The sequence below is a fragment of the Drosophila hydei genome, unplaced genomic scaffold, assembly GCF_003285905.1.
Source record: "Drosophila hydei strain 15085-1641.00,03,60 unplaced genomic scaffold, DhydRS2 tig00000283-arrow-arrow-pilon, whole genome shotgun sequence".
Classification (NCBI taxonomy): Eukaryota; Metazoa; Arthropoda; class Insecta; order Diptera; family Drosophilidae; genus Drosophila; species Drosophila hydei.
The window spans coordinates 52,859-596,948 of NW_022045702.1; the positions used below are offsets into that span (position 1 = coordinate 52,859).

Here is a 544,090-nt window from a genome sequence, read left to right on the forward strand (position 1 = left end):
TTAATTTATGCAGCGAACTTGTTTCGGTTGCTGCTACTAGCACTCGCTGCTAAATATATAAGCTGATATATATATATATATAGATAGATATTATATATATTTAAATTTGATAAAATTTCTGCGGCGTTGCGATTTTTAATTGCATTTGCAATTTCTAATTAAGTTGTTGACCACCAAAAAACACAAAGATATATAAATATTTGCAACTGGTTGGCGGCGGGACAGCACCTCCCTCTCAGTCTTCTCCTTTATGGCTCTGGCTTTGGCTTTTCAAAATTCATTTTTGCTCAGCTCTTTAGCCATTTACTTTTGTTCAATGCAAACTACTTTTTTGTCGTATTTCGTTTTGGCCAAGTCTCTAAAGTCTGAGAAGTTTACGTTTTGCCTTTGTGCCGCATTTGCTGATTCAGCTGGCAGGTTTTTTTTTAGTTTTTTCTCTGGCTTAAAGCTTCTCTATCTCGCTGTGAATAGACCATAAAATTGACAAGTTTTCGAAAGCGTTTTCAATGCAGAATCTTATCGAAGTTGATTTATTTACAAAATTTGTTTATGTACAATATTTTTCGTTGGGCTGCTCTACTCGCTACCTCTTCCCCCGCTCTCTCTCCCTCTCTGACTATTGCTGCTTGGCTTGTTTGCGTAGCTTGGAGACATTGTGTCGCAGTTTCCGTTTGAAGAGCAGCTCCCGATTGACCGCCTTTAGATCGTCCATGCTGCAGCTTTTGATGTTGCGCACCGTCTTCGAGATGAGCTCGTCCGTGATCTCGATCTTGGTGCGGGAAAGCCGCAACTGACGTCGCTGACGTCTGGCCAGTTCCTCGCGATAGAGAAACAAATGATACGAGACAGTCGGTTTCGATTGCTTTTCCAGCTCCATTTCGATTGGTTGTTGCTCGTTTGGTTGTGGTTCACCAAGTGTTGACATGGCAACATTGAACATCGCTTATATGCAAGCGATCGAAGCTACCTGTCCTGCTCTACCTGTACTACCTGCACCACCTGAGCGCCCAAGCGCCGCCTGCAGGTCAAGCAACTGTAAATATTTGTGCCAAAATATTTCGTGGCTTAATCCGGCCTAATCCACTTTGGATGCTAACCAACCGTTTATGCTACCAGTCATAATATGAACATCATCGCTATGTATATCCATATGCAAACACAGCAGCTGTGAATGCTGCCAAGCATGAACGAACCTGTCGAGTCAGCGCGTGGACAAAGAGGACGTTCAACGGCTTAGCTAATATGTCAGCGATACACAGAAGAATTGAATTGCGAGAGAAATGTTGTGAAGATAAAGAAGACTTGAAAAGCATTGGATTGGGCTTGCAGCAGGATTATATAAAAGAGAATGGATGAATGAATGAAGTTACTATATCAATTCATTTAGTTGAAAAATTCCCCTCTATAACTATTCCTAGCTTAACTAAGCTGAATTTGCCATTAATTAATATTCTATATATATTTCTAACTTCATTGCTTTGAGCTATAAACTTTGCGTTATTCAGAGATCCAACTACTATATCTCACACATATATTACATATCTCCTCTATAAGTTTCACACAGCCATTGAAGTCAATAGTAATGCGAAACTGCTGCAAAAAGCCTTAAAATGCATAGCCAAGTTCACCTAACGAGCATTCACTGTAATGTCACACATAACTTCTCATCTAACCATTGTGTTTTCTCTCTCTCTCTCCATCTATCTCACTCTCTAGCTATCTGTCGCAACTTCTTTGTAAATTTGTCCTGTTTGCTGTGTTCCTTTTGCTGTGACATTTTCACGTGTGTTTCCATGTGCTGCATTTTCTTTCGAGTCATTAGCATAGCTGCAGTCAACAAAATGTTCGAGAACTTGCGCAGCATATTGGTCTAAAAATGCCTGTTGCCCTTCTGGCACTTAACAACTTCTAGGTAATTCATTAAGGTTTGCTTCATAATGAAATGTGCAAGTGGCCAGAGGTCAGTGAGCAGAGGGCAGAGGGCAAGGAGCATCGGGCAGTGAGAGAACATGCAGTGTGGTATTTGGTTTGTCAGGTCACAAATGGCATAATCCTTTTATAATTGCGTCCAGTAGCGAGAATGCAGAAAAACAAAAGGATCTCGCAGCCAGGATTAAGCACTGGGGAAAGACCACGCGCCGGCTTAGGCAAATGCGTCGCATCAGCGTTTTATGAGCGGTTGACCGGCGTTGCCCCGAGGAAGCGATGAGGCGAGGAGGCAACGCGCACACGTTTCGTTTGCGCAGGTAAGCAAAGGTCAAAGCCAGAGGCTAGCTGCCGATGCGGACAGCAAACACTAAGCAAATGCTGCTCTTGACAGCTCGCAGACAGCTTCCAATTCAACGCGTTCTAAACTCGACTCAATGGAAACAAGTTGGTTTACGCATTCAAAAGTTATCGCTCAGACAATCACAATTATAATCAAGTCAACAGCCACAAAAAAATGATTGTTGATTAAGCAACGTCCCGCCTGCAGCTGCTGCAGCTCTTTTCATATATTTTCATAGATTTTCATGGATTTTCATTTACATTATTGGGGATTTGTCTGCGTTTTGTGGGTCATTCATCGTCTTCATCGTTTACTGCTACGCCTCGCCTCGAGCGCCCTGCATTTAGCACCACAAAAAAAGCATAAGCAGAGCAGCATCTTATAATATTTGTATTTGTCCATACATATGGGCTTTAACAAGGGCCAGCACAGCGCAGCGGACGGCACTCGTCGAAGCCCATTAGCATAGCTTAACTACATGAGACAATATTTAACTGTTAATTGAAGAAACTCAAATACTCTAACAAATATATTTAATATGCGAATGCTAAATAGCTTTGAATAATTGCAGTAGAGTTAGTCAGAGAAAATTAACAATTTTACATGATTTAGAATGGATATACATTATTTTAAAAACTATATTTAAATGCTAAAATCGTTTAGGATGAAAAAAAATATTTGTACATCTAATTTTTGTCTATGCTTTTTCAATTACTGTAATTTTAAAATATCTAATTTTTGGCCTTAAGTTCAATCTTGTATATTATTATTATACAATCTCAATAAGATAAAGTGATATCTATAAATTATAAATATAAAAAATAAACATAATAAATATATTAAAAACTTAAGTGCAGCCAATTCCATTACCAAATTTAACTAGCCTGCCCTGCTACTACTCGAACTTTCTCTCTGCAGTGCTTAATGTGGGCTATATGTATATGTATATAATATATATATATATATATATTACATTGTTATAATTGTTATTGTTGTTGCTGCGCATGTTGGTGTTGTTGTTATTGCTGGCTTAATGCAGCTGCGCATATTTGAAAAGAATTTTGACAAGGCGCAGCGCTTAGCGCTTGAAGTGAAAGACAAACAATGAAGCAGCAGCAGGAATTTTCACTTTTCTTGTCATTTCTTCTTTTTCCATACACATTTCGGCAAACATTTTAACATAATTAAGTTGAAATTTAGTTGAAATGCGCATTTAGAGCAGTTCACTGTCGACGGTCCACGGCTCAATTAAATTAAGTGAAAATTATAATCGTGCGCAAAAGTAAATTTTAGGCAAGTGGATCAGCCGGCCGATGGTTGGACTAGATTTCGAGAAATTCTCGTTCATAAATAAATATTTAATAAGCACTTCTTAGTGCGAGGGTCAAGCGCGTTGCGAATAAATTGTGTAAATTGTATAAATTTCTGCGCAAATTTAAACACATTTATTAGGCCACGGGCAACGGAGTCAAGCGGCTGGCGAAGAGCTTAGACTCTATTGAAGGGGTATGAAAATTATTTATAAACATTTTATAGCTGAGATAAATGAATGCTAAACTATATAAAAGTTGGATTTAATTGTTAGATAATGTTTTTTAATGGCTATGAAAAATATTATACAAATTGTATGGTCAAGATAAAAATGAATGAATAAAATATGTAAGCTTTGGCATGATTGTTTAAGAATGTTTATCTAGTCGTCAAAAGATGGCAACAGCTAGATTAGAAGCTCTATATATAGTGCTGTTCAGTGTGATTGATAGTGGATGTATATATATTATTGTTAAGTATTTGATAACCCTTTGATGCTTCTTTGAAAGTCTCTAAAATGCATAAGAATCGTGAGAAATATATATAGAAACTATGTATTAGTCTCGAAGCAGCAGCAAATTCTAATTGATAAATGCTTAATTTCAAAGAGTATATCAAATTCTTAACAAATTTCAGTCAGGCTCATTCCCCATTTACAATACAGTCCTTAAACTCTCTAAATTAAGCTTAGAATCATAATCTAGAAGTTTTCTTCAACAGTTAGGCACAACTACCCTGCCCATAAGCAAATATGCAGGGTATCTGCAAGTTGCTCAACTCAAATACTTTCACTTTTATGCTTCAGTTCTATGTATGTTTTTAAGCCGTGAACACAGAGCGAGAGAGATATGTATTTATGCAAAGGTCAAGCTATAAATTTATCGCTGCTGTGCAATAAACAAAACAAAAGCAACCCACACACACTCAATCATACACATAAGCACACGCACCCACGCATAGACACAGTCGTAGCTTTGTGATTGCTGTCGAAACATTTAACAAGATTTGTAACAGACGCAAAATTGGGTTTTGCCCAGGCTAACAAACCAAGCCACAGATTTTTCTCGTTTTTGTTGAACAACAGGTAATTGCGCTGACAGGTCAACAGGTAGCAAAAGCACCGATCCACACCCAACCATTGCTCACATATAAATAATCCTGGTAAAGTACTAAAGGACATCATTCACGACAGCGACACTCGACGAGCAACTCGATCAATTATGGAAAGCCAAAAGAGCCAAAGCCACAATCATCGTCGCGGCGCTCGACCCAGCGTTGGCTACTTGCTGTTCCAGTATCAGAGCGAGCTGACGCGCCGGCATGCGGAGCCGACGCGGCTCTCCCGCTGCAAGATACACATAATCGATGGCCTCGTCTCGCGTACGATACGCCAGCTGAAGCACTGCAGCGTCGAGGAGCTGCAGGCCTGCAAGCGGGAGCTCGTCTACAAGGAGCAGCTGCGAGACGAGCTGCGCAGCATGCGGCGCAGAAAGAACTCCAGCTCTCGTTCCAGTTCCAGTTCCCGTTCAAGTTCCAGTTCTAGTTTGAGCAGCAGTTCCGAATCTGCTGCGCCCTCTGTCAAGGCGCCCAGCACACCGCCCAAGCCGCGCGCCGCACAATCCACAAAGGTTGCGATCTTTGGACCCGAAATCTTTGTCTAACTTAACAAATTAACTTTTTATTTTAGTTTTAATTCTTAGTGTTTAGTTCTTAGTTCTTAGTTCTTAGTTTAGCAATTGGCATCCGCTTTTCAAGTTTTTTTAGTTTGTATTAATTGTTGACGATTAAAAATCAAAGAATTTTGAATTACAAATTGAATATAAAAACAAATTTTCGTTGCAATTTAATGGTTTGAGAGGGAACCGACTATTGAATACTCTATAAAGATGCAGTTTGAAATTTGAATAGGTTTTTAAACCTGCTAAACTGATTAGTTTAAAATCTTTAGCTTTAGTTTAAAATCCGTTCAAGATCCAAGCTCAAATACTCTTACAAGCTGGAATACTAGACGAGGTCTACTATATTTCTTGACCGACTTAAAATACCCTTTGCTAATTAGTTTTCTAGCACTCGCTTATCTTAAGCCCATATCCGACTTTTTTTATAAGAGTATAGGCCAACTGTCATTAACGTATTGTTGTAGGAGTGGAAATTCCTGTTCTTAAAGCCAGTTTCGTCTAGGCTAAACCAACTAACTAACTCAAAGCGAGGCAAAAACAAAAAATGTGTGCCGCACAGGCAAATGCCAGACAGCCTAGTGCAAAGAGTTCCCACGAAGAATGAGTCGCAGCCTCTGCTTACGAAAAAATTGGCCAGCTTTAGCTTGAACCAACGACGTCCAATCGAGGCGGCCCGCAGACAGCAAAGAATGCGGCTTAAAGTTCAATCGTGCAGCAAGTGTTGTATTTTTGTTTTGTCGGTTGCAAGAAACCACAATATGAAAATCGATCCAAACCAACGAAACTGACAATCAAACGCGACTCCAACTGGGTTTTCATTTTGGGAAATTATGATACTCTGAGTGAATGAATGCGATATGCAAATCAAATCGCCCCAAGAGAAATGTATTAATGGAATATATTAAACAGCGAATGAGAGAAAATAAAGATCTCGACTTCAGAATTGACAATTTGAAAAGATTTTAACTGCAGTTACAGCTATGGCTGGTTCTTTTACTGGTTCTTCCTGTAGCGCCGCTTGTCAATTAAATAATCAAACAGTTATGTCCAGTTCAGCTACAGTTAACGCTCGCTAAGTGGAGCACCAGAGTTGCAGCTGACAAATTTTTTTTATATGTAACAGAAGCTTGAGATGAAATTGTTATAACAATTAAAATTTTTGATTAAATTAATTAAGCAAATTCAAATGTTCATCGAAATTAAACCTAATAAAATAAAAGCAAAAATTTATTTAAAATAAAAAATAAAAATGTATATAATAATTAAAATACAAAAATAAATTTCTTACAAAAACATTTAGATGTATTTACAACAATAAATTAATAAATCTATTTCAAATACAAATATAAATATAGCAAAATATATAAATTAAAAAAATTTAATAAAAATAAAATATATAAAAAAAAAATAAATGTAAAATGCAAATTGTAACTAAATTAATACAAAATATGTTAGTCTTAATTTTCGTTTACAGTTGTTTTCAAAATATGGTGATTATAACTTAATTGGATTGTGCAACATTTAGTGCTCAGTTACGCCACTATTTTTATGAACTTAGCTACAAAATTAAAATTGTAACTAAATTAATACAAAATATGTTAGTTTTAATATTCGTTTGCAGTTGTTTTCAAAATATGGCGATTATTACTAAATTGGATTGTGCAACATTTAGTGCTCTGTCGCACTACTATTTTTATGAACACAGCTGTATACACTTTTCTTTTATTGAAAAAAAGAGACAGCTAAAAAATAAATTTTGGTTTACAATTTTCCTTTTTCTTCAAATAATTTATAATACAATTTTATCATATATAAATTTTTTTTTTTTTTTTTTTTTTTTTTCGTTTTTATTTCTTTATTTTGTTGCAGCTTATTGTCTTAGACTCTATAGCGCATTTAGCTCTAAACCTTAACTAATGGGAGGGCAGATATGCCAATTATTCTGCACTTGTAGCTACTATCTTAATTAGTTCTAATATTGTCTAGAGGATGCAATCTCTTCAGTCTTCGCCTATTGTTGTTTATAGCCAGGTTGCTTGCGAGATGGTTAGGATGCGCTGCAAGTCTGTCCGCGTATCTTGAACTGTGTCGCCCAATGAGTTCAGCAACTGTGGGAATTGCTAAATCCCTATGTAAGACTGAGTTTCTTACAAACCAGCTGGCTCCAGTCCATCTGCGTAGTGCTTTATTCTGCAGGGTCTGAATTTTGTTCCTTGTAGTCTTCGCCGAGGAGCCCCATAGAGAGATACCATATACGAAGGTTGGGACAACTATTGCCTTGTAGATGGCGGCCTTGCTGCTGTAAGACAACTTGCTTGAAGCTCTCAGCATCCAGTCGAGGGTTTTTAGCTTGCTTTTGCATTTTGAGGTTACTTGACTTATGTGCGCTTTAAAAGTCAGCCTTCTGTCAAGAGTGATACCAAGGTACTTTACTTTTGAGGCTTTGGGAATAGTGGGCCCCAATGCAACGCTTGGGCAATCTCCTCTTCTAGTGGCGAAGGTAGTATGTACAGACTTTTGTGCATTAATGGTGATACACCACCGTTTTGCCCAGCGTCCGAAAGAGTCCAGATATTTTTGTAGTGAGTCTGAAGCTTCTTGCGCAGATACGTGACGTGATAAGATGGCGGTGTCATCTGCATAGGTCGCTATGAGTACTGCATCTGTACTTCCTATATTTGGCTCGGGAGTTGGCATATCTCCTGTGAATAAAGTATAAAGTGTTGGGCCTAGAACACTACCCTGTGGTACTCCAGCCATAATTGGTCTAGTCAAGGATACTGTTTGCCCCCTTGACACTTGGAAGGTTCTTCCAATAAGGTATGAGGATAGCAACGCGAAAAATGGGGCTGGAAGGGTGGTCCTCACTTTCTGCAGCAGTCCCAGGTGCCAAACTCGATCAAACGCCTGTTTGATGTCTAAAAAGACGGCAGAGCAGTACATCTTTTCTTCAAAGGCTCCAAGGATATGGTGCACAACTCTGTGAACCTGTTCCGGTGTTCCATGCTGTCTCCTGAAGCCAAACTGATGGTTTGGAATGGCCTCCTGGCGTCCCAGATGTGTCAGTACTCGTTCCAGAAATATTCTTTCGAATATTTTGGAGAGTACTGGCAACAGGCTAATTGGTCTGTACGACTCAATTTCTCCCACGGGTTTGCCAGGCTTAGGAATCATCACAATCACGGCGCGCTTCCAGCAGGCTGGAAAGTGCCGGATGCGGAGCATGGCGTTGTACACCATAGTTATGTAGTCTATGGTGGAGTCAGGCAGTGCTCTAAGGACTCTGCCGTTTATTAGATCATATCCAGGGGATTTTTTTGCCTTCACTCTTCTGATGTGTTCAAGAACCTCTTCTTTTGTACATCCAGTTATCTGGTCTTCAGCTGGGAGGGGCGAGAGAACGATGTCTTCTGTTGCTTCGATTTCTGAGGCCTCTGCGGTAATCACCGGCGTGAATTGGTCTTGAAGGTGGTTTGCAAAAGCCTCAGCTTGAGCTTCGTCTCCAATGTGCCAGGAACCAGAAATGCTCCGAATGGGATGACGTCGTATTGGCTGCCGTTTGAGCTTTCTTGTAAATTTCCATAATTGAAACTCTGCGTCAGTGGGCGATTCAGCTCGTACCAGCGCATCGCTGATACACCTCTTTTGAAGCAGGGCGAGAGCAGCTTTAAGATGCCTCGTGGCTTCGTTGTACATGGATTTGGCATCAGGCGTGCGTAATCTTAACCAGCGTCTCCTGGCCCATCTTTTGTGTATTAGTAGGTGTTGGGCCTCCAAGGTGAGGGGGATGTTGTACGGAGACTGTTGTCTTGTTTGGCAAGATGGTGGGGCGGCTTGGTGCGCAGCTTTGACTATTTCTTCCTGCAGTTTGTTTGCTGCGTAGTCCACGTCTTCAGGAGTGTTAAGTTCCATTTCTATGTGCAAAGAGTAATGGAGCTCGCGCCTAAAGACTCCTAAATCTGATCCTGCTGGCAGTAGTTGTTTCCTAATGGGCAAGGGCTGTGGCTGCGCGTGGATTGTGACTATTAGTGGCAGGTGGTCAGAGGATAGGTCCAAGGATTCTTCAATGGTCAATTGCCGGTCACAGATGCCTTTGTAGACAGCGAAGTCGATTGCCGAGGGCCTGTGTCCATTAATTGGGTAACGGGTGGGGGCTCCAGTCGCCAATATGCTGAATTGTAAGTTTTGAATCGCCTCAAATATGACTTCTCCGCGACGATTCGCACTATTGCTTCCCCAAAATGGGTGCCATCCATTCCAGTCGCCGCCGATGAGGGTCTTATTCAACCTTTGGCCTAGAACCTGTTCCATGTGATGATCACACAGACCAGTGTTTGGCGGAAGATAAATTGACGCAACTTCGATCGCTCCAATAGACGTAGGCAGGGTGATGGCTGAGACCTGCATTGTTGCGTTGCAAATTGGCAGTAAAGGTGTATGCGGTATTGTTGCTCGTATGAGGATTGAGGATCCACCAAAGCAGTTTGCTCCTTCACCATGAGCCTGATAGTGTTCGTATCCGAAAATTTGTGTAGTGGGGCACTCATGAGTTTCTGTTATTAACATTATATCTATGTTTTCTTGTGAGAGAAACGCAGCCAGTTCCTGAGTCTTGTTTCTCAGGCCATTGGCGTTCCAGATACCCACACGTAAAGCCATTATTTGTAGGCAAGCTTGGTTATGATGGCCATTAAACTGTTTAGCATGGTTGCTTGTTGGGATTGTACTTCTCGCATCGCTTTGAGCTCGGCATTAATTGCGTCAAACTGACGTTGTTGTTGCTGAAGCATTTCAGTGAACAAAGTGTCACTTGTGGTATTCTTATTTGACGGTCCACCTCTAGCGGCCTGTGCGTAAGAAACACCACTAATAGGCGTTGCAAAGCTCGTGGCTTGGGTAATGCTCCGGGGCCTTGTAATTTCGGAAGCAGTACTCGGACCCGTAGACGGTGTTTGTGTGGGACTCCTTTTTTGTGCTGGGGATTGCAATTTGCGCAACCGCTTGTATACTTGGCAGCCCTTATAGTTGGCTGGGTGCTGTAACTCACAGTGCACACAAGTTGGTGCCTGGTCCTTTTCGCGGGTGCAGTCTTTGGATGCGTGTTTCCCGGCGCAACGCACACATCTGGGAGCTTTGTGGCAGTAGCGTTGTGTGTGTCCAAATTCTTGACAGCGATGGCATTGTGTCAGGTCGTTGTATCTTCTTGGCAGTTCCACTGTGCAGCGTTGCCTGCAGACAACTCGAATGTCCAAAATTTCTTTGTTGTTGGGGGCCTGAGCCACGTCAACAAAAAATATATTTAGCGGTGTTTTGTCCATACGGCTCAGTGGGTTGTGCACATTTGTAATTGTGTGGCCTTTGGTTTCCAATTCCTTTTTAATTAGTGTTGTATCAGTGCTGGAGTGAAGCCCTTTGAACACGACTCTATATGGTTTGTCCTCCTTAAGCTGGTAGCAGTGGAACTCCAATTCCAGCTTAGTAAAGTGGTCTATAACTCTGCGATAGTCCTCACTGCATTGGGTTAATACACCTATGTTATTCTTCTTTGGCTTAATTACGTATGATTTAGCATCAATTACTTTATCTATTATCTGTTGAAGTAGGGCCACAGACTTGATGTTTGGACACCATATGGGGGGCGGACGAGGTTTCGGAGTAGTTTGCTGGTCGGTCAATACTGGGGCTTCTGGAGCTACAGGTGATTCGCTGTAGTCTTCATCTTCTTCTACGAGCAGTGAAAATCGATTTTCTGATATTAATGCTGCATTGCTGGTGCTTGGTTCGTCGAAGATGAGCCTTTTCTTGATGGTTTTTGGTGAATTTGGCTGTTTACGTTTCGTGTTTTTGTTGTTAGTGATGCCTTGCACGGAGGCGATATCTATTTTTGAGTTTATTGGCATGATGGAGGCTTGCCTATTTGCCATCACAACGTTAAGCTGGGCTTGCATTTCTGCATTTACCTTTACAGCTGTAGCGAGGTTATTGACATTAGATGTCATCGCGGATTGTGCTTTTGAGTGCAGGCGCACTCGCGCCAAGCGACGAAATTTCGTAAATTGCAATTAAAGCAATTGAGTTACGCGGAAGCAAGCGATAAGAAAACGCTGCGTGTGCGGTTTTTGTTGCTGTTGCGTTGAAGAATGCACCGCAAAGTTCTATTTTTAGAACTCTGCAGCAGTAGAGCTTAAGCGAAGGCTGTTCGAATTCACGTCTTTACAGGTCGAACGACTGATCGCGATTATATATAAATTGTATAAAAAATAAATATTTGTCGACTTTTCACTGTAGATGCAGTTCTAGTTCTCTTTCACTCTCTCTCTCTCTTTCTCTCTCGCTCTCTCTTTCTCTATTTCTGCATTTACATACCTCTTTTATTTAAGTTTCATGTATTATTCCTCTAGTTTATGCTGAATGCTGTTGCTATTGTTGGCGTTGTTGTAGTTGTTGTGTTAGCTGTGGAAATTTGTTGCTTTCTATTTGAGCTTGTATTTTGTATATATTTCTTTATTTGTATTTTGTGCATACTGTGGAATTATGAACACAATGTTAATAACATGGCAAACAGAACTTGTGCCGTTTTCTTACTTATTTTTTTTTTATTTATTTTCGAACACTTTTTTCGAGCACTTTTTAAGTGAAATTTCGCTGCACTTTTTTTCTGTCGTAGCACGCGCGGCGTTAAGAACAACAACAACAATTAGTAATTTATTTTAAAGGCTTTGCCGAGCCAAACTGAACTGAACGGAACGGAACTGCACACGCAGTGCAAAAGGCGCAAACAGTGCAAAGCGGCGCGACGCGAAGCGACGAAAAGCCCGAAAAATGCAAAATGGTAACACGCACACAGGCACAGAGGCGCACGCACACGCGTAGATAAACAAAAAATGCAAAGAGCGAGGCTTTCATCCACAGATATATATCTTTTTTTCTTTCTTTCTTTGTTGTTGCTTGTAAGACGTTCGTTCTTCGGCAAAGAAGAAGACGCTACGCTGCGACTTGTAAGCGAGAGCCCCGTGATCAGACCGTTAAGCGTGGACGGTTCACTGACGAATGACCAAAGTTTTCGGCTGCAGCTGCTGCTGGCGAGCCTCAACTTAGTTGTTCGAAAACAAGTTCGAAAGTGTCGCAGCTCGAAAGAGCGCCAAAGAGAGCGCCAGCGCCGGAGAGTGCGAGCGTCAATGATCTCAAGTTTGTGGCCAGAGTCTTTAGTTTAGAATTTTTGTTTTTCTCTCAGCTTTTGATTTATTGTTTAACTATAACTGTTTATTGCATTGTGCGTTTTAGGTAGTTTTTGTTGTGTGTATTTTTTGGGCAGCATCAGCGTCCCACAGTGGTCGGAAAACCGGACTGGATTGACACACATTTAACAACTTTTGTTGTTCTCTAATAGGCTCTGTGGGTATATGTGTGTGATGACAGTAGCTACATAAATTGAATACATCCACATATTGAAGCTATCATTTACAGTTGATCAAATACAGCTGTGACCATGCTAAGAGCAACGAAACGTTTTCGAACTTCGTTGTGTTTCTTCAACTTGTTGCTATTTGTGTGGCCTGCACTGTTCACTTAGCTTTCGCTGCGCTCTCGCTGTCAACTTTTACTCTCTAACTACGCGCTGCTCTCACTCTCTGGCGACAGCTTCTTCTTGCCGCTAACTCTCTGATAGTTTGCTCTGTTTACTTCAGCAATTGCCGCATTAAGTTTTTTCGTGACGCTGACGTCGTTTTATTGCTGTTTTCAGGTTTTAGTCTACCCAATGACTTCTTAACGGTTCGCCACTTAATGCCTTGTTTTTTTTCGTTTGTACTTTTTGCAGTCGCTCACACGACGTCCCCCTGCCTCCTCACTCTGCTCTCTCTCTCTCTCTCTCTCTTTTGAATTGCAGCTGTTATTGTCATTTTGCTTTTTAGCTACAGCTTTAGCATAGCTCTGCGGTTTTCCCTGCGCTTCTGCTGCTGCTGCTACCCAAGGCCTCTCGCTCTTGCTTCTCCTGTGGCGCTTATCGCTTAGATCTTGTTGTCAACATTTGTTGTTGTTTTTTTTTGGTTTTTTCTTTCATGCATTTTTCACGTTGCAGTTTTCCTTGCCACGCTTGTAGGGCTGCTGTCGCCTGTTGACCGCAAAACCAGCTGCCGATATGATCTGATTTATAGACGCAAGTAGTTTTAGCCGGCTCGTTGTCATTTGCTCAAATATTTATTTACAATTTTCACAATTGCCAGTTGTTACAGTTGTTATTGTTGTTGGCCCACTTTTACTTGACTGTCTGGTGATTACCTCAGCCGACTTTACTGATCTGATTTGATAAGTTTGCCAATGCTGCCTGGGAGTATGCAAACAATTGTGGCCAAACCTACACGGCACACAAACCCATTTCTAGTATGTGTGTATCATTTTTATAATTAACTAATTACAATGCCTTTCAACTTTTCTAATATTTGTTTTTAATTTGCTCCTGTTTCATTTCATATGAAACTACAAAAATTTGCTGCCTGAAAGTAAGAAATAAATCTAGCTTGATTTTAGCATGGACACAAACCAATTGGCAATTGATCCACTTTAACTTAATTGCCTTTAAGAGCAGCCCGTCACTCGCTCTCTCTCACTCTCCTGCAGTTGTCTAATTGGAATTGTTTTTACTTGCTGCCTTAGAGTATGCAATTGATTTTGGCAGCACTTAGCTGATACGCAAACCATTTACCACCAATTAGTCGACATTTTCCACCGCTGCGTGCGATTTTTGTTTGATCCACGCGAAAATCAACAACGTTGCAAGTTGTTGTTGCGCTTAGCTATTGTGGGCTATTGGCAGTGTTGCGTGTTGCTGTGCCGCAGCATGAGTTCTTAATTAGCCCGCAATGAGTTGCCAATATGCTAGTTGGTAAGTACACAAATTTTTTTGGCGCTGTCTAATTACGGCCACGCCTCCTGCGCCCAAGCACCTTGCTCCAGTTTTTGCTTAAAACGCCACTGTGGCTTGAACCTTCTTCTAATTGCAAATGCGAACGCTTTTCATCTAATGCAAAAACTCCGATAATGAGCCCGTCGACTGCGCTTTGTTAATTTCTGGAGCGCGGGGCGTTCGAGGCGGCTAAAGTTCAATAATTAACCAGCATGTGCGGAAAATTATATGGCCACGTTAATTGATCTGTTATGTTGGTGTTGCCCAGCGTTAACTGCCACAATTAAATTCAATGCTGCGCGAACCCAAATGCGCCTGGCAAGCCAATTAAGAGGCCCAAAAAGAGAACTAATTTGGCCTGATCGAAATTAATTTTTATATATATTAATTTTTATGTATAAATTGCTGGAAAAGCCTCTACCTCCACTCTAAGCGTATAAATATATAAATCACTTTTATTCTCAAGCTTCTGGTCAGCTAAAGATCGGAAGAGTCTCTCTCTCTCTCTCTCGATCTATCTTCCCTTTCTTAACTCTACATTTCTCTCTGGCTTTCTCTTGCTCTCCCTCTGTATATGTCTCTCATCTCACTCTTTATCTATCCTCTCTCTCTCTCCTACTCACCTTTGGAGCTCTTAGCATAGCTGCATTTTGGGTACACCATCAATCACTGTCCTTTTTCAGGAGACATTTCAACAGTTTTGTGTAAACTTTTTAGTGTAAGATTTCAACAGTCAGCACATACGTAGAAATATTTGATCGAAATTCTCAATATTTTAGCCTAAATGTTTTTGGATTATGGACGTGCAAAATGCAAGCAGTCAAACTATACCCTCCTACATGAAGTATGTCCTCGGGGGCACCGCTGGCATGTTGGCGTCCGTCATAGTGCAACCCCTGGATCTGGTGAAAACGCGAATGCAAGTGGCCGGTGCGAGTGGCAAGAGTGAATATAAGAGCTCCTTCGACTGCATGGCCAAGGTCTTAAAGTCCGAGGGCATATTGGCATTCTACAACGGCGTCAGCGCAGGATTGCTGCGACAGGCGACGTACACAACAACACGCATGGGCGTCTATCAGATGGAGGTGGAAGCCTATCAGAAAAACTATCAGAAATCGCCCAACGTGCTCGCCAGCATGCTGATGGGCATCGTTGCGGGCGCATGCGGCGCTGTGGTTGGCAATCCAGCCGAGGTCTCGCTCATACGAATGATGGCCGACAACCGGCTGCCGGAGGATCAGCGGCGTAATTATAAGAATGTCGGCGACGCCATGACACGGATAATACGCGAGGAAGGTGTGTTGGCGCTGTGGCGTGGCTGCATGCCAACAATAGGGCGTGCCATGATTGTGAATATGGTGCAGCTGGGATCGTATTCACAATTTAAGATCCTCTTCAAGGAGTATATGAACGAAGGACTTGGTTTGCACATTGTGGCAAGCATGTGTTCGGGTCTATTGACCACGATCGCCTCGATGCCAATGGACATGGCCAAGACACGGATACAGAATATGAAGATAACGGACGGCCACCGCGAGTATAAGGGCACGTTGGATGTCCTCGCCACCGTGACACGCAACGAGGGCGTATTTTCATTGTGGAAGGGTTTTACGCCCTACCTATGTCGGCTCGGGCCACACACGGTGTTTGCTTTCGTCTTCCTCGAACAACTCAACGCGGCCTATTACAAGTATGTCCTCGGCGTGGAATCCAAGCAGCCGGGTTTGTAATTAAATCTAAGTTTTTAACTAAATGACTATGTGCGTGCAAGATCAGTAAGCAAAATTTCAAATTTCCGATTTCCATTTCCGAGAATTTCCATTCAGTTGTATTTAAAGGACACTCATCTGAAAACGAGCATGCAAAATTTTACAGACTTACACTACATTAAGCAATAAATTTTAGTTTAAATATCATTATTGATAACAGCTAAAAGCTAAGCTAAAGACTAAATATATAAATTTGTATCAAGAAACTATAAAGACTTGAAACTCAGGCTCTGTAGCATCAAAGCTGTAGCTTTTGCCTTTGACATCTCTCAGATTGACTCTAGTGTACATCTATACATAATTAAATGACCAGCCAAATTCAACAATAAACAAATAAATAAAATAAATAAAATATTGCTGCCAATTTATAGCTGTGAAGCTCAAAAGCAAAATACTCTTTGGAATCAGATCGATCGATCTGCCAGTGGACAACTGCAAGTTTCAAGTCACATGCACTCTATATAATTTCACAGTATAAAAGAAATAAGGACAAACATAAAGTAATGAAAATATGGTTGCGCTTCAGTTGAGCCAGAACCAATTCTGTTGCTCACACTTCAGTCTCAATCATTGGGCAGCTCTGTGATGACAAATGGATCTTGATCTGCATTCAAACCAGATCAATTTGACGCGCGAACTGAACTTGCTCCAACAGCAACTTAATGACCTTCAAGCAAAGAGTGAACATCAAATTGTTGCTGCATAGGTAAAAGTTTTCTGAAGAACTAGTTAAAAGCTGGTATTTAAAGTCTGGACTTCAGTAAACGTATTCAAAGAAACTAAGTTAAACTCATAATGTAATTACTATGAATCACTGACTTCAACCGTCTTGAAACACTTCTGCAGTAAGTTTCAACTTCATCTATTTTCAAGGAAAACCCTTTTACCTTTTAGAATTCACATAAATCTTTAATCTTCAGTCTTTAGCCTATCAAATTCTGCAACAACAAAGTAAAGTCCACTCTCCTTCAAACATCTACAAACTCTTCAAACTCATATCGCATGCAACTCGTGCACTTGTCGCATGCGATATGTTAGTTTTTATCGACCCACACACCCACACACTGACGTTCGCTCTCTCTCTCTCCCACGTTCGACAGTCGCGTGTGTGCGCTTAGATCGAGTGCGAGGTCTTATCAGTCGCACAGTTGAGTTTCATTCAGTTGGGCTTGTGCAGCTCGATCGTGCGGTTCGGTCTGTGTGTGGCGCCTCGCAGCAAAGAAAAAGTAGCAAAGTTTGTGGCCAAATTGATGCCACTTAAGTAGCCCAAAGAAGCTGCTAGTTCAGATTTGTCGTGTGAGCAGCATGAATCAAGCGGCAGCTCAAGCGTTGCGGAAGTGTTAATTTAAAGCCCAAATAAGGCATATATATAAATAAATATATATATATATGTATATATATCTGTGTGCATATCTAGAGCTGAATCAGTGCCTTGATTCGCTGTCGTGTTAGAGTCGTGTAGCTGAAATTGATAAATTTATAATTAAGTGCAATTAAATTTATTGAGTGTAGATAGCATTATAAATTCTTTTCACGGATATTGATAGTGACGTGACGAGCCTCTGGGCTCTAGGTAAGTCTTCTTCTGCCCTACTATCTCAAGTATGAATTATGGCAACTACTCAAGTAGTTAAATAGATTAGCTCGGCTCATTCCGCAAACAGATCAATTGATTGATTGCGCTATTAGTATACGGTTATATTTTTTCATTTTGGCTGTGCCCATAAAGTTGAATGACTGTAGCTATATATATATATACATATATATATAAATATATAGTATATGCCATAAAAAGTGAGTGATTGCATTGTAAATTCATATTTGAATACATCTATTATTTGCATTATGCAACAGTTCTCGATGTGCTTAGCTACAGCTGTTAGAGCGTAAATAATAGTTCACAACAAACTGACAAATAGCAGTTGCCTCTGCCTCGACACTTCGATTAACATTGTCTATAGAAAATAAGGGAGAAAAAACTCTTGCCTGACAACAATTCCATTATTTACTTATGCTATTTGGCTGCATTTGATAATGAGAAAAGCTCTGTCAATGACGCCTAGAACACTGGAGACTATTTGCTTATAGATAATGCCCAAGATTAGAAAAGCCGACAAAAACGCACAAACCTCAGATAAATAAAGCTTAAAGACGTTTTCTAATTCCCTCACAGCTGCTTAAGTGCACTGCACAAAATCTGGAGCTGAAAATGTTAGCTCAGCAGGTTAGACTTAATAATATATTCAACATTTTCTACATAAGTTCTTTATTTTCCTTCTCAACAACTCTAAAAATATGAAAATGTTTTATAAAAAATTTTAAAAATATTTTTAATTTAAAAGTTTTTAACATGATTTTTTTTAAATATTTTATGTATTCAATATTTTTATAAAATCTTTAAAATAAATACCTTCAGGTATCTAATTTTCATTCACTTATAATTTTTCTTTCATTCTTATTATGACGATGTAAAATTTGTTGTATAATAATTGTAGGTGATGGATAAGTGGTGAATATATTTTGAATAATTTATAGGCCTGAAGGAAGGGTTAGAGGGCTTAGAATTATTGATGGTTTTATAGTCTGTTGAAGTGCCTCGTGCTGAGTTGTGGGCTCATTAAGGACTGTGCATAACTTGCTTACGTAAAAACCATTGTGCAGTTACTAGAACTCTTCGTAGTTTCGAAAAATATACAATTAATAATGAAAGTTTATAAAAAAATAAGGTTTCCATATGCAAAATATTTGCCTAGGTTTCTAAAGTAGATTGGTATTAAATTTATATATTTTTTTATTTGTTAAAATTAATAATTTAAGTTGAAAACTCGTAAGTCTAATTAAATTCTTAGATGAAAATGTTTAGATCACTTAGAAAATATTTTTTTGGTTTTTTTCACATTTTTATTATTTATTTTTTGCTATTTCCTATATATATAATTCTATAAAATTCAAGCAGCGCATTTGCTAGTCGTTGTGTTCTGCTTAATTTTCTTACATATTAACAAACAATTGCCAGAACAGGCAATTAAGCAGCTTTTTTTGTTGTTTACATATGATTTATCCCGATACAAATTCGACCAAGAAGTGGTGACTATAGCAGCTGCTGCTGCTGCTGTTGCTATCAGCTGACTTGATTAAAATCGTGAGCGAAGCAAACAAAGTTAAGCAAGCCTATGGCCAACGTATGTGTGTAGCAATAACTAGTTATAACTAAATGAAACTGAGTCTCATTGACAATTTTATGTTTATAACAAAAGAATATATTGCTAAAGGCTTGGCAAAATTCCATTCAAAAATATTATATAAAAGGTAAATCTGATGCCAGCCAAGAAATATGTAAATAAATCTTCAGTAAAATCTCTCCTTTGTGCTTCATTTGATTTAACAAATTGGCAAATGAAATTTTAATTGAAATGAAAAGTCATATCAATTGAATATCAATCACATTTAGTAATTGCTTTCCGGCACACAAAAATTCATTTAAATATTTACAACAATTGACACAGTTTTCGCAACGAACTGAAGCATAATTAACATTATTTCAACAAGCCGTCTAGTCGCCCAATTAGCCGAGCTGTCTCTGTCTCTCTCTGTCTTTAACTCTGTGAACAATTACTAATAAGCAATAAAAGATACTATATGCTAATCATAGTAATTGCAAATAAAATTAAATCATTATTGCCTGATTAATATATAATATATATTATATATTTTTATATTCATGTGAAATGAAGCTCATCTAATTCAGGGAACAATTGTTTAGCGCACTTAAGAAGTCGTCAATTGTCAGTGCAAACCAAAGCAAACAAGGCCAAAAGCTGCTCAAAATAAGCATTAGTTATAGTTAAGTCTAAATATTTAGACATAATCAAAGTTGAACTACTAATAGAGACCCTATAAGCGCCTTTAAGAGTTTTAAAAGTTTATGAATTATGAATATTTATATTTGAATAGAAATTGTAGTAAGAAGTGAATTTAAGCAAAAAAATTTAAAAAATTAATGACTTGGTAACAAAAATAAATGAAAAAAAAATACCCTATATTTTACTCAATTTCTGTTCTTGTTGTATTAGTTTCTTACAAATTATCGCTGAATATGAAAAAATAAATAAAAGTTAACATTTGTGTCATTTGTTTAGAATGCCAGTTCAGCTCAGGCTTATAAAAAAGCAAGAAAATATGCTCGACTAACAGATACCTGCTAAGTCTCATTTAGTTAAAAGCGCATATTTAATAGAAATTGTTGCTATCTCAACCAAAATATGTTGAAAATTTGACAAAAGTTAATTTACTTAAGTCTTATGGCACAAAAGCCATGTTGATCGACTGAAAGATACTTTATATGCCAATGTATTTAATAGATATTGCTATAAATTTGACATAAGTAACACAAAAATTGGTTTATGACATGATCAACTCAAAGATACCCATAACAACAAGTTTTTAGCTATTCTTGACTTTTTTAAATCTTTATCTTAAATTTAACATAGCCAAAATGAACTTAGTGCGAGGTAACTTAGGTTCGACTTTTTGCTTGATTTCACATTGCGTTTTGTGCTGTATTTTAAGTAAAGAGTGACAGCCGCAGCTTGTGAGACAAACAAACCGCACGTGATCTGGGCTCGGATGCTGCCAGACTGTCTAAGCTGTGGTTGTTGTGCTGGCTGTTGTTGTTGTTTTAATTGTTGTTGTACGCAAACGTAAACGACAACTGGTTTAATAGACGCCTATTTCAGTCAACAGCTCTGCGGCTTAATCACATGACAAAAGACAACGCATAATCAAATTATTCAAAGCTATACAACAAATAATCCCGTATTGTTTTTATATATGTATAGCAAGAAAAAAAAAACAAAAAAAAACATAAAATGCAATTAACTAATAACATTAATAATAATAAAAGTTTAAAGCCAATTAAAGCAGCAAAATGTGGCTGGGCTTTAATGCCGCTTGGCGATGCGTCGAATGAATTATGCAGCGGTAATTTTTGCTGTTATTGGTCTGGGGCACGCAAGCTAGCGGGCCGGCCGGCCGGGTTGGTGCTCAGGGTCAAAGGTCAAGCGTCAAGCGCCTGTCACATGTCTTACACAGTGAAAGCCAAGCTAAATTTGTGCTTTAAACGTTTGCTGCGATGTGCACGCAGATAAGCAAACACGATGTCGCAGCTGTCGCTCATGTAGATACAGTTAGAGATACAGATACAAATACGCAGATACAGATACATTTACAAATTGAGCTACAGATACGACATTATCATTGCCAGATGCGTGCTCGTGCATGGCCACAATTTGTCTACAGCTGCGAAGCTGCAATTTTCGAATTAAGACAATTGCGCCATGATTTACGAAAGTTTTAAACAAGAGAAATATATAAAAAGAAGACCGCAGCTGACGCCACGCCCACAGCTAGTGTGGCCAAGGGGCAAATCAATGCCAAAAGCAATGCAAATTCACAGCATTCGTCGTATTCTACTTCTTGTTCTTCCTTCCTTTTGCGTTGCCCCAAAAATAAATGGAATTTTCAATGAGCTACACGGAAAGAAAGAAAGGGGTACGAAGGGGGCGGGTTGTACAAATGTCATCAAATATTTACATAAGGCTGGAAGCCAGCACCAAATAAATCAGAGAAGCTGAGTGAAAAGTGACAGTGAGGAGCTTCACTGACTTTTGCTAGGGTATCAGAGCTATGAGAGATATTTGAGAGATAATGTACACTGGTAAAAAAAATTAGGAACTAATACTCGTAAAGCATTTCAAAAGTAATTTATATTCAATATAAAACTGTGGGACTTTGGTTCAGACTTTTTGTATAGACATAACTGATTAGGTCAAGCAATCAATTAACTTTAGTTAAAGAAAAAAACTTTTACGTACCCTTTGCGCTGATACACCAACAGTTCACCTGTAAGTACAACATTTTTATATGTTTTTAGTTTTTGTAAGAATTAATTAATTTTTCTATATGCTTAAAATATGATTAAAACTGTAAAAAAGTAAATACAATTTTTTTTTAAATTTATTAAATATTTTATGCAGTCAAGTTTTTATTTCTCATCAAGCAATCTGTTTAGATTTAGAGAATTTGGCATTAGATTTAAAGCATAGTTTATAACTAAAGTCCTAGCGCACATAAGTTCATCTTATCTAAAGGCACATCTACTGTAGATATATAGTACCCGAATAGCACCTTGCTTGAGAGATTGTCTGTCAGTTAGACTTAACTGAGACCTAGGCAAGTGCTCTATAAATACGCAATCATGCACATATTGCATAGGTATACATATAAGCATTTATATATATGTTTATATAGATATATATATATCTATTAGTAACCTCTCAACAATATGTCTCAGACTTTGGCTCGGCCGCAGATATCACTGGCAATTTTCCAATTGACGCCTATTACGGTTAATCGTAGCAGTGACCCAAGTCCAGACGTACCTAAACTAATAATGTGTGTGCACACACAGTTTAAAGGCTAAGCCGCAGCCCAAGCCCAACTACAGCATACGTATATATCACCCATACGCAGCGTGTGTGCGTGTGTGACCACAAAACAGCGTTGTCTCCATGTATAAATGGACTGCTAGATGGAGCTTGGGCATGGAAATTGTGGGTGTGTATGCGTGTTGCTGTTGCTACTCTTATTGTTGTTGTTGTTGTTGTTGTTGTTATTGTTATGTATATTGTTGCTGCTTGACACGCTAACTAGCTATGTCGCTGTCGCTGTCGCCGTCGTGGCCGGCGACGTCGCTGCCGCTGCTGCGGCTGTACGCTTAAAGCTAAACATTTGCGTTGGCTTTAGTCGCACCGCGTAGGTCAAAGCAAGTGGATTAAATGCAAAATACCTACAAAAAAAAAAATAAAGAAGAGAGAGAGTGTAAGCCCGTTTAGAGCGTGTCGCAGTTGAAAAGCAGTGCTCGTTATCCTCGACAAGCAATTAGCACTAAAAGGTTCAATGGCGCCTCAAAGGATTCAATGAAGCAGCTACGGCTGCTGTTACTGCAGACATTGCGTATACGTCACGTTGTCCAGCCCAAACCAGCCCAGCCAGCTGACTCGTTTAATCAAGCGACTTTTATGGGCATAAGAACCCGTGTCCTGTGTGTGAGACAAGCAAAGAAGAGAAAACATTGACAGTGCTCAATTGTGTCTGATTTTCACGCAAATGTAAGCCTCGACTTTGGCTCTGTTTTTCGGTTTGATTTCGTTACGTTTGTGTTTCGTGACTTGAGTAAAAGGCAAAAGTTGATTCATCAGCCGCTGGATACACACAGACACACACACACATATTCAGTGCAGTTTTCGTATGCGTCAGCAGAAAATAAAATAGTGAAAATATAAAACGCAATACCACTGCAACTGTATATCCTTGAAGCTCTCACACACATACCGAGCGTGTGCACACATTGACCTCATTTCGGGCACGCCCCCTTACCCCTTTCATTTCGAGTGTGTATGCCGGCTGCGTGCTCAACGTCTACGTGTGTGTTTGCACAAGTTTCCTTTTTCTGTGCCGCGCTGTAATGATTTAAGCGTGTTAGTGTGTTAAACTCAGGCACACACACACACACACGCACAGCGAGTCATATCGTATCAGTTAGGCACAGGAAGTGACTTAAATCAATAAGCTGGCATATCATCAGTTAAACAGTTAAACAGTTCAAACAGTATAATGCAAAAACCCAATTTTCCATTCACTTTAATTTATATAAATTGCTAGTAATTAAACCATACACTTCAATCCGCTACTTCATGAAAAAGTATATAAAATAAACAACAAAAAATTATATATTTAAACAACATATTCAATTGAATTAACATATATTTACAAATATCCATGAAACTTGCGATAAAAAAGTGAACATTAAAATGGAGTTTCGTTTGTCAGCTGCAAAATTAGCTCGAAAATATGCAAATAAATTACAAATTTTCCATGCTCAATTTTTCAGCTAATAAAAATGAAAAAATATATATACAAAATAATATATATATACATATATTACAGCAAAGTTAAAGCTTTTATGCAAACAACTCAAAAGGAAAATTCAAATATATGTAAATAAAATAATTTCAAATAAACTCCATTAATAGTTAGCATTACGGCTTATGTGCATAAATTAAATAGTGGAAATTGAAAATGAAAAAAAACTATGAAAATTAATATATACAAAAAAATAATTTATAAAATATTTTCAAAATATATGTACAAATAAATAATTTTTTTTTTGCTATGAAAATGCAAAAATTGTATTTACAAATAATTCTATAAAAAAATACATGAAAAAATATTAAGAAAAAAATAATTTATATATATTTAATAAAAAAACTAAAAAAAGTGATTTGAATTAAAAAAATTGAGATTTAAAAATAAAAAAATGTTAATAATATAATATAACAATAATATACATATATAATATGCATAATATATAACAAATTTAAAAGAAAAATTCAATTAAATTAAAGTGGCAAAATGAAATATTTATTATTTATAAAAAAGGCATAATGAAAATATATTTTACAAAATATTTAATATTAAATTATAAATAAACTGAGCTTAAAAATTGAAAAATAAATAAATATTAATTTTTGTCATAAGAAATTCCATCTTTGCACTTGAAGCTGCCTGTTAAATGTTGTTTGAATTTTAATTTAATCAAGTTAAAGTAAATAAAATACAAATTATATAAATATTTGCTCAACATATTTTGCAGTGCATAAATAAATACAATTGTTAGAGCTAAAGCAATATTCTGAAGTTGTTTGTGAGGCAGAAGTGTGTAAAGCAATTACAAGATTGTTTTTGATACTGCCAAAGTGTGTGTATGTGTGTGTTTAAGTATTCTCAATTGTGCATATAGAAATATATATAAATATATATATATATAGAGTTATATAAATTAAGACAACTGGCCCAGTCAATGGCCAAGTTATGACATGAAACGTGCAGCCAGCTCGTTAAAGGCAAGTGCAAAATTATTTATATATATACAAAATATATATATAAATATATATTTATAATAACCGTAATATAGACAGCTGCATTAAAATGCTCGCCACGCCAGCCACATTAAAAACTGCTCAACAGAATTTGCATAATTCTCTTGCTCTGCAGTCTGGGCCATTGCACTGTCAGCCGCTGTCACGTCACGTCTGTCGGGCGGGCAAACAAACAGCTTCATTACAAAATCCTTATGTACTGCGCTCCAGCAAGTAGGCAAGCAAATTAAACAATAATTATTTATGCAATAACAAATGACTACGCAAACAGATGCAAGTGCAAGCGAGATGCAAATAGTTGGCAGACAAACGCAAAACTAAGTTGAGCTCGGCGAGCCGTGTAAAATTATATTCTAAGCGCCAAATGTTCCGTCACTCTCTGTGTCAACCCCTCTCTCTCTCTCTCTGTGTGTCAGCGTGTATGTATGAGTGACTTGCATCAAGTTTTGGCATAATTTAAACATTTATTGTTTAATTTAATGGAATAGTTTTGTGCCTTTGAGTGCGGGCGGCGGCAACTGTTAATGTTATTAAATCATTTTTAAAGTGCCTGAAAATCATTTAATTTATTTGTGCACAAGTTCTATGCATACAGTGAAGCTTGACTAATAAGTTAATGCAGTGCAAACACATGAACAATTATTGTACGAAATTTACGGCAGCTGTTGGCATAGTTTAGCATATAAATGAGGCTCAGCTCTTAAGTCTGAAAATTTTCAAAATTTAAATTTGCTTTTCATTTGCTCAGAATCTGTTCGCTTTCAGTTATATAACTAAGTAAATGTTTAAATTAAAGTTTTAAGTAATTTTTTGGTCAATATAATAAAAAAAATTAGCTAAAAATAATTTTCAAATTTCAATGAGTAAACTAGTATGGTAACTTTTGATTTAATTGCATAAGGATGATATAAATATATTACATTTATTTTTAGTTTACGATATTATGTACTATATATTTACGCATATTTATGGACTTTAATATACTCCTAAAAACTCAATCTATAATTTTGCCTTTCTTATTTAATCGGAATTATAGCATCAAAATTATATTTAAATATTTGTTACTTGATCCCCATCTCTCTGTGAGCTGTATCATAATATTCTTATTGAAAATTTTGGAATATTTTAGCATTTACTTACATATAACGTTTTCGTTAAGGAACACTAAATGTTCTTGTTTGAGTGAGTTCACAAATTGATCTCAGCCAAAAAATTAAACAATATTTTCATGCATCCAATAGCTTAAAGGCCTTTTAACTACAATAAATATTTTTTAACTACAATCAAATATTGCTTCAAATTTTCAATATATAATTTATAAAAAACGAATACTCTCAACTCTTTCTAGTTGCATAAAAACACATATTTCGCAGACTATAATTTCATATAAATATTATATCAACTCTAAGAACTAGTTTCAGCTGTAATACATAAAATTTCTATATTAAGTTATTTCGACAGCATTGACAATCAAATAAATGCACTCTCTCTGCCTAAGATGCATTGCTCTACGTGGCAAGCCGCCTTAGGCACTACACACTGTTGCTTTATATAAGTTCGCGCACTTGTCTTGCTTCTAGAGGCAATATATCTTCAACGATCTGCTCTGACTGTCTATCTGCGCTGTGTGCCTCGCTCTTGTTACGCCCACACACACAGTTAGCCGCGTTCTTTATGCGTTCATTCATGCAGCGTGACTTCTATTATAGCACACACGCACACACATATGAGTTTTATTGGTGTGTGTGCGCGTGTGAATGACTTCACGCTGCTGATGCCATTGCTAACAACTACAATAACAATGGGAGCAGCAGCAGCAGCAGCAGCAACTGGCGCCGCTTGCGACGTCACTTAATATACAAATTTCAGTAAATATTTATACACGCACACACACACACACACACACACACAGTCACGTAGCTGCTGCAGTTTCCGCTGAGTTTTCTTAGAGCTGTCAGCCGATTGCCAGACCGTAGCGAGACTCAGCCTCCAGAGAGTGACTCTCTCTCTCCCTCTTTGTCACTCTCTTTCACACACACTCTCTCTCTCCCTCTCTACGACAACAATTCGTTCAATTTGAAGCAATCAAGTTATTTTAATTCATTACGCTTACGCGGGCAACACTTTGGAGGCATGCAGCGACTGCAACACAATGAGAGGCCACGCCCCTTGAGCCACGTTCTTGGAGGGCAAGTCCATGTGCATTCTGCCTGACACCCATTCTCTGCGTGTGTGTGTGTATGTGTATATTATTTGCATGTGTTTATATTACATTCTCGCACACACACACTGGCACACCATCAAAATGTCAGACATCTGTCATTTAATTTAATTTGACTTCACTTGCTTTCATTTGTTCGCGTTCGCCTTCGCCTTTGCCTTCGCTTTTGCCTTCTCAGTTTTCCTTTACCTTCAGCTCCGTTTTCCACTTTTTCGCGCTTTATTTATTTTTTTTTTTGCCAGGCAAAGGCGTCAGCCACTGCCTTAAAACGTGCAATTTAGCGGGAAGGCGGTGCCAGCGAGCTGTTTCTGTTGTTATAGCTGTTATTACTGCATTTGCTGTGTGTGTGTGTGTGCTGTGGGACACACACGCGCATAACTTAAAACGTTTTGCATAGTCACTGAGCTGGGCGACATGGAAGGCAAAACTTTTGGGAACCACGAAGAGTCGCGCATGCACTCAACATTTAATTTGTTTTTAAAATGCATAGAACAGTTTGTCTTACTCGAGCACTTGCTATTATGATAACAATATATTGAATATCAATAATATTATTCTAGATCTTATTATTGAGGTATCTGTTTAATATATATAGTTATTATATTAGTTTAGTAAAATCTTTCTGCTTGACACAAATGCTTTTCTCTGCTCATGTTTACTTTGGAAAGTGCCTACATAAATTTGAAAAAAAAAATATCATCTCCTGCTGCATTTATTTTAAAATTTCATTCAGTCATTCATTATGTGAAATGAACATAGAAAAAAGAGCAGGAAATATCGCTGAAGTCAAAGTAGAAACTATAATGAAGCAAATATACAAAGACAAAAATACTTGGCAAAGAATTTGTGACTGTGCCAAAAAGGTATTGCGGCAGAAAGTGAGACCCAGATGCAAGCGAATAAGAGAATATTGAGAAAAAGTCTAGAAGCAATCCTGCTTGAAGGTTAAGGCAGGAATGCGGGGTTTCAAGTTGGAAGAAAGCAAAAGTAAATTTTATTTTTAAATTTTATTAATATTACCATTATTATTATTATTATCAGAATAATTTTTTAAAATATTAATCATGTTACTTTGCCTATGCTTATGATTACAGCTTACAGATTTATTTGTATTATTAATTATTAATTAATTTATTATTAACATCCATAAACATTGCCAGCCATTAGAGGGAATTCTCTAGTTCTCTGATATATAAGTGACTCACTTGGCAATTCAGCTACTAAGCACTTTAATGTTTAGTATTATTGTCTCTGTAAATTGATCATACATTCAACACACGACCCAATAAAGCTGACTAAAATGACTAAGCCGCAGCTTAGCTTTCTACATTAATAAACTCTGATGCGAGCTCATATCTCTCATTATAAGTTGAACGAGCGAGCGAGGGCTTCAAGCTCAATCGCTCGCTATAAGCTTGAATAAATAGTTTATGGAATGAATGTTGATATCTCAGATAAGTTTTCTGAGATATGCTTTGAATAAGCTGTGCTAATTGAGATCTAAGGCATATAAATGTCTCGGGATTAAGAGTTCGACAAAATACACAAGAATTTTAAATTTTAAAAATTATAGAAATATATTTCATAAAAATTAATTAAAAATATATAAAAAATATATTATTAAATTATATTAGAATAATTTTAAATTACTGAGATAGGTCACATTTTGATTGCTTATATACGATTTTATCTCAAGAAATTTGATTTCTTGTTTGTCATTAGTTGAACTAAATGAATTGCTGTTCCATGTCTTCCATGGCTTGTTGGGCTTCACTGTAGTCGCTTCAGCTTCTGTTTGCGGTTCTGCTTGGCCACTGCCTTAAGCTGCTTAGCCCGATGTCTGAGCTTCTGTTCGAGCAGCCGCTTGAACTGCTGCTCCCTGACCAGTATCTGCAGATCCTCGTAGCTGCATGTGGCCATGCGCTGCTTCACTTTGGCGATTAACTCGTTGGTCAACTGAATCTTGGTCTGCGACTTCTTGGCGTAGTGCACCTTGCGGCGCTGCAGCTCAGAGCGGTGCAGAAAGAGAGCGTAGGCGGTCTTTGCGGTTGTTGCTTCCATGACGATTGTTGACTGAATGTGTAAGGATGTGCCTCCAGCTACCCCTTTTATATGCTGCTGGCACACAGGTCCCGCTTGGGACAACCCTTTTACTTTTTTAGTTTGTTTGCCTGACTACCCCAAGTGCGTCCGCTCGTGATTTTTCATGTTGCTATCCTTCGGAGTGCCGTTTACCTGGTGCGCGTGCACCTGCAGCTGCAGCTGGCTTATCGGGTCCTGTGGCCTACCGGGAGCCCTCGCAGGTAGTGGCTGTTATCTTTAACGTTCCGGCTACGTGTTGTGGCATTAATGCACTTTAGGCAAATCCCACACATATGCATGACACAGGCTAAAAGTGAACGGGCCAACTGAACGCTTCACTCAGGCAGGAAACGGAAAAGTTAGGTAAACTTTCGCGCTTCGTTGACCCAAATCAACGAGCGAGCGAAGTTTTTGAGTATGCATTGGAAAATTTTTACGTGCTGCATCAATAACTTGGCCAACGACGCATCCTTGACAGGACCACGCACACTTGACGAGCTGTAGCTATCTCGCCCTCCCCCACTCTGTGGTTTATTAATTTGCATGAACTTCGGCAATGCTCATTTTTCATGTCTGGCTTTTTGGACCGGGCAGCAGCTAAAGCCGCAATTAAAAATTGCTTATGGAACTAAAGGGCCCTCACAGCCACGCCCACGTTATGCAAAACTTGCAGAACTTTTTTGGCCAAGCTTACTTAATAGTCTCTCCCCTTTTTCGTATGCCATTTCCGCTTGGCACCTCGCCGTTGCCCGCCTTTGGGCATTTAGCTAAGGCAACTGTGCATCATTATTTTTGAATTTTTGACAGTTTTTTCCACGACGATAAGCTACTTGTGAATCAGCTCAGCTTAAATACACGCAGCTGTGCGTGTGTATGCGTGTGTGTGTGTCTTGTCACATTTCCGGCGGAAGTGTAAGCAGAAAAGTTCGTTTTCGTTAAATGCCAGCAAGAAATGCAACGTCGCTTCATTTTCTCAGCCAGACATTGACTGATGATGATGAGCATGATGATGTAAATGGGATTTATAGTGCGCCATGACAATAGTAAACTGCTTCAGCACACACCCACGCACACCCGCTAAGACTTTGCTGGTAACAAGTAGCTGAAATCATAAGCTGTGATAGCTTCTTTGTGCAGCTGCTGTGACGAGCCAGCAAATTGCCTCACTGAATTTATAGTACAATTACCACAAATCTAATGAGCCCAGGCACTGACGAGACGAGCGGGCACATAGCAGCAGACTTGAGCTTCATTTTTTGTCTGTAGCATACTTATTGGGGCAGGGTGTTCAAGTTAAACTAATGAAATGAATGCTAACAGCCAGAGACCGAGCAGGTTGCTTAATTATGTAGGAATGAATTGAAGCAAATGATATTTAAAGAAAACTTTGAGGATTAGCAAACTGGCAGTTAGTTAGTAGAGAGAGCTGACAATCAGTCAAAGGTAGAGTAATTGTATGAGGAGCTGGTTCATATCAGAGTACTTTGAACTTACTGTTGGAGGCTTCTGTAAGCTGCTGCTTAAGCTGTGTTCGTTGTTATATTGAAGCATTGAATAGTTTTGGTTATGTAGTAGATGAGCAGGTTGCAATGCTGAGGGCATTGTGGCTTGTCCCTAGTCTCATGTAGACATTGTGAGCGATAGAGGAGAGCGCATCTATACGTGCTTATATATTCTATATCTGCTTTTCTATGTATTTGTATATATATATATATATATATTCAACAGTTGCTCAATAGCTGCTGCAATTTCTATGCGTACATGTAGACTAAGTTATGATAAGTACCAAGTCAAGTTTGCTTAATGAAGTTCTTAATCAGAGACGTTCCAGCTCAGCCTTGCGCTGATTATGCAAGGAAGCTAAAGGTTGTCTCAGCTAGCAAACTTTAACTAGCCTCTAAGCCAATATAACATATGCCTTTGCTTTACAGTTCTCTATGGCAATGTACTAAGTATTTATACTTTTCTACTTCTAGTTACTTGCAACTCACGCACAGCCGCTAAGAACTGTAGCAAAATGAAACGTGGCAGGTCTCTGCTGTCTCTCGCGCTGCTGCTGAGCTGTCTCTGCTCTGCAGCTGGCTTGAGCCTCGCGAACGGCACAATTGTTGCTGGCTTGACCGATGGCAGCGCCGCTGGCAATGCCAATTCGCCCACACTTGGCGCTGGCCTCGGCGCTGGCGGCAGCAATAGCAGCGGCGGTGCGAGCAACAGTGGTGCCAGCCCGCCAAGCGGTGGCACGGCCGCCCTATCGAACAGCGAGCCAAGCGGTAGTAGCGGCAACAGCGGCTCATCGGCCGGTGGTGCAGCTGGTGGCAGCAGCGCAGGCAGCAGCGGCGGTGGCAGCAGCGACACAAACTCCGCCCTGATGCAGGCGCCCAAGGAAAAGCAGTACGAGAAGTGCACTGGACCGGGCGATCCGGGGCCGTGTAAGCAGTACATATACAAGTGGCGCTACGAGCCGACGACCGGCGAATGCAGCACCTTCATCTGGGGCGGCTGCGATGGTAATCCGCAGAATCGGTTTAGCACCGAGCCGGAGTGCCTCTTTCACTGCGTTGGCGGACCACGTAAGCAAATGAAAACGAAATTGCGGCCAAGTTTTTAAGCCAAGTGCCCCGCAGATACTTTGCCGCCATTTTTGCTGTCGACCACCCGGGAGCCGAGCACCACGGAATCGTCTCAGGCCAGCTACACACAGAGTCCGGCACAGCTGCCCGCGGGCTACAATGGTGGACGGTTAATGGGCGGCACCACGCCCGTGCCCATCGAGCAGCGCGGTCCCGAATTGACATTTGCGGAAACGGGTCAGGGCAAGACCTTCATGTTTGCCAAAAACAACACGTTCATCCAAATGGACGGCGACATCATACAGACATTTCAATTACGGTGAGTGGGGGGCGGCCCCAGCTGGCCCAGGAGTCCAGTCAGGATATTGACGGCACGCTCGACACACTTACCTCAATTTGGTTGGGCAGCAGTTTTGAAGTCTTTTGCATATTTCATGCTACACCAGAGAGGGCGAGGGCGAGAGAGCCGCGATTCGCGCGTCATTTGCCGGATTGTTAGCCTTGCAGCTTGAAAACGTGTTTGATGTGTGCCTTAACACTAGAATGCCAACAATTTTATGACCAAGGTTATTTGATATATAGCTTATAAAAATTAAGCTAGGTTAGCTAGATTATTTGCATCTTTATTTCGAGCTTGGTTCTTTAATAAATTTAAAAAAAAAATTTAAAAACAACTCAAACAACCCCATTAAAACAACAACAAATAACCCAAATTATCAGCTTTAAGAGTGAGCTAAGACTTTCCATCATTCAAGCTTAGCTTCTTGCTGAAGAAACTCTCATCCAATGAGATTGCTCGTTTTCATGGGTTAAGGACTCGATTGTTAAGTGTCGCACAGATGCAATTAGCCAACATGACGCAACTTTAAAATATGTTTGTGTCCTAAATACTTTGGCAATTAAGTGTTCTAGCCGGCAACTGTTTGAAATTTGATTTTCTGCTCAATTGCAGGACCTCGTTTTGACCTAGTTAACAGGCAAGTTTTGCTCAGTTGCAATTTGCACAAACATTTAACATTTGCATATTGAATTAAGATAAAAAGAAAAATAAAACAAAAAAAATATATTGCCAGAAGTCACATAAAATACGCAAAGTAACTTTGTTGTTGGCAAGTTGAGCAAACGTCTCTGAGGCCATAAAGTGAACTGTATTTATAACATATATCTCTACAACTCTTTCGCTCCTTGGCAGACTTTGCCGGGAGATATCATTTCAGTTTCGCACACGCCTGCCGCACGGCCTGCTCGTCTATCACAATGTTAAGAATCCGGATCGCATTAATTTGGACCCCTATGCACTCTATGTGATTGTCGAGAAGGGTCAGCTAAAGGTTGTACATGTCTTTGGCAAGCATTCAACGAGTGTCACTGTGGGCGAGAGCCTGAATCGAGATGAATGGCACAGTGTTATGGTGAGTAGCACAAAAAGTAGACCTAACTAGCTGCGCTGCTGCCACCTAGCTCCAATTGCAGTTGCAAGCAGCCAACTGCCAAGCTCTTTGAGCTGGCTAGAAATGCCAGGCTTTCAAGGTTTTTGCCTGCTCTGCTCTGCTTACTGAGTGCAGTTGAAGTTTCATGTGCTCAGACTTGTTACTGTAATTGCTGTGGTTGAAGTTTCTGCCCTTTGATCGTGGCCATATTAGCTGTGTTGTGAGGCTTGGAGCGAGCTGAGCTGGGGTTTGCTTATCTTAAAAAAAAGCAGAAGTTTACCTGAAGGCTTCAAGTGGACTATTTTTTTAATTCAATTCAAATCAGCTGGGAAAATCAAGCTAGCAATATTTTTTTTTTATTTTTTCAGTAATAATTTTAACAACTGAAGACTTGCTAAATTTTATAATTCATTTAATAATATTCAAAAAATATATAAACTCGTTTAACACTTGCCCAAATACTCAGAAAAATGCTCAAAATATATTTGCAGCTTCTTTGCCCACAAAGCCCACTCCTAGGGTATCTCAACTAGTCGTCGTTATCTATATTTTTCCGATTAGCATGCAGCATATGTTCATTTAGCAATTAGTAAGATTGCAAAAGTGTACATGTGTGCGTGTGTGCGCTTGTGTGTGTTGTCTATGTTGTATTGCTGTACGTGTGTTTTTGTTGGTGTAAAACGCTTTATCAAAGTTTTATAACAAAGCAAGCAGCTTGATTTATGAACGCTCAACTTTTGTTAACTCACCTAACGGACATGGCCAGGACCTCGAATTGTTTAAGGACCCGCCCAGCAGCCGGCAGTCGGCAGCCAGCGTCATCATCAATAACACACACGGGCAGCAGCATCATCAACATTATCATCAGCAGCGGCAGATCGTGTTGCGTGTTTTCATATTTAAAACAAACATATCCACTGCTAATCACACTCAGCCAGATGCCGGCACACACACACACACACACACACACATCGTATACACTCATAAATAACACGCAAATTCCTAATGAATTTCAGCTGATCCCTGCAATGTGCGCGCAGCAGTTGCAATTCATTTTCGTAGATTTTTCATGCGCAACAAACAACAGCAGCAACAACGACAACAACAACAACAACAACAATTTATCGCCCAGCGCTTGCAACTTCAACTCTGGGCCAAAACGCATAAATTCATAAATTTTTATCATTTGTCTGCGTGTGCGTGTGTAGGTTGTGCGCGTTGCTCGCGATTGTCACGCCCCCAAACAAGCAGCAGGCAGCTAGCTAGCTAGCTATCTAGCTGGTTTATTGGTTTTATGCACCATATCCTTCACAACCTACCATATATACACATAAATATATATATCTATATACATATAACATATCTGTCTCTCTTTCACTCGCTCTCTGGCGCTGCACAGGTGCGCATCGATGTCCATGGGGCAAGATTAATTGCACGCGTCGACAATAGTCAGGAGGAGGTATATCTGAAAGGTCTGAATCACGAGTACAACTACGGCGTCTCCACGAATTTGCCATCGGTGGTGCTGGTCGGAGGTGAGAACCAAATCAATTGTGTGTATACTAACTATGTGTGTGCGGGTGTATGTGTGTGTACGTCTGTGTTTGCCAACAAATTCAGTTAGCTGTCTGCCCTGTTTTAAAGCCGGCGCCTGCATCTATGCAACGATTTTGCGGCAAGTGCAGCAACAATTGAAATACGGCAAGTTGAATGAAGGAAAAATTCGAGTAAGAAGCGTTCAGTTAGATAAAGAATGACGTTTAAATGCTCTTCAAAGCTTTGGAAAAGTTTAAAGTATATAAAAAATATATAATATAAATATTAAAAAAAATATTTATTATAAATTATATTGAGTTCTTAACTGGAATATTGTCTAAGGGTTCCAAATTAATTATTTTTGGAATATATAAAAATTAGTTGAGCTTGAGCATGGTATTCAAAGTCTGTATTATTTTCTATTTTGAATATAAATATATATGAGGGCAGCCTGAATATAATATAATATAGAAAATATACTTTTTTAATATGTAAAATATATTTTGCTTTAAGTCTAACGTAGAGAGGAATAGACTTGCCTGACTCATGCAATACACTTCCTTAAATGGAGGCCATATAAAGCGTCGACTATGACTCTGAGCTTAGTATACTCTATGCAGAAAAAACATTTGATACGTCAAATCTAAAAATGAAAATTTTAAATCGAATTTCGAATTCGATAGACGACGCAGACGCACACACACACACAGCTGCACTTGCTCATTTGCCATTGAATGAACTGTGCATGCGGCAGGTATAGTTGTGCGTGTGTGTGTATAAATCTGTGTGTGTTTGTGACTTTGAGAGCCGTTTTTGTATGCGATGTGAAAATTTAATTATTTGACGTACTCAAAAGCGGAAAAACTCATGACGAACTCATGAAATGTTCACGAAATGCGTCATTGATTGCATAGAACACAAAGCGGGGATTGGGTGGGGCAGGGCAGGGCAGGAGCAATTGCCATATAGTCACTAGTCTAGCGTTCACAATGGAAAATGTTTGCAGAGGAAATATTTCACAAATCGCTGAGCAGATTTTTCACTCAACAAAAGCAAATGCAGATTAAATAAATAGTTGTGAAATAAAGCAGCTTTCGGCTCAAATTAATTACAAAATCAAATAGGTTTATAGACAACTGCATAGTATCAATAAAATTTTCAATTAACTTGCAGTTGAGCTTAGTTTAGACCAAAACATAAATACTGCTAAAACATCAACTCATTTGGGCCAGCAACTTTTTTAATTAAACAATATTTAAAGCGCACCCATCAAAACTTTTCAGCTGTAAACAAAATGTTTTTCTACAGCACACAATATACACAAATATCTATTTACATATATACATGGACGTACATACATATTTTTTCTGGACCAGCCCAAACTAAAATCCGTTTACAAATATTTTGCTCTCGTTAATTAATCTTGTTTGAATGTGTGTGTTGGTCAGTTGCCCAGCTCAACTTTAAGCCCTCCCTGAAAACTCAAATTATAATTCAAAATTTCATATTCGCAGGCCTCTCGTCCGAGGAGAAGCTGCATGGCGTTAAATATATTACCGAATCGTTTGTCGGCTGCATTCGCAACGTGGTGCTTAGCTCCGGCAAAGCGGCATCCGATCTGCTGCCAATTGCCCCACTGGTGGCCACCAAGCACGAGAACGTCAACGAAGGCTGCTCCGATATGTGCGACTCCTCGAATCACAATCTCTGCTTTGTGGGCTCCCGTTGCATCAACCACTATGCGGGCATCTCATGCGATTGCTTTGGCACACACTACGAGGGCGAGCACTGTGACATTTACAGTGAGTATATGACGACGTCTAGGGTTATGCATAGCTGTATGAGTTTGAATATGGAGTCGAAGTTGCAAGTGCAATAAGCAGAGGAGTATGAATAGAGGAATGAGTTTAAGTCACTGTGCAAGCAGAAGCAGGCGTACGAGAGTGACTTTACAGCTGTGGTCATGACAATAGTAGTGCTGCTCTTGAATGCCAAGAAGAGAATTGCGAAAAGGTGTCATTTATTTGGGTTAGAATTTATTTGTTTCTGACAATTTTGAAGAGATGTATTGAAAATCAGGTGTTCATAGAAAATGTAGTGCTAGATGTAGGGAATAAAAAACATAAAAATCAATAGAAAATTATGAAAATTAATTAAGTTACATTTTACCATTTAAAATGAAATAAATAAAATAATAAAATAGAAATAATCAAGGTAAAACTTGTAAACATTTCTTGCTCAATCGCACTACTATTTTTATGAACACAGCTGTAAGTCAAACTGGGAGTAGAACTACAAGTGGGAGTGGGAGCATGACAGTGAATTAGTGGAAATACAAGGTACAAGTAAGAACAAGAGCTTAAGTGGGTGCCGAAGTATGCTTAGAAGTATGAGTATGACTCGGCGTGAGAGTATATGTGTTTTATAAGCAGAAGTATGAGTGAAGTGAGAAATATGAATATGTTGAATATGAACAAAGCTCTCAAGCACTCAGAGAAAAAACTAGGCCACGAGTGCTCCAATTAATCACAAAGATGAATTTTATTTAGTCATAGCTCAAGCTGACAGGCTAATCAATAAATTGTTATATAAAGAATATTTTAAAAATCAATGGGAATTCCGTTGAGTACAATCTGCACTTCATGAGTTTGTCTTGTTTCTATGCAATTTTTGGTTCTAGCACTGAGCTCTAAGTGAGATGTGCTTGAAGCTGCATCTGCTTATTTATCAAATCAAATCAAATCAAATTTTCATAGACAAATAAAGCTTTATTCGCGCATTAGCTGCGTTGTTCATGGAATAAGTTTTAAGACTTAATAAATTATTATAAATTACTAATGACAATTAATTGACATTTCGCCTTGCAGCCATTTCGTCTGAGATCATATTAAATTTACAAACATTTTCTTAGAATTTGAGCATTTGAAAACTTTGCTTTTCTCTCAGTGAGTGTAAGTTGAAAGTTGTGTTTGTTGCGCCCTCCCCCACTCTCTGTCTCACTGGTCAGACAATATGGCAGCATTGGACATAGGGGCCTGATGCCTGATGCCAGCGCCATTTTGTTTTAATTATAAACTATGTTTGTTTGCTTGCGGTTAACAGTCTGTCCTCCCTGCGGGCAGGCCGTTTGACCATTCGGCCGCCCGACCGTCTCGCCCGTGGCTGCAGTTTCTAAACACGCTAATGACCTGACCATAAATTATGCAAAATAGTGTTTGACTTTTTGACTGCCGGGCAAAATGTGCGCAAAATTAGTTTGTTGAGCTTCAAATATAACTAACTGGCCTTTGTCACACTTACCCTTACTTACTGCCCTACACAGCTGCCCGCCCCGCCTGTCATTTGGCCGTTTGGCAGGCATTTAGTTAATGACATAAAGCCAATTCCATGCCGGCATAATTCCAATTAAGTCACGCGAGCCCATTAAAAATGCCAAAGCCATTAAAAATTGAGCGGCACGTTTATGTTATTTTTTGTGTGGACATTAGAGTAGCTAGTCAGGCATAGCCGAACACGCAAACACACTGCACAGATTGGATTAAGAACTACTTATGTGGACATTCTTATATATTTTATACTATGCATATAGAGAACCCTTCTGCTTTTCTTAACCCATTAACAGTCTAATTTTTACCATCTTCAATCTTTTATTTAGTAAATACTTTCATCATATTTATTCGCTTCTGCTTTGATTTTAAAGAGTATCACAATAAGCAGCTTAGCTACAGTTTTGACGTTTAGCTCAAATTTAAATGCAAATATTGCACAACAAAAAGAACAATAAATACAACAGAGCAACAACAATTGCTTAATATAAACATTCAAGCGAATAATTGCAAAAACAAGCAAGAAAAAGCCAATCGACTGTTAAATACTTTATTTAAATAAGATTGAATAGTTAAAAACAAATCTCTTAAGCGCATGATGAATAGCAGTGGAGTTGCATGGATTTTTTATTTTATGCGGAAAAATTGGGAGTCTAGCAAACTAACAACCAAACAAAAATAATCAAACTATATTACTATACATTTTAAATTAATTTATTTCTTTGTTACCTTATACATTGTATACAGATTATTAGTTCCTCATACACAATCCCATTTACTACATTCTTCAACAACTAAAAACATATCAAAGGGATGATTACTTTGGTTAATTTCTTACATCATAAATAGACTAAATAAATCTTATCATTTTACTTGACTATATAAACATCTATAGGCAAATTCAGTCTCTCTATCTCTCAAACGAATCAATATGCCCATATGCAATTGACTAAAGAGAGTATCGCCGTATCTAGTTTGGCTTTTAAAATCTGACCTTTTGAATATATAAAATCAATCTCTCTCTTCGTCTCTCTCTCTTTCCCTTTCACTCCTTCGCCCATGCCAACAAACATACTCCAATATATTGCGGATAGCAGCATATCGTAGATATATGCCAGTTATATGTCATCTCATACCTTATGAATACGTACGTTTCTCTCTCCCTCTCCCTTTCGCTCTCTTACAAACCAATATACCCATCTCAAATGTAGTAAACACAGCATACCAAAAAAAAATAAAAATAGTCTAATGAAAGCGCGAAAACTCGAAATTTAGGCAATGGACAGCTGCAAATTGCACAATTTCTGGCAGAGCTAACGGCATGTGGCAGCCATTTTGGAAATACGCTCTCTAAATGGCGTCTGTCAAGGACAAATGGCGCCGTGACGTGCGAGTTTGTCGAGCATTTACAGTCGCTGCCACCGATCACAATTACAACCAGGCAGTGTGTGAGAGAGAGCGAGAGAGGAGAAGCATAAGAGCAAAAGAGAGTTGGCAAGTGCTAGCAAATTGCACAGATGTAGTCTACGAGACTGCGAGCTCGACCCACAGAGCGCTTGTCGTTAGTTGCATGTTGCAGTTGTCAACATTTCGGTTGTTCTTGCTGCTGCTGCAACGGAAACACTGTCGGAGCCATTAAAAGCGTTGCGATGGGTGCACAGCTGTGCCCGTAGGTAGAAACATGAACGTGCGACATAATCAAACGCAGACGGTGCCTGTAATGCAATAACTAAAATGACAGCCCACTGTCTGTCTGACTGCCTGTCAGTCCGTCTCTCTGTCTGTACGGACCAACATTCCACTGCACCGACCTACCCTCTGCCAGTGTACCAGAGTCAACGAAATGTGAACAGCGTGAAAATCATTAGCCCAGCCATGAAAATTCTTTGAAACAGACTGCCAGATTTTCGATTTTCTTTTTTTTTTTTGTTGGTTTCGTTGGTCCAGCTATATGCTGGACTGCTATATGAAATCGGAGCTGGTGATGCGGTGGTGCTGTCAAACGTGGTTGGCCCAACGTTCCATTCAACTCAACTTTGGTTCAGCTGTCAGCTAGCTGACAGTCAACTCGGCAACGGACAAAAGCAGCTAGAACATTGTGGCCGTAAATGTTGCTTAAAGCATGCTGAAACTGTTTCTCAATTAGTTAAGCAGTGTGCGTATGCCAAATACCCTGTAATAAATAGAAATTACGGGCTTTGATGACTTTAGCTCATAGGGTCTGTAAGAGAATATCTATTCATTAGACTGATTGATGCTTCAGGCTCAGGTCTAGCTTATGGATTCCTTTTTAGCCAATGGCAATGGATTTATGGTTAAATATCTTAAAGCGAAAACATTATATAGACTCATTCTTCAGAAACTTTGTCTAAGAGACTTCCTGAAACAAATGTGTGCTTTACCTTTAGCATATACTTTCCAAATACACGTTGAGCCTAGATACTGGGTACAGGGTATATAAAGTAAGCCTTCTGAAAAGACAACATTTTATATCTATTTAAAATAGCAACTGACTTATCTATAGAGAAAAATGATGTGAAATTTGATATGCATTATTTTGCCTATCCATTTTATCTCATAAAAATAGGCAAGGATAAATTTAATTTCGATTTTATAGTATCTAGAAAATCGATAAATTTTAACCTCTTTTGGGTTATTTTTCAGTTTAAATCTTTAATCAAGTATTCAGTTACATTGTGTATAGGCAAATGCTTTGTTTTGCCTAATAGATACCTTTGACTTTATCGATACTTTCCACTTTATAACATAAAGTGGAGTTAACCAAGTATTTAGATCTATGAAAGATGCCTTTTTGTGCTTCCCTCTTAGTCACCTCAGCAGGGTATTAAAAGTTAGGCGAGTTAAGCGATTATAGGAATTTTCGCTCCCTAATGCATTTTGACAATTTAATTATGGCTTGGCCAATTCTTGTATTTGGCCTTAAGCACTCCAGCTACGGTTGTCAGGCAAGCAGCGGGCTTAAGCCTTGGTATCAACTATGCATGGAGATAGCTCTCGTAATGTTATTCTGTGTTTCAACTAAATCGTTTACCTCGCATAGCTGTCGCAAATTGTTAAGATGAATTCATTCAACACTCGCCAATTTACCCACTCGGAGTTCGCGTTCAATACGCTCTCGAACACAGCCCGTGAAATGCGCGCCAATCGCTTGGCCACCGATCTGTTGCGCCACGAGGAGCACATCAGTCGGAATCTGTCCGAACGTCGTTCGCCCACCTACGGGGAGTTCAGAAAGCTGGTCCGTGACGTTCATGGCCAGAGCAGCGTGGCGATACAGGCACGGCAAGTCAATGTCTATGAGAGCTTCAAAAATCTGCACCGCAGGCGAATGGATCGGAATATATTGAAAAACATCAAGTCGTCAATAATTACGAAACTGAGAGTCAATAACAACACCAATTCGTTGGACTTCAAGAGCATGTACGGAGGACTGGCGCTGAAGCGAGATTTATTACGCAACAATCTCACCCTGCTATGCCGCATGAACGGCATTTATAGGGTAAAGGGCTGTGTGGATAGTTTCACGCATGAGCCCCTTTTGCCCTCAGCAAATAATTTGAAGCTCAAGCAGGATGCAGTTGTGCTAATCAATGCGAATACTCGTTTGGGCTGCCGGCTGCTTAACGCTAAATCCAAAGTTGATACGTTCAATCCCTGGCGCCCAGCCTCGACCCCTGAACATCCACCCGTTAACAATAAATTAGTACAGAAATATAGCAGCTATATGCCAATACCATTGGACACGATACCCAGACAGTCGCCCATACAGCTGCTGCGTCCGATTATCTACTATGATCTGGCGGTGCGTCCGCAACAGTTCTTAGGTCGCATTTGCATTCAGCTCTACACAGAGGTCAGTCCGGAAGTTGTGCTGGAATTTGTGCGCCTGGCCACCGAGAACGATGTCCAGGCACACAAATTCACGCGCATCTTTTCCGACCTATGGCTGGAGGGTCAACTGATGCCATCATCGAAAGATGCTCTCAAGGACCATCATGATCACCCCTCGCCGCTGGACGCGAGCCGACGGAAGGGCGTGCTCTCCTATTCGTGGAATCATCGCCAGCGTTTCCCCAACGGCCTGCTCGTCTATACGATTAGCTTTAAGACGCTGGCGGTGAAACCACTAAATCGGGTTTGTTTCGGTGTTGTTATGAAGGGCTTGCGACTGCTGGAAATCTGTCGAGACTTTGGCACACATCGTGGCACACCCAAGAAGCGCCTCGAGATAGTCAAATGCGGATTGCTCACCTGACTTCAGAGCGGGGCGTTCGAGCTTTTATCAGGGTTTCCTGCACCAAATTTTACTCCAAAAACATAAAAATTATAAAGTATACGCCTGCATTGCGTTATCGAGTGGGCGTGGCCGACCACCTCTCATGTGTGTGTGTGTGGGCGCGAAAATGTTTCAGAGATAAGCGCGCCAGGCATTTTACTGTCACTGCGACGCAAAAGCAGCCACAAAACAAAAAAAAAATAAGCGCGCAACACGATTTGCACTTTCGCACGGCTGCAGGAGGCGCAGGCGGGCATAAACGCCTGGAGGCCAGCACAGTCATGGTCCAAACAATATAATCTATTTCCGTGCCGGCACTCGACGTTCTTGTTTTTGTTTTTCCTTTTTTTGTGCACCATGCAGATAATGCAGCAAGGACAATGCCACACCGACAACACACAAACGGACGACCAACAAAAAAAAAAAAAAATAAAAAAATTGCAACAGAAAACTTGTTTAAATTTGCTTGGGCTTTTCTGTGGTAAGCTGCGAGCTGCCTGGCAAATGCCAGCCAACTGCAAATATGCCAACAGCCGAATTAAGTGAGAAAGTGCAAAAGTTTAAAAAGGGTTTTGCGTCCAAAACAATTTACCTATAAGCGAGCAGCGCCAATGAAAGTGCAGCGATTGACCTAAATATAAGAGCTAAATATAAGAGAGATTAAGTATGGAAAGTAGACGAGATAGATGTGGAAGGCAAAGTAACAAGATACTAAACATCGAGTGGATTGTAAGATGTGAGAGTTTTCTCAAATTCTTATGAAAGAGATATAGTTTTGTATAAGGTATACAGCTAAGTGGGAAGAGACAATGGGTATCTTATACTCTAATAAGTCTAGTAATACTATATTCATCTTTTTCCATGCTGGATATCTTCTAGTAAAACTGTTTTGATTATAATATTATCATAAAATATATATTCAGCGTTAAATTCTAATACCAAACTCCATCTCTCTTTATCTTTCTCTTTCTCTCTCTCTCTATATGTCTTACTTTCTTCATTTTTCTCTCTCTCTCTTTCACTTTCTCTTTTTCTCCCTCTTTTCCTCTGCCTTTCCCTATCTTCCTCTTACCCTCTTCCACTCTAACCCTCCACAACTTTCTCTTTTTCTCTCTCCCTCGCCCGATTTGAACCCTACTCACCTGCGACCTGCCTTCTCTCAGCTGCCACAATTATAACTCTGCGCGGCGCTAGCTATGTCGCCTATCGCATCTATGACTGGAAGGACCGTGTGCACTCCAATACCATACGCATCAGCATGATTTTTCGCACCAATTTCGATGACTCGGCTTTGTTCTATGCCAGCGGAGAATCGTTGAAGCATCAGTACATAGCAGCCGCTATCAAGAATCAATCGATACATGTGGAAATGGATTTCGGTGACAATGTCATGTCCACGATTCTAACGGATGACCTAACGCGCGGCTATTGGCACAACCTGACCATACTCCATGAGCAGCGCTCCGTGCGCATCATATTGGATCATCAGCAAAAGATTTTGGAGCTGCCGGCAACAGCTAGTGGCAATCTGTTGTTCGATCCGGAAATCTATTTTGGCGGCGGACCAGAGCTCAACAAAAAGAAGGGCCTCATCTCGCACAACAATTTCGTGGGCAGCCTGAAGTATGTCTACTACAATGACATTTCCATACTCTACGAACTGCAGCGCGGCAATCCCAAGGTTCACTATCACGGTGAGTAAGAGCTAAAGAAGAGCCAGCAATCTCAAGAATTTAATAATGTGAATCACGAAAACTCTTCAGATGTTCTTTGTGACATCTTTGTAAATACTCTTTCAAGCTATGACTACGAGCAGCGACTCAACTGAATTTGAATTAAAAGTCTTGATATACTTCACTTCAATTTTGAGCAGCTTATTAGCTGTAAACTATTTATCAGTATCTATATGATCTATACTAACTAATTAGTTAGGGCATTTAATAGTCCTTATAACGTTAGTTAGTTTTGTCTATTCCGTTTTGATCCAGGAATTTGTGAGTTAACTTTTTGCTCGTTACAGGTGTCTTGGAGGCCGAATTCTTTGAGAACGAAGTGAATGTCATACCTATCACCTATCCCTTTGCGACATCACACATTTGGTGGCCCATAAATCATGCCCAAGAATTTAATATTAAATTCGATTTCCGCAGCAGCCGCCCAGGCGCTGTGTTGGCCTACAGTGACGTCACGACCAGCGCCGGAAATGGCTTCTGGGAGGTAAGTGTGCGTTGAAGCATTCAAGCATATATATTCCAGCCAGCTTATGAAATGCACACACACACACACACAAACACACTCCGTCTCAGTGTGTATGCTGGACGTTGACGTCGACGTCGACGTCGACAGTTATGTGCAGCGTGTGCTTAAGACGACTTAGCAAACCTTGTTTTGGGGCCAAGCGGAATGCAAATCAAATGTACATACAACGTGTGTGAGTGTGTGTGCAAAGTGTTTGTGTAAGTGCGCGTGTGTGTGTGTGAATGGCATTGTGTGTGTGCGTGGGCGTGTGAACAAGCAAAGTATGCGAACTTGCAGCAGCAACATTCCCCAAAACAGTTTCTCCTCTAGAGAAAAGAGGCAAATGTAAAATGTGGAAAAAGCATGAGCTGAAATTTGTTATGGGAATCATATCCCGAGGGAGGAAAACAATTTGGATAGCATGCACACATGTAGCTATGAGTGTGTTACTCAACTATATTTAGTTTCTTAAATTATGTTGCTTTCCCACTTGCCTCATTCTCGCTTTATCCCTCCCTCGGTCAGTTTTAATGCCTGCTAATTACCTACTCTAACTCTCATATTTTTATACTCATTTCTGAGCACCTTTAACTTAGGTCATCTGCATGACTGAGTCTTTCTTTCACTCACTCATTGCTTGCCGGCTTTCTCTACTAATTTTTCTCTTTCTAATGCTGATCTCTCATTTAAAATGCTGTCCTTATTTCTTTGTTATACTATTTAGATTGTCTTATTTATTTTTCTTCTCTCTGTTGCTCTGTTGAGTATCTCACTCACTTTTCATATAATTCCACTCGCTCTCTGACTTTTTTATGATCTCTTGTTCATCATATGTTTATCTCTCACATTTCTTCATCTTACATAGTTAATCCTTTTCTTTCACCCACTTTTGAAGCCTTTTCACTTTCTTTTGTAGCTCACTTTATATATAGATCTCGCTCACTTTTTGTCCATATATATGTCCTTCTCTGTCTATATCTTTATCCCTCTTTATATAGTTCTGTCTCTATATATACATATATCTTACTTCCTTTATATATAGATCTTTCTCCCTCTATAAATTATTTATATTTATTTATATTATTATTTATATCTCTCTCTCTCTCTCTCTAAATATATATCTCTTTCTCTATCTGTCTCTTTCTTGGTCTATTTTCACTCACTTGTGCGCTATTTCTACGCCTTTTCTTTCTTTCTATCTCACTTTGAATATTGTCTTTCTTTCTTTTTTTTGTGTGCCTAATAAATTTGTTATATCTTGATATTCCCCTAACTCTCTGTCAAACTTTTTTTTCTTATATGTATCCGTCTCACTTTAGTGTCACAATTGCCTGTCTCTCATAGTCTTCATTCATTCTCGAATTGATTTATGACTTTTGGTGCAAAACAATTTGAAAAGGAATATGATGCATATTTATTATGATTGCGCAATCGAAATTGCGCAAAAGCCAGCAAATCCGTTGCATAGAAAAGTGTCTCAATTGCTGGCCACAGCAAACGCCCTCAACAGCTTAATGCCCATCACTTCAAGAGCGCAAAGCATACATATAGACGTCTGATTATGCAACGTGCGTGTGCATGTATGTGTGTGCGTGTGTGTGTATTTGTATGAATGGCTGTGGCATTTATCTATATTTAAACAAACAAACGTCCTGGCCTCGAACGTTTATTTGGTTACTTGACATTTTCGAAATTCACTAAGGGAATAAACATATAAACAAAAACAAACACACACACGCACACACACAATGCATGTGTGTGTGCAACTGCAATATTTATTTGCATTTTATTGTTGACTTTCTTGCTTTTGATTGCAAAAGACCTCCCGAAAATAAACTCAAATGTCAATAGAAATGCCTTGAGGGGGCTGCATTGGGGTTCTGCAGTTGCCGGCACAACAAATTGCTCGACCAACTCGTAAACTGTTGTTGTAACAGCAAATGAATATTTAAGTTCTTGGAAAAGCCATATAATTTTTCATTTGGCTTTTTGGCTTATTGAAATTGCCGAACGATTTATGTTTGGTCGCCAAATTAATACGAAATTGATTGCACATATGTAGAGCAACATTTTAATAATAATATCTCTTGGTCGAGCGCTTTTCCACAATTTACAAATACAATTGCTATCTGTATGTGCATATGCATTTAATATGTACATTCATGTTTGAGGAACGCATCAGTTAGCTGACAATTTATTTATTTATTAACTGTTTGTCGCGCTGGCCACAAAATTACCACCTGCGCGTTTTTAGCCAAGCTCATAAATTCAAATGCCAACCAACGCCCAAAAAGCAGGCAACAGAAAGTGTCAACTCGCTGAATTGACAGTGGCTAAAAAAAAGAGAGAACAGCAAGCTAATATAGTATATACGCCCGCACAGATCGCAAATCGCCAATCGCGAAATGCGAATAGCGAATCACAAATCGAAAATCGAATTTATTGACAGTTGCACAAATGGTCGAAATAGTCAAATAACAACAGCAACGAAAAAAAAATCCATTTGAAATATTGTCAGTAAATGGACGAGTGTGTGCGTGTGTGTGGCTGTTTGCTTTAAAATATAACATGCTGCCAAAAGTCTAATGAAATATGCAATAAAATTTTAGTATTTGGCAGTTTGCATAGCGACAGACGCACAGCGCAAAAGCGCAATTCACAATAAGTAGAGCGCGGGCAAATAATACCAAATAAATATGACATAAGTACCCTGCCGCACACCCACACATGCCATATATATGGGTCTTTAATATGCAGAAAAACAAGAATATAATACTATACTTTATGGCTGTGTGAAAGCTGTTCAGAATATGCTTCGACTGTGTAAGCAAAACAAATAGATGGCAAGTGGTATATAAGCAAAACTAATTTGTTTCTTTCAATTTGTCTCTGATTCTAGCTTTAAAATTACTTAATTTGGCTATAAACATATTTATAAATACTATACCTTACTTAACAGTTGCTAAGCTAATGCACAGAAGAAGCAGAAGCCCATAAGATTTTTAATTAATCTTACAAATTGAAAGCTACTAAAAGACTAGAAGTTTTGTAAGTTAAAGCATTTTGAGCAAAGTTTTCTTAGTTTAAAGAACTCGAAGAAGAAGGCATAAACAGAAAACGTTTGAAGCCTAGGCTTGGCTTACTAAACATTATACGCAGCTGGCACCAGAAAAATCAATTGCTGAGAAGTAGTTTGCCGAGAGAACGTTGCATGTAATGGAGCTTCTTTGTTAACGACGCAAATAATTTTAAATGACCCCAAAGTGCACTTGATCGAAATAGCTGAGCCTCAACAGATATCCAAAGAAACATATTTGGGTATGCAAAAAGCTCTGCTCACAGCTGGACACCAGCTCGAGTTCACAAATGCTGAAAATAGCTTCAAGTCCTAGTAAGCATTATACTCTTTTTTTTTGTCTAACTAAGGCAATAATTGTACATTTAATATTTAAAATGAATTTAATATATTTAGTATGTGTGAAGCTTAGTCTTAATATCTAACTCAACAGACAAAGCATTAGCTATATTATAGTTATAGTAAGCTGATACCAAAAATTCAGAGTGTTAAAGAGAAAATCAAAATAGTTTTTCACATATTTAGCTAGTTGTTCAGTTCGAAACTTCTTTGTGGAATTCTGAACTATCCATCTCTGTGCTGCACATAATTTATGTCAATTTTATATAATGCCAACTGACAACACTTTACAGTTACACAAATACAAATTAAGCCATGGTAATGCATATTAAAAATAATGATATTAGAAGCGCAGCTAAATGCCTAATGCCAGGGCTTAAATTAAACAATGCGATCATAAATTAAACAAAATTATATATTTGCACAGAAGAGAGAGAGAGACTGAGAGGTACAGGGGGAGAGAGTGAGAGAAAGTGAGGCAGCCAGCATCATATTAATTCTAATGGGACTTGGGCGTGTCATAAATGGCACGCCCACATAGCGCCTCTTCAGCATTCGAAATGCAAACATTCGATTTTGTTGTCGGCTAACAATTTAACAGGCCCGCATTTGGTTTTGATGCCGCATTTTGATGCATTCAGTGCAAATCCGCAGCTCGACTACATGGCGTATGCGTTATATGATTTAAGCGATGCTAATGCACAAAGGCATTGCCAAATTGAAATATGTGCGTGAGTGAGTGAGAGAATGTGTATGTGTGCGTGCGTGTGTGTGCGTAAGCTACACGTTGTGGATTTTGTGGGCATTTGGCAATTTTGATTTATTTTGCAGTTTGAACTTCTAATGCTAACAGAGTTTTGTATTTTTCTCGTGTGTCTATCTATATGTGTGTGTGTGTGTGTGCGTATTTTACATGTGCTGCGATGACAAAACTAATATTTGGTAACACGCTAATGCTGGGGGCCCTCACCTGCGTGCAACGTGCAACATTCGTCGATGACAACTGCGGCCCTGCCTGTCGATAAAACGTGCGCCGGAAATGTAAAACTAACGGAAATTACAAAATGGCTGTCGCTGGCCAACCAACCAACACGCACACACACACGCCCATGCCGCATGCACTCACACACATGCCACACCACACGCCCGCACAGATACGGTTAAGCTCAGACAAGCTGAGTTTCGATCTTGTGCCCGATGTCAATAACAATGTTACCCACTCGACAACGATTAAAATCAATCGTGCCACATCCTGGCACAGCGTCGAGCTGGACTACAAGCACGGCGAGATTCGCTTCACGGTGGACTATCGTCACACGCTGAGCCAGATGTTCGGGCTGACTTTCAACATTGGCGACAAACTCATCATTGGCAGCAGCCTCAAGTCGGCGGCAATGGGCCTGGTCGGCTGCATTCGCGATATCGAGATCAACGGCCATTTGATTGAGCCGCGGCATGTGGTCAAAACGGAGCGTGTCGTCGGCGAGGTGGCTCTCGACAATTGCAACTACATTGATCCGTGCAAGCGCCCAAACACCTGTGAGCATGGCGGCAAGTGCTTCGTAAAGGACGATCGTGTCACCTGCGACTGCAAGCACACGGGCTACATTGGCAAGAATTGCCATTTCACCAAGTACCGCAAGACCTGCGAGGAGCTGGCTCTACTGGGCTTCACCAAATCCGATGTCTACCTAATTGATATCGATGGCAATGGCGTATTTCCGCCTGCCCATGTCAAGTGCGACTTCCAGAGCTTGGAGAATGCGACGAAAACAATTGTGGAACATAATTTGCCCAGCCAAGTGGATGTGAGGTCAGCGCGTGAAACGGACTTTAGCTTCAACATACGCTACAGAGAGTTCTCACCCCACATGCTGCAGGAGCTGATATCACATTCGCTCTACTGTACGCAGTACATCAAATACGATTGCTATCGCGCCCAGCTGGAGCTGCACTCGGCCACTTGGTTTACGTCGTCCGCCAAGAATCTCACTGTCGACTTTCTGGGCAATGTCAAGAGGTAAGCGATCTCCCTTCCCCTACACAGCTCAGCTCAAAATGTCATTGCGTGGCATTTTGTGATTTACGTGCGTGTGCCGCGTGCCACCAATTTGGCGATGCACAGTGGAGCGAGTAGAAAGAATAGTGGAGGGAATAGTGCAGTTATGGCTAAGCTTCATTAATATTTCTTAGGTTTTATGCACTGATATATGAGCTGCACAGTGGGACAAATTATTATATAAAACAGTTGATATTAATCCGAAATTTAGATAGCTTTAAGTATTTACGTCAGTATCATTGAAATTCATGTAAAAATATCAATTTTCATATATTGACTTTTGTGATTTAAGTGCGTGTGCCGCGTGCCACCAATTTGGCGATGCACAGTGGGGCGAGTAGAAAGAATAGTGGAGGGAATAGTGCAGTCATGGCTAAGCTTCATTAATATTTCTTAGGTTTTCTGCACTGATATATGAGCTGCACAGTGGGACAAATTATTATATAAAACAGTTGATATTAATCCGAAATTTAGATAGCTTTAAGTATTTACGTCAGTATCATTGAAATTCATGTAAAAATATCAATTTTCATATATTGACTTTACGATCTCATATTTTCCGGCCCAACCACTGTGCCCTGCTTGGCTAGCGTCCAGTGCTATGCACAAATTGTTGCTGGTATGCGCCTACTTGTGCATCTACTGCTGCCCCTGCCTGGTGCACCGCATGCCACACAATTAATGTTGCAGTCTATTTGCTTAACTTGTTGGTCTGCCACTGTGCATTGTGTGGCCCGTTCTGCTCCAGTGGATAGCTCGCTCGCTCAGTGTGTACGTGCGGTAATACAACAGTATAAATCCTTCATTTCAAACTGCTGGCAGCTCAGCAGTTGGGCAACTGGCCATAGTTAGAAGACCTTTGCCCTCTCGTGACTTCGTCCCTTTCATTTCCAATGTAAACGAAACTTAAATTAATTGCTCGAACATGCATAATATAAGCGCCTAGGCCTACACTTAATGCTAACTGACATATTTATTCACACGGGATAGCAGCCCACAACCTGTGTGAGGCAGGCGCACACCCACTGCCCCCACACACGCTCGCTTTCATAATGCTTCGATTTGTGTCAGCTGCAACAACAACGCCGAATGCGACTGCGATTGCGACAGCAACTGCAAGCAGGGTTCAACTCTCAAGTCATGTCTACAATTGTCATCTTTATGCCACAGGCTCTTGCATCAATTGTGCATTTGTGTGTGTGTGTTTGTGTGCGTTCTATGCCAGTTACGTAATTTGTCATGCTGTTCGGCCTGCTGCTGGCCAGCATCGAGTGACCGCCTGCTGTTGGCTTAGCTCTTCAAATTTGATTTTTCATATGTGTACGCACTAAACTGTTGCCTACTTCTTAGCGTCGGATACTCTTTGCCCATGGGCCATGGCTCTTGACTCTGCTTCCGCACCCGCAAAATCCCTTGACTAAGTTATATGTGTGTAGCATTTGTTTCTATTCATTGGAGCATAACATTTTATGACGCTGAAAACCCGAGCGAATGTTGCATGAGCATGAAGCAAAAGCTCGAATAGTCGAAATTTAAATACTCTTTTGATAGATTTATGCTATTATTTTCCTTGCTTAAAATCATATCAATTATCACTATTATTATCTTTAGAATCTGCGCTAGCATTAGCAGTAGCACTATCTACATGATCAGTGTCTTTAGACTCAGTCCAAAGATTAGCATTAGAATAGTCACAAGAATTATTGGTAGAAACATATGTTATCATAGTTTCTTATCTTACAATGACAATGACAATGACTATCTATATAAGTCTTATTGTCATTAGCTTTATATTTATCATTATTCCTTATTATTATCATTACTTATTATTATTATTCATTATCATTAGTCATTATTATGTTTCATTATCATTCATCACTCATTATTATCATTACTCATTATTATTATTCATTATCATTAGTAATTATCATGATTCGTTATCATTACTCATCAACATTATTCATTATCAGTATTCATTATTATTATCATTACTCATTATTATTATTCATTATCATTAGTCATTATTATTATTCATTATCATTAGTCAATATCATTATTCATCATCATTATTACTCATTATCATTAGTCATCATATATTATATTACATACATTATTCATTATTCATTATTCATTATTCATTATTCATTATTATTATCATTACTCATTATTATTATTCATTATCATTAGTCAATATCATTATTCATCGTCATTATTACTCATTATCATTAGTCATCATTATTATTCATTATCATTATCATTATTATTATTCATTATTATTATTGATTATTATTATTATTTATAATTTTTCATTGCTCATTTTAATTATTTATTACCAGTTTTCATTATTATTATTCATTATCATTATCATTAGTCAGTATTCATAATTATCATTATCATTATTTTGTACATTATCCCTATCATTATTTGATTAAATATTATTATCACTTTTAACACTTTTATTTTCTTCGTCATCATCATCATTATTATCATATAAATTCCATCATCATTATAATTTTATTATATTCGTTTTTATTTCCACTTATGTATTTGCAATATAAAAGAAGCTAACTCGAATTCCTTATAAGCACCATCTGAACAATCCAGCCATTATGCCCAACGCATTGGGAATTGTATATTAAGAGGCACGAAAAAGTTTATGGCAAATACAAACGCAAAAACATATGAGGCAAAATACAAAATTGCAAAAGTGCAAAACAAGAGCCAAGCATAAACACACACACATACATACATGTGTGTGTGTGTGTGTGTATTGGTTTGTGTGTGTGGGCATAAAAGGCTGAATTGTATTTATGTCGGGCAAATATGTTTCCGGCTCAGCGCTAATAAGGTTTATGACTGCGCCTCACTCATATGCTCTATCTGTGTATTGGTGTCTCCCTGCGTATGTGTGTGGGTGTGTGTGTGTGTGTACAGCCGCCATATTGTCGAACAACTCTTTTTCAACTTTTGGGTAATTTTTCTTATGGCTGCCTTTTTAAAATGAATGACTTTGTGCACAAATTTAGTCTTTACGCCTAATTTCTTTGCGCCGCTGCCAAAGCTCAAACAGATGAAAGATAGCAGAAGGGCAGGTGGGGCAGGTTGGCTGTCCTTTAGGACTTTGACAATACATCATGCACAGCTAAAGGAGGCAACAGCTGCTGCCAGCAATTTTAACTCGACTTTTTGTTGTTGTTTTTGTTTCGTTTCGGTCTGCGTCACTAATTTCCGCTTTCACTAAATCAATTCTGGAGCCTAAACAGCACTCGATTCTCTGCCTTTTTTTTTGGAGGATCTTTATTTTTTGTTCATGTCCTGTGCAACTGCTTTGAACGAATGGCTTTCTGCTTGGCTACAGTCAGAAATATCAAAATGCGCTTTAGCACAATTCCAAACCAACAAATTGTGAGTGTGTGGAAGACTGAAAGAGTGTGTGTTAAAGGCTGACCATGTGGGCATAGCACTGAAGTAGGCGACTGGCAAATACGCTTTAAAAAGTTATGTTAAATATAGCTAGGTATATAAGTTGCTTTATATATATTCATGTGCATACATGACTAGGCAGCGTCTGTTCTTCTTCCACTCATTGCTTTAAATTTGTTATCTATTTAAAAAAATATTTGATAAGCTTATAAATTATATTTAAATGTGCTTATTTCTCAATCTTCAGGCATATTTTGAGCTGAGTTCGAGAGACAAAAAATACTATAGCTACACTCAGCTCCCTAGCTTTTCGCCTAGATCTCCTCAAAAAGTTCTCTTTACTACCCCATATCCCTAATCTATCCTTTTCTAGTGGGTATAGCGCATAGAAAAAAAAGAGTTTGCTTTCAGTCTTTTTTCCTCTCATATTTGTTGTTATTTTCCTTCTTTTTCTTTTTGTTTTTCCTTTCGGTTTGACGTGTGCGTTTGTGGCCAGGCAGCCCGTTGGGCCATCCATCATTGGATCGTAGTTTGGTCTTTACTCATTCAAAATTTGACAGCATCGTTTGTTTGTTTGTTGCCCAGGCATGGACTAGCTTATAGTGCAGCTAAAACGGAAGCAGACACAAAAACATGTACCCAAGGAGACAGTTATATCCTTTAGAGAGTTGCACCTTAAGCAATTAGTTGGTGATCAATGCAGTCTAGCAAGCGGTATGCTCGCTTTAAGTGTACGCAAATATATGGAGACAGGAAAAACTAACCCTGGTCAAGTGGCCAGACCCTCAAATCCCATTCAAAGTGGACTCGTCAAATTGCCGTCAGTCCTGTCGACAATGCATGCAAATGTATGCTAGGCTAGCTTTTTTCAGTTTTCTTTTTTATTTTTGGTTTTTTTTTGGTAATATATTTGCCCCATTTTTTTTGCTCGGACTTCTCTAACCCGTTACGCGGCTATGCTCGCAGAGGCGCTTGCCCGTGCTCCGTCAACAAGACGTGCGTGGACCCGAATCAATCATGCAACTGCGATGTGAAGGAGAACAAATGGAATTCGGATGAGGGCTACTACCAGGAACCGCACAGTTTGGGCATCACCAACATGTATTTCCTGCAGCAGAAAGACCTCGACGACGAGGCCCAGGGCCGCATCACGCTGGGTCCACTCGAATGCGTGGAGACAAGTGAGTTGCTGGCCACAGCCGGATAATGCCTATGCTCTGACCCTCTCTCTCGCTCTTGCACACAGATACCCAAAAGTATGTGGTCACCTTTACCACATCACAGTCGTATATTGAGGTGCCCGGCTGGCGCAAGGGCGATATTGCCTTCTCATTCCGCACCACAGGCGAGAAGGCCATTCTGCTGTTCCAACCGCCCATTCGGGCGCATTATCCTTCGTTCATGGTGGCCCTGACTGGCGACTACCAGCTAACGTTCAATTTTACGCTAAGCACGGGCACCACACGGGAGCTGGTGATTAACTCGCATCGCAGGTAAGTCGCTCGAAGAGATCGGCTCTATAACTGATTGACTCTCTGACTGATGGATTGACTGATGATCGATGATAAGCTCATAGCTCCATAGATTGGCTCACTTCTTCCAAGTTCAAGCTTGTCTCTCGGACTCTTCATTAACGTTTATCAATCAATTTTTAAACTTGAAAAACTTATTAGATTTCTCACATAAAATAAAGTAATTTAGCTAAGACTCTTGCTCCTCTGCCTCTTCTAGTTATTAGCCAAAGTCAATGATATATCTATTTGGATTGCTTTCAGGTTAAATGGCGGCGAATGGCATAAAATATGGATAGACTATAATCAATATCATGTGCGCTTCATGATAAACACCGATTACCAGATGCTCGACCTGCTGCCCGAGGAGGAATTTGGACCGTTCGAGGGCAGCATGTACATCGGTGGCGCCACATTGTGAGTATAGCCTTTGATATAGTATGCCGAAGAGTGCGGGGCTTTAAATGTAATCAGCTCCGGAATGGGCCACTCGCATTCCCAATCGTTTTTATTGCTGCTTGCAACGCAGCAGCAGCAGCTGTAATAATAACCGCAGTACAAAAACTCGCGAATGCGCTCGAATGGTCACCATTTGCTTCACATTGGCCATTGCCCATTGGCCATTGCGGTCTGTGCAATTTATTGCGGCAATTACGTTTTAATTATAAACGCGCGACTAAATGGACAAAACCAGCTACCCGACAACCCAGTCGGGTCATCAAAGACACTCAAAGGCAGCCACAGTCTAGCCCAAGGGACAGCTAACTGTCTGGCTCTCGAGCTTGAAACAACCAAGACTTAGTTGAGGGCGTGGCTAGCAATTAGACTGGCAACTAGTTGATTATGCTTTAGTATAAATACTTTCAAGCTGAAAAATTAGAAATATTATATTGAGTAGGAAAATTGCATTATCACTTTTGGAATCGGTTCTTAATGCAAGTGCAGGACTTTTAAGTGAGCTTAAGCAGCTTAAGCTACGAAAAAGCTTATAATTTATATATGTATATAAGCATATTATATAATCATTAATCAAAACATTTTGAATTCTGTAATTCACTTGCTGCTGCTGTTGCTAAGGCAACTTGGCGCTGGCAAAACATAGATGGAAGCTGTGGATGCTGTTTTTATCCGCAAAGTACTCGCTTCAAAAGAATTGCCATAATTAAATTAACTTCCCGCTGGAAATTCATTTCAAAGTCATTATCAATAATCAAGCTAGGGCCAGGGCCGGGGCCAGCAGGGCGTGTGGCGCCCACAACTCGCCCGCTCGGTTTTTTATCCCCATTTTGAGTAGCGACGCGTTTTCCCCCTTTGGCAGTTTGGCGCACTTAAAACGTGCTTATGCTTGATTGGCATAATTTATAAAGTTTTTTTTTTTGCGGGCAAACACACGCACACCACACACACACACACACACATAGAGTGACAGACAGTTGTGCACACTCATAGATAGAATGTAGCGAGAGGAAGGAAATTTTTTGGTCTGAAATACTTAACATTTCGAGTATGTGTGTGCGAGTGTGTCTGTTTAATTATTAAAAATGTGCAAAATAAAATTTAAAAAAAAAAAAGAAGAAAGTTGGAAATGAGATATATAATAAGCAGAAAATGTGTACACATTTGCACTTAACCTCAAACCCACGAGAGCCACCGACCCGGGAACCATTCATAAAATTTCGATGAGCGGTAAACACGCAGAGTAATTAACGGTAAAGTGCTGCGCTTTATATAGACCCCGCCGACACAACCAAGCCCAATAACCCAATCGGGAGTCGAGCCGAGCCGAGCTCCTTTCAGTTGGCCAATTATGGAGTTCAATTTATTTATCCAAAAGTAAAAAGAAATACAGAGAAATGGCTACAGCAAAAAACACACGAGAATTACAAGCCCGACTACATGGAATACAAAGAAAAAAAGAAGTGGCGGCAAGTGCGCTTAAACGACTCGACTATGACATACTCTGCATAAGGTTGAAGGCTTCAAAAAATATTTTAAAAATTATAGAAAATTTCTATATAATTAAAATTATAAAATATATAATGTAAAGAAGACATTTTATAGTAACTGGACTTGAACATACCCTGTAGATGCTTTAAGACTTAAGGCTATTAGATGTAGTATAAATATATTGGATATAAAATATTCTAAAACATAAACAGTCTATATAATTGGCATTTAAAAACTAAATATTTCTAGCTTTGCAAACAGAAACTAAAAAAATTCATAAACGATTTTAAATGCTCATGCAAAATGCATATAAAAAAATCAAATTAAAAAAATAAACGGTTTTAATAAAGAGTATTTGCGTTTCTATAGCAAAAGAAAAACAAAACCAAATTTGCAAAAATCTACATAAATATTTAAAGCAACGTCAACTAGAGTACAAAATACAGAGCAGGCAAGCAAATAGCTAAATTGTTGAATAAACTCTGGGAACGTTTGTCAACGCGCTGTTTACAGGGTATGCAAATATTGATGTACTTGAGTCGTATAAGGCCAACGACAAGGTTGCTGCCGCTGCTGCTGCTGCTGCTGCTGTGAGCGGTCTGCAGGGTAAGCCATTAAGCGGAATCAGTGCGAGCTCATAAATAAATGAGTTAATCAACATATTGACGCAGACAGGATGAGACTTTACCTTAATGCAGCGGGACACATTAAAGTTGGGAGAGAGACAGCGAAAGGCGGAGGCAGATAAAGAGAGTGAGAGCCAACTGATGGGTTTTCAATTAATCCCTTGTGAGACAGACTCTGCTCAATATGATGTATAACAATTTACAGGAAAACAGCTTTATTGATCTTATTACGGCGATGCCTTTTCAACTAATTAATTAAGTAGAGGTTGCACTTAAGTGCCCCAAGGTAAAGAATATTACATATACAAGAATATTATAGATAAAAAGTGAAATTCAAAATGTATTTGCTTATCAAAGTCAATTCCTTATCTCAATTCTGATCTTGTTTTAATCAGTTGTATCAGCGCTTAATAACTTATAAAATTTCTATCGTCCACTCTTATATTAACTTCGTTTTTATATTTACATAAAACGTCACGTTCCATTCCACTTCGCCAGAAAATGCGAACAAAAATTTATAGACCCCATCCGCTAGTATTTCCGGTATATTTCCTTTGTCGCAATTACACATATCGAATGTATACAAGTTCCTTGGCCAGGGTAGCAATAGATTTCCCTCGAACTCGGGCAGATTCGTACAATCTCTGCCATTAGCCAATGCGATATCTTCGTAATAACTTTTCACAGTTATGAAAGCTGTCTTTGGTACGGCAAAGGGCAATTGCCTGAAGTCTCTTTCGGTGCCACTGGGACTCTGGTAAATAAGCAACTCAATCTGATTTACAGTATTAGAATCCTACACTTTTGATAGATATTCCTATACTACCATTGTTGTATTGTCCACATCGTATTGCCAGTCCACGGTGCCCGAGACGCCAAGGCGGTGTCGACCCACTCGCTCGATACGCAAATCCGGCTTCAACTTAGTCTCATCGTCGCTGTACGATCTTACGTGCAACAGTTCATAAGTCCAATGTCGCAGCACGAGTATCCTGATCAGATGCACAGTTGAAATTTACTTGCTGCACATGCTCACCTTGCACTCACAGCTGCCAAGGACAGTCAACAGCAGCAGCAGCAGCAGCAGCAGGCAATTATTTCTAACCCACAGCTCGAATATCATTTTACACGTTCAATTTGCTGCTCATGGACTGTGCTTATATAGCACCTGTGCCGCTCAGCTTATCTCCGCTCTAATAATACCTTTCCATAATAAGGTTTTCACACGCCAACAACATGTTCCAATATGAACAACATAAAAAGATAGTTTAATTGTCGCAGCCAATAGAAAATTGTTCATTAAAGTGCATGTAACAGGGGGCAAGGGGCGAGATCGATGCCATGAAGTCTACATTTATTCTTAAACATCAACTAATTTGGCCTTGTCTAGCTGACTTGACTATTTCTATGGCACGCACAGACCAAACTTGTTCTAAATAATCTAAATTTTAATATCTTTATGTACAAATAGTCTATTTTGAGACTTGCTTACAAGAGTATATTGGCTTAGCATATAATATAGCCATCTGCAGTGTTAAGGCTTTGGCCTCTTTAAGCTTTGAACAGGCAACAGAAATCATTAAACTACTTGTTGTTTAAGCTTTAATAAAACAATTTACTTGCCAAAATGTTAGCCGACTACAATGAGAAGGCTCGCTAATGATGGCTGTAATCGGCTGTTTTTTTTTGCTTTTGGACAGCGATGCCGCATGTCATGTTATTTAGAAACAGCAGCAGCAAGAACCGCTAGTGTCCTGTTGATCATTTGCATGGCCATCGATTATGCGACGGATGCAGCCAGATGCCGATGCCGATGCCGATGCCGATGCCATTGCCAGAATGCAGACAACTGGCGTGCCAAATATGCGAATTATTTGGCCCCAAACAGCAGGCAACGGGACAACCGGACAGGCGGCGGTTGCCATTGGGAAAATTGTGTCACTGTCCGATTTCTGTCCCTTCTGTCCGCACGGTGCCCGCCGCTTGGTGTCGTCTGTCGTGTGTGTTTGGCGTGTGTGTCGCAGCGCAGCCATGAATGAATGAAAAGTGCTTAATTGCTTGTGACGGTGTTAAATAAATTCTTAATTGCTTCGCACTTTGCGCGTTTGCAACGTTAATAGGATTTCCGCCTGCACATAGCTGCGCTATGCTCACACTCTCCCTCTCCCTTTCACTCTATAGGCTGTCAAATTTCTTTCATTTTATTGCCGTTAATTTTGTGCAATCTCGTTTTTATTTCACCCATTTTTTGGCCGCCAGCCAGCGTGCAAATCCTTTTAGCCAAGTGTCAGCCAGTCACACGGCACATCATTTGCAAGGCAAAACGCTAAATTTCATTTTACAGCCACCCTCAAGCGCGCTGCACGCGTCGTATGCGCAATGCCTGTCTGCCTGCTGTTGACGTTGAGAGCTCAAAAGTGTGCAACACACACAAAAAATATATAAAAAAAAGCAAAAAAAAAAGAAACAGAAACAACTACAGCAAAATTAACATGTGCCACATGCACACATGTAGCATGCCGCACATGCTACAGAAAAACTAATGACTTAATAGCTCGGCCCAGCTTAAAAGCTGCTGATTGCAATTAGGCAAAGGACCCGCTACGGCCCAAGGACTCTTGCCGTTTATTGCCTGCCGGCCAATTCGTTTGGCATCATTCAATAAGTTTTAGCGCTTAAAGAACAATTACACAACTTAGCAAACAATTACAGGCAAAAGCGGCGACAAAGTGAAAAGAAATCGCAACAAAAATGAAAATAAAAGTGGGATTGAGTGGGTGAAGTGTGCATGGTGATTGACTGCCAAATACCCTGTAAAGAACTGTGAAATATAGCAGCTTTTGTTATGCTTTGTTGTGTTTTTTTTTTTTTATTATTAATATATATTAATATTTATTTATTTAAAACGTGTTGTTATAGGCGCTTAAATGTTTGACAAAGTATTTAGACTTGGGAATATATGAAATTTGAATGATATATAAAACGCTATATGCCATGTATATATATATAGATCATTATAGCATTTGCTTGTATCTTTCATGGTTTAATACATCTCGCCTCTTTGATGTATACATGAGTGTCGATACTCCATGTATGCACACAACTGAAGCTTACTCTTACTCCTTTTTACTCTTAATTAAAAAAATGGAATTTTTTCAGTAACTAAGTTTCTAGTTAACATAATAATCGTGAGTTACTTGTTTGCCTAACTTATATAAGAAGTGTTCTTAGATTTCTTTTTACGTATACTACAATTATTCTGTGGGTCTATTCTTGAAACTGTCAACAAGAAGGCAGTTCAGGATATTATAATTTGAAAAAAATTACAAATCATTCCTACAAATGAGATTCATTGCTGATTCACATACTTAAGCCAATAACCAGATAGCCAAGTGCCAAGTATCAAGTGTGCCTTGTCCTTTTCAAGAATCCTTCTGTGCCCTTGCTAAATAGCCCTTTACACATCTCACTTTGCTGGGTATACGAAAGTTGAGAAGAAAAAACCCCAATGCGAGTTGAAAGTTGAAAGTTGGGAATTTCTTTTATTTAAAACAAGAATTTTAATTTTACTTAGAGCTTTGAGCGCAGACAACATTCAGCGAGGGCGTCTGCGACTGCGGCGACTTCTAATGAAATTTACATAATTTAGAAAGACATTTTTTGAGCAACTTTTCACTGTTGTTGTTGTTGCTGCTGCTGCTGCGTTGGAGTTGCCGCCGAACGCGTATAAACAAGACATTTCCGCCACTTTAATTTTCAAAAGCTTACACTTGAGATTTTATTGGCCAATTCATTGTTGGCTACGAAAAGGGGAAAGCAAAACGCTGCAGCAAGAAAATCAAGGGTAAGGATTCGGTGCGCAAAAAAAAACGTAAGCTGAAAGCGAACGAAACTTGCAAATTGCTGAACGCTAAAAAATGAGTAAAAGGAGAGGGAGAGAGTAGAGAGAGAGGGAGCAAGAAGTGTGCTGGAAAACGGTCAAGAAATTAAAGCAAAGTTTAGATGCCCTATCTAGAGTTAAAAGTATTAAATTAAATGTGAAAAAGTCAAACTAAAGATATGAAAACAAATATTAAGAGGGAATAGATATAAGCTAAATTAGTAAAGAGTATTAAGTGAAACGTAAAGTTTAACTAGAAATGCCTTATTAAAATAGATTCAAATAAATTAAAAAAAAAAATAAAAAAAAAAAAAACAAAAAATAAACAAAAATTCAACTAGAATATTACAACTAGAATTTGGCTAAAATAAATTTAGCATATTTTATACTCAAAAATGCTGCATAATTCAAATCATTAACTTTCAAAATTTCAATGAGTAAAGAAAGAAAAGTGCAACTAAAAAGTCTAACTAGAAATTAATTTAACTAACCATATTTCCTATTAAAAAGTTTCATAAATTATGAGCAAATCTTTAACTAAGTTAGAAAAAAATTGAAATAGAAAAATTGCAATGGTAAAAACTCGTTTGAAGCTTCTAGAGTTCTGTAATTCACATCTTAATAAGAAGTAAATATTAAAATATACAAATCTTAATAAAGTTATAGTCTATTAATATACTCAAAAGCTCAAACGGCTATCAACTTTCCCTTTTCAAGCGCATTTGCAGCAGTTAAGAAGAAAATAAATTGACTCAAAAAGTCGCATAAACCAGCAATGGATGAATAAAGTTGTAGACGTTTGGGTAGGGAAAAATCTCTCGGCCCAAAGGCTGTCCGTTGCGTCCGCATCGATTTGCCCAAAACGTGGAAAATTGTGAAAAGCCAAAGGCGTCGCGACAACGTCAACATGAAGCAGCAGCAGCAGTTCCACAATTCATTTGCATAAAGTCGGCGCAAAGTTGCGAACAGGTGGAAAAGCGTCACGAGAATATATTTGTTTGCGCTTTGACCAGCTTATTGAATAGTTATGACCAGCTCGCTACTTAATAACACATAATCCTCATTCAATCTGCTTCTGCTTGCTCTCTTTTCGACAGCGACCTGCTGAAGAAGCTGTCTGTGAAGGCGGGCCTCATCGGCTGCTTCCGCGGCCTGGTGGTCAATGGCGAAATACTCGACATCTACAGCTATATGTCTGTGCACCTGTCGGAGATTATCAAGGACTGCAAGCCGTCTTGTGTGCCATCGCCCTGCCGCAATGGCGCTCAGTGCAAGGAGCTGTGGAGCAGCTTCAAGTGTGTCTGCAACAATCCGTGGGCACACATCGGCGAGTTCTGCGAGACAAGTGAGACAGGTTTATATATAAAATGTAACTTTTCGCTAATCTTGAACGCTTGCAGACATCAATGAGAAGGCGCTGACATTTATCAACCGCGAATCGTTTTTAATGCGCAACTATCTGAGTGTCGGAGCCACGCCAGCTATACTGCTGCATGGCATTGAAGGCGAGCGGGAGATGCTGAAGGGCATCTTGAGCCAGAACCTCTTGATCAATCTGCGCACCTACGACACCAACTCCCTGGTGCTATATGCCAACGATCACTACAACAACTTTGTGCACCTCTACATTAGTCAAGCGCGCGAAATTGTCTTCCTCTATAACTATGGCGACGAGATTGTCAATCTAACGCTGCAAGACGAGACACTGATGGGCAACCTGAAGAGCATACAGGTGGCAATTGTGCGCGGCGAACAGGAGACGCGCATGCATGTCAATCAGCGCAGCGTGAGCATCGAGCGGGGCACTTTACTCCTGGATGAGTATGCCAACAAGCCGTGGAGCAATCCAGAGAAGGGTAAGTGCGTGAGCAGGGCAATTGAAGTGCTTAAAAGAATATGAAGCAGATTTCTGATGAGACTAAAGCAGAATATATAAATGACGTACATAGAATACTTTAAAGATTTAAAAACAAAACTAGTTTTAGTTTATGAAATAACAAAAACTTGTACTCCACAGCTTCCTAGGCAAAGCTAGAATACTAAAATATTTCAGCTACAGAATCTGCATAATTATGATATTTTGATCAACTGAAAAAATGCTTAAAGTAAACGTTTATTAGACGGAACACCAACTTCTTTTCGGACTCAATGAAAACAATGACAAGCAGCTATTGCGCTCCACTCACATTTGAACCAAGCGACGGAGCTCGGCTCGCGGTTACCTTCGTCACTTCCAGCGGCTGCCGAGCCTTGAGGACTTGGCGTGCGAGGAGCTGTTGCTGTTATTCTGCGCTTCGTCATGAGCGGCCAGCTCCTCGTCGATGAGCAGCTCAAAGTTGCCCATGGCATCCGTAGTGGGCATCTTATTCCAGCGCACATCGGGCACACCGTCCGGTGGCAGCACCACCGATAATATATTATCAATGAGTTTGTATTTGAGTATGCGATCGTTGACCGTGGTGGATGTGAGCGAGGGCGAGGCATTCACCTCCACTAGCCAGGGCTTCAGTGCGTTGTCGATGATTATATCGTAGCCATAGCACTCGAAGCAGTGTCGGTCGCTGGCCATGACCGGCGCCACGGCGCGCAGCGAATGCACAATCAGCCAGGAGATGGCGCCGAATAGACGATCCGTCACCTCCTTGCCGCGTGTGCCCTCCAAATAGAGCGCCAAATTCTGAACGGACCATTTGCCGCCGTGCAACGTGTTGTACTCCCCGCCGTGTTTCTGTACGCTCACATTGGTCAGGTGGACGTACATGTTGTCCAGCTCCGTGACGCTCGTGTCGTATTTAACGGTGCAAAAGCGACAAAAGCCCAGCTTGAAGAGATAAGCCTTTAACGGACGGAACGAGGCGACGAGCACATAGAGGCGCAAATCGAACTTCTTGCCACCGATCAGCAAGGGATTATCTATATAGCGCGAGATGACATACGATTCCTTGGCGATTTGTGGATGGAAGGGTCCTTTGGCCTCTCTCGACCATTTCTTGAGCTTGCTCAGCTTGTTGATGAGAAAGATGCCAGCACCTTGCGATTTGCCACACGGCTTCATTATCCAAGTGCTCAGGGGAAACTTGCGATATTCCTCGACGAACATATTGTAGTCAGCGGGCAGCACAAAAGTCGTGGGCACAAAGTCCAAATAGAGATAGCGCGTGCCGCTCGAGTTGTTCGATTCGGTTTTCTCGGCCAACGGATTGCCGTCCCGCTCGAGATCCTTGCGATAGCGTTTGATGTTCTTCACCAGCAAGTCCTTGCGCGACAGCTCGTAGTGATTGGGAAAGTGATTGATGATCTGATTGTCGTGCATGCGATATCCACTGTCGACGCTGAAGATGTTCCGGCACGTCTGCACGCCGGCCCAATAGAAATGCCAGTCGTCGTCGCCGCTCACCTGATTCCAGCCGCGCTTCTCGAAATTGTTAACCAACACCGATTTGTCCAGATCCGTGCAGAAGCCAATTTTCATACGTTCATGGCACTGGCCACCACCAGCGACGCCAGACGCATTGCTGTTCGCATTATTTGAGCCCGGCAAACGGCCGTACATGGTGGCAACGCTCTGGTCGATTGTCGGCTGCAGACTGGCAATGCGCTGCGTCCAATCGCCGATGGCGCCACCATAGTAAAGAATTGTGCCTTCATCCCCACCCCCACCACCACCACCGCCAGCCCCAGCGCCGTCAACGCCACGACTACAAACCTTCATAGAGCCCTGCATCGACAGGCGGTTGCCTAGCGTCTAGTCAGGGATTGTTTGGTTTCGTTTCGTGTCGTTTTAGTTTTTCTTTTTGTTTTTCTTTTGGTTATTGAACCAACAAAGCCTTTGCCACTGTCGTCCTGTTGCTGCCTTCTCTTTAGCACTAGCTGCTTGCCCGACAGCGACTGCCTGCTAACCGCCTCACCTACTCCTGTGCGCGTTTTTTATGCGCCGTCAAGCGCAGCATGAAAATTTTCAAATAGTTTAGCAAGTAAAGTTGCAAAAATGCCAAAAATTTACACACGCACACAGAGACAGGGGCACACACTCATACAGTGAAAAACCGTGCACTGCGATCACCAAATTATATGCACTTGAAATGTTTCCTTTTTTATTATAAGCTCGATAAAACAGACGAAAAATAAAATGAAAAATCAAGCAAAAAATCTGAAATATATATATAAAAAAAACTAGCTGTATGAAAGCAATTGAAATGGTAAAACTTTTCACTATGGCATAAAAAACATGCAGCTGCTTTATAGTTGTTCGAAATTTGTGAGCGGCATATGTTAATAAAACTAAAACTAAAACTAAAACTGAAACTAAGGCTAAAACTGTAGCTGCAGCTGAATCTGAATCTGAATTGTTGATGCGGAAAACGTTTTGAAAATGCATAAAACAACATGCACACACACACAGTCTGCTATCCATTGGATTAGCTTTTAATAAACATTGAATGTCAATTAGATTTAAATCATTTTCTATATTTCACGAGCCGGTTCAGTTTGCTGTTTACAAACGTCTAAACAAAACATGAAATTTGAACTAGAACAAGAAACTGCAATGGGATGCTAACGACTGCTTAATACTCGTTGGCAGTCTAAACCTCAAAACTGTGAAAATTACGGTGTATGATCGGCTTGGCCATGGCCAAAAGGCGTCGTCATAGATTAGATGCATTGATAAAGAACGTCAACAGTTGATCAATTGAATCGAAGGCTTAAGCTTCTGGCTTGAAAGCTTTAGAAGATATAGATGTTTGCGATTTAGATATAGATATATCCGCTATATATGCTTTTGATCTTGGGTTGCAATTTGAAGACTCTAGCAGAAAACCTCTCATACTCTATCAGACTCAATCATACTCATAATATCCATCATACTCTATCAGTTGAGCATATCCACGAGTATATAAGCCAAATATCATGTGTCTAGCTGCTCAAAACCAATATGCCCTATCACTTCGTGCATGAGTACAAAGATTTAGTTCATCAAATATGAATAAGGTTTCATATGTAGCATAAATGCAGAGCAAAAACTTTTAGCAAAAAATTTGCTGCTGTCCAAAATGTCGATTGAATTTGATGGCGCTGCACAAAGACAATGAAATCTAGTTTGAAGTCAAGTTAAAATTGAACAATGCAGTAGATTTTACTTATAATTAGCAACGAACAGTGCGAATTGGATATGTAAATGGAAATGTCGAATGCTAATTTTGGATATCAGTTAAACACTTATTGCTACAATGTATTGAAGCTTATTGAAATTAATGCTTAACACTTCACTCAAAATATAGTCATTCAAATACAATTCTAAATTAGCTGTAAATTAAACTAAATGCAATAGGCAAATTATTTTATAGCCAAACAATAACTGCAACAATTCATATTGTGTTGAACAGCACTTAAAGAGCGGCTTTAATTAATACAGCCAGACGGGCAGAATGTTGCACTCTGGTCAAATAGCATCTCGAATTTGGCAAATTTACGAGAGTTTTGCCAAAATGGTAAATCAATCAATCAGCAGCTACAATGGCTGGCAACGGGCTCGATGCCAAAAATCAATCATAATTAGCACAGGTCGAAAATTGCACATGTGAATATGCTCGACTATTTGGGCAATTGCAAACCGAAAGTAAGACATAAGCACTTATGTAATTAAATGCGTTAACTGACATTATAGCCACAGCTACGACTATGGTTGGGCCAGCAGTCAAACATTTCAATTAGACAAACTTAAGCTGCGAAATGCCGACAGAATCTGAAATGCCACAGAAATGAACGGTCATTTCCGCAAATACGATTCGATTTGCGGCCTGGCCCTGGCCCTGGCCCTGGACCGTTCCCATTTACAGTGTACTGTACTGGCTAGCTAGCTCATTTTGATTTTGTTTATTTGCAGAGGTGCTGTCGCCCCATCGACCGCCCGCACCGCCTACGGAGTACTTCCAATTCCATGTCGGTGGCTACGATCCGGCAAATTTGCTGCGACCAAATGTGGATGCACCAGCACTCGAGGGCTATATCGGCTGTGTGCGCGGCCTCAAAATTGGCGCCCAGTTGATCGACTTGGCGGAAATCAATGAAAGGAATATAGCGCCCAGTAAGTACCGAGTATAAATCAATTTTCACTGAGTGCAATTTTGCGGGCCAAGGCAGCACACACACACACACACACAACCGCATACAGCCCAAATCCATTTTGGGCTGCCATTTAGCCCCACTTCTATCCACTTTGTGCAACTTAATATGCAGGCAATTTCCGTAGAGTGCTGCGCCTGTTAAGCTGAGGCCAGGCTCCACTTGGTGTGCCAAGATTAATGCCAATGCGATAGGCCAAATGCCGCTGGCTACACGGCGTATGATTTATGTGACCACACAAACACACACACACACACACACGCCGCGGAAATTGTGTGCCGACATTGATACGTTTAAGTAACTGGCTGAGGGTAGCCACAAAACCAAGAAACTATTTATTACCACGTGCTCTCTCTCTCCCGCTCTCTCTCTCTCTATGTATAATGCTCTCTTGCTAATACATATATTAATCAAAGTACGCCGACTAACTGATTGATGATCGGCACACAACTCAGTTAGCCTGGCTAACTGAGGAATAAACCACGAACAGCCGAACATACTTGAGACTTGTGAATCTTTCAATATGGATCTCGTTCTAGAACTCTTCTAACTGCCAGACAGGCTGATGACAGCTTCCTTTGATACATATAACCAACTAATTGGCTGATTAATTGTTCACCTTACATCTTCCATCTTCAGATCTGCCAACTAAGAAACAATCCTTTAAATTATTTCCTCTACTTCCACAGCTCTGGATGGCGTCCTGCCCAATTGCCAGATCAAGTGCGATGCAGAGCCCTGCAAGAATGGCGGCATTTGCAAGGAGCACTTTGCCGAACAGCTGTCCACCTGCGACTGCGAGCACACCAGCTTCCTGGGCGAGTTCTGTTCGGTGGAAAAGGGCGCCGATTTCAGTGGCGAGTCCACGCTGCAGCGCAAATTCGAGCTGCCCAGCACGGGCAGCGTTAACTATGTGCGTCTGCAGCTGGCCTTCTCGTCGTTCGATTTGCGACGTGCCAATCGCATTATGCTGCTGCTGCAGACAGCTGCGGAGCGCAGCTATTATCTGCTGCTGGCCATCACATCGGATGGCTACCTGCAGTTCGAGGAGGATCGCGAACATGGCCAAACAGTGGGCGCACGCATCGATCGGAATTTCCTGAACAGCGCTCGCCACTCGGTCTACTACGAACGCAATGGCACCCAAGCGCTGCTCTACATTGATCGCGAACAGGTGCCGCTAACGGCCTTTGCTGCACGCGCGCTCACCAGCAGTCCGGACGAGGGCGCAAATCGGGCACAGATCGGCGGCATCAACACCACGGATTCACGCTTTGCCATCTTTAAGAGCTACAGCGGTTGCCTGTCAAGTGAGTAGATGGAGAAGGGGTTGTTAAACGAGTTCCATGGGGTGCCCTTTGTGGCCAATGTCAAGTCAGAGTCAGGAGTCATAAATTTGAGCGCGCTTTGCCATTAATTATATCCTGTAAACAGAGCAAGTGTATTGGGGTATGATGTGCCAGCTAAAGAGAAATGATTGAAGAATGGCCTAAGCTGCCTATCGATTCATCCCTGTCGCTCTATCGATATAAAGCATTTAATAATATATTAGTAGAAGACACACATAGAGGATATGTTGTAGCCTTTCTCAGCAAGGCAATTCTCTTTGATTTTTTTCGAGACATACTCAAATTTTTGCTGTTGTTGTTGCTGCTATGCGGTCTCATCAAGCGCCACGCCCAGCGGCTGCAGCGAGTTACTGCAAGTTTATGAACAGAAACAGGAGCTGTACGAAAGGCAGGAACGCATCGGGGGCTCAACTGCAGCACTTTGTTGACCAAAAATTAAATTTATTCGCTGCCATAAAAAGTCATTTCCGTGGCCGTTGCCATAAATTTTGTCAGTTTTTGCGCTCAAGATTTACTGTGGCTCATATTTAAATTGTTGCTGCTGCTGTTGCTGCTTTCACAACAGGCAACCGCAGCGGCCAGCACTTTGATTAAAATGCTCAGCTCTTGCCCTCTCTCGCAGCCTCTCAACTAGCTAGCCGGCTGTTAGTTTAACGCTAACCACGCCTCCTTCTCCCACACATACGTGCAGCTCATGCAAGCACATGCTGCAGCCGTTAAACGTGCCCCATTAAAGCGCCATCGATGCGCGTTAGTTTGCCAATGGCCATAAACAGGGCCCGCAACGCCCACCCGCCCAGCACACTGTTAGCCAAAATTCAGATTGCAAAACTTTGCCCTTCAATACCTGCTCAAATGTTCCCAACATCAATTCAAACAAAATTTATGAAAATCAAAAAACCAAAAATGGAAAAAACTCTTTTATAGTGAAATTAAATTACTATTGAAATGAAAAATAATTTTCAATTAATGAAAACATTGCGTATTCAAATTGAAAGCCAACAAGACATAATGTGGTATTATGTTTCATAATAGGCAGCGCATTAAATAACATATTTAATTGTTTGATTTATTTATATTTGGAATAATACAAATTTCATTTCTGTTCAGCATGGCATTAAAATCTCTTTCAATCAGTAAATTTATGGTTTAATTATATTATATATAAATTAAATATGATTATTTTGCGCTTTGAATGGGTATTTCCATGCTGTCAAAATCGAATATTTCTCAAAAATTATATTCTTAATATGTAATGGCAGATGAATATAGTTAAAATGATCACCAAAGGCAATTGAAACACTTATTTCTAATTCATTTTCTATTCAAGTTTTTCTGCAAGCTTTCAAATTTAATCTAAAAATAATTAAATATATATTTTATAAATATATATAAATATATATATATATACATATATATGGCCAAGATTTGATCAATGCAAAAGTCTTTTAAAAATAAAAATGTACAAAAAATAAAATAAATTTTTAGCCCTACATAAGTTAGGGTATAAAGCCTTCGACAGTCTAGCAGAAACAAATGGATTTTTTCTTTAATATTCTTCATTATCATGGTATCATATGATTCAGTTCAAATGAACATATACAATGGTGTTCATAAAAATAAAAGTGCTACACTAAACAAAATATAAACCAAATGAAGTGGGACTTTTTCCATTGATAAATAAAATTATGTACACTGTGAGCTTAGAATAGGTATACAAAAGAAATTGCGAATAAAAAACCCAGTACTTTCGTTCAGAATTCATCCGCTGTTCATAGAAATAGTAGTGCTTAATGTAAAAAATCGAAAAATTAAATTATAAAAAAAGAATTAATTATAAAAAAATTAAATTATTAAAAAATTTAAATAAATATATTATATTTTACTGATTAAAATTTATTGAAATAGAAAAAAACATTTCTTAATTTTAGTTTTAGCATTGAAAAGAGAATTTTAGGTGACCGCTACTATTTTCATGAGCACAACTGTACTTAAATATATATTTATATATTTATATTTATTTTGCTGCAATGCAAATAATTTAATGTTGAACCGCAGCAAACAAATTTATGAAGTAGATAGCAAATTATGATTTATTATTTATGATATTAAAGTAGATGCTTTAACTTAATGCACGAGTAAACGTAAGCTTGCTAGTTAAACAATTTTGTAGAGCAGTGTAAACACACTCACATACACATTCGCACACGCACACATCTAGCACTTAAGTTTGGGTATTAAAAATTTTATTGCTAATTTCGAGCAGGCATTAAACATGCACGAATGGTCACAGCCCCCACTTGAACTTTGACCTAATACGACGGACAGTCCAACTTCGAAATCCGATTCGGTACGCCGTCCCTCTCTCTCTCTAACTCCAACTTGGACTTCGACTTGAAACGCATTTGCATTTCAATTAGAATTAATGACCTATACTAATGAAAATTTCAAACGATATATACGTATATATATATTCGCAGACATCTATATACAGGTGAATGGGCACGTTATGAAGCCACTTGAGGAATATATGCTGTTTACCAAATCTGGCGCCGACAACATAACCGTCATTAATCCGCAGGGCCTACGCAGCGCTCAATGCAATGCCAAATTCGATGTGAGCGAACAGCCCACCCAGGAGCCGATGGTCAACGTGAGCATGGTAAGTGGGAAGGGGCAACGGCAGGGTAAGGAGTCGAGCCTAATGACTGCGCGCCATTCCCCTTGATCCGCAGATACCAGAGCCTTGGGTCGAGGAGCCGCCGCAACGTGTACCCTATATTTCGACATTCGTTTATGATGTCGACAAAAAGGAGGACTCCACCCAGGTGCTGTTCATAACGCTGACCAGCGTGTTTGTCATCATTGTTGTGTGCTGCCTGCTTGAGGTATACCGCAGCCATTTGGCCTACAAGAAGCGCATCGAGCGCGAAACGGACGAGGACATTATTTGGTCCAAGGAGCAGGCAACCAAAATGCACGAATCGCCAGGTGTCAAAGGCGGTGCTGCAGCAGCGGCCATGAAAGCAGGCAACACGCTGCCACCATATAGCTATAAGGCGGTAAGTGCAACATGCTGTAGCATGTAACAATGTGTGTGTGTGTGTGTGTGTGTGCTACATAATGAGATTTATATGCAACTGCCTTTGTCTGCTGCAGCTGCCGCAGGAGGATAAAAAGCCGGGCAATGGTGCGCCTTTGGTAGGCATCTTGAAGAATGGGAATGCGCCTCCAGCCACACCCACAGCGGTGGCAACAAAGAATGGCGACATTGCAGCCCGCATCGATGAGGTGGAGGAGGAGGACGAAGAGGAGGAGGCAGAAGAGCAGCAGTTGGAGATGGCGGAGCAGCCAGCTGAAGAGCAAAAGGAACTACAGGAAGCACAACAGCTGCTTAACCTTGCAACGGATGTGGATGCGGATGCGGCAGCGACAGCGGCTGCGGCTGCAGCTGCGGCTGCTACTGCGGCTATAGCTGCCACTCCGGCCACCACAAATGGTGCGTCATGTAAATTTTTACTTTTTTAAAAAGCCATGCAAAATATGACATTACAACATTGCAGTTGACGAGCCAACAGAAACGCCAGGAATGCAAAATGGTCAGGCGGATGCCGCGGAATCCACTTCAGCAGCAGCAACAGCTACAACAACAGCAACACCGACAACAACAGCAACAGCAACGCCAACAACAACGAATACAACGACAACGACTTTGCCGGTAAGCCAAAACTTAAACAAATTGGCGCCCCTCGTCACAATTAGTGAGACGAGCTTGCATGAGCTGTAAACGGAGCCAAGCATCCCACCTCCCAGCCACGCCCATGTACATAACACACACACACGCCATACAACAACAACAACAACAACAGCATGTCATATAACATAATGCATACAAACCAAAATGCGACTTTTATGGAACAGAAAGCATGGCAAAATTATATTTTTGTGCTCTGCCTGAACGTAGATATGTTAAGATAGACAAAAACTTTGCTTCGGCTTGCCGAAACTCAAATGCCTCTGCAGATATATAATATAATCAGAATAAAAAATTATTTAAAAAAATCAAAAATGATTATAGTTTGGGAATTTTATTGATAGATAATTTCAAATAAAATTTGGATTTGATTTGTGAATGATTTAAATAGAGTTTTATACATGAATTAAGTAGTTGATTGATTTAATAGAAAACCTTAGCATATATTATGTCTTCAGGAAACAATCCGATATGCCAAGATTTTTAACTCAACTATTGAGCAGTCAATCATATAGACTGCAGTTGATAGATGCATGAAAATGTATACAAAAAAATATTTACACAAAATGCTGTGTCCTGCAGAGATGTTAAGAATCGTTTTGAAGAACGCGATTAAAATATTAAACAAAAATAATTTTAAATACAAAAATATTATTATAAATATTTTCAACTATCAATTATAAATGCTATGATAAAACCTCTTTTTGTGCTTACAAATTCTGAGCTCTGTTTAAATAACTAAAAAAAATTTCGAAAATTTCTGGATTTCAGCAAAGTATCAGATTATATCAGCTATATATATTCATTATTTTATGAATAGCATTGCCATTGAAGCGTTTAATAAAGATTTCTTAAAGACAGTTCTAATGTAGATACTTAAACTATTTTGGCTTTTGACAAGCTTCAACTATTACATGATCAATAACTCGCTTAATCAGAACTCTCTTAACTGCTCTGGGCAAGTTTGTATATGATAGAGTGACATAGAACAAGCTCGTTTATTAAAGATAATATTCAAAATAGCAACAAACATCTGCAAGGGCATTCCAAAATTGTGTGTTACTTCTAAGATTCTATCATAAATATTATTTATAGACAATATTAAAACCATATTCATAATTCAATTATCATAAACTAGCTTAAAATATATTATCAAACCCTTTTTTGCTTGACTTTAATATCCCTACTATACACATATATAAATCATACAATATCTAGTCCATAGATTACTTTAATTATCTATCTAATTACTACATTAATATTTTTTGAGACATGCCAAATCACTTTTGCCCAGCATGAACATCGATCATAAATTATTATAATTTAGCTTTTATGATGATAAATCCGATTTCCGGCTTAATTTATTGACGCTCAGTAAAATGTTGTTAAGAATTATATACAAATATATATATCAGGATTAGTGGCAGCTTATAAAGTGCGGGCCACACCAAATCTGCCCTAATCTTGTGTATATAATCAAATTAAGTATGTGCGTGTGTGTGGGTGTGTTAAACAACTTGCGTGAATATGGTAATTGAATTGATTTTAATTGAACATCGACAAATAAATACGTAAACAATACAAATTAAATTTAAATCAAACTTTTCTTCGCTATTCACTTTTATTTATGTTTCCAGCAAACTTGTCGAGCAGCATTTTAACATTGTTTATCTTTTGTAAGAGCCAGTGACCGACTAGCAAATACCCTTTATATATAATTATCAATGACAATGATAAATTAGTCTCTGATTAACGTTGAATGTTGTTTACCTATATAATCTTGCTTGAATATCTTTTCTTATCTTATCTTTTTTCCACAATTTTTAAAAATATTCAAGTTTTTAAGACTTGATTATTTATATTGAATTTTATTTATTGCAATATTATTAACAATTTATTTTTATTTTTTTTACTCAAAAATTTATTGAATATTTCAAATATTTTTACATAACCTGGAACCTGGGAATTTTTTTTATCTAATTAAATATATTTCTTATATTTTTTATGTTCTGAACTTGCATAAGTAATTTTATTTCTCTAGCTCTTCTAATCTCTGAGTTCTTATAGACTATCAAAGGTTATATGTGCATAGTCACACTATATTCCACTACCAATTTATAAGCTACACTAAATAAATTCTTCAGATAACAGTTTATATAAAAGGATTCTTTGAATATGTATAAAATATCAGATTATTTTATAAATATTTAATACAATATTTTATCTTATATCACTAGCTCTTCGAATCCCTTAACTAATTGAGTCAGTTGGACAAAATATATTTGCATATCTACTCTATCTGCACTTCAACTCTATCTTCCGTCTGCATTCATTAGAGTTCGCGTTTCGAGCTCTTTATTGGGTATCCATGCAGCCAATGGTATTACGATTTATTTTAATAATCGTAATTTAATGCCGCTCTGTGTATTTATGCGTGTTGTTTTAATTGTTGTTGATTTAAAATTGATATAAAAAGTGCGCTTATTATGCGATTGCTTAATTAAAATCAACTGAAAATCAATCGCATACCCATTCACACGCCCTCCCTTTGCCATGTGACAAAGAAATTCTTTGGGTTGAGGATTTTTTGCAGCAATTGTTTTGAATGCAAGGCGAAAAATCAGATTGCTGTTAAAATGCTTTGCACGTTTAATTAAATATGAATTATTTAATAAGCAAAATAATGAAAATAATGCACAAGCCATGCAACTATTGTTCGCTCAATAAAATTCGAACGTTTAATTTAATAGCATTTTGTTACCAAATACATAATTAATTTCCACTTTGTGATCATATTTGAACGGCGAATACGCAAAAGTTTTTAAGCTTCTCGGCTCTTGCTGCATTTACATTCAGTTTTTGCCAAATTCTTTTGCCTTTGCTTTTGTGGTTTAGACAGTTGCTTTGGCCACTTCGTGCACTGCTTATGCCTGCAGCCAGCCACCCACGCTGCCAAGTGTGTGTGTGTGTGTGCAGAATAGTCTGAAATGTTATTTAATAGAAAAAGCGCAGCACAAAAGACGAAGCTGCACAGTGGGCTGAGGAGCTTGTAAAAATCTGGAAAAATTCAAAGAAGCTTGAAAAGGAGAAAAACTTGATGGCAATTAATTTAAAAAAACAGTTAAAAATTTCCAGCTTTGTGTTTTGCTTAACAAGTCTTTTCCTTTGAGTACTAAGCCAAGCTTAAGGCTTTGTCAGGCTTACAATAGACTAAAGCAGCTATGCCTAAATTTCTGTATTAAACATCGATTCATTAGCTTTTCCGACAAATAAATTTCGATGTCGATATAAATATATTTTTTAGCTTTGATTATTTTATTTTATTTTATTTTATTTTATTTTAGCTTTGATTATGTTCTTTTAATGCAGATTCTTATCAACTTTAGAAAGTAAACAATTTTTATGTCAATATTCATCATACTTTTTCTAGAGTCTTCTTTTGTATATGTAATTTTCTTTGAAGCGTCACTTCTATTTCTTCTTCTCCACTTATTTTCCTTTTCATTTATAACAATAAAAATGTAATTTCGGTCCACAGTGCCTATTTAACTTTCACCACACTCAATGCCCACGCAAAGCCACGTAAATTGAACTGCATTCGTGGAGCTTATTGCAATTGCTCCTTTTGTTGCAGAAGACATTTGCAAAATTAATATGCGTTGAGGCGAAACTAGCAAACTGAAAAAAAATATATATATAAAAATTGTACACAAAAAGCAAGCCAAACAAAGGACAGAGAACAGACAAAGCCGCAGCTAAGACCAAAATAACAAGTATTGCAGCTGAACGGACGGCCACAAATTTATGCAATATTATTTCGATTTGGAAGTTAGTTTCATGTGGAGCACAAATACCTGCCATATCGTCCCATGTTGCATGATTTATATATAGAAATCGAGACAAAAAGCAACTTGAGCCGAGCAAATGCTTGCCAATGTGGCAGAACTTGAAACTTTGCAAGCGACTTTACAGCACGAACCGAAAAAACAACTTTAGGCGAATCTCTTGCCATCTCCTGCCTGAAATCTAAAAGCAAAATATTGAACTTATTGGCTTTTATATAGCTCGTAGCGTCAAAAGTGTCTGTAGAAAGTTTTTTTTTATATGGAAGTGGTCGGTTGGAGGGCGGGGCGGGGTCTACTTTTGAGCTTACTTAGCATGTACTTTTCGCAGAGTTGAACTTAAGCTGCAGCCAAATTGAATTTTGTGACTAGTCGTCGCAATCTCGAATCTCGCATTGCAAATCTTCGAAGCTGCAGTTCTCTTGCGAGCGGCATTCGAATCTGGCATAGTCATGACATTTGCCAGGTTTAACTATTGTCTAGCTGTGCGAGACTATCAGCTGCTCTATGCAACAATTTGGTTTCAACTTTCTTTAATTTGCATTTGGTTTGCGTTTAGCTTAGTGTAGCTACCCTATGCCTCTGACTACAGAGTATTGTGCCTTGGCAAAACTTGTTCGGGCAAAGTGCGTGCGCCATTGTCTAGGCAGCACTGTACTGCAGCTCGACCCCTAGCAACTCACTGCCATTTTATATGCTCCTCCATTTCCGCCTGACTTGCGGCGTTTGGCGTCGACGCTGCCTTCTTCCTGCCTGATTGCAAGGCAACCGAAATTGAAGCGCATCCCCGAAAAGTTTCCATTTTCCCCACAGCAAATCAAAAAGTTTCGCTTACAGCTGCCAGCTAGGACGACGACTCGCTCGGGGTGTGTTTTTTGAGCAGCTTTTGTTTAACCAAAGAAAAAGTGCAAGTGCGGGTGCAGTTACTGCTGCTGATGCTACTGCTGCTGCTGCATGTATGCCTAGTTTCTTTTGATGCCAAAATGTTTTGTGGCACGGCTTCTTTGCATTTTCTTGCTACTGCTGCCGCTGCTGCTGCTACTGCTGTTCATTTGGCTTGGCCACAAACGCAGCACGCACTTAACTTTGCCAGTTTGCCGCAATGCTGCGGTGAAACTCATTACGAGCTTAGAATGCAAATACAAAAAACCTCAAGCAGAAACACACAGCAGCACACACACACACACACTTGTGTGCTGTTTGCAACTTTTCTATAAATCTTAATGAAGGCAAAAAGTCTAGCTAATGATGTGTAAATTAAAACAGCAGCCCACAGTTTTATAAACAAATACACCCAAACAAACACAAACAGAATGCGGGCAAACGCGGCGTATGCGCAATCCGACCACATTTCATTGGCAAATCAATTTGATATCGATTCACAGCTGCAAAAGCTGTACAAAAACTTCTAATTGCTGATGCTTGTGTGTAAAAAAGGCGAAGCAAAACTGAAGTGCAAAAAGAAAGTGAACTTAATTTTAAAACAATATTTGCCTAGCAACATTGAGCTTCGACTTGGCTTAAATGTGCAGAGCTTTGTGCTTTCATTTGATATATATATAATATATAATTTTGGGATTCAATGCTTCTTAGCATTATTTCAAATTTTATTCATATGTGGAATGCATTTAATGGCTCTTTATATATTCAATTTAAGCTACAGAAAAGAGCTGAATGAGGTCGTTACTCGATTAGTTTGAATGCTGTAAAGCAAATATTTCTAATTCTTTGCAAATTCAATTATATTAATGGATTTTATGCTGCAATGTAGTATTCAATAAATTTTATAGAATAGTTTGTTTAATTGAATAGTGAAATTTAAATATTTGAAAAGTAAAGGCTGTTTGCTTAGAAGGCTAACAGCTTTTAATTGGCATCACAGCTTCATTTGACCATCCATTTAACAACTGATAGTTGCTTTTTGTTGAGTTTAGCTTGACATTTTTTATATATAACATAAATATATAGTTGTTGACTAGCAAAGCTCCCTGCTGATAATAGAGAAGTGAGCTATGCAGACAACCTGCTCACATTTTGTGAGCTAGACTTTATTGACTTGTTGATCCCTAATAATCAAAAAATCCAAGGCAATTATTATATATATAGTAGCTCAATTTAATTAACCCAAGCTATATACATTTACTTATTTAAGCCGATCGAGTAGGTAAATACAAATACATAGAAAGCTGCTGCTATGCACTTCAAATTGAACCATTCCAAATGGGATCCATAAAATTTAAGACTTGGATTGCATAGAGAAAGAAAATTACTAATATATATATATACATATATATATATATATATATGCATATATATATATATATATATATATATATATATATATATATATATATATATATATATATATATAAATATATATATATATAATATATATATTTGATATATTTTCCTAGCCAACAAATAAAAACTCTTTTTCAACTAAAAATAAACCTAAATAAAGCACACTTTATAACCCACTGCAATTGCCAATTAACTGTTTCATTAACATCTGTGAGGATTCTATAAAAAATCATCAAATTAGCTAAGAGCTAGATCCTTTAGCAGGTTCTACGTATGCGTCTGGCATGGCAGTAACAATGCTAGCCAGTTGAATAGAAGCACGAGTGCATTGTGAACAGCATGTTAATTAAAAGCTATGCATGAAGCAATCCCAACCAACTGTAAAACGTTGCATGCAACAGCGTTGTTGGCAGCCAAACTAATTAAAGTATATGCAGCGTGGCAGCAGCAAATGTTTGAATGAAGAAATATGCAAAAAAAAAAAAAAGAAGATGTGAAACGACAGAGAACGAAAAAAAGTTTTTAATAAAATACAATGCCAAACATCTCCGCAGCAGCAGCAGAAACATGAAAATCAAAGGCAGCAGCAGCCGTTGCCACAGAAGCAGCCGCTACAAAGAGCTGCAACACTTCAACAGCAGAGCAATAGGCGACGTAAAGGAACTGCGACTACGGCACCCACTGTGCGGAGACAAGTGTCATGGGGTCCGCCAATTGTAGCGGAAACGGATGTAGATACGGCCAGCAATAACAGCGGCAGTGGCAACAGCAGCAGCAGCAGCAGCAGCGGCAGCAGCAGCAACAGAGAGACCAGCCGCAAGACAGCCAAGCAAAATGGCTACCACGGCATCAATAGACGCGCGACAACAACGCGCAATTGACAGCAGCAAAGAACGAAAAGAAAAACAAAAAATATATATATATATATATAATATGCAAAAATAGAAATCAGCATAAATATTTAGGCAAGACAATAAGTCGAAAACAGGACAAACACAAAGAGCAACAGCAATTTATATGGATTAAACAACCAAGAGAAATAACAAAAAATATAAAAAAAGGAAAAATATATATATATATATATATATATATATATATATATATATATATATATATATATATATATATATATATTTAACAACGGATACTTATGTATATTTAAATGAAATTTTAAATGCAAACAAGTATTTTTAAACTTTTACATTTGTCTAGTGAACGAAAAATGGTTTGTGCAACTGAAATATAATCAAAGATTTACAAGATTTGCTTTTCCGCATTAGTCAGAGCAAAGTCTTTATAAAAGAAGTTAGAATAATAGATAAATCAGATAATCTGATAAAATCTTATAAAACATTTGCTGAATGATTCTATAAATTTTATAAAAGCGATATGGAAAATTAGATAATTTTCTTATGTTTTAGCCAAGGCTAAGGTTAGGTTGATAAAGTAATACAAAAATTGGATAATTTTAATGAAATCTTACTAAATTTGTTAGGCGCTTATAAAAATTTTACAAAAAGAATTTGTTTGTGGCATATGAAAATATGAAGCAAAAATTTGTTAAAGTATTTTAACAAAAAATATTTTCATTAAGAAAATTTTTTAAAAAAGTTTCTGAAGTGAAATATTATAGCAGAAAAATAAAATATTTTTTTATATATATATTTTTTTTGAATATGCAAATTTTTAACATTAACTTTAATTTTTTAGCTATTTTAAAGTTTATAGAGAAGTATTATTGATGACAAATATATAAAATAGATAAAGTTCTATAAATAACTAATATATTTTTGAGACATATACAACTTTTAGCAGAGCTAAATTAGTCTTGCAGCTGAGCAAACCAAATAAATTGTTAGAAAATCAAAATTATTTTTAATCAATTTCGTTTTTCAACCAACACTTTAAAGCTTTGTTTAATAAATGTAGGAAAGGCCTTACAAAACGGACCCAATATAAATATCTAATATATACTTTAAGTAGTTATAACTGTATATGAATTCAATCAATTTTTTCTTTTAATATCACAAGCTTAAAGTGCCCAAAGGCTTTAGAATATATGAAATATATATTTATATATATATTTATTTGTGGCTGAAATTTGAGCAGCAAAAACTTTTAAGCAAATGAATTAAAGCGCATGAAATACTATTACTATGAATGCATATGCATAGTATATTTATATATATATATATATATATATATATATGCATATGTGTATATATACACATGCATCCATGCGTATATCTGTAGAATTTCCATTAAAAATAAGTTTTAAGCAAGTGACTTGCAGTTCTCGCTGCGCGTGTGATATATATGAAGATAATAAAAGTTTTTTTCTTGGCAATAATAAAAACATAAAAAGAGTTAAATGAAAGTTATTTCTGTTTAAGCACAAACGAATAGCTTTAATATGCATATTAATTTAAAGTTTCATTAATTTAAATGATTTTATTAAAAAAGTTTTCAACGACAAAATGTTGAGCTAAACAACAAAAGAGAAAACGAGGTGAATGCAGGCAAATATTTTGGCACACATAATGGCACTTCAATATGTAATGCAGTACAAGATGTGGGTGTGTGTGTGTGGGTGTGTGTGCGGGGAGTCAACCAACAGCTTGTTAGTGGCTTTGTTGGTCAGTACTTTCAACTAATGTGTTTTGTGCGACCATACAAAATCTCAAGCACCCACTTACACACACATTCACACTGCCACACATACACACATAGCTCACGTTTCCCCCTAACACACACACACACACACACACTATTTGATGTACTTAACTTTCGTCGTTGTAGCTAGCAGCTGCTGCTGCTACTGCTACCATTTAGGATGCCAACAAACCGCAGAGCACATGTATGGGTGTGTGTGTGTGTGCGAATGAGACAGCATTATGCTTCATCTACTCGAGCTTTGGCTGCCTGCATAAAATAACCGCATAAAATGTCGTTAAGCATAACGAAATTGAGTCTGCTCATAAATTCAGATTATAAGATTAAAATGTTGTGATTTTCGCACATTGCGCACGAACCAAAAACCCCTGGACCAGCCCTCGCAGCACCCCCAAGTGTCGACAGCTCGAAGAAAACCCCTTTACATAATGAAATATAAGAAGAAAGTTACTTTGAATGCGGCATGCCAAAGCGTAAATACCCTGTACTCCATGTGAGCCAAGCTAAGGCTTGAAAATGAAAACGAACATTTAAAATTGGAGCTGAAATTGTTATTTTGTAATCAAATTAAATATAGCTAGAGAAAAAGTCGCAAATCAATTAGAAATATGTAGAGTTTTTTATTGTTTTGGCAATGTTTAAAGAACTAAATCCTGGCAATAGTTTAAACTTGAATTTTATCAATGATTTAATGCTGTTTTTCTTGACTGCTTGGAGCAGATGAAGCTATATAAAATATATAATTATTCCGAACCAAATCCTTCCCGGTTGACATGAGAAACAGGCGGAGAAAACTTTTGCCACTTTAGAACTTTCCTATTATTAACAGAGATTAAATTGGCAAAGCTCAATCTTAAAATATGCGACTCAAAGATATACTCAATAAATTTATTTACCTCATATGTATCAAATATATATACATATCGTATATATATCGTACATTTTCGATTTACTAAGAACTTATAGAAGATTCGTGTTAATGTCTTCACAACCCACAACGCATATGCCCCATTGTACGTGGTATCAAATGTGCAGCAGCCCAAGGAGCTGATATTTTCTTTACATTCCTTTTTGCCGGCAGGCATGGGCTCCCGCAGGACGCAGGCTTATTGAAAAATGCGATGATACAAGGCGTTGAAAATGGCCAAATTTAATGAGTTTACGACCAGCTCTTGAGCTTTAAGGTCAACAGCTTTCGCTGAGAACTGAGCAAACATTTTTAAAGTTCACGCACGCAATGAATGCCTAAAAATGTTGATAACTTGGCAAATAAGGGAATGAGGCAGGATTCGCAGATTTTGACTGATTCCAACTGATGCGTCATAGATCGCCACTTTTCGGAAGTATACAGGGTATACAAATTGATAGTGGACAGTAGATTCCGCTTTTAATCTTGTTATCTGCGAATAGTTTTGTTAATTACACACGTTCAACGAACTTGAAATTCATTAAAGCTGCCTCGCAGCGATTAAAGCCAAATATTTGGTTTAGCCCCGTTCAGAAATTTGGGTCAGCTGGCAATTTGGCAGGATGGCTGGCGAACGGACAAAGCTGACAACCCTGGCTGCCGCAACTCTGGTCATGTGAATTTCCCAAAAACTAAAAAGCCATCAGCTGTCGGTTCATTATGATGCTAATTGCGACCAAAGCGCGCGAATGGGAAACTGAGAGAAAGAGAGAGAGAGTTGTGTATAGAGGATTAGCTAACAACGCGCAAATGATATGCAACGTGCCGCATGTAGCATGCAACATGCTGAACATGCTGGCACAGGCACAGGCCAGCGTCACTTGACCCATAAACAGTTCGTTTGGCCTAATCCGGTTATACATGCATCTGGATTAGCGTGTGAAAGCGCGCAGGACCAAACTCGACTCCTTGCGGCCAGCTCCTAGCTGCTGTCGCTGGCCGCTGCCTCTGCTGCCAGCCGTTGCGACTTTACGACACTTTTTAGGTAATGAATGGGATTAAGCACACTTTTTTTTGCTTGGTAATCCAGTTATAAAAAATGCAATGATTGCAATGAACCCTAAAAAAAAAAGGAACCGTCTCCTCGTTGACCTGTGCCGTGGCAGCAGCGGCGCAGCTCATGAATGAGCAGGTATTTTGCGGTGCCACCGATTTGTGGCATAAAAGTGAGCGACAGCCGAGCTGAGGACAGCAAACGTAGTTCAGCATTCCAGCAGCCAAGATGTGCAATCCCCAACAGACGCCGACTCAAGAGCCACAGCAACCAATGCAACAAAATGCGGCAGCCAGCACAGCCTATGCACTGTACTTGCATCGCGAGGAACTGAGGCGCCGCAAGCTGCACTCCGTACGCAGCTCGGCCACCAAGATACAGCTCACCAACGAGCTAATAGCCAGAACCAAGCAGAACATACGCGAATGCAGCGACGAGGATCTCGAGATACTCGCCCGGGAGACGATCTTTAAGAAGAGTCTGCAGAGGCATTTGCACTACAGACGCATGCAGCTGCAGGCCTGGATGCTGGCCAAAAAGCAGGGCAAGATCGTCAAAGTGGAGGCAAAGCGAAGCATTTGAGAGCAGAATGCAATGGGAGTGAGAAAGAGAGAGAAAATGAGAGGAGAGAGACGCAAACAACAACAGCCAAAGTGATAAATTTAACATTTTTAATGTAATTGTATATAAAATATATTTATAAAAGGGAATAATAAAATCAATAATATTAAACTAATATAAAACAATGAAAATTCCTTCACAGCTTTTGACTGTTCTAAAAAAATAACTATACAGAGAAACTTAACTGGGCAAAAAGCAAAAAAAAAAAATAGGGCAAACATTTAAATTAACAAAAAAATAATAATAATAATTAATTATATAAAAAATAAAATATAAAATATTATAAATCATCTTGATTGATATATATTTAAAAAAAAATGTAGCAGGCAATTTAATAATAATTATAAATTAATTTAACAATTAAATAATATTTATTATGAAATAAAAAATTAATATATTTAATAAAATATATACTTAAATACATAAATATAATATTATATTCTAAAATTAATAAATTTTAAAATTAATATAATTTTATTATACAGAAAGAGCAAAGCAAAAATATTAAAATAATAAAAAATAATGCAATTATTTTAAATATAATTAAATAAATATTTTATATAAATATATTAACTATATAAATATAATAGTATGCTATGAACTTCATCTGGGATGTTCAGTAGAAATAATTTCAATATGAAAAACAAACTATATAAATATAATAAACAACAATCAAAATTATAATTAAAATATTAAAAATAAAATATCAAAGTGAAAAAGTAAATGAAACATACCAACGACAGCAGCTCAAGTCTTTAAATTTCAATCATAAATTGTATTAGTCTGAAGTGCCCAACTAAATGGGCTTACAAGTCGTTAAAGTTCAATTTAAAAGTGAAATTGTTAATTTAGTGCCATAATTCAAGCAATTTGATCAGCTCTTCACTTAGCCAAGTTAGATAATCTCAAATAATACGAAAGACAGCAATAAGTTGAAACACCCAAACTCTAATTATGCAGCTGCACATTAGTTATCCACTTGACACACACACGGACACACACACACACACGGACACGGACACGAACACGAACACGCACACAATGCTGAGTGCAAAGTGCAATTATGCCCTAAGCATACAATTTCCCATTTAAATATTAGAAAATTTCTGCACACTGCTCTGACAACGTATGGCCACAATGCTCAGCCACACACAGAAAGGAGTCAAGCAGATAGTAGATAGTAGAGGAGGTGGGGCAGCGGCTGATAGAGGGTCCTGAGAACAAGCGCTCGACCTGTGCTCTATGCTGTTCCCATTCCCATACTCATTCCCGTTCCCGCTCCTGTTCGCTCGGTGTAAAAACAAATTTACACATGATTACGAGCCGAGTTACAACTGCCAGCGTTTAATAAAACTCAAACAAAATGACGCGCGTTGCATAAATTTGAACAGCCTCAGTCAGCTGCAACAACAACAACAACAACAAGAGCAGCAACAACAACTGCTAGAAGGAGCAGCACAAGAAGGTCTTCCACTACGTTTTTTGTGTGTTATTTTTGCCTTTTAGACTGCATAAATTTTAATTAAATGTCACTCATACGCCATGTATGCCAAGTGCACTATATATATATATATGTGTGTGTGTGTGTGTGCAGCTAGAGATGTGTGCAATTGACTGCGTGTGTGTATGTGTGTGAATGTGTGCACATACGCGTGTGTGTACGTGCGACAAATGCTTGCTCACACACACACGAATTACAGTTTATTGAACAGAAAAGGGAAAACAGCTGGAACAAAGCTCAAGGCCCCATTTGAGTTTGCAAGCAAAGCAAATACAGAAAAACAAACTTGTTTCCACTGCTCGGCAGCTAGCGCAAAACAATCGAATTTGTAAGCACTTAACTTATACGACACAATAAATCTCTGAAGAAGCAAATGTTACGAATCGAAATTTCAGTTTGAGTTTTCATTTTTTAAAAAGTTTTGTGAAAAGAACAGCAAAAGTCGAGAGACTGTAGAGACTGCACTCATCAATCATTGATCAATCAAAGATATTACGTTTATATATAAGAGAAGAGCAACATTCCTTCAGGATAAATCATACACTAGATATAAAATGTATTTCTTGATAAGGGAAATCGACAAGTTTTTTGAAAATAAGCAAAAACTAAAGATGAAAACATTTTATGTTTCTAACAATATCCATCATCAATCAAACAATCAATCAATCAGTTACTAAATCAGCTTCTACAACTGTGCCAAAATTTCTTGAAAATAAATTAAATTTAAGTTCAAAAATATTTCTTGTCAATAAACTTTACAAATATCTGGCATTGCTTCAATCATGGCTTTGCCACTTTACATCAAATGTTAGCAGATGGAAACACTGTAAAATCTGACTAACAGCTTCTATGCCACAGCCAATTGACGCTGGTCAGCTATAAAATTCTCAAGTTTTTTTCTTTGCATTTTTTCTTACTCATTTTTGTTATACATTTTCTTTTTTCTGGCTGTGGTTTTATGCATTTTAATAAAAGTTTTCGGAGCATGCATTATTCATGCTTTACAACAATTGCAATTGCCTGGCGCAGGACCTAATGAAAAGCCATCAAGGACAGCATAAAATTTGCTACTCGCTCTTGCTCTATCTGCCTTCCTCTCTCTCGCTCTCTCTCCTGCCTCTCTCTGCGTTTCTCTCCTTTCGTTCGCTCACACTTGAAACTTTTTCAATAATTTCGAACATATGCGTCGAGTTCTTGACAAATTAACTCAAGTGCGCAATGAAGTGTTTATTGTGGATAAGCAAAAGTTTTGCTGCTGCTTCTTCTTCTGTGCGCTTTTTTTAATATTATTTTTGGGCTACGGCCACGTTAGCAGCGTCAAGCTGCCTTCGAGCAATTTGTTATTAATTTCCGCGTTGAAAAAAGTTTTTTTTTTTTTTTTTTTTTTTTTTTTTTTCGTTTTTATTTCTTTATTTTGTTGCAGCTTATTGTCTTAGACTCTATAGCGCATTTAGCTCTAAACCTTAACTAATGGGAGGGCAGATATGCCAATTATTCTGCACTTGTAGCTACTATCTTAATTAGTTCTAATATTGTCTAGAGGATGCAATCTCTTCAGTCTTCGCCTATTGTTGTTTATAGCCAGGTTGCTTGCGAGATGGTTAGGATGCGCTGCAAGTCTGTCCGCGTATCTTGAACTGTGTCGCCCAATGAGTTCAGCAACTGTGGGAATTGCTAAATCCCTATGTAAGACTGAGTTTCTTACAAACCAGCTGGCTCCAGTCCATCTGCGTAGTGCTTTATTCTGCAGGGTCTGAATTTTGTTCCTTGTAGTCTTCGCCGAGGAGCCCCATAGAGAGATACCATATACGAAGGTTGGGACAACTATTGCCTTGTAGATGGCGGCCTTGCTGCTGTAAGACAACTTGCTTGAAGCTCTCAGCATCCAGTCGAGGGTTTTTAGCTTGCTTTTGCATTTTGAGGTTACTTGACTTATGTGCGCTTTAAAAGTCAGCCTTCTGTCAAGAGTGATACCAAGGTACTTTACTTTTGAGGCTTTGGGAATAGTGGGCCCCAATGCAACGCTTGGGCAATCTCCTCTTCTAGTGGCGAAGGTAGTATGTACAGACTTTTGTGCATTAATGGTGATACACCACCGTTTTGCCCAGCGTCCGAAAGAGTCCAGATATTTTTGTAGTGAGTCTGAAGCTTCTTGCGCAGATACGTGACGTGATAAGATGGCGGTGTCATCTGCATAGGTCGCTATGAGTACTGCATCTGTACTTCCTATATTTGGCTCGGGAGTTGGCATATCTCCTGTGAATAAAGTATAAAGTGTTGGGCCTAGAACACTACCCTGTGGTACTCCAGCCATAATTGGTCTAGTCAAGGATACTGTTTGCCCCCTTGACACTTGGAAGGTTCTTCCAATAAGGTATGAGGATAGCAACGCGAAAAATGGGGCTGGAAGGGTGGTCCTCACTTTCTGCAGCATTCCCAGGTGCCAAACTCGATCAAACGCCTGTTTGATGTCTAAAAAGACGGCAGAGCAGTACATCTTTTCTTCAAAGGCTCCAAGGATATGGTGCACAACTCTGTGAACCTGTTCCGGTGTTCCATGCTGTCTCCTGAAGCCAAACTGATGGTTTGGAATGGCCTCCTGGCGTCCCAGATGTGTCAGTACTCGTTCCAGAAATATTCTTTCGAATATTTTGGAGAGTACTGGCAACAGGCTAATTGGTCTGTACGACTCAATTTCTCCCACGGGTTTGCCAGGCTTAGGAATCATCACAATCACGGCGCGCTTCCAGCAGGCTGGAAAGTGCCGGATGCGGAGCATGGCGTTGTACACCATAGTTATGTAGTCTATGGTGGAGTCAGGCAGTGCTCTAAGGACTCTGCCGTTTATTAGATCATATCCAGGGGATTTTTTTGCCTTCACTCTTCTGATGTGTTCAAGAACCTCTTCTTTTGTACATCCAGTTATCTGGTCTTCAGCTGGGAGGGGCGAGAGAACGATGTCTTCTGTTGCTTCGATTTCTGAGGCCTCTGCGGTAATCACCGGCGTGAATTGGTCTTGAAGGTGGTTTGCAAAAGCCTCAGCTTGAGCTTCGTCTCCAATGTGCCAGGAACCAGAAATGCTCCGAATGGGATGACGTCGTATTGGCTGCCGTTTGAGCTTTCTTGTAAATTTCCATAATTGAAACTCTGCGTCAGTGGGCGATTCAGCTCGTACCAGCGCATCGCTGATACACCTCTTTTGAAGCAGGGCGAGAGCAGCTTTAAGATGCCTCGTGGCTTCGTTGTACATGGATTTGGCATCAGGCGTGCGTAATCTTAACCAGCGTCTCCTGGCCCATCTTTTGTGTATTAGTAGGTGTTGGGCCTCCAAGGTGAGGGGGATGTTGTACGGAGACTGTTGTCTTGTTTGGCAAGATGGTGGGGCGGCTTGGTGCGCAGCTTTGACTATTTCTTCCTGCAGTTTGTTTGCTGCGTAGTCCACGTCTTCAGGAGTGTTAAGTTCCATTTCTATGTGCAAAGAGTAATGGAGCTCGCGCCTAAAGACTCCTAAATCTGATCCTGCTGGCAGTAGTTGTTTCCTAATGGGCAAGGGCTGTGGCTGCGCGTGGATTGTGACTATTAGTGGCAGGTGGTCAGAGGATAGGTCCAAGGATTCTTCAATGGTCAATTGCCGGTCACAGATGCCTTTGTAGACAGCGAAGTCGATTGCCGAGGGCCTGTGTCCATTAATTGGGTAACGGGTGGGGGCTCCAGTCGCCAATATGCTGAATTGTAAGTTTTGAATCGCCTCAAATATGACTTCTCCGCGACGATTCGCACTATTGCTTCCCCAAAATGGGTGCCATCCATTCCAGTCGCCGCCGATGAGGGTCTTATTCAACCTTTGGCCTAGAACCTGTTCCATGTGATGATCACACAGACCAGTGTTTGGCGGAAGATAAATTGACGCAACTTCGATCGCTCCAATAGACGTAGGCAGGGTGATGGCTGAGACCTGCATTGTTGCGTTGCAAATTGGCAGTAAAGGTGTATGCGGTATTGTTGCTCGTATGAGGATTGAGGATCCACCAAAGCAGTTTGCTCCTTCACCATGAGCCTGATAGTGTTCGTATCCGAAAATTTGTGTAGTGGGGCACTCATGAGTTTCTGTTATTAACATTATATCTATGTTTTCTTGTGAGAGAAACGCAGCCAGTTCCTGAGTCTTGTTTCTCAGGCCATTGGCGTTCCAGATACCCACACGTAAAGCCATTATTTGTAGGCAAGCTTGGTTATGATGGCCATTAAACTGTTTAGCATGGTTGCTTGTTGGGATTGTACTTCTCGCATCGCTTTGAGCTCGGCATTAATTGCGTCAAACTGACGTTGTTGTTGCTGAAGCATTTCAGTGAACAAAGTGTCACTTGTGGTATTCTTATTTGACGGTCCACCTCTAGCGGCCTGTGCGTAAGAAACACCACTAATAGGCGTTGCAAAGCTCGTGGCTTGGGTAATGCTCCGGGGCCTTGTAATTTCGGAAGCAGTACTCGGACCCGTAGACGGTGTTTGTGTGGGACTCCTTTTTTGTGCTGGGGATTGCAATTTGCGCAACCGCTTGTATACTTGGCAGCCCTTATAGTTGGCTGGGTGCTGTAACTCACAGTGCACACAAGTTGGTGCCTGGTCCTTTTCGCGGGTGCAGTCTTTGGATGCGTGTTTCCCGGCGCAACGCACACATCTGGGAGCTTTGTGGCAGTAGCGTTGTGTGTGTCCAAATTCTTGACAGCGATGGCATTGTGTCAGGTCGTTGTATCTTCTTGGCAGTTCCACTGTGCAGCGTTGCCTGCAGACAACTCGAATGTCCAAAATTTCTTTGTTGTTGGGGGCCTGAGCCACGTCAACAAAAAATATATTTAGCGGTGTTTTGTCCATACGGCTCAGTGGGTTGTGCACATTTGTAATTGTGTGGCCTTTGGTTTCCAATTCCTTTTTAATTAGTGTTGTATCAGTGCTGGAGTGAAGCCCTTTGAACACGACTCTATATGGTTTGTCCTCCTTAAGCTGGTAGCAGTGGAACTCCAATTCCAGCTTAGTAAAGTGGTCTATAACTCTGCGATAGTCCTCACTGCATTGGGTTAATACACCTATGTTATTCTTCTTTGGCTTAATTACGTATGATTTAGCATCAATTACTTTATCTATTATCTGTTGAAGTAGGGCCACAGACTTGATGTTTGGACACCATATGGGGGGCGGACGAGGTTTCGGTGTAGTTTGCTGGTCGGTCAATACTGGGGCTTCTGGAGCTACAGGTGATTCGCTGTAGTCTTCATCTTCTTCTACGAGCAGTGAAAATCGATTTTCTGATATTAATGCTGCATTGCTGGTGCTTGGTTCGTCGAAGATGAGCCTTTTCTTGATGGTTTTTGGTGAATTTGGCTGTTTACGTTTCGTGTTTTTGTTGTTAGTGATGCCTTGCACGGAGGCGATATCTATTTTTGAGTTTATTGGCATGATGGAGGCTTGCCTATTTGCCATCACAACGTTAAGCTGGGCTTGCATTTCTGCATTTACCTTTACAGCTGTAGCGAGGTTATTGACATTAGATGTCATCGCGGATTGTGCTTTTGAGTGCAGGCGCACTCGCGCCAAGCGACGAAATTTCGTAAATTGCAATTAAAGCAATTGAGTTACGCGGAAGCAAGCGATAAGAAAACGCTGCGTGTGCGGTTTTTGTTGCTGTTGCGTTGAAGAATGCACCGCAAAGTTCTATTTTTAGAACTCTGCAGCAGTAGAGCTTAAGCGAAGGCTGTTCGAATTCACGTCTTTACAGGTCGAACGACTGATCGCGATTGTGAAAAAAAAAGTTGAAATACAAAAAATACGCAAACTTTTTCTTTCAATTGTGGAACTGTCCCCCTCTAGCTCTCTCTCTGTCTCGCTCGCTCATTAAATGTGAAAAGTTATGCTTGTTGTTGTTGGCGTATTAAAACATGGCCCATAATGGTTAACAAAGCATTTGCTTCTTGTTGACCAGCGACCCAAACGCCGGGCAACAAACTTGTGCGTACAATGTAAAACATGTGTAATAAATACATTCAAGTACCCGACACTCTCTCTCTGTGTGTAAGTGTGTGTGTTTGTTTGTGTGTGTTTTGCTGTCAGGTGGAGAACAAATTGCCCAACGCGGCAACAGCAGCAAATGATGACTGGCACAAAGTCTTTGAAATGTTTACACTTCGAAATAAAATAATCAATATAAAAATATAAATAATTTTCACAAAATGAGGTAAAAAAAATATTATTGAAATGTATTTACCTTACCTTGTTAAATTTTAAATTTATATACTTTTAGTATTTTTTCTGTTTTATTTTTTAAGAATTAAAAAAAAAAGCAAGTAAAAGTCTCAAAAACTGTTTTAAAAATAATTCTAGTGCTCCGATTTACGTCTTATCTGTGAGGAAAAAACAAAAGCGCTTTTCGCTGAGTGTACAAGCGCAACAGTGCGTTCCATTCATGCAGCTCCGTATAAACCCCTTTTCCATCACTAGCCTCGCGCAGTATGCTATGAAAAATGGCAGAGTTATGCGCTCAATGTTAATATGGCCGCCAAATGCAACAACACAAACATAAATACAGACACACACACGCAGTGCAGTAGTGTAGCATTGTGTGCGTGTATTGGTGTGCGTGAAAGTGCAAGTTTGCTTGTCTTTTGTTGCTGGCACCGTTATTATCGCTGTTCTTGTTGTTGTTGTTGACGTTACCTTCAACCGAGAACAATAAAAGCGAGCAAAAGTGCAACTGAAATGAGTTGCTGCAAATGGAAAACTATGAAAAAGCGACGCGAGAAATAACAATTTTTCGTAAAGCCTTGCGAGCGCATAAACATTTCTATAAAACAGGCATCAAATATAAATGTGAACTCTTTATTTAATTGCAAGAAAGACGAACTTCTGATGGAATTTTTTTCATTTAAATAACATTTCCACTTAATTACTTTTTATGGCATCGTTTCTTTTTTTATTTATTTTTTTTGTACCCATAAACCACTGTGCAGCAGAAAATATATAAAGCTCCTTTTAACTGTCTCATTGCTAAGCGACGCATAAAACGTATAGCGATTACCGTTTAAATAACCGCTAGCGCGTGCGTATGCTTGCGTCTAGCAAAGGTCACTTTAGGAGCGCAATTATGCATGTATGTATGTAAAAATGCGTATGCATATGTAAAACTGTAATAAAGAAGAGAACGCAAACAGCGACTTCACTTACCCGTTTGCCTCTTCCATTTGTACGTTTCTTTCGCTGATGACTACACATATTCATACACACACAAACGCACATGTGCAAGCATGTGTGCCCGATTGCAAATTGCGGTTGCTGCTGCTGCGCTGCTGCACTGCGTGTAGTTGATTTTAAGTGAGAGGGAGAAAGAGATGGAGCGCTTGAAGCAAGTGTGGCGGACTGTGAAGTGGCTTACTCTTTCGTGCTGGGTCAAGGGTGAAGCCATTGTTGCCAAAAACACAAAGCGCAAATTTAATGCGCTGCAAAGTGGATTTTTTAGACCATACACACTTTACACTGAATTACAAATAGAAGATATATTACATATATAAAATAAAAAAAAGCGTAACAAAAAACTACACGCTCTTAACTATACAATGTTGCGTTTAGGACTTTAAAAAGAAAACTTCAATTGAATAGGAAAACGCAAAAGTGATTTTCTAGACCAAGACATGTATAATCTATATTTATTTAATCCTACGCTACGTTTAAGCCGGCAAAGCTAAAGAAGCTTTAATATTCCGCTGCAATTAACAGCACCAATCGTGTTAATCGACCATTTTCACATTCACATTAATTTTGGCACTGTTAAGTGTCGCTGGTGCTGCTCTTACGATCGCCTCTGCTCATTTAACAGTAACGTAATATTTTTTCTGTTGTCTTGATCTCTCTTGTCGTCTTGCTTTAGCACAGTTCATACCGACTCTGGACTAACGGCAGTTAAACTTCGTTTTATTGTTGTGTACCAAATAATTGCCAAATGACGGCAAATATTGAAATATTTTAAGAAAAATTTTTTGCATATCATCATTGCCACGCCCATTGCCCCTACCAAAAAGACATGTGTATGTGTGCTTTTTTGAGAAAATATTATTTGAAATATATACATATATCTATATATCTCTCTCCGGTCACGTTTATTCACACCTCGTCCATTTCACAACACTTGCAAATACAGCCAAATCGAATTAAACCCTAAATTATTTGATCTAAAACCCGCATCCCGCATCCCAAAACCGAAAACCCAAACCAAACATAACCTCAATTCCTGACCCCGACCGCCCACTGCCACGCCCACGACAATCCATAGCAGCTACCGCAGCGACGCAAATCCCATTACAAAGCACGCGATGACACGGAGCTCGCCTTTGACATCAGCGCCGCAAATTCCAATTGGACAACTTCGGCAACATCGGCTGCCCGTCGCGCCCCTCCGGCAACGCTGCCGCCCATGTACTTAGAGGCTGCACTGCTGCAGCGGCAGTTCGCGAATCCAATTAGCTATTTGGGCGGGCCACGCCTGCAGCCACGCAGCAATCGGAACAGCATCGAGTCGATATTATCGCTGGATTAGTCACCAAAAAGTCTCATCAAGTGCGCCTCAGTTAGCCAGTCAGTCAGTCTGATTGGCCAAGCGTTTGCCTTCGACTGATTGCAATTGGAAAACTGTACTTTAGTTAGTTTGAAATTTTAGTTAGTCAATGTTGAATAAATTTGTCACAAGTTCCTTTTTGAATAAAGAAAAGTATTAAAAAAGAAATCGAAATTGATATTTAAATAAGTCCAATTGGAAAACATCTAGCTGATTGGAAAGTAAGTATTGAGATGAAAAATTAGAATATTAATATTATTAAAAGTGGAGTTAAAGGAAATTTATAAATTAATAATATAGAAAACTTTTTGAAATTCAAAAAAAAAAATTCAAACCAATTGAAAATAAAAATAAAAATATTTTTAATTGGAATTTTTGCAGTTTGCTCTTCTATGGGATTCACATGAATTTAATTAAGCTTCTGAAGCAACTATATTTAAATAATAAAAAAATAAATAAAAAGAAAAAGGAATTGTTAAGATGAAAATTGTTTTTTTTTAGCTTACAGTTTCAAGGTAAGATAAATATATGACCTAATAAAAATATTTTCTGTTCTATGCGATTCTCATGAAGTCAAGCTCATCAGACTTGCAAGCCTTGCCAGTTATATTAAGCGAATCTACTATATATGTGTAAATTCATTTTTAATTAGTTTTTGTCAAATTTCTGTAACTAGCCTGATTTACGTACTAGAAACTCTATATTTGTAATTTCTGACCTTTCTTTTGGCTTCTCCGGAATTTAAATAATTTTTTCTGGACTTTTAAGCAGTAAGCTTTATACACAGTGTGTAATAAATAAGTAGTAGTAAAGGTGAGAAATGTATTGCGTAAGAATTATAATTGAAATTTCTGTAGCTTCTCTATGTGATTCTCATGTCTTATACAAAATGCCTTCTCGTTTTAACAATGACATTTCTGTGTCTGTCTCACCAACTGTGCCTGTCTAAATGTGACTTCGAGGCATATCTTAACAAAATTTATATATCTATATATATATCCATATATCTCTATAATATATTTATACTCATAATATCTTTGATAACATAAGATATATTGCTATAGTTTCTTTCTAATACAAAAGAGATTCTAATATATAAGTTGAATATCTAAAATTTAGAACATTTCAATATTTCTATATATACCAAATAAATATAGTTTCAGAATCTATATAAAATCTCTGTATATACAAAATTCATATAATAATCTCCATCTTATTTACATACCAAATTCTGTCGCTATATTCCATCTTTATATATCAATTAAAAGTTTCACAAGTTTTACATTTAAAAAGGGTTTTATTTTGTTAAAAGTTTGCGGCGATCGATTAAAAAACACGTGTGGATCTTGCTTATGCGGTAAGTAACTGTAGAATTTATCTTTAAATGTAACTGTAGCTGTATCTTAGTTGATTTGTGTTCTTGTTAAATGTATCTGTGCTTTAAATGTATCTTTCGTTTAATCTTTTATCTGTGGCTTAGCTTAAAACACGAATTCGCTTCACTCTGAATGAAAATGTTGCCTTACAATAAATTGTATTTTAGATTAAGTTGAGTTTTTTTTTCGTTTTTCCCTCTTTTATTTGACTAAGCTCCGGGATCCCTGAATTTGTACAGTTTTGCACTGCTTTTGGATCCGTATGCTAGGTGAAATCCGGCGGCTTGTATTTGGGCGGTCGCTTAATTGGCTTCTATAACCAATTGCGGCCGCCACGTCATATATTGTTCTCCTTGGCGCCCTTCGATGCAGCGGAGGCGGCATTACCACCACCAGCCGTGGGCGTGGCAGCATCATCTTTGTTGCTATTGCTGCCGCCGCTGTTGCTGCTGCTGCTATTCGTATTGTTGGCTGTGGCGGATTCCTCGCCTTCACCTTCAGCTGTACGAAAAAGAGAGGGCAAAATGTTAGTTCAAATTGATCGATAGTTGGCTATAGTATGCTATATATACCCTTCTCCTTTTCATCCTTGGTTTCGCTGCTCTCGGCGCTGGCTTTGCTGCTGGCATTGCTAATGATGGGCTCCTTGTCGAGACGCGGCCGCTTGCGTTGGCCCTTGTAGTTGCGGTTGTCCCGGCGGCCGCCTTCGCCTTCGTCCTCTGAATCCGAATACTCATTCTCCGGCACAATGCGTTTGTCCTTGTCGCTCTGCGGCAAACGCTCGTCTTTGTCCACCTTATCCTCGTCCTCGGACTCATCGTTGATCGCATCCTCGGGTATGGCCTGGATTTGAACACCCGGCGCGTGCGGCAACAGACGCAAATTGTCAAACAACTTATTCTTGATCTTCTCCAGATATTCGGCTGTGTTCTGATTTGTCATATTGCTCGGACTGATGTGGAGCTTGAAGTCTGGTCCGAAGTACTCGAAGTAATCGTTGTAGGGCAGCTCGTTGGCAATTTCAACAGCTAGAGCAACCGACGTCTCGTAGGTCCAGCACCGGGAGACATTTCGTATGGTGTAGCCGCCGCCGCCGACCATCAGGAAGGGCAGATTGTATTTCTTAACAAACTCGACGCATTTGCCGTGTCCTTTGACGGTCAGATTGAAGCAGCCCAGACGATCGCCCGTCAACGAATCTGCACCGCATTGCAGCACCACAGCAGCTGGCTGGAAGGTCTCCATCACCTTCGATATTATGGGCACGAAGATGCTTTCGTAGGCATCATCGTCCATGCCATCGCGCAGTGGAATATTCACAGCATAGTATTTGCCCTTGCCAGCGCCAATGTCTCGCAAGTCTCCCGTGCCCGGGAAGTATTCTCCGTACTTGTGAAAGCTGACAGTCATCACACGATCTGTGGTATAGAATGCCTCCTCCACGCCATCGCCGTGATGCACATCGATGTCGATGTAGAGCACTCGCTGATGATACTTCAACAGCTCCAAGATTCCAAGCACGATATCATTGACATAGCAAAAGCCGGAAGCTTCTGATTTCTTGGCATGATGCAGTCCGCCACCCCAATTGATGCAGATCTCCGAGGCCTGTTTGTTCAGCTTAACAGCTGCGGCCACTGATCCTCCGGCGGAGAGTTGACAGAACTCGTACAGTCCATCGAAGACGGGACAATCTTCGCCCACATTGAAGCGCTGCATCTGTTTGTTGTACTCCGTCATATTGTCCGGACGTATGGAACGTAAAAATCTCACATATTCATCTGAATGAAATTTTGTCATCTCATCCGCTGTGGCTTTATGTGGTCTCTGCAATTAAACATTTGATTAGATCGTTTCATTAGGTATATCCCACTCGGACTCTCACATAAATCTCCATTTTGCGATAGAGTCCATAGTTGAGCAACAGATTGTGGGTCATGCGTATGCGGTGGGGCTTCATGGGATGACCTTGGCCATAGTAGTAGTTGCCAATGTCACCTGTGGAGTGCAAAGAAGTTTCACATTAATATTTATTGACTAAAAAATACCCTGGAAGTGATCGACATCGAATTTCTACCTATTACTGCATACTATTAGAATGCAAAACTGTTGCAGTGGCTCCTAAACTCTAAAAGAGAACGAGAACTTTGTGTACAGACGGGGAAATACCCTGTGATCGCTTAATAAACAATTACTACTTAATTTAACTGGATATACAACTGCAAAACTGTAAGTATATATTAATAACTCTCAATCATTTTAAACAATGTCTACATACATACCCTGCCTTTTAGAGTCTGTTAATGTGTAAAGTATATTTACCAAGTTTATTTTTTACCACTCAGCTACTCAATCCCATCTACATTTTAATTAAACAGCCTCAATAACAAACACTTACAACAATCAATACACCCCATCTTATCTAGCTGCACAGGGTATACGAAAAATACAAATTTGCGCCACGCTGTGTAAAACGAAAATTTTACAGCCACTGTCGGCGAGGCGTCCATGCGCACAGCGCACTTTTCCGCATACAAACAGAGCAGCACTTTCGCTATACCAAAAACAAAGGCCTACAGGTATACACACGTACACACACACCACCGACAGAGTCGCATTTGCTGCGGTCGTTAGCGCAAAGTGCGCTGTGTGCCAAAATGCTAGTACAGTCGCTTTAAAAATTGAAATTCACAAATCTGCTCAGCAACTTGCCGACGCGATGCCGCAGACTTATAATAATTTATCTGGGCACGCACTTATTGTTTATCACCTTATTTGCTATATTTCATGTAATTTAAGTCATTTTAATGCCAACTTACTGTCGTAATAGTAGCAAACGCGCTTTTTGCTATGGGACTGCATAGTCACTGCCGCCGGGCTGACGTAAAACGCGGCGCTGATTAGTTTTATATGATTTAAGTTAGAATAGCAATGTAAAAATGTTCTATTTAACTTTTAGCAGCCTACTGGCAGTTTTCTTTTAATTAAAAAGAGCTAAAACTCAGGCGGCCGCGCACCGCAAGAAAAACGATGTGATACAATAAACTTGTGTGGCAACTATATCGAATGGCGTTGCCACTGCATAAAAACAAATGCCGGATGATGGAAATGCACTAAAAAATGTCACATATATGAAGTATTTTTTGCAGTACATACAAGTTAAAGTATTTCATTTATATATTGAAAATAAATTGAATTTATTGTTTTTTTTCTTAATATTTACTTAAAATTAAATGCTTCCGATGGCATAGCATGCAGAAACAAAACTATTAATTAGTTCTAGTTTTAAATTTCGCGTGAATTGGTCACACTAGCACGCTGTCGTTTTTGTTGTCGTGCGAGCGGGAGGGACAACTTCTTTTAGTCGAAAAAAACCGTTGAGCGAGTTGGACGCGTTTTCTGTGCGAGGCTATGTCGGTCGGTGTTTTCTCCGTTTCTTGTCGGTGAAAAATAAGAATTAAAACAAAAACATAAGTGTAGGAATATAGTATCAAATCTAAAATCTGTAAAGAGCAAATTGAAGTTTAATTCAAAGAAGCAACGTGTAAGTTTTTGAAGTGAGTTGTTTGTGCCGTTCTGTTTGTATGCATGTGAATATGTGTGTGTGTGTGTGTGTGTGTGTGAACGTGCGTATGGCTGTGTCAGCGTGTGTGTGCAAAAGAGAAAGAAGTTTCAGTTTCCAAGCAAAGCAAACAGCAAGTAAAACAGCAGCAACGGAGTTGCAGTGAAACACAAACAGAGCAACACTCACACTAACGCACACAAATACACAACATACTCACATGAACACACCATCGCAAAAGAAGTGGGGAAAACTGAAATAAAGTGTCAAAGCGGAGTAACAGAAAAGAAGAAAAAAATGAAGCAAACAAAGTAAAAAAAATAAACGAATGATGAAATTTAATTAAAATAAATAAAAAATAAAATATAAACGCCGCAAATATCCTGCGCAGTGCAAAAGCAAAAGCCGCCGCCAACTTCAGTGCTTCTTCTTTGCCTCTCTGTTTCTCTCTCTTTTTGGAATTTTACCGACAGACGTCTCTGCCTCTGTTTCCGCTACCCGCGACCAACGCCTCGCATTGAAAGTTTCTGTTACTTATTTTCTGCTTCTGTTGTCTATCTTTTTATTACTATTGCATTTTACTTTTTCAAAGCGCCCGCAGGATATTTTCCTGTTATTCCTCTTTCGCTCCATCCTCTATGTTTTCCAATTAGCGCAAATTCGGGAAATAGTTTCACATTGTTTTTATTATTCAGTTTTGCATACAGTCTAACGACCGTGAAATACAAAAGAACGCGAGACGCTGGCAACAACTGTGCTTTATAGCGGTAACTATAAACACGCGGCTAAGCCGCTGGCTTTCCAATAATAAATTAAACCGACGCTGAATTTTCCATCTAATTAAAATTAAAGGTAAGTGGTGTCATACTCTAATAGATTTTTTGCTATATTTAGACCATTTGCCCTGGAAACTTGTTTGCTCCTTGTTGAGTATGTGTGATTGTGAGTGAGTGTGGCCAACGCATCGCTCGAAAAGTGGCACAAAAATGCATCTCGACATAACAAAGTCCCGTTACAAAAGCCAATGAACGCAGCCAAATAACTAAACAATAAAAAAAAAACAAACAACAAAGCAACAGCAACAAATTAGTGTAAATGAAGAGAAGAGGCACATAATGGAAGAGAGCACAATCTTGCTCTCCCGCAGCAATTTCTATTTACGCTGCTGCTGCTGATAAAAGCAAATCCCATTTTATTACTCAGCTGCTGCTGCTGCCGCTGCTGCTGCGTTTAAAAAGTCAAAGAGCAATGCTGTTGTTGTTTGTAATTGTCTGTAATTTAGCTGGAGGACCAAACGAAACCAGTTCGGCAACCAGCTGTCGACGTCTGCGCCTGGAATACCACTAGAGAGAGCGAGAGAGAGAGTGAGAGCAAGAGCAACACATGCAGCTGCTGCTCATGCTCTTCCTTACCATCTCTCTCTCTTTCTCTCTCTCTCACTCTCTCGCTTTACTGTTGCTGCTGCTATTTTTGTTGGAGCTTTGCCGCATTTATTTATTTACTTTTTTCTTTGGCCTGTTTATTATCCAAGCATCGTCGCTGTTTGAAGTTCAAGCCACAATACAATTTTTTTAAATAGTATTTTTATAGCTTATCTGCATGTTTTGCCGCTCTTCACCTCCCATTCCACTTCCAGGCATACGAATTTTCATTAACACATTCTACTATGCGATGACAACTTCCAGTTTGTTGTTGTTGTTGCTGTTGATGGCGCTTTTTGATGGCTGGCTATTTACCTTTTGCCACTTCTCTTTCCATTGCCTTCTTTTTTATCGGTCGGCACTTTTTTCATATCTACATAGAGGGGGAGAGCGATGGAGTCTGTCTCTGTCTGTTCAAAGAGTTCATTTTGAGTGCTGCACTTGGCAATTATGCCTTTTGGTTTTTTTGGCTCACAAATCATTGCGAAATGGCAAACGGTAAATCTGCTTAGCTCTCGTCTAACGGCCCTAACTTGTTGAAGATCTAAGCTGATGCTTCTCTTTTTTGATTATTTTCATTTTGCTTTCGATTCGACAATTCACAAAGGCAAATCGCAATTTACAGCAAGCGCGAAGGAAAAGGAGGAGGAGGCAACAACAATAATAACAACTACAACAAGAACAACTGCTGCTGCTTAATAGTGAAAAAGTAGCTGAAGTGGCAGCATCAGCAGAAGTAGAAAATTCAATTGTTCAAGCCGCGACAGCGGCCTTTGTGTTGCTATATGCCCTGTAGCCAAAGTAGATTTGCATAAAAGGGGTATATTGGCTTTGTAGCAATATATGTAATAATTCAAATATAGTCTGGTATTATCTTATAGCGAAAGATCTCTCATATCAAATCAAAATCAAAATTTCTTAAAATTCCCAATTAGTTTTCATTATTTGAACTTCAGTATTTTTGTGTGGTATCTCTTGGTCGCTCATGCCTCGCAGCAGCCATTCACTTGATTTTTTTAATGCAGCTCTCAACGTCGCCCACTTACAACACACAATGAAAACGAACAGCAGCAGCAGAGGCAGCTAAAGCAGCGTCTTTTATTGATAAGAAAAATTGAAAGTGCGTGGCAAGCAGCGAGACAAGTGTGGAAAGTTGGCGGACAGAGAGAAAGAGAGGGAGAAGGAGAGGGAGCGAGTATTAAATGTGTAAGAAGATAGAGAGAGCGAGTATAAGAGAGATAAAGGCGTGGGACATTGAAAAATGAAATACAGATTTCTAGCTTTATTTTTTATGCTTAGGCGATAATCATTTTTTATTTAAATGGATCATGTTCAAGCTGGCTTAGTAATAAGACAGATTTGTTATTAATCTGAAATCCAAATCTGAATTTTATTTTTAGAGGATTCTTAAGAGGTATTAATATTAATTATATACTTATATATTTATTGATATGTACATAAATATCATATCAAATTAGTTCATGGATCACGAAACAAACGTATTTCAATAGATATAAAAATTCTATGAAGTTGAATTTAAGTATTTAATTTATTTTTACATTGAAAAATGTAAAGGAATTTGTAATTCCAAACACATTCTAGGAACTTTAAAAATTAAAAAAAAAATCTGCTTAAATCACAGCCAATTTCGAAATATTTCAATCAAAATATTAACAAAATATATTTATATTAAGTTAAGGTTCTTCAAGCTTTATCCATTGGAAATCCATTAAGTTAATGACACTTTGAATACCCTTTCCCTAGCCTCTTTAACCCTCAGCCATTGTCAATTGACACAATTCAAATAATGTTGCAGTCGCAGCATCAATCCATTTAATGGACCTCATTCAGGTTGTTCAAGTTTTAGTTGTTAGTATCAATTGTTGTCGTTGTTGTTGCAGTAGTTGACAGCGCCAGCCACGCCCATTTGGCCCAGGTAGCAGTTCAAAGTTTTATATTTTATGGCATTTTAAGTTTTTTTTTGCTTTCGCTACGCTTGACAGCTGAAAGTGCAGCAAAATGTGGACAGGACAACAACTTCTAGTTGCTGCCAGTTGTTGGTCTTGCTGCTTGCTTGGTGCATTGTTCAATTGTTTTACTTAGCTGGACACTGGGCAAACTTCTAATTTATGTCGCTTAAGAAAAGTTGCAGTCGCTTTTAATGGTGCTTATCAAGCGGTGCCGGAGGGATGGGGGCGGTTCTGTGACCGGCTAACCCAAAAGCCGCTTCAATTAGATTTATGGCATTAGAACAGTTCAACAGCGTTCGCCAAAACGTTCACACGTGGAAATTCAACGTTTAGACGCTGCAAACACATTTTGCATTGTTTGCTTTGGCTGTTAGTCTGCACCGCCCGCCCCTCGGCCCTCCCCCGCTTCGTGCTTCGGCACTTCACTGCACATCCGGCTGGGCAACAATAAACATTGTTTCATTGCAACAACTTCTACTTTGCTCTGCGGTGGTTGAAAGCAGCGCTAGCGTTTTTTCCGCTTTGCCCATTCATTCTTTTGCCCAACGCCACCGCCCCCGCCCGCATTCCTGGCCAGGTTTCAACTCCTGGCACAGGCGCGCACACATTTCCGGCCTCTGGCAAAAACTTCACGTGTGTGCGTGAGTGAGTGTTTATGTGTGTGTATTGTTTCGTGGTGGTTGTTACTCTGGCTAGTTTTCGATTTTATTGATTTTCATAAAGTCGCTGTTCAACGTTCAACTTTTGCGACTACTCCAATTAGATGCCGTCGCTGTCGGAATAAACTCTTTTACTTCATTTGCATTCCTCTAATCTTATAGCAGTTGCTGCAACAAAACGTTCATATAAATATTTTCTAATTGGAATTTCATGCAAGAAGCAGACACTTTTAAGAGAAGCCAACGAAAGCTGGAGTAAAATTCTCTAATTGGCTAGCGAGAAACCGTTAAAGCAAATCAAATGGACTTCGATGAACGCTGTAATATGTGAGTCTTCTATAAAGTGTTTGCACTGTACTTGTTTTTATTTAGAATACTTAAATTAAGTAAGCAAAAGCATTTAAGGAAACTTATTAAGACAATTTGTAATTGTTTTTGTTTGTTTAATTAGTGTAATCTATAGGTAGATTTTACTGTATTTACTATGAAGTATATTTGAGCTTAGAAGACATAATTAAAAATGAATGTAATTAAAGAAATCCTTGCTAGAAGGCAATAATTTGGTAGACTATAGCGAACTTTTACTGTACTTAATATTTGTCATACAATAAGAGTTGGAGAAAAGCACTGAGTGTTCTTCCTGATTAACGATATCAAGGGCGCCTATAGAGCGCCTTCTTTTGCTTAAGTCCTGAAGCTAAGAAAAAAGATAAAAAAGACTCCAACAGAAGCGGAGGAAAACTCTTCTAACACTTAAAGTTATGCCTCCCAGCAACAGCTAGCTACTCAGCTCCTAGCTCCACTCCGTGCAACAAAGTTTGTTTTAATTGTTAGTGATATGACCCAATTCGCTGGTTTTTGCCTCAGTGTGCAGACTACTTAGAGTTAAAGCCGTTGACGCGCGGACTTTGGGGTAAGTAAACTTTTTAATTACGAGCAGCAGGACAATAAAAGTTTATTATGCGAAAAGCTCGAATCGTACTTTCATTGCATTTCTCTAAAACCAAAAAAAATATTAAACAAAAACTAATAAACTTTGACCTCTTAACTGCCAGCCAAAACTATTTATCTGAAAAAACACAACGCAGAGACCCAAATCTAGTTAAAGTTTATGTTTTAATGTGCGGGCAAAAGTTTTTTTTGGCTAATCCAACTAACAATAAATTGAGTGAGATTTCAGATTCGAATTGCGACTGTTGCGCGCAACTTTTTGTAGATATATATATATATAGAAAGGGGTGTGGCTAGGGGAGGCAGCACAGCTCTGATAGCTTGTGTATTGCATGCGACAATCGAATGGCAAATCGATTGGAAATGCATACAAAAATGCCAGCCAAATGAGTTGCTTTGCCTCACTCACGCTCTATCTCCCTCTCCCTCTCTTTCGCTCTCTCTCTCTCTCTGTATAGCTATATATAGCTATCTCTTTCGCTAGCTAATATTCAATGGAATTTGGGTGCATTGAACTTGTTGCAAGGTGTGAATTTGGCCAGGAGGCATGCACAGCAGGCAGATAAACATAAACAGAATGCAAGAAAAACTGGAGCACGCTCCCAAATAGAAGCCCAGAAGTTGGACAGCAGCAACGGCAGCGGCAGCAACTATAGAGTGTGCATAGAAAAAGCCATAACAAAGCAGTTTTACAGCGTGGCATATGCTCGAAAATGTTGATAACAAAATAAAAAGAGAATGAAACTTGCCAACAGTTCTTGAGAAATCATAACAAAAAACTCTCTTAACAGCCCCCCTCCCACTTCAAATGAAATTAAAAAGTTCAGCTTCAACTTTGATAAACGGAATGTGCTACAGTCGAACCACTCGCTTGGCGTACATTTAACAGGGAGTTGAGACAATTTTACAGCTGCCAAAAACTTGGCCCGAAAAACTTGTCAACCATGCGGAAGAAGAGTTGTCAGAAAAGTAGCGAAAAATTTTACACACTTGAATAGTTGCTGTAATTTGTATGTAGCACAGTGTAACAAATGACAAGAAATGTCTAAGAAGAACTGAAGAGTGAGATAGAAGTAATTATTTGAATAATAAAGTAGGTCTGATGAGTGAGATAAGTGCAAAAAAAAGTAATTAGAATGCAAAAAAATAGTTGAGTTATAGCAGAAAAGTTACTGCAATAAAAGTAATTTCACTCGAAGGAGTGAAATAGGGTAAGGTTTGTTTGGATGCCACGTTAAAGCTAAATTCCACTCGACTCATCAATCATTTTTTATATAAATAGCACAAATCTCTAGAAGCTATAGAAGCTGCAATAACCTCCAAAAGCAAAAAATTAGTGAAAGAAGACTTCTGAATGTAATTTAAAATTAAGATAAATTTTATGTATAAAATCTATATTCAATTCGAGTTCAATCCACCTCCTCATACGGAAAATAAGTGAAAGAAGTTTTTTCTAGGAAGTCCTATTGTCTTCCTCTTATATATTGTCTCATGTGCTTTAACTAATTCTGTTGGCTCTAAAGCAAAGTTCTCTTAAGTTCAGATTGTTCATAATTTATGCGCAAACGCTTTGGGGACATTTGCAATAAAATTTTCAAAGCATATTTCATGCGATGCTTGAAGTGGACCAAAAACTTGCTGCGTCTCCAGAAGAGGAATTGATAGAGAGAGAAAGAGAATGCTAAAGGGTGTGTGTGTCAGAGAGAGCATGAGGCAAGCGAAGCTATTTTGTCAGCTTGCAATTTGTAGCAGCGCCTTGGCAAGTTATTGTTATAGCCTCTGCTCGATTGACTGTCCGTCCGCCCGTCCGTCCGACTGTAATGTCACGCTGTGATTGCGCCGAGAGCAAAATCTCAGTTACAGCAGCTATTCGCAATTCTCCATGCTCAGCGACTATTTGTCTCGAGTGCAATGCAGTTCTGCTTCGAATTGTGTCTAGTGGCGCACTCCCAAGTCGCAGTGGCCACGCCCCTCGCACCGCTTTAACAAGCTGCCACCCACGCAGCTCTCCCCAGGCGCTCGACCCGCAATGCACTTTGCTGATTATTTGTCTCGATTTTTGTATATATATATATATATATATATATATATATATATATACATGTTTAAAAACTTTTTTTAATGCGCCAAGTGACGTAGCTATTGTCATTGTTGCTGCTGCTGTTGCTATTGTTGTTGTTGCTCTTGCCTTAGCTGCAATCAATTTGACACAGATTTAGCTTGAGATTGAAATCAATATCAATTGTGTCACGGCGCTGTTCAGGGACGCGCTGAGATGCTGCAGCTCCAAAGCAATTAACCAGACACCTGCCTATAATATATATATAGTATATAGTATATAGTAAATGTATATATATATATATATGCTCATATGTGTGCGTGCATATAAATTAGTTTTAGTATTTGCCAGTCAAACGGGCAGCAGCACACCCAACGCAAATTGGCTGAGAGGCTGCCACATGCAACGTGCACCATGTCTTGCATGCCACTTGCCACTGCTGCTGCTGCAGCAAACTTAACTCGACTTCCGTTCATTACGAGTTGTATTTTCAATCTTGCAACATGGCAAATTTGCATATTTGTGCGTAGCCAATGCTAAAATATTTTCCCACAAATAAACAAGTTACGAGTGCTTTAGTGGGCTATGCTCGGCTAGCAAACACCCTGACAAGCACTCACTTCTATACTGATAGAGGAAATCATATACCCCGCTTAACCAACTCCAATGCAAAGGTATAAATGGAAATGAAAACAAAAGACCCAAATCGAAAAACTACACACGATAAATTGCATGCTTAGCTCGTTGTGTTGCACTTGTGCTTGCCTATGAAGGCTGTGTTGTGCACTATATAGCATCGATTTACGTATCTGAATAGCTCTGCAAATATATATTCCTCTACATATATATATATCGAGTTTGTTTATGCAGCCCACACTTCAGACTTTGAAATTATCTGCCTCACTCGAGACTATTTCAGCTCTGATTTGTTATTGTAGCCGTTGTGAACAGTAGTTGGCCTATGAAATCCAGGGGAGAAACGAGTCGATAACCTTTTCATAATTAAATAAATGAAATGTGTGTGGGATAGAAGTGCATGCGAGACCAGACGACTGTAATTGGGCATAAAATCTGTGGAGAAAAGGTTAATTAACTTTAATTCCATTAAATATTGATTGGATGAAGCACTTTCATAGGCAGAATTGAATAAATTTAGACAAATGTCATGCATAGTATATAGCCATCACAAAATATAGATTAATGCGATTCTCATGAATTGTAAAATATGTAAAATTGTGTGCTTAACAATGTTTTACTTTCCATTGAATTTTATATAAAAGTGTTCCATAAGTACATAAAGTTATTGGGAAATAGTAATATGAATCATGGACCTTCTCTGCGATTTTCATGCTCATGACTCAGAAGTTGTATTGTGAACATATCGCGTTTGTATAAGGTGTATGAGATATATAAATAAATATATATTTATATATGTTTTATATTCATATATAAAATAATATATATATATTTCATAATTTTCATGTATCTCAACGCCCCTGTTTATGCATTTCTTATCAGTCCAGCTTGATCTTAAACAAACACATGCTGACCAACATTTTATTAAGGGGTGTATATCGAAACCTTCAAGCGTCATAGCTATAGAAAGAGCAAGCAAGACATAGAAAGAGATAGAGAGGAGAATAAGAAGAAGCGAGGGAGTATGAGAGTGTGTGAGCTGTTGCTCAACAGCTGAGAAAAGTGTGATACATCTGCGAAAGGGTCTTTTACATGGCTGAGCCCCGCGCTATAAATACGAAATGTGCTGCAGGCGGGGGCCGTTGAGGCGGCGGTGGACAGGCAGGGCAAGGGGTTGCAGCAGGAACTGCCGTTGAGGCACTGATGCGCATCCTGAGCAGCGTTTCCTTTGACTTCGGTAAGCAGGTCACGTGAGCCAAATTGCTTAAGACGAGGTTACGGGGCTGCATAGCTGTCATTGGACACAAAGGGCGCCTAACTCGCCCGACTGTGTCAAAAGCTCGCGGCACTCGAGTCACTCCCTCCCGTCCGTCATCGAGTCCGTCTATAGGGGCAGTAAATGTGATTGCCGCCTGCCACCTGACGACCTCCTGCGATTTATTTTTTGACGCTCGCTGCTGTTTGCTCTGCTTTTGGCCTCGTGCGTGTTTTTTGTTATTCTTGGCTTTCCACGTTTTCTGCTTATTTCTTCTTCTTTTAATATATACATAAAAAGAAGCACGTTAAAAATTTGCTAGATTTTAACGCTTGTCGTTTGCCTGTCTTGCTTGCAATTGTTTTTAACGTGTTTGAAATATTTTAAGAGACTCTAGAGTTAGCTGTGTATGAGTGTGTGTGTTGTTGTTGTGGTGTCTGTTTGTGTGTTATTTGTTTGTTTGTTTGTTTTGTTTGCGTTTTTGTTTTAGCCACGCATTCGCAGCTCTAGCGCAGTGAAGTTGTTGCTGCCGCCTTATAAATACATAAATACATAACATAAAATACACACACTGACACACACACACACAACCACGCACTTGGGTCCGCTCTTGGTAGAAAAAATCAATATTTGCGCCGTGTCGCCGTCAGCGTTGACTGTTTTATTTTATTTTTTATTAGGATTTATGCCCTAGACAAACAGCCAGCAAGGGTATAATAAAGTTAAGCGAATGAAATGAACGAATCAATGAAGAAGCAGAGCAAAGAAATATCCTGATTACGGTCAACTCGCTTCTTTAAAAGAGTTATATAAATCAAGTTATAAAGAATCGAAGTAATATAGAATGAATCTCATAACTAAAGTATAAAATTGAACAGCTGAAATTATACAGGAAATTGCAGAGCGACCTCAACTTTACTTCGTAGCAACTCTTAGCTCATTACAGGGTAACGCCCAGTCGTTCCTTTTCACGCGAAGTCACGCAAGTTATTTGGTCTCTTTGTTTGCGACAACTCGCTGATAAGACTGATGAGAAACGGATGCGTGTGTTGTGCCTGGAAATGACGCCTGCTGCTTGCTCCTATATCTAGTCGCTATATATACTAGACACTATATATATATGCGTACGTACTTGATTATTCAAATAGAATGCTAATATAAATTGGCCTAGCTCACACTTAAAGTGCAACCAGTTGGCCGAGAGAGAGGAGAGCATTTGGCAACTGGACTTTGTTCGCAGTTTGGAGCGCCGCCGCAGGCACTTTTGAACTAGTTCCAGAGTCGTGGCGAGAGCAGCTGCAGAAGGAGTGGGCTTTGTCATATGGGTCCATTGCTCTTTTGGGCGGCCATTAACTGGCACTGCCACACAGCTTCTGCCACATGCTAAACGCGAGAAGTTGTATTTATTTTTCCTCTCCTTTTTATACCCCTCCGGTATTTTCCTTTTCTTTGTGCCCGATAACGAAATAAAGAGAGAGAAAAAGAGTCAAACCTGAAGCTCTGGACCAGCTGGACGGGGCACTCGACTCGTGTTGCTCCAGTTCTTCGCGAGTGGAGTCCAAAAACGAGTTTTTCGGCACTTGCCTAGCCGGGTTAACAGCTCGAGTTGAGTTAGGCCTAGTTTTTTATTTATTTTTTGTTATATAGTCAAACTCTCGACGAGGCCAACTTGGATTTAGAGTTGGTTTCGTATGTTTTTACGAGCGTGCAACAACATTTTATGGCTCTTACAGACAAATTGTTTGGCAGGAATTACAAATAACTGCAGCTGAGACTAACAGTTAGCTCAAATTGGTTCTAAAATGAATAGGCTTAAAGCAGTTAAAACAAAAATAAGCGCCGAGACGTAATCTATGTCAAACGGACTATAAAAGTTGCCTATTGAGAGTGTAAACAGTGAGTTTCTGAGATGTTCCAAAGATGATAATGTCTACAGCAACAAGCCTCAAAAATCGTCAGAGAATATGAGAGAAAAAAAGATATTAAATAATTTAAGACATTATTAAGAAATATTTGCAACAATTTCAAACAACCAACTAAAAGTCTCAACTCTTATCATTTTGGCTTCCAAACTTTTGTGTTTCAATATAAATTATTCTCTTTAAGTTGTGCGTACAACTTTGTGATGAATCGCTTTCTATATTTATGTGACGTAAATTTATTGTGAATGCATATTCAAATGCTGTTGATTATTTGATTAAGCGCAGATTGTTTTAGGCCTTTAATTGAATTATTGTGTTTTCTGCTTTCGTCACGCAATGAAATTTTTACAAATTTCGTTTCAAGTTTTTTGTCTCAGCGAAAGTTCGCCCCTGCGCCCCACTTTAGTCGAGCTGTTTGCTGTCTGAATGTGACAAACGTGTTGCGAAATGCAAACCCGAGCCTCGTACATAGCCTGCACCTCTTCTGGAGGGTTGCCCCTGGCCGCTCATCGAACCTTGAGCGCAGCGTGTGGCATTAGAATTCAAGCGAGGGCATGCAAGCGCAAAAATAAAAACCCTCAGCGCGTCGGCGGTGGCAGCAGCGGCAGCGGCTCCAGTTCCATGGCTCGGCTTTCATGACTAATTACTTGGCTGGGGTAGAGCGGATTCGAGGTCGGGATCGGGGTCGTGGTCGGTGGGTAAGTTGATAAGGTTAAGCGCTAGCGTCCCTGCACATTGAATGCTGAGGATTATATTTTTTAATATTTCTCTTTTGCGCAAACATTTGAGCAGCTGCACATGTGGGTGGTCAAAACGGGGATGGGGCGCGGTGGCTAAAGGGGTGGCACGTGCGGCAAATGGGTAGCAGTTGTCTATAGACACCGTGTATACGGTGTATTGTGTAAACTTTGGCTCAATTTGTTGCGACCCTAATGAAGTTATGGCTCGTAGCCCCCAGTGGAGTTGGAGCTGTCGATGGAGCTTGTGGAAGCCCCAAAATGGCTGGAACTGAGTTCGGCTGCCGTTATTTGGTTTCATGCATAAAATAACGGCACATAAGTGCAAGTTGCACGCTGCATGTGGCATGTGGCATGCGGCATGTGGCAAGCGGCGAGCGTAGCACGAGGCAACTTTAATAAAATTGCAAGCAGCGGCAGCCTCTGCATCTCGTCTTGGCCCGCGTCCTGGCAAGCATTAAATCCAATTTTGCGCTGCTAGTTTTTTGAGTGGCAAAGCACACACACACACACACACACACACACACTTATTTGTTGGCACACTCTACGCCATTTGTGTACATTTTAATAGGTGTAAAAGCTTCAGGTTTATAATGTTATGCCTCGCTTGCAAGTGTCGCCTGGCAAGCTGTTGCATAAATCAACTTTGGCAGCGAGTAGGATCACAAGGCTGACGCGCGTAGGCGGGCATTGGGTGAAGGGGTTGAGGAGGTGCTACAAACTATGTCAAGTGCCCGCACTGAGCTGCATTCAGCGTGAGCCCAGTGCCCCATCATGCATGCTCTATAAAATATTTGTTGAAACTTGTGCCAAGTCCTCTACCCTCCGCCACCATCTCCTATTGCTCCCCGACCGCCTTCTTTGCCCATCTGCCAAACTGATGCTTTGGGCGTTGATAAGCGCACTTTGAGTTGCGCCACTTGAGGCCGCACGCAACGTGTAATCACAAAATACGAAACGAGTAGAGTTTAATGTTGTTCAAGTGCTTAGCAGCTACAACTACCTACTGCCTGCTATGCCCCGCCCGCTCACCCTTGCCCACTTGTTCGTTTGCTTTATTAGCCTGGTTGTTGCAGCACGAAAATGTGTTTTTGCTTTTGCGTTCTTTGTTAAAAATCGTGTTTCTGTCTGGCAGCTTCTGATTGCAGTTGCAGCTGTTATACCTTGATAAGGTGCTAAAGAAAGAGTATACTGTATATATAGATAAGGTATGCAGACTATTAGGCGGAGGCATTCAATTTTAGATATAATATCGATAAATATCGATTTGTTATGCTAGTCATTTATGGGAGTATCTTTGATACAAATTGATACTCTTTGAGTAACGAAAGGCAACGAAATATTTCACTTCTCTCTCAGCTTAACGATGCTTGCTAGCGGAAAGCGATAAATTTCGATTTGTTAAATCTGTATTTAATGTGATTTTCAAGTAATTAGAGCAATTCTCTTATAGTCTACAGAAAATTGATACCTAAAATCGAAGCATATAGAATTCTGGGCCAGATATCTTCAATAACCATGTGATAAAAGTATTCCTAGAGCAACATTTTACTTATAAAATACTTCGCCTCACATTTCAACACCTATTGCCAGTTAGGGTATTCGTCAATCGAGCACTCCTTTATATTTATAGCATTTTTAGTTGATGTGACTGCTGTTGCTGCTCGTCAACAAGCTGACAATTTGCTGTCTGAGTGTTGGCTGTCGCCTGTTGTCGACAACAACAAGAACAAAAACAACAACAGCAATAATAATAACAACAGCACGCGGCAACAGCAATAAAAGTGCTAAAAAGTTTTATGCCCCTGGACTGCATCCTGTTTTAAGAAGCAGCAGTAGCAGTAGCAGTTGGTGCCACAGTCCATAGTCCATAGTCCATGCTTAGTTCCCATTCTACAAAACACAGGAAAATTTTTAATCTTTACAAACTCAAATAAGTGTTGAATGTTGTTGTCGCAGTTGTTGCTTGTGCTGTTGTTGCTGAAGTTGTCAAGCAAGAAACTGACGCAACGCGCCCGCAATTTGGCCAATGTGAATTTGTGGTTGCATGTTCCAAAGGGAATTTGTGGAGAAAGAGTATGAACTGGATATATATGCTGGGTGGTAAATAAAGTTAAAGAATTAGATTTGGTTGTGATAAGGAATAACTGAAAAGGACACTGAAACAAGAGCAAGAAATGAGCTGGTTTCAACACTTTGTAGAGCAACTGCAATTCGTTGCTTCAATATGTTTTGCATTGTTTTATATTTTGCTCTGCAGTCGCTCTGCTTATCTTTGGCTTCATTCATAATTTTTGTCGCATACGCGGCTGAGGGTTGTTCTTTGGCTTTGCTTTTTACACCTGAGCTTGTGTGTGTACATGCAGGTATCCCTCATGCGGGTGGCTTGGTGAATTGTAAAACTTTGTCGCGTTGTCAAGCTATATGGCTCTGTTTCTATTTATGCTATGGGCACTGACTCCTGCTGCAATGTCTGCGCTGTCTACAGACAGCCGAACACCCTAACCACCCACCGCCTACTCCTACGCCTTTACTTTGGCGACGTCACGTATGCGGCTGTGACGTGTTTGTGTGTCTGTTGCCATGCCTAACTCCCCGAAGTCGTCTGCCCACGCTTAACGTTACATATGTATATAAAAATATATACGTATGGAAATGACATCAGTGGAGCCCTCAATGCCAGCTGCATTGCGCGCCGTAAGGAAATTAAATACTCAAGTCGGATGTTGCTGAAATTTCCGCTTGGAATGTTGCTTTCGCGTTGGTTTTGACTGCCAGCCGAAAAGTCTGGTAGAATTTGCAAAACTCCCTCAAGCCCAGCAATCAGAGCGAATGAGTCGCAACGGAATTCCCTAACTGAAGTAGGAAAGGGAGTAGGGAAGGCTTGCGTCTGATTTTGTGTAATTTTTATGCTCTTTTTATGATTGTAAATCTCAGGAATTGTCGCCTGAGTTCGAATAGTGCGGCAGGAACTCTGCTTGAATCTTTGCCTCATTAGATTTGCTTTCATTTCCAAATGTTAGAATTCCCCTTATGAATGCATTTATCGTTTAGACAACCGATAGACAGGAGCTAGCTCTAACATCGCTTCGATTGGTAAATTGAAAATGAGTAAGTAAGGGGTAATGGGTAATCAATCGAAGTCTTCGAGTTGGATATAGTGAAGCAGGTTTCAAATGAAAGAGTTCTTTGTTGATAGATTTCTGTTTTAGACAAATGATTGACAGACTGGGCTTAGTACCAGGCCTCGTTACAGCTTTTATAGTCTTTGCATAATGTTTCCCATGCTGCCCCTCTGTTTGTGTACATAAACATAAGTTTACACATACTTCTGTATACAGTGTTTTCCGCTGCCCCTTTGGGTGGCACGTTTTATGGCTAAGCAGCTTAATTAGCCAGGCAGCTTGTCTATCGAGAATATATTGAAACTATGAAGTAGAAACCAAAGGCAAACTACAACATGAACTTATCAATAAACTATTACCTCAAATGTTTTACTTCCTTACAATTTGAATTTTACCACATTCCCATCGATACGAATGAAGTTTCTGCTTTTTGCATATTTCGAAATGGGAATTCGCCAGCAAATTGGCAACGCAGCGCCTATTCAATTAGCTGCAATCCCTAATGACATTTGACACAGGCATTCGGCTGCCCCCTTTGGCTGATGAATTTTGCTGCTCCAATTTGCGAGCAAAAGCAAGCGTGCCACATTTCGGGGCGCCCTTTGTTGTGAGTGCGTGTGTGTGTGTGTGTTGCATGTAACACTTTTGCCTCGACTGCAGCAGCAGCAACAGCAAATGTCACACGAATGTGGAGCATGTCATGTGCTTATATATTTTTTGTTGTTGCTTTATTTTTTTTTTGCCACTATGCATGCAAATGTAGCAGTTGCAGCTGCAGTCGTTGCATGCCTTCTCCTGCTGTTGCACATGTTGACCACATGCCGAGTAGTTGGAGAATTTTATACCCCAATAATACGCATTGCTTTCTTTCGTGTTGATTTAACGAGAGAGATAAACGCTGCAGGCCACTTAACCAATCTGATTCCGATTTGGATTCCACTACCAATACCAATACCAATTCGAATTCGAGTTCGAATTCCTAACCAGAGGCGAGTTAAGCGTGTGCGTGTTTATTTGATAAGAGTTGCCCCTGTTGCTGTTGGTGTTGCTGCTGCAGTTGCTGCTATCAACACAAACAGACACACACACACAGACACAACAAATTTCATTTGGACATTTTTCATTTTCATTTCGGTTTACGAATTTTTTGGGTTTTGGGGTCAGCTAATGACTGCTGCAGCATTTACAAAGTTTGTTTTTGTATTGTTGCTCCCTTCGGTAGAGCGATAAAGCGGTTGCTGCTGCTGCTGCTGGCCATAATTGACGTCGCTTGGCGATAACAGTGCCTCGCCTTAGGGACAGTTGTGCTTGCATTTATCATTATATGGAACAGCAGCCAGGGGGGTCGGCAACCGGCACACGTGCACATGCTACACACGCTTGACCCAATTGGACGGAGTGGGGGGAGCAAGCTGCACAAGACAAATGGCTGCCAATGATGCAAACGAAAAACCAAAAGCTGACGCTGAAGCTGAACCTTTCGGCTAATTGCTGCAATCGGTAGACCCACAACCAGCAGCTGCAAAGCCTCAGCTCTCCTCGAAACGTTGGTCCAATTCGAGTTTAAAAATAGCTTGGCTCTTTAAATAGCCGCAACATTGGTAGCTTTGGCCTCGGCAATGAGCTCACCCGGCGAGCATACCGCAGCGAAGCGAAGCAACCGCAACAGAATCAACAGGATCTAGCTACAAAGCTACAACAAAAACAAAGCAACAGCAAATAGTAAATAAAGTGTCTATAGTTATAGCATGGCATCGCTGGCGATACTAAGTAAACAATGTCTAGTTGTACTCTGTAAATATTAGAAAATGTTTAAGCAGAGCGAGTTGCAGTTGTACAGGGTTATGTGACGGATTGAGGGTTTGCCTATATGTGGACTATACTTATCTGGATACTCTTTGAGAAAGTGAAGCGAGGTCTCTTAGGAATGAAACGGCTAGAGATGGAAAATATTGTAAGTTTGTTAAGATATTTATATCTAATCATCATATTTCGACTTGATATTAAGTATTCAAGTGAGCTTATCTCTGCAGCTGAGATAAAGTTCAAAGAGCAATAGTATTTGCTACATATGATAAGCTTATTTGTCGCTGTTTGCAAGGTAACTTCTAGCACACCTTTGCTTGTGTTTGTTAAATGTTTCTGCCTTAGCTCAAATATTTATTTGACGATTAGCGACAAATGAACTGCCAGAGGTCGTTATTCAGTCAGTTGTCCAACTGCTTGAAGGCTTCTTCCCCGATGGCGTGGTGCGTGTTGTGGCAGTGACATCAAGCCATAAATGACTACGCCACATTGTCCTTGTTGCTGTCCTTGTTGTTGTCGTCATGGACAGTCGAGCAGTAATATCCACTTCCAACTGTAGTGCCTCGACTGGCCGTAGGACGTCAAAAAAGACGTGTAAATATTGCCACCTTACAATACACAAACGCACACACACATTCATATAGCCACACTCCTTCACTCACTTATTGCTGGCTATGTTCTGCGACGTCCTGGCGCCATGTTGTTTGCACACTTAGAGAAAAACTGCTGTTGAATATGCTAAATGTGCATGAAAGACTTATCAAATGAAGTGAAGAGTTTATTTTTATAGAAATTTGCATAGTTGAAATGAGCATAGGAGGATAGAGATATAAATATTTATAGCTATTTTACTATATCTTGTTCAAATGTATCTCGATCTCTATATCTAACAATGTCAGTATATTTTTCTTATATTAGATCTATCTTGGCTTTGGTATATCTATCTCTATATCGAACTTTAAGCTTAGCTTTATCTGAATCTCAATTTTTTGCTTTTCTCCCTTCATATCTATATCTTCATATTCATATCTATATCCATATTTATATCTATAAACCACTTCAAGTCTATCACCTTAGCCATTTCTATCTAACCCTTTAACCTCTCCATTTTTCTATATTAAAGTCCAATAGCTTAACTAATTTTGCCCTTTGCTGTATTTTTGTTTTCACTTCTGGACTCCCCTAACAATTCCTTACAATTTCCTTGTAGCTTAGCTTCAATGGGCGTTCCAGAAGCTGCCCCATGTGCTTGCGTCTTAATGGAGTTTTTGTTCTTGTTGCTGCCTTCTAATCGCGCACAAATATTGTTTTAATAATTCAACTTTTTTTGTTATTGTATCGCGTTTGCCTGTTTAACATGCAATTAAGTTGGCTTACATGCCACATGCCGCAGCTTCGTTTCCTTGCCGCAGCGCTGCTCTGCCATTGTTGACGAAAATTACGGTTGTTTGTAGTGCCAACAATTGCAACTATTAAACGGCAGCTCCGAGTGGGAGCGTCGACAATTGCCGGTTCCATTGCCGGCAACAGCAGTTGTGGTCCTGCTGCTGCTGCTGTTGCTCCTGCCAGAGTTGTTGCTTTTGTTCTGGCTGGTCAGTGCCCAGAGTACGTCGCATGCCAGTTTTATTTTTTTTAATGTGGCCAGCGCTCAGGTTACCCAACAGCAGCAAAACATGCGACAGATGACGTTTATCCATCTGCAGCCCTTCCCTGTCCACCTGCTCTCTCTCGCTCATCCTCTCTCTTTCACTGTTCATGCTTTTTTATCGTCTCGATTTCGTCATCGTTCAACAAAATTAACGCCCCCTTTTTTTAGTGTGTGTGTTTACTTAGCTGTTATGCGTTTTTGTACCCTGTTTAAATTGAGCTTTAAGTTTTTTATAAACAGATTGAAAGAATGTCTATAAAAATAGGATTTTTACGTCTTTCTATCAAATTAAATCTGTATTTAATAAGAATTTTTTTATTGAAGCTGAATATTTGTTTATCTAAAGAGCAATACGTTTTTTAATCAGTAGAATGGCTAAAGCCTTGAGAGAATTATGTGAGCAGCTCAGAAAATATTTGCTTTGATATACTTGCATAACTTAAATACTAGTGTTCTTGGGCCTAACAACAGATACAAGTAAATGATTTCATAGCTCGTAATCTAGATAGTAATTTGAAGTTTACCTAATTTTAATGCCCATTCAACTCAAAACTAATCTCAAAAACAGGGCATTCGCTAGTCAAAAGCTAACACATTTAATTCCTAGTTAAATTCTGACAATTGAGCTGCTGTTTTGTTCGCAGTTGTTATTTTTTCGCTAATTAGATTTCTGGGTTAATTTTTTGTGCTGTATGGAAAATTGTTTGCCATTTTTTTGTATGGAGTTTCGTGTTGTTTGTTGTTTATTTAGCTGGCTAATTACTTGATGGTGGGGCTTCGTTGACTGACTGTATAGCGCCCCTTTCGCTGTGGCTGTGCCATTGACCCCAGCCGCTAGGATAAACATAATTTTACACAAATAAAATGCACAATATACAAATATTTCATTAGCAGCAGCTGCAAAAGGACACAGACAGCTAAGAAGGAGATGCAGAAGGGAGTATGTTTGAGAGAGTGGGTGGCCTGGGTGGTGTTCCATTAAAGTAATGAGCTCATCTCATCATTGCGCTCCGTTGCTGCATGTTTTGAGGTTGACAAAGCCCCAGCACTCGCAACACACAGCCACATTATGCGCCGCCGGCACGCAGCATTTCCTGCCTGGGTCACGTCCTCCGTCCTCTGACTACAGCTCGACTCCTTTTTGCCGTCTGTTCTTTAGAACTTCACACGTTCATTGACGCAGTGCCAGCCAGCAGCTAAAAATGCGTCAAATTGTGCGTTACCAGCGACACGCCCCCAAAACGCCAAGCCAGCTGACATGCTTAGGCTACCCCCTTGGCCACCCTTAGCTGCTGCTTTGCCCCTTCTTTGCTCTGCTCACGTTCGCATAGAACGGCAACGAGTGTCTGAATTCCAGGGCTTGAGTTTTGCTCTAGTCTGCATCCAGCTGCATGCACACAAACAGGCGCCATGTAGGCAAATGAAAGAAGAAGTTCGACTACAAAATACCCTGTATGTGAGTTAATGCAGATATAAAATCTTTCTAAAGTTCTGATGGTCAAAGTAACTAAATTATTTACAAATATTGAGAACTTAATATGCACTTTTAATTAGCTGCATTGTCTTCATATGAAAGAAATTTGAAATATATTTCACTTTGGTTTTTCATTGTATTTGCTGCGAAAACTAGAAACTATAGAAGTTCCGCAGATGTTAACGCAAAATGTAATTAATTTGAATAATTTATTAGCCACCAAGAGAGCTGCTCATGCCACTTGTTGCCTGCAATTCTTAATGATATTTAACTGTATTTTGTAATTGCTATTGGCCATTCAACCAATCATTTTTTTATTGTACAAATGAAACGTAGTTTCCTCTCTATATACATAGCTTTACAACAAACAGTTCGAAATATTGTTTTGTAATCTCCATATGGGTGCCGCCAGCCATGCTGCGAGGCCATCTGATTGATTCACTCACATGAACTTGTCACGTCGACCCTGAAGTTGGTCAGAATATTATAAGTGTATGCATACATATACACACATACATATATATGGTTTTTATATATAAATATATGTATATGATCTGATCAGAGTCTAGCTTATTATGCTTATTGCTTTTTAGTTCATTTATTTAATGGCATTGCTGCGACGGCTGCTGCTCTCTGCTGAGGGCGAGCGGGCAATTATTTTAATGTCGCCTGGCTGTCATAATGCGCACGCTCTCCCTCTCCCTCTCTCTGTCCCTCTCCCAACGTCGTTGTTTATTGACTTGACACAGAACAACAAGTTGTCCACAGAGCACAACAATAACAAGAGCAATTCGAGTGCTGTAAACATTTCCGAGTATTCAATAAATGTATTGTCAGTTGCGAAATATTTGACTTGCTGCATACTGGCTGAAGTAACTCCATTAATCCGCAAAGTACATAACATTTACAGGGTGTATTCCATGTATTACCTAAATATGTGTGCCATACTAAAAAAAACTTATACTCAGTTCTAATTTTACTTAGTAATTGCTCAGCTATTCATAGCTCTTGAAGTTTTAAGTGCCGCACAACGAGTTCATTTTAATATTTATATATAATTGACTTGTAACATTTCAACAATCTGTATAAATATTTTATGTTAATTTCCAGCAATTTTGTAAAACGAACAACTTTATTTCAATTGACGCAACGCTTTATCAATGTGACAAAAAAAGATGTGTACTCTAGTATTGTAGGGTATTTCAACTGTGGCATTAAAAATGTAATGCTTGGAAGTTAACAGTTTCACAAAATGAAAAACTTTTTCTTTTATTTATTTATAAGTTTAAAGAACTTATGTTTTAATACTAATATATGTAGCTAAAGATATAGGAGGTAATTACATATTTAAAATATTAAACATAGGAAACATGTAGAATATAATAGAAATTAAAGACACCTTAAATAGTTGTGAATTTGAGTTCTTCATTATAGATTATTATTTATCTATTATCCATAAGCTGATAGCCCTGCTTTCTTAACTCTTAAAGATTGTGAATTCTTCTTTCTTAGAATATAATTCGAAGACTATAAGATACACACATGAAATGTGGTATAATATCTATTTGTTATGTGTTATCATTTTTATAGTGCATAGCTCTGTCTGTGACTCCGCCTTGCACTTGTCTTGTTATTACAAATTGATTGTATTTTAAGGCCCATTCGCATTGATGACTTATGCGAGCTTAACAAACAGACGCATAAAAAATAGCAAATGAATGTATTCATTGATATAGATATGCTTGTTATTGATATTTATTTATATTTATAACAATATTTATATTTATTTGCTACTCCACTTACACACGCATTGTGATAGATTTATGTGCGCTGCATTTATTTATTGCAACGTGTCCGCCTTGGCCATTCGTTATGTGTAGAACCCAAAGCCCAAATGACGGAAATATTTTATGCAATTTGCCTGGTCGACAACAAATTCAATTTCAATGCGAGGAAATTCCAATTCTTCAATGGCAGCAAGCGGCAAGAAAAACTGTCGCAGGATTTTCTTGCTCGGGGAATATTTCACTTATGCAAAGAGGAAGAAGGAGTCGCAGCTGGGGACAAATAAATCTACATTTATTTGCTCTGGCACACATTTTGCTACTAGCACGTTGTCTATAACTCTCCTACTTTCTATGTCGCTTGGCTCTCTGTTAATCGATAGCACGTGACTCTTTAAAGGTGAACGACTGACAGTTGGACCAGGCAGCGGGGTAGGGCTGACGGGCAGGTGCAACAACAGCTGGCACAGGGCAACAGGAGTAGAACGTCAAAAAAATTGACTTTTTAAGCAGCTGACAACAGAAAGTCGCACGGGGCGTATACGTATTGTAATAATGTGGCGTAATAAAATCCCTTTCCGCACAAACCCCAAAAATAATGTAAAAGAGCAGCAGGCCACACACACACACGCACACACAGATGTCTGTAAATGGGGATGTGAGCGGGTGTGGGCGTATCTATGCGTTCTGGTTTTTGTCAGGCTGTCATCAGGAAATGACGGCATTACGGCATTTACAGTTAATGCCTTTATGTCCTCGAGGATTGGCGCACACTGTCAAGCCGCAGCCCCATTTCATTTCATATACATTTTTGCATTTTATTTGATTTTATTAGATGTGGCTCCGTCAGCGAGGATTGCTTGCCGCTTCTCTCCGTCTCTCTCTTTCTCTCTGTTGTCGTTTTTCTTTCTCTATTGACAGAAACTAGTTTTGTGACACGCAAAGTGAAAATTTGTATGCTAAATAGCGAGCTTTATTTGATTCGTAAAGTGAGAAAATGTAAACGAGAAAGAATGGGGCACGGTTTGGGTAACTTTGATTAAGCTACGCTGGTCAATTGGGCTACTGGGAAAAGGGGTATAGCAAGGAGTGAAATGTATTGGTTGTTTATTTGTGTATTTGCTTTCCTCCTTTACTTTTAATCATTTACTTTTTGTTTTTTTTTTTTCGTTCCTTTCTCTTTTTGCTATGTCTTGTTTTTTACCTACCTTTCTATTTATTCTATGCTATAACTCTTTTTTTATAGGGTTTAAACTATTTCTCTAATTTTGTATTTCCTTAATTATTCTTTTCTTACTATCTGTCTTTTTTTTTATCAAACCTTTACGGTCACTCTGTATATCTCCTTTCTTGTATCTATCTCCCTTTTCCTATCACTTTTTTTCAGTCACTTTCTATCTCTTTCTTCCTTGATCTCTATCTCTCTGTCTACATTTCTCTGTGTGTCTCTTCCTCCCTTCCTCCCTTTCTCTCTTCCCCCTTTTACTGCCTCTGTCTTTCTCGCTGTTTTTTCCCCACAGTCTTTGGATCATTCTCAGAAGCCATCTTTCATGGGATTAGACTTCCACCTCTCTATGCAATTCTCATAAATTGAAGTGCTTCTGTGACCTGTTTAGGATTCTTTTTATAAACAGTAGTTTATTCAACACAGATGTTTCAGCATGGCTTTAAAAAAGCGTTTACTATTTATATAAATATACCTTGAGCTTACCCATCTGAGAAGATAATAACAGTCGAAGCCTATTTCTTTAGATTGTGGCTTTGTTTGTCATAATTCAACTATGAAATGTAATTCACTTTAATTTGGATTATGTCAAAGGGTTTATGCAGTGAGCATGATTGCTGGTCCCATGATATTCAATCCTTGTGACCACCGTGACCAACATGAACAATGGAAGGCATCATAAAATTAATTTGATGCCAGGCATTTGCGTTGCCGCCTTTCAGGCGCATTCATAGCCGCAATATCCAATTAAGTATTCATTTCGCTTTGTCAACTTGAACTGTGGCAAATGCAACAACGGCAGAGGCATCAAAACAAGCTAGAAATTCACAATTTCATGTCATATGACACAGACATACATGCACTCTATCTCTCTCACGCTCGCTCGCTCGCACGCCTACTTTTTGGATAACTGCCAACTGCCACGCCCACCCACCACATCATAGTTGCAAATGAAATATTCATATTTTCAGCTTCAACTTTGACCTCTCGAATTTCGAATTTGAAAGGTTTGTCATTTTCTGTTGTTTTTTGTCGATGTCATGCGCCATGTTAAAAGCGCCACCTGTCGGGCAGTAGCTGTGCACGTTTGTGCGTGTGTGTGTGTGTTGGTTGTCGTGGCATGCTACCAATTACTATCGAGGTGTTGCATGAAAAATGTGAACCACAAAACAACAACTCGCGGAAATTATAAAAGGCCGTAACTCAATCAAAATGAAAACTGTGGAAAATCGGGTGCAAAAACGTAAATCGACGAAGTTGCAATTCCGTTGGCAACCGTATAGTACATATAATATAATATTGGATGGAGAGAGAATTGTTACATACAAATATTAAATTTATTTATAAAAATTATTTTTATTATATTTTCCGTTTGATAATTTTCAATATTTTAAAGTCTGCAGGAATAAGATATCTTTTAAACAATTTCCTTATCTACTTTTGTGAATAAATCTTTTGATTTTTTTCGTGAAACCAAATATCATTTATATAGATATTATTTGAAAAAAAAAAGAAACTTTTTTTAAAGGGTTTAAATAAAGTTTGTATAAATAATACTGAATTGATATAGAGATGTGTATATATGTTTGATATATATATATTACTTGATATTATATATTACTTGAAGTACTTGAGCTCTAGACATATTGCCTGCAATTTCTTTATATAGATTCTCAAATTGATCTATATCTACTTAAACTTTATTAACATCTATTGTATTGACAGTTGTTTCAATTAGCTAATAGAATTGTATTCTTCTGTGTTTAATAACGATAAAATGCAGTTTAACTATAAACAAATCCAGCTTAATAATAAAGTAAGCCGATAATCCAACATATGTATAACTTGCAGCAAACAGAGTTTCCAGTTGAAGCTGCCATTAGAGTTCAACTCAGAGACAGAGCTTACTATAAGTAAATTTCCTCTTGTTTAAATAAACAATATATATATAATATTTTAAGGCCTGGGTTATTAGCTGAGGTCTTAAGTCAAATCATTGATATTAGTCTAAATTTTATATTCGTGAGTTTTATATTCCCTTAAAATAAAATTTTTATAAAAAAATATGCGTGAAAATGTCGTGCACAAAGTAAAAGCAATGTACATAGATATATATAGATTTATATATACATATCGATTTGTCATTTAACATGTGTGGTCATGTTAAGCTAACTTTCGTCCTTCTCCTCTATTTGCACCTTGCGCAGGTGATAAAAATAATTTGTTAAACATGTTGAAGCTAAACAAACTGCAGCAATTCGCTGACATTATAAAGACAGTCGCCACATAAAAGCTGTGTGTGTGTTGTGCCTTGGTTTTTATTGCCCCTTGTTGACGCTGCTGTTGACCCCTGGCAAGCGGCTTTGTTGCCGCAGACTCCGACGCTGCGGTTCATGAACTCTGTCGCCGAAATGAAAAGTTTGACTTTTATGCGCGCCGAGCAAAGTTTTTATTGTATTTGTTGCTTTTTATTTTTACTCTGTTCTTTTTTTATTTTTACTTTTTTTTTTGTATTTTGTTTGTTTAAAGCGCAATGCATGGCAGCCGACGTTGTCATTGGCCTGGCAAAAGGATTTCGCAAGTCGTATTAATATTTGACTTTCTACGAATTTCCATTTCAAAGATAACAATTTTTATTGCGCTTTTGTGGCCGATGGCTATCGCTGACTGTCCCTTTGTATATATATATATGTATATATATATATATATATATCCTTTATTCCTTGTCTCTCTCTCTCTTTTATTTTGGCACGCTTTAAGGTCGCTTTAAATAATTGACAGCAATAGATAACTTGAGCTAATGCCAGGATATTAGTTAATGCCGCAAATGCATCTAGCCAACTGTCAGACACAATTTCACAGCAGCTGCGCACACACAGACACACACACACACACGCACACATAGGCACACTTAAATATCCTGCCAACAAATGCGCAACAATAACAATTTAATATTTGGGGCAAGTGCTGCAACCATTTGTGCAACAATGCAGCAGTTTGTGCTCAACCACAGCCTTGGCCTCGCACACACACATAGTGTGAGGCACACGCACACTAGACCATAATTATCCAATTGAACAATAAACAGATGCCCGCCAGGCCTTCAGTCAATAGACAATGTGTGCAGTCCCTGCCAGCCAGACGGACATATAGACAGACAGACAGGCAATTGCTATGCCCTGTTTTTGTAGAGCATTTCAAATGGGGTTGGCTAAACAAACATTCAGCTTAATAATAAAGAAGCGGGTAAACATTATAGTATGGAATAATAGCTATAATTTTTTATATGCATTTTTGAGATTTCTCTAATTTTGTATTTTTATATTTTGATATATTTATATTTATATAAATATTTGCGCCTCATATATATTTATTTCTTTATGTTCTATGCTAATTGTTGAAATAACAGTTATTTAAGTATTATTATTTCATTGCAACCCAACTGAAACTAGTCGAGTTAGTTGCGCCGTCAAGAGCAAATGCTAAGGTCTCTGTTGCTTATAGAGTATCTGCTTATAGGGTATCTGTTGTGCGTCGTCAATTTATATTTGCTGCTGTTGCCCGTTGCAGTTGCTGCTGCTGCTGACAACAGCAACTGTCACTAGGGCTATGGTCAACCTGCTGCTGCAGCTGCCAACTGAAGTGAAATGATGTGCCAAAAACGTTTATCTAAGGAGCAGCAGGACATTGAAGTGAAGCAGCATTGTGTTTTGTCTGTTGTCTAGGCATGGGTCAACGACACTACCTCTCTCTCTGTGTGTGTGTGTGTGTGTGTTGAAGTGCTTGTGCGTACTTTTAATGAATATTTATATGAGCTTTAACTAATTTTTCTTTGGATTTCCGTTTGCTTTTGCAGGTGAAGGCAGCTTGAACAATGTGCAGACAGTTGCTGGCTAAACACGCTGGCAGGACAACAGACGCAAGGATAATCAACAGCAACAGCAAGGCTAAGCTCTAACAACAGCAACAACACAACAAACAACAAACATTGGCAGCAGCAACAACTTTTTATAATGCATTTTTGAAAGCTAAAGAAACAAAAACAAATAAGGCAATGCCCTCCATGCAACTTTTAATGCAAGCAGCTTAAGAGGCAGCATCACACTAACACACCTGCACAGCTACACACACACACACACATACACACACAACTTGACTGATAGCTTAAAATACTAAGAACAACAACTGCAAACAAAACAAGGAGCGGCAGCAGCAGCAGCGGAAAAACAAACCAAAAAACATTTTAAATATTATAATTAAGTCAAATTATTGCAAGAACACGGAATATGCCAAATATGCAAAGCCGCTGCAGCTGCTGCTAAACAACAACAAAAACAACAACTAAATACAACTAACAACAACAACAACAACTAGCAACAACTGCAACACACCCGACGACAGCTGCAACATGGGCAACAAATGCTGCAGCAAACGTCAGGATCAGGAATTGGCTTTAGCCTATCCCACGGGCGGCTATAAGAAGTCCGACTACACCTTCGGCCAGACGCACATCAACAACAGCAGCGGCGCAGGTGGCGGCGGGGCCGGTGTGGTGGCCGCCCTCGGCCAGAAGCACAACAATGGCGGCTCATTGGACTCGCGCTATACGCCGGACCCGAATCGCGGACCACTCAAAATTGGCGCCAAGGGCGGCGTCGACATCATACGAACGCGCACCACACCAAGTAAGTGCAAACTAACAATAAAATACAATATTCGGCTCTACGTTGCTCAGTAAATCATTCTCACACAAAAAAACGAGGGTAGTCCGAGAAGTATACGTTCAAATTATTGCATATTGAATTTAACTTCATGCTAAGATCAGATCAAAGCTAATCAGATCAGATTAATCAGATTATAGCTAATTTTTGTCAAAGCTTCTTTAATATTTATATGATCTTCATTATATAAACATATAGAAAAGGCATATCTGATTACCTCAAATAAGGTTTTATATAAGTAAAATCATTTACTCCCAAGGTGCTCAAGAGTTGACGCTAAGGGCTGCCTTGACTCTCACTTTTAATTAGCTATTTCTTTTGGTATTTTTGCTTAGCCAGTTTCAACTTTGCTCTCTCGGGAGTCGAGGGTTACGGAAGGTCTTTCGCATATTTGCAGTGCTTATGTGACAGTTTTGAATTAACCTTGACCAGCTGCTGCGTGTGTTGGCCCTGTTACTGTTTGAGTTGACAGGCGAACTGTGAACTGCGAATTGCATAATTAGAGCTCAGTCGACATTTGACGCAAGCGAAAGTTATATGAATATATTATATATATATGTGTGTAATGTGGGCAATAGAGTTTGTTAGCCAACTTGAAAGGTGAAAGTTGAAATATATATAGACTAGGTCTTAGAAAAGCAAGAAGTCTGAGCAGAAAATATCCATTAGAAACTTTTAGAATAAAAACTTGATATAGTTTTATATATATATATAAGATTTTGAACAGCTTTTCTATATATATATAGTTTTGTTCATAAAAATAGTAGTGCAACTGAGCACTAATTTCTGTGTTTATTCTTCAGTCTCTTTGCTTCAGTTCATCATTCTTTTGTTGTCATTAAAGTGTCTACCAGTTGAAATAGTTTTTTTTTCCACCTTTTGCACCTGCTTGCCAGCTTTGCTGCTCAGCAATGATTTCGTTTAATTGTCGCTTGATTTGTCGCTGCATTGCGTGTGTTTCTGATTCAAATTTTAGTTAGAGGTAAAGCGGCTTAGGTCGTGTAAACCCGACAAAGGCTGAAAGCTTCAAACGAGATTTACGCGTCAGCACTTGTGCGACAAATGCAGGGCAAGGCAACAACAACAACAGCAGCAGCAACAGAAACAACTGAAAAGACATGTCAAGTTGTCCGTGTGGGCTAAATCAATTAGCCAAATGCCAAATGCAGTGCCAAAAAAAAAAGAAAAGTAAAAGAAAATTAGGGACTAAAACGGAATTGAATTTGTGGCTTGGCAATTGCTTAGTTAGCTGCGCCAAAAGCTATGCTAATCAATTTTGAAAGTTCGACTTGAAAACACAACTTTTTTGACCACCCTCGCATATCATATGACAGACTGCAGCAGAGACTCATTAACTTCCAATTAGATGCTAACTAGATATTTAAAAATTTTGTTGCCAATTTGTCGCACATAAATTGCAATTTCTGCCTCGCCGAACCGCAAATCAAATTTGCAACCAGACGAAAGTTATGCGCCTCTCACTCACACACACACACTACATCTTGCTCTCTCGCTCCGTCTCTCTTTAGCAGCTGGCGTGCCTGGCGGGCTGCCCAAGCGACGCGTCGTTGTCGCGCTCTACGATTATAAATCGCGCGATGAATCTGACTTGAGCTTTACCAAAGGCGACCGCATGGAAGTTGTCGATGATACCGAATCGGATTGGTGGCGCGTCGTCAATCTAAGCACACGTCAACAGGGTCTCATACCGCTGAACTTTGTGGCCGAGGAGCGCAGCGTCAACAGCGAAGAGTAAGCCTCCTCCACCAGCCATACATATATATCTATAATTGTCTATAAACCTCTATAATATATTTCTTGTCTATATCTCATTTTCTAGCTGGTTCTTTGAGAACGTGCTGCGCAAGGAGGCGGACAAGCTGCTGCTGGCCGAAGAGAATCCGCGCGGCACCTTTCTCGTACGGCCCTCCGAGCACAATCCGAATGGCTATTCGCTGTCGGTGAAGGACTGGGAGGATGGACGTGGATATCATGTGAAACACTATCGCATCAAGCCGCTGGACAATGGTGGCTTCTACATAGCCACGAATCAAACGTTCGCCTCGCTGCAAGCGCTCGTCATGGCCTACAGCAGTGAGTGGAGAGCTTTCGTTTAAGCGGCAAGAATTTTTTTAATCATATTTTATTTTTGTTGCAGAAAACGCTTTGGGTCTGTGTCACATTTTGTCGCGTCCCTGCCCCAAGCCGCAGCCACAGATGTGGGATCTGGGACCGGAGCTGCGCGATAAATATGAAATACCACGCTCGGAGATACAGTTGCTGCGCAAACTGGGTCGCGGCAACTTCGGCGAAGTCTTCTATGGCAAATGGCGCAACAGCATCGATGTGGCCGTTAAAACTCTCAGAGAGGGCACAATGTCCACAGCTGCATTCCTGCAAGAGGCGGCCATTATGAAAAAGTTTCGACACAATCGGCTCGTGGCTCTCTATGCCGTCTGCTCACAGGTTAACTAAAACATAATCAAACTGCTCCTTCAGCTTGTATCTAATCTGTCGTTCCTATTTTGTCAGGAGGAACCCATTTACATAGTGCAGGAGTACATGTCGAATGGCAGCTTACTGGACTTTTTGCGCGAGGGCGAGGGTCGCTATTTGCATTTTGAGGATCTCATCTATATTGCCACCCAGGTTGCCAGCGGCATGGAATATCTGGAGTCCAAGCAGCTCATACATCGAGATCTGGCTGCACGCAATGTGCTCATCGGCGAGAATAATGTGGCAAAAATATGTGATTTTGGCTTGGCGCGCGTTATAGCCGACGATGAATACTGCCCCAAGCAGGGCTCGCGTTTCCCCGTCAAATGGACAGCGCCTGAGGCGATTATATATGGCAAATTCAGCATTAAATCGGATGTCTGGTCATACGGCATATTGTTGATGGAGCTGTTTACGTACGGACAGGTGCCCTATCCGGGCATGCATAGTCGAGAGGTGATCGAGAATATTGAGCGGGGCTTCCGTATGCCAAAGCCAACAATACATTATTTCCCCGATAATATCTATCATCTGTTGTTGCAATGCTGGGATGCGGTGCCAGAGAAGCGGCCCACGTTCGAATTCTTGAATCATTATTTCGAATCGTTTTCGGTGACTTCCGAGGTGCCGTATCGGGAGGTGCAGGATTAAGCAGCAACAGTCACATCACACACACACACATCTATAAATATATATATATTTAACGTTATTCATATATGTATATATATATATATATATATATATATATATATATATATAAATATATATATATATATTTATAACGTAAACACATTTATACATATTTACTATAATTCTTAAGACTTTTAAACAATGGCAAGGCATTAACAACAACAGCAACAAAATATAACATTACTCTATATATATATATATGTATATGTATGTATGTATATGTGTATAAGCGTATGCAAATGAAATATTTTATATTTTACACGCGAAAAAAAACTATTTTATAATTTATATACCTACTTGTATGTACTATTGAATTAGCAAGTATTTAACTAGTTTTGTAAGCTAACCAAAAACGAAAAACGAAAATAAGAAGATGAAGAAACCCCCAAAAAAAGCAAAACTCAAAATATGGCTAAATCGATTTCAAAACTTTTCTAATTCAACTTTACCAAAAAACCAAAATAAAAAAAAACAAATTTCAGTGCTTCTCCAACTATCCACTAAAATTGTTTATTGCTGAACTAATTTTGTTTATCCTCTTGATATATATACAACTCGAAGTATTATTTAACACAATCAATAAAAATAATTAACTAAAAAAACAAACATTAATATACTTAAATTATAAATTATAATGTTGGCATTTAACTTTATATAGAGAGTCCGACCAGCTACTTCCAAGTAAAATCATTTATTTTTCACAAACGCTGAGGCTAAAATTAAAAACAAAACAAAAGTTATTTATAAAAATGTAAAAAAATTATTTTTTTTTTTCGCTTTTCTTTATAAATATTAAGTTGATGCCAAAATTATGAGAATTTTTCTTTTGTATACTTAAGCACTGTCCAAAAGCAAATATATACACACACTTATATATATATATTTAGATCGATATATATATTCTGATAGCCTTATAGCTCACATTTAGTTCCTCTCCTCTATATGTTTGTGCTCTAAAAAAAAAACAAAAACAAAAACAAAATGAAACCAAGTCAAAAAGCCATATAAACTGCAGTCTCCAGGGTTTCAAGTGGATAAAAGATATATATATAGCGATATATATCATATATGATCAATCAGAACTCTTATCACAACAATTACTATATATAAATACATACACACACATCTATCTATATTACATACATAATTTATTGCTTTCAATTATTATTTTTGTTATAGTTCTTAAGTTCGCTTAATGTTTCAATTTATGTGTTTTGTAGCATAAAACCAAAGTTTAGCATTTCGTATTAAACAAAAGAAGAGAAATAAGTATATATATCTATATGTATATGTAAAGAACAAAAACATTTATGCATTTCACACACACACGTAAATTTAAATTACAAAATATTGTTATAATTAAAAAATATAAAACAAAAAAAAACAAAAACATGATAAGCAACAGTGAAATTGTTTAGCGTAGTTGATGAAATTTTTGTATATATATATATATATATATATATATATATATATATATATATATATATATATATATATATATATATATATATATATATATATATATATATATATTAACTTGACATAATGTGTAGCAATAAATAAAATTGAATTGAATTAATAAAATAATAATAATAAAAACAAAAACAAATATAGCAACAAATAAACAATAAGTAACAACAACTAACGGTTCAAGTGGCATTAACAACAACAACAGCAACAACAATTTTTATACAATCAAATGGACAGATTTCTAAAATTTTCCACATCGACGCCTTTTTTTAGTGGGCGTGCCGCCAACAGCCGTCCCGTTTGTTGCTCACAAAATAAGTAAAAATCATTAAAAAAAGGAAAAAACAAAAACAAAACACTGTCATATGTTTAATTATAGACATAAAGAAATTATAAATGAAAAACAGAGATATTTGCATAAAACTTAACAAAAACTCTGCTATAATCATGCAAACTGAATTTAGCTGATGTGTAATGAGAAATGCATTCAAATAAATCAATAAAATGAACAAATATGTAATAAAACAATCAGAAACTTTTGTTTTTAGTATTAAAAATATGAATATCGTAATATTTGAGGTAAAATATTAGCTTACGATATAAGTGTGTTGCGGTTTCTGTGCCAGCTAATTGAATTCAACTACTGGTTCAGGTCTTAGCTAAATGCTGGGCTTAGCACCTCAATAATGTATGCAAAACACTGTGCTTTTAAGGCAAAACTATTTTTAAGGCTGCCTTTTAGTTACATTTATTTCCTAGAGCAATTTCAAACAAGTTTTTTGTAGTTTTGCACGGTTATTGTATTATCTTTTCTTTAATATCGTAATAACATTGCGATTTCAATACATTTGGATTATGAGCCCACTTACTTACGTGTTGGTTCGTGTCTTAGCTAATGCTCTCTTAAAATCCTTTTCTATCGTAACATTCTTGCGTTTCGTGTTTCACTTTAATTTCTTTGGACACATTAAAGGCTCTTTTTCAGCTTTCCAATTAGAATGCTGGAATATGGGAAGGGCGATCGCTATTAGAAATCAGTTGCAAATCGTTCGTCGTTAGCTGCTGTCGCTTTGTCGGCGCAGCTGCATTTAAATTTCACATGTAATTATTTTGTTAAAAGAATCTGAAAACCGATATTTTTGTGACAGTGTTTGCTATAATATCAATAGCATATTTGATAATTATGATGAGATGACCTATTAGCATGTTAGTTTTACCGAAAAAAATGTGGATAGTGAGAAAACTCCAGAAGTTTCGTTTTAATTGCTGCTGCATTAAGTCATAAATTCACTTATATTGGCTTCGGTTTTTATTTTGATTATATTCATACTTTAATTAATTTTTCTTATGCTCTGAAATTTTTTTCAATAGCCTTTTTGATTCTTTCATTCCTTGCACTTTATGCCGCCATCTTGCCTCTGAGAGTTAATTTGTGTTTGCCGTGCAGAGAGGAAAAGAAGCAGAAAATGTGTACAAAAGCAAATCATAGGAGAGCGCACATATTAGTGGCTTCCATGTTTGTTTTTGTGTTCCTTTCTTAGTAGAATAAGTTGAGTGGAGGTGCTGTTGGAAGCTGAAAGATCGTAAATTAAATGTTCTCTTAAATGGCATCGAATTTGATTTTATATGCTCTTAAAGGCTTTACTTTCTAAAGTCTTTGGCTGGAAATAAATATGTATGATTAAAACGAGTTAGATTTTTGTGTTTTTCGCTTTTTTGTATGCCAAAAAAGTTGCTTTATTTTTGTTATTGTACGTTTCCCATTTGAATATAGGTATATATATATATATATATATGTATGTATATATATTTATATGTATACATATATACATATATACATATATATGTATAAGTAATAATGAAATCGTTTCGTTTTTAAAAATTGTTCAAAGGCAAAAATGTACATAATTTATATATATACTCGTATGTTGTATGTAATTGATTATTATTGTTAATGTATGTATATATATATATATAGAAGTCATTTGCTAATTGTTGAATGAAGTGCGCGAAAAAGTAAACTCTGAGTGTGTGAAAGGCTAATGAACTGCTAATGCATTGCTAATGCAACGATCTGACTTGGAATGAAGACTAAGCAAATGTATTCTAAGCAATTGTAACTTGAATTTGAATTTGAATTTGAATTTGAATTTGAATTAGAATTTGAATTTCGATTTGGATAAACCCTACTATAATAACTATGTAGACGTAACTGGCCAACGTATGATTAGAATGTTTGTATGTTTACATATATGTTTGTATATATATATATATATATATATATATATATATATATATATATATATATATATTATATATATATATATATGTTCTATTATGTTTTAAAACAGTTCTGTCCTGGTTTATCGATTTCTGAATATTGTATGTACAATAAATTCGTATTACAGTTATTTATTGTATATGAGAACGTTCCGGGATAACGTTTGTATTGTTTTGTATTGATTTTCCTTTGGGTCTGTATATATCGTATATAGTATATTCATATACATATCGTACTTATAAGGCAGCTGTTGAAAGCGAATTCCGTTCAACTGTGCTGACTGCGACAAATCAGATGAACTCTGTTTACATATATATTTCTATATACATATATGTCAGTAGATGCGATTATATATATATATGTATATGTAGTATTCCGTGTGTGTATTACCATACAGTTATAGATTCTTCGTTATCCTTCGTTTCGATGCGCTACAAATTGTTCCATCACAATTGGCACAAACAGCTATAGAGCAATTTGTAAATGCAATATGAGTATATATACTATATATATATATATAAGAAATTTACCTAATGCATTCTTCTTATTAACATCGCTTATCGTCTAAACATTTACAAAAACACAAAAACATCTCTAATATATGTGCCTCAAAAACTGTTTGAAAACTATGCCGGAAAACTAGATTTGACGAAAATTCAAAACCAAACCAACCATTTTTGAGTATTTCAAAATGTATTAGTTGATGACAGCTAATCCATTTTAATATTCTCAAAACTGGTTGGTTTTAGAATTTTCACTAGCTTTCGCCGACATCTGGGCAATTAGGTATTGTACCTAGATCTGTTCTATGTATATATTATTATATACGAATGCATACGAATCGCACTTCTTGGTGTCTAGAACTAAATTTTTGTTTTTGTTATTTTTGATTCTCCACAGAATCGTTGTATGCAGTACTTTTGTTGTGAGAGTGTGTAAGTGTGTGTGTGTGTGTGTGTCGACTGCGCTGCACTTAAGACAGTGTATATGCTCTAATGTAAGGCTGCTAACATTCTGTTAAGGCTATGTTAATTAACATGGCAGTGGCGCAGCTTACATAAGTTTCACTACTTATTTGATACTCGTTCACGTTTTGACTATAAGTATATTGGCTTCGTAGAATATGTACCTTGATCTATACTAGGCATATGCATATATACGTATATATATTTATCTAAGTCTGATAGTATAGTAAGTTAATATAGGTCTGCAATTGCCGGCATAGCAAATCGAATAAGAAAATATCTCTTAAAGCTACAAAGATTTTCTTCTTTCTCTGTTGTCAAGTTCTCTTCGTTCTCTTGGGTTTCTTTCTACTCTCTTTTCTTTTGTTTTAAGCTAGTGATCTTTCTAATACTCTACAAATTGTCTCAAGAAAACCTTGAACTTTCTTCTAAGTTTTATTAATTCTGATCTCACATCTTCTATATCTCCCAATATTATTAACTATAATTGCGGCATGAACGAGTATCATGCAGTCGGTCGCAACCAACCGCAGCTTGCTCCTTGCTATCTCGCATCTGTTCTCGTGCAACGCATTCAAAAGTCGGCTATGCCGAAACTTTTATTAAACGCATCCATTGTCATTTACATAGCTGATGAAATTTGCTGCGTTTGCTGGTATTGTTGTTGTTGTTGTTGTGGTTGTTGTTGTGGCGTCTGTTGCTGCTGCGGCGGTGACATCAGTTGCTGCTGTGGCTGCTGCTGAAACTGCTGCTGCTGCATCGGCTGCGCATATTGCTGTTGCTGCATGAGTTGCTGTTGCGCCTGCTGCTGCTGGGCGGCAACTGCGGCGGCCGCATTCTGTTGCGTGGTAGCCTCTGAAGTCTTCAGGAAATATGTTATCAAATCGATGGGCAGCGGGAAAACAATCGTTGAGTTCTTCTCCGCGGATATGGTATTGAGAGTCTATAGCAATAAAAAAAAAATATATATATATATATGATTAATATATATGTGCTTATACATAAAGCCTGACAGAGTTTCGATAAAAAATAAATATGCAAAGAAAATCAATTCATATTGTCGGAAATTCCCGCAAACTTTAAATAGTATATGAGTATATATATGAGCATATTATTTGTCGACCACGCCTACCTGCAGATAACGCAGCTGCAGCGCTGCCGGCGAATCGCCAATCACCTCGGATGCCTCACGCAGCGCTCGCGATGCTTTTTGCTCGCCCTCAGCGGCAATAACTTTGGCGCGTGCCTCACGCGCTGCCTCGGCCTCGGCGGCCATGGCGCGTTGCAGCTGCACGGGCAAACGCACATCCTTGCTGTTGTTGTCCAGGAGAGAAGAAGAGGTTACTATTAGCCATGTTGCACGCACTTAGCAGGCAACACTCGTGTTAGCTGTAAACTAGATGCAAACAAAAAAACGAATTCCCCGCAAACTGCAAAGCTTCATTTGAGTGGGTCGAACATTAAAGGTCACATTTGGCTGATGTTCGTTGTTTGATTGATGTGAGACGAAAACTTTGTGGCATAGCGAAAATTTGATGCGAGCTTAATAAAGCAATATATATATATATATATATATATATATATTTATCGAACTTTTTGTGTACAAAAAATAATTCAACTTTTAGACCAAAGACCAAAGGCTCAACAAATTGACATTTTTATTATGTATATAGAAGCTTGTCGAACCCTTAAGGGTATATAAACTTTGACTATGTTCAACTTAGCTGTTTCTACCAAGAACAACATTTTGGGCACTGCCATTAAATGTCGACCATATTTTATTGGCCATGACAACAAAAATTTATCGGCTGATTAATTTCATAAAAATATTTTTTGCGTATGCGAAAAGAAGACGTAGAAGACGCTCATAAAGAATGTAACAGAATTTTCATAGAGACGCACGCACAAAGGAGCCACAAAAAAGAGGCAACACGGGCCAGTGGCCATGGCAGCTAAAACAACAACAACAACAACGTTCAATACTTCACGTTGTTTTGGCCATTGCAGCTGCTAAAACATGACCACAAAATGTTGTTGCTAATGTTGTTGCTATTGTTGTTGCTGTTTGCCATTTTGTTGGTCATGTGTTTGACAAGCTGTCAGCTGGTCAGACCTTGGAGCCAGGAACAGCGGGCGCATCCACTTGTCCCACAGCGCGGTTAATAATAAATTATGACAGCAGACAAAGGCCAATACACGCCTACACTGTAATAAAAAAGAAGCGACAGAGAGAAAGAGAGAGAGAGAGAGTGAAGGCACGCAACCCAACCTACATTTTTGACATAGAAACCGGTGTAAAGGGTGCGAGTATGTGTGTGTGTGTGTGTGTGGGTGTGTGACAGAAAAGTTGCACTACTTACATTTCAACACGTTCAACTTTGATGCCCCAAGCATCGGTCGCTTCGTCGAGCTGAACCTGTTTATGATTTGGCCCACATAACATTGCCAGGTGTGTGTTTATATATGTACATGTGTGCATGTGTGTGTGTGTGTGTGTGTGTTTGAAAATAGCAGTAGAAAAACACATTAGTTTTTGTTTACACACACGTTTTTCATGCTGTTAACTGTGATGCTTTTCACATTTCACATTTTTCTTGCTGTCGTATTTGGGGAGTTCTTTTTTTGCACATTGTTTTGTGGGTCGTTGCAGCATCCTTGAAACCGTTAAACTGAATGGAAAAAAGAGAACTGCAGCACGGGTTTTGCCAACTTGCCGACTTGGCATTCGAGCCATGTTCGGCGTGAGTTTTCAGCCTGATTTTGAACTATTTTTCATATGGCCATAAAAGGAAAATAAAATAAATAAGTAAGAAGCACGAATTGGAGTCGTGGCTGAAACGCTTCTAGCTAAAAGCTAGAAATGCATGGATTTTGGGTTAAGCTGCCAGCAGCAGCTGTCGAGATGTGCTGCAGTGCGACTACACTGAGCGAAAACGGGGTGTTTCTATGGAAAATAAAATTAAGAATAAAATTCTTTCAAATTATTTGTTAATGAAACATTGAAAGCATTTTGTAAAATTATAGAAATTTTTGAAAATTTTGAAAATGATTTTAAAATTATAATTTCTTACATGAAATATATAAAACAATATATTTTTTATATAAACATAAATTCAACACAAGTTTCACTTGCCTAAGGCGAATTAAATAAAACTTTAAGCCAGTTTCTCTGGATTTCTTTAAGTGTAGAGCGCAGTTTTGGATCTGCTAAGCATTTTTGGCCAGGCTTATGACAGCAGATTTCTTGTCTCTTTTTTTTTTGGCAGCTGCTGCAAAACTTGCAATTAGCAATTAATATTTAGTATTCAGTTTGCGTGCAGAACTCTTAAAGTCGCTGAATAATTAGCAGCAGGCAGCAGCCAGGCAGTCAGCCAGTCACAGGCTGCTGTCAGGCTGTGCGGATGGGGTACAGCTGGCGGGTGGCACGGTGCACATAAGTCAATTACGTGCAACAAGACAGGGGGCATAAAGGACTTAGGCAGCCTTGCTCGCAATTGTGTGGTACTCACCTGCATGGTGCCGGAAATCGTCATACGCTCGCTGAGTATCTCATGCAAATGCCGAGTTCCCATTGTGTTTCGTAGAGTAGTCTGTGCCAGTAGTCTGGTCGAATGGTGAGCATTCTCCACGTTCGCTATAGAGACGGTTGCATTTGATACGCGATAGTAAACCACTGCATCCACCGAAACCGTAACGCTATCCTTTGTGAGAACCTACAAGATGCAGTGGATTTTGTGTGTTTTTTTTTCTATATTTCTATGTTTTCTTTGCTATTTGTTGTATATTGTCTTATTTTATTTTTTTTTTCTTGTTCGTCTCTATTTGCGTGCTTGCTTGCGTTTTTTTATTATTATTATTTTTGTTGTTGTTCTATTGTGGCTTTGCTTTTTGTTTGTTATTCTTTTATTTGGATTATGCATATTATTGTTTGCCAGTGTGTGTGAGAGTGTGTGTGTGTGTACTGATAAGCTGCACAGAAGTTTAACTTTTCATATTTGTATACCCTTGCAGTGAGCTCGTAGCAATTGAGCATATAAATTAGATAGATTCTTGTTGGCTTATGGAAATTTGTTTGATCGACATTTGACTTGAGCTTGTTGGCATATTAGTTGATTGATATAAAGTTTAGAAATCATTTTTATTTCTTCTAAAATCTTTGAAAATATATTTTTTAATTTAGGTAAGCTATTGGAACTTTTGGCTATTAAAGAAGTAGCTTAACAAAATGAAATCTAAGTCTATTACTAGACAGAGTAGAACAGCTGATAAACTCAGTGACTTTCATGTAGGAAAAATTTATATTATATAGTCACGATTCGTAGTGTGAAAACAATAATAAAAAAATATTATTGATCGATTTAGATTGAATAATTGTATAAAAAAGCTAAAAAGCTTCAAGCAAAAGTTATTCGTTTGATATATAGTTATATATCTTTGCATATCTCAAAGTCTATCAAGATTATAGCCAACCAAAACTTTGCCTGCAAGGGTATCTCCAATTCTTGCTCAGTTTCGCAGCCGTATCTGTGCTTGGCTCGTATCTTGCATCTAAATAGGAATAATTTAGTGGCTGCTGCTGCAACTGCAGATGCACTTTTGCTTAGCATAGCATAATGCACACGAAATGCACTTGCTTTGGAGCGTCTTCAGCTGGCGCTTGGACGTGAACGTGAACGTGAACGTGAACGTGATTGTGGCATTTTCTTTATTAGAGCTAAGTGCAGAGTGCAAACTTTGACGCCAAGCAGCGCTGGCGAGCGTGTGAGAGGGCGAGACACTTTACAACAGCGAAACTCGTGGCTTTTATTTTGATTATTGCTTTGACTTATGAGTCTCTAAGTGTGTGTGTGTGTGTGTGCTCTACAGAAAGCCATTTTGCATTGTTTTTGACTATTGCATTTCACATTTTAGCTGCTTAAGTCAAGCGCTTTAGATACAAGTTGCAAGATACAAGTTGCTTCGTTTGTTGTTTGTTTTGCTTTGTTTTGTTTTTCTTTCTTTTTGGTGATATTTTATTTTTCTTTGTGATATGAGCTCGATAGCGATACGTGGAGCAAACTCAAGAGCTTTGACGTTACAGTGTATAATATATAGGTATGTTTATTGCACAAAAATCGTATATAAATATATATGTATATATATATATATCTTGTCTAAATATGGTACAGAAGTATATACAAAACAAAAAAAACAAGATTGTGGCAAATCAAAAGGCAGACAAAACGACGAAATGAACTTAAATGTAAAAGGAAAAACACATTAGATTAGTTCAGCATGTTTATAAATAAGATATAGACAAGAGAGGGAAGAGAGAGAGAGAGAGAGAGATTGGGGTAGCAAATAGATAGAGATAGCGATATGTTTTCTTTTGTACATGTTTTTGGTTCCTGTTTATTGGGCTGTTCTATGCGTTTGCACTTTACTTACTCGCATCTTCTATCTCTCCTTTACTTACTTGCAACTGCTATCTCACTCGTCCGTTATCGAATTCTCGTATTTTGTTGACCTGCCCCAGAGGCGAGGAAAAACAAGCGCCTATACCCCAGAAACTTGAAACTCAAACAGTTTGAGAAAGCCCATCAAAACTATTTGCACCAAAAGGCAAAAGTTTTGCCTTCGGTTTTTCTTCTGCTCTTTTCTTATTTTTTTTTTTTGGTGCTCACAAGTTGAGATTTTTACGACCTGGCTACATTTCGGGGCGGTTACAGTTTGGCTTACGGGGACGGGTGGGCGTGGCGTGTCGAGTCTAGACCGGTTTTTATTGTACACTCTGGGCCGGGTGTCAATGTTGTTTAGCAGCGTTTTGTGGCTGCTGCTCAAGTATTTGTATGCCTTAGCCAAGCAGAAGAAAAAACTTTTTTATTTTTCCATATTTGCATAAAAATCAACTGAAAATCAATTGCAAATGGCCGTCATTTCCCATTTCCCATTGCACACAACTGTGCGTATACTTAATTGAATAGATTGCGCCCAACTGTGCGTATGCTTAATTATAGTCAAATGGCCTGGACGTATGCTTAATTTAATAGAGTTCTCCATGGCCAACTGTGCGTATACTTAATTTTAACCATGCTCTGTTGACCTGCTTTGCGAGTGGGCAGAGAAAACACAATGAAAAACTTTAAAATTTTAGCCATTTGCAGTTCTATTTAACTTGCAGGCCACAAACTTTTTGCAACTAACTTAATTTGTGTATCGTTCACTTAAGTTCTTAAATATGAATATATTTTCAAAAGGCTGAAATTTATACGCAACGAATGAATGCAGCCAGAGTCGTGTCTATGCAGTTCTCTCTAAATCAATTTTCGAGAACAAAGGCTTACAATTCGAACAATAGACGGCGAGTGTATGTGTGTGTGTGTAAGTGTGTGCTCTGTATTCGTGTGTGGGTGGAATAAATTGGCTGTAAATTGTTAAAATGGCGCAGGTATCTATGTGTCTATGTGTGTGTGTGCATGGCATATATAGAGTAAATGAGCGAACAATGAAACGTGAACTGAACAATAGGAAAATCATTAATTTGTAATTAATATAATTTCATGGATTTTCATTAATTAGAAACAAATGGATTTTTCACAATTTTCATACATATTTCTTTACACACTGTAACAGCTAAACTAATGAGTTTTGTTGTCATATATATATAGAGAGAGATTTTTAGATATATATAACGATATAATTGATAATTTATTACAATTTGCACAGCGTTTAGCTAGAAATTTGTTTATTTTCTTTATGTTCTTTGTTTTTTTTTTTCATCCAAATGTAAATCATATTTCAACTGAAAAACATAGCTAAAACCGGATGCATATAGCTGACTATGGCTGAGGGGGGGAGCGAGTAGAGGTAGAGCGGGTTCGGTGAGTGAGAGAGAGAGAGATATATAGAGAAAGAGATAGCAATAGTGTAGAGCTAGAGAGTAGCGGGAATTGGATTAGAGATGCGATTTAATGCATTTTCCACTTATTTTTCGGGGGTGTTACGAAAACACCGATGTAGGCACTATATATGTATATGCATACTTCTATATAGATAGATTGATAGAGATACTAGTTCTAGGGTTGGCTGAGCTAACGGTATTTGGTTTTTACAGTTACGCTGGCGAGCGGGCGGCGGCTTTGCTCTTAGCTTTTCTCTTTGATTTTCATGCGTGCGAAATTTTTTACATTTTTCTTGCTGCGATTTTTGTTGTTGCTTTGTTTTTCTCTTTAATATTTATAAATTGTTGTTGGAGTGTACCCACATTTAAACAGCCTAAACCACGCAAAACACACATAGATGAACTCGACATGGATTGCTTGCTTGATATACATATATATATGTATATAAAATATATATATATTTGTATTTGTCGGCATATATGACAATATATATCTGTATATATATAAATGTGTGAATAAATATATATATATAGTTATATATATATGCATGATCTCTTTTATTGTTGGGGTGCGTACGTTTTTAGCGTCCTTCGCTAGTGCTCAAACAGAACAAATGTTAACGGTTATTTAGTTAGTTTGGTAAAGTACAATCAATATACGAATATATTTCATAAATTTGTCGGAAACTATAAAGCATGTATATACGATCATGTATCTGTGAGTACGTGTGTGTGTATGTGTGTGTGAACTAAACTAAAACTGTACAGTAAATCAAAACAACAAATGTTGTATATTCAATTATCGAATGATTTGTATTTGTACTTAATTTGAAACCAACAATATGTATGTGTGTGAGTGTGTATGTGTGTGTACGAGTTTTAAGAGTTTTTCTTTTGGTTTTTATTTTTATTTTTGGATTTTTTTTGTATTTTTTTAAGTTTTAGTTTTGACAGTAAGAAAGCTTTTTAGAATAGACATTTATGGAAATATATATATTTAGCATGCTCTCAAAAATATTATTCGAACGGAGGGAGAGTGGGGGGTATATCAAAAAGTAAGTGCATTTGGTTATATTCGTGTAACTGTTCTTTTTTTCATAATATATTAGCAATATCTTTTATTTGTTTCTTTGGGGTTTTGTTGTTGGGGTTTTTTTATATATCAAAAACAATTGTTTTGCTAAACCAAAACTAACATAGCTCAAAAACAAAATCAGTATATATATAGAGGTATATATAGAGTTATAGAGCGTGGGAGAGACAGACAGAGAGAGAGAGAAAGATACAGAGATAGACAGAGAGAGAGAGAGAAAGAGAGAGAGAGAGGGAGTTTGTCCCAAGCAGCTGTTAAAGCTGCTTGGCGGTTGGTACGAGCGGGCGAGTGAGCAAGACACAGTTAAAATTACACAAAGAGTTAGAGAGAGAGAGAGAGAGAGAGAGAGGTGTGTAGGCAGAGTGAGATAGACTGCTTGGTTTGTGGTGTGTGCATTCGAGTTCAATGAAATTTCTTTCAGTGTATTGGCTGGCTTTCTGTTTGCTACACAAAACCTAAGCTAGGTGCGTGTGTGTGTGTAGAGAACTGTGTGAGTGGGTGTGTGAGAGTGTGTGTGGGCGTGTATATACCCTGTGTTCAGTGAACAAACATTTTCACATACATTTTCAGTTTCAGTTTCATTCGAGCGAGCCAATTTTTATCATAATTTTTTTTTTTTGATTTTTGCTTTTAGCTTTTTAATTTTCCTTCCGCCTTCCCCTCCCCACTAGGCCCCGCCCACCAATTAGTAAAATTCTTTACTGTGTGTGTGTGCATTAAGGGCGCTGCTCTGTCTGAACACAGAGCATCAGGTTATAAGTTTCAGTTGATATGCTTAGCATTTGCTTAGTTCTTTTTTCGTTTCTTTTTTCTGTTTTTTTTTTTTTGGGTTTTCTAATTGGCAAAAAACACAATCAGAGTTTTTGTCAACTATGCAAATTGTAATAAAGTTGAAGTTTAAAGACGCTTAAAGACACCGAAAATCAACGAACATAAAATATGAAGGAATTTAACAATAAATAATAAATGAATGCGACACGAATATCATTTCGTATGCACTTTTCACACAAGAACAACAACAACAAGAACAACAACAACGAGAGCGCTTATGGTTAAAGGGAAAATAAAAAGTTGGCATTAAAGTTGCAGTTGTGTGCGGCCGCAGTGTCCTTCATGCGTTTTAAACAAACAGCAACAACAAAAACCAACAAAAAAGCGGGTATAACGATAAAACCCAAAACTGAAACCGATAAAAAAATAATGGAAAATTGCAAATTGTTGGCGGTAGCAGCAAAAGAATAAACGAAAAAGTTTTTAAGAAAATTATAGAGATACATATATGTGTGTGCCTATATATATATATATATATATATATATATATATATATATATATATATATATAAGGTATCTGGAAAGCTAGTGAAAAGTTGCTGTAAGCATAATTGTGTTTGCTCCAAGTGACGTCATCGTTAAATACGTTTCGCCTTGCTCTAGATATTGCACTTCGTTAAGCCTTGCCACGCGCATTTAATGCATATGATATTAAAAGCCAATAAATAATGAGGGGCAAATGCACAGGAATAGAAATCAAAATCAAATAAAATGGAATATGCTTATGTTTTGTATGTGTGTGAGTGTGTGTGTGCGTGTGCGTGTGTGTGTTGTGGTCTAGTGCACAACCAATGACAATTATGATAACAACTAAATTGGCAACATTAAAACGACAACGATTACCATATACGTAAATAGCATTTGAAACATACAACAAATACAACTATCAACAACAACAACAACAACAAGAATATTAAAGTGTGTGTGTGTGTGTGTGGCCGCAAACAAAATGCAAAAAGAAAAGTGAGCAAAGGCAACCAAAGTGCAGCTGCGGCTGCTGCTGCTGCTTCCTCCTGTTAGCTGTGTGTGTGTGGCTTAGAAAAGTATCTTAGCTGTTTGTGAAAAGTTAAAGACAGAAAGAAAGAAAGCGAGGGAGAGAGATAGCGAGAGATGGAAGGAAACCCAGTTACGCAGGAAAACGCAAAGGAAAAGAAAAAGCAAGAAAAGCAACTGAAATGAAAACCAAAGTAAACAGCATGACATGCGATAACAACAAGAAGAAGAACAACAACAACAAGAACAACACATGGAAAGGAAAATGCACACACACACTTGCACAGCTATGCAAAAGGAAACGAAAGGAAAGCAAAGAAAACGTTGCGTATGCGTAATTTACGCTCCAGTTGCGTATGCTCTTTGTGTGTATGTGTGTGTGTGTGTTGTCATATGAGCAATGTCTAACAGTAATTGTAGCTGTGTTTGTGTGTTCTTGGGAGCCAGACACAAAATCAAAATTTTTGGTAAGCAAATTGTGTGGCAAAAGCTAAAAGTTTTTCGTTTTTAAAGTATTTCACTTTTTTAGTTGGCAGCGTTTAAATGGTCAGCTGTGTGGGTGCTTGTGGAATCATGTGTGTGTGTTGGCTTGTATGCGTGTGAGAGTATGTGTGTGTGTGTGAGTATATTTAACAACAACAACAACACATAGACGAAAAGTTGTTGCTGCTGCCAAAAATAAAGAAGAGCAACGAACTTACCTCCTGTGGGGGCACATCGTAGGTGCGAGTACGCAAATCGACGCGTGCATATGAATCAATGCAGGGTAGTATGAAGAAAATGCCTGCAAATAGAGTAAAGAGATAAAAAGAGAGGGAGAGAGAGAGGGAGAGAAAGCATTGTAAAGTATTTAAACAGTTTCTGAGTCATAATCTGCAGCTGAGCGGGGCGGGGCGTTGAAAGTGACAGCCACTCGAGTAGTGTGGCCCCCAAAAAAAAAGTTGACGCTAATTTGGAGCAAGTGCAGCTATTAACACAAATTCTCGACGCCAGCGACACTTCAATTTGCATAGCTGCAGCCCAGCCAACCACCCACAGCACTCACCTGGACCCTTGGCACCGCCCTGCATAAGGCGACCCAGGCGAAAGATAACCGCGCGCTCGTACTCCTGCACCACCTGTAAAAAGAGAGATTAAGCGAGAAAAAGAGAAACAGGGAGTGGGAGAGAGAGAGAGAGGAAGCGAAACGTGAGTAAAATGTGCAAAATGAAATTGAAAACTAGCCGAGCTACGGCCATGAGCTGCAATTTCTCAGTGAATTTTATTCTTTGGCTTGCAGCTGCAGCACTTTTTTTAAATAATGATTTATCTGCATAGCTCAGCTGGCATTTCATGCGTAATAAAGTATTATGCATTACTAACTAGCTATTATCCATCTTTGTCCGAGTGAATTCTTCTTCATTTTCTGTTATCTATCGCTTCACACACTTTTTTTGCTGACTTAAATGAATTTTTAAGCTTCTTTTGAACTAATTGGCTGAGTTTTCTAGAAAGAAATGCTTTTGGCTATGCTTGAACATAAATGAAATCAATCAGACGAGAAGCTGAACTAAAGTTATCTGGGCATTTTCAGTCGATAAATTAAAAAAGTGCTTCTACAAAGATTTTCCATGTTTTTATTTGCCTTTTCCGAATCAAATGAAAGGCGGAAGAGAACCTCATTGCATTTGCATAAGTTAATTATTGGCTGTGTGTGTTGCCCATCCAACAGCCAATTAATCAGTAGATAGTTTATAAGTCAGTCAATCAATAAACCAGTTAATGTATTAATTATGGAAAGAGTCAATCATTTTTGAGTTGTTCAGTCGGTCAATCTGAAATAGGCTTTCAGTCAGCCAGTCTCTTCATCAATCTGTCTGTTGTTTCATCAATCAGCCTTTCAATCAAGTCATCGGTTAGTCAGACAGTCAATCAGTAATTATCGTCCTTCAATCAGACGTTCAGTAAAGTTATCAGTTTATCAGTACGTCAGTCCATCAGTCACTAAAAACCTAATTGTTCCATAATGAACTAGTTAGTCAATCAATCAATCCATCATTTAGTCATTTTTATTTAGTTAGTTAGTTTCTATTTAATTACAACAAGTCAGCTCATCAATAATCGTTCAATCAATCAGTTAACCAGTAAGTCGTTCAATCAGTCGTTTATCTTTTCAAAGCCGCTCAAATAGTAAGTCCGTTAGTCATTTAATCAATCCATCAATCATTCATTACAACTATAATCTTTGAGTCCATCTGTCTGTCAGTCATTCGCTAAGCCTGTCAGGCGGGCTGGCTTACTGCCTGGCTGCCTCGTCCGTTCGCTTTATACATTCAAATTATTACACGCTGCAATTTGAATAAAGAGTTGCATTTGATGGACGATGGGGCTTACCTTGAAGCAGACGAACAGGCTGAAGGGCAGCGTCATTATCACAAGTGCCACGGACAGAAATATAAGCAATTTGCCGCATGTCGACGCCTTGTCGCTGATTTCCTCGTCCGCTGCAGAAAAGAGTGGGCCAGAGAAAATGAAAAATTATAGCGCAAAATGGAAGCGACTCAGCGAAAATGCTGCAAGGTTTAAATCGAGTTAACAACACACACAAAAACAAACTGAAAACATGTATATATATATATAAATCTTTATATAGTTGTATATATTTATATATTTATCTTTCGCGACGAGCTAAAAATATCAAATATCAAATATCAAATTTCCACAAAAAAAGTTTAGCCAAAAAATTTGCAAGTTTCTGCTGTTGCCTTTCAGCAAGTCGAGGCCCCGAGAGAGATATCAAAAATAGTTGGTTGTACAGCGAGGTACTTCATAAAAATACGTAAATATTGAAAGGAAAAAACTGTAGCATACTTAGGAGCGCGCGACAGCTGGACCATAGAAAGTTATATGCAGTAGAAAAGTAGGTTGAAAGAAACATGTTATAAGGAAATAATCGTAGTTGAAAGTAGTTAAGCTTTAGTTCTGTGTATTTTTGTATTGTTCTGTCTGTTGGGAATGTGGATAGGGTATTTTATATATTTTTATATATTTTTATTGTTTTCTTTTTATTCTTTTTGTCTTCTTCGTTAGGCAGGGGACAAAGCGTTGGCATATGAGTTCCACGCTGAAAAACCCACTACTCAAAATTAAATTTATTTAAAACACACTTCAAGTATTTCTTTGCCAATACATCGAAAGTTAATAAATTATGCAAGTCATAAACATTTCAAATAAAAAAAGGCTAATAATAATTTGTTTTTTTTTTTATTCATTCTTTATTTTTCTTTTCCAAATTCGTGCGACTTACAATAGAGAAATCCATGTGAATGTTTTGCTTGTGTATCTGGAAGAATACGATAAATCAAATATATGTCAAAAATTAATAGGACTTGAGGAGTGGGCGGGGCGCGGGGCGCGGGGCGCGGGTCGTGGGGCGTGGCATATACTCTTTCTGTTTACTTTTGTCATTTTCATAGTAGTTGTTTTTTGGTTTTGTTTGGTGACGTGTTCGCTGCATGCAAAAGCCACTAATTAGTTAATTGGAACTAAAGCTAAAGCTGCAAAAACAAAAATCATAAATGTTGCATGCCATGCATTTAAATGCTATTTGCCGCGCGTGGCGGCAGTTGCAGCTGCAATTGCAGTTTGTCTTGTGGTTTTTCCCCGACTGCAACTGGCAATTAGTGTCGCTTACATTTTTGTGTTGCTCTTCGCCCCGCCTCCGTTTCGGTTTCAATTACAGTTCATTGAGAACTTGCAACAATGCCAAGCGCTCAGCGTCAGGCAAAGTGTTTTTAACGAGCTCACACACACACACACACACACACACAGATACGGACACAGACATCAAAACCAAAAGGCTGGGTGGCAAAAGCTGAAAATAGCTGAAACTCTGCGCAGTGGCAACTTTGATGGGTATTTGTGGGTAACTACCTATAGAAGAGCACGTTAAGCCAACAAGCTGTTAAACATTTCGCCCAAGGACCAACTTGGGCCCGCACGAAACTTTTATTGAAATTGATTTCGAAATAATTGCAATGGCGTTGACGTCGAATTTGAATGTGCGGATGCGGATGGGAATGAGGTGTCGGTTGGAAGCTGACAAATGAAGGTCTCTTAGCTACGTGTATGTGTGTGTATATGTGTGTGGCTGTGGTAATAGATTTATGGCTATGGAGCCAAATTTAAAAATAAACCAGCATCAAATTGTAATTAGCTGGAAGGGGAAAATGTATAATAGATATTAGCTTAGGCTACTTGGCTTACGGCAGCTAATGCACTATGTGGGCTGGTGAAAAGAGAATACAGTCATTAGGTAGTTGGCTTACGGTTAAATTGGCTTATAAAACTAGGTTAAGTAAGCGCCCACAATATATATAGCAAGGCGAGAGCTTAGTCAGAGCTAATCAATTGCGAGAGGGGTAAAATTTGAAAGCTGTCTGCAAGAATTTAATTAGCTAGCGCAAGACTCAATTAGCTAGATTCTACTGTACTTATCTGCTCTAACACTAACAGCTTCACAGCAAGACAAATATACGTTTCGACACCTTCTAAACTTAACATATATTAATGAGAAGCAATGAATTTCTCAAGCTGTTTCTTTTACAATTTCAAGTCTTTTAGCTCTATAAATTAACTTTTTTTAATTTTCAAATATTTTCATATTTTTAGTTTTTCTCTTTTCGCATGACATACTTTTCTATGTTCTTTTATTTTGCTGTGCCTTTGTGATTCGTAATTATATTTCAGCTATATTTAGTGCATGAATTTCTGCTCTCATTGCTTTCATTGCTTTCTCTTGTCGTTGATACTTTAATACTTGAGCTATATTTAGCTCGCTTCTGCATAAATTTGTAACGTATTTGATAAATAAGATAACTTTTTGCGTTTATGATAATTCTTTAATGGAAATGCGTTGCGTTAATACGCGCTGCCAGCAGAAAACGGCATGTGGTTCATAATTTTTTAATGACCGACCAGCCAGTGGCTGTGAAGGAGACCTCAGCACTCCCATGCCACTCCCCTTCTACAGCCCCCTTTTGACGCCCCTGCACGCATACGTCATAGCACAGCAGCCCCAGGCAGAAAGCTTTACGTGGAAAATGGGTCACGTTGTTGTTGTAGTTGTTGCTGTTATTTTTGTTGTTGCGGCTGATGTTGCTGTTGCTGTTGTTATATATGACTCGGTGTGAGTGCGTGTGTGTGTGTGTGTTTCTTTTTGAGACACTCTGATTGAATTTTGCATGCAAAATGCGTGCATGCCAAAAAATGTTTTAAGCCTGGCTTAACTGGCGCAAACCCTTTTGTTCTGCCTAATGAAGCGATTAGCGTGCATAAAAGATAATACATTAGGCACACACACACACACATACTTAGCCATACTTGATGAGCTTGCCAGACTTGGGTCTTACAAGGAAAATATATATAAGAAATTTTTGTTCAGCTCTTTTCTGATCAGTTGGCAGCCAAATTGCATCAATATATGATGAGCCTGTTGAGTGAAGTGAGTACAGAACGCTTGCCATTTCCGCTAATGAAATTGGCAACAAAAAGGTACTTATATACACGAGGGTGGACAGAAAAATCTATGACTTAACAAAAGTATAATAGTGGAAAAAAAAATTAACTTATAAAAATGTTCAATAAAATCAAGAGTTCAACTAAATTATGTATATATGCTTGTCTTGCTGCACTCTACGTTCGCCAATTCCTCAGACCACCCTCGTAGATATATGTATATATTCAAAATTCATGAAGACATTAAAAGCAGCGCTTCAAAAAATTTGTAGCATATTTTTAAGGGCAGCCGCGCAACAAGTTCATAAAGAATGTTTTAAACAGAAGAATAAAAAACAAAAAAAAAAATAGCCAGCAAGCAGCCTCAATTTTTTTTAATATATACACAATTAGTTATATGTATATGTGTATATATGTTTATTAATATATGTACAGGCATTTCCCAGGCATTTGCTATGCGCTCTTCCTCACTCACCTCGTCGCTGCTCGGCTCTGTGTATGGCCTGCTGCTGATGCGATTGCTGCATCAGCGCATGATGACTGTGTGGCAGCGGTAGCTGCTGCTGCTGCTGTTGCTGTTGTTGTTGCAGTGGCTGCTGCTGCTGCTGCATCTGCTGCTGCTGTGGTTGCTGTTGGTGGTGTTCGCGTTCTCTTAATTGAGGTGGCTGTTGCTGCTGCGATGGCTGTTGCAGATGCAACTGCTGAGGCTGCTGCTGCTGCGGCTGCTGCTGTTGATGATGCTGCATGCTTGGCGTGCCTGTTATGGGCAGCTGGTGGTCCCTGTCGCTTGTCGTTGATGCCGCTTCAACTTGTGCTGTTGGCGCTGGCGCTGGTGGTGCGAAAGTGCTGGTGCTGGTTGTGGCCACCACACGATGTGTCTGCTGCTGATGATGTGGACGATGCAGCTGATGATCCCGATGCTCCATATCCATCATCGAATCGGGCATCAAGCCGCGCTCACAGAACGACGCCAGTGCGGCGGCTGTGCAAGGCGTCTAGTGCGTCGCAGGCTCAACTCACGCTGGTGCACGCTGCGTCCTGAACGTGTGTGTGTCTGGCAGGCAGCAGAACAGTCAACTATTTGGCTTCACCAAGCAATTGCATGACCACAGAGAGCGAGAACGAGAGCACACGCACTTCCACTTTTCCACTTTTCTTTCGCGGCTCGCACACTTAAACAAATTGGATTGTATGTATACACACATACACACACTCACACACACACACACAAACACAAGCTCACTCACACGCGCACACACTACTCTGAGCTAGTTTCCTAGCTAGCACTCCTTGGCCATCCAGGCTGCGTTGTCTATATATATATATGTACATATATATAGTTCTATCTCCGATTTCTGCTGCTTCTTCTTTTTGGCTGTTGCCGCTGCCTCGCTCAGAATCCAACTGAAAGTGTGCTGGCAGCGCGCATCCTTTTTATCCAGGAGCAGAGCTTTGCGTGAGAGTGCAAAAACTTTGTTATCAACAGAGCAGCAGCAGCAGCAGCAGCAGCAGTAGATGAGCAACGTCAGCAGCAGTTGAGCAGAGGCAGAGGCAGAGACCGAGCTGGCAGCAGTTGTTAGGGTAGCGCCATTTCTCGTGGCAAATGATCAAAGAGCTTTTTTTGCTGCGTTGCAGCAGTTGCATCAAGCAGCAGCAAGAGCATTAGCTGCTACCCCTTCCTGCTTTTACCTTTTCCAGCTTGCACTGACCTTGCGCATTGTGCGACACGTTAACTTTTTGTTGCCTGGCCTGAACTTCAGGAATAAAGCTTACCTCGCAAGCTTTCGGCTAGGGGAAATGAGTTGAAGAGAGAGTGCAAGAGAAAGAGAGAGAGAGAGAGAGAGAGCGAGTGAGAGTAAGAGTTGTCGGTGAGTTTTTAGTACAGCGCGTACTAAAATTGTCCGTGGCTGGGGTTCGAGTCGACTCGACTCGACTCGAATCGCAGCCGATGTCCGTTTCGTGTGCAGGTGACAAAAATGTATTTATGACACTTGCCACGACTGTTGCTGCTGGTGTTGCTGCTGCTGATTTTCATTGTATTGGCCGCCTGTCAAACACTTGAGCGTCGCTTTTCAATTTGCGCAAAAACCCATTTTGTATTTGTTTACTGGCACGCAACGATATGAGTGGAACAAAAATTCTGTCTGCTGTGTATAGAGTAGAGGCAGTGTGTGGCTAAGACTGGATAGGGTAGTCTAAGGGGACAGACATTCTAATGAACCTGCTCGAACGCTTGTCGAACGCCGTCGCACATTTGGGTCACCAGGCATGGAGGCTTTGCTTTTGAGCCGTCAATTACCATTTACGCTTCATTAAATGCCACGCGCATTCGATGCCTGCGGCTTGCTGCCTACTGCCTGCTGCCTGGGCCTGCATGCAATCGGGCCAAGTAGCGGGATTCCGAGCCTGCCCTTTCCACAAGCAACCCCCATTGAGCGACGTGTTAAATGTGGCACTACAGTGCGTATGAGTGCTGTTATGTGTGACATTTATGCATACACAATGCCACACTCGAAGCTCCACTCGAAAAACCCTCTTCACTTCCACTCAAAGAGCGCGCAGTTAATTAATCTTTGGCATTTGATTAATGTGCGAATTGATTTGGGCATCAGGCAGCTCGTGTCGCAGACAAATCAACAAACACAACAACAACAACAATCAGCATTAGCTGTATTACCTAGGCACTGGATAGCGCTCTTTAACGTTTGAGCCATATCAACAAGAAGCACGCTCCATCGCATTCGATTCATGTATTTTTTTATAGACAAACCTATAAAGGAAAATAGGCGCCAAGCGCTTTGCATATCGGAGAAAACATTTTAAGTTTACTTGCAAGCCGCCATCAAATCAAAATCGAAAGCCACAAAAAAAACCATAAACTGATTTTCCGAGCTCAAAGAGCGAGAGTGGAAGGCTGATGGCAGACATCGTAAGGCAGCTGCTGCCTGTTAACCGAAGATGGAAAAGGAATAAGAGAGACAAGCAATGACAATGAGCTGAGGATGACAGAGCGACTGAGAAGTGCTACAAGGCAAGACAGAAGAGAAAAGGAATACGAGAAGAAAACTGTTATCAAGCGAAAGTAGATATAGAATACCCTAGACAATAGCAGCTAAATTTATATATAGAAACTCAATATTTGAAAAAGTTTTAAATAGAATCTTAAAGAACAAACTTAAGAAGGAAAACATCTACGCTCGGAAAAAGTAGGCTATAAAGTTGAAGGCCTTGTTATAGACACAGTTTAACATATTTATATAATATACAGATATTCTATATATACTCTATATATACATATCTAACGGATATTTTGTATACACGAGCATTTGTCTAATGGACTCCTAAATATCTTTGGTTCTGCCTTGAATATTTCGTGACATAATTACAGAACATTCCGCTTAGGTGCCTATTTAGAGCAGCTTGACAGCAGAAAAGGCACACAAAAAATATAAAAAAGAATACATTGTCAGTTGAGAGAATGTGGCTTAAAAAGTGAACCCTAAAACCGGATGCCGGTCGCATAGGGCCAGGACATTCGAACCGCATGTCCTGCGACGCGCTGCTTCAGTGTGCGAAAATTAGCCAGGCAAATATGTCGCACTTAGCCTGCTAACGGAAGACGGCCAAAATGCCTGACAGAGATACCAACAACGGACACGCACACAGAAAACAGACACAATGCCCTGGCACGACGGCAATTGCCCAGGCTAAAAATGGATGCTTGGGTGGGTGGCTTGGTCTGCGCCTCGTAATTGTTGACGTTTGCGCTTTTTGCTGCTGGCTCTGTGACACAAATGCGTCGAATTATTGTCATATGAGGTCACTGTCCCTGTCTCGTCATACGCAGTGAAAGTTGTTGCCAGTTATACACACACACACACACACACACATAAACACACACACGCACGCAGACTCAGTTACTCTGACACTTTGGCGTTTTTGTTTGTTTGTGCTGTAGGTCTATTATGTAGCTGGAAGTCAAGCAAATGTTCGCTTGAACATTGCCACAACAGCTACAGCAACAACTCGACTTACAACTTGTGGGCGCTTGTAGCACATTTTGTGCTACATACACACACACTCAGAACAGATAACAGCAATTGCTCATACGCCCCATAGTCCCCACTCGAAAACCAACTTTTACAACTGTTGCAGTCATGAATAGTTGAACAGCGACTCACGTAACAAACTTCACATTGAAATTACATATAAAAAAGGTTAAGCAATTGATGAAAGTATGTGACTAGCAGATACCCTGGAGGAAGTTGTCGGCTTAAGCACAGGCAGAACTAATATTCCAAATCTATAGACTATACCCTGAGTAATAAAAGTATATAATGATGCTTATGTTTTTTAGTATCTGTAAATATACCCTGTACTATGCATATTTTCGGAGAATTTTATGGGTTATTGAGAGACCGAAAAAAATGCTTCTCTTTTAAGAACTCTATTACAATTATAGGACATTTAGAAAATTTATATTACTGACTTATATAGGCAATTACAGGGTATATTATCAGCTATCAATAATTTCAACAGTCTACCTAAAATAGTCAGACAGACTCGTCTGCTTATGCAGCAGTATGAAGTTTATTCTGTACTCACTGAACTGTGGATAAACTCTTTATCATTGATATTTACAGGGTATATCAGTTATTGATAGTTTCATATGAGGCAGCTCAGATTGCCCAAGCGCCTTCACTCACAATTCTATTAGTTCTTTATCTTTTGGCTGGCTTTTCGCCCAGCCTCTCGCTCGCTCGCATTCGCCTTCGCTCATAAAATATGAAAGCGCAGTGAAATATATTCAGCTCGACCAACATAAAATATGCGCATTCAGTTTATGAAGCTGATTGGCCCCCAGCGAAATGGACGTTGTCGAAAAGTCGGATTGAAAGTTAAAGCTGAAGTTGAAGTTGAAGTTGAAGTTGAAATTGAGGTTGAATTTCAGCTTTAGTTTGGGGCCAGCAGCCGCATGGGGAAAGTCCCGCCCACACACCATTACACAGAGAGATAAAGCAAACTGCAATCAGAGGCTACTCACTAATTGCACTGCTCTTGGACAGAGGCTCGGCATTAATCGTTGTCACACCCACTGGCCTAAATGTCCAGCTGGGCATCCAATCAATAATTCATAACCCTGCACTCATTGACGACACGTTTCTTGGCAATAAAATGAAGACGAAAGAAGAAAAAAAACGAAATGAAAAATGAGAAATGAGAAAAATGCTGCAAATGCTCGACAATAATTTAGCGCGTCTGCCAGGTTCTGCTTCTGGTTTTCGTCCAGGAGTTGGTCGAGCCACTGCCGCAGCCTTTTCATCGACCTGCTGCTGGGCATGAACATGAAATGACTTTATCAAAGCGGACTTCCCTGCTTCCCAGTTACGCTTATTCAGTGGCATAGTTACATATAGCTACAACTATATACGCACACACACAGACACACTCACACACAGATATATCAAATGAATGTCAGGCGCCAACATCGGCAGCAACTGTCGCAAAATTTCTTTTGCACTTCGTTTTTTAATGCTCTCACTTAGGGTATTTATGTTTAGTTATTGTTTTTGCTTTATGAGTGAATAAAACTTGTTTAAATATTAGAAATGAATTTAAATTTGACAGTTTATATAATAATAAAAAAATATATAAAATAATAATGTATAAAATAAGTAAAATAATAAATAAAATAATAAAAATAATAAATAAAAAAAATAATAAATAAAATAAACTTGAAATAATTCATTTTTGTTATTTCAAATAGCTAAAATATTATTTTTTTAAATATTTTAATGATTTTATTTATATCAATTTCGAATTTATTTTAAATTAAAATATAACTAAATCATCAGCTGTTGTTGTTAATCAATTACTTAGTGGTTCAGTCAAACAGCAAATATAGGTCCTATAAGCTTACTTATTATATATCTGAAGTTCATCTTACTCGACGCTCGACTCCATATAGCCTAATTAAGATAAGTTGAGCATTCGAGTTTTTTAGCTTCTTTTTGTATAAATTTATATTGAAGCGTATTCAATATTCGACTCTTCACATTTAATTTTTTCACTTGTTTTATTTTTTATTTTGTTGTTGGCTATCTTTGCGCCTTTTTTGTGCTCTTGCTTCCGATTATGTCGTGTGGCTCTGTGAGTGTCCTTTGATATTGGGACGAGCCATGAAATATTGCTGTACGTGTATGAGTGTGAGTGCTCATATGTGTGCGCGTGTGTGTGTGTGTGTGCGTGACTGTATGTATGAGGTTATGTTGAAAACGAGTGAACACTTAATGAAATGATTTGCTTTAAAACTAAGTAATATGGAAAGTTTTATTAAAGAAGCAAAGAATATGAATATTCTCAGCATCTAATGAGGTTTTATATATAAAGTGCAGATTAATGTTCACCAAGTCTTCTCTATTAAGCCATTAATTCAGCTTAAGCTGAATTCATTCATTATAGATTTCAGAGAACTCCCAACTCTCCACGCTGATTAGCCCCTTGACAACAATTAAGACGCTTGTTTATATGAGCCGCGTAGCTGTCGTGCACTTTGGGGTCAGTTAATTGACTTGTGCGTTAACGTAGCTTTAAGTTGAGAAGGACATGACGAACAGGATATGTAAAACGTGCACAAACAATTGATTTTGCAATACAGACAAAAAAGGACAAACCAAGCAGCAAACAGCAGACAGCAGACAGCAGACAGCAAACGACAGCTGCCAAACAGGCAAATGCTGATAACGTGGCCAACTGGAAAATCAATTAAAGCGCAGGCCAACAAGCACAGGGTGGTGCAGTATATGTGGTGTGCGGTTGCTTTATGGCTGACTTAATGCGCGTCACTGCCCAGACTAGTCTGTCCTTTAGCTTGCCTCCCCCTTGCTACGGAAGCAAAACTTAATTATCAACGTCGGATGTGGCGCTGCATGCAACGGAAATGTGTGTTTGCACACATGTCTCGCTCAGCAGCTCCCCCTCTGGCAGCAGCAGCAACAGCACCACTTGACGCTGCCAAACACGCCTCGGCAATTTTAAAACATATTTCACTTGAGTGCATTGCCTTTGCCAGTCCAAGTAAAAATGTCCTCACAGGCAGAGCGAGAAGCGAAGGAAAATGTGAAAAATCGGCCAAAAAGGTAAATGGAAACGGGGTAACGGCAAAATGGCAAATGGTAAATGAAAATGAAATATCAACTGCGACGAACCACAGTAATTAATTTAAAAAGACCCTCGTTGATTTAATGATGCAAAAAATGCGTGTAATTCGTTAACAATAAGCGATGCAGATGCGCATTCAATTACGTTAAATATTCATGTGAATTTTAGCTTCTGTATTGTTGATGCATATTACAATAAGTCGATATTCCTGAATAATATTGTGCATATTTTATAAATGTGTTTAGCTTGTTATCAGCTTGCACTCTTAGATAAAACTTCTTAATACCTCAAATTCACTTCTGCATCATATACCTACTCTTTCACTCTTAACAACTCGCTTAATCTGCTCGCATTGGCCTTATAAATCCCTACTCTTTAACCTATAAGAGAAGTAATCATATATGTAGCTCAATTATCCGAGCTTCACCTACTTATTTGAAATATGTTTGCATTACTCATGCCTTTTGATTATGCCACTCGAAGCAGCTCATTATCTCTTACCATTACTCCCTTACCACGCCCATTCATTAGCATATTCAGTCCCTTATTAGAGTCATATTGAGTGAATAGCTTCAAATTACTCACAATTATTATTATTCTAAATTATTCAGTTGTATATGACGCAACTAGTTTTTGCTATTCATAACAATTCAATTTTATATTAGGTCGACTTCTTAGTGCTACTCTAAAGCATATAAACAGTACTTATCGATATTCATTTCAGCAGTGAATTACATGAGCAGAACTCATTAATAGTAATACTTAGTCGGGTATGCATAAATACTACTGATTGCTAATCACTCGTTTATCTTGATTGAAAAAGAGCTGTACTCAGTGATATTTGTTCTATTACTACGCATAAAATACTCATTTTATTTACTTCGACGGTACTACTCATTGTAATGCACTCGCATTTAATCAGCATTCACTTCTACTCAATCTCAAGCAGGTAGAAGTCATGGGAACCTAGTCTGACTTAGCTTTTACACACTACTCTCTGCTATATACCTACTACATACAGCTCATAGAAGCAAGACTCGCTTCTATTCACTGTGTAATATATGACAACTCACTAGAACTCTCTCAAATAGGTATTTCTCCATGTCTACTACTCTATCTCTCTTCTTCCCTCTCTCTCTCATTCTTATAAATGACGTGTAGCTACTACTTTACTCTTTCTCTCACACATACATAACTACAAGCTATTGCTCTCTCTCTCTCTCTCTCTCTCCCTCTAGCATCTATAACTCTCACTCTCTTCTTTCTTCCTACAACTACTTCTTACTACTTCCGCTTCCTACTTCTTTCTCTTTCTCTCTCCCTAGCATACATAACTCTCACTCTTTTCATTCTTTCTTCCACATACCTACTTCTCTCTCTCTCTCTCTCTCTCTCTAGCATACATAACTCTCACTCTCTTCATTCTTTCTTCCACATACCTACTTCTTTTTATCTCTCTCTCTCTCTCTCTCTCATTTACATTGGTTACTTGCAGCTACTGCTCCTCACTTTATCTCTCGAACATACATTAGCTCAAGCAGTTGTCGCTCTCTCTTTCTAACTCTCTCCATTTTCTCTCCCTTATAGACTACTGCTCTCACTTTCATATCGAGCTCTTTCCCCCTCTCTCGTATAACATCTCTCTCTCACTTTAAGTACAACACAAATCTCATCTGATTAGGAATCTGGCAAACATGATTAGCAAAGATTTACCTTCTCTATCCCTCTCTCTCTCTCTCTCTCCACCTAACTCACCGTTGAACTCTTAGCTAATTTGGAGGTTTGCATGCACAGCTTACCTCGACTAAAGCCAAAGCCTGTCGTCGACCCAGACGCAGTTGTATCGAGTGCCACGCGACGTGGCGACGCACTTATCTCGCGCTGGCTGCTGTGGTTGCTGTTCAGCATTTTGTTGTTATAGTTGTTCGAAAAGGTGTTGGCACGTTGGCCGTTGGCGTTGGTGCGCTGGTGCTGGTGCTGGTGCGAGTGCTGTGGCATGAATTGTTGTTGCTGTTGCATTGATCGTGCTGCATGCCGCTGCTGGCCAACAGCTGCTGGCATGCTGGCAGCTGTCGACTGCCACAAACTATCCGTGCGGTCCGATATCTTGAGGCCGTTTCGATTTCAATCTCAATCTAAATTTCAATTTCAATTTCAATTTAAATTTCAATTGCAATTCCAATAGCAATTGAATGTGCAAATCTTTATGGTGCAATCAGTGAACAATTTGTGTGGTAAACATAGATAAATATGTATATCTCCATGTACAGCTGCTAATTGCCACAAGTTGCCGCAACTGAAAGTTGCTCCAAAAACTTTTCGTTCATTCGAGTTGCGCTTTAAGCAACGCTCGAATGCTTCACAAGCCAAGAACTCTATTAAAAAGTTTCTGTGCCACACAAACTTTGCGTACGAATGCACTCGTAATTTATTTAAATGCGCCCAGCAACAAAGGCGATTTCATAAACATAAATGCAACCAGAGTTGTGAGCTCCAGTTCGGTTTGCTAATCAATTGTTCATTTATGAATCGAGAATGGTTCACAAGAGTTCACATTCTAAAAATCAGCTCATAAACGATTCATGAAACGGTCAACTGAAAGAGTCAACAACTTATGAACTAAATTGAATATGGTCTATGGAAACATTTGATTCACTAATCACAGCACTGGTTCAATAGCTCATTTGAATGACTCCGTTCATTTGAACTAATGCACAACTCTAATTAAAATGCCAACAACATTTTCGCTTACTCAAAATCGCCTGACTGCTGCGGCTATTCGTGCTCATGTGCCGGGCGATGCCTGTTCGCAGGCGAAACACGCAAAAAACTAATTTAAACAAAATTAAATTTTTTGGCTGTCGAGCTTCAGGTTTGTTCACTTTGTTTTTATTTTTAATTAAATTTTATATTTATTTTATTTTTATAGCTGTTTTTGTGTTGAAGCACTTGAAAGCTTTTGCTTTGTTGCAGTTGCAGTTGCAGCGCTCGCCGTGCACCGACCACCAGCTTTGTTTATAGACCAGTCCCAACTAAACTGAAGTCTAGTGTTATTTAATTTATTTATTGCCTGCATAGAAGGACGCCGAGCCCTCGTCTAGCCCGCTCAGGTTTTGCGTAATGTGCAGTGCACTGTTTGCGCTCGTCGGTCACGTACAATGGTCTAATGGGGGGTAGGGACTTCCGATTTGATGGACGACCAATTTGTGGAATTGGACAGCTATGGACATGTTAATAGCTCGAATGCAAAGGACGTTTCCATAACGAAGATTTGGCTGCACGCGCGGCCATACGTTTTTAGCTCAAGGATGCAGGATATGCACTGTCGCAAGAACGGAAAACAGCCTCTCGGTTATGTTAAATGCCAAAAGCAGCTTTTGTGTCTTTCTATCAACCTCGAGCTAGATACGATATGGTATACCTGTATATATATATATATATATACATATATCTATACGATGCGATAGATGAGAATGGCATAAACCACATGAACCGAAAGCCGAGCAACTGTAATTGTAAGCGGGCCTTGCGGCTTGCCGCACAGCCCGCCGTGGCATGCTTCATTATGTTCGACTTGGACTTGGTCGCAAAAGTCAAGCAGAAGCCAGGCCAAGTTGCAGGTGGCAGGAGGCAAGTAGGCCATTTTGTGCATGTTCTTAGGACACACAGCTGAAAGTATTTTGACTTTCAACCGGTTGCTCCCGTGGGCAGGCACAGCAAGTGAAAGTCATGCAAAGTCTCTTGACTTGCTCGCCCTCTCTTTCTCTCTCCTTCTGCCTCTGTCTGCCGGCCGCTCTCTGTCGTCGTTGGCATTTACATGCTTGCATAAACCTGAATATTTTATAATGCGCCGCTGCAATCCACCTCTGTGTACATTTGAAAGCCCACTGTCGACTCGTTATCGTTGTGCCTTCTCAAAAATTGAATTGTAAATATTTAAGTAGCAGCATTTTTATTTTATTCTTTGGCAGGCGTTGAGTGAACTTGAGAAACTTAGTGTAAATAACAAGGCATTTATTTAAGTGGCACCTGAGCATTCCAATTGTTAAAGTGAATTGCTTAAGACCTATTTCAATATTAAAACACAAAAGCTGGAAGTGAGATTAAGAGTTTGAAGAGATAACGGGACGGAAAGACAGAGGTAGTGAAGAGAAGAGACAAAGATAAGGGAGAGATGGGGTAATGGATAGTGAAGGAGACAGAGGAAAAGAGACTGAAAGAGACAGGGAGCGGAACGGAGATATATATATATATATATACAGAGAAAGAGAGGAGGAGATGGAGATTGAGAGAGAGAGATATATAACGAGATATATGTATGCAGAGAAAGGGAGATAGAGAGAGAAAGGGAGAGAGACAGATTGCGAGGGAGAGAGGTTGAGATAAACATGAAGGCAGAGAAATAGTGAGAGTGAGCGAGAGATATAAAGGAAGAGATACACAGAGAGAGAGAGAGAGAGAGAGAGAGAGAGAGAGAGAGAGAGAGAGAGAGAGAGAGGGAAACAGAGAGAGAGATAACGAGATATATATATGCAGAGAAAGAGAAGGAGAGAGAGGAGGAGATGGAGATTGAGAGAGAGAGAGATATAACGAGATATGTGTATGCAGAGAAAGGGAGATAGAGAGAGAAAGAGAGAGAGATTGCGAGGTAGAGAGAGAGAGAGAGGTTGAGATAAACATGAAGGCAAAGAAATAGTGAGAGTGAGCGGGAGATATAAAGGCAGAGATACAGAGAGAGAGAGAGAGAGAGAGAGTGAATGAAAGAGAGAGATAACGAGATATATATATGCAGAGAAAGGAAGATAAAGAGAAAAAAGACAGAGAGAGAAGTTGCGAGAAAGATAGGGAGAAAGAAAGAAAGAGAGAGAAATATGTAGAGATAGACAAGAAGACAGAGAAATGGAGAAACTAAGCGAGAGATATAACGAGACAGATATACAGAGAGAGCGAACGAAAGACGCAGGACAGCAGTCAGAAGAATAAAGAGTGAGATATAAGAGAGAGATAGAAACAGAGAGCGAGAGAAATTGAAAACATAGATTCAGAAATCGAAGTGCAAGATCAATAGATTCAGTACATGGAAATTATCATATGAAGTTACAGAAATAGAAAGGGGAAAAGGGTATATCAGAGTCAGATAAGGAAAGTCAGCAAAAAAAAACATATATAAAATACAAAATATAAATTTATATATATAAGTTTGCTTTTAAAACTATAATGAATTCAACATTAGATATTACAAACTGTTAGTATTAAGCACAATTTCATTTATTTTAACTTCTATAAAAACTTGCGCATGGAAACAAACGACTTTTTATAGGCTATAAAGGGAGAAAAGGTAAATAACAACACATTGTCCACGGGAAAATGAGCAAAAAATGTACGTGCAATTAGAATAAATTACTTTAATTAGTTGTTTGTGTTGTGGCCATTTACCTGACTGCTCGTTTGGCCATCTGGCAGCCGGCTACGTGCCACCAGGCGTTAAGCTAGAACCACCTAAGCCAGCTGCACCACCCAAAGTTGTCTTTTTTCCCACCCATTTCTGCTGCATGCATTTGCCAATAAACTGCGCAGTCTTTATTGGCAAAGTCTTATTGGATATTGCGCCGTTGTCCAGTGTTGACCTATGCCTGCCATGGCAACAAGTTGCACGTTAACTAGACGGCAGAGCCGATACACAGCGGCAGCTGTAGCTGTGACTGTGACTGTGCAGCTGTGTAATATACGTCAGTCTAGGAGTAATTACGTATACGCCCTGTTGCACTGAGGCGCCACTTGTGCCCATTTTGGTGCTCAACAACGACGCCTTTTGTGCGTCAAATTAACAACTTCCGCATGAGGCCACATGCCACTTGCACCCAAATGCGTCATTCTCTATGCCTTTCTCTGCTCCATTGTGCTCAGACGGAGACATACACAGGCAGACAGACGGAGAGAGGGACGCGCAGACATAGATAGTGGCGCAGGCCACTTTGGCCATATTGTCAACGCTTGGCCAGCTGCCAACCGAAGACGTTGACTAACACTGGCAGAGCCTATTATTGCGCTTTAATGGCAGCTAAAATGGCAGCAGCTTAGCAAACTCAAACCGACTCGACTCGACTCTAGACTGCAGACCTCTGAAATAGGACATTAATTAATAAGGGCTTTTAAGTTGGCATTTAAAACAAGCCGCGCATTAATCAAAGGAAAATCTTCTAGCAGCAAAAGAAAGAGAAGAATATGTATATATATACTATTTTGAAATTATGAATATTTATTTAATATATTTAAACGCCAGCCAAATGCTTTTTGTATTCACATTCAAATGCCATTGAAATACCTTTTGCATTGAGTAGCAATTGCTTCAATCGATTCTCTTCTAAGCACTCGTTTTCCAACACTTAAAAATTCCTACAAATTCCGTTTATATCTAAGTCGCAACTTTCGAGCAGCCAAAAGTTGTGAACAATTTGTGCGCCTGAAGCCTGCTTCAAATTTAAAGCATTTGCCAACTGAGAGCCATTGAGAACAAACTGCCTAAGAGCACGACTGGAGCATATCACCTAAATATATAAACTTTCAAAATTGATAAGTTGCAGATTGAAAATGTTTCTAAAATAACCAAATTTTAAATTCAAATTTAAGCTTAGACTAAAAAGAAATTAAGAGAATATATTTTGTGTGCTTTCACTTCCAGAAAAACTTCCGTTTGGCATTGCAATTTGTAACTTTTCATATATTATTTTGGCATTTATGCTTGTCGACTCTTTAACAAGTTTTTATTGCTGGGTATTAAACAAAATCAAATATAATAAAATATTCGAATCTAGGCATGACATAAAAGATAAAAAATGGCAGTCGTTTATCTTGAAAATTCATAAGCGACTGCCGGGCCGGGCCAGATATTTGTTGGCACATCTGGAGGGGGAGAGGGGAAGCAGCAAAGCCAGAGACTAAGTGAAAAAGCCGACGAAAAGTTTTGCAGCTAAATGCAAGCGGGTATATAGTATTATACAGAGTGTGCTTGATTGTTTTTCTTTCTTTCGTATTTGAGGCTTAGGCGCTTTTCTTAAGTTTCGCCAAGGCTCAGTCGGTGCATTGAACTAGGCGCTGTGCTGTGCCGTCTTTCTGCTCCTTCGTGGTGCTCGATTGGTTGGCAGCCAACGCCAGGGGCCGAGCCTTGGCTGCGTTTTGTGTTTGTCTTTGCGGCCGCAGTTGACAGAGTAAAGAAAAGAGCGAGAGAGATAGAGAGAGGGCGGGGGGCGAGTGGCCAGCGGGTCATCAAAGTGGAACGTGGACCGTGGACCGTCTAGCAATTTTAATTTCTTTTATTTTGGCCATCTGTTTGCTGTGCTGCGTTTTGTTTAGCCTGCAATTTATTTGTTTTACTTTTGGTTTCGTTGCGCTCGCTGCGAAATGAGTGTACGAGAGTATCAGCTGCCAACTGCCAGCTGCCAGCTGCTGCTAAGATCCCAGTTAATGCTAAATTAGAGACCTAAATAGTCGAACGGGTCGACTCATTTGAGAGGCTGAGGTCAGGGCGAGACCAAAGGGACAGGCTTTAATTAACTAATGATGAAAAATGCTCGACACTGTGTTGTGCATTGTCAGCTTTGTGATGCCCTGGCTCACAGCTAATGGCGGGGTAGATTGGGCAAGGAGGAAGAAATAAGACAAACAAGAATCGAATGAAGACGGATAGAGATAAATTTGCCTGCCAATGAAATCAATCTGCATCCTAGTTTTATTTAGTTTTAGAACCCTATGCTCTACAGGGTATTTGCAGGCCATGATTTGCTCAGCTTCGTTGTTATTTGCAGGTCGCACTGGTCATTAGAGTCGAGTGCAGATGATGGTTTATGTGTTCTGTTATTACGAGCAACTGGAAAGCGTCAAATGAAGATGTCGCCTGTCCGCTTGTGTGTGGACAAACTTATCATGATATAATCATCGTTACGGCCTTAGGCAAAGGAAGATACAGTCAGTGCGAGTGAGGGAGACAGACTCTTAGCAGCTGAAACAAATATCAAGTATACGCCCCAGTGCACAGTTAAGCACAGTTTGCTCGGCCACAAGACGCAACTTTATGGTTGCAAAGCACTTAGCAAATGTTAGCCTAATGTGTTGTGCACACACAGACACACACACACCCACACACTCATTCACACACACACACAAACGCAAGTTTGCGCACTTTATGCAGAACATGATTTAGTTATGTAAATGCACTTTGCAGCTTGCAATTTGGCTAAACTAATTCAATTGCTGAGCAAAAATATAATGGAAAATCAGATGCAAATTGAAAATTCATAGAATATTTATACTTACGGTAGGCGAATACATACGCATGTATTCATTGTGTAATTTACGAAATTAAATGAAAAATATTTATTGTATTTCAATTTCAATTAGTTTTAGCACTCACCAAGTCTACGTACTACAGATGAGCGAGAAAGTTGTGAGAGAGAAGCGGTTTTTTTGTTTTTTTTGGTTGGTTAGTTGGTTTGGTTGGTTGTTTATTTATTTTGATTTTAGTTGGTTGTTTGGTTGATGATGCGTTTGTTATTTGTTTGTTATGCAAATTTGTACAGAGAGCGTTTTCCAAATTCGGCGAATTTGTTGGGCAAGCAACATGAAATGTTTAGTTGAAATTATTTATTTATATAAATATATTTGTACATATATAAATGTGTGTGTGTAAATCTATATGTAATGCAATATTGTATTTAGAACTAAGTCTCTAATCCATGCAGGCATCGCATGCAAGGCATGTGTGAGGGGTTGGGCGGAGGGGGTTGGGGGCATGTGGAGGGGCGTGCAATACGGCTAAGCGAAATGTGAAATGCTATTTATTTGCCGACTGCTGCGACTGCCGGATTAAACTATGTCAACTGCAAAGCCAGTAGGTCAGGGATAGTTAAATACTCCCATGCAAAGAAACCAAAATGCAGCAGCGCAGCAGCCGCAGCTGAAGCAGTTACCTTTTCTATATATGTTGGCTCTTTGGAGGGGGGTTTATTTTTTGGTGAGGTTGGCTGCTTTTCGTTTTTCTGTATGGGGTTCGGGTGCTCTACACACAACATACACATGTTTATACACGCATACACATATATATATATTTATATGTATATATATGCATATATGTATATATATATATATTCATAGAGAACTGACACACTTACTTTTCATGATGCGATTTCGGTATTCATCGTCGCGCTGCATGGTTACGCTGCCGCCACCGTTGGAGACCATCGAGCTCACTTGTTCCATGGGCACAATATCCTGCAAAAGAGATCGCATAAACATGGATGAGTTGACAGCCAAGATATGAACTGGCATATGACTGTGTGTCTTGTGAAAACTGAAGCCACTGCACAACTTAGCTTCATTAGAAGTGCTCAAAGTTCTGCTGTATTTTGAGAATTTTTACATTTTTTACTATCGAATATTTCAAGTTATTTAAATTCTTTGTCTGCAAAAATTTCAAAATTTTAGTCAAGAAAATTAAGTTTCAAAATTACAATTCAAAAGTGAAAAAATAAATAAATAAAAAATTATTAATATATATATATATATATATATATACCCCACAGTAATAGATAAATATGTAAAGTAGATAAATATGTGGATGGATCTCATTGGAGCCCAAGCCATCCAGTTACATAATATTATTGTTAACAAATTTGTTTATTGTCTAGTATAAGACAGATTGCAAATAAAAACAGCAATTAAAAAAAAAAATTTTAATTCTTTCTCAGCAAAAATTTCAAAATTTTAGTCAAGAAAATTAAATTTCAAAATTACAATTCAAAAGTGAAAAAATAAATAAATAAAAAATTATTAATCTATGGTTAGACATATCAAATCGATATTTCCATTTAATCTGTTTAATCTCTAACTAAATTTCATAGCTATAATATATAGTATATATAATCCACGATGTTCTTCTTCCTCTGCACTTAAGCCACATTTATGCAAAACTAATATACCCGCTATATATAAACACACACACAAAAAAAGAGAAGGAAAGTATCTTATATACAAACATATATGAGTTTTCATTTGAAAAACTTTTGCTGCACTGGAAAATTTGTCAGCGCTGGTTGCCGAAGTTGAGCTTCGTCCACAACTGGAAACTTAATTAGCAGCGTGTACGGCAGCCAAATTGCATTTATCCTGAAACATGGACACACCTCATAGCATGTCAGACTGTCTGCATTTTCCATATACTGCTGCTGCTCTTTTTGCTCAATACACTTTCACAAGGTATGCGGAGCTGTTGAGCCTTTATGGAACATATGAAAACTTAATAAGCTTAGTTGACTTTGTTAACTCTGTACTTTTTTAGGAATTCAGGGCTTTTCTAATACTGTCGTAAGCTGAAGAGAATTATATTATTTGTATATTTAAAGCTGGACAAAAATAGCATAATATGAGCTTAGCTAAAATATTTAAAATATTTAAAGTCAAACAGCTGAAGCGCCATATGCTCAACTGATCGTCGTCTTATATTTAAAATTTTTATCTAAGAGTAATGTGAATTCCTTTCCTTAACAACAACTTATCGTTATTGTCATGGCGTGTAATTGGAGCGAATGTTTTTTCTGTTGTCCCTCGATGCTTTTGTACATTAAGGTTGCTCATCAATTACTCTGGCGTCAGCATTGTAGATAAAGAGACCCGAATGAGGTAATCCTCAATGCCAGGTTCATGCTTGAGTAGCTGGCATTAGCCAGAAGCAGAACTATTGAGTCATAAGAGCAATAGAAAAATATTCTTCTTTTTAGCTATATATATATATATATATACATATATATATATATTGTTTCTTTTATATCTCTAGCAAGTTCATAAAATATTATTTTTTTCATAAAATGACAAACAACGAGAAGAATTTTCTTCTACAATGAAGTTTTATATTTTTTATGAAGTTTTATTTTACTTTAAATTATTTTCATCTCAGCTTAGGGCATTTAGCTTCATCTGTGTATTTGCGTACTGCAAACTAAATCTTTATTTAAATATATTTAATTTATGATTCACTCAAGACTACACTGCGAATGCCTTCACTCTCGCATACCTCTCGCATTGAAACAATTGACACACATTTCAATCGAGACAATACTTGGCTCATCTGCTTTATATGCACATGCAGCACAAAAGGATATTTAATCTTCGGTAAAGATTTGCTTTGCTTTGGTTTATTTTTTTTGTGATTGTTCGCTTTATGAATCCACTTGTGCGGCCCACGCGCTCACACAGCTCTTCGTGCTGTTCGTTGCGGTTGTTTCACCCAAAAAATATGAAGTAGATAAATTGTGTTTTTTTGTTCCCTTTGCACTTTTCATATTGTGCCAACAAAAGCATTTGCCGTATGCGGTTTTAAATGCTGGCCCCGCCGCGCCCCACCCTGCCGCATGTTGCCCGGCTTTTGGCTTCGGCTTTGCAGTGCCTGCAGCAGCGTAAACATCAGCAGCAGCTGCTGCTGCTGCGTTCACCCGTCGAGCTGTGATATTTTTCAATGTTTATTGTTTGCATTCAGCTGCCACATTTTCGCCCTCAACTTCCCATTGCCACGCACCCAGCCGCCCTCTCTCTGCCTCTCAGTCACAATTCCGTGCCCCACAGCCTTTTTGCCCTGCTCGTTGGGGGCATTGAGTAAAATGGATTATTTTCTGTGCGCTCGTCGACATTTATTAATGAAATTTGCAGTGAGCCGAGTTGGCCATTGTCCTACAGGATTAGTTCTGTAATAAACGCATTTGGCCCAGCTGAACGTTGAGCCAATGTGGGAATTAGCAGATAAAACGTTTTGTATGAAAACTTGCCTAACTAAACGGGCCAAACAAGGACAGCACATGGAATGTGAATTAAATTGCGGCAATTATGATTGATACTCTGCAAATAAACTGTTTAGCAATTCATGGCATCGTTTGTTTGATTGAATATTGAGCAGTTGTGACGTTGAAGCATGAAGTAAGGCGCCCTTAGTTGAAGTTAGCATATTTTTTGGAGCTTAGAGTAAGCGCTACTTAAGGACAAATAAGTCTTATTTATAGATATTTTATATATTCTGTCTTATCTGGAATGCTTTGTTAAGAAGATTGCACTCTTTGAGCTTTCATAGTTCAAAGATGTTTTAAATCAGGCTTTTAATAACTCTAACTTAGTCAAATGCAGTTCAGTCTTTAAATCTTATTACGTATACGTAGTCTAACATATAAATCGAAATGTTTTCATGTCAGCAATTGTTGGCTTGATGATGAAGAAGAAGCAAAGCCTGTCGAGCTTAATATGGCTGTAACCTGTTTAACTTAGCTTGACTTGGCTCTTGAAGAATTTCCATTAAATAAATCAAATTCTAGCAATGCATTTGTTACAAGTAGTAGCTTCCTAGGGAGTGCCTGACTTGCATATACCCTGAGCCCTGCGTGGAGCTGTCATACGAATCATTCTGCGCTGCCTTTATGCAGACACAACAAACAACAGTTGCACACACAGCCTATATCGACTCAGCTCATCTTTCTGTTTCAGAATTTATATACTTTAAGATGTCTGCCACGCCTTCTTCTGCCTGTTAAAGACATGTTTACTAAGCCCTTATACCCTAACCTTCCATTCCCATGGATTTGATTCACTTTCTGATTACAATTTATGCCAAAAACTTTCACAAAAGTCTCAAAAGTTATGCCAAACATTTCACATAGTTGAGGAGCTTAAAAAATGACATCGAATCGCTAAAATTTCAATTTGTTAATTGAAATTCAATCCTTGACAATCGATCAACTTCGAATGCATTTAAAAATATGAAAACAAATAGAACTTGATTGATGTGATTTAAATTCTAGTGGGAGAGGGAGGCAGACTAAAGGTAGTTCAGCCAGGCCAAGCTCCTTCAAATTTATAACAATTATGAAGTACAAATAATCAACTATTCGAGCACTCTCCATGCTGTTTGCTATTCATGAATCATATTCATTCATCGTCTCCATAATGAAGCAATAAAATTGCAAATTTCTATACATTTTGCTAGCTGCAAATGCTGGGGGCCAAAAGCAAATAGCATAAATAAATGCAAAACATGCAGACAGTAAATAGCCAAATGCTCTTTGGCCATAAATCAGAGGCCAGCAATGCGCAGAATGATTTATTTTCATTTTTTGGTCTTGGCTATCGGCTTCATCTTTCAGCCGAATTGACAATAACTTTCAGTTTAATCTGTCGCAGCCAGACGAGGCGCGACGCGTTGCGGGCTGTCAAAATGGGCATCACGTATACGCCATGTAAAATGCGCAATTCAATTTTGATCTAAACACGCATTATGCAGCATGTTACGCATAGGCCACGTGCAGAAGTACAGATAGAGAAAGAGAAGTGGCATGCCACGCCTCTGCGCCTGCCATATTAACGACTTTTGCATATTGAAAATGTTTTTTCGTCCTGCAGAATGTGACAAAGTTTTCAACGAGCATTTGCCTGCCACAGTGCCACACGAGCTGTCAAAGTTTCTGGCTGCATGCCAACAGCTACATAGCCGTGTGTGTATATGAGTGTATCACACAGGTAGCTGTGGACTAGGCTTCAATTAAAATGTTCACACAAATTGCTTTTTTGTTTGCATATAAACAGAGCAGCAGTCGCAGCTGGCTGCCAGCAAATCTATACGTAATGCTGTAGGTAAATAAATTTCATCAACTTTCTTTTGCCACCTGCGGATGCTGCTGCTGATGATAATTCAATAAATTTGTGGCCTAAAGAGCAAAACTTGAGCACAATTTGTGGCGCGACATTTGAGTTTCAATTAGCTCGCAAATGGCACTGGCTGCACGGCAAGAAAAAAGAGTGAACTTTGAATGAATGATAGACAATTTGTATGCCCATACTTAGTCAGAGCTATATTAGTTAGAATTACTAAATAATTAATTTTCTTTTCATTTCTTTTTCTTCTCCTTTTTTTGTAGTCCAACTATGCACTCATGAGCTCATTAAATAGCACAGTATACAAGCTCATTAAGTTAATTTACACAAGTCACACTATTGCTGTGCTATTATTTATGCATGCCCGCTCACTTAGGCTAAGCGGGCATATTAGCTTTTAGCTGCAAGTGTCTCTTTGCTCGCAAGCTTTCACTTTTCATATAGACTCGCTTTGAAACATATACTTTAAAGTAACATAAGAATACTATATTATATTTATTAATTATGCAAAAGATTTCTCTCAGTGCATTAGCACTTGTAGGCCAAGCGCTGAGCTTTGCCATATGTCCAGCTGAACTTTATAAAGTCAGTTGAAAAATGTTTTTTAAGTTTAGGGCGCTTGTTTAATAACATTGTTGTTGTTGTTGTTGTTGTTGTTATTTTGGTGGTTGTGGCAGCTACTTTGTAATGTAAATTAACGGTTAAATTGTTGACTGTGGCGACTGTGGCGACCGCAGCGACAAACGCAGCTGACAAAGCGACCAAAAGGCAAGGCGATGCGCGAGGGGTGGGGGCAGCTGCCTCGCTGCCAGCTTGCCGCATACAGCTGTAAGGCAAACAAAGGCTCACACGGCAAACACACACACACACACACACACACACACATACATATAGATTTATAGTTATATATATATATATAGAAGCACACATTGTGTTTGGATTAGTGCGAGTGAAAGTTTATAGCTTGTTGTATTGAATAATTAACTTTTATTGATCGCGATTGCGCACACACACACAGGCAATACACCCACCCACACCCACACACACACACACATAGCTCTCAGATGCCCTCACAAGTTTATTAGTTTACAGGCATTGTTTGCACGCCAGTTAGTGGGGCATAAAAGGCTTGTGAATGGCCATTGTTAAAAAAGCATTGCCTGATTAGACATAGACATACACACACACTAATATATATATATACATATATATATATATATATATATATGTATGTATGTATATAGCAAGCTGTCTGTGGCTAATAAAGTTAACGTGCGCGCTAAACTGCTGGCCCTGACTTGCTGTAGCTGCTGGCCCTCATGACCCGGCTCGCAAGTGCGCTAATTAGCTTTTAAGCTGTCGCCTGTTGTCTTAACTCTCAGCGGCTTTTGCCTTTGGCATAGTTCACGTTGTCTCTTCCTATATCGTTGATATGGATTGAGATTGCTAGATTGCAGGAAACACTTTGGGGATTTGAACTTATGGCGCTCAATGCTAATAATCAATAGAGTTTAATTAGTTTTTGATTAGTTTGCGAAGCGTTTAACTAGGCTCGATCAATAATGAGCTGATTGAGCATATATTAAAATAACTCTGCCTTTTAGTCAAGCAAGCTGACAATTCTAATCTTTGCTTTCAGCTACTTCATGTCAACTAAAGATTTGCTAAATGAAAGGGAGAAGAAAAACTGGCAAAGGCCGTATAAGCAAATTAAGAGCTTCAGCTAAAGCTTGTCATTTGTCTAAGGACTTTCACTTGGCAGCTTGACGCACTGAATTTAGGCTTTAATATGTTGAGTGAAATGAATTTTTAGCTGTTCAGCTCGAATCAAAAATCTTAGCTAAACACGAATCGATTACAAATTCAAAGCATCAAAAGTGGCAAATCAGCTGTAGCTGTGCCTAGGCTTGGCTATGTAGAGCCTAGCTGTAGGGCTATATATTTGCACATCCACGCAGCTCAAAGGCTGTGCTTCATAACAAAAGAGTAGAGAACAAAATTCTAATTATTTCAACTTAGTCTCGCCTCAGTATGAACTGAACTGAAGAGCAAATAAAACAAGTTTCAACTGCAATGCGAATTAGTTACTTGAGCTGCATGCAGAGTTTGCTGAGGCAGCTGTAGCATAGATGTCAGCTGGCTGATCCAAAGCCAGCTCAGCGCAAGTTGAAGGAAATGTCAAATATTTGACTAAAACTTGCATTCGCGAAAGTCGAAAAGCAAATGCTGCTGCTGCAAACTGATTAAATATCCGGCCTACATTCGCCTCGAAGCGCGTAATATGGGAAATGTAATTTGAAGAAGGCAACAAACAGCGGGAGCAGCGACAGCAGCTTAAGCTAGGATAAAAGGACGACAGGATGTCGCGCAGGTGGCTCGGCTGTGAAACAAAAGGCGCTCCACTTTAGCTATTTGCCATTTGCTATGTGGCTCAGCAGCACAGCGGGCTGTGCGTGTGGCAGGACCATTGTCCTGGCAATGCGATTACCCGCAGCGAAACTTGCAGCATATGCTGAAAAGTAGAAGGCCGCAGCAGCAGGATACGCTACTTACCTCGTAACGTGTGTCGATTTCGGGCAATTTCTCTAGAAACTCTTCAACCATCTTTTGTTGCACGTGCGAGCAGCAAATCAGTTAAGCACACACACACACACAGGCACACACATGTGTGTGTGTATTTGGTCGAAAATGTTTTGTCGATTAATTCGTAATTAAAGCTGAAACACCTGTTGTGGTTGCTGCACTTTAGTGAAATTCGTCGGTTTCCGTCTGTTTTTATACAATTTGCACTCTCTGTTATGGTTTGGCCTTTGGCTCTGATTGTCTTTGCCTGTTTATTGTGTTGCTGCTGCTTTGTTGCTCACTTGATTTTGGGCGCTATTTTTAGCCCACACACACATAGATACAGAGATACATAGGAGAGCTGTGAAGATAGCGTCTTATAAACAGGCAGACGTTCGTACGCTGGTTGAATGTGTTGTGTTTGTGCGAGAGATGTTGTTGATGATGATGATGGCAACCAAATGCTGCCCGTTCACCGTTCAGCACTAACAACAAACTGCAGAAAAACAAAACATTTTATAGCCAGGCCGAGGCAATCTGAAGCGCACGAAGCGACCAGCACGAGCATCAGGCTGTACTAAAAAAGCGCCAACAACAACAGCAAAGATGACAAAATTGAGAAAACACTGGCCAAACAGAAGTTCGACAGCTGCCGACGAGCACACAGCAGCCGCTAAGAGTAGCAGCAGCAGTAGCAGAAGCTGCGGCAACAACATTTTGTAGCATACTTCTAAGCGCCGGCGCGCTTTTCGCAGGGGCAACGACTCCTGCGCTGCTGCGGCTGCTGCTACTGCTGCTGGAATGTGTATAAGGGATTCGAACTTCACAACTTGACACACATTTAAAGTTTGAATTGTGAGCTTTTCGCGCGAACAGCATCCACGCACGGTTTTTGTTTAGAGTTGGTTTCGTGTGGAACGCAATGGCTGCAGCAGCTGAAGTCTGAGTTGCTGGCCTGCCTGCACTTGTAAATAATTTGCAGCTAACGAAGGCGGCGACGACACTTCAAGCTTGGTCTGTTGTTCTGCGCCACTCGTCTTGCTTTGTCTAAGCCCGAGCTAAAGTAAATACGCAACAAAAAAGATCTCAATTGGCTTACCGAACCCATTTTGCAGCAACAGTCGAACAAAAAAGCAAACAAACAACGGCAAGTCAACAAGCTTTGTCCCTGTTTCTGATGTCCTTACGCGCTGACCAGCGAGCGCACACTGAACCACCATCGAACATGCAACAATTTGTGGCAAATAGACGTTGTCATTAGCGCCGTGAAAAGGCCAAGGGGCTCACACTTTACCAGTTGTGGGCGTGCAGGGCCCATCGATATCAAATATGGATGGCTGGAAAAAAACAAACCTTTAGCGCATGCACTCCAAATCGTGTGCTTAAAATAAATATACATGTGGCCAATGTCAAAGTTGTGCTGTGTTTGTTCAACGTGGCGTATGGAGGAGATAAGCTGATATTTTTCGCATGTCCTTGGGTGCAGCTGTTTCGTTTCCAGGCACTCCGTTAATAATTCACACGCTTTGCTATTTGTCGACATTTTTTGCACACTGCAATCAGCATTAACCTTTTAATTGCAATTAAATTTGTTATTGAATTTCAAATGTGCCGCGTATGTAGCTAGACGAAAGCCGATTGCCATGAGACGCAACGTCAGAACTTACCAATTGCACTGCTTGGCGCATATCATGAGCTTTGAAATAGGATATTAAAAAATTTTAGCAGCTGCTTCTGTATAAAGCTAAAGCTCTAAATGTGGAGCTTGTTTTATCGTAATTGTTATTTAACATAGGCTGCTCGAAGTGCACACCTCAAAGCTGAATGCTATTTCACTAGACGCTTGCGCAGTTCAGCAAAATAAACTGCTTTGTGCACTGCATGGTGTGCACTGCCCTACGAACCAAGCAGTGCCATTTTAGCTCACTTCAATGAATTTAACAATTTTTTTTTTTATCGTTTACATTGTACAATTTGTAAGTTTTGTTTCTTTATTTATATTCATTTGTTCTTTTGTATATACACATGTATATATTTATATGTATGTATGTATATAATTTCTGACAAACTTGAACATTTAGTTAATTTCATTTAGACATTTATAAATTTCATTTGTTACAAATTTTTCATATTTACTCATTTTACATTTCTCGTTTTCTTTCGTTCTCATTTTGATATTTGTGTTAACGTTCCTGGCTTTAATGTTCCCTCTATTAACTCACGTTTTTCTCATTTGTATTTCGTTTTTTCTTTTTTTTTTTTTTTGTTCTATTCAATTGAATAATAAAAATTAGATAGTTTTATTTTTGCTATAGACGAATACAAAAAATACATTATTGGTAAATTTTCATTTGATTTACTAAGTACGCCAAACATTTGCCGTTTTGTCATGACTTGCAATTATTTCTCATTTCTATTCGAAATAAAATTTGTTTCTTTTGCGTTGTTTTTCTTAAGATTTGTGCATATGCGAATGTTTGTATGTGTGTATGTATGTATGTGCATGTGTATGTGTGTGTTGTTTGTATTTATCACCCAGAGAGGCTTTAACTTTATATATGACTTATCGGTAGCTTTATCGTTATGCTTCAGTTATATATGCTATCAAATATGATATATACGAATGATTGTAGGCAGGTGGTTGGTGGTTCACTTGACTTGCAATGTTTATCAACTTCTTCTCATATTCCTCCTCGTCCTCCTCTTCATCATCATCATCAACTATCAAATGCTAACTAAGTTAAATAACTAATAAACTAAACACTAAGGTCTAGATTAACAACTTAAGTATATATCTAGAGAGAGAGAGGGAAACGAACCCTGAATACAATGTAAAGAGAATTAAAAACAGCCAAAAAAATTCTCCTTATATATTTAAAGCTAGCTTAAGCCCGTCTCCGGGCCGACATCTGCATCCAGCTGCATATTTGTATAGTTCTGTGCCACATGCAACTGCCACAAGCTGTTCACCTGCTCCGGTGAGATGCTGTGCCACGTGAACAGAAACTCCAGCTGCCTCAAGTCGCCCTCGCCGCTCAGCAAGCGCTCACAGTCCGTCTCATAGAGCACATATGGCTGCAGAGTGGTTATCGTTGTGTTTGTACGCTGTGCCAGGACGCCAGTTATATGCACATCGTCCACCCAGAAGTAGTTGCTGCGCTGCGCTGCCTGGTAGAGACGCTGCACCACATCCGGCGAATAGACGATCGCAAAGCCCGGACAATACGGCGGATAATAATGGGCGGGATATTCTCGAAAGCTGACGCGCCACTTTGACTGCGAATAAGAGAGACTAAGATTAGCTGATTGCGGGGTATTTAGAAGAGTTTAATACTTAAAGCTAACACTAGATGGCGCTTAATGGCTGTTGCTTTAGTTTTTACGTTGGCTTAGGAATAATGCATACGGAATGCAGAGAGAAATCATAAATTTGGCTAAATTATTAAAAATAAACAACTTTTCTAATTTGACACTTTCGCCAATGTGTGTGACAGCAAGTTTTGGACTCTTTTCTTAATGGAGCTTAACAATTTTCTATGCTGGACTCGAGTTTTATATAATTTTGGATAAGATTTTTGGGCAGAGAAGGTTCCAAATGAGTGTGAAAAGATGCTAATTCATAGGGTATAACTTGTAAATACTAGCTGTAAGCCAAAAGAAGGGAATGTCCATGGATAAATAATCTTACGGCTTTACGCAATGTTGTTTCACTCGCATTCATATTTCAAATGTAGCCAAAAGAGAGTAGGATTGATATTATATGAGACTTATAAAAGGCTTTTCACATAAGTCAGCTAAATACTCACTCGATAGGAGCGCTTCACACGTGACTTGAGCACAGGCTTGCAAAAGAGCAGCTCGTGCGGTTGCTGCAGCAGCGACCGCAGCGACAGCGTTCGATTCAAGTTGGGCTGCTGTTGCGGATGCAACGGTGCGGGTTGCTGTTGCTGCTCGCGTAGCAGTTTGTGCAGCTGCGGCGTATTCACATAGACATCGTCGTCCACCTTGATGAGCAGCTGGGCATGCGAACAGTGGCTGTTGAACCACTTGAGCGCCATCACATGCTTGTAGGTCATGTTGCGGTAGGCATCCTGGAAGTTGCCCTGCACCATATCTCCAAATCTGGCGTTCTCCTGCTCCAGTGTGTGCTGCAGCTGTGGCTCCGCCTGGGGCACGGCTCCCAATAGGAAGACAACGCGCAGCGGCGATGACGCAGCTGTAAGGCCCGATCCTCCCCAGGTTTGCCGTATGAGCAAACGTTTCTCGGCATTCCTTGGCGCCGTATGCACCAGGATCAGCGCCAGAATATGCGATTCACAGGCCGGCTGCTCCATCAGATAGCCAAAGTGGTGCAGATCGATCAGCTGGCTGGCATCCAGTGGTTGATGCGACGGCTGGAATGATGTGGCTGCTGTGGCCATTGGTGCGGGCGTCGCCGCATTATCTACACTAACTAGGCTAGGGCTATAATAATAATAATTAGAATAACTACTAAGGTTGCTACTAAGTGGCTGAGTGCGACTAGGGTCGTGTATTATTTGGTTTGGTTTACTGCCATTGGCACTCGATTGCTGTTGCTGCTGGGATGTTGATGTTGCTGTTGCGGCTGGCGGCGGCTCATCTGTGATAGTTCGCCAAATAAACAGAAAGCAGCAAAAGAAGAGAATGCCTAAATAACGTTTAGGCATGTTGCTGCTGCTGCTGCTGCTGCTTCTGCTGCCGTTGTTGTTGCTGTTGCTGCTGCTGTTGCTGTTGTTGTTGCTTGTGGCACGATTAACTACTGCAGCCATTATTATAGTGCGCCACCTGAGCTTTCACTGCTTTCTGGTTGCACCTCGAACGGAAGCGTTTTCTGCGTGGCTTTGCCATTTATTTGACAATTGACGTGGCTGATAAAAGACAAACGGAAGAAATTGACAACAATTATTAATGGAATACAAATAAGTGCTGCAAAACTAAAGTACAGTAAAGACTGGCTAAGAAAAACACCAAAGTTCTGAACACTTCATTTGATTAGCTTTTAGTTAGTGCGTTTAGAAAACGCTTAGCTGTTTATATTATAAGAATATTATTTAAGAGTACCAAGTCATGTTCATACTAGTCAGGCTATACTGTAATTATATTAATATATATTTTTTGCTTCGCTATCAATCAGCGATTTATCTGCTAGGCGCGCACACAGGTGCGAAGAATAAACAGTAATTTAATTGAGCACGCCATGACCTAAGCTGGCAAAAGAGGCACTGAGAGAGAGAGAGAGAGAGAGATATTGGGTGAGTGGAGCACACACACACACACACATATATATATGACAAGTTAATTTTGCTATAAACGTGTTGGCAACTGGCGAAAGGACGAGCACTCAGTGGGTCCGAGTGGGCGAGCGAGCCGTTGGCCAAGAGTTCGAGTCGAAGTTCAATTTAATGACCCACACCCTATTATTGATAGCTGCGCAGAGTGCTGCACGCTTTAGCTGTTTTCAAGCTAAAATGCAAAGACAGAAGATTCGAGGTCTCGTATAAATAATATAAAATTTCAATAAAATAGAAACGAACTTTGAAATGATAAAAGGGAACTTTTGAAAAAATATTTCAAGTATTTCTGCATTTTCAGGCTTAGAAAAAAGCTGTTTGTTAGCTGAAAAAAGTTAAATTGAAATCATTTTAGCTTGAAAACTAATTTGATTTCCATATGGAATGCTATAACATATAGTTTAATACAGATTTATTTTAAAGCTGAAAGCATATTTTTCAAAGAAAACAATTTAGAAAAATATATTTTAGAATTTTTGATTGTGAAATAAACTTTTCATAGAATTGACGCTTGAACATTAGCCCATAAAACAATTTGCGTTAATCACGTAATTTTACCTGTTGACTTTTCTATTCATTTTGATTGCTGATAAGTGTAATCAATAATTGGTTTGCAGATATGTCAAAATTAAAATTCTTATTCTTACTGGGCCTATCTACAGGCCTCTGACGTTGCTGTCATTCAGTAATAGAGTATTCGCAAAGCTGAAATAATCAAATTACATGGCAAACAAGGCTAAAGAGACACCTGATGGATTCAAGCGTCGACAGCAGTTGACAGTGAGAGTGGTCACACGCACTTCAACGTTTGGCATGCCCCGCCCTGAGCGTGTTTGTCTAGGGTATGTCGTCATTATCAGCTCAATTCGTCGCGCTTATCGCACCAACTCGAGGCTCAGTTAGGTACTTGGGCCGTTTTATTCATTTCAGCAGCTCGTGCCAATAAAAACTTGGCTACAGATAAAGGTGCAATAATAAATGAAGAAGCACAAATCGAATAGAAACGAATATATAAAGCAGCTAGATTATCATATTGGAAAGGCTAAAGAACATTTTGAACAGATAAATGTAGTAGGAACTTTTTTGTTCTATAGCTAGAAATGGGAAGATTTCATAGAACTTTTTTTTGAATAAAGAAAATCGAGCGTCAGTGATGACGCTATATTCCATAAATAAATAAAATTGATTAAATATATAAAATAAAAATATAACGATAGTAGAATGTTATTTCTACTTATCTAACTGCACTTTACTAAGCGAATCATTAAAAAAAAAAAAACAGAAAACGGTTTTTCGGTTATAAAGAGTTTCTTTGTCGGTTTAACGAACTAGCAGAGTTTAGTATAAACTTAATCTTTAGTACATACTTAACCAAAAAGAATGATAATAAAGGTGAGTGTATGCTTTGTGTGCTTATATAGACTATCCAGCTTTATATAGTCTGTTTACTAATCATTATCTTTTTCTCTACAAATGCGAAACTAAATGTTTATAAATATATTTTATGCAGCTCAGATATGACACCTTTCTTTATTACTTAATAATTAATTAAAATAAAATAAAAAGTTACAGTTAAAAAATGAAAATGGTTTTTATTTATTTATAAAATTTGTAAATATTGTTGATATAGTTAAAAATTTCCCCCACCAAACTCGATTTTATCGTATCAATCAATATAAATAAATATATTTTATATTCGCATAAAGTTCGCAGACAGTAAAAAACTGATATAAATAAATCAAACAAATATACAAAAATATTTCTTTTTTTTTGTGAAGTGTGAAAAAGAGAGTTGCTTCAAAAACAGGCTAATAAAAAAAATATTGTGTGCTTAATCAATTTTCATATGTATATGAAAACTGGAGCTTAAACTGAACTTTCATCAGCTCGAGTTCGCTTATTTGGACCTATTTTTGCCCTCAATTTCCGGCAGTCTCTTTAAAAATTTAATATTTTATGCAGCTTTGGGAAGCACGTCTTCACGTGTGGCCACAAAAGGCAGCTGCACGCCTAGACCGACGGTCACGTAACTGCAACTTCACGCACACACACATACACACACACGCATTGGCAAAGTGTAATTGAAATTTGCGGTGTCTACATTCTTAAATAAGCAATTGCAAAGAAATTTGCCACACAACACATAGCCATGAATGTGAATGAAATATTTATATATATATATATATATATATTTTTTTTTTTTATAAGATTGATTCATTGGTGAATGATTGAATGACTAACATATGAACGTTAAGTGTACAGCCAGAAATAAGCGAAGTTCTCAACTGAAAGTGCATAAATATTTCCTTCTTTCTGTGAGTATATAATTGAGTGCGTGTGCGTGTATATGCATCTCATGATATATACAAATATATATATAATCAATTTATATATTCCTACAGCAATCACTTGCAAAATCGGACATTTTCAGTGCCTTACTATGCGATTCTCATAGGCGGACTGATTATACTGAATTAAGAAATAAGTAACAGCTTACATATAGTTATATAAGTTACAATATATAGATAAACGCAACATGTATTCAAGAAATTCCCATATCCAATATTGGTATAGCATGAGACGAATTGATTTCAAAACGAATGAATCCACAAATGTATTGGATAATACTTGGTAAATACTTCATAAATAAGCGTGTGATCGTCTGTTTTTGGGGGCTGCCACAACGATAAGATAAATGTAAATCGATAAGCGATAAGATAAGCAGTATCGAATGTAGAATCTATTGCTTAATTACGGCAAGGTATGCCAAACGGGATGAAATGGGTGTTTCGAATGTTGGAAGTGTAGATCAATATCTATATTGACGCTGCTGTTGCTGGCGTTGTTATTATTTTCGTTTTTACTTTTTTAAAACCGTTACAAAGTTCATGGCAAAGGTTATTAAAGGAGCGAAAAATGAGCCAACCCGAAGGTGGAGCGCGCCAGCGGGCCGCACTGACGGCAATAAAATTTTAACATTCATGTAAATGCGTTGCCGTGGGCTGGGGAGCAGCCGCCACATAGTTATATACCGACAAGGGTTGCCGGCTGTCGGCTGTGCGACGGAGCATGGCATAGGGCGCCTAGACACGCAACTAACTGCCACGCCCCACCCTGTGGCCAGGACACAGGAGCGGGCAATACAAGCAACAGCAGCAGCAGCCCAACAACAAGCTGCAAAGAAATTCACTTAAAGCATGACGTCAGCAGAGAGAGAGAGAGAGAGGAAGAGGGCGATAGGGAGACAGCTAGTGTCGTCGACTGCAACTTAAAAGTTGCAGTTGCAGCGACGAAAACCTCTTGCAGCATATATTTAATGGTACAGTATGGACGCCATAAATTGCAAATATTGCAAATAGTATATGGTATAGATATACAGTAGGGAGCAAAAGTGTTTCCATAGTTGACACTTTCAACTTTGTGAGTCGATAATTTCTAAACGAATGAAGCAAATCAAAAAAACTTTTTTTTCCAATAATATGTATTTAATTCTTAACAAATTGCCGTATATAACAAAAACAAAAAATAATCAGTAAAATATTCAAACGAAGAAAACTGAAACAAAACGCATGTGTACAATTTTGCACCTTCCGATATTTTTACTTTGGTTTGATTTCTTAATTCTCTTATAGGCAATACACATGCAGTTTTACCCTTATATGTTTTATTTATGCATTCTACACTATTATGATCCAGAAATCCACGTGTTTCTTATTATTTGAAGTAGATTTTTTAATTTTAGCAATTAGTCTACAAAGTACCGCGAAAAAATGAAGAAGCGTTCGTCAGATGTCGAAAATAGTATTATTAGCCTAACTGAAAGTGGCTGTTCGACTCGTAGTACTTCAGATCAGCTTAATATTTTTCATTCAGCGGTGTCCGAAGTCCAGAAAAGACGCAATGGTACATCCAAAAACACTATTAAAGGCCGCAAACGACTCTTAAAGGACTCTGACGCCAGACTAATGGGAACTGATAAGTTCCTAACACCGAAGAAGGCATCTATGGACATAGGGAAAGACGTGAGTCGGCGGGTGGCTAGAAGAGCACTAGCTAAGGTTGGATATGGGGCAAGTGTGAAACAAAATAAACCAGCTCTATCCAAGAAGAATGTCAAGGGTCGATTGAAATTCGCCCGGGAACACAAGAACTGGACTGTAGATGATTGGAAACGTTTTATCTGGTCGGATGAATCCAAGTTCAACCGTTTTCAATCAAATGGCACGCAATACTATTGGCACAGGTCCGGGGAAAAGCTTCAAACACACCATGTGAAGCAAACCGTTTAGCATGGAGGAGGCAATGTCAAAGTTTGGGGATGCTTTACTTGGTGGCACATTGGACCATTGCATAAAATTGATGGTATAATGTTAAAAGAAGACCATCTAAATATTTTGAAAACCTGTCTACCCAATTTTCTGGACAAGTGTGCATACCCCGTAAAGGAAATCATTTTTCATCAAGATGGGGATCCGACGCACACTGCCAAAACTGTCCGCGAATGGTTACAAAACTAAGATTTTATGCTGATGGAGTGGCCAGCTAAAAGTCCCGAACTCAATCCGATTGAGAACCTGTGGTCAATCGTGAAGCGACGGCTCGGGCAATATCAATCAATGCCATCCAACCTAGACGATCTTTGGAAGCGTGTAGAACTGAAGTGGAACCGAGTTCCAAAGGAAACCATAGAAAAGTTGGTCGAGAGTATGCCAAACTGAATAAAAAATGTAATAGCTAATAAGGGCCTGTGGGCAAAATATTGATTTAGAATCATATCAAATTTTTTTCACTGAAGGTGCAAAATTGTACACATGCGTTTTGTTTCAGTTTTCTTCGTTTGAATATTTTACTGATTATTTTTTGTTTTTGTTATATACGGCAATTTGTTAAGAATTAAATACATATTATTGGAAAAAAAAGTTTTTTTGATTTGCTTCATTCGTTTAGAAATTATCGACTCACAAAGTTGAAAGTGTCAACTATGGAAACACTTTTGCTCCCTACTGTATATATAAACAATCTGCGAAGGGCAATCTGCCTCAGTAAATAAAATAATAAGAATTATTATTCTTAAAAAATAATAGCTTAATAATATGATAACATGATAAATAATTTAATAGTACACTTTAATAATATACATTTAATTTAATAATACAAAATATTCTAAATATTTATTAAAATTATTATTATAAAAAATATTCGAAATTGAACATTTTAAATTTGTTTAAGAAAATTTTATAAAAACAGTATGAAAATATTTGAAATATTTGGGCTGCACTGTACCTATATATAAAGTTATACTTAGCTCTTTTTCCAACTGTATTATTCAATATATAAGACTATTTGAAATATTTCAATTGTAATGCAATCGAACAACGTTTAAGATTCTAAAACTCGCCTTAGTGAAGTTCACATTTGGAGAGATTTTAATATAAATTAGATTGACATAAGAAATTTGAAATATATATATAGATATATAAAAATATAAATATATAAGTATATATAAAAATATAAAAATATATATATAAATATTATATTTGATATAAATTGTTGATTTTTAGCTAACTTTGAAAATTCAATAATATATATAGATTTTTTTTCACCAAAAAATATTAAAAATTGTATTAAATTTCTTGATTTTCAGTCAACAGACTTAACTTCAATATGTCATTCATTCAATGAAGCAAAATTTAATCCTATTTCTGGAAGTGTTTTATCTTAGCAGTTATTATGGAACTTTTTTATCTTATCGACACATAGTGGGCATCTGTGGAACTTTAAAAACGAAAACTTGTCGAAGATCGGTCGGCATTTGCTTAAGTTAGAGGCAGTTGTGGTCCAAACAAAGCTAAGTATAGAGTTTAGAGTTAAGTTTGCCAATCGAGTTATACGAACTAGAAGTGATGAAGTCTATCAATCAATCTAGGGTGTACATGCCATAAATTAGCCATTAAAAATTCACTTATAGAGAGTTGTAGCCACAATATGTTTGCTAATTATGAAACCACGATACTCTATCCAAGCAGAGATTGGCAATCGATTGGCCCAGTTTCAATTTGAAAGGCAAAGTTTGGCCAACTCAAGTGTTGCTAAACTGATGTAAGGCGCTGTGGGCGATGAATCACCCTGCCAATTCACACATTCCAATGCACACATAAGAACCGCTTGGTGGCATGATAACACTAAAAGAGCAAGAGAGTCGACAAATAAGGGCCCAGACAGGCCTTCAACGTCGCCCGCCAGACCAGAGTGGAGTGTGTAGGGTATTTGGGCTGCCTGCCAGTCGCCAGTCGCCAGTCGCCAGCCATTGGAATTTCCTACTCTGCTTGGTTTTTCTTTTTTGCAAGTTTTTGCATTTTTGCACTGCGTTTGGTTTTCTTTTTGCATTTTGCTTTCATTCAAGTCGAAGGTTAGATTATATCGCTGCAGTTTTTGGGGCCAACTTTGCTGTTGTCGTCTACTGTTTATTGAGGGTTTGATTTGCAGCAGACACACAATGTAGGACCAGCAACTTCGGCCCCCTCACGCTTTTGGCTTTCACTCGACGGCGGCTAAATAACTTGGCTGCTGTCCAAAAACGCTTTGAATGCCTGACAGCCTCTGCCACTTGGCTTGAATAGCAGGGTAAACAAATGTGCGAGCATTTTCATGTTATTTTTCTCAATAACATTTTCATATGATGTGCTACTCAGGTGATTGTGTGCGTGTGTGTGTATGCCAATGTAATTGTTATAAATTCTGGCTGGAAATGTGTTTAGCACCTAGCTGCCTAAAGGCCACACAAACACACAGACGAGAGTTTTGTAGACATGTTTTTATAGGCATTTAGTTGGCGATTGCCATTTGAATAGCTCTAAATGGCAAAAGCTAAATTCGTATATTCACATTTATCTATATCTTTTTCAATTAATACATATTGTTATATATCAGCATATAAATGAATAGCTATTTATATATCTTCCTTTTTGAATGCTTATCATGAGTAACTCTATAGTTGATCTGGACATCATACAAGCATCCGCCGTAGTTCAAGCTCTTTTTCTTTTATATATTTAAAGCTTTAGTTTTTTTTTAATTTTTCAATTTACTAGCATAAAAACTTTTAATACACTTATTTATGCATTATCACATGAAACTATTATTTAAGTTACGTTCACTACGAGCCCTAGTTTGAAGGAGGAGGAGGAGGTTGTTGCTCAAGTTGTTGCTGAGGCTCTGAGTCACGTTGCCCCTCTACCTGAGACTGAGTCTGCGCCATAGGCTGCGGCTGCAGCTGCGACTGTTGCTCCAGCAGAGCCCGTGGCTCCACTTGAGCCTGCAGCTGCAGCTGAGGCTCTGACGCCAACGGAGCCCGCGACTCTAGATGAGTCTGTCTCTCAAGTTCCGGCTGTAGCTCTAGTTCCGGCTGCGGTTTTGGCTCCAGCTGAGCCTGAGGAGCTTCCAGTTCAGGCTGTGGCTCCAGCTGAGCCTGTCTCTCCAACTGGGGCTGAGGCTGCGGCTGCGGCTCTGGCACTAACTGCGTCTGTGGCTCCAGCAGAAGCTGTGGGTCCACCAGAGGTTCCGACTGACGCAGACGCTCAGGCTGGGGCTGAGGCTGAGTTCGTGGCGCTATTGACTGCCGGCGCTGCCGCTGAGGCGGATGCAGATCTGCTGGTGATGTATTTCTAGGAACATTCGCTGTCGAACTTTGGGCATCTGCACTTATAACGGATAATGGAGAGTCGGGTAGATCAATGCGCATGCGTATTGTGGTGCCCATCTCCAGTTCCTGCTGACCTGGATTCCTTGACAGCAATCGCAGCAGGACTGTGACATGTCCGCCCTGCACAAGTACCCGAGCTGGTCGTGTAGTCGTCTCCGTTTGCTGCCCACTCGAACGTTGGCGCGCACTTACACGACGACGTCTATAAATCTCCTGGGCACTGCGACGCATCACATCAATCGTGGGCCGCACGAAATCGGCACCAACGCGTCTTCGCCGCGTGTTCCGTCGACGATCTTCGACGACGCGATTGGTGGGCACACGAGGATCGTCCAGCTCAACGGGATCGATGCTCGATGAACCAGAGGACATGTTTTCCTTGTTTTTATTTTGAAAGTGAATAATTGTTTTATTTTTGACTGTTGGTTACACGAAATGGTTTTATGTTTTTCAATTGTATGTGTTCAGCTCGAGTTTACAATTTATCTGAGTTTTGTGCCTAACTCAATTTTAGCTGGGGCGAAAAATGCTGAAGCTTGCCTCAAGGATAGCCTAGTTATTAGAGTTAAGATAAACTTCTCTGAGACTTGGAGGTAAAAAATGTGTGCAAGCTCAAGTTAATGAGGGTTCTTTCAGTACGAATCTGCTGAGCTTATGTTTCTCAAATATGTATATATATGGATATATGTACACAGATGCGGGTTGTAATCGCCAGAATTGAAAGCAAATGTTGACTAAGAACTGTGTTAGTTCAGTTGAGTTTCTTGATATAGCAATCGCAACTTGACGAGTTCTGTATAGGCAGATTGTGCTCTAGGCTGACTGAAAAACAACCGAAAATTTGTTATTTAATTGCATATCTTAAAGTTATTTCCGCCCATCAAGAAGTTACACCAGAGGCTCAGAGGCGTGCATGAGAGCAACTCTTTCTTGATTTTTATACGCTGAACCCATTCAAAAGGAAAACATAGGGTATAATGGCTTTGTGAGCATGTATGTAACGGGCAGAAGCAGGCATAGTAGAAATAAAATAAAATATATATTTATATATATGGATCAGCATGACAAGCTGAGTCGATGCCGTAAGCCACAAAAAAAGACTTCAAACTCGATTTTGTCACATTACTCGATAGCTCCTCCCATTCCCTTATGATCGATTAGAATCGATAATTTGACTTCGTTTTTAAGCATAGCCTAAATACCGTAAATGTTGGAAACTTCAGATTTACTGTGTAGGTTTATACAATGAATACAGAAATACATTATGAATATTGGATACCTCCCCACATTTCCCTCAAAAACTATATACTTGCGCTTTAGCAAAAAAAAAAATGTATAAATGTCATTATCATTTGAATTAGAAAGTCCATCTACAAGAAATGTTATTCAACAACTAAGTTCCCATAGCAAAACCCATGTGTAGAACGATTGTAATATCAGCTCTTCACAGAGTATCTCCTAGTCGAGTCGTCTCGACTAGAGCACTATTACTTGAGTTTTTTTTCTTGTTACTACTTCTCCAGTTTTCTTCTGGTTAACAAGCCGCAATTACAACATACAACATGCAACAATACCATGGCGCCTCCTCCTCTCATCCACTCGATCTCCATTTGCTCTGCTTTGCGGTTTGCTTGTCGCGTGTTGATTGTGGTGCGACAGTTTCTTAAACGCTATGCCACACAAACAACAAATGCAAAATAATAATGCCAGACAGCCAGCCGGATGTGTCAACTGCTCGTATTTATATCTATATCTATATCTATAGCTATGGCTGTGACTGTATCTGTAGCTGCATCTCTTGCTCGTTGTATCTGTAGCTGCATCTGCTGTTGTGTGGGCGCTATATGCTGCATAGGCCGCAAATTTGTTGAAGATGCAGGAAACAATCTGCCAACACACACACACGCACACACATACACGCACACATGTATGCGTAATTAACTGTGCGTCACAGAGCTGCGTTCATTTATGTGGCAGCTTGCTGCTTCCATGCCACAAGAGGATGCAGATAAGGCACAGGAGAAAAGAAAAATAGGAAGAGGAAGAAGCAGAAAGTGTAACTAAGAAGCATGAGTTGAGCATGCTAGACTAGCAGATATGCTGTAGGCAACAGTTTCGGGCGTAGTTTATTATTTTTATTTGGTTTGCAGATACCCTGTAGACATTTAAATGCATTGGTTTACATACTTTTTTAAGTGTCATTTTAGTTGTAAGAAAACACTTAAAAAGCAATGAAAATAAGAAGCTTTAAAGTGGCAAATGTTTGATTAAAAATATATATATATATATATATATATATATATATATATATATATATATATATATATATATATATATATATATGTATATATATATATATATATACACTGACGAGCAAAACTGTAACACATGTTCAATGTTCTCACTTCAACGGTCTGTATTATCTTTTATACTTTATGCATGATTATGATCATAGTCTTGTTTTGTTAGTGAAATATTTGGCTCTTTTATTTATAAATTTGAAGACATTTGATTAGCGATAAGAGAAATACAATAGCAAAGAGTAAAAAAAGTCAAATGTTACAGTTTTGCACTCGCAGAGCAAAACCTATTTACTTTTGTTTCAAAGCTTTTTTTACCATTAAAACTTATTTGTTTTTGTTTAAATCGATAAACCTTGATCATTTTAAGTCAATTTGCAAAATAATTATGATGGCTGATGAAAAGAAAAAGGAAATAATCGAATTATTGATAGGGGCGAATCCGTTAGGAAAGTGGCTAATAAATTTGGTGTTAGCCACATGACTGTGCAGTGTTAAAAACAAAAACAGTTCAGAAAACATTAAAATCAATAAAGGAGGCCGACCGCGACTTTTAAGCCAACGTGACACGCGCCACTTGGCTAACTTAGTTACAGGCAATCGCGACTTTACGCCAATAACAGCTTCTAATGTGTTAAATTTAAATGCCAGTGAGTGGACAGTCCGTCGCAGTCTCGGCAGATTGGGGCTTAAGGCCAATGAAAGAAAAAAAAACCATTTCTAGCTAAAAGGCACATTAGTTTGCGTAGAAACTTTGCTATAATGCATGAAAATTGGGATCTAGCTTATTGGCATGCCATAAGTTACAAATAAAAAGCTTAAACAATGCTACAAAAATTTTTTTCAAGTTTATTTGGTCAGACGAAACTAAAATTAATCGTTTTGAGTCAGACAGACGACGTGGTATTGGACTAGGAATCCCACAGTCCAATCGGCAAATACAGTGCGGTGCACGGTGGCGGGTCCATAATGGTTTGGGGCTGTATTTGTACAAATGGAGTTGGGCCCTTAGTGTTAATTGATGGTATAATGCGTAAGGAGCAATACCTAAAAATTTTTCAAGAAAATTTGGGAGGAGTCATTGGCAACATGGGTCTGGCTGTTGAAAATTGCATTTTTCAGCAAGACAATGACCCAAAGCACACATCCCATTTGGCGAAAAATTGGTTATTGAACCAAAAGTCTCAAACTATGAAGTGGCCACCGCAATCTCCAGACATGAATCCCATAGAAAATGTATGGAGCCATCTGAAATCGCAGCTTGCGAAATATGCGGCCCCTCCAAATGGCAGGATGGAGTTATGAGAGAGAACGAAGGACGTTTGGTACTCGATTCCACCTGAAATGGTGCGACGCTACACGCAAAGTATGCCAAACCGTATAAACAACCTCAAAAAATCAAAAGGGCTGTGGACCCGTTATTAAAAAAAATTTAATAAAAATATTTGTTTAAAAATATTTGCAGTGCAAAACTGTAACATTTGACTTTTTTTACTCTTTGCTATTGTATTTCTCTTATTGCTAATCAAATGTCTTCAAATTTATAGATAAAAGAGCCAAATATTTCCCTAACAAAACAAGACTATGATCATTATCATGCATAAAGTAGAAAAGATAATACAGACCGTTGAAGTGAGAACATTGAACGTGTGTTACAGTTTTGCTCGCCAGTGTATATTGTATTTGAGCCATTTAAGTAGCTGCCCTTCAGCTGTCAGCTGGATTCATCAACTGCAAAATCATCTTGCAACCACTTGAAACCATGTTCAATGGCGGCACAAGATAGCTGCAGATAAGGCAAGTGAGATAGCTGCTAGGAGTGAGCGAGAAAGCGAGTGAGCGGCAAAAAGGAGCGCAGTCAGCAAGACAAATGCTTTCAGCTTGATGACGGACAAACGTTGGCGCAAATTGCCAATTAAAAAGTGACAACAGCCAGCAGAAAATATTAGATATATATACAATAAACTATATATATACAATAAACTATATATATATAAATATATATATATATATATATATATATATATATATATATATATATATGCCTCTATGCGCATATAGCATGCAAATGGGCACACCCAAGTTGCCTCTTAATTATTTATGCTTAATATTTCCTTGTCCTTTTTCAACGCGTATGAAATTTTAATTACGCGCATTTTGTTTACATTTTCACGGCTGTCGCGGCTCACAAGAAAATGGGCCAATGACCAGTTGTAGCCCCTGCTACACGCTACTCTGCCACCATTACCATCATTTTGCCATATTTGGCCCAAACGAATGGCAGGCACGCACGCTCAATAAGAGGCGATGTCTCAAATTGAAGGCGTGGCAAAGCTCTTGTCTTTTTTTGTGTATATATTCATAAGGTCAGACAAAGAGAATATATGTAATATGAATATTTTCAGGCATTCAGGAATATAACTTGACTGAGAGAGAAAGATAGAGAGAGAGAGAGAGAGACAGGCAGAGAGCTGAGTCAACAACTCGTTTATAAATCATAAAGTCACAAGAAGTTGTTGGCGATAAACAGATTCCTGTTGCAGACGGCATTATATATCGCTCAAGTTGGATTCTACAGAAAAACGATATAGAAGAAAACGATATTACAATGAGCATTGCTTTGGCTCATATTCCCGTTGAAAATTCTTCAGAAACTTTGCATAAACAAAATATTTTATCGGTTTTCGATTTCCATAAATTCTTGCATTCTTTTATAAGGCTAATAAAAAATAATATATATGGAAATTCGTCTTACAAGCATGAGTAAAGTAGTAGCGGCAGTCTATCAGCTAGATACCCTATATGCCAAATTTAATAAACTTCTTAGACAAATACATGTACGTGATATATATACCTTATAAGCATAAATTGAAGCAAATATTTATGCCTATATGTCTTTTCGCTACTATAATATATCTCTTTTGCCTCGATATACCCTTTATCTACGCAATTTTAAAGAGCAATTCTTATATATATTACAGTCTATGCAGTCTATGTAAATTAATTGGAAAGCCATTACGATGATTGAGAAATGATAGGCCATTTGTAAACACAGAATATATAATATTTGCTAACGCCTGGCAGTCTTTGTAAACATATTTGTTTAAGCTTATAGATTAAACAAGTCATAAAATGGAATGCTTGAAGTACATTAGCTAGTTCATTAAAGTTATTAAGTGACTTTTATGAATGCAAACTAAAACAATGATAAAAACATGAGATTCTAGTAGCAGGCAACTGGCGTTAGATACCCTTCACAATATACATATTCGTATTTAATAATTCAACTTGTTTGTTTACCTTTTAATTCATATGATATGATAAAGTGATGCGATACGGTTCGGTATCTACTATCTAACCTATGTGCGATTACGCCCATTTTATTGGTAAAGCTTTTAACAGGGTATCTTTAGTGGCTGGTAGGTTCATATTATTTTATTATCTTACTTTGTCAACTACTACTACTAACACTAAGCTCCATTAAGTGCACTTTCAAGAGCTTATTATGTTCTATTAATTGGGTGTGAAAACAAATTGCACTACAGCTCAGCGGAGAGAGAGGGGCACTAATGCTACTGATTTGGAGCCGAAAAGCAAAATTCAAATTCATAAACACGTATACAAGCGCAGATGTGTGTGTGTGAGCGAATGAATCATGTCAAAGATAACAAGCTAAAAGGGAATAAGATCACCTAAGAAAAGAAAACGTAAGAAAAAACAATTGTGCGGCTGTTTGTGGCGTAACTTACGCTTAGAGTTCAACGTACGAAAATATATCAGCGTACAATTTGTTTTATATCTCCTCGGAGCAGACTTAAAGCAAACAAACAAATTAAGCAGTTGCAAAAATAAAGACACACATAAATGACTAATGAAACTCACACGATGAATTCAAAACAGAACAGAGTAGAGCGAGAAAAAAAGAGACACAAAGAGTGAGAGAGAGAGAGAAAGCAATTAGCGCGCCCAAGAGGGAGCGAGAGTTATATATATAGAGAGAACGCTCTAACGGAAGCTTTATACGGAAGCTGGTGGAACACAGCATATGAGCACGTGATGAGCGAAAGCGTCAACGTCAACGTATCTGCAATTGGAGCTACTGAAAATATTAATAACAAATATGTATTTGCTAAGCAAATACATATGTTTATATAAATATAAATATTATATATATATACATACAACACATTAGCCAGGTATGTGTGTGTGCTAAGTAAATTCGCAAGGCCAAGGCTTCGGTAGCAGCAGCAGCAACGATAGCGACGCCGTTGGCAGCGCCTGTGCAGCTGAACTTGTTCAAGGTCAGGCACACAAGGCGCGTCGCGACGAACATGCAAAGCGCTGCCAAACTTCAGTTGTCAAAGAAGAGCAAGCAGAAATAGTACACGCCAATAAAATTTCACACACAAAACCAATTGAGCAGCAAGGAATCGCGGCAGCCAATATAAGAGCGCAACACGAAAAGATGCCAGTGCTAACTAAGTTGGCAGCTAGTTTTAGAGGTATTTTGGATTATTTCATTTTCATTTAGCTTTATTCAGCTTTCAACTAGCTTGTTGCTTTCTTACTTCTAGTCTTTAATGCGCTTAGATTTCATTTATTTTTAGCTCGTCTTTTTTTTCATTGAATATGCGTAAGAGAGAGAGAGAGAGAGAGAGAGAGAGAGCGTGCGAAAGAATGAGCACAACGAATGGTAAATGATGCTTACGTTGCTGATAAGTAGCGATGACATCTACGCCGGGCGGCATCGCTACTGTCGGCGCCGATAGCAGGTGGCAGAGAGTCCACAAATATAAAATAGTACAAGTTGAGTATATATATATTTACACATACATACAGGCATATGTATATACATTTATATAAATGTCTGGAATTATGAATGTGAACATCATTTTCACGCCTAATTAAATATATAATTTATATGCAGCACTTAATGGAGCAATGAAGCTTTTTTAACCGTTAGCGCTCCGGCTGTCATTGCTTTGGCTCTTTTATTTGCACATTAAGTAAACCGTCGCGGTCGCGGTCGCGCACATACACACACAAACGCATGCATATTGACACAAGGATGGAATATTGGAAATGGCTTGGTAGGCGTTGTGGATAAGAAAGGAATTGAAAGACAACAATGAAAAAATGGAACTCGCAAAACGAATACCCTGTTGACAGCGCATTTGGCTGAGATTAAATTCGCAATTATTTTACATTATGATATATGATTGTAAAACTGTGCACATATTTTTAAAATATTTTAGTGGGGACAGGGGCACATAATATATTAAGAGATATATTTAGAAATTAACGATATTAAAACACTATTATTCCTATAGTTACATAGCTTTCTTTTTTTGCATTAGTTACAGAATGAATAACAAAGTCAAAATACCCTTTCGTTTTACTAAAGTATTGCAAGGTATAAGAGAGCAAATGCGCTTTTGCCGTTGTTTGTTATTCTTGTTGCATTTTGAATTGATTTAATCACTTTGTATTCGACAACATAAACTAAATTATAATTTTTATTAATTATTATTAAATATAATTATAAATATTAGATATTTATAATTACTTTAAACGCATAGCACTTTGACAAACTTTCCGACTTGATATTTGACATACATATATTAATATTTCATTTTCATATTGGCTGTGGCTGCTGTGAGGGTGAAGCACTGACTCGCACACAGAAATTGCCGACACAGGCACGCATACACACATACACATACGAACACTGAGGGACACTCACAAGGATGCTTCGTTTGATGCTGATGCTGAGCGTCGCTTCGGCTCGGCCAATGGAAATTTTTCACATTTCCTTTTGTTGCTTTCAATTACTTTGTCACTGCACAAACGCATTTAGTTGGCATATTTGTTTACCCGTTTTTTTAATATACGCTAATTTCAATTAAATAAATGCATCGCGCGAATTTTTCACAATATTATTGCACACAGCAGAGAAACGTTTTTTTTTCGTTTTGTGGCGCACGCGCTTGGACTATGCAACTCTTTTCATACGCGCTCGGTACGCGCGTTACCTACTCTTGGAGCTGCCGGCGTACCACTGACTTGGGCACTACCTTTGTTCCTACACACACACAGTTAAGAAATTTAAACAGTTTAACACCAAATGGCAGACGCGAGATAGGCTGAGCTGAGAGCGAAAACGAGAGAATGAGCCGATACGCACGCGCTTTGCAATTTCGACGGTCTGTTAGTGAGCTATCGATATATCGATAGACAGACCGTTCAATTTAAATCTGAATAATAATGGTTGAAACCCTCTAAATATAAATAAAAATGAACAGATTGTTTTGTAAAAATACATATTTATGAAAAATACATTCAACTTATTAAATATAATTGAAAGTGCACTGCACAACCTGATAGCAGCTCAGCAAGCTATGTAAGCTTAACATGGCTATCCTCCGTTACAGTTATGTATTTCTGTTAAAAATACCAAACATGACATGTTAAGTTTTTGGGTGGGTGAACAATGGAAATGCTCCTAAAAAATACCAAAAAGTGTGTATTATTAGCATGAGTAAATAAATTTGAATAAGGAAAGTGCTAAAATAATTTTAATATATATATATTTATATATATATATATATATATATATATATATATATATATAAATATAAATAAATTTAATTTATATATATATTTAATTTATATATATATATATATATATATATATTTCAATTCATATTAATAGGCTTAATATTTTATCATTAATTAAATACACTTCACATATTGCGTTTTTTGGCCGCTGTAAAATACCAAATCTACTCGAAAATACTATAAATAGTAGACAGCTCGTACTGCGCGCCAAAATTTTAATTTGAAGTTGAATTGCATTCAGTAAATTTATTATTTTAAATGTTATTTACAAATATAATACGACTAATATAATACACTAAATTATTGATTAAAAGGAGTTGTACATGGGAGCGATCACAATTGAAAAATGTAGGCGTTCTATATAATAACATTATGATTAGGCATCTTTCAGGCATTTTAGGCTTCGCCGCAGCAAAATGCTGGACAGATTGCTGTACGGCAACTCGAAGGCCAAAGAAAAGACTATGGAGGCCAAATAGACGATGACAGCAAATCCACAGGTAACAACGCACTGTAAAATACAAATATTTTAAATATTTAAATATTAAAAAAGTATTTTGCTTTTAGGTAGAGTTTTCTTGCTCACCAGCATAAACGGGTCTGCATGAGTGCTGGCGCTTGTTAAGCTATAGAAAAAGGCAATCACCAAGGGATTGAGCAAGTAAATGGCGTATGATAGACGACTGAGATGCTGAAAGCCCTTGGCCTCCAGCAGTCGAGACCACCAGACGCCTTTGCCCTGAGCGCTGCCCGCAATCATCCAGCAGACACTCAGCGAGAAGAAGAGGCGACCCAGCACGAACAGCGATATGGCCATCAGGGGACCCAAATCCCTGCGAATCGTGGAATAGATGCAGGCAAAGAAGACAAGCAGAGCCAAGTGCCAGAAACAACGTTCACGCAGTTCGCTCAGCAGCAGCTGTGGCCGCAGCTCCAGCAGCGACCAGGCTGTCATGGCTCCTAGGATATAGGGTAGCACCCTGACAAAGGGTGACGTATAGATCTCAGTGCCAGTGGCAAAGGCAGCGTCGAAAGACAGTTGAAACTTAATGCGCAATCCTATGCCGTAGGACCAGGCTATGGTGGACACAAGCGACGTAGCTACCAAGGCCTTGGTAAGCTTGGGATGCCTGCAAGGAGATGAGAACGAAGATGATACAGATTAGTATGCTATGGATAACTGTATTAAGAATATGAAGTAGAGCACTTGAGTTTTATAAATAGTTTTTCAGAAGCGCTCATCAATCAAGTTATCAATCAATTATTTAATCAATCAATCAATCATTCAAAAAAATGTATTGCACAGGAATTTCAAATTGTATTAAAAGTATTACTATAATATATTGCAGATAATCAACTGTGCAGTCAATCAATCATTCAATCAATCACTCAAAAAATGTGTTGCACAGGAATTTCAAATTATTAAAAAAGTAAAAAAATAAGTATTAAAAATATTACTAAAATATATTGTATTGTAACTGTGCAGTCAATCAACCATTCAATCAATCAATCAACAAATTTTTCATAAACCTAAACTGCATTCTTTAACTTTATGAATCATGTTAAAAAGCAAAGCTTTGGCCAATGAAAGTTTTCGTTATTCATACATTAATCCATCAATCCACTCAATCAATCACTCAGACAATCACTCAGTCAATCAATAACTTGCCTATAGATTTTCACTTAGAAATTAAATTCTTTTTCTATATCTGTATAGAATATAGACTATATATATAAAAAATAAGTCTCTCCGTCAATCAATCAATCATTGAACAAAACTTACTTGGCATATAGAAAGAGCAAAACATTAGCCAGTATGAAGAACTGCATCTCGCAGGCCAGCGACCAGCTCCAGTTGGCGCACATATCGCGATGATCGAAGAGATTCTGTATGAAGAGCAGATTGCGCCACCAATGCCTGGAGCACATCTCGTCGAAGCGTTCGTTTATGTGGTAGACAGAGGTGTCGCCAATATAGGCATACACGAGATCCACCAGAGCCATGACCACCAGGTAGAGTGGACCCAGGCGCAGGTATCTGTGGAAGAGCAGCTTGCCAAAGAGCTTGAGATTTTGCTGCCAGCCATTGCGACGCACTGCCTCCAGCTGGACGGAGTTGCGCAGAAAGTTGTAAGTTTGCAGAAAGCCACTGCAGAGAGTGCAAAAGGCATTAGCACGGATGAGTCTGAAAAGAACTAATTATGCTACTTTACCTGATGGTAAAGAAGACATCGACGAGCAGCGGCGCGGAGGAGACGTATTGAAAGAATGCCTGTTCCGCATAGGAGATGAGCACAGTTTTGTTGTGGACCGTGAAGTACATGAACCACACCACGTGGAAGATCATTATCCATATGGCGCACACAGAGCGCAACCCATTCATAATGGGTATCTCCTGTGGCTGCGACTCGCGTATGGCGAAGATCTTGCTCCAGTTGCCAGGCACATCGTAGCAGCTGACGAGCTGCCGCAGCTTCTGCAAGCGCAGCAAAGAGTGCAGAGCACGCCATAGCTCAGATTCAGCGGGCGCCAGACCCAGATCCTCGCCAGAGCTGGTCAACTTCTTGACGGCCAACAGCTGCTGGGCACAGAGCATCAGAGCAGCTGTGACCAGGACACAGGAGACCAGGAGCCGAAAGCTAGTCCGCTGATAGAAAGCCTCGCCCAGCTGCAGATCCTTCATGTACAGCACCTCCGGTCGTATATCGTAGATGTCGTTCTCTGCAAACAGGCCACGCCCCACATACTCCCCGGCCAGATGCTTCACCTCGTGCGAGGAGCACGCGCTGGGCAGGCACAGTCCAATGTGTATGATTTGCTCGGACATCAGCTTAATCTCCACCTGCCATGGAGAATGGTGACGCAAGTAGACAACTCGATAGTCCATGTCGAAGGGCGCCTGCTGCGTGATCAGTCCTTGATGCATCACACGCTCGAAGTTCTTGGACAGCGTAATGCCCACGGGCCGCTGGACACCCTTGCACGCCTCCCGGCTGCCCAGCCAATAGTTCTGGCCATAAACAAAGCCCGAGGGCTTTGTGCCGGAGGCGTCGAGCACTGCAAAGTGTAGGGATTTACTTATTGATAGAGTCCAAGTCGAAATTCTGAATTTGAATAGTTTGGGGAATTTCTAGTAATAAAGTTCAAAGTTCATTTCGTGGTTCAAAATGATACGCAAAATTCAAGAGCTTCGCCTCTGTAACATAAATGTTCTATTCACAGATCAAATTCATTAACTTTTAATTTCTTTCTCTAACCCAAAGCTAGCACTGAACTCATTTAGTCAGCATTTGTCAGTTAGGTTCAAGAGTACCAGAGTTCGAACTAGCCTAAAGCCTTTACTTGCAGGGGTTCTTCAGGACTTAAAGGTAGAATGTTTTTGTTTATTCGTCAGATTCTATTCGAGTCTTTATCTCTCGCTTCAATGCCTCTCTCTCTCTCTCTGTCATAACAACATAAAGTAAGCTCCATTCTCGCTTCAAATCCCTAACTAGTTCATAGACTCTCTTCTCTCTTCTTTTCTTTGATAACCCTCAAGCCAGAACTTTTCGTCTTCATTTTTCAATCTGAAATTCTTTAGATTCCATTTCAGTTCTTCTCAATCTGAAATTCCTTAGATTCCATTTCAGTTCTTCTTCGATATCAATTCCCACTTAATAAAAACACAGTCTAACAGCCTTGTTAACACCAAATTACTTTGGCCAGCATCTATGAGTCATGCGTGTTCTCCACTTATTTAAATACACTTATCAAGTGGCATATTTGCGAAGAGCGTTTGTTTTCTGATGCTAATTGACATCGAGTCACCTGTTCCTGAGTGTTTACCTTCCCGTTGCGGATGCTTAACAGCCTGACTATAATAGTAATTTAGCATAATTTAGATGTAAGCAAGCGTGTTTATCGACAAGGTACGACTTGGCCTTGAACGAGCCAAAGGTTCTTAAAAGTCTGAGTTATTAGCCAATAAGATTCTTTCGCTTGCTCAAGATTAACTCGAAATCAATAAAGCAATCAGACTGATGGAGAACTGACAGTCAGCTAGCGGGCTGTCAGTCACTCAGTTAATCACTAAGGCAGGCAGTTTAGCAATTGGTCAACCTTTCAGTCAGTCACTAAAACATTAGTCCATAATCCTAAGTCTTCGATTAGTCCAGTCAATTAAGTGCAGTTAAGTGCGTCAATCAGCATAAACAGCTTGGTAGATATACAGCCAACGATTTCAAGAACCATATGTTCAGCTCCATCATCTTCAATCAATCTATCCTTCAATCAGTGAACCAATCACTCAACTCATAGCTCAATAAAAAGCCAATTTACTATAGCAGAATCAACATAGTCAGTTCTACGTTCATTATCAATCAATCAGTCTTTTAATTAGTCAGTCCATCAATCAATCAATCATCTCAAACAGTATGCTATCAAAGTCAGTTAACGATTTCATGATACATTAACTCAGCTGCAGCATAGATCATAGGTCAATCAGTCAGTCAGTCAATCAGATTGTCGACCACTCACTCAATCAATCAATCAATCAACTCGAATAGTTGCTTAACTCAGAAAATGTACTATTTCATGTTGCAGCTTTTCAGGCTGTCATGAGTCAATCAATCAGTCAGTCAATCAATCAGTCAGTCAATTAATCAGTCAGTCAATCAATCAGTCAGTCAATCAATCAGTCAGTCAATCAATCAGTCAGTCAGTCAATCCATCAAGTAGTCAACCAGTCAATCAATCAACTTGAACAGTTTGCTAAAGAAGCCAGCTTAGTACTAGATCCAAGTATCCAGTTTTACCTTCTATCATTAGTCAATCAGTCAGTCTGTCAACCAGTCAATCAATCAACTCAAACAGTTAGTTAACAAACCTAATTTACTATGCCATATTGAAGATTTTCAGCTGAACCCCCCATCCGCAGTCAATCAATCAGTCTCAATCAGTCAGTCTGTCCATCATTCATTTAAAATGAATCTTCTAGTTAAGCAATCACTCATTCAATCAGTCAATCACTCACCTTTCATTGCCCAGGGCTGTTTGCTGAGTATGCCGCGTTGCACCTGCCTCAAATGCGCCTCGCACTGAGCATTCACCTGGCTGCCATTGACAACCTTTGTCAGCCCAAAGATGACCGAAGTGCGCGTTAAATGCGGTTCATGCAAATCATCGACGATTGATTGAAAATCGATTGAAAACTTCAATTGTTGCTGTTGTTGCTGCCAGTATAGCTGGGACGCTGTGTTGCTCTGGTTGGTGGCGCCCTTGGCCACGCCCATCAAAGACAACAGCCCCAAGGTGCACGCCATGAGCTCCATCCGCTCCATGTTGTCTAACTGTTACCTTGCTTTATTTGTTGTTGTGATTATGTTGTGTGTGTCGCAGCTACGCAATGATTGCTTGTTAGCTTAGCCCGCTTGCTTTGGCTTTTTGGGCTAGCCTGAAGGTCACTGGAGTAGCCAACTATTTATTGGTAATAACCATATATATATATATTACGTATGCACATGTATATTAATATATATTTCAATTAACTTTGTGAACTGTGCTAATTGAGTCGACACCAATTGGTGTTTACTTTGCTTTTCCACTTTTTTTGGGCTGGAAGTAAACGAAAAGTTAAAATATATATATTTTTATATATATGTGTATTATTAGCTAATTTGTTTAACTGCCTGCCACGCCCACGCCGGCTCTCTCGCGAATGCTCTCTAATTAGAATATTGCGCATACGCCGCTTAAGCCGCTGCAATTTTGTGTCTTTTGTTTTATTTTCCTTTTGTTGTTATGCAACATTTAACACTGAGTTCAGTTTATCATAATTTTATTTAGGCTTACACACACACACTTATATATATATTATTTATTTTTATTGACTCTTTCACACACATTTGTATTTATAAATCTATTTTATTATTTATTTATTTATTGACTCTTTCACAAACGCATCAGCAAGCGTAGTAAAAGTTTTGTTTTCGGAAGGCAACAAAAAGATAAACAAAAAAGCTCAAGCAAAAGCAAAATAAAAAAGCAATTAGGAGTGTTTGGCCACAAATTGATGGACTAAAAAATGCCCTTTTATATATAAATATATCGAATTTCTAATGAATTATATCGAAAATAAAATTATAATAATTGCTTATTAACTTTTTTATATTTCCTTAGTCATTTTTGTTACTTTGAAAAATTTTTTTAATTTATAAAATATTTTAATTTAGTATATTCAAAACTTTTGAATTTTTATATTTTATTTAAAATTGTTTTTATATATTTGTTTTATTGAATCAAGTACATTTATTTTTTAATTACATTTTTTTACTCTTGTTTTGATTTTTTATTTTTGTTAATAAAGCAAAGTGCTTGAATTACTTATTTTTATTTAATTTATTTTTATCTTTATACATTTATTTTTTGTAATATCATTTTTTTATTTATACATTCTTATTTTTTTCTTTATGAAATGAATGTAAATTTTTATTGAATTTTATTTTTATTTGTAATTATTTTTACATTTGTATATTTTTCTTTTTTGTAATTTCATTTTTTTACATATTAATTTTTATTTTATTTTTAAGTTTGTGTTTTATATTTTTGCTTTATGAAAAAAGTGCACATTTTTATATAATTTAGTTGTTTGTTATTTATATATTTATATACTTAGAGCTAGGAAATATTTGTAGACCCCACATGCTCTAGCTCAATCTGTCTGTTGACCATAGCAAACCCTTTGGCTTACCTATTTTTAATAGCTAATGGGTATAGCAACAAAAATCAAACTCAACCCAATTTCGTAGCCAACGCAACGACTAAGGTTCAATTGACAACAATAAAAACAAACAACAACAGCAACATTAGCTCGACAACAACTATAAAGACATCTCCCGACAAGTTTTGAGCTCAACTGACCAATGAATCGTGACTCAAACTTGGACTCAAGCCGAAACTCAAAATCAAACTCAAAGTGGAGCTCAAGTTTGAGCTGGTTTCAGGTGCGCCCTGCTGGGCTTTCGATTTCATTTTGGTGCTCGAGCTCGAGACACGTAATAATTCCATTTAATAGTTGATTACAGCAAGAGCGGGAGCCGACGCGAAGTCGTTGTTGTTGTCGCTTGACCGAGAATAATTTTGCAGGCGGGGAAAATTCGCAGCTGGCATTGACTAAGGTCGTGTGCTGCAAGCCGAGTCGCACCGCAAGACTTTTGAACGCATTCAAAAAGTGTCACAAAAAATGAGCTAAAAAGAAGCAACAATAAAAAAAACAACTAAATTTGCATCGTTAAAGCGTTTTGCATATTTCGCTTTCCTCAGCGCGTTTTTGTTTGGCTTGCTTCTTGGCAGATGTTGTCTCTCTGTATGTATGTATGAGTGTGTGGTAATGAGAAGCGCAGAGGGGACTCTTATATAATATTGACTTGTGCAGATCAGAGCGAAAGAGCGCGGGAGAGAGCGTCGTTGAGCGCAGTTTGTCGATAACTTTTAACAAAAAATGTTCAATTAACAACTATTTTTTTGACACTTGTTTGCAATAAAGCACAGAACACTTAAGAGCACTTACTCTTCTTTCATATGCTATATGAAACTTAATATCTGAGTATAATCAGAGATTTTTTTGGGTTTTTTTTGTGGCTTTTTTCTGATTAATTTTTATTTCTTTTTCACTTTGGCATGCGACTAATTTTCACTTCGCTTTCAAGTGCGCATCGAGTGCTACAGTAATGCCGTTTATTGGACTAGAGATCTCAAGATCCGTGTGTCTTTTATCTCTTTTACTTCACTTTATTTCTGTTGCTTCAGACTTTCGTTTTCGTTGATGATGATGTTATTTTTGTTTTTTTTTTCTTTCAGCTGTTGGCTGATAAAGCGCAATGCCTGGCCCTGGGCCCTGCAACCCGTTTTATTTTGCTGTTTCAACGCTCTTCAACGACCGCACGACAAAATTTCGTTTGTTTTCGCTTCTATATACACATATAAAACCTATATATATATATAGGTATTGTGTCTGTCTTGAAGGGTTACGCGACGGTTGCGCGTGCAACGTGGTCGAAGCAACTGTGCGACGCTTGCATTTTGGCCCAAAGTTTTATAAACTTGGTCAGTAAGTCGCCGCTGCTGCTGCGTCGACACTGGCAGCGGCCCCGACGGCAGCAGCAGCAGCCGAGCAGCTCGCCGAGAGATAAATCAACAGTTTGTATTCCCTCTCAAGATCAACAAAATACGAGGAGTAGTAACTGCCGGACACAGAGCTCTAACTCTTTTCTCCCCACCCATCTCTCTCCCTCTCATTCCCTCTCTCCTTCCCTCTCTCACTCTCTTTCATAACGAGCCGAACTCAATGCCCATTACGATTCGGCATTAGGCGGCACGCACCTCGCTTTAACTCACTTTTTTCCAGCCGATTTTTATGGTGTCCGACGAGAGACCCTTGCATAAATCATAGTGCCCACACAAGCCCACGCCCAAAATTCCGCATTTCTTTCGGCAAGTGCTTTAACGAGTCGGATATGAATTTCTGCATGTAGATTTAGGGCTATCTAAGAGCTCATAGGAAGAGAGAAATATAAGGTCTCAATCAGATTAGAGGCTTACAGAATTGGGCAACTATAATTAATCTTATATATGTATGTATTTCTATGCAAATGTAGACTTGAAGCTAACTTAAGACTTATAAGAAAGAGTTTTAAGTTTATTTTATTTGGGTTTTGTTAACTTTACTAAGTAAATTAAAGAATTATCTGTATAAAGCATATATAAAACTCTATATTTGCATATTCAAGTGTAATTCTATGTACAAATGTATGTTCTTCATCTTTAGCAAACATGAAAAGCTTTTGTAATAAGCCGCCCTACTACTCGATTCTCATGAATTAAAGTCTTTGATGAAATCACTTAGAATAGAAAGACGCGGACGAGCAGGTAGAAGAAAGGGAAAAGTATAGAAAAAGGCAATAGAAATAGAATGAGAAGAGAGCAGGAGGAGTTCTATGTTTGACAAGGAATGGAGGAGTACGAGTTGCAACCAGAGTTGAGGGAGATGCTAGAGCAGAAGGCACTCTTCTCTTAAAACAAAGGTAGATGAAGAGCGAGTAGGAAGAGTAGAAGGGGTAGGAGAATAGCAAAAAGTGAAAAGTAGTAGGCGCAGCAGTAGTCTTCCTACTCATAAAAGGAGGTAAGCAAAAGGAGCATTAGAAAGAGTGTATGAAGAAAAATAACAAAGTTTTACTACGTGCTGCTCTTTAAAGCAGGAAAAACTGAATGTATTTTGGTTATTGATCTAATTTTCATAAAAGGTGAATGCCCCTAGATTGATTAATTAACAAGAATTTGATAGATGGCAACAGGTGAATCAGTCTTGGCCAGAGACTTTGCTCCATTTATTTAGTTTGCAACCGAATTGATCGAAAGCTTTTACTAAAATATAAACTCGCTAGATGGCGCTGTGCTGCTAACACGGAAAGCTATGCAGGCCATCCAGACATGAGGGCAATAATGTAAAAGCTTTAAAGCTCCGCTCAAAAGCTCAGTGCAAAGCGCAGCATAGAGGGCAGACCTACTACGGCGCTCAGTCGACACGCGCAGCTTGTGGCCAACAGTTGGAAAAACGTGGAACGCGCGCTGCTTACTTTTAACGCCCACCCCTCCCACCTAACCAAGCGCTAGCGCAACGAGAGCGAACGGTAGCGGCTGATAGAAAGACAGAGAGAGCGCGTAAAGGCAGTAAGCGTAAAGAGTGCAGCAATAACAATTCGTGGGTGCTAAACGCGCGCGCGCAACTGAAAAATTTCACAAAAATTCATGAAAATATTTTAGCCAAGAGCTGCGCTAGTGATGTGTGTGTGAGTGTATTAGAGTTGGTGTTGGTGTTGGTGTTTGAAAAGCGACAACTAAATAAGCAAGTGCAATAAGAAAAAAATGCAAAACAGCTAAAGAATAGAATGCAACAACAAGAACAACGATAACGAGATACAAAGTAAACAGCAACAACAAACAGCTGTTGTTATTCCTGTGTGTTTTGTTGTTGTTACTTTTGGGCAAAGCTTTAAAGCGGGTCAACTGCATAAATAAATAAATAAATACATGAAACGAGACAAAACGATACGAGATTCAAATCAAATCAAGTGAAAAGTGATATTTTTGAAAATTATATACAGATATGAATTAAATATTATATAAATATCGAGTTATATATGTATGTATAACATGCAAATGCGTCGACAAATTTGATTTTTTTTAGTTCAGTTTTCTTTCATGAAATCTTCGCTCACGTCGTGTTTCGTTGTATCGTCGTACTACTCACTGTTGCCATCCCTCTTTCGCTTGGACTAGCTCGAAAGCTCGGCGTAGTATTGAAAGCAGAGCAAAAACAAACAAACCAACAAAAAGAGAACATAAAGAAGTTCTAATCTAACTGAACAACAGCTGGCTGCTGGCGATTCGAGTCCCGAAATGCGGCTGCACTTCGGCTGCGGCTCTGTTTTGAACACCTTTTGCGCATTCACAAATGGCCGCTAAAGTAAGTTAACAATCAATTTTTATGGATCGTAAATCCATTATCTAACTGACAAGCATCAACACATATATTACCGAGTAGCTGTACCTGTCTCTGCAACTCGATCTCTACACACGTATTTATCTATCTCGCTAACCGCAACAAACTGTGCGGCTTATATTTTTTTCTGTTTTTTTTTTGCTTTTTGCTTTTCGGTTCTCACGCCAAGCCAAGAAAGACCCAAAAAAACATAAAGTAAAAAAAATCAAAGCACCTTTGAACTTTAAAACGGGAGTGCAAAATGCAAACAGTCATCAATGAGCCCAGCACTTGAATAGGAAAAACAACAGCAAAAGCAAAAGCAACAATACGGATTGCACACAGTGCCCACAGAGAAAAAGGTTTCAAGAAAAACCAACTGTAAAAACGCAGGCAGTTGCATAGTGGAGCGAAATGTGCTAGAAATTTGCAGAAATATGTAGATATATATATAGGAATTTAGTATATAATATAGTTATACTAGTTGTGGAATATAACTATATTAATATATTCAGATAATTAAAATAGTTAAACGCTTGAAATTCCATAATGAAAAATGTATTTATAGATTCTAAATAGAATATTATTATTATTGAATACTAGAATATACTATAATATCATGCTAAACTTAGACTTAATGAAGACGTCAAGGCAATTTGTAAGCCTAGCGTCTCGAATTCCATTATATGATGTGAGTATAGTAACTGAATTTGTTTAGTACTAGTATCTAATACATTATACACTAATATTACCTTACACATTGTATAATAGATAAACTTAATTTATTAACAATGTGTTCTTAGTGAAGGTTGAGGGTTCGAATCGCGGCTTAAGTATTGGTAGATAGCTGCTAAATACTAAATTAATAGTAATACTGAAGAGCATCTATAACATTTTGATCTTAGACTAAAAGCATATATTACCAGAATATATAAGTTTGAATCACCAATGAATATATCCTGAGACTTGTAGCTGCATAATTAATAATAACCAAAAGACATAGACTGTAGTACCTAGCTAACTTTTAAGCCAATCAATAGGCATTAGAAGCTCTACAGCCTTTATATACTTCAATAGCTTCAGCCACTAATTGGTATAGATTATCAATTGCCAATGCTAGAAAACTTGCAGACACTTAAATTACTTAACGTAATGCTCGCCAAGTCCACTAATTTCATTCTAGTGATTGTCTCAAATCACAGACCCTAATGGACTGCTCTTTAACCTACAAAAAGTGCAACTGTTAAAATGTTAATTACGTTTGGCCATGCGGGATTCGAACCACTGTGTTGGCACTGATTGCGTTTTGCGTGGCCCATGGAGTCCGAGCTGCAAGCTGGGCAAATGGACGACTAACTCAGTTGCACTTGCTGCTCAAACTGGTTTTGCATTATTGTTGTCATATTATTGTTGTTTCTTTATGATTGTTGTTGTTGCTTGTGTCGCTGTCAACAATTTTTTTCTTTTTTTTAAATGGCGTTTTGCGGCTGCATTTTTCATGTGTTTTCCGGCTGACCTCCGTCTCGATCTGCACGGACCAGTTGCAGCCACTTCTGGGCCATTCTAATTTGCCAATTGCCATTTGTTGTTAACAGATGTTGTTGTTGCTGCTGCTGCTACTGTTGTTGTAGTTGTTATTTGGCCCAAACTGGAGCATTTGCTTAAGCGTTGGCCAAAGGTTAGAGTTCACTCTTATTGGTTTTCAGCAGCTGCCACGCCTACAAAAATTGTTTAAATGTTAGCAACTTGTTGAACGTAAAAGAAAACGGACCAGTAGGCAGGCAGCATACTGACTGCATAATACCCTAAGCTGAAGCTTCACAGGTGCGAAGTGTATAATTAATGGAATAGTTCAGCTGCAGGAATAGCTGATCATAGCTATAAAACTGAGGAAGTTTTAGTTTTATTTCTTGTCTTGTCACGTCTCTACATATATAATTTTTGATTTATTCATAGCGGCTTTCTACTGGCTACACAAATTTCTAAAGTTCCTTTACGATTTGCAATGCGCAGCTATAAATCTTGACATTTTTTTATGGCTCTAAATATAACCGAGTATATAGAGTAAATATTTAAAGTCTTCAGCTTCTGCATAGCAAAAATGCTTTACATATTTTCACCCACTTTTGTACAGTCACAAAAACCAATATACTCGCCTCTATATTTGTGAGCGGGTATAAAATTATGAATTTATGATAAAAGATGTAAACAACAAACAAGTAATGAAAACTGTGTGAACCGTTGTGAACAAAATTGAAAAGTTGTTTGGCCATAACCATAAAAACGGTGGCAATTCGATATGGCCAAGATAGAGAGAGAGCGATAGAGAGGGGGAGAGGTCGATGGAGAGAGATCAACAATTGGTTAACTATTAGCTGTTAACAGTAAAAATTGTTAACTGCAATGAAACGGATCAGTGCAAAGGCAACCGGACACCAGATCTCAATGATGCTTAATTGTGGTTCGTTGTTCACTGTTGTTGTTGGCAGTTGTTGTTGTCAGTCAATGGAGCATTAAGTTGCATTTAGCTGCGCGTCTGTGCATCTGCGTGTTGCCATTATGCAACAGCAACTGCTGCGCTGTGAAACAGTTGCCAGCTTTAACGCTTAAATATGCTCCATTTCAGGGACACGAAGAGTGCAAGCTGCAGTTATAGGAAAATACCTTTGCGGACTTGTTTAGCTAAAGCAAATGCTTGGCGCTTTTTGGTTTATGTTTTACACAGTAAACAAACTTGTCTCGTGAGTTGTGGTTCGTTTTTGTCATTTTTAAATTTTTTTATTTCAGTTTTCTCTCTTATGTATTCTTATTTATGGATGCTCGTTTTGCCTAAAATATTAAACGCTTTGCGTGTTTTTATCAGCTAGATTTGGAGTACAGCTACAAAAAAAAAAAAACAAAAAAAACTAAATAAAACAGAAAATTAGAAATATTAAGAAAAAAATAACAATAAATAAATCATCGATAATTTGACTTTGTTCTTGAAGCCCTACTAGAAGTTCATTAAAATTAAAGTTGATTTGAGAGTGTACTGAAAGCACAGATTAAGAAAAAGATTTTGAATCTATATTCTATATACCATTATTCGTTTTTGTTACAAACAAAACAAATTAATAAATAAATGAATAAAAAAGTAAATAAAACAAATAATTAGAAATATTAAAAAGAAAAATAACAATAAATAAAGCATCGATAATTTGACTTCGTTCTAGAAGTTCATTAAAATTAAAGACTCTTGTGGTTGAAGTTGATTTGAGAGTGTACCATACTGAAAGCACAGATTAAGGAAAAGATTTTGAATCTAGATTCTATATAACATTATTCGTCTTTGTTGCAAAAAACATTTGCCTATCATATTCATAAATTTATTTGTTTACATCAGCTTCCTTATTCTGCTAAATGCTAGCAGCGTTCGTTAATTACTAATTATATATAATTATGCTGTTGAAATACTTTGAATGAACTCCTGAATTAAAGACACAAAAAGGTTTTATGAAGTAAGACATAATTCGATTCGAGTTGTGCCTTGATTAGGTTTTAGCTTAAAGATTTGCTTTTATGGCACAAAAAGTAACTTGAAGTTCCGGGTTCAATATAGTTTGGCAGCCTTGACTTTTAGTATATACACTATTTTTAACTGTAATATATGTTAACGACTGCTAATTGCAACGATGTTTGCATTAGTTAACAGTTAAATATAATTGCAGCCATTTTTGCAGCCTCCTAAAGTCTTCCTCGAGTTGCAATCTAATCCGAAAGTTAAGCTTCATTAACTCTTTTCGTTTGTGTTAACAATAACGGCAAATCAAACTGAACTTTCCACACTTTTTCGCAAGCCGGACTTGTGCAACGGCTAAAAGGCATTGCAAATTAATTGACTGCAATTTGTCGGGAAGGGGCAAAAAATACGAGAGAGTTAACGTGCCAGCGAGTCATTAAGTCAAATGCAAAGCAATTGAAACGGGATGCAACTAACTAACTGGGCTAACAGCGATAATGGCCAAATGGCCAAGTGATAAAGTGCAAATGCTGTATTATAACTGATTTATAAAAACCTATGCGAGGGTAGTTCGCAAAGTTTTCGAAATTGAGATGAATATTTAAGCAGTCTTCTTAAGTGTTGTCGTGGGGTGTGACTGACTGGGATATACACTGAATTGTTGAAAACGGATCTAGTTTATATGCTAATGTGAGAGATGCGCTGAATTATCTTAAGCTAGATTTAGAAATTTTGAAGGAGTGCCTGACTGGAATATACCTGAACTGTTGATGTAAGAGACATGCTCAGTTAACTTAAGCTAGATCTTGATGTCTTATTAAATTTTAAATTATAGCAATTAAGTCTGTAGCTGTTATAAGTTCCAATATCAACGCTTTTATGCTGCGTCGACCTAGGTGTTTTGATGCATCAATTTATATTTATTTATATGAATATATATATTTCTTTGTTTTCAGATCGTAAACTCTTCATACTGCCTCCTCATTAATTGCATTTCTGTTTTTCTCACTTTATATCAGGCCCATGCTATATGCTTTGTCGATAAAACATTTCTCTAATCTGTGAGGCATTCCAGCTGTGACTGAGCCACAGTCTTCGCGTGGGGTTTCATTTCGATTTCTGTGGAATTTCTAGACTCCATTTCATGACTCAGTTGCTGTTGCTGCTGCTGCTGCTGGTGCTGTTGCTGTTGGTGCCGCTGTGAAATGTTTATAAACAGTTTAAAGTATTGTTTGTGACTGCCAGTGCCATTTGCTTAATTAGTTCAAGCTGCACGTGCCGCGCCCTAAACAAGCTGTTGCTGTTGTTATTTAGCAATAACTCTAAGTCATATCTATATATAGAGGAATTTGTAAAAATATTTATACAAACGGTTATTATCTGAACTCTAAAAAGCCACAATCTATATATAAAACTTAATTTAAATAGCTGCAAACTGATTTTAATTTATTTTAGTCTATTTACTTACTTCTAGTTAGATTTTATCTTAGACAAAGTCTAGTTGACTAATAGGGAAATGTACATTGCGTTGTTGTGAACCCCGCAACGTGTGGCATTGTTGTCAACAAAAGAAAATGTGAACTTGTGTTGAACAATGCGATAACAACTTGTTTGACAGACAGATCAGCTAACAAGCACATTGACAGTTGGCTATGTGTTAAGCAACATGTTAAAGTGCGCGCTTACTGTCGCTACCAACTGGTCGAGAATCAATTTGTAACATAATTTGATAGGTAAATCAGCTCACAGAATGAGGTCAAGGGAAATTCTATTTGACAGTATGTTAAAGTACATGTTAGACGTAAGTTTATTTGTATGTTTATTCTCCACTAGTTATATAGCTTATACATAGAAGTAGAGTTAAAGCTTATGTTAAGTTTGATATACAGTTTGACATTTACTTTGCAATAACTAATTTATTCGCTTAGGCAGGCAATGTAGTAAAAACTTAAACTTCAACAAGTTAAGGTGCTTGTCAAGTCTAATATGAACTTTATCAATTATATATGTGCCCATTAGGCATACGTGAATCATGCTATTAACTTTGACAAGAACATTGATTGCAATTTGTGACAGAATAAATGCAAAATAAAAAGAAGTTAAGGTAGATGTTAATTTTGACAAGTCAGTGTTGACAACAATTAATTTACAGTAAATGGCATAATGTTTAACAACATGTTAAATTTTTTGTTAACTTTCTTGTAAACTTTCAGCGCAATTTGTTTACTTACTGCGAAAGAATTCTCTCATAAGCAAATGAATTAGTTTGCAACAACGTGTTAAAGTGCTTGTCAACTGTGATTCACGTGTGTTAGTGTGCATGAATTTCATTAGAATGATACGTGTAAATATCCGATACAAATTATAGCTCTCAGTGGGGGCAAACATAACAATGGAACATGGAACATTCTTACGTGCGCTGCGACTCGGTTCAGGGTCGAGTCTATTGCACGATCAACAGCAGCGGATACTTGGACCTCCTCTCTCTCGCTCTCTCTCACTCGCGCGCTCAGCTAAAATTATGCATTATTTGTATTATTAAGTTGTGTGTGTGTCGCAAACCTTAATATTTGTTCTTCATAATTATTTTATTACGTACGAAAAGGAAGTTGACGACATCTGATGTCGAATATGTCATGCGTGGCTTGAAATTAAAAACAATCGAAACTAAACTCAAAAAAAAAAAAAAAAAATTATAAAAAATAAAAAACGAAACGAAAAAACTAACTGCTACTGCGCTTCACCTTCATGGCTGACAAATTGTGATTCGTGTTATACCATATACTTGATATATAAGTATATAAGTATTAGCATATTCTTCTCTTCTAATTGCGCAGGTGCTTATGAGCTTAATAACTATATTTTGTAATAAGTCGGCATCGAGGAAGCAGCAGTCAACCTTTGTCGGTGCCATTAGATATGCCAGCTAGCTGTATATACTATATATAGTATATAGTATAGTATGTATTATTTATATAATCAATCAGTAGCTGTATGGCTTTCTAGCACTAAACAATTGACTGAAAGATGCGACTAAAGTAAGCTTGTTGGGAAATTTGATCGATACGAGTTCTGAAAGCTCAGCTAGCTTATTTAGATTATAAATGGATTAATCAGTGTTGACTTTACTTAATGGTTTTCGATGTCTTGTTTGTTCGTTATTTATATTGCTTATGGCTCAGATTAATTTCTAGCTTAACTGATCGATAACAGTTGCAGCTGGCAAATTTATGGGCGACAGACTTAGCTTCAAGGTGCTTAGCTTTTGTATTCGCTTATTTCTTCCCAGGGGATTACAACAGCTTGTTTACATTTGCCATTTGCCGTTTGTTTAGATATTATTATTTTTGGCTGATCAAATTGTATTGATATTAAATAAACATTTCAGCGCTTGTCCCTCTCTTTTTGTAGTTTCACGATCTCGCATGTTTAATCAGCTGCGGCCCATTGTTCCAGACGAAAGCTGATTTCTCTGTCCGACTGTCTGATAAAAACGCCTCTTTAAGCAGATAAACAAAAACTAGTAAAAAAAATTGTATGATGTGAAATACCTGTGGAGCTCGACGTGGGCGTTTTTGCTTTGAGTTTGTCATAAGCTTTGGCTGCCTCTCAAAATATTCTTTCCCAGTCGGCACTTAATCAAGCAAACAATCAAATTACTTCAAATTCAAAGTCATCCAATTGTCGGGCACTTCAGATTTGTTCTGTTCGCTCTTGACGCTGATTGAGCTTCGATCTGTCATGTTTTCCAGCTGCCAGTCAAAGGCGGTCCGAAAGCCCAACAGAAAAAAGTTTAATTTGTCTAAGCCACAACGCGGAGCCTCGTATTTTGGGTCCGTGTGCGTTGTAAACTTATTGCGCGCATGTTTTTAAGTTTAGAACGCTGATGTTATAAACAAATTAAAACAAACAACAACAAAAAGTTAAAAAAGCAAGCAAATAACCAGATGCTAACCTGAAGATGCCCTGTAAATGAAAGCGATTAATGTTAATAATAATTAATAATGTTAATAATAATTATTTTATTGAAGCTTTACTTCAAATTGTTATTATATATTAAATATATAAAATGTTTATATGACTATATAGTTTTGCCTAAGCTAACAGCTTTCAATATTCTTCATATAAAGATTATACATGTCCCATTCCATTAGTCGAATACCCTGTTTACTGGTCCACTTAATACTGTTTAACATAATATAAAATCTGTTTTGAACACTTTTTCTATTTAATTATATCAAGTGTTCACATTTATAACTTATTTTGCCTTTCACGCATACAGAGTCGGTCAGCTGAATAGGTTTGACTTTATACAAAAGTTTGCAAAGTTATATTTCCTTAACGAAAACTTCGATTTGAATGAAACCAATTCTGTAATATAAAAACATAAATGAATTAATAATGAAGAAAATTTGCTATAGATTTTTATTTTATAGTGTAGATATATATTTTATTGTATATAAATTATGAAAATGTTTTTTAAATAATTTGTTTAGAGAAAAATATAAGAACATCAATCTTTTGAACTCATGAATTATCTAGATACCCTCTCAAACTCTCTTTTGAACCCATCAAATATTTAGATATATCTTTGCCCATCTTCTGCTCTTACATACCCCATATCAAAGTTCTTCTCAATTTATACAGGGTATCCTAAAAAAACCAAATTACGAATGAGCGCTAAGCATGTAAAAAATGGCGTTGGCTTTCTTATAATTAAACTGCGAATATATACATATATATATATATGAATATATATATTTAAATAAATATATATATCTACATACACTTCTTCTTCTTTTTTTTTAAATTTTAATGAGCAATAACAAAAAAAAAGTAATTTGAAATTTAATAATACACTTCATATACGCAGCGCAAATATGATATGCCAGCTATTATAATTGGGGAGCTGCTGAGAGTGTGCGCTTCGGTTCATCTGTCATGCAAATCTCTATCTTCTGCTTACTAGCATCCTGCTTGAGCTCTGCTAATTCTATATACGATTAATCATTAGCCGCTACTTTCGAGTAGGCATCGAAAATGGTTGTTATTTTGGGCGTACATTGAACTTTGGGTTCTGCTTCTCGCTGGAGTTGTGAAAGGCATTTGATTAATGTAAGCCGTGAGTCGTGGCCAAAGATAGAAATGCCGCACAATTCGTGGTAGTCAATGCTAGTGCTAATATGAAGACGCCAAAGCCAATGCTAATGCTAATGAGCTCTGACTCTGGCTCTGGCTTTGGCTTCTTCTGCTTTTGGTGCTGCTGCGCATCTGCATGACAATTGAAATAGATTGACATAAACATTTATATATATATAGATATCTATATTTTGGCATTACGCATTACGCAAAATGGGGCGTGGCACCCAGCGCGCTGCATTTTATGAACCAAAAAATAATACGAAAGAAAAAGAAGAAAAAACCAAAGTGAAATTTGCCAACGTAATTTTGCGCAAGCCAAACAATTTGCTGCCACTGCCTTTTAATTGATTTCTCAGCAGGCAATGACACACATTGCCATAAACCAAACGATTTGCTTTTATATATACATATATATGCATATAGTTGCTTATGCCTATTTAATGCCAAAGCAACTGTCAGGCGCCATGTACAACTGGGCGTATGCGTGTTTTTCATTTTTTTTTTTGTAGCATTTTTATGTTTTATTGAGCCGACCTCAGTTATCACTCTTACTTAATGTGACTTATAATGATGTGTTCATATGCCACGCTCCGATGGCCAATGGGTCGCTGCGTATCGCTCGCAGACAAGGCAACTGACACAGCATTGAGACGGTCTCTGCGTTGACTGCAACTAGGCTGAATACCATATATACTTTATATATATAAAAATATGTGTGTATATCTGAATTTCCAGATGTTGCTTAACACAGTTGGGAAATGATGCCTAAAGCTAAAACTATAAACTATAGACTTTAGCTAATATAGACATTGACTTGGTTTCGTTATGTGTCTTTAGTTGCAAATTAGCTAATTTTAATGATTGTCTACGGTTAGGGTTTTGAATCTTCATCAATAAAATTGTATTATATATTTTGTAAAAAAAAGCAAAAAATGAAGGAAATAATGTGAGCTACCTTTGCTGGTCTGCAGTAGAATTGGTTCTTGCAGTAGAGCTAAAAATAGTTGTATTGGTAGTAAAAAAAACTTAAATTCGAAATGGTAGTAGGAAAAGTAGTACTAATAGCAAAAGTTGGAGCAGTAGTAATAGTAGTAGCAAAAATAGTAGTTGGTAAAAGTAGTAGAAGCAATACTAACATCAAAAATAGAAACAGAAATAATAAAAGTAGCAAAAGTAGTAGTTAAAGTTATAAAATAAGTAATACTAAAGGGAAAAGTAGTAGCAGAAGTAATGCTAGTAGCAATAGAAGCAGTAATAGTAACAGTAGTAGCAAAAGTTGTTTTAGAAATAAGTGGAAAATAGTTGCAGTGAGTAAATATAGGTAGATAGTAGTAAAAGTAGAAGTAGTAGCAATAGAAGTTGTAGAATATGAAATGGTAGTAGAACAAAATAAAATAGTAGTAGTATTTGTCTAGTATGCAATAGTAGCAGTAGAATTAATTTAATATGAAATATTATATTATGAAATTGTATATTATGTTATCAATCAAAGTTATATCAGTAGTAGTATAATATAAAATAGTATTACTATAACATGAAACAGCAGTAGTATAAGTTAAAGTAGTAGTAGACGAGTAGTAGTAATATAAGTAATTTCTGCAGTTGTATCAGAATCTAAATTAGTAGTAGTTGTAGATTGAGTAATTTAGTAGTAGCATTCAAAGTAGCAGTAGATCTGTCAATAGTAGTAGTATGCGACAGAGTAGACGACAAATGTAAAATTGTAGTATTAATTGTAGAAATAGTAGTAGCACAAATAGTATATGTTAGTGTGTATAACAGCAGCAGATGTGTAGTAGTAACCACTAGCAGCTCGTAGTGTTAAGAATACTACTTATTATAATTCGAACTCTGCTGAAATTACTACCTTAATAAGTATATGCAGTGTGAGCCTGGATAAGCTGTGATTCAATCTCTTAAAATTGGTCTACTTCATATAGAAATTTTGTAGAAATCTCCAACTACTTGTATGTGGGCTAGTCTTACAATATGAATAACAGTGCATGCTTTCATTTTATGGCTAGTTAAGTAGAGTATTACAAATCTTTTGAATTTCACTAATTTGAAATTGTGTTTTCTTTATATTTCCGACTATTTGCAGCAACAGCAGCAGCAAGGCGTACGATTTCCCAAGGCAGCAGCACAGATAAGTCGCCAGCAAGACTTGAATTATTGCACGCAACAGCAACAGCAACAGCAGCAGCAGAAGGAAGAGGCAGCAGTTACTGCAACTGCAACTGCCACAGCCACCGCAAGACGCACACGTTGCAACGCAGCTTCGGCAAACAATTGTGGAAAAGTGTGCAAACGAACAATAGAAACTAGATAGAAAATCAGCAAAAGCAAAAGCAAAACCAAATCCAACATAAAACGGAGCAACAGGCAACAGTGCAACGTGCAACATATATATATATATAAATAAATATATATAGATATAATTTAATTTTTTTCGGTATATGCTTCGCTAACGATGTCGTTGATGGAAATTCATCGAAGCAATGAATCATTTTGGCGTCGCGGATCGTACATGTTGCTGCTGCTGCTGCTAGTGGCATTGTCATTGCTGTTGCAAGTAGAGGCAGCAACAACAGCGACAACAGCTAGCGAAACGCAAACGAGTGCAACTAATGGTGCAATTAGACAGCAGCAGCAAGGGGCAGACGTGCAACAAGACAATGTAACAGCAGCAGCAACAGCAGCGGCAGCAGCAGCAGCGGCAGCAACAGCAACAATTGCTGGCAGCGAAAGCCAAATGCCAGGCAATTCAGCAGAAATTTTGAGCGCCGGAGATGTGGGTAAGTTTTCCTGTATTGCACATACGTTAGATAGACAATAGATCAGCTGCGCCCCTTTGGCACACAACAGCAGAAAACACAACGGAAAATTATGCGCTCGCATTTGGGAAAATTGGCCAAAACGAGCCGAAATAAATCTATGCCAATTATTGACCAACTGCCAGCAGCAACAGCCAGCAACAACCACCAACAGCAACAACAACCGCAACGCAGCTTGGCCAACAGTCCCAGTTGGCTGCCAGACATAAAACAGCGAGCCAAAAAAAAAAGAAAAACACTAAACAATTGGCCAGCTGAAAGTGCGGCAGAAGAGGCAACAGCCACAGCAACTGGCATTGGCTAATCTCTCTTTGCAGTTGATAGACAGAAAACGTCGTCATATAGTGCCCATATTTATAAAGCTTTCGGTCTGTCGTTACAACTAGCTTTATTTATATATGTATATTTATATTCAATTTACTAGGCATTTTTATAACCCAACTAGACTTTTAATTAGACAGCAACAGTCTTCAATTTATGAATACCTAAAGACTATTGTAAGTTTGTCCATCTATTTATCTATCTGTTGATCTTTCTGCCTCAACATGTATCTGCTTACGAACAGAAAATGCTGTCAAGCATGTTTTGAAGATTGCTGATCGAACTACTCGTATCTGTTCATCTGTCTATCTTCCTGACTATGAGCATATATATTTATATTGAAAGTTTATAAATTTATTTATAATACAAAAATGCCTTAGAAAGTAAATTTAGTTATTTCTTCAATTTAAATGACAGAACTGCTATGTCATTTAACTAATTTTAATTAATGTCGAGATTTATTTCGCTCTTTCTCTCTCTCTCTATTTTTCTTAATCTCACTCTCACTCTGTCCGATTCTCTCACTCTAACCCTCCTTCTTTCTCACACTATTTCGATCCTAATATAACTATCTTGCTATCTATCTACTTATTATTTTATTACTAATTATCACTCAATTTATTTATCATTTGAATTACTTTACTTTATTTGCTTTTAATCCCTTTAGTTCTGCAAACCAAGTCTTTCATGGCTGACAGCATTGTGTTTTATGTCTTTTATATCTAGTTGTGTATCTGTTTATTTATCTAACTATAACGATGCCTATATATCGAAAAACATACATAGATTAATCTATCTATCTTTTCATACCTGCACACTCAATATTAGCCTCGACTTATTCCAGTCTCTTTAAGTTTCTAACTAATTATCTACATTGTCTATTTAGTACATCCCCCACTACAGTTGATATTCAAATTTATCTACCTATTTATCTAAATTGAAAGACATCTTCAAATATTTCTACATATAATTGTGCAAGTCAAGTTATTTATCCCTCAAGTCCATCGCTCCACATATCTATTAACGACTCTTATATCCATGGCTTCTCCTTTGTTGATCTTGTTTAAAGCTGAACTCGCATTTAGTTTTTGTTGTTTATTTTTGTCCGCTCTTATTAAGTTCAAACAAATTGCCTCAATGGCTTCGGCATGCTGCAAATAGCCTTCCTTTCCATGCGACTGTCTGTTGCAAGTCAGGCTTTGTCCATGGCACTCGCATAAATATATTTATTTAGATATATAGATATGTGGCATCGTTAAATGTTATTTCTATCAAGTATTTCTGTTTTTTTTTTTTTAACAATTATTCGTTAGCTTCAGCACAGCGTGTGTGGGCGTCAAATGTCAATTGTCTTTGCTGGCTGCTCGAGTGTTTGTTGGCCAGCTTCAGCGTGGCTTGGCTAAGCTTATGCCAGTTAGGCCTAGTTGCCAAGGCCCGCATTTTCACTCAACTAAAGTAAAAACCCAGAGAATGAATACAATTATGAGTGCATGAAGAAGGAAATGCGTGACTAAAAGATACCCTGCAATAAGTTAAGAGCTGAGTAAGTTCGAAACTGTGGAATAATTTCTATTGTGGGCACTGAACTCTTAGATCAAATGAATGCTAATGATTTGATTGCTATGAAAAATCCTTAAAACTTTAATTTATATAACTTATCGATAGTTATCGATAGCAAATGCCACCCAAACTTATTTATAGTCTTCCACATGTTGAGAGAAATTAACCTAGCTTTAATATTTTGCGCTCTTTATGCTAATCAAGATTAGTTAAAGTATCAAAGCTCATCTGCTGCGCTTTGCGTACCTTTTTGGGCAACTATTATACTCGCTTTCAAGACTGCCTACAGTGTATAGAAAAATATATATTTTTAAAATTAAAATTATAAATTTATGCATGTTTATTCATGAGCCAAACTGTGGGCTCTTTTTTCATTTTTTCCTTTGATTACGATTTGAATTGTGTTACCCACTCGCATTTGGGCTTACATAAACAGGTTGGTGGAGCGCCAAGAGGCAGCTAAACAAAGAGTTTAGTGCATTTTGATTATTTTTTATTTTTAATGTATGCGCGTTAAGATCTCTGAGTGCTAAGACCAACTTCCTAATCCCCTCCCAGCCCGCGGCAATGAATGCGCATTTATTTTTTTTGTTTCTTGAGGTTTCTTTTTGTTGTGTCTTTTGGGAAGCTTCGCTTCGTTACGAAATGCAGTTCTTCAGGTGTTTGTAGGTGTCGTTTGGCTACTCGATGGCCAGCACAATGAAATCCTCAACATATATATTAATATTTGTGGTCTCTTCGCGCTCTCTCACTCTGACGCGAGCCTCTCTATTTGCTGGCTTGGTGTGCTTGCTTGCTCATTATTGTTACCTGTTACCTGTTACCTGCTCGTCCGTCATGTGTGCGTTCATTGCGTAATCCGACACATTTATCAGCGTCAAGCAGAGGAGCGCCAAATCGAAAAAAGTCAACATAAAAAGCCAAAACAGGCTGCTGCCAGTCGACCAACTAAGCCACGCCAAGTGCAGCATGTGTGCAACGTCTGCTACAGCCGCAGCTCTCGTTCGCACAGCCTGGCGTATGCGCAATGTGGGCGTTCTGCCACATGCGGCTCATACAGCTCATGCCCATGCTCGAATAGCTGAGGCTGTGTTTCTCTGTGTTTTTTTCTGCTGCACTTAACTGGGTGTAGCTAATCACACTAAAACACAAACACACACACACACATGCTTAATTATATACTGCATGTATGCTTATGATTCATTGTTTTCGGCCATTACTCAAAAACAAAAGAGCGCGAAAAAATCAACAAAAAAAAGAACTGTTTGCTGGGAATTTACAAATATTTAAATACACTTTTTAACACATATGAAGCGCGAATTGTAAGACACTTAAATTGAATAATATGGTATATTTATGTATATATATATATATATATATATATATATATATATATATATATATATATATCAGTGAAATAGTGATTAATATACTATATAATAATAAAAGATATGGCAAAATTTCTCTACATAAATTGATTAAAAAAACAAAAATATTTCATTTATTTTTAAGTTTTAAAATATTTGTTTTTATTTATGATATATAAATAACTAATATATATCATTTCATATTTTCATTTATTTATTTAAATTAAATTTTTGTATTAATTTAAATTTTTTTAAAATTTATTTATTTGATTTTTTCTTACATTTGTTTATTTATTGTTTATTTATAATTTATTTATTAATATTTTTTAATTTTTTAATTTTTCAAAATGTGTTTATTTAATTATTCTGACAGTTTTGCCTTACTATCATAAGTCAAAGCACAGAAAGTTCTAGTCTTAAAAAATCTGATTGAGTTTTAGTCTGCTTACAGCTTAGCAAGCTTATACAGTTTGCTTTGGCTATAAATATTATGCATTATTATTATATTTATTCACAAAACCAAAGTCTCTTTCAATACGTAACATATTTCGTGACAAAATGATAATACCCGTTACATGGCTGCAGTTGCTGTTGCTGCTGCTGCTGCTGCACATTACGTGCTTGAAGTACTAGCTAAAATGATTTACACTCTAAGCCCTACACAGCCCCCGCCCTCGCCCTGCCACTCCTTCTCTCCCTAAGTAATTGTGTAAATATTTGTGTTGAGCATCTCTTGCAGCCACTGCCGGGTTACGTATTGCTTGTTGTTGTTTGCGGGCCGTCAAGAAACAAATATTCAATAATAATATTATTTTATTTGTTGTTGACTTTTCAGATTGCAGTCGAATTTGGGCCTGTTTAGACTGAGGGAAAGTTAAAGTTTGATTTGCTCTTGCAGCTTTCCATCAGTCTTTGAAAGCCTTTTCTTTTTCGCTTTTCCCTTGGCTTGCGCTTTTCTTCATATACTCTTTTATTATTGGTTTTAAAGCGCATTTAAAATTATTATTTTTGCGGTTGCTGTCGTTGTTGTTGCTGAAGGAAAAGGAAATGAAACGCGTAATTTGTGTGCGGTTCGCAGCGGCTATTAAAAAAACTGTTGGCGATTTTTTTGTGAGTTTTTGTTTTGCGTTTCGCTATTTTGTTTTGGCATTTGTTTTTCGCTGCTTTTGCTGTTGGTTGTTTACATAAAATGTTTATAATTTCATTTTCATCAGCTAGCGTTGCAAAATGCGGCTAATCAAACGAACAAACTAACGAGCAGTTTATTGAACTTTTGTCATCGACTTGGGTCAATTTTTAAACATTTTATTTTTATTTCTTTTTTATTTTGCTTGACTGTGATTAATTAAACGCAGCTGACCCAAAGACTTATGTAAGACAGCAGCTTACATGATTTAGTTTGTTGAGGGGCGAACTTAACGTCAGCCACAAAAGAAAGCAAGCGGCCAACTAATGATGCTCAAGCTGCACGCGGGTCGCGGCCAAAAGGGCTGAACGAACGACAAAAAAGCAACAACAAAATTTCAGTTTACATTGCGTAAAAGTGTGCAACAAGCTGCTGATGCGAGAGTTGCTGCTGCTGCTGCTGTAAGTTGCTGCTGCTGTTGCTGCTGCTGATGAGCATGTGACACGCCCCACAGCCATTTGCAACGCCTCAATGCACAACAACAAACGCCAGCAACAGCAACTTCGACTATTGAATACTTTGTAGACCGAGCCAAGCGACTCGCACTGAATTCGTAAAGCCAAAGCCAAAGCCAAAACAAATAAACGGAAGCCTCCAACCCGGGCACAATGCCAGCAAAAAAAACAAAGCTCGGAAAAAAATTACGAATAAAAACTTTGCAATTATCCAATGCTGCATTTGTTATTCGCTGTACACATTTAACATATTGTCAGACGGACAAAAAAAACTAAAATAAGCACACACATTAAAACGCAAGTAAGAACCTGTTGGTTGGAGCTGCTTGACTGCATAATACTCGCTCAGCAAAAAAAAGTGGTGTGGTTGCAATGTTAGAAGAAAGAGATAGTAAAAATTGAAATGGATAGAAGTAGGGGGTTAGCAATCCTCTAAATAAATGGATAGATTGATAGATAGATAGATAGATAGATAGATAGATAGATAGATAGATAGATAGATAGATAGATAGATAGATAGATAGATAGATAGATAGATAGATAGATAGATAGATAGATAGATAGATAGATAGATAGATAGATAGATAGATAGATAGATAGATAGATAGATAGATAGATAGATAGATAGATAGATAGATAGATAGATAGATAGATAGATAGATAGATAGATAGATAGATAGATAGATAGATAGATAGATAGATAGATAGATAGATAGATAGATAGATAGATAGATAGATAGATAGATAGATACGTAAATAGATAGATAGATAGGTAAACAGATAGAGAGACAGACAAAATGGACAGATCGCTGGATAGATAGACCGATATACAGATAGGTAGATAGATAGATGGCTGGACTCATAGATAGACTGATAATAGATAGGTTGGTAGTTACATATATATAATAGATATATAAAATTTATATAAAGTCGGGGGTTGCTCATAGAGCATAATGATAATATTAGATAACAAGAATTAGATAACAAGAAGTAGCTGTGGCGAAAAATTATCTGACCAAGCAAGAGTGGTGAAGTACCACTGCTTACAATATTTCTACAGCTGAATTTATATATAATTATTAACTACATTTTGTCATTTGATTATAAGTCATCCAAAGCCTAAATTGTGTAGAAAAGTACGTTGTCATCTTGGTATTAACTTGGCTATAGAGGATTTTTAATAGAGCATAAATATGTATTTCTGATGTATTAGATAAAAACTAGAGATATATGCATATTTAAGAAGTTTAAGGTATATACAAAAGTATATTTTTATTTCTTCTTATTTTATATATATTGATATATTAAAAATTATTCTTATTTTATATATATTGATATATTAAAAATTATACTTAAGAGCTATAGCTTAATCTAATATGCCTTATGCTCAGTATTCTTTTTAATGGATATAAAAATGTAGAATTTTTTTATATTTGTATACCTCAAATCCTTGGCTCGCTTATTACTGCAGCTGAAAGTATGGTTCAGCCAGAAGCCAAGAAACTCTCTAGCTCTGTTTATTAAGCGTATCTACTATATCTTAAAAAGCCAATATACCTCTCTGCACTCTGCTAATCGAGCATAGAAACGCACCCATTTCGTTTAGAGGTCAGTTTTTGTTGGGCAGTTTGGTTTAACTTAAGTTTTTATTTGATGGCAGCTGGGTCAATTTTGGGCTATAAGGGCTACAGCTTTGAGTGACAACCAGGAAACAGTTGGAAGTGCCATTAGTTGGCATTTCACGACAACGTTTTTGTTTTGCTCGATTTCCGCATTGACATCCGCAACGTCTTTTAGTTGCATTTTTTTTACCTTTGGCATTTCTTTCGCTTTCTCACGTCTGCAACGGCAACTGTCGTATTTCCTGCATACAACTGCACCTAGGCCCAACCAGCTCCACTTTAACTCCTTCTTTAGCAAAATGTCACGCACATGAACTGCCAACTTTGGCAGTGTCTTGGCTGCTGCTGTTGCTTCATTGCAGCGCCGTCTGCTCCCACTCTCGCCTGCTGGGCTTGTACAGTTTTCGCTGCTTTTGGCATTTTGTTGCATGTTTCGATTTCACATTAGAAATGCTTTCGATCGCCCCAACCAAAACGTGTCGTGTGCATGGCGGCGGTGGCCAGCAAAACAAGTTAATGCCATGAACATGGCCAGAGCCGGAGCTGCAACTGAAGTGGGCGACAGAGACAGAGGCGCAGACGACGAGGAAGATGGAGACGGAGCTGCAGCTGAAGTGAATGGCGGGCAGACGGGCAAAGGCAACTAGACGCTGTAGGGTGCAGCGCATAGAGCGAGCTACAGTTGTGAAGAAAAAGATTAGCGAATACCCTGTTAATGGCTATAGAGGACATGTATAATATAATTTAAATATATTTTAATCTCTTTGTTAAGCTGTTGTCTGTTTAGCGTCTAAAGTTCATGCATGACTATAAAGTGTTTTCGAGCTACACGTATTTTTATCCCTGCTTCAACACTATGCATACATTTTAGCCAGAGCTGGTATCATAAAAGTACATCAAAAGACTTCTTAATGTATTTACAAATTAGCCATAAATCACTTTATGAATACAGCAGAAGAATCCATAAAAGACTTTGACGTGATACGCCTAAATCAGAATTCCATCTCAAGAATTTGTTTGCTCTCTTAATCTGCTAAGCTACACGATATTTATTTATTATTATTGCTTATTGCTTACATCTCAACCTATATGCCCCTCGTACACACAGACACTTATTGCTGGGTATAAAAGAAATTGCAAGCAAACTGCAACGAAAGCGCGCAGAGAAAGTTTCGTTTTGGCCAAGGCGGCATTTAAAAATTGTATTTATGAGCAGGCTGCAAGGCAAGAAAGCAAAAGTGAAGCTGAAGATGAAGCGCGAATTGGAGCTGCGGCAGTCGCCACATGAATTAGCGGCAATGAATTAATGAAAGTTTTACTCAATTTTGCTTTTATTGAATTGTATTTCTGCAATTGCGCGCGCTTGTGTGTGTGTGTGTGAGTGTGGCGGAAATGATTCACAATTAGTCACATTTGTTTTGCTCTGCATCTAAAGCCGCATGTGGCTTAAACTGTTTTAGCTTATAAAGAGCCGCACAAGCTTTCAGGGCCAAGGCGTGGAAGTCGGGCATTAAATGAACGTTAGCTTTTTAACTCTACCGTCTGTAGTCTAGCTTCTAATAAATAAATATATATATATATATATATATATATATATATATATATATATATATATGTATGTAGTATAGAAATCCATGCAAAGCAAATCAAATTTATTTTTAGTCATTTGCAAACAATGCTGAGAGTGGATTAGTATAGCTTGTTGTCATTGTGCTAAGCGAAAATTGTTAAAACTCAATTAATTCTATTGAATAACAACGAATTGGACTGCACAGTGAAAGCTGGTTAAAGTGGGCTTAGGCTGAGAGTGGAAATTTTTTATTTGTTCCAAAGTGGAAAACTTTTAAATTTCATTTTGCTCTGAAATTACATTTTTTATAGATTATTTTCGACATATTTTTTAAATTCCAAAGTGGAACAAAATTATTTTTATTAGTCTACAGACTATGTATCCTATATGAACTGAGAGAGAAGAAACTTTCGAAAAATATTTGCTCTTTGCCTTATACTGAATACAATTAAAGCACTATTTGAAGATGATCAGAAGAGAATGATTTGTTCTAGAAATTGGCTTAGGCTGTCGACACTTTACTGGAAATGTGGAAGCTTATCATCATTATCACGTTTTTAATTATTTTTTTTTATATCTTGCTTATTTATATATAAAACAAAATTTAAGCCAATTTATTATTGCTCAATCTATATCACTTTATATCTGTCTGAAATGTCTTTAAGTTTGTATAAATTAAAAAAAAATGTTTTTGCTTTAGTTAACTTTTGCAGTTTATGTAGAATTGCCAAATTGTGGGCCAAATGTGAGCCACTCTTTAATTTGTGTTGCCATGTGCAACGTTGCGTATGATTGATATTTGTGTCATATGAAAACGTATATAAAGATGTATGTATATAAATACATATATAGCTAAATGTATGTATGTAAGATACCTATTGCATGTCATTTCATAATATTTAATATGGCGCCATTAAATACTATCAAAATTTTAGGCAAACACAGCAATTGTCTCAGTGTGTCCGAGTGTATTTATTGTGCTTGCAATTTTTGTAGTCAGTTTGTCAGTCTGTCAGGTTGTCAATTAGCCAACTGATAGAACAAACGGCAGCCCACTCATGTTCGTAATTTATTTCTAATTAAAAGTTCTAAAGAAAAGACATGCGATTCATTCAAGCGACAAGCAATTGTACCTCTCTATATAATATATATATATATTATGTATATAAATATATATGTATAGTCTCGCATTCAATTGTTGACTCGCGTAATTCGTAATTAAAACTTGACTTTTATTCTGCCATCAGGTAATGGCTTAAGGCAGCCAAAGGCCGATTCGTGGGAGCCTTGTGGCATTGTCCATGAGCAGAAGAGAAGTAGAACCCGGTCTTAACTGAATGCTCGCCCATTGTGCCAAATTGCCAGCAATTAAATTTCACATCAACAGCAGCACTTTTTTGGCCGCAAGTCTAAGTAAATATTGGCATTAGTCATGGGATTTAATATACCGCTCTCAGAATGTTTTTTTTTGGCATTATGTAAGCACTTGACTTGGCTAAGCTGCTTAGAATTTGTGTTTTTTTTCTCCTGCTTTTTGGCCAAAAGCGAATTCTGTTTTGAGTTTTGGCTTTTGCGCTTTGTTGACCATTTTGTTGGCTGTGCGGTTGGTTCGTTCGTTCGTTTTGGTTCGCTGCTTCGTGCAGCCGCTGCCCAAAAACAAAATCGTGTCTTTTGGCCAAATTCAAATTAAAATTCCGCAGCGCATGCCAAGCAGCAGAGCTAGAGACAGCGCAGCAGCAGCGACAGCATAGCTAATGCCAAGAAGTTGCGCGGCCAAGTGGATTGACGATTGTCTGACTGCACCACGACAAATACCACACCACTACCAGCACAGCAACAACTACTAAAACAAATACATCAAATTAAGCAATCGTCGACTTTTGATTACTCTTCTGCTAAACTTAATTAGTGTCATTTAGTCGACATTACTCTGCTCTCGCGTGCTTTACTCTTTTCTACTTTTGAACTCTATCTCTGCACTACTTCTTCTCTCTCACTCTCTCTATTGTATCTCTACTCTCTCTATCTACTCGTTCTCTATTATATCTTTACTCTATCTCTACTCTGCCTATACTCTCTCTTTCTATACTCTTGTCTACTCTCCCTCTCTCTCTCTCTCAAATCCAGACACTGTCTCTATTGCTGTCTTCATCTCAGCTTCCTATCTTCGTTTCTTCCCCATGCTACCTCTACTTCAACTTATCTCTCTCTCTCCCTCTCTCTCTATTTGTCTCTGTCTTATCTATCCCTTTACTTTTCTGCTTTTAATTCTTCTCTCTCTCTCCATCTCTCTTTCTCACTGACTTAGAGCCCGATCTGCCTCAACATAACGCACTGTCTGCATACCAAGCCGTATCTCTTTGTGCATATTCCTTGAGTTAGGGTATTTATTTTATTCATTAAATAGGCACAGCAACAACGCCCGCGTCTCGCAACACAGAGCAAAAATGGCAGTTTTATTTTGTATTTGTTGCTTGTGTTGTTGTTGTTGTTGTTGCTGTTGGTTCTGTTGAAGGCAGCGACGCGACGTGACAAGACGCCCAAATGGGGCGCACCATGCTCTAAAGCAATACTGTGAAATAGGCAGCCATGGAGGCGCACTCAATGGAGCAGCTCGTCGGCTCGAGGCTCGAGTCCCCCCATAAAACGTCAACCGAAAATACAAGACTTGGCCAAAAGGCGACTGCAGCGGCAACAGCGGCGGCGGCGGCGGCATCGCGGCTTGGCTTTTGTCGCTGGTTCTAGTCGCTGCGCCGCGCTTGAGATGCCAGGCCTAACCTTGGCCTAAACTGCAAGCCAATGAACTAAATGCTTGTGAAAAACAGCCAACAACAGCAACAACAATTTGTTTGCTAACATTGTTGGCTGTGTTGCGAGTTTGCCAGTCGTTTTGGCAGTTTTAATGGCAACGCGAAAATTAAACAATTGCGCAAGCAGCCGCCTGATAATCGCCTCCATGATTCATGTACCAAGCAGCCGCAGCATCGGCATCAGCATCAGCAGCAGCAGCAGCAGCCGCCTCAACATTTGTCCAAATGTGCACTGCACACAATGGGCAGCTGTTTCGCCCGAGGGGCAACCCACCAATTTGTGGCTAACTAATTACTCAAACACTGGCTCAGCTGTTGCCCCACCGGGGGCCAAACATGTCAAGAGGCTGCCCAGAAAACGCATTGTGAACCAGTTGAAGCTTAGTCGAAACTTTGTTAATGCCTTAGCGAAGCTAGTTGAAGTTGCCAATTTCGCATCTGATCGACTAGCAGATGCTCTGTAACACACACTCGAGCTAGAATCTAACTCCACGTCGTTGAGGCTGGCTTCACTTAGGTAATCCTATTAGTTATCGGCATGTCTAGGGTATTTGAAAACGCACCGCTTAACACAATTGTGGTTGGCCAGTTGTCAAGTTGGCAATCGAATCGAAACGAGTTTTTGTTGATTTAGCGCTGTTTATTTTTCCCAAACGCGATTTGCTTTTCCAATACGTGTCACGATTCTGGCATCAAGTATACGCGACTTTGGCCAGAAGCGGCTTTTTAGCATACTCGTTGCGCTGCTTTACTAAACCACTCTATTCTTGTACCTTTTGCAGATGTGGTTGCCGAGAAGCCCACCACATACCGGCCCACAGGCAGCAATCGCCCTTCGATTGCCACACAGAGCTCGGCGCAGGAGCGAGAGCGCAAGCTGCTGAATGTGCTGGCTGCTCGTCGCACGGCTCTGCACCGTGGCAACTTTCGCAATCGCATCGGTACGACCGGACGCAGCGCCACCTCTCCATCGGCTGCCGTGGAGAGCACTTCGAAGGCGCCAAGCGATCCACGCTCCGTGTGCATACGCAACTGCACCAAGAACTTCACACGTCGCACCACCGCCAGCTGCATGCGGCAATGCGCCAATTTCACGCGCATGGCTATGGCTGGCACTGTCAGCAGCAATAACAGCAGCTCTGTGGTGCTGCGTGCGCCTAGCAAGGCGGCGGTGGCCACGGGGGAAAGGGACACCAATGAGATCCTCTTCAGCGATGAGTCGTCGCATGGACTCTTTGTGGTGGCCAAGGAGCAGAACGATACGCTTAACCACATAGCGGATGGCGCTGTTAAGCAGCGTGGCCGTGGCAAGCCAGTGGCCTCGCTGCAGCAAACGCAGGAGGAGGACGATGAGGAGGAAGAGGATGGAGAGCTGCAGCCGTATCTTTACTTTGGCTCTAAGCTGCCGCCTATCAAACCTGGCGCACTGACTATCACCCCCGCCGAGGGCGATGATGAGCATCCACGCGTGCTGGAGATTTCTGTGAGTCAGATCAGCAGCAGCACCACCACCAGCACCACCACGGCGGAGCCAACAACAGAGTCCACCGTGAAGCCCACCATCTCAACGCGCCGCCCACTAACTGCTGTGGAGCGTAGTCGCAGTCGCTATAAATATCACATGCGTGAGCGTGGTATTGTTGCACCACCAGCTGCACCAGCAGCTGCTCCACCAGTTGCTATTAGCAGAACACGCTACGTGGGCTCTGGGCGACCCACAGCCGGCTTGGCTGAGAGTTCAGTGGAGCAGAAGTCAGCTGAAGCGGAGCCTGTGGTGGTGCGTCGAGTGGTTACCAAGCCACAGACATCCTCTACACCACTCATAATCACAGTGCTGAGCGCTGAGGATGAGACAACCATGGGGCAAGTGGTGCCCGAGGTGCAGCCAGAGCCAAGCACCACGAGCACAAGCAGCACTAGCTCCACCAGCAGCACAACGAGCACGACAAGCACCAGCACAAGCACAACCTCAACTACAACCACCACCACCGAACCACCTAGTACCACTAAAAGGCCAAGCACAACAACGACTAGCAGCACAACTACTAGCACCACAACGACGAGCACTACGCCTTCGACGACGACAAGCACGACAACGAGCACCACTACAACCACCAGCAATCCAGTGACAACCACAGCTGCCACCACAACCACACTGTCGGCCAAGCACATGACCATCATCGAGGAGGATAAGGAACGACTGCGCGCCTTAGGACCGTCACTCACGCAGGAGATCAACATCGAGGATCAGAATAATTTGATAATCTTTTGCAACAGCACCGCCAACTGTGAGGCGACACCACGCACCACACAGTACGCACCAACCACCGACTCCAGTTCGGGCTCCAAAATACTGCGCACCACAGTATTGACATCTGTGCGCTCCACGGTCAATCCACGCACCACCAGTCCAGCAAGTCCGGTGAAGGCGCCCATTGGCAATGTTTTCATTGGAATTGTGGAGTCCTCTGCCTCCTCCTCCACAGCTGCCTCTGATATTAGCTCCACAGCTATTGCAGAGGAGCGCGACGTGGGCATGGAGATGCGGCGCATGAATCTGGTCACATTGGTGCTGGTGGCGGTGGGTGTGGTGCCACTGGTAGCCATTGTCATGTATATGGTGCGCAACTATGTGGTGCGAAGGCAGGCCAAGCAGGACGACGTGTTCGATGTGTGCATCACAGATCAGCAGCCCATAAGTCCGGTGAAGAAAGTGGACTCCAAATATCAGCTAGAGCTGGACGAAGATGAGGTCGATCATCATCAGCAACAGCAGCAGCAGCAGCAGCAGCACTTACAGCGCGATGCGAATCACAATCGCTACGAGGACAAATCGTCCTTGGCCAGCGAGTATCACGAGTTCGAGCGCAGCAACATACGCTTGAAGAGTCTTCTGGGCGAGGGCAACTTTGGCCAAGTGTGGAAGGCGGAGGCTGATGATCTGAGTGGACACTTTGGCGCCACAAGGATTGTGGCTGTAAAGACCATACGCGCCTGCAGCGCCCAGGTGAGCCTCAAGGATGAGGCCAACATCATGCGCAAGCTGGGCTCCCATCAGAACGTGGTCACACTTCTGGGAGCATGCGTCGAGAGCGGTATGTATTGATACTCAAAATCTAATCTTAAATTGAATTTTATCTTATTCCATTTTATTTATTGTTAAAGAGCCCCACATGCTAATCATGGAGTATGCGATGCGCGGACGTCTGCTCTCGCTGCTGCGTGCCGCACGTAGTGCCACGAATATTCTGCCCGCCTCAGTGCCAGGTGGACGCAGCCTGGCGCCTCTCTCGCCGCGCACTCTAGCGGGCTTTGCTTTGGATATTGCCTGCGGCATGGAGTACATAGCCGGGCACAGGGTGAGCTCTATTCCCAGCTTCTCTGGCGAGTCAAACACTTACCGCATCTGCTCATCTCCCAACAGATTGTCCATCGCGATCTGGCTGCGCGCAATGTCCTGCTCGATCACAATGGCATGTGCAAGATTTGCGATTTTGGCATGTCCATTGATCTGGATGCGGAGCGCATGCGCAAGGAGCAGGAGAAGAATGCTGCGAACGACATAATGCGCAGCAATGCGCACAAATTCAAATTCGACTTTGGCAGTCGCTACATACTGCAGCACTGGCAGCAGACCTTTGGCCAGCCAGCCGGCGGCTGCTCCAAGGATCAAACGTCGTCCGAGAAGAAGCATCATGGCCACGACACAATTGGCAAAAGGCATGCACTGCCCATACGCTGGATGGCACCGGAGAGTCTACAGTTCCACATGTTCACCACCGAAACGGACATCTGGGCCTTTGGCATTGTGCTCTGGGAGATTGCCACCTTGGGTATAGAAGTGTGTGAGGCGATGCTGTAGAGTATGCTAATCTCGTCTTATGCTTTCAGGCTCTACGCCCTACTCGCACCTGACGGGCCGTGAGGTCATTCGCCGTGTGCCGCAGGGCCTGCGTCCGGAACTGCCAAAGGAGAGCCGGCACGAGTTCTACAATCTGATGTCCCGCTGCTGGCACAAGGAGCCGCATATGCGACCCTCCTTCGCACAGTCGCGCCTGGAAATCACCCGCTCGCTGCACAAGTGGGTGGAGGACGATTCCGCCGCCTCCGATTACATGGATGTGAGCGGCTTCAGTGAGGATCTCGAGCATGGCGTTGTCTACTTCAACCATCGCATCTCAGAGTTTGAGTGCGAGATATGACGTTGACTGAATCACCCCATCCACCAAACCTCCATCAGCATCCACCTGCACACCACGTCGCCATTGCCCACCAACTAATATATGTAAATCAGGCTCATTCACACACACACTCACACACATCTCTATGTAACTGTCCTTCCCATTTCGAAATTAGCGTGCTTGTCGAGCAGTATTATTTGTATTTTGTATCTTTAAATCTGTATCTTTCCCGCTTGTTTGATTGAGCTCAATCGCTCAATCGCTTGTATATATGCTAAATATTGTATGCACAGTTTATTTTATGATTTTATGATTTAGGATCTATGTTTAATTAAATGGCGCTACTTGTGCTTAGTTGATATTAGTCACTTAGTTCTTCTAGTCTATATCTAAAACATTCATTTTTTCCCAAGTTGAGCCGCATTACGCAATCGTAGCCCTAGTTGAGTTAACAGCACCACAATATGGCACACAGATCTTAGTTTGCAAAAATTATTCATATATATTATATAGGAGTTAATATTATTGTTATCGACATATATATATATATATAGAAATATATAATTGTACAAATAAATTAATTAAACACGAAATATAATTAATATTTACACCAGTGGAAAATTCGGTTCAATCGAAATGTTTATATTATGATTGATTGAATAAGCAGTTATCTATCTAGTTGATTGACTTGCAAAGTTTTATTGACGAAATGATCAGTTGTCTTTGTAATTGATTAACTGATTCATTGGGTATGTAGTTGATTTATTGACTGAATAGCCAGTTTCCTTGGCCATTGATTGACTGAGTGATCAATATTACATCTATTTGATTGACTGATTCTAACTGCTTGACTGAATAGCTAGTTTCCTTGGCAATTGATTGACTGAATGATCAATATTATATCTATATGATTGACTGCTTCTAACTGCTTGACTGATTGGCTGCAGATATCATTGACTGTTTGATGAAATGACAATTTATCTTTGTAATTGATTAACTAATTGATTGGATAATCAGTTGTCCTTATAATTCATTGATTGACTGACTGAATGATTAGTTGTCTTTATAATTGATTGACAGCTTGACTGAATGAGCAGTTCTTTTGATTTGATTGCCTAATATGATATATGCATATTTACTCTTTCATTTCAATTGTAAATGGTTAATTCCAATTGTAAGATCTGAGTGTATTTGATTAGAAATATTTAATTATTAATTTGCAGTTATATTATGTTGACTATAATACGTCTAAAAGTTGATAAATTTTGGAAAAATGAACTAAGGTTAATCTTGACAAAAAAAATATGGTGTGAAACTATTTTATTACCAGCACTGTAAACACATAACTTCACCAGTTTTTTCGAGACTTTACAAGATCTTAAAGCTTTTGCCGCACAAATTCAAAGACAAAAGCTGTGTAGCTAAGGTAAACCTGTTACAGCTTTTTTTAGCGAGCTGGCAAGGCAGCGCACTTGCCAATAAGGTTGCCACCTGGCCGAAACAAAGTGCACAAGCTAACTGTAGTCAGCTGGCAACGACAACGAGTTCCACTTAGAGCTGGTTCTTGTGAACTTAGTCCGTTAAGCAACTGAAATACAAAATATTTAAAGTTAAAAAGTGAATATATTACTTATTTGTAAGGTATATATTGAAAAGACTTGAGAGTGAACTTAAGTAGGTTTTAAGCATATACGAAATTAGCTATACATCAAAGATTACTTACCTTGAAGCCTGATTAAGCCGGAAGCCGTTTCACGCATCAGAGCTAAACATATTCTCAGCTAGACTTTATGCATAATTAGCCAAACGCTATGCATTTAGGCAGCATATTAATGAGCTGTTCGATTTGAGTCATAAAAGTTCAGCTGCATAAGCAGCGCACGGCCATTTTCCTCATTGTTTCAGCATTGAGGAATACAGAGGTGGAGCACAGCTGGAACATCAATCAAGGGATAACAGCTATGACTGATCGCAATTTGGTCGTTCAACAAGCTAGACAACAACTTTATAACATTACTTGACGGTAATTCGCAAATTAGCCATGCACTTTGCATTTTATGGCACTGCGGAAAAGTTTTTTTTCTTTTCAAAGTTTATCAAGTGAGTTTTTGCTGCGGATTGATGACGCTGCAATAAATTAAAACGCCAGCGATGCGGTAATACGTTTTGATGCACATAAATATGATGTGCGTAGGCTTGAGACGCATTGCGTGAAAAGAAATATAAAATGCAGCGGCCGTGCTAAGAAAGTGTGAAGAAAATCTTCAAGTGGCAATTGAAAGTGCCGCCGAACTAAAGCCTCTTTTATTTAGGATTTTCACGCTGCGCCCGCCACGATAGAGCCATAACAATAAAATTCACAATAGCGAAACCCCCCGCCTCTAATAGTGTAATAGCCGCCGGCTTAGCCAGTGCAGTTCAATTAGAGTTGAGCCAGGCGCTAACTGTGCAGTTAAAGTCACGGCCGAGGGCTGTTTGGCAACAAAAACGAAAGTTTGTCTGGCTGCCCCTCTGTCTCTCTGCTCATTAAATTGATTTGCTCTGACCCCACAGAAAGCAAAAAAAAGCTGTCGAGTCGTGGCAGCAGCTAGTTGGCTATGCATATTTGTCAAGCTTCCGTTAGGGCTGTATGCTTCCTGACCCACTAGAGTTATAAAAAGAAAAAAAAGAAAAACAAATGACTTAAGACACGAACTTTGTAAATGAGGCGTAAATGTTAAGGCTTCCGCATTACGTGCGAGCTATTTAGTAAATTTAAATTGTGAATTTTAATGCCAAGCTAACGGTTCAGCGAACTGCAAAAGAAAAGCAATTAGACAATTGGCAATTTAATGTAAACACGTCGCAGCAGAACCAACTGCGCAGTCCGCAGAGGCAGCGACTGTGGCAGTAGCAGTGCTAGCCGCAGCAACAGCAACAGCAGCAGCTGAGGCAGCTCTGCAAAACAGTCGCCGGCGAGTGTTGAAAGCGTTAAGACGTGTGCAAGCGGCAGCTGTGAACAGTTATTTATTTTCTAGAAGAAAAAAAAACTCTACTACTCTCTTGCTCTCGATCTGGGCGGAGAAGAGCAGCAGCTGTAAATTAAGGCGCGTGTGAAATCTGTGAAAATTTGCCTACAAGAAGTAGAAAGAAAAGTGAAAATTGGTGAAGAAACTGACACTAAACGAGGCCGAAGGTGATTTTCTTAGCTTAAAAATAAACATAAACAACAAATCGAAAACGTATATTGTATATATCTTCTATATGTTTCCCTAGTCAAATGACAGAAAAAAGTGAAAACTTGTGTAGAAGTTTTAACTGCTGGCTGCGAGGCAGCGCCGAGGCGAACGAGCTGATTTCTTAACTTTAATGAATTAATCATAAAAAGGCAACAATAACGACAACAACAACAAATCGAAAATGGAATCTTTTTATGTTTGTTTCTTTAACCAAATATGTGAAATGGAAACAACTTTCTAAAAGAAACAAAAACAACAACCTCAACGAGGCACCTAAAACAAAAATTTGAATTCTTTTTTTTTTTTATATTCTTTACGCCCGAGGAAATTGTGTCAGCTTGTTAAGCTGTGCGTGCGCTGCGTGTTGTTGGTGTTTTTCGTTGTGGTTGTTGTTGTTGCTGCTGTTGTTTAATGGCGTCAAGTTCGTTGCCTAAGTCTTTCGTTTAGGGCCGGCAAATTGAATGTGTCAGCACGCGCCATCAATAATTTTCAGCTTTTGGTTCGATACTCAATACTCCACAAAACTGTGAACTCGCTGTCTAGCTCGTTCAGCGAGTTCTGCGCTTACTAGGTTAGTCGGTTAGTTGTTGTTGTTGTTGTGGCAGCTTGGTTTCTGCTTATAGGATTCTCGACGCGCGACTTTCTTGCTGCTTGCGGCTGTTTCTCTTATTGCAGCGCCGCCTTATTTTTGTGCTGCTTGATGAGTTTTTTCGACTGGCCCAGTTTATGTACGCTGCAGCGCAACGCACGCGAATTATAAGCTAATTAAGATAACCAAAGAATTTGTAGTGAAATTATTTTTGCAGCAACGGCGGCAGCAGCATCTGCAATTGAACATTCGAGCATCGCTAGCAATTTGTATGTCTATTCACTTTTACTCAGGCATGGCCCGTGGGAAGCGAATTGCAACTCGCCTTATTGGCTTAATTTGATTTATGGCATCATTGCAACATGGCGACATGACAGCACTTTCCCAGTGCCCAGCATCCCAGCGCAGCATATGCAAAAAAAAAAAAAATAAAAACCAGAAGCGCTTGCCTCTCCCTCTCTCTCTATCTCTCTCAATGTGTGTGTCCCGGCCTTTAAGCGTGGCCAATGGCATTCTGTGCGCAGGTGTGCAAAATAAATTGAAGATATGGCCAAAACGGCAACAGCCTCACGACCTGCGCAAAAACAAACGATGTGCACAAATCGCAGCTCGTTGGCAGCTGGGGGCGGCCGCATGGCACACTGAAGATGCAACCTGAAGATGCTGCCAGCGGCTCTTTGTATACATATACAAATATATATATAAATATATAAATATATAAATGTATGTGTGTTATTTACTGGCCTTGTGACTTGTTTTGGTTGACTGTGCGGCGCCTGTTAATGTCTCCGGCTGCCTTTTCTAAACTGTCAACCAGTCGATAGATAAAGCCAAGCCAAGTTTTCACTTTTCAACAGAGCAAAGGTCAGCGCATCGGCAACGGCAACGGCAACGGCAACGGCAACGGCAACTGCGGGATGCTGCCTTCAGCGATGCCTCAAGGAGCTGTTGCCAGTCAGCCAGCCAGGCATTCAGACTGGGTGTTGTTAGCATGCGAATTTGTCAGCTCCCATTGGCATTCACAGACGAGCACTTTCGAATGCAATTGTTATAGCATTCCGTGGGCGCAAGCATTTCCATTGTGTGACAACAAAAAACCTAAATATATTTAAAGATTTATATGTGTATGTAAATCGATGTAGGCAAGTTCAAGCTGGGGGCACAGGCGTGACTAACTGATCGATAGGGAGTTCACCTTACGAAGTACAGCAGCCAAAGTATGATTGATAATGATTAGGAAAAAATTAGGTACAGTAATTAAACTTAAGCTAACTATGGCGGGCCTAACTATAAATATTGTTGTTTACTTAAGTCTAATCTGATAATTATTTAAGCGAAAAAAATAATCTATATACATCTCATAATAATACAGAAATTTAAACATTTCTTTCTATCTTCTTCTGTTCTTATCTTAATATAAGAAAATGTTCAGCATATTTAAGATTTTCATTGTGCTATCTATCAAAGTATTTGTCTATAATTATTTGTTTGTTAGGCATTCTGATAATTATCAAGGTTTTGCTGTAAATTTCACATATTTTGTCTTCCACTGTAAAGAGACTTAGTCAAATACTAATACAGTCTATTTATTCTTTCCTAGTTATGCTAAAATAAAATAAATATATATTTTAAACTAATATAATTCAGCTAAATAACTGAGCTCTCATAGATGTGCTTACTCAATCTGGCATAGGACTCATGGCATAATCTTAATCTAGCATAAGACTATGAACAAGATATAAAGATATCTATTATATATATTATAATTATTAACAATTTTAGAATTTTGCCTCGCCCAAGTTGGGCTAAAATATATGACTAAAATCTTAAAAATTTTTATCAACTATGGTCATGCCATTATATTTTTGTAATGCCATATCAAGAGATCTTAAAACGAGTTTGAAAATAATTAAAATTAAATTAAATAAATATAATAATTAAAAAATTAAAATTTAGTATAATATAGATTTTTGTCATATTTATCAAGAGAAGTTATCAAAATAAATCAGAAAAAGTATACCAAACATGGACTTAGCTAAGTAAGACTCTTTTTAAGTTCGAAGAATTGAAGTCTATGGAATTTTGAAAGAATATTACTTTTAAGATATAAAAGAGAAAAATGAAATTTATCATTTTATATGCATCATAAGAAGAGCTACACAGAAGGCCAAGTCATTATAATCTGTGCAGATGCAACTGCACTTAATCAAGTTGAAGGTCAAGAACGCTCTAAATTGATAAAATTTCTTGATGTAACTACCAGAAAGAGTATAAAAAGAAAATTTATTCAGATGAATGTGAATTGATAGCAGTAATTGATATGAGCTTAAAAAGCTATGCCATTAAAAACTTATTTCAGCTTACTTACACTCTATTAAAATCAAGTTTCCGCGTCAATTAGAGCTCATGCAACATCTAATTTCATATATATGTAATCAGAAGCAAAATGAAAGCACATTTTTGATATGCTCCGAGCATATTAAGCTATTACATCTTTTTGAGTGCTTCAACGCTGTTGAATAGTGTAATAGGTGTGTTATCTATCAACCACAAGGTCTTTGCCCATTTCACTGCATAGATCAAAGCGCGCGGAGGTTGCCTGATTTATGACTGCAAACCTGACGGCAGCCACACAACAGCAACTGCAACAGCAACAACAGCAGCAGCACTGACAGCGACACTTATGAGTTGTTTGATGCTTCACGCCTTGTTGAGCAGGCGAAGAAGATGATGTTGGCCACAATGATTTAGCGTTAGCTATGAATATGGCTATGGCTATGGCTATGGCTATGGCTATGGCTATGGCTATGGCTATGGCTAGGCCAATGGTGATTACCTAAAAGCAGCAGCGGTGGCTGCTGTAATAGCCACTGTCATGACTTGATTATGCTTAGCGCTGACACCGTGTGCGGTGGTTTGGTGGTGCGGTGGTTGCAACTGCTGCTGTTTACGGTTTTATTACAATTGTTAATGGCTTTTACTCTCAGCTGGAAAGGCGTACGAAATAAATTCAAATCTGTGGCAACGAAAGGAAAAGTTCGTTGCCTAAGTCTTTCGTTTAGAATGCGGTGTTGAAAGCGTGCGACGCATAATAACAAATTATTTCGTTGTTGTTGCCGTTGCTTTATTTTTTTGGCTTTTATTTTTGTGAGTTTTGAGTGCTTTTATTTGTGGAATTTAATTTCGTCTTAATAACTGCAATCTGAACGCCCATTTTCTCATCAACTTTCGTTTGTTTCGCAGCGGAAAATGAAAGCGGGCCGCGCATTTGGTTGCCTCTTCTGGGCGTTGCTCTATTGTGTGCTCTACCTGGACTTGGTCAACGCCAGCGAGGAGGAGCTGCTGGACTTTGATTTCGCCGACGCCAAGGAAACAGATGCCGCAGCCGGCAACGATGACTGGCAGCTGGGCGAGGAGCAGCAGGCGGCGCAGCAGGCCGAAAAGAAGCTGGAAGATAACATGCTAGACTTTAGCGTTGACTTGGATGAACCGGAACCGGAGAAGCAGCTGCCGCCATTCGATTGGCGTGAGAAGGTGCTGCGCACTGCACTGGCCAAGGCTCTGACGGATCGCGTGCTGCGCCAGAAGTTTGCTGAGGTGATGCCCATACTGCGTGCCTTATCCTCGCAGCAGCGATTGGCACTTTCTGCATTGATCTCGGCTCAGATGAATGCCAAACAGGGTCACGAACTACGGCTCGACCAGGTGAGCTAGGCAGTTACAGTGCAGTCTCTGTGAACAAACACGATACGTGATCCTAGTCCAGATTCTTAGTGATCTCCACATATAAATTTCCTTTGTCTAAGACGTTCTTTGGCCTTGCAGGTTCGCATGATGTTTGGCGATGATAAGAAGCTGCTGCTGCCTATCGTCTATGATCTGGCGAATCTGGTAAAGAGCTCGGCGCGCAAGTACATACAGCTAGGCAGTGACTTGGCAGCTGCTGCGTTGCGACAGACGCCGCTGCAGAAGCGCAAAGATCTGTTTACTGAGGAGGAATCAGAGCAGGACGACAGCGTGGGCACCATAGATGTGAGCGCCAAGCCGGCGGATGATCAGGAGCAGGCAGCTAGCTCGCTGGAGGACTTTTTCGAAGAGATGCAGTCGGAGGTGCTCGATCCACAGATGATCAATGAGGCGCTCACCGCCGCCCAGCCACTGCCACAGTTGAAATCGAAATCGAATGCAACTCGCGGCAAGCGTGTGCGACGCACAGCCAACGAATTTGTGCACAAGCTGACGCGCTCTGTGCCCGTTTCGGTGAATGAACAACAATTGCTGGGCGGTGCAGCGGGGCGGACTATCAAGCTGAACACCACAGCCTTCCAGCAGCCCAGTGGTGCAGGCACAACAACAATAGCTGCAACCACAGCCGCCTCCACTCTGCCGCCCACGCCCACGCAGACGTACGAGGAAATCGAAGATCTCGCTTTTGCCGGCCTCAACGGCACCCAGCTGCCTATCACTGCCGACGAGCGGCTCTATGAAGTGAACAACAGCAGCAGCGCCGAGGAGCCGCTGCCTAGTCCCGAGGAGCTGATAGCAGGTCCTCGCTATCGCAGCCACAAGCGACAGCAAGCCAGTTACAAGATGGCGCCAATTAAGCGGAAGCGCGTGCAGAGCTCCCCATACAGCCGCAGTCGACCCAAGACGTCGGCCAGCTCCCACAGTCCAATTGTGGTGGGGCACAAGAAGTGCGAGCGCTTCACCAACAACATGTGCATACGTACCGACGACTATCCGCTGTAAGGTTCGCTTAGTTAGTTGGTTGGCTTGCTCACGGTTACTCCCGCCCTAGTCTAGTTGTAGTAAGATGTTTAGCTTAAAAATAAAAATTAATTTATTTGTGGTACACCTCCTCCAATTGCTTTTGCACACTTATACTTAGTGGTTTCGGTGGTCCCCCCTACTTAGTATTCTCTCTTCTTCACACACAACACTCTTCACTTTCACCTCCACGCAGCGAACAGATCATGGGCAGCATCAGGCGGCACAAGAATGCGATGAGCGCTCTGCTGGCCGAGTTCTACGATAAGCCCAACAACAATCTTGAATTTGGCGACGAGTTCGACGATTATATTGTCAATAAAAAGCGGTGAGTGAAGCAGCCGATTAAAAGATCTTTAGAAATCGTTTCGTCTTCAAATGCATTTTTATTGCCTTTCTCTTGCATGTAAACCTTATAGGCGCGAGGACGAGGGCAGCGCTGGCGGCATGTGCCAGAGCGTTGTCCGCTATGCCCGGCCACAGAAGGCCAAAGCAGCATCTGGCGAATGGAAGTTCATTGTCAATACGGGCCAACACACGCAGACACTGCGTCTCGAGAAGTGCAGGTGAGCTATAATTAAGCATATCTTTCACTATTCACATCAAAATTGTGCAATTCAATAATTATGACTTATCATTGAAACACAGTTACATCAACAATTTTCGCTTTTTGGTTCAGTTAATGCGGGAGCTATTAAGCGTGGTCATCTTCATTTGCAATTAAGTTTGATTCAAAGTTGGTTTCATTTCTTAAATAACAGCTAAGATAATTGCTCAACATAATAATAGACAGTAATAGCTATAAACTGTGCAAGAGGCAAATAGCGCAAATTTCATGATGCTGTCAAGGGTTGCCTAATAGGAAGAAGTAAAGATGGGAGGCACTGATAGGGCTGGGTAGGGACTATGAGGGATCAAAGGAAATATAGACAGAGAGAGAGAGAGGAGAAACAGGGCAAATGAGATAGAAAAAGAGAGTCGCAGAGAGGTAGAAACAGATATGGATATAAAGCAGGCAGAGGCATTAAGTGAAAAAGACTGAGAGGGAAAAATACGGAGATAAAACCAGATTGAAAGATAGAGTTGGATGGTAAGTAAAAGAGACTGTGGGAGATAAAGGTAGCGAAGGAAAAAGAGCGAGAGAAAGAGAGAGCGAATATATTATACTACACAAAGAATGAGAGATTCAGAAACCAAGATAAGGCAGCATTAGTTAGTTAAAAATAAAAAAAAACTGAGAGAGAAAGAAAGAGATGTAGAGCAGACAAACACATAAAATGAAATAAGAAACTAAGAGAGAGAGGCAAAGAATATAAGACAGAAATATAGAGATAGACATGCTGCTCTCTCTAGCGAGCTGGAAAGAAGTTAGATAGACAGAAGGGTCAAAGAGAGAGCGATAAAAAGTAAATAGGCAAACAAAACTAAGATAATCTCTAAAAAAAAAGAGGTGAACTGAATTATTTAATTAATTAATCAGACCAACAGAGAGTAAAAAAAAAACAGAACAAAGAGCACAAGATAGTAAGAGATTGCAAAGAGAGAGAGAGGAATATTGAGAACACATTATGAAAAGCATGATTGATATGTAAACTGTAGCCAAAGAAAACACGATAAAATATTCGAGAAAGATGCTCGTGTCTAGAAGTGTCAAATAACAAGCTCAGAGATAAGTTTATGCAGACACTCAGTCAATCTGTTGGCTGCTATAAGCACACCTAGTGGTTAAAGCAACGCTGTGTTTATCGTTCATTATTCATAAGTCAGTCTATTTCCATTAGCAATAAAGCTTGACTGCATCGCTAAGACTTAAGCCGTAATCAAGTGTTCTAATTAATTGGCTTTCTCTGCTTGATAGCAATCCTGGCGAAAGCTGTTCGTATCTGGCGCAGACGTATCGCTCGCACTGCTCGCAGGTCTACAACTACCATCGACTGCTGAGCTGGGACAAGGTGCGTGGTCTGCATGTGGACATATTCAAGGTGCCCACCTGCTGCTCTTGCCAGGTGGATGGCTACCGGCAACAGTTTCCGCCACTGTCCTCCATTCAAGCCAAGGAGTACACGCCAGCCGGCTACAAGTTGGACAATGGCAACAGCAACGGCTACAGCACCATCAACGAGGAGGATCTGGATTACAACGATGAGAGCGACGAGGATGACTTGGGCCTGAGCTATGCACCTAACAACGAGCTCAGCTATCTGGGCAGCAAGAAGGTGCGCTCCAAGCTGCCAGCGCCATCTAGTGTTGGTCCTTATCTAAGTCCGCCAGACGATGACGATCCCTTTGCTATTGGCAGCTACAAGGGCCATAAGAGTAGCAGCTCCATTGGCAGTTCCAGCTCGAAAAAGTTTTATAGCCAGCTGAGCCGCCGGCGGCCGCAGCATACAGAGGCGCGCGTGGATGTGGACATGGATCTGTCGCCCAGCGAGACGCAGGCTGATCAAGAGGTAAACGTATTGGCTGGGGAGCAGCCGCGCGTGCCCATCAAGCGCAAGCGTATTTATACAACCACTACTACCACCCACGCAGCCACAACTGGAGGTCAAGGAGCATCAACTCGAGTACGGATACCCGTACACCTATCCAGCAAACCATCGAGCACAGCAGCCACCAGCACTCTACCAGCCAGAACAGGAACCGCAGCAGCAGCAGCAGCAGCCGCAGCCGGTGTCGGTGCTGCCACCCATGCCCATCAAGCAGCTGCTGCATCCGGCTCAATTGCATCATCTAACCCTGCCCTCGGCCAGGGCCAGGGACAGCGTTTCCAAAAGTCGAGACCACGTTTCTATGCGCCATTCGCAACGCCGACCTCTGTCGCAGCTGCTCCCAGCAGCTCGATCCCAGCCAGCCCAGAGACGTCACTACCAACCACATACGTCCAGCAGAGGCAGCAGCAGCAGCAGCAATCGACGGCACTTCCACAGCCGCCACATGTGAATTCCATATTCGACAACAACAGCAGCAACAACAACAACAGCAGTGGCACTCGACGCATCAATTATAGCTATCATCCAATCATTGACTTCTTTGAGAAGAACAGACGCACCGATGCGGCAGCTGCGAGCCCTCTCGAGGATCAGGAGCCCGACTACGCTGTCGAGGAGTCGCGGCTGGTGGAACAACGTTATCCATCTAGAGTAAAGGCAACTGCAGCTACGCTGCCGACTGCTGTTAATCTGGGCGTGGGCATGTCCGTGGTCTATCAGCATGCGTTACCCACTTCGCACGAGCGTAGAATGGGCTTTGGTGCGGGTGGTGCGCTTGGCGGTGCTGTTGGTGGTGCTGGTCGCTATGGCTATGCGAACGACAATGCCTGGCAGCCGCTGGTTGTGGATCATTAGGTTTAAGAAGCATGCAAATCCCCACTTTCAACCTCAATACTCCCATGGCTAACATTAGCTTGTATTAATCGCATCGAGACTCGTCTGGCTTAGTTTGTAGTTGTGCCTCCTATCATTGTCTAGTTACTGCAACTGAATGACGTAATTGCCTAATCTTACCTAATGCTATATCTAACAGCATCTAATTAATTAATTAATTATTCATTAATTATTTATTTATTTATTTTGTAGCTCGTAGCGATGTTTTCGAAAACAAACGGCAGAATTTTTAGCAATAAAATAATTTATTAAAATAATAAAAAAAAACATTAAATTAAATTAAATTATTAAAGACTTAAATAAAATATTCTTAAGACTTATTGCATAATTATTTTCAGCCAAAAAACCATTTTCAACCTGCAAATGTTTTATTTGCCCAACTTTGTTTCATTTCCAACGTTTCGCTTGACACTGAGAGCATAGCAGCCAGCTTTTGACAGCAAGCAAATTTAGGCGCGTATTTCAAATGGCAAGAAAAATGTAAATATTGAAATGCAAATGCTTGAATTAAAAATGCGCGTGAATAACAAAATTAAAAATATGGAAATTAATTAAGTTTGCTTTCACCTTAGCAACACCTTTATCTATTTGTAAATATATGTGTATATATAACTATGTGAAGTTCAAGTTTAGGTTCAGCCAAGTGGCAGCTGCGGCTTTTGCCCACTAATGAGTTATGAATTTCGACTTAAAAAACAAAGACACACTTGAAAATTTAATTTCAAACTAGTTTCGAGCTGAAATGTGCCAAACTGGAGAGGTGTTTGCATATGCAAAGTGGGTTTCTAAATCAAGACATGGCTACAAATAAACTCTAGAAGATGTGGACGAGACAATAGAGCTGGGGGGTAGCAGGCATGGGCAACGTCTTTGACCGGTTATAACATTGAATGCAACGGCATTTGTTGCGACTTGCAACGTCACTGCAGTTGCATTTGTTGTCGTTGCCAGTTGCCAGTCGCCAGTTGCCAGTTTCGCTTTCATTGCAGTCGCACGAAGCGAACGCAAACGCTAGCGCTGTGGCGCGTCATGGCTGTAGGAGAAATGAGTTGGCAAAGAAGAAAAGTGCCGAAACCCAATCAAACGTCGGGGCTATAAACTGGAAAATTGGAAAAACGCTGAGGAAATTTTATAAAGTCGCAATGATTGCGCCGATTCGAGGCAGTTGCGAAGCAGCCGTCGACTTCGTTGAAAGTGAAAATTGGCCTTGAAAGTGAGAGTAAAAGTGCAAATCGAAATGATCATACCAAGGAGCTGCCTGTGTAGGCTGATCTATGTGCTGCTGCTACTGCAGCACAGTTGGGCCATTAGAATTGAGAATACGTCGAGTTCGGTTGCGCCTGCAGGCTATCGCGTCTCCCGGCCGGAGCCCAAGCAGCCTGCTCAGCGCGTGCCGCAACACCTGCAGGACATACGTCCTGGCTATGTGGACGACGATGCTGGTGATGTGATACGCATCATTGAGCCTCCGCCACACTTTCAGCAGCTGAAGCGACTGCGCCAAAGGCAACCACTGCAGGCACCAGCAGCAGGTGTCGCGCCACCAAAGCCCATTGTCTGGGAGCAGCCACGTAAGCTGAGCACCAATCGTGGCGCCCCGCCGCAGCACAGAGTGAAGTCGCCTGAGGGCGACTTGCTGACACAGGAGACACAGTTGTCGTCGCAGCTCGCCAACAATCTGCAGCTGCCCATGGAAATACTGGCCTCCGTGCGCAAGACGGAGCGGCTGTTGCAGCGGCAAAGGCAGCATCAGCCACAACTGAGACAGCGTCACATACAGCGCCAGACTCACACGCTCATTGCACAAAAGTCGCTCGAGCAGCAGCTCTTTCAGCGTGGACAGCAGCAGCGACTGCGTGCTGCCCTGCTGCAGGAGCACAAGCGCAGCAAGCGAGTAAAGAGGCAAACGGAGACGAGCTCCAATTCCAGCTACGATGTGCCGCATGGATTGAAGCTAGTGGCGCACATAGGTGAGCTGCTAAAGAATGCGTCGCGCTTTGTGCCCGATGAAGGGGAGCCGCATGAGCTGGAAGCAAAGTCAAAGTCTACGCTCTGTGGAAATGCAACCAACTGCGACAGTCGACGACGTCGCCAGCGGCTGTTCAGACTAAGCGCACAAAAAGACAAAAAGACAGCTGCCGGGGGGCGCAACTTCCGTCATGAGGCAACCACAACAACAACAAAAGCAACAACAACAACAACAACAACAGCTGAAGCAAAGGTAACTTCGAACTTAACAACTTCCGCAACTCCATTGGCCAGCCGCTTGGTGAACTCACGTAAATCACCAAATAACCGCAATCAAAAGCAACTGGAAGTGGCTCGCCCACTTCAGCGCTCCTCTGACTCCGTGCTCTATGCGGATGTCATGTCCACGATACGCAATTTGTGGCAGGAGCACGATCTGGCAGCTGGGCCACAGTTCGTGCCCGCCGAGCAGGTGCACAACAACAGCGACTATCGCGCTTTGGATGTGTATCTGAAGGAGTTAGATGACATCTCCAAGAAATTGCCCACTGTTGCGCCCATCACGGCGCTCAATCAGGAGGAATTCGTACCTGTTACGCCCACGCCCAACTGGTATTTGATCAACAATGAGGGCTTGATCTACGAGACGCGTTTGAATAGCGAAACGAAGCCAACCGCGGCGCTGTTCCACCGGTTTCCCGATATGCCCAAGGCACAGGAGTCTCTAACGACGCTCGATCTGGAATAGTTTAGCAATAATAAATATTATTTATTTGTCTTCAGCTTTAAGTTAGATTAAAATCCGAATGTTGCTTGCATTGATTATAATTTTATGGAAATGAAAAGATGAATTAATAATATTCTGTGCTTAGAACTGTTGTCTGACTGGCTGCGGGGGCAGTTTTCTAAAACAAAAATAATCATTTGGCAAACTTGCTTCCAGTTTCGCTACATTCTTGTTTCCATTTAAATTTGTTCAGATTTTCATAAGTTTACAAAATTTCAGCCCTGGTTCTATGCACGGGCCTAATGAGTCTTTGGAGTCTGCGGCTGGGCAGCGAAGCATTTAATTTGGCTAATTACAACGGCTGTGGCGCAGGTTCTTGGCTAACGCGGCAATTTAGATAAGCAAACGGGCAATTAGCTGCCTAACTGGGTAGCTGAGTTGGGTAGCGGGTAGCTGGAGACCTTAGCTTGTTCTCTTAACATGCTCGAGCCCATTGTGCTGAACCCTGACCCCGCACAACATACAAATTGCTGAGAAACCCAGCGCACAGCTGAGAAGCTGTCAACAATTAGCAGCTGGCTGAGAGCTAGAGAGAGATGAAGGCATAAAGAACAGAAACAAATGTTGACCTGATTAACTGGCAAATTACATTTTTGAATGAAAAAAAAGTTGTGAACCTCTTTGAGCTACAGGAATCTTTGCACAACTGATCTTCGCTCCAAAGAACGTCTTCCATTGGAATTCGTAACAAGTGTGAATTATATATGAGTGAACAAGTTAGTGAAATAGATGAGAAGTGTATAAGAGATGCGATAATAATCTTCTCAAGCCGCCAGATCAAAGTTGTTCATGTTTAGCTGCAGGAGCAGAGATCTCAAGCTAATTTGAATGTAAATTGAGTGTATTATAGAATATAAAATAGCTTAATTATGTTAGTTAAATAATGCTATAAATGTATACATTTGAAAACTTCCGTTAAGAATTTTCAGCTAGAGCAGCTTCCAAGCTAGGCTTTACATAGCCATGTTGGCCCTGCTAACGCCAGCTTTGCTTGGTTCATTTTATGATCTGGTTTTTTACGTTCACCTAATCGAGTATTACATTTTGTGAAGATGCCAAATTGATGCTTGCTCAGTTCCACATTCATTTTGTTTATTTATTTATTTATTTTCATTTTATTTGAATTATTTATAGTAAGTTTGTGCATAGTTTTGCTTTTATTGTTTTAGAATGTTGTTTAGCCACTTTGGCAAAAGTCTAATTTATAGTGCTCGTGTTTGTCGTTTCGGGTTGGCGAACGGACATCCATAAATTGAAATTCTCAGAGTGGGAATCCCCACCGCTCGCCGCCTCACTCTTAGAACGCCTTTTCATTATGTAAGCGTAACTTTCTTGACGTCAGAAAGGTTTTTGAACCTCTTTTGATGAATATATGCAATGTGAGCGGGCAATTGTAATTATTGAATAAATTATGGGCAGGTTTAAAAGAATTGATATTGCTTACGACATTGACCCCACTGACCAAAACAGTGACACACAGACGAAGAGAGAGATGGAACAACAAAGAGGGAGACAGATAGAGATGCAGCATTGTAATTAGTAATCGGTCATGCAAGAAATAGAAGCCCCGTCGTGGCCCTCGAGGCACGAGTTGCTGTGAGTACGCTTCATTGATAATCTGGCTAGTGTGGGTGGGGGGCAGCGTTGGGGACACACGCAGCCATGGAGTCGCCCAATTGTAGGCAAATTTTCGTAGACAATTGTTTTGTCGCTGCGCTTTGATGGCGACGACGTTGCAAGAATCGCTGCCATTATATAAACATGCAGCACAGCTCTAGAGTCAGTCAGTTGTACACTTCAAGTGGCATTTGCACCACCAAGCACCAGCCCAAAAAAACTAACTTACAAACTAATCTAGCAACATGTTCAGCTTCAACTGCGTGTGCCTGCTGCTCTCCTTGGCGCTGTTCTGCCTGCTGCTGACAGGTTCAGAAGCTGCGCCAAGTCCTCAAGCGGAGGCAGAAGCTGCCAGCAGCGATTTGGTGGCAGGCGTTGAGGCCGAGGAGAAGGATCTGCAGGGCGCTGCCTCCTATGGCTACGGTTACTACTCATCGCCCTATTTCGGCGGCGGCTACTACGGCGGCGGCTATTGGCCACACTACAGCGGCAGCTACTACGGCCTGGGTGAGTTCGGTGAGTCCATAGCATCGAGATCTCATCTAATGCCTGCTGTAAACTCTGCTCTGCCGCACTCCACTCTAGGCTATCCCTACTATGGCGGCTACTATGGACTGCATCATCATCATGGACATTATGGACACTATTACTAGATGAGCATCAACTCTTGCCTCACTCATAGCCAGCATTTACTGTAGCTGCGTTCTTGACCAAAATTCTTAAGTAGTTTGCGCACTTTAGCTTCAATTTAATGCACAAGGATAATTGCTTCAATTAAGCAACAAAAAACAAACAAAAAAATCTAAGCTTCTATATTATAATTTATAGTAAGCGATCAAGCGTTTCAACAACTGTTCAACTTTACGACCCATAGAATCGAGGGAGCGAGAGAGAGAGGGTTAGAGGACGATGCAGAACTAGCCGTAACACCCCAAACATTAATAAGTATTATACATATAATTAGTGTTAGATGTCATAAAAACTGATGCCGAAATAAAGAGCCGAAATATATCTATTTGAAATTCAAATGTTGCTGCGTCTTTTACGGCATTCGGACTTGCGCTAATTAACAGATTTTTCAAACAAATTAAGACTCGAATTAATCAGTGCGGGCGACGTGACAGCAGCAGCAGCCGCCGCCGCAAATGGTCAGCGATTTCTATGCAAATGTTATAGTCATGACCAGAAGTGCTTGACAGCATGGTAAAAACTTTGTCACGCCGCTATCGAAGTGCTACTTGCTGTTCTTAAGCTATGCGTTACGGGGCGTATGCGTAATTTATGAGAGTTATAAAACAAATGAATCCCACTATGCGTGTGTGTGTGTGAGTATTATGTAAGCCCTTAGCTATAGCTGACATTTGGTAAACAATTTGCTATTGGGCCATAAATAAACACAGCCAGCTGTCAGTCAGTCTCTGACTCTGTCTGTCTGTCTGTCTCTCTGTCAGACTCTCTTGAACTGCAGCATTAAAAGGTTGCGCGGAAGTGTTGCAGAGCAAGATTAGCGGCAATGCGACAGACTTATGGTGCGACAATAACCGTTTAATTTGATCACTTCGATACAGCGACTGGGCTTTGCATAAAATTTACATGCCAAATGAATGATGAATGAGTGTTATGTGAACCTTGCCAAAAACAAAATGAGTGACAAATTTGTGTATGTATGGTTATATAAAGCTTATGATTTGTCAGGTGCAAATTAAGCCAAGAATTCGATGCGTTAATGACCTTTGCTTACAGTTTGTTTAAGTCTTTATTTGCTTTATAAATGTCAATAGCAAGAGCGTTTTGTTTAGTACAGACAATGCCGTTAAATTGGCTATTAAATTATCATTTGATCACGTTTTTTATATACATTTATATTTCTCTATGCTATTATGAATGAAGCGTGGCAAATGCTTCGAAATTTATGATTATTGATGTGCGCCATCTTCTCTATTTGAGACTAACAAAGGCGGCGAGAGCTACTTCAAAATGTGTTTAAATTTAGCATTAAGCTTGTTTGCTTAAATACCTATATCAACAGAGTAATAATTAATAATTAATAACAATAGCTTTCCAAGTGGAATGCACTCATTCCCAACTGATCGCACATCCCGTATATTTTTAGCTCATGAGCAAGTCGCCCCAGTTTCAAAGTGCATGATTACGAAAATTATATATTGGGTTTAACACACTCATTGCCAATGGCCAAAACAATGCAATCGAAGCCGGACAAACCAATTGTCGACCAAGTCGAGAAAAATCAGGCATGCAAAAGGTAACCGACTACGCAATACTCGTTCACAAGCCACAAAGCGCTCAAGTTAATCACAAATAAATTTGTTCGCCCTTATGAACATATTCCCACCTGCCATATTGAGCCCCTACAAAGCCAATATGCCCTCTTCGCAGTTAAGGAACGGGCAAAAATTGTAAAGTCATCGAGCAGGTTTTTTTCGGATGTGAGCTTTAAACGTTTAATAGATATTGTTTCAGAGTTCAAGTGCGCTCGATCTCATCGAAGCAATTTGGAGTTCGTTCCTTTGTTTGAACGTTGCGTGGGTTATGTTATAATTCAATTAGACGCTAATCGGGTCATTAGTGGCCGCCTTGAACGCTCAGATCGGGCGGCGAGCGTTAAAATGCAATCAGTCAGCCCTCTCGTATTATGCTATTATAAATAAATAATCAATCTATATGCAAGTCGGCTTACGGCTTACGGCTTACAGCAGTTGCAGCAGTTCCTGCTGCGACAAGTTCGTGTCTTAAGTCTTTCGTTTTCGTTTGACTGGCTGCTTGGTATGCACAGTGCAGACACAATAACAAGCAGCAAGACGAATTGCATCGACTGTGCGGCATCTCCGCCTGGCCTGGCTGGCATCTTGCCACCAAGGACATCATTGTTATACGCACTTGAACCTCATCCTGTGCTCGACCCTCAAAATGCGTGACCATTGAACTGGCCACAGATAAAACTTGTTTCGCTCAGCTGCGGCAATTTGGCGACTTTTTGTGGTTGTTGCTGCCGCAAATGAGAATCTCTTGGCCTGGCCAAGACCTGCGGTCTGTCGGTCGCTGTGTCGGTCATGCCAAAAGGCATTTAAGTTTCGTCTTTGACCTTGCTCGCTGATCTTCATGCGATCTTCATGTGTGAATGGCGCACCACAGGGCGCGCTGCGTGGTGTGTCTAAAGAAACAGAGAGAGAGAGAGAGAGAGAGGGAGAGGAAGGGAGAGAGATGCCCCGCACACCTTAATTACCTGTGTGTCCCATGCTCGAGTTGGCAAAAGCAAGGGCAATCAATTGTTGCCACCGAGCTCTAAATGCATCCGACCAGAAACGCGCCCCAAAACAACAACAAAACCTAAAATTTAAACAGCTCGTAATTTTATTACCAGCAATTCTAAAAGTCAAGCGCTTTAATTAGCCTCTAACTTCCGCAACATTTGCAACACAAATAGTTGTTAAAGAATGTTTGTCCGTTCTGCTTGTCTATCTGCCCGACATGCTATATTTATATAAATATCTATTTGTGGGTGGAATGATTTATGAATATGCCGAAATGTTCATAAATCTATTTTTACGGCATTTGTTTGATTTGTGAAACCATTAAGAGTTAGATTAAAGCGTTTAAAGCCGTTCAGTGAGCCATATAATCAGAACTTAAGGCAAATGTACTCTAAAAAGGAAACGCCATACAGAGAATAGACGCATTCTAAATTATATGGCATTCGTTATTTGCGACGGGAAGCTTTGAATTTGACTTAAGGCCACATCTCGACCAGCTGACTTAATTGTCTCAAGCTACATCATCTTTAGAAAGGCAAAAAAAAAAAAAAAACAAAAGCAAAAAACGCATCATCAACAAATCCTGTACGCTAAGGTCAGCCAGCCAGTGAACTTTCTAAAGAACCCGATCGCAGTTCAGTTTCATTTCCTTCTTGGCAAACAGGATCAGATGGCACTTAAAACGATAATTCATTGTGTTGCCGATGATGATGATGATGCTGATGATGTGGATGATACTGACCTTGGAACAAAAGTGCAAAAATTGTTGACGCAGCAATTGTTGTTGTTGCTGTTGTTGACTTGGTGTAGGATGTATGTAATTAAGTTGAACTTGTTGCTGCTCGTCGTTTATAGCTGGCATTTGCTGTAGCTGCCGCTGCTGCTACTTTTATGACCGACAAAATTTATAATGAAAATAAAGCCGATTTGCGATTAACTTCACAGCTCATCGCTCATCGCTCATCGCTCAAATATGTTTTGAGTGTTCGAATTTCACAAATTTTATTACAGCTTCTGTCAATAGACAATTTAAATTCAGTTATTTAATATTGCATTTAATTCAATTAGTTTTTATTAACTCAAAAGACAGGCGGAGTTAGTGTTTTGCTCAACTATATTTCATAACCAAGTTTTTACTTGGTGACTATTTTGAACCGATAAATTTGTTATTTATTAGGCTGTATTTAGGCTGACTTGTCTAGTTTTTGAGTTGGCAACACTACTTTACTTGGCAACCTAGTCGCCAGCTGACAGCTGTTTTTTGTTGAATGTGGCTCGGCATTTTATTGTGGATAGACCTATGCTAGAGCAACACTTGCAAATTACTTATAATGGTTCTGTTGTCATACTTATTATGCACTTCGTCCATTTTATGGCGCACATTTTTTGGTTGAATGGATAATTAAATAAAAAGATCATCCACAAGCTTTTTGAGAAACACCATTACTTTCACTGAAAACTTGTGTTCTACTCGCTTTTTGTTTTGGTGTGATGATTGTGTTTTGTATGTGCCAATTTTTGTATAAATTCAAAAAATTTCTCTTATATTAAAAATATATTTAATTGTTTTATTATGATATCAGTTTATATTTAACTTTAAAAAATACACTAAAAAATTTGTGGCATTCTTTATCTATAGTTAAACCCCAATAGCTTACCTTATCTTATATATATTTATAAAATCTTTGACGTTTCGTAGAGCATTCGCGCTTCAGCCTTGTGCCTTCTTGCCTTCTCAATTTGTTTCAGACTAAATTGATTTTTAAACTTGATTGAAATCTTTAGGCAGCAGCAAAAAAGTCAGAAGCCAACTCAATAAATATTTCTAGCTTAATCTCCAAGTAAATGATTTAGGCGTCCGGCCTTGCCTCGCCTTGCCCGCTAATAAAATTGATCTTAAAAATAATTGGAATTTTCTATGTATATACAGCTAGCTCAAGAGGTCTTGTAGAGGAGTTTAGGCAACAACTATTTCTAATAAGTACAGCCTAGTATTTATTTAATAATTTGTCATATTATAAATGAATCTTACAATTAGTTTGAAGTGCTTTTGTCCATAGAGAAAAGGCAGAAGTTCTAAAATCCAATTTCAATAAATATTTCTATTCTAAATATGCGACGACCTTCGGTTCTTTTTATTTTTATTTCAAATTTATTTCAAATCAAATTAATCTTGAAATTAATTGGAATGCTTCTTGTATAGATAAATAGTCATAAGTTTGCTCAATAAATATTTTTAGCGTAGTCTCCACATAGAGCATTTATGCTTCGGCTTTGTATCCACTCCGCTCTCCTTGCTCACTTGTTAGCTAATTTATTTAATTACTTGTCATATTGTAACATATTCAATATAATTTTCAAAAAACCAGGTAAGGTTTGTTGAACCTCTTCGCTGGTTTTGCAGTGGGTGAAAATTGTTGTCGTTGTTGTTGTTGTTGTTGTCGCTGATTCATTGTTTGTTGTCGCTGATTCGATTGTGGTTCGAACTGCGCTTTGTATGCCGCCGTCGAAATTATTGTGGTAGTCAGGTGTCCAAAATGCATAAAAAAGCTGAAATAACCATCATGTGAACTTATTATTTATGTGCCAGACACGGAGCATCTTAACTAGTGCCTAGCCACATCCTGACAGTCGGCGGTCGCTGGGAGCGCATACAAATCAAATCGAAGAGAACCTGTCCACTTAGTCGCGCTCGTAGCTGGCACACAAATTGCGCAATTAAATTATTTTCTATTTCCATAAATATATATATAAATATATATTCCTAAAGCTAAGCGGCTTAAGAAGTATCCAGCATAGAGTGTTCGTCTTTTAATTATTCCACACAGACTTGTCGACGCGTTCAGCTAAACTTGTGGACTTTAAAGTTATAGAGCTGTTAATGTGCTTTGTTTTTGCTTTGATTGCCACAAAAGTATCCCATTTGAAAGTTGAAATACTTGAACCAATGTACAAATCGATATCGTCTATCTTCCGGTTATTCGGCTATATTATGATTAACAATAATTGAATTTCTAGTTTCGAACTTAGCTCAACCAGCATATTTTGCTCAGTTTTGTTTCTGTTTTGTGTATTTAGTTTACTTGGATTTATTGTTTAGGGTTTCCAATTAAAAGCAACTGCTATGCAATCCATTAAACGCTCGGGCATAATTTGTCAGCAGCTCGATTAATGAGTAAAACAACATTAATTAGCAATTAAAAATGCTTTGAACAAGGTTTCTACATAGAATCTAAGTTCGAATCTGAATGCCCGAAAATGCCACGCAATATTTATTTTGTTTTCTGTCTGCTGCATTCGCTTTTTGGGTGCAGTTACGAAATTTATGATTTTGTTTCCAGTCGAGCCGATGATTGATGAAATTTGAATTAATCTCGCGCCTTTGCATTACTTTTATAGCAATATTAACTGCTAATCGACAAACCTCGAGTGAATTCAGCTTAGTAAAGCTGGCAGCTAAGGTCAAGCGCAACGAGAGCTCTCAGACGGCTGCAGACAAAAGAAAATTGAGCAAGTAGCAGTTCGAATCGGATAGATGATGGACGTGCAGATGCCCTCTAAATGGACGTAAGCCACTTGTGCTTAGCTTTATATACGAACTGTCAGTTTGCTTGTACTGATAAGTGAGTTGCATGATAGACTAGGAGATACCCTATACTACAATTTGAACAGTGTCAAATCAATTGTAGAATGCTTGACGTTACACCCTGTATACGAATTGTAACTAGATGCCCCTTACTCAACTTTGAATTGTGTTAAATCACTTTTAAAATGCCTGACGTTAAGACACCCTGTTCTCAAAATGGAACTATAAAAATACTCATAGCATGATAGACTACCACATACCCTGTTCTCAAACTGGTTAAACTAAAATATAAACTGTACATATGTACATCAAGGCTCATATTTCACAAGTACAGGGTATTCATAAATGTAATTTCTATGTAAGAAACTGCAATTTTGGAAATACTAAATGCTTCAGAGTGAATTTCATTTATCAATCACACTCACTACCTTTATGGGCATCTACCCCCTTTTAAATGTGTACAGGGTATACATCTTTGATTCTAGCTAGCTTGAAACTTATCGTTATGAATTCAGTGTAAGCTTCATATATTTAAGCTACACCTTTATATACCCCTATCTTGTCAAGCACTGGGTATCCAAAGTGTTAGCTGTAATTATAGCGAGTCGGCCAATTTGCGACACATTCAGGGTCACATCAAATGTGAGACAGTAGCCCAAATGTGAGCTGCCTTGGCAACTCTGTCACCCAGTTGTCGAGCTGCGTAGCAAATCGAACGAACAGGCATCAGCAGGCAGGAAGCCGCAAACTCCAACGCAGAGCCTCTGCGCTGCTGCTGCACTTGAACTGCTAGTAACTCCACCTGCACCACCAGCAACCACCAACGACGAACAGCTGCGGCGCATGCGTAGCCGAGTCAAGTCGAAGTATTGTCCGAAGTCGGGTGCGATGTCTGTTTCTGTTCGGTTTGATGCTCTTATAAATAAGCTGTGCGTTGGCGCTGTTTTTCTTATTTGAACTTCAAATCTGCTCGAGTTCGCATCTCGCATCGTCGTGCGACGTCGAATCGCGCGCGTTTTCCTAGCGTTTTACTGCCGCGCTCGCCTGTGTGTGTGATCTGAGTCTGTGTATTACAAGTGGGTAGCTGTTGCCATATAAAGCAGTGCTATATAGAACATCTAAGCTAATCTATATATAAATCACATATATACTTTTAGCTGCTGACGCAAGTGTTGAGCTGCGAATAGAGTTTGTCCCGCGCGTCGTTGCAACCAGAATGAAGATGGTGAGTCGCCAAAGAGTGCAACAATCAAGTAATAACAATATCAGCCAATGGGCTAGAATACAAGAGAGGTTCACACTTTTTTGGGGTGCAGTTGCAGTTGCAGTTGCAGTTGCAGTTGCCGTCGATGCCAGCTGCCATTTGTCTGTCAAACAAAATTGCCCAAGCGAGCAGCAAAAAGACAGCAAAACAAACAGCGAAAATTTGCATAAAAAGCGCTACAATTGAAGAAAATCGCAGCGAGTACAAAAATCAACTAACTGAAAACTGAAAACAAAAACGGGGAAAACTGTAACTTTGCCAAAGCAGGTGGCAAACAAAATGCGAGCAGCGAGACAACAACTGACCCTTAAGCCTAATGGCTTGGCTGATTCAGTAAGTGTGTTAGCCAAGAGACCAAAGAAAAAAAAGTTTGTTGGCAATGCGAAAAGCCACCAACCGGAAACACACTCATAAATACCCTCGAAAAAAGCACTTAGCGCGCTTCACGCTCGCCGCTCAGTTCTTGGCTGCCACAAATGTGGCAAGAGATTTGACAACGTTGCGTATGCGCGATGTGCCGACAACCAAATAACTGAACTTGATGAATGAAATATATGTGTTGTATACGGCGCAGCAGAATAGAAGTTGGGGTTCAGCTAGTCTTGGTTTAATGTCAGCCATAAAAACAGACACACTCAACTGCGCCTCAAGGTCGTCTTCACACATAGAGAGCAAGAGAGGGAGAGAGACAGAGCCAGAGATACGATTCATATAAAAGGGAATTTCACACGCCTCAATTGTGACAATTAACGCGCCTTTAAGCTGATTGCTGCTGCTGTTGTCTCTGTCATTACGCATTGTTGTAAAAGTGAGTTGTCGTGATTTGACAATCAGATACCCAATAGCAGTTAGTTGTGGGTGCAGCTGTTGCAATGCCTATGAGAATTAAAGAACTATGACTTGGCAATTTGTCGAAAGATTTCATAATAGCTGAGAGTTAGCTCGAGTCAAAATCAAGAAGTAAATACATATTAATTAAGTAGAGCGGAAACTTTTAGCTCATCTAGAAACCATGTGCCCAAAAATATAGCTGAAAACATTTCCATATGCGTTGAGTTATATAAAAAATGAGAATTGCGGTCCGCCTTCTGCTCATCACGTTAAGAATTTATTGTATGACACCTGAGCCACAGCCATATACACACATCGTCTATCGTAGATAGAAGCATTTCAACAACAACTTCTACACTTAATTGGGCAGTGACTTAAGGGTGAACATATCACGAAAATAGTCGTTTGGCTGTTTAGGCCATAAAACTGTAATGAATGTGGCCCAGCACTGAGCACAACTCTGAACTAGCTTTAATGGTTCCAGCAGCTCCAAAGCTCCAGCTGCAGTTGCACATTAGAAGAGACGAATTTTGAGCTGTCGAATTGACAGCTGACAGTTTTGCTGTGTGGAGTGGCATTATAATTTGTTTGCCGTTTGCTGCTTTGTTTTAATTTCAATTAATCAAAAGAACTCGTCTTGATGCTGCGTGGGAGTTTGAAACAATTTTTATATTCATTTAGATGGGTTCTTGGCTTTGTTTTTTGATTCTCTTATTTGTTTGCGAATCCGACTCGCTTGATAGCTTGTCGTTAGAAGTTTATGGCTTCGAGAGCTCACTCAAGGCGGTCTTTAATGCTATGGAAGCAAATCTCTATTTCGGTCTCCCCCGCCAACAGTTTATGTGCTTCAATTCGAGCGGCTAGATTCCGGGTTCGAATGCCACAACTTGTTTGTTCGCCTCTCAAAAGATCTATCAGCTTAATGGCTCGGAATGAAACTATATCATAAAGAAGCAGACGGTTGCAAGCTTAAGTCTCCAATCCTCTCAGACATGTTCACAAATGATTTCGATTCTCCAAACGACGTGACGGATTTATCTGATAGCTGAGACAAGGGTATTAAAATTAGTTCGCAATTTGTTTTCTCCACCTCAAGGTCATCAGTTGTCGAGGAATTCGCAGCTAGTCGATTAAAATAAATCTGGCTGTTTCCTAATTAAGCCAACTTTAATAATCAAACGCCGATCGAGCGGCAGCGAGTTCTTTGAACTAGTCGAGAATAAAAATACGAAAATTGCGTAACAACGCGTTAATACGTTATGTATTAATTAGAACAATATCGACTCTTAGTGCCATATGCTAATTGCAGATGCGCTGACATTGAGTATAACTTGAAACTCGATGTGGCAGCTGCTACCAGTTTTTCGCTGCCCCAATAACTCTGCGAGGCAAGCGGGCATGCGGGCGCCTTTGGCACATAATTAATGAACAATCTGTCATTGGGAGCCAACATTCGACGGCATTGCAAACACCGAGTGCTTGCACATAAACCAAAAAATGCGCCTAAATGCTTTTAGCTCGTTCAACCGAAGTCATTTAAATAAAATGGAGCCAACAACGTTAAAAACTGGCCCAATTAGTTTGAAGAGCTGTGCCAATTGTGACCTTATTGAAAGTTACATAAATATTACAACAAATATACATCTATATATATTTGCCAAATTATATTTGGGCTAAGTTGAAGACTATTAATGCTGTCCATTTGCCTAATGCTTAACAAATTGACTTTTAATATTTATTTACCTTTAACTTGTTTCTTTTTAGCAACTTCGCTTGTTGTGCATTGTGCTGTGCGCTGTTGCCGCCCAGTGCCTGTCGCCGCTCTCCATCGTCGCTCAAGAGGATGTCCATCAGGTGTGTAATGCCTGCACGAATATGTCTGAAGCTGGCAGCTAACGGTATCTTTCTTTCAGGACTTGAGCCATGGAGGCTACGATTATCCACAGCCGAAGGTGCCATTCACGGATGGCTACTCCTACCCACGCCCTGTGGTGCCTTTCCCTCCACAGCCTGAGCCAGTCAGCAAAGGCTATAACTACCCCACGCCATCAATTCCTTTCCCACCTCCACCCAAGTACCTGCCACCTGTAACGCCGACTAGCCCACCTCAACCCAAGTCTGGATATAGTTACCCGAAGCCATCGATTCCATTCCCTCCACCAGTTATTCCAACCAATACACCTGCGCCTAGATATATTCCTCCCGCAAAGCCGACCAGCCCACCTCAACCCAAGTATCCGCCCCCAGAGCAGCCCAAGTCGGGATATAGTTACCCGAAGCCATCAATTCCATTCCCTCCACCTGTTATTCCAACCATTACACCTGCGCCTAAATATATTCCTCCCGCAAAGCCGACCAGCCCACCTCAACCCAAGTATCTGCCCCCAAAGCAGCCCAAGTCTGGATATAGTTATCCGAAGCCATCGATTCCATTCCCTCCACCAGTTATTCCAACCAATACACCTGCGCCTAGATATATTCCTCCCGCAAAGCCGACCAGCCCACCTCAACCCAAGTATCTGCCCCCAGAGCAGCCCAAGTCTGGATATAGTTACCCGAAGCCTTCGATTCCATTCCCTCCTCCAGTTATTCCAACCAATACACCTGCGCCTAGATATATTCCTCCCGCAAAGCCGACCAGCCCACCTCAACCCAAGTATCTGCCCCCAGAGCAGCCCAAGTCTGGATATAGTTACCCGAAGCCATCGATTCCATTCCCTCCACCTGTTATTCCAACCATTACACCTGCGCCTAAATATATTCCTCCCGCAAAGCCGACCAGCCCACCTCAACCCAAGTATCTGCCCCCAAAGCAGCCCAAGTCTGGATATAGTTATCCGAAGCCATCGATTCCATTCCCTCCACCAGTTATTCCAACCAATACACCTGCGCCTAGATATATTCCTCCCGCAAAGCCGACCAGCCCACCTCAACCCAAGTATCTGCCCCCAGAGCAGCCCAAGTCTGGATATAGTTACCCGAAGCCATCAATTCCATTCCCTCCACCTGTTATTCCAACCAAAACACCTGCGCCTAAATATATTCCTCCCGTAAGGCCCACAAGTCCACCGCTGCCCCCAGTGGTGATCAAGTCAGGATACAATTATCCCAAGCCAATAGTTCCATTCCCACCGCCAGTTGTTGTGAAGGCCACAGTTCCGCCAAAGTACTTGCCACCCGTCGTGGTGGTAACCCAACGGCCACCTCAGCCCAAGCAACAGGGTTACAACTACCCCAAGCCTTCTATTCCATTTCCTCCGCCTACTCCGGCCAAGTATCTGCCGCCGCCGGCACCCAAGAGCGAGGGCTATTCCTACCCGAAACCCGCAATCGCCTTCAATTATTAGGCCCGTCAAATGCCACGCCCCACACTTATTAATTGACAGGATTGCCTCTGCGTGCCCATAGGAACTTACGATATTGAATAATTGTAATTAACTATAATAAATTTATTTAATATTTAATATTAATGATGTACCTGAGTCTGCGCTCGCCGTCTCTGCAATCGAATTTTAGTCATTAAAATATGTTTATAAAACCAGCCGAAATAAATCGAACGATGTCAATGAAGAGGAATGTTTTGGAATCATTTTATAAAATAAAATTTTAAATAAATATATTAAATAAATCCATTTTTGAAGTGAAATAAGTTTTGCATATCAACTTAGTTTGTATAGAGTTAGAAGACAGTAATTAATTATAGATTCCTCTCTTTATGGACTACAGTCATTCTGTAAATTGATAAATTAAAGTAGAGACCATCTTAAAACAGACTAAACGTCAACTATCTGAATTATCTGTGTATCTGACTTTCAGGCTCTTCAATCTAGGTTTTGATTAAGTTCATAATTCAATTCAGAAAAAAGTTCTACATATCTTCATACACCAGATGAGCGCAAGATTGTTTTCTTAGTAATAGTAGTAGTAACTTAACAATACAATTATAAAGATAATGAAAAAAAAAACAACCTCATGATAAAATTTCTCAGATTGGCAGAGGAACTTTTTAGTAAGACAATCGTTTAGGCCATTTTTTTTAATTGCCTCAAAGGCCTAGCGAAGTGTAAGAGTCTCAAAGTCTCTACGGTGTCTAATCATTCTAGCACTGCACCTAAAAGTGAGCCTTCTGATTTGCTCCTCCACGGTAACCATATTGAGGTTGCGATGCTTTAATGGTCATTCCTCAAGATAAATAAATTTTATATCTAAGTCTACATCAAAAGTTTTCTGTTCTTAAAATAATTAAGACTAACTATCTAGGTTCATTTTTACTAGATTTTAAATATATTTTATATATTTTATTAGAAAAGTAGCCTGGCATAAGAATCTGCTGATTATAAATATTAAAGTCTCTCAAAAAAAGAAAACTTTTAATATTTTTGTTGTATATATTTTATTATTAACAAATACCCTATTAGTATGTTATTTTTTTCTACACTTAATAATAAAATAAAAAATAAAAAAAAAACAAGTACCCTATTAGTATGTTATAGTTTAAGTATTAAACAGAGCTTAGTTAGAGATTTAAGCTGCATACTCATAAGGGCTTAACAGAATTGCAGCGAAAAGTATGCTAGCTATTTCTAGCTGTTTTTCTTATTCAGTTAAATTTGTTGCGGCTCAGAGTCAATAGCGCATTGAGACCCAAACCTTAACTGCAAACCAGCATATACATCGTAAGTCTCGACTTATTTATGTCTCATTTTATTCTTTTTATATTCCTTAGATCGGAGGGTGAACATATTTCAACTAGTCAAGATTCGAGATGGAAAGAATTTGCTATGTAGCCAAATGACTTTTGTTACTGTAACAAAAGCAAGGTTTCGATGTAGCACTGACTTCATTTCCAGCCGAAGTAGGCTTTATAAACCTATTGTGAATGTTTTTTCTATGCTGCCATACCGGATCATGTGGGTATTCTTGGCTTTGATGTGGAAAGACTTTTAGCTGCTTAAATAAAACATAAATGAAAAAAGTACCAATCAATATAGTTTATAACTTATGCTTATGCTTATTAGCAATGCTAAATATTTAGCTAATAGTCGCTTTTAGAAGCCAGACTAAGTATTGAAATTATTATATTATATTGTCAACATTCATGCAAATCTATATTTTTCTATAATGCGAAACTTGAACTACAAAAAGCTTTAGAAATATATTTAATTTATGCAATTTTTGCAGTTTTTATTTATGTTTTTAATTCATTATTAATTTTTTTTTGCTTGGCAACAAAATGTTCTCATTATATTGTTAAGATTGAAAAGACATTTGTGAATCGTTTGAAGGGTATATCTTTATTAAATCTATTCCCTGGCAATTGCCGTACAAATCATTAAAGTCAACTTCTCAGTTGGAGTTAACATTTGCGCTGCTTGCTGGGTAGCCTCGATAGATTTCCATTTAGTATCTGCGGCGACGGATGACGCGACGCTGGGTCTTGTAACGGTAACCATCGTTGGAAGAGTAGCTGTGAGCTGCGACTGGCTCAGAGGCAGCGCTGTCGTAGCTATCACCACCATAAGAGGCACCGCCATAAGAGGCACCGCCAAGAGCGGCACCACCATAAGAGGCACCACCAAGGGAGGCACCACCATAAGACACAGCTGGTGCGCTGTAGGACTGGACTGGAGCGGAAGCAGAAGCTACAGGAGGCAGGTAGTCGCTGACTGGCACGGAGGCAGCGCCTTGCACTGGGGGCAGATAGTCGTTGGAAGGCACACCACGACGATGGCGACGGAGGACAACGCGACGGTGGGTCTTGTAACGGTAGCCAGAGTCCGAGGAGTAGCTGTGGGCAGGTGCTGGCTCAGAGGCAGAGGTCTCGTAGTTGTCGGCAACGGCTGGTGCGCTGTAGCTCTGGACTGGTGCAGAAGCGGCAACGTTGTAGTTTTCGGCGGATGCGCTGTATGACTCTACTGGAGCGGAAGCATCAGCGTTGTAGCTAGCAGAGCCCGAGTACGATGCAACGGGAGCAGCATAGCTCTGGACGGGAGCCGAAGCAGCAGCGCTGTAGCTGGGAGCCGAGTACGATGCAACGGGAGCAGCATAGCTCTGGACGGGAGCCGAAGCAGCAGCGCTGTAGCTGGGAGCCGAGTAGGATTGAACTGGAGCCGAGTAGGATTGAACTGGAGCCGAAGCAGCGCTATTATAGCTGGCATATGTAGCAACTGGTGCGGAGGCGACACCACGGCCAGGTGGCAGGTACTGGTTGGTTGGCAGATGGCTAACATCCGCGGCAACGACGGCGACGAAGGCACAGAGCAACAACAGTTTCTGCAAAAAGAAAAACCAAACCGAGTTAGTATCGTATGCCAGGCAGTCGCTCAAAGAGGATCTGAGTGGGGTCTATCTACCATTTTGCTAGCTTGCTTTTTGTTCTTCAGCTAACTGTAGAATCCAAAGAAGAAATGATACTGCTTGCTAAGTTTTGCCGGATATTTATATGATTCTAATCACAGCGCTTGCTGTGCTACCAAAATTAGCATTCGACTTCGCTTTAAATTAATGTATTTTGCTTTGGGTCCAAAAGAAAAAAAGAACACAGCACCACAAAAAAATAAATCTATTATAGTTATTTTTACTTTTTGTGATTAATCAGGTCTTATACAGGTTTCGTGCTACACACACAAATACATACACACAAACGCACACACACACATGCTTATTAATATACATAAATATATTTTTATTTGCAGTGAATCAATTGGTGCTTTCGAATATTGATGTCCGCTTCCACTTGCAGTTTGAGCTTTAATTGGCCAGGCCAAAACTGGCCAAAAGATAATCCGTTTTAATTAGCATTTTTTATGGTTCTTAGCCCCCTTCTCGCTTCAGAATTTCTCTCAACTAAGCGCGTGCCGCCTTGTTCTCTGTGCTTCCGTTGAGTTAAGCTAATTAATCTGTAATTAGATTTCGCTATAATTCGATTATTGCTTCATTTAAATGCGAGTCGAGCTGAAACTACCAGACTTTTTGGCAGACACCCCCTCAAAAAAGTGTTGCATAACCTAAGGATGACAGCTGAAGCTACACAAACGTGTTTCTTGATGACTGCTTAAAGTAAAGTCTTTAAGATTTAAGATAATTTAGTAGAAGTTGAAGTTAATCTGAATTGAGCTATCAAATAATGAATCTGCAATCGAAAGTAACATATATAATATCCTCTATTTATATTTCAATATTTACAGATGTCCTGCTAACCTTGAATCTAAACTGAAATTAATTAAAATACATTCTTAGGGTTAGAGACAATAGCAAAAATAAAAAGTTAATGGATGTAGCAACAGAAAAGTTTTAGGGGAATATTTGATAAATTTCTAGTGCCTGGGATAGCAGATCTGTGTGCTGCAGTGCCTAGAAGTCTGGCTAGGCTCAGGACTCTCTTAGACTGTGTCTCCAATTTCTTGCACTTTGAGGTAGATGTAAAACTGATTTTACTTTTTCCAGTTACTCTAATATATTATATTCTTCCAGTCCGTTTATTTATGCATTATGATTGAGCAGAATGCATTTTTAAGATTATGCCAAAAGGAGAAATACAATCCTCAATGCATATTCGATAGCTAGCAAAACTCATTAGATTTTTTATGCTTTATTTATTTATGTAATGCGCTATCAAGTATCATTATATTAGCTAAGAAATCTCTTCCCTAAAGGAACCAATCTCATTTATAAGCCACACGTTGTCAGCGTTAGAGAGATCGACTTGTTTGGATCTGCAGAGACGAAAATTTGATGTAAAACACGCGTATGCGCTTACGGTCCCACATTTATTGATATATAGATATAACTACTATGGGAAGCATTGATTTAGATTTTATTGTTCTATTTTCAAGCTAGATTCTATAAAAATCCCCGTTTGATCAGCTCAAAGAAACTCTCGCATATAAACTCTAGATATCTACTATCGATTCTTGTTTTGCACATTGCTTAAAATAAACATAACATCAGATATTCAAACGACATAATATTTATAAATTAAGGCTTAACTTATATAAATTTATACAATTTGTGGGCGGACTTTACTGCCTCAGAGCTCGGCTTAAGAGCAAACCCACTTAGAAGAAAATCCATATCGATGTTACTTAATAATCCTGCTCTTTCCATGAGTAAAACAAAATTAATGAAAACCATTTAAGTTTTAGATATTTTCGTAGTACTTTTATTTCGTGAACGAAAAAAAGAAAAATTCTTATATATTATTAAACTTGCACTCCAAAATGAGTACAAGTTGATCACTTAGTTGATCTTAGCCATTTCAGATGAGGGTTTAATGACGACGACGGTAGACAACACGACGGTTGGTCTTGTAACGGTAACCATCATCGGCCAGCTCATGAGCGGGAGCAGCTTCATATGCTGGTCCAGACTGGACAGGTGGCAGGTACTCATTGGATACCGGGGCGGGAGCATACTGGACTGGAGCTTGGCTAACTGCCTGAACTGGGGGCAGGTATTCGTTGGAGAGCTCGCTCACATCACGACGGTTGCGACGGACAACAACACGACGGTTGGTCTTGTAACGGTATCCATCATCAGCAAGGGAACCCTGGTCAATCTGGCCAACTGGAGCTAGATACTCGTTGCTAGGCACAGAGATGGCTGGCTCCGCCTCCTGCACAGGTGGCAAGTAATCGTTGCTAATCGAGGTGAGACTGCTAGCGGCCACAGCTGATATCACAGCAAAAGCAATCAGGATTTGTTTCTGTTGAGCAGAAAGAGAGAGATTTGATTAAGATTTGGATGTCGGATATTCCTCGATGTATTTGTATTTTGATGAGCTGAAGCCGCTCCTCGAAATATGTTGCGTACCATGTTGACTGCTTGAATTGAGTTGTTCACTACAGTAAAACCGAAACTCTAATGAAGAAATACGAAGAACCTTTTGGTATTTATACAAATTCTTCTCGCTGTAATTGTGCTGCTTGCCCTGCATTGCTGCCGCCGATGCCGTAGCCGTCGACGTTGACGTCGACGTCGCCTGTAAATTTCGCACGGCCAGACTCTGCACGAGTTCTAAGCCATTTCAGTGGCTCCAATTAACTGACCACGCTCGCTTGGCAAACTCGCTCAGAGACGAGCAGGCAGCGACTTCGCCGTCGGCGTCAACGTAGACGTCAGCGTTTACATTCGCACAACGAGCTTAGCCAATTCGGTCGGACGGATTCTCTTAATTGTTTTCTTTAATCTTATGCAAAACATTTGATGAACAACACGCACGCACACACACATTTATATATATACACACAGATACAACTAAATATTTATAGTTTTCGTCTACTTTAGCAGAGATTTGATTTCATTTGCTTCGATTTAGTTTGTGTTGTTTTTCTCTCTTTCGCTTTTCATTCAAATTAGACACGAATAAAAGTCGCCTATTCAATCAAACGATATGAGTTTATACCCATGTTCGAGTACGTATTATGCTCATATTTTGTGTTTATTGTGCCTTGGCTCATTGTTGCCATTGTTGTGCCATGTCGTCGCTGTTCATTAATCATTTAAAGGAACTGCCGCGGCGTGGCATTCGATTCCATTCAAAAAGATGCTATAATGATGGCATATTTCATTTTCGGTTTATCTGGTGCGTAAATTAAATGCCGGATATCATGTGTTGATATGAGCTACACGCTCGCATATATTGTATTTCAAACCATTCACACTTTGACACAAGCTTCACAGAAATAAGATTGGATCCCTAAGCAGCGGCGCATAGTGAAGATCCCCTTCAAAATTTGCTAGATCGCCTGCCAAATAGTTAAGTTGTATTCATTTGTTGACAACTCTTATCGGCACCATCAAATAGACCACCACTTATCGAACCATCAAATAGACAATAATAAATTTTTAAAACGCAAACTATAAGAGCTTACACTACGAGAAAAGAGTTAAGTCATTTGGAAATGAAATAAAAATTTCAAATGTCAAACAAAATTTCAACTTTATTTGAGCATTTCAACACAATACTTAGTCATAGACTTAGACTAAGCTAATATTTATTCAGAAACTAAATATAGTTGAGCCTTTCATGGCATATTATGACTCAGTTTGGTTTCTTTCAGTGTATATAACTCAATTTGCGGCACACATTACCTTCCACACAGCTCAACTATTGGCATGATTAATGATCTGTGATCTGGGCAAATCGAAACATGAAAAGGAATTGCAAACATTTGACTAGATGCGAAGCCATATGTTAGTCTCAATGCTAAACTGTGCTATCGATCGCATCAGGCTCGTTAGTTAGGCGCCAACTAATAGAACTAATTGGTTCCGTACCACTGAAGGATAAATATGCTGCCAGTAGGCGGGGAAGACCAATAGCTGAAGTCTTACTGATTCTTAGAATTAAGCAGCTCAAGTTAAATAATTGATCAAAATTTTTTGGCATACTCAAGGCTAGAGTACTTTTCTTTCTCTTGCCCTAGAGGCATACAAACAAATACATATATATATATTTATTTAGTAGTATTTTGGCTAGCTGATAGACAAGTTTTGTCTAATTGACTTGTGCTATAAAGCAAATGTGGAGATCATCAAAATTTACATTTATTTTCAGTGCATCCACACATCAAGAATTAGAGTTCTTGTGTTCGCCATAAAACAAAACTATAACAATGCAAATACTAATTCGATTTCCTGTATTTTTCGACAAATCACCAGCTCTAGTTCCAATTGATGGTGTAGAATCTAATCTGGCGATCGAATCGAAGCTCATTTTCTAGTCTAGTTTATGAGCAGCGAGGACTGTTTGATTCTATTCTAAACTACTTTTTGGTTCTATACCTTTTCTTCTTGTTGTACTGGTTCAGTTGGCCATAAATGTCGCCGGACAATACATCACAGCCGTAATTATAATGGCTAAGACTGCGTTGTCTCATCGCAGCAGCCGCAGCAACTGCCCCTCGGAGCCGGTCCAAGCACTTAAAAGTGCCATTTCGGAATTAATGTTTATGCTGAAATGGCATAAATATGCAAATTAGTGAATGGCAGTTAAGCTCGTCCCGCCGACTATCGTAGAATCGAGAACACAAAAAAGTATGTATATGTACATATATATATATATAATATAAAAGACATCATAATGACCATTAAACATAAAATGGTCTGCCAAAAATAAACGTCGAATAAACGTGTGTCCAGTTAGAGAGGAATCAAGGCTGGGGATCCCAAAGCGAGACCTGAAATATATAGCCAGAGGTTCGATATGTTCACCCTTTAGACTCGCTTCAATTAGTTTTGTGACTCTAAAGTGCTTTGCGACTGCTGTCGGCTTTTGTCAAATTTATTTCTCTATTTCTTTTTCTATTCTTTTGTTTTCTTTTTTGTTAACAGCGTCGCTCTGTCTAACAGAAACCTTTTTGCACTGAATTAATTTATGCAAATTCTATTTTAATTAATATTATTCGCATGGGCTTAAGCATCTAGAAGCAGCCAGCAACAGCGAGAGTCTCTTTCACTTCGCTTCCTTCAAGCGGCACTCACACGCGCGCCTTAATTTAGTTTTCTAATCGCATACCCTAACTGCCGTCGAGCTCAACAGCTGTGGCATTGAACCAGCACTTGCAGTTGAGCCGAGCGCAGTCTAGTAAAATAAAATTGTTAGGAATTCCGTGCATAAACGTTGCTGCCTTGAGCTACGCCTTGTGGCATGCCTTTGTCAATTGCAATTAAACAATTTTTATATAATTTAATAAAATAATTATTAGTAATTTGTTAAAGCGTGCCAGCCTGCCTGAGACTAAGTCAAGTCTGGCATATTTTCATATGCGATTTCGAAGTCTGCAAATTCTAATTTCTAATCTGAAATATTTCGTGAGTTAACTTTTGCTTCGGCTTACCGCGAAGGCTCCACAATTATTTGGATATAAATTTAATAATTAAAAACCAGTTCTTAATGTGCACTTAACATCTTAATTAAAACTTAATATAATAGAGTATAGATGCCTCTGCTTGCCCATTTGCTTTAGTTAAGTACACGTTTTAGTCTTTTATGATAAATTAAGCTTTTGTTTCGGTTGCTCTTTTTGTTGTGTTTAATTTAAATGTATGATAAATCATTCGGGAAACCAGTTTGCAGTCTTTCTCGCTTCAAATATTGTCGACGCGGTCTGCGCGCGTCGGCTGCGACTAGAAAGTGCCGACAGCGACATGGATCTCAACTGAAAACAACAAAAACAAACTACAGATTCATAAATAGAATAATAATAATCTCGCACACTTCCAACACGCGGCTGGGCTATTAAAAATTCATACGCGTGGCACAAGAAATTCGCCAAGTTCCTTTCAAATTTGTTTCGCTTATTTATTATTTGAACTATGCTGGTGGCCCACAAGTCTTAGCGAGGCATCGTATTGCGTGTTTCAGTTGTCTTCAGTACTGTGAATTAATCACTTGTCAGTCGAACATTAAGGTTTTTGGCATGACGTCAGCTGCGGGCAGCCCTTCTTGGCCAGTTCCCACACAGCACTTACAAGCTTACAACACACCTCATCATCATCTCATCTTTATCTCTCTGTGCATATATATATATATATATATATATATATATATATATATATATACACATCTGGTCATTTATATATATATATATATAAATATATATATATATAAATGACCAGATGTGCCAATTAAGCGAAGTTTGCCCAATTATCCAACCATAGAAATGGGATCATTGAACTCTCAGCCTCCCGCTCCAACTGTGCCGCACTCGCTTTGCATAGCTTTAAAATAAAAAATGAAGAAAAAATAAAGAACTAAAGATAAAAAATGGACAAAGCCAAATAAAAAAAGCGTAAAATTCGCACACATTTTCGAAAACCTATTTCTGTAATCAGCAGCAGACCGAAAACTTTGTCGGCAGCTTTTCGAAACAAATTTATGCATTGATTTTTACTTTAGCCTCTGCTCGTAAATTAAATTCAATTAATCTGAAATAATATGTAGCTTAATTTGGGTAAATACTACGATATATATGCTTGATAGCTTATTCATAATTGGAAACACGTTCAAGCAGAGGTCAGCCACCCATGAGATCGGCTGCTTGATAAGCTGCCTGATCCCTAACGAATTACTCTGCATTTGAGTTGCCTGCAGCCACTGCCACTGCCACTGCCACTTCCACTGACAGCAACTGATGATGCCGCTACTGCTGCTGCTGCTACTGCTGCTTCTGCTAGGTCAGCGTGTTGGCAACAATTGACTATGATTTAAGAGTTCGCTGTCAAATATTGGATTTGAAATGCAAACATACATAATAAACATATTGAACACATTCAATACAATACAGCGTGGGCCCGCCTTAGTTTACTAGTAGCTAAATAAACATTTGTGTAAATATGTAGATATATTTAAAACTCTGTCTATTATATGCTTTGTATATCTTACATTGTATGACAGCTCTACCCACTTCATCTCCAAGTTTTTTTTAAGTCATTTGTAGTCTTTTTTTCTTTACTTAGTCGATTGGTCAAAACTATGTTTATATTAGCTTATGTACATCTACATATATACCGACTTTTTTGGCTTATTGAATTTGCATGAGAATCGTATCTAAATGAATGCATTAATTTATGCCGGCAATTGGTTTCGTGCTCATCTTCCTTTCTATTATGTCCAAAAACTTGCATGACCTGTGTGTATCTATTTCCATTGTGCTGCAAATGTCGCACAGCTCTGAACTAGTTTCCTATAAACGTCTGATGTTTTCTGCTATTGAAATTTGGCGTGAGTGAGACAGAAAAGCCAAAATGGCTAAGCAGCTGAAAATAGGTTTGATTATTATTATTTTCAATTTTTTTTAACGAAAACTTAATTTTCCCATTGAGCTTGGTATTAAACTAAATGCTTATAAATAAATACTTAAAATTTGTAGCCAGCTTTTTTAGAGTTCTTAGTTCGTCGCTAGCTTTGAGTTGCCTTTGTAATTATTAGTGATTTCTTAATAAACCGGTTATTAGATAGATTCATATAAGCCTAGTTTTTATTCATATAAGCCTAGTTTTTAATGATTTTATAGATTTTTTTGCATTTTATTTTATTTTAAAAACTAGTTCAAAAAATGTATTTAAATTTAGTTAAAACAAATATTTAAATTATAAAAAAATTGTAAATTGGAAGACAAAATTTTTAAAAAATTTTAAAATATAAAATTAAAAAAAAAATAGATTAATAAAAATTCTTGTTATATTGCATGTTGCATGTAAATAAGAATAATTCTAAAACAAAACTAGTTTGCCTGTGAATTTCTTATGCTGTATCCGGAATTGTTTTGTAGTAGAGTTTAAAGCTTTGCTAAAAAGCTCAAGCAAGTGAGCCAGCAATAGCTTTGAAGCTTGGCTCTGACCTAAGCGGAAACGGAGCCATCTTTTGCAGTGTCCGCCCGAAAGTAGGCAACAAGATTTTAAATTTGATTGCTGCTCTTTTAGCAAATGCCGTGATATATTTAGAAATACGTATTATACATTATGGAGTCGGGAGTTGATTGGGTTCATTTGATATGCCTGGGATTCTTGTAGTGGTATCCGTGCTCGGAGGCAGCTGTCTGATGGTGCAGGCTACTGGAGCTGGCCCTGTGATGAGATCCTTTATGCTGGGGCGCTGCATAGCTCAGCTCCGGCGAGCTGGCAGCAATGCCAATATTTGCTGGGTCATCGTCATCGTAGTAGTCGCCATCGGTCAGCAGCACTGAGCGTTGGTTGCCATTTAAACGGACCAACATTTGACTCTGCCCCGGATAGCTGTAGAAGCTGCCATCGATGATGTTCGTGTCCTGGTGATTGCCGACTACATTCGTTGGTCCCTGCAGATTTGGCTGACCAAACACATTACCTCGCAGGACATTAAGGCCCTGGTAGTTGGTGCGATTTCGCAAGCGACGTCCATTGCGCCGCCCATTCAGACGTACAGTCACTGCAGCCAGATTCGGATTGCTATTTCCATTGGTTGTCAATTGACCCCCAAGCAAGGGAGTAAAGAGCTGTCCTACAGCAGGCAGTTGGGCACCCAAGACTGGATTACCGGGCGCTTGGCCTACTGCAGGCAGCTGACCACCAGCTGGCAGCTGTCCTCCCCCGACAGGATTGCCATTAACAGTAGGATTGCCAGCTGGTGCTTGGGCTCCTGCGGGCAACTGACCTCCGCCGACAGGATTGCCATTACCATTTGGATTCCCAGCTGGCGCTTGGGCTCCGGCTTGCAGCTGACCTCCCAGCACAGGGTTGCCGTTGCCATTCGGATTCCCAGCTGGTGCTCGGGCTCCGGTGGGCAACTGACCTCCCAGCACAGGATTGCCCAGAGTTGGCGCTTGTCCTCCCGTTTGCAGCTGTGCTCCTAGGACTGGATCTCCGTTACCAAAAGTGGGAGCTTGGCCTCCTGCTTGCAATTGGGCACCCAAAACCGGATTTCCGTTGCCCAGAACAGTAGCTTGTCCGCCAGCTGGCCGTTGTCCTCCCTGAACTTGATTGCCATTACCAAAAGCTGGCGCCTGTCCTCCAGCTGGCAGCTGTGCGCCCAGCACATTAATGAAGCCATTTGGATTACGGATCACGGCCTGCTGCTGACCTACTGCGAGCTGTGCGCCCAAGAGTGGAACAAATTGATTTGTATTTCCATTGCCAGCCAGCTGAGACGTGGCCGGCAGCTGGGCACTAAATGCCGGATCGATTTGTATGAGTACCGAACCTGGTCGCTGAACCACACCACCAGCCTGTCCATTGATCAAGGGACCTCCAACTGCGGGCACGAATAGATTCTGATTGGCAAAACCATTTTGGGAGGGATCAATGAAGAGATTGTTGCGGTTGCCTGCATTGCTGGGTAAATTGGCTTGCAAGCCGATTGTGGGTAATTGTCCAGCCTGCGAGAAGCCATTTGCAGGCAACTGACTACCGGCTGGCAGGCCTGCATTAGTTGGGAGCTGTCCACCAGCTGGCAAGCCAGCATTAGTTGGGAGCTGTCCACCACCCGGCGGGTCTCCAGCATTGGTTGGAAGTTGTCCGCCACCCGGCGGGTCTCCAGCAATGGCTGGCAGTTGTCCGCCCCCCGGCGGGTCTCCAGCATTGGCTGGCAGTTGTCCACCAGCTGGCAGAGCATTGGCGCCTAGCTGAGCACCAGTTGGATCGAAGTCGCGACAGCCAGCGGGAGGATTTCCAGCAACTGGGAACTGGCAATTGGGCAATGAAGTTACAGGCGCCTGTGCACCTGTGGGCGCCTGTGCCCCTGTGGGCGCCTGTGCCCCTGTGGGCGCCTGTGCCCCTGTGGGCGCCTGTGCTCCAGTTGGTGCTTGTGCACCCGTAGGGGCCTGTGCACCTACAGGCAATAGGGCCCCTGTCACAAGAGGATCAGCGCTTATCTGGGAGCTCAACTCAGAGTCCTGCGATTGCACATTGATCTGAGTGTGGAAGACAGAGTTGGGTGCGCTTGCATAGAGCACGCGATTGGGGCGGCGACGACGTGTGACGATCTGTGAGGGCGCGGTGATCAGAAGGCCAGCGGTGCGCAGCTGTGGTGCAGCCTGCTGGTAATGTACATGGTTGGTCTTCACGTCCGGCTGCTTGTCGTAGTGATGGTAGTGATCCACACGCTTGGGCTCGTGATGTTGCTCACCCTTGTGATAGACAACATGCTCACTCGTGTGCTTGTCCTTGCGGAAGAAGGGCTTTAGTACATGCTCCTCCTCCGGCGGCAGATAGTGATGATCCTCGTCGTCCTCGTACTGGAGGTGGTGCTTCGAGGGTGTCACCTCACACAGCCAGCCAAGCGCTAGCAGACATACCAACAGAAGTCTAAACGGATCCTAAAAGAGAAATGTTCAAAAGGATTCAAAAGCTTTCGAATTGCTATTCCCAGCTTTGCTCTTACCATAGCGTCTGTGCTCTGATTGGAAATGAGAGTCCAATTATATACGCAAGTCTTCTTAAAGTGCACTGCACTTCCAATGGGATCTGCGGCTTGAAACCTGTTATCGATCGTGAGAAATTCGCCAGGCACTTCATGTGACCCATTTGTCGTCTTGAATGGTCGCAATTTAAATACAAACGACGCTTCTAAGACAAAAGCCACCGCCGCCCGACCAAAAATTTCACAAATCAAAGCCAACTCGATTTATGGACACGAACGATGCACACAGCGACGCTGAATCATAGCCTGTTAGCCATTAACTAGCTTGCAAGCTTAAAAAAAGCAACACGCTGCACAAAATATTAGTATACTATGAATAGAGAGGAAAGCAGTGCTTCATATGCATATAATATTCTTTGATACAATACTGAATAAGAAGTGCAATGAATTTATTGGTCGATTTCAGCCAGTAGCAGTAATCAAACACTCGGCAGAAAATGTTAGTATACATCGAATGATAAGCAATAATGAGAAATGAAGTGTCTGACGTACAATATATGATCAGCATTAGAAAGATGTAGTCGAACCTTGCAACTAAATATAAATAAACACTCTGCAGAAAATGTTAGTATGCTTGCATGTTATATATATCATATTTTTTATTAGTTCAATCACAATTAGATAGAAATTTTACTTTTAATTGAACTTGAATTTTTCTTAAGGTGTTAGTCCTCATTTATGAGTAAAATAATTTGCAATAATAATATATTATATATAATAAGCTCTCGAATTCATTCAAGTTTATCTGCCCATGAGTAAACAACACTCGGCAGAAAATAATAATGCTATTTTCGAGCGCTTCAAGAACAGATAGCTTATATATAAAATCCCCTAAATTAAAATTTTTTATACATCCATTTTTTATTCCAAGTAAATTTATTCAAATTATTGGTTTACACGCTTTAGGCGCGATGCTTGTAGATGCGACGACGCACAGATCGGTATTCGTAGCCGGCGTGGGCGGTAGCTGGAGCTGATGCAGCGGCTTCAAAGGTGGAGTCCGAGGAATCGTCAGCTTGGACATTAAGAGCTGGAGCAGCAATGGACTGCACTGGAGCAGAGGCAGCAGCATAATGATGAGTCGGGGCAGTGGGAATAGCTGCAGCAGTACGAACTGGAACAGGTGCTGGCCGAGAAGCAACGGCAGCAGGTGGCACATAAGATCGAACAGGTGCAGGAGCTGATTCAGCAGCGGAAAACGTTTGGACGGGAGCAGAGGCAGCTGCATGATGAACCTGAGCAACAGGAGCTGGTGCAGCAACGCGAACGGGGACACGAGCAGGTGGGACATAAGAGCGAACAGGAGCAGGAGCTGATTCAGCAGCGGCAAAAGATTGTACGGGAGCTGAGGCAGCTGCACGATGAACCTGAGCAACAGGAGCAGCGCGAACTGGAACTGGAGCAGGTGGGACATAAGAGCGAACAGGAGCAGGAGCTGATTCAGCAGCAGCAAAGGATTGGATAGGAGCAGAGGCAGTTGCACGATGAGTCTGAGCAACACGAACTGGGACAGGAGCAGGAGAGGCATATGAACGAACAAGTGCAGGACCTGGAGCTGGAGCAGAAACAGCAGCTGGTCCTACATATGCCTTCACAGGAGCTGCAACTGATGCAGCCGCAGCTGATCCGGGAGCTGCATAGTTGTAGCCAGCATCGGCAGCTGCGCAGCCCAGCAAAGCGAGAGCCAGGATAAAGAGCTGCTGCAAGGAGACACTCAGCTATGATCCGAATTAAATCCTTTTCGTATTTATAGTATTTACCATTTGAAGTGCCAAAGTTCCGTGTCTTAATGAGTTGAAGTAACGAATAATAACTATTCAGTAGCTGGGCAAGGCTTTTATATAGAAGCGTTTCCGAACGACGGAAATAATGCACATCATCAATCAAAACTGACTGACTGATGGCCCAATCCATTGGACTTGGCGTGCAAAAATTGGTTATACTATCCAGCAGCTAACATCTCTCATTCATTGCTGTCATCGTAATGGCAATTGCTATCCACGCATATTTAAAAACCAGATTCGACTATTCAGCAACTAATTCAATTAACAACAATAAGCAGATAGTCTGCTTGATAAATATGGATCGGGCCAGATCATATAGCAAGTGTTGACGTCTACTTAAACACTGCAATAAATCGAAGTCTATGCTAATTTTTGATAGAGCAATAGATATATGGGTTTAATGACTGTTATGTGTGAGTTTTTATTATAAAATATGTATCATTAGTAGCTGCCTGCTTCGGCATAGGTTAATGTCTTCTTTACAAGATGGCTATTAGTTTTGGATCCATGTTATATATTGGCAAGATCTTCGTTTCGTTATGCTTTGCGTTTTCTCTTTATTGTCTGTCAATTTTGGCTAAATGCAAATTAACTGGAAATATCTTCTGCATTTAAAGAACTCTTGTGCGAATTAGCATTAGAATATAGTTAGCAGCTCGGACTGAAACCAGTTAGCCAACTGACGTCGGACGGATACATATGTATGTATATATATATAAATATATTTTTTACATATTTTAAATTGTACCACGCCAGTCCACATCGTATTGCCCAGCCAGGCTGGATGCAGCTCCCTGGGGTGGCAAATATGTGCGAGATGGTCCTGACTGTATTTGAATGGCAGGCTGTGACCGATAGACACTCAGTGGTCGTTGCAGCACCACCTGTGGTCGCGCTATGTACTGTGGTTGCTGTAGCTGCACAGGAGAAGTCAAGATTCTGCGCTCAGGCAGTGCTGCTATGCGTAGAGATGGTCTCTGTAAAGCTGCTGGTGGTAGATAGACGTTCTGTGGACGCTGCAGAATCAGCTGTGGTTGTTGAAGCTGCACAGACGGAGTCAAAATCCTGCGCTCAGGTATGGCACCCAAGCCTATGATCGGTGCCTGCACAGCAACAGGACTCCGCACCGTGAGCTCAGCTTGCGGTGGCAAATAGGTGCGGCTTAGCAAGGAGGCTGTAGCACCACCCAGCAGCATTAGGCCCATCAATACAAATACAGTACGCTACAATGAAAAAAACAAAAATAAAAATTAATTCAAAAAACGATGCCAGACAGCTAAGAGCTAAAAACTCACCATGTTGCTTAGTCAAAGTACGACAATTAAATTGTTTCCATGCTCCGCTCTGTTTTCTTATTTATAAGACAAGCGCCTGGTGTCTGGATTATGGGCCAAACCCAAAATGTTGCACTTAGTATATTTATTGCCATTATGGGCAGTAGACACAACAAACCGAAACACACGCCATAAAATTAGTTTTAATCGCAATGCAGAGAAGCGCAAAATTAATGCGAACAACAATCTTTGGCGCAACTAGAAGCAGCTAAACGAGTCAATCGGCAAGTGGCAGTCATTAAAAAAGTAACTGTAAATATACACATATAGTATATATATTGTTATATTGATATTCTTTCACTTTCAAAAATTTCTACATTTATGCACAAAAATTACTCGCATCAATGCAAACCAGTTGCAGAGCTTAACAGAGACGCTTAACAGCCAGACTTAGCGGAGACACAAACCAAACAGCACAGCTGATGTTATGTTCATGCGGCGTATGCGTAATGCGATCAAGATATTGGCAGACGAGTCTATTTCTAGTCTATTACTTTTCCTTTTAAAGCGTGCAAATATCGTGGAATATATTTCATTTGTTTTAAATTGGCTAGTGATTTTTATTGTTTGGGTACAACATTCATAGACGGGCTTCACAACAGTCTATGATTGGACAAACAGAACTAGAATCAGTTCTAATCATACAGTCGAATACAAATTTATGCACAATAAATACTTGAAAATTCACAGAAACTAATAGAACCGGTTGCATTAAATAGATGTTTTTTGTCAAAAAGAACAGAACTCTGGCTTGGTTTCGTTTCGTATATATATTTGTGCTTCTTTTTATCTTTTCGCTAATCCGGCTCTATTTCAAGCGCTGACACAAGCCGCATTCGAATTTGGATTTAGGCTTTATATATAACGTATAGAAATATATATAAAGAGATATGTAAATATATATGTATGTCTGCTTCTGTTCATTTGTGCAATTGACGCACCTATAAATAATTAAATACTTATGTGATTTTAACTTAATACTAACTTATTGTTGGACGTCTCCAAAAACTCGTTTAATTTGTTTTGGCATTAAAAATTTTCATCGTGCGATGAAGTAATCGGAGATGACTTAAATATAGACTACATTCCAGAATTAGCTTCCATTTAAAAGCCGGAAACTTAAGTAGAATTAATACAGTTAGACGTCGCCAAGCGCGATTGTAGTAGAACAACTTCTGACTGCACCAATTAGCCAACATGAGAAGATGATATCGAACGCCCAAAAAAGAAGAAGTCAATGAGCCATTGCCTATGAGTAAAGCTCTACAGGGTCAAGTCTCCCAACTGACAAATTGCCAAAAAAAAAACGAGAATTAATAAACAAAATAAATATTTATTTCATATGATTAATTTCTAGAATCGTGAAATTTTTAATATCACAAATTATGAAATCATAAAATGCTCAAGTCAAAATATTTTATTCGTCAGCGAGGAGGGGAAAAATCCCAAAAAGAAACGTGTTCTATTTTAAGCCAGTTTAAAGTATTCAGTCGAGTTGAAAAATTCTAAAGAATTTGACCCCAAGATACCCTATTTTATTGCAAATAGAAAGTTCAGCAGACTTTTGAATAGGAAACATTAAATGTTTATGTAAAATTATTTAAGAATATTTTTCGACATTTTTAAAAACATTTCGAAGTCATAAAGTCAAATATTTATTTAAATAGCCACAAGAGCTGGGAAACCCAAAACAGAAACGTCGTCTATTTTAAGCTCTTAAAAAGGCCAATATTGACATAATTTATGTAAGCTAAGAAAATTAACGATTTTGATCTTAAGATACCCTGTATAATTAAACAATAAATAGAAAGTTAAGCGGATATCAGGAAAATAAATATAAAATAAAGATTAAATAAAAAATATGTTCTTGTATTTATTTCGTATTCAAAAAAATGTTTCAAATATTTTTACATCATAAAATTTGTGCTTAGGAAAAACCTTAATAAAAACGTGTTCTCTTTTAGGAGCGAAAATTCGATTTCGTATTTACGTATATTTATGTTTTTGACCCCAGAGTACCCTGTATAATTTATTTATAAATACACAGTTAAGCACAGATTAAAATAGTGCACATAAAATATTTATGCAAAATAAAAATAATTTTAAATTTTTTTTAATTTATTTGGTATTCAAAATAAATGTTCAAAAATCATAAACAGATTTTCAGTATTTACGTATATCAACGATTTTGACCGTAGAATACCGTGTATAAGTTATTTATATATAAAAAAGTTGAACAAATTAACATACATAAATCAGATAAGAGAACATGAAATATTTATATAAAAATATATGAACATCATTTAAAACATGTTAAGATGCGCGTTCGCATCCAAAATAGCCTGTGAGAGCTAAGTTGCGAGGTATATGCTAGATTCGCAAACTAGTTTTGTTTTACGAACTTTGTGTTTTACAGAGAAGCAAGATATAAACAACGAATGCGATGTAAAGAGAACTTTGTCAAGCGTCAAAATGAAAAATGAATTTACATATGCCTTAAATATGAATAATTATATGCATCAGTTCAACGTGCGCTTAGCATTGACTGCGGCTTGATTAGAAAGACCTCATCAAAGATTGAGATTTAGCAACGGCCAATAAGAATATTTGAGGTTGGGCGAGGCCAATTTCCAGCAAAGTTAATTGCCTGCTAATCGGATGCAAATTTTTTTGTTGATAACTCGCAAATTAACAGTTGGCTAAAATAAAAGAACAACATTAATAAACATGGTCATTTTGTGAATTACGAACTGCCGCAGTTAATTGGCATGGGTCAATTTTGTGCACATGGGAATGCAGCTGTGCGGCTGAGCCCTTCCTTTCGAACTGGTTTTCGCACGCATTTTATGTATGACCCACTGTCCCAGCGTGAAGGTCAACCAAGCCTGGCTTGCCCTGGCGACCAGCTGGTGAGTAATCGAGCGACAATTGACAGTGCGCTTAGTTAGCGGAACTGCTCTTCATGCAAATTGTGAGGCGTTTCCCCGAGACTCGCATAAATAAAACATCATTTTAAGTGTCATGTCTGGGCCCATTTATATTGATTTTGGGTTTCATTAATAACCATAAAATAGCAATAGCAAGTATTTGATCTTTATATATGCCCGTCACGCCCGCTTTACAATGTATAAAGAGCATCTCTGTTCGATCAATATAACAGATACGTAAATAGGCTTGATATATGGCACTTCTATTGAGTGAATTTATATTATATAGATTTCATTGTTTTGCATTTTATTTCGCATTAAATTAGAAAATCACACTTGGCTGTGGGTACATGCCAGATTTCTAGCGGGAATCTATATGGCCAGCTAGCAGCATGCTTTTAGGGTATTTGGCAGTCGATAGTCGAAGCTTTTGTTTAGCTCTTTGATTTGATATTGACAAAATTTGAATTCCTGTTGATATCTCGGCATTTCATTGTGCTTCAATCTGTATCGCTATGGCATCTGACAAAAAAAAAGAGCGAGCAGAATAATTTTATGAGTGTGTGTCGTTCTGTCATAGCCGGTTAACCAGCCCAAAATCAGGTTCGGTTAACTTTTTCGGAATCGGCATTGTTGTTGCTAGTATTGAGAAGATTCTGCTTCTTCATTTGCCGAAGATCATGTCGAAGCTATCCTGAAACGATGCGGCCCGACGTATAAATAATGTCTCACTTTTCATCGCCAAAACAGTAATATTTCAACCTTCGTTGGGTGAATTTGAAGCTGAGCAAAATGGTAAGCCAAAACAAAAAAAAAAGAAGAGTAAAAAAGCAAAGAATTCTGAAGACACAGCTTACATAACAGAGGATAGTAGTGCTGTGTAAAATATCGATAAACGTGACTATATCGATCATCGATCATTGGTTTGCTCGATTTACAGAAATTCCTGATCGCCTTCGCCTTGGTGGCAGCCGTCAGCGCTGACGTCTCCCATCTGTTCTCAAACAGCGATAACCTGCAAGCAGATGGATACCACTACCAGGAGCCAGCTACGAAGTTCGTTATCGATGTGCCCCAAGTCATCCAGAAGCCCGCTGTTGTCTACGAGAGACCAGCTCCAGTGGTCGTCCAGAAGCCCGCTGTTGTCTACGAAAAACCAGCTCCAGTGGTCGTCCAGAAGCCCGCTGTTGTCTACGAAAGACCAGCTCCAGTGGTCGTCCAGAAGCCCGCTGTTGTCTACGAAAGACCAGCTCCAGTGGTCGTCCAGAAGCCCGCTGTTGTCTACGAAAGACCAGCTCCAGTAGTCGCCCAGAAGATCGTTGAATCCGGCATCCTGAAGGAAGATGGATACCATTACAACCAGCCATCCATACCTTTCACAGTCTCTCAGAACTACTTGCCCCCCGTTGTCAAGCAGGTGGTCGAACCCGTTCGCAAGGTTGTGATCCCAGCTAAGCCCCAGATCGTGGTTAAGCCCGCTGCCCCAGTTGTGATCCCACAAAAGATCGTCAACGAGTATCTGCCTCCTGTTGTGAAGCCTGTTGTGGTCCCAGCTAAGCCCCAGATCGTGGTTAAGCCCGCTGCCCCAGTTGTGATCCCACAAAAGATCGTCAACGAGTATCTGCCTCCTGTTGTGAAGCCTGTTGTGGTCCCAGCTAAGCCCCAGATCGTGGTTAAGCCCGCTGCCCCAGTTGTGATCCCAAAAAAGATCGTCAACGAGTATCTGCCTCCTGTTGTGAAGCCTGTTGTGGTCCCAGCTAAGCCCCAGATCGTGGTTAAGCCCGCTGCCCCAGTTGTGATCCAAAAAAAGATCGTCGATGAGTATCTGCCCCCAGTCTACAAGCCACAACCAATTATCGAGCCCATCTATCGCAAGCCAGAACCTGTGGTCATCCAGGGTCCAAAGGGTTATAGCTACCCCAACGACCCCCAGCCATCTTTCGAATATTAAGGAACGCTTATTGTAATTAGTTTCCTCCTCTAGTATTAGATCTTTCTAACGAATTCCTGACGAGAACTTTGATTGGAAATAAAAATTAAAACGAAAATAAAAAATTATATGAAAAGTTTATTTTTAAAAATCTAAAAGATTTTTGAGACCAAATATAGAAATCATCTTGAGCAACTTGTGCGGAGTTTCAGTTCGGTTATAATATGAAATCTCCCAAATTCTGTTGTCAAATTCTACCTGCTTAAATGATTTCCAGTGCTTAGACGAATTTCTTAAAGCGTCCTCCATCAATTCTATTTTAAATTTACCTAGAGCCCGTTCTTATGCAACATTATTTCAATAACAACTTTTTGCCTAAAAATATGCCTGATTAGCGTTGCCAATATCGTTTGGGCCAAGCCAAAAAGTAAACCTAAAAAATGTCAAATAAATATGTATATGAATATATTTATCAGAATTAAGAACTGCGTCAATGACCAAGGCGGCTCAGAGACAAGAGAGAGAGCAATGCAGAAGGTCTTCGAGAGCCGCCAAAGATAACTTGAGCCACGTCTAGGTAGCTTATTGAATCTGGTTTTCATTTGCTGCAGACAGCAAGAGTTGGGCGGAGGTGCGAATCGATTCGAAGCTACTACGTGATCCGTTCAGGGCTCTTGAATTGAAGAGCGACAGTCAAAGTATCAAAGTGTCAAAGTTGACAGAGACAAATTGTTCGAAGCGCTAATTGAAAAGGAAACATGGCGAAGCTGCTGACAGCAGCTGCTTTATATGTGCTGAATATGGATTCGGATTTGGATTTGGATGTGGATGTGGATGTGGATACGTATTTGAATTTGGATTTGGATTTGCTGCATAAATGCCACACGTGATGGATGCTGGCGCACAGCTGGCGACGCATAGAATCATTAATTCGATAGTGAAGACAAGAGACAAAGCCACAACGCGCACTGACACTTGACCCCACACAAAAGCCGAACACGTCTTGACCTTGACAATGATTCGATTCGATTCGATTCGATTGGAGTGAACGCTGGCAGCAATGGCCCCAAACATAACCAGCCAGAAATGTAGCTGGTTGTTTATCTAGGGCCGCTCTAACTATCGAATTGCTGTTGTTTGACAAGCAACAGCAGTAGCAGCAGTAGCAGTAGCAGTAGCAGCAGCATTAACAACGTCAACAGCATCAACAGCATCAACAACATCAACAAAATCAACAGCAGCAGCATCAGCAACAGCGCAATTAATAAACGGAGCTAAAAAAAAACACGATCGACATATAGAAGTATAAATAGTTGGGTATCGACGCCAATGCCTGCATTCGCTTGAGCCCCGTGGCTGGCAGCTATAAAGCATTTAACTAGATTCTATTGATCCTATAGGCATATTCCCCTGTCAAGATGGTAAGTCATTGTCATATTTATTGTATGATTATTGTTATTAATAATTGTTTGGATCTTAGCGTTTGTTTATTGTGGCACTGCTGGCGGTGCTTTGTCTGCACTGGACCCAGGCGGATGTTTCGCAGCTTGTTCAGTCGGGCAATGGCTTTGTTTACGATGTGCCCAAGGTCAGTGAGCTAGAACTGGAGTTGAACAATGAGTTTCCCACTGGCCAGGAATTTCCACAAGATGCCATACCTGTTGCCCCATCCGATGCGGAACTGGGACAGGCCGAACCCGCCGAGGAACTGCCCGAGCAATTGGCTGCCAGCGATGACAGCGCTGCCTATGCCTCCTCCAAGGGTCACGGATACGCATATCGTGTGCCCAGTAGACGCTTCAAGAGCTAAGCTCGTGACTATTTATAGATACTAGTTTGTTACCAAAGTCGTAAAACTATAAAAACAAATTAATAATAATAAAATGTGCTAAGAATTATGAAATACTTATCTAATAGCCTTACAGACTTCATGTTTTAAATCACTTTTATCAATAGCTCCTTAAGGATCTTTGCCACGAAATCTTTATGTAAAATATAAGGAGCCATAGAAAACGTACAAAGCTTATATATTCTATATACATTTGGTATTGCAGCTGAGTTGGCTCCAAGAGTTGAGCTGAGAGCCTCCTTAGCAGCACGAAAAATGGAGCTATTCAGTGATTGAAGAAGAACACATATGATTTGTCACGGCTTGGGGGATTTGGAATTTGATTCATGCTCAATATAGTTGGTCCATAATCTTTTGTGACAATATGATAATATTACCATTGATAGTTAAGCAAAGCTCAGGGCAATTCTTTGTTGGCCTTTCACCTTCCAAGGGCCTCTGCTTGCCTTGGACAGCGCTTAGAATGAAAACGATATTGAATAGAAAAAAAAACACACAAAAATGTGGCTCTTGCGCTCAATCCTAATAAACACATAACTCTATCTGGTTTTTTTTTTCTTAAAAAAACAAAAAAATAAACTGAACACAAATGCTAAACCGGTTGCAGTTCGAAAAGTCAACGACAATTTCGCACATGTTGAATTTTTTATGTGCTCGGGCCTATAAATTTCTGTGGGGAAGTGCACAATTAATTTAATCATTTACATAAATTGCGCAAAATGGTGGCCAAATGCGAGCAACGCGAATCGAGCGCACGCCGCAGCAATCGATTTTCAAGCAATTTTTGGTAATCGATCAAAGCCGCTGGCGGTTCAATAACCCGCATTAATTAGCTAAGCCGAAAACGAAGATGTCTTGAAATCGAAGCTATAAAAAAAACGAGTGTGCAGGTTGTAAGGAGTGATGGACTATGAGATACCACGCCAAACTAATATAGTTTGTGAGAGATACGCTTACGGAGCATGTACCTAAAGCAATAGATGAAATGCCTTGTGGCTGATCATAGCTGATCAAAGACCTATATTTAAGGAAGCTTGTAACTTCTAGTCCATTATCAGTAACTTCAGGGTGCATGAGCTATGAATAGTATGACTTTTAGTACATTATGGCCACACATCTTAAGTCCAGGGTACAACGCAGTGATAGTTGATACAACATCAGGAAATAAGAACGGTATGTATGCATGATCTAGAGTGATTTATAATCCAAGCTCAAGCTGCTCTGTGACATCTTTCCAGTATGCCCACTTTCAGCATATATATAGGGTATTGAAAAAGTGATAGTTGAAACAAGCTGCCAGAGCAAAGTAGTTTTACGATCTTCATCTGATCTACGATCTGCATGTAAACTGTTTCGTGTCTTCTCGACAAATTAGTGAAGAATTTTAATGCTGGCAACTGTGTCTCAGTTTATCTGCGTATCTGTTTACGTTAATGTAGGCGTCTGGCTGGCTTTTGGCAGAGGAATTGGAATTGGTAGCACAGTTTTGATGTGTCTTAAGTACTTGTTTAATCCGAACGCTTCCGCAAGCTTTAAAGAGACAACTTCATTGTGTGTGCGAGAATTTGGCGGCCACTCGAGCTGCTCGAGACGGTAATTATTATAAATGAACTCTAAATGATTTATGACAGGCAGCGCAGTGCGCTTACAACTGAAATACTCTTTCGGTCAGCTCGGAAGCTCGGAAGCGAGGCATTGTGTTATGGTCCACAAGAATACAGCTGAGTGGCTTTAGGCCCGGCTCATGACGACGTTGATGAAAATGCTCGACGAGCATTTATGTTGACGTCGCATACAAGCAACGAGCAACAATGCTTAATGATCATAGCAAGCAATATAGATACAGATACAGATACAGACGCATAGACAGATACAGATATAGAGAATACATAATAATCGAGCAACGGCATATCGATTTAAATAATAATAATTGGCCTTTTGAGCCATGGACAGCAATGCCAGCGAGTCTAGAATTGTGACTATAAATAAACAGATGCCTCAACGATTGGTCAACCATTGAACGTCTTCGAGTCCAAGGTGTAACATGGTGCGTGCTCTCCGCCCGAACTCTATTGCCTCTTCAACTAAGCTCTGTTTGTTTCCTTATTGCAGAACGCATTCCTTAGCCTCGCACTGGTGGCTTGCACGCTGGCCCTGGCCGTTGCGGACGTCTCGCATTTGCCGCTGCAGCAGCTGGAGGGGGAGCATGGCTACGGCTATGATTATCCCAAGCCTGTGGTGCCCTTTGTAATAGCCAGTACCACCACGCCTGCGCCCACACCAGCGCCCACTTATCTGCCACCACCACCACCGACGCCAGTGCCCACCTATCTGCCACCTCCGCCGGTGACAACCACAACCACAACGACAACCACCACGACACCAGCACCGAAACCAGCGCCCACCTACTTGCCACCACCAAAACCCACCACAACAACCACCACAACACCAGCACCCACGCCTGCACCCACCTATCTGCCACCCATCATTGTGCCAGACCCAGAGCCGGGCTACCACTACGATGCACCAGCCGAGCCCTTCCTATTCTAAGCTGCACCACCTTGCACCACACTTGACACTGCTTGACTGTTGACCCGGAATGCCGCTTGTCCCGTTTACCTAGTCGTTGGTATTATATAAGTCTCGATACGTTAAATAAATCACATTTGTTAGCCAATTGATCGAATCTCTCGATATCTCTCGCTCTCGTTCAATTCCAATCACAGCCAATTGTCCAATGAAAATTTCCTGCTCTGCATATTCATGAGTGGTGCGAGTGGTTTTGTTTTTGTTTTTGTTTTGGTTTTTTCTTTTGGCTTTTTGTATTGTAAACCGAATTAAGAGTCCAAAATTGGTTTTAATTGTTTTCACCAAAATAGATGTGGGGAGCTCTATCAAAACAGGCCACGATAAACAAACACATGGCAATAATTGGATCCAGCGCCAAGTTCAAGAAAACCGAGAAAAGTGTGAAGCAGGCAAATTATGCGTTGGCCTTTGTCTCTATCGCTCTGCCGACAACAATAACAATTATTAATTATTTCCCAAATGTTAAACTGGGAGCCAGCTTGGGCATCGCTGTATAAAAGCCAATGGCCCAACTAGCTAAGACATTACTTCCAGTTGTTGGCAGAGCGCAGCAGCATCTGCATTCGAACAGCAAACAGGCAATCGAAGAAGCCCTCTCGAAATGGTACTGGGCTTATCATATATAAGTGTATCTTTGTTAATTTTATTTTCCTTTACAGAACACATTCTGCATCCTCTTGGCCCTTTTGGCCAGCTTTTCGATGGGACGTGCCGATGTGTCTCACTTGTTTGGTGGTGGCAATCATCAACACCACCACGAGTCGCATCACGATTCGCATCACAACCACTACGATTCGCACCACGATTCGCACCATCACGATGCGCATCATCACGACTCGCACCACCATGATTTGCATCAGTCGCACCACCAGGACGCACACGCTCACTCGCATGACGCCCATCGCAATCATCAGGGCTTCCACATCGATCTGCACCTTGATGCGCTGCGTCAACATCAGCCCAATGGCTACAACTATGCTGCACCACCCCCACCACCGCCACCACAGCCCAAGCCCGAGTACTTGCCACCAGTGAAGCCAAGCAACACGTATCTGCCAGCTGCCAAGCCAGAAAGCAAGTATTTGCCACCTAAGGTGGCACCTACCTTGCCACCACCGCCACCACCCCCCCCAGTGAAGACCCCCAAGACGGAGTACTTGCCACCACAGAAGCCACGCACCAAGTACCTGCCCCCAGCTCAACCTGAGACCAAGTACTTGCCGCCCGCTCAGCCAGAAAAGACTTATCTGCCAGCTGCCAAGCCAGAGACCAAGTATTTGCCACCCAAGATTCCAGCCAGCCTGCCACCACCACCACCACCCCCACCAGTCGCACCCAAGGCCGAATATTTGCCTCCTTCAGAGCCCAAGGAAACCTATTTGCCTCCCACACCACCAAAGTCGAACTATTTGCCACCCACACCACCAAAGCCCACTTATCTGCCACCTGCACCACCCAAGTCGAACTACTTGCCACCCCCATCACAGCCGGAATCGCAGTACCTGCCACCTGCACACTCTGAGCCACGCCTGGCCCAGTCAGAGCCCAGCTTTCATATACCCATACCCAACTATGCTCTACCCCTGAGCCAATCCTCCGCGTTGCCTGGCCCAGCTGGTCGTGACAATTCTGGCTATAGCTACAACCAACCACTGCGCAGCTTCAAGTTTTGATTTGCTCAAAAATGGAGCTTATTTAATAACCCCACACACACGCACGCACACACCTCATTTAGTCTTAAGCTGTGCAAATAAAGCATATTAGAAAATCTACATAAATATGTGTTTATTTACCCAGAAGCGTCTTATCGATATCAATTATAATCGATAATTAGATTCATATTCCATACACTTGTAATTAATTAATATTTTTTCAATTAATACTCAATGGTAGCTTATTTACACTGCACAGCAGGAGAGCGCAGGTGAAGTCAAGGCTGTTTGTAAAAGAAATTACGGATGAGTGGAGATTAATTGATTGACTATGGTATACCCTGTCCACAGATTTGATTAAGATTATTCAATAAAAAAAATATTTCTCTTAATATTTATTATTTTTATTATTTTTTTAATATTGTTATTCTTATAATTATATTAGAATATAGTAAGAAATATTTGATATCGGACAAGCTAGATGAATGCCAGCTGAAGCAATAGTCTGGCTTATCGAAAATATCACTGAAAATATTTCCATAATCTTATTCAATCTCTAATCTGCTCCAATTCCATGCAAATCGTGTCATCATCATGTCGTCAAGCCTCATCAGCTTTGTTCGGCAGCAAATGGTCTTTCATCAGAGGCCATTACGACTAATTGGCTATTGTCTAAGGTCAGCTTTCAATATCGATGTGTGTAACTAAAAAGGTTCCAGTCCGAAAAAAAAAAAAACAGAAACAAAAACAAAAGCATCTAATCAAATGCTGTCGCAGTCTATTTTCGAGACCCAAAGCACGCGCTACGCGCAGCATCTGATGCTGAGCTTCAACACTTGCAGCTATTGATCGAGTCTATAATTATCGTGGTATAAGTTTGAAAATGAATAATGATGTCGAGCTGTGGCTGCGGTTGCTGTGGGAATTCATATTGAAGCCGCCGAGTGGTGTCTGTTACAAAGAAGAGAGAAACAAATAACATTAAACAAAATCGCTAATTGCCAATTGCAGCCGGCAGCGTGGCTCGATTTTGTTGCCTTTTGTTGACCTCTTTCAGTCCCGAGATGATCGGCCAATCGATCGACTGAGGCCAATCGATTGTGCTGCCTCGCAATCTTGGCCAAAACTAGTGAAGCTCGTAAAACCCAGAAATCAATAAACACAAAACTCTGCAAAGTCTTTTAAATACTCATTTCAAATCGGAGGCGTTTATGGCTGTCGGAGATAGAAAACACGACTAGGCACCGTTATAATTAGAATGTCGAATATTAAATACTCTAGCAAAGAAATATATTTAAATACAGACTCATTTCATTAAGAACTCGTATGATGCCAGGCGGACAAACCGATGCCTATAATAAAATTAAATTATTTTATTTATAACAAGAATTATAAATTTCTCAAATCATATAGATATAGATGAAAGATATTATTAATCGATATTCATGCAAAGTTAAAATATTTTAATTTCAGAATATATTTACAAGCGAATGCTTAGCCAACTCTGATTTATTCATTGGGTTCTTCTTCAAGACGTCACATAGAGCTTTAGGAATATGCAAATGGCCCAATTTAAGTGTGTTTGAATCTGTAACGCCTTAGCTATTCCTCAGGCTTATAATTAAGTGCAGATTTAATGTCCGGTTCATGCAGAGCAACAGCAAAACCAAAGGCCATTGGAAATTAAAAGAGAATTAATAGAATTTATATGCGAATGCCGTTAAAGGGGGCGCTGAGACGAACTCTAGCTCAGCTTCTGACAGCGATCAACGCATCGTCAGACCGGAGACGGCCACTGAGAGGGAGAGCGAGAGGGAGAGGGACAAGTAGAGGGAGGCTTAGACCGCGATGGAGACTGCTCTATTGCGCGCGCGGTTCTCGATTGTTGTATAAATAAAGAAGCATTTGCCGTAAACTAATTCATTTCAGAGCAGTCAACGCATCGAGAACGTTGTACCAAGAACTGTGATCCGCTAAAATGGTTAGTTTTGTATATAAGAATTATTGAATTGTGAAATCATTTCTTCTAATCCCATCGCTCTTTGGCAATTAGAAAGTCCTTGTGCTAGTTTTGTTCAGCCTGGCGCTGGTCGCCGCCGACGTTTCCCATCTGTTTGGCCACGAGCATCACCATCACCATCATGAGGAGCGGGCGCATCCTGGCTATAACTATGAACCACCGAGCATACCATTCGAGCTGCCAACACCAGCACCTGTTTACCTGCCCGTTAAGCAGCCCGAGGTGCCGCAGCCCACCTACTTGCCACCACAGCAGCCAAAGCCGACCTATCTGCCACCTACACCACCCAAACCAGTATATTTGCCGCCCGCACCACAAGTGCATGAAGTGCTGCAGCCTGAGACCTACTTGCCACCCACCCCAGTGGCGCCCACCTACGAGATACCCATACCATCATATGCCGCACCACTGGAACCGAACCACGTCTACCTGCCACCGCAGCAGATTGTGGAGCCACACAGCAACGATGGATACCACTACAATAAACCAGCTACGCCCTTCTTCTACTAAGCCAATTGTTTAAGCCAAGTTTGCCAACTGATATTACGCCATGTGTATATACCTAACTGTATCGCTCTATTTGTATTTGTAAATTGTCCAGTTAATTATTTAGTCTTCCATCGAATAAATAAATAAGTACCTAAATACATACAGTTGTGACCTTTGAATATGTTTAAAATATGTTTTAGAAGCGAGACCGAAACTAACTTGAAAATATGAAATATTTTTTCTGCCTGAGCTTCTCTATTTCTAGTTCTAAGAGAAGTGGAAAAACATGTTGCAGCTTATCTTTCTATGGGATCTTCTCCATATTGACAATTATATTTAACTCTGTTGAGTCATAATTTCTTCGAGTTGTGATAGCCATTTGCATTTTTAGAAATATGAAACATAAACTTAAGCTTTAAATGTGAACTTGAACTTGGGATTATGTAGCGAAAGTCTTCTGATCTATGCTGCTAGAGTTACCTATAAAATATGTCAGATTTATAATATTGTTAAGTATTAAACTTAAACTTTAACTTGTCAGCTTGGCGGGGAAACTCCAGCTTAAGATCTAATTACCTGCTTAGTTTGAGGGCCACGACAATATAATTATGCCTCATCGAATACCGCTGAATTTTTTATAATACTCGAACAACACATGCGCCATAAACCGTTTCGTGCGGCTTCAGTGTGGGCTGAGTCGGTCCAGGTTTTTGAGCTTTGCTCGAGTTTGAACACCCACTAGATGAAGGCGGTTCGTGATGGTATCAACAAAATTCTTCACATATTGCGTGTTGATTTATTGGGCCGTTTACTCATTTGTTAATTCGCGTGAGTAATTGAAGCCAAACAAGCTGCGATGCTGATTCGTTGTGGCACAGTACCCCCAATGGCGCTGCTGATTTATGGCACCCACAATCGCCGGCATTGTTGTCGGCCGCAAGGTGTGAAGATTCTGCCCGCCCTCCGTCCGACCAATTAACGCCCACATATCTGCGTGAAAGTGAAACCAAATGCGAACAGGAAATAAATAACGTTCACTGCCCGATCCGAGCTGGCACTTGCTTTGCGGCATTCGTTTTCAGTTCAGTTAAGTAGCCGAATAAGCTCAACGAGTCTATATGGAAATTGAGCATATGATCTAATACCGAATGAAACCAGTTAGCCACCCGCTCCACACGCCATCCTAGCAATATGCTAATTAATTAGATAATTTCGCTTGAATGACTTAAATGTTTTCATTTGCAGTGCTTACTGCCATCGGGTCCGTTTATATGCGAATACACATAGGTTATAAATTATATTTCAACCATCAGCGCAGTTCCTTAAGTCTCGCATTAAGCTGGTTGTTCCATTCGGCTTGCAACTGGTTTTCAACATAACGATTTGATTATTTTATGCAAGAATTTGCTAAGATGGCAAGCAAAAAGAGAAAGGCTGCTGCGAATTTCGAAGATTTCTGAAGAGAATTTCTAATATTCAGTAGGAATCGTAAGGCAACGGGCTGATAGATCCCATGTTTCCAATATGTTGAAGCCAAACAAAGGTTACAGCATTTATTATCTAAGCATGTTATCAAATGCCTAGCTTATATATAGACTTTTAGCAGTTTTTTGCCCATCTTGCATGTTCCTTTCAGGACTGTTGCTTGACCATTTCAATTCCGTTCCGCTATAAATAACTAAAACGAATTGAAGTCCACCATCGTTTATTAAAGTAAATGACAAATGCGACATAGACATGGTTATTATTATTATCATTAAAGAAGCGAGCCCAGGCGGAAAGTGTGACGAAAATGTTATCTAATTTCGAATCGATTATGATTGTCAAATACTTTTAGCCCCTTTTTAGCTATCTGCTCTTTAGTTAGCTCCATATTCAATTTAGATATATGATGAACACGCTTACACATTATAAGAAAGTTTTTATAAGTTTTTATTCGGGGTTGTATAAGCTTTAAACACGCGAAAGATAAATTGCGAGCGCTTCTTTGACGTTCGGCCAACAGCCTTGATCGCAATTACAACAGAAAATATTGCAACGGCCCACGCCGCAACACGGCCCAGGAAATTTACCATCGCCACATAATCCAACCGTACAAGTACTACTTCCAATTATACCGACTGCTTTTGGAAAATCCGAACATTTCGACATGGAATTTATCGTAAAGCTATACATAGCCATATTGCAGCAGTGTGCATTTCCACTCCACATCCACAGTGTCAAAAGTTGTATTAAAATAAATGCCCGATGCGCGTTAGACATCCTTCTTATTGTGGTTTAAGGAGTTTACTACATTTATTAACCGCAAATAGTGAGCCGAAGCGAAGAGCGTGACGAAAACATAGTCGAATTTATTGTATAAGTGCGGCGAATGGAAATGAACGAATCAATTATAGCTGAGAATATAGTTAACTTTTGACTGTTGATACGAATAGGTGATCCAATAGGTTTTCTCAAAGCGTGGCTATCAAGTTGAACTCACATGCAAACAGAACGCATCAGAATCAGTATCTGCCTACAGCGTACTGCCAGTTTTTTATTAGTGCAAGTTTTATTGTTTAAGACTATGGTCTAGCCAACGGGAAATACTTTTCAAAAAAGTCAATTTTTACTGTTAGTATGCCGTACAAACAGCCTCTATCATAAGTCTGCCGGGCGTAGTACTTTGGTATGCTGGTGGATAATCATGGCAAGCCCCACCCTACGGATGTGGAATATCTAAATTAACTCTTTGTTACAGCATTGCGCACGTGTCCCCTATGTCGCCAGAGGTAATGGTTGTATTAGAAACAATGATAGTCGCATCGTTGCTATTCCAGTCTGTTTCACGCAATCTCTAACCAAACCAATATTTGTCTCCCACTGCAGGAGAAATGTGGAACGATAATCCAATAAGTCCAGGTCACATCAATAATGCATGCTTCGAATCATTTGTGTGTGGCAACTATATTCAGATAAACTCAAGTATGCTGTCATTTTTATAACTTCCATAACAACGATAAATATCTTTTTTTTTGGCATATATTAAAAATTCAAAAATTTCGAACCGATATTCTATTCCCAAGCATACCAAAGTATATCAAATATCAGACATTTAGATAATTCTAAGTTCATACTTCATTTAGCTCGAAGCTATCTAATATTGTAATCTAAGTTATGGAATAATAATTATTAAAGATGTTATTAAGATTGTTGCCCATTTGAATATCATTAAGCAGAAGAAATCAATCGAAATTGGATTTGATTTGATAGAGCCACAGCCAATGAAAATTGATTTCGAAACCAAGGCAAATTTCATGAAAAATATTTTTCTGAAACGTATGTAAAGATCTCTGCCACATAACAAGAAAATCAATTCAAAAAGAATATTCGTAAAAGACTTGACTTCATGACAGACGTTCTCCGATCTACATAACTACTTCAGTTTATTGCAACCATAGCCAAAGATATAATTATTTTATTTTATTTTTCAAAGTGTAGTGCCAACTCTTAGGCTGTAGCGTTGCGGATCCTAAAAATATGCTACATCGAAAAGCTTTGCTGCATAACAGTTTGTAGAGATTGTCAATGTTATACTATTCGATTAAGTGAGATGAGTGAATAAGTTGTTTTAATCAATGATAAGGTGGGCAGATCATTGCAGAACACAGCGTTTATCATATTGTCACAGCGTCAATCAATTCGTCAATCAAGAGCACTTTGCCTAGTCAAGTCAAGTTGACTCTGCCGTTAGAAAGGCTCCCTAACTCATTTGTTTACACTTTTGGAGACGATCTAGCAGCAGAAGCAACAAATTAGAAAAAACCTGAGATCGTAAACCGGTTCATTTAATTTATTTTGAAAGTAGTTTAGTGAATTTGCGTCTTTACCGAGATCCAACTGTCGTTAAATATACAAAAAACCCCAGTTCTAAATAGTAACTAAGTTAAAGAGATGAAGTATTATAGTAGCCGAAAATTGCATAGAAATAATCAAGGTGGGCCATCTCTCTATACGTCTCCAGACAGCTTCCGTATGCAAATGGTACACGGTTCCCATAGAGACAAGTACGCAGAGATCTTCAATTGATTTCGTGATTAATGATGGCTTACTACTAGTCGGATGTCGGATGTCGGGCAGCTGGAAACGGGTAACGGGCAACGGCTGCCGAATACTGGAAATAAGAACCAATCTGTGTGCATTGTTCGACACATAAGGCATCTCCATATGGCTTGGCTTTGTTGGGCTGTGAATGCTATAATTAAAGTCATGCTTCGATATGGCGTATCATTCACAGACCTTGGCCCCACAAATATGAAACATTACCATACTCAAGAGCAATTTGTTGTTGTTATTTCTTTTACAAAATAATTTATTTCTTTTTTATTTATTTATTTTTTATTTATTTTGGAGTTTGCAATTCAACAATAACTAAATACTTCGATTTCGATTTCGATTTCGTCTTCCGAACTTCATTTGTCTCTTTGTACTTTTGATGTTTAGTGTTTGTATCGAGAGCATTTCGTGTGAAGAAACGCCTTTGATTAGGATTTGGTTAGATGCGATAGTTGCTGTAGAGAGTTTTTGTTTTTTTTTATATTTAATGTGTGCGTGGGTTAATGCTAACGGTTGCGATAGCAGTTCCATTTGCGTAGATAGTAGATGGTAGTAATAGTAGTAGTAGTAGGAGTGGGATTCAGGAACGGAAGTAGTTGGGTGGAAAGGCAGTGAAATAGGGAGAAAGAGAAGAAATATTGTGTGTAAATAAAAAACAGGCAAAAACATATTAGAAATCATATAGAAATTAGATATATTAAATAGACAAAAGTTAATTGCTAGGCATCGCCCCTCTCTAGTAGCGGCGCTGGCGATAGACGCGTCTTACATAGACTGGACGACGATACTGATAGCCGGCCTGGCTGCTGTACGCATGTCCTGCGACCTGCTGCTGCTGAGCGAATGGGGGCAGATACTGGGCACGCTGCTGGATCGACTGCTGGGCATAGGCGATGGGTTGGGCCACGGCAATGGGACGGGCGACGGGAATGGGACGGGCCACAGACACTTGACGGGGCAGGCCAATCACTGGACGGGGCACAGGCGCCACAGCCAGGTTCCGTTGCACATTTGGACGCGGCGCTGGGGCAGCTGGTGCTGGTTCATCGATGTCAATGTATTCCGGTTCGGGTGTCGCAATGTCCTGTGGATTGGGCCCCTGAGTGGCCGAATCGGGCAGCTGGGCAGCACTCGCACAGCCAAGCAGCGCCAAAGCAACAAACACGAAGAATTTCTGCCGGAAACAAGAGCAAAAATTGAAGTACACTTGAAATTGGATTGGTTCTCGCTGTTTTAGTCTATATTTAGCTTTAGCCTGGGCGCGAATGGAATGCAGACGAGTGCCCACTCGAGCCTGTCAGCTGGCAATGAAGTCGTACACTTGAACTGGAAGCACTTCAATACAATTCTTATTCTTATTCTTATTTTTATACACACACACGCACACGTATGGAAATGACTAGCCGAAATAAATATAATTTGCATTCGAGCTTGAGCACAATTTCTTGTCGTTGGTCCTTCGTTCACTGCGAGCACTCGTCATAATTCCTGCGAGGATCACATACCATTTTGTTAAGTTTAAATATGTTTTCGATTCGTTGGATTACGCAAAAAATTTCTCGTCCAGAAGCGCACGAGCAATTTACACTTAAGAAGTTCAAAGCACAAATGATGATGAGCTGGGCTGTTTCTATGAAATTTATACTATATCTGGCCCGTCCGGTTCGCTATGTGGGTCTAAGAGAAGCAGCGTAAAGCGACGACCGCCAAAAAATAAGAAACACACTCACACACGCACACACACATATACGGTGTTATAAATAAAGTAACAGCAACAGCAGCAGCAGAAGCAGCAACAGCAACAACGGCCAGTTGAACAACAACAGTAACTTTTAACAACATCAAACAAATTCAAATCAAAATTTAAATTATATAATACGATATTGGTTGGATAGAAACCGCAGCTAGAAGTGGCCGCATGCCCGAGCATCTGCCGAATTAGTAGACAATCACAATCACAATCACAATCACTTTGGTGTCGTCACGAGCCGTGACGCATCAGCGAAGAGTTCAAAAACAAAAGAAGATAGTTTGACCATTTAAGAGTTCAACTCGATCACACACACACACACACACACACACTCTCTCTGTCTCTCTCACGCACTCTCTTTCTCTGTCATTCACATTTCGACTCTCTTAAGTGCTGCGCTGTGCTTGGCACGGCTCGTGGCTCAATTGGAGTTCGCTGCCTAAGTCTTTTGTGCTATTCTCGCTCTTCGCTCCAATTTGCATAACATTTTGTAAGAATAATATTTTTGGCCAACACTTCGATGAAGTATAGCCCTCTAATTATGCAGACATTTTTGTTATTTGTTGTTGTCTTAATTTACTGCCTCATAAATCTGCATAATTAGGGGCGTGCCGCTTGTTTTGTCACACTCGCTCACAACTGGCTTACATGGCATTAGATTTATCTGCTATAGCAACACATGATGTGTAGATTGTCTTGCTCGTACAATTGTTTGTCTGCTCACTTGACCTCTGCTGCAAACTAATAACAAATTTAACGGCTTTCAAGCAAACAAATATCATTTCCGTTTAACAAATATAAAAATGAAGAAACCAAAACCAAACATAAATAAAAAAAAAACATTTGTGTGGGGGAAATACATTCACCTGGTCTGAATTTGAGCTCTTGATGTCGCTGCTTTTGGCATCAAGGCTGGAGTGGAGGAAATGCCACTGAGCTGGCCTAAAGTAAGTTAGAACTTCGTTTACTGGTTTCGCGTTCTAACTGGGTGTGACATCATGCCGCCTTTCACTTGTGCGGCGGAGGCTGTGCGCCTTGATTAATTGAATCTTTGTCATCGCAAAACATGAGCAGACAAATTCTTAACAAATAGTCAACCAGCTGCACATAGTTGCGAAACAATTTATCGATATTTTTACGGTTATTAGAAAATTGAAAAGTAATTAATAACGACTTTGTTGGCATATTAAATTTCAAGTCAAGAAACTAAGCGGCGATAAATCTGCCATTAGCTATGGATCCATGTGGACGACCAGAGGCGACGTGACGCGACGCGTCGCTTGCGGGCTGCTTGCGTCAATATTTTGTTCATATTTTAATTTGGCTTTATTCGTTTCTCGATTCGATTGTCATTTTATATGGAAAACGGAAACTAAACGAAGGCAGTTGCCGATACATCGGTATCAGTGGCATAAATCTGTGGCAGGGCGTGGCAGATTTATTGAGTTGTTGTGAATTGAATAGGATGGCAGTTTAAAAGAAATACAACCTATTTTTATATATTTTATGGCAGCAATCATCTAATATGAATATGTTTATCATTTCATCTTCTGCCATCTTTGACAGCACCGGAACCAAAACACAAACGTTGCCAGCCAAATTAGCATAGTCAAAGCATGGCAGGGTAGAACCGGTACGAACCAATCACAAAATCAAAGAAAAACCGAATTTAAAGCCGTGAGCTGCCTTAAATGCCGGCAATCGATACATGTGCTTCAAATTTATTATATTTATGGAGTTAAAAGTGTCGCATCATTAGCTGAACGCACTAAAAGCTGGTCGAATTGAAGCCGCCCCAAAAAAGAAGTCTAGCCTCGACTCAATTGGTCAACTCCCCAACTCAGCTAATTATAATGATTAAAGCGAGGCGTGACAATAGTTTCAGCTAGTATAGTATACACGTGTCTAGATAGCGATAGAGTATACGACCTGTTGGCCAAGATGCCATAACGGCGAGAGCAACAAAAGAAGGAGCATTAAGCCAAACATAAAATGCTGATGATGCCGAAGCCGTACTGAATACTAGCCAATTCCCACGTCTACAAATTTGTTTTGTGAGACACGCCTCGTTCTGCGACGGCTGCCGGTTGTTTTCGCTTTTAATTTTGCATTTGAATGAGCCGTGTAAATACCAACAAGACTTATAAAATTTGCATTGGCCGAACAAAGTCATCGAGCGGTTTATCGCTATTGTCCACACAGATAGAGCAGCGTTTGTTTTTCTTTAACATTTCAATCGGATGTCGGCGCACAAGGCGTATACGCAATGCCAAATTAAGTTGCTATAGCTGGCGTTAGCGCTTCTTCTTTGCGCATCTTTAGCATAAATTGACAATTGACTGCGAACCACAAGAGCCCATAAATTAAGCGAAGCTGCAAAAATTACACAATTTATATCATGTTGCAGTCTTCGCCAGCCTTGGCCAAAAGCATATCAAATTAAAATTCTTTAGCTAGCGAATTAGCCAAGCTGTTCATATACAAATATGTGCTATTGTTGCTGTTGTTATTGTTGTTGTTGTTGTTGTTGCTGACCCGCTCCTGTCAGCCACTTTGAAGTGATTTTGTCAAGTGTCCAAAACAATGAATCGTAAATAACTGACATGTTTCCGCACATTCACCAACGCAGCAGCTCGCATTAGCATTATAAATATTCAATTAAATATGAACAAAGTTAAGCAGAAGCACCAAGCAACGAAGTGCTCCATACACTAACTCCATTTGGATAGAAGAAAGATATAACTAGAGTTAATGCAGTCGGAGGACATGTCTTAGTGAATGTACTAAAAGTAATGTACTGTAAGGACTCTTAGTCGTGGAAGACAAATTTTATTAATTTACATTTTTATATATTTTTTTTTTTTTTGAAAATTTAGAAACCATCTGAAAATTCATTAGTTCTATTTTTTATTAATATTAAATAAAATGCTTTAATAAAAAACACATTTATTTTTTTTAGCTCAAATATTAACATTATAACTAAAAGAAATTGAATTCAATTTTATAAATATATATGAGAAATATCTTTCTTGGTACTTTAAAAAATAAATAAATTATTGCAAACAGTTTCTAAGAATTCTATGATGCGTTTAATATATTTATTGTATTCACAATATTAATATTAATATATTTATTGTATATATATTGTTGTATATAACTTTTCATTTTATTGGTAATAAATATAAATTAAAAACTCATTAAATTGAAATAAAAATTTAATATAATTAGCAATTTTTTAAAGTATTTTTATATTTTTCTATTGAAACTTAAGGATTAAATTAAAAATGCTGCACTAAAAACTGTATTTTATTTTGTTAATATTAATAAACATTTATGCATATAAATATTTTATTTATTCTACTCCAAATTTAAGCCTTGAATTTGAACTTTGTCCGCTTTAAACGAATATTTCTGCTATCAGAATAAAATTTAATTTTATGCAACTTGCGGCTCTGCGACGCAGAAACTTCGAGAACAGAACAGATTTACCCTTATCAAATAGTTTTAAGTGTACATTCAGTTCGCATAGCTCTTAATCAAAGCAAGTCGTAAGCATTTAAAAGTTATTGGAGTATTTCATAAAGTTGGCATTTGTGCTAGCAAACGGATAGTTAGGCAGGCAGACTTGTAGAATGTGTTGAGCACTCGAGTGATTTATAAATGCTTCAATAAAGTTTATTTAAATAGCTGCTCGAGCAAATAAACAAATGTTACGCATTATTTCCGCCTCCGCATTCAGCTCAACATAGATTTAGCAAGATTTTCAGCCATTCGAGCCACTGGAACAGTTCTTTTTATGTCTTGTTAATTCCTCTTCCTAAATGTCACAGCTTTATTTTCTTTTTGATTCCTCCATTTCGATTCCCGTTCTTGATGGCGACACGCGCGCTTTGTGAAAGTCTGATCCACAGATGCTAAAATTAAATTGGCAACAGAGAATTCATTATGCAAATGAGACGTAGATCGAACGATCCAGCATAGAACTGCGCGCCAGCGCCGCTAAGCTGAATCTAATCGTTATTTAACTTAGTAATTAGCTATTATATATATATAGCTTTAAAAATAAAAACATAATAAAACTTGATAATTATGGTGGCAGCTGCCCGTTGGCCAGCCAATTCGGCGATGGCCAAGACGCTTAACAATTTAGCACCTTTAACGCAGCGCGGCTCGTGCCGCCGTTTGACACTTTGAACTTCTGCATCGGCACATTGAACAATTGACAATTGATAGAGGTAGAAAATGCTTGAGCCGAAACTCGTTTGATCTTCATTCATATTTTTGTTTTGGCGGTGACAAATCTAGTTCATAGCTTAACATGAGCTGCCACTGATAACTATCGATCTAACCCGTTCTCGCAGCACTTAGCCAAGAAAAAACTCGTTGATTTAAATGTTTATACTTATTTATCTGCCATTCAAGTTAATTTGCACAAATGCAAATTTCCTTTATCTGCGTCTAAGCATCTGCCAGAACTCGTTTTCTGTTTTTAGCTAAGACTAACACGTGACGTGGTTTGGCGGGCAAAGCTAAGACTGATCCCGCCACAAAGTCTGGCCAAGACCGCGCTGCTGTAAAAGTTCTAAGCCAAGCAGTGTCAATGGCCCAGCTAATTGCTGCTGTAAAGATATATAAGCCCGGTGTATCTGTGTGTGTGTGAGTGTATGTGAGTGTGTGCGTGTGTGCGTGTGTGGATTAAAAGATAAGTAACTGCTCTGACATTGTTTCGCTTTAGCTGCGCTTTATTTGGCTAAGGCTTTGTTTGCCTACGTCTGTGCATCTTATAAATGACTTGAATGCTACTGCTGCTGCTGTTGATGCGGCTGTGTGTGTGTAAGGCCAAGGTTAAAATTTGTAAAGAGATTGTAAACATTGGATAATTTAATTTTTCTGGTGGTTTCTTTCAGCTCGCTCGCTGCTCGGTGCCTCATTTGCATTTGATTTGTGTTTGACACGTCTTATGGATTTTTCTTTGACAAGTGCCTGTCAGTGGCTGGAGGCCCTCACGGCGCACGACCCACATTGTGGCTACATTATTATTATTTGTGTTGTTGTTGTTGTTGGTGGTGGTTAGCTCCAGTTGAACCGCTGCACAACGCACATTTGACGTGCCGTTAATTGTTTCACGACTCGATTCAGAGCAGTAGCCGGTTTCCGGCCCGTCGACAAAGTTTTTAACAGCATTTGCGTGACAAAAGCCACCCAGAGGCATTATGAATGGTTCACTCTATATATGGTTCACATACATATACATAAATATATATATATATATATATCTGTTGCTATATATATATTTATAATTGTCAATGTTCAGAGATCTGTGATCTGCTTGGGCTTTGTAAATATTTTAATTGAATTTTAATAGCCTAACAAAATGTTTTTGTGCGCCTTGATATTATGGAAATCGTTGTTGGAAAACCAAAACCAAATCGAAACAATTGCAAGAGCTTATAGGCCGCCCGTATTTGTGTATCAATGTTTATTTTTTAAACAATGGCTCAACTAATAAGCCGCTGTTCACAAGCCGGGAATATGGCCATTATTAATTGCCAAATTTTTCATTTTTTGCCGCTAAACGATTTTGTTCGCGCTTCGGTTATAATTCATAATTCGCAGCTGCCAATTCTCGCTGCTGTTGTTGTTGTTGTTTTTTTTTTTTTGTTTGGAACTGCTACTTAGAAAAGATATTGATTTATTTGCAATCACTTGAACGCATAGAAGGTTAATTGTGGTTAAACGTCTATAAAGCAATTGATTAATTTGCAGCTAATGCGCTGCAATTGTGCAGAAAAAAGCGCGTGAGCGTTTTCTGTATTTGTATTTCTGTTAATATCAGCTAATTACAATCGAATCACAAGGAAGTGGGCTGCATTAATTAAATGAAATTAGCTTAACTGTGAATGGAGTACAAAAATACTTATTTAATGGCAATCGAGTCCTTGTTTCTTATAAAGAATATTTAACCGCTTCTTATAGCTAAGATGTCCAAGAGTTTTGATATATGTAGAGCAAAGGCATAGCTGCTTGATCACTTAAAACGGAATTTAAACACAAAAACGTAAAAGTGGATTATTTTTATTAGAGTATAACAACTTTGAGTTGCCAACACTGTTTTTTTTGCCAATTCATTTAATAGCTGGTAATTGATTTTTATTGAGATTAAGTTGACATTTAACAATTAAGCTTACAAATTGTTGAAATTAGTTATTAAATTAATGATTTTATTTGTCAAACTTATTCTGCACTTCGTCCAAATTATGGCGCACAATGCAGTAGCCAATTTATGGCTGAAAGGAGATGAAAATAATCAAAGGTTTCGCGCTTGGAGTAAGGATAATCCACAAGCTTCTATCGAAGCATCATTACATCCACTGGTAATTAATGTTTGGAGTGCTTTAAGGGCTGGTCCATATGTCTCAGAAAATGGGGTTGCTCATAAATGTGATGATTTAATAAAGGCTCTTTAACAGATATTTTTTGGGGGAACTTTTAGTAAATTCTCTCATTTTACATATTTTTTTAAAGACTTTTAGAAATGCTAATAAAGCTTACAATATTTCAGGCAGGTTTTCTAAGCTTCACAATGGTCAAGCATTGTATTGACTGCCATAAACAGTTCTGAAATCGCTTTCTTAACTATTTGGTAGACAAAGCCCAATACAGAATCTAAATAGGGAATCTGCCCATTGTTAATTTGTAATTTAACTTTAAATTAAGCCGTTCAAGCCGTGTTTTCAAATTAGTTGAGGCATAATCTGGCTAGCTCCAAGACTGAGAGCGCTTGAGATAAACGGTCAAGAGATGCCCATCCAAGGGCCAAGGTTAACAGATTTCTATCATAGCCATGACAAAGCTTAGAAAAATGGTTGATTCAATAAAATATTACGTATTAATTTTATAATTAATATAATAAATAAAAAATAATTAATTTAATATTTAAATTTTATAAATAAAAATAAAAAGAAATAAGTTGAATAAATCTGCGCCTGCAAATTTTGATTATGCTGACAGTCCATTTGCATATCTGGAACTGTGTCGCCCAATAAGTTCTGAGTTTCTCTGAAACCAGTCGTCTCCCTTCGCCTTGTTTTGCATAATATTTATTTATAATTTGTCATCATTTCCCTAACTAACTGCTTTATATCTGTAGTATTTTGCTCAAGCAGCTTTTAACGATTCATTCATAACAATTTGTTGTATTCAAAGCAAGTTCACTTTCAAAACAGCTCGGATTCCAACCTTAAGCAGCAACTAAAGCTGTGCAGTGGCTTAAACAATTAACTTAAAGCTTAGATTTTTCAAAAGTTTCAGGCATACTTCTAGGCTTGAGTTAAGCAACATTTGTTTTTAGCACAATCCAAACACAAAATACACGCAATCATGATTGAGCTAACGAATTTCATGCGTGGCTGACTTTGAAGCATATTTGTTTTTGCCAGCTGCTGTCCGTTCATATGAACGGACTATTTCATATAAGTTATCAGCCAGGCCCGTCTACACAAATCATCATACGCAATGTTTGTTTGTGTGTTAAAAAAATGTAAAGTGCGTTGCTGACTGCTGAATGTTAGGTGCTGGCTGCTGCTGTCTGCTGGCTACTATTGCTTCTGTAAGTTTTGTTGTTGGTTTTCAGTTTTTGTGTTATTTGTTCGGCCAGCCCGAATTGTAGAAATCCGCAGAATTCTGTGCCAAGGGCAATTTCGCCTTTGATTGATTTACAAGAGGCGTTGCCCTGCGAAAATCTGATTTCGTTTGTTGTTCGCTGCGGGCTAACGTTGCGTATACGTAATTAGAGAACATGACGAAACGGTTCTGCCATGGTACCTGCCGCATCGATTAAGTCATAATTATAATTTGTCTGTTAACAAATAAATTTGATTAGCTACATGACTCAAAAATAAGAAGTGAGATTAATATGCGCGCAGATAAAAAACATTTTGCCGCTGGGCTAAGCTAGATGGATACATCAGCGCAGAGAAGAAATACAGAGATCGATTCGAATAAGGCATTTTTTCTGTATTGTATTAGTTATTCATTTACTGTTCAAATTATTTACATTTGCGTGTTAAACGCTGGCTGACTACGCCGGCATATGAATAACTCGTTTGGGAAATTACACCCGGATGGACAGAGAGCGTCATACTCGGGCTTTGTCTCAAACTGTGCTCCGGCTTGGCATAGCTGTGTCGTTACATAGAATTGGATAAGGTCATTTGATGAACTAATGAACTTGTTCTGAGCCGAGCAGAGACAATGAATCTCCCAACTAATCAGCACAATGCGTGCCGAATCTTTTGACATGCCGCAAAAATCTCAATAGCTGTAATCATAAATCAAGCAAAAACGCTAGCTACAAGCTGCCTGTCCGCCACAATCTGCAGCTGCAGCCACAAAGAGACATCAAACCAACAGGTAGGAATAGTCTAGCCGAGCATACGCGACCGTCAAATACCTAGCTATGTGACAAAAATGTATGGGACTAGAGCATATAATAAAATAGTCCTCATACACCTCCTTTATCGACTAGCAAATGAAGTCTTCTTATCAAAGACATGAAATATTTATGCTAATAGAGCATTTATAGTCCGTTGTCTGTCTTTGATAATCGATATTTATCGATTTCACTAAATTCACAATTGAAAATATATTTTTTATATAACACAACATAAACTAAGACTTGTTCTATAAAAATTCTGTCTTGCAAACTCTCAGCTCGAGTTGTTAATTATTCAACAATTTTTATACCCCATGCTTAGCCAATCACATGATTTACAGGGTATCAGAAAAATACATAAATCACACCCGAGAGAGACACTCGTTAAGACGTTAATCAAAAGCAATCCAGTGGGTCGCGACGAAGGGCGCGTGTCTTCGTCAGCTCCCAGCATCAGCCAGTAGAGCCCAGCTCTGTGTCCAGCTGCAGCTACAGCCATTCCGAAGGCCAAATGCCTCTAATGCTTATGTAATTATGTATGTGTGTTGGCGTGTGGAACAAAGCCCTGTGGCAGCCAGAGCATTGCACAACCAGTTGCAGTTGCAGTTGCACTTTTTCGGGCGCCAAAATGAGAAGCTTAATGAACAAAGCAGCTACAATTTATTGACTAAGCGCCTGACATATGAACAGATTGACTAAATGACTAAGTGATTGAATGACTGATGGACTGATTGACTGATGAACTGGCTGACAGCTGGTGGGAATTGAGTCGTCGTCGTCGTCATCAGCATCATTGAGAGCAACACAAGTGATTCGCTCGACTCGCTTCTATTGATTTTGTCGCCTTGAATGCGTGCCCAAGTATGGCGTTAACAGCTTGCACCACTGCACCACTCTAGTGCTATTTGTGGATTTATGTATTTATGGATTTACAAAGCAATTTGATAAACATTAAACGCTGTTTGAGTTTCCGCCTATGCAGCTCCATCTATAACTGCAACTATTGCATCGCTGATTGATTTGACCCGACTGCCGGCCGGCGGCTGTTAATGCACTTGAACCGCTGATATTTTCAGCTGGCTTCTCGCCATCCATCTTGAACGCGTCAGCAGCTGTCAAAAAACGGAGGCCAACCACTGGACCAACCGACCAAGCGACTCGTAATTGGTTTTGGTGTTTAGATTTTACTTTATTTGGAAGCGATGCTTTACAAAGGTTTCTTTACAAAGTGTACCCTAAAAAGTCCGGCGGGTGGGTGCGGGGGCTCTAGTAATTGGGTCCAGAAAGCTTTACGCTAAGAATACTAAGAGTGTAAGTATGTGTGTGTCTGGGTGGTTGGCAGCATCTAGAAGGTAAACGGCTTGGCAGGCTTGTTGTAGTTGTAGCCATCGGGTCCCAAGGAACCAGCGTCCGTGGGTGGTCCGGGTGGACCAGGTGGTGCCGGTGGGCGTGGCTGGTAAGTGGGCGGCGCTGGTGGGCCAGAAGGTGGAGGACCATACTCCTGGGTAGGTGGTGCAGGCGGTGCTGGTGGCCGTGGCTGGTAAGTGGGTGGTGCGGGCGGACTAGGAGGAGGAGGAGGAGGACCATAGCCGGGAGTAGGTACTGGAGGAGCTGGCGGAGATGGAGGCCGTGGCTGATATGTCGGCGGTGCTGGTGGTGCAGGTGGGCGTGGCTGATAGGTAGGTCCGGGAGGTGGCACGTAACCGGGTGTCGGTGCAGGTGGTGCAGGTGGTGCAGGTGGACGTGGTTGATAGGTGGGTGGTGCGGGTGGGCTAGCTGGCGGTGGGCGTGGCTGATAAGTGGGCGGTGGTGGGAGACCAGATGGGGGCAAATACTCAGCGCCAGGTTGCTGCGGACGCGGTGGCTGGGGGCTTGGTGGTTGTGGACTTGGTGGTTGGGGACTTGGTGGTTGAGGGCGCGTCGGTGGCGGGCCATACTCGGTCTGTGGCGGAGGTGGTGGAGGACGCTGCGGAGTGGGACGTGGTTTGGGCAGCTGAGGTTGATCAGGCGGAAGATATTCCGGACCGGCGGGTGGTGGTGGTGGAGGCTGAGTCTGTGGAGGACCATAAGACGGACCCGGAGCTGTAGGCTGTGGCTGTGGCTGCGGACGCGGTGGCTGAGTTTGCGGTGGTCCGTATGAAGGGCCCGGAGCCGTGGGTATCGGTCGTGGCGGTGGACGCGGAGGTTGGGTTTGGGGCGGTCCATATGAAGGACCTGGTGCTGTTGGCACAGGTTGTGGCGGCTGGCGAGGTGGCTGCGTTTGAGGTGGTCCATAAGATGGTCCGGGAGCAGTAGGCTGTGGCTGCGGTGGTGGGCGCGGCGGTTGCGTCTGCGGTGGTCCGTAAGAAGGACCAGGAGCTGTTGGCACAGGCTGCGGTGGCGGGCGTGGTGGCTGCGTCTGTGGCGGACCATAAGAAGGACCCGGAGCTGTAGGCGCAGGCTGCGGTGGCGGACGTGGTGGTTGCGTCTGCGGCGGGCCATAAGATGGTGCCGGTGCCGAAGGACCTGGTCCGGGAATCACACCCGTATCCTCAATGCCATTGCCCGTGGGCGGAGGCGGAAACGGCTGCGACGGCTGCTTATAATGATATCCATCCTCGCGCAAATCCGTGTCCAGATGCGAAACATCCGCAGAGACGCCGGCCGCAGCTAGCACCGCCACCAGGGCCAACAGAAGGCGCTGCGAGAGGAACAACAAGAGGCACAATAAAAACCTAGATCAATCCGCGAGCACCACTCTTGTCCACTCACCATGCTGGCTGACAGATTGGTCGCGGCTGCTCACAGTTGAGTGCAAATTGGAAATGAAACACAAAACGTTAACCGAACGAACAATTGAGAGACTTGGAAACTGGAGACTGGGTGCAGAGCGAAGCTAGCGACGTCTTCGTTGCAAAATCAGAAAATCGAATGATGCCCATATGTTCTCCCTTGGCGAATTTATACCGCAGCAGCCCCTACGCCAGCTGAGCGGCTCCATGGACGGGGGCCCCCAAATGCTTTTCACTCGGCTAACAAGTTTCGACTCACCGACGAGACGAGACGAAGCGAAGCTTGGCTCAGGCAGCGTCATCGTCGTGATGCTGCAACCTTTGTTAGTTATAGATGTTGCTTTTGTTGCCACTGTTGTTGTTGTTGTTGTAGCTATTACGATGCCTGGTAATCATCGACGATTGTAAGTCAATAACAACGCGTACCAGTTAGTTTTTATCGAAGTGCTTAGGGTTTTTATGGCGTTCGGCCCTGGTTAGAAGGTGTTAAACAGGAACCATACTTACGATCCAGCTGCTCGTCAGCTCATAGGCGCAGATATATATAAATATTGTATAGACAGATGACAACGTGTGGGTGCGAAATACCTAAGCATTTGCATATTTTTAGACATTTGCGAATCATAGCCAAAGTTGGTTAAACAACCGAATCGTGCCTTCAATAAAACGGCAAATGCTTTCTGACATATCTCTCTCGGTGTGTGTGTGTGTGCATTTACTGTTATTTATTATATTGGCAACAATTGTATAGCTTATTTAAATTGACAGCCGCCCAGCTGGTGCATAAATATTATGCCAATATCAATTAATTAATAAGCCAATTAGCTAGGCGGGTTACGCGGCGAATGCGCAATGCGCTGAGCCAGTTTTCTTTTAGTTTGTGTTTGAATACCCAATTGGCAGCTGAATGCATATAAATGGGTATATTGTTTATCAGCTAAAATACGTGAAACAGAGAAACAGAGATTCGCATGTGCAACAATATATAACACGAGGGTAATATGAAAAGTTTATGGCACATAAAAGACGCATTCTTGATGTTTTTTTAAGAGTTACGTAAGTGTAAATAATAATTAAGGACTTAAAACTATTTATTATATTAATAAATTGAAATGTAATAAATAAAACAATCTATGACATTAAATTTTGAGTGAAAGAAGGATCGGTTGGTGCTTATAAGAAGTAATTTGAAACACCTACTAATACAAACTCCAGAATCATAAACATCATACTCTTTGAAGACATATGGACCAATGACTCCATCAGCCCATAAAGCAGATCAAAGAGCAAGCCTCAGTGTTTCGTTAATAGCTCGAGGATTATTCTCAATACATGCAACAATTCTACTTATATGCGTATCAATTCAACCAAAGACGGCCTTCATCATTAGGCCATAAAATGTACGAACTGCACAATAAGTTTGACAAACAGAACCATTATCAACAATTTGCAACCATTGCTATGGTGTACATTTTACAAATAGTAAAATGTCTTACCAGGCGCCACAAAAGCCAACTTTCGGCTGTTAATTGAGCTATCAAATAAAGCAGCGCTGCCAGCTCAAAGCTGCACAACTCTAAAAAAACTACTTATATGTCACATTGCATGACTTAGTTTTAGTGTATGAAAACCACTAAGTGCAGGAGTATCCATTCCTGCGGCAGTTTCCCTAGTTTGCTTTATCTTATGAGCTTATTATAAGCAAGAAATGCAGAGAACCGAATACTGTTAACCTGGTTAAGCGATTCCTCAGAAATATTGCTTAATTCAGCTCAAAGTTTCCGTATTTAGATTTTCCTTAAATATTTGAAAATAATATTTCCTTTTACCTAACGAATAGGAAAATAAACACATTTTTAAATAAATTGTTCATGGTGTCAAGCATGTGTACAGGGTATCCACAAGCCAGCCTCGTGCTAGCTTGTTTGTGTTTGTTTGTTTTTGTTTTTTTATTAATTAACTTTGCATTTTTATTGGTTTTCGTGTTGTTTGGCTTTGCTGTGGTGTACTGTCTACAGGTTTTTATGTGTGTTTGCTGTGGTTTTTCAATTTTATTTTTCATTTTTCATTTGAAATTTGAAGTTCGATATTTGAAATATTTTGGTTTTTAATCTTATGGCAACTCATTTTGGGTGTTTTCATAGTTTGTTGTGCGTGAAGCATTTACAAATTGTGTTTAGTTTTTAATCTTAAATACGTTTGCTTAACCTTCTAACATAACAAGTTGAAAACACTCCCGCTGCTGTCACTGTTCATTACGGCTTAAACTAAACCAATTCTATTATTTATTAGTCGTACATTGTATTAACAAACAAAACTCTTGCACAATTCCACTAGTTGATTTTGCTTTGCTTTCTTTTTTGCTTTTTGTATTTTATTTAGTTGCGATTGATTAACTTTGTTTGATTTGATTCTTTTAGTGAATTCTATGCCTAAATGTCGAAGCTTTAATGAGATAATTGTCTTTATTAACTTTTATAGTTGGTAAAATTTGCATTTGCCAATTCGTGTTTGTTTTTTACTTTTCTATTAAATATTAAAATCTAAAAATCCGCTTAAATCGTTTTCGTTTTTGTTTTCATTTTGTTTTTTGTTTTTTTGTTTTTTATTGTTGCGTTTGCAATGTTTAACCTTTTAGTTGTGTGCCCCAATGAGTGGCGCGTTGTGTGGCTTCGGCTTGCTTACTTTCCACGATAGATCTCAATGATGCGATCCTGATCGACATACTCGAAGATATGTGGCGCATCCATCAGTATGCCAATGGTGCCCGCCGTGGTCACAATGAAGAAAATATACAGCTGCAAGCGATCGATCACCATGGCCACGTACTTCCAATCCTCGCGAGTCTGTGAAGAGTTGAAGGAATGGAAAGAGTTGAAAAGGGTTGAGAGTGGAGTGGAAGAAGTTGAAAGAGTCGAAAGAGTTTTGGGAGCTCAAGGAATTGAAACATTTGAAAGAGGTATAGAAATTGACGGCATAGAAACAGTTAAAAAATAAAAGGAATAGATGGAATTGAAACATTATTTGTTCTCATCCACATGTTTCAGATCGTTCCATAGGTTTACCTATTTCAACTATTTCAATTCCTTTAAGAAGAAATTGAAATAATGGAAACAGTTGAAGCAATTGAGGGATGTAGCCAAAGTGAAGGACATGAAAGAATGGAAGAATTTAAAGCCCTGCAAGACATGCCCTAAGGCATGTCCATACTATCCCTACCCACCTGTATGTAGAGATCTTCGTTGCGCAGATGCTCGGCTATGAATTCGACCGCCTCCGTTGCCTTGCTGGCCTCGGGGGAGAGCAGTATGGAGTCGGAGGACTCGCTCTCGCGCCGACAGCCATCGCCCAGGCCAAGCTCGGCGCCGCTGTTCACCTTGCGATTGATCTTGCAATTGGGATGATGCAGATCCGAGAGCTCCATCACTTCCATTTTCGACTGCTTGCCGCCAATCGCGCTGATATGCTTGGGCAACTCGGCGGGCGAGCCGTAAGAGGGATGTGGATGGGCGGGCATGCTCATGCCGGGCATTTCCATCATCCAGCGTAGGCGGGTCTTGCGCGGACGCTTCATTAGCAGAAAGGCGGGCAAATAGTGCAGGAACACCGAACGTATCCACATGGGCATGCGGTGAGTGCGCGGTCCACGGAAATTCCAATTGATAATGATGACCGTGACGAGAATGGACACCGTGTTCATAATGAAGGTGAAGAGCAAATACTTGGCGATCAGCGGCAGCACCAGCGATGTAGGTGGCAAGATCTTTGACACAAGCAACAGGAACACAACCAGTGACAGCAAAATGCTAATGCCTAGCGTGACCTACGATCAAAATATATATGACTGAAGGAAACCAAAGCAAATCGAATCAATTTTGCGTACCTTTTCTCCCGCCTCTGCTGGCAAGTAGAAGACGAGCACGCAAAGGAATGAGATCAGCACCGTGGGAAGAATTAAATTGACCGTGTAGAACAGAGTTTTGCGTCTGATGATAATGTAAAAAGTGATATCCGTCTCGGTTGGGTGATTGCTATCGCCCTCATAGACATTCAGATAAGCGGGCACTTCGATAATATCCCAGGTACCCGACTTCCAATAATCGGACAGATCCACGAAATTCTTATTGTTGTACAGGGCCAGCGAGACCTGATCGCCATTGAACGTCCACGAGCCGAATTTCATGATGCACGTTTGCTGATCGAACGGGAAGTAGGTGACATCTATTGTGCAGGAGCTCTGATAAATTGCGGGCGGAACCCAGAGCACCTCGCCCGTGGGATAGATCAAGACGTTGGACTTGTAGCGCACCTCGTAGTTGCCATCGGCACTGGACATGGGGAAAAAGTGAGAGGTGAATTAGTAGCTGACATGATTACGGACTGAACTCCTAAGTACAGTAAACATTCAACACATTGTACAATAGATTATATAGTTATTTATTCAGAGAGAGAGAGAGAGATAGAGAGAGTTGGTGGAGAGTTTTTGGCGAGGTTGAGTTAGTAGAGTTAAAGCCATTTACTCACTTATTGAAGAGCACAATGTCCGGCTTCCAAACCTTATCCGGGGGCAGACGCAACACCCCGATTCCGCCGTAGTCAGCCTCATCCCATTGCAGCTGATAGTCGTACCAAACCAAACGTAACCAAACGTTTGATTTCATAATTTGATTTTTCTCATTCTTGGTTTCAATTCAATTTCAGTTCGATTTTCGAATAAGGTTTTTTTTTGTTTTTGATTGAGATTTTTTGAGATGATGGTGGTTGGTTGGTTGTGGTGATGGTTTGGTGGTGGTGGTGGTTGTATCAGAGAATCGATCGTTCAATACGCCGCAATACGTTGCGTATACGCAATATATATATATTTGTATACATATATATAAATATATATGTATATATAGTTGTGATTCGAGCGAATCAATGCGAATATATATTTTTGTTTTTCGTTTGTTTTTTTTTTTTTTGGACAGAGAAACACAGTTGAGAGAGCGGGTGGGAAGGTTAAGTTAAGACATTATTTGCATTTGTTCTTGATGTTGTTGTTGTTGTTGTTTGGTATATAAGTTTTGTTAGTTAAGTTGTTAATTGTTAAGAATGCAATCAATTGATTATTTTTAGTTTGTTAGTAAGTTTTTAAGTTGTTAGTAATCGTAATTATGCTAGGCATGAAGTTTCACTACAAACATACAAATACAAAGTCAAGGCAACACACGTGTAATTTTTAAGTATTTACAAAGCATAAACCAAAACTCAAAGAAATTGGCTGGCGGGCTAGCCACGCCCACTGGTTCGACATACTGGATTTATAGCATAGATATGTACATCTATATACCGATGCTATGTGCATGCGTGTAAGGGCGGAGGGCGTGGCTGGGGCGCACTGTGCGTGTATTTGCAGCAACAAAACTCAAGAATTAGTATTATTTATGGAACAGTTTTTACACGCTACTAAAAAGTTAGTATTTGTTTTTGGGTTTATTTTTCTATTACTTGTGGTATTTAGTAATTGTTTTTGTTTTTTTTTTTTTTGGTATTTTTGATTGTTATGGAACACTTACGACATTGATTAGCTGTACGAACGCCAAACCAAATCTTACTCCAACTTTTTGTGTCATATTTTGTACGGGTCGTATGAGTTTATTGTAGCCTCGAAAGAGGTCACGCACCAGGCGCTCTTCGTCTTCGGATGCACTGACTAAAAACACAAAACAGAAGAATACACACACAAAAAGGAACAGGAAGAAGAAGAAGAAGAAACACAAACAAAATTAAAACCAAATTAAAAGAGTACAAAATGAGGAAGAAGAAGACACAGAATAGGAAAAAAAGCATATAACAAACATATATGAGCACAATTTTTCTTTCTTTAATGTTGTTGTTAGTTGTTGTAGTTGTTGTTTATGTTTCAAATAAGAGACAGAGATAGAGATAGGTAGATAGAGAGAGAGAGACAGAGAGAGAGAGCGAGGCAGAGCTCGTTTTTCTTTTTGACTAGTTTATAAAGTTAGAGACTTAACGCCGATTCTTTTAAAAGCTTTCAACTAGGGAAAATTAAAGATGACATTGTTGTTGTGGTTGTTGTTGTTGTAGATAGTGTTGTTGTGCTTGGTTGTCTGTTTGGAGCCTACGTTGCGTATACGCCGCATCTGACGCCTTTGCACTCAGCAGCTGTGCGCGCTAGAAACCAATTGCAAAGCACTTCCAGCGCGCACAGTGTTCTCTGTAATGCAAGGACCTCTTTCGATAATTTACAGTCCTAGAGCTAGTTACAATAACGGTGCGAAACGGGTGTGCTCGACTAAAGGGCTGCCCTACAACTGCTCTACATAAAAAGAACAACTCTAAAATGCTTAACTAGATGACAATCATTGACAGCTAGGTTTATCCGACAGCTAAGGAGAGAGAGAGAGAAAGGAGAGAGGGAGAGAGAGAGAGAGCTAGCGAGAGAGCGAATGTCTTTGCGCGCTCTCTCTGCTGACAGCTGAAAAGCTGCAGAGCTCATGTGCAGAAAACTGGGATGCGGATGCTGCATGGCAATGTCCCTGCTATGTATATGTATGTGTGTGTGAGTGCGCGCGCGAGTGTGTGACCGGGTTATGCTTGTGTGTTATATAGAGCACAAACGGCAGCTGCCTATATCTTATATATACACATATATGTTTGTCTATAGGGTATTCGCAGAGTTTCAAGTTGCAGTTAAGCTATTTAATTAGATGAGCAGGGGCGGAGTGAGGGGAGTACATGAATGTAGGTGTATGTATGTATACATGTATGTGTTTGAGTATGTGTGTGTATTAGCTCTAAGTACACACCGCGTCTTGGGGCTTCTGCTTTTCACAAACTATGACTAAACACTTACAGTTAGAGAGATAGATAGAGAGATATTCGCTAGATTGGACTGCTCAGAACAGAAGGAGTATGAATTAAGATTCGGCAGTTGATACAGAAATCTTTTTGTTTTCTTTTGTTTTGTTCATTTTCAATTTCAAAATTTCGATTTGGTTTTCATAAATAGTTTCAGTTGCTTTTCATGTGTATCCATCTGCTACGCTTTGCAGTAATTCATAATTTCATTTTTTGGTGGAAGGGAAAAGTTGTTAATTACAAAAGCAGAGATAGGCTAAAAAATGTCGCTAAGATTAGGTGGATTGGTATGAAAATAGTTGCTTGATAGAGTATTTAAAAGTTAGGGTATAGGAGTTAAAAAGTATATAAATAGTATGCTAAAGCATTTGAGGTAAATATATTGTTATAGAGTAGCTATATAGCTAGAAGATCTAAGCTGCATTTGATATATATATTTAGTTTATATATAGATTAAAGAGCGGGTGCTAGGAGAAAGACAGAAAGAGAGAGAGAGAGAGAGAGAGTCTATGGCTACTAATGATTAGGAGTATATCGCTTATATGGCATATAAAATTTTGAAGAGTTGCATTTAATGATCGGCGCAGTCGTATTTTTTTAATGATTTTCTTTTTGGCAGCGCTGCAGCAGTGACGCTTTGGCAAATTCCTCAAGTCTCAGTTCAATCCACAGTCGAGTCGATTGTGTGGTTATACTTATTTAAACATAGTTGATGTTGTTGTTGTTGTTGTTGTTGTTGTTGTTGTTTGGATGCCTAACTATAGTTATATATATGTACTACAGGCACAGGCACAGGCAGAGGCTGAGGCTGAGGTTGGTTGCTGTGGCTAAGGCTGCGGCTGAGGCTGAGGCAGAGGCCGAGGCTGGCTGTTGGCTGTTGTTTGTTGCTGCTTTTGTTGGCTAATTAGAAGACTTGCGGAATTTGTCAAGGCGTCGCTGCTTGCGCGTTTTGTATTAAATTTAAGAAAAAAATCAAATCATTGCTGTAAAATTTGCTAGTTTCTTGGCTTACAAAAAAAATATATTTTCAAAATATATATATTGTTATATATGTTAAGAGTTTACTTTACGAGCGTCGCCTCGTTATATAACCCCCGACAATAGAGGCAAGTGCCACAACCCCGCACACGTACCTCGTGCAATCAATAGCAGCGACATGATGCTGCACAGCAGCCAAGTCCTGGCAAATAAATCCATTGTCCTTGCTTCTGGCAGTTGTCTTCCTATTTAATATGCAGACCAGGCATAGCTATATATATTTATTTATATATATATTTATTTATATATATGTAAATTCCACACTGGCAGCGTACAAAGAATAACTATATATCACTCGTTTTTCTATTGAATTTTTCAATTTTCACTCTACCTTAGTTTTGCTAAGGTGTTTTTTGATTTTTCCACAAATTTTCGGCAACTTTTCTGCGGCCTGGCCGAATTTTCCAACTTGAACTGCGGCAGTTTGGGTGCGGATTAAGCTGAAACTCGTTTTCTGGACTCTGGATAAAAATCAATGAGATGCGAGCAGAATCTCAGTTGATGCGCACAGCAGCTGAGCAGGCGCAGGCGCATTTGCCCAACCGCTCTTCATCTCCCAGAGAAAGAAAGAGAGAGAGCGGATAAAAGTGTCGGCTGGCAGGGTGGCTCACGCAGTTTGTAAACAAAAGACACACGTTGTGTTCTTTAAGGGTTGGCCTTGTCCGGCATCAGCTCACAGCTGTTGCTGGCTTTGTTTACCTGCCAAAGGCAGAGCTGCCAACATCTCTAAAAGCACTTACACAGTGCATGGGAAAAGTACTGCTCCAATGAACGCACTTCCTCAATCTAAATCACATTTTTGCTTTTTTTAAATCTGTTTAATTATGACACCAGCTAGACATAAAGGTCAACAGGGCGTTAACGTTGTTTACGATTTAATCATTATAGCCAGAAGCTAGCATTAATACACAGCAAACAGTTCCTCATGGCGCCCAAATGATATGCAAAATCCGCATCATAAACTTGTCCTAAGCTTTCGTTACGCACCTTAACTAAAAAACAGAAACAAAAACAAACAGCTGAGCAAGCACAGTTCATATTTCAAATAGTTACACAGTACATCTTAACTAGTTATGAAAATTGGGAAAAAAAAATTGTTAGATTTTTGAAGACAAATTAACATTTTTTTGTTTTTGCTTATGTCAGCCTGCCATAGCTAACGAAATCTTCATTAGTTATACCAAAATGCTTGGACCGAAAGATAAATTAGTAAAAAATATATAGAAAAATATTATTAATAATACTTTAAAAACAAGTACTTATTTTTAATAAATTAAACAATCGATACAATATATAAAACACAAATAAATAAAAAAAATTATTATCTTTAAAAAAATTAATACATAATATACAAATTTAAAATAAAAATAACAACATTCAAAAGTTTTTAAAAAATATTACATAAAAATTAAATAATAAAAATAGTTATAAAATAAATTAGTTTATTTATTTAACTGAACACAATATATATTTGAAAAAGGTAAATAAATGTATTTAAAATATAAATAATTAAATGATAGAAAAATATATAAATCCCTAAAATATGAGTGCAATAGAAAAATTTTACAATGCTGCACACTGATCCACAATGAAGAGGCTCCACTGTATATGTAATATATTTTAATGGCTGCACTCGCATTCGCATTCGAAGTCGCTTAACTAGCTTTTAATTGCAAGAACCCCTTCCGCATGCAGGCATTGACAGATGCCAGCGCAATTTGTTGGAGAACAATCGCTTAAAATTTATTTAAGAAATAGAAATAAATTGTGTGTATGAAAATATTATATAAGTAAAAATAAGAAGAGAAAAATAACTTAATGCATGCCAACTAAAGCCGCGTGTTAGACGTTTGGTAATGAAAGCATATTTTTGCATTGTTGATGCCTTCATATGAGCGCATGACAGCGCAATACAATGCAAACGAAAGACTCAGGCCACGAACGTGCCGCATAGAAAAAAAAACAACAACGACTACAAACGTATGATACATGAGCAAACGAAGACAACTTGGACTCTGTCAGAGGTAGCATCAGCATCAGCAAAGAGAAAAACAAACGCTAAGGTCGCCAAGCGCGCATAAAAACTCAATCTTTAGCTTTTGTTGTAGTTGGCGCAATTTGGCTGCCTATTTGGTGTCACCACACATCATCAGCAGCGGCAGCAGCAGCACCACCACCACCAGCAGTTGCAGTTGCAATTGCATTTGCTGTTGAGTCTGACTCCGATAAAAATCACGTTTGAAACGCCAACGCAAATTACATGATATTAATATTTTTTGTTTTTTTTTTTTTTTTTTCATTCTGATCTTTTGTATAGCTATTCCATCAAAGTTTTCTACTTAATTATTGACTGCATTCGATTGAAACACTTTTCGGGATGGCAGCTGCTTTCAAGGTTGCGACGTGCCGCAGATGGCCTACAAAAGTACACAGATCTGCTTACCTAACAACTGGGCGTAGCTTTACTGTTATGCATACCTAAGCACCTAAAACAATACTTTTTATTTTTTTAAATATTTTTGGAGCACAGATTACTTGAATTTGCCCAAATTATATGCAAAGCGCACATCATAAGCTTAAGTTTTTGTGACGCATCATAACTTCATAAAAAATAAAAATAAAAAAAACAGCCGCATTCCCAGCTTTACTAAAATGTACAACATAGTTTAACTACAAACACTTAACTGTGTACATTTAAAAAAAAAATAATTTATCAATTTTAATTTTAATTAAATTTTTTTATAAATATAAAGCTGTTAAAATTAAATGATAAATACATCAAACAATTTGTTTATTTTTTCTACATTTTTTTTGGAGCATATTTTGACTGACAGCAATTTGTTTTAATGGATTGCTTAATTATTTGGCTTAGCATCCGCTTGGCTCTTCTGATTTTAAAAAACAATTAATCATAAGCTTAAGACATATTTATAAATATATTTATATATATATATATAAATATATGTGGGTTTATAATATTTGAATTGTACATGCCTCATTCTATGCAAATTCGTTGTGTGTGAATGTAATAAATAATAATTCGCGAAACGTTAATAGAAACGTAATGTGATACCATAAACATTTAGACTGCCTTTTGTGTTGTTTGCTTCTCATAGCTAAATAAATTAATTAGCCAGGCACACTTGCAGACAAAACACTTGTATGAATTCGTGTTAATTTTTGCACCAAAGATTCTTGCGCAGATGCCAAGACTCTAGCCAACAGCAACTGCATATTAATACAAAAGAAACACATAGAAGCAAAACAAAACAAAAAAAAAAAAAAAACAGTCCAAAATGAGCAACTCACCGAAAATTGCACAATTAGCAAAAGTCTACCGACAGTTGATGCTGCTGCTACTACTGCTGCTGCTGCTGCGGCAGTTGGGCAACATTAAAAGTCCTCAACCATATTAACACTTTGGGCAATATTTTGCGGCGCGCCGCAGCGCTCAAAATTTGTGTCAAACCTAACAACAGCAACAACAATGATCGAAAATCATGCAGCAAAGCGCACGACCAACAACAGCAACACAACAAATAACCCACAAACCAAATGGTAAAATACAGCTTGGCACATAAATCGAACACGATTTGACACACGTTCACAAAGTTGTGCATTTCTGTTACGAGGCAGCCCCATTTTCAAGGGGCACTCCAATAAGGAAGTGCAGCAGGTGACACAAGTTAGCTGCCTTATTGCTTCCTCATGGGCCGCACATGCCACGGCCTTAATAGGGTTTAAAGTTAACGCCATTTTGCAACTGCCACCCAGCAGAGCAGAAAATAATTGAACTGCCTGAAAGTAGGCAACCATTTTTATGAGTAAACAAATGACTACCTGTAGCTGTTATAAACAATGTAAAATGTATGCGTAATAGTTTAAGTATTGTATTATATAATTATATATACCGAATGCCTTTACTTTCGATTTTTTAAAATTTCTATTTGATAATAACAGCTAAGAGATATCGCTCAATGACTTTAATAAACTGCCTGAAAGTAGGCAACCCTTTTGAATAAAGCGACTTGAACTAAGAGCAGCATAATAACAACTATATTTAAGTTACTCATTTGCTGATGATATGTTCATAAGTTATTAAGCTTATCAAAGGCTAAAAATACTACCGAGCGAGATACGCTCCTCAAATAAGATTTGCCTAATCAGCTCTAACTAATGTACGAAACATATTTTACAAACTAAAAATATTTAAAATAGAAAATTAAACAAAAATAATTCTTGAAAGATCATTAAAAATATAAATCAAATCAAATTTACTTTTCCACTTCAGTCATAGTCAAACGCTTTAAAATCACGCGCACGAAAGTAGGCAACACTTTTTGTTAACTCAAATTTCACTAAGCGCAGCAAAGTATGAATTCGAAAAACCTCCAGAAATCTTACACAAATCACTGCTAAATTTAATTGTTTATTATTTTAAGACCGACAGCTAAATATGAGCGAACAAAACTTCGTTGGTACATTCTTATTTTATGCCATAAAAACTATTTACAAAACTCCAGTTGACCCTAAACTACCCAGCCATGTCTATTAGCATATTCAACTGTCAATCATGTGTCAATCAATCTGCCCCTTATGTGCTATATAGGAGTCGTACAGCGTGGACTGCTTGCGTCTCTTCAGCCGAGAGCAGGCTATGAACAGCATCACAGTCAGCACACAAAGTAGCGCCGAGCAGCTGGCTGTCAGTGCTGAGAAGGTGGAGGTCTTCAGGCAAGTCTGATGCGGTAACTGTGGTTTTGCCTGGCGATGAGCATAGACATCGTCGCCATCGGATTCGCCCTCCTGCAGCACGCGGAGCGACTGAAACAGATTCACATTCTCCGAGAGCGAAGCTTGTGCCGGACTCTCTGTAGCTTCGATTGCAGCGTCTGAGAGCGGTGGCAGCGACAAATTCGTTGCTGTCATGTTAGACGTGTCGCGTTTGGTGACGGCCTTCAAGTTGCGCCAGTGACAAGGCTGACTCTGCGAACGAACAAGATTATATAAATAGCTTTCAGAGTCAAAACCTGCTCTGTGATCATCTTACCGGACAACGCCCATGGCACATGCGCACATCGCACTCAATGTACAGCGCCGGAGAGCCCGTAAAACGAAAGGTTTTCATATAAGCATACACCTGCGTCTCGAACACGCCCGAATCCGACCAGGAGCCCCTGAAGCGTGAGATAAGCTTGTCGTCCACGGGACAGCCCTGATGATCAATCAACTGAATGCGCTTGTTGGCCCCATTGTGCGCATAGCAATCATTCACAACTATATCAAAGCCGTCTAAAAGGGAGAGGATAATTAAGTAACACAATTATTACAGTTGTGTGAAGTATACACACCATATTTGCTTCGCATATAGATGATCAGCGTCAAAGGATCGCCCACGCGCACTGGACCAGTTACACGTGGTCCACCAATGCCATAACCATTCTGGATCTCCATATAACACTCAGGTGGGCTGAGAGTGAACACCACCGGATTGCCTGTTGCAACTCTATAAGAAAAATGCAAAAGAATTAGATATTGACTGTATATATAGCGGAATAAGGCTAACAATTGGGAGATACTTCCTCCGTAACAGATAAATGACTGAAATTTGAGGTAGTTCACTAAGAAATGGAAAATACCTAAGAGATAGACAAATGGAGGGATAGAGAGATACTGAGATAGAGGGATAGATAAACATAGATAAACAGCGATAGAGATATAAAGCGATAGAGAGAAAGAGGCATAGAGAGATAAAGAGATAGAGAGATGGAGAGATAGAGAACTAGAGATATAGAGAGATAGAGATACGACTTCACAAAAATATATCTAAATTGGAATATTATACTATATATATATACTAGAAGATACATCACACAACTTAATCTGATTTCTACTGAACGATTTCTAGTTATGGAAAAACTTACTCCACATCTAAGAAGGGAAACGTGACGGTCTTCCAGAAATCATAGCCATATTCACAGGTGACCTTGAAATGTTCATCATACTCCTCTTCGATCAGCGGATTATACTGAACAGTAACTGTGTTCCACATAAAGTTCTGCAATATATACATATATATAGTACATAAAAACGATATATATGAAGCATACGCACTGTGGGATTCTTGCGACTCTCTTCCTGCAGAGTATTCTTGCCCAGGGTGCCGCAGCGATTCAATTGTATGTAGAACTCGTAGTAGTCCCTGCCAGAGCCATTGATGTACATGCAATCGGGATCGTACGCATAGCCAGCAGAATAGAGCAAGCCACTGAATGAGCCATTGAAGCCAATGCGTATTTTCATATAATCATCTTGGCATTCAGCTTCAATATCTGTCGGGCATTAGACGTGAATTAGACTAAATTTAGATACAGTTAGTTGAGCACTTACGCTGCACTCGGGTGCTGTTGTGCGCGTACTGTTGCCCGGAGTAGTCCTGCTCCCAGTATTCCTCGTGCCACTTGCTGCCCTCATAGGGCGCCGCATGATAGCCCGCACTGCCTGTTGGAGCTCCACTTGAGTCCACGCCAGTTGAGCCGTATTCCAAATGCACGGGATGCCCAATGCGCTGTGGCACATAGCCAGATGAATCGGGCACGTGATCGGGCTAGAATGAGAATCTTGTTATACCAAGTCAGTGATTGTAGTCCTCACTCACTCACCACCTCGTGCTGCAGCCTGTTTCGCTCCACAGCCAGGCTGCTGCGATTGCGCACATCCTTGGCGAATTTCTTCTGTGCCGGCAGTCCAGCACGCTTGGCCAGCTTGGAGGGCGGTGTGGTGGGCCCAGAGATATACGATTTTGATGAAATTGACACCAGCTGCTGCTGAGGTTCATCTGAGGTGTTGCTAGCCAGCGGACGGGCCTGCCGCTTCGAGGCAGAGCGTGGCGTTGTCGTCTGTATGCGACCTTTGAAGCTGCGACCAGGTGGTGCAGCGGGTGTTGGCGTCGGTGCTGCTGTGGTGGTGGCCACCGCTGCCTTGCTCACTATGGCATAGTCGGTGCTCAGTTCAATGCTACGACTGGGCTCCGGCTGCTGCAGAAAAACGGGTATGCACAATTGCCATAAGTAAAATCAAGCAAGTTTGTGTCTTAAGTCTTTCGTTTGAAAACAGCTGCATCATTGATTAAGAAATGGCAGGCAGGCCACATAATTTGTGCAACGCCATCTCTTCCGCTGAACTGGGAAGCTACGCAATATGGCAAAGCATATCCGTTAGACCGGGGCGATTGGCCAACGCGATTTGGTTACGGTTCATGTGCTGTATGCTGCTTAGCATAATCAGGAAGTTCGTTCTTAGAATGCAGTTTAACTGTTAAATAGATTAGTTTTTTTTTCAACTGATTTGCCTCTATGCGAATGCAGCAGCAAACAAAAGACTTAGGCAACAAACTTGCTTGGCGCAATAGTGAAAGGCAAATTGAGAACATTTGCCATAGGTCTTGACTTACCCGCAGCAACTGCATTAGCAGCAGCAAATAGCCCGCAAATCTGCACAGCTTCATGTCTCACACGCAACTAGTCGAAGCTGCAAAGATAAATATTCAATATAATCATTATTGGAAGGCCAAATAATAACAAGAACCTTGTGTTCTGTTCAGCCTGGATGCATCGCCAACACGTCAGCGGCATGCGTAGCATGGCAGGAAGGAAGTTTGTTTGGTTCATAAATTAATTATGGTCAATATGCGAGGAACATAAACATCAGCAACATCAGCAACGTCAACAGCATCAGCGCGCTGTCGCCCAGAACAATAGCTGACAATGGCGTTAAGGTCGAAGGCATAAAACTCAGACTGTCAGCTAAATGCTTTGCTTTAATTAAAAAATTATAGCCAAAGCCACGCATGTAGAACCCTTCTTGAGATTAGTTCTTCATGAATCACACAGTCGCAACTGTGATTCGGTTCGTCTGCCTCGCTGCCTGCCACGCCTCTCCTCTCGCCTTTACCTTGCCAACACCTCCGCACAAATGCTTGACTGCGCTTTATACCTAGCTGTAAAAACGCACGCCGTTTGCTTAATTGTTGTTGTTAATACACTGCCAGAGGGCATGTAACTAGAGTCATCAAATATGTAGTCTAAGCATGTGTTGAATTCATAAATAGTTTTGACTGAAGAATTTATTGAGCTATGGCTGCTTCTATACACAGAAGTCTCTAGGCTTGCTTCTATTTGCTGCAGCGTAAATATAAATGTTATACATAGTTAATATATACCTGCTGTAGTTAATATATAAAGCTGTCATAATGAATATCGATCGACTATATAGTAATAATATTAAAGCTATGTCTTTCTATGTACATTCGATATTTATACCAATTTCAATTCATATTAAAATTACTTTGATACAGCCATATGTGTGTCCTAAGAGCTAGTCTTTGCTTCAATTAAAAAATCATAACTTGAAAGTTTGTTTATATCAGAATCACATCATCATATCATATCATATCATATCATATCATATCATATCATATGATATCATATGATATCATATTAACGATCAGTTCTAAGTATTTCTTGTGTACCAGAATCTAAGCTTTAGCTTTAAGTTAACTAGATTCAAGTTGACTTAAACTTATGCCCAGTAAATTTCCCCTCCAGTCGCTAGGGTATTCAATTTTTGGTCTGCCATTAGAGTAAGCGCTTCTTTCTTGTTATAATTACTGTAGGTTTGGCTTCTGCTGCTCTTTGTTTGTTTTGTTTATTTGCTGATTCGGGGTTCGCTTTGGTTTTACATCTGTTATGCAATAGTTTTTTTTTTGCGGTTTCGGTTTCGGTTTTTGGCTTTCATTATTTTTTTATATTTTTTAACATTTATTTATATATATTTTTTTTTTTTGTATGTTCGCATTGCTGTTCTTTAATGCTCAGCTCCTCCTTCGCCTCCGCAACTGCCTCGTAATTATTTTTAATTGTTGTTGCCTGACCTTGAGCCAGCCGTTCAAGCTTTGTTTTCTTACCACGCATTCACCTACAATGTTAGCAATGCTAACGGTATCTGCACGTTATGGCTAAAGCACGAGTCTAACACGAACCGTTTGACAGTTGACAGTTTGTTGTTCTTTCTTTATCTCTAGGTTTATTGACCGCAACTTAAAGTTAATGCGTGCTTTTAGTTAGACAGTAATTAAATGACTTTGAATGACTTAAGAATAAGACTTAAGATGTCTTAAAAGAAGTGGGCTTGGTTATTAGACAAACAAAAAATAACTGTAATGGTTGAGAGTCTCTTAGATGTGCATAGGATGAGCCTTTGATAAGAAAGACTTAACGTGTGCCGTTTATTGCTGAACTTATGAGAGCTCAAGAATTCAATTCATATGTACTTAAAAATGATTTCAGAAGGGAAATATTAGATATGATATTAATTTAAGATTTTATATGACACTTGACTTTTTATTTTTATTTTTTTCATCATGTAGCAAAGTTTGCTCCAAACTTTAACTTGTTTTTAACATATATAGTTTGAAATATTCTAAAAAAAATTTATTTTCGTAATTTTCATAGAAAATCGCGAAGTTTTTTTTTATAAAAATGAAAAAAAATATTATTTGTAATTTAAATTATAGTATTTAAATATATTCAATAAATAATAAAATGAATACTCTACTTGACTTTAAAATAAAAATAACTAAATCAAGTTCAACATATTTTACAAGTCAGTTTTTAGTTTTTCATAGTCAAATAATAAAGCTATAGTCCGTAAAGCAAAAATATCTTTTATTAAAGGCTTTAATAACCATAGTTTTAAAGCAGTACTCACCTTCTGTAGGTCTAAAGCCGCGTCTGCCTTTCTGTCTTAAGCTTCCGTTCACGTTTAATCACGTTTTATTTTCACAATTTTTTTTTTTTTTGGTTTTTAGCTGGCCAAGCACTGACCTGCTCCAAGTTTTAACTCGTTTTGCTTAGCGCCCGAAATTTGTTAATGGTTTTTAAAATAGTTAGCTCACACACAATCACTCACGTGGCACGCACTTTGACCAACTGACATGGAAAAACTTGGCCCATTTTATTTTCTTTTTTTTTTGCTTCACATTTAACAAATCCTATAAAAGTTGACGAGCCGTGCCCAAAATAATGCCTAAAGCGTTAACAAAACACTTGTGCGTGCGACTGGGCTGGGTTAGGGTTTTCCTCTTCTTCTTCTTCTCCTGGTGCTGCTGCTCTTGTTTGGCTTTTGGGATATTGCGCGATTTTGTTATGCAGTTATGTGTGGCCCGATGTTTTCTACACCATTTATGCCATTTATCTATCTGAGTCGTGCTGCACGTCTCGGCCAAAGTTTTGTTAGTTTTTCCGTCTCGTTTTTCGGTTTTTTGGAAGCCCGAAAAATCACTCAAGTGCAACTTGCCAAATAGAATCAGCGGCCGGGCCACAGCAGCGTTTTATATGGATGTTGCCCAACATTACATAAGAGGCCCTCCTTTATGAACGAATTCCGACCAGCGTATATCGTATGCGGTATACCGTATATCGTATGCCAAGTTCCGATAGCCAAGCCTTTGCTTTGCAGCTCTTCGCGTTACGCGCAGGTGTGAAGCGAAGCGCGGCTAGCGCAAATCTTTATAGAGTTTTGCCAACCAGCCAGAGCTTAGAAGCTGAGAGCACCAGCCACAAGCTATGGGCAGATTGTTGTGAAAGAAGCTGCCAGTTAGCCTATCTGGCGACCCAACCAGAGACCCAACCAGAGAGTTGGGCTGGGCGCCAGCTCTGGTAACAGCTTTATCTGCATTTGCTGCTTTACTTTCGTTGCAATTTGCCGTTAGAAGCTACACTGAGCATAAAGAAGGGTACTTAAATTATAGAAAACTGTGCTGCGCCTATGATTGGGAAGGAAATGTGGACAGACCCAGATGGACAAAGATAAATGATCAAAGATAGAGTCAGCTTATATTGTCTAAAACATAGAATTGATATATATATTTATATATATACTTAATGGTGTCTATATTGTATGCAAGTCTTTTTATTACTATTACATAACTTAGCACACAGCTATTATACCCAGTAATTCCCTTTATCAATGTGTACAGAGTATAGTAAATTCAATATTTTCGCTGGATATTTTCTTTAAATGCAGCTCAGCATAATTTGTTTGCCTTGATATTCTATATTTGGTTAATAGAACAAGTTTGAGTTAACTAATTTCTCAGAGTGTAAGACGGAAGTGCAACACAGCTTTTACTGCTACAAATGTGGCAACTGCAACTTCTAGTGCAACTGTTACTGTTGCTGCTTCGACTGCTTTTTCTTGCACAGCCAGTGCAGCTGACCCATTACCTTTAAAGCGTCAAGGTCAACGGCACTTAACTGTAACTTGTGGGGCAACCGATCAGCAGCAGCAGCAGCTTTAATTGCGCCCTCAGTCGCATTACAGCAGACGTTTTGCGAAGCGTGTCTGCGTTAAAAAACAAATTACTAATTAGTTAGTTAACACTTAACTGTTGGTTAATTAAACGCTCTGCTTTTCGATTGTGAAAGGTGAGCTGGCACCCCCAGCCGACTTGACCCTGACAGCGACAAGGGCAGCGCAGCCACTGTGACCAGAGACCGACCCAACCAAAAGGTTTGACCCACATTCATAATGGATCAACTGGAATATATATAGGAAAAAAAAAACAATTTGGCAACTCATATCTTAAGATCGTAGCATTATCATTTTTATTGGGTTTTCTATTTATATAATTAATATTTGTTTTCATTTCTTTTGTTTTTTGTTTTTTTTTCACATTTTTTCATACTTTCATTCATCTGCTCATCTCTGATACACTGTAATACATTTCACATAAAGAAGCATACATAAAATACACGCATTTTGTTTCACTTTAACAAATCATATAACTAAATTCAGAATCGATCGCTTTGATCGTTGCTTAAATCATAGAAAATTTTCAATTTTAAATACAAATAAATAAAAATGTTTTTTTTTAAATGGGTTTCTTCTCTTGTTTTTAAAACTAAATTAGTAAAATATTTTTATACATTTTTTTCTTCATGTTTTTTTTTTTTGTGTCATATTATGTTGAACATTTGTTGGTTTTTTTTGTTTTAATTTTAAAAACTTTTTATTGCATTTTTTGGTATTTTTTATAGATTTTTTCTGCTCTTTTAAGTTGAAACTGTAAACATTTAAAACTACTTTACACAGAATTTAAATTTTTTTGTTTTTTTTTTTTACACAATTACTAATTGTTAAGTTTTTAGCTTTTAAATTTTTTAGTGTTTTTTTTTTTTTGTTTCTTTTGTAGTTGCTAAATTTTCATATTTTTGCGGCTGTGGTGTTTTTTTTTTCGTTTTGGTAATTTTTTTTGTTACTTTTTTTTGGCAATTTAAAATACTAATTAAAATTCTTTTGCGCCTTGCCAAAGCGCGTTGCTTTTTTGTTTGCCATGTTAGATTATGTAGAGAGAGCCTTGGATGGAGGAGAGGGGTGTGTGTGTGTATGGTTCAGTTGTCATCCACTAGCAGCACTTGCGATTGTTGTTGGCACCGCTAACCAGCTTGCAGTGCTGCATGTCTGAGCGACGCGGACGCTGACCCTTGGCCTGGAAGTCGCGCACCTTGTTGGCGCGCTTAATGGCGCTGCGGCACAGCTGCTGATGCTGCTTCTTATTGTAGCTCTAAGAAATAAAGAATGTATTTAGAGCATATTAAGTGATTTGCTTAGTCAATGATACCCACCTTCTGGCTTTGACGAGCCAACGTCTGCTGCTTCAGCTCAACCGCCGCATGACGATCGAAGCGTGCGCTGTGGCTGCGCGGCGGTTGCACCGCCCCAGCTGCAGCCACCTGGACTGGCTCTGGCTCTGGTTCTGGTTCCACCGCTGAGCCGAGATCAAGATTAACAAAACTTTCAGTGCCCGCCTGGCTGGACCTAATACTATGGTAAACCGACATGCTGCAAAGGTAAAGTAAAGCAAATGTTAGTAAAATATCAGGTATACGCAGGGTCTTGCGTGCAGCTTTGCTTTGCTTTTTGGAGGAGGTTTTTTGGGTTTTTTTTTTTGGAGGTAGAGAAAATCACCAACCTTGGATGCTCAATCAATAGATTCTCAAAGGGTGATGCTTCCATATTGATTGGCCCAATCGAGGTGAAGCATGGTGGCGGTGTTACGTACCAGGACTCCTCCATCAGCAGGCCGGCGCCAGAGCTACCGCTGCTGGAGCTACTCTCGCTGCCGCTGGGCGAGACAGCTGCGACGACAGGTGCGTATAGCGACTGACTGACAGCCGACGTATCGCTGCCCAACTCATTGGCTGGCACACTGCGTGGCGGGCTTAGAGTGGAGACGCTGAGCGTGCGGCCAGCGGCACGCGTGCGTTGCAAGTAGTTGCGCTGCTGCTGCGGACGTGGTCCACTATACAAGGAATGCGAATTGATGTGCTGGCGACGACGAGCGGCGGCCGAAGGAGCAGCAGCTGGGGCAGCTGCAGCCCTTGCCCCGGTCAACTCCTCCTCAGAGTCGCTGCGTGGCAGCGAGTCGTTCTCCTCATCTGCAATGGGATAGCGAGGAACATTCGTAGAGTCGCTTAGGGATATATGATTTGCCCTTCACTTACCCTCCTTCTCCACTATGTACCATTCGTCCTCATTGATGTCGTCCTCGATGACGCACTCGCCGTTGGGTGTTAGCAGCTTCGTTAGCGTCGCCGGCTGCTTGCGTTGTCCGCCCTGCTGCTGCTGCTGTTGTTGTTGTTGTTGTTGTTGCAGTTGGCGCTGCTTGGCACGCCTATTCTTGGCGCCGCCACGCTTGCCGCTGTTGCTCAGCCGTAACGGTCCACGCTGATTGCCCGCTACGGATGGAGTTGAGGATGTCACCTCGATTACATCTCCAGCTGCTGCTGCTGCCTGCTCGTTGCCCGATTCGCTGGGATTGATCTGGACAGGATTCGGTTGGCTTTGCGTTGACTCAGACGTGGGTTGCGCTCCAAATAGAAACGTTGCAAGACTGCTAAACATTATACGAGATAGAGAGCGTTTGGAGCTGGCTATCGATTGGTCTTCCTTGATTGCTTGCTTGATTGATTGATTGATTGATTGATCGTTTGTTTGATTGTTGTTGATATTGCTTATCGAGTTGAGATCAATATGTTTGTGCGCTTGCTAGAGATTGCTTAGTGATGTTGTCTATGCGTCTTATTTATGTTGCTCAGTCTTATTTATTTATTCCCTTTTGTACGCTGCGACGTCTCTTTGCTGCGTTCTCAGTTTTCTTTTGTTTTTTGTTTTGTCTTTGTCTGAAAGTGGAAGAACGTATATTTCAATTAACAAATGTATACCAAATTGCGCAATACACACACACCCACATTAGCACATAAGCTGTTCTGATGTGTACAACGCGGCGGCTACTTAATATTTACTTGATTCAATTTATTTTGCTATTGTACACATTTAATTGCTTTTAATTCAATTGAAATTCGTTTGCCCATTGCGAAAGTGAAATTCGAAAATGAAAATGGAAATTTACATATATAAATTCCAATTGTTTTCATACGCTCAGCAGCGGCGGCACTTGCCAATTACTCTGATTACACTAATTAGATTTTGTTACAATGGAAATTCCGAGTTTTCCGTTGCGTTTTAATACCCTGTAATGCACAAGCACAAGAGCAGGTATATTACAGTTGAACGGGTATTATGGACGAGGAAATATTTATGATCTTATGATTTTTATGAATGTTAATAAATAAAAATCGATTTTTTAAGTATTAAAATAAAATGATTAAAAAATATATACAAATTATTAAAATAAATTTGTTGTGAGAAAAGATTGTTTATTTCCAAGGCATCATGTAATAATATATATATATATGTAGAAAATATTGTTGATTTACTCAATCGATAATCGCTCTTTGTCTACCCAAATCTTTTTGAATAGGAGATTTCCAATAAGACCAAATAAAAATATTTCCAATATAGTTTTATACATACATAATTCTGCATTAATCAAAAATATGTTTATAATAATATTCGTTACAAATTGTTTTCAGAATATTGGGCTTATACTTGAATATTGTGGTCTAACATTTAGTGCTCTGTAGCACTACTATTTTTATGAACAAGCCTGTAAGCGATAAATACCAACAATCAAATAATCGATAAATATCGATTTCAAATCAGTTTTCACATTTTTAAAGCTCGTTATACCACGAGCTCGCTAAGCAGTGTATTTGCTAGTCATGAACTCCCTCTTACATTAATCTTGCTTATATTGCAATTGACCTGCGGCCAGTTTGACAAGCACTGTGCTGACAGCTATATTGCCTATATAAACATACATATTCATTGTCATAAAGCAACGCTGCACAGCCCATTAAGTTGCCAAGTTGATAGCTAACTGAAGCCCCACAACACTCCTCCCGCTGCCAAGTTGTGCTCTGTGCATGCGACAAGCATATGATCAAGGCAATTATATGTGATGCTACACACACAGAGAAGGAGACGAATGCATAACATTTAAATTGAGCGCACGTCATGAGAGATTCATACATATATCTATATATATGAATAATATATAAAAGATATATCTCTATTTGCATCAGTTGTATCTGTGCGAGCTGCAACTGTATCTTGAGCCGTTTTAGTGCCACTTTGCCAATGTGAATTGCTCTCGAAACGTTTCTATTTCCAGCTTAAAATGATAATCAAAAACTGTGCCAATGGGCAAATGCAAAATGCTGCTTGACGCTTGTTTATGGCAATTGTCTGTGAAATTGTGAATGTCGAACAGAATGTGCAGCGGCCAAGTCGTCTAAAGTAAACACACTCGCATCACGGCCAAAACAAAGCAAGACTCGACGAAAATTCAATTGCACTCAGCTGCAATTTGCAATTTGACCGCAAAACGAAAAGCCACGAAGCAGCTAAATAACTACTAACTAACGGCCATTGCTAGTTTGCCTCTGCCCACCGCACTGCCTCCTCCAGCTCGATTCTCAGGCAAGTGAAATCTGTTTCTTGAGCAGAGACAAAAGGCGCTGAGCAGCGCTAACTTCTATTAGCCAGGTTTAAAGCTCTCGAACGTGCGACAATTTGCGCGGCCAAATGTCAGCGAAAGTTGAACAGAAAAAAAATAGAATTTGATTGACACAAGGAAACATAGGAAACATAGCTACCCTTTCATAGAGAAGAGTATTGTACAGTTTATATTTTAGTTATGAATTGTAAGTTTAGTCCTTTTCTTATTGAATTTCATATCATAGAAGAAAAGAAATATTTTTCGAAAAATATTTCAGTTATAATCTGATATTTATGTTAAAATATACGAAAATAATTTGAAATATTTATTTTTATTTTATTTATGAATTTCTAAACTCATTTTATAGTTTATTAAATTTTTTCATTTTAATATTAATTTGTTATAAAATAAAAATTTTGTTTTATTTATTCTTATATATTAAATCATTTTTATTTTTATTTTTAATTTTTATTAATTTAATTTTATTTAATTTTTTAATTTTTTTATTAATTTTTAAAAATTTTTTCACAAGCTAGTTCTACAGCTTGCAGAATATATGCACATATATAATTATTTTATATATATGTAAAACCCAGTTGACCATCAGCTGACTTTTATTAAACGATCTATACTATATATGCAAATATAAATATTTGGACTTTATAAGTCTTGCATAATGCCTGCACACAAAAGCAACTGATTTTGAGGTCGGAATGCCAAAGCACATTTCAAATATGCATTCTCTTTATTAGTTTAAATATAATATGCATATAGATATATATACATGTGTGCTTATATATAGTAAATTGGCATTACGACATTCCATTGGGGGAAGTGCATTTCGTGCTGTCATATTAATTTCGAACACGTTTCAAATCGCAACTGCGTCTCAAACTTTGGCGCTAACTTTTGTTTTTAGACAATGCGATCATACAAACAATTGATAACGGCTATTGAGGTAAACAAAAAGGCAATGACTGCGCTTGTACATCAGCGATACATAGGTATCAATACTTCTATATATTCTATATCGTATATATACATTTGATTTTCACTTTTGTCAGCTGAATAGACGCTGCCTTGACCATGTAAGCGACTTGCTAGCTAGTTAGAAATGCTCTCATATAGATGATATATATACATACATATATCATCATATATATAGCTTGTCATCAAAATGTCAATTGTCTTGGTCTCAGTTGAGCTATGTGTAGGTGTATAGGTCTGTGTATTCAGAACAGTATCTACAGCATTTATTTTCATTTGTCATTTGCCATTTGTTGCTTTTGCAACGACCTTGATCACTGATCGCTTATATAAGCTTAATATCTATATATAACCATATGTCTATATGTATATAGAGCTACACCTATATACGGTCCATCATTAATAAACACCTCAAGTCAACAAACTATGAGCCTTATCGCTTTGCATTCGCAAACTAATTTCGATAAGCTCCTACACCCAGACACTTTGGCTAGACAGTCCAAGTGTTTAGCTAAACAATATCTAAAGTCAATATAGTATATCTGGTATATATATAATAATTATAGTCGAACAGGCGAGAGTCGAAAGTTCAGGCTCGTGGGGGAGGCTGTGCATTCGATTCCAGTTTCTAGTCTAATGAACTTGAACTAATTGTCTGGGGCTTGCGGTAATACGTAATACACGTTTCGACTGATAGCATCAAAAACTAATGAGACTTGTACACTTAGCAAAAAGTGCGAAAGAAGAAGAAAAAATATTTTTTTATTTTCTTTTATTTTTTATTTATTTTTTTTTTTTGTAATGATAATTTCCGAAAAGTTTTGAGCTATATGTTTTCTTCTCACATTCTAACATTATATTGCCATTTTTTGCAGTGTAATCTTTGCTGCCATTAAAAATTCTACAAAAAATTACCTCAGCTATTTCTTAATTTCGTTATGAACATCCGTGAATCAAAGAGGTATACAACTATTTCGACAAGAAACTTAATGTAATTATCAATTGGCAAGGCAAATATATTTATGTGTGTGTATATGCATATATTGATATATTCATTAGGCATCGAAAGCTTTTCAAGTATATTGCGCCCACATATGAAATGAACTAGGGTCCGCCTACACAGACGTGAGCATTCATATCAGTTAACGCAATTGATTAGCACAAAGCTTTATGCGGTCTTTGTTTAGGCTTTGTTTGATTTCGTTATATATACACATATACATATGCATATATATAATTATTATTTTTATGACAGTTCGAACTGCATTTAGCAAGCCACAAGGCTCATAATAATAATAAAACCAATTATGCAATGCTCGCACAAAGACGACGCTGACGTCACAGCTGACCTTGTGGTGTACCAAAAAAACCGAAAACAGAAAAAAGATACAAAATATATAAGAAGAAAAATCCGCAAACAAAATATTGCACTTGAGTTGAATTTCATCAGCTGTTTCGGCTCACCTGGGTAGCAAAAGCACAACTATATAACACACCGAAAATGAATCGAGAATAAGATACGAATACACAGATGCAGAAGCACAGTTGAAGATACAGATACACAGATACGAACTAGAGGGCAGACAGCAACTGCAGATACTGCAAAGTCGACACACGTTTGCCAACTGAATTGAACGGAAGCGTATTTGAATTTCAAAAGAACAAAAGCTACAAAATACACACACACACACACAACAGAGTGTGTGTGAGAGCTTGCAATTGTATCTGTATCTGTATCTGTATCTAGCTGTAGCTGTAGCTGTAGCTATGGCTGCAGCTTAGCCCAAAAGTATCTTTGTTTTTCTTTTATGCACAATTTGTTAACACTTAAAGTTTGGCTTAAGCAGCGCTTTGGCTTTACATTTACATTTACCTCAAACGGCCACTGAGTGAGTGTGCGTGTGTGTGTGAGAGTGTGTGTCCGTGTGTATTTCACTTTTGTTTGCTGCACTTGGCTGTGCCGCGCGTTGCGTTTGCTTTCAAATATTAAAGGCGAATGTCAACGGGGCAACTGCTCAGCCACAGTTCAAGCTGCGAAATACACAGAAGAAGACAAAGAGCAAGAGAGCGCACACAGGGAGAGAGCGCGAGAGCGCACACGCCAAAGAGCGAGGAGCCAACGATCGAGTGAACGAACGAGCGTATCTAAACACATAATTATGTATTTTTTTAAAACGCAAAAAAAAGCAACGCTACAAGACACACTAACACATACACACACATACGAGTGCGCGCGCTCGCCTGTGGTACAGTGGGGCAAAGGGGCTTCGGGCTTCAGCTGGTAAACAAAAGCAGACAGCGCCAAAATTATGCTGCACGAGCAGCCAAGCAGCTGAGCACTCGTTCGATCATACGCGCAGTTCGTGTTATTTTGTTTACTAACAAATGCCAAGCGCGCGCTCTCTAATGCTACGCTCTCTCTCTCTCTCTCTCTCTCAATATATATATCTACCTCTATGTAGTTAGCTTTTGTATGGCGATCAGCTGCGCTGACGTTTGCGCACTGACACACTTTTATGTGCGCCTCTCCTTGCCCTCTTTCCCCAACTCTACCCCTACCCCTGCCCCTGCTTAGCCACTCCCCAACTGTTTGTTTTGTGTATCTCGCAGATACTGTTTTCTATAGCTGCCAGACCGAGTGGCTCTTTTTTGTAGCTTGTGACTAAGCGAGCAAAATGTAGTTTGGCCATTGGTTATTTTCCCCAGCGTCTGCTCAAAGTCCAATCTAATATAATTCTATGTGTATAGTCGATAGAAACTGCCAAGTCACGGGCGCAAAAACAAGTTCAGCTAAGCAGCAATCGCATAAAAATTCTATAAAAACAAAAAGAAATAAATAAAAGCTAAGTAGCTTAGGCGAGCTGCAATTGCCAGACATTCTAGGCATTCTAATTAACTGGATATATATCTTTTTACTTATATACATATATGTATATTGTATATGTTATAAATATATACTCAACTTTTTTAAGAATTCTACAATAGTCTTTAGCTTTAGAGCGGATACAACTAATATTATACAGGCTGACTGTACCTTGTTTATGCTTCAAACTTAGCTTGCTTTATCAAACTTGAAGCACTGTTTACTCTTGACTTTTATTTTATAATTAAGTTTGTATTATATTTTTAATATATTTTTATATTATTTTTCTAGACTTTTTATTTTCGATTTTTGCACAATTTTCTCTAAGTTTTCTGTGTTTGTGGCCAAATCGAAATGTTCTTCTTAGACTCTGCTCATTTTATATAACAAAAAATTTTGTATACACTAGCAGAGCACTTTTATTATATGAATGAGCAAAAGCTTTAGACAAAGTTTGGTATTTGTACTCAGATATACCTGAGAGAATAGATGTACACCTATATATACATATGTTATATATATAGAACATTTGTCTGCCCAACCTCGCGGCCAGGTTCAAGGTGATTTTTGTGTGTGTTTGCTTGTTCTATGCAGTTTTTGTTTTGTTTTTTCTTTTATATTTTTAGAAATTTTATCATGCAACAGCTGACAGAGTGGAAGAGGCCAACAAATTGGCCAACCACAGCGACAACTTGTAGCTAACCCAAAAGACAGCAAAAAGAAGAAAAGTAGCTGACGCAAAGACTTAAGCGTCAACGACAACATTTACGTATGTCTCGATAGTCTATGTATATAAATATATATCTCTAGATGTATATCTTTTATAATTTCATTTCGCACGCGCCACGGACAAAAACAAGTAGGTGTACTCTGGGTGGGAGTGGCCGACTAGAAGATACCCTAAACACCTGGACGGAGAGACAAACGGTTGAATAGACAGACGGACAGTTAGAAGGGCAGGTAAAAAAATGTGCTTAGATTGAGTCTGCTATTGATCCTGTTCAAGAATCTTCGTTTTCGTCTACCGCCTCCTTGTCACTGTATACATAAAATAAATCATACCCATTTGGTATGAGCGCAGGGTATGAAATGAAGCGTCGGCTAATGCGTAGAGAAATCGAATAATATGTAAACAAAGTTTTGGGCGTCATTGCATAAAAAGATGAAAACAAAAAGGCGAAAATAAAAAATGATTAGAGATGCTAACGTAAACAAACAGCAGCCCACTCAAAACTCAAATAAACAACTAACATACAACTAGCGTAGTTGGAATTTCTGAAACCTATTTATTTTCATTTCTTTCTTTCTTTTTTCCTGGCTGCACTTTATCTAATCATCTGGACTTGTTTACAGCTAGACATGCGAGCCCCAGTAGCGATAAATTATTGTCGGCGTCTATCTAGAGAGATAGGCAAACAAATGTTTGTCCATAATTCCAAACAAATGCGTCGGCATTTGGAAAGGGTCGTCGGATCAGTCAGCGGCAACTGCGCATAAAATAAAGCCGAGCATTCCCTTTACCCATTCCCCATTTGCCACCTCCCAATCCTCTCGCCTGGCCACCCCCAACTGCGCTGGGACAAATGCGCATTTAGCTTGCTGCGACATCATGAAATCTCCATTTCTATGTCACAGAAAGTAATACGCTCTGTAACTGGAGCTGAATATTATGGCATATTATGTAAGAGCGGAAATTTGTTAATTGTTTGATAGACGTTTGAATACCCTGTCAAATATTCTTTAACTAAATTCGCGCAAACAGCAAGAAATACTCTTTAAAAATATAATATTCATATAATATCTTTTATACAATCATATGATACTATATAGTATATATAGCATTTCTAAGTCTAAGTTTACTTGAAAGATATATTGGCAGAACTAATCCACATTTATTTGACTGTTAAAGGGTATTCATATATACTTAAGATTATTTCAAATTGGTTCACTTATACATATATATATACTGGGGTATTAGTGCTCATGGAATACAAAGCTTTCGATTCAGATGACGTAAACGTTGTGCTTCGCACATGTTGAACACTTGTTCTCAGATTGAGTATTACGAATTCTGAACCGATGCATGGGGCAAGCCTTTGCCAATATCCAGCTTATCGGTCAATCGAAAATTCAGACAGGTTTTGAAGAGAAAAGTAGATATATATATAATGTATATATAAGATATATACTATAGATATCTGAGTATTTCAAGTTTTACACAGCTTAATAATTGACATTTGGAATTTTATTTATATATAGATTTATGCATACATATATGAACACTTTCTTGTTTTGTATTGATGCATATTATAATGCGTAATTTGAATTGATAATGCGTCGCAGTTGATATTTTTAGGCAATCTTTTATTCTTTTTTTTGTCACTGAACATCGCATTTATTTTATCACTTGCTTTGAAGCCCAAAAATAACTCTGTATATATATATTTATACATATATATATAGGTATATATCTTTCGGGCTGGGCCACTAGGTCAAGCGTCAATTTGTGGTAAACATTGTCAATCAATCAATCAGCTCTTACAAGAAACTCTGTCAAAATAAATACAATGAACGCAATTTAAATATTCACGCAACGTAGTTCACTTGCCTCTCAATGTGCAATGAACTTTAATCAGAATATGTTGGAAAATATTAAAAAATAAATTATATAAAACAACTAATCAGAATAAAGCTTAAGCTTATAACTAATATTAGTATCATGAACAGCCTCTTCCTCTATCTCAACTGTTGCCTTTGACTCTGCCTCTAGTTCGGCCTACGCCTCTGCCGCTGGCTATGCTTCTGCCTTTATACTGCCCATAAGCATACGGCTAAGCCTCTGCCTCTGCCTCTGCTTCTGTTTCTATCTAAGCCTCTGCCTATTGCTCTGCTTGTGTTTTTGCCTATGCCTATTTCTATACCATTTCCTCTATCCCTTTCCCTCATCCTGTAAGCTGTTGCAATGCTAAAAATAGTTTAAATCACAGTTGGCTACTGGGTCTTCTTGTTGTTGGTCTTGCTTTTACTGTTGCTGTTGTTGTTGCTGCTGCTGCTGAGCGAAGTTCTCCAGCAATCATGCAGCGAGAGCATGTCACCAGCAAGCAAGCACAACTCCCCAACAGACCCACTCTCTCACTCAGTACTCTTGCTGCCTACGCTCTGCCTCTCTCTCTCTCTCATTTTGTTTTTGCTGCCACCCTCTGTTAGCGCATTGGCATTTTTGTTTACAAACAAATTGTCAGTTGCTATGTTTGACCTGCGCAGTGCCCAACTTTCTGCACATACGTATATATATATATATATATAAATGCGTACATGTGTACGTGTGAGTTTTCACTGCAATTATGTATATGTACGCTTGTGTGTACACAGTAACAGTTACTTCCGCATGAAAAAGGTGGCCCAAAAAACTTTTGCCTCTGCTTTTTGGGGGTCACCTTAGCTATTTGCCGACTGATTTATTTTGGAAAGCTCACATACACACACATACATATAAATATATATTTAAGGTGCGTTTAATTTAGGCTGCAGCTTATCGATTATGTGGTTTATGCTGTTGTTGCTGTGGTCGTTGCAAATCAACGCAAATGCCAGTAGAAAATGTACACGTCAGCTGAACGCATATGTAAAAATAAACTACCCCGTTATAACGATTCAAGAGCAGGGTAGGCAGTAGAGGCAGGAGAGGCAGAGCTGCGCAGTTAGCAAATGTAAATTGCTGCCCAACTGGGCCTACCTGGGCGACAGTCTCTATACATTTATGACGTCATCAATTTGATGAGGAAAGAAGTTGACATACGAAAAGTTATGTTTGGATATACCACTGAGAGATGCGGGGTTTTTCATTTTGGTATATTTCAACGACGCACACGGGAAAATTCACTTTCCATAAACTGCTGTTGTTGTTATTGTTGCTTATGTCATAAGTTAATTTGAAACGATATGCCTGTCGGGACATGCACGGCCAGGCACCAAGCTGAGAACAAAGGCAGTCGAACCCAAAACAGAGCGAAGCACTTGAAGAGTTTTGTTTGGTTGAGTTTGTGTGCGTGTGTGTGTGTAAGTGATAGGCATAATTACAGTTACAATGTAGCAGAAAATGGCGATTACACATGACTGACTGCAACCACACTCTGTTCGCAATTTATAAGAGTGAAAAAGTACCTCGCAGTAAGAATACACTCTCTTAGCACTACAGAGCAGGGTATAAATGTCGTAGTCTAAATATCCAATGCCTATTTCTGCATGAACAGTTCTTTTAATTTTCAATGATAATTTCTATAATGATAATGATAATTTCTACAACTTTCAAATGAAAATGTAAGGTCTCTAAGCATTCGCTCGTTGCAGTATATAACCATTTTGTACTCAATAGGCAGGGTATATGAAGTCGTTGACTAGCTTTCGAATGATGGTTTGTAAATTAACCAGGGGCTAGGGTCTGCTCGCAATGCGTGCCATTTGGAGATTAGCTGACTAAGAAAGCCGCTTTGGCCGGACCTACCTGACTTGCTGTTATTGTTATGCTAGTTGTTGTCGACCTGTACAGGTAGCACGGACAAACTGCCGTGTCAGCGGTAACTGCGCTAATGAAAGCCACTAATGCGCTCTAATGATGACTTAATTGTTTAACTGACTTTCTATGTCAAGCCCAAGGGTCTACAATACAGCCACGTCTAGACTAGACTTGACTAAAATGCAATCAGCCCACCAAATAAGGCCAGAACTGGTTCGCAAATAGCTAACAAGAGAATTGGTAGTAATCGAAAAAAGTACACTGAGAGAAAAGAAGCTGCTTAAAATAGATTTAAGGATATTCTTATGTGTTAAAGATATTCCAAAACAGGTTTGGATTTGTGAAGTAACTCTTCCAACTTAATGTCTAAAAATTTGTAATTTGTGCATCTAAATTTCTCTCAGTGCAGCTGCATTGTCTGCTACCCTTTGCCGTGTTTGCCAATTAAAGAGATGCCCACAGCCAGATTCGACTGCGGCTAGTTAGTTCAAGTCCAAGTCGTGCCTGGGCTGGACCAAGCCAAAATCCAGTTGCCAATTGCAAGCGACGTGCTCGAAACAACTCGAAACAACTTGACTGCACACACAACACACACACACGCAACATCAGCTGTTTGTTGTTTATGTATTTTTTTGCTCATATAAACATTTTGCTTTTTCAACTTGATTTATTGTCGACTCGCTCTAACACCCAGCTGAAAAAAACAGCCAAAAAACGAAGACAAATACAATAAGCAGCAAAAAAAGAAGAAGAAGAAAACAATGGGATGAGCCTGCAAGACCTGTTCTCTGGCTTATTGTGCACTTTTGTGTGATTCACTTGCGCATGTTGCCTGATTGGGGTTTTCATTATATTTATTTCTTGTAATTTCTGTCTGCGTAGGTCCTTTTGATATACCCTCATCAAGCAAGAGAAAAGGTTGCTTCAATCAATTTATCTTTTTTTTTGCGGTTTACGCATAGGTATTTCTTCAATCTATACAAAAAGAAAAGCGAAAATAACATAGAAATTCTTGTGTTTTCGCCTTGGCTCGGAGCCAAGAAAATTTGTTTATAAATTTCAAATTTCATTTGAAAATCAAATAGCGAACAGCTGACATGATTTTAGATATATATAAGTAGATATATATTTAAATATATGTATATCTAAATATTTAATGGCAATAAAGAATTTTGAAGAACTTGCCAAAGTCAAAAATCGAAAAAGGAAATAGAAAAACTATAAAATAATATATACACAATATTTATATATAAATTTGATCAATGTTTAAGTAATTAAAGAAATTACAACTATTTCATTTTATTTTGTTTTGTTTTACTTTTATAATACAACTATTTTTTTTATTAATTTATTATTTATGACTTATTTTATTTGAAAAAAAAATTGTATTATTTTTTTATGATTATTCAAGAGAAAATTAAATTATCAACAAAATTAATTTCTAATTTAAAATTAATATACCATATAATATATAAATATATTAATATATTAATGCAGTTATATATTTTCAAGCTTTTCGAACTGTTTGCAAAATTTTAAGTCGAAAATGTACTTTGAAAACTAAAATATAAATCACTTGAAATTTTGTATACATTAAACCATTACAAAAATTACAAAATTGCCAGAAGCAAAACACTAAATTAAATTGAAAAGACAAACAGTTGACAGTTTAAATATATTTATAATATATTTTAAAATGTATCAATTTTGATGAGGTCATAACTAAGAAAATTGAATGGGAAGACTTTGAGATGTTTTTATTTATATATCTATTAAATCGTCAGGAAATGCATGTGAAGGCTAATTAAAATAATAATCAAATATTAAGCAATTTAAATATAATTTAAAAGAGTATTTCTGCTAACTTTGTCAGACTACTATATTTTCAGTAAAAAAAAAAAAAACAAAAAAAAAACAAACAAAAACTGTTGGCTCATTTCCACAAAGAAGAACTCATTTGATAAGCATCTGTGTTAGAGCTGAAAACGTGCTGCAAGTTTTATTTATGGCTAATCGAAAGGAAAAACAAAAAAAAACCAAGCGAGATGCGCGTCGAAAGCAAGATTTGCAGCTAAAGATATGACATAGGCTATAGGGTACACACACACAGACACACATACGAGTGTAGAACCTTTTGCGCTGACAGGCTGGACAAGTTCTGCACAGGTCACACACATAACATTTTATATATATATATGTATATATATATATATACTTATATATATGTATATATATATATACTTATATATATATATATATATATATATATATATATATATATATATATATATATATATATATATATATATATATATGTTTATATATATATAAAGTGTGAACTCTGCGAAGGTGCAATCAGAATTTTTTTTATGCTGCGCTTGGCTGCGCTTTTTGTATGTAAATCATGCCTAAAACTAATTTGTATAAAATATATACACACATACATACATGCTGCTTGTGTATGCCAGTGTATGTGTGTATGCATGTAAATTTTCAAAGTAATTCGCTTTGCTTCTTACGCTTCCTCTTCAACTTCTATGCCATTTTTATGTTGACTTCCGCAAAACATTTGCCTTTGCCTTTGCCTTTGTTTTTGCCTTTATTTTTGTTTTTGCTTTTGCTTTAGCTTTTGTGCTTGTATTTGTAGTTGTGTACACTTACTTTGCTGCCCCTTTAGCTTTATTGATCCGCTGCAATCTAAGGTCCTTTTGGCTGCACAAAAATCACTTTTGAGTTGAAAATGTCTTAAGCTGCTGCAATTATGTTGCACAATGCTTTCTCTGAAGCTTAAATAATTTACGAAATGTTTCTTAATTAAATATTTAAGTTTTCAATGAGTGGGGTGAGTTTTTCTTTTGTGGTGTTTAGTAGTAGCAAGACGAACAACACAAACTCCGGATGACGTTTGCTAACGACGACTGACGGCGAGCGAATGAAGAAGAGGCAACTCAGCTGCCCAGTCGACGCTGCTAGCTGGTGTTGGTGGCGCTGGTGGTGCTGGTGGCTCTACAGCTGAGCTCGGCACAGTTACCCTGTTATGACTGCCTTTGCCACTGCCACAAACGCTGCTGCGCCTGTGCATGACAAAATAATGTCGACTAACGAAATACCCTAACCATAAACAATCCACTGAAGCGGACTGAATGCACTTGAATGTAAAGAGCAGTTGTACTTATAGATGTGTAAATACCTAGAAATAATATTTTCAAATTTAAAACACTATTTAAACGCTTAAATATATTACAATTAATGCAATAATGTATAAGCTAAGGAGTTAGGGTATTTCTTCTTATTCCTTATTACTTACTAAAGCAGAAATTGTATTCTCATTGCTTCGGAGTCTCTCTCTCTCTCGCTCTCTCTGCCTCTCTTTCTGTTGTTCTCTGCAGCAAACAATTAGCAGCTGACTTTTGTTTGTACACAAAAATCATATTGCAACCAATGAGCGAGAATGAGAGTGAGAAACTGGTTTGCTGTGCAGGCCTTATTTCATATAGGGTATATAGGCAGAAATAAAAAAAATCGTCAAAAAAACTTGATTTGCAGAGCGAAGTATTTTTAGGTACTGTATTCAACTTTAATGTATATCAATTATTATAAACAATTCAATTTCATAAATATTCCCAATATAACGGTTTATGTTATATTATTTTTATATTAAACGATTTCAAATAGAATACAATTTTTAATACTGCCGTGCCCCTTTTGAGTGATTACATTTCTATTTGCTGTACGTTAACTATTGACTTTAATGTTTTTATTAGTTTAAAGTAAAGCAACAAAATCCCAAATTTAAATTTAACTGACTATTATTTCAGCCTGTGCTCACTTGAGTAAAGTGCTAACAGCACTCTGTTAATCATTTAATGATTGCTGTTAACGCAAAAATGAGTGGCATAAAATTTGTATCTACGCTTATAAAAACTATCGATAGGCGTTGTCGATATTATACTTCTGTGGCTACTGCACGTGTTGACGTTTCTGCAACGCAAATTGAATATATTCTGCCGATCCTTAAATATATAGTATTATGGGTCGCCAAAATCGTTCGCGCAAACGCCGCGATGAAATGAACAAAATCAAGAAGGCGCGCTATGACGCCAAGGAATTAATACGGCTGAAGAAAACATTGGGTCTGCTGGATGCTGATGGCAAGGAAATCAAAATGGAAATTGGCGAAGTTGCTGAAATTAAGACATCTAAAGAGATTAAGAGAGTAAGTTTAGACTACGAGGTATATAATGTAAAATATGTGCTGACAATCAAATCAAAAACAGGCAGCCAAGACCAAAGAGCAGCAGGAGCTGATGTACGAGCATCAAGAGAGTCTAGAGAAGGGCCAAAAGATCAGACAAGTGAACGAGAAAACAGGCGTTGAGCACGTTTTCAATAGTAAAACGCTCAAAGATCAATTTGGCAATTATCCCGAGTGGTTTAAACGAAAGAAGACAGCGAAGCGTCTACGCAAGAAGCAGCACGCACAAAAGAAGAACTTCAAGCAGGCTTGGACAACGGTGAATGTGCCGTTATAAAAGGGAATGCCCAAAGTGCCACGCCCAACCACGCCTAGTTGTTAAGTACATAGCATATAGTAAAAAATCTGTTTAGAGTCAACTTAACTGTTAGCAATAGAAGTTTTTATATTGCATATTAAAAAACCTTAAAGTTACACATGAAACGTTAAGCTTAATATAATTATATTTAAATTAATGGATAAACGTTTATAGAAGGTATATGCTATATATGTGTAAGCTACTTGGTAACTGTCATGGCTAAAACAACAAATATTTAACGCTCAAACTAGTTCAGAGACAAAGAGAATAGATATGAAAAATCTGGAGTCAGAAGATGGTATGAAATAAGAAAATGTGAGAAGTATCGAAGTGAGTTTCTTAAATAAGAGAAGATAGGAATAGCAACTGCTTTCCTACACAAAATGGAGATTGATGGATCACAAATTTTTGCCCTGTTAGCAACTCTTCTACTAGACAAGAGAAGGAATTCAAAAAGAAAGAAGGGGCGCTTAAGAGCATCCCAAGACGAGTTTACGCATCGTCAGTCAGTCAGAAAGGAAATGAGAATCGAATTGAAGAGAGAATTAGAGTTTGTACTTACAAACTAGATCTTCTGAGTCTGCTAAGCAAAATGGAAAGATTGACCTAGGAAAACTAGAATTGCAGCTGCTCCCTTAATGGCATATGTCAAAGTTGATTTGAATTGAGTTAAATTTTGTCTAAACTTAAATGAAATACGAATTGCACAGTGATTTATCCATTATCCTCAAACAAATGAGAGCTTCTGCTCTCGTAAACAAATTCAAGAAGGTTATCATCGTCCTTTTTTGCCTAAACCCCTACTGTAGGCTACAATAGCTGCGCACACTGCATATGACACCCGTGGTGGCCGCTTCGAGACGCCGCCTATTGCCCGACCACATGTTCGTTGTTGCCAAGGCGCCCGAATAGCTTCTTGGTCATTCGGACTTCTCTGCCAGCTCGAGCGTTTCTGTGGAATCATTGCCCTCCTCCTGCTGCTGTGCTTGCTGCTCCTCGATGCTGCCGTGCATCACGTTTGGATTGCTTTTCAGCACAGATCCTCCAGTGAATCCAAGTATGCCACAGCCCACAGCTGCAAGGCCACCCGCCTTTATTCCAGCTACAAGACCAATGGGTCCACCTACACAGGTGCCCACTAGCGCGCCCACAAGTGGATACATCGCTTTCTTGTAAGTCAACGCATTCCTTAGCTGTCTTTCGCCCTCATTTACATTCTCTAAAGCTTCCTCTGCATTGTCTGCAATGGATTGTACGCTGGTTGCCTGCTCCTGCGTCAGTTCTCGCATACCATGGAACATGCCGTTTAGGTCATAAATTTCGTGCTGCAGCTGCTCCATTTGCTCCAGACATGATTGCCTTTGCATTAGCTGATGCTCCTCCAGCTGGAAATTTGTTTGCAGTTGCGGCAGTGTATGCAGAGCGGGCACATTGTCAACATCCACCAAGGAGTGACTGTCCTGATCGTCATCCTGCTGCGCACTAGGCGACTTTAGCTGCAACTCTGTAAATAAACAAAAGATTTATTAGAAATATATGGACAACATGAAATATGAATATTCCGCCAAGAGTGAGCTACTGAACTTGATTTATGAACAGAGATGGGTACAGTTCTATCAGTTGCAAGCCTCTCCCTAAGTTCCTCTTAACTTGTTCGGCTGTTAAAATGAACATACACGTTCAATTGAGCTATTCAGCTGTTCATATGAAGGATACGTTAAATTGTGCTGTTCAGCTGTGAAGTAATCAATATCGATAGCCTATGAACGACTCAAGTGAACTAGTAAAAATAAATAAACACTCGACTGCCAGTCTATAAACAAATAGTATTTGTTTATTTAATGCACTCAAATCTCTTTGCTTACCTGAAAATTTCTTCATGCCCTCAAAAGCTCTATCCTTGCCCACCTTCATCAGCTTATCGAAGCGCGCTTGATCCTCCTCTCTCAGCTTCTCACGCAGTGCATCCATTTCTAACAGTAAATTTTTAATCTGTTTAATTACACGCATGGCATTTAATTCTTCTTTCTTGATCTTATGCCAATCGCCCAGAGCGAGGCTCTTCTCAATGTTGCTCCGATGATTCTCGAGCAGACTCAAATGATGCGGCACAGCCTGCTCCTGGAAGCGCTGCACAGAGACCTCGGCCTGCTTCAGCGTAAGTTTATTGTCCACCATCTTCGCACTTTGTACAGCAAATGATCAATGAATTGAATTGTGCGGGCGTTACCCACATCCAACTTTAACCACGAAAACCACACGAAGATAAGCGTGGATCTCTCCTTAATGTTTGACTTGTGGTTAAACTTCAGCTTTAACTGTCCCTTAGTACGCTTTCTGGGTCGCACAACAACTGTCTGGATTAACTGTATGAATTACTAATGCATAGTTGAAATTGCGACTGATTGCAATTTCTTTTGTTTTGGTTCAATTATAATTTCAGCTGTTTCTCGTTGTTAAAATTTCTCGCAGAGTGCAAAATATGCGGGTGAGCTCTCTGCGTGTCTTAGCAATGTGACGTCATACACGATTAGCAGCTATGTTGTGAGTACATAAGGGTGGCCAGCTCTTTGTATTCGCTGACAATGTGACGTCACAAATAGCTGATTGTGGCAGATGGGCTCCTCACCAAACAGTTTGCAGCACTAGGTACTATATGTAGTAGAAAAATGTGCAACGTTCTTTATTGCAATTCAATCGCAAACTTATACTTTAATATAGGATTTTCATTGTTAGTCCACTACAATGCCTTACTCTTTCTTACCGTATCACGCATAGCACCATGCGAAGTGAAAGGTGCTGCCAACTTATTCAACATATTCACTATGCACTGTTTACCTAATTGGCAACGCGACAATGTTAACTTTACAGAGTTTCAACGGCGCCAAACTTAAGTTTATTCTTAAGGAAATGGCAATGCCACCTAGTTTATGATCTTACTTTGCACTGCTTCGTAATAACAGTTCACTGTTAACTTAACAGCGTTTGGAACGCGCGTCAAATTCAAAATATGAATTATACAAAAATTTTATTTATTTTTGCTATTTTCTCATATATATATATATATTCTATGTACAAATACATGCAAATACTAGACACATAGCAAATTGTGAGACTTAAGAACTAGACGTTTCATATTTTTAATACATACATTTATGACACATGCGCTTAAGTACTAAATGATTTTGATATTTTGTTTTGCTTTTGATTTCGAATTTTTGCATATAAACTACGGAGGCACTTGCGTTGGGGAATGGCTTACAAGCAGGAGCAGCTACAGACAAAGACGTTATAATTATGCTTTAGCTTAAATTAAAACTAAAATCAAATGCACTTCAGGTCATCCCCTCGCTCCATTTCAGGGGCAATTGGCATTGGGTCCATTTCGACATTTGAATAAAAGATTTATCATGCTCTCCAGCTTATTGGTGCGCGATTCTGTTTTATAGAGATTCGTTTGCATACGATTCACATCCATCGCTTGCTTCTCCTGTAAGATGATAGATTTAAATCAGCGTATAGAGTATTCCCAGTCGGACTAGCTCGACTTACCAACGTGCTGAGCCTGCTTTTCAGTGTGTCCACCACGCTGTACGTGGCCTGCAGTGACTTTTGCAGCTCATTCGTGTGGACTCGCTCATTGGCAAGCGATCGCTCGATCTTCTGCAGCCTGGTTACCACCTCTGCATTCGTATCATCTATATCGTTCTCCAGATCACGCGCCTCAAATGCATCGTCGGCATGCGTCGAGGTCTTCCGACAGCTCTGCTGATCGGCTTGCAAGACGAAGCCCTGACGGCAGCGACAGTAGTACGAGCCTTGGGTATTCACGCATTGCTGATCGCACGGCTTCTCCGTTTGGCACTCGTTCACGTCCTGTTCGCAGTAGCGACCCGTAAAGCCCGCCGGACAGCTGCACGTCTGCGGTGCCGTGCAATTGCCTCCATTCTGACAGCGCGTGGTGCAAATAGCTGCGTCGGATATCAAGCGAAATTTTACGATTATAAAGATTCTTCTTCATTCTCTTTATCTTTAATCACTTTACTCTTGTTTTTGTTCTTCTCTCTTCTCTGCATTTGTTCTCATGCTATTCTTTTTACCTCTTTATTCTTTCTTATCTCGTCTTCTTCTCTCTTCTGTCGTCTGTAGTCTATTTTCTCTTGTTACTTCTCATAGATACATCTCTTTTTTTACCTCTTACATTATTATCCTTTTCTCCTCATCCCTTCTTCTCATCTTCTCTCCCTCTCTATTTGCATTCCCTTTTTCTCCTCTTCTAGTCTTCTGATCTCCTCTTTTCTTCTTCTAATCTCCTCCTCTCTTCATCTCGTCTTCTCTTTCTCTCTTTTTCTTCTTCTCATTTTTTCTTCTGCTCTTCTCTTTTTCAGATCTCCTCCTTTGCTCTTCATTCCTTCTTCTTCTTCTCTTCTCAGCTCTCTACTCACGTTTCTTGCACGCATCCGCTCGCGGCGTCTCCCGGCTCCAGCCCGTGCAGCACTCATAGCTGAGCTGCTGGGCCGGCTTATGCTTGATGACATCGCGGTAGGCCTGCTCGTGTACCAGCTGGACGCGGGTGCACATCTGGCCGGGATGCGTGGGCGGCTGGCAGGGCGTGCTGATGTGCTTCCAGGTGGGTCGCGTGTACACCTCCGTCGTCTTCACCGGCATCGTGATGGTTCGCTGCTGCACGCAAATGTGTCGCCTGTTGGGAGTGAGAGATCGAGCCGTGGATCAGCAAAGTAAAAAGTGAAATTTGGCAAACTAAAATCGAAACTGACTTTTCCAGCTGGAATTGGCCGGGCCAATTGGCTGTCATAATAAACGGGCCAACAGGTTGGCCAGCGCCCATAGAGCAGTAGCGTCTGCATCTGTCGCCTCGGCGACAACAACTCGACGATTGTCTGTCTGTTTGTCTGATTGTCTGTTTGTCTATCTGTTTGTCCACACACACAAAAATGTCAATCCGAATGTCATTTTGAACATTGAACAACTCGTCACGAAATGTGTCGAAATCAGCGATGAAAACTTCCAAGTTTTCTATTAGCTTCGAATGAAATACGTTAACGAACCAAACTCCAATTAAGTGGAGCAGTATTTTCATATGATATCTCATTAAATACTTCACGTATCTATGCAATATATAATAAGTCTTTCAGTTTAGACATTTTTTTGTAGAAGTTCATATCATTTGGATGCGATTTCCACTTAAAAATGGCAATTCAGTTTCAGTGTATGTGATAGGCAAAAGAGGGCGTGGCACATAGCATAAATGATAAATATTCTTGATCAGGACAAAGAGCTAAGTCGATCGTCTGCGAGTAGCTTCCTCAGTCCTTCCATATGCAGAAGCCTACAATGATAAAAAGTATCTCCTAGTCGGATACTCCCAACTAAACCTACCTGTCTTCTTCACTATGAAACAAGTCGAAAAGCATTTACACTTTTACTTTACAAGCAGCCAGAACTGACTTAGACTTATGAGAATTGCATAGAGAGGCAAAAGCTTCCAATGCAGAGCTTTAGCTACGAGATGGATTTTTGTTGTTAGGCCACAACCTTGCAATAATGTATAAGCCGTTATATATATTCGCTTAAACAACAGTTGCTGTCAAACTGTAAGTGTGTAAAAACAACATGAGGAGACCTTTTGCCCGCCAGCAGACCCAACACATAAACGTTGATAATAAGCGGTTTTCCTTTTGCTTTTTGAATTTGTTTCGATTTTCGAGCTGCCCAAAAAGCCAAACAATAAAAAGAAGCAACCATAAATTGCAAGTAGCTGTACGAAGGCAACAGTTGCTGCTGCTGCTGCTGCTGCTGCTGCTGGTTGCTGGTGTCGTAATTGGCAATACGGGCCAAACAATTGCAGACGCGTGACGTGGTCAACGACTGACTGACTGACTACACTTGAAGCCGAGGCGAAGAGCTGAGGCTCAGGCTCAGACTGCGGCTGAGGCTGATAGCTGCTGCCTGTAGCTGTGGACGTGAGCCGTTGTACACAAATTTGTGACTTCGCTTAAGCCATATACAAAAAAAAAACAAAAGAAAAAGCAAAGCAAATAAGAACGGCGAAGATAAACGACTGCTTAATACTCGTTCAAGATCCAGAAATATCTTTATTTATGAGTAATCGATTTTTATGTAAGAAAAGTTAAGAAAGACGTTGAAAGACGGACAAGGAATGTGTGGAGAAGAAGAGAGAACGGCGCACAAGGGAGCCGAACAACTACAGAAGAGAAGACAGCAAGCGAGAAGCGAAGCGAAGAGAAGAAAGAAAAGTAGCTTCTACTTTCTATATGTTTCTTCATAGAAGAACTTCTCATTTCGATTTCTTTCTTCCCTTCTCTTACGAAGCATAAGAATAGGGTAAAGAAGGGATGATTAGAAGAATAGAGCAACGAAAGACTAGACGAGAGTAAGGAGCTTCAAGAAGATAGAGGAAACTAATAAGGGCAAACAAAGTGTTTAAGAAATGGAATGATGAAAAGAGAAATGACAGAGAAGAGCATTAGAAAAGTAGAAGAGAGATAATAACATAAAAGACGGAAATAAATGTCAAAGTAGAGAAGAGAAGTCAATAAGATAGAGACAAATAAAAAATATAAGACTTAAGAAGGTAAAACGAGAAAAATTAAGTGAATAGAGTGGGGGAAAAGAAGGGAAGAATAGAGAAGAAAAATATTAAATAAGAGAAGAGACTCGAAAATAAGATTAAGACTAGAAGAGAGACCAAAGAAGAAAAGCAATGAAAATATGAAATCGCAATAAAAAGTAAAAAGAGTGAAGAAAGAAGGCCCAATATAAAGGAGAGAAACAAAAGGAAAGCTTAAAGAGGGCAAGGCAAAAGAAGAAACAAGATTGAGGCAAAAAATAAGGAGAAGAGAAAAAGTGTAAATAAGGAAAAACAACGAGAGAGAGATAGCAAGTGAAGAAATGGCTCAAGAAAGTTAGACAAGAAGAAAGAGAGAATAGAGAAGAAGAGTAAAGAAACACTCGATCATTTTAGACCTTTTTATTTTAGACCTATTAAGAAGAGAATACTTTCGAGTATACATTCCATATATCAAGTTCCCAGCAACAGAAGTTAATCTACAACACAAAAGCTAATACAGCCATTCTGGCCATGGTCGAGCGGGCATCGAAAAGGCGCGCAGCGGGACTTTTCGCTGCCCATTTGGGGCATTTAACAATTTCTTTATTGCTGCACATGCATATTTATGTTATGTTGCAGGCTGCAACTGGGCTGCGCCATAATTCTCACGTTATTTATGCAACAGTGTGGAGGCCAGAGACAGAGACAGAGACAGAGACAGCCTAGCCAGCAATAAGGGCGCCACAAAAAGAAGAAGAAGAAGAAGAGCAACAGCATCAGCAGCGAGAACGAAATGCGGAAGTTTTCGTAACTGTGCCAGCCAAAGTGCAACATGCCCCATGCCGCATGCCCCATGTCCCAAAACAGACAGACAGACAGACAGACAGAAAGAAAGAAAAGAAAAACATGTTCCCATTCTTTTGACTGCATAAATCGTTGCCGGATCCGGCACGCTGCGGCTTCATTTGTTTAGAAACGTTTAGACAGAAAAATTTGAAATTTACATTTTTAATTGCTCAGCGAACACCTGTGGCTCGCTGCCCACCCTGCCACCTGTGCCGACTGCCCAGCCGCCTTGAAAGCCCATAAAGAGAGCTGCAACTGCTGCATCAGCTTGATTGTCTATATATATACATTTAAGGCAGCAGCTAAAGTGTCTGATCGTTCAGTTTATGGACAAAAATTATAAAAGCATCAATCAAAATATATTTCAGATGAAACTGTATTTCAGGCCAATTAATCAAAAAAAATATGAATTTTATAAAAAAAAAACTGTTAAATTTTACAAGAAAAAGCAGAGCTTCAAAGAGGGAGTTGAGGAGAGAGAGGGAGAGGAGTGGAGGGGCAGCGAGAGTGAGGCCAAGATTTTTGGCTCTGAACTTTGAGTGCAGCTTATTGATTTACGATTTATTTTTATTGAACATCGAAGCAGAAATTGATGAGCCTGGCCGAACCGCAGTCTCTGACTCAGCGCCAGGCCAAAAGGTGAACTGACATTCAAATACACACACATATGTGTATTTGTGTGTGTGGGCGTTGTCTTAATGGACTGCAGCATCTGTGCTTAACAAATGGCTACTCATATGTCGAGGGCTTAGCTATGCCAGCCAGCATCACGTTTCCGTTTCATCTCTTGAATTGTATCAATTTTTCACATGCTCAACCTTTGCATATGATAATTATTTCAGATTAATTATTATTGTTGTGGCTAGAAAAATATTTATGTAATTAATTTCGAGTCAAATGGAAAAGGTAACGAGGCTGAAAGCGAAGTGTGAGTGACCTGGGAGTACCTTTAGAGGTTTTGTGGGGGAGAAAGTGAGACAGCGAGAGGGAGAGAAAGTGAGAGAGTAAAGGAGAGAGAGTAAGAGAGATAGTGAGACATGGACAATGAAAGATTGAGAGCAAGCTATGGTGTAGAAAGTAAGACAGAGAGAAAGATACACGGAGATAGGAATTTAAAGAAAAAGTGAGGAAGGTAAGGAGAGAGATAGAGAGAGACAGAAAGACAGGGTTGGGGAGTCAGATAGATTGCGAGCAAAAAGACAAGAATAGGCAAAGGGAAAATAAGAGACGAAAGAGAGGCAGAGAGAGAGAGAGAGAGAGAGATAGTTTGAAAATAGACAGAATGATATTTTAGAGATTAAGAGAGAGAAAGAGGGATTAAAAGAGACCAAGATGAGAAGACACGGAGACAGATTGAGTAATATACAAAGAGAATAGAAGATAGGTAGAGCAAGAGTATGAAAGAGAAAAAATGAGAGGCGGTGCAAGAGACAGTGAGAAAAAAGAGAAATTTAAAGAAAGAATTAAAAGCAAAGAGAAAGAGAAAAACACAGTTAGAGATTTAAAAAAAGTAGTTAAAATTATGAATGAGAAGTAAAAATGAAATAAGATAAGAAAACCAATAGACAAACGAAAGAATAAAAAGCAAAGAGAAAGAGAAAAACACAGTTAGAGATTAAAAAAAAAATAGTTAAAATTATGAATGAGAAGTGAAAATGAAATAAGATAAGAAAACCAATAGGCAAAAGAAAAAAGAAGCTGAATGAGACTTAATATAACAAGAGGTGATAAATATTTTGATTATTATCAAAAATCGTTTACCAAATGACAAAAACATGATATTAAGTCCTAACTAAAAGCCATGAAAATCGCATAGAAGGGCGAATATTTATTGCTACACAATAAAATAAAACTTTAGCTTAAAGAAGAAGCAATATTAAAGTGTCTCTTTTTTAAAGCTTTTGTTGACAACATTGAAACAACTTGAGAGTGCGAATAGTTAACGAGATTTTTATATGGCCAAATTAACCTTAATTGAAAGAGCTTTCAACACGAACAGCCTTTTATAGACTTCGCTTTATTGCAGCTATCATTGTTCCAAGCATAATGCATAAGCGTGTGTCTTTCGTGGGAACTGCTTAAACTGATTTTTTAATTTCCTAAGAGGGACGAGCACAATGCAACTATATATTTATTATATTTATGCAAATCTGAGTGTGGCCCGGACAAAAGGAAGTTCGATTTTATTGAACGTTCGACTTAAGGCGAGTTAAATCATTTTTACGAGCTGCAGTCGGGGGTCATTTTCCATGGAAAACCAGTTAACAAAAAAACAGTTAAGAGGCGACAAGCGTTGGCGACACTTAACAGCTGTAAAAGTCTCAATAAAATGCAAGAGAACTGCATAGAAATATATTTTATAGCTAAGGTCAAGACAAAAGGAGGAAGCAGACGACGCAGCGCTCGGCTATCTAACTGTACTGGCCATGCTTGTGATTGTGGCCTAATCTGATTTGTGGCATGAAATTAGAATCTAAATTGGCCAGCCCAGGAACAGGCCCAGGCCAAAAATGCAATTTCGAAATTTTGCCAGAACCAGAGACGAGGCAGCAAATGCATCATTAGGCAGCAGCTACCACTGGCCACCACAACTCCCACTCCCAGCCAGGGTAACAGTAACATGACGACAACCACGACAACAGCCATGAGAAGAAGAAGAAGTAGAAGCACAACAACTACAACAACATTTTTAGACATGCTTCCTGGTCACAGACTCCGACTACGACTCTGACTCTGCTTCGACTTCTTCAGTCCGCTGCAATTGCATTGCCTCTTTTTATTTGGCTTTTTACTTAGCGTTAAATGCGAAACGCCTCTGAAGAAGAAGAAGATGAAGCAGCAGCAGCAGCAGCAGTTGGAGTAGAGTACGACGCACTGCATCAGAATTTGTTTTCTTCTTATTTTTTTTCTTTCGCTCAAATAATATTTCAGGCATGTCCATGCCTTGGCACAAGTGCAGCAGCTTTGCCTTTGCCCAGCTTTTAGTTTTATTTATTTGCATTTTGCTTCTTTTTTATTTTTGCACTCAAGAGTTATTACAGCACTCAGGCAGCGTCGTTAAAGTGGAGCCCAAACAGCCGACAGCAGAATGCGCTGCCCGCAAATTATTTATTAAAATGGAAAACGTTTTTCGAATTGAAATATTTTTATTTGTTGTACAATTACATCAAAGCCTAGCTGATCTTAAAAATCCAAGCGAGTTCATTATGTCATAGCTCAGTGGGTCAGGTGCTGACTCAATAAAAATAAAATAAAAATAAAAATAGTTTCTTGGTTTGAAATCCAACGCTGAATAAAATATGAAAAATCCTCTTTAATTTCTTACAGAGGTGTCTAGGTTTGAATTCCCAAAAACAATGTTTGAAAATGTCGAATTATTTAAAATTTTATGAAGCATGGAAAATTAAATATGTTTAGTCTTTTATTTAGACCGTTTTTTTTTTTAATATTTTCTTGAATAAATAAACTGAATATTTTGATTTTTCTCAAATAAAATAAAAAATATTAATATTAAAAATAAAATACCCTGAAAAAAAAACCTTTTAACTTTTTCTCGTTCTTTTAGCAAACGAATTAAAAAAAATATTTTTCTAAGCAAATCGCTGACATTCAGTAATATTCTTATATCAAGGCACACAAGCTCTGCCTTAGCTGATCAACACTCTCTTGTTGCCCTAACTCTTTCGGCGTAAGCAAAAGGAGCAAGTCACGCCTTTGACTTAGCTCATAGACGCAGTTCTAATTTGGCCGTAAATTTGTCTTGCACAGCAGATTATTCAATAAAAATCACTGCAGACGACTTTTCCAACCCCGTGGAAAAGTGAAATGAAAATTGCATACGCCAAGTGTTGGACGAACGATGGAAGCAGCAGCAGCCGCCGCAGGGCCCCGCAGCTGCTAATGCGCGTCGAAGCTGATTATATGCCAAGGAAGTGGATGGCTAAATGGGTTCACTGTCCGCTTGGCGTGCGTCTCTATAGCATTTCCCCCAGCCCCAACAACATAATCGTAATCGGGCGATAAGCGATCTTTGGCCAAGGGCCTGTCAATGCGTTGCGCCCTACTAATGCGGCCTTTCGTTCTCTTGCAACGCCTTGTTGTTGCTGTTGTTGCTGCTGCTGCTGCTGGTGTGAGACTGGTGTAAAGCATGATTAATGCCCAAACTTGTTTAAACAACAGCCGTGCCGAGCCAGGGCCGAAAATCCGATTAGTGGGCAAACGTGAGCACTGCAGAAGCTTCAGACCTTAAATCTCTCATCCCAGAGATGAGAGCGCATGGCGATGTTACAGAACGTGACACGAAGAAGAGGAATTTAGTTTGAAATTTGTTGACTAGCTTAAAATCTGCAGAGGATATAGTGGCCCAGACTTATGTAGACTAGAAGAGTTCTATAACAACTGATGCAGACAGCTAGAGCTGACAGAACCAATTTGCCCCTTTTCATTTGGTAAAAAGCACGAGCTTTTGCCCATCTCTAGCACAGCCTAAGGCTTTGCAGTTGCAGATGCAAGCGCGGCTGTTCACGATTTCCATTTTTTCTATAGAAACTGCTAACAAAAGCACAACGAAAACGAAAAGCAACAACAAATTTTCATCAAATTAACATATTTTCGGCTGTTCATGAAGTGTGTGTGTGTGTGTGTGTGTGTAGTGTATAGAGATTGTTATCAGAAAATCGCGTGAAAAGTTTTTGGTAACAATAACTACATACCAAATGAATGAATAGAAAGCCCTATAAAGCAAGTGTTGCTACACAAGTGAAGGCACGTTCAGCCTCAACCCCCTCCCTCGCCGACTCTCTTTACTCCAGTTACTTGCCATACAATTGCAACATAATTAAGTAAGTCAACTGCAGTTGTGTGTGTTTGTCTTATCTGTTCAACATGTTGCATGGAATTTTGTGCGTCACGCTTTTTGGGTGGTTCTTGTCTCTCTATATATATAAGTGTGTGTGTGTGTGTGTGTGTGTGGCGCTCAGTTTTGTTGTCTTTTGTGTTTTTGTGGCTGCAAGACAAAAGTCAAGTCACACATGCAGCCACCTCGCCCTCCCGCCTGCCTGCAACTGGTTTTGCATGTTATATATCCAGCTGTCCGACTCTGACTCCAACTACGACGTTGACTCCAACATCGACTTCGAGCATTGCATTAACCCAATTTTCAACTTGAGATGCGAAGCTGCGTGATTTGCAAATTATTGAAAGAGACCAAAAGACAGAGTCACCGACTGTCCGTCCGTCCGTTCGTCCGTCCGCCTCTCGTGTCTCTTTATTGTGTGTGACTTACTCAATTCTAGGCACACTAATTGCATTGCAGCTTTGTCCAACTGTAAATACTAAACATGATATCGTATATTTGTTCAATCAATAAGACATCATTTAAGACTCTCGTTTTTCTGTGTGCATTTTAATTAAGAGACTTTCAATGAATTGTGGCTTTTTCCTCTTCTACACAAAATTAGAAAACGCCCTTTGAGCTGCTGTATATCTGATACTGTTGATATGATTTGATATCTTATAATATAATTATAGCTAAGACATATATCCATAGCTTATGCATATATTAAAAATCCGACTTTCAACAAGTTAAGAGAGCGCTCCGAGCAAGAGTTGAAACTTAGACGTAGATTTCAAAACATATTAAGACATTTTGTTTTAAATTGAAAGCTAATCTTTACAATTGTAAACGCAAAAAGAACCCATATATTATATATATATTTCTTTTTCATTTAAAGATTTTTAAATCAAGGTCTGAGTGATCTGAAAAATCAGTATGATATAGAATTGTCGTGTTCCAATCATCGTATACGAGAGGAGTAAATCATGAAACAGAACTGGGTTCAAACCACCAGCAGAAAGCAAAATTGCGAATGATTACGATTTATTTTGAAAGATTTCTCCTCACTCAGTTCATATACAAAATTCGACATGAGCCGCTTGGGGCCGAGTGTAGTCAAGTTGCAGGCCACTGAGCCTTAGAACTGTAAGACGCCGGTTCGAGTCCTCTAAAGAACTCGGGGTTTATTCTCATTATAGCTTTCTCCTTACTCAATTCATACACCAAAATTCGACATAAACCGCTTGAGGTCGAGGCAGTCAAAATCGAGTTCTCTAAAGAACTCGGGGTTTCGTGTAAAAACGGGATTGAAGGAAAATATTTTTATTTTCAAATATTTCGATATATTTTGAAAGATTTCTCCTCACTTAGTTCATATACAAGATTCGACATTAACCGCTTGTGGCCGAGTGTAGTCATGTTGCAGGCCCCTAGGCCTTAGAATTGCAAGACGCCGGTTCGAGTCCTCTAAAGAACTCGGGGTTTCGTGTAAAAACGGGATTGAAGGAAAATATTTTTCTCTTTTCAAATTTTACGATATATTTTGAAAGATTTCTCCTCACTCAGTTCATCTACAAGATTCGACATTAACCGCTTGGGGCCGAGTGTAGTCAAGTTGCAGGCCACAGGGCCTTGGAACTGCAAGACGCTAGTTCGAGTTCTCTAAAGAACTCGGGGTTTCGTGTAAAAACGGGATTGAAGTAAAATATTTTTTATTTTCAAATATTACGATATATTTTGAAAGATTTCTCCTCACTCAGTTCATATACAAGATTCGACATAATTCTCTTGGGGCCGAGTGTAGTCAAGTTGCAGGCCACAGGGCCTTGGAACTGCAAGATGCCGGTTCGAGTTCTCTAAAGAGCTCGGGGTTTCGTGTAAAAACGTGATTGAAAAGGAATATTTTTTATTCTCATTATAGTAAATATAACGATATATTTTGAAAGATTTCTCCTCACTCAGTTCATATACAAGATTCGACATAATTCTCTTGGGGCCGAGTGTAGTCAAGTTGCGGGCCACAGGACCTTAGAACTGGAAGACGCCGGTTCGAGTTCTCTAAAGGACTCGGGGTTTCGTGTAAAAACGGGATTGAGGTAAAATATTCTTTATTTTGAAATATTACGATATATTTTGAAAGATTTCTCCTCACTCAGTTCATATACAAGATTCGACATAATTCACTTGGGGCCGAGTGTAGTCAAGTTGCAGGCCACAGGGCCTTGGAACTGCAAGACGCCGGTTCGAGTTCCCTAAAGAGCTCGGGGTTTCGTGTAAAAACACGTGATTGAAAAGGAATATTTTTTATTCTCATTATAGTAAATATAACGATATATTTTGAAAGATTTCTCCTCACTCCTTTCATATACAAGATTCGACATAATTCTCTTGGGGCCGAGTGTAGTCAAGTTGCATGCCACAGGGCCTTGGAACTGCAAGACGCCGGTTCGAGTTCCCTAAAGAACTCGGGGTTTCGTGTAAAAACACGTGATTGAAAAGGAATATTTTTTATTCTCATTATAGTAAATATAACGATATATTTTGAAAGATTTCTCCTCACTCCTTTCATATACAAGATTCGACATTAACCGCTTGGGGCCGAGTGCAGTCAAGTTGCGGGCCAAAGGACCTTAGAACTGGAAGACGCCGGTTCGAGTTCTCTAAAGGACTCGGGGTTTCGTGTAAAAACGGGATTGAGGTAAAATATTCTTTATTTTGAAATATTACGATATATTTTGAAAGATTTCTCCTCACTCAGTTCATATACAAGATTCGACATAATTCACTTGGGGCCGAGTGTAGTCAAGTTGCAGGCCACAGGGCCTTGGAACTGCAAGACGCCGGTTCGAGTTCCCTAAAGAGCTCGGGGTTTCGTGTAAAAACACGTGATTGAAAAGGAATATTTTTTATTCTCATTATAGTAAATATAACGATATATTTTGAAAGATTTCTCCTCACTCCTTTCATATACAAGATTCGACATAATTCTCTTGGGGCCGAGTGTAGTCAAGTTGCAGGCCACAGGGCCCTGGAACTGCAAGACGCCGGTTCGAGTCCTCTAAAGAACTCGGGGTTTCGTGTAAAAACGGGATTGAAAAGGAATATCTTTTATTCTCATTATAGTAAATATAACGATATATTTTGAAAGATTTCTCCTCACTCAGTTCATCTACAAGATTCGACATTAACCGCTTGGGGCCGAGTGCAGTCAAGTTGCAGGCCACAGGGCCCTGGAACTGCAAGACGCCGGTTCGAGTCCTCTAAAGAACTCGGGGTTTCGTGTAAAAACGGGATTGAAGGAAAATATTTTTCTCTTTTCAAATTTTACGATATATTTTGAAAGATTTCTCCTCACTCCTTTCATATACAAGATTCGACATAATTCTCTTGGGGCCGAGTGTAGTCAAGTTGCAGGCCACAGGGCCCTGGAACTGCAAGACGCCGGTTCGAGTCCTCTAAAGAACTCGGGGTTTCGTGTAAAAACGGGATTGAAAAGGAATATCTTTTATTCTCATTATAGTAAATATAACGATATATTTTGAAAGATTTCTCCTCACTCAGTTCATATACAAGATTCGACATTAACCGCTTGGGGCCGAGTGCAGTCAAGTTGCGGGCCACAGGGCCTTAGAACTGCAAGACGCCGGTTCGAGTCCTCTAAAGAACTCGGGGTTTCGTGTAAAAACGGGATTGAAAAGGAATATCTTTTATTCTCATTATAGTAAATATAACGATATATTTTGAAAGATTTCTCCTCACTCAGTTCATCTACAAGATTCGACATAATTCACTTGGGGCCGAGCGTAGTCAAGTTGCAGGCCACAGGGCCTTGGAATTGCAAGACGCCGGTTAGAGTCCTCTAAAGAACTCGGGGTTTCGTGTAAAAACGGGATTGAAGGAAAATATTTTTCTCTTTTCAAATTTTACGATATATTTTGAAAGATTTCTCCTCACTCAGTTCATATACAAGATTCGACATTAACCTCTTGTGGCCGAGTGTAGTCAAGTTGCAGGCCACAGGGCCTTGGAACTGCAAGACGCCGGTTCGAGTTCTCTAAAGAACTCGGGGTTCCGTGTAAAAACGGGATTGAGGTAGAATATTCTTTATTTTGAAATATTACGATATATTTTGAAAGATTTCTCCTCACTCAGTTCATATACAAGATTCGACATTAGCCGCTTGTGGCCGAGTGTAGTCAAGTTGCAGGCCACAGGGCCTTGGAACTGCAAGACGCCGGTTCGAGTTCCCTAAAGAGCTCGGGGTTTCGTGTAAAAACACGTGATTGAAAAGGAATATTTTTTATTCTCATTATAGTAAATATAACGATATATTTTGAAAGATTTCTCCTCACTCCTTTCATATACAAGATTCGACATAATTCTCTTGGGGCCGAGTGTAGTCAAGTTGCAGGCCACAGGGCCTTGGAACTGCAAGACGCCGGTTCGAGTTCTCTAAAGAACTCGGGGTTTCGTGTAAAAACGGGATTGAAAAGGAATATCTTTTATTCTCATTATAGTAAATATAACGATATATTTTGAAAGATTTCTCCTCACTCAGTTCATCTACAAGATTCGACATTAACCGCTTGGGGCCGAGTGTAGTCAAGTTGCAGGCCACAGGGCCTTGGAACTGCAAGACGCCGGTTCGAGTTCTCTAAAGAACTCGGGGTTTCGTGTAAAAACGGGATTGAAAAGGAATATCTTTTATTCTCATTATAGTAAATATAACGATATATTTTGAAAGATTTCTCCTCACTCAGTTCATCTACAAGATTCGACATTAACCGCTTGGGGCCGAGTGTAGTCAAGTTGCAGGCCACAGGGCCTTGGAACTGCAAGACGCCGGTTCGAGTTCTCTAAAGAACTCGGGGTTTCGTGTAAAAACGGGATTGAAGTAAAATATTTTTTATTTTCAAATATTACGATATATTTTGAAAGATTTCTCCTCACTCAGTTCATATACAAGATTCGACATAATTCTCTTGGGGCCGAGTGTAGTCAAGTTGCAGGCCACAGGGCCTTGGAACTGCAAGACGCCGGTTCGAGTTCTCTAAAGAACTCGGGGTTTCGTGTTAAAACGTGATTGAAAAGAGAAAATTTTTTATTCTCATTTATAGTACATTTTATTTTGCTTATTGTCAGTGTTCGAACTATACAACATGCAATATTTAAAATATTCTACTTAGTAGAATGTGCATATTATAAATAAATAATCTTGGTCATCAATAAAGCCTTTTCAATATATTATACATATATATATCGAAACCTTGTCAAATCGTGTCGTGTCTGCACGTGCACACAATGTGGTCGCTTCTAACAGCTTCTTTTTCTACTTGTGAAAAGTCATTAAAGCTCAGCGCTGGCTGGGCCAAGGCTTTGCCCTTGCCCCCTGCCAGATGGGCATGACCAACTCTACAGATAACAGCCCAGTTGCCCACGCTTAGGCACGCGTGGGCGTGGCCAATGCTTCACGCTGCAGCGCTAAAAAACCTAACGAATTTTCACAGAGCGCATAGGAAAACTCAGGCACAGCATATCAAATCAGACTACGTAATTATTGGCTAGACTCTGAGCTGGGTTTTCAGTTGGCGCTGGTTGGCTCTGGCTGGTTGCATGCCCCATGTTGCTGCCGCCTTCGATCGTTGACAAGCAATTTGCTCAGCTGTGTGCGTTCGGCTTGTGGCAAAGTTTAGGGTCACAAAGTTGCTTTAAGTGCGCATAACTCAGCTGTTGTCGTTGTTGTAATGTTGTGGCAATTGTTGCTGCTTGCATTGTTGTCTCATTTGATTTAAGCATTTGTTGCCAATTGTTGCAAATGCTAGCTAGCTGGCTGCATGTTGTTGCTATTGAAGTCAAGGCTTTGCTTTGTTACCAATACCAGATGCAGCAAGTGGCCTTTCGATTGCGCTCTATGTGGGCTGCTGCCACAGTAAACACCTCGCATAATTAATGCAGCCAAAAATCAATTCCAGCTGGAAAAATCCAAATCAAAATTCTCCATCAAAGCGTGCGCCACACACACGAATATCACAAAAAAGACATCCATCATTTGTCAGCTGCGACAGGCAGCAACAACAAAAAATTGCGAGCAACATGCACAGGACAGCAGTAAATTGAAAAGATCAGCAGAGGAGAACGACAGAGAGAGAGGAAGAGAGAGAGAGAGTGTGTGGCAGCTGTTGATACCCATTAAGAATGTTGGGTATATTGTAGAGGCAACTAAAATCGAAAGTATTTAACTTTTAGAGCTCTTAAGCAACAGAAAAAGTATATAGGATATATACAAGATATGTAACTGTATTTTAAATGTGAATGGCCTCGGTGCTGGCACACCAATTATGATAGGGTCCTGGGCTCGAACCCTCGGCAGCTACTATTTATTTTGAAATATTTCTCCTGATTGAGTTCATATAGGATATTCGACAACCAAAACGTATAGCCAAATGTGGCGAACTAACAGAGAGTGGGACCTGTGTCTAGAGGGACCCGTGGTTCGAATTCAGATGAGAATTCGGAGTTCGAATTCAGTAAGAATTCGGGGATTCGGGAATTTGTGTATTCATTCGAATCGAGAAAAAAAAATTAAATTTTTTTGCATTACAATAAATATTACTATAAGAAAATCTATGTTTTTTTGTTTAGTTAGCCAGGATTCGAACCTCATAACATACAACAAAAAGTAGAATTTCTAATTTAAAGTGTTTTCTAAGTGTTAAATATTCATATGGCATATGCATAAGACTTTTTTAAATAGGCTGCCTTCTCTTGACCAAAATCTTAGTATCTATATAGAAATATACAAATATATATGTATATATATATATATATATATATATATATATATATATATATATATATATATATATATATATATATATATATATATATATATATATATATATATATATATATATATATATATATATATATATATATATATATATATATATATATATATATGTATATATATGTATATATATATATATATATATATATATATATATATATATATAGTAGACCCTATAATAAATCTCCGTACTTTCCACATATTCTTTCATTTTCTACTATTTACAAATATTTTCTGCTGCTGAAGTCTATCCAGAGGGTATCTGGTGGGTCCATCACTCACAGCTGTCGGACTCAACATAGTTTTATATCAGCAAATCGGCGCATATATGACGCTGATTAACACCGCATTACAGCCCGGCGGCAATCGCAATTGAAACGTTGCCCTGTCCATTAGAGCCACTCGGTCATTTGGAACGGGGTGGCGAGGGGGCGCGTGTGAATGCAATATGAGCAGTCATTTCCATATCCACTGTTGCAGCAACACGCGGCAAATAACTTGCAGCCAGCAAGTTGCAAGTTGCAAGCTGCAACTTTGCAGTTTTGCTGCCTGCTGCCTGCTGCTGCACGTGCAGCGCTTAAATAAATAGAAATAGAGGCAAGGCACCATCAAATTTGTTATCGTTGTTGTTGCCGTGACTATCGCCTACATGAACAAGAGCCCAGCACAGTGGTTCACATATCGAATTACAGGAATTCGGAATCCTAGCGAAGCAAATTATCAACTAATTGTGCAGCTCTGTGAAAGTCGATTCATATATGATAAATGAAATTTGAGAAACTACGAAATATGCAGTATTTAGGGAGTTTATATAGTGTATTTAGACAAAACGTAGAATATATCCAGATTATGTAGTTTATTAGTGGAGTATATAGTGTATATACGGAGGATGTGTAGTAAATCGAGTGTATGAAGTATATGGAGCATATGGAGTATACAGAGTATATGGAGTATATGGAATATATGGAATATATGGAATATATGGAGTATATGAAGTATATGGAATATGTGGAATATATGAAGTATACGGAATATATAAAGTATATGGAGTATATAGAGTATATGGAGTATATGGAGTATATGGAGTATATGGAGTATATGGAGTATATGGAATATATGGAGTATATGGAGTATATGGAATATATGGAATATATGGAGTATATGGAGTATATGGAGTATATGGAGTATATGGAGTATATGGAATATATGGAATATATGGAATATATGGAATATATGGAATATATGGAGTATATGGAGTATATGGAATATATGGAATATATGGAGTATATGGAGTATATGGAGTATATGGAGTATATGGAATATATGGAATATATGGAATATATGGAATATATGGAATATATGGAATATATGGAATATATGGAATATATGGAATATATGGAGTATATGAAGTATATGGAATATATGGAGTATATGAAGTATATGGAATATATGAAGTATATGGAGTATATATATAGAGTATATGGAGTATATAGAGTATATAGAGTATATAAAGTATATAGAGTATATAGAATATATAGAGTATATAACGTATATAGAGTATATAGAATATATAGAGTATATAACGTATATAGAGTATATAGAGTATACAGTGTATATAGAGTATATGGAGTATATTTAATATATGGAGTATATAGAGTATATAGTGTATGTAGACTATATTGGGTATATGGCTCTCATAACTTAATTTTATCTGGTTAAGGTTAGCCTAGCTGCATTTTGTGCCACTGTGCAGTGTGGCAGCAATTTATGACTGATGATGCGAATGTTTTATATGCCTGCTGGCGGTTTTTGGCAGTTGGTGTTGGTGTTGTTGTAGCTGTAGCTGCCACATAAATCAAAATGTGTCATAACTAGCAACGGCAACAACAACAAGCAGAGCAACACCTTCAATTGCTCTGCTGCTGCTGCCGTTGCAGATTGCGCATACGCAACGTATGGCAATTGGCAAATGGCAATTGCCGCTGTCGACTGTTGATTGCCATTTGGCATTTGAGCTGCGACTGCGACTGCGACTGTGGCGTGGCATGCAACGGCCCTTAAGTAGACGCACATTAATTCCAATTACAAAGTATCAGCGTTGCCAATTGAAAACTCGTTAAAGTTCATTACCTTACACAGCGAGACTTTGACGCAGAACTCTTGAAACTCTCCAGTTCAAGTCAATGCCGGACGCAATCTTAGTTCACTACTTTGGCTTTGTGGCATGTTACATTAAAGGAGTCTTGACTGCTACAACAACAACAACAACAAGTGCGCATTGATTTGTTGCAATTGACATAACAATTGAAACAACTCGCCAGCCACTTAGCCTTGAAGCTAATAAGGCTGACATTTGAAGCGACCATAGAGGAGCAGCCATGGAAGCAGCAGCAGCAGCAGCAGCAACAACGGCAACGTCAGCGTCAGCAGTTGGTGCTCGTTGGGCTGCGTCTTGCGACATTGAAACATTTCACATTTAAATAATTTATGAGCATTCAGATAAGCTCTCTGCTTAGGGGCAAGCAGGCAGCCAGGCAGCACAGCAACAGCTAAAGCTAAAGGTAAAGGTGAAAATTTATCGCTTGCGTTGCCTTGAATAGTGGACTGGGCCGGTCCACGACTAAATGCAATTGCATACGCCCAGCTAAAGAGCGCACCGTAAACTGATGCGACTACGAGCATACCCTGCAGGCAGCAGGGGCACAACTGCAGTAAAGTTATATTTGCTATTCAGGGACACAGTTAGTTAAAAAATGCTCAAAAATCATATTTAATAAAATCGATACTTATCGATATTTATCGATATTGGCCAAATAGAGGAAATCATATATTTTTATACATCCATTCACAGACGCACAGAGAAAATATTCTTTTCACCTTCTATCCTAGCCTCTACAGAGTATTTCGAGTTACAAGCAGCTGAGGGAGGCGATAAAAGGAATACAATAAGATTAATTACCAGCTATTATTTCTTCTTATCTTTATTACATTTGCAGAACTGCGACATAAACTATGTTTGCTATATATTTACAGGGTATTATTACACAGTTTATCTGATGGTGTTCAGTAACTCCTATACTCATCACTGTTTACTTGCTCTTATCATCTTTTTCCTTTTCTGTATATATCATTATGAGATATATTTACAGGGTATTACACAGTTTGATCAACTGCTTTAACCTCATGCTGTTAAAAACATCCAATAATCTTCAAAGCTTACTTGCTTTTATACTCCAAATTGTAAGTAAATCTAGGCTAATAATCGATATATATCGTTTTAGAGTCAGCAAACTAGCATTGATAAATCAATGCAGCCTAATATATCTTTTTTGGCTCTTCTCGCTGGCAGCTGATGCTGAACAGCAACATACCCTATAATCAACTAAGATCGATAACTGTTTAACAATTAAAAACAATCGATAATTGATTTATATGTATATATGATATATATACTAAATCAGCTAAAGCCAGTTGAACTTTCTGCTTCTACAGCCTGTCACATATTTATATGTGACTACAATACACCCTTTAAGTACCCTAATATACAGGGTATTGCGCCTTGCTAGTTGCTCAACTTACCGCTCCATTTCCTTGGCATCAGTGGGATAATTGCGACTGATTGTATTCGTCTCATAGGGGTCCTCGGTGGTGGGACTGTTCGTGGTGCTGGTGGTAGTTGTGCTGGGCGCTGTGGTTGTGTAGCTGTAACCACGTCTCGCCGGCACCAGCGGCGGCACCGTGCCCATGCTCAAGCCGGGCGTGACTGCGCGACGGTTGAGATTCGGTGGCGGTGCCGCAGTCGTAATTGGCGGCACATACTCGTTGCCACGCCCCCGTCCGGTGACACCAATGAACTCCACATCGCCCGTATTATCCTCGCCCTTGCCCGCGTACGGCGAAACGGGCGGCACTGGCGGTGGCGGCGGTCCAAAGGTGTTTGTATAAATGTTGTATGTGTTATAATCCCACTCGGTGGGTCGCTGATGGAGGCGACGTGTTAATACCTTGTTGTATGGGTGGTGCGCATGGTGTAGACGACGCAGTCGCGTGTTGTCCGTGCCACGACTGATTGGGGGCATTGACATGCCCGGCAGCAGCTCCACCTCTGACTTGACCGCATTGTGTAGATGACGCTGTCGATGCAATCGATGTCCGATGTGGTGCAAGCGGGTGTGGTTGTGATGGCTATGGTTCTGGCTACCTGTTGCCACCGTCGCCGCTGCCGTTACAGCCAGCAGCAGCGAAACTGTGCAGCGAATCAACATCATCGTCATCGTCGTCATGAGCCCAGGTGTAACTGCAAAGAGGAAGAGATATAGCTTTATTAAGTGAACAGCCATTCACTTTCGCTCCGCCAACTCATTCAAATTCCTAGCCACTCGCTTAATGTAAGCAGCAACACGGATCACAAGTTGCTGTCCGTTTCGCTGCTGTCTCTATAACGAGTATCCTCGTTGCTCATTAACAATTCCTTTGTCTACCCAGCGCGCCGAACTGTCCATCATCGTACTCAAGCCGAGCCGACCTGACTCAAGCTGTTCAAGTTTGTATAACCTAAAGGAAGTCGAGTAGGCATAGCTTCGTAGCGTCAGTCTGTTAAGCTATCGCAAGTGTCTGACTAAGTTATGTCTGCTAATATGGAACATATGAGACGTCATTTGCCTGCCAGCAGTTACCAGTGCTGCTGTGTTGCAAGTTGCAGTTGCATTACCATTATTAAAATCTTACAATTTGTATAGTATTCTGTTAAGCTCATAGAATCAGTGTTGCTGTGCTGTTCACAAAAGTAGCAAAATTTCCATACCAGTACGAAATCATAAACATTCTGTTAAGTAGGTTCATTGTGAAACAGTGTTGCCGTGCTACGTGTGGAACTATGGATTGAGCTTACTAACAGAGTCGACAACAATAACATTCTGTAACTTCAATGTTAAGAGCTTCACACAAGGCTGTAACAAAGAAATAAATAGAAATGTTAAAAGCTAACAGAAATGTTAATATAACATTTTCTAACAGCTTGCTTGCAGAAGACATTTCCTTTACATGATATATAACAGTGCTGTTTGCTTAACATAAATATCACTGAAAATACAACTAAATATAGCTTCCCAGCTAAGCCTGCATATGATCAGATATATATAGAGCAAAAAATACATTGGAAAAGTATCTTCAAGCTAAGCAGAAAAATATCTTAAAAAATAACTTTACTATAACTCAGTGCAGTTATTCACCTCAGCTAAACGGTATACTCTATAGGCACACACAAAGGGCATTCAAAAGTTCAAAAGCTGTCAGCGAGTGAGTGTTTCATGTATTCATTTTTTTGCTCTTTTCATGGTCGAGTGGATGCACTTGAATGAGCCCACAGAGAGCGGGAGACAAAGGCAATTTGTAGCCAGTGATTTCGATTATTATTATTATTATTATTTATATTATGCATGTTATTGTTGCTTAGCTACAACAAAAGAACATGTTAACAGTTAACTGAACCGGCAACTGACCTGAAATTAATTGAAGCGTAGCCGGAAGTGATCCTCTTTTTTTTGGCAATGCTTTGTTGTCGCCTCCGACACTTATATCGAAATATATTTCATGCCGTTGGCACATCATTTGTCAACATGCCGCCCCGCCCACGCCTCTCGCCTCTGCGCCACTCTAATAACCATTTTCATTTCAATTCCAATTGCTCAGTGAGCTTATTAATATTCATTGCTTCAGGCACACATCAAATTGAATTTATGACGCAGCTCATTAAACTTCAAGTTGGCCTAACATCTGTTACACTTGTGTCTCTTAAATGTTATTTTGGCTGTTGTTGTTGCTGCTCCAATTACATAGCGAATGGTAGTCAATTTGGCTAGAATTCTACACGAACAAATACCCTGTAAACTACTAGAAATCGATAAATGCTAAAAAAGTTAAAAGAGTAAATTCTTAAGAGAACTTTAAATCAACTTCGACATATGATCAATTACTTAGGCTTTCCATTTATATAATGTCAACCTACTAAGAGACTTAGTTTTTCTACCATAAACTAACCTGTCTATCGATATTTATCGATTTATCCTAGATCATTTCTAATAAACTTTAACCACTTGTCAAAATTGACAAAGCTATTTGCCTCTTATCAACAATATACCCCACATGCTACCCCTTTTAATAGGCAAATTAAAAAACAATTCAAGTAAAATTGAAAATGCTCAATGACAGCAGCCACAGCACGATTACCAATTGCTGCAGCTAAGGAAAAATTACGAAAAAAGCATAATGAAGTAAATAAGCAAAAAGTCAAGATTCAGAAAAGAGAGCGGCAACCGCAGGAGTTCAGCTGCTCTGCCTTGGCTCATCAGGTGCGGCCCTAAGCCGCTTAGTAAGTGAAACCCAAACCCAAACCCAAAACCAAAGAGGCTTGACTGTCTCTCTGTCCAACTGTCAGTCAGGCTGGCCACCAAAAAAGTCTCTTAGTCAGGTCAAAATGCCAGCTGAGTTGTCATAACTTGTGCGAGTCTTCCGCGAAACGCAAAAAAAGGTTTCGCTTAATCGAAACTGCAGACACAAAAATTAAAAAATAAAAAATAAATAAAAATATTTATATATATATCTAAGACATTAGCTTAGCGTTTTCCATTGAAATCTAAGTTCAAAGCTGCGTTGACAACTCGCCTTGACCTTGTCTTGCCTCTGGGCCCACCGACGCGTCGGGGGCTTGCCAAAACCGTTCAAGGCAGAGATAAATCAATTCGCGCCCACCGTGCACGGTGGGAACGGACACGGAGTTGGGGCTTTAAATAAAAGAGCCAGAGCGCAAAAATATTTTGATATATTTCTAATTAATAGATGGCATTGGCCATAAGGAACAAACGCTGGATAAATCAAGTTTACCTGCTTCAGTGGAATTTTGACCATAAATATCTTAAGTCAAATGTATGTCTGTGAGTGTGTGAGTGGGTAGAGGAAATTAGTGTGTGTATTAAATGTTATTGATCTGTTTTCCCAGCACATAAATCACAGAGCTAAATGCTGCATGCCACTGCGTCGACAGAATAAGAAGAAGACGGAAAAAACAGCGACATTCTCAGCATGAAAATGTCAACTTTATTTTTGTCAAACTGAAACATACTCACACACACACACACCACAAAGCTGTGGGTGTTCATGTTGTCCATGTGTGTGTGTTGACTGACCCAGACATGAGCTATGGCCAATGAATCACAAGAGATGCGAGAAGCAGACGAGATACGCTTATAGACATATATATAACTATATATGCTGAAGATATAAGCACATATGACCACATAGGACAAACAGTAAACACTCGCTATAAATGTCACATGACTAAATATTATAATCTTATACAAAGATCCACCCATATGTGTATGTCATAAATAATGCTTCATTAAATATATCAACTTTTCTTCACCCTGCTTCAAGTACATTTATGTTACTGAATTTATTGACTAGATAAACATTACGACTAAATTTCAAATTATTTTTCAAATTTTTACAAAGTTTTTTTTTATCAAAATTTAAATATTTTTTCAGAATTTTTCAACGTTTTTTCGAATTTGTAAATAATGAAAAATAAAAAGATTTTAATAAATTATTTTTTAAGTATTTCAACATTTTTTTAAGTATGTTTATTATTCTTTTCTTTTATTTTTTTTTTTCGAATTTATCTAAAAGTTTTTGAAATCTTTAAAATATATTAAATGAAAAATAGAAAATGTTAAATTTATTATGTTTTTAAATATTTGACATTTCTCTAAGTTTCTTAACTTTTTTTTAATTTTTTAAACATTTTTTCGGTTTTTCAACATATTTTGAAAGTTTTCCAAATTATATATTATATATTTTAAATTTTAAAAGTAAAAATTGTTTCAGTAAATTATTTCAGAGTTTTCCAAGTTGCAAACATTTTTTAAACATTTTTTCCAACCTTTTCAAAATTTTTTCAAATTTTTCAGTTTTTGTTCAGTTATAGTTTCAATATAAGCAATCAACCGCTTTTTTATCACTAAATCATAAAACTTTTAATAAATTTAATTACTTTAAACATTAAACAAATATTAATTAATACGAATATATAAAAATAATTAAATTAAAATCAAAACAACCAAATATCGAAATAATTAAAGAAAAATAAATGAAAATATCAGATATAGTTGACAAATAGTTCATCAATGCGTATGCGCACTGTACAAATATAGAAAATTATACATATATATAATATATATATACTAAGTGTGTTTTTCTATGACGATCTGGCAAATGGTCTGGCTCGAGTCTTTGCTTTTACGCTGTCTAAGAATTGTTCCGGGAACAACGCCAGAGTCGTTTTATTAATAAAACTTTTGCATTTCTCCATTAATCATTTGGTGTAGGAATGGCCAGGCGGGCAGTGACGGGGTGTGGCGGTCTATGCTGCTGCTGCTGTTGCTGTTACTGCCGCCGATGCTGACTATAGCCTCTCTACATATTGCAATTGCTTAATTATCGTGGGCATTAATTTTGTCTCTCTTCACAGATTTTTGTTTAACTCGAACCTGTTTACACACACGCAGCCGTTGTTGGTGTGTTGGTGCTTAAGATACATTTTTTTCATCTTTTGGCTGCCGTAATTTAAAGTAACAGCTCCTCAAGCACAGCAATTTAAATGTTAATTAAATGCTTGGCTGCCTTTCCCTCAGCCAAGCTGCATGGTCTCTATATATACACACACATATATCTCCCTCTCCCTCTTTCTACCCATCTCTCTCTTTTTATTTTTTGTGCAATTCAAACAGCTGCGTTTTTATTTATGTTTTGTGTAATCGCATTACAACAACAACAGCAACAGCAACAGCAACAACTCTGCAACATGTTACAAACACGGCACGCCTCGATGTTCTTATAAAGAGATAAACTAAGAGCTTAACGCCAGCAACAGCTACAACAACAACAACTACAACATTTGTTTGGCAACATTTGTATTTAACGCGTTGGCTGTTCAAATGTTTCACACAGACATAGATGAACTGTTAAATGTTTTAGATCTTCGGGCCCAGTTGGGCTATCATCAAATTGTTGATCGTTTCGTCTATCAAATGTTTCCAGCTGGCAGCTAGTTGAGCTTTAGCACCACACAGCCACCACCCTGCACCGCCCATTCTATATACATCAGCTAGCCACATTAGCTCTCATTTGATTTCCATTTGTTTTGCAGTTTTTTGGGTTCAATAAACTTAGCAGCTCTAGCGGAATTTTGCGATGGATCCCTGTCGGGCTATATCTTATCTGACAGATCATCAAATATGTGCCAACTGTCGTTACACATACTACGGGCTTTTTGTCTTCGCAATGTTGTTGTTGTTATTGTTGCTTCTTTATTTTGTTGTTCTTCTCTTCTTGGTTCTCACGTCAGAAGGTCAAAAATGTTAAGTAAGCGCATCGATGGGGTACAGTGAAAGCTCTAACTAAGCAACCACTGCTTCGATCACATATTTTGTGTTTTATACTTGAGCTGCTGAGCACTTGGCTACTCTCCTACTCTTATATAGAGTATCTAAACCTAAATGTATTCATAAGTATTTAAACAATTGAAGATTATTTTAAAAATAATATAGAAAAGTTTTCGAATATTAATTTTTGACAGCTTGCCATGTTTCGTTAGCAAAAAAATAAAAAATAAATAATTTTATAACAATTTTTAAGCCAAGAAACTTGAACAGAATGAGAAATAAGTAAATGTTTGGAAAATGTCTTCTAATTTCTTATGATATAAATATAAATTTTATAATTTTAAATATATAAATAAATTTACAAATAAATATATATTTCTTTATTGACAGCATTTTTTGCCAAGTGTTATATTATTTTTATATTTTATGTATGACATATCTTTTACTTGTACTTTTAGCCGCACACATGAATGAAGTTTCCCGGTATCTATATTAATTTCATATATTTTTTAATGCATAATATTTTATTTATATATTTCTAAAGTCTTTTAATTATTTTTATCTTGCATATATTGTTATTTCTAAATATTTTGTACTTATTTTATTTTATTTTCATTTTTTATTTTTTGTTATTTTGATATAATAAAATATCATAAAATGTTCATTATTATTTTTTTATATAACATTTTTTATATATTTATATTTTTTCATTAATAATCATTTTATTATATTCCTTATTTATTATTTACTATTTTTTTTATTAATTTGAATTAACTAGTCTTAATCTAATAATCATATTATTTAATGACTGATAAATGACATAAATATATTCATTTAAATACAAATTATTTGTATTATTTTTGCATTGTTATTATTATTATTGATTTAATATTATTTTTATTTAATTGAATGCTTTCTTCCACGCTTCAGATGCCAAATCTGCTCGCATTTTGTATTTCATTAACGATTTTGGCATTTGTTTTTTTTCGTATTTCACAATTTATTTTATTGTTTTTGTCTTATTTCTTTTTAGCAAGATCAACAAACTGGCTGGCTCTGCTTTTTAGCAGGGGTTTGAGGTGTGTGTGGTAAGAGGGGCGGGGGAGGTGGTACGTGCGATTGATCGCAGGCTTTGTGTTTACACTTTACACGCGGTCCAATTAATGGAATGTGTTTCAAGTCTTGCGCCTTGTGTTTTCTCAAAGTCAAAAGAAAACTATGCGCAACATGTTCCAATGCGGACAGCTTGACATTTTGGCACCCAGCTACAACAACAACAACGGGCCACAGCAGCAACATTGACAACAACAAAAAACCTTTAACAAATAACAAACATAACATAACGACTCGGACTTCAACTCAACAAGTTCAACTTCAAATGCAAAACTTCCATTCGAATAACAATTGCAAAAAGCCAACAAAAAACAGGTAAGAGTAAGCTAATGGGAGCGACTAGCAGATGCCCTGTTAACAGGCAGAAGATATAAGTGATAAAAATCGATCTTTATAGGGAATCATATACAGCTTCTATTCCTAATCAAAATTATGAAAATTAATGTTTAATATGAGCAACTAGCAAATACCCTGTATGTAGAAGGCCTATGCCTAGATAAGCTGCCAAATGAGCTACATGTAATCATTTAAATATCTATTTATCGATAGTAATCGATAGACAAAACTTCAAGGTAGCATCTAGCACATTCTAATGACTAAGTGACTAGAAATCTAGCAGTTAGAATGTCAAACGGACACGAATCTGCTTACTTATCAATAGAGAATGAGGGAGAGAGAATAGTTCAGCCTACCCGCTATAAATAACTAGCAATGCACCTAGATGAATCTATCTATTAACGCATTTTCATAGCCAACTCCTAGTCTACCCACTTTCAAAATTTGATTTTTAATGGGTATTTGGCATATAAAAAATAACAACAACAACAACTCGAGTTTGTAACAAGTATTTTGTAGGCGCTGTTGTCCCAGCGTCTGTTGCTAATTGCTTGGCAGCTGTAAAAAGGGGCGTTGGTCACGCCCACGCACAAAAACGCCTTGCAAGGCCCGCAGCCGGCAATCCTACCCAGTGAATTCCAGTTCCCGCTCTCCAGCTTCCAGTCCAAATCCGAGTCGTATATGCATATGTCTTTGTTGTCTGACCCAGAGAGTTTTGTCTGGTACAGACAAAAGACATAAACCCCATTTACCGTTAGCTGCGTTATTCATGCAAATGACTTTGGTTAATTAGAAAAACAGAAACAAGAAATATTACAAAACGGAAAATTATGGAGACTCGAGCCTGACATGCGCTTTAGCCGAAAACGAAACCCAGTTCACATTATTCAGACCAGACATATCAAAGAACATATATACATATATATATTACAGTTATATATGTATGTCTATGCTCTATTCTGGCACAAATTGCGCAAATCATGCAATATATATATATTTCTATTTTATTTCCATATGCAGCACGATCGAAATTCTGCGATCGTGACAATGTCACAATTTAATTTTTGTTTTTGTTTTTTTTTGTTACACGATTTTCAATGCGAACGGAAATTCTAGGATACGTATTTGTACAATCACTAGACAACAACAATTGCATTTTATTATTTCCTAGAGATGTCACAATTAAACTGATCATCAAAACGGGTAATTAAAAGGCAATGTAAGTTTCACACCTGGTCAAATATTATGGCCATGGTAAGAGTACTATAAAATACGATTTATGATTATATAGATATCTAATAGCCTAATAGACTTAAGAAAATAATGTACTATTGTTATGGAGATAGATATAGATATAGATATAGATATAGATATAGATATAGATATAGATATAGATATAGATATAGATATAGATATAGATATAGATATAGATATAGATATAGATATAGATATAGATATAGATGTAGATATAGATATATATATAGATATTGTGATAGATTAATTTTAAAAATATAACAACATCGATCTAGCTACAGTTCTTAGCTCAAAATATATATACTTATAGATTTCACCAGAATTGAATTTTTTGTCAAAAGTTTAATAATAATTTGAAGGTTATCTATGTTTTTATAAGGTCAATTCATTTTATTATAATAAACAAGCTCAAAGATCTCCTTAATTGGCTTAGAATTTGTTTTGCATGTCCGATCTTGGAGCAAGATGAATGCACTTGGCATGCCCAACTAGGAAATGTCGCATGTCAACTTTATAAATAATTGCAATTAATTGCGATTAACATGAATTTGCATTTAACTTACGTTTAAATCAGTTGGCCAAGTTGTGGTGGCTGCTAACTAATAGCTAAATATATAAACTTATATATTTATATATATAATGAAATATATATAACGACGAAGATGAATGTGAAGTTCGAGGAAGCGCCAAGGCGTTGTAAAATACACGAATTATGTCAAATTTGCAATCATAAACAATAAATTGAACTTTTTCGCACTGACATTAAGCAGATACGCGGCGTTTGCTTGTGTAATAAATTGTATATAGATGCTTCTACCGTATGCATATATATGTTTAATCGCAAAAAAATTGTATATACATTTGCTGTTTCCGTATGCGAAACAAAAGCGCCGAAAAAATCGTTAAAGTGATTTTGCCTGCCGATCACTGATCACGTTCAGTGCGTGATATTTGATCGCTGGGCGATTGCACTTAGAGCTCTGCTTGCCGCGCAGCCAAAAATACAACTGCTCGCTTACAAGTCCCGAGACGAACTGTGCTCAAGCACTGCCAGCACGACGGAAACCGAAAGTCCAAGTCCAGTTAGTGAACGTTCGGCCAGTCGCACGACACGTCGTGCCGAGTTGCATCGATCTTCGGCTTCGGCCGCTGTCGCTGCGCACTGCGCGTCGTAGAACAAGTTCGCTTTCTTTCTGCTTGGGTGTGAGCTTTACTCCTGCTTCTCTGCTGCTGCTGATGTCGATGCTGCTTCTGCTGTTCGCTCTGTGGCTATTGCTCGTCTGCTGCTGCGCTGCTGGTGCTGCATCTCTGCTGCTGCGCTGTCGCTGCACTGCCATGGTACGCTACTCTGTCGCTGCCTTGGTACGCTACTCTGTCGCTGCCTTAGTACGCTACTCTTATAGTTAATATATATACGTATAAGAGAACTAACTCATATTATATACCTATTCTTGATTCAATTCTCTCGCTTATCACACAAATCTCTACATTTTGTGTAAATTTTCTTCTAATATGTAATTGATTCAAGTGTATTCAATAGTCGACTATACAAAAAACTTCTGCTGCTTGTTGTTTGAACGTTGCGCCCCCGCAAGCTAGATGCACACACATAGATGTGAGTTGCTGTTGTTGTTGCAGTTGCGGTTTATGCTTTTTATGGCACTGTTGTTCTTCCTCTACTGTTGCTTCGTCATGTTCTTCTTCAGTGGCGAGTTGTTAACTTAAATATTTGCGCTTGGCCATGCCGAGCAGCCCATTTAGAGACGATCTTGCACACAGATGCCTCAAGAACTTGTTTTAGCTGCCCTTGCCCAAATGCAGTGACATCTAGCTGCCCCCCCTTGGCCAGAAGGATTTGGTCAAGCATTCAGCTGCGCTTTATAACTGATCACAAAAGGTATTAAATGGGGGCTATTAGCTGCTGTTTATTGTGTGCAGGAACACCCACGCGCTAAAGGTGATAAGCGAGAGAGTGACAAAGAGAGAGAGAGAGGGGGATAGCTGTTGGCAATTAACTGATAACAATTCATTTGCGTTTCGTGTGGGCGCCCCACATCAGAGACATCTTCCATTCATTTTCGATTATGTTTTTTTTTTTTGGTTAATTTGACAGCCGAAATTTGATGAGCCGAAAAAAGTCAAGTCAAGTTTTTAAGTGGCAATCGTATCGAAGCGTTTCAAAGCGAATCAAATCGAATCGAACCGAAAACTGTGAACAGGTAAACACTCCATAGCAAACAATCTTCAAGATCTTCCACAATTTATGCCAGCTTATCAGCCAGGTACACACACTTTAACAAGCTCTTTGTAACGCCCCATTAATATGGACCGCACCAAATTTATTTAACTATTCGAAATTAACTTTTATGCTTCCAGTGAAAAGCAATTTCAATTGCTCTTTGAGAAATTACCGCTCAGAAAATGCTATTAAAATTAATTTAGCCAACTCTTCTGCTCTCTGCGAATGATCTAGAAACGCTCTCACTTTTGCCTTTAGATAAAAAAAATATTTAATAAAAAAAATTAACATAAAATAGAATTAACTAGAAAAGCACTTAAAAGATTGATTGAAGTGACGACTACGTAATACCCTGTTTACATTTTAATTACTAAAGAGAAAAAAACAGGCTAGTCTTAAACATTTTTGATCTAACTTAGAAGATATATTATTTTTAAAAATATATGTTTATTAATTTTTCCATATTTAGCTTCAATTGAAGCGCGACAATTTTTCAGTCAACCCTCGTTTTTCGCTCGAATTGTTATTAATTATATTCTCATTTAAGCGCACATTTAAACTCTGCCTTATGGGCTCCAAAACTGTAGCATTTTAAATAGATTTTAAACAAGTTGTGCATGTCAAACTGTAAACATGCCAAATATAAATCTAAAACTGTAAAAATTTGATTTGAATTGGAGCTGGAAAAGCTATGAGTGTAAAACAGGCTGAAAACAGAGTATTTAAAAAAGGGCATAATTGAAGATGGAGCTGAGTTGAAGGCTAAAAGTTTGATGTGCACTGAAGTTGGACAAGCTGCGACTGTCAAACTGTATAAAAATAAGATATCAAAATACTACCAAAGTTTTAGATACCTCTGCCTATATTATAGCTAAGATGCCTATGAAAACAGAGTATCTAAACAGAAACATAATCGAAGTTGGAGGCTAAAAGCATAATCTGAACTGCACTTGGGAGAGCTGTGACTGTCAAACTGTAGTGTCTAACTGAGTTACCTCTATATGTTACATAGCAGATATGCCCAAAAAAAGCAGTGTATCTAAGAGCCTATGCAAATAGGCTTAGAACTTCGATTTGAATGGGCGCTGGAGCTGGGGCAGCATGTGTCAGCAGAATCGGGAGTTAGGATCATTTTATTATGGAACTGACGTTGTCTGCATTGCAATTTGCTTGTTTTGTTTGCGCCGTCACGCAGACACAGTTTGTTATGTTTTCTCATTTTTTTTTTTCTCTCTTATGGGCTGGGCCGACAATTTGGAGCAATATGCAATGTCATATGGTTCCCCATAGCCCCTTGTGCGTCTCGCTACCTGTCTGTGGGCCACAGAGTTGGCCATAAATCGCGCTCATGTGTCCGAGCAAATTGTCAAATGTATGCGCTGAAAAGATCTTTTGACACCGTTCAGCTGCGCTGGCATAGAGCTCCATAGATAATTTATTTGATCACGCTTTCCCAGACGATGCGACGTTGACGGAAGCGCACGAATCGACAATTCGCCAATTCGCCAATTCGAGATTTCACACAGACAAAGTGAATCTCGACTCGAATTTGTTAGCATTAGACACTGCGATCAATTGATCAACTGATCACTGATCACTGATCAGCAAGCGTTGATCGTCGCGGCCTTGACGCCTTATTAAGCATGAAAAAGCACAACAATTATAAACAACTTCCTGGTTGCTAAGGATAAGCTATAGCTGACAAGCCACTGATTAATTCTAGACACTGTTTAAGAATTTCGATGAGAAAAACAAGAAAATGATATGAAAATTCCGTTTGATGCGTTTTCGCGCATACCTCAGACCAAATTTCGAGTATTATTTTCCATCCAAGCCATTTTTAAATTGAAATTACGCGAACTAGTTCCATAAACAAGTTCATTTAAAGAACATGAGTTTTCACTCATTTTACCCTTCATTAATTTTATTGATACTTTCTTGAGCTACTGGTTCGCCATAACAGAGGCAAACTGAACTAGTTCCGACAAATATGGTTCCTTTAGATAACCAAATTGTGCACATTTCCAAACTAAAAGCTCAATTTGAAACCGATATGATTCTGACTCCTGAAATTTTTGGTTCTTTTGAACTACTGGTTCCAATCTGTTAACAAATTCAATGCAATGAAACTAGTTATTTTTATAAACGTCTTTACAACAAGGACTCAGTTATGAAAATGAAATCGATGGAACTAGTTCTTTTTTTTTAAGAAATTGAAATCGATGGAACTAGTTCTTTTGATTTAGAAATTGAAATCGATGGAACTAGTTCTTTTTGTTTAGAAATTGAAATCGATGGAACTAGTTCTTTTTGTAAACTCAACTACTAATCTGCTAGGAGTTCCACGTTTACTATGTGTTGATTATGCTCCTAGTTTGCCCGATCGAGTCAACTGGAACCAGTTTGCTTTAAAAGTCACGTTAGAGCCTGCTGTTCGCAGTTGGCTTTGCTTATCATATATATCGCTTCGTTGTGCTATTATTTCCATATAGTTTACGGACAACAAGCAAATACATCTTGGCAATAAACAAAAATTTCTTGACACACATTTGTTGTAGACAAAAATTATTCCGAAAAAATAATAACCATATAAAGACCATGTTATCGTTTGTCTTCTGGAGAAACGAGTCTAAGAGGAACCCGCGAGAGAATGTCTCGCAAATCTGGAAGGATTTGAATGCAACATTTGTGACGTAAGCAATAAAAATAAAGAAAGAGCGAGAGGGATAGAGACATCTAACATATGCCTGTTGCAGTTTTCTCGGCTGGAGCTGGCTGATTTACACCATTGCCGTTATTGTCATCTCTATTTGCGGCTACTTCGCCTACTGCGAAAGCTGCCGAAGAACTGAGATTGTTCGACGCAGACGCGTCATTCAACGCGCACAGGAGCGGTAAGTGAAAAACTAGAAATATAAAACTCACTTCTACGAATACCTATACGTAGAGAGAGAACCTGTTACACTGTTTAATATAACACTCAGAACCTTTGAAAATCGCATAGAAGAGACCTTCGTTATTGCACTTCGAGTACTAAGCGTCTTTTGCACCTCCTCCTCTTCCACTTTCCTTCAGCTTCCTCCTTCTCTTTCCCTTTTTCTTCCACTTCCTCATCCATCATCTCTTCCACCTCACCTACCATCATCATCTTCAAAATGCTCTTCCTCCTTTGCTTCCAATTTCCAATTTCCACCTATTTCACATCGTTCTCCTTGTCCTCTGCACCATCTACTCCTCTTCATTACTTTTCATTCCTATTTTCAAGCTATACATTCTTCAGAATCTTTTTAATACTTTTCCTCTTCATTCAGCATTTCTAATTTTCTTGTTCCTTTTCTTCTTCCTTCTCCATTAGGCTTTCCTATCCATACACCTCCTACTACATCACCTTCTTCCCTTATCGTATCTTGGTAAATTTCCATTTATAACTCCCTAACCCATTTCTCTGAGCGACCTAATTGGATCTGTTTATTTAGCTGCTTGTTTATCTCTATTTTAGACCACCTCAGAAACGACGTCCAAATGCTGCGTATCGCGACCATCAGATCTATCGACACATCATCCTCAGTGTGGCCAAGTATATGAAAAATCCGGAGGGCGTGCGGCCCTTTATCGACCACATGGACCATTTATATCCGCTGCGACACTCGCAGGCTGAGATGCAGCTGAACATCGGTCACACTGGCATTGAGGCAAATGATTCTGCAGTGGATTGAGCAAAGGAAATGTTGTCACCTGCTACTATTTTGACTATATTTTACCTTCCTTTTCGTTCAAATTATCGAACTACCCATGCGATCCATACTTTACACTGTAAATTTTGATAACCGCCCTCGCCCTTTTACGCCAACCATCATACTGTCTAAACGAATACAAAATTAAAGACAGACGCTCTTCAGTTTCGTATTCATCTTCTTTCTGTTTAGTTCATGCGCACTCGCCGCAGATGCGGCCTAAAAATATGCAATGGCTATTTATAACAGCAGAATCGCCGCCGCTTCCAGTCAGGCGACTGGAAAGACCAACAAATATAAACAAATGCCATGTGCGTTGAAAAAGCTCGGCGAAAAAAGCGTCGCACATAAACTAGGCGAAAGCTCAACTGTTCTCGCTCTCTGACTGTCTCTCTTCCTGTTGCGTGTTGTTGCAGGCGCTCGTTCCAGCACGCTCTCTCGTGCTCTTGCTCTCGTGCTTTCTCCCCGTTCTGTCTCTCGGGGCGTTAGTCCAATTGAAGTTCGATATGCTGGCCCAGTCGCCAGTCGCCAGTCAGACATTCAGCGCGTCGCACGTACGCACGCATCGAGCAGCAGCAGCAGCAGCAGCAGCAGCAGCAGCAGCAGCAGTAGCAGCAGCAGCGCGGGCGCGTTCAGTGGTTGTTGGAATCAGTCAGACACAAACACACACATACGCATACCAATACACCTACACACGCACACAGGCGTACAGCGGCCAGCAAACAAAATTTTCTGTTCTTTCTGTTCCGCTTTTGGCCAACAAAAAAAAAAAAAAACAAAAACGGAAAAAGTTTTTTCACTTGATTATTCTTTCCAACTATTTTGTGTGTCAACGAAAAACGGTGGAAAATAAAAGTAAAGGCAGGAAATTGGTGAAAATTTCCAATTTTCCGCAAGTAAATTATGCAAATTTATTTAATTAACTTGTGAATAATTGAAAAAAAGCAGATATAAGTCAAGGCGCACACCTGCGCACATGTTACACAGACACTCCGTGTGTATGTGTGCGTGTGTATGTGTGTGCGCGCTTGCTTGTGTGTGTGTTGAAGGCTAAGCGAGGCAGCAGCAGCAGCAGCCGAAGCACAAGAAAAGCCAACAAGTAAAACAAAAAAACTGTGGCATGTGCCCCAAAAACATTGGGGCAACATCAATGCCAGGTAGCACGTGTGTGAAAATTAAATGAAAATTGTGAGAATTACTTGAAATTTCAGTGTTATTAAAAAAAGGAAAACTAAACAAAAAATTTTTTCAGTGTTTCAAAAAAATGATAACTAAAACATTTCCAAAAAAAAACCAAAAAATAAATAGTCGATTTTTTATATAATTTTTATTAAAAATAATAATACTTAAAATATATATAAAAAGTTAAGTTAATTCGAAAGTTTTTGGATTTTTTTATTTTTAGTGTTTTTTATTTATTTAAATTAAATTAAATTGAAAATTTCAAAAAATTATAAAAAGATAAATTTATTCTATTTCTTAATTTATATGCATTGAAAAACTTATTTTCTTATTTGTTTTATGTTATTGAACATATCTTAATAAAAACAATTTTTAAAAGCCATCAAAGAAAACTTTGAAAACTTTCACAAAGGTTTTTAATTTCTATATAAAATAAATAAAATAAATAAATAAATAAATGAATAAATAAATAAATAAATCAAAGCTCAACATAACTTTTAAATTCATAAACAATTTACTTAAATACAATAATATAGTAAAGTTAACTGAAATATATAGCAAATAAAATTTAATTTTTATTTTAAATCTAAAGATAAAAAATTACGCATTTATGTAATTATATTGAAAGCTTATAAATTATTAAAAATTTATTTAAAATAAAATAATGCAAAATAACTGAATAAATGTTTAAAATTACCTCAATAAATTCAACTTGACTCATCTTATTAAGCCAGCTGTGCGCCACAGCGTGTTATCACTGTACTCCCACAAAAACCTGTCTAATGCCTCACACTTACATTTATCTAAATGTTATTTTAAGCCCAAATCTAAATAGTTTAAATATCAACTTTTTGTTATCTATAATTTATTTAAATACATGTATTAAAATATTATTTGATTGATTCATGAGCGTGAGCCGTGCCGTGCTAATGCGACCCGCCTACGCACCTAGACATTTGAATGTTTTCTCTGAACCGTTGCAGCCAAACAAAGTGATAAAGACAAAGTGTTCAAGACAAAATGTAATAAATATTTAACTAAATATACAACAACAGTAAATAACAACAAAAACACCAACAACAGCAGAAACCGAAATCAAATCAGTAACAAAAAAATAAAATATAATAAATGTTGAACAGCACTCAAAAGATGTCAAGTCAAAGGTGAGTATACAACACTGGCTGCAGCCATAGACACACCTAGAAACAAGTACCACACTCACTCACTCACATACACATACATCCTACCTCAACAGCAGCTAGCGAAGCAGCAAAGCAAAACATAAACAACCCCAAAATGCCCACAAGAGCCAAAGCCAAAGCCAAAGCGAAAGCCTAACGGTTCTAGCAGCCAAATGCTGCGCAGCAGCTGCGTCGACGTCTCCGCAGCTTCTGTGCAGCTGTGCCGCAAATAGGCAGCGCAAACAAGCAAATTTACTTGAAAAGCTCAATGCAAAAAATGTTTGGCTAGCGAGCAGAGACTGAGGTAGCGGCAGCGGCAGCGGCTGCGGGCACTGACAGAGGCTGAGGCAGTGGCAGCGCAGTCAGTAGCTAGTTGAGATTAGCAGCAGCAACCAAAGCCAAGTCGCTGCGTAAATATTGAAAAGCTCATTTGAGCAGCGCTGCCTGCGTCGCAACAGCTTAAGTGTTACATTTTCTCTCTCACACACACGCACACATGCATGCAACTTTGACAGGCATTGGCTTATCAATTGAAACAGATTTAACAGTGCATGCAAAAATATGATTATGAATATGATATGCAATATAAAGAAAGTAGCTTCTGAACTTTAATAAATAAACGAACTTTTCTTATTTAGATAATTCGCTTAAATTTGTATCTTTTTAGGGATATTGCATGCGTATCCTTTTCTCTCGCTTCGCTACATTTTACGAACAACTTTTGTTTTATAGGCAATTTGTCTTTTGTGTGGGTGAAGAGGGGGTGGGGTAGTCGTGCTACTGTCATAAAATTGAGCCGAGCCCAGCTGAGCTGCTGCTGCTGCTAGCGCTGGCGCTGGCGCTGGCGTGTCCTTGCGTCCTTATCTATAGCCGCTTTCTTCGGCTTTCTTTGCTTGCCCGTCAAGTTGTTTATTTTGTCGTAAATTTTTTGCTCAAGGACGAGCGACCGACAGGCCGAGTGAGCGAGCGAGCGACCGACCGCCCGTATCATAATCATGCCACTGACATGGGCCACTTTATCGATCACACAATGGGAAATTTCACACCTTGCCACCGGCTGTGGCACCACCAGCTTTCTGCTGCGCCCCACCTCAAGGTCGTCTTTGCTTGCCTTTTGCATAATTCAAGGGTCTTCAGATCGAAGCTAGCTCTCTCACTCTCTTGTTCTCTGTCTCCCTCTCTCTGTTTGACTGCTTGTGGCACAGTTGCAAGTTTTCACACATGGCTGGCTGCATGCAACATTTTGCGCTGTGCGTCCAGCGCACAAATTGCATTGCATACTTCAAGGCTAGCCTCTAATTTACATGCCAAATGGCGCATGCCACACACTTCCCTCGCTTTTCCACACATTTCCCTCTTACACTTTTCAATTTTTCTGCCGTTTTTCTTGTTAAGCCACCCTTTTGTTCTTATTACCACATTTATGAGCTGCGACGTAATTGTTTTTCTTACCACCCACGCTTTCAATTAGCCCAGCTGCAGCACAATATTCCACTGCATACATGACGTATTTATATATATATAAAAAAAATATATATATTTATATATATATATACATGTGTACATATATCTATATGCATATGTATTGTGAATTATGCATGGGTTTTTCTAGCGGTTTATTTACGATTGCTAAGGGAATAAACAACAAATGCTTAAGTAATTAAATCACGAGAAAATATATTTTTAAATATATGAAAAAGTGCTTTTAAAAATAATTAAATGCAAAATAACTACAAGAAAAATTAAAAACCTTAAAAAAAAATAAATAATATTTTTTAAAAATATATATACTAAACATTTATTCTGGAATATATAGAATTTGATATGAAGCGATATGCTGAAACATTTCGAAAGAAAACAGAGCTTATCATTCTAAATAATTAATATAGTCATTATCAGTGAACAAAACAAATTTATAAAGATATAAATCTTTATGTAATCAATGCATAAGTAATAAAATAAATTTAAAAAAAAATTTATTCTTATATTTTTAGTTATTAAATAATATTTTCGAAATTTGAGTTTATTTAAAAGGTGGTTTATAATAAAAATCTTCAAAAAAATGTATTGCTTGCTTTAATAAAAAAATTATTAGAAAAAACTTCACAAATAAAAAAATAAATAAATTATATTTAAAATTAAATTTAAAACAAAATTTAAATTTAATGTTTTTTATATTAAATAAATGTTTTTCTTTACTAATTTAAATAGCTTAGTCAGACGAGCTTGCGGACTTTATATAATTATAATTAATAATATATAATATATTTCATATAGTCCAATTATATAATCTAAATCGAAGTGCCTTTGGCCATTTATCATATTTAATAGCTACAAATATTCACTTAATTTCATTTTCCAAAGAGTTTAAGCACAAACGCTTTATAGATAGACCGCAACATAATATGCCCACACTTAGCTGATCAAATCGTAGCATATGTTTCGCTCTAAATACATATAGACATGTATATATAGCTCATTTATTATATATATATATATATTGATATATATAAATATATATATTCTTCGAGTTGAACGCGCCTACGCCAAGATTTACGACCGCAACGTGCGTTTGGGCCACGTCGCGTGTTCCGTTCCGTTCCCGCTGCTGCGGCCAGACATCTGTTATCACTGAGCTGAAAGCCAAAATGGGTATTAGAAAGTAAGAGTAAATGGTAAATACATAAAAACAAACCAAACACATATCTAGTATATGTTTTGTATATATCTAGTATACACACATGCCCAACAACTGAGTGCTAAATATAAAAACATGTGGGAAAAAAAGCCAAATACAATTCGGCTAAGTAGAAATTGTGGGCACAGTTTATGGAATTTCGTATAGACTATGCAGCACTCTATATATTTTGGCTTTTGTATAGACTGAAGAACTAATGGATATCTAGCTGAAATCTTCTAACTATCTAAATAAATCTAAGGTTATTTTAACTAATTGATTGATTGATTGACTGACTGAAGAGGTCAGCACATGGTAAAGTCCAGCTGCTAGAAAGTCAAAGTATGAGACTTAGACAAGCTTAGGAAAGCTTCAACTATGTGCATATAAGTCCTGCTTGATTGATTGACTAATGACTGATTGATTGAAGAGTAAAGCCATAAGAGCTAGACAGCTCCCACTAGTAGCCATCTTTACTAAAATAAAGCTAATGTGATTCATAAATTAGATAATTATTCAATTGGAATAAATGATTGATTGATTGATTGGTTGATTGATTGCTTGAACAATGCAGACTGTAAGCTGTGCATAATAGTAGACTGAAGCGCTTACAGTAGTTAACTTTAATGCAGTTTTCTACATATGCTTATGTAAGCATATGTCTAGATTGACTGATTGATTGACTGATGATTAATGCTGCGCAAAAAGCACATATGCTAGAAGACTGAATTACTAACACTAGTTGACATTTATGAGTTGAATGATTTATGAAGTGAATGATTGACTAAGGGATTGCTTAACTAGCTGATTGACAGACTGGCTAACGACACCCATCAAAAACTAGAGTTGGCATAGACAGTAATGACATCCCCTGAATTTTTTGATAAGCTTTTGTGACAGTTATCTAAACATAGTTAAACGATCAACGTCGTTTGACTGTCTTCACTTGACGGCAGGGGATTTCTTTTTGAGTTTGCTTCCTCTTGACTGATTCATAATACAATGAATTGAAATCGTGCAAAGCCTAGTTGAGGCCAGCTACTATTTATGATCGTCGTCTAGCAGCTGACGGAGCCATGGCTTATCATGCCCGTCCGACGTCATTTCCATTGACATATCGCATAAATAGAAACATTTACTGAATAGGCGTTTAAGCATTGCCCAAGACATCAAAACAGACAAACGACGACGTCAGCTGTCAAGCGGCGCTGTCTGTCACCAATGGGGGAACTATTTGGCCAAGCCTTGGCCACACCCGCAGCGATAATACAAGGGCGGGCAATGCTGATTTATATAATAGATATAGAAAGTACTTATATATATATATATATGAAGACCACAGCAGACTTGGCTAGTTAAGCTTAAGCAGCTGCAGCAGCAAATTGGCCCAATGTCAAACTGTGCCACATGCAGCAGGAGACGCAGCCACGAAAGCCAGCGCCATGAAAATACCATAGAGCAATAAATTGAAAATGAAATAGAAGTAAAGCAACACAGTAGTAGCTCTATCTTTCTCTTTCTCTTCCTCTCTCTAGCTCTGTCACTTCTACTTTTACCAATCTCACACGTGCTGTCTCGCTCTCTTTGTTATACAATTGGCAATTGCAGCGCACAGCATATACGAAAACCTCAGCTCTGCACAGTGGGTGAAATGCAATCATATGTAGTCTAAAAAAAATAAAATATGTTAGCTGATTTTTGCTGAGATAATATCATATGAAACATGTATAAGAAAAAATAAAAATAAAATAAATAAAATACACTCTTTTATTTTATTTATTATTATAATGACAAAAAGAATGTTGAGTTTATCGATAACAACAACCGATATATTGAAAATGAACACTCTATATTTTTTTTATAATTTTCTTTCTAGCTATTTTTCTCTACATCGCCTTTCTCTTTTTCTGTCTCCATATCTATTTTGTCTATGCTTCTTCATAGCTGTTTGATTTTTTCTGCTTCTGTCAATCTCCGTAAATTTTCATCACAATTTACACTTATATATTTCCACTTTTTACTTATCTTCTTATCGCTCTCTTTCTCTGCTCCTATTTACCCCGCCTTTCTCGATCTCTCACTGACTGAATTTCCATCTTGTTCGCCCCTTGTGCTTCTCTTCTGTATTTCCCTATTTCTCTAGCTAAATTCTAACTCTCTCTCTCTCTCCCTTTTTACCCTTTTCATTTATTTTATTTTTTTATTACTTTCCCCTTTTCAATCATTTTTTTTCTGATTATTTTCTCATGTATTCGAGCCACTGTGCAGCTCGTCTAACCCCTGCCAATTGGCGTGGCGCGCTTTTGCCTGGGGCTTATCAATCAAACGGCAAATAATAGCAACAAATAAACAGGCCAACAGCAACAACAACAATTGACAAATTGATGCATTGGCATATTGATTGCATTTGCGCTCGCTTTCGCTTTGGCTTTGACTCTGGCTTTGGACGCCTTCGCTGAATGTCAAGTTGCAGTCAGATTGTTGTTGCTGTTGTTGTTTAGGAACTGCTTTTTTATTGATTGACTCTGTATGGGCATGTATGTGTGTCCTTTTTATAGCCGGCATCAGGACACAATTGTCCTTAGCCTTAGCGCCAGTTTTATTTATTACGCATACGTCGCGTTGGCCCAGGCCACGACAGCAGCAAGGAAAGGCAGTAAAAACGCTGATGTTGCAGCAGCGTTGAGGGCTGCCGCAACTAATTTACAAAGCGTGCAACAAAAACTGAAAAGCGTTTCCAGGGAAATCAAAACAAGAAGAAGAGCAAAAATTATAAAAAAAAATAATAAATGCCAAATACAAGCCAAAAAAAAAACTGCAAATGGGAATAGAAACAATAAAGCCAACCAAAGACGGGTGCGTCGCCAAGGCGCTGCGTGTCCTTGGCCAACAACAACAGCCATAAACGTGAAACAACTCAGCGAACAATTGGGGCAAGCGAACGTATTGCGTATACGCCGCGTTGTACGATTAAATACATGTATGCTTGCATATGTCTATGTATATTTAAATGGTATACGATGGCAAAGCGAACAAAAAGCAGCTATTATATGCCTTTGACACGCCCACGCTCCAACAACAACAATAACAACAACAAAAACCATAGCAAACACGTGAGCCGCGTGGGTGGGCCCGAAATTGGAGCTTCGAATTGGATTGGAATGAACTATTTTGGAGTTACAAAAACTCAATTTTGTTAATTACTGCACAATAATTAGAGGCTAATTATATAATAATTATTCAAAGAGCATGAAAATTAAAGCGATGAACTAAAAGGAAATTATGCTAAGGGTAATGTACGAAACAAGTTGGACTTGGGCAAGGCAGAGTGCATTAGTCGGGTGTAACCGACTAGGAGCTGCCCTGAACCCTATGCCGCGCTGCTTTTTCAATCATGCAATGCTTCTTCTCTATATACACATGTTTCATTAAGGCCTTAGCTGTGCTGGGGTTGCCTGAACTTGCCTTAAAAAAATTAAATTTTATGATAATAAAACTTTGCTAAAAAAGTCAAATTTTTGAAAATGTTTATATTAATTGATATTAAAGCCATTAATTAAATATAAAATTTATAGAAAATGTAGCTAAGCATTTTACAATTTCTAGCTGATAATTCATGTACAAAAGGCTGCGATTCATTCAAATTGTCTAAGCTTTGGTAAAGTTCTATCTTAAAGTAAACGAGCTATAAATTTTAAGCCTTTTTTATTGCTCAATAATTTCTATAATTTTTGACATGAAACTTTGAGCACTTCAAAGATGCATATTTAAAGAAAAAATTAAAAAAAAAAAACAACCTTTTATAGAGTATCTTCAAGTCAGCCACATCCACTTTACTTTTCTTAACTTTCAATCTGCACTTTGCTAACATTTTGATGCTATGCGCAGAGAAAGTTTTGCAGCCAAGTTTTATTTTGGCTGCGCTGCACTGCTTCAGGGCACGTTGCCTGCATGCCGCATGCCACATGCAACAGGCAATGGGTAACGGGTAACTGTCGCCCTGCGGCATTTGCAACTTGCAAAAGTTCTTAAGCCACGCCATGACGCGCTGCTCCCCAGTTGCCACGCTTTGTCCGCTGAGACAATTCAATTCGAGCAGCCCAAGCGAATGGAAACGCAGCCCGCTTTGTGCCTAAAAATAAACAACATTAAAAATAGATGTGGCAACAACAGAGAGAAGTGAGTTGAGCTATTATGTGGAGAGTGCGACTAGCAGTTACCCTGTAAGCTGTGCTTAGTTATTAACTTGTTTAAATTGAATAAGTTTTAATTTTTAGAAAATCGATAAGTATCGAAAAATTGCCATTTAGTTGACATTACGTGTTATGGTGTACAATATATGAAAAATCTTGCCACACTGCTTTTAAATTATATAAATCGGTCATATATCAAAAGTTGACAATCGATAATTATCGATATTTTCTATAAAAGCTAAATTTACGCTTACAATTAGCAGCATTCAAGTTATTTACTAGCTATTTACATTTATATATCGAAAAGTTGCACATTTAAAAAATCGATATATATCGATTTATTTACATCATGCTTATTGCACATAAAATCTTGCTACATCTTATAAAATTTATTTTGATTATATAAAAATGACAAACAACAAAAGCTAATTATCGATATTTATCGATATTTTCGATAGAAACTATTTATAAGCACAGCTTTCAAGTCTAGATTCAGGCAAACGAGAGCTAACAAAGCAAACTTTCTAGAGATATGCTCCTAGAGATATGCTCGATATATCGCAACGATCGATATTAATCGCTATATTAGTTGTAATTAAAGAGAGAACACTTTGCTATGCTTACAATAGACAACAAAAGGCTTATGCATATGAAGCTCGTACAGTTCAACAATGAAAACTAATATACCCTCTTTTCAAACAGTGTAGAGGGTGCTGGGTACTGGTGCTACCAAGGTAAACGCCGCGGGTTGCTGTGCCTGCGCCACTGGCACTTGCTGAGGTCATGCTTATATAAGCCTGCCAGCCTGACTGCCAGTCTGATGACGTGGCTCTGCCCCAATCAACCCCAGCCACAAACCGTCGCAGCTCAACCTCTTCGCCTGCAGCTGCAGCAGCCGTGGCAGCCTTGCTTCCTCTGCTTCTGTCAACGTCATCAACTGAATAGACTCTTCCTCTGCCTTCACACACACACATATATATTGTATATATATATATATATATTTAAGCATGCAGTCGCCTTGGCCTTCGCTCGCTTTGCTCGCAATTTGCTTCTATTATTATTATTCTTTTTTTATGCCCGCTAGATGGAAGCACCGAGCGGGTATCGCGGATGTGCCCAACCACCTGCCCATGGCATTTAAATATAATTTTATGGCGTCGTCGTTCCAGCTCGTGGCTTTCTAAATCACTTGACTGTGGCGTCATGTGCTTACCTACATGCCCATCTCTCTCTCTCTCCCTCTCTCTTCATATCCTTGCTGTACTTTTGTATCTGTATCTTTTGCTTGGTCGCGTATCTGTGCGAGTTTGTTGCGCCATAAACACGCATGCGATACATATTTTATAGCTGCAAATGAAATCTACAAGCGCTGTTCACATACACACACACCCGCACACACGCACACACGCATTTAACTCTTTTGTATGCGCTGCATTACACTCGCGCGCATTTGTTTAGAAACTGAAAAGTTTTTTATTTATGCTTTGTTCAGAGCACATCATAAATTTGAAAAAAAAAAAAAAACTTTTTTCCATTTTATGTAGCCTACTTTTTGGTGTTATAAAGAGATACACGAGAACGCGCTAGCTTGCTTTAATATAGAGCATGTAGAGCTTTGACTGTAGCTATGCAACACTTCCTTAGATATTCCAGTAGTATGGATCGGCTTTAGATAGCATTAAAGTCTTGATATGCACAACTGTTCTATAGGAACTCAGCTGACTTAAGAGAACCCTTTATAGAACTAAGTACAGGTAAATAATAAAAGAAGAATAGGTGAAGAATAATGGAAAATGAAAAATTGAAGAAGAGTAGAAGTAAAATAATTGAAGAAGAAGAAAGGCAAATGAAGAAATTTCGAAGAACAAGAATATAAAAAAAAAGAATAGAAGAAGAATTAAATAAGAAGAAAAATATTTTAAAAAAAATTTTAAAAATTATTGGAAGCATAGAAGAATAGTATAAGAAGAAAAAAGAAAAAGAAAGAAAAGAAGAGATGAAGAGAAGAATAAGAGAAGACTAAGAAGAATGAATGAAGAATAGAAGAAAAAGATTAGACGAAGACCAATTGATGAGGAAGACGAATAGAAAAAAAAGAATAAAAGAAAAACAACTGATGAAAAATAAAAGATTAATTGAAGATAAATAGTAGAATGCGAGAAGAACAATAACCAAACAATAGAAGAAGAATGTACGAAAGAAAATATGCATAAAAGAGAAGAAGAAGACGAAGAGTGGTAGAAGAATTTGGTTCTTTTCTAAACAAATTTAGGAACTGCAACTAAATAAAATTCTTTAGAAGCTTAGACATTGCTGACAACAGCTTTGATATATCTGAACAGTTTGCAGACGTATTCAAAATTTAAATAAATAAATTTATAAAATTTATTGTAGATTTATAATGTTGTTAAGAACTGCATTAAAAAGTGGAAAATCCATAAAACTCGGTATAAATATCTGCAAAATTGTCTTAGTTTCTGTCATAGAAATTTTGCAAATTTAGAATTATTTTAAAATAACAAACGAGTAGATTAGCTTTAGGCGGGAGTGCACGACTGCTATATACCCTGAAGCTAGCAACACACACATAGACGAACAGATGGAGATCCCTCGTTAACCTCTTCGAGCATATATATATATATATACTTTATGGTATCTGCCACGCCTTCTCTTACCTTTACCTACATATATACCCGTTTCAATAAATGCAGGGTATACAAAGTGTTACAGCAACTGCAAACATGAGGTGTAAGTTCTCTTCTGACTTCACAGTCTCGTTCAGTTCCTCGAAAACTTGATAACTTTAATCCTTGTTTGCTCAAATCCTGTTGGCCTGCCTAAACATCATTTCCAGCAGTTGTTCAAGGTATTTTTGCCTGGGCCTAGCTGCCATCATCTATCATCAGTGCTTGGCCAACTTTGACCAACAAAGCTACGCCCTGCCACTGGCTGCTGCTGCTTGGTAATCAAATTGCCATCAGCGTACCTCTAGCTCCCGCTCCGCCCCCTCCTACTACCTCTCTCTTTAGAGTTTGCTTAATTAATCATTAATATGCACGTGCCTATTGATTTTGTTGTTGTTGTTGTTGTTGTGGTTGATTTGCTTGGCAAAATGAGGTTCGCTGAACCCGTGCTTAATGTGCCACGCCCCTGCCCAACTGGCGTCGTGTTCAGCTCATTATGCAAGGGTTTAGTTGGCAGCACACAATAAGCGTTATTGCCATTTGTAATTGGCAGCAGCTGCTGCCGCTGCCACTGCCGCTGCCACTGCCACTGCCCCTGCCCCTGCCCCTGCCCCTATTGCTGCGGCTGCTTGGGCGTCTCATTGTCGGCGCCCATGAAATCGTTTTGCGCAAATGACATGAAAAGCAAAGCCAAAGCAAAGCAAACCCCCAGCCCCAGTGCCCCATTTGGAGCTGCAGCTTACGCAATGATTGACAAGCTGCGCCCTGGCCGCGGGGCTGCTGTGCTGCTGGGTGAGCTGCGCCCTCAGCTGTGCAGCTTAGCCAAATGCAATTGTTATTTATCACCTGTCGGGCTGCCGAACCATTGCGCCGTTAGCATTAATTAAATTACCAAGTTGAGAGACGGGCATCGAGCAAATGACAAACTTGTTACAGACTCTCAGCCTCCCCCTCACCCAGTCTCTGTCTCCTTCTCTATCGTTTACCTTTCAACTATGGCGCCCGGTCTGCTGCTGTCTTTTAATGGCATTTGATAATGGGCTCCGGTGTTTGTGTTTGTATTTGTGTCCTCCCATCTGTGCCTGTGTGTGTGTGTGTGTGTGTGTGTGGAAAATGGCGCAATGACGTCGTCCAATGATGCTGATGAGCAAACGCGTGGGGCGGCAAATGAAGATGTAGCTAAACATCTAGAGCTGGCTGTGAGTAGCAAATGAGTGTTTGTTACGCTGCGTGATCGATGGCGGAAAGCACTAAAACAAAAAGTGACAAATGCTAAATAGCAGAAGGCTGTGTGCGCAGTTTGACGGCCATTGCTTATATAACAGTTTGAGAGCTAGGCCAACTAAGGACAAGCGAGCACAACTAAATGCTAAAATTCTAGTAACATTTAACATATGCTTAAAACTCAATACAGTTTGACATTCACACATGCACGAATACAGTTTGAGAGCTATACGTAATGCTCATCTGTCTTAAGCTAGCCAAGCACTACGATTGACAGCCTCGCAAAGAATAACAGCTTAAATATGCAGTTTTAGAAGCACTGATAAGCAGTCACAGTTTGGGAGCTACAACAAATTAATAACCACAAAATTGAACTACTTCCAAACTATCGAACTATTAGAAGTATTGGGGGAAAAGGTGACCATTTAAGCCGAAATACAGTTTTACAATCACTGCATACCAGTTGCAGTTTGAGAGCAAGCACCTTAAAGTCTAAAGTCACTGCAGCCAAATTGCAAATTATACAGTTTGACAGCTACTGTTGCATTCCAACATTTTGAAAGTCACAGCTAAGCAGTTACAGTTTGAAAGCAATAGTGAACTTTAAAGACTGAGTAAACCATGTTTGACAATCACAGCTTGAGACCTTGATTAAGGATTAGTTTGAACAGTTTGAAAGCCACTCTGAAATATTAATTAAAATAGAATCGATTAAAATCGAATTAAATCAACAACAAAGTGGTACCGTTAGAGAGTCACAGTTTTAGGAACACTTCAAATTAATGTTGCAGACCTTAACAAAAACAGCATTTTGCTTAGCTTTTGTTAATTTTGAGGACTCTTCACTTATGTCCAGCCTGTCGAACGGCGCAACGGTTTGAGCAGCACTGGCACTGAGCATTGTGACTGTGCAGTCGAAATGTGTTCGAGTGGCTGCTTTGACAGCGATGGCTCTCAAACTGTGTCAAGTGCACAATGCAAAGTGGGTCACTGCAAAAAGCAGCAGCACCAGCAACAGCACAAACTGGGCGTGGCACTCGAAAGGGGGGCGGGTCAGGGCGGAGGCGGGGCAGTCAAAATGCTCAAAGTGGCGGCCAGGATAAGGACGCTTATGTAAAGCATTTGCCGTGCGACTCGACTCGACTCGAACAGTTTAGGAAATTAGAGAAATTAAAGAAATTTCATACACAATAATAATAGAAATTTAATATTATTTAATATATTGCTATATTAAATTTAATTATATATACAAAATCACATATTATTTAAAAATTTATATGTGGAAACCCAAATATAAAATATATTTATTTAATTCGAATTATTAATTGTTAACTTATACTATGTTTTAAAATGAATATAAACAATTTAAAGAATTGGATAGTTAAATCATCATATATATTTTTTTTATATAAACGTATATATATTTTTAATTTGAATTAAATTTAATTTAATAATATAATATAATATAATATAATAAAGATTTCTATGATTAATAAAAATTATTTTAATTATTTAATAATTACTGTTAAATTTAAAAATATTTATATATATATATTTATTCCAATTTTTATTTTATTATTAAATAATTACTTTTTTTAAATTTATTAATTGAATTTTTACTTAAATTCTTTTTATAGATGCGCACAATTAGCTTAAAAACGACAACGACAACAGCAACAACAACAACAACAACAACAGCAGCAGCAGCACGCAGCGCAAACAAAAACAACAACAGCCAGAATTTACAAGCAAAAGGATAATCACAATAAAGCACATGCATAAAGTAAAAAACAATATTAAAATTTAAAAATATTAACATATAAAAAATAAAAGCAAATTTTCAACCTAAAAACGTAGCACATCAAAAGCCTTACAAAAAACACTTAAAAATAGCAGAAAATAAACTAAAAAAACATTTGTGCTGTGCTCTTAATTATAGTACTTAAAAATTCAACACCAACAGCATAAAAGTGTTGCAAAAATAAAATTCAATAAAAAATATATAAAATATTAAATTTAAACTTAACAAATAAATATAATCATTATTCTTCCACTTCAAAGTTTAAAAAGTGTAATTTTTAAATTCAATAAAACAAAAACAAATAACTAATTAGACAACAAATTTAGCAAAAAAAAAAAACAAAATAAAAGTAAAATTATATTTAGAGCTATATAGATAAATATATATATATACATACATATATATATATATATATATACATTCAAAACTTTTAGTAGCGCATTAAAGGCATTAATAAAATTTTTAATTAAACTTAGCAAAGAGCGTTGTGAATTTAATACCAAAAACAAAACCAAAAACTTTAACTAAAACCAAAAACTAATAAGAACTTTAACAAAATTAACTAAAACTAAGCAGCAGCAGAACTAAAATATTGTCTATTAGTAGTTTTTAATGGTAAATTTTAAATGCAACTTTTAAACGAGCTTCAGCGCAGACGAATTGCAAAACAACCAACATTCACCTTAACCTTAAACTTGGAATAAACAATCGACAAAAAAACACACACGAAAAAAATTTGGACGACGACGCCGACGCCACCTGCGACTGCGACAGCGACAGCGACAGCGACCTTGTCGTGCATTTGCATTTAGCTATTTGGGCTATTGCACAATAGAGGGCGCCACACGCTAACTGCTGGCCGTCATGACAGGAAGTGAGGTAGGCGGCTTACGTGTGTTGTTGGCCTTAGCATAACCTTAAGCCTTCCCACACACTCACACACATACATACACACACATCCACAATCACATCCCCGCTGCCCGCTCCCCTCTCTCTCACCTACTTGCACCTTTGCAGTGGGCAGAAAAATGCAGGAAATGAGCTACCTGCAGGATAATTCCAAATTGGAGGCACTCACCAAAGCCGTACTCATCTCCATACTGGGCGTGGCAATTGTATTATCCAATTTGCTAATCATTGCCACCTATGCGAACTTCAAGGGTAAGTTTAGCCCCTGGCTATTGAGTTGATTTTCCATAGATTGCACTTACATTCCACACGTGGCGGTCTCTTAGGTCCCACAGAGGTCATCAACTACTATCTGCTCTCATTGGCTATTGCGGATCTGCTATGCGGCCTACTCGTCGTGCCCTTCTCAGTCTATCCCGCTCTAACGGGCGAATGGATGTATGGAGATATCGTATGCCGGTTCACCGGCTATCTGGAGGTGACACTGTGGGCCGTATCGGTCTACACGTTCATGTGGATCTCGGTGGACCGTTATTTGGCTGTGCGCAAGCCGCTGCGCTACGAAACGGTGCAAACGAAGACCCGGTTAGTGATGAGCGATAATCGATAGGCGATCATTTTGTTTACTGATTAATGCTTTTTGCTTGCAGCTGCCAGTGCTGGATGGTCTTCACGTGGATATCGGCAGCGCTGCTGTGCTGCCCGCCGATACTCGGCTATTCGCAGCCGATAGTCAATAACTTATCGCACATCTGCATGCTCGACTGGGGCAACATGGCAGCATACAGCGCAACGCTGGCGATATTAGTATTAGGGCCCAGCTTAATATCGATAGTACACAACTATGGCTACATATTTGTAATGATGCGTAAGATACGATCGGGCGAGCCGATACATGATAAAGAATATGCAACAGCATTGGCTGAAAATTTATCGAACCCTAGTCATATGATGTCATTCGCATTAGTCTTTGCATTCTGGATGTCCTGGCTGCCATGGATATTATTGCGACTATACGAGGTGGTCATGGGCGAGGTTATCCAAAATACTCTTATTAATTTCGCTGTCGTCTGGATTGGCATATTGAATTCGTTTTGGAAAATTTTGATCATGTGCAGCATGTCGCCCCAATTTCGCATCGCACTGAGAGTATTTTGTTTAACCATTTGTTGTAAGACTAAGGGCAGATTGCAAGCGGAGCTAATCGGGTTGGACCCAGATGACTAGAGCCGTTAAATTTTCAAGTATAAATTGGTTGTAAAATGCATCTCTCTCAATATATATACATATATATATATATATATAGATATGTGTGTGTGTGAAATCCATCTATATATATATATAGTTGCCCTACTAACTGAACCGTACTTGCCTCTAGGCCACATGGTTGCATATTTAATGGAGTGCGGGGAGTACCCTTACCCCCACCCCCACTCCCACCACTAACACCCACTTACAAGAACACGAACATCTAAATAGATTTGAAAGACATATTCATTTAGTAGCTCGTAAGCTTTACAATTTAGTGAAAGTTTTTTAAGCATAAAGAAAATTATGTTACGAATTCGAGGGATTTATTGATATATGTATTATTGTGTATTTATGAGCTTATATCTGTACGTATATAGCATGATACATATCTAGCTATATACCCATATAGACAACAAAATCGATAGTCGATAGTCGATAATCGATAATCCATTATCGATAATCGATAATAACAACTAACGCCTAGTCTACTTCTGTATTCAAATTATATCACAACAAAATTCTAGTTCAATTTAACATTTGGCTGCAGTTCCGCTTCCATTTCCGTTTCGTTCCGCAACTCTATTGAAAAACCACAACAAATATCTAGACGCTTGGCGTTTAAAGCTTTCGAAAAGTCCATATTCAGTAGCATTCTAGAACTTAGTTTAAAAACTTAACTTAATAAATGCCAAATGGAGAGAAATGGAGAGAGACAGCAAGTGGGAGGGAGACAGAGAGCAGCGTAGTTAAAAGTTTGTAGTTCCCCAAGTTCCACGCGTTCCACACGTTCCACATCGATTAACTTTAACAGAACTTAGCTCAGAAATCGGAAAACCAACACAAAAATCACATTTCCACTAGAATTAGCGTTAAAATATATTATTGAAAAACATAATATATAAACGAGGGTGGTCTGAAAAATGAGTGACTTAACAATATATATATTTTATATATATATATTAATTTGAATAAATTGATTTTGAGTTTTCTCTTTCAAGAGTCGCAAATTCTTCAGACTTTCCTCGTCTTTATATATTTAGTTTGTAGTGAAGATATACATATATACTACTATATATATATATATATCTAATGCATACAAATCGTAAAATATAGTTGATTAATAATTATAGTTAATATAGTTTAACATTAATTTAGAATTAAAAAACCGAAAACGAAAAGTTTAATTAGTTGAATTCACATCATGAATTATGTATTATATAAACACACACACATATATGTAAAGATTTACTAATTTTATGATTTGACAGGCGGCACTTAAGCAAATCTTGGCCACAGATTTTCAACAGACTGTTGCGATTTTGCCTAGTTCCCTTAGTGGGTTAAATTCAGTTTCTATCATCTGCGCCGGCATTTGCTTGCGTGCAGCCTCAATTTGTTGTTAATTATTATTATGACACACAAACATTAGCGATATATTATTATTCACGTACAGGCCAAGGTGCATTGTGTATATGAATTCATTGTACATTCGTTTGCAATCATTTTTAAAAATTAATTTTACTAAATGTTATTGATTTTTGGAAAAATTGTGGAAAAATTGTTAAGAGTAATATGTATATACGTATATATGAAATATATATATATATGTGTATATGTGATCATCAAATTGAGTGCAGTAAATTAAAAAGTACATGGAAAGGTAAAAAATAATTTTTGTTTAATTCAAATCTTAAATTTAGCGCGCTAAGAAATGCCACAAGAATACCGGTTTAAGTAATTGAGAATAATACTGCTAGTTTTGGCGATTGCCGACTCTCTGCAAATACATTATACGTATATCGATATTAAAGGTCACAATATGCCAGAAGTGGCGGCTAATGATAGGTGTATCGATATATCAGCAGCTGTAACAAGTGGCCAGAATTTGTTTATATTCTGAGCTGAGACTACTTTGTTAAGTAGTATTAAAATGGAACATCGCAAAAACAATCCAGGTGCCGTGCAATATGGAAACTTTATGAATTATTATCAATTCAATTCAGCTAGTGAGCGAGTTAAATTGTTGCCCGGTAAAAATATTTGGCTGCCACCAAAGCAGGAGCAACAAAGCATGGAGCCAAATGAAATCAACCCGTATTTGGTGCTAGATGTTGGCTGCAATTGCGGCGTCTTTACGCAGCTGCTACAGAGCTTTCTGGAAGCGCAACTGAAACGGCCTGTCCATGTGCTAGGCGTCGACATAGACGAACGGCTCATCCAGCGTGCTCAGCTGGAAAACACGTGCGTCGAAAAGATAAGTTATTTTTGCGGCGATGTACTGGATGCGGCTAGCTTTGATGGAATCATTGCGAAGTATTTGCAGCAACAGCAACGCACAAAATTTGATGCAATTTGCTGCTACTCAATAACCATGTGGATCCATCTCAATCACCACGACAGCGGCTTGCAGAGCTTTTTGAGCAAACTGTCGCAGCTGGCGGAGCTGTTCGTGGTGGAGCCACAGCCTTGGAAATGCTATCAGACTGCGGAGCGGCGCTTAAAGAAAGCGGGTGAAGTTTTTCCCTTGTTTCTAGAGCTGAAATGGCGTTCAGACGTGGAGCTGCAGATACAGAAGTATATGGAGCGTGATCTGGGCAGGCAAAGCATATTCGAATCCATACCCACCAAATGGCAACGTAAAATTTGTTTCTATCGATGAAGCTCCATGGATGATCTAAGCGAGAAAACTGACTAAATCAGCTTTGGCGCAGCTGTTAACAGTGGCAATAACATTGATGTAATGCAAATGTAATTTTCAGCTCCTCCAGTTAATGTAAGTTTGCAGTATCTGGAAAGGAAGGGAAGAAACTCTCAACAGTGGTAACATTTCGGTAATTAATATTATAAGTAAATGTGTTTGTTAACCAAAACTGTGATAAAATATAAATAGTTATATATAACCAATCACTATTGGCTTTACCAATTTTATATGTAAATGGAACATTCAAAGAACTTGCCGCGCTTTCTATTTGAATACCAGCTTAACAGAACTATGTTAAACTACATCGATGACTATCGCGAATACTCACTTCTCGATTGTTGCATGCAACGGCGCAAAAAAACATTAATCGAAACCGTCGCATATCATCCAACCACCACAATCTGTAGTGTAGACAACAACAAATGTGTGAGCGGTTGTCCAGGAACTGCAAAAAGTGAGTTAAATAAAATGATAACGTTCAATCGGCACAACACAAACCAGTGTAATGAATTGCGTCTTAACATTTTGGGTGCGCAAAAACAACAACGAAAATTGCAAAAACAAAACGAAAACAGCAACGTGTAAAAAAAGCGTGCGGCCAAATGAAACTTGTTCAGCTTGTTTGTGTTCTATTCGCATGGTTACTTCAGCTAATTAGCCAAGCTACAAAATGCTAAGAGGTCTTATGTATGTATATTTGTATGTATGCATGTATTTGTCTATGCATGAATCCTGATGTTATTCCAGCGAAACAAAAATAAATGTGTGTATGTCTCAAATTTAATGGCCATAACCTTTGGCCTTTGTCACTTGTTGACAAAAATAAATTTAGCTTCTTCCAGTTCCAGGCCAAAACATACAAAAAACTTGTGCTTTAAACAGGGCTTCAAACGCTCCCAGTCTTCCAGATCCCCTTGCACCCACACGCGTTTACATTTTAAGTATTGTTGCCAGCTGTTTTAGCATCCACAGCAATGGCTCTGACTGTGGATGGCATGTTGCACACGTCTGTGTGGATGCTGACCTGTTGTAATTTGTTGTTATTGTTGTTGCTTGTGTATGTATTTGTTAGCCAGCTGTTGAGTCTGCTTGGATCCTGTTTAACTCCACAAATAATAGACATTTGTATATGTGTGTGTGAACGACGGTATGTGGGTATGTGTTAGTGTTATAAAACGGCATTTGCTTTGGCTTCGCTTTGCTGCGTAGTTACATACATGCATATATCCATCCTGCAAAATGTCTACCCTGTCACACATTGGCGTAAAGTCATACGACATGTTCTACAATCAAATAATAACAATAAATCTAATTGATTTACGTAAACAATAAGAATTTCTACGATGTTTGTTTCTTATTAAGTATTATAATTGTAATAACATTTATACGGTAATTAGCTATGCGTAGCCCACTGTGTTTGCTTCATCGCATAGAAAACACAGCTGTAAGTGTTGTTGTTTTTATTTGCGCTTACCAGTCCTTTACCCTGCACAGACACAGACACACTCAATCAAGCATATACAGATGCATACATACACACATAAAACTGCGCGTTTACATTCAGCACGTACACATACGCTCTAACACCAATACATATGGCGAGGGTTAGTTGTGGACTCCATTTGGCTTCGCTTGGGCACTTGAATTTGCCGTCACCTTCTTCATCGTCGTCGCCGTCGTCTGTCTTTTCAGTACCTTCGTGCAGCGCAATACGCGCGGTGTGTGTTTTTGCTCGCGCAGAGTTTCTTATTTGCCGCCCGTTCATTAATTGTTAGTAATCCAAGCAAAAGAAAAACAAAAATAATAAAAAGGGCAATCTGCATGCATATAAAAATAAACATATCCCGCACAAACAATTCAAATTAATAAAAATCCAACAGCGAGCGTTGCTAACATCTTCTCTTTTACTCCTACTCACGCTCTTCTCTTTACAGTTTTTGCAATATGTTGGCGCAGGTTCAGCGAAAAGTATGAGAAATGCAAAAATGTTATAAATATAAAATGCTATAAATATGTGAAACTCCATAATAAAAGAAAATCAAATGAGTGCGTGTGTTTGTGTTTGTGTGTGTGTAATCGAAGTGGAAAAAAGTAAAAAGCAAATATGCGCGCATTTTGTGTCTGTATATGGCTGAGCGTCACGCACACAAATGAAATAAAATCCAAACAGAGCAAAGTCAAAACTCTGCCTAACTTCCCTCGTCTCGCCGCACTGCAACCTCCTCTACCTCTTCCTCTGTGACGGCGCTGTTGCTTTTTGGATTTTATTTGTCGCTTCTTCGTATACACCCCCCACTGTTTCCTTTTTTTTTTTTTTTTTTTTGCAATATCAAACAGTACACACAAATACAAAAATAAATCAAACGAGGATTCTGTTTGGTTTACCGTTGCGTAGCGCATGTCAAGCAGCAATAGAAATAGGCAACAATAAAACTTCGTATTTATCAACGTTTTGTTTCTTCTTTTTTTCTCAATTATTACAGCCAGCGCTCAGCCACATTTAAGCGTTTGTGTCCCCAGCAAAATAAAAAATGCATTTTAATCACCGCAAGCAAACTAATTAAAAGCTAAAACAAAAATTTAGAAAAATATATTTAATAAAAAAAAACACAATGTGAGCATGTGTAATGTGAAATTTAGGAGTTAAGCGCGAATTGTATGTATTATTTAAATTTCTGTTCGATAAGTTTGCATAAAAAATTACCAAAAAAACGTATTTAATAAAAAACACTTGTAAAAATAAAAAAAAAAACGTAAAAGCAACAAAAAATAAGGAACGAATACAAAACAAGAACAAAAAGCAAATCTGCAGCAACAACAACAGGACCAAACGGTAGAGAGAGCAAACATAAACGAGAGTGCGAGGGAGAGAGCAACGTGGTGAGCGCAGCGCGCAGTACGCTTTCTTGTTGTTGCTGCTGCCTGGCGAAGCAAAGGGTGCAAAAAGGAGAAAATGTCAACGTTCTTGAACAATTTCTTTCCGGCAGGTAAGTGCCAATGCAAAGTAAAGCAAAACAAAAAGCCCAAACACAACAAACGCACACAAACACAAAAGGCCACAGCTTGAGCATATATCTATATACACCTGTGTGTGTGTGCGTTTGCAATTGAAAGTCACCTTTGGCATATTTCATACACAAATTGGTTTTCGCTGTTTGTTGCCTATTCCCATGTTTCGCCTTTAATTTCGCCGCGCTCATTCCTTGCGTTGGAAATTGAATTACTTCCAAGTCGCAGCTCATGATTATGGGCAATTACATGCAGCCGTGACCATGGAAGGGATCATGGAAGGCGCACGAGCGAGATAGCACTATGCCGCTTGTAAACTGAGTGCGCGAGTGAGCGTCGCAATGCATTAGCAACGCTTAAGCATAATACCCATCAGCAAGTTCTCTGTAATCAATCTACCCTAAGCGCTGTAAGTACAGGAGTGGGAAAGGGAGAGATAGATGCTTCGCTTGATTTGTTATTTTTTATGGTTTTTATTTTCTTGGAAACGATCAAGCGAACGGGTGTTCTACCCTGCTGCAGCGTAGAAAGTTGTTTCCAGTTTGAAACAAGTTCCACTTGTCCTTTGTGGATTGCTTGATCCTGGCGCACAAACAGGCATTACCTGTGCTAGAAAAAACCACTTCCTTTTTCCTTTACTAAACAAAAATACACAAAAAAATAAAAGAAAAATAAAACCAGTTCCAGGTCGCGCTGCAACGGCAGCTGACGGAAATACAATGACTTGAAGTGTTGCGACTTCTGGTTCAGTTCTCTCTCGGTAGGTGCATTGGGTTACCTGTTGAGGTTGCCTTTGTTATTTCGCATACCCTGTAGCACTTATAGATAGGGCTTATTGGTTTTGTGAAGGTGTTTATAACATGCAGCAAAAAGAAGTCTTCGACTTCATAGGGTCAATTTATTTATAGACATTACTTAGAATACATGAATAAAAGTCAGCATCATTTGAGTATTACAAGTGGAGAATGCTACTTCTTTAGAGTTTTTACAATAATGGCGCCAGTCGGCAGGGTATCTTCGAGTCTATCATGATTGTTCTTTCTTTTTTGGATCGTTTAGTATCGAATGCAATTTGAAACTGGTTTCTTGACTTCCACTTGGCTGCTGTTTGCCTGTTCTTTGAGTTTGGAAGCGATTTTAGCCATGTCCCCAGCTTTCTGCTACCTTTTGTCCAACGAAGTATGAATATGGCCAATGCCAATGAATGTTTATAAATATTCCACAGAATTTTTTCAATTTAGATTGGGTTTTCCTTAAATTAACATTGAATTCTCCACATACGCAAAAATTTCTTCAAATAAACATATAAATCCCACAGAAACCTAAAAAATACAATTTACTTTCTCATTTAACGTCATGTGGGCCAATTAAAATTTTCCATTAGGCCTTAAATTCAATTTGATTTCTTTCTACATTTCCCAGCCAAAAATTTCCCTAAAAAACATAAATAAAAAGGAAAAGAAAACATGGTCTATGAATTTCCTTATAAACAATAATTTCCCCAAATAAACAGTAAATTTCCCGCATAAAATTTCCCTTGCACCCAGGCAGCAACTCTTGTTTATCTTTGGCATATTTCTTGGTCTACACACTTTTTAATTGTTTATTGTTTGCAATTTGTTTGTTGCGCTTCCTTTGGTTTGTTTGCTTTTGTTTAGCAAATTCTTAAGATGCTGCTGCAAAGTATGCAACACATTCCTTGGCACATTTTTCATTCGCACGCGCTTTGCATAATATTTCGCTGTGGCAGCTGCTATCGAGAATGGCACCAAACCCACCCTCCGAACCCCAGTCCCACTCCTGCACTCCCCCAACCCCATTTCGTTGGCTATTTAAATTCGCATTCACTTTCGCTTGGCAAAGTGTCTGCCCTTGAGGCACGCGTTACTCATACGTCGCGTCGTCCACAGTGAAATTGTGTGCCTGTGTATTGTGTGTGTGTGTTTGCTGGAATGTAACGTCTGGCAGTTTTATTGCCATTAGCTGACCTCATTATCTATTGCCCTCTGGCAATGGGTTTCCCTTGCTTATATTTATTTCCTGATTTCGAAATGTTTGTTCTGGCCAAAATTCTCTTTCAATGCCAACACAATTAATATTTCCCATAACAACTATATTCTAACTTGAACTAGTTCACTCGGAACTTGCTTTACATATGTATTGTATATATTATTATTTTGTTTCCTAATAGGCAAGTATACAAAATATTATTCACCTATGAATTTCTTGTTACTCACACCCACTTGTACTTAAATGTGAACTAGAACGCTTAAACTGGCTCACACTGTCCGCATCTCTAAGATAAATGAGCGGCTACAGTTTGACAAGCGCTCACTGCAATGCTGCTGATGCTCAAACTGTATTATCAGACGACTTGGCGCGTTTTGTTTTTGTGTGTCTTTTTATTTTTGTTTTGTCTGTTTGCTTTTGCGCTGGGTTTCGTGTATGTGTGTGTGTGTGTAACGTGTGCTTCGTCTTCATTGTTGCTGCTTACCTTTTGAGTTAGTCACTCTTTGGCATCGAACGTTACCACACGGCGAACGCGGCGAACGAGAGCCTCAATACAAGTGTGAGTGTTACAATGTGTATGTGTGTGTGTGTGTCAGTGTTTGTATTTATGTTATTATTTGTTAGTGCAAAAGTAACGTGAGCGCGCGTTTTTGTTTTTATTTTATGCTGCTTACGACACTTCACTTTGAACTGTAAGCACTCTGCGCGCGTGCGAGTGAGATAGTGAGCTTAACAGCAACTGTAGAGCAATGTAATAATCATCATTTATGCTATCTGGCTGTTTGCTCACATCTCTTTCACGTTATGCGTAATTCGCCGCAGATCTGTCAATCGCAGCGAACACATCAATCAAATCGAAATTGAGCGTAAGGTGTTGTTGTTGTTTCTTTTTTCTGCCAACACAGCGGAAGGAGAAGCGCTCAGAACAAACGACTCAGCAAGTGAGCAAGATAGAGAGAGAAAAAAACAGGGCGACGGCAAATTGACAACGTTGCTTTTGCTGTTGCTTTCCACTGTCTCTGCTTCTGTCTTCTATCTGTGGATGTTTCTGTGAGTGTGTGTGTGTGTTCTTGCAGGCATATCATTTTGTGCTTCCGTTGTTATTGCCTTTCCCCCACTACATCTACCAACGTTACTCCACATTGTCTGCTTTTTCGCCGCTTTCTTTGTCACCCGCGCTGCTTGGCCGCGTTTCGCAATATAATTGTTGTTGCCTTCAAAAAATTCATCGGGTAGGCTTAGTTTACATATTCAATGAGTTTGCGATTGTTGTTGTTTTTGGCTAAGCTTTAGGCGAACGCTTATTAACCCACTGACGCCCCATGCGATATTTGCACAGCTGTTCGAGTCGGCCTGCGCTGAATGTGGACGGCGAATTGGGTCAAACTGTTGCTGTGCTACCAGTAGCAACAGCCAGCAACCAACCAAACTTGTCTTGGTCACGTTGGCGGCTGACGACAGAGCGCAGCGCAACCCGAGCCCCTCTTTTCATCCTCTTCTCTCGCTCTCTCTCTCCACTCTCTCAGCTTGTAGCGCTGTCAATATGAAGCACGGTGCGAGATCGCACCATAATCATAAAATGAAAACCGTTTCATGACCGTGTTTTCCGTTGTTGTTTTAGTTTTTGTTTGTTAGGCTAAGAACAAAAGAAATGCGAATTTCGAAACGTCAACCTGATTTTTGGTTAGTACAATAAAAGCATTCTACAGCAAACTTTGATTAAATTTAAAGGTGTATTTATAAACAAACCTTTTATATAATTATAATCTTTTTTTTTTTTTTTTTTTTTTTTTTTTTTTTTTTTTTTTTTTTCGTTTTTATTTCTTTATTTTGTTGCAGCTTATTGTCTTAGACTCTATAGCGCATTTAGCTCTAAACCTTAACTAATGGGAGGGCAGATATGCCAATTATTCTGCACTTGTAGCTACTATCTTAATTAGTTCTAATATTGTCTAGAGGATGCAATCTCTTCAGTCTTCGCCTATTGTTGTTTATAGCCAGGTTGCTTGCGAGATGGTTAGGATGCGCTGCAAGTCTGTCCGCGTATCTTGAACTGTGTCGCCCAATGAGTTCAGCAACTGTGGGAATTGCTAAATCCCTATGTAAGACTGAGTTTCTTACAAACCAGCTGGCTCCAGTCCATCTGCGTAGTGCTTTATTCTGCAGGGTCTGAATTTTGTTCCTTGTAGTCTTCGCCGAGGAGCCCCATAGAGAGATACCATATACGAAGGTTGGGACAACTATTGCCTTGTAGATGGCGGCCTTGCTGCTGTAAGACAACTTGCTTGAAGCTCTCAGCATCCAGTCGAGGGTTTTTAGCTTGCTTTTGCATTTTGAGGTTACTTGACTTATGTGCGCTTTAAAAGTCAGCCTTCTGTCAAGAGTGATACCAAGGTACTTTACTTTTGAGGCTTTGGGAATAGTGGGCCCCAATGCAACGCTTGGGCAATCTCCTCTTCTAGTGGCGAAGGTAGTATGTACAGACTTTTGTGCATTAATGGTGATACACCACCGTTTTGCCCAGCGTCCGAAAGAGTCCAGATATTTTTGTAGTGAGTCTGAAGCTTCTTGCGCAGATACGTGACGTGATAAGATGGCGGTGTCATCTGCATAGGTCGCTATGAGTACTGCATCTGTACTTCCTATATTTGGCTCGGGAGTTGGCATATCTCCTGTGAATAAAGTATAAAGTGTTGGGCCTAGAACACTACCCTGTGGTACTCCAGCCATAATTGGTCTAGTCAAGGATACTGCTTGCCCCCTTGACACTTGGAAGGTTCTTCCAATAAGGTATGAGGATAGCAACGCGAAAAATGGGGCTGGAAGGGTGGTCCTCACTTTCTGCAGCAGTCCCAGGTGCCAAACTCGATCAAACGCCTGTTTGATGTCTAAAAAGACGGCAGAGCAGTACATCTTTTCTTCAAAGGCTCCAAGGATATGGTGCACAACTCTGTGAACCTGTTCCGGTGTTCCATGCTGTCTCCTGAAGCCAAACTGATGGTTTGGAATGGCCTCCTGGCGTCCCAGATGTGTCAGTACTCGTTCCAGAAATATTCTTTCGAATATTTTGGAGAGTACTGGCAACAGGCTAATTGGTCTGTACGACTCAATTTCTCCCACGGGTTTGCCAGGCTTAGGAATCATCACAATCACGGCGCGCTTCCAGCAGGCTGGAAAGTGCCGGATGCGGAGCATGGCGTTGTACACCATAGTTATGTAGTCTATGGTGGAGTCAGGCAGTGCTCTAAGGACTCTGCCGTTTATTAGATCATATCCAGGGGATTTTTTTGCCTTCACTCTTCTGATGTGTTCAAGAACCTCTTCTTTTGTACATCCAGTTATCTGGTCTTCAGCTGGGAGGGGCGAGAGAACGATGTCTTCTGTTGCTTCGATTTCTGAGGCCTCTGCGGTAATCACCGGCGTGAATTGGTCTTGAAGGTGGTTTGCAAAAGCCTCAGCTTGAGCTTCGTCACCAATGTGCCAGGAACCAGAAATGCTCCGAATGGGATGTCGACGTATTGGCTGCCGTTTGAGCTTTCTTGTAAATTTCCATAATTGAAACTCTGCGTCAGTGGGCGATTCAGCTCGTACCAGCGCATCGCTGATACACCTCTTTTGAAGCAGGGCGAGAGCAGCTTTAAGATGCCTCGTGGCTTCGTTGTACGTGGATTTGGCATCAGGCGTGCGTAATCTTAACCAGCGTCTCCTGGCCCATCTTTTGTGTATTAGTAGGTGTTGGGCCTCCAAGGTGAGGGGGATGTTGTACGGAGACTGTTGTCTTGTTTGGCAAGATGGTGGGGCGGCTTGGTGCGCAGCTTTGACTATTTCTTCCTGCAGTTTGTTTGCTGCGTAGTCCACGTCTTCAGGAGTGTTAAGTTCCATTTCTATGTGCAAAGAGTAATGGAGCTCGCGCCTAAAGACTCCTAAATCTGATCCTGCTGGCAGTAGTTGTTTCCTAATGGGCAAGGGCTGTGGCTGCGCGTGGATTGTGACTATTAGTGGCAGGTGGTCAGAGGATAGGTCCAAGGATTCTTCAATGGTCAATTGCCGGTCACAGATGCCTTTGTAGACAGCGAAGTCGATTGCCGAGGGCCTGTGTCCATTAATTGGGTAACGGGTGGGGGCTCCAGTCGCCAATATGCTGAATTGTAAGTTTTGAATCGCCTCAAATATGACTTCTCCGCGACGATTCGCACTATTGCTTCCCCAAAATGGGTGCCATCCATTCCAGTCGCCGCCGATGAGGGTCTTATTCAACCTTTGGCCTAGAACCTGTTCCATGTGATGATCACACAGACCAGTGTTTGGCGGAAGATAAATTGACGCAACTTCGATCGCTCCAATAGACGTAGGCAGGGTGATGGCTGAGACCTGCATTGTTGCGTTGCAAATTGACAGTAAAGGTGTATGCGGTATTGTTGCTCGTATGAGGATTGAGGATCCACCAAAGCAGTTTGCTCCTTCACCATGAGCCTGATAGTGTTCGTATCCGAAAATTTGTGTAGTGGGGCACTCATGAGTTTCTGTTATTAACATTATATCTATGTTTTCTTGTGAGAGAAACGCAGCCAGTTCCTGAGTCTTGTTTCTCAGGCCATTGGCGTTCCAGATACCCACACGTAAAGCCATTATTTGTAGGCAAGCTTGGTTATGATGGCCATTAAACTGTTTAGCATGGTTGCTTGTTGGGATTGTACTTCTCGCATCGCTTTGAGCTCGGCATTAATTGCGTCAAACTGACGTTGTTGTTGCTGAAGCATTTCAGTGAACAAAGTGTCACTTGTGGTATTCTTATTTGACGGTCCACCTCTAGCGGCCTGTGCGTAAGAAACACCACTAATAGGCGTTGCAAAGCTCGTGGCTTGGGTAATGCTCCGGGGCCTTGTAATTTCGGAATCTATTTTAATATTTTTAGTTTAATTATTTATTTACTTTAAAATTTTTAATAAATTAAGGAATAAATTGTTGCTATGAAAATGTTATTGATTTGATAATAGTAATATAGTTAACTTTTGATAATGCTTTTGTTTTCCCTCCGGAGCTTAATCCTAATTCATTTTTTTATACTTAAGATTCCCTAAATACAACATACATCAAGTTTTCCAATTAGGAAGCTATGCCTCTATTTGATTTAACGTTAAAAAGCACTTTGACAGTATAAAATTGAAAATTAACCCAAAAACATTGAGACACATGAACAGCTAACACTTCAAAGCTACAGCTAGAGCTTTTTATAGGCCTAAAAGCTTTTCAACAGCATATAGCTCTTTCTCTCTTTTTCGGTATTTCTCATAAATCATGACTTAACGTGCATGAGCTTCAATTGAAATATTGATAAGTTGATAAAGTGCGAATAGTTGTGATTGAAATGTTGACTGATAAGAAACTAAGGGCCATTCTCTAAGGCTGAAATCTAATAGGTTTATGGCTACACGTGCTTGTATATAAGAGCCAACAGTTGATAATTTGCCCACATCCACAAATATGACAACATATAAAAACACACAACACAACACAAACGTATTAAATAATAATACACGAGTAAACAACAACGGGTGGGTAGGTCGCTGTTAAGTCTAACACATGATCGTGAAAATGCAAAGGGTCAATGCATTCGCTCATTATATATATGCTTGTCAAACTGTGTTGCGGCCACTAAAGCAACACACAAAATGTAAACAAAAATGTTAAATACAAGAGAGAGGGACAGAGGGATCGCGCACTAGAACTCTTCTTCTTATAACTGTGCCAGCTATCGGCGCATCTGCCTTTACACACTTACACACACACAGATGCACGCCCACTTGCGTCTCTGTTGGCTATTGCACGGTATGAGAGCGATAGCTTTCTCATTTACTGCTGCATACTCTTTGCCTCTCATCAGTGCTTACGCTCAACAGCATTTCGCTCTATTCTTTCGTATTTACGCACTCCACCGCCGCCTGCGCGCTCTTCTGCTCAGTTGAGTTTGCGCCGTGCTGCCGCTCGGTTCGTCGCTGCGCTTACGAGTGTGCTTGCTTTGCATACCGTTACATATATTCGTGCAGCGTAATACATAACGGTAAATGCTGCCGCATCTATACAAACGAACAAATATATATATACATATATATAAGTTGACATACAACGTGACATAACGACATAATATTGTGATTGCTTGGATACCTCACTCCCCTCGTTCTCTCTTTCTCTCTCTCACTATCTTCTCTTCTTTCGGGCAACTGAATGAAGTGTGTGTAAATGTTTTTTATGCCTACGTGTGCGTGCGTATATATGTGTGTGTGTGCCGTTTTCATGAACGCGTTCGTGATCTTTGAAGCAAAACACAGCTGTCTGTTTCGCCGCAAACGCAAAAGCAGCAGCAGCAGCAGCAACAAAACCATTTATTTTGCTGTTTTTGCCGACGTCATGCCAACAATCTGCCAGTAGCAGTCAATTTATGTAAAGTGAAAACGTTCACAGACACGCGGACATATAGACAATCGCACAGCCACACATGCTTACATATACCTATCTGTATATATATATATATATGTATATATATATGTATATATAAATACAAACATATTTGTGCGCGCAGTACTTACAGTTTGCGAGGCATTACATGTACTCGCAACTGAACTTATCTTGTTCTCACCGGTTTTACATGCACTGGCCATGCTCAAGTAAGTTCAGCTCGATTGCTCTCTAAATGTAAGCAACATCTGTTTGTGGCTCTCAAACTACTGCTTTGGTTGTTTGTTACTTTCGTGTGTTTTGCATGTGCTAAAATGTTAAATGAATTAAGTAAATAAAAAGCACAAGTGATGCCAACTCAGCTAAATACACAAAAAATTAATTTAATTGTATTATTTTTTCTTTTCATTTTATTTCGCTTTGATACTTGCACGAATATTTTCAAGGCCAATATCACTTGTTGAAGCATTCATAAACATATAACAATACGAGAGGTATATACGTTCAATGAATCAACATGTGCGTAATGAACTAGTTCCTTGTGTTCGTTTAGCGTCATTTTGCCATTGAAAACAAAAATATGCCATTTGATAAGCCTTATCAAAAGTGCTGTCAGTTAATTTATTTATATATATTTATATATATATATCATAGTAATAAACAACCATATAAATATGAAACAAATATAAAATTTCTATTACCTATACATACCTATAGCTTTGTCCCTCTACAGGGTATCTGCAAGTAATGAACTTTCGCTTAATTCATTCTTACGTTTGGGGGTTTTTTTTTATATATACATATATGCATACATCTTATTTGTTGCGTCGTTTGCTGTGCTGCCAAAAGGCATTGGCCCATATCACACCACACCTGCCGCCCACCTCGTCGACTACTTCGCTGAGCATGCAAAAATGTATATCAACTTTTTTTTTTAAAATTGTATTTACGTTTAAAGCTAACCCGCATTATATTTAGTGCAAGTAAATAGCCTCCATATTGTAACAGTTACAATTCATTCCAAATCTTTATGCTCCACCTCACTATCTCTCTTTCTCTCTCTCCCTCTCCCTCTGATTCGACAAATGCATTGCAAATACAATCCATATCTAAATAGTTTATTTTTATTTGCTTCTTTAACTTCCAATCCACAAATGAAGTTGGAAAAACATCCGAACTTTAACAGTTTGACGGGCCTACACGAACTGTTTCTAAAAAATACCAATTAGTCATAATGGCGGCATTTCCCAAAATATGTATATGTATATGAATATATATATGGGTGTGTGTTAGTGCTTGTGAATCGCCTTAGCTGGTTTTTGCTTTTCATCGCACCACCTTTTAAAACGGAGACGCAAATTTCACAGTTTGTTCTTTGTCATTAATATTTTTTGCGTGCTTTTTGTTTTTGTTGATATTCGCCTCGAGCGAATTGCGTCTTTGCTTTTATTTACACGCTCTAAAAAGGCAAGTAAATAACAACACCAACAGCGCTCTCTGCATTTGCTCCAAGAATAAGCGCGCGCCCGCGTTATCGGTTTTATCGATAGCGTCGACAAAAACACAAAACAAAACAAAACTATCAACAGAACGTTAAAGAAGAGTATGCGCTCTCTTTTACTCTCACACACTCCCAAGCATGTAGAGCAGTCAGCAATCATGTTCATGTTTATTTAATTGATTTCTAATCATTTATATTTGTCTCACTCCGTCTCTTTCGCTCTTGCTATCTCTTTACAGATACGGCTGCTATGGATCCAATTTTCTTTTCACCTCCAAATGGTATACCCTCTGAAAGTAAATTAGCCACATATATGGTAAGCATTGTTTATTATTGTTACTATTATTATTATTATTATAAGCTGTTATATTGCGTGCACAGTTTGCGACGCATTTCAGTTAGACAGTTTGAGAGTCGTGCGGTTTCAATTGCCATGCAAAAGCTTTAAAGCGAAGTAGGCGGCTTAAACGAATGACCCTGCCTTATACACATGCATATATATATATATATATATATATATATATATATATGTATAAATGTATCTATATGTCTATATTAGACAACAGCTGTTGAATTAACAGCTGAAGTTTGTTTTTGCTCAGCGAATAGATTGTCTATGTGTGTGTTTTTATTTTTTAATTATACTTTTATATATTTGTTTACACTCAATTTGCTTGAAACAATTTCATTTGCTCAATCTATAATTCCATATTGTATATATCTGTATACTTGACCGACTTTTTTCTGTGCAACATACACATTATTGAGAATTTACTGTAGCTCTGCTTATATACATATATATATATATATATATATATATATATGTATATATATATATATATATATATATATATATATATATATATATATATATATATATATTAATGTATGCATAAGTAATATAATTTGTGCATGGATTTTACTTGTTTTTAATGTGAATGAAATATATTTACAAATTTATGGAAATGTCAAGAGAAAAACAATAAAAAAATATATAAAATATATTTATAACTATCTTTATTTATAGATATAGAAATTAGTTGCGAACTGTCGTTCAATTTGATAAATATATGTGCAATCATTCATTACCGAATCGTGAACTAAATCATTCAGTTCAGCAGTTCATTGGCCAGTTATTTTGGCCAGTCATTCGTTTGTTCACCTGAAAACTACGACAGAACAGCTGATTCAATAGAACGTGTCATTAATGAGCATATCTTGCTCATGGTGAATTGCACTGGTTCAGTAGTTCATTTGAACGAATCAACCATACTGCAGTTAATATAGATGTATAAAATCAAATTGCTCTACATCTTTCGCTGTTATTCAATGTCTCTCTCTCTCTCTTTCTCTGTCTCTCTCTCACTCACTTCTCTCTGTCTTCTCGCATGATTTCTGTCTATAAAAATAAATTTATATATTTGTGTCTTGCTCTGCTGGCGATAGAATCGACAGAATGTTGCCCAAACGTCGAGCTATGGGCTGAATAACGGTAATGTTAACGTTAACGGTAACGGTAATGGGTTCTCACTGCTTAACTTGGACGCGTCCTTAGCTGTTAATAAAAAGTCTCAGGTAAAAGCAACAGCAACAACAACAAGAACTACAATTGTCATCTTGTCACCCCCTCGTATAACCCCTAGCCCTGAAATTCATGTTAGTAGTTAGCTCCAACCCCAACAACAACAAAACAACTACCCTCTCCTATTTCTAGACTGCGCGTGATTTAATGTTTATTATTATTGTTTCAAATACTCTGTTTACCAAGTAAAACCGGGGATATAATTTCTATTGAATGTGAAGAATGCATAATTTATAGAAATACAGAAATAAAATGTCGTGCGAATAATAAAAATCAATACGTTTTCTTATACATATTAAACTAAACCAAATTTAGATATTTTCGATAATGTCTCATGGAATTCCTTATATTATAATACTTTCTTTAAGTAAACACAACAGATTTTCTATAAACATTAATTAAAGATACTTAAAAGAGTATAGAATGCATCTGACAGCTTTACATAACAGTTTGAAGTCGCTCTGTTAGCACTCGTACAGTTTAAGAGTCACTCTGTTAACAGTCAACACGTAAATAGCTGATGCTCTCAAGCCCTTTAAATGTCTTTACATTGTAAACAGAGTATTGTGCAGTCGTCTACAGACGACTGTAACCTTTATGTTTTGTGTTCTCTTTCTATTCATTTGTAGATTTATATTAATTAATTTATGTATAAATTAATTTAGGTAACACCCCAATCGCCCGAATTCATTCCAACGCGCATAAGTTCGTCGCCTAATTTCTATCCGCCATATCACATGAATAATGGTTTGAATGGTGTCAATGGGTTAACAACTACAACAGCAGCAGCAGCCGCCGCCGCCGCCGCCGCTGCCGCCGCAGTTGCAACTGTTGCAGCGCCCGCCTCCTCCACATCGTCCTCCTCATCGTCATCGACGGTGGCAGCTGCCGTCGCTGTCTCTGGCTCATCTAGCAAAGTGTCAAATGGTGGCAGCTCCGCTTCCATTCTCTCGATGCAGAAGACGAACATTGTGGCAACGGTTAACATAACGCAACAGCAACAGCAGCAGCAGCAGCAACAAAAGCAACAGCAACATCAATCTTCATTGGTTAACGATTCAGTGGTCGGCAGCTCGGCGCCCATAGCGATAATACCGAATCCTGCGGCGGCTCCCTTCGTAAGCAGCATGTCCGCCCAAACGCCGCTTAAAGCACGAGCCGCAATGATGCGACAGGATTCGCCGACGGCGGCGCTAATCGGAGGCGAGAAGTCGCCGCCCCACGGCATGACGCCACATGGAGCATCGCCCATACCCACCACATTGCCAGCCAGCGTGCATCAAGTGAGTTGTACTACTAGAGATGGGAGTATGTGGGTAAAATATCATTAGGAGAGGAATAAGATCAGTGGTGCGAGGTATATCAAATATCAAACTCGAAAAATTCAATGCGCATAACAAATTATTTTAGATATTTATCCTAATAATAAATTAGATTTCTTTAGAGATGGGATGTTTATCGATATATTCTTTAACATCATATAAATTATGCAAAAACCTATTTGAGATGTGGAAAGCTCAAAGATTAGACGAGCTAGAGCTATACAATTTGGTACATAGATTATTCAATATTTGTATATATGGACATTTAATGTGTTATATAGGTATTCTGAAATCGATTATAAATCGAAGTTTTCTCTTTTTTTTTTGATAACTTTTGGCATAGGGATATTCCTGCTATTCTCAAAGCACGCTAAATCTCTTTAAATTTATGCAGATTATAAGATTATTAGAGTTGGCTATTTGAATAGCCTATTCAATTAAAGGAATATTCAGTATAGGCATGGAATAGGGGTATTGCCTCTACTCTAAAAGCAGTCTAAATTACTTTGCACTTGTGCTTAGGTCTTATAGATTGTAACTAAAGTTGGCTATTTGAAAAATATTCAAGCAAGGGAATATGATGTGTATATATTCATATGAATTGGATATATCGATGTAACAAATCCAAGTTATTTCGGTTTCAGCTCTAACTTCAAATTTTCAAGCATTTTACTTACAATTCTCATTTTTTTGTCTTCATTGTTTGGCTTTGACAGGAAAACGTGGGGGGCACCATTTACTTTTATCCGACTGCCAATGCACAGAACAGCCAGCCGGTTGTCAATTCGGTTGTGGTAGATGCCGCACATCCTGCACATCCGGCACATCATGGCGTTGTCAGTGCTGTGGCACCTTTAAGTGCTGTGCCCTCGCAGCTGCTGTATGCGGGACATGTGTATCCGGGTCCGGCATCGAATGTGATTGCGATGCAGCCAAAGACGCAGCTAGAGTCGGCCTTCTTCATGCCCGACGAGATGCGCAGCGATATTCTGGGCCGCAATGAGATCTCCAATTTGATAATGGATGCTGCTGAGGCGGCGCAGCATGCGTTGCCACTCGAGGTGGATAACTATCATGCGCTCTATCCACTGGAGCCGCCGGCCCAGCCAATGCATACGAAACTAACGCTGCCGGCGAGCACGTACAGGGCGACGCACAATAGCACAGGGTTCAAGTACTGCCTGAGAAGATTACACGGTCAGTTGAATACCCTTTGCCCATTACATATATAGAGTATGTCACTTAGCTGTTCTATAATCTCTCCAATCTTCGTTGCTTCAGGCTTTCGCTTGCAGTCCACAAAATGCATGGCGCTCGTGGAGATGTGGAAGAAGCTGCAGCACACGAACGTTGTTCAACTGCGTGAGTTGTTCACGACAAAAGCATTTGGTGATAACTGTAAGTATTGACTGTAGCGCGTCCTCACTGTACTCATATCATGTATTCCTCAATTTAGCCTTAGTATTAGTGTACGACTATTATCCCGGCTCACAGACTTTGCTAGCCAAATACTTTACGCCAGCGCCAGAGACCAACGGTTACACAGATCCATTCCAAGGCGAGGCACGACCCTTCAGGTGAGTCTACTATAAAGCGTTTATGATTATGTATCTAATTTTCACATATTTTGCAGTCATAAGAGCAACATGCAGCGCACAAATAACGGACCTTTGCTGCCCGAATCGACTATATGGTCAATCATCATGCAGCTAACCGCGGGCCTGAGAGCCATACATCAAGCGGGACTAGCCTGCAAGTGAGTTTGACTAGTATAACTAGCTAGGAATGTGCAAAAGAAAACTCGGAGTTACGAAACTTTAAAAAACTTAAGTCCAATTTGTTTAAGAGATGTAAAATTTAGCTAATATGATATCTCATAGACAGCTTAAGAATTTGTTAAGCTTTCAAAATTACTCGGGTAACAGATGTTCTGTTGCAGTTACCCTGTAGATAGTATTAGTTTTTAAATTAATTTATTTTTTCTAGAATACTAGATCCCACGAAGATAATTGTGACAGGGAAACGTGTACGCTTCAGCTCGTGCTGCATCTCAGATATCACGCAATTCGATCCCAATGCAGCCAATCCCTTAGCATTGGTCAATATGCATCAACAGGTGAGCAGAGTCAACTTGTATACTTCTCAAAGAAGCTAATCTATTGTCATTTGCAGGACGATCTAACTGCATTGGGTCGCTTAGTATTAGCGCTAGCTTGTCGCTGTTTGCAGTCTGTGCAGCGAGACAATGTGCAGTCGAGCATTGATATGGTAACCAGAAACTACTCCACCGATCTACGTAATTTTATTGTGTAAGCAATTCGATCTGTAAATCCGAGACAATAGTTAATTGAATTTGTATTCTATGTCATCAAATAGTTACCTCTTCACCACGAATAACCGCCGCTCTGTAACGGATCTGATGCCCATGATTGGGGCTCGTTTTTATACGCAGCTGGATGCGCTGCAAGCACAGGTGGATATGCAGGAGGATGAGTTGGCCAAGGAGATGGAGAACGGGCGACTATATCGCATATTAGTTAAACTAAATAGCATCAACGAACGACCCGAGTACGTGGCCTTAAATTGAAAATCAATATTAATGTGTTACTAATACATTTATACACATATGTTCCATGTACACAGCTTCAACTTGGACTGCACTTGGTCAGAGACTGGTGATAGATATATGCTGAAATTATTCCGTGATTTTCTATTTCATTCCGTCACCGAGGATGGCCGACCCTGGTTAGATCATGCGCACATTGTACAATGCCTCAATAAACTGGACGCGGGCTCCATCGAGCGCGTACGTTAAGCTACACCTTAAATCTATATACCTTTAATAAACTTTGTCCATTTATTTTGCAGGTGCAATTGATGTCGCGTGATGAGCAATCGGTTCTAATTGTCTCCTATGCTGAGCTCAAGAATTGTCTGGAAAATGCGTTTTCCGAACTGATGAGTGCGGCCAACTGAGCAACAACCAACAGCAACAACAATAATGGAAACAACAATAATTATTAAACACGCGCAGCTCACTTAGCCACGCCCATGCCCATGCCCGCCCTCTCCCAAATACCCAAACTTCCCGTACTCGACCACAAGCAACTACGATTAAAATGGTTTAAGATATATAAGAGAAAACATTCATTATACTAAGACATTTTGGCGCATGCCCTTTAAATAAGCAAATGAAGAGTATAAAATTAAAAAAAAAAAGAAAAACAAAAACAACTTCAAATAATAAATAATAATAATTATAATACAAAATCAACTACATACGCAGATTTATATTGTTAAGCCAAGCAAAAAGATATGATGATAAAGATAAAAGAAAAAAAAACAAAAACAACTGATATCCAATGTTATGTTAGCTCTTAACTACATTTTAGGCATTTAAACTTACATACAAAACAACAACAACAACAGAAAAACCAACAACAAACAGAAAAGGAGCAACAACTTTTTGAAAACGAAATCTCTCCAAAAAAATGTCAAAAAATAAAAATCATAAAAAATGTAAACAAAAGAAAAAAAAAACAGAAAAAAAAACTTGCAAAATTTGTTAAAATACAAAAAAAAAGAAAACAAAAAAGTACGAAAAAAAGGCAAAAAGTTGATCTATTTTTACAGAAGAGTATGAAAGAAAGAAAGTATTTATATGTATTGAAAAGTCTAAAAACGAAACTAAACAAAAAATTGTAAAAATAAAAAACAAAAGCAACAACAAAATAATTTGAAAAATAAAAAAAAGTAAATAAAAATCAAGGAACCACAACTAAAAATGTCTAGGCGCCTGCCCCCAAAAACAAAACTCTACAACACGAACAACAACAAAAAAGAAAGAAAGATAAACAAAAACAAAAACACATTTCTTATTTTTCAACTAATATTTTTATAGCGAAATATTTTTTAAAGGAAAAAATGCAATTGCAAATGAAACTATGTATTTGTAAAAAGTATAAGAATTGTTGTATTAAGCAGAAGCAGATAAAGAGCAGGAGGCAGCAGAAGCTGATAAAAGAACATGCAAAGCGACGCACAGCGCGACTTCGCAAGTTGCTCAAAAACAAAACAAAACGAAAACAAAAATTAAAAACAAGTGAAACAAAATGAAAATGAAACGGAAACGGAAACGTCTAGGCCACACACAGCGTGATATGTATATACATATATATACTCCTCTTTTTTTACATGTACAACTCTTGATATGGTCTTCGGTCTTTCAGAATGCAATATTAATAATGGTTTATATATCATTTAACACACACACACCTTAATGCACGCTCCAAACTTTGAAAGTACAACAAAAGAAAAACTTACTTAAAAGTCTGTCTATATATATATACCATATATTTTAAAAGCTAAACCCGACTGGCGCCCGGGTTCATATCACGTAACTTATTTAAATCCAAAACAAAATGGCTTCACTCAAACAAAACCAAGAAACGTCAACAAAAAACCACCAGCAAAAACGTCAAAGAAGTTTTGTAAAATATGCCTAGGACTTATGTTTTAAAGAAATCCATTAACAATTTTATGAGATTTGGGCTAAATATGCTCGGCTTATGCTGCTCTCGATATGCATATATACATAAATCTTTTACCGTTGTTTTTGTTGTTGGAACCTTTTATACACACCACCAAGTCATGTTTTAGGCTTACTTTCTATTTTCCCACTATTTTTTCTAGCTATTTGTGTTTTTTGTTCTCTTTTTCTGTTTGTTTCAGGCATAAAAATGCATACTCGTACTTTTTTCTTGATTAAGTTATTGTGTACTTCAAAGTAAGACTAATTAATTAATTTTAAAATTTTATGATTAAAGAGAGAAAGAAAAACAAACGAGAAAAACCCACAAAAACACAAAAATGTAAAAGAAAATCTTTTTGAGAAAAACCAATAAAAAAAATAATAAAATGTTTAAACAAAATTGAGTTATTTTTCTATCAACAGACAGCAAATTCGTAAACAATTTAATAACTCACCAGATATTAAATGTTAATTACTAATTTAATTTATTACTCAGTTGGGCCGAAATCCTGGCGGTACTGCAATACCAGGCCAACCCGCGACAGAGGTGGAGCAAGCTCCTAGCACTCCGTCTGTTTCCAAAAATCAGTTTAACATTTGTTGTCCTCCGATGGAGGATCTATCAGATGTTAACCTGATAAGAACAGATACTACACTTTGATCTTAGCCATAAGGCCGAGAAGCGATAACTTTATACAGTCATTCTAGTTAGCATTCATTGACCAGCAGCTAAAACCATTTGTGAATTCGTGTGCAGCTATAAACTTTCTATTTTTACACATGCGCAATTGCCGAAAGAGAAATTGGCTGTTGGTGGTGGTTTTGCACGCGCCGCAAAGCATACTACAACATTTCTTTGATGTTAACAGTCGCGCACAGTATAATTCCCAAACGGTTTAGGCTGTGAGTGCATGGTAGACTCCCTGTAGTGCGTTGTTTCGTCACTCTGGCTTCTCTTCAGTTGTCGAATAAATCTTTCGCCTTTTACTAAAGATTTCCGTGGAGAGGAGCACTCTAATGAGTCTAAAATAATTTTTGCTAGTGCCTGATTGCAAAATCGGGCCATTTATTAATACATAACCATGAAAAAATAATTAATGTTTACTTTTTGGACATGTTTTATTTTAACTAAGTAATTACAACGTATAATACAAATTTTTAGAAAATGTACAACATTTCGTGTTAGATTTTTTCGCATAGGGTTAAATATTGTTAATGTGTGTGCGGCAGAATTTAAGGCAATTTGTGGAATCATTTTTTATAAAAAACTTTTGTTTACATATTTTTGTTTTTGTTAAAAAAAATTGGTTGCAGTTGTTATTTTGATGCTTGTTCTTATGTGATTATCACAGTTAATTATATAAAAGTTGTTCGGCCGCGTTGCTAAAATACCCTTGATTTTCGAATTCGAATTGTAACGGCAAATGCGAGAAAGCTTGGAAAATGGTGTATACAAGATTGTATAGATATATGTGTGTGTGAGTGTGTGTTCACGTCTACATAGTTGTGCAATCCTTTTGAGCTACTTCATCATATAAACTACTTAAACTTAAGCTTTAATTAAATCTTATATTTAGTACAAAAAATTCAGCTGAATTTGAGCAAAGTTTTGAGTATTTGTCGTGTTAGTTGGGGAACAGGGTACGGGGGTTGGCGTGGCAGTTTTGCACTTAAATTTAGGGGCGGAGGGCAGGGTAGTTGTCGAGGGTTATTTATCATCATTCAATAATGTATGTATGTATGTATTAACAACTTGCGTAGGCCAATGCAGCCCAGACAGAGCTTCGTCTTATTTAAAAATCCCTTTTCGCGTTGCTTAAGCAGGCGCCTCCGTGGGGGCGTGGCAGCCCTCAACATTCTCCGGCCAGTCGCAAACGTTCTCCTGTGGATTGAAGACCAAATTGGCAGGGCATGGCATATGATGCTTGCGCTCTCCCTCGCACATATAGTAATGCGTGCAATCGGCCCAATCCTTATGGTAACTAATGTGGCCGTCCTCCTCCGCACAGGTCACATCATGGGCTTTAAAAGCAAATTCATTTAATCTAATTTTGTTCTCCATTAATTCCCATTCAGTACTTACGATCCTTTGTGGTATAGGCGCCGCGTGGGCCATGAGACTCGTAGGGTCCATCATATTCGAGCGCCACCTTGTAGTCCTTCAGCTCATCGTTGAGGGCATTTAGCAGCGGATATTTGCCATTGCCGCAGCGTCCATTGAAGTCGTCCATGTCAATAGACCAGACCATGATACCACCAAAGCCCTGCTCCTTCAGCCATTCCGTCTAGAAAAGAGTGAAACATTTTAAGCAATTAGGCAAATTTTCAGTTTGAGGATTTTTTGTTGGTCTCACCTTGGTTTTCAGCGAACGTTCATCATCGAAGCCCACCCACTGGTTGCCTCTGTAGGCGAAGGGCACCTGCTGTTCGGAGTCCCAGACCAGAGTAGTATTATCCGCAGCCAGGAAGGAGCAGACCTCATAGTAGCTGAGGAAGCCCGCCTCGTTGGTGAACTTGCCCGTCTTGCCGCCACCCGATGAGGGGGAACCGATATCGAACTGTGTTTCGTTGACCAACTCAAAGCTCCTGCCATAGGTGGGCATGCCAATGAGCAGCTTCTCCTTGGGTGCGCCCTGTTTCACCCACTCGCGTGCGCTGTAGTCCACAGTCAATTTCTTCTGATAGCCCGTAGCCGATTCCAAGGCAAAGAGCGGCGAATTGTGGCCCACTGTGCGTTCCCATTGGCCGTGGAAGTCGTAGGTCATCACGTTAATGAAGTCCAAGTATTTCGATATCTCTGGCACATCATAGCCGGCGGCTATGGCCTCAAAGGAGGCGGGCACTGCAGCAGTGAGCAGTAGGCGTGGCAGACCTGAGGATTTCGCCTCGCCTTCAAAGGCTACGCGCAACTCCCGGAGCAGATTCACATAAGCCACACGATCCTCGGCCCCGCGTGGGTACTCCCAATCAACATCCAATCCATTGAATTTGTAATCTCTCAAAAAGTCAATGGCTTCATAGACGAACTGGTTCATGCGGAACACGTTCGAGGTGAGCTCCTTGAAGGGCGTGGAGCCAAAGGCCCAGCCGCCGATGGCCAGCAGAATTTGCAAGTCGGGATTCGAGTCACGCAATGCAATCACACTCTCATAGTTCTCCGGATCATCGTCCGTGGCCTCCGTGAGCTTGTAATCCTGCAAGGTGGCAAACGCGTAGACGATGTGCGTGCAGAGCTTTGGATCAATGTGCTCCGGCTCAAATTTACCAGCGCCTGGACGCTTGGCCGACCAGCTGGTCAAATAACAGAAGACCTGAGCAGGACGAGCTGCGGATAAAGGCAGATTAGATAAGCGACCCCAAACAAGCTGCCATGCAGCACTTACTGTTCTGTTCGATGGCATTGGCGCCCGACTTAATGCGTTGCTTCTTCTGAACATGGGGCTTGCGCACCTTCTTAAGAATTTCATCAACAGAAATTTGAATGGGTTCGGGTTTCTGTGAGCAGAAAAAGTTGTTATGAGATTAGTTTCCAAAGACTAGTTGAAGAATATCGGAGTAGAGTCCATAGATTCAACACTCACCTCTTCAATATCTTCAAATGTAGCTGCTATGGCCGTCCAGTTAACATCCTTGGCCTCCTTGCCACGCGATATGCCCAGCAGTTCCTCTCGCATGGCTCCAATCAATGGATACTTGACATTTCCACCACACACCTCGCCCTTGAAGTCGTCCATGTCAATGGTCCAGACCATGGCGCCGCCAAAGCCATTCGATTTGATCCATTGCATTTTATTTCTGATCGCGCGCTCATCATCGAAGCCCACCCACTGATCACCATCGACCATGTAGGGCACCTTCATCTCCTCGTCCCAGACGTAGACGGCGCCATTCAACAGCATCTCGCAGATTTCGTAGTAGGCCAGGAAGCCGCTCTCCTTGGTGTAGACACCCTCACGTCCACCACCCATAGCCGGTGCGTTGGGTCCATGTTTCTCCGTGTTGGCCAGCGTAAAGGAGCGTCCATAGGTGGGCATGCCAATGACCAGCTTTTCCTTGGGTGCGCCCATTTTGACCCACAGATTGGCGGCATTATCTACGGAAAGCTGTTTGCGCCACTCTGAATCTGTAGAGGGGGCATAGCTGCGTTAAGGGAAATAAGGAGAGAGAGCGTTAACATAATGAAGGATTTGCAGTTTATGAATTTATAGAATTTTTCCTTACAGTGGAGCATTGTGTCCCGTTTCTCGCTCCCATTTGCCATGGAAATCGTAGGCCATCAGATTGATAAAGTCCAGATAGCTGGCAATAGCTGGCACATCATATCCACCACGCACATTGTCGGGTCCAACAGGCACCGCTGCCGAGAGCAGCAAACGTGGCTGTTTCAACTCCTGAGCCTCCGCTTCGAAAGCCTCGCGCAACTCCTTCAGCAACAGCACAAAGTTCTTCTTATCGTCGGAGCCCTTGGGGTACTCCCAATCCATATCCAAGCCATCAAAGCCGCGTTTGCGTAGGAAGGGTATAGCCGAATAGACGAATGTTTGACGCGTATAGCGAGTGGCGGACATGTCCTTGAACTTTTGCGTGCCAAACGACCAGCCGCCAATGGCCAGCAGAATCTGTGGGAAAATATATTAGAATTGAATCCGAATCTCTATTCGCTTAATGCCCACCTTCAGCTTGGGATTAGCCTTGCGCAAGTTCATCATGCGCTCGTATAGTCCAGGCACATTATCCTTGGTCTCATCGTTCGATTCGTAGGAGCTCAGCTTGCCCTTCTTCAGCCAGCCAAAGGCGAAGATAATGTGCGTGCACAGATCGGCGGGTATATCCTCTGGCACAAATTTGCCAATCTTGACGCGATATTGCGACCAGTTTGTATAGTAGCAAACGATCTTCGGCGTTCCATCGTCCACTTTCGTCTTTTTACCCTTAAGCGATGAGCCGCTGGCTACGAGAGCTGTGCCGCCAGCTGCTGCTGCTGCAGCGGCAGCAGCTCCCCCGCGTAGCTTGGACTTGGAGCGTAGACGAGTTCTGCTTACACTTGTTGTGGATGCAGGCTCCTGGTCGATGCGCTTCTCAGCCACAGGCGCTTCCGTTGACTTCTTGGCGGACAGCAAATTGCTACGGGATGAGCTGCTGAGCGTAGTCGGACGTCGCAAACGTCGGCGGGTCTTGGCTAAAGTTAAAGAATTGGCGGAAGATGATGATATAGAAATCAAAAGTGAACTCAGAGAGAAGAGTATCTATGATTTGGTAACCCCAATCAAAGTTTTTTTGCCTGTAATTTGGAGCTGACCCAAAAAACTAACAACTAACAGCTGAACATGATTTGCCGCATCAGCATCATCATTAATCATCATCAATCATTGAGTGTCTTGCTATTACAAGCTCGATTGGCATATATCAAGTGGCTTTAATTTGAAATAAATGCATCGATTGGCATCTTCTGTCTTCGGCAGGCAACAGCTATCATTATCTTTGTTTATATACCAGACTACTTGACAGTGTCTAGCGTCTAAGGTTTATTTTAATTTAACACTTAACGAAGAAGCATTGTGAGTTTTTATTAATGATACTGGTTATTCAGTTTAAGCGTGTGCAATTAAATGGCTATCGTATATACCTGTTTTACGTGAAATTAAAAATTATTTTAAAGTGTCTGCAGCTAAAATAACAATACAAAATTATGGCGATTGTTACTCGTCAAGTCAGGCTAAAGCTTCGGCTAAGCAACGGCCTGTAATTTGCGACATTTGTGCTAAAACCGGTCCAACTAAATATATATTTAATTTACTCAAAGGCCTCTCACTGCGCAAGCCCACACAGCAAAATAAAAACAAAATACGAAGTATTTCATTTATGGGCATGAATATGCGCATACAAGTATTTCAGCATTTGCTTTATTGGGGGTTGCCTTCATATTGCGTTGTCGGTCGCTGTTCTAGTGGCAGCTAAGTCGGTGGAAACGTATCTGGGGATATAGCTCAGTGGTAGAGCATTCGACTGCAGATCGAGAGGTCCCCGGTTCAAACCCGGGTGTCCCCTAGGTAAACTTTTTCCCACATTTATTAATTTATTTAGTTGGGTATTTTTATCAACACCACTTTAATTTTATACTTAATAAAATATAGTCTTGGTGCTAGTTCTATATATAATTTAAAGTCAATAAATGCGCTTGCTTGAGGCTTTTAGCTTTACTTGCAGGAGATCAACATGTGGGGATATAGCTCAGTGGTAGAGCATTCGACTGCAGATCGAGAGGTCCCCGGTTCAAACCCGGGTGTCCCCTTGGTAAAATTTTTTGCTTGCAGTTGCAGTTTGCTTTCACCAAGTTTTTAATTAAAAGGAGGGGCTGTAGTGGCATTTAAATAGTGTTAATTGAGAAAGTGTTGCGAAATCCAAGAAAATAAATTAATTTTTGGTTGCGTATTATTTGACCATTAGATAATAGACAATATAAGATAAGATAATCGAATGTTGTTTTGTGTATTTGAACAGGTACTTCGGCTAATGGTTAAATTTTATTATTACATAAACTTAATATCATTTGTTATTTAACATTGATGTTTAGGAAAGTAATTTGCAGCATTACATCATTAAAGTGTTAAATGTTTTAACTTAAGTGGAACTAAAACCAGACAATAGCATTAAACGCAACGAATTGGCTCAAGTTAGTGTTTAGCTAGCGTGTGTCCGCATGGGGATATAGCTCAGTGGTAGAGCATTCGACTGCAGATCGAGAGGTCCCCGGTTCAAACCCGGGTGTCCCCTGATTTTTTTTTTAAATTATATATTATTTTTTAAATTTATTTTTTATATTAAAGATTAAAATTATCAATACGTAATCAAATACAGTTTTATTTTGAACAGCAATCGTAAGTAAAGAAAAATGTAGATCATGAATTTATTTCCAGTCGAATCTTAAGTGGTTTTTGTTGTTACTCAATTAATTTATAAACAACTTCACATGCTTCATCTACTTGTTTTCTTAATTTATCAATTCACAATACATAACACAATGTCATTTAGGAAACTTGTTGCCAATGCTGTTTCATGATAATGAACCAGATAAAAGAAGTCGCAGCGCAGCAATGTTTTTGTGTATCAACTTCCGTCTCTGCAGAGACGTTGAGTCTTAGGAGACTCCCACGCATTGAAAGTCTACAGATTTTTATACAATTTTTGTAGCTGTTCTTGGGTAAATTGTCGCTCCTTATATAAGTGGGGATATAGCTCAGTGGTAGAGCATTCGACTGCAGATCGAGAGGTCCCCGGTTCAAACCCGGGTGTCCCCTTGGTAAACTTTTTTGCTTCCTACAAAATGGTTTTGTACTTACTCTGTGCACTGTCTGTGGAGGTTGAGAGCAAGACAATCAGCAGACATATCACAAAGGCAATTCTCAGCAATCGCGGCGGCAACTGTAAACAAAAACAAAAAGCAACGTTAAGGGCAATTACTCACAGAAATACACAGATGATTTATGTATGGGGGACGGGGCAGACCGTCATGTTTCAACAAATTACGTGGCACTTGACAGAAATGGATTTTAATTTGCTGTCGTGAGAAGGTCGGAGCACAGTGGCCCCTCATTCCATCAACATCGCCGAAACAGTTTGTTCACACAGCGAAAAGGCGCCCAAAAAAATAAATAAAAATTACAAACAAAACACGCCGTCTCCGTCCAGCTCTTGACATTGACCCAGTTAACAAGCCGGCCAGCCACTTGTTGGCTCAACAACTAATTAAAATTATTTAGTGCTCTTTATTATGCATTTGTATAACTATTGTATACATTTTTATATGTTTGATTGTTAAGTAATTTTCGGTGACATCTTCACATTAGTTAACCAGTAGCTGAATACAAAAGGCCTCTGGCAATGACAGTGTCGAATCGAGTGACTGTCTCGACTTTGAGTGATAATACCTATATGCGGCCTACGCTGTCCAAATTTCATTTTGAAATAGCTTTATGAGTACAAAAGGAGAGAAGGCAATAGGCAAGTCTATCACGATGATAAATGCAGCACGAATAATTTTCACAATATTTGGGATGCTGCAAGAGCTGAGCTGTTGAAGGGATTGCTCTAAAACGTAGCATTACAAAAATACAAAACTGTTTAGAAATAATAATCAGCTTTACGAGGTTTTATTTAGAGATGCTGTTTATATATTCACCATGATGGGTGTAAAAATCAAAGGAGCCATATATGATTATATCTGACTCAAGATCTCAAGATATTTTATTCTTGATCTTGATCTCCAGAGCATGTGTTCTCTAATTCTTAATCTGAGACTTTTCGATTTTTGAATCTACAAATTCTTATGTGTCACATCTCTCTAGATCAATTTCTTTATAACAGGAAAACAGAGAAAGATAGAGGGAGTGAGAGAGAGAGAGAGATTTAGATATATAGGACTAGAGAAAAAAGGGAAACTTCAAGAGAAGAGAGAATGTGGTAGATATGCAGAATGTCAAGAAAAGAAAAGAGATAGTTACCAAACATAAGATCTACAAAATTAGTATGATCATTAGCAACAACATTATATTTATCTTTGGACTAAGCTAAGTATAGTAAGTGTGTCACATAACTGCACGAGTTTTTTCATCTTCAGTAGCTTATAAATAACTATTCGTGCTACGTTTTTGATGGATAGCTCAAGTAGCTTTCTAAACCTTCAGCAGATCATGATATCATTATCAGTGAATACCTGTTGACTGTTGCCAGTTACCTGTTACCTGTGTTTGGCTATCAGCAAATACCTGTTGACTGTTACCTGTTACCCGTATCTGATTGGTATTCAGCGCCTGTTGACTATTGGCAAGCGTCATTAAGAACACGTTACACAACTCTTTCGCAGACAGTTAGAAAGAATTGGCCAAAACTTGAAATTGGCACAAACGTGCAACGCCTGATAAGCTAATGCGCACTTACAGTTAACTAGAGCCACACCCAACCAGATCCAGAGAAAGACAGATAGGAAGAGAGAGAGAGAGATGAGTGTGGATGGCACCAAGGTCGCTGCTGCCTGAAGGGGATATAATTTACGATCTGGCTTTGGCTATAAACACCCCGACAAGCACATAAATCGCCTCCTTAGAAGAACGCAAAAAGTGAAACTGGTTTGGACCAAAAAGCGTTTATCCAAAGATCAGCTAAAAGTCTTCATTTTTTGAATGCTTCGTAAAAATAAATGCATAAATTATAAATTTAAATGAAACACAAAACAAAACGAAGAAAAAGTCAACATTTTGTCGGATCAGCAAGGAAAAATAACAAAAAGGTTCCTTATTGCGTGGACCGGCATGAAGTGGAACGGGAGCGAACGAATAAGGAACGGGTGAACTGGAACAACTGGTTTTCGCGGAAATGATTTGCGGTGAAAACACGTCCAAATGCCTTTCATTTTCATCTGAGCGAAAGCGAATTTTTATCATTTACTCAGAACTTCAACAGCTGCTCGAGTTAATGGCCAAATCATCGGATTTTCTCATCGATTGCTGCATTTGGTCGAGCTTACGTAAAGCTCTTGCTGACCATTTCGGGCGAATTGTCTGGGCACCAAGTATCATTAGCTTGGAGTTGGAGCACAGCCAAGTCGAAAGCTCTTTTTTGTGGGTTTGCCGATTACTGTTTGTCTGGTTACGACAGCACTAAATAAACTCAATAAGTAATAGGCAGAGCCAGACGGAGACGGAGATAGAGAGAGAAAGAGAGCGCGGGCCGCTAGACAATAAGAGACAAGCGAACTGCATTCCAAGCAATAGATTGGCTATTTTTTTTCTTGCGTTCAATTGCGCAAAAAATGGAGAGAGGAAAATTAAAAAAAAGGAAAAAACAAAAAATCATTACAAAGTTTTTGAGGCGAGGCGGCGAGACTTGGATATACCCTGTTTTTTTTTGGCAGGAAAATTGAGGCAATAATGTCGTATTTGAGAACTAGCTCTTGTTTCTATGTCTCTCTCTCTCTCTATCTACTTTGTTCTACTTCCTGAAACTGAAGAGGCACTTGAAATAACTACGCAATGATTGGGGAGTTGGAGATTGGAAGGAGTAGCTGAAAATGATTTTTTGAAGATCTTTAAAAACGTTGTCTATATAATATTTAATGCGGATAACTTTAAAGAGGAGAAATATATATATTATATAGAAATATATATATTTATTAGCAAAACTACAAGCTTCATATATTGCTAACCACAGATCTAATACGTACTATCTTATAATTTCCAGCAAATTCGTATGCTGACTATTTTATTTTTATTTGATATATATATTATATAATATTATTTATTATAATAATTTTTTTATTCATATACAGCTATGCCCAGCTTAACAATATTTCTACAATTTGCAGACTGAACTTAATTCCCAAAAGTAATTTGAAGCCCTAAGAAAATTGTTTCATTGTGAAAGCAACATCTCAGCTGCTTCTGTTACTGCCTTGCCGATTTTCACTTTAGAGGGTATTGCGAATGATGTTGGTTTAGCTGTTGCATACGCTTGATATATCGCTCGATATATCACACACAATATGATCATTTATGTGTAGATCTATGCCACTTGAGCGCATGAATGTAAAAGCGAAATCCGCACGCTCGACTTTAAAGTGAATTTTGTCATTGTATCTTTTGCCTTTCATTTCGCATTCACGTCATATCAAATGAAATATTATTTAAAGCGCAACAAATGCAATTTATTTGCATAAACTTCATACATTTTTCATTGTAGTTGCTTTTTGATGAACAATTCCGCAAATATTTGCAGCGCGTTTGCCATTTAAGTCTTTCGTTTTTATGGCGTTTGTCGCTTAAGTCTTTCGCCTTTATGGCGCTGCATTTGCCGCATTTGCAGTTGCATTTGATATGAAATTTATTGAAATTTTCGTCTGTTTTGTTTTTTAAGTTTTCTTCTTTTTTTTACTTCAACAGCTAAGCTTTTAATTAAGCTGACCGAAATTCAGCTCAAGGTGAGAGAGACACGAATAAAAATAATAAAAAGAAAAATATAAATAAAAATCATAAAAAAACGTCTAAAAATGGAAAAAAGAAAACCGTTGGCGACACGCGCAAGCTTCGTGTGTGTGTGTGTGTGTGTGTGTGTCTTAACGGCTTTAATAAGTCAGCATTCATAACTGTTTGGCAACATTTTGGTTTTAGCTTGTTTTTGTTTTTCGTTGACTTTTAATAAACCTTTTTTGGCAGACCTTTGCCTGAGCGCTTGTTGCTTGTCGATTATGCACTTTCGCTTGTTTGAGACGCGCCTTACAATTGAGTTAATATGCGCTACTAGCACCTGTCCTGGACCAGACGACCTTGCGCAATCTGGCCAAACAGTCGGTTAACGAAAACGAGTTTAGACACAGGCAACAAGAGATACAGATACAAACATATATATATATATATATATATGCAGATACAGATAGAGTACATATTGGGTATGAGTCAGTGGCTTTTAAGTGCAGCTGAAACTGGTTCACTGACCAATTAGAATAATGCTGAAAATTGCGCAGCTCGAATTACCAAAGGCGTTGCCGCTAAGACAGCCGAAGGAGGTGTGGAAGCCAAGCTGTTGGCCAGCTGACCAGTTGGCCAGTTGGCCAGTTACTTCCTGCTATAGCAATAACCCTGAAACGGACATTGACATCCCATACATATATATGTATGTGTGTATACACTTCTCTTTTCGTGTTCAAGTAGCTTCTGGAACTATTCAGCGGACAGGCTAGGCTAGGCTAGGCTAAATGCCACAATGTTGCAGCTTCTGCTCTTTCTTAAATGTCTTAAGCGTGAGTCAGTTGAAGTTGCTGTTAGCGGGTGCTAACTGTAGCCATTGTTCTTGGCTGGTTGACTGCACACAACTTCCGTTCCACTGCAGAGAACTGTTGTTGAATCTTGTTCATAATGTCAATAAAATTTATGTCCATTTGTGTTTTGTTTCTGCTTTTGCTTTTGCTTTTCATGTTTCTGTTTCAGTTTCACAGCATTCTCCATTATTTTTTTTACTGGCCTCGTCAAGAATTTGGCAATTTGTCAGTGTCACATTAAGGTAAATGCCGCTTAAATTATCTCTTATTATTTTTCTTTCTTGGCGGTTGGTTTTTGGCACTTTTGATTTCAAAATACTTCAGCGCGGCTAAGTTTTTATAATAGCCGAGCTGTGTTAATTGAAGTTAACGAATTGAATAACAACTTTGACCCTACCCAGGCGCTGCAGTTTGTGCCAAAGTGCAGAAATTGGTGTAAATCGTATGCTGAGGAGTAGAGACAACAAAGCGTCCAGAAGAGCTCTGACATTGGAGCCTGAATACGCAATATGTAGCTGAGAAAGTATAAAAACTTGTGCATCATCTTAAGAATTTTAATAGAACATAAAGCTGACCGCAGACAGTCTCTAAAGAATGATTCATTTTATTTGATGAGAATTACTTTGAAGAGAGCAAATTAGATATTCATGAATAAATTAATTATTTTTGAAATTATGGAAAGTTATGAAATTGGTTACTTGAGCTAAAAGCATCGACAGGAAGTTTGTTAATCGAAATATACTTATTATTTGTATCTGATCTGTGTGATCTGTCACAGAGAGTAGATACGAGAAGAATCGATATACCAAGTTATGTGCCTGTAGCTGTCCATAAAGTCTTTGCCATTTACTTAAAAATGTTTGATTGTGCTCAAAGGAACCAAACCCTAGGCAAGCGAGTTGCTTTGAACTATGAATCAACCAATTTTAGATTTTATATTATTTTTGTATGCTATGGAGCTGCTGCTGAAGGTCTTATACAAATTAATTAATTAATTTAAGCTAACTAGAGACTTAATCTGAAAAGCGCATATTATGAAGCAAGCTTCAAGCTTATTTATGTATTATGGAACTTTTATTCAATTAGCTATTTATTTTTCTATATATATTTGTTTTTTTTATTTTCTTATATTTTTTTATAAATTTTATTGGCAATTTGCAAATGAGCACATGGATAAAGCAATTGCAGCTGCTTGCCCATAGCAAGATTGTATAATTAAAATAAATTTAAGTCAGTAATATGGATATATATATAAGAATATAAACGTATTTATCCATGTCTAAGATCTCAGTCATTTAAGTCTTGTGTCTCATGCTTAAGCCATGCTCAACCTTTCAGAGTAAGAATTATATTGATTATTTAACAATCTTCATTAATTAGTAATTAAAATAAAATTTAATTATATATCTGAATATTTAGTTCATAAATCACACTCAAGCTAAACGTATGCAAAATAATGTCTTAGATCTGGTTAGGTTAGTTTTCAGCTTTCAGTTTTGTTTTGCTTTTTTTTAGCGTTTTCTTTCTGGTTTTCCGTGCATTTTTGATGAGCTAGGAGGAGCGTGCGCCCAAACAACAATAAGGAACTGGCCCCCGGACATTATGTCATGCATTTTTTGTTTGTTTTTCTTGTACAACAGCAGCCGCCCCCTTATGTAAAACGTATGCGCTTTTATTAATAAACAAAGCGACAAAGAAGACGGCAGAAACGACAACACAACATGCAACAAAGTGAAATTCGCTGTTGCTGCGGCTTTCTTGTTGTTAGTACATGCATTAACTGAAGTCCATGTCTATCTCTTTGTTAAACTTTAACCTTTTAGGCAAAAAAGCAAACCTGTTCGCTGCTTGTTTGTATAAATTAGGCATGTCTTTATGTATGTCTCGGTATTCAAATGAAATGACGTCGCGTCTCGAGGCTGCCCAGTTTATAGAGCGGCGCACGCAGCTTTATGCTATATGGCCTAGACAGCCAAACGGTATTAAACCAAACGTTTTTTACGGCATTGCCAGTTAAATTTATGAACAACAAAATAAAATGTGGATACAATTTATTGCGGCCGGCGGAAGGGCCAGCAAACGAAAATGAAAATGGGGAAGAAAACAAGCAAGAAAACTTGAGCTGGGACTGCCAGACTGGGGAATACCCTGAAGCCCAGTTGACCTGCGATCTGCATGCAAAAACTAGACTACGTTCAGTTTGTTAGAGTTTTAAATCGATTTCTATGAAACGGGTCAAGTAATTGATAATTTGAAGGAAAACTTCATATTTGATTTATGAGATCGACGATCTAAAATAGACGCACAGGACTAGTTGGTCTTGATCAAAGATATTTTTAATTAATGAGTTGGTCCAAGACTGCTTCGGCCTGTTACATACATGTTCAAAAAACCAACCTACATTCAACACATTTTTTCAATGGGTATAAAAACGAAAAAAAAAAAATTACATGCACAGTTAATTAGTTTAATTATGAAGCAAAAAAAAAAATATTTAAAAAAATATATAAAAATAAATATACGTGAAAAATTGCCAAATGGCAAACAAAAATGAAATTGTATAAAAAAAGTAAAAAAATGTTTAAACATAACAGAAATGGGTTGCGAAACAGTTTGAAAGTTTGATATAGTCAAATAGATACAGCTATAAGAAACGGATATATATATATATATATATATATATATATATATATATATATATATATATATATATGTATACATCTTGTTTTTTTTTTATTAAGCTATTTTCATTAACAGCATTTAGCCAACGCTCAAATGATTTTCGCTGATAATAATTTTGATAGTTTTTGTTATTGCTTTGATTATGTTGCTGAGCAGGCCTGAGGCTATAGCTTTGTATAATATATGTAAATCGATTTTGTTTGTTTTATATAACAAGAAAACGTGTTTCATTTTTAAGTTGTTGTTGTACCTAATCAAACAGCCCTCGTTTCGTATACATACATATATACATTTGAATTTGTATTTGTATCTCTAATGATTGATTTACTACTTTGTGTCTCCAAATTAGCTTTATTTGTTTATTGCTGGCATTGAACAGCAGACTTATGTGTGTGTGTACACACACGTGTGATAATTATGCGACAAAATTCAAGTCAAGCAAAAGTGCTCTATGCTCACTTCCTGCTGACAGCAGAAGGTTCGTTGCCTAAGTCTTTTGTTTTGCTTGGCCACTTTTTTCGGTGTGTGCTTTGGTTTATTGTGTGCGCAATTGAAGTGCATTTGAGAGTTGAGTTTTAGCCGCTGACAGCTGGCAGCTGAGCAGTTCAATAACCAATTGATGCGATTCACATTCGCCTTTGCCTTTCCATTGACTTATTTTTACTGCCTATGCAAATTTATTGTAAATCAGCATAAAAGTGAATTGCATAGCTATATTTTGTAGTTGTCTTATGCGTGTGTGCATGTGTATTGTCTTAACTGCAGCACTAACAATTGAACTACCCACTCGAGCGGCAGCTGAGCTCTCAGCAATCTGAACTGCAGCTGCGCGCTGGCTGTCAGGGCTAGGCTAAAGTGATTGTAGCTCAGATAAAGCACAAATTAAACAAAAAGAAAAATAGCCAAAGCCGGCAAGACGAAGTTCATATACACTTACTTATATATATATATATGTATAGTTTTAAATGTAAATAAAAAATGTTATATAAAAGCTAAAAAAGTTTTAATTGAGTCGTTTGTCTAGCCTTTTTTTCAACAAAATAACAACAAAAAGTTTTCAGCTCGATTTTTCTCTTAATTTACTAAAGAATTTGTTTATAAAATTCCATAATATCTTATAAATTACAAATCTTATTCAGTTATAAAAATAACCTTTCAGGAAGAGTATGAAAAATAAAAAAATAAATGCTAGTCAATTAAGGCAGCAACATTCTTGGCAACATTTTATAAGAATCAAAATAAAATAAATAAAAATAATTTATTTTCGCTTTTAAAAAAATCTGTTTAGCTGTTGCCAGGTCTGTCAATACATATATCTGTGCACATAATGTTAATTTGTACATAATGTAATTTTGTGTGTGTGTAATGTATATGCTTCAGATTACGCATACGCCGCGTTGGCCCGTTGCCAGCTGGCGAGACAAACCTCGCTGCCTTTTCCTTTATGTTGGAGAAAGTCTGTCTCCATTGCAATGTGCAATTATTGTAGCCAAATGTGCCTATGTATGTGTGTGTATGTGTGTTTTTTGTCTACTATCTACTTTTAGTTTTCGAAATAGTAAACAGATGTAAAAGTCAACTTTGAATTGTTTGTTTTACAAAACAAATTCTGTACGAGTGTTCACTCAATTGTCAAGCAGCGCGTTTTCAAGCCAAATGAAAGTGAGAGTTTTTTTGGCTAACAACAACAGCCGTGGCAGCAACAACAACAACAACAGCAACACATGTCAGTCACGCTTGTCTCTATTGGCATCGCAATTGACGAGCTTGAGCTTGTGTGTGTGGGCGTGGCAGCGCGAGAAAAGTTGCTGCTTTGATTACAATTTCGGAATTATGTGGCAAATGGGAGTTGCTCCATATATAGAAGCTAATTACAATACAATGGCCACTGAAATCTTAATTAATTAATGAAAATCATATTATACTCTATTTTTGACATTTTACTATATTTTTTTTTGTGTTCCACATGCTTCGAGAGAAGTCGTCAATATATTTTTTTGTGTTTTTTATTTGGCTTCGCTCGACTCGTTTTCGAACCTAATTTTTGCGGATTTTTCAATTTATGCGAGACCAGTTTTTGGGGCCGCTTGGCCAACGACGATTTGCCAATAGACGACGGCCAAGCCGACGACGATTGACTGGCAGCATTTGTAGATTTTTTTTTAGCTTTTAAGTTTTTCCTTTTTTTTGCTGCAAATATTAATTGTTGTACACACACACATACACCAAGATATGGCATGTATATAGAGAGGGAAAACTAGTTATTGCTGGCAGCGACTTTTACTTGACTGCGCCAAATTGAGGCGTGGCATGTGACTGCCGCTCGATGGCGTGTTGCTAGCCATAATGAAATTTGCCAAAGCAAAGAAATCAGAAACTAAACTAAAGCCCCCTTTGGCACCCAAGGAAGTAAAAGGCCACACAGTAGTGGTTTAAGCCAAAATGAAAAGCAACTGGACAAAATGAAAAATAAACGGACGCTAAAAAAGCGAAACTGAAACTTGACGAGAATTTATATTCATATTTGTATAGCCATTGTCTTTGACAGGTTTGCCTTCAACTTCGACTCAGACAGCAGCAGAAGCAGAACCCGTCGACTAGCTAGTCCGCTAGTCTGCTAGTCAGCTAGTCTGTCTGTCTGCCTGTCTGGTTGCTCTGGCTGTCAGACGTTCTCCCAAGCCTTGATTTAACATTCATTTTTCCGTTCGCTGACTTTCAATACACTGTTTTTTTTGTTTTGTTTTCTTATAGTATTTTATTTATTATTCTAATTTTTTTTGTTTTAGAGCTTTTTGGTATGCATGTGGCCCGCAGTAAAGAAATGATAATTTGCTTTGTGTTCATAGTTCTTTGACACACTTATTGCGGCACAGGGGGAATATCTAAAGCACTTAACACTTCACTCACCATGTTTTCTATGCAGCTTCGACGCTATTACACTATATATATATCCAGTTGATCTGCAATATAGTTGTTGGTATAAATTTGATTGTTGTTTATTATGGAACTTATGTGAACACTGAACACTGCAGGTAAATCGTGTGCTCTGCTTAGTCACTTATTGAAGCACTGTATTGAAAACACAACTCCTGCCGCTGGCCACTTTTTTTGTGGTGGTGCGTACTAACCGTTACTCGCTGCGAACTCGCACGTTGGACTGAAAAACTGAAACTGATTTGTGCGCAGTCGCGCGGCCAACTGCCAAGACAACGGCAACCGCAACGGCAGCAGCAGCAGCAGCAGCGCCAGCAACAACAAGTCGTGGCTCAAATTGAGTAAAGTTGCTTGGAGCGTGGCCCCCTCTGAGATTGCGATTGAGCCGTCGCTGTGGCTGACGCTGCGAACACGTCCGAGCGCCATATACGAGAAACGGGCAGCATAAAAAAAAACCAAAACAAAACAAATATAAAATAAAAAACAGTTTGACGTCGGCGCTGCATCTTGAATACCCTTGTCGACTTAAATTTATTATTATTAACAGCCGCAGTAGTTGAATCCAGGCCTGATCGCCAATCGCCACTTGGTATAAAAGAAAAAAAAAAATTTTCCACGGGTCTGGAACCCAGGACCGCTAGCGTGCGAATATGTTATATTATTTTATGATATTAAAAAAAAAAAGAATTAAAAAATTTGAATTTTTGTGAAATTGAACCCAGGACTAAGCACTTAAAAGCTTCAGTTTTATTTATTAAAACAAAAGAATACAAAAAATGTCGAGCCGGGTATAGAACCCAAAACCTCACGCTCAACGTGCATAAGATGCTTGCATGGAATACATGCAGTAAAAATATTTTTTGATAACATTCATGAATATGTTACAAAATTCATGAAAATTTCATACAACACTTTGTTAGTGTAACAAAACAACAAATGAACAGTTGTTTCTGTGAGCTGCATGGAAAATTTAGTTTTTTTTTTGCTGCGTTGCTTTTGTGCAGTTCTTTCGCTTTGGCCAGCCAACAGAAACAAAACCCACTCAAAAGACTCAAGCAACAAACTGGCGGCTGTTAAGTTGCGCTGTTAACTTAACAGCGTTTGCTGCCTGGCTAGCAGCTGGCAAGGATTGATTGCGCACACAATTATCAGATTTTGTAAATCAAACAAGTTTGGCCATATTAGCATAAGCACACACACATAAGAGGTGAAGACGCGTCTTCAAAATGCAAATTTGAATTATTAAACAAAATATTTCTGGTTAAGCTTATGCATAATAGACATGTGTACGTATGTATATATAAATATAATTTACACGATAGAAAGCCATGGATTTGCATATATGTACATATATATATATATTTCTGTGTGTGTGAAATTCGTTGCAAAAGTCCAATGTGCCTTTAGAGCGAAGCCGAGATAGGGTAGAGGCTGAAACGAAAGCGAAAGTCTTTGTAACCAGCAAACAGCTGTGAGGCTTGACTTTTGACCAGTTTGTCATAAGCTGGGTCCTAACAGGTTCTAATATTTATGCAGCTAGCGATTCCTCTGGAGCGCTTCTCACGCTTTGCATGCCATAAATTTCACTGCCTTTCACTGTAAATCATTTGCAGCACTTAATTGTGTGCATTTTAATGCGTATTGCGTGCCATTTGCAATCAGCTTCGCTGCCTCTTTGCTGTTGTATTTGTTGTTGTTGTTTTTGCAATTCTGTGCCAGTTTTCAGTTTTCAGTTTTCACGTGAAAAGCGCACCAATGCGAAATGGAAATGCAACGCTCTGTTTAACATCACGGCAAAATTTCACACCAGCCATAAAGGCCAGTGCAAGTGCGTATTGCACACAATGAAAACTTTATACATTTTGTAGGGACACAAGCATCTAACGTAGAGCAATTAATCCGGCTTTGAGCGGATCCAGTGCAAGTGAGAAAATTAAAGTTTTATTATTATAAAGCTTTATTAATGAAATATATATGCAAATGTGTCTTATTTTTAGATAAATAAAGTATTGGTACTGAAGCGTATTACAAATTCTTGCTCATCAAATAATTCTCTTCATTTTCAGTTTTTGCAAACATTTGGTTCCAGTTCATCATGAATCATGCTTTAAATTCGACTGACTCTAACTGGATCAAATGTTGTCCGATCTTTAGATTCCTTATCTTTTAGCACTTGCTTGAATCTGTACTTTTGATTAATACTACATATTAAAGAATTGCATTATTTAAACGCTAAAAAAATCGTCAACTTAACATGGCTGTAACTCATTTGCATGAAGTCGGGTCGTTGAAAAGTTTGCCTTTTTAAGCTTGTGTTATATTAATATGGAAACATTCAACAAAAATAACAAAATCTTACATCATATAAATTGCCAAAAATGAATTGGTTCTGAAATTTGATGTTCATTTCTTCTGTAAACATCTGTATATTTTATAGAGCTCAGTTTACCGTTACTCCTAGTGCTCAAAATGGGAATATATTGAATATAGAAATATATGTAGTCCAAAGCTAGTATTGCTTTACCAGTTTGACACATATGTCAGCTACTAATTATTTCAAGAAAGTTCCACAAAGCTAATCAAACTTCAAGAATTGATCTCGCTCAGCAACATTGGGTTTATTTTAAGCTATTTCTTGTTTAATGAGTGCAATGACTGGCGGCCATTTTGTCTGTTGCGGCTTTCGAAACCGTTATACCAATTGAATATCAAATCGGGCAACTTAACCTTCACTGTGATTGCGACGGCGACTGCGACAATGCGGCGTCCACTACAGCAAGTTCGTGTCTTAAGTCTTTTGTTTTTACATACACAAATTGAAAGTGAAATTTCATTGTTATTACGCTTGTTCGAGTTGTTGATGATGTTGTTGTTGTTGTTATTCTTTTGCTTTTATTTTGGTAATTTTTTGAAAAAGAAAGGCACTCACTGCCAACAACAACAACAGCAACAATCAGACTTTGTTGATAAGAAACGTGATTTAATTTTTAGTTGAAAATTATGAAAATCATATGTTGGACAGTTTTCACTTTTCGTTGCTAACCAAAGGCAGCTTAGACTATGTTGAAGTTTTTGTTGTTCATTTTAAATATTATCTATAAAAATTGTATTACACATTTTATTTATTTTTTAGTTTTTAGTTCAGCTTGAAAATATATAAACAAATAAATCCTTAACTTTTAGCAACTTTTCTTATAGTTTTCAATATCACAAATTTTATTATTCATTTTGAAGTGTATTAACAATTCGACTTAATTGTCTGCTCTTTCTATAGCTTTAGCTTCCTTGCATTGTTGCGCTGCCTCACAATAAAGTCGCTTTCGTTGAGTCTGAACTGTCAGTTGGCGGCTGGCTCACCCGGTAGTCGGTTTTTATTTACATTTTTTGTTTTTTTGTTGGGTTTGTTCGCAACCTCTTGTCAGATTAGATATGGTGCACGCTTTAATTATAATATGATTGATGAGAAGCCAAAGGCATGACGCGGCGCATTTTATGTCTGCTACCGGATATGTTCTAATGAAATCAAGAGCTTTTTGTGCAGACAACCAAGTCGAGAAATGAAATATATATACAGGGTCATAGTACGAAAAAGACGATCCCACGATTTATGGCACAATGATCATAATGGATGTGATGATCTCTACTGCAATATATGAATCGGCCAGAAGCTCGAAACGTTTGTATATTGATTCTTCTAGCTTATGTAGTGTGGAAGGGGAATCAGCTGCTTAGTCTATAATATCGATAAATATCGATTTTCTCATTCTAAATTTTGGTCATGGCTCGAGAACAAATAATTTATTTAGACTAGAGATATTCCCACATTTCATAAGCTGCTTAACAGACACTTGAACAACCTTAGATCTATAAATAGGTTTTCTGAATACTCCAACTTAATCATCTAGTCAAAAAAACTATTCCCAAAATCTGAGTCGCTTCTATATAATTAATTTTCACAACTGTTTAAGCTATGCAAAAATTAATTTTATTATTAAAATTAAAAATCACAGTTTAAGATGGATCTACGGTAGACTGAGTGCTAATCGGTGTAATTTGCCTTCGCTGTAGAGTGAATGTGGTTCGGGTCTATTCTTGTTTGTGCTTGCTGCTGGTGCTGCTGCTGCTGTTGCATAAGGTCATCGAAGAAGACGATGGCTCAGTTGCAATCTCCACTGTTGTATCTTTAGATTCATCGATATTTTCAACCATTTCATTGCCTACGACGCAGATCAGCTCCGGGTTATTCGCACCAGCATCTAAAGCTGAGACTCCACCGCAGGCTCGACACCTGTGAATAAAGTTTGACTTAAATGCTAAGCCTAGAAGTAGCTGAGAGGAGACTTACACAATGGGTGGTCCCAGAAACATTGTTAACGGATAGATCTTGTTGTATAGGCAGATCAATCGATGGGCCACATAAAGAATGGGCAACAGCAGCATAGCAGCGAGCAGCAAGCCCACCCAGAAGCCATTCTAAAAAGCGCAAAATATAAATGAAGAAATATTTCAGACTGTTCTCCTAACACTCACCAAGGGATACACAAGACGACGGCAAATCAAGTCGACGCCTTTGTAATAAATATAGGCAAGCGGCCTGCATTTGCCGACTTCATTATGGCCCTTGGTCAAAACCATGTCTGTATAGTCGGAAGCTTCGGTGTCAACAAATGTTGTCAGATTTGTACGCAGATATGCGACATAGTTCTCAGCATTAGTTCTAATGAATTCTTGTGAGTTCTTTATGGATGTGGCTAAAGTTTGCAATGATTCGCCAAATGGTAAGCCTTCGTAGAGTATTAGGTTATCAATTTGCTTCAGTTTCTGCTTAATTTCGTTCATAGTGGATTTGATCTTGTCGACGAGTTGATAATGATATCTCTCCAGATTGTTAGCCGCATTGGCCAAGGCGACTTTAGCTAGATCATAACGACCCCATTCACTTTTTAGACTCTCTTCTAGCTGTTTGATCTCTTGGATGACTTTGGGCAATGGAACGGGCGTCATTTTATCACACAGAAATTGTATAAAGATCGAACTATGATAATCGGTTAAATTGCTGTATTGTATCTCTGTCAACTTCGTCTGTTCGTCATTCGTTAGCATCACAAATTCTGTGATATTCGCGTCGAAAATTGTTCCATTCGGCAGTTTGTGCTCCTGCAGAATCTGCAGTCGACTCAGCTCATCTATATCATAAATGTTGTATTGGTGCATCAGTTCGAAGATGGACTCATCGGCCTCGCATGCCTTGATTGCTGTCGACATTCGAAGTGGCACAGTTTGCCTTTTCACTTTCACATTCCCACCGCTCCTCATTTTGGCCCTTTCCGTTTCTATTACCATTTTCCTATGTGCTTCCCAATCTTCAGCCTTTTCGACATTCATTTGAATCACGTGTTCCGACAAGAATTTGTTGAGATCAATTTCCGGATCTATTTGACTGAATAGGGAATTGTTTTCTCGATCGCGTAACGGAGCACAGACTCCTTGATAGGTCACCGTGCCGAAGATATAGTAAAACAGACCAACCAGCGCAGTAAGCCAGAATACAGAGAATATCAGAGCAATGGCACTGAAGGTAAGGATTAAACAGAGATGATAGAAGTGAACAAGGCTGCGAATAACTTGAATCGTGACCCGGCTAGTTAGACTCACGAAGGTCATTTATATCTAAAATGATGTTAAGATTTACTTACAATAAGAGGCACACAGCACCCGATCTTTTGCTACAGATTCTATCTTTATCAGACATCCGTACAGGCGTACAGAATCCGAAGAACAAGGCAACCAGGAGCACAGCAACAATCTGTAATGGAATAGGTAAATATAGCAGCACCAGTTTCTTACCCTAGCTGCCTTACGATCGTCAGGATCGCGAGCACAATGGCATTAACGATATTGCGTATGGAGCCAAATTTGTCGTTGACATCTTCGAGAGACTTGGTCGATCTTAGAGTACTGAAATGTATGCTGTTGATGACCGCATCAATTGATTTAACCATGAAGTTCATCTCATCCTTGAATAGCATTTCTCCAGCCTGCAGATCGGTCAATATAGGCGGCACGATAGGCTCAATGGCTGCCTTGATTGCTTCTCCTAAAGGTTCGATTCTCTTGAGAGCATTGTTGATGATTTCGAGCGTGTTATTAGCTATTTCTTCTGCTGCAATCACATAGTCGTCCACATTCGGCAGCTGTGAGAGAGGAGGTTATTGTAAGCATGAAGCTCTTCAAATTTCAGAAGAGTGCAGCAGCCCCTCGGCAGGGAAAAATTATCTATATCTATTTTAACTAAATGTGATATCGAAGGACGCTGGAACCCAACCAGATTTTGTGCTGGCCAAGATTTCATCTACTAGGCATCAAGCCAAAGTATCCTAATTACTGATTTGTTCAATACATTTTAACTCACGTCATCAAAGTGCAGACAGTTCGACGTGTCCAGCATCTCGATTTCCGTTGTTTTCAAAAACTGCAAGCAAGTGCGACTGCCACAGAGAGTTGTAGTGGCGTGAGTGATTTCACGCTTAACACCGCGAATACCTATCATGGAAATATGTCAGGTATATATCCATAGATATAAATATATATAATTTACCATCTCGCAGCTGGGCGCCATAGAAAAGCAGTTCGTCCTGCAACTTTTTGACAATCTTGAAATCGGCCAGAGCCTTTTTCATATTGGTAAAGATGCGCTCTAAGTCGAACAATGCATTGGCCTGAGAGGTATCCATTAGATCCAGTAAGATGTGCGTGTCAGCATCTGGGAAGCATCAGAAAAAGAGAATGAGAGAGGCAAACAGATGTGCTCTTTGTAGACTTTAGATTTTCGAGTCCATAGAACGCAAGACTTTTTCGGTGTGTCTCTTACTCTTTAAGACATCATTAATATTTGTTTGCAACTCTTGATAGTTCTTGACGAGTAAATGTTGAAGGTGTTGCCCACAATCCTGTAGAAAGCGACAAGTATCGTCGCTGCCGCGTTGCATGGTCTGCTGCGTATACTCGAAGCCACGTTCCATAGAATTGTTTGCAAAAAAAGCAAACAGCAGACAAATGCTGGGAAACAAGAAACGTTAGTCGGGACTATTAGGAGTAAGTAGACTTACAAGAGTCCTAATAGCAGTAGAGCGAGGAAAATGCCACAGCCGATTCTCATACGACTATCTGGTTTGATATCGCAAGTGGGGCAACCCGGTGCACAACGTCGCCAACAACAGAAGCAGAAATAGCAAACGCTGTCAGGACAATATATAATATAAATATATATATTTATCGATTTCTATTTATATGAATACTCACCCTATGCAGGGCATGAGTATGATGAGTGCTACTAGAAATATCACCCAAAGCAGCAAAAGCCAATATTCAGCCAGAAGATCCTTCCACTGATTTTGCTCCACCTTTGGCCCCAAGGCCAGTGAGTCGCCATTGATCACAATGTAGCCTAAAATAAATGAATAATATATAAAGTGTAAAATGTGTTCATTTACTTACCAGGCGGTATTGACCTATCGGAAGCTGTGAAATCATTCAGAAATTGACTTACGTCATCCAGCGTGTTTGTGATCGGATTTGAATAGATCCTCTCTGTGGTATACGGAATATCCGATTCATAATTGGAATAGATGGTATTGGGGAAGTGTGATTGGACCAAGGTCACGTGGGTGCTGGGAAAATCTTCGTCCCAGTCTATCTGTTGTGCCCGAGTCGGTGCCATTGTCGTGATCAAGGCTAACATAAATATAGCACTGAGTCCACATTTTGCCCCAGATTTTCTCTTCACTCGTCTCGTCTTGTAGGGATTCAAGTGTTTAGATAGATGAATAGTGTCGTGTGTCATAATGTAGCTAATTTTAGAATAGTTGCTTTTGTTGCCACGACCTTAACTCAGCTTAGCAGGGATTCCATGCGCACTTTTTCATACACCTTTCATATATACTTACGGACACGCGGATATCTAAATTAAAGATTTTAATATATGAAAATTTCACCAAAAAAGATCTGCGCCTTAAATTGAAGGAAGAACTAGGAAATGACACAGTTTACGCAATGGATCAAAGTTCTGGCAAATAATTGATAAAAACGGGTTTCCCTTGGAATAAAAGTTGTAGTGTTGATCTGTATGAGTATAAAAAGGTATATGACTTGCAAATCAAAGTTCATACACCTAAGCTACTGGATATTTCAATTTGTGCTGCCCCTGGAAGTATGCTTCAGATCTTTTCAACTGCCTCAGTCATCAATCTATCAAGAAGTCATTAATGGCAAAGCTCTGTAGACATAGATTAACTCTCAAGCAAGTTTCTTCTGTTTGCAGAAGGTTCTTCACTTATAATTATAAAAAAATTTACATGTATGCGACTTACCAGATATAGCACTAACTATAAACGTGTAGCATTTTCTGTCATGATTTAGGCAAAGATAATCGAAGAGACAATATTTATATAATTTATATTTTTATTTATATTTTCACAGTAATTGTTTTTTTTTTTTATTATTCTTGTAGCATTTAAAACTTTGATTCCATACTATTGGCTTATTGTAAAACACTAAAAAATGACATAGGCAGAGAAATTCATGAGATGTACGTAAATAATAGAAAGAGAAAATTACATACATTCATAAATACTTCTTGGCTTTACTTCTTTCCTTTTTTGCTTAACTAAAATACATATTTAATACGTGTATGTGTGTGTGTATGCTTATGTGTGTGCAATTTTATCGTATAATTTTTTTTTTTTTATATTATTATTATAATTTGTATTATTTTGGCTACTTGCAGTTTGCCCCGAATTTGATTAATAATTAAAAACATTTTAGTTTTATGTTGAGTTGAAACGTTTGCTTAGTCAACTACACGACAATTCAAAATACGTACATATTATATAAAGGTTCGGTTTTTTCATTTTTGGGTCTTAAGGAAGTCGGGTATATAAGTTTTAAACACTCGTAATTCAAATGCATTGAGAAAAAATTTGAGCTGAGAGCATTTGATGTGTTTCGTGCTCAGCTTTTGCCAGCTCAGCTTTGATCTGTTAAACTAACTTAAAATGGCAGTTTTTTGATTTTAAATATACACTAACCGTATATATGTATATATATATACATACATATATATATAGCTGGCTGTTGCATAACATTGGTTTTTTGTTTTCTTTTCGATTTGCTTGTATATTGATTATATTGTGCAATTTATGAGATACTTTCAAGGAAGATTTTCCTTGCTCAAAGCTGTGAGAGAAATTTCAGTTATTCTCTTTTAAGTTCTGTTGGGATATTTATGGTCTTCTTGTTGTTGTTTTGTTTTAAACATTAAACTTATTAAATGCTTTAGCTGTGCATATTCATCAATCGCCACCTATCAACCCAATGCATTGCTTTTATTTCATCAAACTTTTCACGCTCGCTTTTCTTTTGGCAACATTTTCAATGTGTAAAATTTTAAACAATATATATATATATATATATATATATATATATATATATATATATATATATATATATATATATATATATATATATATATATATATATATATATATATATATATATATATATATATATATATATATATGTGAATATATATGTATGTGAATTAAGTTTGTCTCGATCTGTGCTTATAATCTAATCTTTACTATATTCCGCGCCACCTACAACTCACATCCCGTGCGCTGGCAGTTCGTCTGATACAGTTCGAAAGAAACGCACGTATATATATATAACATATATATAAGATATTAACTCACATGTGATGCTACAAATTACATAACTCTAAATAAAAAACTAACGTTTCAACTAAAATTACAGTCTCAGTAAAATTGGGTTCTTGTTTTTGTTGTCAAAATGAAATTCATGCGTCATCCATGCCATCGAATCCAATCCATTCCACGTCAATTAAAGCCATCCCAACAAAGTTCTTGAATGAATCCATCCGGTATCTAATCCTGATCGGAGGCACCCGGATAATAATACGGCGGTGGTCGCTCGTATTCGGATGATGGTGGCGCCACGGGCGGATTGTGATAGCGCGGCGGTTCGTGGTCCCAGTGTCTATGGAGCAAAGAATTCAGAATAGGTTAAAGATCGAATCACTCTAATGTGGGCACCACACAAAAAAGTAACGAAAGAAACAAGAAACAACAACTGCATTAAGAGCTCGGTTTAGTTTAGGTTTAACAGCAGCAGTAGTCGCAGCAGTTAGTTGCATTCGAAGTTGGGCAATGGAGTCAGATATATATATATATATATATATATATATATATATATATATATATATTTACTAGGCAGCAAATTATGAAATGAGTTTGGATATGAAGCGAATGAGAGGTGTTCCAGTTAATGTTCATCAGACTGGCCATGGATACATAAACACATATACAGTAAAGCTTCTCTATCACGGTCTAAAACATTTCAATTTTTAATTTACTTTTAGAAAATATTTGTATAAAAATATTAATATCAAAACTTAAGAAGAGAAGAATAATATAACAAAAAATTGAAATTAAAAAAATCTAATTACTTATTTTTTATAATTATTAATTATATCAATTTATTGTGTCTATTTATTATTTATTTTTATTTTTTTTACTTTTATTTTTTTATTATATAAGTATAGTCTATTATTTATCATTTTATAATTATTTTTTATTATTTATTATTAAGTATTTATTAAACATTTGCTTTTTTTTGTATTAATATTTTATTAATTATATGTTTATACTTTCTTTTATATTTTCCAAATTTTTTATGCATTATTTATTTGCATTCTATGGAATGATTTATTCAAGAACATGAACTTTAGCTAATTCTTGTTGGGATTAGATAGGCTATACTGTATATATAACAAATGACATATGTATATGAATTGCAAACAACGGCTGTACACACACACACATTCAAACACACTCACACACACACATACATATTGCATGTTGTGGGCAGTTATATAAGCAAAAAATATATACTATATACAGAAACCAAACCATTTGCAATTCGAGTCATGCCTAAAAGAAACCATCTGTCGCCAGTGCTTTGGGCCTTGTATCAAGGGCCACAACTTTAGCGCTAAATAAAATGAAATCAAAAAGTGGCAATTAAATTTTGGCCGCCATTGAAATAATATAAATATGTAGAAATATGTTTGGGCACAATATAAATGCAGTTAATATGTGTGTTAATGAAGCCATCTGGTAGCTATGTATCTTTATGTCTCTGTATCTATGCAAATTTGTATCTTTGTATCTTTGTTTCTAAATATTCCACGGGGAGGCAGCGCTTGTTGTTGTTGTTTGTGTTTTGCTTTTTGTCTGATTGACTTACGTGGGTGCCACATCGTTATAGCGCATATTGCTGCTGCCAGCAGCTCCACCATCAGCACCAACACCGCCGCCACCACCGCCGCCATTTGCGCGTGCCCCACGCGACACACTCGGCGAGGCATCCTCATAGTATTCCTGCTGTTCGCGTCTTCGATCGTAGGCCTTGCGTCGCTTCTTTGGCACACTGAAAACAAAGACAAAAAGGAGCAGCAGAAGAGAGCATGAAGTGAGTGTTGACTGTAGAGCTGCTGCTTCTGCTTAATTCTCTTACTTGGCCAGTGGCACATGTTCGCGATCGCGCTCGCTATAGGCATCATACAGATAGTCACTGCTGCGATAGTGCAATTTGTGTGTGGCATGGCATAGCATAGCATTTATTAGCAATGAAATGAGAGTGGAAGTAGATTGTTAACGATATCCAATTAGAGCGTGCAAACAAACACAAATGTGATTTCGATTATGTTAAGGCTAAGCGAAACGAGCGTAACAAAATTTGTCTCTCATTTGCCCAACGACAAAACATGCGAATAGGTCTAAACATAGCAAGGATAATTTACGCCACTTACCCGCCCTCGACTACGGCAACGGGTGGCGCCGAATACGGATCAATCTTCTTGTACAGGCACAGCAAACGATGAGCCACAAAGAGTACGGGCAGGAAGAGCACGGCACACAGCAACACGCCCACCCAGAAGCCATTCTGAAATAAGAATTAAGATTACAATTTAGATACTGAGTCAATATTCAAAGATTCAGATAGCAAAATATAGTAGAATATAAAAATTAATTTGTTTAACATAAATTTTTATATTTCTATATTATCTGAAATTAATTGACTCACCATTGGATCGACTAGACGATGACATATCAAGTCCACACTTCGATTATAAACCTTAGCCAGGGGTGCGCATTTGCCGACATTTCCATGGGACTTCTCTACGACCATTTCCATATAGTGTACGACCTGTTCCTTAATATAGCTAGTGAGATTTTCGCGCAGTCCACTGACATATTCTTGGCCATGATCTCTGAGGAATACCTCTGAGCGTTCCGTTGATTCGTGAAGTAGTTTTATTGAGTCGCCAAATGCATTTCCCTTATATAATATCAATTCGTCAATCTTTAATAGCTTCTCGGTCATTTTACTAATTATTGTTTTGATTTTCTCAACAAATTCGTCGTGATATCTTTGCAGGTTGTAGGCCTCGTTGTAGAGCGAGGTGCTGGCCCAATCATAAATGCCCCACTGAGTCCAAAGGCTGTTGCGGAACTCCTTCAGCTGATTGGCAATTGTGGGCAAATCGACAGGTGTTAACTGATTGCACATGAACTCTGTAAACATCTTGCTATGATAGCTGGATAGATTGCTGTTACGCAGCAGCTCGAGATCTCGTTTTTCCTTGTCAGTAAGTATTGTGAAATTATCTAAATTGGCCAACAAAACTGGTACTTTAGGCGTTTCGCTGATCACTTTCACGCGTACTAGATTATCAATGTCATATAAATCGTTATCCTGCAGAAGTTTGAATATGGAGTGATCAGCCTGACAGGCTTTGATGACATTCGAAATGCGTAGGGGCTTAGTCGACTTATGCTCGCTCTTTGGCAAACTACGATTGAGATCTATAATTGAGTTAAGCTGACGGAACAAGGCATTCGATTCTTGATCTCTAAGCGGAGCACAGGCGCCCTGATAGCTAACGACGCCTAAGACGAAGTAAATCAAGCCAACCATAACGATAACAGAGAACACGCAGAATATTAATAACATGGCCCTGCAAAACAAAAATGTATTGATTAATATTGATTAGTATGTCATATATTTTAAGCACTCACAGTAGCAGACAAGAGGCGCCTGTGCCCTTGCTGCAGCAGTCATCGCGATAGCCACGCCGACGACGTCCACAGCAGCCACATACAAGAGCAATAATCAGAAATAGGAGAATCTGTAATAGAATATCAGATGAGTATTGATATATAAACCAGGTCTGTCGTCGCACTTACAATCAATAGCACAAAGCAAACAATCACATTAATAATGCTGCGATCGGCGCCATATGTATCGTAGACATCATCGAATGTCTTGGTTACCTCCACAGTATTTGAGTGTATACTGCCCAAAGCCGAATCGATTATGTTGCGTACGTTCGTTGCCTGGTTGCGGAACTGTTCCTGTCCATTATTTATGTCTCGAATAATCGGTGGTATAAGTGGATCAATGCCAGCCTTAATTCGCTTGCCCACATGCTGCAAACGATCTATAACTTCTTTGGCCGTTTTGCCACTATTTTTAGCAATTATGAATTCCATGGCCTTCGAATAGTGGGAAGTGTCTGGTAGCTGCATGAATTAAGGATTTAATTAGTATTAAATCTTTTTTTAAAATATGCATTTATTACCTGTTCATAGTGCAAACACTTTGAGCTATCAAGAAATTCAATCTCTGTCTTTTTCAAGAAGTGCAGACACTCCCGATTGCCACAGAGCACGGCGCAGGCGTAGTTGACATCACGCTTTACGCCACGCAGACCTAAAACGAAATCAATATATCGTTTAATTTATAAATAAACTTTTAAAATAAGTAGCAGCTACCATCTCTTAGCTGTGTGCCATAGAAACGCAAATCCTTCTCCAGTTTATCCACTTCTTGTATCAACTTATGTGCCTCTTCCATGTTCTCCAATATGCGCTTTAGATCGTAAACAGCATTCGCTTCAGAGGCATCCATTAGATCCAGGAATATGTGAGTGTGAGCATCTGAAAATAAATTAATAAATAAGTTAATTTGTTCATTCATACATTCATATTTTAATAGACTGTTTCTTACTTGTTAGCATTTCGGTTAGATGCTTATCCATCTCTCCATAGTTATTTACAAGCAAATGATTGATGTGATCCGATACATCCTTGAGATAGGTGCTGGTATCCTGGCTGCCGCGGCGCATGGTATTTGTTGTTTCCTCTAAGCCGCGATCGAGCAATCGATTTGTGGCAAAAGCTATAATGACGCCAAAGCTGAAATAATATATAGAAGTTTATTTTATAAACTTGCCAATAGATAAATCAAGATTAGCTTTACAGTATTCCAATGATGAGCAGTAGCAGCAACAGTCCACAACAGCAGCGTTTGCGCGCATCCTTCTGACTGTCGCAAGGCGGGCAACCCTCCTTGCAGCGTCGACAGCAGCAGAAGCAGCAATAGCATACCCTGAAATGTATAGAAATAGGTCAATATAATACACTTTTATGTGTCCTGTCTACATACGAAATGATGGGCATAATGGCAGCTAGAAAAGCCAGAATCGCAACACCAATGATCACTATCCAGTATTGCATAAAAAGCTCTCGCCAATCAATGTCTTCCACCTTCGGTCCCAGGGCCAAGGTATTTTCGCCCTTGATAACAATGTAGCCTAGACAGAAACATCTGTTATGAATTGTTATCTTTATAGATTTGACTTCATTACTCACCAGGCGGCACTGCGGCCTCATCCGGCAAGATAATACCGAACAAGTAGCGTGTGAAATTGTAAACGGGATCCATTGCTTTTGTTGAGTATTTCGGATCTTTGGTATAGTTGGCCTTTGATTTGTATTCGGAGAACTCAGCCGTGGCAAAGTGTAGCTGTCCACTCTTCTCGTGGGTTGTAGCTACATGCCACGGCCCTTTCGCATCGACTTCCTCGCCAGCTGCATGAGTGGGGCTGAAGGCGAAGCCAAACATGATCAGGGTTAGACTGCATATTGCCAATGTAATTTGCTTCTGGGATTTGAGCATCTGCTGTTCGACTGGAGCTGGAGCTTTGGCCATGCTGGAGCCGTCCGTGCGTATTCGTGTCTACACTAAAAATGTTGCTTAAATGCTGCTCCTAACACACTTGGCTCCTGCTTTGGTTGTTCCACTTGCCATCCATTTCATGCGTCAGCGCGACAACTGCAGGCAGAGAAAATAAATGAATATGAACGATTAAAATAAACGTCTTTCAGAATGGTGCCACACACACTCCCTAATACGATTTTAGCATGTCTTGACCTTATTTATGTGTATCTTAATGCGTGGCAGGGCAGTAAAATACGAATGCATATATATCATTCGCGCTGTGGGTGTGTCGCAAAAATGTGGCATTCCTATTGCTTAAGGCAAGGCGAGCACAAATGCTCAAATGCTATCCTCTCGTCTTTCTCTCTATGACGAGCATTCCCCCTTACTTGACATCAATTAAAGCCAATAAAAAATGAAGCGCATGGCAATCAGCAGCAGGGCAGTGCCACAATATTTACAAGCAACTTTGTTACTTAGTTTGTGCAAAACTTGCAAGCAAAATGTTGCAAGATGCACGGAATATTTTTAAAATAAAATAAAAGTTGCACAAAAAGATTATACTACATAAAAAATTTATTTATAATAATACGACACGGATGAGATGCGAACCCACTCTGAACAGCCTAAAGGATGACTGCTTAAGAAAATACTCAAATATAAAATTTAAAAAAGAAAACAAAAAATTACATGCCCCGGGTGAGGCTCGAACTCACGACCTTAAGATTATGAGACTTACGCGCTGCCTACTGCGCCACCGAGGCGATGTTCTGAGCAGCGCCAAACGTGCAATTGTACTGTGACTGCTTGTTCTGCTTAGGTAATTCACATAGAATATTCTGAATCAGAATTTCAACAGAAATAATAATAATAAAAAGAATAAATAAATAAATAAATGTAAACAATAATAAAATGAAAATTGGCCTATTAACAAAAATTTTTGCTTTGTGCGTATATAAATTGTGAAATAAACGAATCTGGGTTTTCCCTTCTTGTTTTTATCAATTGGGTAGCTTTATCAAAGCGTAATAAAAAAACAACTAAGTACTGAGTGAGCAAGTGCGTTTGTCTCGCTGCTTTCTTGATATGTGCGTGCATAGAGAAAAGGAAAGGCTGAAAGTTGAATGAACCCCATGAACTGAACTGCTTGCTGTATCGAATGTCTAACTGAATGGACAGTGGACAAAAAGGAAGGGAAGGAAGAGCAAACCAAGTGAAACCGAGAAGGTGGTGCAGGTTGCTGTTTGCTCGTTGCTGGGTTTGTGGTTCACCATTCTTGAACCACTGAGGGTCGTTCGTGTGCTTTAACGGCTTTTCCTTGGCCTGTCGTGTCGCACACACACATGCATACTTTTTTAGAGCCTTATCTTTAGTCTGTGTATTTTTTATGTGCACTTTTTACTACTGTTTGCTTTTTGCAATCGTCGATGCTCCACTTGGCAGTTTTCGCATTACTTCAAGTGTCGCATTAGTTAACAGCTAGTTAATTGACGTGTCTAACACGCCGTAAATGGCTTGTAAACTAGCTGAGTATCGTAACGAGGATGGTTTGAGAAAAAAGTATCTTTTATCGGGGCTTATATTCAAGTTAAGGTTAGCCATTCGTCAGACATCCATATACATATACCTGAATATCTGTCTATAACTACATATTTCGTATGTATTTATTTCGGCTGCTCTGCTCTGCTCAGCAAAATTCTGTATACCCACGCCTACTCAGCGAGCCGAGCTCAGCACTCAGCATTCGAACGGCCTTGACATAAGCTGAAAATAAAAAGCTGGAATCGCATAGCAATTGCTCCGACTGCTGCTGTGTTGCTGTTGCTGCTTGGTCGGGGTCAAAGGGGCGGAGGTCAAAGCTATTATCAAACGCACAACATAAACGATTTCTGCTTCGCCCAACATCAAAACGAAACAAAACAAAACAGCATCATTTGCAGAACCGTTAATAATAAGCACATGCGCACTTGGCAGCAGCTGGCGGAGCCTCGATTTTCGGGGCTGCTTCTGCAACAGCCATAACTCTGTCAGATTTACATTGAACAAAAATAACTCTCTGTTAAGTGTTATGTTACTTTTGTGTTCATTTTAACATTCACAATTAATAATTTAAGACAAATGTGTAAAATGTTTTAATCAATTTCATGCTTAAGAAATTTAATTTATCTGGAGGACAAACTTTTCGAGATGCTGTAGCTGCAAGTTTTTTATTAAATAAATACCAATATAAACGTTCTCGTTTCCCTTTTTTACAGCTCTTCCATATGCTGCTTTTCTCTTAAGTACTTGCAACACAGATATAATCGTAGCTTTTACATATCCTTCACTAAATGTCATCGACATTAAGTCATTTGATTCCCAAGTCGCTCATCTTCCGACTTCTTTTACCTCTTCACTTGACCCTCATTCTCCAAGTGGTTTATCTACTTCTGCTCCGCCTTCTTCTGTCTCTGCTCAGACAGCTTCTCAGCATACTATCCATTCTGTTGCTGGTCTTAACTTCATTTCCTGCTGCTCAGATGCAGTAGTTATCGAGCTTACTTCATGTTATGAGAATCGCATAGTAGAGCTATAGTTGAGCATATGATTTATAATTTGCGTAGGCTTTACTACCTTGGAAATTTCCAAGATGTTTTCTTTTATATAAATATGTTTGAAGTTTATTTAACAAAAATGTTTTTAATCACAAAAAACAAATGTATACAAGTAATTAGCGGATAAATCCACTGATAAAGTAGTTAGTCAATCAGTTCTCTATATATGTTGAGTCAATTTCTCAGTTTTTTGGGCAACAAACAGACAGAAAAGTAAAGCGAATTGCCGAACGACCCACTTCTTGAAAACGAGTCAGTTTATCTAGCAGTTCGAAGTCTAACAGGTTTTTACCTTTCGCTTAAGCAATACTCCTCCAAGTACTTATAAGTATACCACCTGATTTCAAGGAAAGTGTTTGTACACACTTTTGCTGAGTATTTATTTAATTATAGAGATGTCGAACTGCAGCAATAGACGCAAAGCAAAAACTTAGAGATAACCCATTGGGTGAACGACGATAATGACAAGTATATATGTACATATAATCTCAAAACTATATACATATTTTATTTAGAAGCTTTTACGAGCGAAGCAGACGCATAGTTTATTAGCGTAAATACCTAATTCCTAAGAAACTCATTTTCAAATTGAATAACTGCCTGTTGGGATTGTTTACCAGAAGCAAAACAAAAACCACATTAAGTGAGAAATTTCATATCAGCGCATTGGCCTTGGGTTGAAATATTTATATACATTTAAAAGAAGTTAAACGCAGATTTTTTCAGTGCAATGCAATGAAATTTCCCGCATATGACTCTTAAAATACTAACCAAAAGACGGGTTAATGTGAAATAATAAAATTAACTTATTTAGTCATCAGACCAGAAAGAATTATTTACATGAACTTGTGAACATATTTAGCACTCAAAGAGCTAAAGAGTTCATCAAATAAAGATTATCTTTACTCAGTTCTTCTGTGGACCGTTTCAGCGGCTCATATGAACGATACGCTCTACTCACTGGTTCATATGAATGAGACGTTCTGTTGAGCTAGTTAGTGGTTCAAAACAATAACACGATCTATTAATAATTATTCAACAAAATTCTAACTCTTGCTTTAAATATCAAATCTCTATATACATACACACATTATGGAAGAGCTTTACATATTTAATGCGCAAAACATGATACCCCGTGTTATACAGTGCTAGGATATAATAAGCAAATATGCATAGCCACGATTGAAATCCATGGCTTAGTCTGCTTTTCCAGCCAGTGTAACTGATACTTCCTGTCTGTTTCTCATCTCGCTCTACTCTGGCTTGCTGCCTCTCTCTCGCTCTCTCACTTTATCAAGCATAATTGTATTTGTATTCATGTACTCACGTTCATTGTTTGCTGTCTGTCTCGCTCTCACGCTCGCACTTAATTTCAATTGAAAATGATTCTTTGTGTCAGCTTTTGATTAGCCAGCGAAAATTTGGTGTTTGCTATCGCGGCTTCAGCTGGTGAGTCAGATGGCCGGTAAACCAGTTTCCCTTGGCCAACGACTATACCGGTTCTTCAAATATATACAAATATATTTATACATATGTATTGTATATCTGCTCATCAAATGACAGCCGGCCAGATTTCTTTCTAGCTAACAGCGCAAGACGAAGTTTCCGTCCAGCCCAGCAGCTCAGTTTTCCACTTCTTTATACATTTTGTTTCTGTTTTTGTTTATATATTTTATATAAACAAATAACAAAAACAAAAAACATTTGCACCTGGTATTTCATACCCCATAACATTTATTTAGCTGTTACTCATTGTGCGTGTGCTATCCGAGAATATCCATTTTATATTTCAAGTTTCAAGATTTGGGTTTCTTTTTATTTGTATATATAAATAGATTTAATGGGGACATAATGAGCTTTAAAGAGAGCCAGAGAGAGAAATGCTATGTAGCCTACTTGTATACTTCTTACAACCTGCTTGCAACTTCTTCAATGATTTGCAAAAAATAGATAACGCGAAGCTAACGAAAACTTCTATTGACCTAAATAATATTTTCCTCTAACTTGAACCTGCCGTCCATCGACTTGCAACCTGCTTGCAAGTTTCTTGCAATAATCCCACTGCATAAGTAGATAAAGCACAGGCAACGACAACTTTTGTTGACCTCAATAAGTTCGATTTGCACTTCTTTGGTGCAAGTCGCTTTCACTTAAAATAAAGGCGCTGTCTGTATATTTATGGGTGTGTGTGTGTGTGCGTGTTAACTGTGCAAATTTTTGACATTAGAGTTGGGAATTGTAGTTAAATTTCACGACTGTCGCCCTCAAGTGAGTTAAGAGTTGAGACACAAGCTAAAAAGTCTCGGGTTCACATCCTACCCAGTGAATTAAAAAAAATAATTATAAATTATATTTATACTAGTTTCTATTAAAAATGGTCTCATTTCTCCTAAAGTTTCCATAACAAGTAAGAAGAGTATTCAATTTTCGCTATTGCCAATGGATCTGTTTTTAAACTTCGTTTGGCATGCAAACCTACCGAAAATCAGAGTCGAATATGTATATGAAAGTTTATGTGTGTGTGTGTGTGTGTGTGTATGCCTATGCCGGCGTCGCTTGCTATAAATACATAGTACATGCGCATAGGCCACTTGATTGGAGCTCCGGCCTCAGCTAGAGCACCTATATAGAGGCTGCATATATATGTATGTATGTATGTATATAGGAATATAGGTAATGACATTAACATGCATATATACGTATACATCATATGTTTGCATACGTATGTGTGTATATGCGTTTTACACAGGTCAGGGATGTATCTGTATCTGTATCTGCGCAAATGCTGTGTATGAAAAGCACTCACGCAATTTTAAAATTTCAAATATTGTTTTTTATCGCGCTTTTCTGCTATGTTTTCTCTCCTTAATTATTCGACCTTTTCTTAAAGCAGATTTTACGGTACATATGTACTGGTTATTTTTTTGCTTGTTGCTTTTGGGTCGTGCTGCTTCCGATTTGACGCTGCGAAACAAAGCAGAATAAAAGAGATAAAAGAGAACGTCGCATTGCGCCTTCACCTCGGCAGCACACCCGACCTCTCGTTCGCACCAGCACCCTGAGTAATTGAAATAAACAAGCTGAATCAGACAATAATAATAGTAACGGTTATTTTTTTATGTGCCTTTGTCCCAGCTTCTTTGCGTTACACATGCACACACACATTCATATACACATATCTGTTTGGTCGACGGCGACTACCAAATCCAATTAGTCATTAATGTCAAGCAAAAAACACACGGACATGCACAAAGCTAAGAATGTTTCATGTTTGCATATGTGTGTGTGTATGTGTGCGTGGGGGTCTGCCACTGCCACTGTAATACAAAAACACTTTCTGGTCAACAATAACACGCGAGACACAACTGCAACTGCTACTGCAGTCTTTTAACGTTGTACAACACTTGACATTAACTTGGAAATCCATTAAAAAATAGGGAATACGGTAAGAGATTATCAATGCAAATAATCACCGTTAGTTTTTCACACATGTTTATCATTTATAGTATATATTTGAATATTGAAACTTTTATATAAATGCTTGTGCACTTGTACCCCGCCCTTTCTTTGTCTGCATCGCAGCTTCCAATGGCCTGCGACCCCGTATTCTAATTGGAATTGCAGCTGTGCGTGGGTCAACTGTGTATATATGTTTGTATGTATACACAAAGTATGTAACGGAACATAAAAGATTTTAGCTGGAATGTTTTGAAATTTTGCAAATGCACGTGGCGGAAAATTAACTAAAATTTCGAAGCAAATCAAATAAAATCGAATAATTTACATCTATATTAATATTTTACTGAAAATTTAAAAATTTTATTAAGATGACTGCTCTAAGTACATTTTTCAATTGGCAACCGTGTTTTCATAAACTATGCTCATACATAGACAAAAATGCACATATAGCATGTGCATGTGTATGAATGTGTGTGTATCTATTGCAACGCCCGCTGCTGCTGCTGCTGCTACCATCACAACATTCTTTTCTTTGTTTTCACAGCACACAGAGAACAAATTTGGTGGTGGGTCTCGCTTCATGAGTCCACAACACTTGGTTTACACATTTTATAATGCAAAACGACAGTAAGCTTAATTCAAGATTTCATTTAATTCACTAGACAAATCACCTTTTTTTTATTAAAGCAACGTCAATTATCACAAATTTTCACAAGAACGAAGACGCCGTCGAACGTCCGCCTCGACGCGCGTATCACACAACGGCAACTACTATAGACAATAGAGATGATATGTGAAATATCAACTTATCGACTATCGTTATCACTGAAGTATCGATATCTCACAAGTCACAATACTGCGATAGCAAGAAATGTATTTCAACGACTGTCATCGTTGTAAATTTAAAGTGAACGAAAGCTTAGCGCTTTTATAAAACTTCTGGAAATATTATTTATTTAAAAAAAAAAACCCAATACATTTGAGTTATTGTTAACCGGTTGATTTTAAATAGATAGACTGACGCATTTAAGCCTTCATAGCGGAAATTATTCCTTTTGCTTGACAACCAAGTTCTCTGGTTACAATTGCATATCGATAGCAGAGTAATATCGATGCTGCGATAATTCGATTTGTGCTGGTGTTCGTTCTAAGTTCAAATATGAACGAAACCATGGCGCTCAGTTGGAATACTTAGAGTTTTAGACACAACTAGTCCTTCTTCTTTCGTTTATAGTGTCCTAGCTGCGGGTTATCGGGCAGAGTTATCCGGGCATTGTCGTCATACCCGCCCGGGGTACGACTTATGCAAACTGGACAAGTTCTATGCCGAAAAGAAATGTCGGATTAAAAACAGTTATAAATATTGAAAAGATAATATATAGGACATACCCAACTAAACCAGCAGGGGCAGGGGAATATATTCTGTACAGGCACATTAGGCGATGTAGGACAAACAATAGAGGTAGAAGGACCAGAGCAAAGCACAAGACGCCAAGCCAAAAGCCATTCTGTACAAAAAGAGCGAAATAATGATTAGATTGATATATGTATATAGCAATGTATACTTACAATTGGATCGACCAGATTTTCGCAGACCAAATGAACACTACTTTGATAGGCCTTAGCCAATGGTTCACACGGCCCGACTTCTTTATTACATTTGACTATGAGCATTTCGATATATTCGTCCGTCTGTTCAGCACAAAACATCGTCAGATTACGCACAAGCTCACGAACGAAATACTTTCCTTTCGATTGTATAAACTTCTCTGCATTGACCACATATTGGAGCAGCACCTTAATGCTAAAGCCAAAATTATTATTATTATACAAGATCAAACTATCGATTCTATTTAACGTTCTTCTCATTGACTCTTGTAGTTTTTGAATTGGTATTACGAATTGATTGTGATAGACATCGAGACTCATGGCCGCATTATTGAGTGCGACCCGTACATTCCAATGACCCGAGTAGTAGCCAGAATAGAGATCGGTAACTATCGACCTCAATTCCTCAGAATACCACGTCAGGGGCCGAGGCGTTAAACCCGCGCATATATTCTGCGTATAAAGTTGACTTCGATACGTTGATAGACTTCCATTTATAATCTCAGTTAATCTCAGTTTCTCTTCCTCAAGCATCAATTTTATTTCTGAAAAGTCGTCGTACATTAATCCTATGAAAAAGTCTTTATCGTCGAAAAGTTCAATCTGCGCTAATTCAGTTACATCATATATAGAATTATCATGGAGTATATTAAAGACATTTTTGTTTAGGCCACAGCCTTGAAGGGCCATCGTAGCTTGCTGTATTTGCATATCCGTTGACGCATTGTTCCCATGGCCTACACTTATTAGAGTGTCCAGTTTACGCAAGTGTCCAGATGGTTCACATGCCCCGCCATAGATAAATAATCCCATTATAAAATAGAAAAGACCAACAAGAATGATGAACGACAGTGCGCAGAATATGACGATAAGTGCACTGAAAAATAGATTAATGCAAGCTATATAGATATATATATAAAGAAGAAAGTAAATATGAGCTATATGAAAGGCCTATAAGAAATACTCGACTACAATATTAATACTAATTAAATTGATAGAATTAGCTCGAATATCTTATAGAGTGTTTCACTTACAATAACAAAATGACGGCGCCCGCTTGCTTACTCGCAGCACAGCCGCATATCAGACCACTGATAAGAATCACAGATATCTAGGAATGATTCAAAAAGAGAAACTAAAAAAATACTTTGTGCATAATACATAACAGGAGCGGACTTACCAAGGCCAATATTATGCAGACTATAAGATTAACAGCTGATCGATCGTTGGCATATTTCTCATAGAGATTCTCAAAGGATTCAGAGGAACGTAACGAGGAAAAATACAAGTCGTTGAGAACGGTATCAATTTTGCCGCGAATAACATTCGCCTTATAGAGAAACACGTCACGTCCCCTTTGTAAATTGAGTTTTATGGGAGGCGCCGCCCTTTTCAGTTCCTTTGATACAGCGTCTTTGACTGCCTGCAGTCGCAATATCGCATTATTTGGTATGTCCGTGTACCTTTTATCAATTATATAGTTCATTCCAGTAAGATAAACAGTCGAGTTGGGCAACTGTTGAAGGAAGAAAATGAAGAGAACTTTATGCAAATGCATTTTCATATATTCACCTGATCGATGTGTATGCATCGAGTAGTATCTATGAACTCAATCGATGAACTTTTCAGAAAGTCTTGGCATCTCGGATGCGCGGACATATGGCAGCTGTAAGTAATTTCACGCTTAACGCCACGAACTCCTGCAAGGAAAAAAGGAAAATTTACTGGAAAAGTAGCAAGGGAAAGCAGTTGTACAAAAACTGAAATATGAACTAAATAAACGATCAAGCTAACAATTGGTATGTAGAGAAACCAATGAAATTTTTCTACTCAGGACGTCCTACAACTTTGTATCAATGTAAAGAATTCTCCCCAATGTAATTACCATCTCTTAGCTGAGAGATAAGGTAGCGCATTTCTTTCTCCATGACGTTCACATTCGTCATAAGTACCCTAGCAGACACCATATTATCCATTATACGCTTCAGTTCTTGAAGACCACTGGCATCAGAGCTATCGGACATATCCAAAAATATGTGATCATGCGCATCTGAAAGTTACAGAATGTGAACGATAAAGAAGTCTCAAGGTGAGCTAATCCGAAAGGCTTACTGGTAAGCAGGTAATTCAGATGGTTCATGAGCTCTTCGTAATTGTTGGCAAATAGATGGTAAATATGTTTTCGGACATCCTCCTGATACCTACAGATATCCTCTGAGCTTCTACGCATTGTATAAGTCGATTCTTTCATGCCTCGATCGATCATTTTATTGGTCAAGAACGCAACAACTGTGCAGACTCTGTATGGATAAAGTTCAAATTAATGAAGGAATTAACGAGAAATTGTCTAAATGGCTACATAAGTGGAACGATCAGTATGAAAAGCAGCAATCCATAAACATATCGCAGGCGAGTCTCGCGACTTCTCGTACAGGGCGGACAGCCCTTGGAACAACGTCGACAGCAACAAAAGCAACAGTAGCAGACACTAAGAGAGAAACCAACCAGAATGAGATCAGAATGGATCGATGCATTCAACGAAGTGGACTTACCCAATGAATGGAATGATTATAATTAAGGTTAGCAGAAAGGCAACCCAGAAAAGGTAAAGAAAATATCTCCACAGCAAATCACGCCAGTCGTTCATCTCCGATTTCTGACCTAACATTAGGATATCCCTGTTATTGGTTACCACATAACCTGGGAGGGAAAACAGTTAGTCATCAACTTTCGGCGTGCAAGGAACTGATTACCATCGGGTATATAGGGCGGATCAGTTAACGTATTTTGAAATATATAATGCGTAAAGTTGAATATGGGTTCCATACCCATTTTCGGATGTATAGTCTGTCCATGGAACTTAGTCTTGTACTCATACTTCGTGTACTGGACTTCGGGCCAATGACTTACTCCCATCTGCTCATGAACAGTGCCCATGCCCTCGAAACCCTCACGCCATTCATCCACTTTAAATGTATCGCTTGATCGGCTGTGTTCACCTCTATTGCTTGGCATCTGTTTATCGGCTAAGTCATCTTCTTCAACAGCTTCAGGTGGCACTTCTCCTAAATCTTCCGGTAAGTCTTTTAATAACTCTTCTGCAAAATCTTCCTCAACAATTAGGTCTTTCTGATTGACAGCCTGTGCCACAATCGAGCCCGTTAAGTGGACCAACAGATTTCCTATTACTATCACCCGTAAAACCCATATTTTCCTGCTACTGAGGAAATACCGTTGCCGTTTCATGCTTCTGTTCTGCGTCTCTTCTGTGCACACATTTCACTGTCCAAACAGGACAAAGACCACAAAAACAAATTTGAACTAGGCAAAGGACTACAGCAGAGCCCTCTTCAGCCCTTAAGAAATTGAACGTGTTGTGTGATCGTTTAACGGTTTTTTTATTTCTTTTACGTATACTACAAAAGTAAAAATGTGTAAAATTTTGTATAAATAAATAACAACTAAAAAAATCAAAGCGTTCTCTGAATGTAAATACGGATTGGATTTTTTCCAAATCTTAAGTCAGAAACAATTATTAAAAAAGAGTGTTGCTGTTAAGGTCATACGACAGGTCAGCTAGCTAGGTAGGACCACTAGGCTTAAGCTCTTTCAGAATACATTTAAGCCGAAAAGTGCATTAGAGGTTGGCAATTTTATATTTTTCCCTACTTAGCACTTCATATTAGATATTCAAGCAGCCTTGATTGAGGACGGAAAGTCGTCCAGAGGCAAGGAGCCATGTACACGCACAAGCGCAGAACTATCTAAGCCAGTTTAATGCCCCATAGATCACCCACTTTTAAGATGCACGGCTAGTCCCCAGCTTATAGAAGACTTAAAAGAAAAACACAATGAGTAAGTGGTACGTAAACGATTATTACACCTTCTTTTCTTTACTTTGCTTATCGTTCACTTTTTTATGTTTTACAACCGTGCTAACATAAATACACGAGTACATATAAACACACTTAAATTTACTCTGTATCAGTCTAGCATACACAAATTACAAAAGTCATCTAATTCGTGTCTGCGATTATCTAATCATTTTTCGGCTTAAATACTGCTGCTACTGCGGCTTCTGGGGTCTGACCTTGAGTAAGGGCCTCTTTCTGATACTCGTCCGGAATCTGAATCTGGATCTGGGGGTGGACAACCGAGGGACTGGTTGTCTCAACATTTACGTTCTGTTCCGATGTGGCGATAGATGAGCTGTCATTGAATGTAGCTCCGCCATCTTTACGCTTTGCATCCTCACGGCAAGGGCAATACGCCTGCTGGCCGCCGCCACAGATGATAGTTGGCGGTGGTACGAACGGTTGACCGGTGCAGGTTGGACAGGAGGGACTGTTGGCAATTGAATTAGTTTCAAAACAATTAGAAACTATTAGTTACTTACCCTGTCTCTGGTACGGCTAAGGGCACCGCATATGAGTGCAATCTGCGCCACAAGCACATCAGCTTATGGGCAACATACAACAGAGGTAGTAGGAGCAATGCAGCGGGCAGCAATCCAATCCAGAAACCGTTCTGTGAAAGTGCAGAGATTGATTAAGTCATTTGCTATATGATGATAAAATAATTGAATGCTTGTATTTCTGAAAGGAAGCGCTTACCATTGGATCAACCAGGCGGTAACAGACTAGATCGACTCCCCGATAATAGACATGAGCGAGTGGGGCGCAGCGTCCCACATTCGAGCTGCATTCTGTGATGAGACCCTCCTTATACATTTCGATCTGTTCGCTGACAACATCTGTGAGATTTTGACTAAGTACATTTATGAATTCGCTGCCACGTGTCTTGATGAATTCTTCGGATCGGATTACAGCATCGACCAAGACCTTAATTGAGTTACTGAAATTTCGCCTCTCATATAGGACGAGATCATCGACACGGGATAGTTTCTGCTTCATTGCCGACATAATGCCTAATATCTTGTCGGTCCACTCGTAGTTGTAGGTATCCAAATGGTACGCTTCGTTCGATAGGGAAACTCGGGCATATTTATTATATTCCTCCCATTTGTCATTGTAAGTGATGGAGTCTCGTATCTTTCTCAGACCTGTCGCCAAGGTGGCCAAGTTCGGTGTCAGACCCTGGCACATGCTCCTTAGGTACAAAATACTATTGAATTCTGAAAAATCACCGTTGCGTGCGGCTTCTAGCTTATCCCTCTCCTCTTGAGTCAATAGATACACGCTGGACAAATCTTCATCAAATATGTTCTCCTTCTTATCTTCGTCAGTCTTCTCCTTAATCACCTCAATGTTCCTCAAATCGTCCAGCTCGTAGAGTTTATGTTGCAGAAGCAAATCAAATATCGATTCGTTAGCCCTGCAGGCCTTGATGGCCGTTGACATCCTCAGCTCTGCAGATTCCGCAGACATCTCATACGCCGGATCCAGTACTTCATACAGATCAATGTTTGCATCCAGCTGTTTGAATATGGCATTTTCATCCAGATCCCGCACTGGGGCACACGCGCCCTGATATGTCACCAAGCCCATTATAAAGTAGAAAAGACCAACCAGTGCAATGAAGGAGAACATAGTAAATATTAATATGATGCCGCTGTAGGAAAAAAAGTGATGTTATTATATATAATTTAGAGATATCCTGTAAATTAAAGGGGACGAGCAAAGCGAATATAATATACTTGCAAAATGGATGGGATTTCTTAATAACTATATCTGATATCACCTAGCAATTCCCATAGACTATGAACTTACATCAGTAAACAAGTGGCTCCGGATCCTTTCCTACCACAACATCCGCACATCAAGGCAATTAACATTATAAAGATGATCTGAGAAGTGAAAAAGATGATGTTAGCAAGCGAAACCCTCACATCATATCATAAGTTATAGCTACCACTGTAGCTGGTGCTCCATCAGATACTTACTACAAACAAGCATCCACAGACCAGAGAGTTCATAATACTTCGATCGTTGCCAAACTTTTCGTAGACATCGTCGAAGGATCTCGTCGAGCGCACTGTTTTCAATTGAATGTTACTGATCAAAGCTTCCGTTTGATTGGAGATTCTATCGGCATTCATGCGGAACTGTTCGCGACCATCTTGCACATCTTTCAATATCGAAGGTATTACCAGGGCCATTGCAGCCTCGATTTTGGCGCCAACTTCTTGGAAACGCCTCAAAGCGAGCTTCGGTATCATTGCAATATCGTCGTTGATAATTTTGTCTGTACCTAGCACAAAGTTAGTTGTGTTCGGCAACTGAAAGAGATTTGGTTTTATTAGATTGATCAATGGATTGAGTGTGGGATGGATTGACTGATTGACTGAGTATTTGAGAAATGTATTTATAAAGTGTAAAGGGATGATTGAATGATGGAATAATAATAAGTATGGAAAATGACTTCACGCTCTGTTGTCTGATTGACTGATCTAGTGACTGATTGATTGACGAACTTCATTGTTAGAATAATTGATTGATGACTGTCTCAAGCAGCGAAAGATTCGTACAATTCTGTGACATTGACTAACTAACCAAATGACTGATTGACTGACTGAAGCAAGAGCTAAACATTTAATGAAAGAATGTTATTCTAATATATCAGAATATATGTCTTGGCTAGTTCTCTTATAATTGGCTTATACTTACATTATCCATGTGTAGACAGGTAGACGTATCAACAAATTCCATTTCTGAATTCTTCAAAAAGTCTTTACATTTGTCATGAGTTACTAAACTGCCGCAGGCGTAGTTTACATCCCGTTTAGCTCCGCGAACACCTAAGATATTCGATATTTATATGAAGATATATAGAATATATGTATGATAGAGCTTCATATACCATCTCTCAGCTGTGTTGTGTAGAATCGCAATTCCTTTTCCATACCGTCCACTTGTCTCATTAAGGTTTTCGCCTCGTTCATATTATCGAAGATGCGTTCCAACTGCTCAATGGCATTACTCTCAGACGTATCGGCCAGGTCAAGGAATATGTGATTATGAGCATCTATAAAAAAGAGGGTATTTTCACAAATCTAATATACTCTTTGGCATCTTACTGTTCAATAATTCGGCTAGATGTGCCTCCAGCTCTTCGTAGTTGTAGACAAAGAGATGATTCAAATTAGCATTGATATCCTCCAAGTAGCGACAGGTATCCTGGCTGCCACGCTTCACAGAATCCGAAGCCTCATTCAAGCCGCGATCCAACACGCGATTCGAGGCAAAGGCAACAATGGCGCCCAGACTAGAAATGAATATTTAAACGAGATGCTGACGAGATCTATTCGCTCCGGACTTACAGAATGAGGAGAAGTAGAAGAAGTAGTATTGCGGCACAGATAAAGCTCATTCTCTTATCCTTAGCGCTATCGCAAGGGCCACAGCCGCGCTTACAGCGACGACAGCAACAAAAGCAGCAATAACAAACCCTGCAGCATCGAATAAGATATAGTATGGATATATATAGCTGTAGTTGTTGGGGTCTAGACTTACGCAAGAAATGGTACGAGAATGATAAGAATTAATAATAATATCACCCACACGATAACCAAAGCATATTGTGCCAATAGAGCGCTCCAATCATTTTGCTCAACTTTAGGGCCCATCGTTAAGGTATCGCCATTCTTTATACCCAGATATCCTGATTTAACCGTTATATAAATATATATATATACGGAGAGTGAGAGAGATATAAATGGACTTACCAGCTGGCAAAGATGGCTTATCGGTTATTGTTTTATCGAACAAAAATTGTGATATATTATATGCGGGCGTTACGGACCAAGTGTTTCGCTTTTGTTCTATAGTATATTGGACTTTTGATTTGTAGGGCGTTAGGTCAGCATACGGATAATGGAGCTGACCCAGCTGCTCGTGTGTGGTGCCATGACCAAGATACTTATCATGCCATTCTCCTCCGATTTCCTCCGACGTTGCTCCAATCAGCACAGCATATAGAACAGCAATTTGTAGGACAGTACCAATTTGACGGATACTTAAATTTGGATAGCAACGATAGCGAGCTTTGGTTTTGCGACGGGTCGTATCGTACTCAGCAGCCATTTACTCGGAACTTTTTTTGCTGATTTTATATTTTTTTTTGGTTTTCGTATCAGTCCAAACAATCACGTACATCTATAGGATAAGATAAACACATAAAATTTTGCTGCAAATGCAGAATTCTTAATGCTAAACTCTGATAGAAATATAGAAACTTTTAGTGGATCGTAATTTATACAACAAGTGAAGTGTATCAAAAATGTCAAAACAATGAGTTCTATCATCTAAGCCAAAAGCATACTTGATCCTAAGTTCTGACATATAAAGTTATGTTATATTGTGAGATTTTCTTTTGCTTGGCTTGGGACGGGGTCTGTACATGCAAAGCTATTCTAGCATTAAAACCGAATTTGTGTTTGGTAAACCAAACTCACTGTAAAATGTTTCGTATCTGCAGTTTCGTATCTGCAGTCTGAAATGTGCTCTCTATCAATATATATCGATTATTGGTAGATAGATATAAAGAAAGCTTCCATTGGTTTAAAGTAAGTAATATACTTGGCAGAAGACTTAGATATAGATATAGATATATACTAGAATATGTAGCTATTGAAGATTCAAAAGAAAATCGAATATTCGCGTTGCTATGAAGGAGCCCGGCTAGCGAAATCTGCCTATCGATTATCGATTTTTGATAAATACTAAGTTGAAAATGTGACAAGTAATCTAGGCAACCATATGTAATAAGTCCTATAAAACAAACTTAAAATACAAGTTTCTTCTCAGAGCTCAGGCATACCAAATTTGCTTGAAGCCATCGATAATTTTTAAAATTTTGCAAGTGTTAGTTATTTTAGCAAATTTAACATCTGTATATCGCTATCTCGTATACACCCAAATACCAAAGTTAATCAACAAAATATAAAAGGTTTTGCGTAGGCGTAACTCCCAGTTGAGCAGCGTTAAATAGAGCATTCTTAATAACTACACTAAATGTATAATATATAATATAAAAATTTGTATATAAAATGCATTTGTTGGATTTCATCAAAACATATTTTTATTTGTTACACAATTTTTGCTTCTTATTAGTTCTTGGTTGATTTTGAATTTCACATCATTTCGCATTTTTTTTTTATATCTTCTTTTTTTTTATTTTTTTTTACTGCGTCAAAAGTTTTTGTACATACATTAAGTTATTATTTAGACATATGCATATATATATATATATATATATATATAAATATATATATATATATAATGTATGCCTTTACAATCATGTTGTCTATAATAATTTACATTAGAAATTTGGTTTCAGTTTTACATTGAACTGCGTTACACGAATTGCGTTTCAAAATCAAATATATATATATACGTGTACATTATATGTTTCATATCATCATCATATATATCTACATATATATATGTTACAAGTTGTTGAAACTTTGCACCTTTGATACACCTTCAAATGAAACTTTACAACTACTTACGCACTGGCTTATTAATTATTGATGCCTAAAGCCTTGTTTAATTCAATAAAAAACGATAATATTAATTTATATTGTGTTTCCTCTTCTTTTATCAAAATAAAAACTATTAAACAGTTAGCATTATTATTATTGTTATTTAGTATAAGTGAAACGCACGACTTGTTTCTTCATTTTGCGACTCTCGTTTCTCGACTCTCGATTCACGACTTTCGAATTTTTGGATCACTACCGATTGCAAAGTAAAGCTTACTACACAATTAATTCTAATTAATAATTATAATTAAAAATTTGTGAATTTATAATTTATAGTTTGTTTGTAATTCGTTTTGACTGCTAAAAGTGGAAGAAATTAAAAGTTTTTATAGCTCTGTTTAGCATAAATAATATATGAACAATTTGTATAGACCAATATACATACATATATATAAAATATACATACACATATATTTATATAAACAATATAAGCTTTCTATTTTATTTTTTTGTATTTGGCAGTTGTTTTTGTTTTTCATTTTTCTTTTTCTGTTCCTACAATACAAATTGTCGCTGTGATGTTACAAAGTTGAATGCGAAAATTAACACAGGCATTTTCTTTATACTATTATTATTAAGATTATTATTATTTCTTTCTTTCTTGTTTCTTTTGGGGGCAAGCACACGCAGTGGCAAAAGGAGCGCAGAGTTATCTTTTCAAATAAATAGCCCATAAGTAATTAATTAACTAATTAGTATGACATTAATGCTACATTACACACACGAAAAGAAATGTGAAAAATATCGGAAAATTAGAGGCATCGAAATTCTAACTGAATGTTTGTTGTTGTTGGTTTTTGTTATGTTTTGTTAAACTAAAGCGACACTAGTTACAGCATTTGTTACAGTTACTATAAATCATGTATGTATCATGCATGTAAAGACGATGGGCGTGACCGACTACAGCTGTGCCAGCGAATCGGAGCGTATCAGCGGAGCCAACGAGCTGGGCACCTTATGGCCCGTCTCGATCTCATACTGCACATCGAGCGAGGCACCTGCAAATCCATATCCAGTGTAGTGTACAGAGAAGAGAGAAAGATAGTAAACAGATTTAAGCAAAACATATAGATTTATCGGTATACAACACTTTTCAATTTTATATATTGTTTTGGCTAAGTTTTTTTTTTTCGATTTCTTCATCTAAATTGTAAATGCAGTTTTATCCATTTTTATAGTATATTTTTTTTGGCTTTTTTCTTTTTTGTTATGAATTAACCCCTGTTTTATCAGGCTCTTCCTTACGTTTCTTTTCCAGCACTGCCTGCTGGCCCTCGGGTATGAATGCGGCCACAACAATGGCACAGAAGACGCACAGAGCTCCAAAAACGAATGGTGGTCCGGGCACATGCATTGAGATCTTCTCAACGCTCGTCGGATGACTGTTATTCATAATGGATTCATGATCGGCATTCAAATCAACATTGAACAGATAGAAGATAACGCCAAAGACAGCGGGTCCCAGACCATTGCATAGACCGCGCATGCCCGTAATCATGCCCTGAACGGCACCTACAAATGATAATTGGGTATAAGTACTACAGCGTTGATGGCTATTGCAATTGTGATTAACCTTGACTTTCAGGCGAGGCATATAGCGAGACAAATGCGCTAATTGCGGGATAGGTAATAGAACCTAAAGCAGCTACCACGCCTGCGGACCACATCATCCTACAAATAAGTAAAGATTAAGTTTTGCTACGCCTTGCATTACTCATTGTGCTTACCACTTCTGACTGCCTAAGCCATACCACAGCAGTTGAATTAGCTCCAGGGCTAGGCCCACAATGATCGTGCGCTTAGCGCCAAAGACTCTGTAAAATATATGGAAATGTGTTTAGTATTTAATAGATCTTCCTTCCTTATATATGCTGCTCACTTCATAAAGGATCCAAGCGTCACTTGCACCGTAATGCTGAGTATGCCCACAACGGCTATAAAAATAGACACCTCCACATAGTTGAATCCCATTTTCAGCTTGAGGTAGACAAACATGCAGGAGTACTCCCCAGCCTCCGGCAGATAGGAGAGCAGCACAGTTAGACACAGCATCAAGACTGTCTTGTCAGTGCCGACCTTGCGTAATGCCTGGAATAGAAAATGAAGTCGCATTTTTATTTATTAGCTCAATTTGAAGTTCAATTTGATTTGGACTCACCATAAAGGGATCTGCCTGCTCCCAGCTGATGGGCGCACCCCATGAAGCTGGTCGCATCTTCTCTGACAGACTCTCCGGCACAGCGACTAGTATAAAGAATACATCCAGCACCGCAATAGCGGTGGACAGCGCTACAACTAAGGTATCTCCATACATATCCATTAGAGCATTTCCCAGCGCTGGCGAGATCACCAAACTGGCTGCAAATGTGGCCGAGGCAAGGCCATAGGCTTTGGATCGTTCCTCCGGTGTGGTCACATCGGCCACATAGGCGAACACCACCGAGAAGGTGACAGCGAATGCGCCACTAATTGAGATCAAGGCAAAGAACCACCACGTATTTATGCACATCAACGGTATGGGCATACAGGTGAAGAATACTGTAACTAATAGGAAAAACTTGCGACCCCAGATATCGGACAGAGCGCCTATCAAGGGGGCCGACAGAAAGGACAGTATGCCCTTGATGCCCATCACCAAGCCATTCATGAGGAACGTGTGATCCGGAAATGTACGATTGAGCGTCTACGAAAATAGATTTGAATATCAACATTATTCTGGTTTTTTATTATATGCATCATATATACTGACCGATATAATGGGCATGGTTAACAGACCCCAGGCGAAGAACTCTAAAAATATCACAATCAGCGCATGATGTACACTCGGCTCGCCGATGCCCGAACTCTGTGTGGGGCATAAAGATTATGTAGAAATATACATTAGCTAATGAAATCGATGCATTATTATTATTATAACAATTAGTGTTAGAAGATGTATTAGAGCTATGGCTAAGCTTATGTTTAGTAATTATATTCATGTTCAACTCAATATACTAAATTGAAATGCAATAAAAAAATTTATATATATTAAAAATAAATATGAATTTAGATATTTAAATATAGAATAAGCTATGTTACATATAGTATTAGTATTAGCTATTGAAATCTTTTAACGAACTCTAAACATATAAGCAACTTGCATAACTTATACCAAACTTATATATGGAATATTCATAATACTTATTTGATTTAGCTAAGGAGTGAGAATCAATCCATAATTAGCATATATATTTATAATATCTAAAACTAACTTTTAGTTCATCTCGCAACTGCAGCTAGAGTCTGCGATTCGAGCCTGTTGCTGTCGCTTAAATTAGTTAGAATAAATCAGTCAAATGATACAGATGTTATCACAAGTGCCATTTGATTAATCTAGGATTACTTATAGATATGTTCCTATGCATATATACATATATACACATATATATATATATATATATATATATATATATATATATGTATATCCACGCTAGAAATGGACTCAAAGTCTGTTATTAAATCGACACCAGCTGAAATCGGAAACTGCCAGAATAATGCCAACGTGTGGGAATTAGGAATTGGGTCTGGGTCTGGTACTGGGATCGCTGCAATTGATTTGTTTGTCTGTCGATCAATTAAAATGCAATTCACTAGAATTTTCCATATCCCCCGCTCCCCTCCCTAACGCTATGGCATTTAAACGCCAGCTCCACAAACCTTGCAGCAGCAAATTTTGCAAGCGACGCGTATCCATTCGAAGCAGCGATTGCGTTTCGGACGATCCGTTGGCGTTCCAGATCCACTGCCCGCTACTCCCAACTGTTGTGATCTCATCGATATATACGAGGCGGATGACAGGTTGCGCCGATGTGTGCCACCAATCGAACGCGAGGCGCCCTGTGCCGTGGTCTCCGCAAATGCAGCGCTGGGATGCGCCGCATAGCGCGATGACTGCAGGAAGGAATTAGCATCGCCATTAGCATTATATCATGTCATTGGCATCAGCATTATCAATGGCATAATCAATGGTATCATTGGCTTCAGCACTGGCTAATGCATTAGCTTCAGCTCTCGCATTGATAGTGCTATTAACAATACTATTAGCTGAAGCATTTGCAGCACTGGTAATAGCGTTAGCATTAGCTTTAGATTTGGCAGTAGTACTACTATTACTAATACTATTACCAACAGCTTTAACACCAGCACTGACAATATCATGAGCAATAGCATTGGCATTGACATTGACATTAGCATCTGTCTTAACGGCATTGGCATTAGCCATGCCATCAGCATTAGCTCCCGTTCATCTTACCGTGGGCACATTATCTGCATCTCTTAGCGCGCTGTCATCGACGTGGTGCTGCACTGGCTGCTGCTGTTGATTGAGCGATGTTGCATGCCGTTTCATCAGCTGCGCGGCACCGCTGCCATAGACTACAGGTGAAAACGAGCTGATGGTATCATCCCCATCCCCATCCCCATCCGCATCCGCATCCGCAGCAACATCAGCCACATCCGCCGTTGTCGGCGTTGAGCTGCTGCTGTGTGTGCTCTGCGTATCCGTTAGCTCGCCGCCATCCGATTCGTCCTTGATATGCGTTGCAGTGGCCGTCGCTGTGATGCTAGTGTTGCTGGTGATGCTGGGGGTGCAAGTGTAGCTGGTGCTGGTATTGGTGTTGCTTGTGGTTGTTGTCAAAACCTTAATCGTCGGCTCATGCTCGTCCAGTTCAAAGCTGCTGCTGTGCGCATTCGGATTTTCAGTTGGCTGCCGCTTGGCATATCTTAGCTCGTCACGCATGCTTCACACACGCTACACGCTCACGCACACTCACGCTCAAACACGTAGACAAATAGAAGGAGAGGAGCACAGAAAACAAGATCAAATCTTGTTTATGCTCTACTCTGCTCAGATCCTTTGTCTTTTGTGTCCTTTTTCTCTCGCTCTCTCTCTATCTCGCTCGATCCTCGTTTTGTCTTCTCTCGTCACTGTTTTCCGTTTGACTTCCACTAAGTGAGTTGCTTCGCATACAGTTTCCTTGGCCGACCGAACACACTTATTTCCATTGCCACCTTGAAGGATTCAGCCGTTTAGGTCTAGGAACATTGCTGATCACAGATCACGGATCACAAATCGTAGATCACAGATCCCTTCACAGTATCCAAGAGAAATTGTGCACTTATTTCTCTGGATTGAATTGACTTTGAATTTCCTTTGTTTGATCACTGATCACCGATTCTGGATCATTGATCATTTATTTGTCTGCTTTGGTTTTTGCCGCTGACGGCAAGTCCCGTGTCGCCTCTTATCCTTGTTTCTCAGGCACTTTTCCGGCTGCAAGTACATTTAATGCTCTTTCATTTCAACGAGCTGCTCTCAACGCTGGCCCTCAATACAAATTTAATTACTCAATTTGAGTGGTTCGTAAACAGTTCTTAAAAATTGTCGTTAAATTTATAATCTCATTGTTATTTTTATGTTTTAAGTGAGGTTTAACCGTAAGTGGGCATGGCACGTCCCACAACTAGTCACTAAGTATTCCAAGCGAGGCAAATCTGTTTTTTGAGCCTTATTCATTTTGTATATATTTTTTATTAAATTTAATAAAAACAAATTTTTTTTGGCAAGCTTTGTTTAAAAACGCCGCCAAGTATGCAATAAAAAAAATTGAAAGACCTTAAAATGTGGCAACAAAAGCAGAATCGTTAAAAGCCAATTTACGTTATCTGTTGTTAGTGTTCTATTTTATCTTATTTTAACATTTGAATGTTAATTAAACATAGCAGCAAGCATATAAGCATTTTTATATATAGTTTAACACATAAAAATATCGTACGATGCGCAAATTGAAATTGTCTTGAATTAAATTTGTATCGGGCATCGAAGAGAGCTTCGCTTTTCATAACAAGTCTAATTTAAACTGAGTGAACAAGCACGGTTACTGTTGTTGTTGCTATTATTGTTTTTGTTGTTTTGTTTTTGATTTTATTAGAAAAACTCCGAATGGAACAGATACTGTCTGTAGAGCTTTGTGCGTTGCGTGCACCACGTTGGAACGCACCGAAAGGAAAAATTTAGATTTTTTAAAGAGCGAGCCAAAAGAAAAATATAGAATAAATGTCACTTTAAAAAAAAATGGTATTTCATATAAACAGTGTATTGAATTTTGACTAACGAATTAAAATATGTTTCACATTTATTTTCTACAGTAATGTGTCTCACGAAAAACATCTGATATTGCTCCGGAATTCTACACAAATTATGTACGACATATCCGACAGATCGGCGGCGGCGACTGCTCGCTTCGACTGCGCGTTGGGCACTAAGTGAGTGGAAGAGCTTTTCGCAAAAGAGAAGCGCCCATGCAGCCGATTGAGTCTGAGCGAGAGAGCGCGACTTTTAGCATTTGAGGCTGCGCCTCAGACTTTGCAGGGAAAACGAAGCGAAGAACGAAAAAGAAAAACAAAATACAATAGCCACAGTACTTTTTCGACTGGGAAATTTACCGGCTTTATGTTCAATGGAGAGGGAAATTTGGCGGCTTTTGCAGAAAGATAAACATCAAATAGTACGAAAAGTACTTCATGAGAGGAAGAACACTAAGTAACAAAAAATACCTTGTGCATGTAGTGAAGAGGATACTGTTATAAAATAAACAAATATTAACCCAGAAAGAACTAAAGACGTGTGTATGATGTTGAGGGAAATATATAGACTTCAACAACAAATAGCCAAAAAGTACTTTGTAATCAAAGGGGAAATTGATGGTCCAAAAAGTATTTTTGTTAAACAAGCAACAACAACTGTCCAAAAAGTACTTCAGTGTGTGCGTGTATGAACTGAAGGGGAAAATTGAGCAGCTTTTGCTATAGCATATATTTTATTTACAAATTAGCAGCACACTGTGAACTGGGATATAAAGTTAAAGTGAACAAGAAAATAACACATTAAACTAAACATTTACGAGCTGGGCAATAACAATTAGAGCGCTCATTTGAGAAGCACAAATAGAATAGAACCATAGTCCAGTTGTATTTGGCAATTATTTAACAAGCCATAAGCTTGGGTAATTTATTGCTATAAAGGGATATTCAAAATTATTTCCCATTTATTTCCCATGCAAAGATGTAAGAAATAATGAGAACGCAGCCATTTAAAAATTGTTATCTCAAAATTTAATCCGCATAAACCTAAACAAAATTTACATTAAATTGCGCTACTGCCGCTGAAACCAGATAAAAGTCATCAAATAAAATAACTGTCTGGCTGAGCATAAATCAACGCAACGTGCTCAACCCCACGGAGAACGCAACGATCAGCTCCAATCAGGTCAAGTGCAAACGCACAGCAAATAAATAAATGGAAATGAAAATGGAAACTGGCCAAACAGTTGGGACGACAGTGTAAAGGGGGTTAAGCAAGCTGAAAAAAATGAAGCAACTGCGATAAGAAAAGGGTCTGAACCAAACTGAAATAGTTTTTGTTGATGCAAGACACAGGAATCCCACTTGGTTTATTATATATATATTTTTTTTACTTCTCTATATGCGATATGCAACATCTCTATTTTCTATATACAGCTACGCAAGGTGATAAAATAAATAAATTTTTATACAATATTTTCAGTTGACAATTGGCTCTAATGCATATATGTGAATGTGAATACTATGTATTTTGAGCATTTATTGGATTTTCTAATTACTCCATTGTGGCGGCCTTATATTAGAGCATGCGCTAATAACACGACGTCTACGTAATATCAAATGTTCTACAGCGCATTTATAGTTAATTAATCTGCTGTTGAGACGAGCACGTGTGCTGCGCATATACCCTGTAAATTGGCATGTGAACTAAAGCAGACTAGCATATAAAATATTTTTTATATTTTATATGTTTTTTATTTGATTTTTGATATGTAGATTTGGGTGCTAGATATTTTTCAATATATTCAATATAATTCAAAATATATATATTATTTCAATATATGATTATATATATATATATATAATTTATTTCATTTTCAAATTATATATTATATTTTTTCTTAAATTTATTTGTAATAGATTTGCTTCAAAAATTTTACAGGGTATCTGACCATCGACTAGTTTTAAAGATCTTAAAATATTCCTCTCTTTTTGCATATTTTCGCACACGCGAATAGCAAGTAGAAAACCTAACAAAAATTAGTTTTTTTTGCCTGTCGTGCAAGGTCAGAAAACTCTTTTTTGGGCTTCATTTTGCGGCCTGCTTGAATAATTGATATGCATGAAGAAAGAAAGAAAAAAATTGTGTTTGGGCAACGAATTATACGTATATCAAATGGTAGAAGTAGAAGGTTTACCAAAAGCCTAAAGGTATGCAGTAGAAACTTTGCTAAAGCCAGCTTAAGTTGGCCAAAAGAGGGCAAGGCAAAAACACACTAACACGAACGAACACACACACACATACGCACTCTCAGATACACACACAGACACACACATCTAGTATGCATTAGGCAGCTGTCAGAGCTGTCTGTTCGCTGTGTCACCAACTTCCGATAGTGAATGAATTATGGGCTCAACTCTTTTAGCGCTTAAACTGTCAGCACTTCAATTAACAAAGAAGTTGAATGAAATAGTTTATTTGGTTTAGCCTGTTGATAACTCGAACTATCTGCACGGGTATTCTCGCACAATTGACAAAGTAATTCAAGGTCAGATGAGTGCAGCAGCCGCTGCTTGTTGTTGCCACAGCGGCCACTGGCCATTGCTTTAAATTCGTTTCGCATTCAATGACGACAGCAAATGGATGACCATGCGACGTATACGTAATATGCTAGCAGCGCAACGGCAAGGCTTACTCAATTAAATTGTTATTTCAAGTGTGAAAAGGAAACTTCAAGAATATATATATATATATATATTTCATCTAAAATTTACATATATTATAAACATATTGTGCTCTACCCTTTGCTAAAGCAATTTAAATGAATTCAAGAATGAAAACTGCTTTTGCCTTGCACTTGGCCACGTTTGCAGCTTCGCTTATGCCTTATGCCATATGCCACATGCCACATGCCACATGCCATTTTCCATTTATTATTTGCCATTTTCCTTTTACCACGCCCCTGCTGATGCCCTAGGCCTTGTTGGCTGCTGACAACCCGCTGTCATTTGTATGGCATATAGAAAGTTGAGGCAGGGGGGTTCGGTAGGTACGACTTCTCCTGTCCTGTCACGATGATGTGATTTGATGTGACTGCCAGCTAAGCTAGTCGCTATGCAATCGTCATTATCTAACTGTCTAAGTAAAATCAATAAAGTGCACATTCATCATCTAAATGACACTGTCCATCTCTGTCGCTCTTCCTGTCGTTCTGTCTCTCTCTATGACCCTTTCCACAACGCATTGCCCAGTTAGGTCAGGCCAGTCGCACTTTCGGAGGCAGCTTGACACTTGCTGGCCAAACTATTTTTAATATTGAAAACGAACGCAAGCTGTGCTTGCAACACGCCAAAGTTTGTGACACACTCTGAGTGTGTGTGTGTTAAACAGGAGCGGAATAGCACGCTAAAGGGTCAAGACATGATCAGGACTTGACTGCTATTTTGTATTTAAACAAATTTATGACAATTTAAAGTTTTATTGATCCAACTCAATTGAGGTAGAGAAAACTAACAAAAGTTTTAACTAATATAACAACTATGAGTTGAGTTTCTGCTTAAATATTATTATAAATTTTAATATAATTATGCTCATTATTATTGTTGTCACAATTCCAGCAAGCGTATTCAACTTTCATCGAGGCAAAGTTTCGTATTTTCCTGCATTCTCTGTATTCATTCATTCTGCTGCTTGTTGCTCGGGGCTGTTTTTATTGATTAACAATGATTATGATGCAGCCTGAAATACGAGCTGACCTTGCATGCCACATGCCTTCAAAAAACACGGCAGTTCCGTTCGGTTGCGCCTCGAAATTTGTTGACAACAGCAAAGTACAAAAACAAAGAGTGAAAAAAGAACCTGCAGTCAGGCAGTTAATTTGCATATGTTGCAGCAGAATATTTTGGCAGCACAGCCAAAAAAAATCAAACAAACAAAAAGAGTACGAAATAAGCGATTGTCATTTTTTCAGCTGCCACGTGAAACGATACAAACGGAATTCGAAATTCTAATGCACTCGCTAACGCAAATACCACTCCATCTGGGTGTGCCGCGGCTAAAAAGGAGACAATTTAGCCAAGGACATGGCTGCCACAAGCCTAGCAAATGTGACTCATCGGGTATATGAGTTGGATATATACTATATATATCTAAGTATATATAAGCTAACTGAAGGATAAATGTGTGAGCTAACATATATAGATGGCTATATATGCCCAAACAGAGAAATTTAATTTAATTAATTTAATATCATTTTATATGCATATATATCTATCATGTCATTGTCTACAATTTGAATATATATAAAAAGTAGAAAAGTTAACTGCAAAGTTCAATCAATTCCGTCATATAAAATAATATAATAAATAATATGTAAACAAACATTCATATAAGTACACTAAAAGCTGCCTAGTTGCGATCCTGAAGGGTATGACTAAATTGTCTGAACAATGAAACAAAGTTATTTTACATTAAATTAAATTAAACCCATTTTAAATTAAAATTAATATATCAAATTTAAAGCATAAATAAAAAATTTAAAAGAAATATAAAAACTTAAAAATTTTAATTTAATTATTAATTTATTTAATTTATTTCGATAAGGAATACCTACAGTTCTATGTGGAAAAAAGCTATACAAATTTGAAATTCATAAATAGAAAATGTTTGCAATAATTTATTATTATAATTTTAACACTTAGTTATGTTAATTATTAACTAAAAAAAAGATTTGTTGACTATATATATATTATTAGTTTTTTAGCTCGATTTTTGTTTATTTATACAAAGGTGAAGTATTGAAAAAATTAAGAAAATGTATTGTTAAATATATATATATATATATATATATATATATATATATATATATATATAAAGACTACGAAGACTGTGTACATATATATGTATGTATATATTTATATATATAGTATAGATACTTTGTATAGATTTTCAAAAAACGTCTTCCTCTGATTTATGGACATTATACTGCTGTAACTAACTATCAGCTGTCTAGCCCTAATAACTGCTCATCAATCACTTCCTTTATAAGTCAACATAATCGGCTTGTACATATATAGATATAGATATATGTATATGTAGATATAGATATAATAAGTATATGCCTGTGTTTAACTTTAATTTGCAGTTCGGGGCACATAAAATAAGGAAAGACAATAGCTTAGAGCTTGTGGCAGTGATTGGGCTTTCGGGTTTGCGGCATTGCGCATACGCCGCATTAGCCACCGAAGCTGTTTATAAACTGCGAGACAAAAGCAGCCAACAACGAACCACAAATTATGGCAGCATGTGTGTGCAAGTGCGTGTGTGTATGTGTATTATCTAATGGCATGTCATAAGAGCTGACAGTAGCTGTACCCAAGCTGCTTCAGCTCTTAACTGCCTTACGCCCGCACATCCTGCATCATAATTGATTGCAGCAGACTAGGACAAATATTAGTCTATGCTATAAGCAAAATCCGTGTCAGCTCAGTCTCAAGAGCTCAGAAGGTGCAGACAAAACGCCATTCTAACAAATATGCTAATGAATCGTACGATTCAATTGAAGAGGTTGTGCAGGCAGGCAGGCAGGCAGACAGACTTCTGGATTTGTTTTTTTCTTTTCACTTATTTGCCACAAAGGTTTATTGAACTTTTGCGACGAGCCATGCGCATGTTAGTGACACAGCAAAGCGTTTGAGTGCGGGTGTGTGTTGAAGACGGTCAAATAAATATATGAATTATGTATATTCTGTTTTGCAAACTTTTACTTTTATGCAGCGTACATTTTCGCCAAATATTTAACGTATTTCGGGGGTTTCCTAAGAAGTTTTAAAAGGTTTTATATAACAAATCGGACGTTCTTTTGAGGAATACTAGAAATTATTATTAAAATGACGTATACGACATATGTTACCTATGACATTTTATAGAAATATACCAAATTAAGCAACACTTTCTTTTAATTTTTCTTTTGATAATGCGGCACGTTGCTCCATTGAAATGTTTCATTGAATAATTCTATATTTTAAGTTGTTCTATTATAAATCTTTATAAAAATTATGATTAAAGGCAATTTTGAACAACTAAATTACATTTAATCAGCAGCTCAAAAAAATTTCTTATAAATTTGCATTAAAGTCAAAAAAGTTTCCATTGCCTTTATATGCGAGATTATTCCCATTGCGTATACGACACGTGTCCTCAATGCTCTACACAACAAATTGATTAAGCAAGAGAATCATGATTAAGTATACAATTACGATAAACATTTGATTGTTGTATGCAAATGTGTTGATGCTTGGCGAACGTCACTTTCGGCTCTTGCTGCAATTGAGGTCAGCATGAAGGGGCTGGGAGGGAATGCGCAGCTAAAAAAGGGAGGCATAGTCACAGCTCATTTTATGAGCCATTTTGATTTAGTCATAAACCTAAGCAAAAGCACAAAAGGCAGTGCAATGAGCTGAGTCGAGATAGATGGATACACAATGGATAATGAATACACAGAATGAGGCAAGCATAACAAAAGCCTTTTTAATGTACATCTGCTTGTTGCAAAGAAGAAATCAGCTAAGGAGGAATGTAAAAACAATACTCTTAAGCAGCAAATGCTGGTCAAGGCAGTGAAAGTGGAGAAAGGACGCAGCGTGGAGCTGTAGAGGCATGCTTGGGTGGGCGGCAGAGACAAGTTTGAGTGACCTTCTTCAAGGAAAAACAACACGAAAGGCAAATGCGTGTGCGTTGGGTATATGGCGACATTCGGTCGTGCCTTAAGACAGACACGAAAAATAGCGCTGAAAGCCAGACATCAGCAACAACAAAGAGCAGAAGAACAACAAGGCACGAGGGGCACATGCCACATGCCACAACAAGTACGTGGGCTGCACTTAAGTACAGTTACAATATATTTTGCGTAACGCAGCAGCAGCAACAGCAACAACAACAACAACAAAGATGCGTGGCAGCATTTAAAGTTTAGATTTTTCCACAGTTTTTCGTTTTCAATTTTTCTGTTTTAACTTACAGCCAACACACTCACACACACACACGCACACACATTTAGTTACAATTGTAACATATTTCTGATTAAATTATTGATATAAATATTATTTGTTGATTTATTCAAAATTTAATTGTTGATAAACTTTATTGTTTGCTTTTCCGCCGCGTTCTTTTCAATTTTACACACGCGCGGAAAACTGAATTCAACAAAAGAAAACCAAATCAAAGGGTAAACGAAATATATTTTTGTTAAACAAAGGCGATGGCGAGGTTGATGATAATAATAACAAAAAGACGCGAGAAGGTTTTCCGAGCTAGTTGTGCGCTTTTCCACATGCTGCGTTGTACTCAGCTGGAAAAGCGTCGCCAGCTTAATTTTTTCCCATTCTTGTATGCAATTTTTCGCGTGCGAACTAAAAGCTTTTGGGGCGCGCAGAGCTTTTCATGTATAATTATTTCGACTAGCTGGAAATGAGGGAAAAATCAAGGCACAAACAAGTCCAAAATAAATAAGAAAACAAAAAAACTAATTTATGAGCATTTCAGCTAAACCGTTATAAATTATTAAGTATTGTTTATTTAATTCAACAATTTCCCGGCGCCAATTGACTTTCACTTACACACGCACACACACAGAAACATATCCCAACTCCCACACATTAAAGCTCAGCTTCGATTATTTCACTTTCGTCCCTCTCTCTCTTTCTGTCTCTTTGCTCTTTCTCTCGCACACACTTGCTCCATAAACCTGCTTTCGCGTCTGCATTGAATTTCCCATAATAATTCCCATTCCGTGTTTACTAATTCCCTCGTTTGTTTGCACATTTGTTTGTTGTTGTTGCAGCTTCTGTTGCATGTCGCTTGTGGGTGCACAACTCGTACACGCGCACCCGCCGCAGAAGAGAAACAAAAAAAGCAAGAGAGAGCGTGAGTGTATTTAAAAAAGCTTTCGACTCTCTTTACAGGCATCCGCTTGGCAGCTGAAGGCGAAGAAAAAAGCTGCAACAAATGCCGCACGCCTTTTCATTTCGCTTTCTTTGTAGATTCTGCGCGCTCATTTTATGAATGAAAGCTTTGCGCCACAAAAATGCACCAAAAAAGGAATCATTTTTGACTCATTGTGAATGAGTTCAATGATTGCTCTCCAGAATTTGGACGACTCAGAAGCTACCCTGTATATTTGTATATTTTTTAATTGAACTTATTCTGAGAAATGCGATTTATTATTCGCTTTTGTTAGTTGTTCTACTTTTCCATAACATTCTTGGTCTTTAATGATTAAAAGAAGTCTAATTCCCACTAAAAATCCTTAAATAAGTTCAAGGCTACTGAAATTACTATGTAAAAGCCATTAACTTAATTAGCTGCGAGCAACAATAGTTATTAGTATTAGTGCTCAGTGCTCATTACACTGTGCTACATGCCTTAACTAAACAATAACAAGCTATACATAAATAAATATATATGTACATTAGCTTGACTTTACAGCTGGTTATCATATCTTGATTTCTATCAAGAAATATAAATAACTAATCTGCCCACCTGATTTTGTTGCACAGTGTGCGTATGAACATGGCGGCAAGCTGGCTGCCTTTTAACTGTGTGTAGAGTAAGCGGCTAATTTTCTTGAAATTAGACGTCGCAGTTGACACAGCAGAATTAAATATGCATAGGTGATGGGGAAGAAAACGGGTTGGCGCAACAGGGAGTGGAAGAGGAAGAAGTTGAGTTAAAATAAAGTTGGGCCCGTTCCGGCGAGTGTCGTTCCACATTTTGTGTGTAGCTGTAATTACACGCTGGAGTTGGCCCTTGAGCAACTGTGCTGGGAAAAACCGTGATTAATGTAATATTTACACGCGCACGCACAACAAAAATATTTATGTTAGATGTATATAACATCTATGTACATAAATATCTACATACGTGCTGATTTAGCAGCGCTGCCTCATTAGACGTGTCCATTGTGACAAGCTGTTAAAAGTTCAATGCACTCTCAAGAAATAAAATAAAAGAAGAACAAACCCATTCCACTTATAGCTTTTCACATCTTAATGAGCTAATATGGAGCATACAAAATAAGACCACGAAAACGAAACAAGCAAAAGCAGAACCAGAAACTGAACCAAAAACAAAAGACACGCAGAACAGCTTTTTGACGAAAGCGAAAGCCGAACACGAGCGACAGTTGCGCTGGTCTCGCTCCCACCCATTAAACAAGTGGTTGCTGGAAGAGGTCAACGTTGAATTGATTATGAAATTTGACACACAAATGTTTAAGATCTTGCGCTCTTCTCTCTCTCTCTCTCTCTCTCTTTCGTTTTCGCTCTCTCCAGCCAGTCAAGTGCTGGCAAACATATGACTGTGCTTGCAATGGAAACTAACTGTTCTCGCATAACAGTGCACTTATATACAGTGCACGCTCGCATATGTTAGTATTTATGTTTGGGAAGTGATGTAAATCTTTGAATAAATATTAAAAAAAATCAAATATAACACATATAGAATATACATTATGTGGAAATAATATTTTTAGCTATAAATTTATATTTAAAAAATGTTAATTGTTAAACATTCACTGTAATTATTATAAATTGTAGCACGCAACTTTGGCTGATGTCAGCGAAGCAGCGTGTTGATGACTAATGAATAACTCCAAGGAAACATTTTCTTATCAGCTAATATAAAAGCTTTTAAAACATTTTAGATATGCAATTTTAATTTAAAATTCATTAGGTATATATTTATATTTATATTTATAGCTGTACTTTATAGTTAACAAGTTCAGACATTGATTACCGCTATATCTATAAATGTTATGACATGCGTCGCACTTTCTATCTGTTCTTTTTATTTGACTTTCCGATTAGGGCCATACAGATTTGTAGATAATATCGCGTGTTGATAAGGGAAAAACCCCAAAAGAAATTCACTAAAATTGGATGCAATCACAATTATTGAAATAAGCAATTGAAGCATTTAAAGTCGTTTGATAATTTTCTCTAATACGGACTAAGCGTACGGCACACGAGGCGTGATTCATGTCGAAAATAAAGCGTGAGTGCCCGCGCCTGATAACAATTTGCCTGTTGGCGTTCTTCAAATTGCTTACAGTAAATATGAAATAAGTGGTTCGAGAACTATTCAAAGATATATTATAAAGTAATTTAAGATGGTGAAATGTATGCTTGAGTTATAATCAAATCATAATCATTTATTTGGGCTTTCCAGAATTTCGGATTATGAAAGAATGATAAGGAAATTTAAATCAGGTCAAAATTCACAATCTGGTTATATACTTTAACTTAACTCAATGAGCTTTTATAAGGCATACATATGATTTATATAAGGTGGTACAAATTACATCATAAGCTTATTTTAATATCTTAGTCTTTTACCATAACTAATTTTTCAGTATTCCATATATATCCACTAAAATGTATATTTAATTAAAAATAATTATTTTTATTTTATTTTCACTGAATGAATAGCCCATATGACAGTTATAACAGTTCAATAGCACAGCTGATCTAACCATCGGTTGCCATACGATTTACTGTATTACTGTAGCTATTATATCAGTTGCACAGGTGTTTATAAGGGGGGCTCAGTGTACTTACGTAGTAACACATATATACACTCATATATATATATATATATTTAGTACTAGACTATATGCATATATATATATATATATATATATATATATATATATATATGTAGCACTAGACTATATGCTTACTCACATATGCATGTTTGTAATTGTTACTTACGGTAAATATGCTGCTCTTGTGCGCTCGATTGCGTATGACGAGGCCCGCCAAAGGCTTCTTTACATAGATTTTGGGCATCTCGTTAAATTTGCTAGATACGTGGCCCAGCAAATAACTGTTTGATATATGGGTATTTGTATGTAGGACTGTATATATGTTTTAGGAATTGTGTTTTGGTTACGGTTGGGCTAATCGTAGCCGCTGCTGAAAGGAGCCGAGGCGGGTTGTTGGGTTTTTTTTTTGTTTTTCTTATGGGGTGTCACAGTAACTAGCACACATTACACTTGTAGCTTATATTATGTTAAAAACTTTAATACTTTTAAATATTCTATTTATTAAGCAATAACAAGGAGGCGCGCTCGTTGTCGATTTCGATGCCTGCGCTTGTTGGCAATTTAATTGGCGGCTGCATCATCCCAATGGATGAAACGTCTCTCAATGTAAGTGTTTGCTTATGTATGTATGTATGAATTTGTACCGACGCACCGCTGACAACGCCTTTACGGGGCGACAGCACTGTTAATTAGAATTGTATAAAAATAATTGGATTTTTACAGAAAATTTAATGCGTTCGTTTGCAAACACGGGCCGAAATGCGAGCACAGCTTCTTTGTTACCGCTAAATAATGGCAAAACGCGTTTGGAACTGCTTATTCTAGGATTGCCTTCGAGAATCAGTATCGATAGTCAGACAAGAAACTTATCGATAAGAACTGACGGAGTGCTGCTTTGTTTGTTTTTAAATAGAATGCAATTCGAGGGTTGCCAGTGCAACGCAAAGTATTATCAGACAACTTATCGATAGTTGTTGAATATACTAAGATACAATACACAACTTAAGTTTATTTTGTTTGTTTTTGTTTCTAATAATAATGCAACTTGCCTGACACCTAGGTATGTTAAATAGCGAATATGTACAATCAAAGTAGAATTAATTTATTTATATGCTTACTTGCAGCAACACAATGGTGCGAGTTTTGTTTTTGCATCCAGATTTGGGAATAGGAGGCGCCGAACGTCTCGTCGTGGACGCCGCCTTAGCGTTGAAGGAACGTGGCCACGAGGTCAGCTTTCTGACTAATCATCACGATAGCACGCACTGCTTTAAGGAAACAGCTGACGGCAGCTTTCCCGTACAGACTGTCGGCGATTGGCTGCCACGCAAGCTCTTTGGGCGTTTCTATGCAATTTGTGCTTATGTTCGAATGATCTATGCGGCGTTCTATGCCAGCTTCTTTATGCCCGAGCGTAGCCAAGTTGATGTGATTGTCTGTGATTTGATTTCCGTGTGTGTGCCAATATTGAGACTGGCTAGCCATCGTCCACGTGTCCTTTTCTATTGCCATTATCCTGATCAGTTGCTGAGCAGTCAAGCTGGCCTACTAAAGCGTTTATATCGGACGCCCCTTAATTGGCTGGAGGAGCAGACCATTGGACAGGCGGATAAGGTATTAGTGAACTCCAAGTTCACATTGCGGGTCTTCCAGGACACATTCCGACGGCTACGGGTCGTACCCGACGTACTCTATCCTTCCTTGCATACCCAATATTTTGATCAAATGGAGCGAAAGCTTGAGCAGCGTTCAGCATTGTTGGATGAGCCAGTGCATCCGCGTGTGCCACGCAATTCGTTCATCTACCTGGACATCAATCGCTACGAACGCAAGAAAAACCATGCACTGGCCTTGCATTCCCTGGGCCTGCTCCGGGACTTGTTGCCCTCACCGGACTTCAAGAGATGTCGCTTGATCATTGCGGGTGGCTATGATACCCGTTGCACAGAGAATGTAGAGCATTTCGCAGAGCTGGAACAACTGATAGCAGAGTTGCATTTAGAAGATCATGTAGTGCTGTTGCGTTCGCCCACAGACGAGGAAAAATGCAATCTGTTGTATGCCGCGCACTGTCTGCTCTACACGCCGGAGAACGAGCACTTTGGGATTGTGCCGCTGGAGGGCATGTATTTCTGCAAGCCAGTAGTAGCGCTGAACAGTGGTGGACCCACGGAAACGGTTGTGCACTCTTCCACTGGATTTCTCTGTGAAAAGCAGGAGAAGAGCTTTGGCGGCGCCATGCATCAGCTGTTCAAGGATGAGGCCTTGCGCTTGAAGATGGGCGAACTGGGTCACAAGCGAGTGCAGCAGAAGTTTTCCTTCGAGGCATTTGCGGACCGTCTCAATGAGATTGTCCAGGAGTTGCTGAACAACAAGAAAAACGAGTGAATAAATGTGCAAAAGCAGCATTTGAGGAGGTGTCTAATTGAAGTGAACTGGGGAGCTGAGGAGAAGCAAAGCAGATTAGTTGGATAAGTGGAGAAGGGCAGAATCCTGCCGACGGTCCTCTGGTTGTCGCTGTTGCAAACGCTTTGCCTTTATTTCATGTTTCATTAATATATATATTTATATTTTATATAATTCATACAAATCCTAAGAATTGCTGCTTGGGGGAGATCATCTTCTCATATTCATCCACTGCTCTACTCATCGCGCATATACAAATACAGATAGCCCAGATCCTTGGGTGGATTCTGTGATTTGGCCACCTTGGTGTCATTGAAGATCACCCACTCGCCCTGTTTGCGTATGTGGCAGACGTAGTGACCCACCTGGGCCGAGGTGCCCATGTGAGAGATGAACGCCACCAACTTATATTTGCCTGTGCCATCGCGATAATTGCTCCCCGCTGCAGCAGTGGCTGTGGAGCAGGGTGGGGCAGGCACTGGGACATCATCGATGCCGGCCTCGGCATGTGAGAAGATCCAGTCGGTGGCTCGTTCCACGTTGCCATCGGTGGCTTTAAGGGCGGCCGTCGCTTGTCGCTCGCCAAAGCCCATGCTCATCAGCATGGCCAACGATTCGGGATTGGCAACGAACGTGGAGGCGGCACCATCGCCAATGCGATTATTTGGCACTTCAAAGGGATCAGAGATATCCGCATCGGCAATGTGTTCCATTAGCCAATTGGAAGCTGCCTCCAGTCCGATATTTTGAGTATGGAAACAGGCGCGTTTGCATGCCTCCTGTGGGAAGCCCATGTTGACCAACTCCGACATCACAAGCTCATCAAAAACGAACGCCGTCGACTGTGGAGCCGGTTCTGGCAGCAATTCCTCTCCTGGCTGAAGTCCTCTTGAACGCCAGACACCTAGGTCCAGCTCATCCGGCATATCCACAGAGACATCCAGCTTCTTGGGCACCCAATCATCGCCCAGCGTAAATTTGCCTAGATGAATCATCAAGAAATCGGGCATGCTGGCCATGCGTGTGGTCTTCTTGGCCGTCGTCTTAGAATTAATGGCCGTCGAATAGAATTGTTCGATGAACTCGGTGCCAAAGAAGCGTTCCAGACAAGCCTGTAGCGGCACCTTGTGCCGCACCAACTCACGGTCTGGGAGCCGTTGCCCGCTGGCGCGTGCTGCCTGCTCTCGCTCCAGATATTCGCGCACTTCATCCAGATTGGTGGCCTGCTCGAGGGGTATTGGCAGTCGGAAGCTGTACTCCTCACGGGTCTTATACTTGACCTTGTGACTGGTCATACACTCGACACGATCCTCCAGCTGGAATTTGAGAGCATCCGCCGGATTGCATTGATTGCGCGAGTTGCGATCGAGCAGCGTTAACAGATGCAAATAGAAGTCATTGGCGTCCTGCTGCTGTTTGGTGCTGAACTCTGGATGATTCTTGCCTACAATATTCTTGAACATGGCCGGCGAGATGCCCGTCATGTGCTCCATGTCCAGTGTATTGGCTACCAAGCTACTGTACTTTCCGGACTGCAATCCATTGCCCAGTTTGGCCATCTGTATATTGAAATCATTAGCCGGATCACTGGGATAGTCCTTGAAGTAATGGTCGGCGCCGCTGCCAACGAAACGCTTTTGGAAATCGGGTATGACAAAGAGCACCTGCATCACGCTGTTTATATAGCAGGAGTTGCCCAAATTTCGCATGCCCGTATACCCGGGTCCAGCCAGCGGTTGCAGCTCGCTCTCGCTCTCTGTCAACGCAGACCATTCGCCAATGCGCTGATTAATCTCCAGCTCCAGCTCGACCATGGACTTCTCACACTTCTGCATGGCGGCCATGTTGATGCCAAAGTGTGTTAAATGCTTGCTCAAATGCGGATCCACGACCATGTCATCCTCCGGATAGGAGAATACATCCGATTTGCCATCGGCTGAAATGGTGCCCAGCTTAACGGCCAGTGGATAACCCGTCTCTCGATAATGCTCCACAGCATGATCGTTGCCTCCACTGCCATCAAAGAACTTCCGTCCACACAAGATGGAGCCATCTGTTAGATTCAGCCACAAATTGCTGGTCAGGTCGCATTTCTCGCACTGCCAGCCAGCTGGCGGTATTTTCTTTCCATTGTCCAGCTGTTGCAGATTCTCAGCATACTTCGAGGGCTGGCGCACCTCACCATCCCACGTGCCTGCAACGATATTGAAGTTAGTCTAAAGACTACTCACTGCCATATAATCGGTAGCGCCCGACTAGCAGACATATCAAACATTTGGTCATGTGGACATGAATAACTGTGCGTCCACACGCTTAGCTAGTCAATTCGACACTAAAAAGGCAAAAATTTATTTGAGCTCACTCTAAAGGAAAGACTTTTGCACAGACACATATGCACTTCCATTCCAGAGAGCAATTGAGAGTAAGCAAATGCTATACTGCATGCAGTGTGAGCGAATAAGAGCGACGCGATCATATTGCCTAGCAGCTAGAGCAATATAGAGTAATCAAATGCAAAGAGCATGGAGTGGAAGCGAGTAAGTTGAGCGGCCGTCTCGCTCAATCATAGTTGAGTCAGTATGAGCAAATATTTGCGACGATGCAAATATAAAATAGTTGAATATTTGTTCCAGATGTCTCAGCATATGTTTTAGTTGATGATTAATGCATTCGCTCACCTGTGAGTGTGGCCTTCTCGAGCTTTGCTATAGCTGAATCGGCTTCTATGATTGCCTCCACCGCTTGGGTGACACGCATGGGCAGCTCGGCATCTGGATAGGGCAGCTTCTTGTCCAGTTGGGGTGCCACCACAATGCTGTACGTGTCCTTAATCTCGTACTTCTTAGCCAAATCAGTCTCATTGTAGCCGCCCTCAACGCCAATGGCAAGGCGCGTAATTTTTCGCTCCGGCCCGGCTTCCGCTTCCTCCAACTGCGTCTTCTCATTGGACTCGCCGGCCTTTAGTTTTCGCTCGCGTTTAATGTGCAAAAACACAACATTTCCGGTTTTAGCGGCATAATCCTTCACGTACGCCTCCCCAAAGCCGAGGAAACTTTGCAGGCAAACGTAGAGGCCCGTCGGCGTCTCCGGGTTGTCGTAGGAGAAGACGCATTCGTCTTTGTAAATTGGTGGATTGCCGCACGGCACGTTTACCTTGGATAAATGCTTGCGTAGTTCTTCCATAATTTTCAACAAAGATTATGTTTTATTTTTAACAAGTTTTAATGAAAATTTATTGAATTTCCTTGCAGCTGCTGCTGCGACGCTTTTGCATTACTCGGCAGAATTCGAAGAGATGCCAACCTGTTTTAAATGCAATGTCGCCAACTTACTCACTGATATGGGTACACACGCTACTATGTCGCAGTCGACTAAAAGCTGATTGCTACAAAGCGAGCAATAATTTCAAATGTCCGTTTATATTTGAATATTGATAAATTTGTGTTCATCTACATTTTGCATTTATTACGCTTTTTGAAAATTTTAAATTCAGATTACATGCTTATGTTTGTTTTGGGTACATACAATTTGTATTTCGATATATATATATATACTATAAATATATGTTGCTGTTTTGTTTGCAATTTGTTTTGCTTTGTTTTGTTTATATCGGCATTTTTTTTGCTTACTTGGCTAAAACACAGATTAACACGTTTATTTGATGCTCTTACTATAATCAATGCTTCAATACATCAAGTATATTTATTATACATAAAAATACGCACACCAAAAATTTTTACCACAATTATCTATCGAACTTCCCCATTTGCTCCTACTTTGGTAACAGTTTGTTTTTTGTTTTTTTCTTTAAAGTACAACAATAAGTTTTAATTAATAAGTTGCATAATTTATAATTTAATTATGTTACATAGATTCATACATTCATGTTAAGAGATATATATATCAATATGTTATTTAATATTTCCGTTTTTGTTTTTTTTTTTTTTCTGCAGTGTGTTTTGTGTGTGCGGTGCAAAAGATGTAGAAAAAGATGTGGCCGTTAAATATGTTTTTCAATGTGCGTTACTCTTTAAGACTTAATCATCGTTCATCAACATCATTAATCATTCATCATCACGATCGTTATTCATCATTAATGCCGGAGGTTCATTTCACATATATGTAAAAAAATACATTTCAAACGCTTCTTTCTGTCCCTTGAAAAACTTCTTCAATCGCTGCCGTGTTTAGCTATGCTAAATTGTTATTGTTTAAATTTATGTTTGATATATGTTTTGTTTTATTTATTTGCTGATCAGATAAGTTTGTTCACGGTATGTGTGTGTTAAAATATATATTAAGAAAACTGATTTAAAACGAAATTGTTTAAACAACCGTTTAGTAACTTTCTCAAGTGCATTTTTTGTTATACATTTAATCAAATCCTGGTCCATTTAAATGTACTTTATAGAGTGTTCTTGACTTGACCGACATATGAGAGAATATATATATATATATATATATATATATATATATATATATATATATATATATATATATGTATATACATATATGTATATTAACTGTCAAACTGACTTAAATCGACTTATCGCATACGCTACTATTCTGTACATGCCCCTACAATCGACTTATCTAACTAACAAAACTATAACGCACGCCAAAGACAAATATTTTATAATATATATATGTATATATAGTCTCAAAAATGTTCGATCTAAAAACATATTTAAATGAATTAAAGTAAATTAATTTTATTTTTCTAACTTTCACTTAAGAGATCGAAAACTTTTTGGACTATATATAAATATATCTAAAATATGGGGGCTGACAGCTGTGAATGTATGTGTGGATTTGTGTATAAGAAATGTTTTTAACATAATAAAATCATATATTAGGAAAATGCGAAAAAAATAAAACAAAATTTCATTTCATATCTGAGTAGATTTAATGCTTATTTAATTTCTTTTTTATTATTTAATTAAATTAAAAACTGAAAAATGTCTAATTCTTATTTTTTTGATTTACTTTTAAAGCTTAAATATTTGATATATTAAAAATAGACGTATATATGTATAGAGTACAAATACGTGTATGTTATCTTGCGAATAAACATAAATTAAAGCAAACTTAAATTAATTTCAAAATGTTTCTTGCACTGTTTTGTTTTGTTTTTATGTTTAGAAATCACCTCGATTTAGTTAAATTAATTAAATAACTAAATATGCAAAAGAACCTAAAAACTAAACGTACCAAGTAAATACTTTAATTAACTTTTATGTATATATTAATCGTGATTGGTTGGATTTTTTTTGTTTTCTCTTTAAGTATTTCGTGTATTGCTTTTTGATTGTGAGTAATTTCTTTGTAGGAAAAATATGTGTATAGATATATATAATATATAATATAAAAAATAAAGTAAAAGTATTTTGAAAATAGGAAATTAATTTACGAAATGCACATCATCTATATAATTTACATATATATGTATTCTTGAGCATATAATACTTTTACTTTGCATTCAACACGGAAAAACAGAAAACAGGCAACAAAAATAAAAATGATAAATTTAGAAAAAATACAATAGTTTAGAAATTTAGCGATATAAAAAAATGGTGTATTAATTTAGATAAATTAATTTTTCATTTTTTCTTTTTTGCGTGCTTAGGTTCGATAACTTTTTAAACAGTCCTCGTATATGTAAAATAAAAATTGGAGCTTGAACAAAAATAAATAAATTACAAACTACATACAAATTAGGACTTGAGTATGTGTGTGTGTAGGTGTGTGTGTGTGTGTGTGAAACAGACGCTCAGACAAACAAAGTGCGAGGCGGAGCGCTCACTAGAAATTTGTTTTTTTTTTATCTTTTTTTTCTTGCGGATGGACCCAAAACATTTTGTTTTGTATATTCTAAAGAAACTACAATCAGCAGCATAAATTGTAGTTGTTTCTTATATAATTTGTGTTTTCTTTTGGAATTCAACACTGCGCGTGTGTGGGGTGTGAGTGTGGGTGTGTATGTTTCATTTGTTGAGTGGATTGACGAGCCGTAATATTAAATCGCTCTGCTGCTCGAGTATCACGTTCAGCATGTCCAGCCACTCGTTGTAGCAGGCCTCTGAGCTCGCCTGGCACTCAATAGAAACGGTTGGCTTATTGGGATCCGTCGATTTGATACGAAAACTATAAGCACTATCCTTCAGACGATCTAGCTGCATGTGATTCAGCTGTCATATAGAAAATACTCAATTAATATTCGAAAATATAACAATTTAATGTCAATTCAATTCAGTTTACCTGTATATGCGTACGATATTTGAATATGGGACTGCTAAACTGCGTCTTTTGCTTTTGAATGTCCGCAAAGATGATGATCTGCTGGAATAGAAATACCTGCAGCTCGCGCTGCTTCTGACCCGCATCGACGGCACAGGTGAGTGTGCCCTGCAGCAGTAGATTGCCCTGGGCCGTCAGCTCGCCATCGAAATCTTGCAGGCCACGCAACACCATCATCATATCGTTGACCTTCTTGACGACATCCTTCATTTGTTCGCTAGCCTTCATCAGCGTGGCCACCTCGTTCTGCAGACCCGCTCGCTTCGTCTCACGCAGTATCTCATTGATCAGCAGCACGTATTTTGTGATGCGCTGCACGGGCGTTATGATCAAAGTGCTCAACTGTCAAAAAGAGAGTCCGAAATAATATAAAAATTGAGTTTTAAAGAAATCTGTTTAGCAAAGATAAAAAGCAATCTGTTTGCATATAAAACTATATATATATATATATATATATATATATATTTAATTATCTATATTTATATACAAATCATTTGCACTTACATCCATGCGATGTCCCAGCTTCTGGCGTATCTGATCGAAATACTGATAATGCGCATTGACTATAAACTCAGATAAAGGTTTATTGCTGCAGAAGTAATAGTACATGGTGAACTTCTTGGCTGAGCTCTCAATGAGCGGACCCAATTCTGCAGGTGACTTTTGACATTGGCGCAAAAATATTAAGAATTTACTGAAAATATTTGGAAGTTAGTTAAATGGATTCAACAGGCTTTTATATATGTGCTCTACTCACTCTCTGTGCCACTCGTAGATCTCTTTGATGTTATTGAATACCAAATCCATTTTGCCGCCCAACAAATCCACAGGTCTAGGTATTTCTTTGTTGTGTATTTCTTTCATGTAGCTGCAAAAGTAATTCGATTGGCATTATAAATTGCTGTTCGAAGCAGCTTTGATTCGATTCGATTTGAATTACCCATTGACTATCTTGGACAGATCCTGGACATAGGACTCCTCGGTGAGCACCAGCTCATTTAAAGCCAATTGACGTTTGTTGAGAGCACTCGCTTTGCTATCGCTGGCATCTGTTTTGTTCTGTGCATTTTTTTTTTTTGGCTTAGTTTGCGTTTCTTTTGTTCAGCTTATATATATGTGTCAGGCTTACCTTGTCATTGTTATCCTGCACAAATCCCAATTCGGCATTTGTATGTGCACGTCCATTGGTTGCCGTATTGTCTGTGGCAGCGCCCTCGTTGCCAGCTTCACCTGCCACGCTGCCATCGACGCGGCTGTTCGACTCGTGTTGCTCCTGTTCATGCAGTCAAAAGTTACAATGCAATCGAAGAGTTCGAAGTCGTTGCAAGTTCTTCAAGAACTCTACTTACCCGGCTCATTCTGACAATTTGTTCAATTTCCGATAGTGGATTGCCCTCTATCTTGCCCGTGCTCGTCTGCAAGTACAAGAAACGTAAAAGGAAACCAGAATTAGAAACAGGATACACAGCAGTTGAAGCGCCTTGCAGCTGCATGCAGCTAGCGACTAGCATCTGATGTCCACTCGAAATGCAAATATGCCAAACTCAATTGAAACTTGGTTTTCCAACTGGCTCTAATTAAAAAAGTTTTCTCTGAACTGCGCCTTGGCTAAGTCTAAGGAATTCGCATATTTGCATGAAGGTTTTCATAGCGATTGCGAATGCGAATACAAACTACAGGTAAGACTACACGTCGAGCTAAAAGTTCTGCCTGCTCGCGCTGTAAACAAATAACATCAGCACACAAATAGCGAACAGCAGGTGTTTATATTAGGGCTGGCTAAAAAATTTAAGAACAGTAAATACAGTCCAGAATGCCTGAATAAAATGTGCTTTTTATCAAGCATTCTAATCAGTTGAAATGGGGCATGGAAAATTCACAAATGTGATATATTTTTAGGATAAAAAAAACAATTAAAATAAACTATTAAAAAATTAAGAAAATTTTTTTTATTTAGCAGTTTTGTTTTTGATTTTTAAACTTTGTGTAAATTAAAAATTAATTTTTTTGTGTTATTATATTTAGCGTTATATATATTTAATATTTAATATTAAATATATTTTTTTTAACAATTTATTATATTTATTTTTTAATTTATTATATTTTATTTTTTATTATATTTATGTAGTTCCTTAATAGCAGCGTCTACTGTAGTTAAATATTCAATTGTTTAATGTTTATTCTTTGAGATATTCTCACATTTTAAGTGCGATATTTGTGAATTCGTCAATAAGCAGGTTTTTTTTTTCATTTTCAATTTAATAGGAAATTTATTTACTTTGCTCAACAAATGAATTTCTTAGGCTGCCTCAAATTGAATCAGAAAATTATTTTTAAATTTTTTATAAAAAATAAAACGAAGTTGAATCAAATAACTAAAATGATTATGGCATAAATAAGCTTAAAATCAAAAGCTGTCAAACAGTAAATACAAAATACACTAAACAAATATTTGTTGACTTTTGAAAGCTTGCAAATTGTAGATAAAAATTGTGTAAAAAGCGGGTTTCGCTTTTGGGTTTCTTTTAAGTACAAACTATATATCCATATATAATTATATATATATATATCGTATATATAATTATATATATATATATTTATATATGGTTAGATGTATGTATAAATAACATAGTATTTTTGCCTGCCTTTGTGTGCTTTGCGATAAGATTTGCGTTTGGCCAAGCCACGAGTCATCGGCGTCTGAACTTGCGTGTATTTTGCTTGGGTTATACTGACAATAGTTTTTCTTAATATAGGGAACATATACCTATATTTACTCTGTATTTTTAGACTATATATTTACAGCGACACTTATTGAACTTCAAGTTTGAAACTTTCAACAAAAAATAAAGCCGACTTTTGAGATCATAAAGAAACCTATTACGAAATTGACGGACGTAACGAATCAGTTCCTTATAATGTATAGGGTCTGGGTTAGTCACTCACAGTCGATGACATTTCTAAAATGCCTCAATTATGTGCTAATCCCACACATCCGACTAGATTGCTAGATTTCGTCACAATGGTTAGGGTATCTGCTAGTCACGTACTTTTGACTAAATTTCTAGAATATTTCCAAAAATGTTATTTTCACAATGTTCACTGCATTTTTTAGTTACGCACATCCGACTACAGTTCTACACTTATTAACAACATTCAGGGTATCTGCTAGTCACACAGGCTCCACTCTTGCACTTTTGCTTGCATTTTCGGACTTACGAATAGACGCAGAAAGCAGCTCATGGCACGTGTTTATATTTTTCAATATTTCGTTTTGCTCTCGCAAATTGTATTTTATATTTTATTTATATCTCCTCTTCTTCTGCTGCTGCTTCTTCTTCTTTTTTTGGTTATCACGCGCCGATTTCGTATAATTGTCTATAATAAAATTTTAATTTTTCAGCGTGGCTATTGCACTCTTTATAAGGATTGGGGATCTGTTTGTCATTTTGACAAGAGGCGAAATTCATGACACGAAACGAACTGCGCATCCGAACGCCAACTAAATAACTAACTGACTATGTGACCTGTCAGGGCTTTCAATAGTGGGTACGCATAATTTACATATGTCTGTGTGTTCTCACACACACACACACGCACACCCGCTCACATCACACACTCAAGCACACCCGCACAGCAATCAAAGAAACTCTCAATCAACGCGTCGCAAATTGTGGACAAGCGTTAAAATAATTGTATTGAATATACAATTGAGCAAGCAGACAGTGAGACAGAGAGACAGAGAGAGAGAGAGAGAGTAAGAGATGGAGAGAGTGTAGAGAGCAAGAGCGAGTGAGAGTGAGAAGAAAAAGCGCACAGTTCCTATATAGGCTTGTCGTTTTTATTGTGTGTATAAATTCTTAAACACATACATTAAAGAACACCCACAATATCAAAGAAATAACAGTAGAAAGCAATGCGCGACTAGCAAATACCCTGTAAGAATGTAAATATATTAAACAAAGCAAAAGTCTACAAATTGTCAGCTTGTCATCTTAAAGGCAATTCAAACAGAATTATATCGAGAATTGTATTAAGCAAAACTTTACTCGACTAACAAATACCCTGTTTGAAACTAAAGTTTTCACCAGTAGCCAATGCAAATCAAATTCTGAACAATTCAACAGATAGAGAGTAATAAAATACAAATATAATCACATTACTGCACAAGCAAATTGTAGGTCGAAGAGCAAATACCCTGTTGATTTAATAATTTCGATATATACTACATCAAACTGATAAAAAATAAAAACTTAACCATTTAATAAATTTATTAGACAACTGCAACACCGTTTGACTATCGCATACCCTATAAATCAATAGTTTACAACTGATAAGCAATTATAAAGGTTGTATATTATTTGAATCGTATCAGCAAAGGCTTGAAAGTGTGCAAAAGCGGTTTCCAAGTTGTAATACAAATATCAAAATGATCGACTAATAAATACCCTATAAAACAAACACTTTAATCTCTCTGTAAGGCAGTTTCAAACAAATTAAATTGAAAAAGGAAAACCTAAGAATATCCGGTCTTTTAAATTGCTATACTATCATAATACCCTGTAATAAATATTTGTTTAATGACTGCAGTGCAGTGAAGAGCATTAAAATGGCCCTATTTCATCAGTTTAAGTAAGTCAAGTCCTTAAAAGTATTTCTCGCGCATAACATACCCCTTAAATAATATAGTTTAAGTGCTTTTAAGGTAGCTAAATAGCCAAAGTGTTAAGAAATTGGTAGCAAAAATAAATTGAAGTACATTTAAGACTATTTTAAAAGCTGATAGCGCCCTTTGCAGTAGTTCAATCACTTAAATAAATTAAAATTCAATGGAATTAGCGCACTTGAAGGTCGGACATTGAGTTCATGTATTTCCTTAATTGGATTATGCGATTCTGATAAGAGCACGCATTGAATTTAACATGGATAATGAAGAAGGTTGCCAAATGCGTTTGCTACTGCGGCTAATTAGATCAAGAGGGTGGGCTGTAGCCGGGCGTGGCAGCTGCTCAAGGCGAAGTTTGCAATTGGCTGATGTCAGAGTAGCAAAGCATAAAAAAAGAACAAAACAAGAACAAAGAACTATTAAAATTTAATGGATATGTAAATATATAAATAAGAAATAAAACTTTGAGAAGGGCAACTAAACAAAGGTAAGACGGCCTGGAAACCCAATTGCCAATTGCCAATTGTTCAAAAAAAAAAATAAAAAAAGAAAAAGAGTTAACACAGCAACAACAATGCATCGATAGTAATAATACTATACAAATATGCTAGCCGACCTAACTGGGTTAACAACAAAAAGTTCACACCCCTGTTCCAAAAGACAGATAAACAAACAGACGGAAAAAGAAACAAAAACAGAACAGGAAAAGCAAAAACAACGAATTTTAAAATTTGAATAGCAACAAAAATAAATGAGAGAAAAAAAAACGAGCAAAAATTTTTACAAGGCAACGCGAATTTACATTAAATTCAGCTAATAAGCCATAAAATAGAAAATGGGAGAGCGAGAGAGAGAGAATGACAGACAGAGGGAGAGAGAGGAGGTGGGATAAAAGAAAAACAGACACAGACGACATTAAATTTATTGATGAAAATGAAGGCAACGTCGGAGACGGCGTCCAAATGGCGACATAAGTCGTATTGCCGTCACACACACACACACACACACACTCAGGCACACTGAGAGAGCAGTCATTGCCTTGCTGTTAATGGCATCTAAAGACAATATGGCGACATTCAGCATTAGAGCATTTCTCAAGAGCTAATCGTAATGGATGTCATTGATTTGCGCCCAAACTTCAACAAGTGTCCAAAAATATAGCAAACAAAAGTGACAATTGTTATTGAACAGTTGGAAATGATGGCTAATAGATGCTCTATCAAAGTTAGAAAGAGCTGCAAGATATATAAAGGATATATATTTGAAAGTTTATCTACTTGTTTTTCTCATAGATAACATACTCTTGCTAAATACCAAAAGGAAGTTTGGAAAAGTAGATAGTAAGTGCGTCTTAGCTATGGCAGAAAATGAATATAAGATTAAGATAAGTTGAGAGTAAAAGGATGTCAAAAGAGGTAGCGTGAACAAGTGAAGAAGAAAAGAGCTAAAACAACTTAATACTAGCAGGACGGAAGAATACTTAAGATGCATAGAGAGTAAGAGGATCTTAAGGGAGTCTTGATCATCAACTTAAAATTATTTTGCATCTCTACGAAACAAGTTTCCATCTGAGTTCTAAAGCACTTTTTGATATTTGTTTAAGTTCGAAGTTAAGATTCTTTATTTTTCTGCTTCTACAAAAATTTTATTTGCCGCCAGCCTCAACTCATTCATTCGCAGATCTCACACACGCCATCGCCATCTCTGCACATTTCTATTTTCCCTTTAAGTACCTGACTAAGCAATCAAAATGTTTTTCTATTTGGCATAAACATTAATTCTTCTGAATTCTCACAGTAGCTGCATAAAAATAACTTTTCACTTTTCACAATTTCCCCATAGGCATGACAAATGCTGTTTTTCTTTTCGCATATCCGGTTAATAAAGCGCACACAGAGATTTAGTAGAAACTTAGTCTAAAAGTAAAGTACATCAGCCACAATGCAAATGAACTCTACAAAATCACACTCGAACCACCCGAAACAAGCACCCACCCACTCATACACAACTAAATCTGAATGGGAAATTTAGCCACAAAGCGTTTTGCCAGCTAATTTGACTGCGCAAAATTTATGCGCTGTTCATTACGTGCGTGTGTGTGTGTTGCTGTTGTTGTCGTTCCCTATTGTAGGTGCCGTTGAGCATCTTAGTATTCTTACCGCTGCCTGCCGGCGCCCTCACTGTACATGTTCTAGCTGTTGCCTGCCCGCTCCCCTGCCACTGATGTTGCTCTTGATGAGTGTGTAAACAATATAAAGTGGCGCATTTATGGGCAAGGTGGCTGCCCCACAGTGCGCATCACCAAAACAGCAAACGTCCGACCGACCAGCCACCCACCCACCGACACCACCTGCTGAGATCTGTTTTATTTGCTATGCTTTCTAATTGAGCAAAGGCAATTCGTGCTCGGGTTGCCCAAGCACAAGCTCCATGACGTGTCGGCGAGTGTGTCTTGCCTTGTGCCTTGTTTTTCATTTCAGCCAGTGGCTGTAGCTGTGGTTGCGGCTGCGGCAACTGTTTTGATTTGTATTGGGAAATACACTTTTAAACAAACATGCTAAAGACCAAAACAAACAAACATACACAAGCACTGAGGCCAAAAGATGCAAAGCAACAACTAAACAATCCACAAACTGTTTGTATATTGAGAGCACTACTCAAAAGGAAGCTGCTGCTGCGAGCTGTGGGTTTAGCATTAGAAATGAAAGGCAAGAAGTGAGTGGATTACGCATTGCTCGAACTCAGTGTGCAGCTTGAATTGAGTAAGGAGAAATTAAAAATTGAAATGAAACTACCAAAATTAGTTTCAAAATATTTTCAAAAACTTGTTTAATAGTTTTCTTGCAGATTTTCGTTGCTTTTAGTTAGATTTAATATAAATAAATATTGTATTTTATATACCTAAATGTGCGCTTTAATTAACTAATGAAAACTCAAAGCTCAATTTTTTTTAGGCTTTTTCTATTTTATAAATATTTATTATTTGCCTATTTGGAGTCTTAAAAAAATTAAAATAATAAAATATACTCTATTTAATTATAGAAGAATATATCGTCTTGTGCCTTAGAAACCTTGCAAATCATTGGCAAGTGAACTCTTCTCGTCTCTATATAAAATTACAAATTTTAATGAGTTTCTTGACTAAAATTTCAATTAAATTATAAAATCAATTAAGAGGAAATTTGTAAAAAAAAGTTTGGCATGTTTTTGTTTTTTGTGAAAGTTAAAAATCTTGAGAGGAGCTACTCAATTATATATATATATTAATATATCTAAGCTAGAGCATCGATATGATCTCACGTAAATATATAAGAATTAAATATATTTATAGAAAGCTATAAAACCGCAACGGAATTTAACTATAATATATATTAAGCCACAATGCTGATGAATGGGCCAGTAGCTAAAAAGCCTCTGAGTGAGCCTTTGATATATAATATGTATATCCAGATATCAAATATACATATATATAAGTTAAGTAAAAAAACCACTTAGAAACACTCACCAAATTGGCGGCGTTCTCCTTGAGATCCTTGGGATATGCGGGCGGTCCATTGGCAATCAAATGCGGCTCCTGTATGGGCTTCATGGGCGGTGGCAGCTCCAAGCCGGCCTCCTCCTCGGCCTCAAAGTCCGGTTGCTGTGCGCTTACATTGGGGAATTGCGATGGCAATTGGCCAACGCTTCCGCTGGCGCCGCTGCTCGTCTGTTCGGCCAGCTCCTCGGTGTGCTTCTGTGTTAGCTATAAAGCAGACGCGGTAAATATTATATATAAATTCAGATATATATACATAAATATATATAGATAAATATTATTGTGTGTTATAAATAATACTCACTCTCAGATTCTTCTCCGAGGGCTTCTTCAAGAGTGCCTTCTCGTTGGGCGATTTCTCCACTTTGCTCTGGGAGAGCTTGCGCAGCGGCTGCGGTATCCATTTGCGCCTGCAAAGGATAACGGAAAGAGATGGAACGCGATTATTTATGCAGTTAGATCAAGCGAAAGGGTTCACTTTTACAGGAACATGCGTATTGCGGTGGCATTGTGCACGAGCTCATCCATTGTGCACGTTTGTGTTTGTGTGTGTGTGTGCGTTGAGTGGGACAACGCGTCGTATACGCAATTAAAAATAAAACACCCGACCCCTTGGCAAATTGGCTGTCCAGCTGCGTAGCCGACATGAGACTGTCGCCAATAGCACAGCAGCAGATCTCTTTGTCGCCGTCGCCGCCGACGCCGACGCCATTTGCACAGTGGGGCCAAGTTCATGGCACACGGCCAGTTCACACAGAGAGAGAGAGAGAGAGAGAGAGAGAGAGAAAGAAAGCGAGCGCGCACTCATTGCCAGTCAATTTATTGCGTTCCCCTGAGCATTTTGTTGTTGTATACAAACTCGTGCCTTGTGAGAATATCGTTGGTCACATTTAAAAGTGCTTTGTTTTATGATTTCTGTTGCTTCTTCTTCTTCGTTTTTAAGGTTCTTATCATAAAACTGTGGTTTTTTGGTTTTTTATTCTGATAATCATTTTCATTCACTTTTTATGCGCGAAGTTTGTTTATTTTTTATGTGCGCAAAAACCAATTTTGTTTAATTTTCAATTGTTACGCTTATGCGGGTCAGTTTTTAAAGAATCTTTAATAGCCCAGCCAAGTGCAGATGTCATTAATAAGTTGAGTATTTTTCAAAGTTGAATATTTTAATGTTTTTGTTTGCCGAAAGAAGAAGACGGCTGGATATTACTTATAGCATATTACTTTGCTAAATATATGCGAAATAGTCTGAGCCCAAATAGTCCATGCTACCTTCTATACTTCGGGTTTAAAATGAATAATTATATTAAAGTTTTTATTTGCTTTCTATTTCTCTTTATTCTTCAATAGATATTTCTCTTTTAACATTTTACAAATGTTCTTTGTCTTTCTCCTCTATATGTTCTGTCTCTCTCTATCTCTCTGCCTTTCTCTCTTTCTGTCTGTCTTCTAGTCCCGTGCTGCTTTCTTTGTGTCCTATAAGCCTCACTTTCTATAGATATTTTACTGAATTTTCTCTCTTTCTATAGAAGTTTCTACCGAGTGCCTCTGTCTCTTTCTTCCTGTTTCTTTTTTTGGATCTTTAGTTCTCTTCTTTAGGTCTACTGCAGCATATTCTATAGATATTTCATCTCTCATTTTCTTTCTGCAGACTCAGATACTCTCTCTATCTCTCTTCCTCTCTCCTGCTCTTTAAAGTATAAAGTTGACTTCTCACTTGTTTTTAAACTATTTTCGAGTATTTTGACGAAATTATTGTTTAACTTTAAAGTTCTCATACTCTACCTGGGCAGGCTTTTTGCCAAGCTGTCAAATTCATAAATTTCAATTACTTCATCCATCACATTTAGTTTATGACTAAAATTGTGGTCTTTAGGGGGCAATACAATTACTTGTACATATATATATATATATATATAGGTTAATAATTAACTGCAACCGCATTAGCATTGGGCGTGTTTGCGGTCAGAACAGAAAGCGAACGTACATTTTGCGATAGATAATTTTGAAAGAACAGAAAAAACATTGCACGCTCTACGAACAGGAAACGCATTAACTACAAGGTTCAAGTGTCATTAACCTGACTGCCGTTTGCGTGACCTGTGCTTTAAGCTCACCTGTTTAAAAATGTATTCAAAATGTAGCTAAATGACAAATCTATAAATGGTCTAGGAGAATCCATAGACAAAGAACACAGTCATATCGTTGTGAACTGGACTTCCTTGAAAGTCGTGCGGCTACAATTTGGTACAGTTGAACCTTTGTTTGCTAACTGTCATCGAATGTGTTAGTTAAGGAAAGCTGTTTTGCCTGCAGCGCTCGTTGCATACAGCGCGGCGCTTGCAGCTCATCAGCTACGTGAATATTTCGTGCAGATGGAAAGACGAAGACAGGTGGAGGGGCGCATGGCTAGCGACACCTTTCAAGCAGCGTAACATAATTCAAAGTAAAAATAAACATTGACACGGACAACAGGAAAAGGTAGACAAAGAGCGAGAGAGAGAGTATGAGATAGAGAGAGGCAGGCGCTAGGTTCCTGGAAATAGTATTTAATTTATTACGTGCTCGTTCACGTTCAAAATTCATTTCGCTGATGTAATGTTTTAGGCAAATAAGCAACGTTTAATACACATGCACACACGTGTATATACATGTATGTGTGAGCGTGGGCCTGTGTGTGTGAGGCGGAACCTGCGTATTAATGAGGTCGCCCCAAAGTATGCAACAAAAGCTGAACTGCTGCTGCGAATGTATAGAGCGTGTGTGTGTGCGTGTGTATGTGTATGCGTTTATGTATGTGTGTGTGTGTGTGTGTGTGTGTGTGTGTGTTTGTGTGTGTTTGTGTGTGTTTGTGTGTGTTTGTATGTTTGCACACTTGCAAATGTGTCCATTTAGTTCATTGGACCTGGCAGCACGCGCTGTCCACGCCATAGCCCCTCATCCAGCCGTGCTCTACCCGGCCTCGCCCCGCCCATCACTTCCGATCTGCCCACTGCACAAATAAACGCGCTTATTGACAGAGCGCTTGAGACAAAGGCTAGCTAGGAGGTAAGTTGCTTCCCCAGGCTAGCCACGCTCGGCCTGACAATAATCTATATTCATGTTCAGAGCTTGACTCAATAACAACAGTAAAAGGAATTGCTCGCTGGGCCGAGGCGAAATGCCCAATTAGTGTGCAAATATTGTGAAAGTATTTTGTAATTTATGTCCAACTAACTAACTGAAACTGAACAATTTGGCTCGCCATATAAGGTAGAAGATGTGGCGGCATAAACAAATAAATTAATTATCTAGCCTAAATGTATTGCATTAAGAGCAAATAAGTTAGAATAAAAAAACCAATAATCTTTGAATGGAAATTGAAATCGTCTATAAATTGAATTTCCAAGTATATATACTCTATATAGTAATTCTACGTTAATAAAACTCTGCTCTAATCTCAAGCATAAGGTAGCTGCTGAGTCTGCTTCTAATATCTGGCAGAACAAAACGAGTTCTTAAGCAAATAGTTTTATTTGAACGAATAACTTAAATGGCAGCTATATGATATAGCCAGTCGATCCATGCAATGCTAAGAATATGCTATATATAGCTTAAAGTGGCAGCTATGCCAAGTTGCAGCTGCATACCTTACAAGGAAGTCGAGTTCACATGGAACAAAACCAAATCGAAAACGTAAATAAAATAAACTCAAGCAAATTTTCTCTTTATTTTCATATTTCATCATATTATTTAAGAAATTGATTGACTCAGTATATAGATTGACATAATTTGTAATCGCTGGTCAAAAAAATGAAAAGTTTTTAGCGATAATGATAAGATTGTTGGCAATATTGTTATCAAGCGAAAAGTTAATTACAAACAAGACACTTCACAGCTAGAAAATTGTGTAATTACATGTGCCTGATTAGTTTTGTTGTGAGTGCGCAAAAAAAAAACAAATCACGTTAGAGAAACCAAACAGACCATTTGACCGCAGTGCGTATGATTAATGCGAGAACCTTATATACGAATATATATATCCATATATTTGTGTATAAGCAACATATATATAGAGTCTTCAATTGCCGCTTATCAGCAATGACGCCTACCCGGTTCCAGCTGCAGCCCAAGCTGACTAATCCACAAGGCAGTGCAATGTTTACAGGGAGTTCCCACTCTTCTTTCCCTTCTCTTATAAGAAATGAAAAGCCATAATATAATTATATATATATAATTGAAAAGCATAAAGGCATATCCAATCGGACAGCATATGAAAAACAGGTTTCGCTTGGCGCAATTAACGCAAACATCTGTGTAAAATATTAAGCCGGTTTGCAACCCGGCTAAATAGTTCTCCTATTAACTCGGCTAACAACAGACAGTTAGGGTTTTTTTTGACCACGCGATTGAACCTGGAAGTTCCCATCATTTTAATGTTAATCAATATTAACTTGATTGTAAAGCATTTGTAATTGCTCTGAAATAACGACAAGATTCCCGCCTCTATAAGCTATATATTATCTTAGTTATATATAAACCTGTCTAACTCAGAACATCGCAGAGCTGCAGCTACTAAAGCTGGTATGCAGCTTCTCTTAAGTTTTATGTAGCTTAGCTTCAATTAGAATTCTAGTAACTCACATATTTCTCGAGTTATAAAGCAGAAAAGAAAGTCGTTAAAATTATTTTTATTATGTTTTGTTCACTAAATGATACTTTTAATAAATATTTATATATTTGTTCAATTCAATGTTTCAGCTGCCTGTTTTGAATTTTAATTCGAGCCTGAACTTATATTTTCTCTTTCCCAATGCAATTTAGGGCCAGGCAAATTCTCTCTGTATATTTATTTATAGAGCAAAACGTGCATGAGTTAATTGAGATAAGGTATATATATATATATTGTATCTATAAACCGTATATAAACATATAACTACGGCAGACAGCGCGGACAATAAATCAAGTATATTATATATATTATTTTTTTGGATTGAGTCGCGACGCTAGACTACCAAGATTTTTATGCTTAGTCACAATTTGGATAACGTTGCACAAACAAAAACAACCAAAAATAAAAATAATAAAATAAAAAATATATATATATATATAAATATATATATATAAATATATATATATATATATATATCATTGCTGATATTGAGGGACGGAAACGTCTTGGCGTGCGATTGCATACATGTCAAATTTTGTTGTTCCAAATGGCGCTGCGCACACACGATATAATAGCGAATGGGCATCTAATTGAACGTGAGGCCAAACGCACAGTTTGGATTACAGTAAATGCAAACAAAGGCTATGCATTGTGCTGAAGTGGGCACTGAATGGGCACCCAGTTTTTCAGGGGATCTGATTGTAGTGCTAAGTACGGCAAATATGTAAAGAATTTACCAATTTATGGACTGTTCATTAAAGCTGATAGCTGCTGGCTTTATGGCTGCTCGTAATCAGAGTTAAAGTGCACTCACGTGCACATGAAATACTCAACGAATAAGCAGCTACTATTTCACTTGCTATTAGGCTTGTTAATCGACAGCTTATCGAATTTATAGACTAAATGAAAGCTTAGAAAAATGAGCCGGGATTCAGCAGCAGCTGTTGAAATATGCAGCGAATAAGCACAGGCTTTTTCAGTGAGCCCAACGGAATTCAACAAAAATTCCTAATGTTCAAAGAAATTTTCAAGTTTTAGCCTTAACGTTAAGCATGATTCAATAGAATCATAGCGTTACACAATACTACAAACAGATGCCATAGTTACTGAAAAATCAGCACATTTTCAGGTCTTTAAAGAGCACATATAACAAATAGTTAGGAATGGAAACAGTATCCTTATAAATATGCAGTTTTCTATTTCAGCTAAAGGCAAGACTCGGTAATATATTTAAGTTAGCTTCAAGAGGGCATTAATAGACAAATATTGATCGGTTTATCAGCAAACAAGGCTTAGATCAAACTAAGCATACAATCAATAAAAGAAGCCTACAATAACAACTGAAAAAGACACTGAAAAGTCACTGCCTTTGCACAGATTCCCAGAGATTATGAACAAAAAACAAAACTAATCGAAACTTTACCAGGTTTTGATTTGATAATTGCCGCTTAGCGTGGGCGTTTGTGGCTCGACCGGCTCACAGCAGAAGCAGGCGAAGCCTTGCGTCTTCGAATGTTGATGAAAGGGCAAAGTGTCGTATTTGCCATTTGCATTGATATTCAATGAAATCGATTTAAGGAGTTGCGGCTGAGTCTGTTTGGGCCTCTCGTTGACTGCCGAATAGCGTTTCACTTGATTCAAATTTGCAATATTATTATTATCATTATCATCGTTGATGAGATGGCGAACGCGATAATCACTTATGGGCTTAGCACTGCCATTGCCGAAATGTGCACCGTTGTCCAAGCTCTTATCGGCAGCACTATTGTTGTTATTACACATGACTGATAACAAGCTGTGGTAACTGTCTTAACACCAACAAACTATCTAAGACGACGTCGTCGTTTGTCTTCAGACAGCTCTACACGACACTCGCTGCGTATGCTCAACGTTGCGTTCCGGCGTTTCAAAAACAACTGAGGCAGAACTTTGGCAAGCTCTCTCTATAGCGCTAACAGGCTTTCGCTTTCTGGAGAACCCCAACATATATACATATATATAGAGAGTGAGCGGAACCCTCTATTGTCCCTTTCACTCCCCCACTCTAGACACCTACACAAAGAGTAAGTAAGTATAAATAAAAGCCAACTGTGAGCAACAGTTGAGCGTATTCGTGCTCTCAAAAACAAAAAACAAAACATAGTATAAGCCATGTATTCGACTGCTACATACCCTGTAACTGACATATGAAGTTAGGCACACAATATTAAGTAAATATTCTTAAAATTATATTTTAGAAATCAAATAAAATTTGTAATCGCATTCTTCAGCTGGAGAGTAACGAACTATCGATACATATACAGTATCGATATATTTATCTAATTCAAACTAAATTAAATTCTGCTCTTTTTTACCCAGCCCACATTCTTTGGTAGTATTAATTGCTTTAAGTAGATCGTTTTACCTTTAAAAACAAATTAAATATTTATTTCTAGCTAAAGTTACAACAGTTATAATTTTAATGGACTCAGAAGTCCATTATAAATATAGGGTAAGTTTCTCAAATATTTTTTTCTAGTATAAAAGGCACAGCTGTTGCTGCCGAATCAATGATATGTTTAATAATACACATATATGTATTAATATATTTATATATAAATATCTTAATGAATTTATATATATAATGCATAGCTATGTCACTCGCATACCCAACTTGCAACATTTTAATCAACTAGGGTATGCATAAATAAAGTTCTTTCTACGTTTTCGGTTTTATGAGTATTTATCTTATTGTTGTTGTTGTAGTTGTTATTGTAGTTGAGCTGCTCAATGTAATGGGTTTATATCTTTATAGCTAGCACCCGAGCCGCACACGACACGCGATTAAACAGCCAATGTAAAATGTTAGTAAGCCTGCTATGAGCATTAAATTAACGACAAAAATACTGGGAAATATATTAAATGCGATAAATGAATAGATAAATTGTTAAAATATCGTTCGGCGCTTCTATATAATGATTTGTTATAATAAAACTATATTTAATGGTTTTGGTAATTGTAAAAAAAATATTGGGAAATAAAAAAGTATATAAAAATAAATATAACTAAATATTAAAAATTAAAAATTATGCTAAAAAGTAAAATTAAAAATATTTTCGACATTTTTCTATTTGGTACCCATAACAAAATGTTAGTAAATCTTCAAAAGAGTCAAGCATGAACGCATAATTAGTGGAATTTTTATGTATGTGTGAAATGCATTAAATTTGACAAAATATAACAAACAAGACTAAAGCAAAACATATTAATAAAAAGAAATGATTAAGCAATTTTATATATATTTTTGCTTCCATATAAAATATGTTTTGACCATATTTTAAAGCCTGCTTAACACTTCAAGTATATTGAGTTAATCTCTGCGTTTTATCGCATACTTTTATATTTCAACTAATCCACAATGACGCATAAGCCCCAAAGAGAGCAAGAAGTGCATGATAAATCATTGCAGTGTAGCTGCGCAGCTTATAAAGCATATTACAGAGAACTTTATACTATGCGACAATTACGTAAATGCGGCAATTTTTTTTATTTTTTTATCAGGCTGAACAGCTCAGCGACTCGCATTAGGTTTGAGCAATTGAGATGGGAAAGAGAGAGAGAGGGAGAGGTAAGTGAGAGAGAACTGATAAGTTTTATGACAGACACTTTCAATTGGTTTCTTTTCTGTTCACTTCATTTTGATTCCTTGACCAGCAGAAAGACAATCAACAATGCCTGATAGCGATTACACACACATATCTTGATAAACTTCTGGCCAAAATAATTGTTAGCATTGTTATGAAACTAGCTGGAGGTAAGGTGACATGATAATGGACATATACACTTAGAGCAAGGAGAAGGTAGACGCAAGAAACTTGGGCAAATGTTGCTTATATATTTTGATTTATATTTTACTTATACTCTCTGTGTAACCAAGGCCTCGCCTAACTGCGCCATACATTCACAGCAAAAAATCTTATATACTCTCTTCAGGGCTCGATATGTTCTTTCAATTTCCAATAACTTTTCTTACTTTAGCTGAACTCGCTTTAACTAAACTGCTGATTAGATATTTTGTGCTTATCTTGCATATGAATGTGTCATTCCCCAATATTCTCAGCTATTTGACAGCACTTCCAATATCCCAAAAATTCCGATTTCTTTTAGCTGAAAGAGGGTGAAGAACCGAACAATTGTGGCTAGCTTATCTTTTGCTTAAATAAATATGTAAAGAACTCAGTATAAACAACAAATCCATTTCACTAGCCTAAACAAAGATTAGTTCATATGAAAAACCAAGCAGGTCAATGGAACATATGGTTCATATGAACAGCCGAAGTAGGTAATGAAATTTATTGTTCAGAAACAGTGGAATAATGCTTTAGGAAATTATCGTTCAAAGCTGAAAGTAAAAAAGAACCCACTGAACTATATCCAATGATTATTAAATGAGCGCAGTAGCTCACTTTAATTAATTGTTCCATAGAACTATAGAGAATTGTGAACAATATGACACCAATCTGATTGGCACACTATGACAGCTAGAAAAGGATTCGAATGTCAAGGTAATCGATTTTAGTTGAATAGCTTCTGATGTCAGGGAAGTCAATGTGTTTTTTAGCAATTCGATTGGAAATTGAATTTTTATATATTTTCTTTATTTGGTTTTGAAATATATTATGCGATTCGATGATTTGCTGTAGCAACTAGAATTCTACAAACAAATTCTTGTTGAAAACGCAGATTTTTCTTTTAAAAACAAATTTTTAATGTTTTTTAAAAATAAATTTTACTCAAGCTTCAATAAGTTCTCATAGCAGCTTCTAATTCCCACTTGTTATATTCATATTCATAATATACAAGTATTTTATATGAACTTATGACAGGAGTCGACAAGTTGACAATTTGCATATAGTCAACGACTCAATTGTGAAAGCTAACCCACTTTTCTTGACATTTGAGTTGGGCACATGTGCGACAATTGCGTTTAAATATTAAAATGCTGTCAAAATCGTGGCCAAAGGCTTAAAGCTTTAACATGCCTCTGTTTATGGCCCGTTGAGCATTAATTATGCAACAGTCACTTAGAATGTGACACGATTTAGAATGCTGACGTGGCCCAAAGGCCACAGCCAAGTCAAGTCAAGCCAACTTTGTGTGTGAGTTGAGTTTTGAGACACGTTTGCATAGTAAAATAGTGAGAAACTTACCCGCTAAAGCCGCGTCGCTTGGTCGACGAAGACAATGCATCCGCCTTGCCGCGATTCCCTAAAGTCAAAAGTAAATGAATTTAGTTTATAAAAGTTTTGTCTAACTGCATTTCATTTTTGTAAGCTAAAAACTTACCTTGATCCTGCATATCGTTTGGCTTCTGTGAGGCAGCGCCTGCTCCTGTGCCAGTGGCTGCGGCCGCTGCTGATGCTGCTGCTCCCGTTGACGAACCTTGCTTGTGAGCGCCTGGCGGCGGTTTGAGCACTGCAACGGGCACAAGACCCTCTTGTACAGCCGAATCGTCATGCTGTGGATTTAAACGGACCAAACAAAAGTCCGGCTCACTGGCTGTGGGCGGCTCAATAATCTCAACCTGCTGGCCTTTGCTAACGCTCAGCTCATTGCTGCCCGCACTGGCTATATAGTCAGCCACAACCCAGGTGGCCTCCTGGTTGCCCAGCTGCAAGAGAGAAAGAGAGAGTGAGATATGAGATATAAGTATGCTAAGCATGAATAGGAAATAGAAAAAAATTGGTATTGGCTATGCCAAGCTTAGATACTCTTAGGGCAGCTGCATATAGAACATATTTGAAATGTTTTATATTTCTATATTTCATCACTTTAAGCAGAAAATTGTTTTAATGTCTCCCAGTGGACGCACAGAAAAGCAGAGTTAATTGAAATATTATTAAATGCAAATGCATTTCTAGATTCAGCGTTTGATAGTTTTTGAATAAGTATTCCCAAAGGAGCTACAAATTCAGTAAATCAATTTAGAAACTATTATGCTGCGCTTAAAAGGCACGTGGCTTGCATATGCAATAAATTTTAAAATAAAAATTAATATTCTAATATAAAAACTCAATTTCAAGCAATGAATCCTATGGGAGCTACATATTATAGTAATTCCTTTTTGAATTTAAATTAAGTTGAATTCATGAGAATGCATTTGCTTCACAAGTTTGTTAAGCATAAAATCTTAATTGAATTGTTGGTCTCTAAAAAAATTATATATTATAAAATTATTATATTATAAGCTCAACATTTCATATAGATGGAGAATTTATATGCTTGATTTACTCAAAGAATTCTTCTAGGGACAACATCTCTCGTGTTTGAGCTCAAACGCCCTTTGCGAGTGTATAAAGATGATGCTGATGCTGTTGATGGACACACACACACATACATAAGAGATATAAGTGCATCCATTGGAGCGAGTGGACAGCGACTATGCCAAGTGTCGAAGGGCAAGGGCAAAGCGGGCGATTTTATTGATTTAATTTGTGCGGTTTTCGTCAGCTGCAAGCGACACACACTCATCCACACACACACACCCATTGAGTGTATGTGACGATGTGACCCACAGCAAGGACTCGCTTGAACACATACTCGAAATATAATAAAAACTGGCGACCTCCAAACGCAGCTCAAGGATCATTTGCCAACAGAAGCCGAACTAATTAGAAAACAATTCCCCAGCTGCCACGTCCCTAGTGTAAGAGAGGCGAGATGTCAGCATCGATTAGCCGCAACATAATGTTTATTCATAATTTAACGCTTTATTAATTTACACGACTGCTGAAGAATGGGCAGCAAATTTAGCTGTGTTCGAGCTTGCCAATTGGCGATTAGAATCGATAAGTATCCAATTTTATGGCTATTTTAGGATGCGAATCGATTAGGGAAATCAATATGTGAAGGTTAAGATTTTCTACAATGCATATATATATATACTATATGTAGGGCCTGGTCGGGCGCTGTACGAGAGTGAGCTTCATTAGCAGCTCAGTTCATTAGGGCTTCTTCTTCTGAGTGCCTCGGTACAGCTCGCTGCTTATTTATAGCATCAGCTTCAGCCGACAGCGATTAATGTTACTCAAGTCTGCACGACTGTCAGTTACCCTATGCATGCATTTCTTATGCCTACAAGCTCGTATGACTCTAACTCTTAGCTCAAGCTTTACAAATTCAGTTGCAACTGTTAGTTACATAAATAACATGCATACCCTGCATGCTTTTGACTACAGGGTATGAAAAGAACAAGTTAACAGGAAGCTGAGCAATGAGCCCAAGTAGGAAGCTGCCTCAAGGAGCTGCGCGTCAGCTGCTGCTGCTGCTGCTGTTAATTAAGCGCCACACACACATACACATACTTAACATGTGTGTGTGTGTGTACACATACACACATTTAGTGCTCTTACATATATTGCACGTTTCCGCTTGTAATGCAATTAGTCCAAAAGTTTTCAGCGCGTTGAGCATTAAAACTTTTGAACAAACAGTTTCTGCAGGCCACATTAAGAGCTGAAAACGGGGGGGCGTGGCACAGAAATTGTATATTTCAGCTCGCCTGTCAACGCTCAAAATGAGTGCTATTAAAAGTTGTACCAGGCACACACACACATACCTACTCGCCCGACAAGTGAAAAATCGAGAGGCTGCATATAAATCAGCAGCAAATGTTGCCAAAAGACAAATGTCAAACGCTCTTAGTTCAATTATATGCTCAGGGAAGCTAGAGTGGAGAGCAGGCAGCTGTAAAATTGTGAGAGTCTTTAAAGTAAAGCGTTTATTTACCATTGAGACTTGCATAGAAAGGCGGTATTGGCATAAGAGAGAGAGAGAGAAGAGATAGACTAAATTAAAGAGGGCGAATGCTTACACTCGATAGGGATATGTTGAGTGAGAAATATAGATACAGGAGTACCATGGAGAGAGACATAGAGAAAAAGACCTAGAGAGGGAGAGGCCTAGATAGAGAGACAGACGGAGAGAGAAAGATGTAGATAGAAATATATAGTTAGAAAGATATAAATATATGTAGAGAGAGTGAGAGAGATAGACAGATAAATAGATACATAGAGAGAGATCGATAGAGAAAGTAAAATGGGATACATAGAACGAAGGAGAAAAGAAAAACATAAATTGACAGCATAAAACTAACAGAGAGATAACGATTATGTCAGTTTTAAAATAGAGAGAAAAAAGACAACATTGAGAAGGAAGCACAAACTTGTTAAGTTTAATAAGTAAGAAGATTAAGATAAGTCTGATGAGAAGTACATTGAGAAAACGCACAAAGCATAATTGCAGATAAAGAGATACAAAGGCAAGTAACTGAGAACGAGATGAGCAGCTACACAGCAAAGTGACTAATTTTGCTAATGAGTTCAGATCATCATGAACATTCGTGCTATGCCTTACGCAACAGCGTCAGTAGCTGGCATCAACAACATCATGATTATAATTCCTGTGGGCTGCTGCTTAACGCACGCAGCAATAATCAACACTCTCACATACATTCTCACACATACGCGCACACACACACACAGACATGCACACATCGACGTATATAAGCTGTCATTAGGCTGCGGCTGGCCCACATGGCGTATGTGCAATTTCTCTGAGCTTCGATGATTGCTGAAGTGCATTGAAATTGCTTGACTACCGAGCCAAACAAAGGGCAGCCACATGTACCATGCCCACACACACCCCGAACAGTTGAATGTGGTTGCAATTGCAGAGCATTTAAGCTGAGAGCATTTAAGCTTTGATTATACACTCAAATAACAGCATTTGGTTAAAGTCTTAATAGAAATGGAAGCACTGCAAGTTAATTAAAATGGAATTCATGTTTTGAAGCTTTTAATTACAATTTCAATTTAGATTTATACGGATGTAAGAACATATATATAAGGCATATTATATTATGTGTACGAAAAAATTTACTGAGTTAACTAAAAATAATAATTTAATTCAATAAATTTATTTGTTTTTAAGTTTCGATGGCTTAGATAAGAGGGTCTATGATAGTACCATCAAAAATAGAAGACATTTTATATATAAAGAAGTATTGAATACATATTAATTTTATTAATAATTATTTTATATTTATATATCTCCAAACTTATATCACAGAGTCAGCTAAAAGGGCTCAAGTTCGTAGCCCAACTGTGCACAGATTATCTAATTTCAAATTTTAAACACTTCCTTCCTTTCCTTAGCTAGTTTACGAAAAGTTTAACTCAAATAATTGCGCAGTGCAATGTAAAATTTGCAGAGACATGTCTTCAATTTCCTCTACTGCTGCTGCTGCTGCTGCAAGTGCCCTCAAATTAAATTCATCTTCACTTTGTTATGGCATGTTTCGCCTGCTCCTTGTTGCGGTCTTTAATTAAATTAATGAAAGGATATTTCATGCTGCCAAACGTTGCGTATACATAATACTTTCTATTTTTATTTTTTTTTTTGTTCGTTCGCTCGTTTTTAAGCGCGCAACTTTCCATGTAGCTTGGCTGTTGCAAAATGCAATCAGCGCTGCCTTGTTAAGCTGTGGATGCCCCCTTCCTTTCTGATCTTTACTTGCGGGCCACGCCCACGCCCACGCCACTGCTACTGGCCTTCCTTTCAAGCAATTTCCTTATACTTCATGCGGCTTTCGCTCTGCGTAAAATAATTAACGTAGCTTTCTGTTGCCTCGCTGCGCATTTACATAGTTAATCAACGGAACTGAAGAGAGACAGCGAAAAACAATTCTGAACTCTTTAAATGTTAAAAAACTTTCAGCTAAAAAGTTTTCCTTGACAATTTCTTTCGAAAGATTTTCAGCCCAGAAATAAACCTCAATCAATCAACCGTTTACAGGATATACCATTTTTTGAAGACCGCAAATAAATGCCTGAAAATTTAATCATTTTCCTCTTAGCGAAATATATGCACAAGTTGTGGGCGTGGCAAAGTTGATGAAACATTTCGAAAGTGAATTGGAAATCAAACTTGACAAAAATGTTGACTCAAGTCGAAGTCATGAAATCAATTTGAAAAGTTGCTGAAGAAAAGCGCATTTGCATATTACGCAGAGCGAAAGCAAATACTAAAAGGGGCGTGGCAGTTGACCAGGCAGTGCATAGCGTTGCCACAAGATATACGCTTAACAAGTGAGAAATTCCAAAGTCAGAAGTACAAATGGTATATTGAGTGCTGATTACAGAGCGGATAAGGAACGGGGGAACAAATAACAAGAGAAAAGCGGAAAAGTCAGATAAAAGTAAAAGCGAAACATGAAAATAGAGAGGAAGAGAGAGCGAGGCTGCAAGGAAAGTTTGCATTAGCCGAGGCGGAAAATGTGTTTTAGCCACAAAAAAGAAAAGAAAAGAAAAGCAAAAATTTATAAAGCGATTTGGCAAAATGCTTACGTTATTATTGATGGACAAATTGGCAGAGGGCGGGCAGAGCGTGAGTGTGTGTGTGTGTGTCTGAGGCAACCAAGATTGTTAGCTAAAGATGACGGAAACTCCAGGACACATTCTGCCTGCCATTTTATGGGCCGTAATAAAAACACAATTGCAGCTCACTTAAAACTCATCAATCGAAGGGGACACAGACAAGAGTGGAAGAGAGTGAGAGACAGAGAGAGAGAGAGAGAGAGGGGGCGGCGACTAGGAAGGTCTCGGCAGTGAGAGGACACTTAGGGTTGTCAATTTGAATTACCGAACAAGATTTAACTGATTGAAATCTAAGATGAAAGCTGGAGTTTAAAGCGCAGGTAGAAGGAAATAAATAAAGAATAAAAAGAAAAATCCATTTAGAATTTATATTAAGAGCAATATATTATTAGATTAAAACAAGAGGAAATAGGCACACAAATATTTTATGTAGGCAGAGAGATATTTATAAAAAATATAAATTAGTATGAGCAGGAAAAATTGAAGAGAGTAAAAGGTTTCATTGAGAATGTGGGGCAGAAGTTACAGGATATGCTGTCACATATAGACAAATTCTATGTGAATGTTACTTAAAATAGTAGAAAGAAAAACAGATTTCTTATGCTTTTGCTATCTTATAGAAGCAACGACTATCACTTATTAACAGGGTATAACATTATGTTTAAGTTAAATACGCACAGATGTACTCTCTTCACTTTGTCAAACAAGTTGTCTGTACATATATATATATTCATGTATATGTTGTAGGTACATAAAACATAAACGTTAGCCATTATTCAATTAACTGACGCTGTCTGGGCGTGGCTCATGGCAGGCAAAGAGGCCAACAAGAGTAACAACAACAATTACATTGTTACATTGTTAACAATAACAACAAATGGGAAACAAAAAGGCAAGGTGGGCTAAAGAGGCGTTACACAGCAGCCCGAATGAAATAAAATACATTCAGCAACCGAAGTGCCACCCACAACGAGCTGCCAGGGGCCGAACTGTGGTCTCTGATAATTGTGCGACAGCATGTTAACACCGCAGTTGTTGGTTCTTGTGTGCGTGTGTGTGGGTGGTGTATGACATGTGTGTGTGTGTGTGTGTATTGAATGAAAGTCATTTACAACGCAAATCGAATAATTTTCTCAATAAATTACGTGCAAACATGACATGTTGTTAGAGATAAAGCCGGGCCCTTTTTATAGCCTGGTTGGTTAATGCACTCTGATGACAATGCCCATACAGCAATTAGAGGATCATATTTAAGATAACAACCACATATTGATGGCATATTAGTTAAATATTGAACATAGGCCACACAAGATGCTAAAGGAATAAGTAAATAGAAATTCTATCTATGCAATTTGGCAGTTGGCAGGCTATTAGTTGTCTTAAGCAAGCATAAGTGGTAAGACAGTGTTGGAAAGTGTTTCGTTTGATGTTAATGAGTACAATTTAGTGTTGCTAAATTATTATTTACTATAGAAATATATTAAGTGTATCTATATTTTCATGTTTTGCGTGACTTAGCTACAAAAGTGTTGGAAAATGCTGCACAGCACTTTTATCAACACTGTTGAGTATTACACATTCATAGATTATTATACAAGTATATAGAACATAGTTAAATTACCATGTTCTGTCAGTTTATGTTATTAGTGTTGGAAAATACTTCACAGCTCTTTAACCAACACTACTTAGTACTTTAAATATATATTTTTGATTTAAGTATATACAATAAGGCTTTGCTAGCAAACTCACTCTTAAATAACATTGTCAAATGCTATTTTACAATTATTATAGGCATAGACAGCTAAGCAGTGTTGTAAAATACATTACATATCAAGCATAAATATATATTTTCACTGAAATGCCAAATTGAAATACATGTTTTAAGCAATTCTCTTCGCAAGTATAAGCTTTATTTCATTGCTTCCATTTGAAAGTCATCAAAAGTAGAATATAGAACTATTTTAGTGTTGTAAAACTCATTTAAATGATTGAAAAAAGTTATATCTCTAGAATATACAAGTTTCACTAGCTATGCTATACCAATTATTATTTTTATTTATAAATTTGGTGAAATATAGTTTGATAATTGTAAATAATAAATCACTTTAAAATATAGCTAAATATTTTATTTTAGCACAATATTTAGTACAGCCTCTCCGTGCAAGCTCTTTGGGCTTTCGATAAATAATCGATAAATCTAAGCTAATTGCTTTAAACGAAACAAAAAACTTTTTTTCATTCCTTTTAAATTTGAGGAGCTGGCAAAGCTAAATGTTTTTATCGGCAAAGAACTGGACTGGACAGCAATTTGCTGAAGTACATTGCGAAACTTGTGCAACATGCTGCTGCTGCCTGTGGCACAAGCAAAAGAGAAATAAAAGAAGAAAAGTTGGGGTAGCAGAGGATGATAAACAAGGCGAGAACCTTTTGCTTGTGGCACAGCCCAAATGCTGTTGTGTGAACCGAAAAGCTTGGGTTGGACAAGCAGGCAGCACAACACAGCACAACACGTTTAGCAGTGTATTGATGGTCCGAAAATGAAAAATGAAAACACACATACATACACACACACACAACATGTGTGCTTAAATTCGGGCCAGTCAACGAGGGAGCAATTGTAAATTGCTTTGCCTTAACGCTTAGTATTGAGTTTTGTGGCCTTGCTGCGACTTGCAAGCCATCAAAGCTATCATTTTTATATACATAGCTCAACTAAAGCCCTACTTGTATACCCTTTTCTCTCTCTCTCTCTCTCTCACACTTTCATCTCAGCGAGACTCATAAAAGCTTAAGCTGGCTTTGCCTTAGTTATATTTACAACGCAATTGTGACTGCAGCCTTAAGTGTTATACTATCTGCAGCTGTATCTGCATATCTATTTGTGTATCTGCATCTCTATTTGTATCTGTATCTGTAGTTATGTGTATCTAAGATTCTAGTTACAGTTTTGCATTGCATAGTTCTGTGCGACAATTTACTTACAAACTGTTGTTATTTACTTTAGCATTGCTTGCCTGTAAACATGCAGTCTCTAACAGGGGGTAGTTTGGGCCTAACTTTTTGATTTCCTATTTATTTACCTTTCTTTACAGCATATTTTGACGTCTATCAATGTTTCTGGCACTATTCTAACGTTCTATGCTTCCAAGAATCTTTTGCCTTTAGTTTTGCCATTCACTGACTACTTTTTGCGCAATTTGCATATTATTTTCGCAGGAGCAAGAGATAGAGAGCGAGAGAGGGAGAACAGCAGTAGCAGCAGCAGCAGCTTGTCGTCTGCTACTGTCATAAAAATTCACCTAACAACAAAATAAACTACAATGCGAAAGATACATAACTACTAAAATAACAACAACAACAACAACACAATGTGTTTGCTGCACGTCATTGGCTAAGTAGCCGTTGCCGCTGCCACAGCATTTTAACTGTACATAATGCTTAGAGAAGGTAGGGTATTTCGATTCAAGTACTTCATTTGTCTAATATATATATATATATTTATATATTAATTATTCAATGACAGCTAAACTCTTCATATTTACGCTCACTTTATTCTATATAGCCACTGTATCAGGTGTTAATTTCCCATTATCGATAACAATTACCCATGTCAGCGATAAAAATTGATATTGACATGCTATTGCTGATGAGACCTCGAGACACTTAATGATGTTAATGTTGTATAGGCACTTGTCTACTGTAAATAATGTTTCGAAATACTTACTATGCTTCTTATACTAATTCTATATGGCTCTCTATCTCTATATACTCTATATGCTAAGCATTGAGTATACTTTGCTGTACCATTTCTAAGTATTCCCTTGCTGTGCAAATATTTCCAAGTGCTCCACTCTGTTTACTCCTTTCTTTCGCATACCTTACTAAATACTCTCAAAGTTCTATTTGGAGTTTCCTATTTAGAAACCTCTTAAGGCCATATTTGTTGAGCTAAAAGTTAGCTGCTTTAGGGTATCTACTAGCCCAGCACACTCTCTTCGAGCACTCTAACTTGTTTAAGTTAACGGCTGCTGCGTCGTCAGTTTCAGTTGTTGTTGCTGCTGCTGCTGGTGCTGCTGCTGTTATCTTTGTTGCCGCCTCGTTTGTGTGTGTGTGTGTGTTTTTTTTATGTATATCCTCTTGTTTTTCTTCTTCAGTTTTTTTTGTGCACTCTGCTGGGCACGTGAGGCGCTTAAACGAGCTCAGCTTCGCTGCAGCTGACAGCGCTATTCCGAAATGTTTTTTTTGGTATTTTTCGTGCGTGAAACAAATTTTACGTTTTTTCAGCGACACGTTTTTTGTGCAGCTTGCGAATGTGTAGTGGTGTGTTCGCGTGTGCACGCGCTTAAAACTATGCTATAATGGAATGCATAAAGCATACGCCCCGTGAGCCACAGCTCAGCGATGCATGCAGCAAAGAAAAGCAACTGGAAAGAGAGAGGACCGCGTGAGGAGCGGATAGCTTAGGAAACTTCCGCTGGGATTGCTTCAGCATTTCAATAGAATTTCATATTTAAGGCCATAGAGTGAAAGGCAAGGCGCAACTTAAATGTTGCATAAATTGATTAAGAGCCTCGTAAATTGTGTGAAAATGAAGTCAAGGAGCAAGCGAGTGAGCGAGCGAGCGCAGCTGAGCAATAGGAAGCAGCCACTAGACGAAGGAACAACGGACACTTGCCATCACTCAGCGGCAAATTGACAAAACATGTTAAGGGGAACGGGAATGGGAAACAGACACGGACAGAGCGCAGAGGCAGGAAGTAAGGTCAACAGCAGACTGAATGCAGCGACTACAACAACAGTGAAGAGCGCTGATGATAAGCTTTTACACGGCTTGATGAAGTGATAAATACATTATGTGAGTCACTTGCCAGTTGAGCTAGAGTGGTGCGAGTGGTGCTCAGTGGGTGGTGTTGATTGGCTGCGCTTGATAAATTACATAAATTGAGGTTGGGGCACTAGCGGCCACTGACAATAATTGAAGCGACTTGAAGCAAATAAATTAACGTACAACGCTGCGTATGATTAATGTGCTTATTAAGTCGACAATACGATTAAAGGGCGGAAAAGTGTGTGAGTGTGTGACTGTGGGTGTGTGTGTGTATGGGGGCGTATCAAGCAGGGTCAACAACACTTTACAATCAACTGGGGAGCTATAATAAAAACTAGCCGCAAGTCATAAACGAGTGAAGAAAGCACTAAAAATCAAATAAAACGAAACGTGCGAAGAAGAAATAAAGTAGTAAAGAGACAGCAGAAGAGGAGAGAAGCAAGTAAAGGAATATCTATATAACTAAAGCGAAAACTAATTATAGATATTCGATTAGTGACAATATTTGCGTTAATTGTTTATCATCGAAATCAGATTTATTAATGCTTTATTAGTCTTTTGAGTAGGGCTCGATTTGTAGGTAAAACTAAACACAATTTTGCTGTTAATCGATATATGCATTTATATACATTGATATATACCATATATTAATATATAAATTACTGACCATACATTTTTATTTGATTTTCCTTGAGATATCTTTAGCTAAAAAGCCATAGGGGACTTGCTAGGAGCATAGAAAGATTTCATTAAAAAAATGTTATACGAAAAGTAAATGCCTAGCTCACATAGCTAAATGTGGATAGTATAGTATATATAATAGTAAATAATATGCTTTAAATAGCTAAGGCCTTATCACATTGCAACATAAGCTTTTATGACCTTATTTGTTGCGAAAAGCAAGGCAGATGCCATGAACTATGAACTTTGCAGAGAAAAACATAATAATAATAAGTTGAATATCAAATTGATATCAATTGCGAATTGCGAATGGCGAATTCCTGGACACCTGTCAGGTGCGTGATTGTTTGTTTACCTTGAAGCCGCTGTTGCTGGGCTGTCGAAAGAAACGAAACGAGCTGGGCGTATCGATGGTATGCTGCCTGGCTAGCGTGCCATGGCTGCTTACGCTCGACTGCCGAAACCAGGGCAGTGAGATCTTGCGTCGGCTCTTGCGCTGTTGGGGCACAGCAGCTGCTGCTGTTGCTGCTGTCACCGTCGGAAAGGTGAAAGGTGAGCGTGAAAGCGACGCTGCCGAAGCCGAGGCAGCGCCATTAGTCGTCTGCTTGGGCGAAGTGCTGTCATCCTCCTCCAAAGTGCAGAGCGGCGTATTCTGTGCCGAATCGGCGAGCGAGGGCGATGGCGAGGGATCGCCCACAGCTATTGGAGCGCTGAGCGGAGGCAGCGTTAACGGTGTATTGGGCAGCGAATTAAAGCCACTGGACTGCTCGGCTTGATCCTCGTCGCACTTGAGACGCTCCAGCGTTGTCTTCTTCTGACCAACATCAGCGGCATCGACGCTGTTCATGCGTTCATTCAAAAATTTCTTAACGCTCTTCATGGCTCTCTGTCGCTCTCTTTCTCTTGTTTTAATTAAGCATTTCCATTGTCTTTTGAGTTTATTTTTAAAGAAGTTTTTTTTTTTTATTTTAATGGGTTTATCAATAAATCTGCGCAGAAATCGATTTGTTTTATTTTTAAACTTGAGCCAAGTTCCACGAAGCCAAAGCCAAGTCACAAAAAATACGTGAGTGTGCTCGTGTGTGTATCTGTGTGTCTATGTGTGTGTGTGGCATTTGCTGTATACATAAGCAGCTGTCAGTTAGTGGCACAACAGACACACACAGTTCGCCTGCCTTTCAAATCTGACATTGCAATTTGTATCTATTACGAATTGAGTTTTATCGACAGTTTCTCTGCGGCTCCTGCACGATTATCGAATGTGGCTTTCAATTAGCACAACGCTGCGTATGAGTAATTTGTGGACCACTTTTGATTTTTGTTTGCTATTTAAGCCAAGGTGTCAAACAAGTTTGACTATTAAAAATAGTTCAAAATATGATTTAATAATTATATACATTTAGCTGTATTTAATTATGTTAATTTAATATTTTTTCTACTGTTTTTTGTTTGTTTTATTTTTAACTTTAGTCAAATTAGTTTTTCTTTTAAGAAAATTTTGTTTTATTTATATTTATATTATTTAATATTATTATATTATTAAATTATTATTTTACTATATTATTTTTTAGTTTTTATACTCTTTAATTACAAAAGCTTTTACTAATCTGCTGCTAATATTTTTAACGTCAGCACACCATAAATTGTTTATTACAAATTTATAAATCACTTTCGCATTAATTTTATTGTTCCTATTAATTTTTCGTTTCTACAAATTTTTCTAACAAAAATTTTCCTGGTTTTGGCAGATAAAAAGTTGCCGCCGCTTTGCACTCGAAATTTATCTTATAATTTTTGTTTTGTTTATATTTATTGTGTATGTAAATGTTTGTTATTTTTACACTTTGGCGTGGTCGCTGCCGACGTCGACGGCGACGCTGGCTGCAAAGCATTTCTCACAGTTGTGGCAGGTGCGCCATAGCGGCCGCCACTTGGCCCCAAACAGACTTGCCAATTGCCCCAAACAAACTGAACGATTGGACCCAATTCAATTATGATTCAATAATTTCGAGCAACAACAAAAACAACAACCATCGACTTTAATGTGCAAAAAATAAGTACAAAGAATATATAAATATAGTTTCTTTTTTAAATTTTTAAAATGTGAAGATAAGATAAATTTGATTAATACCAAAAGCTAATACCCTGTTAAAGAGCTAACATTTTTTCTAAAGAAAAACAGATTATGGTCTAAAAAGAATTTGTGAAGCTTCAACTTTGTAGATTACGCAAATTCATATACATATATAATTTCATTAGATTATCTCCAATCATAAAAGCTAAGCTAAGTGGAATTTGAAAAAATGTCTCCTAATGCATGACAGCTAAATAAGAAATTCTTGAAGTTAAAAAACTAATTCTGACGGAGCTTTGCTAAATATAATAATATGACTTTGAGCACGCAAACTGTCTTAGATTGGATTAGAAGTTTTGGTTTACCTAAGCAACAGCTGTAGCTATACAGACAAGTGCAACAAGACGAATTAACTTGAAATGGAACAAACATTTAAGCCCTAAACAGTTCTATAAACAAATTCAATCTAAATTAATATATATTTTGTTAAGCAATCCTCTACAAATCTAGACAGCTTGTTTACAAGACATTTGCTGTCCAGATAATTTACAGCCAGATAATGTCTAAAACGAAAAACTGAGCAATTGTGCGCGTAACTTAAACAAAAACTGACAATTTGTTCATACAAAGCAAACAATATGCTCCATTTGATATTTGATTAGGGTATACAAAATATATATAAGATTAATATTTATATATATGAAAGGTAAAACGTAGTAAATGCGTGAAAATTGGCATATGTTGGTGGAAATTTGTAGAGGCCATTTTGAAAATGTGAAAAATATACGGGAAAGTAATCGAAGCAGGGGACGCAGGGAGCTGCGAAAATGGCCTAGCAAACAGCTGTACGCTAAGTGGCGGCGTATTCTACACACACACACACACACACACACACAGAGAGCTGATGAGTTTTTTCATTTTAGCTCAATTTTTAGCCACTGGCATTAAAAACTTTGCTACTTTATGGCAGAGATACAATGCGCAGCAATGGCAAACAAAAAGGATCTCTCCCGCGCTCTGTCTCTTGACATATCCTGTCAGCTGCCACGCCCACAACAATGGGTACTGCTAATACCTTCATTACATTCAACTGCTCAAAGCCAAGTTAATTCAATTTGTGCAAATGAATGCGCACATCAAGCAGGGCGCCAAGGGGCAGTTGTGGCAAGGATGCAGGATTAAATATTTCACCGTCCAAGCTAAAGTGAAAGCAAAAAAAAGGAAACCAAAAGAGAGCTGGCAAACTAAAACAATTATAAAAATTAAATCCGTTTTGATGCTTCCTTTTTTTTATAAAAAAAAATAGAGAAACTTTTGCTCGCTAAATGGGAAAACTATTTTGATTACATGCACTCAGAGATAAAACCAGATAATGAACTCACAATTGGATTAAATTATCTCTGGATATTGGATTAAAGTTGTAAAGTAAAATTAAGAAATTATTTAACTAGTTAAAAGAACTTTTAGGCTCGACTCCAGCTCTAAAATTCTATTAAAATGTTTGCAAAATTCTTCAAGTATTTTGTGCCTAAAGCAAGTTTTTCTTTTCAATTTGATGTACAAATTTTTATACACTGAGAGAATATCTTAGTATTTGATTAGTTTTCTGAAAAGTTTCTAAGTTTCCTGTAGAATAAAATTTAAGATATATCTGACTTTTTTTAAGTAAAATTCTAGCCTGAACATTTTTTTTTCTTTTCTCTCAAAAATTAATTGTTATGATCATTTTCGGGCAAACAAGTTTAAAGTTTTAACACTTTTTTAAGAATGTTCAGAGATCTATTGTTTCTTGGACTAGAGTAGAGAGTTTTATTTTCAGTTTAAATATGAAGTATGAAATATGAAGTCAAGAAAAAAATAGATGGATTTATTGTTTCGATGTCTCTAATCTCGAACTGGGCTCAATTCAATTAGCTGATTGATATTGATATATTTATATATATATATATATATACCACATTTCACTTTGTATGTAGGCAACTGTCATTGCTTCACTTCAATTATAAAAGGCATGCAAATAAATTCATAGTATTTTTATAGTATTTAATTATATAGTATTTAGTTGATTCAGTTTTGTATAGAAATTGACCAAACCCATTTTACACACAACATCAAATTGCAATGCAATGCAATGCAGCTAACAAGAATAATAATTATAATGACCAAAACATGTCGCGCCATGGCAACAACAACAAAAGTAAATTCAATTCTAATGCGCCCGTATTTTAAAATGCAAAAAGCTAAGCGTGCACTTAATTGTATTGCAACAAAACAAACATAATTGCTTTTTATATATAAGTAGACTACAAGATACCCTGGAACTACAGATTGCAGGCGACTAGCCTAAAGCTTTGCGTGGGATTTCCATTTTTTAAGCAAGTCAGAGAGACAGAGAGTGGGAGAGAGTTAGATAGAGACCAGAGACAGAGATTGAGCGAATGAAAGCGAAAACACGTACCGCCAAATATATATACAAAATAAAGAACAGAAAGCAGCAAAAAAAAGCCAAACAGCTACTCAAGTAGCCAAAGGCGTGAAAAAGGTCAAAGGCAGCGCTAATGGTGGATGGTATGGGGGCGTGGCTAGCCCTCAAGGGCTTAAGGAGAAGACAAATACATATATGTATGTATATATTATATATAGATATGTATGTTTGTATTTCTACTTTTACTTCTATATGCTTATTTATATATATTGTGTGGAATTGGATTTTATCATTTAATTTTGTTAAACTTTTTTTAATTTATTATATTTTTGAATAAATATTTTTTAAATTAAAATTTTAGTTTTGTGCTTTAGCAATTACATTTAGCTGCAGATATATATATACATATATATATACACATATATACATATATTTATTTACATCGCAGACATAACTAAAATGGCTTTTGTTGACATTATGCCACATTTATTTATATTTATAACAATTCTTCTGCTAAATATCACTTTTGGCTTTGACTTTGGGCACTCGACTGGCATTTGATTTATTTTTATGTATATTATTTACTTATTACGTTTTATTTAATTTTGATAGACAGCTGTCGAATTTTTGCTCAGTTTTATATAATTATTTTTTTTTTATGGATACTCAGAAATTGTTTATCTGTTGGACGCGCTTATCAGCTGATTAGAATTTTCAATGCTGTACGTTGTTTGGTTTTATTTGCATTTTATTGGGATTTCCTGTTGGGTTTCCGCTTTAAATTTCACACAGGAATTTCCGTTCGAGGAGGAAAATTGATACATATACATAAATATATATTTTGGCAACGATTTGCAGTGACAGTTTTTGTTTTTTTTTTATTATTTAGTTGTAAGAGAGTAACGTTAAGATTGGCTGTAGATGTTATATGGGTTGGGGATGGAGCAACTGCTGCTGCTGCTGCTGCGGTTGCTGCTGCAACGGATACGCCAAGAAGCGTTCGCGGGCGTTTGACCGGGCGCGCATCTGCAGGCTGGCAGGCAGTGAAGCTTTAGGAAGAGACAGTGACAGCGACGACAGAAAACACACAGACGCGACGATGAACCTATTGGCTTTAACTCTACGAATCAACTGGAGCAGCAGGCAGCGGCCGCTACGCAACGGAGCCGACAACAACAACAACAACAGAGCAGCGCGTGAACCGCCAAAAAAGAAAAGCTTTCAAGTAAAAAGAGAGCGCGTGAGCGAGAGATAGAGCGAGAGACACTGTCAATTAGCGCGCTAGCTAGCTGCGTATACGTAATGTACGTCAAGCAAAAGCTTTTCTTTCTCTCTCTCCCACTCTCACACACTGGTTTTATTGCTGTTATCTATGAGCGACATAAAAGCTATACAAAAATCTCATACAAGCACTGCCAAAAAATGTCAAAACAGTTAAAAGAGGATCTCAAGTGCAAAGGGGCATAGGTTCCAACAAATATTTTATTTATTTTCTAATTTCGCAATTTATTATTCCTTTTAAATTGGAGCGAAAAATCTAAGCGAAAATTGCATTATCTATGAAAGAATGTCGCATAGAAGTTTTTAGTACATAATTCAAAGGACTTACATATATATACACATGCACCCACGCACGAGCAAAAATCTCATTAAATCCTGCTATGAATTTTAAACATATTGCAGACAAGCCGAAAAACTAGTTCAGTGGCAGCCAATGGAATGCCAGCAGGAGCCGCCGACGCCGCAACAGTCGCAGCAGCAGCATCCTCAACAATAAAGCACAAAACGTTCAAGAGCGAAACATTTGAAGAGCAAATCCGCAGGAGAGAGAGAGAGAGCGCGCGCTTTTGTGAATGGCATACGCGCTTTTCATGTGAGGTAGGACCATAAGAAGCAAAAGAGCTTTCCTGGCAAAACACAACAAAAGCTTTCAAATGCTTAACAGCGCGCGAAACTGTGAAGCTGTTAGCGTTTTGTATAAGTTCAAAACTGTTAAGCTGCAACGTTCTGTATAAGTGCCACTGTTCAGAATAGCAGACATAGCAGCTGTTAGCAGTGTCACAATGTTAAATATTAGTGCTTGTAAATAGTGAATAAATGAAACATAAATGATAATTTAAAATGTCTCAAGGAAGTGACATATATATTTAAATTTTCTTTTTTTTATATCAGATTATAAACAAGATGTTCCTATTGTAGCCAGTTCAGACAGTGCAAATGTTAAGACGCTGAGTACATAATTAACAGAGCACAATACTCTTAGAACTAACAGCATATACAAAGGGTAAGCTGTATAGTCATATGAATCGCTGTTGTGATAACAGCTGTTAACTATAAGTGGAGAATTAACAGCTTGTGATGAGCACTGCCGTTGTTAAGCTGCCAATTGGCAACTGTTAAGATAACAGATTTAAGAAATTAAAGAACAGTTTGCAGCCGAGCTGTTAACAATGAAAAATTTTAATGAAATCGTAAACTTACCTTATTATCACTGTCTGTGGTATTGCCCGATCCAAAGCTTGCTAAGGAGCAGCGATCGTGATCATTTTCAGTGAGTGGCTCATCCAGATCACGCGAGGATCGCTGCGAGGAACCTGAGTGCTTGGCGGGCGACTTTGGCAACGTAAGCGAGCTGCCCGAGAAGCAAGTTTCCTGCATGACCTCACGCAGTTTCTTGACCCAGATCTGAAAGATAAAGAAATATAAAAATTAGTAAAGTATTTAACATATCTAGGCTTAGACCCATTACCTGTTTGGTTTCCAGGCTATTTGCTTTGAGCACAATGCGACAATCGGATAACATGGGCGAACGTCCTGTCCACACAGCAAACTTTGTCTCATCCCCTTCGATGTGCTCCGTAATGCCCATGTCTGTGGTCATCAATTTGCTCTTAAATTGATACTTAACCACATTTGACTCTTTGACCTCCTTGGCGAACAGTAAATACAGTTCGAACAGGAATACACGCCGCTCGCGTCCTTTGCGTATTATTTGCTTGGTATCCCATGCCTGGAACGCATCCTGAAGCACTACTTCGCCCAGCTTATCCACCGAGACATCACAGTTCTCGAGTAGGGATAGATGCATGGCATCATTCGCTTTTTTCGGCACATTCAACATGACTTCAAGGCCTTCTTTGATCTCACCATGGCTGCCCTCGCAGCACGATAATAGATCCTTGAGCAGCAATTGATATTTGGTAATACGTTGCACGGGCTTAATAAGATAAGCGGGCAAGGGATGCTCCACTTCGAGACGTCGTTGTAGCTCTTCGAAATAATTGCCCGCATGCTGAACGAGCAGATTATTTGATGTCGGCTTATTTTTGCAATAATGCACGTACATATCAAATTTAATAGCCCAGGTGACAAAGCAATGGCCCACATCCTCTGGCATGGTCTCATACTTCTCCAGCTCCTTCAGGAAGATTTTCTGATGGAAATGATGTATTTCGCGTATGTTGCCAAAGATTATATCCTCCTGTCCAACCAGGGCGGTCGGCACATTTCGTCCGCTGCGAAACTCCTCGAGGAAACACTTGATGCAGGTGGCCAGGTCATTGACATAGGCTCGCTCCGTTTGCATTAGCTCCGCCATGATGAATTCTTTTCGGCGCGCCGACTTGCGTTTCTCCTCGTTGATCTCTTTGCTGATCGCCGAGCTAGCTGAGGTGGTTAGCTTTGCTTCCAGCGTGGGATCGGAGTGTCGATCGGTGCTGCCTGACGCGCTGCTGATCGAACTATTCGCATCCGATTCGGGCTGAAGCAACTGCTGCTGTGACATGCCCAGCGATTTTTCCAGCTGCTCGCAGTAGCTGTCCATGCGATTGCTAAAGTCTTTATAGCGTTGATCCACTGAGGCGACCCATTGCTTAATCGAACTGGCATGCGCATGTCCTTTCTCTACCAGACTATCAGCCAGCTGGATGAGCAGCTTAACCCTTTCCCTCGTCTCCTTGGCCGTGCTGCGAAATTCGTTGTGCTCCTTAAGTAGTCCCTCCGTCTCCTCCCTGGTTATGCCCACCAGATTCGTGCGCGACGATAGATAACCCTCGCCTGTGTTGTGTATCCATTCGATTGCCTGCTTGGCACTTCTTTCGAACAGCACAAACTGTTGGCATTGATCGAGCGACTTCTTGCGCAGAGTCCAAAAGTCGAGAACCTGATTCTCCTGGGTGAGCAATTTGTCCAATTTACTCTTCACGTGTGCCTCGCAATTGCCCTGGGTGTATTGATAATATTGTTGCGAGCGATTCGCATATTTGAGAAACGTTTCCGCAGTGCGACGAGCCAGAGTGCAGGCCTTTAGAAATGCCTCCTTCTGCTCCTGATGCTTCGATATTAGTTGCACGATAGTTTGAGCTTTATCACTGCTGCCTCCGCCACCACACCAATCATCCTCTCTTCGGTATTCACGCTCCAGGCTGTCGAGCACCGAGCAAACCTGCTCGGCTGTCTTGTAGAAATTGATGGAGGCTGTCACCAGCTTGTGACGCTCCTCGGCATAGGTCACCAGCTGCTGCCACTTTTTGGTAACATCGTCGCTTATCTCGCGTATCGATTTCGGATCGTAGTGATTCGCATTGATCAGCGCATCTGCGCGATATCTCACCTGCACGGCTGACGTGTGCGTCTTCTCAATGGCAATCTACAAAAGGGAGACGTCGATTAGTTACACACAAAGCATAACATTTGCAATACTGTTAAGCTTATGTTAGGAAACGTTGCTATGAAATGTTTTAAAAGTCGAAGAGGCTGGAAACTTTTCCTTAAAAACATCTAGTCAAACTGTTAAAGCTAACAGTAACAGCATTTGAGTAACAGAACGATGTTAAATGTCATTAACATTCCAATAAGACTTTAAAGCTTCTCAAATCTAGCTAGATGTTAGTTGATGTTAGTCTCTTTACCTGAAACTGTTCGTGCTCCTTGCGCAGTTGCTCCGCCTCCTGCAGACTGTTGGGCGTCAGAAAATTAGCAGTGAGCATTGCCTCGCCATTGCGTATCCAAGAGATGACTTGATTGGCATCGTTCTGGAACTGGCAAAGCTGCACAGCCTGCTCCAGCTTTGCACGCTTTGCCTCCGACAGCTCCTCCAAATCGATTTCGCGTTCACGCAAAAAGTCCAACAGATATTCGATTCGTGCCTGCGCTGTGTGTGTCGCATCTGCCATGGATATGAAGCCTGCATTCTCGAACAGCTGCAATAGATCCTGACCCTGTTGGAGTACCTCATACGTCGTGTTCTGTATATCTGTTACGGATTCGTTGTGCATGCGTATCAGCTGTTCGGCCTTCTGGTAATCACGTGAGAGATCTGCATGCTGCAGCTCCTCGGACCACATCTCCAGCTGCGAGGACAATTCCATGGCATCGCGTTCAAAGTAACGCAAACGCAGAATAAGATCAGCACGAAATTTACGCGCCGACCAAAGCTCCTCGACCTCGATCTTTTGCTTGCTCAGCTTCTCCAGCGTCGCTTCGAGCGCGGCCAGCGAGCCCGTATTGTCCACATATTCGAGTGCGCGCATCTCCTGCAGCAAAGCCTCACCCTGAGCAATGAGCGTCATGCAGGTGTTCACTGTGCTCTCCTGTTGATCTCTGTATTGTTGCAGCAAGCGTTCAATGCCCTCGAGGTTCTCCTGCGAGAGGCGCGTCTCATCTGTGCTCACATCCGTGCGCAACGATTCAATCCAGGCTGTGACCTCTTTCTCATGTGTATAAAATATGACAGCCATTTCCAGTCTGCGTCGTCGCTGCTCCACGCGCTCGGCAAAGCTAGCCACCTGTAACTCCAGTTCGTGTGCCACCGAGTAAATCTCATTGGGATCTGCTTCGCCGCTGCGTGCTAGCTCCTCTGCTGCCGAAAGCAACTTCTCTGCATTGCTGTAGGTATTCTGCGCCACATTCTCGAAATGTTCGTGAGATTTCTGATAGACGCGCGCCTTTTGCAGATTGCGTCCAATGCCCGTGTTTTTGCGCAGAAAGACTTCGCCATGATTCTTCAGCCAATCGAGCACCTGCTTAACATCCTCCTGGAAGAGACGAAGCGCCAGGGTTTGATGTAATCGTATCTTTTCCTGATGCCACTTGGCTTCTAGTGTGCGATGATGTCCTAATATTTGGTGTATAACAGCGAGCACATGACTGGCGCCTTCGCTATAATCGGCTGCAGGATCTGGGCGTTCATATTTATTATAGCCGCTGCCTCCGCTATTTCCGCTGCTATTCTTGCGGTGATCAGGCACACCAGGTGGCGGCGGTTGATTGCAAACGTGCACTAGATGATCCAGTTGATATAGCAGCTTCTTGCTGGTTGAGTGGACCTCCGTATATGCCTGGCACATGGCTTCGTATAAGGATTGATGCGTCCTGATGGCTGTTTCGAGACTCTGTATATCAGATGGCAACGGCTGCGACGCTTGACAAGCAGCTGCCCAACTGGCCACGCTATTGCAATATTGCTCGGCCTTGTGATGGAAGAGCACACTCAGTTGCAGCACAGCTGTACGCTCGTCCAAGCCGGCTCCAAAGTCCTTCCAGGTGCGATCGAGCCGTTGAGCCAACGTTTTAATGTGCTGCGCCGCATAATGTTGGCTTTCGATGAGTCGCGCTGCCACAGCCAATATTCGATCGATATTCACGTTGACATTCATCGAAGCAACGGCGAATTTTTGATGCTCGTCCTGCAGCAGCTTAGCGCCCGAATAATTATGTCCGATTTCCACATAGCTCATTTGGAATACATCACGATTGTGTAGGATCCAGTCGAACATCTTCTCGCAGTCCTGCTCGAAGAGACGCCATTGAAAGCATTGATCGAGTTTGACTTTTTTGTGCTGCCAGAGCATGAGCAATCGCTCTTGACCCGAGTGGATGAGGTCGATTTGACGCAGCGCCTTGTTAATAGCCGCCGACATATCCGGATTGTTGTGGCTAGCAACGCGCGAGGCCTGCTGCTGCTGCTGCTGCTGTTGCTGTTGCTGTTGGCCAGCGGATGAGGTGCCCGAGTCGGAGCAGTCCGACGTGGAGGCGCACTGCAAAAGATGAAAGTTTCTATTAACAATTATACTTTATATATTATCAATTCTTAACTCACCTGCCCTGCTGTGCCGGCATTGGCAGCAGCTGCCATATTGATCTTTGTCAACAGCTTTTTGCACTGCATATCCAAATCCTCAATAGGCAGCTTGGTGATCTTCTTGCGCATCTCGTTGTGATGATCGATGGCTAAGCGGGCCAAACTCACATCTTCGGCAAAATCATTGCGATGCAAATCCTCTTGGAGATCATCGATGCGATCGGCCATATCGCCCGCCTGCCAAAAGAAATCCTCTATGGCCAAACGTGCATCTGTCCACTGCTGATGATCGTACACCTGTTGACCATCGAAATCGGACGTTAGCTGATGCGATTCGGCAATCTTGTTGAGTGCCTCAATCGATATCGTTTGCGTTTCGAATTTATATTTGTTGGAGCTGATCGAAGCGCGTTGCTTTTGCCAGAAGTTGTCTGGCTTGATGATCACCACGTTGTGAATGTTGGCGCTGAAATGCTCTTGGAGCACCTTCAATATTGTCTTCACATTCGTCGAGCAGTTGCCATTGCCACGCATATCAATAATGACTGTAAAGCCGAGATTCTTGGCCGCATCGCTGCAAGTGAAAGGTGACCATTAATATAACGCTAAACGTGATCGAGAGAGAGAGAGAGCGAGAAAGAGAGGAACATAGAGCAAGAGACTGGCAGAGCCAACAAAAGGTACGTGAGTGAGAGTGTTGTTGTTCTGTTGCCCTTTGACAGGGCATATACAATTTTAAACGAAGCAAGTAACACTCTATAAGATATATTTAATTGAACACTTTTCTAACAATGATCCTCACTTTAATCTTATATAGTCTATATAGAGTTATCTAATTATCTTACATCCCATATTTAGCAATCTCTCCGTACTCCCTAAAGCGTTCACACTCCACGTAGCGTATTCAAACTTCGACTATATCAAAATCATAACTGTTCTTTCGTGTTTTCGTAGCTCGATTTGGTTAGATTCTCCGTTTGGTTCGTTGCTCTGTTTACGTCTTTTGCATAAATTATGACTTTTTGCCCTGGAAGACCCGCGCACAATTTCTATATCGCTGTGACACCAATTCCAGCTAATAATTTCCTAAAGACCCTACACACCCGTTTAAAAGTTTTGCATTGTGTCGTGCTTTGATTTGCATTCTATTTGAATTTTAATCACATCATTAACCATAAATATTTATACTTTATTTATATACCTCACTCTCTCACTCTCTCTACCTATATCTCTCTTTTTCTCTATTTTTATTTGTTATGTCTTCTTCACGCTTTTTAATAATGTCATTTTAGCTGCTTGGATTGGGATTCTCGTGTGGTTTCTGCAAACGCATTTCTAGGGGTTTACCTATTAGAATCGATGATATAAAGAAAAACTTAGGCAAAAGACGCTTCAAGCTCTACACTGCGCAAGAGAAAGGCATAATTGTGGTAATTTAATTGAAAAATTGATCAAATTGATTGATTAACTTGGTTGAAGGACAATGAAAAACTATAATAACTTCCTTTTCATTGGATATCTGTTTCTTGATTTAAAAATATTGATTGATTGATTGATTGGCGATCATTATATAAGCTATAAAAAGCCAAAACAAAAATTCCAATAAACAAATATACAAAAGTTTTTTAAAACATATACTTATAGCAAATTGAATGATTGATTGATAGACTGATTGAAGAATTATATATGTTGCTGCAATTACTTTATATTAATTTTTATCTATACTAACTAGTTATCAGTATATGTAGTCGGAATATATAAGAAAATAGATAGAAGATAGATTGAGTGATTGATTGATTGATTGAAGACCTTTACACTAACTGCAACAAAAACGGAACGCTAGGCAAGATTAACATGCCTTTACTTTAAATAATTGTATGAATATGAAAATATTTAAAATGATTGATTGATTGATTGACGGACTAATAAATGATTAATATACAAACTAAAGTGCTTAAGCAAGCATATGAAAAATTGGCAAACTATCGAAATTGTCTCTAAATGTAAGCATATATATGATTGACTATGATTGATGATCAACGCTTTGGCCAAGCAGTAACTACAACAAAGCTGCATTTTGGTAAGCCACACCCTCAGCTCAAATATAAGCCGATATTCGAATCCGCACTTAAAAAAATACCCTTACCTCGGGCAACTTTTTGTATTTTATAAACAAATTCTTATACATTTTTCTTTCTCTGTATTCTATAGATTTCTGTATTCACATTGCAGTCACAAAACAGACTTTGTGTGTGTTCTTGAATGACTAATAACAAAAAAATAATAAAACAAGAAAAAACTGGGTGCACGACATATTTATGGGCGGAGAGGCAAATGTTTAAAGAATTCATTCTTTCATTTGTTTATCAACAGCTGAAATCGGGGAAACAAGCTGCCTCGAATCGGATCGAATGCCATAAAAAAATTCGTGTTTCTTCTCGAATGTCGCCCGTAGGAAAAACCGAAGACAAGAAAAAGCGAAATGCGAACTAATCAAAAATCGTTTATTTAACCCATAAATCGTTTGGAAATTAAACAAGGGATTCACAAATGGAAACGAAACGAAATGAAGCGCCAAAAGGAAGTTGGCCTCGAACGTGTCTAAAATTTTGAGCGCCCTTTGTTGTTGTTGTTGTTGTTGTTGTTGTGGGAGTCAGTTGAACAACAAAATTTGCATTGACGCGCGACTCAGCTGCCCAAATGAGCGCAAAAGACAAAGCGAGCCCCAGCGAGGGAGAAGAAATAAACAAAAATGTTTCGCATGAAAACAAAATAAATAAGAACGACACAAAAAAGGAACAAAACAAAATAAAACAAAGTTATAAACCAAAGAAAATAATAACAAGAGAGATTACAATCGTGATTGATCAACTAGCTGATACCCTGTTCGCTGCATAAGCATTCATTTAAATAAATGAATGAAAACCGATATATATCGATTTTAAGAAAATTACCGCATAAAATAATGTTATTAAATCTGAAGAAACAATTGGAGTTCGTTTAAATAAATGCTTGAAAACGTAATTTAAAAAATCGATATTTATCGATTTAAGTATACGGGAATCAGTATACAATAAGAGTTTTTATTTTAACGTTAATAAATTTACAAATGTTTATCAATATTTATGACTCAGATGCGTTACAAGCATTCGTACTATTCGAATATGCCCTATTTTAAAATAGGTACAGGGTATACAAAACAGAATAAGCGATAAAGCGCACATTTGGGCAAACAGCCAAGAAGGGAAGACGCAAAACAGAAAGAAAAAGGGAGAGGGAGAGGCAGACGGAGAAACACAACGCAATTCTGAATGACAGCGCGGCGATAAGAAAACATGCCGTGTCGTCAGCATACTTGGTATATATACTATATATATATTTATATCACGTATATATGTATAGCCCCGCCAAAACAAATGATTGCGCGCGCTTATCAGTCAAAGTTGAGGCGTCAGCATTTGAGATTTCTAGCTGGAATGCTCGTTTGTATGTGGGCCACAGAGATAGCGCTTACTAATTGGGGGGGCAAAGCCAACAGCAGTCGCCAATAGGTGGCGCTGATAAGAAAGTGCAGAGCATGGGAAAATGGGCAAGACAACAACAAGAAGCTGTTGACTGTGATTCATTAGCGTCATTTTCTTTTTTGGGTCTTCGCTGCTTTTCACCGCTCTACGGAAATCTTGTGAAAATAGCCCACGAATTTTCCAATGAATAAGCCAAAAGAAATAAAATGAAACATATATTTATATAAATATGTATAGGTATATATAGAAACTACTGTGTGTCGCAATTTTCATTGAGAGATGTTCATCAAAATTTTTATGACTTGTTTTTCGGGTTTTTAAGATCAATCAAGAAGATCATTCATGAGAAGCATTTCTGGCTAGCAGTTGTTGAGTGTTTTATGGCAAATTATATGCGACTTAAACCATTGTATAGCAACCAGTATACCCTGTAATATTCATATATAGTATGTCAATTTATATCGATATTCATGCCGTCCTCTGACTTTGTGCTGAACACAGGGTACCTCTTAGTCGACCAAATCACATTTTGAATACTGTAGTTTACTTTTTTGGGTTGGAGCTCTCAATAACACGCTTTGTTCTATAGCCTAATAAAGTGCAAGGACAGTGTGCACTCGCTAACCAGAACAAATTATATGCAGAAGCTAAATAGAGAAATATTTAAATAATATTTATTTAAAAGTTATATACATGAGTAATATTTATCGAGTGCTCACTGTAATTCTTAGTGATCTATTAGTTTTTTTGCTCCTCTAAATATTTACTCTAAGCTCTGCCATAATCAAATTCAATTGGAAGACAATAAAGTTCTTTATAATTCTACGCTCCGTATTCCAATCAATTCCAGGTATAAATTTTCAGCTTTATTCAAATGTAAAAAAAAAAATCGAAAAAATATTCGCATTCCACCTTTTATTTCGTTTGCTTTGCTTTGTTTCGCTTTTTCTTAACTTCTTAAAGCACTTTGACTCTTGGCCGCTTTTTTCGCCAGGAAAAACAACAACATTTACAGCAAAAGCAACAACATTAACAGCCATTTAACAGAGCTTTCGACTCATGCCGCATTCTTTTGGCAAACGAGCATCGCGAAATGCCGGTTTACGTGTTTTGCTTTTTGTTATGTCTTTTCTCTATTGCTTTCTTTGTCGCACAGATTTATGCAATTTTCTGCTGTTGTTGTTGTTTCTGCCTTGTAATTTTGCCAAGTGGCGAGCGAAAGAGTAGAAAATGTAGAAGAAGAAGCATAACATGTCTGCCTCTGCCTCTCCTTTTCCCTCTAACACACACAGCTGCATTCAATGTCAGCCTAGGCTGCAAGAACAACACCAACGACAATGTGCGTGCTGTTTGCCATTGTCGACAGCGACGGCGACAGCGACGACGACTGCGACAGCGACTGCTTGATGATTCATAAAACATGCAAGAACTGGAAAATCAAGTGGAATGCATGCAGCTGCAGCTGCGCGGGTGGGGCGACAGCCAAAAACCGCAAACGAAGCGCAGCGCAGCAGTCGACAACGTCAGCTGACACAATGGCCGCTCATTGTGATTGCTGGCCGCGGGTGCGAGTGCGAAAGAACAAATAAACATGTATGGTTTTGCAACAAAAAGTAAATAGAAGCAGAGTATCGATGGCAGTTATGCAGTATCGATTGTTTACATACATAAATTACTTGCTTAACTCACCTGGGTATGCTAATCAAGTAGATAAGCAGGCGACGCAAATCCTCCGGTTTAAGTCGGTCCCGGCGCGGCGTTGCCGGAAAGCATAACAATGGACCGCCACGCCTATCGCGCCCACCAGTGAGAAAGACAACGCGCTCCTGCAGTAGTGTTAACAGATCGCGGGCACGTTGACCATCCATGTTGTTGTTGTTTGTATGTGTGTGTGTGTAAGTGTGTGTGAGCAGCTGTTTTAATAGTCTTTAACTATTGTGAGGGCAGCGCAGCATAACGGACTCGCCTTCAATTTCACTTAATTTGAAATATTTATTATTATTTTAGCTGTTGTTGTTACACTTTTGCTTGCTTTGAAGGCTTTCATTGATTTTTGCAAATTTCTCACTGCCATTTTTTCATGGTCAACGCAGCGGCACTATATATGTACATATGCATGCGTTAGTATGTGTGTGTGGTTTGTTTAGAAAAGAAACGGACAAATAAGCCAAATATATACGAATGGTCACACTCAACATGAAGCATATTAATTACATTTTTGGCAAATTTTGTATCATATGGGCAACCCCCTGAACACACATACACACACAGGGAGATAGGGAAATACACGCATACACAGACAGAGAGGGACACAAACACTCATGACACGAAACACCCCCACCGAATAGCGGTTAAATGTTAAATGTCATAAATCAACTCTATGCCGTGTCACGCAATGGCCGCATAAAACATAAACGCGGAAATACATATACATATACACACACACACATGCACATCTATGTTCTTATTTTATTTTTAAAACACATGCGTGGGCGAGGGGGCTCGGGGGAGATGTTTTTTTTTTGCAGCTGCACAACGCGCGCGTTTAATAATTTTTAATTGCCATTTTTACAATATGGGGCTTTAGTTTTATGAACTCCATCAACAATCACATCATCCGCCTTCGACGCACATCTTTTCACAGTTGCGTTTCGTTTCGTTTCGTTTGAGATGTTGTCTGCGTCTTGTCTCGCCTCCTCTCGCTCACTATCACTCTTTCTCTTTTTCCGCCTTCTGCTGCTGTTACTTCTTCTTCTTCTTCTTCACCCAACATTAAAAACGCTTCTGGGATACAAATTGATTTTTTTCACTGGTTTGCGTTTGTTCTGACTACACAAATGCACCTTACCCTTACACGCGCGTTTGCATTGTTTCAATTTCGG

General features: G+C 38.8%; 48 protein-coding genes and 7 non-coding genes across 84 annotated transcripts; 28 read left to right on the forward strand and 27 right to left on the reverse strand.

Moving 5' to 3' along the window:
• Positions 1–616: 616 nt before the first annotated feature.
• LOC111599645 lies at positions 617–877 on the reverse strand. Its single transcript, XM_023315327.2, has one exon. It carries the CDS (start codon positions 875–877, stop codon positions 617–619), a length of 261 nt encoding a protein of 86 aa, XP_023171095.1.
• Positions 878–4,522: 3,645 nt separating this feature from the next.
• LOC111599602 lies at positions 4,523–5,241 on the forward strand. The gene is made up of 2 exons (XM_023315292.2): positions 4,523–4,664; positions 4,773–5,241. Exon 2 carries the CDS (start codon positions 4,801–4,803, stop codon positions 5,239–5,241), a length of 441 nt encoding a protein of 146 aa, XP_023171060.1. The 5' UTR covers positions 4,523–4,664; positions 4,773–4,800.
• Positions 5,242–14,858: 9,617 nt separating this feature from the next.
• On the forward strand, positions 14,859–16,278 carry LOC111599579 (mitochondrial 2-oxoglutarate/malate carrier protein). The gene has a single exon (XM_030223786.1). The coding sequence runs from the start codon at positions 14,962–14,964 to the stop codon at positions 15,892–15,894; it is 933 nt and encodes a 310-aa protein (XP_030079646.1). The 5' UTR covers positions 14,859–14,961; the 3' UTR covers positions 15,895–16,278.
• Positions 16,279–17,344: 1,066 nt separating this feature from the next.
• LOC111599509 lies at positions 17,345–94,246 on the forward strand. Of its 3 annotated transcripts, none has more exons than XM_023315173.2 (21): positions 17,345–17,506; positions 31,212–31,805; positions 31,860–32,124; positions 32,998–33,217; positions 34,635–34,770; positions 36,286–36,573; positions 43,558–44,088; positions 44,415–44,611; positions 49,202–50,067; positions 54,496–54,710; positions 54,776–55,022; positions 55,305–55,457; positions 62,591–62,838; positions 62,894–63,349; positions 67,378–67,578; positions 68,306–68,926; positions 71,446–71,627; positions 71,701–72,027; positions 72,125–72,464; positions 72,529–72,683; positions 93,936–94,246. In XM_023315173.2, exons 2-21 carry the CDS (start codon positions 31,253–31,255, stop codon positions 94,197–94,199), a joined length of 6,465 nt encoding a protein of 2,154 aa, XP_023170941.2. In that variant the 5' UTR covers positions 17,345–17,506; positions 31,212–31,252; the 3' UTR covers positions 94,200–94,246. The 3 variants fall into 3 exon arrangements, with proteins under 3 accessions (XP_023170941.2, XP_023170945.2, XP_023170952.2); XM_023315177.2 differs by having other exon boundaries at positions 93,939–94,246; XM_023315184.2 differs by having other exon boundaries at positions 93,804–94,003.
• On the reverse strand, positions 28,911–29,264 carry LOC111599561. The gene has a single exon (XM_030223789.1). It carries the CDS (start codon positions 29,212–29,214, stop codon positions 28,924–28,926), a length of 291 nt encoding a protein of 96 aa, XP_030079649.1. The 5' UTR covers positions 29,215–29,264; the 3' UTR covers positions 28,911–28,923.
• Positions 41,092–42,836, forward strand: LOC111599546. Its single transcript, XM_023315209.2, has one exon. It carries the CDS (start codon positions 41,177–41,179, stop codon positions 42,371–42,373), a length of 1,197 nt encoding a protein of 398 aa, XP_023170977.1. The 5' UTR covers positions 41,092–41,176; the 3' UTR covers positions 42,374–42,836.
• LOC111599537 (probable tubulin polyglutamylase TTLL1) lies at positions 63,606–65,602 on the reverse strand. Its single transcript, XM_023315196.2, has one exon. The coding sequence runs from the start codon at positions 65,215–65,217 to the stop codon at positions 63,721–63,723; it is 1,497 nt and encodes a 498-aa protein (XP_023170964.2). The 5' UTR covers positions 65,218–65,602; the 3' UTR covers positions 63,606–63,720.
• Positions 83,683–84,127, forward strand: LOC111599552. Its single transcript, XM_023315221.2, has one exon. The coding sequence runs from the start codon at positions 83,725–83,727 to the stop codon at positions 84,076–84,078; it is 354 nt and encodes a 117-aa protein (XP_023170989.2). The 5' UTR covers positions 83,683–83,724; the 3' UTR covers positions 84,079–84,127.
• A 1,525-nt stretch (positions 94,247–95,771) lies between the features above and the next one.
• On the reverse strand, positions 95,772–98,862 carry LOC111599428 (histone deacetylase Rpd3). Of its 2 annotated transcripts, none has more exons than XM_023315092.2 (4): positions 98,817–98,862; positions 97,479–97,591; positions 96,166–97,420; positions 95,772–96,094 (listed from the first exon to the last, which is right to left on the reverse strand). In XM_023315092.2, the coding sequence occupies exons 1-4, from the start codon at positions 98,845–98,847 to the stop codon at positions 95,931–95,933; spliced, it is 1,563 nt and encodes a 520-aa protein (XP_023170860.1). In that variant the 5' UTR covers positions 98,848–98,862; the 3' UTR covers positions 95,772–95,930. The 2 variants fall into 2 exon arrangements, with proteins under 2 accessions (XP_023170860.1, XP_023170851.1); XM_023315083.2 differs by lacking the exon at positions 98,817–98,862 and adding an exon at positions 98,413–98,672.
• Positions 98,863–125,811: 26,949 nt separating this feature from the next.
• LOC111599411 (tyrosine-protein kinase Src64B) lies at positions 125,812–129,719 on the forward strand. 2 transcript variants are annotated; one of them, XM_023315063.2, is made up of 5 exons: positions 125,812–126,512; positions 128,078–128,300; positions 128,389–128,642; positions 128,707–129,014; positions 129,081–129,719. In XM_023315063.2, the coding sequence occupies exons 1-5, from the start codon at positions 126,236–126,238 to the stop codon at positions 129,693–129,695; spliced, it is 1,677 nt and encodes a 558-aa protein (XP_023170831.1). In that variant the 5' UTR covers positions 125,812–126,235; the 3' UTR covers positions 129,696–129,719. The 2 variants fall into 2 exon arrangements, with proteins under 2 accessions (XP_023170831.1, XP_023170839.1); XM_023315071.2 differs by having other exon boundaries at positions 128,081–128,300.
• Positions 129,720–133,539: 3,820 nt separating this feature from the next.
• LOC111599682 (band 7 protein AGAP004871) lies at positions 133,540–174,849 on the reverse strand. Of its 9 annotated transcripts, none has more exons than XM_023315434.2 (12): positions 174,817–174,849; positions 174,547–174,719; positions 174,249–174,486; positions 166,072–166,171; positions 147,534–147,569; positions 146,621–146,730; positions 145,293–145,365; positions 144,949–145,031; positions 137,960–138,163; positions 136,811–136,866; positions 135,583–135,763; positions 133,540–135,393 (listed from the first exon to the last, which is right to left on the reverse strand). In XM_023315434.2, the coding sequence occupies exons 3-12, from the start codon at positions 174,255–174,257 to the stop codon at positions 135,073–135,075; spliced, it is 1,173 nt and encodes a 390-aa protein (XP_023171202.1). In that variant the 5' UTR covers positions 174,258–174,486; positions 174,547–174,719; positions 174,817–174,849; the 3' UTR covers positions 133,540–135,072. The 9 variants fall into 9 exon arrangements, with proteins under 9 accessions (XP_023171202.1, XP_023171228.2, XP_023171219.2 ...); XM_023315460.2 differs by lacking the exons at positions 174,249–174,486; positions 174,547–174,719; positions 174,817–174,849 and adding exons at positions 158,704–159,010; positions 163,001–163,016; positions 165,311–165,326 and having other exon boundaries at positions 166,072–166,189; XM_023315451.2 differs by lacking the exons at positions 147,534–147,569; positions 174,249–174,486; positions 174,547–174,719; positions 174,817–174,849 and adding exons at positions 158,704–159,010; positions 163,001–163,016; positions 173,141–173,621 and having other exon boundaries at positions 166,068–166,171.
• A 594-nt stretch (positions 174,850–175,443) lies between these two features.
• Positions 175,444–194,551, reverse strand: LOC111599655 (beta-1,3-galactosyltransferase 1). 2 transcript variants are annotated; one of them, XM_030223773.1, is made up of 3 exons: positions 194,207–194,551; positions 176,956–178,038; positions 175,444–176,425 (listed from the first exon to the last, which is right to left on the reverse strand). In XM_030223773.1, exons 2-3 carry the CDS (start codon positions 177,937–177,939, stop codon positions 176,030–176,032), a joined length of 1,380 nt encoding a protein of 459 aa, XP_030079633.1. In that variant the 5' UTR covers positions 177,940–178,038; positions 194,207–194,551; the 3' UTR covers positions 175,444–176,029. The 2 variants fall into 2 exon arrangements, with proteins under 2 accessions (XP_030079633.1, XP_030079634.1); XM_030223774.1 differs by lacking the exon at positions 194,207–194,551 and adding an exon at positions 193,172–193,257.
• An 861-nt stretch (positions 194,552–195,412) lies between these two features.
• Positions 195,413–202,870, reverse strand: LOC111599468 (nose resistant to fluoxetine protein 6). The gene is made up of 6 exons (XM_023315141.2): positions 202,628–202,870; positions 200,093–200,673; positions 197,295–198,138; positions 196,865–197,230; positions 195,668–196,211; positions 195,413–195,592 (listed from the first exon to the last, which is right to left on the reverse strand). The coding sequence occupies exons 2-6, from the start codon at positions 200,397–200,399 to the stop codon at positions 195,458–195,460; spliced, it is 2,196 nt and encodes a 731-aa protein (XP_023170909.2). The 5' UTR covers positions 200,400–200,673; positions 202,628–202,870; the 3' UTR covers positions 195,413–195,457.
• Positions 202,871–205,232: 2,362 nt separating this feature from the next.
• LOC111599478 (runt-related transcription factor 2-like) lies at positions 205,233–216,634 on the forward strand. 2 transcript variants are annotated; one of them, XM_023315151.2, is made up of 3 exons: positions 205,233–205,258; positions 205,396–205,582; positions 216,340–216,634. In XM_023315151.2, exons 2-3 carry the CDS (start codon positions 205,571–205,573, stop codon positions 216,565–216,567), a joined length of 240 nt encoding a protein of 79 aa, XP_023170919.2. In that variant the 5' UTR covers positions 205,233–205,258; positions 205,396–205,570; the 3' UTR covers positions 216,568–216,634. The 2 variants fall into 2 exon arrangements, with proteins under 2 accessions (XP_023170919.2, XP_030079645.1); XM_030223785.1 differs by having other exon boundaries at positions 205,238–205,582.
• Positions 216,635–216,684: 50 nt separating this feature from the next.
• LOC111599659 (mucin-5AC) lies at positions 216,685–232,279 on the forward strand (the record flags this gene model as incomplete). Its single annotated transcript, XM_023315355.2, has 5 exons — positions 216,685–217,033; positions 228,746–231,058; positions 231,129–231,322; positions 231,388–231,796; positions 231,855–232,279. Coding segments are annotated over 5 exons (3,576 nt in total), but the record flags the coding sequence as incomplete, so codon positions are not given.
• Positions 232,280–239,200: 6,921 nt separating this feature from the next.
• LOC111599489 (neurotrophin 1) lies at positions 239,201–240,700 on the forward strand. Its single transcript, XM_023315159.2, has 2 exons — positions 239,201–239,656; positions 239,777–240,700. The coding sequence occupies exons 1-2, from the start codon at positions 239,201–239,203 to the stop codon at positions 240,698–240,700; spliced, it is 1,380 nt and encodes a 459-aa protein (XP_023170927.2).
• Positions 240,701–245,304: 4,604 nt separating this feature from the next.
• Positions 245,305–246,817, forward strand: LOC111599498. The gene has a single exon (XM_023315169.2). It carries the CDS (start codon positions 245,339–245,341, stop codon positions 246,815–246,817), a length of 1,479 nt encoding a protein of 492 aa, XP_023170937.2. The 5' UTR covers positions 245,305–245,338.
• A 1,901-nt stretch (positions 246,818–248,718) lies between these two features.
• On the forward strand, positions 248,719–249,126 carry LOC111599672 (pupal cuticle protein Edg-91). The gene is made up of 2 exons (XM_023315380.2): positions 248,719–248,980; positions 249,059–249,126. The coding sequence occupies exons 1-2, from the start codon at positions 248,719–248,721 to the stop codon at positions 249,124–249,126; spliced, it is 330 nt and encodes a 109-aa protein (XP_023171148.2).
• A 7,126-nt stretch (positions 249,127–256,252) lies between these two features.
• Positions 256,253–260,980, forward strand: LOC115483025 (proline-rich extensin-like protein EPR1). The gene is made up of 4 exons (XM_030223772.1): positions 256,253–256,407; positions 256,489–256,556; positions 259,191–259,280; positions 259,340–260,980. The coding sequence occupies exons 2-4, from the start codon at positions 256,548–256,550 to the stop codon at positions 260,771–260,773; spliced, it is 1,533 nt and encodes a 510-aa protein (XP_030079632.1). The 5' UTR covers positions 256,253–256,407; positions 256,489–256,547; the 3' UTR covers positions 260,774–260,980.
• A 1,727-nt stretch (positions 260,981–262,707) lies between these two features.
• LOC115483026 (cuticle protein 16.5) lies at positions 262,708–263,970 on the reverse strand. The gene is made up of 2 exons (XM_030223776.1): positions 263,780–263,970; positions 262,708–263,699 (listed from the first exon to the last, which is right to left on the reverse strand). Exons 1-2 carry the CDS (start codon positions 263,780–263,782, stop codon positions 262,827–262,829), a joined length of 876 nt encoding a protein of 291 aa, XP_030079636.1. The 5' UTR covers positions 263,783–263,970; the 3' UTR covers positions 262,708–262,826.
• A 1,725-nt stretch (positions 263,971–265,695) lies between these two features.
• LOC111591940 lies at positions 265,696–266,578 on the reverse strand. The gene is made up of 2 exons (XM_030223777.1): positions 266,238–266,578; positions 265,696–266,130 (listed from the first exon to the last, which is right to left on the reverse strand). The coding sequence occupies exons 1-2, from the start codon at positions 266,238–266,240 to the stop codon at positions 265,696–265,698; spliced, it is 438 nt and encodes a 145-aa protein (XP_030079637.1). The 5' UTR covers positions 266,241–266,578.
• A 5,337-nt stretch (positions 266,579–271,915) lies between these two features.
• Positions 271,916–275,350, reverse strand: LOC115483023 (collagen alpha-1(III) chain). The gene is made up of 5 exons (XM_030223759.1): positions 275,262–275,350; positions 274,288–274,384; positions 273,775–274,222; positions 273,201–273,681; positions 271,916–272,942 (listed from the first exon to the last, which is right to left on the reverse strand). The coding sequence occupies exons 1-5, from the start codon at positions 275,348–275,350 to the stop codon at positions 271,916–271,918; spliced, it is 2,142 nt and encodes a 713-aa protein (XP_030079619.1).
• Positions 275,351–280,290: 4,940 nt separating this feature from the next.
• LOC111591939 (proline-rich extensin-like protein EPR1) lies at positions 280,291–282,322 on the forward strand. The gene is made up of 2 exons (XM_030223760.1): positions 280,291–280,353; positions 281,312–282,322. The coding sequence occupies exons 1-2, from the start codon at positions 280,291–280,293 to the stop codon at positions 282,320–282,322; spliced, it is 1,074 nt and encodes a 357-aa protein (XP_030079620.1).
• A 1,324-nt stretch (positions 282,323–283,646) lies between these two features.
• Positions 283,647–284,111, forward strand: LOC111591938. The gene is made up of 2 exons (XM_023303877.1): positions 283,647–283,722; positions 283,782–284,111. The coding sequence occupies exons 1-2, from the start codon at positions 283,720–283,722 to the stop codon at positions 284,109–284,111; spliced, it is 333 nt and encodes a 110-aa protein (XP_023159645.1). The 5' UTR covers positions 283,647–283,719.
• Positions 284,112–286,095: 1,984 nt separating this feature from the next.
• Positions 286,096–286,700, forward strand: LOC111591937 (extensin). The gene is made up of 2 exons (XM_023303876.2): positions 286,096–286,125; positions 286,263–286,700. Exons 1-2 carry the CDS (start codon positions 286,096–286,098, stop codon positions 286,698–286,700), a joined length of 468 nt encoding a protein of 155 aa, XP_023159644.2.
• A 329-nt stretch (positions 286,701–287,029) lies between these two features.
• Positions 287,030–288,412, forward strand: LOC111591936 (extensin). The gene is made up of 2 exons (XM_023303875.2): positions 287,030–287,119; positions 287,399–288,412. Exons 1-2 carry the CDS (start codon positions 287,030–287,032, stop codon positions 288,410–288,412), a joined length of 1,104 nt encoding a protein of 367 aa, XP_023159643.2.
• A 1,891-nt stretch (positions 288,413–290,303) lies between these two features.
• Positions 290,304–291,019, forward strand: LOC111591927 (proline-rich extensin-like protein EPR1). Its single transcript, XM_023303857.2, has 2 exons — positions 290,304–290,372; positions 290,445–291,019. Exons 1-2 carry the CDS (start codon positions 290,370–290,372, stop codon positions 290,919–290,921), a joined length of 480 nt encoding a protein of 159 aa, XP_023159625.1. The 5' UTR covers positions 290,304–290,369; the 3' UTR covers positions 290,922–291,019.
• A 4,712-nt stretch (positions 291,020–295,731) lies between these two features.
• Positions 295,732–296,575, reverse strand: LOC111591929 (translation initiation factor IF-2). Its single transcript, XM_023303859.2, has 2 exons — positions 296,501–296,575; positions 295,732–296,169 (listed from the first exon to the last, which is right to left on the reverse strand). The coding sequence occupies exons 1-2, from the start codon at positions 296,501–296,503 to the stop codon at positions 295,732–295,734; spliced, it is 441 nt and encodes a 146-aa protein (XP_023159627.1). The 5' UTR covers positions 296,504–296,575.
• Positions 296,576–306,353: 9,778 nt separating this feature from the next.
• LOC111591912 (extensin) lies at positions 306,354–308,090 on the reverse strand. The gene is made up of 2 exons (XM_023303834.2): positions 307,931–308,090; positions 306,354–307,859 (listed from the first exon to the last, which is right to left on the reverse strand). Exons 1-2 carry the CDS (start codon positions 307,931–307,933, stop codon positions 306,525–306,527), a joined length of 1,338 nt encoding a protein of 445 aa, XP_023159602.1. The 5' UTR covers positions 307,934–308,090; the 3' UTR covers positions 306,354–306,524.
• Positions 308,091–310,507: 2,417 nt separating this feature from the next.
• On the reverse strand, positions 310,508–316,108 carry LOC111591911 (acetylcholine receptor subunit beta-like 1). Its single transcript, XM_030223766.1, has 6 exons — positions 315,945–316,108; positions 313,506–313,642; positions 312,475–312,629; positions 311,834–312,278; positions 311,174–311,773; positions 310,508–310,796 (listed from the first exon to the last, which is right to left on the reverse strand). Exons 1-6 carry the CDS (start codon positions 316,006–316,008, stop codon positions 310,632–310,634), a joined length of 1,566 nt encoding a protein of 521 aa, XP_030079626.1. The 5' UTR covers positions 316,009–316,108; the 3' UTR covers positions 310,508–310,631.
• Positions 316,109–320,427: 4,319 nt separating this feature from the next.
• LOC111591930 lies at positions 320,428–325,670 on the reverse strand. Its single transcript, XM_023303860.2, has 9 exons — positions 325,618–325,670; positions 323,303–323,379; positions 322,512–322,886; positions 322,240–322,456; positions 321,964–322,181; positions 321,774–321,907; positions 321,201–321,355; positions 320,900–321,141; positions 320,428–320,835 (listed from the first exon to the last, which is right to left on the reverse strand). Exons 2-9 carry the CDS (start codon positions 323,354–323,356, stop codon positions 320,428–320,430), a joined length of 1,803 nt encoding a protein of 600 aa, XP_023159628.2. The 5' UTR covers positions 323,357–323,379; positions 325,618–325,670.
• A 2,508-nt stretch (positions 325,671–328,178) lies between these two features.
• Positions 328,179–343,045, reverse strand: LOC111591925 (myb-like protein AA). Of its 4 annotated transcripts, none has more exons than XM_023303853.2 (5): positions 342,841–343,045; positions 329,415–330,092; positions 328,883–329,348; positions 328,536–328,752; positions 328,179–328,474 (listed from the first exon to the last, which is right to left on the reverse strand). In XM_023303853.2, exons 2-5 carry the CDS (start codon positions 329,812–329,814, stop codon positions 328,316–328,318), a joined length of 1,242 nt encoding a protein of 413 aa, XP_023159621.2. In that variant the 5' UTR covers positions 329,815–330,092; positions 342,841–343,045; the 3' UTR covers positions 328,179–328,315. The 4 variants fall into 4 exon arrangements, with proteins under 4 accessions (XP_023159621.2, XP_023159620.2, XP_023159623.2 ...); XM_023303852.2 differs by lacking the exon at positions 342,841–343,045 and adding an exon at positions 334,674–334,806; XM_023303855.2 differs by lacking the exon at positions 342,841–343,045 and adding an exon at positions 334,265–334,432 and having other exon boundaries at positions 328,973–329,348.
• Positions 343,046–344,111: 1,066 nt separating this feature from the next.
• On the forward strand, positions 344,112–344,797 carry LOC111591916 (protein LLP homolog). Its single transcript, XM_023303838.2, has 2 exons — positions 344,112–344,395; positions 344,457–344,797. Exons 1-2 carry the CDS (start codon positions 344,210–344,212, stop codon positions 344,709–344,711), a joined length of 441 nt encoding a protein of 146 aa, XP_023159606.1. The 5' UTR covers positions 344,112–344,209; the 3' UTR covers positions 344,712–344,797.
• A 134-nt stretch (positions 344,798–344,931) lies between these two features.
• Positions 344,932–347,629, reverse strand: LOC111591915 (syntaxin-17). Its single transcript, XM_023303837.2, has 3 exons — positions 347,497–347,629; positions 346,598–347,442; positions 344,932–346,236 (listed from the first exon to the last, which is right to left on the reverse strand). Exons 2-3 carry the CDS (start codon positions 346,908–346,910, stop codon positions 345,653–345,655), a joined length of 897 nt encoding a protein of 298 aa, XP_023159605.1. The 5' UTR covers positions 346,911–347,442; positions 347,497–347,629; the 3' UTR covers positions 344,932–345,652.
• Positions 347,630–347,881: 252 nt separating this feature from the next.
• LOC111591920 lies at positions 347,882–368,140 on the reverse strand. The gene is made up of 4 exons (XM_030223778.1): positions 367,431–368,140; positions 349,178–349,434; positions 348,285–348,703; positions 347,882–348,222 (listed from the first exon to the last, which is right to left on the reverse strand). Exons 1-4 carry the CDS (start codon positions 368,132–368,134, stop codon positions 348,091–348,093), a joined length of 1,512 nt encoding a protein of 503 aa, XP_030079638.1. The 5' UTR covers positions 368,135–368,140; the 3' UTR covers positions 347,882–348,090.
• Positions 368,141–380,714: 12,574 nt separating this feature from the next.
• LOC111591924 lies at positions 380,715–382,114 on the forward strand. The gene is made up of 3 exons (XM_023303850.2): positions 380,715–380,923; positions 380,987–381,124; positions 381,730–382,114. The coding sequence occupies exons 1-3, from the start codon at positions 380,829–380,831 to the stop codon at positions 381,944–381,946; spliced, it is 450 nt and encodes a 149-aa protein (XP_023159618.1). The 5' UTR covers positions 380,715–380,828; the 3' UTR covers positions 381,947–382,114.
• Positions 382,115–397,403: 15,289 nt separating this feature from the next.
• LOC111591922 (beta-2 adrenergic receptor) lies at positions 397,404–399,088 on the forward strand. Its single transcript, XM_023303849.2, has 4 exons — positions 397,404–397,785; positions 397,924–398,067; positions 398,142–398,400; positions 398,466–399,088. Exons 2-4 carry the CDS (start codon positions 397,935–397,937, stop codon positions 399,040–399,042), a joined length of 969 nt encoding a protein of 322 aa, XP_023159617.1. The 5' UTR covers positions 397,404–397,785; positions 397,924–397,934; the 3' UTR covers positions 399,043–399,088.
• A 1,682-nt stretch (positions 399,089–400,770) lies between these two features.
• Positions 400,771–401,962, forward strand: LOC111591919 (probable RNA methyltransferase CG11342). The gene has a single exon (XM_023303845.2). The coding sequence runs from the start codon at positions 400,997–400,999 to the stop codon at positions 401,723–401,725; it is 729 nt and encodes a 242-aa protein (XP_023159613.1). The 5' UTR covers positions 400,771–400,996; the 3' UTR covers positions 401,726–401,962.
• Positions 401,963–404,526: 2,564 nt separating this feature from the next.
• On the forward strand, positions 404,527–420,990 carry LOC111591918 (PAN2-PAN3 deadenylation complex subunit PAN3). Of its 3 annotated transcripts, none has more exons than XM_023303842.2 (13): positions 404,527–404,754; positions 414,983–415,059; positions 416,190–416,318; positions 416,991–417,608; positions 418,364–418,844; positions 418,929–419,045; positions 419,104–419,224; positions 419,281–419,403; positions 419,634–419,763; positions 419,820–419,956; positions 420,024–420,215; positions 420,291–420,453; positions 420,516–420,990. In XM_023303842.2, the coding sequence occupies exons 1-13, from the start codon at positions 404,721–404,723 to the stop codon at positions 420,621–420,623; spliced, it is 2,430 nt and encodes an 809-aa protein (XP_023159610.1). In that variant the 5' UTR covers positions 404,527–404,720; the 3' UTR covers positions 420,624–420,990. The 3 variants fall into 3 exon arrangements, with proteins under 3 accessions (XP_023159610.1, XP_023159608.1, XP_030079627.1); XM_023303840.2 differs by lacking the exon at positions 404,527–404,754 and adding an exon at positions 413,361–413,451; XM_030223767.1 differs by lacking the exons at positions 404,527–404,754; positions 416,190–416,318.
• A 1,679-nt stretch (positions 420,991–422,669) lies between these two features.
• On the reverse strand, positions 422,670–422,865 carry LOC111591941. Its single transcript, XR_002750910.2, has one exon. It is a non-coding gene; the product is annotated as a U2 spliceosomal RNA (small nuclear RNA).
• A 254-nt stretch (positions 422,866–423,119) lies between these two features.
• Positions 423,120–423,242, forward strand: LOC111591942. Its single transcript, XR_002750911.1, has one exon. It is a non-coding gene; the product is annotated as a U5 spliceosomal RNA (small nuclear RNA).
• Positions 423,243–423,348: 106 nt separating this feature from the next.
• On the reverse strand, positions 423,349–439,862 carry LOC111591926 (probable chitinase 10). Its single transcript, XM_023303856.2, has 10 exons — positions 439,798–439,862; positions 439,577–439,629; positions 429,519–429,600; positions 426,852–427,357; positions 426,400–426,797; positions 425,760–426,318; positions 425,562–425,673; positions 424,533–425,503; positions 424,262–424,463; positions 423,349–424,200 (listed from the first exon to the last, which is right to left on the reverse strand). Exons 2-10 carry the CDS (start codon positions 439,577–439,579, stop codon positions 423,995–423,997), a joined length of 3,039 nt encoding a protein of 1,012 aa, XP_023159624.2. The 5' UTR covers positions 439,580–439,629; positions 439,798–439,862; the 3' UTR covers positions 423,349–423,994.
• Trnac-gca lies at positions 428,155–428,226 on the forward strand. The gene has a single exon. It is a non-coding gene; the product is annotated as a tRNA-Cys (tRNA).
• Positions 428,399–428,470, forward strand: Trnac-gca. The gene has a single exon. It is a non-coding gene; the product is annotated as a tRNA-Cys (tRNA).
• Trnac-gca lies at positions 428,881–428,952 on the forward strand. The gene has a single exon. It is a non-coding gene; the product is annotated as a tRNA-Cys (tRNA).
• Positions 429,405–429,476, forward strand: Trnac-gca. Its single transcript has one exon. It is a non-coding gene; the product is annotated as a tRNA-Cys (tRNA).
• A 3,764-nt stretch (positions 439,863–443,626) lies between the features above and the next one.
• On the reverse strand, positions 443,627–447,751 carry LOC111591917 (prominin-like protein). Its single transcript, XM_023303839.2, has 11 exons — positions 447,101–447,751; positions 446,906–447,050; positions 446,713–446,841; positions 446,475–446,662; positions 446,202–446,366; positions 446,016–446,146; positions 445,465–445,797; positions 445,300–445,409; positions 444,134–445,175; positions 443,949–444,076; positions 443,627–443,891 (listed from the first exon to the last, which is right to left on the reverse strand). The coding sequence occupies exons 1-11, from the start codon at positions 447,444–447,446 to the stop codon at positions 443,690–443,692; spliced, it is 2,919 nt and encodes a 972-aa protein (XP_023159607.2). The 5' UTR covers positions 447,447–447,751; the 3' UTR covers positions 443,627–443,689.
• A 1,450-nt stretch (positions 447,752–449,201) lies between these two features.
• LOC111591914 (prominin-like protein) lies at positions 449,202–461,539 on the reverse strand. 4 transcript variants are annotated; one of them, XM_023303836.2, is made up of 14 exons: positions 461,469–461,539; positions 454,396–454,858; positions 454,190–454,337; positions 454,004–454,132; positions 453,752–453,939; positions 453,517–453,681; positions 453,324–453,454; positions 452,929–453,264; positions 452,761–452,870; positions 451,766–452,699; positions 451,491–451,624; positions 451,196–451,255; positions 450,926–451,108; positions 449,202–449,656 (listed from the first exon to the last, which is right to left on the reverse strand). In XM_023303836.2, the coding sequence occupies exons 2-14, from the start codon at positions 454,733–454,735 to the stop codon at positions 449,545–449,547; spliced, it is 2,970 nt and encodes a 989-aa protein (XP_023159604.2). In that variant the 5' UTR covers positions 454,736–454,858; positions 461,469–461,539; the 3' UTR covers positions 449,202–449,544. The 4 variants fall into 4 exon arrangements, with proteins under 4 accessions (XP_023159604.2, XP_030079642.1, XP_030079643.1 ...); XM_030223782.1 differs by lacking the exon at positions 461,469–461,539 and adding an exon at positions 458,666–458,808; XM_030223783.1 differs by lacking the exon at positions 451,196–451,255.
• Trnam-cau lies at positions 455,436–455,508 on the reverse strand. Its single transcript has one exon. It is a non-coding gene; the product is annotated as a tRNA-Met (tRNA).
• Positions 461,540–461,773: 234 nt separating the features above from the next.
• On the reverse strand, positions 461,774–465,861 carry LOC111591913 (prominin-like protein). Its single transcript, XM_023303835.2, has 11 exons — positions 465,159–465,861; positions 464,958–465,105; positions 464,765–464,893; positions 464,518–464,705; positions 464,291–464,455; positions 463,978–464,105; positions 463,586–463,921; positions 463,440–463,516; positions 462,367–463,282; positions 462,187–462,305; positions 461,774–462,118 (listed from the first exon to the last, which is right to left on the reverse strand). Exons 1-11 carry the CDS (start codon positions 465,649–465,651, stop codon positions 462,007–462,009), a joined length of 2,811 nt encoding a protein of 936 aa, XP_023159603.2. The 5' UTR covers positions 465,652–465,861; the 3' UTR covers positions 461,774–462,006.
• Positions 465,862–466,261: 400 nt separating this feature from the next.
• LOC111591928 (prominin-like protein) lies at positions 466,262–470,645 on the reverse strand. The gene is made up of 11 exons (XM_023303858.2): positions 470,090–470,645; positions 469,878–470,025; positions 469,685–469,813; positions 469,442–469,629; positions 469,225–469,389; positions 469,032–469,162; positions 468,308–468,643; positions 468,135–468,211; positions 467,019–467,976; positions 466,802–466,932; positions 466,262–466,749 (listed from the first exon to the last, which is right to left on the reverse strand). Exons 1-11 carry the CDS (start codon positions 470,445–470,447, stop codon positions 466,443–466,445), a joined length of 2,928 nt encoding a protein of 975 aa, XP_023159626.2. The 5' UTR covers positions 470,448–470,645; the 3' UTR covers positions 466,262–466,442.
• A 1,698-nt stretch (positions 470,646–472,343) lies between these two features.
• Positions 472,344–489,447, reverse strand: LOC111591932 (hippocampus abundant transcript 1 protein). Of its 6 annotated transcripts, none has more exons than XM_023303867.2 (10): positions 485,047–485,129; positions 476,199–477,218; positions 475,604–475,837; positions 474,657–474,752; positions 474,066–474,590; positions 473,787–473,995; positions 473,635–473,721; positions 473,481–473,578; positions 473,153–473,419; positions 472,344–472,905 (listed from the first exon to the last, which is right to left on the reverse strand). In XM_023303867.2, exons 2-10 carry the CDS (start codon positions 476,682–476,684, stop codon positions 472,808–472,810), a joined length of 2,100 nt encoding a protein of 699 aa, XP_023159635.2. In that variant the 5' UTR covers positions 476,685–477,218; positions 485,047–485,129; the 3' UTR covers positions 472,344–472,807. The 6 variants fall into 6 exon arrangements, with proteins under 6 accessions (XP_023159635.2, XP_023159632.2, XP_023159634.2 ...); XM_023303864.2 differs by lacking the exon at positions 485,047–485,129 and adding an exon at positions 478,107–478,483; XM_023303866.2 differs by lacking the exon at positions 485,047–485,129 and adding an exon at positions 477,946–478,049.
• Positions 489,448–489,555: 108 nt separating this feature from the next.
• LOC111591933 (alpha-1,3/1,6-mannosyltransferase ALG2) lies at positions 489,556–491,095 on the forward strand. Its single transcript, XM_023303869.2, has 2 exons — positions 489,556–489,688; positions 489,753–491,095. The coding sequence occupies exon 2, from the start codon at positions 489,760–489,762 to the stop codon at positions 491,014–491,016; it is 1,257 nt and encodes a 418-aa protein (XP_023159637.2). The 5' UTR covers positions 489,556–489,688; positions 489,753–489,759; the 3' UTR covers positions 491,017–491,095.
• A 23-nt stretch (positions 491,096–491,118) lies between these two features.
• On the reverse strand, positions 491,119–494,418 carry LOC111591931 (ubiquitin carboxyl-terminal hydrolase 5). Its single transcript, XM_023303861.2, has 2 exons — positions 493,713–494,418; positions 491,119–493,228 (listed from the first exon to the last, which is right to left on the reverse strand). The coding sequence occupies exons 1-2, from the start codon at positions 494,215–494,217 to the stop codon at positions 491,271–491,273; spliced, it is 2,463 nt and encodes an 820-aa protein (XP_023159629.2). The 5' UTR covers positions 494,218–494,418; the 3' UTR covers positions 491,119–491,270.
• A 2,204-nt stretch (positions 494,419–496,622) lies between these two features.
• LOC111591934 (triple functional domain protein) lies at positions 496,623–543,300 on the reverse strand. 3 transcript variants are annotated; one of them, XM_030223788.1, is made up of 16 exons: positions 542,898–543,300; positions 537,703–538,258; positions 535,514–537,640; positions 533,353–535,251; positions 533,085–533,288; positions 515,506–515,830; positions 515,370–515,427; positions 505,837–505,942; positions 505,503–505,739; positions 498,681–498,746; positions 498,461–498,604; positions 498,272–498,390; positions 498,089–498,199; positions 497,836–498,025; positions 497,293–497,673; positions 496,623–497,222 (listed from the first exon to the last, which is right to left on the reverse strand). In XM_030223788.1, the coding sequence occupies exons 1-16, from the start codon at positions 543,074–543,076 to the stop codon at positions 497,019–497,021; spliced, it is 6,906 nt and encodes a 2,301-aa protein (XP_030079648.1). In that variant the 5' UTR covers positions 543,077–543,300; the 3' UTR covers positions 496,623–497,018. The 3 variants fall into 3 exon arrangements, with proteins under 3 accessions (XP_030079648.1, XP_023159639.2, XP_023159641.2); XM_023303871.2 differs by lacking the exons at positions 533,085–533,288; positions 533,353–535,251; positions 535,514–537,640; positions 537,703–538,258; positions 542,898–543,300 and adding an exon at positions 526,460–527,040 and having other exon boundaries at positions 496,624–497,222; XM_023303873.2 differs by lacking the exons at positions 505,503–505,739; positions 505,837–505,942; positions 515,370–515,427; ... (4 more) ...; positions 537,703–538,258; positions 542,898–543,300 and adding an exon at positions 500,551–500,827 and having other exon boundaries at positions 496,624–497,222.
• Between the last annotated feature and the right edge of the window lie 790 nt (positions 543,301–544,090).

What these genes read in the sequence shown, in the direction of transcription:
- LOC111599498 (XM_023315169.2), top strand. Translation starts at nt 245,339, where the DNA reads ATGATCATACCAAGGAGCTGCCTGTGTAGGCTGATCTATGTGCTGCTG.
- LOC111591916 (XM_023303838.2), top strand. Translation starts at nt 344,210, where the DNA reads ATGGGTCGCCAAAATCGTTCGCGCAAACGCCGCGATGAAATGAACAAA. An exon ending in CATCTAAAGAGATTAAGAGA is followed by an intron (nt 344,396 to 344,456) that starts GTAAGTTTAGAC and finishes AATCAAAAACAG; the next exon opens with GCAGCCAAGACCAAAGAGCA.
- LOC111599468 (XM_023315141.2), bottom strand. Translation starts at nt 200,399, where the DNA reads ATGGAGCGGATGGAGCTCATGGCGTGCACCTTGGGGCTGTTGTCTTTG. An exon ending in ACAGCCCTGGGCAATGAAAG is followed by an intron (nt 198,139 to 200,092) that starts GTGAGTGATTGA and finishes TACACTTTGCAG; the next exon opens with TGCTCGACGCCTCCGGCACA. An exon ending in ATGCAGACCCGTTTATGCTG is followed by an intron (nt 195,593 to 195,667) that starts GTGAGCAAGAAA and finishes TGTATTTTACAG; the next exon opens with TGCGTTGTTACCTGTGGATT.
- LOC111599546 (XM_023315209.2), top strand. Translation starts at nt 41,177, where the DNA reads ATGAATTCATTCAACACTCGCCAATTTACCCACTCGGAGTTCGCGTTC.
- LOC111591931 (XM_023303861.2), bottom strand. Translation starts at nt 494,217, where the DNA reads ATGGAAGAACTACGCAAGCATTTATCCAAGGTAAACGTGCCGTGCGGC. An exon ending in CGAGAAGGCCACACTCACAG is followed by an intron (nt 493,229 to 493,712) that starts GTGAGCGAATGC and finishes ATATCGTTGCAG; the next exon opens with GCACGTGGGATGGTGAGGTG.
- LOC111599489 (XM_023315159.2), top strand. Translation starts at nt 239,201, where the DNA reads ATGAAAGCGGGCCGCGCATTTGGTTGCCTCTTCTGGGCGTTGCTCTAT. An exon ending in ACGAACTACGGCTCGACCAG is followed by an intron (nt 239,657 to 239,776) that starts GTGAGCTAGGCA and finishes TTGGCCTTGCAG; the next exon opens with GTTCGCATGATGTTTGGCGA.
- LOC111591922 (XM_023303849.2), top strand. Translation starts at nt 397,935, where the DNA reads ATGCAGGAAATGAGCTACCTGCAGGATAATTCCAAATTGGAGGCACTC. An exon ending in CACCTATGCGAACTTCAAGG is followed by an intron (nt 398,068 to 398,141) that starts GTAAGTTTAGCC and finishes GCGGTCTCTTAG; the next exon opens with GTCCCACAGAGGTCATCAAC. An exon ending in ACGGTGCAAACGAAGACCCG is followed by an intron (nt 398,401 to 398,465) that starts GTTAGTGATGAG and finishes TTTTGCTTGCAG; the next exon opens with CTGCCAGTGCTGGATGGTCT.
- LOC111591934 (XM_030223788.1), bottom strand. Translation starts at nt 543,076, where the DNA reads ATGGATGGTCAACGTGCCCGCGATCTGTTAACACTACTGCAGGAGCGC. An exon ending in TACTTGATTAGCATACCCAG is followed by an intron (nt 538,259 to 542,897) that starts GTGAGTTAAGCA and finishes TTTCACTTGCAG; the next exon opens with CGATGCGGCCAAGAATCTCG. An exon ending in AATATCGTACGCATATACAG is followed by an intron (nt 497,223 to 497,292) that starts GTAAACTGAATT and finishes TCTATATGACAG; the next exon opens with CTGAATCACATGCAGCTAGA.
- LOC111591926 (XM_023303856.2), bottom strand. An exon ending in AACGTTCGCTGAAAACCAAG is followed by an intron (nt 424,464 to 424,532) that starts GTGAGACCAACA and finishes ACTCTTTTCTAG; the next exon opens with ACGGAATGGCTGAAGGAGCA. An exon ending in CGCCTATACCACAAAGGATC is followed by an intron (nt 424,201 to 424,261) that starts GTAAGTACTGAA and finishes TTGCTTTTAAAG; the next exon opens with CCCATGATGTGACCTGTGCG.
- LOC111591917 (XM_023303839.2), bottom strand. Translation starts at nt 447,446, where the DNA reads ATGACACACGACACTATTCATCTATCTAAACACTTGAATCCCTACAAG. An exon ending in CTACTGCTATTAGGACTCTT is followed by an intron (nt 446,663 to 446,712) that starts GTAAGTCTACTT and finishes CTTGTTTCCCAG; the next exon opens with CATTTGTCTGCTGTTTGCTT. An exon ending in ACTGTCTGCACTTTGATGAC is followed by an intron (nt 445,798 to 446,015) that starts GTGAGTTAAAAT and finishes CCTCTCTCACAG; the next exon opens with CTGCCGAATGTGGACGACTA.
- LOC111591928 (XM_023303858.2), bottom strand. Translation starts at nt 470,447, where the DNA reads ATGGCTGCTGAGTACGATACGACCCGTCGCAAAACCAAAGCTCGCTAT. An exon ending in TAAGCCATCTTTGCCAGCTG is followed by an intron (nt 470,026 to 470,089) that starts GTAAGTCCATTT and finishes CGGTTAAATCAG; the next exon opens with GATATCTGGGTATAAAGAAT. An exon ending in ACCGCCTGGTTGATCCAATG is followed by an intron (nt 466,933 to 467,018) that starts GTAAGCGCTTCC and finishes GCACTTTCACAG; the next exon opens with AACGGTTTCTGGATTGGATT.
- LOC111591932 (XM_023303867.2), bottom strand. Translation starts at nt 476,684, where the DNA reads ATGCGTGACGAGCTAAGATATGCCAAGCGGCAGCCAACTGAAAATCCG. An exon ending in TAACCATGCCCATTATATCG is followed by an intron (nt 474,591 to 474,656) that starts GTCAGTATATAT and finishes CTATTTTCGTAG; the next exon opens with ACGCTCAATCGTACATTTCC. An exon ending in AGCAGGCAGATCCCTTTATG is followed by an intron (nt 473,996 to 474,065) that starts GTGAGTCCAAAT and finishes TTTCTATTCCAG; the next exon opens with GCATTACGCAAGGTCGGCAC.
- LOC111591920 (XM_030223778.1), bottom strand. Translation starts at nt 368,134, where the DNA reads ATGACGACGATGACGATGATGTTGATTCGCTGCACAGTTTCGCTGCTG. An exon ending in GATGCCAAGGAAATGGAGCG is followed by an intron (nt 349,435 to 367,430) that starts GTAAGTTGAGCA and finishes CACTCCCAACAG; the next exon opens with GCGACACATTTGCGTGCAGC. An exon ending in AAAGCAGGCTCAGCACGTTG is followed by an intron (nt 348,223 to 348,284) that starts GTAAGTCGAGCT and finishes ATCATCTTACAG; the next exon opens with GAGAAGCAAGCGATGGATGT.
- LOC111591936 (XM_023303875.2), top strand. Translation starts at nt 287,030, where the DNA reads ATGTGGGGAGCTCTATCAAAACAGGCCACGATAAACAAACACATGGCA. An exon ending in TCAAGAAAACCGAGAAAAGT is followed by an intron (nt 287,120 to 287,398) that starts GTGAAGCAGGCA and finishes TTTCCTTTACAG; the next exon opens with AACACATTCTGCATCCTCTT.
- LOC111591914 (XM_023303836.2), bottom strand. Translation starts at nt 454,735, where the DNA reads ATGGCCAAAGCTCCAGCTCCAGTCGAACAGCAGATGCTCAAATCCCAG. An exon ending in TGGCACACAGCTAAGAGATG is followed by an intron (nt 453,455 to 453,516) that starts GTAGCTGCTACT and finishes ATTTCGTTTTAG; the next exon opens with GTCTGCGTGGCGTAAAGCGT. An exon ending in ATCGTCTAGTCGATCCAATG is followed by an intron (nt 451,625 to 451,765) that starts GTGAGTCAATTA and finishes TTCTTATTTCAG; the next exon opens with AATGGCTTCTGGGTGGGCGT.
- LOC111591918 (XM_023303840.2), top strand. Translation starts at nt 413,391, where the DNA reads ATGTACTCGCAACTGAACTTATCTTGTTCTCACCGGTTTTACATGCAC. An exon ending in CTGCCTGAGAAGATTACACG is followed by an intron (nt 418,845 to 418,928) that starts GTCAGTTGAATA and finishes TCGTTGCTTCAG; the next exon opens with GCTTTCGCTTGCAGTCCACA. An exon ending in CAAGCGGGACTAGCCTGCAA is followed by an intron (nt 419,404 to 419,633) that starts GTGAGTTTGACT and finishes TATTTTTTCTAG; the next exon opens with AATACTAGATCCCACGAAGA.
- LOC111591925 (XM_023303853.2), bottom strand. Translation starts at nt 329,814, where the DNA reads ATGTTTAGCAGTCTTGCAACGTTTCTATTTGGAGCGCAACCCACGTCT. An exon ending in GTACATAGTGGAGAAGGAGG is followed by an intron (nt 329,349 to 329,414) that starts GTAAGTGAAGGG and finishes ATCCCATTGCAG; the next exon opens with ATGAGGAGAACGACTCGCTG. An exon ending in TGGCTCGTCAAAGCCAGAAG is followed by an intron (nt 328,475 to 328,535) that starts GTGGGTATCATT and finishes TTTATTTCTTAG; the next exon opens with AGCTACAATAAGAAGCAGCA.
- LOC111591937 (XM_023303876.2), top strand. Translation starts at nt 286,096, where the DNA reads ATGGACAGCAATGCCAGCGAGTCTAGAATT. An exon ending in ATGCCAGCGAGTCTAGAATT is followed by an intron (nt 286,126 to 286,262) that starts GTGACTATAAAT and finishes TCCTTATTGCAG; the next exon opens with AACGCATTCCTTAGCCTCGC.
- LOC111599672 (XM_023315380.2), top strand. Translation starts at nt 248,719, where the DNA reads ATGTTCAGCTTCAACTGCGTGTGCCTGCTGCTCTCCTTGGCGCTGTTC. An exon ending in CGGCAGCTACTACGGCCTGG is followed by an intron (nt 248,981 to 249,058) that starts GTGAGTTCGGTG and finishes ACTCCACTCTAG; the next exon opens with GCTATCCCTACTATGGCGGC.
- LOC111599655 (XM_030223773.1), bottom strand. Translation starts at nt 177,939, where the DNA reads ATGGCTGCAGTAGTTAATCGTGCCACAAGCAACAACAACAGCAACAGC. An exon ending in GTGTGAAGCGCTCCTATCGA is followed by an intron (nt 176,426 to 176,955) that starts GTGAGTATTTAG and finishes TCTTATTCGCAG; the next exon opens with TCAAAGTGGCGCGTCAGCTT.
- LOC111599579 (XM_030223786.1), top strand. Translation starts at nt 14,962, where the DNA reads ATGGACGTGCAAAATGCAAGCAGTCAAACTATACCCTCCTACATGAAG.
- LOC111599645 (XM_023315327.2), bottom strand. Translation starts at nt 877, where the DNA reads ATGGAGCTGGAAAAGCAATCGAAACCGACTGTCTCGTATCATTTGTTT.
- LOC111591913 (XM_023303835.2), bottom strand. Translation starts at nt 465,651, where the DNA reads ATGAAACGGCAACGGTATTTCCTCAGTAGCAGGAAAATATGGGTTTTA. An exon ending in TCCGCCCTATATACCCGATG is followed by an intron (nt 465,106 to 465,158) that starts GTAATCAGTTCC and finishes TTTCCCTCCCAG; the next exon opens with GTTATGTGGTAACCAATAAC. An exon ending in TCTGAATTACCTGCTTACCA is followed by an intron (nt 464,456 to 464,517) that starts GTAAGCCTTTCG and finishes TGTAACTTTCAG; the next exon opens with ATGCGCATGATCACATATTT.
- LOC111591911 (XM_030223766.1), bottom strand. Translation starts at nt 316,008, where the DNA reads ATGGATTTATTTGCCAGGACTTGGCTGCTGTGCAGCATCATGTCGCTG. An exon ending in CAGCAGAGGCGGGAGAAAAG is followed by an intron (nt 311,774 to 311,833) that starts GTACGCAAAATT and finishes TTTTGATCGTAG; the next exon opens with GTCACGCTAGGCATTAGCAT. An exon ending in ACGAAGATCTCTACATACAG is followed by an intron (nt 310,797 to 311,173) that starts GTGGGTAGGGAT and finishes AACTCTTCACAG; the next exon opens with ACTCGCGAGGATTGGAAGTA.
- LOC111591933 (XM_023303869.2), top strand. Translation starts at nt 489,760, where the DNA reads ATGGTGCGAGTTTTGTTTTTGCATCCAGATTTGGGAATAGGAGGCGCC.
- LOC111599561 (XM_030223789.1), bottom strand. Translation starts at nt 29,214, where the DNA reads ATGGAAGCAACAACCGCAAAGACCGCCTACGCTCTCTTTCTGCACCGC.
- LOC111591930 (XM_023303860.2), bottom strand. Translation starts at nt 323,356, where the DNA reads ATGAAGCTGTGCAGATTTGCGGGCTATTTGCTGCTGCTAATGCAGTTG. An exon ending in ACAGGCTGCAGCACGAGGTG is followed by an intron (nt 322,457 to 322,511) that starts GTGAGTGAGTGA and finishes TTCTCATTCTAG; the next exon opens with CCCGATCACGTGCCCGATTC. An exon ending in CAACAGCACCCGAGTGCAGC is followed by an intron (nt 322,182 to 322,239) that starts GTAAGTGCTCAA and finishes AATGCCCGACAG; the next exon opens with ATATTGAAGCTGAATGCCAA.
- LOC111599602 (XM_023315292.2), top strand. Translation starts at nt 4,801, where the DNA reads ATGGAAAGCCAAAAGAGCCAAAGCCACAATCATCGTCGCGGCGCTCGA.
- LOC111591939 (XM_030223760.1), top strand. Translation starts at nt 280,291, where the DNA reads ATGTATGACCCACTGTCCCAGCGTGAAGGTCAACCAAGCCTGGCTTGC. An exon ending in CTTGCCCTGGCGACCAGCTG is followed by an intron (nt 280,354 to 281,311) that starts GTGAGTAATCGA and finishes CTCGATTTACAG; the next exon opens with AAATTCCTGATCGCCTTCGC.
- LOC111599509 (XM_023315173.2), top strand. Translation starts at nt 31,253, where the DNA reads ATGAAACGTGGCAGGTCTCTGCTGTCTCTCGCGCTGCTGCTGAGCTGT. An exon ending in TCACTGCGTTGGCGGACCAC is followed by an intron (nt 31,806 to 31,859) that starts GTAAGCAAATGA and finishes AGTGCCCCGCAG; the next exon opens with ATACTTTGCCGCCATTTTTG. An exon ending in CGAGCACTGTGACATTTACA is followed by an intron (nt 36,574 to 43,557) that starts GTGAGTATATGA and finishes GCCTTCTCTCAG; the next exon opens with CTGCCACAATTATAACTCTG.
- LOC111591924 (XM_023303850.2), top strand. Translation starts at nt 380,829, where the DNA reads ATGTTATCGTTTGTCTTCTGGAGAAACGAGTCTAAGAGGAACCCGCGA. An exon ending in TTGAATGCAACATTTGTGAC is followed by an intron (nt 380,924 to 380,986) that starts GTAAGCAATAAA and finishes TGCCTGTTGCAG; the next exon opens with TTTTCTCGGCTGGAGCTGGC. An exon ending in ATTCAACGCGCACAGGAGCG is followed by an intron (nt 381,125 to 381,729) that starts GTAAGTGAAAAA and finishes TCTCTATTTTAG; the next exon opens with ACCACCTCAGAAACGACGTC.
- LOC111591915 (XM_023303837.2), bottom strand. Translation starts at nt 346,910, where the DNA reads ATGGTGGACAATAAACTTACGCTGAAGCAGGCCGAGGTCTCTGTGCAG. An exon ending in GGGCATGAAGAAATTTTCAG is followed by an intron (nt 346,237 to 346,597) that starts GTAAGCAAAGAG and finishes GTTTATTTACAG; the next exon opens with AGTTGCAGCTAAAGTCGCCT.
- LOC111599411 (XM_023315063.2), top strand. Translation starts at nt 126,236, where the DNA reads ATGGGCAACAAATGCTGCAGCAAACGTCAGGATCAGGAATTGGCTTTA. An exon ending in GCTCGTCATGGCCTACAGCA is followed by an intron (nt 128,643 to 128,706) that starts GTGAGTGGAGAG and finishes TTTTTGTTGCAG; the next exon opens with AAAACGCTTTGGGTCTGTGT. An exon ending in TCTATGCCGTCTGCTCACAG is followed by an intron (nt 129,015 to 129,080) that starts GTTAACTAAAAC and finishes CTATTTTGTCAG; the next exon opens with GAGGAACCCATTTACATAGT.
- LOC115483025 (XM_030223772.1), top strand. An exon ending in CTCAAGAGGATGTCCATCAG is followed by an intron (nt 259,281 to 259,339) that starts GTGTGTAATGCC and finishes TCTTTCTTTCAG; the next exon opens with GACTTGAGCCATGGAGGCTA.
- LOC111591919 (XM_023303845.2), top strand. Translation starts at nt 400,997, where the DNA reads ATGGAACATCGCAAAAACAATCCAGGTGCCGTGCAATATGGAAACTTT.
- LOC111599537 (XM_023315196.2), bottom strand. Translation starts at nt 65,217, where the DNA reads ATGCAGGGCTCTATGAAGGTTTGTAGTCGTGGCGTTGACGGCGCTGGG.
- LOC111599428 (XM_023315083.2), bottom strand. Translation starts at nt 98,455, where the DNA reads ATGCAGTCCCATAGCAAAAAGCGCGTTTGCTACTATTACGACA. An exon ending in ATCGCAAAATGGAGATTTAT is followed by an intron (nt 97,421 to 97,478) that starts GTGAGAGTCCGA and finishes GTTTAATTGCAG; the next exon opens with AGACCACATAAAGCCACAGC. An exon ending in CAAGGATGAAAAGGAGAAGG is followed by an intron (nt 96,095 to 96,165) that starts GTATATATAGCA and finishes TTTTTCGTACAG; the next exon opens with CTGAAGGTGAAGGCGAGGAA.
- LOC115483023 (XM_030223759.1), bottom strand. Translation starts at nt 275,350, where the DNA reads ATGTCCAAGCTGACGATTCCTCGGACTCCACCTTTGAAGCCGCTGCAT. An exon ending in ATCAGAGCACAGACGCTATG is followed by an intron (nt 274,223 to 274,287) that starts GTAAGAGCAAAG and finishes TTTCTCTTTTAG; the next exon opens with GATCCGTTTAGACTTCTGTT. An exon ending in AATCTCTTCATTGATCCCTC is followed by an intron (nt 272,943 to 273,200) that starts CCAAAATGGTTT and finishes CTTCATTAATGT; the next exon opens with GCTGGGCGCACAGCTGCCAG.
- LOC111599682 (XM_023315390.2), bottom strand. Translation starts at nt 150,690, where the DNA reads ATGCCCGATTCGATGATGGATATGGAGCATCGGGATCATCAGCTGCAT. An exon ending in CAGAGCCGAGCAGCGACGAG is followed by an intron (nt 147,570 to 150,218) that starts GTGAGTGAGGAA and finishes GTATTCTTCCAG; the next exon opens with ATACACAAGCAAAACATTCA. An exon ending in TTCACATGGATTTCTCTATT is followed by an intron (nt 146,731 to 147,533) that starts GTAAGTCGCACG and finishes TCTTTTCTGCAG; the next exon opens with CGGACGAGGAAATCAGCGAC.
- LOC111599552 (XM_023315221.2), top strand. Translation starts at nt 83,725, where the DNA reads ATGTGCAATCCCCAACAGACGCCGACTCAAGAGCCACAGCAACCAATG.